The 467163-nt window shown below is 42.2% G+C and overlaps 18 protein-coding genes and 1 non-coding gene across 23 annotated transcripts; 9 read left to right on the plus strand and 10 right to left on the minus strand.

The window, feature by feature from the left end:
- The first annotated feature begins 6939 nt into the window (after nt 1-6939).
- On the plus strand, nt 6940-31251 carry LOC125892287 (6-phosphofructo-2-kinase/fructose-2,6-bisphosphatase-like). Its single transcript, XM_049582229.1, has 14 exons — nt 6940-7438; nt 10608-10730; nt 12557-12653; nt 12804-12870; nt 15801-15875; nt 15977-16033; nt 18454-18575; nt 18915-19122; nt 19214-19360; nt 19610-19714; nt 21343-21472; nt 22451-22513; nt 22655-22719; nt 26209-31251. Exons 1-14 carry the CDS (start codon nt 7180-7182, stop codon nt 26266-26268), a joined length of 1578 nt encoding a protein of 525 aa, XP_049438186.1. The 5' UTR covers nt 6940-7179; the 3' UTR covers nt 26269-31251.
- ndnl2 (necdin-like 2) lies at nt 31157-39136 on the minus strand. Of its 2 annotated transcripts, none has more exons than XM_049582201.1 (11): nt 39032-39136; nt 38679-38742; nt 37753-37872; nt 37585-37648; nt 36852-36931; nt 35778-35872; nt 35540-35619; nt 34680-34722; nt 34408-34470; nt 32600-32714; nt 31157-31550 (listed from the first exon to the last, which is right to left on the minus strand). In XM_049582201.1, the coding sequence occupies exons 2-11, from the start codon at nt 38727-38729 to the stop codon at nt 31455-31457; spliced, it is 807 nt and encodes a 268-aa protein (XP_049438158.1). In that variant the 5' UTR covers nt 38730-38742; nt 39032-39136; the 3' UTR covers nt 31157-31454. The 2 variants fall into 2 exon arrangements, with proteins under 2 accessions (XP_049438158.1, XP_049438159.1); XM_049582202.1 differs by having other exon boundaries at nt 38679-38738; nt 39028-39125.
- On the minus strand, nt 33381-33509 carry LOC125892473 (small nucleolar RNA SNORA11). Its single transcript, XR_007449755.1, has one exon. It is a non-coding gene; the product is annotated as a small nucleolar RNA SNORA11 (small nucleolar RNA).
- A 3705-nt stretch (nt 39137-42841) lies between the features above and the next one.
- On the plus strand, nt 42842-54933 carry si:dkey-150i13.2 (mitochondrial carnitine/acylcarnitine carrier protein). Its single transcript, XM_049582195.1, has 9 exons — nt 42842-43245; nt 45327-45419; nt 48152-48279; nt 50586-50676; nt 52145-52262; nt 52713-52785; nt 53141-53250; nt 54231-54352; nt 54456-54933. Exons 1-9 carry the CDS (start codon nt 43144-43146, stop codon nt 54516-54518), a joined length of 900 nt encoding a protein of 299 aa, XP_049438152.1. The 5' UTR covers nt 42842-43143; the 3' UTR covers nt 54519-54933.
- A 1317-nt stretch (nt 54934-56250) lies between these two features.
- tafazzin (tafazzin, phospholipid-lysophospholipid transacylase) lies at nt 56251-71372 on the plus strand. Of its 2 annotated transcripts, none has more exons than XM_049580295.1 (11): nt 56251-56404; nt 58358-58506; nt 60093-60221; nt 60307-60352; nt 61636-61721; nt 61801-61884; nt 62006-62047; nt 62231-62293; nt 63515-63567; nt 63674-63751; nt 64964-71372. In XM_049580295.1, exons 2-11 carry the CDS (start codon nt 58398-58400, stop codon nt 65063-65065), a joined length of 792 nt encoding a protein of 263 aa, XP_049436252.1. In that variant the 5' UTR covers nt 56251-56404; nt 58358-58397; the 3' UTR covers nt 65066-71372. The 2 variants fall into 2 exon arrangements, with proteins under 2 accessions (XP_049436252.1, XP_049436254.1); XM_049580297.1 differs by having other exon boundaries at nt 56263-56404; nt 61804-61884.
- A 10381-nt stretch (nt 71373-81753) lies between these two features.
- On the minus strand, nt 81754-90299 carry LOC125892358 (galactose-specific lectin nattectin-like). Its single transcript, XM_049582329.1, has 6 exons — nt 90198-90299; nt 85607-85619; nt 85282-85376; nt 82687-82821; nt 82340-82451; nt 81754-81996 (listed from the first exon to the last, which is right to left on the minus strand). The coding sequence occupies exons 1-6, from the start codon at nt 90297-90299 to the stop codon at nt 81929-81931; spliced, it is 525 nt and encodes a 174-aa protein (XP_049438286.1). The 3' UTR covers nt 81754-81928.
- Nucleotides 90300-90921: 622 nt separating this feature from the next.
- LOC125891232 (galactose-specific lectin nattectin-like) lies at nt 90922-95419 on the minus strand. Its single transcript, XM_049580306.1, has 6 exons — nt 95348-95419; nt 95029-95131; nt 94591-94685; nt 93317-93451; nt 93070-93181; nt 90922-91140 (listed from the first exon to the last, which is right to left on the minus strand). The coding sequence occupies exons 2-6, from the start codon at nt 95129-95131 to the stop codon at nt 91073-91075; spliced, it is 513 nt and encodes a 170-aa protein (XP_049436263.1). The 5' UTR covers nt 95348-95419; the 3' UTR covers nt 90922-91072.
- Nucleotides 95420-103810: 8391 nt separating this feature from the next.
- LOC125892359 (galactose-specific lectin nattectin-like) lies at nt 103811-106978 on the minus strand (the record flags this gene model as incomplete). The annotated part of the gene is made up of 4 exons (XM_049582330.1): nt 103811-104036; nt 105640-105751; nt 106504-106638; nt 106835-106978. Coding segments are annotated over 4 exons (453 nt in total), but the record flags the coding sequence as incomplete, so codon positions are not given.
- A 42162-nt stretch (nt 106979-149140) lies between these two features.
- On the minus strand, nt 149141-151489 carry LOC125891231 (galactose-specific lectin nattectin-like). Its single transcript, XM_049580304.1, has 7 exons — nt 151450-151489; nt 151130-151192; nt 150954-150972; nt 149971-150071; nt 149730-149864; nt 149433-149547; nt 149141-149333 (listed from the first exon to the last, which is right to left on the minus strand). Exons 2-7 carry the CDS (start codon nt 151190-151192, stop codon nt 149272-149274), a joined length of 495 nt encoding a protein of 164 aa, XP_049436261.1. The 5' UTR covers nt 151450-151489; the 3' UTR covers nt 149141-149271.
- Nucleotides 151490-160393: 8904 nt separating this feature from the next.
- Nucleotides 160394-165768, plus strand: LOC125891227 (L-rhamnose-binding lectin SML-like). The gene is made up of 9 exons (XM_049580298.1): nt 160394-160439; nt 161153-161179; nt 161263-161325; nt 162115-162250; nt 162371-162480; nt 164178-164222; nt 164343-164475; nt 165196-165299; nt 165676-165768. Exons 1-9 carry the CDS (start codon nt 160409-160411, stop codon nt 165684-165686), a joined length of 660 nt encoding a protein of 219 aa, XP_049436255.1. The 5' UTR covers nt 160394-160408; the 3' UTR covers nt 165687-165768.
- A 3072-nt stretch (nt 165769-168840) lies between these two features.
- On the minus strand, nt 168841-183154 carry atp6ap1a (ATPase H+ transporting accessory protein 1a). The gene is made up of 11 exons (XM_049580285.1): nt 182986-183154; nt 180933-181059; nt 179718-179792; nt 178441-178634; nt 176175-176215; nt 175729-175814; nt 174797-174946; nt 174039-174196; nt 173203-173253; nt 172813-173050; nt 168841-170204 (listed from the first exon to the last, which is right to left on the minus strand). The coding sequence occupies exons 1-11, from the start codon at nt 183114-183116 to the stop codon at nt 169995-169997; spliced, it is 1461 nt and encodes a 486-aa protein (XP_049436242.1). The 5' UTR covers nt 183117-183154; the 3' UTR covers nt 168841-169994.
- A 5763-nt stretch (nt 183155-188917) lies between these two features.
- LOC125892360 (macrophage mannose receptor 1-like) lies at nt 188918-378600 on the minus strand. The gene is made up of 14 exons (XM_049582331.1): nt 375137-378600; nt 374664-374773; nt 373088-374373; nt 221319-222802; nt 210206-210396; nt 208963-209158; nt 207599-207688; nt 201922-202011; nt 200254-200444; nt 199034-199253; nt 197429-197779; nt 192878-192967; nt 191894-191988; nt 188918-191289 (listed from the first exon to the last, which is right to left on the minus strand). Exons 4-14 carry the CDS (start codon nt 221347-221349, stop codon nt 191161-191163), a joined length of 1674 nt encoding a protein of 557 aa, XP_049438288.1. The 5' UTR covers nt 221350-222802; nt 373088-374373; nt 374664-374773; nt 375137-378600; the 3' UTR covers nt 188918-191160.
- On the plus strand, nt 232857-242522 carry edem2 (ER degradation enhancer, mannosidase alpha-like 2). The gene is made up of 11 exons (XM_049580283.1): nt 232857-233068; nt 234732-234842; nt 235472-235511; nt 235682-235787; nt 235897-236022; nt 237141-237352; nt 239365-239506; nt 239616-239740; nt 239827-239971; nt 240213-240334; nt 240907-242522. The coding sequence occupies exons 1-11, from the start codon at nt 232977-232979 to the stop codon at nt 241387-241389; spliced, it is 1704 nt and encodes a 567-aa protein (XP_049436240.1). The 5' UTR covers nt 232857-232976; the 3' UTR covers nt 241390-242522.
- LOC125891220 (peptidase inhibitor 16-like) lies at nt 269132-299315 on the plus strand. Its single transcript, XM_049580286.1, has 6 exons — nt 269132-269644; nt 292271-292421; nt 292555-292622; nt 292721-292830; nt 293929-294020; nt 295350-299315. The coding sequence occupies exons 1-6, from the start codon at nt 269351-269353 to the stop codon at nt 296030-296032; spliced, it is 1398 nt and encodes a 465-aa protein (XP_049436243.1). The 5' UTR covers nt 269132-269350; the 3' UTR covers nt 296033-299315.
- LOC125891215 (uncharacterized) lies at nt 313613-338402 on the plus strand. Its single transcript, XM_049580282.1, has 6 exons — nt 313613-313906; nt 327643-327875; nt 330572-330758; nt 330844-330939; nt 331855-332362; nt 333110-338402. Exons 1-6 carry the CDS (start codon nt 313880-313882, stop codon nt 334051-334053), a joined length of 1995 nt encoding a protein of 664 aa, XP_049436239.1. The 5' UTR covers nt 313613-313879; the 3' UTR covers nt 334054-338402.
- LOC125891223 (macrophage mannose receptor 1-like) lies at nt 354272-372859 on the minus strand. The gene is made up of 6 exons (XM_049580291.1): nt 371757-372859; nt 367472-367638; nt 366280-366499; nt 359107-359442; nt 356654-356775; nt 354272-356047 (listed from the first exon to the last, which is right to left on the minus strand). Exons 1-6 carry the CDS (start codon nt 371785-371787, stop codon nt 355919-355921), a joined length of 1005 nt encoding a protein of 334 aa, XP_049436248.1. The 5' UTR covers nt 371788-372859; the 3' UTR covers nt 354272-355918.
- A 13232-nt stretch (nt 378601-391832) lies between the features above and the next one.
- Nucleotides 391833-415761, minus strand: snx21 (sorting nexin family member 21). Of its 2 annotated transcripts, none has more exons than XM_049580289.1 (6): nt 415595-415761; nt 409549-409855; nt 407216-407412; nt 404402-404543; nt 401299-401464; nt 391833-399950 (listed from the first exon to the last, which is right to left on the minus strand). In XM_049580289.1, exons 2-6 carry the CDS (start codon nt 409838-409840, stop codon nt 399440-399442), a joined length of 1308 nt encoding a protein of 435 aa, XP_049436246.1. In that variant the 5' UTR covers nt 409841-409855; nt 415595-415761; the 3' UTR covers nt 391833-399439. The 2 variants fall into 2 exon arrangements, with proteins under 2 accessions (XP_049436246.1, XP_049436244.1); XM_049580287.1 differs by having other exon boundaries at nt 409549-409882; nt 415595-415760.
- Nucleotides 415762-421003: 5242 nt separating this feature from the next.
- On the plus strand, nt 421004-446661 carry LOC125891224 (deoxyribonuclease-1-like 1). Of its 2 annotated transcripts, XM_049580292.1 has the most exons (10): nt 421004-421098; nt 429038-429209; nt 431145-431233; nt 431883-431894; nt 438550-438636; nt 440942-441039; nt 441367-441479; nt 443422-443579; nt 443820-443916; nt 445382-446661. In XM_049580292.1, exons 2-10 carry the CDS (start codon nt 429045-429047, stop codon nt 445502-445504), a joined length of 942 nt encoding a protein of 313 aa, XP_049436249.1. In that variant the 5' UTR covers nt 421004-421098; nt 429038-429044; the 3' UTR covers nt 445505-446661. The 2 variants fall into 2 exon arrangements, with proteins under 2 accessions (XP_049436249.1, XP_049436250.1); XM_049580293.1 differs by lacking the exon at nt 431883-431894.
- An 11567-nt stretch (nt 446662-458228) lies between these two features.
- On the plus strand, nt 458229-466179 carry LOC125891229 (putative C-type lectin domain family 20 member A). The gene is made up of 6 exons (XM_049580302.1): nt 458229-458384; nt 459717-460049; nt 460406-460515; nt 460806-463800; nt 464239-464314; nt 464934-466179. The coding sequence occupies exons 1-4, from the start codon at nt 458351-458353 to the stop codon at nt 460938-460940; spliced, it is 612 nt and encodes a 203-aa protein (XP_049436259.1). The 5' UTR covers nt 458229-458350; the 3' UTR covers nt 460941-463800; nt 464239-464314; nt 464934-466179.
- The last annotated feature ends 984 nt before the right edge of the window (nt 466180-467163 follow it).

Consider the following 467163-nt stretch of genomic DNA (forward strand, 5'->3'; position numbering starts at 1 on the left):
CAAACTGTTGATCACTCTCATTGATCATCAATGGGACCGCGTGTCACTCATCACCGCCCCACCAGCGGGGCTGACGCTACAGAAAAACAAATGAACCCACTCCACGTTTGAATCAGACACTTGAGCCACACGTGCGCTCCCACGCGCTCTGCGCAGCCCGCACAAGCACTGTTGCACCCTTATGTAAGTAACGTGGGTTTTTGCGGTAGCCTATGAGATTTTGGGAGCTGCCCAACATATTGAACAGCGCGTGCAGCTTGTGTCTGCCCGGCAGCAGCAGCAGCAGCAGCAGCGTGCAGAACGGACGTGGTGCGTCGGGGTGTTGGTTGTCCTCCCCGCGGTCAGTCTGTCCGTCAGCAGAGCGCCGCAGAGCGCTGCGCGCGACAGGACGCATGGCTGCTCCGCGGGGGTGTCACAGGCGTTTATTTTGGGAGAGGGGGGTCGTCGTCGTGAAGCGGAGCGACCCGCGTGTCTTCTGAGTGTCCGCGTGAAGGAACTAATGGAGACCAAGAAGAGCGTGCCAGCGGTGAAGCGGCTGCGCGTGCGGTGTGACAGCACAGGTGAGTCTGAATCAGCAGCAAATAAACAAGCTAAGGTCGACCTCTGTCTCTCTCTCTCTCTCTCTCTCTCTCTCTCTCTCTCACACACACACACACACACACACACACACACACGATCATTATGTTAGATACAAGAATGTCCCCATGGGAATGGATAAAGTGTCTATCTATCTATCTATCTATCTATCTATATCTCTCTATAAATAACTGCATGCAGCGCTGCATGAGGTGACTCAGTAGGCTAATAAGACATTTTTTGGTGGGAAAAATCTCTGCTTCCTGTGAGGTGAAGAATTCAGTCAGTAGCAGTAGAAATCCTTCAGTGTAAACGTGCTGTGCTGCAGGTAAGAGGTCCTGCCTGCACTCAGCATCGGGCCAAAGTCAATTCTGAGTAAGCTGTCCTTGAACATTCTGTTATGTGGCAGCATGGTGGTACAGTGGGTAAAACTGTCGCCTCATAGAAGGCGAGTCCCTTATAGACTCTTTCAGGGCTGACGTCATGATGATGTCATTTTATCAGCTGGAGGCAAAAGCTACCTCTCCACCACAGAGCTGGAGGCTACACAGGAGTCTTAAAATGTCTCTTGTTGTGTTACAAACCCCTTTAATTGTAAGTAAACAGTACCACAGGTTGTTGATTTTTGGTGGGCGGAGCTTAGCTGGAGGCAAAACAATCCTCCACAGACATCAGCTCACATAATCAGATAACATGTTGCCTGGTTTCCTCTCACGGTCCAAAGACATGCAGGTTAGGTTTTTTGACCCAACTGTTCCACTGCTTCTTCCATAGCTGTAAGTTACTCCAGTAGCCGGTGGCAGCTGACTCGGCTAGAGCCATCGCCGGATCCCGGCTAGTGCTAACACCGGGAGCTAACGCTAACATTCCTACTCTTCTCCGTGAGTGAGAGCGATGTTTTAGCCGGGCTACATTTCACAATGCTAATTGCAAATGTTAGCTGGGCTGCTGGGCTACTCACCTAACACAACCGTAACGCCTGACCCATTGCTGCGACCGAGCCGCTAATAATTCAAGCTCCGGACATTAACCCATGCTACGATTGTAACATTAAATTTAATTGAATCGACATAGCGACATGTGCCTAACGTTACTGTAACACTAATTAAAACAGACATTTGACTTTATGTTGTACCTGTCCAGGAGAAGAAGAGCTAGCTCCGAGTCAGATTGTAGCCCCTTCAGCTCTCGCAGTGCTCTCCACCTTGGAAATGCAAGGCCAGTGTTAATCCAAGTTCTGTCCCTTTCTTTATCCAACAACTTCTTCGCCACCATCTTTAGAGGTAACATCAGATCCTGGTCGTCTTCAGGTGGACGTTTCGTTCCGCTCTCCACCTTTTCGCTCCGGCTTGTAAACAAGGGGCTGGAAATCAACACAGAGAGAGTGTGTGTGAGGTCATGCTATACTCCAGATGAAATTACACCTCTAGTTCTTCACATAGCAATTTTTTTAATTCCTTCAATCTAGAAATGATGAATTTCCGCTTATTGCCCCTTTAATGGGAGAGGTTACAATCGGCTTTCACTCCCAGTTCAAGTGACTCTGCAGTAGTCATGGGTATTGAGTGGCTTTGTTTGCATAAAACAGGAAATTCATAAAATCTTAATGACTGCAATTGCAAAGTATTCTGTGTGTGACCCCCTGCAGAGGTCCAGGTTAAGCACCCTATATTGGCTAAGCCTAAACTTAAAGGCTGCATGACAGGCTGCTTACTAATTGACAGGCTCGGCTGACGTAACCGACTGCTGTTGATCAAGTGAAAACAAAGAGTCCCACTTCTTCCTCTTCTTTGATGCATAATTTATTTCTCACCGCTGTAGTCTTTGATGAAAAACATGCAAGCATCGTTGACTCTGTGTCCATAAACTATTCAGAGGAACAATATTTCACTGTTACATTCAGCACCTGGCTTGACATGATCCAGCGTAGCGATTTAAAAAACTGTACGTGCTTCTCCATCTAGCAGCACATGTCCCTGAGTGAATGCTTACTGCCTATATTAACAGACACCTGTGACAGAACAGTGACTCCTACAGGACAAAATAGCATCCCACACCTTCATTTTACACCAGGGATGGCCCCTATAGAGCTCATAAGCGGCGTGTTTCCATTTCCGGTACACGGGACCTTAAAAATCGATTTCTCATAATGTATTTCAATGGCTAGATGAAAATTATTTTCTGGTCCCGTTTGAATTGTGCCACGAATTTCACATATGTTGTTTGTGAATTTTTAATATATTTTTTCATGTACAGAAGGCTACAGTTTAGCGGGAAGAAGTTTGATACTGTTAGGTTTTGTGTGAGAGCGCTTTGTGGACTACAGCTCTTCGCTGCTCTCGACACGTGTGATATACGTCACCACTTGCACTCGGAACATGGCTGTGTCTCTGGTACACTTCACCACCTTCTTCCAAGGAGAGGACAAAAGCCTTAAGCGTGGCGAAAACCACTACAAGTCTGGACATGGAAAGTTTCAGCCACAAAACACACCAGCATCTTGATCTGATCGCTCCGTAGATTGTGGCAGAAGACGCAGCAGCAGCACTGTGAGTTGAGAAGTGGAGGGAACGTGTGATGACGTGACGTCACATAGGCGACATGTAGTCTTTCTCATTACGTTGTTTCCATAGCCTTTAACTGAAGAATCATACAATAAACTGTCAAACTCTTAACATGAAAAAATATTATTTAGACCCACACAACACATTTGTGTAATCAAAGGCATTTAATGACTGGGACCAGAAAATAATAATTTTCTCTCCACTGACTCCCATTCATATTTTCCGAGCCTAGAGGTCCGATGGGGGTCTACTGGAAGGGGCGTGACTTACGCGCTCTCTACCCCCAAGTCCTAGTAATGCCGCTGTGGGTATTTATTGACTCCAGCTACTATGGACTCAGATTGGCAGAGATGGAAATACAACACTTGAGTAGACGTGCTAATTTTAGCTCTAAACGAGATAAGTGCTTGTGTAAGTAAACAAATATGAAACTGGTCACTGGATCCTTGTTCTCTGGACCTACCGGAATGCTGGCTCCTCCACTGTGGAGAAAGGGTGCAAACCTTTCACAATAAATTTTGTTAGTGCTTGATGACACTCATCTAACTTGTCTTGAGGCATTTTGCCATTTGCAGCAAGTGTGAATGGGGTGTGCTGCCTAAACGGAGGGGGAGGGGGGCTGGGACGTGGAGCTGGGGGAGCGACACTGCAGGCAGCAGAAATACTCGGTCCACTGCTATCATCTAAAATGGAACAAATGAAAGAATATTTGTACAACATTTGTTTTCATCTACGTCAAATAACGTTACAGAATCTGTCACTGAATGCGTTGTGCTATCGTTAACATGGGACAGGACATACGTACCGTCACTGGCACTGCCGGAGATTGTCGAACACATGGCACCTTTAAGGTCCTCACCAAGAAAAAAGCTATGGAAAAATTATTTCTTTGCATTTTTTATGTTATTGGGGCACTAATAACAAGAATCAATTATTATTATTTTTACAGACCCCACAGTTTTTTAATTACACACTTCTACCAAATGGTTGAGAGGTCGCTTAATGGCAAAAGTACCTAATACATTATTATAAATGTATAATAACAATAATATGATAATTTTAAACCTACAAATACAAAAAGAAAGTAGAAAAAGTCAAATAACTGTAAAACAAGTCAATTTTATTAACAATATAGTGCAGTACATACACTTCTCAACTGTGCTGTGTAAAATAACAAAACAATTCTAGTACTTTCAATAAACAGTACTTTCTTATTTATTTCCCCTTCTCAAATTAACAAACAAAGAATGACCCATGGGACCATGTTCAACTTCTCAGCTTGAATCTCTTCTTCAGCATGGTATCAGCTATCACATCAAAATGTGATTCGAGGTCCCAGTAGTCATCGACGGCTGGGAAGTTTAAAACCCCCATGAAGAGTATTGCCAAGAAATCTTCAATCACTTCAGGGCTAGTTTTGATTGGGTCGCCCAGTTCTTGCGCAGAGTACAGAGTCGTCTGTACAGCAATATGTTGAATCATCTCGTCGGTGAACACTGTTTTTAAATGCTGGAAGGGTGTTTTGATTGCGTCAGGGTGTACAAAAATTGAATCAGGAACCTGGAATTTTTCAGTATCAGTATGCTTCCAGATTCTCCTTGTGCTGTCTTGGATCCTGAGGATGACCTTGGGTCAAGGGAGTCATCCAGCTCTGGCATGTTGACTGTTTTTAGTTTGTTTTTCCCTTTTTTCTTCTTCTTATGGGGCGGTGGTGTAGAAGATGTGCTTGTTGAGGGCATCTCCTCCTCATCCAAGGATTCAAAGTCTTTTTTGGTGAAGTGAAGCCACACTTTCGACCGCTTCTGTCTCTCCACCATTACGTCTTATTTGTTGTTGAACATGCTGCTGACTGACGAGTGTGATGTGCGTTATCGACGTAAAGATTCGGCATAATGAAAAGAATTGATAAGGGAATCGTTAAGCATAAAGGCTAATGATGAATATGAATTGAACCAGTTGGAACCGGTTCTTAACAGGAATCGGTTCTCGATTCCCATCCCTACTCGGATGGTAAAGGCTCATTTATACTCCACGTCACTGTCCTCATACTTCCATGCGTCCTTTATGTTGGCAGAGATACAGCCAATAGATGGTACGAGAGGGCGGAGACAAAAATTTCACACAACAGGGGTGTCAGTGGCGTAGTGGATGGTGCCGACGCCCCATGTACAGAAGCGATGCCTCGCTGCAGCGGTCGCAGGTTTGACTCCTGTTTGCAGCCATTTCTGTGCCCTTCTTTCTTGAATTATGCTACACTGTCTCCACCATCTCTAGTGGCACTGCTCCATTTGATCCGTATTTTGAAGCTTTAATAAAACATGCATAAATACAGACAAAATAAGCGGACATTTACTTCTGCTGTTCTTCTTCTTTGAGTTAGCCGCTAACTGCAATCAGCTGCTTGTTAAATCTCCCACAGTGGGTCGCACACATAACACGGCGTAAAAATATCACACCTGTGCCGCCCATGATCCCGCTGGCTGTCCCTTTTTATAAAGTTGGCAAGGAAAGGTTCCCCTCAACCTTGATTAGGACAAGCGTTTATGGATCATGTATTTCTTCTGTTTTATTATTTTACTTTTCCTCCACAACATTGCAGAGGCAACATTATTATTATGTTGTCTTAAAATCAGTGGATACATTTTTTGGGGTGTCACAACCCTCTGCTAAATGACTTGTTTCACGATCAGGATTTAGTCCATTCAGTGTGATAACATTTGGAAAGTGTAGAAGACCCACTCAATTAAATCATTTTATCCCCATTCAAGTTAACAGAGCACTTAACCAGAAGTCAGCACTTGCTCTATGGGCCCCATAATACAGAAGCAGGGCCAACTAGGGTTTCAGTGATGTACTGGTTTTAAGGTATACAATGATATAAAGGTTGATGGCTATCATACTGTGTACATTAGCTTATCTATGATTTTGGAAAAAAAAAATGCAACTGGACGGAGAATCTCCTCTTTATTTATTTTCAAAGGGAAGACTTTTTACACAAACTTCCATTAACAAAATAGTTCAGTTATAGTAATGAAACATTGCTCAACCAACACTAAGCCTTCCATTTTCATTCTTTTACGTCTCATTCTGTCTGATAACAATAATAACTAATAATATTAATTCTGTAATACTGGATACCGTGAAACTATTTTCTGTTATCGTACTGTGAAAATCTCACACCGTTGCAACTCTAGTGCCAATCATCCGAGTCATTTTATACTGCGAAAATTGAGCTTTTTTGGCTTCATGCACCACAGAGCAACTCTCATAAGAATAAACTGGGTCCTGCCTTCAACACTGTATCCAGGTCTCTAGATACATCCACGGCTGCACTCCTGTCTGCTAGTTCATTTAACGCAGTAGCTTTCAAACCACGTGCATCATGCGTGGGAACAAATTACAGCTTTTGAGAACAGGTTGCAGCGTCTCAATGTGAACTATCATGCAGTGCATGCGTGTAAATTTGATTGGCACAGGATATATCTCTGGCTGGTCGCCAGTTCAGTCAGTTGATCAAGCTGAAAATCGGCCAATTCCCGTCATCGGCTGATGGATCAGTGCTTTTCTCAAACAAATCTAGTAAAGCAAAATGTAAAAGATTTCTATGTGAAGTGAAAAAAAGCATTAAATTCAAATACTCAAGGTACAAGTACTCCTGTAGTGTACTGAAGTACTTGAGTAAATATACTCAGTTAACTTTGGTCACAGGGTGGTTTTAACAGATCACTGGTGGCCACGCATGCAAAAACCAACAAGTAAACACCCAGTATGTCTCTCTCTCTTACACACACACACACAGGGCGGAGCTGGTTTATGACAACTCTGTCAGATGTCATCTGACATAATCACAAAGGAGCAGCTCAGCATGATTGTTACTGGTTTGTCATGCTACACCACTTCCTGTATAGCAGGGCAAAGTTTAGAGCTTCACTCTGTGATTGGTGGATGACCTCATTCTGAGCTGTACCGGGACACTGAAGGTGACTGACGGGTCATCTGACCAATCAGAGACACAGGCATCAGGTGTGCAGGATGACAGATGACTCAAACTCCTCCCCCGCTGACATCGTATGAGAAAGTTCAAAATCTGTCCGCTCACCTGGAGAGCTCCTCTTTAACTCAAGCTCCCTTTACACACCCACCCCCACACACACACACACACTGTACAGAGGTTTCTCACACACACACACACTTGGCTGTTGAAGCCATGGCAGACACGCAGAGAAAACTAACCCAGAATCCTCTGGAGAAAACCTGGGGTCCATGGATGAAGAGCAGGCTGAGCCAGCGCAGAGGCTGTGAGTACAGTCACTTACGCACCACCTCACACACACACACACACACACACACACACACACACACACACACACACACACATACCATATTGTTTGCAAGTGTTTGGTATCTCTTCAGTTTGACATGTTGATACATGTTGCATTAACGCAGGCGTCAGACTGTGTGTTTGTGTTTTGGGGTTGAGAGGCTCAGGGCACAGCGGCGCTCTCTGTCAGAGACCGGACGGCCGTTCACCCTAAAGCTTCACCATGTGACCACATGTACGCTCTTGTCGTCATCCTCATGTAATTATTTCCAGCACTTTCACTCTTAAGTGCCAGAGTTGGTCCTCTGCTGTGCCAGATGGTGAAACCTGATATTGTTACTTTGCTTGAGATTAGCAGCGGTGGAAGATGTGCTCTCATTCTTTACTGGAGTAAAAGTACCAGTACAACAGAGTAAAAATACTCAATTACAAGTAAAACTCCAGTAAATGTACTTGTTGCGCAGTAAAATGTCTTCTGTGACGTCTGATTCTATGTGTGCTGAAGCATCAGTGTTAGAGCTGCGTGTTACTGTTGCAGCTGCTCCAGGTGAAGCCAGTTTGAACTGCTTTATGTACAGCTCACCAGTTTATTCCAGTGTGCTCCAACCTAGGGGTCGGGCCCCTCCAAAGGGTCACCAGATAAATCTGAGGGGTCATGAGATGATTAAAGAGAGAGGGAAGAAGAAGAAACTAAGTTCTGACACACAGTTGTTTTCCTGTTTTTATGACTCCGTGCTGACGAAAGCCGCGGCCGGAGCCACTGCGCCTGTGGCTCAGAGGCAGAGTGGGTCGTCCACTAATTGGAAGATTGGTGGTTTGATCCTCAGCTCTTCTAGTCCACATGTTGAAGTATCTTTGGGCAATATACTGAACCCCAAATTACTCCCAATGGCTGTTCCATCGGTTTGTGAGTGTGTGTGAATAGTTACTGAGTAGCAGGTGGCACCATGTAATGGTAAATGGTAAACAGACTGCACTTGAGTGGCTCCTTTCTAGTCTTCCGATCACTCAAAGCACTTTTTACAGTACAGTACAAGGTGCCACCTGCTACTCAGCTTTAACACTCACACAACAGCCATCAGGAGCATTTGGGGTTCAGTATCTTGCTCAAGAATACCATAAGGCAGTTTCTTCAATTTTGGCACCAACGTATATTGGACTCAAAAATGAACTGATTAGATTTTGGTGGTCAAGGGTCACTGTGGCCTTGCATCCATCTTATTCTCATGAACACAATACCTTAAGGAGGCCTTGAGAGAGTTTCCTCAATTTTGGCACAAATTTTCACTTGGACTTAACAATGAACTTTTGATTTCGGTGGCCAAAGGTCAAGGTCACCTTGCATCTGTTTCACTCTTGTGAACGGGATATCTCAGGAACATCTTAAAGGATAACTTTGGTATTTTTCAACCTGGGCCCTATTTCCCCATGTGTATGTGTGCGTATGATTCATAGGTACAACTCATTCTAAAATTGGTTCAGTATTGAGGGAGGTGGGAGCCGCGAGGTAGATATGGGGGCAAATGCGTCCCGTATAAGTTTGCGCATTAAAAGTGCTTTTTTTCGCCACTGACCGGTTCAGATCGCCAGTGCTATCTCTGTAAATAGCATGCTAAGCGTTTCCCTTACCTCTGGGCTGTGATGTCATCTCACGAGAGCTTTGCTCCACTGTGTCTGTAGCTCTCTGTACTCGTGGGACTCTGTTTTCTTGAGGAAGAGGTGTTTCGGGATTGGATGTCTTCTCTTCTCTTCTTCGGCTGGCAGTAGTCATCTTGGGAGAAGTGAGCACTGCAGACCCGATGGTCTGCAAGGCGCAGTGTCTGGACAGGAGTGTTAGCATCCATTTGTAGCACAACTAACCACAACTTCAGCATCTCGCCGTCCGACAAAGGCAGCCTATGAAAGCTGTACAGGGTGTTGCGCAACATCCTGTTCTTGCAATTCGGATAAGCACAAACACGAACCACTGTTTTCAATCGAAGCATTAAAACTCACAGCTGTACTCCGGGAGAACCAGCGCCACTCTGAGCGGCGCTCAGCATGGCTCCTCTGTTTTCTTCCGGCAACAAGCAAAGCTCTTGCAAGATGACGTCACAGTCCAGAGGTAAGGGAAACGCTTAGTATGCTAATTACAGAGATAGCACTGGCGATCTGAACCGGTGAGTGGCGAAAAAAAGCACTTTTAATGCGCAAACTTATATGGGACGCATTTGCCCCCATATCTACCTTGCGGCTCCCGCCTCCCTCAATACTGAACCAATTTTAGAACGAGTTGTACCTATGAATCATACGCACACATACACATGGGGAAATAGGGCCCAGGTTGAAAAATACCAAAGTTAACCTTTAAGGAAATGTCTTTAAATTTGACTCAAACATTCACTTGGACTGAAGAATAAACTGATTAGAATTTCGTGGTCAGAGGTCAGTGTGACCTTGCAAAAGGTTTTTGGCCATAACTCAAGAATTCATTCATCAAAAAATTCACACAAATGTCTAACAGGATAAAATGATGAAGTGATGACAGTTTATATTCAAAGGCTCAAAGGTCAACTTCACTGTGACATCATAATGTTCAGCATAAAACACTTGTCTGTCCTTTATTCAGCGTCATATCTCAGGAACAGAAGGGGAGACATTTGGTCAGATACTGAATTGGTGACTTTAATCTTGGGTGTCCACCTTGAAACTGTACTGACAGTATGCATGTTGTCACAGACATGGATGGAAACTGTCAGAGAAACTTGACTGGTGTGGGGAGGCGCACAGCTGTGGGGCGGTGATTCCAGTTTCCTTAAAAATGACAAGTGATGAATCAATTATCAAAATAGTTGCTGATAAATTTTACACCATCGTCCAGCAGCCTTTTTAGTGTATGAAACATAATGGCTGAACAAACAAAAAGAAGCCAGATTCAAATGTTATCAGCGGAATTTTTTGTTTTTCCAAACCTGTCCGACTCCTCCTGTCTGACTCAGTCCAGATGGCCTTCAGCACAACATCTAAACCCTGGAACTCACTTTGTCAGCAGCAGGTTTTCCTTCCCAAGCTTAATTTTCTGACCAGGCTCCATCAGTGAAAATCAACACAACTTCACGTGCAGCACAGCTAATTTAACACTCAGTCTTTGTGTTTGTGTGTTTCAGCATCTGTGCCCCAGTTCACCAACTCCCCGACCATGATAGTGATGGTGGGACTCCCAGCAAGAGGGAAAACCTACATCTCAAAAAAGCTCACCAGATACCTGAACTGGATCGGAGTGACTCAATGCTTTGACTCAGCTGTAAACGTTTTAATATTTAATTTTAACAAGTGTAGATTCTCAACAGCCCCAGAGTCCACATGTGACAAAAATATGCCTGTTTGATTTTGCAAAATAAATAAATAAATACATAAATGTTTTAATTTTAGCTGCAGCTGGATGTTGCTCTTATTGTTACTTGTGTACTTGAGAAGCTTTATTTAGTTACTTGAATAAACACAACTTAGAAATGCTGAAATCAGCCAAGAAACTGTGACTTGTCTCGTAACTTACATCTGAACTCAAACGTGTTTATATCAAATAAAACACATGAAAGTTACACAGAATTCTGAATAAAAAGTACAACACGTGTTCCTACAGATACAGCGTCATGCAAAAGTTAGCATCCCTGGTCAAAATTCATTTTATGGTGAATAGTTCAGTAAGTAGAAGATGAACTGATCTTCAAAAGGCATGAAGTTAAAGATGAAACATGCTTTTCAGTGTTTGAAGCAAGATCAGTGTTTTAGTTCCGTTTTGTACAATTTTAGAGTGGGAAAAAAGTAAAGGAGCGCCATGCAAACATTTGGGCACCCCGAGACATCTGAGCTCTCAGACAACTTTCCCAGGGTCTCAGACCTTAATGAGCTTGTTCACAGTCATCGTTAGCAAAGGCCAGGTGATGCTAATTTCAAAGCTTTATAAATACTCTGACTCCTGAAACCTTGTCCCAACAGTCAGCAGCCATGGGCTCCTCTAAACAGCTGCCTAGCACTCTGAAAACTAAAAGACCTGATGAGGACTAGAAGAAGATAGCAAAGTGTTTTCAGGGAGCTGTTTCCTCAGTTGGTCATGTCAGTAAGAAATGGCAGTTAACAGGAACTGTGGAGGTCAAGCTGAAAACTCTCTGAGAGAGCTGCTCGTAGGATTGTTAGAAAGGCAAATCAAACCTCTGTTTGACTGCAAAAGACCTGCAGGAAGATTTCTCAGACTCTGGAGTGGTGGTGCACTGTTCTACTGTGCAGACACACCTGGACAAATATGACCTTCATGGAAGAGTCATCGGAAGAAAACCTTTCCTGTGTCCTCACCACAACATTCAGCGTCAGAAGTTTGCAAAGGAACATCTGAACAAGCCAACTTTTTTGACGCAATGAGCAAAGGTATGTTTGGAGAACAAACTGTTAAACACGGGGGTGGATGGATGATGCTTTGGGCTTGTGTTGCAGCCAGTAGCACGGGGAACATTTCACAGGTAGAGGGAAGAATGGGTTCAGTTAAATTCCAGACATCACAGCATCTGTAAAAAAGCTGCAGATGAAGAGAGGATGGCTTCTACAACAGGACAATGATCCTAAACACACCTCCAGATCCACAATGGACGACCTCAAGAGGAGCCAGCTCAAGGTTTGGCCACGCCCCTCACAGTCCCCCGACCTAAACATCATTAAACGTCTGTGGATAGAGCTCAAAGAGCAGAGCATGAAGACGGCCCAAGAATCTCACAGAGCTAGAAGCCTTTTGCAGGAAGTATGGGTGAAAATCCTCCAAACAAGAAGTGAAAGACTCTGAGCTGGATACAAGAAGTGTTTAGAAGAAGGGGGCGCTACTGAGCACTGACCATGCAGGGTGCCCAAACTTTTGCTTCCTTTTTCATTATTTTGAAACTGTAAAAATTACTGAAGAAATGTTTCATCTTTAACTTCATCAGTTCATCGTCTACTCACTGAACTATTCACAGTAAATGGAATTTTGACGATGGGTGCCCAGACTTTTGCATGCCATTGTTGATATGAAAAAATACATGATGCCTATGTTTACAGAAAGAGCATCTTCTTGTTCTTTGTTCCACAGCGTTCAATGTCGGGCAGTACAGAAGAGACGCCACACGCACCTACAACAGCTTCGAGTTCTTTCGACCCGACAACGCCGAGGCCATGAAGATACGCAAGTATGAACCCTCTGCTTCACAGGGTCTCAATGTGACGTCTGTGTCTCCTCTCCTTTAAATATAAACCAATCAAATATGTATGAAAGTTTCTAAATCAGACTGTGTTTCTGAAATATTGCATTATTAATGTTTGTCTATTTCTGTGCGCAGGGCCTGCGCCGTCGCTGCCCTGAAAGATGTGTGTAACTACTTCACCATAGAGCAGGGGCAGGTCGTGGTGAGTGACAGATAACATTACTGTGGCTGATACTGCTGTGGGAGAGGGAGCAGGAACAGTGAGTCTGATATCAATAATATTATTGGGCTGGGTTTCATGCTGCATCATCGGCAGCTTCTTGTGTTGGAGGTCGGGTTAAATTTGGCATGGGATTGACAGATTTTGTCACAATGAAAATATACAGAGAAAGAAAATTACTGAATGTAATCTCTGGAGATGGCTTTAATCATTTATTTCTCTGTTGTTATATGAGTAATAATAAAAAGTTAGGGGGCCCAGTGGCTCTGTGGTTAGAGCAGGTGTCCCCTGTCCAAAGGCCAAGTCCTTGCCGCAGTGGCTGTGCGTTTAGCTCCGGCCCACGGCCCTTTGCGTGATGTCATCGTCTCACTCCCCCCTTCGCACTTCATCTGTCCTGTCAAATAAAGGCAAAAGGCAAAAAAAAAATCTAAAAAAATATACTTAAACAACATTACACTCGAGGGTGTGCTTTAATGTCATTTTGGCACGACTGTACAAGCGCCTCAGTCCTGACTGCATCACTGAAGTTAAAGCACAGCCTTGAGTGTAGTATTGTGATTATACTAATAACTATTACCGACAAAATAAAATATATAATCAAAATGTGCTCATGTTGAGGGGCAATTAACTCTCAAAAAAAGCCTGTGGCTGTTGTCTCTGTTTCCAAGGAATTACATAGGGTTTGACTAATAACTGGAACAAACTCAGTCAGGGTTCCCATGTTCAGGAAATTCCTGGAAAAGTTATGGAATTAGAAAAACTGTGTTTCAGGCCTTGAAATGGTTTGGAACAGAGTGTTTTGGGAAAGTTTTGAACATTGACAAAACATTGTTTTGGCTGCGGTATCGGCGAGTACAGCCTGTGACCAATCCGATCCGATCCGATTTTTTTATGGCATTCATTCAACTATTATGTATTTATTTCTTAATATTTTACATAGAGTTTTAGGAGTTGAGACATACAACAATTCATATCCCATCCATTGTTATTTAACACGCTGGTATCGGATCAGTACTCAATATCGGCAGATACCTAAGGTTCAGGGATTGGAATCAGTATCGGGAAGGAAAAAGTGGTATCGGTACACCTCTAGATAAAATATATTCATGAAAATCCCAAAACATGTTTGATGATAGATGAAATACTGATTTAAAATGTAGTGCTGCGCTGCATGACTGTTGAAACGTCGCTATCACATGATACACATTGGGCGAGTCTATGGCAGGAATGTCTAATGAGCAATAAAAATGTGGAAGCGCTAGCAGTTTGCTTTTGCTCAAATACCTGGGCGTGTTTAATAATGGTTTAAACAGCCAGTAGCCAGGCAAGATAACGTTAGTGCTTCAACCACCAGGGCAAGCATACGTAGCCGATCCACCTTATTCCACATAACTTCCTGTGAGATAATGGAAGTAGCAGTAAGCTAGTTAGTCCCATAGTCTGTCTGTGGTTAGTCCCAGTGGCTGCTCTTGGTTGCTGGTTCTTTTCTAAAGTAATTTGCCTTCAGTTTAGCAAATACTGATTTATTTCTTAACAAATATTCAACTAATCTTAACTTTGCATTTTCTAAAATGTCTTTGCGGAGCTCTGGTACCTGTTGCACTGCCCGCACCTGTAGCAACTAAAAACCAGTCTGAGCTACATTTTTGTCTTCAGCAACTGTGTGTTGAACATGTGACCAGAACAAAAGGATGATAATTGATATGATGAGTTTCACCAGACATAGCAAAAAAGTATTAAATCAGACACGTAGACTGACAGGTCTGTCACTCAGCGTCAGTACATGATATCCCCGTCTGACTTAATTCACAACCTACATTAGAAAATTGCTTGTGATGAAATAAACTCGGCAACATACCTTGGAATATGTATTTAGTCATCAGGGCTGAGAATGTGTCACTGATTTACCGCACTTCCTTTATATCATATAAAAAAATGAATGCCAAAAGTTATTTCTTTTACTACTACTTTATATTACTGTGACTGAAGTCTGCTGCTAAATTCAGCTTCATGTTTCACTCAGAACAGTTTTTAATAATTCACAGGTTAAAAAAATGTGTAAATGCGTCGTTAACACAGACGAGCGGAGGATCAGCTGGGAAACGTCACATTTATTCACTTTACATGGAGCTACAGTTAATACTGAATTATGTGTTAGTATCTCTCAGTAAGTCATCAGAAATCATCTTTAGAAGGAGCAGATGTTTACGCTAAGCTAGGTCGGACCATGTTAAAGTTAACAGTATTTTAACGGAGCAAGGCGAGCTAATTGCTAGCATGCTTAGTTAAAAAGAAAAAAATAACAATGCTTTGAGATGGCTGTCAGAGGTGACAGAGGTATGATCACATAATCCAGTTTGAGCTGTAACAGTAGAGTACTGTAAACAAACTGTAAGCATTGCAAATCGCTAGTTTCAGTTCAGGAAGTTGCATCCAAAATTCACGCAAGGTATCATGGGGGCTAGGAATAAAGTGAATAGCTGATAGACAACTTCATCCAGGGCTTAACCAATCCATCGCTGCATTCAATAATCTGCTTACCTCTTTCAAACGACTGAAATAAAGTCGTGGAAATGGAGTAAAATATTATGGAAAAGTTTTGAAAATTCACTGAAAAAAAATTCATGTAGTTTTGCTGTTGATAAATGTAGACTGTGTTTACTTCAGTTCATGCAGAGTGTTGACCTTTTTGAATTCTTCGACACAGTCCTGTCACAGTATCTGCTGCCTGGTGGCTTGGATATTATTTACATATTAATATTAATTGACATATTTGGATTTTTTTTATTACAGGGTTATCATATAAAAGATGTCGCATATGAGTAGCACACCTGAAGTGTTTTCAATTGTAGTGTTTTATTGTAAATGCTTAGTCCAGTAAGAATCAGTCAGTCATCTTATTTGTCTTTCAGGTTTTTGATGCCACCAACACCACAACGGAGCGCAGAGAGGTCATCCTCAACTTTGCCAAGGAAAATGGGTACAAGGTTGGTTTGTTTGTTTGTTTGTTTGTTTGTTGCTCTGTTAGAAAGGGAAATCTGAAAAATGAAAACTGCAATTTCTCTCTTTTCTTATCCTGCCTGTTCAGGTTTTCTTTGTGGAGTCGATATGTGATGATCCAGAGATCATCGCTTCGAATATTAAAGTAAGTTTTGTGTGTGTGTGCGTGCGTGTGTGTGTGAACAGGAAGTTGTGGTTCCAAGATCACTGTGAGAGTCATGTGCTGAGCCAAGAGCTGTTGGAGCCGAGGCCCAATGTGTTTCTGATTTGCTATTGGTGGAGGAGACCGAGCCATTGCAGCAGTCACACTCTGCCAGGTCACGTGCGTGTTGGCAAGATATCGTTGTGGCTTTTGTTCCAAAACGAGATAGTTTGCACATATGGAGAACAGTTCTCCTGTTGTCATTAATATTTTACTTTCTCTTCCTCGTTTTTCCCTGTTTTCATCCCAGTTTAGCTCAAATCATCTCGCTGAGCGCAGTTTACCTCAGTTTCATTGTCTGTGTGTACACGTCGGTGACATGACTCATTTAATACCTAAAAAAAAGTGCTGCTCTGAAAAATAAGTGTTTCCAGCTTTTGTTATTTTCCTCCAGTCTTCATCCTCACTCAGCCGTCTGATTTTGGAAATAGCATTTAATGTCTAAAATCAACACCAGTAGCAGTTAATGACAGCAGCTGTGTGATGGTGTCTATCAGTGTTCAATTCCTGAGACAGTTACAGATGAAAGAAAGACATCATCTTAACTTTCACACCTCTGTTCAGTCTCCTCCTGCTCTCAGAGAAAGTTAAAAACAACAGGAAGTCTTTCTTAACTTTATTACCACACAGCTCCCGACCCTCACTGGGCAGCTGACGTCATCGTTTTGTTAAAGCTCTGTTGACTCTGAACACATTTAAACACCCTGCTGACTGGAGTTACTCTGGAGACCGTTGTTGCTCTCTGGGTAAGAAAAATGCTGTTCTATAAATACAATAATGATGTCTGCATCCACGCAACAATAATGAACTTTAAACAACTCCTCCCTGAGTTCCTCATTTAGCCTCAAAATGATTTTAATTTTTATTTTATTTTTAAAGATGAAGGATGTCATGCTAGCAGCTCCTGTATGAACAGGTTTGTTATTGAAGGTAAACTCTGCACTGTTTGTTCAGACAACAGTCAGACTTGGTCCCTCCTCTCTACACCTCTCGTACGTACACTAGAGATCTGGGGCTGTACTCACAAAACTTTCTAGTGCTGAGAGTTCCAAGAGTGCTCGAGCTCCTACAGACATTTGTGGCATTTACTTAGAATTTCCCCTTCAAGTTAAGACTGGTTGTTAATAAAGATAAAAGTTATTCACAGAGCATCTTCGACCTTAGAGGAGTTCCGAGGGTGAAGTGTTAGGAGCAGGGAGGGCAACTGAGAGGAGGGCAACTGAGAGGAAGGCAACTGAGAGGAGGGCAACTGAGAGCGGGAAAGTGACAGAACAATGGTGCAATATAGTGCAGAACCAGAAGAGAAGGAGAGAGAGCCAGAGGAGAGGCGCTGCCAGGTGACTTGTTTGCTTCTGCCAAACCTGTTGTGCATGAGTCACAGAGCCAACAAGAGACTATTGAAATAAGAAAGAGAACAAGGTTGTGCGAGGGAACATGTCAGCCCCTTCTTGCAAAGGAAAGACTCGAGCGCCGTCTTCTGTTCCTCTTTTAGAGAAAAAGCCAAGTCTAACTCGTTCATTGTAGCAGCCAAAGCCGTTTCAAACACCTGGTGTTCATCCGTAGCCATCTTGCAGTGTTTACTGACTGATTCCGGACTTCATCGTCGCAGCGCTGTTGTCATCTGTTTAGCTCGCCTCTGGCCCGCCTATATCAGACACACCGATGTGATTGGTGCAGCTCGGTTTCATTGGCATGGGTAATGAGCATCATGACTGATTGCCAGAGTGACTCGCTGAGCAAATTCAAATTGTGCTCTCGTGAGAGCTCTGGATTTCCAGGGTGTTCTTTAGGCGCTGTGCTTGTGATTTTTAGAGCATCTTCTTGAATGCGTTCTGTTTTACGGTTTTACCTGGTCGCTACCTTTTAAAGTCCTGACCTGACCTGTGTGCTGTTGTTGGCTTGAGTGCCTGGAGAGAGTCTCTGCAGAGTCACTGTGTTACATTACTGTATCAGATTACTCCATGCTCAGTAATCTTACACTCACTGTTTTCACTCTAAGAGGCTAACCAGAGACGGGCTGCAAGTTCACCACAGCTAGAATCTGAATGCATTGGATCTACTTAGTATTTTACACATGAAGCAATGTCTTGTGCATTTGTCCCTGTCAAATAAATAAGTGATGACTGAGAGGGTTTACTGCTGTATTTAAGTACAAATGAATTTGAAAACAGCAATGTGCATTAAATGTGAGCAGCTTAGAAGGTTTGTTGAATCCAACATGCAGCATCATAATCTGAACCTGACATGACCTTGCATGAGTCCCGCTGTGTTTGCTAAAAGCCTGTGATGTTGGTCACAAGATGAGGACATGCACTGTAGTTTTATGTCTCACTCAGACCTTCAAACTCTCTCTGTAAAAATAGGAAGTGAAGCTGAGCAGTCCAGACTACGTAGGCTGTGACAAAGAGGAGGCTGTGGCTGACTTCCTGAAGAGGATCGAATGTTACAAGTTGAACTACGTCCCGCTGGATGACAACAAGGACAGGTGAGAGCATCTACAATGAGACACCAGCCCAGTGTTCCTATTTACATCCTCCCTGGGTGATTCTCACCTCATGGTTTACATTCAGTGTGTCCTCTGTGTGAAGTAAGGATGTGCAGGTCTGACGTTGATGCCGCAGACTGAATTTTGTGTTCCATCAATCAAATGTGTCATTTTTAAACTTAATAATAATAATAATTTTCTGAGACATTTATCGAACTGTGAAAATCTCATACCGTTGCAGCTCTACTGATCCTACAGATCACTGTTTGTGTGCGTATATCCAAAGCACCACATGTGCTGCTGCTGAAAATAGCTCCTACTCTTCTCGTCCCTACGCAGGAACTTGTCCTACATCAAGATCTTCAACGTGGGCAGCAGGTACCTGGTGAACCGGGTCCAGGACCACATTCAGAGCAGGATAGTCTACTACCTCATGAACATCCACGTCACCCCCAGGTCCATCTACCTGTGTCGCCATGGAGAGAGCGACCTCAACCTTGTGGGCCGCATCGGAGGCGACTCCGGACTGTCGCCTCGTGGTGCAAAGGTTAGGAGTGTTTGGTCTGTGTGTGTGTGTGGACATTACATATCACATCCTGTTTCTGTGCTCACGTCTTCTGTGTGCATGTGTCCGTCAGTTTGCCAGTGCTCTGGGGACGTACATGCGTGGGCAGTGTATCACTGACCTGAAGGTGTGGACGAGCCACATGAAGAGGACCATCCAGACTGCCGAGGCTCTGGGAGTCCCGTATGAACAGTGGAAGGCCCTCAATGAGATCGACGCTGTGAGTGTTGAGAATACGTGTGTGTGTGTTTATAGTGTATTCATGCTGAACGATGGACACGTCAAAAACACGTGACTAAACTAAGATGTTCTACAACATGTTCTCTACATAGTTTGTGTAGTTCTGTGTACTATTTAGAAATTGTTTCCCTGGTTGTGTGCGTGTGTGTGTGTGTGTGTGTGTGTGTGTGTGTGTTTGAGGGGTGAGGGTGACAGTTGTGTGATTTATTTTCTGTATTCGCTGCCTCAGGGGGTTTGTGAGGAAATGACATACGAAGAGATTCAGCAGAACTACCCAGAGGAGTTTGCACTGAGGGACCAAGACAAGTATCGCTACCGCTACCCGAAAGGAGAGGTGAGGAAGAATAGTGTAAAAAAAAAAAAGCCTTTTTTTCCTTATTTCATTTCTCAGTATGTTCATGTTTGTGTGTTTAGACTGTAAAGATGTGGAGAGAGGAGGCAGCGTCTCTATAGTCAAAGTTAGAACTGAACTCAGACTTCATTGAATGCTGTGATGATAAAACAGTCATCACCATGAACATCAGTGCACTGCACAAACCCATGAAGCACTCGTCACTCTCTGCGGACCAACTGGACAAAATCATCCCAAACTCACTTAAAAAGGTTTTCTGTAAACCTTTCCTTTGTGATAAAATAAAATGTTGGAGCACAGAATCTGAAGACTACTTTACGAATGAGTCACATCATATTGATGTTAGTATCTCATGAAGAGATAAATGGTTGAACTGATTTCAAATATACATGTTTTGTATCTTTCTGTGGTACTCCACCTCCATTTTGTAGCAAAAACGCCTAAAATGACATACCCAACTTAAAATGTTTGTAGCTTCTGAACCGCTCTGACTACATGCATGCATGAGGTCTTGCCAGAAAGAAAACTCCCTGAAGTTTCTTGTGAAAGTGTCAGAAACACTCTAGGTGATACAGAGACAGAGTAATGGGCCTCTGAAGTCAGTAAAAAACTTAAGATTTTGCCTAAAATAAAATAAAAACTGTTTTTCAGGATGAATAACTGTCTGTGGCTTCATCTGAGCAGGTAAATGACACTGTGGGGCTGTAGGCACACTATCAATGAACACTTGTTTCAAATTTGAAGAAGACTGCTCAAAGTATGACCATTCTACAGTGTTTTTACCATGAAGAGATCCAGGCGGAGCTCCAAATGACAAGTCGGTCAGTCTGCTTCAAAACAGTACTATCAGTGATCAAACAACACTCAGCCAGCTTCAAACATTGTACCTTATTGAAATCAGGTGTGATTATGATAGCTGATGTTGTTTATGACACAGAAACACCATAAAATATCACCAAATAAAGCCATATGAAACGTGAAAGTTATGATCCCACTTTCTAGATGGTGTATCTCAGCCAAAAATAGTGGTAGGAGTGAGACTCTTACCTTTTATAAACCAGCTAAGTCCCCGCTAACAGCTCCACATAAGATCATGAGTAATCCTTTAACTTTTCCTGTCGAAAAACGGCATGACATGACTTGGCACCACTCATCGCGATTTTGGACTTTGTGTGTTTAGGCTGCTCTGGTGCCAAATACATAATAAATAAAAGAAAAACAATGTTATTTGTATTTGTTATTGTCTGGCGGAGTTAGAAAGTTAGACACTGAAAATCAAAAAAAACATATTTGTAAAAAAATCACAAGATAAAAGGCGTCATGTCGACAATTTTCTTGTTAATTTGGCATCAGTATAATCTATAAAGGTAAACTGTGTCTGCGTACAATCTTTACACTTTGGATTTTGTTGCCCCAACTGCCTACCAGCCTCCGTTGATGTGCTGCTTTAGTGGGAGGAGACTCCACCTCACCTCCCACCGCTTCAAATTAGTGAGTCAGTCAGCAGGTAGAGAGCAGAGGGATTAGAATACAGCTTGTGTATAAATTGGAACCAAGTTGTACTTGTGTGGACACTTTATCATGTCTCTGTGTGCACGTCTGTCCACCAGTCGTACGAGGACCTTGTCCAGCGTCTGGAGCCGGTCATCATGGAGCTGGAGAGGCAGGAGAACGTCCTGGTCATCTGTCACCAGGCTGTCATGAGATGTCTGCTGGCTTACTTCCTGGACAAGACTGCTGGTGAGAGAAACTGCAGTTATTTACAGTGACACTGCTCAGGTGTTGCCATCTCACGCACAACAAGATATCATGACTCCACAGTCACCTGCATTTGAAGACCGATTGCATCACATCTGCGCAACCAAGGTTGTCGCATTTTAAAGGCTCCTTCAAATGCAGCCTTCTTTCCCAGAATTTGGAGGATGCGATGGATGAATCCTTCATGGCCCAGCCTATCCCAAGATGCATTGAGCGCTGGTGACGATTATATTTTACGTTGACTAACAGTTGTTAAAGGGAAATTTCAGTTTATTTCAACCTGTCTCCTATCGTCCTAAATTTGTTTCAAGTGACTAGTGACATAAAAATAATAGTTAGCATGTTAGCCGTTAGCCTAGATACAGCCGGGGCGCATAGTAGCGTCAGACCTGTTAAAACGTAAGTGAACGGGCAACCTTCAAGTGCAAAGTTAGTCCACTAAACAAGCTTTTTTTCCACAAAGACCGCCTCATATCGTTAGGATAAATGTCAGAGAACATATAGAAAACCACATGTAAACATGTTGTCTTACCTTACCGGTGTGGGCTACCGGCTAACATGCTAACTATTATTTTTATGTCACTAGTCACTTGAAACAAATTTAGGACGATAGGAGACAGGTTGAAATAAACTGAAATTTCCCTTTAACAAGCTAACGGTTGACATTGTATGTATATCTGGGTCCATGAACACCAACGGGTCGGGGCGAAAACAACTGGTGATGCAACCTGGAAATCCTCTGCTGACCAGTGTGGTCTTCAAAGGACGTGGCCGACATAGACCGCATAGCATGGTGTGGCTGAGACACAGCCATAGTGACTGTCGGAACAGATGAGCATGTCGTGTAGTCTGACCCCGGTGTTACACATCCCATCTTTTTAATGCTTACGTCCAGAATCTGCCAGCAAAGGGCCGGCAGACGACTCAGTTAGGATTCTGTTGTTTGTCCCTGTGTGCCAGATGAGCTGCCCTACCTGAAGTGTCCTCTCCACACGGTGCTGAAACTCACTCCAGTCGCCTACGGTCAGTCTCTCACACACTCACAGCTCCACGTGTTGGTCTCCTGTTGGCTTCCTGCTGCTCTGTATCTATTTGTCATTAGATGCTTTTATCACACTCGTTCATGACGACCTCTCTGTGTTACTGTTTGTCTTTGTCTCTCAGGCTGTAAAGTGGAGTCTGTCTTCCTCAACATCGAGGCCGTCAACACGCACAGAGACAAACCAGTGGTGAGTTAAATGTTTTCTTTTGTCGCCACAAACACATGGAGGAGTCATTTTCTCAGAGAGGAGGAAGGATGTTTTTCTCGCCCTTCTTCCTCAGATAATACAAAGGCCAAATTCCAGATGAATCTTGTCACTGACATGGATATTTTGGCCTGCTGGTTACCATGGAAACAGTGCTCATGAACTCACTTCATATCTGCTCCAGTTGCCAGCTGAACTAAATGAGAAGTTTCCAGATGGACTCTTACACTGCAGCAGATAGGAGACGTTTGATGCACTGATGCTCGTGTTGGGTGACTGGGCAAATTTGTTGGTTATCGGCACATTGGCGGTTGAAACAGACGCACACTGACGATGGTGTCGGAGCTGAAAATGTGTCCGTTTCTGTTTATTTTGCCCACATTCAAAAAGTACATTTATCTGTCAGTGCTGGTGCTCTGGTTGGTTTTTGATTTGACGGTCTGCCCCCAAAAAACATCAGAAGCTGAGGGTTTTCCATCTTTCTCAGTCATTCAATTCAATTCAGTTGATTGATTGATTGATTGATTCTTTTCAGTGCCTACATGTACCAGGATGCATTGCGCCCAAGCTGGTTACACTCAACTCCCAAATACTCCCCAAGCTGCAATTTCTTTAAGTTTGACGCAAACATCCACCTGGACTGAAGAATAAACTGATTCAAATTTGCTGGTCAAAGGTCAGTGTGACCTCACGAAACATGATTCTGGCCACAATTCAAGAATTCATACACTAATTATGACAAATGTCTAACAGGATACAATAAGGACATGATGACATTTCATATCAAAAGGTCCAAGGTCAGCTTGACTGTGACATCATTATGTTTTAACGTCATATCTCAGGAACAGAAGGGGAGACATTTGGTCAGATACTGAATTGGTGACTCTAATCTTGAAACTGTGCTGATTGTATAGATCTTCTGTGTGTGAAGCATCCATGTTTTCACTGACATGGATGGAGACTGTCAGAGACACTGGACTAGTGTGGTAACTCTAGCTACTTGTACTCCACCCCCATTTTGTAGTGAAAATGCCTAAAATGACATACCCAAATTAAAATGACTGTAGCTTCTGAACCGCTCTGACTACATGCATGCATGAGGTCTTGCCAGAAAGAAAACTCCCTGAAGTTTCTTGTGAAAGTGTCAGAAACACTCTAGGTGATACAGAGACAGAGTAATGGGCCTCTGAAGTCAGTAAAAAATTGAAGATTTTGCCTAAAATAAAATAAAAAATGTGTTTCAGGATGAATAACTGTCTGTGGCTTCATCTGAGCAGGTAAATGACACTGTGGGGCTGTAGGCACACTATCAATGAACACGTGTTTCAAATTTGAAGCAGACTGCTCAAAGTATGACCATTCTACAGTGTTTTTACCATGACAAGATCCAGGCGGAGCTCCAAATGAAGTGGGTCACTCGGCTTCAAAACAGTACTATCAGTGATCAAACAACACTCAGCCAGCTTCAAACATTGTACCTTATTGAAATCAGGTGTGATTATGATAGCTGATGTTGTTTATGACACAGAAACACCATAAAATATCACCAAATAAAGCCATATGAAACGTGAAAGTTATGATCCCACTTTCTAGATGGTGTATCTCAGCCAAAAATAGTGGTAGGAGTGAGACTCTTACCTTTTATAAACCAGCTAAGTCCCCGCTAACAGCTCCACATAAGATCATGAGTAATCCTTTAACTTTTCCCGTCGAAAAACGGCATGACATGACTTGTCACCACTCATCGTGATTTTAGACTTTGTGTGTTTAGGCTGCTCTGGTGCCAAATACATAATAAATAAAAGAAAAACGATGTTATTTTTGAAAAGTCGAGAGCTTCCTGAATCCGGCAATACCAAACATCACATGGTTTGATGACGTAGTGCACCTGGGAGATACCACTTAACAGAGGAGGAGGGGAGCGAGGACGTTGGCATCCTGGCGGAGTTAGAGAGGTTAAGATCTCTGAGTTTCCAACGTTTCATGACTCATCGTGCACTCTGAACAAATGATACTTTGGGTGAATAGCAGCCACAGCGCTCGTATAAAACTGCACTCCACCTTTTGGGGGTTGTAGTAACAAACAGAGCAACAACGAGAGACACAGGGAGAGATGTGTTTGATATCAGTGGAAAAAGCTTTGTTTTAATTTCCAATGAAATGAAGGTCTGATTCATTCATCTCCTCATCCTCCTCCTGATCTGACAGTGAGGGAGGAGCTCAGCAGCCGACTCTGCTGAAGCTTTGTATCACCCTAAAGTCTTAAGTCCACCGACTTGTTAGCTGTCCAATCAAATGCAAAGGATTTGATTTAAATCCCTCTTGTAACTGTACACCGCCCTTATGTTCAGTGTCCCTAGTTTGGAGTTTATGGCTCATGCTGCAGCCACAAACTCCATCACTACCTGTCTTGTGGCAGTAACTAAATGGATGAGCGATAATTTCTCAAAGTTAAACGAAGACAAAACTGAAATCCTGCTTGTCGGCCCTGAAACAAAAACAGAAATGCTGCTTAGTAATCTGGGGAATTTAACTCCCTGGATTCCATCTGAGGTGACAAGTCTTGGTGTGATCCAAGATTCAGATCTGAGCTTCAAGTCCCACATTAACAAGGTGATGACATCATCATGTTTCCACCTCAGGTACGACCATTTCTAAAAAAGATGCAGAGAAATTGATTCATGTCTTTATTTTAGGCCGACTCGACGACTGTAACGCCCTTTTTACTGGCCTCCCTAATAACTCCACTGACAGACTTCAGCTCATTCATAACTCTGCAGCTGTGAACCAGAACCAAGAGGAGAGAGCACATCAGGCCAGTCTGAGCTGCTCTGTTCTGACTTCCTGTTACATGTACAGTTGATTTTAAGCTCCTCCTCCTTGCATACAAAGCCCTACATGGGCTGGGACCGAGCTACATCACTGACTCCCTTGTTAACTATTTGCCTCCAAGAACACTGCGATCATCTGCTGCTGGTTTACTGGAAGAAGGTCGAGGGTGCAGCCCCAAAGCTATGAACACACCACCTATAGATCTCAGAGAAGCTGCTCGCTAAATATTTTAAAAGAAAGATAAAAAAGTATCTGTTCACTTTAGACTTTAACTCGCTCTGACTCTCCTCACACAGGTCTGAAACTCTCTGTTTACGCTTCACACTGCTGCAAAATCTTACTTGATTTTATGATTTATAGTTTTACAACTCTATGATTTTATGAGTCAGTTCTGTTTTGTCCATTCTGTCTATTTTCATGTGAAGCACTGCCCTTTTTGTAAAGTACTTTGTGCTGCATGTCTTGTATGAAATGTGCCAATCACATTAAGTTTATTATTATCATTATGATTAAGAGGAAATACGTCACAGTACAGAAACTAAGCACAGCAGCCTGTGGTGAATTTTACTGACACATCAGTGTATCAGTATTTTTGTGGATCGTTACAGCCTGACAGTGAAGTATTTGTCTCTTTCTCAGAACGTGGACGTGGACAGAGACCCAGAGCAGGCTTTAGAGACGGTCCCAGAACACATCTAGAGGACTCGGCAGGAAGCTGGTTTAATATCCGACCCCACCTCATGGAAAGTGGCCTTTTTTTAATTTAAGTAGTCGTAGTGTTCATCGGTGTGAAAGAAGAGAGAGAGAGACATTTCTCCCACGTGAGCCTACTTTCATTGTGAATGCACTTTATAACGCAGGGCTCAGGCCACGTGTCTGTGATATGAAGGAGAGGTTTCTTTTACTGTGAAGAATGAACTGCTGAACGCTGCCCGGACGACCAGTCTCACTGTACAGATATTCCTGAACACTATCACCTGCATGTCTCTGTCTCTGTCCGTCTTCTCTTCCTCTCCTCATTACTGATGCATTAATATCTTTAAATCATTCAGTCAGTTCTTAACGTGAACTGGCATGTTGTTCTGAGCCATTTTGCATCATGTTATCTTGCTTCCACAGTCACAGAGAAACATCGTGTGAGAGTCCAAGTGACGGGTAAGAAGCAGAGGGTCTGTTTTTTAACTCGTAGCAGGACGTGGTCACAGTGTTGACTTTTGAGAAATACACTTCTTGCCGAGAGTTAGATGAGAAGATCAAAACCACTCTGATGTTTGCACAGTTAGTACCGTAAAAAATAACTCAGCGGGTAATCAAGGAATGGACGCATACTCTGACTTTATGATCGCTCCAGAGGTCCCCACTTTTTTGTCATCTATTCAGTTCAATTCAGTTTTATTTGTAAAGCCCAATATCACAAACAGCGTTGCCAGGTGTACGATAATTATTGTATTTGTGCGATAATTTGGCCCTCTGTACGATGTACAATCAATAATTCCAAAAAAGGCCAAATGTACGATAATTTGACCATTTCATGAATGTGTGGTTGTAATCAGTATGCCGGAGTTTTTTTTTGTGAGCCCTGAAGGCATCTGTTCCCATGTGACATGTTTCCAGCCAATCGCACTTTGCTTAGCGTGAGATATGGATGACGTTTGTCTCTGAACAATGAGCACGATTGGCTGAATGGTCAACTGTACCGTCAGCGAGAATGAGATTCAAAACGGAAGAAGAAGAGGAAAAACAGAAGCAAGGAAAATGGAAAAAAGTAAACACTAGAGTGATTATATTTGAAATACAAAATACAATAATTTTGAGTCTCTGGTACGATAATCCTACATTTCCCACCTGGCAACGCTGATCACAAATCACAGTCTGCCTCAGAGGCTTTACAGCAGACGTAGTCTCTGTAAACAGAATCTACATTCAGTGAATGTAGAGCCGTCAGTCCCATTTTCATTATGTGATATGTCAAGAAGGCTGACAGGGATATTTTTTATCAAGTTTGGCACAAATGTTCACTTAGACTCAATAATGAACTGATTAAAATTTTGGTGGCCAAAGGTCAGTGCGACCTTGCAACCGTCTCATTCAGGTGAACGGGATATCTCAAGAAAGCCTCGACAGAGTCTCTTTAAATTTGACATAAATGTTTACTTGGACCTCTCAAGAATTTGGGGTAAAGGTCAAGGTCACTGTGATCTTTCTTCTGTCTCGTCCTCATTATCATTAACGTGATACCTCAAGAGGGCCTTGAGGGAGTTTCCTCAAATTTGGCAAAAACGTCCACTGCAGGTAATAATTTGATGGTCAAAAGTCGCTGTGACCTAGCAAAACATGTTTTTGCCTGTAATTCAAGAATTCATATGAAGTGATGGCATTTTATATCAAAAAGGTCAAAGGTCAGCGTCACTGTGACATCATTATAGTCTGCAAAAACACATTTCTGGCCATTACTAAATGTCATATCAGAAGGGGGGGGCAGGCAGGCATTTGGTCAGTGATGAATTGGTTACTCTAATCTTGGAAGATGTGAGTTAAGCATCTATGTTTTTACAGACGGATGTGAACTATACATGCAAGTGAGGCGTACAACTGCAGGGCGGTAATTCTAATTTCATGTTTTAAATTGCGTGTTGTTTACGTCCATGTTTACTAGCTGTTTGTTTTCTTTTATACTGACTTTGTTGACGAATTACTGTACTTCCTCTTGGTGCTACAAATTAAACCAACAGCAGGATGTGAATCGTGAAAACGTTGTTCCGTAGCGCCACTAGTGGTCAAAAACTTCATAGGATACCTTTTGATTAGCAAAGCCTGGGAGAGCAAAAAGAAGTACAGTTTCCTCAGGGGCTCATGTCTTTTAAGAAACCTGTGATTTTTGCACAAAACAAATGAGATATAAAGTGTTAATTTGTGAGCTTTCAAGGTGCTGGTTGGTGGAGTTTGATATATCCAGACAGAGCCAGGCTATCTTTATGCTAAGCTAAGCTAACAGCTTGCTGGGCCGAGCCTCATATTTACCACACAGAAATGACAGTGGATCGATCTTCTCATCAAACTCTCAGCAGGAAAGCAAATAAGTGTATTTCCAAACTATTCCTCAAACTTGAACCAGCCTGTAACACCGAGTCATTTCATGTCACAGGAGGTACATCATATAAGTGTCCACATCACACTGGTGACTGGTTTTTGGGTGGATGTTCGTCACATTGGAAACGGAGAGAGCAGGTCGGCGTAGTCATGGTGTTGACTTTGGTATAAATGCTGGGTGCAAACATCCCACAATCCTTTGAGGGTAAAACTAATGGAACCATTAGGCACTTTAACTGCCCAGATACCATGACGTGCCTCACACGAGTCAAATCAGCAGGATTATTCTATGCACCCTCCGCACACAGACACACACACACTGGAGGCAGACGTACAGTGTGTGTGTGTCTGCAGTGTGTTTTTAACTGACATCAGTCATTTTAATAAGTTACCTAAGGGATCTGGTGCAGTGTGTTAGTGTTTTTTAACAGGTTTACTTGGAGCTTAATTTTTTGGGGCCTGTAGCACAAAGCAATCTGGACTCAGTCTGCCCTCTTTGATTCTGGGTAAATAATATCATGAAGCTGGTTATAAAACAACTCTGTCAGCGTTAGAGGCAAAGTTATTTATTCACTTATTCTTGAGTAGTGAGAAAAAACGTTATTTTTCAGGGTTCTGATTTTTTTTTTAAATAGATTTTAAAAGATCAAGTCTCGACTGTTAAACATTGTTTTGGGTCAACCTCCCGGTGATTTGATTTTTATACCTTCAAGCTGGCGAAAGTCATAGCTGGAGGCATCATGTTTTTTACATTGTCCATCCATTATCTCACAAACACCTTGAGGGAATTTTTTTTTTTTTAATTTGGCAAAAACATCCACTTGGACTCAATGAACTTGGAAGTCAGAGAGCGTCTCAAATCACATAATTCTGTTTGTACACTTTAGTGTTGTACACTATGTACACTTCTTGTGTGGTGCACTTATTTCAACAAGGTACTGTTGTCTCACATCGTGCGCTGCCGTTTGGCCCTTACCAGAAGGGACAAAACGGTGACTTGCAAATGGACGGTGCAGCATTATCGCCAACATTTGACCGCTGTCTCTGCCCACACATAAACCAAACTTATGCCATTACCACTGTAGCTAGCAGCAAGTTAGCTAGCTGGCAAATGTTAAGCTTATGTTACTACTTGCATTATTGTTCGCGGTACCATCAGTACAGACCCAACAAACATGACTGCTTGTGTTCGGCAACAGTTTTGGTACTCAGTGCAAAAAACGTGTAACGCACAGGCGTCTTGTTGTCCCCACTTGCTGTGTCAAAAGTTGAGAAGTTTGTGATGTAGCTTCCACTACGTCACAAAGATGGCAACCGAAGAGTAGTGTCCATCATTCCACACTCAACTTTTAGACCTAGAACTTTGTGCACTAAAAATATTAAGTGTTTTGTACAGAAGTCTGAGATTTGAGACACACTGAAAGGCTGTGTCCTTGCCGCAGCAGCCGCAGCTTCGATTCCAGCCCACGGCCTTTTGCTGCATGTCATCCCTCCTCTCCCTCCCCCTTTTCACACCTGAAATGTCCCATCACATAAAGACAAAAGAGCCACACACACACACACACGCAAAGAATTCAAAAGCTTATTATGACAAAATTCTGATTCTGATGTGTGATGACATTTTATATTCAAAAGGTGAGAGGTCAGCTTCAGCATGACATCATCATGTTTTGCAAAAACACTTTTCTCAGTGTCATATCTCAGGAACAGAAGGGGAGACATTTGGTCAGATACTGAATTATTGTCGGGGGGGTGATGTGTGTAAAGCATCTGTGTTTTCACAGACATGGATGTAAAGTATAACTGTGAGTCGACTGGTTCTCGGAGGCATGAACCACGAGGGGGTTATTCTAGTTTTAAATGGTGGGCTTCAACAAATAAGGCAGTGTGGCGCGTCTTGTGTTTTGCAGCTTATCTTACAAAAAGCGCTCTGTCTGATCGGGACCGAGTGGTGCAGTTACCATGGTGATCTGACGCGTTTAGAAGTGAACCAGCTTCATGATACCCGAGTTAAACCCACACTCAGCCAGCTAACACACTAATCTAATCAGGCTTGGTGCTACAGGCCCCCAGGTGTGTGCTTCTTTCTTTGTGTCACCTGGGGGAGCAATAAAAAACAAAATCTTCTCAGGGGACCTTAATTTAAAAAAAAGAAAAAAAAAGAAAAGGTTGCCAGCACACAGTACAGTGTAAATACTTGCTTGTACTTCTTACCACAGTGTGTGATGAGTATCAGTCAGAAAACTAGGATCTTAACTATCAACCCGTCCTTTGAAACACTTGTTCAGTTCTTAAAGTCAGTGGTAACAAATCCACAGTGTCGAACCAGTGAACTCGTGCTCTTTTCTGTATGTACATGTGCAATGGTGCCTGTGTGTCCTGTTATACGTAGCGAGTGGGATGTAAGAGAGACAAGAACACAGTCCTGTCTAACAGTAATGAGTGTATATGAGAGAAATGAATGAAAAGACAATGTTAATAAATGCAATCACTGATGTAGAATCTAATGTAAAAAAGATTTTATTTTCTGAACTTGAACAAAGAACTGTTATCTTTAAAGTCCAGGCAATAAAATAAAAAATGAATACCTGACTAACTGTGTGTCATATTAAATGTCATTAGACTAAAAGCTAAAGTATGAAGATATGAATTGATAGTTCATACTCCTTGGCTTTGTAACAGTAGATTCATCTTCACTGTACACAAATTAAAAAAAAAAAAAAAATGCAGCTTCTCTCCTCCAGCATCAACAACCAAAATAATTTAAAAAAAAAAAAGTATTCTCAGTAGCAGAGTTATCTTTGGCTGCTGGTGCTGGGCTGTGTGGAGCTGGAGACGGAGTGGGCCTCTCTGTACTGCTGGCTCCAGCTCTGAGGGTCCTGTTCATGAAGCTGACATCAAACACCAAATCTTCATTAGGCACAAATACCAAGTTTACATGAAGCAAAGCAGTCGTTCCCTCCAGGATTCTGTCGGCTGTTTTTAGACTTGTTGCAGCCTGATTTCACAGGTGCTTCTCTAAAGCAGGATTTATACTTTTACGTCCAATGGATATCGCACCTACTGCGTATCCTACACCGTAACCTACGCACTAACATGATGCACACCTCTCCAGAAATGTAACTACACATCACAGCGACACAGACCTCCTGTCTGTCTCTGTAAGCTGAAACCATTTCCCTCAGTGGAAACCAAACTTTTACTTACTGTAATTTCACAGATAAGAAACAATAAATTGTGAAGACAATAAAGCCTCCACAAAAATAGCATTTTAAGTCTTGTGTGTGATTTATCCTGGCTTCATATGAGCAGAGGGAATCTCTGCTAGGCTAGTTTATACAATGTAAAATGCCATAGGCTTGTGCTAATAACGTTAGCATGTTGTATTTGTGGGAAAAATGTGTCCAGATAAAGACAAGTGTTTGTCTGTGAATGCTGCGAGTTATAGTGAAGCTGATTTGTGTTTGAAATTGTCTCTATTAAGCCATGTTTAATGTGTGTTTTGAATAAACTAAGCTTTACAGCTCTTCACAGAAACCTTGACACTGACTAGTGTGGTGTAACTGCAGTGACACAGACACACCACTGCACAAGTATAAATGGTCACAATGGTCTGCATAGAGCTGACACACAAGTACAAATCTGCCTTTAGCTCTGTCACTGTGTCTCTGTGACTGACTCTGATCTCCGGTCCAGCAGCACTCTCCTGATAAACATAGTGAGGAGAATCACACGCTGTGTACAGTCCTACAATTAAATGAGATTTTACCTGTTTTAAATATAAATTTTGGTTAAGTTGCAGTGATTAGCAACACTTTAGGAGGATTGGCTGAATTTGTATCATGTGATGCGACATCCTGGAAGGACTGACCAGCAGTGTGCTCTGTCTGTGATCAGATGAGAGTTGATGTTTTTACTAACATGACACACAGATACTTACTTCACCCATGAACTCCAGGATTTTGGCTTTCGACACTTCAACTTCAGCACGTTGACCCCATCGGAATTCATGCTCCACCGGCTCTGTGTGAGGGATTCGCCCATACTCCAGGTACCTGCACACACACACGCTTACCATTTGTGGCCTAGTGCGAAATATGCTTCTCTGCACATTCATGAACAAGTTTAAATGTGTGTGTGTGTTTTATATATATAACTTTCAAATAATGTATGTAGAAGTAATCCTCCCTGTGAGTGACAACCCTCTGTTACTCTGTTTCCTCAACATGCTAACGTCAGGTAAACATGTAATCTTAGTTGCTGATGTTGTTAATTTCTCCCAAAGTTTGGCTCATATTCCTGCTGGACTGTGTTTAGAAGCATGTTTTATTTTATTTGATTTTTCACATGCATTTGATTTTCATCTGCAGTGACAGTGCAGAGACACTGAAATATAGACGAGCTGGGAACGCTGACCAATCAGAGCGGACTGGGCTTTTTCGGGGGTGGGCGTCTCAGACAGGGTGAGGAAAAATAAGGTGTTTATTGAACATTAAAGTGTGTAAACATGTTCTAGTAGAAACATTAAACTGTGAAGCTGAAAATAAGCAGAACAGGTTCTGTTTGGCTAACTGCTGAATAAAGCTCAGCATCTAAAGAAGCGTACACATGTCTCAGCATGTTTCAGTCTCAGTCAGTGTGTGATGTAGAATTTAAGCAGCGGTTTAAATTGTAAACAGTTAATGTACAACATTATTATTCACTGTGACAGCTGTGTATGAAGATGTTTGGAGTCAGTGCAGGCCCAGCCGCCCTGCTGCTGCAGCTGGTCTCTTCACTCTCCTGTTTCTCTGTGGTGTGGTATAAACCAGAGTCTATGGTCTGACAGACACTGGCTCTGAACACACCAGTGACCCTGGCAGGGGCTTGAACCTGCAACTTTGCGGTCACAGGCCTACTGGATTAGATGACTGAGCTATCGCCTGGATAGACCTGCACGGGCTGGGTATTCACACCTTCAGCAGGAGGGGGAGGGGAGGCACCATCAGTGTGTTTACATGCACAGGTAATCAGGTTACAGTCTATGGTAAACTGATTACTAATTGATCACAGTAGTGGGGGGTTTAAGAAACCTGACTTCAAGAAACAATCAGTATGTTTACAAGATCTGAAGTTACCTGTCCAATAGCATTGAATGTGTAAGAGAAGAAGAAGCCGGTAACAACATGGAGAAATCTACATCCAGAGCCGTGACTTTTTGGACGGACCAAATGTACAGAGCTGTAAAGTTGTCCACCATGGTAGCAGTTAGCTGCTAGCTAACCGTAGCTAACTTGTTTGTCCATTGTTTGGTCTGTGACGTAATAGGTCAACAGGAAAAAGGTCCAACACTAACAAGCTGAAAGGGGGCATATCTCCACCTATCGTAGAGGAGTCGCACATACTTGGCTCAATAAATGGATTCCCCTCCCGTGCTTGTATACTGGGACAAGGACAGTAGGCCAGTTAGATGTCCTCGTCCAGCTGGGACTGTAGCTCCACTTCACTGTTACCATGGAAACAGACTGACAGCTTTCCCTCATGCAAATCAGGATATAGCGTATTGTATCAACACAGTCAAACAAACTAGTAACGGTTCCAACAGAAGGTAAGCTCCATGTATGGAATGAAGGAATTTACACAGGTTGTAAATGTGCCGTCTGACTACCTGCGTAACCAGTTCACCTGTCTGCATGTAAACAAACTGAAAGGAAGTGAAGGCCTTTTTCACACTGAACTGAACAGAAAAGAAAAGTGTTGATTCTTTACCTTTGGCGCACAAACTCGTCTGTGACCACCTTCTTTACATCACCAAAGTCTTCGTGTTTCTCTCTGGAGAGATTTTGCATCGTCACAATAACAGAGAATAAATAAAAAACAAAAACACATCCAAAGTCATTATAATCAGGTGCAAACGACACAAACACATGTATTTAGTTTTTCTAACAAGGTTCCTTCACATTTTCCATTTTAAAATTTCTGACTTTTCTTCTCTTCCATAGTGTGGAGGAACCCTGTTTTAAACACAGCTCTGGTCTTACCCGGGGTCAACACGGAGTTTCTTAAGAGTGTTCCAGATGAGGTCTGCAGCACAAAACACAACCAGACAATTTTTCACATGGGGTGTTTAACACACACACACACACACACACACACACACACTATTACAACAAAATGGAAACAGTGAATGGACTAATAAGGGCTCATTTATGCTCAACATTGGATACCAAGATGGACGGCGCCTTCTGTTCGTGCTCTGCGTTCATTTTGTCTGTATTTGTTTTCTGAAAGCTTACAGATTGTGGGGTGTGGGGGCCAGTGAGATACAACTTTACGACGAAGAATTTCAATAATGACGTAAAGGAAAAAATAAATAAATTATATAGTGAAAAGAATTCTCTGTCCTCATATCACGGTGTATATAACAGCCGCTCAGACTGCCGCCATTTATAATGCTGCCACAGTTAAAAGGTACATTATTAGAAGTTTCTCCACCGTCGCCTCGTTTGTTGTCGTCAGAAACCTTTGACTCCGCTCTCTAGTGCCATCTGTAGGCTGTATTTGCCCCAACATTCAGGACACATGGAGGTATGAGGACAGGGACGTTTACAAAAATCATAAAAAAGAGGTGGCGACACGCACATCCCAAAGAAAATTTCAATTGGGCGCTGGATCAAAAAACTCAAGTGAAGACAATAAAGAAGAAGAAATAGAGCTCCCATTACTTCATTCATGACGTTTTGAGCACGCAGGCTCTTCCTCAGACGTGTTCGAACAGGGACGTTTACAACATTTAAAACGGGCACCTCTGTTTTAGTACATAAAGCGAGTATAAATGAGCCGTCAGACTGCTGAACAGATGCCTGTTTGGAGGGAACGATCGTTGAAAGCTTTCACTCACTTTCTCTGACAACGCCTCCTTTCATGAAAATAACACTCAGGATCACAAACAGCAGACCCATCTTTGGATTGGTGGGGCTACTACACACACACACACACACACGAAAACAAAAGGTTTTTCAACAAGTAAGTTCGACAATGGTGTAAACAGTTAATACCAAATACTGAGATAATTGTAATTGATTGATGCAGTAACGTTAGTAACAGAGATATATAAATATATGTCTGCAGACACTCACTTGATCGGTGAGGCCCCCTCGACCGTCTCCAGCTTATTGATGAGTATGTACATGTGATTTTTGGCGTCAATTTCAACCATTTTAAGGCCAAAAACCTGTTTCAAACAGTAAAAAAAAAAAAAGCACTGTGACTGTTTAGTTTTAAGGTGAAATTTATACACATTAATTTTATTTATAACAAAACTGTGAAGTCATCAGCAAATTACAAAGTTTTGTAAATGTTTCTTGTTTATTAACTCTAAATTATTCTATGAGCTATCCTATTTGATTTATAGTAATGTTTGGGCAAATATGTACTGCAAAAATCTGCAGCAAGTCATTTGCTGCAAAAACAATTTTTAAGATTGGAGACTTTCTCCAATTTTAATGAGGTTTCATTGTTATGGAAACTGACCCATATCCCAATATCACAAATCACAATTTGCTTCACAGGGCTTTACAGCATACAACATCGCTCTGTCCTTAGGACCCTCACAGCGCATCATCATTTAGCAGTTTCTTAATTTGTAATTCCCAAATTCATTCATATAATACGAGACAGGTTCATCAGCTCCACCTTCTTCTTTACAAAACCAAACATGGTCAGTCCTTCCTCAGATATCATGGTGCACAGATTTGAAACACCAAAGTACATTTTGTCAAGAGCTCTTTATCCTTAAAAAAAATTAAATGGAAATTATCTTTAAATTTAATATGATGTCAAATTATCTCGACTTCTTTTTTCTCTGCACTATGTTCTCATTGTTTGTTTTTTATTGGATTATTTCTCGCTGCCTGCTCAGCGTGCTTCCTGCTGTCATTTATCTTTTGTTGTATTTTTCTGTATAATGTTAGTTCAGTTCTTTTGTCTACTTTTCTCCCTTTTTTGTCGTCGTCTTTTTTCTCCTTATGTTGAGGGCAGGTCTGTTTGTATAAACCTGGTGCTTCTTGACCTCTCCTGCCACATTTCTTATTTGTTAGTATTTGGATTGTATGCTTTTATATGTGTGCAAACAAAATAATCTGACATATTTATATATTTCTTTATGTTAAGCTGATGAAGCATCGCCACTGATCCTCTCAGTCTGAACAGACCTGGTCAAAAGTACGTGACGCTCTCTTCATGATCTCAGGGTAGATGTTTCTGTACTCTTTCACCACGTGTTTCACGAGGTCTGAAAAGACAAAGAAGAGAAATGATTATTGACGTAGTCTGACTCACTGGATGTAGACTGTGGCTGTTTAGGCCGGCACTGTTCCTCCCCTCCTCTCCTCTATCTGTGTGTTACTGTCCAATCCCCTTCTCTACAGCAAACAAAAACAACAACTATAATAAGCTCTGAATCCGAGACAGCATCACAACTATTTTTGCAATTTGCACTTGCTCCTGCAATTTCTGGACAGAAAAAAAACTGTGCCTGTAAACAGTGCAACACGAATCACAATTTTAAAGAGCTGCCGTGAAATCAGACAATCCCAAAACAGCCCAGGACATCACGGGAGAAGTGAAATACAAGTGAGCAAGAGCAGAGCATCAAGGCAGAATGATAATGCGTGCTTACAGACGTTTCTCTTGTGTTGACACGGTGCTGTGGAGATAAGTCTGACTACGCTCGACTATTATTCATGAATGAAAACATAAGTTGCACTATTTATTTTATATTTGTGTGTCTTACGGTTCCTTTACCAACAAAAACCCTGGTCTTAGATCACATTATGAGACACGTCCACCAGTTGCCAATTCAAAGGTTTCGCCTCAAGTCACACCGTGTGACAGGTGATAAACTTGTGTCTGTTGTTACTGCAGAGTGTGTATCTGCAGATGTACCTGCTCTGCGCACAGGAATCTTCTTTTGGTCCCTCACCAAGAAGTACTGCACCACCTCAGCTGTCTGCAGGACATGAACAAGGTGTGTGAATAAAACATTTCAAAAGGAAAAAAGATCAGTTTTGTAATTATTTAAAAAACAAAATCACTTGAATGTGTGTCTGTTACCTTCTGGTCCACCTGTGCAGGTGTGAGCTTCTCCAGCCCTCTCTGGACCTGTGTCGTACTCGGCTGAGTGAAGGTTGTGTCATCATCATCATCCAGAGACACTACGGGGCCCGAATGCCTCTGCATGCAAAACACTTGAGCTGAAATCATTGTCAAACAGTCCAACACAACCTCATGGTCATGATCATTAACAGAAGGTATAATACTCAGCATCCTGTTGCCCTGACAGACAACTCAGATGAACTGTGTCCACCCCAAATGGCTTTTGTACTTATAGAGCGGGGACTGTTTTTCTGTGTTGTATGTGATAGTTAACGGACCATCTTTGGTTTTTAAACTGTTGCTCAAACAAAACAGGCAATATTAAGGTGTCACATAATTTTGGAACATAAAACAGCAAACTTCACTGAAAACTACTAACTACTCAGTCCAGCACAGTGCATGATGGGAAATGTGGGCGTCCCCACATTATACAGTCAACACTCTAAAGTGAAACGGGTGATCATGAACTGAATGGGGATTCACTGAGATAGGTTGGCGTGTGTCAAATAATCATTTTTAGACAATAAAAGTAGTTATTTTTTTAAACCTTATTTTTAATATTTGGAACTAAATTAAACACGTGAATTCATGCTTGGTCACATGACGAGAATAACGTCTGAAACACGGGATGTAAGTGCTACCTGTGCGAATATGTACTGTGTTTTAGGATTCTTTGACATGCAGCTACACTAACAGTTAGCCTGCCATGGAGCATGCTAATTCAGCAGTTACCATGGTTACTGAGCTGGGATTCATATGAGCCACGGTAATGGGATGGATCTCTCACATAAACTAACGAGACCTATTAAAATAAAGCAGGCTTTCCTTTATCCGCCGCCACAGATCGCCCCTACAGTCTCCTGCCATCAGCAGTGCAGACTCACCTTACTCTGAGAGGAGCTCTGTGTGTTGGACAGCCTCTTTCTCTGCGTCATGGCGACACGCTGCCTGATAAACACAATCAGATATAACCACGGTCAGCTCAGGCTCAGCTCTGTGGGCTTCATTCAGCTTCAAAACAAACCAAGAACAGCAACTGCAGCTGGGATTAAACGGGACCGGAGGACACGGAAGTAACAACCGTTAATGCTAAAGTAACGTTAGCTTCGGTAACTTTGGAGCTAATTAGCTGCTTTAAATCAAAACGTACTAAATCAACATTCACTTCTCTGTTTCCGCAGACTGCACTAACGCTGTCAGAGTAGTAAAGACCGGCTCAGTGTGAATATCCACTTACTTTGCTTTAATACAAACTCCTCTGCCGTTTCTAAACTGTCAAATTCCCGCTGGTGCGGTTTTGAGTCGCCTGTTGATGACGTAAAACGGGCGCGATGCTGTTTTTCTTCTTTTTCTTTGGTTTTTGAGGCGGTTGACATTCACAACGTTGTATTACCGCCATCTACTGGACTTAAACTAAAGCCTCCAATATGAAAATACATTTTATTCATGTCGTACCTTTTAAACACAGTTACACAATGCTTTACGATAAACCTAAACACATTTAGAACACAGGGAGAGTGAAACAAACTAAAATGTCATTAAATGTCACCGAAGTAAAAGATAAAATAAAAGAAGGCCAAAAATAAATGATAATGTCAGCCAAATATGAATGAGTTATTAAAAAAAAAAATGTCAATAAAAAAGAGACAGCTCAGAAAAAAATCAGGATATGCTTTCCAACAGGAGTTCGTCTTTGGAGAGACTTAAAAAAGACAGTGACTCAGGGTGTTTTCACACTTGGTCCTTTTCAGCCCTCTAAACAGACTCAGAACTGTGACTCAGCATTTTGTGCACGTATGTTGTCCCTTGTCACCAATCCTGTTTGTGACCTTCATGGACAGGATTTCGAGGTGCAGCCGGGGGGAGGAAGGGGTCCGGTTTGGGGACCTCAGAATTGCATCCCTGCTTTTTGCAGGTGGTTCTGTTGGCTCCATCACACCGTGACCTCCAGCATGCACTGGGGCGTTTTGCAGCCGAGTGTGAAGCAGTTGAGATGAGACTCAACCTCTAAGTCTGAGGCTATGGTCCTCTGTCAGAAACCAGTGGTTTGCCCTCTCCAGGTTGGGGGAGAGTTACTGCCTCAAACAAGGGAGTTCAAGTATCTTGGGGTCTTGTTCACGAGTGAGGGTAGAATGGAGCGTGAGATGGATCGGTGGGTCGGTGTGGCTTCTGCAGTCCTCACCTATGGTCATGAGCTCTGGGTAGTGACTGAAAGAATGAGGTCACAGAAAGAAGCGGTGGAAATGAGTTTCCTCCGTGGGGTGTCTGGGCTCAGCCTTAGAGATAGGGTGAGGAGCTCGGACATCTGGAGGGAGCTCGGAGTAGAGCCGCTGCTCCTTCGCGTCGAAAGGGGTCAGTTGAGGTGGTTCGGGCATCTGATCAGGATCCTCCAGACACATCCCACTGGTAGGTAGACTCACAAGTCAGTCTTTAGACGCTTTGCTTAACTAAAGACTGATGTCTTTCTCCCTGATTTTGTGTTTAGATGGGCGGATACAATTTCAGAGTTTAAAAAAACTCCCTACGTTGCAGAACCAATAGTAAATCTGCAGGGTTGTCCTTCGGTGGCTCGCTGAACTCTTGTGCTTGTAAACATAGTCCGACTGCGTTAAAAGTTTTAAACAAAGTCGCTGTGAGTCCTTCATTTCCACAATCTTGTGGACTGAGCACACGATTGATAAAACGGAGTTAAATCTCTCGGCATCCATTTTCAAGCTCTCTGTGTGTTTGTTTCCTTGCGGACGAGAAAAGGAGGAGCGCACATTTCCGGGAGGGCGTGTCCTTTTAAAAAATACAAGAGGTGTTGTTTTGTTGCCAGCTGTTTTCTCCAGTGTGTTAAACACACTTTAGAAAGGAGTGTCCCCAGACTATCAGAAGGCGGAGATCTCTGATTGTCTGGTGATGAGACTAACTGGTGGGAGGCCCCAGGGCAGACCCAGGACACACTGGAGGTGGTCAAGACAGTACATGTACAATAGTGTGCACTGGGGCCCTTCATAATAGTGCACATCATTTAATTGAACAGTTTTTTAGTACATTTATAGATTGTATGTCATAAGTATATCATGTTGTTTAAGTTAGCTATTCATTATAAGATAACTTTGAAGACAGGTATATTTCGAAGGTGACAATCTGAATCACTTGCAAGGGCCCGCTGTTTCTCTGGTCCCCTCTGCCCCAGGGGCCTCAGTGCAATTGTACTGCCTGCGCTGTCTTTATTAACACCCGTGTCACAAGGCTAAAATATGTTTACAGATTTTGTTTTGATTATTTTTGGTCAAAAATGGTTCTTTTGATAGTAAAGGTTTCTGACCCCTGCTCTCGGCTGTTTCAAAGCACTGTTGCAGGAATTTAGCACGCAGTCATCTATGTGCCAGTGTCAGGGTGTATCTCAGCTGGTCTTTGCTGTCATGTGTAGCTGCCCCTGTTTTATGTTTCTATGGTTCACTGATAGCATTAACATACTGTACCTTTTTGGCATTTCTTTGTAGTAATCTCATTAGGTGTTTTATTTTGCTTGTTTTAGAGCTGTATATTTTTATTTTATATTTTAGTTCTACACTAACCAGCCACTTTATTAGGTACACCTTGCCGGTACCAGGTTGGACCCCCTTTTTATGGTGTCATAGATTCAACAAGGTGCTGGAAACATTGCTCAGAGATGTTGGTCCATATTGACATGATGACATCACACAGTTGATCCATGATGAGAATCTCCCGTTCCAGCACATCCCAAAGGTGCTCTATTGGACTGAGATCTGGTGACTGTGGAGGCCATTGGAGTACAGTGAACTCATTGTCATGTTTGAGATGATGTGAGCTTTGTGACATGGTGCGTTATCCTGCTGGAAGTAGCCATCAGAAGATGGGTACACTGTGGTCATAAAGGGATGGACACGCTCAGCAACAATACTCAGGTAGGCTGTGGTGTTTAAACCATGCTCAGTTGGTACTAAGAAAATCTCCCCCACACCATTACACCACCAGCAGCAGCAGCAGCAGCCTGAAGCGTTGATACAAGGCAGGATGGATCCATGCTTCCATCTGAATGTGGTTTTTCCAATCTTCTATTGTCCAGTTTTGGTGAGAAAACCCGTGTGAATTGTAGCCTCAGTTTCCTGTTGTTAGCTGACAGGAGTGGCACCTGGTGTGGTCTTCTGCTGCTGTAGCCCATCTGCTTCAAGGCTGGACAAGGTGTTGTTGCTTCAGAGATGCTCTTCTGCACACCTTGGTTGGAACCAGTGCTTATTTGACTTCCTGTTGCCTTTCTATCATCTTGAACCAGTCTGGCCATTCTCCTCTGACCTCTGGCATCAACAAGGCATTTTGGCTCACTGGATATTTGCTCTTTTTGGGACCATCCTCTGTAAACCCTAGAGATGGTTCTGTGTGAAAATCCCAGTAGATCAGCAGTTTCTGGCACCAACAACCATGCCACATTTAAAGTCACTTCAATCACCTTTCTTCATCATTCTGATGCTCCGGTTGAACTTCAGCAGCTCGTCTTCACCATGTCTACATGACTAAAGCTGATCTGATGCTCAGTGGGAGGCCGATCTCCCTTTGTCTTTAACCTGGACTCTGGAACACTTAGAAGACCCAGCCCAGCAGACTGGAGGGGCCTGTGAGAAGCTCAGTTATATGCTCCGCTGCCAGATCATTGAGAGCCTTGTATGTGATTAAAAGAACTTTAAAATGAATTGTAAAAGAGACTGGAAGTCAGTGCAGGGGGGCCAAAATGGGTGTGATTTGAAGCTGATGTATAGATAAATTGTTTAAGCAGGTGAACGAGGCAAATAAAGGTTAGATAAAAAAATAAATTGCATTAAAAACTTGATAAATTATTAGCAAATACTTGCATCATACTGTCTCAGAGGTCTGTGAGTAATAAATGGTAATTAATTCATGTTGATGCAACAATGTCTCAACCGACCGCCAGAGGTCGCTGTTTATATGTGTCACTTAGAGTACAGTTTATACGGAATACACAACAATACACTCACACCTCACACTCAGTCTGCTGACACGTGAGTTGTGAAATTGTGTGTGTGTGTGTGTGTGTGTGTGTGTGTGTGTGTGTGTGTGTGTGTGTGTGTGTGTGTGTGTGTGTGTGTGTGTGTGTGTGTTGTACTTGTTCAGGTCTGCAGTAGAAGCAGCTGTCTGTCCCTCTCAGCTGTCTGAAGGCAAAGTCCAGCGTCTCCCTGTACGTGGCAAAGACAGACCGGCTGACTGTGTCTCACCACTCCCACAGAGACAGACAGACAGACAGAGAGACAGGTCAGCGGAGGTGTGTGCGGGACTGAGGTGGACCGTGACCCGGCTGTGTGCCCTGGCCATGCGGGGGAGAGGATGGGGGAAGAGCCAAGAGTTTCTCCGCTCAAGAACTTCGTGGCTGGAGGAGTCGCAGGAGCCTGTCTGCTGCTGGCGGGACACCCGCTGGACACCATCAAGGTGACGGACAGCATGCTGTCCACACACTGCGAGACCCCACGTTTATTTAAAGCTTCTCTAAAATCTTTCTATTATCATTAGTTCCTGTTTTCCTGTAGATTTTATTCTAGGGTGTGTTTGTTTTTTAAAGATACTGACGGTGGAAGAAGTCACAGATCACATGAAGGTGTGGAGAGGATTACTGATAAATCAGCTTAACATGTCACCGAGGCCGAGAGGCTGCTGCAAGACAGACAGAAAGAGGAATGAGGCTTTAAGGCTGAGTGTGGTGTGGATGGTAGTAACCGGTTATTTGTAAGGGACAAGTACAGAAGATTAATTATTATTTATCATGTCAGTGATGTGTTCAGGTGTTTGGTTTAGTCAACCAACTGTCAAAAAACCCAAAATACTCAGTTTAACTTCACAATTCACATTTTTACATCGCATTTTCTGTTACTCAACAAATAAATTAATACATACATACATATATATATATATATATATATATATATATATATACTCTTGGAATTTTGAAAAAAAATAATATGCTTTAAACTCTGTTTTTTATATTTCAAAAGGTTTATTAATTAGTCTGGAACAACAATCATAACAGCTTTGATCATACTTCATGATATTTTTGAAATTACGATGCTTTTTTCAAAGTTGTCACAGCAAAATGTCATCACCATCACATAAACAAAACACTGGTTTTAATACAAAATTATATGACAAGCAAACTTTTCGCAATCATTCCAGTAAATACAGCACATGCTCTTTAAGAAGCGTGTTCTAAATATTTGTAAGTACATTTAAAATACATTTTAACAACATGTTCTCTCTAACTTTTTAATTTTTTGCCTTGGCTCAACAATGAAATATTGTGTACTAAGCAAAATATTTGAATTGCAATATATCATTTAAGAAAATGCAAAGTTAGACTTTTTAACATTACCACAATGATTGAGGTCAGACCCAAGATAACAAAAACATTTTCTATCAAAAAATGTATTGTGATGGTAATGACAACTTTTTTATGACAAACAAAAGATGAAGAAAATACTACCTTTTAAAAACAACACATTTTAACACTTAACCCTCCTTTAAAATAAATCACTTGGTAAACCACCACAGCATTTCTTATCTAACTGTCTTCTTCTGGCCAGCTGGCTCGTTTGAGACATAAAAAAGGTTCAAACAATAAAAAGAATAGCGATAAACAGAGAATAGGCATGCTCAACTCAAATGTCCTCAGAGTGTGATGGGTACCAATCCAAAAATGACAAAAATAGAAAATAAAGTCATTAGCACTCACAGATAAGTGTGTAGCACTTTAATTAATGCACAGCAACAAATGAAAACAGATGCATTTCAGAGGAGAATTCTCCAGCATGAGTGAGATGGTAATGACAGATGTATGAGGGACAGCGAAAGTTAACAGTTAGAAAATTGAAAACTGAACATATATCAACTAAATTAATTTGAAAAATGTCTTTCTAAGTTGTTATGATGAAATGCAAAGTAAAGTTTTAATAAATTTAACAATTTTTATTACTTTACTTTAGAGGGGATGTCAAAAAGTCTGGTTTGGGGTCCAGCCCAAAACTGTGAATCTCTGGCACATTTGAATTTTCAACACACTGAAAAAGTATTAAAAATAAAACTCCCTTAATTGAAGAATCACCCATATATATATATATATATATATATATATATATATATATATATATATATATATATATATACACATTTTTTTTTCCAGCCGTGTCACTTTGTTCCTTGAACTCCCACTGTGTGTAACCTATGTCAGTCTGATGTAGCTTCATTACACAGTGACCTTTAGTGAAGCTGATGATTGGGTATTTTATGTGAGAGTATCTAAATGTGAGCATGTTGTATCTGATTGTTGCTGTAACTGTCACTGACACTCACAACACCCTGTTCTGTTATCAGTGAGCTGAGCAGCAAACATAATGGGTGTTTCCCTTATATCATGTCTCAACAGTCCTTACCTCCAAAACACACGGCCAGATCTGTGTGTGTGTGTGTGTGTGTGTGTGCGCGTGCGTGACTGACCTTTCTCATTAAACTCTGTCTTCCAGGTGAGACTACAGACACAGCCCAAAGCCTCCTGCGCTCAGTATGTGCTGTACACAGGAACGTATGACTGCTTCCGCAAGACTGTATCCAAAGAGGTAAAACACACACACACACACACACACATACACACACAGACACACACACATACACAGTTCCACAAAAACTGCTGATAACAGTTCACAGTTAGTCAAGTCCAGGAAACACTTGTTTCCATCCACTGCTGTCGTGTGAAGGAGATAAACAGCTGGTGGAGGTGATTCTCCAGTTGTGTCCGTTAAACCGCTACAGAAGAAGAAGAAGAGGTGATTGAAAGCTCACATGATGAAAAACCAGGTGGAGGAAAACATGATGAAAAGATGACATTTATTTGCTTCATCATATAATAATGTGAGGAAGATTACAGTCTCCTCATCGCTACACACACATCTCAGGGGCCGTACACATGCCACGTCTTTAACCGCCTGGAAAACACGAGGTCAGGTGCTGGACACCAGTCTTGTGCCTTTTCTGTGCCAGCTTCCAAGAGCACGGCGACAGGTTGCATCTCAGGTTGCTAAGCAACCTTGACAAGCATCGTATAGCCTGTTTACCTGAAATCCTGAGGTCAGAGCTGATCTTCTTCCAGGAGCTGTAGGCCTATCGTCTGTGGGACAGATGTAAAGCTCTGGGTAGCCCTGCACTAACATGATCAACGTCTCCGTGTTTATCAGACTGAATATTTACAGAAGAAGAGAAAGATATCTGTCGGCTGTGATTGGTCGGTCCTTGTCGCATGATACGCGGTGCGCGCCGCTGCCTTCCAAAAGTTCAGTTTATCTCAGGGCGCGGCCATCGTGTGCACACTGTGACTGCATCGCTCTGGTGTTTGAGTGCACCTGCTGCACGTCTACATTGAAAGCAATTAATCTGAGGGTGCAAAAAACATGGCATGTGTACGGCCCCTCATGTTTTCACTTTAAACTAACTTATGTATTTTTCAACCTAGATCACATTTCCCCTGGAGCTTGTTTTCTTTTGTCCAGTAACTCGGAAGAACATTTTCTAAAATAGCTTCTTTGCATATGACATCATACATCAGTGCAATGTCCAGATGGAGGGCAGGCAGCTGGAGGCAAAGACTACCAGCACTGCACAAATGCCTATGATTTGAACTGTTTACGGCTGCTCCAATTGATCAACTTGGGAGAAAAAAGGCCACGTTAAGGCTCAATCCCAATTCCACCCCTTAGCTCTCCCTCTTAGTTTTGCGCATTCACATGAGGGGAAGGGGTATCCCAATTCTCCTGTGGATCGAGTGCAAGTGCCAAGGGCTAGGGCCAAATAGCCCTTAAAACGAAGATTTTCCCGTACCACACTAGTAACCAAGGGGTACATGGAATTTTCCCACAGTTAAGTGTGAACACCGGCAAAATGGCGCAACAAGCAGCCAAAGCGAGCTATAAATGTATACACGAATGTTTACACATGTTTAGGTAAGCTCGTTAGCTAACGTTAGCATTGATTGGCTCGGTTAATGTTAAATACAACAAAACGTCAATTCACAGCCAATCCATAAATACCAAAAACTGGTCCATCAGCACTTGTATGCGTCGAAGATATCTTCTCCTTTGATTTCTGCGACTTGCGGACAGCCGCAGAAATAACACTAAAACCCAAGCAATGGACATTACAACGTTTGCAGACGGCATTTTGAATGTTTGTGATAAAACACTTGTCGCCTCTGCTCACGTAGCAGCCAGCTAGTGACAACGTTAAATGACGTAGCGGTAATCGAGTGTTGTCCCATTTCTTAGGGGAATATCTTCACCCCTAGCCCTTGGCACTCCGGTTTGAGGGGCAACGGCTAGACGAAGGGGAAGGGGTAAAAATGAGAATTGGGATTGAGCCTTAGTCTTGAAAACAGCAGGATATAGAAGGGAGAAGTAAAAAAATAAAACTCAGTGAGAAACTGCAGCAGATGTGGATCAAAATTCTCCGTATTTTGTCAAAAGTCAACTAATGTCCAACATCAGTGTTAAAGCGTTGTCTGAAACGTGCCTCGAGTTGGATGCAATTACAATGTGAAGTAACTTTGTGTTTTCAGCCACGACCCAAATTGTTAACAGCGTTTCCCCAGACCTCTGAGAACGGTTGACCTAGAAGGTAGAATATAATAGCTAATGTTAGCTAGTAATGCAATCTGACAATGCTTCACCACATCTCTGGGAATGGTTTTAAGGATCTTAATCTTTCACAATGAGGTCTATCTCTGTAAGGATCCATAATGTTGTCAGGCACTTTGAATAACAGTCTGAGTCTGTCAGCGACAAAACAAACACTTTTAGTGGACGTACATTGACGCTGCTCAGTTGCCCGTTTTGCAACTGCTGCTGCAGCAGTCTCTCTCAATACTGAACCAGTTTCACAATGGTTGTTCCTGGTTGTCACTTAGACACAAAAACATGGGAAAATAGGGTCCATGTTAAGAAATACAGAAGTTATGCTTCACATAAGTCACATGCTTCATGTTCATGTCATCATTTGTTCAAGTCTGGCTCCACTGCAGTTTGTTTTTATTGACACACCAACTTTTCCTCCTCAGCCAGGTATGAACACTTTTTTTTTTTTTTTTTTTTTTAAATTTCCAGTGTTTTCTCTCAGTTTTTTTATCTGCACATTAAAAATGTGCATAGAACAGGTGGGGGAAACACTTATTGAAAGGCCTCACACAAATTAAAATAAGAGAAAAAAGAAAACTTGTTAGGAAAGTCTTGACACACATTTCCAGCTTTAGATAATTGATGTCTGTGTGTTATGTTTCCATGTGTGTGTGTGTGTGTGTGTCCAGGGTATCCTCGGCCTCTATAAAGGTATGGGGGCTCCCCTGGCGGGCGTGGCTCCGATGATGGCCATCAGCTTCTTTGGGTTTGGCCTGGGTAAACAGCTCCAACAGACAGACCCTCACAAACCCCTAACGTAAGTAAACACGCACACAGATGTTTGTTTGTAGTACCTAGAATACGAGCTCTATATATAACCATTTCTCTGCTGCCCTCCCCTCTGCTGTCATTTGCTCTTGTAGCAACAAACCCCCTCTACACCCCTTTCCTCATGTTACTCTGTCCCCACCCCCAGCTCCTGTCATTTTCACCCTGTCTATATATATATAATGTGACAATGTCACACGTGCAGGAGTCCTTGTGTTTCTCAAAAGCACACCCACTGTAAACCTGCAGTGTCTGTGCCTCCTCCCCTCCCCAGCGCTGCATGTGCATATGTTTTCTGTTAAGTTTTACTGGAAAGGAAAGGCATGTTTAAAATGTTTTTTTCCATCAGCTGTTTACTCCCTCTGAGAATATTTGTGCTGCCAAGTATTTTAGCCCATACACAAAGAACAGGATGTAACACTGGCCTTAAACAGAACAGTGTGTAAGGCCACAGGCTGCTTGTGTCTGTGCCACTGCTCATTTCTGTGTATTGTAAATATCTCATAATCAGCCTGAGGTCTCCAAACGTGACTTTGGTTCCATGAATTTTCTTCTTTCACCACTAGTTGGTTGACGGACAGTTTTCCTTTTCTGTGTATCTTAACACTGTTTGAATCAGAAGAGACAGAAGACTGAAGTAAAGCTAATGTTTAGTATGAAATATGGGTGAGCAGATTAACAGATGACTAGTGAAGATTAAAATTTAACCAAAGTAGACAGATAAATCCCCCCATCAAGTCTAGACACCAGTGGAGGTGGCTGACGACTGATGAGGTGAATGATGCGGGATTTATACGTCTGTGTATAATCAATGCCGTACCTACGCCGTAGGCTCTGCATCGACGTAGAGCCTCACATGCACCACCCCAGAAATGTAACTACACATAGGCCTATTGGTGACGCGGACCTCCTGTCTGTCTCTGTAAGCTGAAACCATTTCCCTCAGTGGAAACAAAGCTTTGATTTACTTTAATTTCACAGATAAGAAACAAATAAATTGTGAAGACGATAAAGCCTCCACAAAAATAGCAGTTTAAGTCTTGTGTGTGATTTATCCTGGCTTCATATGAGCAGAGGAAAAGTCCGCTGGTTGCCAGGCTAATTTATACAATGTAAAATGCCATAGGCTTGTGCTAATAACGTTAGCATGTTGTATTTGTGGGGAAAATGTTTGTCTGTGAATGCTGCGAGTTATAGTGAAGCTGATTTGTGTACATGTGTTTGAAATTGTCTCTATTAAGCCATTTTTAATGTGTGTTTAATCTGTGTTTAATGTGTGTTTAACGTGTGTTTTGAATCAACTAAACTTTACAGCACTTCACAGAAACCAAATTTACTCAACACAACTGCAGAGGGTTAGCCTGGAAATCCAGACCCAAATCTAGAAAGATTTAGGGTCTGGCCATAAGTAATGCAAATGGCCCAACTCGAGGGGCGGCACCAAGCATGCATTTGAAAATATCACTGCACGCAATTGGATAACACTACGACCAATCAGAACAATACACGGGGTGATGTATCCAGAGCTTAGCTACCAGTGGAGCTAACTGGTAGATTAGACTCTTGCTGTATCCGGTTGGCAAAACAGCAAAAACGTCCTTCTTGCAAAGGAAAGATTCGAGCGCCGTCTTCTGTTCCTCTTTTAGAGAAAAAGCCAAGTCTAACTCGTTCATTGTAGCGGCCAAAGCCGTTTCAAACACCTGGTGTTCATCCGTAGCCATCTTGCAGTGTTTACTGACTGATTCCGGACTTCATCGTCGCAGCGCTGTCGTCATCTGTTTAGCTCACCTCTGGCCCGCCTATATCAGACACACCGATATGATTGGTGCAGCTCGGCTCCAACGGCATGGGTAATGAGCATCATGACTGATTGCCAGAGTGACTCGCTGAGCAAATTCAAACTGTGCTCTCGCGAGATCTCTGGATTTCCAGGGTAGCAGAGGCTACCAGCTTCATTTCAAACACACTATATTAGAAACAGGCCTTTATTTCTCATTCTATTTTTATTTTTAATCCGCTCCTGTGTTCTGTTAAATTAAATGCATCACACCGTCATTTCAAACTCAACACTTGCTGTATCTGTTTAGAATTAAAAGCCTGTAGTCTGTCATGTCAGTTTGCCAAGTCACAGCAAGGTTTTATGACTCCACAGCACCTAATCTGACATAGTGACTGTGTGAACAGACACAAATGTTGTGTAGTGTGAACCCGGCATCACACTTTGTGATGAACCTACTGAGAATTATCACCTGCCTCGTAGTTCCTCTGATGGTGATTCTACTCTGTTCTGTTCAGGCACACTCAGATATTCCTGTCTGGCTGTCTGGCAGGCGTCTTCACGACAGTGATTGTGGCTCCAGGAGAAAGAATCAAATGTTTACTGCAGGTAAAGTGTTTATTATGGGTTCATATGCTAAAGTTAATGTAATTGTTTCACTTTATGGTTTGTAAAAGTGGTGAAAACAGTGAGAAATGGCAACACAACTACCCAGAACCAGAAGTGACACCTTCACAATGTTATATTCCCAATCAACAGTCCACACCTCAACACGATTACTTGTACATTTACACTAAGGTCATTAAAAGCTGCAGATCCTCATATTTGAGTCAGAACTGTGAAATATTTGGCTTTTTCCCCCACAATCTGTTAATTGAATTTTTTAACTGGAACAGGAAGAAAACAGTAATATTTAATCAATCCAACAGTGACACAACAAAAACACAAGTAGTAAGATAAATGAGAACATTACAAAACTAAGACAGGGCTAAGACAAAGCAAATACTTAGAACCAAATCAGTATCTAAACAAGACAAAGGAAAAAAACAGTAATAAAATTATAATATAAAAATACGTAGATATGCGTGTATAATGATGAAAGTAACACAAAATACTAAAACATAATATAATGGTTGTTGGTCGGACTTTCCCATCACAGTTTAATGTCTCTGAAATACACAATTAATCAGATGTTTGACATTTTGAATGAAAAATGACTTTTATCATGATTATTATCAAAATGGTTGCCAATTATTTCTGTAACTGCTTATCTTGTAGGGGGTCCTGTCAATTAAAGGAGCAATGTTGAGGATTAGGGGGATTTAGTGGCATCTACTGGTGAGCAAAACGCAAATATCCCTATCTAGAGTCAGTGTTTGGTTTGTCCATTCTGGGCTACTGTAGAAACATGGCAGTGCAACATGGCGATCTCCGTAGAGACCCGCTCCCTATGTAGACGTAAAGGTCGCATTCCAAGGTAACGAAAACACAATTATTCTTATTTTCAGATGATTATATGCTGGAGAATATATACTTATTATGTTATATTCCATTTCTGCAAATATATCCCCCTAAATCAAACAAATTAAAGTACCTGAACTAAAAGTTCTTTTTTTTTGCAGAATGGACTGTTTCAGAGTGTTTATTACATTATTGAATTATAATAACTGATGCATTAATGTGTTCAGATTTTTTTTTAATAATATTAATAATTATGATAAAATTATGATTAATTCCTTTATTATATTTTGTGTTATTAATCAGACTCTGGAAAGTAACAACAGTTGCCTAAATCCCACACACTGGACTTTAAAGTAATATTTTCAGCTGTACTTGAATAAATTGTTGGGTAGCTTACTTTATAAAAAGCATAATATTTTATTAGCATTTCAGATGTTCTGTGTACAAAAACCTGGATTTGTAACATAACTTATAACTGAAGGTGTCAAATATGATGTAGTGAAGTTAAACATTTCCTGTGAATGGAGCTGAAGTGTAAAGTGACATGAAAAGAAAAGACTTACAGGTACCTAAAATGTGTACAACATAAATTAAAATATGGCAATGTGTTTTCCAGGTGCAGGCCAGCAGTGGACATTCGAAGTATGCAGGTCCTCTGGACTGTGCAGTGCGGCTCTATAAGGCACAGGGGATCCGCAGTGTCTACAAAGGGACTGTTCTTACTCTAATCAGAGGTAAACATCACTGTGACTGTGTCTGTTCGGATGTGTTACCTATATAAAAGTACCACAGTGTAAAAAAACTCTTTTACAACTAAAAAGTCTGTGTGTTGAATTTCATTCAAAAGTACAAAAGTATTAGCATTAAAATATATTTAGAGCACAATAAGTAAAAGTACTCATTACGCAAAATGGCTCCTCTGAGAGTAACGTGTACTATATTTCTGGACTGTAGGAAGTGATGCATTAAAGGTGCGGTTATAATCACTGCGTGTGCACACGAGGTCTGAAAGAGGCGTACGTAAGGCACCTCAAAACGGTACTTGAGAAAATGTACTTAGTTGATTTCTGTAAGTGTCGTGTGATGTCCAGCAGAGGAGAATGACTGAATGTGTGGGATTGTTGAATCCGAAGGGCAGTGATGATTTACAGCCTCACGTGTCCTTCTGTCTCTCTGTCTCTCAGACGTGCCTTCTAATGGTCTCTACTTCCTGACATACGAATACCTCAAAAACCTCCTCACACCTGAGGGTCAAAGGTGAGTTACTGTGGAGAAGCTTGTTAATTAAGTATGAGGTTAATAATAATAAATAATAATACATTGGATTTATATAGTGCTTTTCAGGATACTCAGAGATGCTTTACAAAGAGCAACAATAGCAATAAAAAAAAATCAACTCCATTGGGGGGTAGGGCAAAGTACACTGACTTCAGAGGCAGTTTTGAACAGATGTGTTTGAGGGTTTTCTTGAAGGTGGAGAGTGAGGAGGAGTCTCTGATGTGTTTAGGGAGTGAGTTCCAGAGGGTGGGGGCAGCAGTGGAAAAGGCCCTGCCCCCCCGGGTGCAGTGTTTAGTCCTGGTGGTCATCTTTGATTTGAATATGTGTCTTTTAGTGTTTCTCAGCTCAGCACTCCCAAGATCCTCCTGGCTGGTGGCATCGCTGGGATATTAAACTGGACGATCGCTCTTCCTCCAGATGTCCTCAAATCCAACTTCCAGACAGGTGAGAGACGAAGTAAAGCTCTGCTCTGAGCTCTACAGAGAAACAAAGTCGTATGTTAGGAGAGGAAAAGAGACGGCGATATTCAAACTGTCTGTGCTCTGTAATCAGTGGTGGAAAAATTTAGCCCGTTTCCACCGAGCAGTACAGTCTGGTTTAGTTCAGTTCGGTACACTTTTTTTCCGTTCCCACAGTGAAAGTTGTGGATGGTCCCAACAGAAGCGTTCCTTAGCGTCCCCATGTTTGGTCCCCCCTCTGTTGGGGTACCTAGCACACAGATCTGGTACTAAAAGGTGGAGCTAGAAACCCTGCAGTCTGATTGGTCAGTAGAGGACGCTCACTCTGGTTTTATGTAACCTCTGTTCAGGTTTCATCTTCAGTTCTGCACCCTGTTCTATTTTGTTCTGAAAATGTCGGCGTGCAGCCTCGTTCTGTGGACGATAAACCAGGTGCAGACTGAAGATGAAACCGTTTTAGGTCTGAGCTCGAATCAAGCCGGCTGATGATGTCACCTGACGCTTAGCTGGTCAAATGGCCGGCAGCTCGTTTTAAAGCACATTACCTGTTTCAACAGCCAATCAGTAGTAGTAGTGAAGTCTGCTGGTCAAGTCCTGTGGTCACTTCCTGTCGACATTACAGATCAGAAGCACAGAGAGTTGTTGACTAGAGATGATACGCCGTCTCATGGTGGTCACTTCCTGTCAACGTTACAGATCAGAAGTACAGAGAGTTGTTGACTAGAGATGATACGCCGTCTCATGGTGGTCACTTCCTGTGAACCTGCAGGTTTTTACAACGTTGCAGAACAGCACATTGCAAAGTTGAGCAGAATTTACAGGGATTGGTCAAGTTTGCCCTAACTGTTGTGATCATGACGTCCTCCAGTGAGTGATAAAGTAGGAAAAATCGCTCCACCTCAAGCAGCTACGACATTAACATGCTGCTCTCACTCTGTTTAACTTTGTGTGTGTGTGTGTGTGTAGCTGCAGACGGGAAGTACAGAGGTCTGGTTGACGTCCTGAGAACACTGCTCAGAGAAGAAGGACCTAAAGCCCTCTATAAGGGATTCAATGCTGTCTTTCTGAGAGCCTTCCCTGCTAACGCGGTAAATCTTCACTCTTATTTTGCTCTCATATTTCTTCTTGTTTACTTCCTGAAAGCCTTTTATTTACTGACTGAACTACCTGTTTCCTTTATTCCTCCGTCAGGCCTGTTTTTTGGGGTTCGAGGTGGCATTAAAGGGACTGAACGCGCTTGCACCCAGCTGGTGAAATACAGTAAATCAGTCTGTCATGAATGAGAGACTGTAACTGGTCACCAGTCTGAACCAGCCGCTCCAGTTTCTCTGCACCACAGAGAGTCACAGTGCACTGTGTTGAAATGTCATAAATTATTTTAGTGTTAAATACAATTTTACATTTAATTGTACAAATCATTTTTTGGGGGATTTTTGTCCTTTGTAATCAAGATTTTACACTCACTTTTTGTGAGCAAAGGTACAACAGAAACGCACACTTATGAATGTATAATTTTGAGATATATATCATTTTATATACAGTATTCGGTGAGTGATCTGAGCTTTTTCTCACATTTTAAGTGTTTACAAACTGTTTGTGATGTTTGTAAAATGTCAGATAATAAATTTGGTACCATTCGCTTCAGAATGGGTTTACGTATGTTTTTAAACTCCGAGCTCTGTCAGTGTTCATTTCTGCTACAGGTGTGTTTGACCTGACTTCAGGCCCCGGGGAGTTTTACAGGCTTTGTGATTGATGTGTTTGGAGAAAGAATTTTGAATTTGCCATGTAAATAGTGTGAGTATCCGCTGTTCACCCCCGGGCTGATTAGCAGAGGAGCCTCCTGCTGTCTGTGTGATATTTACTTTATCAATTCCTAAGTAATTTGCACCATTAAAGCTAAATGAAAACAAATGGTCATTGTTGCATTATGTCACATTTTGAAACCCTGTCTTGAAGAATCTCTACGTAGTTTCAGTGCCTTAATATTTCAGGCGATTTTATACTTCCATGCTGCATGTTCATAAACCGATCATCAGAAACATTCAGCAGCCCTGTTGAGGCATATTTCAGTGTAGGAATACTGGCTGGATTCTAGGACACAAACTGTCTTGTGGGAGCAGATGGAGGGGCTCAACTGGGCTCTACCACACATGTTTGCCCTCTAGTGGGCCAAACTACCCATGCCTTGGTGTCCTGGTTCAGGCCAGGTGCCAGGGTGAAGGCTGCGATGTCAATCCCATACTTTATTCTTTTTACTTTTGCAGGTACTGCAGCTGTCCTTAAAAAGTGTACTGTTGCATGTAGTACGCACACTATTGGGACGTACTACTGTCTCATAACATTGACCCTCTTGTTTTAAATCCATTACTTTGGAGATAAAACAAACAGCACTTACAGAGTTCTCCATTCGAAAACTGCAGAGATGGACATCAACCCAGAGAGCTCTGCTTTTGTTACTTTGCGATGTATGTAGTTTAACTTTAAAGTTATAACTGCACAGATTGTAGGTTCTAACATATTATATTTGTGACAGTGAAAAAATATAATTACATATTTTTTCTCAGTACCTGTAACTGATGATTTTTTTTTTGTAATTATATGTAAGTTGTTACTCTCCACCAAGGATACAGCCAATGTAAGTAAAACACACACACACATTGTACATATTGTATTTAACACCACAATATTTCTGCCGTCTTTATTCTAACATATCATATTGTGGTGCCATTTTTTAAATAGTTCTCGAATTTGTGAAATAATTAAACTAATTTAAAATAACTAGTTCATCATATTTTATTCCAGTAATCCTCCGTAACTAGAAGCCTAAAAACAGAAGCAGCAGGTCAGAGCTTTAGTTTAGAGTTCTCTCACCTTTGGCCTACTTAACAGCATCCATTACCCATAGTTCCGCGTTTCTCAACACGGAAGCGGTTTTTTAAATGTGAGTTGACTCTACACACATTATCGATGAAGCCGCGGCCTGTGGAAGTAAAGTGACAGACACACCGGCGCTCACTGCAAAGCAGCGAGTCTTGAACATTATTACCACGCTAAAACAGAAAACGACAATACCCAGGATTCTGTGCGTGACTTTCAGTTCCGGGGTCGGTGACAGTCAGCCTGTCAGCAGCAGAAAGGTGAGATAGTTTGATCTTGTGATGTTTTCTGATTTTACTCAAGTTCTGAAAGTAGTTGAATATATGAAATGAGGTCTCACAGAGCTGCACGCGACGTTATGTGTTTATTTAAGGGGGGAAGTAACGTCTTCCGGCTGTTGTAGCGTCACAGCAGTGTCAGAGTCATGAATGAAAATGCAGTTATCTCTATGTTCACTGTTGAGTGAGTGTGTCAGTAACGTTACAGCTGGTGGGAAGCTAAAACGGTAACCTATTATTTGATTCACCAGCTTATATGTTCATTTTTACAGAGCTACAAGTACATGTGCAAATCAGAGCTGAGTGTGTCGGTAAACTTGAGTTAGCAGTTAGCTAGCAGGCTAACGTCAGTTAGCTGCTGATATGTTTTGACCTTAGCTCTCATTCCTGCACCGTCAAACCACCGGTGATGGAAACTTTGTACTGCTGTAACTGAAATTGTATAATCACAAGTTCTGAATATTTTCTTTCTCCGCTGCTTTTATACTTTTATCCCATTTAATCTCAGAGAAAAATATTGTACTTTTTACTGAACTAACTATAGAAAATATAATCAACAAATATTTTTAATATATTCTTATAGATTAAACTTAATTGAAACAAGCTACCCAGCAACTCAGTTCAGCTCAACTTTATTTATGTAGTACCTTTCATACAAACATGCAGTTCATTCACATTCACGTGGCATTATTGGAATGACACAAACAACTGAACATCAAGTTTTGCAAAACTAGAAAATTACAACAATAGGACAATAAAATATTTAAAAAGTAAACTGAACAGAACAAACTAACAAAAAAAGATAAAAGTCCCTAGAATAAAATGAAAGTAGATAAACAGTGTAGAATAAAAAATGAACAGGAGGAATGAAATAAACTTAAAAATGAAGACTGTAATGTTACTCCACATTAAAAAGATAGGTCTTTAGATTACTTTTAATAATACAGAGAAAGCTCCCCATTTTAAAAGCAGACAGCACTCTCAGCAGGACTTTTATGAGGAACATTTAAAAGTAAAGCAGTGGAGGACCTCTGTGATCTGGCTGCAACATTAAATGAAGGAACATCTCTGACGTATGGAGGTGCAGGTGCATTTAAAGCTTTATGAAGTAGTATTTAAATAAGTTAAAATAAGCTCCAGCTGCACTATTAAACTGATGAACACATTAATATATAAATAATTATAACCAAATAATATAATGTACTGGCATATTTATCTGAAATTAGTTGCTATGTATAATGAGTACTTTTACTTATTATTTTGTCTGGGTTTTTTTGTACCTTTAAGTTATAAATAAAAATTTCAACACAGGGCTTTTACCTATAACAAAGTATTTTCACAGTGTGGTGTTGCTACTTTTTTTCCCCGACAACAATATCTTCACTGACTTTAACAACAATAAACAAAAGACATACACACACATCCAGTATGAGTGTATATGTACATCCACAAACACGCCCAAAACTTGATATCTGAACAAAATCCACCTGTTACCTCCTTCCAGGCCTTTGATTTACCTGTCCCTGTCACACCACTACTAACAGAGGGAAATGAAATATTTTTCTCAACTCCACCAAAAATAACTTCAGTCTCAGTGTCAGAAATATTTCTTTGTCTCCTTCGTTGTGTGCTCCATGTTCGCAGGTCGAGAGGATGCACCTATCCACAATAATTATCACCTCCTGTCAATTTATGATTGCATGGCATTCATGAATATACACATGTGCCTACAATCGAATCCAAGTTTCTCGCGGTGTTCATGAAGCCAGTGTAGATTTTTAGAACCACGTTTTTTTATGTGTCAATCTACTCACAGATTTACTAACATTTCATGAATGAGATCAATAGACTTCAACAAAGCTCCTTTAGCCACATAAAAAAGTTTCCGCTCTGGTTGTTTCCCATTCATTTATGACTGTGTTTGGGTTGTTCCAGGTTAATGTGTGTGTGGATGTAGCATCTGTGGAGTGCTGTGATGCCCCTGGAGGTCAGATGGCCGTTCCCACAGTGCCCTGCTTTGGCATGGAGGGTCTCCAGCTCACTGATCATGGGGATGGTGGGCTCCTATTCCTACTTCTGGACCAGTAAGTTGCAGTATAACATACCATATACCAGTGATGGAATGTAACAAATTCAAGGCACTTGTGTTTAGGGCTGGGTGATGTGGACAAAAATTCATATCTCGGTATTTTCAGGCTGACTGGTGATCCACGATATCTGTATTTTCTATGAAATGGGCAACATGTTCAGCTGCAAATCAAAGCCACGTTTGAAATGTTACAAGCACTTTTATAAAAACAGGCTGTGATCAAAATAAAAGGCAAAGACAGAGATTTCTTTCCCTGTTTGAAAATATACAGCTGCACAACATGTACATGAAAAATTCTATGAAATAAAGAGCAGGGCTGTACGTTAACTTTTTGCACACAGCACTAGAGCCACAGAGGTTTAAAGGTTTGCAGCACAGGACACTAAACTATAACATGACTATAAAGTGTTGAGAAAATTCTCCTACTCTTTAAACAAAATAAACTCAAGCTACACTGCAAACATATGATGATCTTACAGAATATGATGTGTTGCTGTAGATTAAACCGTACAACAGGATGTAAAAGAGTTAAAATGAGCACAGCCTGAAACATGTACAACAATAAAAGGTCTTTCTGGGAGAAAACCCTGAAGGTTAACTTAAACCATGTGCTGTTTTATATGTGTTAGTGGAGTCAGTTTAAAGTCAACTTTACTGCACTTAAGTGGTTACTAATGTTTACATTATTTATGTGTTGTTTTTATCTTTTATGGCCAAAAATAAAAAAGAAAGGGGTGGCAGCTTCTTCTGTAACAGACTGTGTTAAATGGGCAGATAATAACGTTTCATTTCGATTGCAGGCCCCTGAATCGCATTGAATCAAGATCATTTCATGGCAGACTTTATAATATCAGCAAATATCACGCTGTTCTTCAAAGAATCGATATAATATTGTATCGTGATGAGACTGGTGATATATACCCCTAGTAACAGCGCAAAAATGATGCCTGTGTAACAGGGGACAGCCGGCAGAAATGAACCATGGGTGAATCACTTACCGTCTCTGTTGTATGGTGGCCGATCTTGTCCTGTGCTCGGAGCTCCTGGACCTCGTTATTTTCCCAATTCCGGACATTTTCGGCTGCTGCTAACTGCTGCTAGCTGCTTTTAAATCTCCCACAGTGGGTCGCACGAATAACATGCTGTCAAAAAGTCACACCTGTGCTGCCCATGATCCTGTCCTGCCAGCTGTCCCATTTATACAGACATTGTTTCGTCACTGCCAGCGAGATGGCATAACGGTGTGAAATTCCTGCCTTGAAGAGGCAGTGTAAAAGGGGCCATGTTATGCCATTGTTATTGTTTATAAGCACTGCTGACATGTATGTAAAATGTCTCACTTGACGAAGATACTGTTGTGTTACACGTCATGCCTGTCACACCTGTTTTGCCTCTGGGATGTCGGCATGCTGTCAAAAATCACACTCTGGTTCTGTTTAAAAAAAGCAAAGGCGGCGTAAAGAAGGTACTAAAGAAGGCCCTGTAACATGATCTCTGTGAAAAATGGGTATTCACTGTGACAGCAGTCCTCTCACCTGCTGGTCGAACTAACACACAAGTTTTCTCCCTCTCACTCTTCAGAGTACATGAACTACTTGACGGTCCACAACCAAAAGGTTTTGTTGGACCTGATTGACCAGAGGCCCTCTGACATACCCCTCATCACTCTGTCCAATCACCAGTCATGTATGGATGACCCGCATATCTGGGGTAAGACACAGATTCACAATCTGAGATCACACAGTTTAAAACAGCAATGCCACAAAGCAGTGAAATAATCCTGTGTTTCTGACAGGCGTACTAAAGCTCAGACAGCTGTGGAGCTTCAACAAGATGCGTTGGTGAGTTTTTATCAATTCCACACCTCCTTCACTCATTTTATTTTAATATCGTTTTTTTGTTTGTTTGTTTGTTTTTTTGTTTGTTTGTTTTTTAAATTTAACCCATATTTAACCAGGTAAGTCCCATTGAGATCAGCAATCTCTTTTACAAGGGAGACCTGACCAAGACGGCAGCTAACAAAAAGTTGTAGCTACAGTCAGATCTCTGTTCAATCAAAGAACAAATGTACAAAGGGAATTTGCCCAGCATGGCTTTATAAATGAACAAATACCAGAGACTAAGCCTACAAGAGGTCAAAGATGGCTGACCAGCCCTGGAATAAAGCGTACAGTGATGAGTGAGGGCTTTACAATTTGTCTCTGTCTCAGTCTTGGTGCACTATGATATGCAGTATCTAACATGTGCAAACAATGTGCAGATGCATTCATGTACAACTGATCACCGTGATCCAGAACAGGTAAAAACGTAGCAGCAACCAGTCTTTTCCTGGCCTCAAAGGAGAAACAGGGCTTGTTTCTGAATATATTAGTACGAGTGACAACCTCTAACTTCTTTCTCTGAGCAGTAATAACATCAGGAGTGTTCACTGGCTTCTTCCTGGCATTTGAGAAATGCATTACCTTAGTTCTGTCAGCATTTAAAACTAGCTTTAGTTGTAAAAGCTGAATCTGGATTATGTTAGTTAAAGACAGCCTACAGTTTGGCCACAGCAGCAGTGATGGATGAGTCGGCACAATATATCACTGTGTCAGCATACAAATGAAAATTGGCACAAACCACATTTCGACCAAGACTATTGATATAAATAGAAAAAACAGCGTGCCAAACACCGAACCCTGGGGTACACCATTACAAGTGTTGAGCTAGTAGAAGTGAGCCCATCAAACTGAACACTTAGATATCTATCTAAGAGGTTATTCACAAACCAGTCCACTGCCTGGTCAGACATACCCATACTAGTCGACCTCTGTTTCCAAATAAGATGGTCAACAGTATCAAAAGCTTTGGACAGGACAATAAATAGAGCTGCACGGCTCTGCGTCATGTCCAGAATGCCAATGATATCGTTCACTGCCCTCATAGTTTCAGTAATGGTGCTGTGTTGCTTTCTGAAGCCAAACTGATGTGTAGATAGAATGTCATTATTACATAAAAACGCCTTCAACTGTTCATTTACGAGTCATTTGAGGATCTTTGCTAGAACCGACAGCTTTTAAATGGGCCTATAATAAGGCAAATGAGTGTGATTTTGGTTTGTAATTATTTTCTTGTAACTGTGCAGGACTCCTGCAGCATCTGACATCTGTTTCACTAAAGAGCTTCACTCAAGATTCTTCAGCCGTGGAAAGTGTGTCCCCGTCTGCAGAGGCAAGTCTCTGTTCTCATTATTAACTCAAAATATATCTTACTATCTGTTGAACAAACTTGCGTCATGATGTGTTTTCAGCAGGCGATGGAGTTTACCAGAAAGGCATGGATTTTATTGTGGAGAAACTAAACAAAGGAGAATGGGTGCACATTTTTCCTGAAGGTATCTTAACCTCCTCTTCACATTTCACTCTTCTTCTTGTCTTGTCCTCTCACTCTGCAGCTTTTTGATTTAGTTTAAGTATTGTAGAAATAACACACTTCCTCTTTCCTTCATTTAACAGGCAAAGTCAACATGACTGAAGAATTTATACGGTTAAAATGGGGTGAGTACAGTGCATGTTTTAGAGTATTTGTGCATTATAATACTGCACAACATGTTCAGCAAATGTATGTTACAGATTTGTGAAGATCAGCAGAGGACATGCAGAGTGATTGTGATGTTTTGGATACAGAAAGTTGTACGGAAAGTGACTCTTGTTAAGATCATTTCTGATTTGTGTTTTTAGGTGTGGGTCGGCTAATTGCTGAATGCTCCCTTAATCCGATTATACTGCCGCTCTGGCATGTGGGTGAGTAACACCACCGCCACAGTACACAGTCCAAAAAGGATCACTCATTATCTCACATGTTCTGCTCTTTCATCTTTAAGTTTTAAAGATTTAGTCTGCTACACACAGAGAAAGAGAACAGAAATCTCAAGTTGCACCACCAAGATACCCACTGAACAGCCACTTTATTAGGTACACCTATTCAACTGCTGATTAACGTGGTTAATGGTCTGAGTATTCACTGGGATTTTCAGCACAACCATCTCTAGGGTTTACAGAGGATGGTCCCAAAAAGAGAAAATATCCAGTGAGCCAAAATGCCTTGTTGATGCCAGAGGTCAGAGGAGAATGGCCAGACTGGTTCAAGATGATAGAAAGGCAACAGGAAGTCAAATAAGCACTGGTTCCAACCAAGGTGTGCAGAAGAGCATCTCTGAAGCAACAACACCTTGTCCAACCTTGAAGCAGATGGGCTACAGCAGCAGAAGACCACACCAGGTGCCACTCCTGTCAGCTAACAACAGGAAACTGAGGCTACAATTCACACGGGTTTTCTCACCAAAACTGGACAATAGAAGATTGGAAAAACCACATTCAGATGGAAGCATGGATCCATCCTGCCTTGTATCAACGCTTCAGGCTGCTGCTGCTGCTGGTGTAATGGTGTGGGGGAGATTTTCTTAGTACCAACTGAGCATGGTTTAAACACCACAGCCTACCTGAGTATTGTTGCTGAGCGTGTCCATCCCTTTATGACCACAGTGTACCCATCTTCTGATGGCTACTTCCTGCAGGATATCTGCTCTCATGTCAATAATGACCAAAATCTCTGAGGAATATTTCCAGCACCTTGTTGAATCTATGCCACCAAGAATTAAGGCAGTTCTGAAGGCAAGAGGGGTTCCAACCCAGTACTACTAACAAGATGTACCTAATAAAGTGGCCAGTGAGTGTATATATTTGTCTTGAGTCTTCAGTGGGCTCAGAGTTAGAGCCACAGACAGGAAGTTAGGAAGTATTAAGAGAACGAACATGTTGTTGGTTTTGGTGTTGTCATCGGATTTGTTGACATCATGAAAAATATACAGTATCTTCCGCCTTATCCTTCAAAAAAGCAAGTGAAAATTGAAGCAATTGCAAAATGATATCAAGGAGCAACAACAATGGTCATCAATCAGTAGATAGAATAATCCATCACTGAGGAAACACTGATTACTGCTGTCTGTCCTACTTCTATCTCAGGTTTGAGTGATGTTCTGCCAAATGCGAAGCCCTATGTTCCTCGAGTGGGGAAGGTAGGATCACTTCCATCTAATCCCTGCAGTATTTTTTATATTTGGTTTATTGTGGCTTTTTGTTTCCCATAAGTGAGTGCAGTTGTAACTGGTGGTTTTCTTCCAGAGAATCACAGTCCTGGTCGGAAAACCATTCAGTGTGAAAGAGCTTGTTGAATCTCTACGAGCTGAAAACAAGAGCCAGGTAAGGACAGACTGTGTTACACATGTACACATTGGGCTGGATAGTAGTGGAGGACTTGTAGTGGTACAATTTATATACTTAAATACTCTAATAATGTGAGCATATTAAATTATTTTACCTTGGAATATAACATATTTTTATGTACAGGTACCTGTTAAAAGTTAAGATTGAGAGAGATTGCAGATTTGTAGCTTAGTTCAAAAGATTCAACTGGTAATTAAATTTATGAAAACCACATATTGGCATCAGCATTTTAGTTTTTTTGCCTATGTGATGGCGATATCTATAGCCGGTGGTGTTATATTTTCAAGCTGTCCGTCCCATTCTCGTGAGTCCAATATCTCAAGAACGCCTTCAGGACATTACCTCAAATTTGGCACAAATGTCCACTTGGACTCAACAGTGAACTTGGCAAGTGGTTTGAGTGATTGTATTGCAATGTGTTTTTGTGGTTGTTGTATTTGTTGCTGTACAATTGTGATACGATCACCCAAGACACATGATAATACCAGGTATATTCACATTCATCTTGTTTTGCAAAAACACTTTTCTGGCCATTTTTCAACATCATAACTCAGGAACAGAAGAGAAGACATTTGGTCAGACGTTGAATTGGTGACACTAATAATCCACCTCGAAACTTTGCTATTTGTATAAATCTTCTGTGCTGGCGTTGGGAAGGTGTGTATGAAGCATCTATGTTTTAGGATTTGTAGCTTCTTTGCAGCATCATCCATATTTGAAGCATTGTCAACTATCAAGGCTACATATGAGTCTGGACAGACATGGATGTAAACTGTAACTGCATCTTGACTGGTTGGCAGAGGCATTCAAGCACAAGGCAGTAATTCTAGTTTCTTAATTGATTGTTTTGTCTTGGAAAACAGTTTTATTTTAGTAAAATAGGGGAATAATGACAATCACAATTTGTCAGAACCCTAGCTGATGTTTTCAAGTTGCGTGTTTATCCAACCAACAGTCCAGATTTAAAAGATATTCCAACACACAACAAAGAAAATCAGCCAATCCTCACATTTGAGAGCAGCAAATATTTTGCTTGAAAAATGATTAATTAATGATCAAAATAATTTCAGCTCCATTTGGCATTACTGGTTACAGTTATGAAAGGATCAACAACCACGTGAGGCTTACCTTAATGTGGTTTGTGTTTAGAAAATAAAAATGTATTCTTTCTTTAAATTTTCCCTCCAGTTAGAAATGAGGAAGACGTTGACTGATTTCATCCAGGGGGAGTTTAGGAGCCTGAAAGCCCAGGCCGAGGTCCTCCACGGTCAGATACAGACCAAATCCTGAGCCCCAGCCGCCCTGCCTGCTGAACTGCTCACAGCCAACAAGAGTGATGATCCTTTACCCTGAGCTGAGGGTAATACCTTTTCTACTGGAACACACACACCTCCACACTGAGATGTCATGGAGCCATCACAAGCTTCTGAACAATCCTTTTTTAAGTGGTGCTGTGGGATCATGATCACTATGGGTGGAAAAACTTAAGGTTGTTTGCATTAATGTTGAGGTGACAGAAACCTCTTTGTAAGTGTCATGATTTTATTTTATTTAACAAACGCATCATTAAGATTCTGGGACAGACTCTGCCGAGTAGTTTAGAGAAGAGACTGAATTCATACCAGTCAATGCTGTGTGACCTCGAAGCAGCCAGTCACTGAACTGGTCCAGAAGAGTGAAAGATTGAGAACGTTTGTTGATTCATTTGGATGTATGAAGTAACATAAGCGTCACTCATTTAACTGGTCTTTGACCTGCTCAGTTGTATTTCAGTTATTATCCCATTGGTACCATCTATCCAGCCCATTGTCCTAATAATAGCGCCTGTATTGGATGATTCCACACCTCATGATTTACATTCACTACCAACATGCAGTGCCAGTGCAGGAAGTAGAGCGTCTGTTATCGGCAAGTAGGTTTTCAAGGAATTTGCTTTGGTATTTTGGTGCATAAACATAAATAATAAACAATAACAAAAATCAAAAAATACAATTTAGAAAATATGTACAATGTCAATCAATCAAACAGTCAATAAATGCCTTCATCGTCATTGCGCAGCTGTACAATAAAATTAGTGTGTCTGCAGTGGTACATTCAGTAAAAAGAAACGTCACAGATAAGCAGACACATCAAAGACTATATTAGGTTGGAGCTCTATCTAATTTTTCATACCTTCATACTTTCCTGAAATTACACCAGAGTTTAGGGTGTACAATGTTATGAGTGTGCAATGTCACCCCCCCGAAGTAAATGCCAAGTTCACTGCTTTCCTCAAGCTCTCTTAGCCTTTTCAGGCTAATAAATACCCAAAAGAAACTCACAAACTGTTACGAAAAGTTATATTCTTACAGCTATTTTCCTTATTCAGCAGAGAAATACAACAGTACGCCTTTAAACTTTATGTTTGTCTCAGTCACAGAACAAAGACTGGCTTACTTGCCTCGTAGACATCAAATAAAACTCACCCACATCGCTTTGGTTAGTCTGGTTGGTCATCTAGTTAGTTAGTCAACTGTTCCAACAATCACCAATTCCAATTTGGCTGAAATATAACCTTAATTCACTGAGTTAGATGTAAAAAACATTCTGTTTTTATCCCAGTCTCTCTGCCGTTGATGGTCAGCTGCTTATAGTCCTGTAACCTATGCCTCCACCACTCAGTCTCGATGTCTGTCAGCTCAGCTGCCTGTTCCAATAGTAGAGACGAGAGAGTGACCTCTGGTGGCACGTGCTGTGCACTACATACAAAAAGTTTAATAGAAAGAGGAGCACTTTTTTTCCATGATATATTTAAACTCAGACCTTCAGGATTTCTAAATACCCTGATATACAGTAATACTGTGATACTGCCCAAGCCTATACTATATACATGATTATTAAAACAAGAAATGAGTATAAAGTGGGTTATTACAGCAGAATGAGTATGATATACATATTGCCGTATTGTCATGATAATATTCCACATGCACAGGATATTCCACTAAATTGTCATTGCACTTATCTCACAATGTGGTTATCCACCTCTCTAATTCTTTAATGGCACTTGGGTCAAAGCTTTTCGGTAATCTGGAAGTGCGAGCTTTTAGGAACCTGTAGCACCGTGATACTCAACTTAAAGCCCTCGGGCCAGATCTGATAATAATAAAGTAAGGCTGTACCATTTACCAGTTTTGACACTTGACTTTTTGGGAGTTGTCTTTGTAAAATTTGAAACCATTCTCTCTATTTTTAACATCTTACTAGCATAACTGTAAGCCTGTCACTGGTGGTCAATCTGTTTGAGTCACAAAACTCGGCTTATCACAAAATTTAAAGTCCTCCTCTGAGAGTTATGTTGTATTACTATTTCTTAATTTTTGGGCTATTTGGGAATTTTGGGGTAATGGTATAGAAAAACAAAGCATTTGAGTACTGATTTGGACATGGATTACCATGGCAAAGACTGCATTTGAAGCATTTGGGTCAGCCCTAAAAAAAAGTGCCAGGAAGAACGTCCTGGACCCCCAACAGAGGTCTGGGTTAAGCTCTGAATGTCCACATGTACACATGACCTGTGCGAGGCTGTGGTGACTAAATTTGTCTTATTTAGTCCTTTTATCTAAAAAAAATGATTAAATGATTTTGCAAAAGTGGCCCCCGGGCAAAGCAAGTTGAGTATCTCTGCTGTAGCTCTTTCCTTCCTTATCTGTGAAAAGGTGTTGACCTGAACGAGATGAGTCTTGACCTGAACGAGATGAGTCTCTAATGATGTTTGTCACCTGACTGCGACATCGGGTTCTGTAAATGTCCTGTAGTGGTGGTAACTGAGTGCCTTATAGTGCCGACTGTATGACTCTCTGAAGAGCATTCCTGTCTGCTGTGCAGCTGACAAACCACAACGGCAGTGTCGAGGCCTTTGCACACTGAGTCCGTCTTTTTCAGCTGCGTTTTTTTGATGTCATCCAAACTAAAATTGTTACGCACAGAAACCTTTCACGCTGATTCTGATGTATTTTATTGTTCTATTTGTTTCTAGTCGTTCTATTCGAAACGACACACATTTCCTCCTTTGCCTCTCTCCACTGGAGTTACCTGTCTGACTGACACCACTCCCTCCCTGTCTTTCATTTGGCACAGCGGCTGCATGAAGGGGCGGAGCTGTCCTCCCTCTCTGTGCGGTCCACATCCTCCTCTTCATCATCATGCACCTAAATATTACACTCTGACCTGTTTAAAGTGAGTTAACTGAAATATGAAATGATTCTGTGTGTCCTGTTCCTCTGTCTTGTTGCGGCTGTGTCCCGCCGCCACGTTTTCTTCACTGATTCTTCGTCAAACGTCTCTAAAGGCTCTGACATATGCGAAAGAAATCGAACCAGTTCACAAAACTTAGATGACAGACAGAAGTTTTGGACTCAGTGTGCAAACATGATTGACACAATGTGAGATTAGATGTACGACAATTTCAGGAAAAAAAGGACTCAGTGTGTAAAGGCCTTAACTCTTAAAAGTGAAGGAGCTAGGCAGGAATGTGCAGATTTATATTTAAGGGGATGTGCAAATACTTACAGTATTAAGAATATAAAGAATAAACATTGTGCAAAATAAGGATGCAGAGATCAGGGTGGAGCCCTAATACATTGACTTATGGCTGGGTGATATGGAGAAAATTAAATATCACCTTCTATTTTGCCAAACACCTTCATATCAGTATCAATCAATCAGTCAATTCAATTTTATCAATAAAGCCCAATATCACAAATCACAATTTGCCTCACAGGGCTTAGGGCAGCATACGACATCCCTCTGTCCTTAGGACCCTCACAGCTGATCAGGAAAAACTCCCCCAAAAAACCCTTTAACAGGGGAAAAAAACGGTCAGTATAGCAGAGATCTTGTGGGGTTGACTATTGGTGCTTTTACAAAATATTTACACAATGAGATTTTTTTAAAATAACCACCAGTAATGTGGATTTAATGACTTATGGGTAAAGGCTAGGGTTGCAACTAAAGATTCTTTTCATTGTCAATCAGTCTATTGTTTTTTTGGTTGTTGTTTTTTTTCTTCTTCGATTAATCGATAAGTTGTTTGGTCAAAAAAATTGTCAGAAAATGGTTAATAATGTTGATGGGTGTTTTCCAAAGCCGAGTGCACAGTCCACAGCCCAGAGATATTCAGTTTACTGTCCTAGAGGAGTAAGGGCTCATTTATGCTCAACATTAGATACAGAGACAGAGCCTTTTGTCCATAGTCTGCGTTCATTTTGTCCGTACTTGTGCATGTTTTCTGAAAGTTTACGGATACAGACGAAACGGAGTAGTACCACCAGAGTGCAGCATAGTTCAAGCGTGATTTGACCATAGGGGACAAAGAAGAAATTTTAAATAATGGCAGAACGAACAAATCGGTAGTAAAGTAAAAGAATTGGCTATCCACGTGTCACGATGTATAATGGCCCCACAGACCACTGCTGTCTACAACACTGCCCCCATTTAAAGGTACAGTAATGAGACCTCCTCCACTGTCACTGCGTTTGGTGTTGTGTGAAACATCTGACTCTGCCCTCTCATGTCATCTATTGGCTGTATCTATGACATCATAAAGGACGCATGGAAGTATGAGGGCAATGACAATTACAATGCATGTAAGGCCTTTAAGCCTTTAAGGAACCAAAAAATATCAGGGTTCCCACACATTTTCATTTTTTCAAATTTCAAAACCGTTTTAAGGACCCTTAATAAAAAAAAAAAAAGACATGTTCTCGCCCCACTTGCTCAGCATTTTTAAAACATATCAGATTCAAACTTATTCGAACATAATTTCAGCAAGCTGGCATACATAAAGAGAGAAAGGAAACATAGGTAATAGTTAACTAAACATCACACGTCAACGCCTATTAGAGCTACGTTATGTCAACAACTACAGAAAATGAATTTGCCATTATGTTACATTACGTGGAAGGTTATCAAAGGAAGATTAATGTAACAATTACATTCCATGCAACAAAATTCCCTGACTCTTCCAAAACTTTAAATGATTTTTACTAGGGCTGCCCCTTGAAAGTCAGCAATTCAAATCATCAGTCAGAGACCCCCTCTAGCGACTGAATTTTTTTTTTTTTTTTTTTTTTGCTGATCACTTCTGCTCAGAAGTGATGAATTTACAGCTCATAGACACTTAATATGACACAGTCTCTGGCTTTCATTTGATTTCTAGTGTCGTCAAAAAATGTTGTTGCACATTTGTGATCCATCATTAGCGCTGTTAGCTTGTTTACTGTATTACATGAATGCTGCTGTCACACTGAACGTCCCACTGAGCCCCATTTAAACTTTCAAATTTTATAAGGGAAAAAAACGAACTGTAGAATATTCATAATAAACAGCCAAATCTGACTAACATAATTCTGAGTCGGGTGCAGCCCTAATTTTTACTAAGTCAGTGATTTTTCCAGACCTGGAAAATATGATCGTAAAATTCCATGACTTTTCCAGGTTTTCCATGAGCATAGAATCCCTGAAATATTCACATTTAAGAAGCTGGAATCAAAGAACTTTCCCTGTTTTTTGTTTGTTTGTTTAATTACTTTAACTGATTAATCAACTGTCAAATCAGTTGCTGATTAATTTAATAGTGGATGATTTATCGATTAATCATTGCAGCCATAGTAAAGGCAAATAATAGAACAGTTAGAACAATCTGGAATGCAGCCTCTTAAACCAGGAAAAAACATACAATATTAGGATACCCAAAATCTAAGACTATATAGAGCCTCATATCACCATACTGTTATATTGATACATTACTCAGCCCTATATTGAATGGCTATTGCAAAAGATGTGCTGACCAAATCAAAATATCAAAATATTAAAGATTAAAAACTAAACCAAGTGTTTTGGTTGCCTTACCCTAATCATACCTCAGCTGTAGTTAAGTTACTATTTTACCTGCAAGAATTTTAAAAATGTTGACATTGAATTTAAAAAAGAAAGAAAAAAAATACTTGTTGAATATAATCCGAACATCTACAAAATTCTACTGACGTTTTTGTTGGTGTTTGGGTTGCTTCAACCTGTTACCCCATTTTTAGGAGTTTAAATAATAAGTATTAGCATTTGTAATCAAGTAAAGAGGTTAATCAGCACTGTTCTGCACGGATAACATTTACAGCTGTCAGAAGCAGGCAGGCAGAGTAAATGATTGTTGGGATATTATAATGGTGATTGTACCATCATGTATTTTGCTTTTGTTTTTCTGGACTGCTCTGCTCAGTGATACTGTCCATAACATCACCATGTGTCCCAGTCTGTCTTTGTACTCCCTCTTGTACATTCAAATTAAGTTTGCAAATCACTTCTCAGTACTGTAGATAATTTCTTTGTCAGATGAAGTTTTGAAATACAAGGTTTTCTGTAGATCCTTTTCAACCTCTGAATGCTACCCTGTTTCAGATGTATATAACTTATTTTATCACAGAGATGAATGGCTTTTATAAGAGAGGAAAGGCCACAGCTGAGTTATCTGTGGTTATTTTATAAATGTTTCGCCTTACTGTGATTGCCACTCTTTCCTATTGTAAGTGAATGCCAATAAATATTTAACTTTTCTAAATTTGAATTGTGTATCGTGATACCTAACCCCCACCTATCAATCCTGCTAGACTGACCAAAATAAGACACAACAGCCAATGATGGCACCATGTCATGTTAGATATATAAAAATATGGTTCAGTAGTTTAGTTTCATAATAAAGCATCTCCCACATTGCAGCTCTGATAATTGATTTAAATAAATCTGACGTGGTTTGGTGCTGCAGGAACACTGTGTGTACAAAGGGCGCAGGAGGAGGAAAGGAGTAGTGGGGAGTTGCAGCAGCTGCACACTTCTGTTCTCTGGTATTTGTTAAGAATATTTGAAGTGTATTTGGAAGATAATTATATGTATTTGCGCACTTTTCTTTTATTCAAAACATCATTACTTACAGATTTCTAACTGAAAAACTTTGACATAGAAATCGTCCTCTGAGTGTGTCTCTGTGTCAGAGCAGCGTCAAGACATTTCCACCATAAACTGATGCAGAAAAATTCACCAGAATGCAGGAAATTAAATGTTTGATGCTCTGAGGGGGGGCCCCTGCTTCATGTGTGTCCCCGCCAGTGTTCAGATCAATTGATGCCCTTGTCTGCATGACTGTAAGGGTATTGAAATAAATAGTCTAAATAAATATAAGATATGCTACTGTATGCTACTTTGTCCTTTTTATTTAAAAATTATGAGAGGTGGCCCCTTTTTTTGTCCCCCAAATGTCTGTGCACGGAAATGCGTTAACAGTAGTCTGCCTCACTTCTCACCATCAGCTTTTCCTGTCATACCTGGTGCTGGTGCTTCTTCATTTTTTATTTTTTTTGCCATTTTTTTTGTCCATCTTACCCCTTGATCCGCACCATTTCACAATACCTGCACAATACCTTTTCATGGGCCCCCATGTGGCCTTAGGCTGGGGTCATCTGTACCCTTTGACCCCCTGACAGTGGGCCTGAATACAACTGCACAGAAATACTTGATTAATAGAAAAAGTCCTGTTTAAAAACATACTTAAAGTACTGAAAGTAAAAATACTCGTTCTGATTCAGAATGGTTGAATTCAGAACAAAGTTTATTATATTATAAAATTCTGATTATTGATACGCTTTGCTGATTCTCATCCGAGGGTCATGTCATTTTGGCAGCAGGCTGAGCAAGGTAAACCAGACGTCATTTCCCCTGTGATGGCAGACTTATGGCTGCTTGTGGCTGATGGAATTGCTCGTTACGTTCAACATAAAAGGCTTACAGTGCCTCAGTGTTATTTTACGTTCATGGAAAGTGCATATTAGGAAAAACAAAATTCATTTCCCCTTTTTAGAAAAGCATATTTTTTTTATCATTTTGTTGAACCACAGTCACAAACAAATAGTGACCACCAGCTGCAGTGAATGATTATTATTTCAAGGCAGTGACATATCCACTACATTAACCAAGCTTCATTCTGCAGCACATATGTGTTCCATACATTAAAAGCTATGAGTGTTCAAACATGGAGGAGTAAAACAAGAAAATATAACAAAGTATATTTATATAGCCTAAACAAACAGTTCATTCACTTCAATATGTATCTGTCTGTGTATGTATTTATGGTAACCATATCACACACACAAACACACACTAACCTACCTACCTGAGCCCCCAGCTGAGCTTTGCTCTGTTGGAGTTCTGCTCATGGAGCAAGATGTCTACCTGTATGGGACTGTGAATTGCTGAGAGGAAGTCTCTGACTCTTTGTACTTATGCACCCAAAGCGGTTAAGAGTAAGTGGCTGTCTCAGAGTCTCATAGCAACCCGGTCTCACAACAAAGTCATCAAATACCGGCACTTGGTCACTGACTCCCAGTGTCAGACACCAATGAAAAAGAGGTCCTTTCACTGTCGTTGTTATTGTTTACGGTACCCAGCGGCATCAGGGAAAGGTTGACACGGCGTCCCAGGATGTCAACAACCAACACACCCAGGGTACCTTGGACGTCATATCTCAACATGGGAAGTCCATGACCACACACTGATATGTGATGAGGTCTGAGTGAGAATGTGTTGCTCTGAGTGGTGTCCTGTTAAAGATACAGTCTGGTCTCTTTAAACAGATATCTGCATGCAGAATCTGTATGCAACAGTACAAGATTTTGGTACCACAGCTGATGAACTCTGAGCTTGGTCATCCTCTGACATTTCCTGTAGCGCCACCAGCAGGTCAAAGTTTTCACCTACCCTGTTATATATTTACAACATGGTTTGGTTCAAAAGCTAGACCTAAAATATTGCAGATACTGCCGTGTGTTTTTTGATTATCCTCAGGGGAAAATACAGCACGCCCTGTCTACAAACAAAATGTTCTTGGCTATTTGAGGTAATTTGATTGTTTGCTGGTGTCAATCTGCCTGTCTACTTTAATTATTTACAGGGTCATCTGTACCCTTTGACCCCCTGACAGTGGGCCTGAATACAACTGCACAGAAATACTTGATTAATAGAAAAAGTCCTGTTTAAAAACATACTTAAAGTACTGAAAGTAAAAATACTCGTTCTGATTCAGAATGGTTGAATTCAGAACAAAGTTTATTATATTATAAAATTCTGATTATTGATGCTCTTTGCTCATTCTCATCCGAGGGTCATGTCATTTTGGCAGCAGGCTGAGCAAGGTAAACCAGACGTCATTTCCCCTGTGACATTCCCCTTAATTATTTACAGGATATTAAAATTAATAATAAATCATTCTACAGTTTAAAACATTTTAAAATGTACTTTACCAACACCAACTCATGTCAGTTTCACTAAAACAGACATGATTTAACTTCTGATTTATTTAGTTATGGGATAAACTAAATCACCAAGACGGTTCATAAAAATCACAGATAGAGAAAATAAGTAAAGTTAGCGAGCATTAGCAAAGACTAAATCTCAGTAGTTAGCTTTCACCATATAAAGCATCAGCTCTTCAGTTGAAGTTGTCTAGTTGTGTTTCTCTCTGTGACATTTAAATGCTGTTTTAACAAAGGGTTTAAATTTCTATGGCATAATCATTTTGATATGGTAAAGCAGAAGCCAAGAAGTGAGATTCTGGTCTTAACTCAGTTTTGACAGAATATGTAGTTTGTAACACACTTTGTCTTTGTACAGCACAACACTCCTGCCAAATGTTTGAAAGTATGAAAAAGTGGATCCATTGTAGAATGAATCTTTATAATGGAATGGAAATGTCACTGCCTTTAAATGACTAATGATCATTCACTACAGAGTGTGGTCACTGTTTGTTTGTGGCTGTAGTCCAACAACATGGCAGGCCTGTCAGACATGTTTTTGAAAACGAGGAAAACTGCTGAGTTTTTTGCCTAATATGCAAATAATTGTTTAGTCAGAACACTTTCCATGACGTTAAAATGATAGTGAGGTACTGTGAGGCGTTTGTGTTGAACATCAGGAGCTATTTCAACAGCTGCAAGTCTGAAGTCACGCATTCAACAAACTGAGAGCGAACAAGATGGACACAGTTCTTCTGCTCATCACAGCAGGTCAGTGTTTGTTTTATCAATGTTTATTCTTCTGTTACAGCACTTTGATATATCCCTGTGTGGTACACATTATGATGCCAGCTGGGGAAAATAAAAGTTTGATTTGTTTTTTTCTAAATGAAATAGACCAAGTAAACATCATTTAAAGACATTTTCAATGAATATTTTATAGGGGTACACTTTTGGGTTTGTTACCTTGAAGCAACACAGTACCATGATGGTAAGAAATTAAACAACAGTTATTGTTATTGTTTAGAGCTGTAATGCAATTTAATATAATACTAATGGAAAACATTTCAAAAACCTTTAAGATTCATTATGGTTATTCTCACCCTTGTATGCAGTGTGGTAGGCCAAATAGTGGTGTCACTTGAGTGTCTTGTAGATTTGCCTCTCCTTGCAGTGTAGATTGCAGTGTTAGGGCTCACAGTGGGCTCACGTGGTGGTAATTATTGGGGTCTGGGATTGAATCACCCCGTGGTAAGTGCCCTGCCGACTTATTTACTACATAGGATATTGGCTTTCCATTTTATATTGTAGTTTGTACATTTTATATGGTAAAAGTTTTAGATATTTATTAATATTGTCAAATAAGTTATTTGTCCTAAACTTATAATTCTCTTTTTCTCAGGACACCAGCAGCAAAAATTTTTTTTTTTTTTTTAAAATAAACACTCGTGAACCGAATGCACATGTCCTGCTCTCTTTGAACCTGTAAAATTATATTTTGTCACCACGTATTTAGGTTAGGGCCGATAACAACCCATAGGTTTATATAGACATTGCATTGGTCTTAAATACTGTTTGGCCACATTTACATCAATAATTTATCAAACCAAACTATCATAAGATGAGAAGAGTTATATTTCTGTGTCTGATCATTTCTTTTACATTTGAATGCTTGTTTTCGCAACAGATGAAGAAAGAGAGACCGGAGATGTTTCATTGTACCAAACTGGAACATTATAAGCGTCAGCGATGTAACTTTAAGAATGAACACGTTTGTTCCTGGAAATCGCAGGCTTTACTTCATCAAGTCCAAAAAATGTTCACTGTGTGAGCTTTTGCACCATAATGAGGCAGATACTCTATCATTGCTGGAGGAGGTGATGACAGGTGTATTGCTCAGGGAGGGAAGTGTTGAGACACAAGTTGTTTGGATGATGTACCAGAGGCCGAGCAATCAGCCCATTCAGGACAGACACATTTTAAAAGGGCACTGCACTAATTCATTGAATTAATGCACCGCATTGAGCAGCTGAGAGTTTGGAAAGCAGCAGGGAAGATTTGGAAGCAATTCAGGGATGATTCTCTCTTGATGGGAGATCAAATGATCTTATGCTTATTAGTTTCTCTTCCAAATCTGAGATCAGGTCACTGGTGTGAAATGTTAACCCCTCCCATCAATAAAACTGTTTGGTTGATTCTTTACTTTAAACTCTCCTTTACAGAAGTTTTGGTTCCATGAAAACCACCATGTTAAAACAAAGCTTCCTATTGTTACTGTGTGAGCTCAGCATAACATGTCAATCAATGTAGATTTTAGGTCAGCTTCTTTGTCCTTTGTCTCTGAGTCTTTGATGAAAGCCAGAGATCATCCTGACCATGGGATACTGGCCCTTAAAAACAGATCGTATCTTGATGAACTGGCAGCTTCGTCACCAGTTGGCACTCAGCACTCTGTTGTTCATGGGCGTGTCTTAGCTGACCTGTGTTCTGACCCAGAGGTCACGTGTCCTCTGTGAAAGATGGAGAATTCAAATCATCATATTTGCAACACCTGAACAAGTAAAGGCCTATGATCCTGAAAATAAACTCATCTAAATAAAGGCGTAACATTCAAATAATTGTTGCCTGGAACCAGTTTGCATGATACCAATGAACTGTGCACTGTTCAGGTGTCACAAAGAGCTATTTCAACAGCTATAACACTGAAGTCATGCATGCAAATAAAGAGAGCAGTAAACAACAGTAAACATGGTGTGCACAGACAATTTGCCTGAAACCAGTTTGCATGATACCAAGGAACTGTGCACTGTTCAGGTGTAACAGAGCTACTTCAACAGCTACAACACTGAATTCACACATTCAGACGAAGGAATAGCAGCAAACAACAGCAGACAGAGATGGACACAGTTCTTCTGCTCATCATGGCAGGCAAGTGTTTTATATGTTTTATGGTATTTCATTACAGACTTGTGTTCTCGTGGTTTTGGTATGTGTCCATTGTCTTGTCTTTTGTGTACATGTAACTTTTGCTGCCAGTCTTGGCCAGGACTCCTTAGAAGAAGAGTTACTGTATCTCAATGGGACCCTTCCTGGCTAAATAAAGGTTAAATAAAAATACAAATACACTGATATATTGTTATGGCTACAGAGCTCTTATCAGAACAATATTATGATGCGCTGCAGTTATATGATAAGGAACATTACATCCTTCAGTTTATCACAAACATTTAAAATCAACACATCTTACATATATATAGTATAGTTAGGGCTGGCTCAGGCTTGCCTTGGACCAGCCCCTAGTTAGTCTGACTTAGGCCTTGTCTGCCAGGGCACCTACTGTTATTATACACATATGATTATTGTCACATATGTATACTATCAGATATTAATATACTTTCAACATAAAGTATATTAATATTAAAGGGTTTTTTTGGGGAGTTTTTCCTGATCAGCTGCGAGGGTCATAAGGACAGAGGGATGTCGTATGCTGTAAAGCCCTGTGAGGCAAATTGTGATTTGTGATATTGGGCTTTATAAATAAAATTGATTGATTGATTGATTGATCTTTTTGGAGCGTTGGAAATGATTACAGACAGTTTTCAATATTTTCTGACATCTTCTAGATCAGATTAGAATGAATAAAAATACATTTTATAATGTAAGATACTGTTACATAACACAACATAAGATGAGGTTAATCTGAAGGCAACTCCAGTGGGAATAAACACCTTTTTAAAAAGATGAGCTTTGATGTTTTTAAGAATCTTTAAAATCAATTTTTTCTTTCTAGAAAATGTGTTGTTTTCTCCCTGTAATGTTTTTAGAATACTTTAAAAGAATCATGTGGAAATATGTATTTTTCTCATGCTGTTACCTTATTAGGTTATTAAAGTTAATTAACCTTAAATAATTCAAAGGCCCAGTGTGTAGCATTTAGGGGATATATCGCCAGGAATTAAATATAATATAATAAGTATGTTTTCTTAAGTGTATAATCAGCTGATAGTCAGAATCCTTGTCTATTATGAGTTGTTTATATCTACATAGGGAGTGGGTCCTCATCTATAGACATCACTATGTTGCACCACCATGTTTCTACAGTAGCCCAGAACAGACAAACTAAACACTGACTCTAGAAAGGGTCATTCCTGTTTTGACGTCAACCACAGTTAGCAGCCTCTCCATGATGAAAAACACTAATTTGTAGTGTAAAACTGTTTGATTCGATGTTTTTAAAGGGTTTAAATCACCCAGTCTGTTTGTTTTGGAGAAGAAGAGACCTCTGTGGATAATTCAGCTCCCTGTAAAAACCTCCGGAACATCTAGATCTTAAGTTATAAGAGAAAATAGCTGAGCTCATTAGCTTGGTGGGCAAACCACCCATCTTCGATATGCCAAACCACATTGGAGAAACACTGATTTTTGAATGTGAAACAGCTTTATTCAGTGTTTTTACTGGTTTAAATCAGCTGGTCTGTTTGTTTTGGAGAGAGGGAGACCTCGGCGGAGAATTCGGCTCCCAGTTAAAACCTCCTGAACATTGAAGAAATTCTAACCAGGAGAAGTTTAATCTGGCTGCAATCTGCAGTCCTCACCGCTATCTGCCACAACTAAATCTTACACACTTTCCTTTTAAGTTACTTTTTATGTTACTGTAATATCTTCCAATCAAAAATGCCAAATATTTGCCCGCTCCAGATGCCAAATACGAAGATTTGATGCTTTTCTTGTGTCATTGCTGTAAACTAAATATCTTTTGGTTGAATTTTAGAAATAAAAGTGTGATTGGGAAAAATTACCATTTGCAAGAGTGAGTTCATGGATAAACTTTATATTTTAAGTCTTTGTATACTCATCTCATCTTCGAGGACCTACACTCTGAAACATGTCAAGACAACCGATCAGCACCAGCAGATAAATTCTTTATATTCATCAAATTATTTTTTTTAAGATTATTTTTGGGCATTTTTAGCCTTTAATGGATAGGACAGATGTAGTGAGAGAGGGAGAGAGAGGGAGAGAGAGAGAGAGAGAGAGAGGATGACACGCAGCAAAGGGCTGCAGGCTGGAATCGAACCTGGGCTGCTGCAGCAAGGACTAAGCCTTCTTGTACATGGGTGACCTGCTCTAGCTCAAGTCACTGACACCCCTTCATCAAATTATTCTAATCTATTTGATCACATTTCACACAGGTATGTTGCCATCTGTTAGCTTGGATATCCAGACTCAAAACTAGAAAGATTTGCAGAGCAGAGCAAATTTGAATTTGCTAGGGGCGGGGCATCTGGATTTCCAGGTTAGCCTTCTGTTGCTGCAGGTAAATGTTCAAACAGACCCTGGGTGGATTCTGTGAATGCAGCTGGGAAAAGTAAACTGACTGACTTGTACAAATCTCTCAAGTGTGTTGAATTAAGATGATTGGGTTTAACTTTGAACAAGAGGATTAGCATGAGTCAATAGGCCAAATGTGCTGCATTACAGGGTCACAATTTTTGTTTTATACTCAATGATCAAAAGAGCATGGACTTTCCTGTGCACATACTAATGTGCACTTTTGGTGTGAGGCTCCTGTTCATCAGTCATTTCATGGATCAACATGGGAATTGTCCTGTACTCAAACCCAGGTTGGGCTAAAGTGGAGTCCATCAACAGAGGTGGAAAAGAAAGTTAACATTAAAGGTAAAAAAAACAGATTATCGTTAAATTTAACAGCCCGGGCTATTAGTTGCTTAAATCACTGAAATCAACAGGCCTTTAATACCTTTCACACAAAACTGTTGCAGCAAAGCTGGGAAATACTATCAACTTGTTTATTTAAACCAGTATGAATATTGCTTAGGCTTCAGATAATATATCAATTATGAACCACTGATTTGATCTAACTCCAACAATCAGCACATTAGAGAGAGTGACGGCACTTTTTTGGTGGCACCTGGCATATGGACACAACACCACTTTATCCTGTTAAAACAATCCTCACAACTTGGAACATCAGGTCTGATTTTGCTGTATGCAAGCAAGCTTTTCTGTCTGTACTGACCCACAATCCTACGTGCAGCGGACGATACATCACATTGGCTGACATGCAGCGGGGGGCCACAGGCTGGATTTGAGCCCAGGCCACTGCGGCAGCAGCCTTGCACACGGGGCGCCTGCTTTACCCACTAAGCCACCGACGCCCCTGCAGTTATAAATTTAAAGTTAAGCTGCAACAACAGGCTGATCTTCATCTCTGTCGAACTCAGTAAGTGGTGTTTCTTTTATCTCCAAGGTAATGGATATAAAAGTAAAAGGGTCAAAGATCAGGGCATAACGTTATTAAAAAGCAGTATGTCCTGATTGTGTGTGTACTGCATGCAACAGTAGGCACTTTCTAAGGACAGCTGCAGTACCTATGAAAGTAAAAAGAAAAGGTATGTGATTTAGGACGCAGCCATTGGCTATTGTAGGCTGTGGGCAGGACATGAATGCTCCTGTTGGGTCACATGAGGTGTCAATCAAAATGTCAGAGTGCAGTGGCCATTTTGAAAAGTTTAGAATATTTCAAAGGATGCAGTGGCAGTCTGCAGCTTTTTACGGATGTAATAATGTATTTAGACTGAATATTTTACCGGATTTGCATCATCTCGACCCTTGCCAACGTTTGAGGACCGGTTAGTGGAACACAGCGAGGCTTCAAAGGTGAGCTGAAGGCTAACAGATTGTTTGTTGTTTGTCTAACAGACGCATTGGTTGAACCTGCTGTGGTTGTTGTATTTTGAAATGGTCGGCATTATTCACATCACAAGAATCTCTGCTTTACAAACATATGTTGTATAAGTGAGTTAACTTCTTAAATACAACAGTTGTTCACACATCATGAGTGTTTACTAAACAACAGGGCTGTCATATTGTCAAGAGATATTTAAAACAGTTGTGTAGTGACCTGATCAAATGCTGCTGCCTAAAAACAGTTTCACATATATTAGTGAAGTCTGGGACACAGTGTCACAGCTCTGTCACTGTGTTTGTACATCTGATGTATCTGCTTCCCAGATTAGCATCCAGATCGTATTATAGTGTGGGCACTACTGTCTTTATACCTGTTGGTACGAGTGCACATGTTGAGGTGTTACCTGCATGTTTGCTGTATGTGACAATGGTGGCTGGCTGAAAAGGTCTTGCATTAAGTGGATAACTGAGGCATGACATGCAAAATAACCATTTTACACAACACAGATCATCAGAGGAATACTAAATGCCTGAAAAATACTCAGAAGTTTTGTGATGTGGAGTGATTATCACACCATGCAGGTTAATGAGGAAGAGTTTATAAATAAAGTGGGGCTCGGAATGAAAGAGTGAAGAAGTGATGGGAAACTGATCAGACTTGCTCAGTGTGCACATATATGGTGTAAAATGGCTGATTCAGGAACAGCGTTGGTTAAACCTCAAACTGTGCCCATGCTCTTTTGTCCATTAAGTGTAAAACAAAAAATATAATGACAAGCACTCATGATGATCTTCTCCCCATCTAATAATCCTGACAGTTTACATGCTGTAGCACAGTTTGTCCTGTAGATAGTGCTCTCACATTGACTGGATCTCTTCATTCTGAGATGTTATGTGAAAATGTTTGAGAACAGTTTTTTGGAAACACTGAGCTTTATGCATGAGATGGTAATATAAAGAGGTGAGGCAGATTGCTGAACAGGATATATGTGTTTATTGATGAAGCTGAAATCAATTCAGAATTGTTAAGAGATCTTCCAGCAGCGATGTCGTCGAGGCTCGACTCCCTGTTAGAAGTGACAGTGGGGATGTGATATTACCACAGCTGATGTGTCATGGAGGGGAGTGATTACAGGTCTCTGGCACAAGCAAAAGATTTCTTCTGACCACAGGGTGTGTCATTGACGAAATCCTTTCCTGTAGACAAACAATGACAGCACGTCAGAGGGCTCTGCTATGTTTTTTACACTGACATTGTTTGCCTTTTCTCAATTAGGTAAGTGAAACTTTCTTTTTATAACACTCTCCAAAACCTGAGTTAGAACTGCTTCACTGTTGCAAATGAAAGCATGTATTTAAAAAAAAAAGACACAACCAAATTCAAAACCATAAAAACGGATCCAAAGTATGAATAAAACAAAAACAATAATGATGTATGGTTACACATTATGAGTTACAAAAGATCATTTTCATGTCTTTAGTACTGATAAGTTATTTCTAAAAATCCCAATCAAGAAGACAACAGATGATGAACTTTAACCTTTATAGTTGATCTCCATGCAGTGTTCTTTTCCACCACTGTTGTTGGGCTCCCCATTGGCCCAGCCTTTGAAGTCAAACGGTGAACCGTCACTGTTGAGCCACACACCCTCCTGAAAGAAAGGTTTTTTATATAGCCATGAACTTCACACATGATAAAGTGCTCTCGCTCTTGCCACTCCCAAGAAGGTCAGCCAACTTCCATGTAAAAAGTTCAAAGTAGCAGTTTTATTTTTATAACTTCAGAGAGGAGCAATGCCAAAAATAACAAACAAAACAACTAAGTCCAGATCCCTACCTTACCTGTCAGAAAATAAATGTGGAACGGTAAAGAATAGGTGGACTCACGCCTGATGAATCGTAGCTTCCAACCCAAGTGTTTGTATGTGTGCCAGTCACTCTCAGGATCACATGTCTGAAGGCTTTGTACTGCTCTTGGGTGTGGAGGGAAGCCAGATTTCCACCGAGAGTGGTGCAGAAATGCTGATGAGGAGAATAAAGTATGGAGAGAAAAAAAACAAAGTCAGAAAAAATAATACAGAGATGAAGTAAGTTGGATGAGCACAGAGAGAGTTACATTATGTTGGAGACAAAGTGAGAATGTGACAGAGATTGAGTGTGTCGAATTCCTTACATCACTACGTAAACCTTACTCTGTGTACTAACAGAAAAACCAACAAGGGTTTAATTAGTAATTGACACTTAAGCTGAAAATACACCGGCACCCGCAGCATGGCGTATCATGTGACGCACGTTAAGTGCTGCCCTAGCACACACTGGACACGTTGCACTGCATCTCGTCAACAGATGCCAATGCAGTTATTACAACTTTTACAGAAAGATCTGTACTTCCTCCACCTCTGCATTAGCTTAAAATCACATGTAGACAGCCACTAATTAAACTTGATTTCTCAACTGAACAGCACATCTCGATCACTATGACTCGCCAGGAAGTATCTTTTTGACGATTTTCTTTATAATGTTGGGTATTGTGAGTTGTTTTATGTCTTTATTTATTTCTTGACCTCAACAACAAGTCTCTCGTCATCCATTCTTTGTCACACAAGAGACACAGCAACTGCAAAGTTCTCTTTGCATCAATGGTGAGGAGAGGAGTAGAGCTGCTATAGGAGCAGAGTAATGAACTGCTACGAGAGCTGGTATGTACAAGCAGAGAGTGAGTGACAGAACTGCACGAATTGAACTGAGGATAATGTGGGCAGTGGAAGGAGCACTTTGAGGAATTCCTGAACCCAACCATCACACCCTCTGTGGAGGTGGCAGAGCCTGAAGACTGGGGGACTTTTGTCTATATCCCTGGCAGAGGTCACTGAGGTAGTTAAAAAGCTTCCCAGCAGCAAGGCGCAGGGTGCAGATGAGTTTTGCCCTGAGATGCTGAAGGCTCTGGACAGTGTTGGGCTGTCTTGGCTGACATGCTTTTTCAGTGTCGCATGAAGGCTGGGTATTGTGCCTGTGCAGTGGCAGCCCGGGGTTGTGGTCACTATTTTTACAAAAGGGGACCGGAGGGTGTGCTCCAATTATCAGGGTATCACACTGCTCAGCCTCCCTGGGAAAATTTACTCCAGGGTGCTGAAAAGGAAACTCCAACCGTTCACACCTTGGATTTAGAAGGAGCAATGTGGATTCCGTCCTGGCTGTGGAACAATGGACCAGCTTTTCACCCTTGTCGGGATGCTGGAGGGATTGTAGGAGTTTGCCTATCCAGTCTACATGTGCTTTGTGGACTTGGAGAAGGCTTATGACCGCATCCCTTGGAAAGTCTTGTGGAGGGTACTGCGGATTACGGAATTACAGGGAACTGGGATCATTGAAACAAGCTATCCGGTCCCTGTATGACCAAAGTGACAGCTGCGTCCACATACTCGATGTTAAGTCAGACATGTTCTCTGTGGGTGTGGGCCTCAGCGAGGTTGTCCCTTGTCACAGATCCTGTTTGTGATATTTATAGACACGATCTCAAAGCACTGCCGGGGGAGGAAGGGGTCTGGTTTGGGGACCTCAGAACTGCCTCCCCTTTTTTTTTTGCACATGAGGTGGTTCTGTTGGTTTCATCACACCGTGACCTTCAGCACATACTGGGGTGGTTTGCAGTCGAGTGTGAAGCAGTCAGGATGAGAGTCAGCACCTCCAAATCTGAGGCCATGGACCTCTGCTTGAAATGGATTGGATTGCCCCCTCTGGATTGGGAAAGAGTTGATGCCTCAAGCCAAGGAGTTCAAGTATCTCAGGGTCTTGTTTACTAGTAAGGGTTGAATGGAGCGTGAGATGGATTGGCAGTTTGGCACGGTGTCTGCCGTACCATCGTGGTGTGGAGGGAGCTGAGACGGAACGCAAAAACTTTCCATTTACTGGTCCATCTACGTCCCAACCCTCACCTGTGGTCACGAGCTTTGGGTAGTGGTTTAAAGAATGACATTGCGGATACAAGCAGCCGAAATGAGTTTCCTCCATTGGTTGGCTGGGCTCAGCCTTTAGAGATAGGGTGAGGATTGCAGATACTCAGAGGGAGTTCAGAGTAGAGCCGCTGCTCTTTTGCATCAAAAGGGGTCAGTCGAGGCTTCTGGCATCTGATTAGGATCCTCCTGGGCGCCTACAGATAGAGGTGTTCTGGGCACGTCCTACTGGTAGGAGGCCCCGGGTCAGACCCAGATCATGCTGGAGGGATTACATATCTCATGGATGAATGGACTTAGCGGATAGTTTTTAAATGAATCATGAAAGTCCACAATAAAATTCTGTGTATTTCAAACCAATCAAGTTTCAGATTCAGTCGCAGATAATTGTGAAGCTGTTTGAGAGTCTCACAGTATAAAAATGTTCATATGAGCACTTTTACTACTGAGTGGTTCTAGTACAGCTGGTTTAAAGCATACACCACAAATACAGTGTGTCAGTTAGAAATGACATCATTTCAAGACGTACCTCTGCATCAGCCCAGGTCTTTGGAGCGTGGTGGAACTGGTAACACTTGTTGCCAAATGGAGTCCAACCATCTGGGCAGGTTCTGCAGCACTCATCTGTAACACAGTTGAAGATGATTAGAAAGACAATCATGGAAAAACCCTCCAATGGTCCAAATCCAGTGGAGCTGTGAGAATATTGTCCCTCAGCTCAGTCTTTATAGACAGAAGCTTTTGAGCACAGAGCAATGTTGAAAATCATTTTTGTAGTCTTATCAGTAAACTGAAGAGCAGTCACAAAGTGGCAGCTACAGGATGTCACCTCCACCATTCTGAGAAGCACCAACCTTCACATGACGCCTGTGGAGATAAAGACATGATCTTTAGTATCAGACTCATCTTGGATTTGCTTCTATTTGTAACTTTAGATTTTAATTTAAAAATACAGATGGTGACTTTTATTTCTCAAAATGTGTTTTGTTCACTTCCTCCCTGTTGCAAAATATTAATAAAACATTCATATCTCATGTTGAAAACATGATGTTGGGCTGGAGGAGACACCAGAGGACTGGTTTATGTTAAGGTTCAGGTGTCTTAACAACAGAGATCTTTTTAAGATAAATATACATATTACTTACATTTGCTCCAATCCACAGCCCACTGGTCAAACAGAGGACCACAATGAGAAGAAGACTTGATGCCATTTGTGTGAGGACACAGGATATTAGTAATGCAATCTGTGAATTCAAATTACGAAATTAAAATTTGCTAGATTCTTCTTGCAGCAACATTATTTGAAAAGAGGATTTTCCCTTGACGTGAAAATTAAATGTAATAAACAGATAAAAAGGGGACATCGGTGGCTTAGTGGTAGAGCCCATGTACAAGGCTGTTCCCGCAGCGGCCCGGGCTCGACTCCTGTGGCCCTTTGCTGCATGTCACTCCCTCTTTCTCTCCCCCCTTCACACTTGTCTGTCCTATCCATTAAAGGCTAAAAGATGCCCCAAAAAATATCTTAAAAAAAACAAAAAACAAGAACAGATAAAAAGTATTTTCTGTAGCTATGAATGAGAACAGCTGATGCAGTGATGACAGGCAGGAATGAGAGTCTTACCTTGTTGTGATGATCAGGTGAGGTTGCACTTGCAGCAGTAGCAGGTAGCAGGCTGTCTTCAGTTTATATACCTTCTCTGTTGGTGTTCTGACTCCCAACACCTGTGGCGTGCCTGTCTCTGATTACAGGATACTGTTTACTTACTGTAATGAATAATTAGTAAAATATTGTCTGACGCTTGAGGAAAAACTGTAACGCTCATTATAAGAAAGTTAATATTAACAATAACTATAATACATTAAATTCAATAGGCACCTTTCCAAACACCTACGGTCACTTTACAGAGCATAGAAATAAAACCACATACGAACATGTACAAAACAGACGGAACAAGGGACATGAACTGGGCAGACACTATTAAGAGCTGGGATAAAAACAATACAACTACTGGGATACTCAACTTGCTTTGCCCAGGGGCCACTTTTGCAAAATGACAGAATGCCAGGGGGTAGTTAATAACCAAACATTAATTATATATATATAACCTTTATTTATTCTCAAGAGACATTGAGGTTATCCTCATTTTCAATGCCGTTGAGTTGACAAGCCATTAAAATACTGACAGTGATTACACACAACAATCTACATTTAAGAAGAAAGACAGTCATCTGAAACAATTACAATTAGAAACACAGTTATCTATGATTAAGGTCCTAAACTCTGTGAGTGAAGGGAGTGCGTCTAATTTCAGGATGTGTTGTAGTGCGTTCCAAGAGCTAGGGGCATCATAACAAAAGGCAGTCTTACAAATACTTGTATAGACTCGAGGAACTTTGAGTAGCAGCAATTCAGCTGAAAGGGTCATGTAGGTGCCTGAGTTCCACTCCAGCAAATTTGCAATATACGGTGGTAATTTGCCTAGAAAGGCTTTAAAAATATATAAGAGCCAGTGCCTCTTGCGCCTTTCCTCAAGAGAGGGCCAACCAACTTTTTCATACAGAACACAGTGGTGAGTATCATATTTATCACCAGTAATAAATCTAAGGGCTGAATGATAGACCGATTCCAGACGCTTCAAAGTTGAGGCAGCAGCATGCCTGTATCACCATAATCCATATTCCACAGATCCATATTTATAAGTAGAAATTAAAAAAAAAAGCTATCCTCTCTCATCTTTTACAAGCAAATCCAGTCACAGTCCTGCACAGACAACCTGCACGCATCAGGTGTACACAGGGGCATATCTAGGATTTGAGTACATTTGAGGCTTAGCCTGAACGTCTGTCAGGGGCCAGGAGGTCCTCCCCTGGTACTTTCTTAATAAATGAGCTCTGATCTGATGTTTTATGTTGACTCTAAAATGCATCAGACATGAACACAACCGCTTGCTATTGGCTGGATCTCCCCCAACATGAAATGGAACAGGGCCTTCCTGACAACACAGGCTCTCATTGGCTATGGATGGCTGTGGGCAGGACATGAATGCTCCTGCTGGGTCACATGAGGTGTCAATTAAAAGGTCAGAGTTCGGTGACCATTTTGGAGAGTTCAGATGTTTCAAAGGATGCAGTGGTAGTCTGGGGCTTTTTATGGATGTAATAATGTGTTTGGACTGAATATTTTACTGGATTTGCATCATCTCGACCTTTGCCAGTGTTTGAGGGCAATCAAAATGTCAATCGATGAATTACAGCGTGTCTTCATAGGTGTTAGTTGTAAGCTAACAGATTGTTTGTTGTTTGTCTAACAGATGCATTGGTTGAACCTGCTGTGGTTGTTGTATTTTGAAATGGTCGGCATTATTCACATCACAAGAATCTCTGCTTTACAAACATATGTCGTATAAGTGAGTTAACTTCTTAAACACAACAGTTGTTTATGTATGATGAGTGTTTACTAAACAACAGGGCTGTCATATTGTCAAGAGATATTTAAAACAGTTGTGTAGTGACCTGATCAAATGCTGCTGCCTAAAAACAGTTTCACATATATTAGTGAAGTCTGGGACACAGTGTCACAGCTCTGTCACTGTGTTTGTACATCTGATGTATCTGCTTCCCAGATTAGCATCCAGATCGTATTATAGTGTGGGCACTACTGTCTTCGTACCTGTTGGTACGAGTGCACATGTTGAGGTGTTACCTGCATGTTTGCTGTATGTGACAATGGTGGCTGGCTGAAAAGGTCTTGCATTAAGTGGATAACTGAGGCATGACATGCAAAATAACCATTTTACACAACACAGATCATCAGAGGAATACTAAATGCCTGAAAAATACTCAGAAGTTTTGTGATGTGGAGTGATTATCACACCATGCAGGTTAATGAGGAAGAGTTTATAAATAAAGTGGGGCTCGGAATGAAAGAGTGAAGAAGTGATGGGAAACTGATCAGACTTGCTCAGTGTGCACATATATGGTGTAAAAAGGCTGATTCAGGAACAGCGTTGGTTAAACCTCAAACTGTGCCCATGCTCTTTTGTCCATTAAGTGTACAACATCAGCATGCATTCCTGAGCAGGGACTAAGTTTCTCTTGTAACCAACTTGAAATGTCTCTTGAAAGTTAAACTATACATTTTATCCATGTTCTAACATTGTAACGGTGCCTAATCCTCGTTTGTTAGTTGAATGATGTTTTTGTTTTCCACTTTTGTATGTCACAGTATAAGTTAATTATAATTTCATGTTTTTAATCCCTCATTTAACATGGAGTCATACTGCCATCTTGTGACTATAGTTAAGAAGGGTTCCTATAAGGAATCCCATATTATGCCTATATTTTGAGTTGAAATATAGTTGGATTGATTAATCAACTTGTCTTTATTAAGATGTGTTTTTTAGTATGTTGATGCAGTTGCAGACTAGTTTGTAGTGTTTGTGCACAAAACATTTATACTTGTGTTCCGCTGAGATATGCAGTATGATAATCATATTAAATGTAACTTGATGTTAAGAGCCAATTTTGACCACAATGGGAAGAGTATGTGTGTATCTCACGTAACATGTTAAAAGTATATAATCTCACAAAATAAAGTTTAATTAAAGTTTATTAAGTTTCCTCCGAAATAAAGTAATGTCTAAACTAAGAGACCCGCCTTACTTGGAACACGCCCCCTCAAGCTGGTGGGATAAAACTATTGAGATCAGCGCATCTCCGCACTTTTCTTTCCTTTTTACTTTTCTTTGTACTTTACACTTTTTCTTTCTGTTGCCGTCCCTCCTTCTAGTGATACTCTTTATGCCTGAACCCGTTACGCTCTTTTTTGTCTTTATAGATGGGGCAAAGTGTGAAGGGGAGAAAGAGAGGGGGGTAATGGCATGCAGCAGGGGGCCACAGGCTGGAGTCGAACCTGGGCCACTGTGGCAACAGCCTTGTGCATGGGACACCTGCTCTATCCACTGAGCCACCGACGCCCCCCGTTACACTCTTAAACTCGGTTCCTGCATAACTCTTTCTTTTCTTATGATCAAAATTATTTTAAAATTTTAAGTTTTGCTCGACACATCCAGGATTATTTTGTCTTTCCTGAGGTTTCTTTATTTTTGTTTGTGCCTTCAGTAACATTGTACCTGAAACGACGAAGCCAGCCAATTGCAACAATTTTTTTTTAATGAATTTAATAACTTTGATAATAATATCAAACGACCAACTAGATTGTTTTCACCATTATTATAAGCGAGTAGCCATAGCTAAATAGATGAGTTTCTGTTCAGCTTGCAACTCCGTCAAAGATTCATCAGATCCAGCGGCTGCCAGCCACTTGTCCAAGTGTCTGCAGAACAGGGACTCTTTGGTCGAAACAAGAGACTTTCCGCCTCCTAAAATCACCGACGTGTAAGGACCACATAAAGGACACTGCCTTAAGGCTCCACCGCCCCTCACTGCTGTGTTCCAGTTTGTATCACCCTGCTGGAAGGCTGTGAAGTGAAGCTGGGAGTCGACAGCGGCAGTCCGGGGTCCCTGAGAAGCATCCAGCTGAGTCATCTCTTCTCAAAGTCGGCCAAATCCCCCTCACCTGATGCAGTCGCTGTGTTGTGATAAGAGTTGATGTCAAATAGGAGACTTATTTATTCTGATCTTAATTTAGGTTTCGTCAGGTAGATGGTTTTGCGCATCCCTGCGTCCCCAGTTTATCTATAGTCACATACTGACACAAGTGTTACCTCTTGTCTTAATCCATCTATACATACTGTCGATTTTGTGTTATTTCATATTGTCCTCATTTACTATTCATTTACTCAGTTGTTAAAACATTTAGCCCTCAATAAATCTTCTTTTATCGCCAAGTCGTTGTCTGTGAATATTTCTTTTGAGCAGGAACTAAGATCACTGTATGGAGAATTCATAACCCAGATATTGAGATTGATTCATAATTGATAAGCGTTCTGACAAATTAATAATTGGTTTTCGGAGTTATTAATTTGATTAGTTGCTTCCCTCCATAGGAGGGTGGTGCCCCAAACTTTATTACGAGTGCAGACATTTTCTAAAGGTATTGCTCCAACAACACTGTGCTTCAGAGATGTTATGTGAAAATGTTTGAGAACAGTTTTTTGGAAACACTGAGCTTTATGCATGAGATGGTAATAAAAAGAGGTGAGGCAGATTGCTGAACAGGATATATGTGTTTATTGATGAAGCTGAAATCAATTCAGAAGAGAGGGAGAAGAGATCTTCCAGCAGCGATGTCGTCGAGGCTCGACTCCCTGTTAGAAGTGACAATATCACCACAGCTGATGTGTCATGGAGGGGAGTGATTACAGGTCTCTGGCACAAACAAAAGCCTTCTTCTGATCGCAGGGTATGTCATTGACGAAATCCCTTCCTGTAGACAAACAATGACAGCACGTCAGAGGGCTCTGCTATGTTTTTTACATTGACATTGTTTGCCTTTTCTCAATTAAGTGAAACTTTATTTTAATAACATTCTCCAAAACCTGAGTTATCAACTGCTTCACTGTTGCAAATGAAAGCATGTATTTAAAAAAAACGTAAAGAAACCAGGGGTGCAAACTTGTTGCTGTTTTGAATACAAAATAGGTTCGTGTTTGCCCTCATGCCTTCAGTTATGATAACTTTACTTGGCTAATATGACTATGTGTCAATCTGGGACTGTCATTTAGCCTGTAGACTGTAATCTCCCCATACCGAATGAACTCACTGTCTCCACTTGGGATTCTCAATAGAACAGTTAATAGTTTGAAGGCTGATCAGAAGAGCCAATCAGTAACCCTCTCTGATGATGTCACATCGTGAACGACAAATAGCTGTTGACGTCATCAGGACAGGAGGACAGCCAGTTAACTGCTGGAAGCATTCAGCTGAAACCAACTGACACTGGTTGCATTGAGTTACATGACGATGCATTCAAGCTCTATTCAGTAAAAATGAGTACTGAGCGAAGGTTAATTCCAAGCCAACATTTGTATGTGGGGCCCATGTGGGTAGTTGATATATATGGGATTGTCCACAGGTCCTATAATGGCCCCATGCCACATGCCAACATGGATGAGTTCACCTGTGGGACCCACATGGGTAATGGCACAGCTACATGCGTACCAAGTGGGTATGAGCCCAAAATGGGCTTCTAATCTTGGGCCCACAGATAAACCCATCCATGTGGGCAACTGGCATGTGGCTATTATGGAACCCATTGACAGTCTCATATCGGGCCCAGTTTTCAGCCCATTTACTACCCACATGGGCCCTGCATACAAAAGTTGGCTGGGTTGTGACGTAATCTTGTAAAATGTAGTTATGGACAAGAAACATCAATAAATTCAGGTTGAAGGAGTCATTTGTGTCTTCACAGCCATGTAAAATAGATATTAGAGAGGGAATTGTGATATATTACATCTAGTAAAAAGGCCTTTGAAGCAATTGTTAAAAACAATGTTTTTCATGTGAAAGGAGGTTATGACTGAATTAGTTCCCATTTAAAGGCAGTGTGACGACGGGCTGAATGACTTGAATGATTTCTTTGTTTCCCTGGCACAAAAGGGGAAATAAATAACAACAAAATAACCAGAAATTCACAGTTAGTCATCCCTAATATAAATGACGAAATGCTGGGAATTAGCTAAATGGACCTACGTTACTTGTGATGTAGTTAAACACAACACGTGTTAAATCATGTTGCCTAAGAAAGGGGCAAATGTCAAGCTCACTGAAAATGACAGAAGCTGAATTGTGTCAGATTTTCTTTTAGTTGCAGTAGTTGTAAAATCTGTTTATAATCTTCATATCTGATCCCTGTCTTTAACTGACCAAACAGCAGTTGTAATAGCAAAGTGAAGCGCAAGAACCAAATACATTTTTACAGCTACAATGTAGAACAATGTCCTTTCATACCAGTTTGGACCCAGCTGTGCCCTCTCTCATGCCCTGAACTGATGTCTCCCTTAAGGTACTTTTGTAGCAGTATGATTCCAGTAATTCTAGGGCAACTTTTTCCCCCCAATATCACTGTGGTGAAATTGTCTGGAAATCCATGTGTTAATGCTGATGTTTAAAAAAAAAAGTCTTCTAGGGCCAAGGGTGCAAACTTCCTTGATGAGTTTGCACCCTTGGAAACAATCCAAAACAAAACAAAACACATCCAAAGTCTGAGTAAAAATGAAACACAATAATGATGCAAGGTTCCACCACATTATGAGTTACAAAAGATCCTTTTCAGTATTGATAATTTTTTCCCACACTGCTTTTCAGTTAAAAAAAATCCCAATCAAAAAGACAACACATGTTGAACTTTGACCTTGAAAGTTGATCTCCATGCAGTTTTCATTTCCGCCAACGTTGTTGGGCTCCCCACTGGCCCAGCCTTTGAAGTCAAACAGTGAACCGTCACTGTTGAGCCACACACGCTCCTGAAAGAAAGGTTTTTACATAGCCTTGAACTTCATTTATAAATCCGGCTTGATGTATTTCAGTTATGTTTTAACTGTTGATGTTTTTGTCAAAGACTGGTTACAGCATGTACGTTAAAGAATAGGTGGACTCACGCCTGATGAATCGTAGCCTCCGACCCAAGCGTTTGTATGTGAGCCAGTCGCTCTCAGGATCCATTTTCTGAGTACCTTATATCCGCGTCGGGTGTGGAGGGAAGCCAGATTTCCACCGAGAGTGGTGCAGAAACGCTGATGAGGACAATAAAGTGTGGAGAGAAAGAAGACAAAGTGAGAAAAAATAATACAGAGATGAAGTAAGTTGGATGAGCACAGAGAGAGTTACATTATGTTGGAGACAAAGTGAGAATGTGAAAAAAGCAAAAAGAGGCGTGGAGCAAACATTTTGGTGTCTGTCCACCCGTCCCATTGTCGTGAACATGATATCTGTAGAGCGCCTTAAGGGAATTTCTTCTAATTTGACACAGACGTCCACTTCGACTGAAAAATAAACTGATAACAATTTGATGGTCAAAGGTCAAAACAGTGTGACCTCACAAAACGTGTTTTTGGCCATAACTCAAGAATTCTTGCATAAATTATGACAAAACTTCACACAAAGGAAAAAAAGGATAAAATAATGAAGTGATGACATTTTATATCCAAAAGGTCAAAGGTCAGCTTCACTGTGACATCGTAATGTTTAGCATAAAATACTTTTCTGGCCATTATTCAGCGTCGTATCTCAGGAACAGAAGGGGAGACATTTGGTCAGATACTGAAATGGTGACTCTAATCATGAAACTGTGCTGATTGTACAGATCTTCTGTGCTGTCGGGGGAAGATGTGTGTGAAGTAAGGATGTTGATCTTTGATTCAATGCCGATATCAGATATGCTGATGTGTAACAACTCATTTGGCCGATACCAGTATTGACATATCCACTTTTTTCCCCACCTAATTTTAGTCATCATCAGCTCTCTTCTGTAGTGGAATTAACATCATATTATGCATGTATACTCTTATCGTGACGGCCCACCAGCAGATGGAGACAATACTTTTCAGTGTATGTAATATTCATTCATTGTGCAATATAACAAAAAGCATGTTGCCCGATTCTGATTCTCATGTTAGAGCCGATGATGGCCAATACAGATGACGTACCCAATCTATTGTGCATTCCTAGTGTGAAGCGTCCATGTTTTTGTAGACATGGATGTAAACTGTAGAAGAAACGTGACTGGTTCACGAAGGCATGACACTGCGGGACGTTAATTATAGTCCGCAATAAAATTCTGTGTATTTCAAACCAAGTGTCAGAGTCAGCTGGTTTGAAGCACACACCACAAATACAGTGTGTCAGTTAGAAATGACATCATTTCAAGACGTACCTCTGCATCAGCCCAGGTCTTTGGAGTTCCATGGAACTGGTAACACCTGAAGTCAAACAGAGTCCAACCATCTGGGCAGGTTCTGCTGCACTCATCTGTAACACAGTTGAAGATGATTAGAAAGACAATCATGGAAAAACCCTCCAATGGTCCAAATCCAGTGGAGCTGTGAGAATATTGTCCCTCAGCTCAGTCTTTATAGACAGAAGCTTTTGAGCACAGAGCAATGTTGAAAATCATTTTTGTAGTCTTATCAGTAAACTGAAGAGCAGTCACAAAGTGGCAGCTACAGGATGTCACCTCCACCATTCTGAGAAAAATACAGATGGTGACTTTTATTTCTCAAAATGAGTTTTGTTCACTTCCTCCCTGTTGCAAAATATTAATAAAACATTCATATTTCATGTTAAAAACATGATGTTGGGCTGGAGGAGACACCAGAGGTCTTTTTAAACCAAATATACATATTACTTACATTTGCTCCAATCCACAGCCCACTGGTCAAACAGAGGACCACAATGAGAAGAAGACTTGATGCCATCTGTGTGAGGACACAGGATATTAGTAATGCAATCTGTGAATTCAAATTACGAAATTAAGATTTGCGAGATTCTTCTTGCAGCAACATTATTTGAAAAGAGGATTTTCCCTTGACGTGAAAATTAAAATTAAATTAATAAACAGATTAAAAGTATTTTCTGTAGCTATGAATGAAAACAGCTGATGCAGTGATGACAGGCAGGAATGAGAGCCTTACCTTGTTGTGATGATCAGGTGAGGTTGCACTTGCAGCAGTAGCAGGTAGCAGGGTGTCTTTGAGAGGGACAGCCTCAGTTTATATACCCTCTCTGCGAGTGTTCTGACCAACACCTGTGGTTTGTCTTTGTTTGATCACAATGTAATGTTTAATTATTGTAATGAATAATTAGTAATGTCTTGGCTCAAACTTGAGGAAAAACTGAGACGCTCTTCCAAGAAAATTAGTAACAAAATAATTACAATACATTTTATTTATTAGGCATCTTTCCAAACACCTAAGGTCACTTTACAGAGCATAAACATAAAACCACATGCCAACATGTACAAAACAGACGCAACAAGAGTCATGAATTTGGCAGACACTATTAAGAGTTGGGATAAAAAGACTTAGACTAATAATTGAACAGTGATAATATTTATCAGTACAAATAAAACACTAGAATTACAGCCCTACGGTTATACGCCTCTGTGCACCATTCAAGTTTCTCCTGCAGTTTATATCTGTGAAGAAATTTTGTTGGGTTACAGCCTTTAGCTGTGGTCAGGAAAGGAGATGGGTGATAGTTATGCTTAAAGTGACAGTCAGGTCAGCAGGAGGCCTAAAAGAGGACTCGAGGTCAGGCTACATGACCTTTGGTATGTATGCGCTCCATCTATTGTCTCCCAGTTGTGGCGGAGGGAGTAGAGCTGCCCAGATAAGGGCCGCGTTTCCCAGATCGCTCTTAGCTCAAGAAGATCTTTCACTAAGAAGGAGTTGTAGGATCGAGCTGACCCACTCTTAACAGTCTTCTTAGCGACCAAACGCTCACAGATCCAGCCGCGTCAGGCAAATTAATATTACACTAAGCAAGGAGATGTTGAAACAGTGCACAGTGTATATATTTTGATCTATTTTATACTTCAGATTTATATTGTTTAGCATTAATTGGTGACAGAATAGAAGGAATTTCATTCTGCAGGGACACGCGTGTCCTTACTGTGCATATGACAATAAACACTTTGAATCTTGAATCTATATGTTTTATGAAGACCCTGTGTGCGCTCAAAGCTGTGGCACAAGTTATGCACCGAAATAAGGAGGAATAACAAGTGTGAGATACAACGCCTCATCAGCTAGTGTCTCCACACATCTGGAGGGCAACCCGGTGCAATTTCACCCTCAGCCTGGAGGTGCAGTGCCCGGCTGCGCTGCATTTTTACGCAGTGGGGAGCTTCCTGGAGGTGGTGGGAGACGGCACCGGCCTCAGCAAGGCGTCTGTGTTTTCTTGATTAATACATTTCCTCATGATTCTCTTACCAAGACTACTTCTTGTTTAGTTGTGGTCTTGTTTTCGTCATGAAAATAGGTCATTAACAAATATTTATCGACTTAGTTTTTCATTAGAATTATTAGAACACATTTACACACGAGCAGCAGGGAATTAGTGTGTTAGGTAGCAGCGCTGTGTGTGACTTATGTGCTGATGAAGTGGTGGGTGATCGATTTGCCTGACATTGATTGATTTAGTTTCAGCAGCGCAGTAGTGGACAGCTCCTGTTAAGAGCGTCTTAAAGAGCGATCCTAAGAAGGGCATTAAGAACGCATCTGGGAAACACTCTTATCTTAGCGACCCTTCTTAACTAAGACGTTCTTAACTGTGCTCTTAAGTCTTAAGATCGCTCTTAACTGGGAAACGCGGCCATTGTTGGCTGGCTCCATTGCCATAGCTTCCAAGTTTAAGGGAGATTGCCCTGTGCTCCAGGCTCAACAGACGAGAGTCTCATTTTAGAAATGTCTATTTTGTAAGAGACAGTCGAGGTAATTTAGAGCGAGCCAGGTGAGCGTGTTTGTTGTTTGAAGTCAGTAACCAATAGAAACTTCCTAAAACCATAGATCGGGACAGACTTACCTTATTTAGGAACATGGAATGACTGGCAAGAGAATACTGTTTAGGTTAAATGCAAGAACTGGGCGAGGACACACTGTGTTACACTCTGTATATTTAACTGTGATTCTCCTCAGTTGGGTCTTTATTAAATACTGTGTTTGATCCAGCGAAGTTTCCTGAGGTCTTCTTCAGCTATAAAATCATCAGCTCTGAAATTTTTTCAACATCCATGTCAGTGAAAACATGGATGCTTCACACACAGAAAGATCTATACAAGATTAGAGTCACCAATTCAGTATCTGACCAAATGCCTCCCCTTCTGTTCCTGAGATATGACGCTGAGTGATGGACAGAAAAGTGCAACACTCTATATGTAATAATAATAATGATAATAATCACAAAATTATGGGCTACTATATGTTTAATACCTTCAACGTCACATGAAAATTGTTGGAGCTTGAAGCTGGAAAGGGCGTAAAGGTGGTGCAGTGGTTAGCATTGTTGCCTCACGATTAGTCTCGCTCACCAGACCTTTCTCAAGAAAAGAAAGGTCTGGCTGCGCCGACCCTCACTTTGAGATTGGAGAAAAAAACGCCCCGGCTGCTTGTATTTCTTTCAACCAATCACAATCGTTCTGGGCGGTGCCACAGCAACAGTGCGCTTGCAGAAATATTGCCGGGGGGAAACAGGTTTTGGTGTAACACGCCCACAAAAATATCACTTACAGGACGCGAACCATGGTAGAAAAATGGCTACATCCCCGCAAGATCAAACACCGCAAAAGTTAGTAAAGGACGTGTTGAAAACGGTTGAAAACTGCTACACAACCGGAGGTGGTAGGGCAAGACTTCAGCGGGTGGCTCGTTCCGCCCAATGAGAGGCTGATCTATGCAGCAAACTTCCGCCCACTCAGACTAGCTCACAATAAGAGGCTTCCTGGTTTGAACCTGCTTCCTCCCACAGTCCAAAGACATGCAGGTTAATTAATGACTGTAAATTGTTCATAGGTGTGAATGGTTGTCTGTCTCTATGTGTCAGCCCTGTGATAGTCTGGCGTCCCCTCACCCAATGTCAGCTGGGATAGGCTCCACCTCCCACGACCCCCAAGAGGATAAGTGGCTACGGAAAATAAAACTGGTAATCAGCAGCTCAGCGGTTAGAGTGGGCGTCCTATGTGTAAAGGCACTGTCCTTGCTGCAGTGGCCATGGGTTTGATTCCAGCCTATGGCCCTTTACTGTATATCATCCTAACATTCACATCCATCCTAACATACAATTTGTGCAGTATTACCTTGAAACAAATGGGAATTGTTTGACAGATACGAAAGGAAACGTTTCAGCATAATATTATGATGATACCAGTTGTAACCTGTATTATGTTCCATCTTATTTTGAATTTTCATCTCCAGAGCTACGCAGCCTTGCAGCAGCCATTCCTCCTCTCTCGTCCTCTACCTGTTGCACCTCTCTCTCTCTCTCCTCCTCCATTCTTCAATTTCACAAAGCTCTTCGTCAGTGTATTCTGGCTCAAATAAATAAGGGCGGCCATCAAACTCTGCAAAATCAGATTCCTCCTCCACAAAGTCGAAGTCTGGCAAAAAGTCAGCCATTATTCTATAAATCTTTCATAAAATAAATGAATGAACTTTTCAGGCTACTGTCCGGTTCTGCCTTCCAGCTATTGCTGCTTGTTCTCACGAGATTTCAGGCACGATATGAGATCGCTGCTTGTTCTTTCGGCCGTGCTTTGGAAAGCAGAGCTAAATGGTAAACAAACATGGCAGCACACCGGTAAGGTAAGACAACACGTTTACATGTCGTTTTCTATATGTTCTCTGACATTTATCCTAACGATATGAGGCGGTCATTGCGGAGAAAAAGTTTGTTTAGTGGACTAACTTTGCACTTGAAGGTTCCCCGTTCACTTACGTTTTAACAGGTCTGACGCTACTATGCGCCCCGGCTGTATCTAGGCTAACGGCTAACATGCTAACTATTATTTTTATGTCACTAGTCACTTGAAACAAATTTAGGACGATAGAAGACACAGGCACCTAGAGCGCAGAAACACGAGGCGTGTAGCAAAAACAGTGAGTTTCATTATCATTAAAAGATAATTACAAAAGCCGCCTCCAGCTGCTGAAACTCTTTGTGTGTGATCGGGGCCTAAGACTACATATGAGTGAGTCTCATCATTTTATGTTTTATAGATTTTCCATCCAAACATTTGGATTTTATATTGTCTCACAGAACAAAAACGCTCACATGATCAAAGCGCCAAAATGTTGTAAGATTTACTCAGGTTTTCTGAGGGGAGTTTGGTGCAGAGGCTTTTAAGTTGGAAGAAGCCAAGCAGTTCCAGGAATGATGCTCAGGGTCAAAAGCTCAGCACTTTTGAATGTTTTATTGTGTGAACTCATTAACATCACCATTATGTGCTGAGAGTGAATGTGAATTAAATGTTTTGCAGTGCAAAATGTACGCAGCTTGAAGACAGCTGATGTACAGTAAAGCCTGCTCTTATTTGAACATACATATATAGAAAAGACAGGAGGTAGTTCCAAAGAGATGCTCCTCTGTATGTTGGTGGATATTGATTAAGGGAAGTGTGAGAATATGGAAGATAAAAGTCACCATGTTTTCATCTGATCTGCCATCAGCTGATAATTGCTGTCATATAAACAAAACAAATCTCTTACTATTTTTACAATTACACACAATATCCATAATCAGACCCATACAACATCAACCAAGAGCTAAAATGTTCACCCCATCCTCTTAAACACTGTAACCATCACTTCCCAAACCTCTATTATAATCCATTTTTGTTTGATCACACATTTCATAGCCTCTGTTTCTGCAGGTAAATGTTACGTACTGAAAATCCTGTTAAACAGACCCAGGGTGGATTCTGTGAATACAGCTGGAAAGGTAATCGGCAGACTTGAATAAATCCCTCAGGGGTGTTGAATTAAGTTGGTTCTGTTGAATTTAGGACAAAAGGATCAGCATGAGCCAACAGGCCAGTAGCAGTGCTGTCCTGAAATTGGAGCGCCACCAAAGTTAAGAATTCCAATATTTGATTTCCATGGTTGCGGAAAGTTCAGTCAATATTTATGATGCATTACTCAGTCTCAAACTTGAGATGCCAGTGATGGAGTAAAAAAGTCTGCAGCTGCTCCACAGATGATGAATGGGTGACTGGTTTAGGCTTTGCTTTTGCTTTTTTCAATACCAAAATGAGCTTATTTCTGTTGTAGTGTTCTCAGCTCTGAAACAGAAAACAGTACAGTGGCATGCAAACGTTTGGGCACCCCTGATCAAAAATACTTGACTGTGAATAGTTAAGTGAGTAGAAGATGAACTGATCTCCAAAAGGCATGAAGTTAAAGATGACATATTTCTTCAATATTTTGAGCAAGATGACTTTTTTATTTCAAAATTTGACAGTTTCAAAAAAAGAAAAAAAAGAAAAGGGCCATCGCCACACCATCACATAGTTTCCCCAGTGACTGTTTTTGGCCTCCCCTTCCTGCTCAGCTTGCATTTGGGGATTTTGACAGTGTGTTATTATCTCAGCTGTTCTGACAGCAGCAGGTGTGTTTTTCGAGTGGAATCTTTCACTGTGATCAGAGGGCTGGGAGCAGGACAGGAAGTATTTACATCCTTAAATGTCGGAAAAAGTAACCAATACCACCCTGTAGAAATACTCTGTTACAAGTGACATTCCTGCATTTACAATGTTACGTCAGTAAAAGTGTGTAAGTATAAACAGAAAAATGTGCTTAAAGTGTTACAAGTAAAAGTACTGTAAAATGTCCCCTGTGACTGGTGTAGTCTGCGACTGTATCTGATCCCATCAGGTATTCTGAGTCATTCATGTCACAGCAGGATTTTACTGTTGGAGTTGTGGTGGAGCTCATTTTGAACTATTGACTACTGGTTATTTTCATTAAGGGTTAATCTGCTGATTATTTTCTGCAGTAATTGATCGATTGTTTGGTTTGTAAAAATTCTGGAAATAGTGGGAGACAGCGTCACACTGACCCAGAGTCCAAAATGACACCTTCATCATGTTTGTTTTGTCCAACCAACAGTTCAAACCTCAACATGAAAGTTAATTATAAAATAATAAAAAGCAAAAGCAGAAAAAAACGAGTCAGATGATAATCAGTGGCAAATTTATTTTCTGTCAGTTCAAAAACTGACTCATAGTTCCAGCTGGGCTTGAACATTTTCATGTGTTTTGAGTGTAAAATCTTAATTTGTAAAGTAACTAGTTACTAAAGCTGTCAGATAAATGTAGCGGAGCAGAGGTAGATGGTGACATGAGAAGAACAGACTCTGATTTGTGCTGACTGTACCTGAGTAAATATGTTGAGTTACATTCCACCACTGGGTGCACTTTATATTATTTTGATGAGTTTGTGAGTACGACTCGACTCGTGACTTGTTTGACCTGACCAATGACCTCACTCGACTTGCTTGACGAGCAAGGGCTCAGTTTGACTTGCTTGATTTTCACCGCAGTGACTTGGGATTTACTTGAGACTTGGAGGTTGTGACTTGAGACTTGCTTATGACTTGCACATGTGTGACTTCCTCCCACCTCTGGTAAAAATCCTTTTGAAGCAGTTTTTTGTAAAAAGATGTTTTTACATGTGAAAGATTAAATAAAAAGTTGTGTCATAACTTTGCATGATAAAACGCGTGCTCATTCAAAGCTAGTGTAGTGAAGGGCTTAATTACTGAGAAGTTATTTTTAATGTGTAGATTTCTCTGTTTCCCTGGAACAAAATGGGGAAAAAATAACAAAAACAACATAAACAACAATATAAAAACATGTGTATCAGTATTGACCCAGAATTTTAAAATCGGTGCATCCCCAATTTATCTGACATCAGAGTGCAGGTCAGTAAGAGCCAAGAGGGCCAGATACAATAACACACAACTAAGAGTGCCCCCTTGTGGACAAAATAGAACACTATCATATTACATGAGAATTTTCACATGCATTTTAGGCACAGCAAGTTTGTAACTGGATGTGGAATCTCACCCTTTTTGTAATTATTTTCTAAGGGGAGACTTTTTACTTCCATTATCTTAATGAATTCAACTTTTAATTCTAGTGATAATATGTTTGTTTAACCAACAATAACCCTTCTGTCTGTTTTCATCCCTTTAAGGGTCATTCTGACTGATAATTATAATCCTTTGAGACTGTTATTGTACCATGAAAATCTCAACCCTAGTAGCGACCTTACGTAAAAGGTGGAGCTGTGAACACTGCACTCTGATTGGTCAGTAGAGGACGGTCACTCTGCTCAGGGCTGAGTTGTGTCTGGTTTTGAGGCTCATGTAACCACTGTTCATACTATGGAGAGTTTTATTAGTAAACTGTAACTATAAAATGAAAGGATGTTTTGCTGCCTCTCACAGCAGCTGGAGTCTGAGAAAAAAACCAACTTTATTCACCGGGGCGTTAACCAGCGACTTTAAGGTGGAGCTTTAACTTGTAATGCTACTCAGTGCATGAGTTGATAACCATCACTTTAGTTTTTATGTGACAAACACTTTTAGTAATGAGTGGATCTTCAAGCGTTTATATATATTAATTTCAACCTGATTATGTGAACTGTATATATTCTAATCCTCACTTGGCATCTTGGCATGGGCTCTGACAACACTAAACCCCTGAGCTTGCCTGAGAAGGACTAAGTGCACAAAGCTGCTATTTTTAAATATCCCATGGAGAGAGACTCTCACTGCAGCCTGTTCTATTTTGTTGTGAAAATGTGGGCGTGCTGGACGGTGGAAACAGGGCTATATTTCCTAGCTTTTGTCAGGACCTTTGAATAAGCTGAAGTTGCCAAACAGTTTTGAAAGTCTTAGCAACAGACAATTGCAGTTCCACTGGAAATAAAGGCGTGGGTGAGCCTTTCAAGGTTTGACAGTATTCCTCTGACTCTAGCAATGTTTTTTAAATGGTAGTAGGCAGATGGCATTTTGGATTTAATGTGGCTGTGGAAATTTAAATCTGAGTCCAGGATAACACCAAGGTTTCTTGTGGAACTGACACTCTTATCTCTGTTGAGTTGAATTTTTTTTTTTTTTTTATTTATGCATCCAATCATTGATTTGCTCATTACAGTGACACAGGCATGCTACAGGTCATTTACCACCTGGTGAAAGCGATATGTATATTTGCATGGAAGGGTACATTATTTTTTAGTATGATCTGGCCTAATGGAAGCATGTAGAGATTAAACAAGAGGGGTCCCAAAACGGATCCCTGTGGGACCCCACGTCATGGCCATCTGCTCTGACTTGTAGTTAATGAGGTCAAGTTTATCTGACTCTCTATCAGCAGAAACAGGCAGGATGGATTATCTCTATCCTTTTAAATGGATTGATTTGTCTGTGCCATTTAATGGTTGTAAAAAAGCTCATAGCCACAGATATACAAAATGTTATCATTTTCCATTGTATATGCAGATATATGAACAGGTTTATTGATTGACTAGATGATTAATGAGCTGACTGACCGACTGATTGATTGATATTACACACTGAAATACTGAGCGTGAGACAGATTCCTCAACAGGATTTATGTTTATTGAATCAACCAAAATTAATTCATTCAATGGGTCCTCCAGCACTGATCAAGTCATCAAGGCTTGACACCCTGGTGGAGGTGACATCATCCGTGGGGTTGTGACATCACCATGGCAGATGTGTCAGCACATGACGGGGATCTTCACACGTGCTTGCCACAAACATAAGGATTCTTAAATGAGCAAGGCAGGTCGTTGAACATACCTAGAGTTCAAAAGATAACAAACAAACTATTAGAGCTGCAGAGAATGATTAGTTTAGTTATGATGATATTGTACTTATTATTTGATTCATTCATCATTTGGTGTAGACTGTACAATGTCAAAAGTTGTCCCAGTTTCCTAAAGCCAAATTTGACGTATTAAAGGAGCAGTGTGTAGAATTTAGTGGCATCTAGCAGTGAGGACTGCAGATTGCAGCCAGCTTAAACTTCTCCCATGTGCCAAGTTCTGGTTAGGATTCTGTTTGAGTTCATTGTTCAGGAGGATTTTACCTGCAGCTGAGGCATTTGGTCATGGACTTTCCATGTTCACACACGACATGTAAGCTACCCTGGGTGCGTTGGTTGTTGACATTCTGGGATGTCATGTCAACTTCAGCCTGTTACATGCATTGTCTGTTTTCAAAATACACTTCTTTTTCTCAGGAAATGTACCATCAACATACAGTCTCTTTCAAAAAAATGTCCTACATCGATACAACACCACAATTTGATCATTTTTTTTCTTCAACAGCAAATGCATGTTATGTTTTGCCAACACACACATGTGGTTGGGTTTAGGGTAAAAGAACAGGGTTTTTACAGTCTTACAGGAAGCGAACACCATCATCCGAGGTAAAGGTCGGTGGTTGTTGGACCCATTAAGCACTGTCCCGGCCACCTTACTCAGATTTTCGCCGCCTTAACTTTTGTTATTATTTGTTATTGTCCTGCTGCCTTTCGCCCTGATGTCACCAGGCACTGTTCAACAATGACAGCATCCAGCAGGGTATCATGCAGATGTGAAAAGATGGCTTATTCACTTGTGTCTGACATCGGAAATCTCTGACCAAGTGCTGGATTTCAGTAACTTTGGAGTGAGACTGAGTTGGATTAAAACCGGTAAAAACACTGAATTAAACAGTTTCACTCGGACTAGAGGGGCTGCTAACTATGGTAGCCGACGCAAAAACATGAAAACGTGATTGCCCCTCGAGAGCAGTGTTTGGTTTGTCCATTCTGAGCTACTGTAGAAACATGGTGGTAAACATGGCGATCTCTGTAGATGAGGACTTTCAGGTGATTAAACACTAAAGAAAACACACTGATTATATTCCATTCCATTTCACTGGATCTTTTGCTCATAAAGTCCAAAATATTCAGTTTCTGTCAAAGAAGTGGAAGATTACTTAACTCATAGTTTTGGCTTTACACACAACCGACTCTAATACTTTAGCGCATTGGCTCCCAACTGGTGGGTCACGGGTCCATTCTGCATGGACCACAAGTGACTCACAAACGTGTCATGTTTGTAAATGACAAACTTTATTTTGAAGTACTGTGGATTTCCAGCACAGAGCATTTATTTTGAAGTGCATTTCCTGCTTCCAACTTTCAACTAATGACCATGGAGAAATCCGGACCCTGTGGCTGGACCAGTTGGGGACCACTGCTTTAGCGGTATCTGCCACAACTTTTTTGCTTTTCCTTCATCAGGTTATAATCAGTTACAAAAGATAACATTTTCTAAGGTGAATATTGAGAATTGATTTCCAGAGTACTTCAAAAGAAAAATCACATGCAAGAGTTCAACAACTGAGCACATACTCGCAGGGTTTATCTCGGCGCAGTGTTCTTTTTGTTGATAGTTGTCGGGCTGCCCAGCATTCCAGGATGTAAAACCAAACTTGGTACCATCGCTCCAAAGCCACTTGCCTTCCTGAAAGGAGAAATTTTAAGGGTCAGTTCAGTCTAATCACAAAAATGAAGTTTTACCTCCATTGGCATCTCACCCTACTGATAGTGAAGAAATATCTGCAGCTGAGACACCAGCCATCACTCCAACACAATGAGGCAGAACATAATTTTGTTTGTCCAACTGAAACAAAAAATGAATGTCTCATTGTGTTGAGATGATGCACAGACTGGGTGTCCTGTTGGTCTAGGGCTATTACACAGTCAGTACCTTTACATTACATCAGAGAAAATCGATTTATTGCGTTAGTCTGACTAAAATGGGACTTTTGAAATTCATGTTAACATGTTAGTTTGACTGAAACCATATTAAATCGAATTTCTCAAAGTCAGACTAACACACCCAGATAATGTGATTGGGAGTTGAATTCCTCCTGCATGTATACAGTCAATCAGACCCAAACTGGCCGAGATGCTCTGAGCATGCTCCACAGTTTCCATCCCGGGCTTTGACCCAGGAGTCAAATACAATGGTCATTGGACATACTTTGGCCAATAAATTGATTCCCCTCCCGTGGACCCATCCCTCATTTCCCGTTGCATCTTAACTATATGGTATCAAGTAAAAGTGTCTTTAGAAAACAGTTGCTGTTGATCATTGGTTTGTCCTGTCAGACTCTCATCAACAAGACAACAAATTAAAAACAAAATATCTAACCAGTATCACGCTCGCAGGGGATCGTTGCATTGCATCACATTAATTGTTAAGTCACTCACCTGTGGCGCATCATGTCCTCCAATCCAAGCACGAGAATGTTTGCCTGTCGCTCTGTGGATTATCTTTTTTATGAATTCAAACGCGCGTTTGTCAGGGATCGATGCCAGATTCCCACCCTGGTCAATACAGGAAGCCTAATGACAAAGACGGAGTGTGAAGGTAAAAAAGATAAAGGGAGTAAGAGAAAGTCATTGAGAGATGGAATGAGTTAAATGAGGACACAAAGAGAAATTGGCTTCCTTTACTGAATGATTGTTGTAAGATTGAGCTGGTTTAAAGTAGTAATGAAATGGGTTTGGCAGTTCTAACTCATATTGTTCCACAAAGTACCTCTGCATCACCCCAGGTCTTTGCAGTATGCTCGTACACATAACAGTGATCTTCAAACAGAGTCCAACCAGGAGGGCAGACCTTACAGGGGTCACAGCATACGTCTACAACACAGTCGAAGATGATTAGAGAAATAGAAACACTATGATTGGTTCATCTGGCTGGCATGATTTAAGTCATAGGTTCAGATTTATTCCAGCGTCTTAATACAAAACTCAAATGTACACTGAGAGTTGTTTGCTGTAGTCATCTGTCTGATCTGAGAGGATGTCCAGTGAAAAGAATGGGAGGAAATCTCCAGGCCTCATTATTTAGAATTATTAATATAATGAACTTAATAAATCTTTGCACAGAAGGAGGAAAGTGGATTTTATCTACCATCACTGGCTGTAAGTGCAGTAAGAAGGAATCTTTTAATGGTCAGAATGAACCAAGCAGCTAACCTGGAAATCCTGATGCCCCGTCTCCAGAAAATTCAAATGTGCACTGCACGGGGATCTGGCCCCCATGTGCAGAGCCCGCTGAATCGCCATCGGACCAATCAGATCAGTCTACCTGACAGAGGCGGGCTCTGGGCGGGCGTAACATGATGAAGACAACGCTGCGCCCTAAGAGTCTAAAAGTAAACAGCCACGTCCATTCCACGTCCAGGACCGCATCCATTCAGTTTAGCTTTGGCAGAAACGCTAAGCCAACTACACTTATCTTTCTCCTTGAGAGAGGAACAGAAGACTGCCCTAGAAGCCTTCGCTTCCAGGAAGGACGTTTTGCCGACGGGATACAGCAAAAGCATAATATATCAGTTAGCCCCACTGGTCGGCAAACAAATGGGGCTTAGTGCAATGAATACGTCACCTTGTTTTTTGCTCTGATTGGCCATTGTGCTATTCAGTTGTGTGCGCCGGTATTTAATATACCTCAGTTAGTGCCACCCCTTGGGTAGGAAGGGTGCATCGGTGAGGGCCAGACTCAAAATCTTTCTAGATTTGAGTCTGGATTTCCAGGCTACCAAGCAGCAACTTCTGGGGCTATAAAAATGAAGCCAACGCTGAGGTACCAAAAAATGTAACTCTTCTAATGGCCGATTGATGCTGGCTCCAAGAGCGAGTCAGTCTCCATAGACTGTAAAAAAACAAACAATGGATGTAGTCACCGTGATGTCACCCACTGGTTTGTGGACTCCCATTTTGAAGCCTTAAGTTTGGCATTTCAGCAGGGGCTATCTCAAATTTTTGGAGTCAGAAGTGAGCATATTTGGGCGAGAGGGTGGAGCTGTGGAGGAGTGAGAGGTGGGTCTGACTGAGAAGCCGAGGGCGCTATCAGCAGACTGCCTGTCACTCAAGCAGTCCCACCCTGAAATATGCATAATTCAAGGACTTAATAAAACATAGATGAGGTGAGTTATTTTTGTACAGTTGACTCACTCATGGAGCCAAGTGGACATTAGAGGAACTGCAGGTTTTGTTGCTTCTGTGTTGGCTTCATTTTTCAGGCCCTCCACTGCCTGAAGTGGAGGTCTATGGATATTATAGATAATAATAATAAAGACAATAAAGCTTTATTCGTCTGCTCAGGAGAGCAGCAATCTTAAAAACCATCAATTTGCAAACTAAAAAAACTTGAACAGGAGTCACAAAGAGCTGGCTGCTGTATTATAACCATCCACCTCCCAAAGTACCAACCTTCATAGTACGCCTGTGAACATAAAAAAATAAAAATCAATATTACTTAACTCAACTTTATTGTGTGTTTTACTGTGTTTTATCCACAGCTTTACTCACTACATTTTATTGCACTGGTAGTTATTGTGAAGACAAAATATAGAAATGACAGAATGTGTTGAAGACATGATGCTAGTGTTTAAAGATCAGGTGTTAAAGCACCAACATCTTTCTAAAATACATGTATATATTACTTACATTTGCTCCAATCCACAGTCCACTGGTCAAACAGAGGACTGCAATCAAATGAAGACTTGATGCCATCTGTGGAAAGACACAATATATTAATGAAATAATGCACCACAGATACATAAATAAATTGTCTAACTGTTAAATGACAAAATTAAAATTTGAAAATTTCTTTTTACAGCACTGTTCTTTTTTTTGTGATTAAGGAAGATTAACAAGAACAAGAACTATATATGAAAAGGGCATTTGCCCTTGATGTGAGCACTTAATTAAACTAGAAGAGTATGCAGATCTCTGCCAGGAGGTATTTATTAATTTCATATTGTGTCTAATTTGGTGGATTATAACACATCAGGTTTGGAAATAATCTGCAGGTGCTGCAGTTCAAAATAAGACCAAACTTTTCAAGGGATGCCAGTTTACCGGAAAACTTGCGCCCCCCCACCCCCCACCGGCTGGTTAAGAGGAGTGAGGGGTCAGCAGTCAGTGTATAACTGTCAGTAAAATAGGTTTTTTAACTGTGAATAAACACCACAACCATGAGAGATCCTTGAGCATACAATCATAAATCTGCACACAAAATATGAGGCTGATTGGTCCAGTGGTTTGTGAAAATACACAGATACGAGGACACGAGGATCATGTGTGGCTTACGAAGCTTACGAGTTGATAAAATAATAATGAACAGTAGGGGTGGAAAACACCAGAGGCTCCATGATATGATATTATCACCATCCTTAAGTCATGATACAATGTGAATGTGATTCTAAACATGTTGTGATAAAAGATATTGTGATTTATTACCTTTTTAATACTGTAAATTATGTCCCTGAAGGAAAACTTTGTCAGCATCTGTGTTATCTAATAAAAAAAGTTTTACAGTCTGTTCATCTCATTTTAATCATTGTATTTGCAGCTAAATGTATCTAGTGGACTAAAAACACCACTGATTTTATTATTCAAGTAGGCCACCTAAAGTTTCGTTGGTATTTGTTCAATATTGCCACACAAAAATATTGCAATACTATGCTGAATCATTTTTTCCCCCCTCCTAATAAACAGATAAAAAGTCTTTTCTGTAGATATGAATGAGAACAGCTGATGCAGTGATGACAGGCAGGAATGAGAGCCTTACCTTGTTGTGATGATCAGGTGAGGTTGCACTTGCAGCAGTAGCAGGTAGCAGGGTGTCTTTGAGAGGGAACGCCTCAGTTTATATATCTTCTCACATGAGACGTGTCTCTTTGATCACACCATACTGTTTGATTATTGTAATCAAAAATGAGTAATCTCTTGGCTGAGGCTTGAGGAAAAACTTCTCTTCAAAGAAAGTTAGAAATGATGGATTTACTGCCTTGCAGTTAAATTTAGTTCAGACATTTAGGGGTGCTTTTTCTTTTTTACTTTTAGGAGCCAATGCAGCTGCCCTTAAAAACCACTTACTGCTGCATGCAGTACGCAACCAGTTGGGACATATTACTGTCTCATAACAAGTAATATGACCAGGGGCGTAAATATAGACAGTGCAGGCAGGGCAGTTACACTGGGGCCCATTGGGTGAGGGTGCCCATAGCGGGTTCTCCAACCACATGTTAGGCAGAAGACCCTTTGAGTAGGTTATATTGGCACCTTAGAAATATGCCTGTGTTCAAAGAAAAACTCACATTTTATTACAAATGGTGCTGTGTTCTTTAAATGCCTTTGGAAAGAGAAACCCATCTGCATCATGTTTTTTTATTCTTTTGTAAAATAGCCAGTAGTGATCTTTAACAAAAAATGTTGTAAAATATGAAATATATGCTTATATGCTAAAAACTATTCAATTGAACAAATAATTCCTTATTTTCTGAGGTATTCTTGTCCTGTACATATATGCGATGATGAATCCTGGGGGATATGAATGTTGGTGTTATCCAGTGTCAAGTCTCTATTTGATCATGTGAGGATAAGATTATACAGTAGCTAGTTAAGGCACATGACAAGTAACTAGCATGCCGCAGGGCCCAACATAATAGCGTGCACTGGGGCCCATTGGAATAACATCACACCAATGGCTTATATTCATTACTTTGAATAGAAACAAAACACCATTTGCTGAGCTCGCCAGACCTGGATAGCTCTGCTGTTGTTGCTTTGCAATGTATGTAGTTTAACTTTGAAGTTCTTCCTGCATACATTGTAGGTTTTAACAAATTCAATACAGTAAAATTATTTATGTATGTATTTCTCTCAACTTATTTGTATATTAATGTACTTTTTTCATTGGTGATCTTTCTGTTCATTTAAACATTTAATATTCCAATTATTAGTATTCAACTGGACATCAGTGTTGGCGGCACAGTGGTGCAGTGGTTGGTTAGCATTGTTGCCTCACAGCAAAGAGGTTCCTGGGTTGCTCCCCAGGGTGGGGGAGCCCTTCTGTGTGGAGTTTGCATGTTCTCCCTGTGTCAGCGTGGGTTTCCTCCAGGTGCTCCAGCTTCCTCCCACAGTCCAAAGACATGCAGGTTAATTGGTGACTCTAAATTGTCCGTAGGTGTGAATGTGAGTGTGAATGGTTGTCTGTCTCTATGTGTCTGTCCTGTGATAGTCTGGTGACCTGTCCAGGGTGAACCCTGCCTCTCACCCAGTGTCAGCTGGGATAGGCTCCACCCCCCGTACATACTAACATTCTAAATCTTTTCCTGACATACTATACTCTATGGTAGTATGGGGATTGGAACGTATAGCATGTTTCCAATAGGATGAATTCTCAGGACTGTCCCATATGGGTCATCTAGTGCCACCAGCAGGTCCACATTTTCACAAATTCTGTGAAATATCTCAACATCTACTACATTGATTGGTGCAGACATGCATGGTCCAGATGAACCATGTGACCTTGTATCCCTAAAACGCTGGTAATCTCCTGACTTTTATTTTACAGCCCCACGAGGTTCACATTTGTGGCTTTGAGTGGAATGTCTCAACAACTTTTGGAAGGATGAAATTAGGTTCAGACCTTCATGTTTTTTATAGGACTACATATTACCGAGACTCATCATTTCATGTTTTAAAGAATTTTCATTCATTCATCAGAATGCAACAGCTCAAATGACCAAACCTCCAAAACCGTTTATAAGTTGTAGAATTTCTGTAAGGACTTTGGTGCAGTAGCTTTTAATTACAGTAAGGTGTGCAAAATGAATGTTGTTATGTCTTTAAAGTGACAGAGACGTATGGCATCGTGTCAAATCTTTTACTCTTATTTATAATTACTATCACACACAATACCGATTATTTAGTAGGCCATATTTTGCACTTAAAAAAATTTAAAAAATCAACAAAAAGCTAGGGCAGCACGGTGGTGTGGTGGTTAGCACTCTTGCCTCACAGCAAGAGGGTTGCCGGTTCGATCCCGGGTGTGGGAGCCCTTCTGTGCGGAGTTTGCATGTTCTCCCCGTGTCAGTGTGGGTTCTCTCCGGGTGCTCCGGCTTCCTCCCACAGTCCAAAGACATGCAGGTTGGGGACTAGGTTAACTGGTGACTCTAAATTGTCCACACCTCTCAAATCTTCACCTCCCTGACTCTGCTGCTGTCAGCGGACCTACAGTCTGAAACAGTTAGTTTGTCAGGTATAGAAATGCAACATACAGAGACAAGCATGACATTTCAGACAGGTACGTTCCTCTCTGTTGCTGCAGGTTGCTTTCAGTACTGAAAAGTGTGTGAAACAGACTCTGGGTGGATTCTATGAATACAGCTGGGAAAAGTAAACTAGCAGACACCTGTATTGAGCAAATCTCTCAGGGGTGTTGACTCAAGATGATTCTGTTTAATTTTAAACATCCTGGTTGAAAATTGGGAGTAAATAGGCCAGCAGCAATGATATACTTACTACATCATCATAACATGAATTACTGTTTTATACTCTATGGTCGTAAAAGCATGGACAACCCTGTCCACATACGTCTGTGTACTTTTTTTTTTTTTTTTTCTGAGGTGACTGTTCATGGTCTGGGCTCGACCCTGATGCTGCAGCATACAGTGATATTTTAGACAGGAGTATCAGCAGTTTGTGTTTGGTTCTTTCATGGTTCAACATGGTAATTCTCCCGCCCTCATCCCATCTCGTCAAAAACCGCTGCTTTGTCAGTGGACATACATGTCAAAATATGATATCATCTGTTTTAGACGTTCACGAATGGTGTTTCAGCTGATGCTTGTTACATGCATTGTGTCTTCTCAAAATCTGTTTCTGTGGTCACAGGAAATGTACAGTTTCTGCTCATTATGTGCATATTTTCAAAATAAACGTACAACGCAAGTAAAACTTTGTTTTTAGGTTTACTTCCTTAAGTTTAGGGTACTTTCACACCTGCCTTGTTTGGTTCGGTTCAGTCGAACTCAAGTTCATTTGCCCCCTAAGTGCGGTTTGTTTGGACAGGTGTGAACACAGCATCGCACTCGGGTGCGCACCAAAACACCCAGGCGGAGACCTTATTGAAAACTGGTCTCTGTCTGGTCACAAACAAACTCTGGTTCATTTGTGGTGAGAATGTGTTCCAACCTCGATCCAAATCAACTGCAGTCACATGACACATTGTGCTGTATAAAGGGAATCAAATGCTTAAAAAATGCATACATAGGGGTGACATAATTGTCAGGTACACAGCTCACACATTTAGACACACAACACACACAGGCATGCATCAGCAAGAACCACATCAGAGGGAATCAAACGCTAATGAATAAATGTAGGTTTTGAGCCTGGACTTAAATGATTCAGTGGTGGAGGTGGATCTGATTGGGAGGGGAAGGCTATTCCACAGTTTGGGGGCAGACACAGTAAAGGCATGCTCACCCCTGAGCTTAAGTCTGCAGCGTGGGACAGCCAGGAGCCCGAGGTCAGCTGGCCTGAGGGACCTCGGCATAGAATAAGGGGTTAGAAGGTCTAAGATGTAGGACGGAGCTAGACCATTAAGGGCCTTGTACACACACAGGAGAACCTTAAAGTCAATTCTGAACTTCACTGGCAGCTAGTGGAGAGGGGCCAAAACAGGTGTGATGTGGTCTCTCCTCCAGGTACCTGTGAGAAGCCTGGCAGCGGCGTTCTGAACCAGCTGGAGGCAGGACAGAGAGGACCGACTGACACCAGTGTACAGAGAGTTACAGTAGTCTAAACGGGAGGAGATGAGAGCGTGGGTGACTGTCTGCAGGTCTTTGAGGGAGAGAAATGGCTTGACTTTGGAGCTGGAAAAAGCTGGATTTTACTACTGCATTTATTTGTTTCTCAAATTTAAAGGCGGAGTCAAATATCATGCCAAGATTTTTGACATGGGGTTTGACATAGTTAGAGAGGCTACCGAGCTGGTCAGAAATCCCTTGAGTGGAGTCAGGGGGGCCCAAGAGCACAACTTCTGATTTGCCCTCATTCAGCTGTAGGAAATAACTCAATTGACTTTTGTTCACACATGGGAAACAAACAGTGGGTTTCCAGCTGAAAGTCTGGTATTTGTTTGACCTCTCGCCCTCCTAATACAGACGTTTTGCTCTTTATAGTATGGTAGCTGCTGGCAGCATCAAAAATATCTGCCATCCACTACGTCATACCACCACAGTGCCTCTGTGTGTCGGTATCTGATGCTGAGATCACTGACAGAGCATGTGCCTCTCATGCATCAGCATACACTCGAGTCACAGAGGAAACCATCAGTTTCTCCAAAAGATATTTAACAAGCAAAGGTTGTTTAGAAACACCGTTCTTCTGAAGGTATTTCCAGAATTTCTAACTCATTTGTGTGAGAATTCATAAACAGATGTTTTGATAGAGTTTTGCTTCTCTTTAATATGGACCCCCAATCAATCAATTAATCAAGATGTTTGCAGTTTTTTTCTTGGAGGTGTGTGTTATACAAATGGTCATCTTGTGGGGTAAGTATTCCTTTAATATCCCAGAATTCTCATGTGAGTCAGTCCTCATAGACCCCCATGTTAAAATGCCCAACTTTACAGCAGAAATAAACATGTTCACAGCCTGGAATACACAAGGACCTGTAAGTACCATCAGCTCCAACAGTTTCCCCTTTTTTGTGTGAAGAATTACAAGTACATTCTGTAGACGTTCATCCTTTCACAAAACAGATGAACAGTCTGAGATGTCTCAAGAAAAGTAAGTGAAATTTCAACAACATGTCTCAGTTGTTCCACATTCAGTCAGTCTGCTTCTCACTGTCCTTACATGAGCATGTATCCAAACATTTCCTGATACAGGTGTGACACAGTCTGATACGGATTCTTTTGAATTGAAGCAGCTGATTGACAATATTTTGTGTTCAGTATCTTTAAACATGGCTACAGTAGGTATTCATTGTTATGTCAGAGAACTGTACTCGGGTTGGGTGAAAAATATTCCATGAAGTTGTTTAACTTGCTCCTGAAACCTGGCACCTCTTAGTCTTGTCACCTAGTGGGCCAGATTGGACCTTTTGGTGGGCTGGTTCTGGCACACGGGCCATATGTTTGATACTCCTGCATTATGTTCTACATATGTGCTGTAGCAGAGAGCTAAAAAGGCCATGCATCCATATTTTGTGACATTGTTTAAACAGAGTTCTGGTTCTTCCTCAAGTCTGAGTCAATAAACTGTAGGTTTCTGTCTCAAAGACACCCCCCTGCCTGCTACTGCTGCAAGTGCAACCTCACCTGATCATCACAACAAGGTAAGGCTCTCATTCCTGCCTTTCATCACTGCATCAGCTGTTTTCATTCATAGCCACAGAAAAGACTTTCCAATTCAGTTAAATTTTATTTTTTAAAATTTATGATTATATCATAATTCACCAGTTGCCTCACAGGGCTTTACAGCATACAACATCCCTCTGTCCTTGGACCCTCACAGCAGATAAAGAAAAACTCCACCCCAAAAAACCTGTAACGTGGGATTCACTAGCAAGGACCACGCCACCACAATATGTTTTCTAAATATTTCATTGTAACTCAGGAGGTGTTAGTTGTTGAGAATTGGTAAATGGATGTAAGTAGGGGTGAAGGTGGAAGAGGGATGTGTTCTGTTAGGCTGATCTGGGAGGATGTACTGGAGATTGGGCAGAGATAGACTCAGCGTGGAGGATGGGTTGATCAGGTATAAGTAGGCTTGGCAGGCAAGTAGAGGTGTGACTGAGGCGTGGCCTTGCTCCCTAACCTAGGTTAACAAATTACCTTAATAAAACATAACAGAGACCTCAGGAAAAGCAACTGAGGAGGAATCCCTCTTTCAGGACGGACAGACTTGGAGCAGATGTCGTGTGCACAGAACAGACCAATATAATAAATGTACAGAGATCAATATGACAACACACAGATGAGAGATTTATTACATTTAGCATTCATCTTAAAGGAAAATCCCCTCTTCATGTATGTGTACATGTGTACAGTATTTTGTCTGTCTTTATCACCAAATAACACTGTAAAAATATATTTTGTAATGCCATTTTAATTTTGTAATTGAAGTTCACATTTCGACCAACATACAGTATATATACTTCTCTGTGTTGCATTATATCATTCATATAGTGTGTCCTCACACAGATGGCATCATGTCCTCTTCTCATTGGTCCTCTGTTTGACTGTGGATTGGAGCAAATGTGAGTAAAATATACATTTATTTTAGAAAGATGTTGAACTTTAACATAAACCAGTCCTGTGAGAGCTCCTCCAGCCCAACATCATGTTTTCAACTTGAAATATGAATGTTTTATTGACATTTTACAACAAAAGGAAGTAACATAACACATTTTGATCAATAAAAGCGAACGTTCTTTGCCCTGTATTTTTAAAATTTCAATCTAAAGCTACAAACAGGAGCAAATCCAAGGTGAGTTTGATAATAATAAGTTTTGCACAATTAAAACACAAAAAAGGCAAGAAAACTTAATAATGAGATGCAGTGCAGTGAGAGGCAGGAAACTCAGAGGACTTTTTTGAGGCCTCCACCTAATAACATTTAGAGTAATTCAGAACTCAAAAGTACTGAAAGAACAATACATGAAATAATACAAGTGATAACAAACTACCAAAAGCAAAATATATTTGATTGCAACAACAACAACAACAAAACAGCAATAATGGTATCAATTTAAGAGCAGAAGCTGTGAGTGGGTGATGTGTGAGTCGATGTTAGTATAATACTAAAGGTTGCGTCTTTATTTCCACAGGTGGCAAGTGAGACACATTCAGGTTGGTACTTTTCAGAATGATGGAGATGAAATACTGAAGCTGGCACTTTGGGAGCTGAGGGAAAATATTCTCAGACCTCCAGTGGCTTTAAGGCTTTTTACTTAACTGTCTAATTGTCCTCTGTCTTCTAATCGTCTACAAATGTGTTATTGATCACTGCTGCAAACGTTGCCCTCCTGGTTGGACTGTGGAGGGGCACAAGTGTTACTTGTTCTTGTTACTCGTTTGTGTCTTTGGGGCAATTTAGCTTTTTCTTTTATTATAATTTATTTGTCGCTTTGTAGTCGTTTTGTATCTCTTTGAGATGATTTTGTCTTTTTTGGACATTTTGTGTCTCCTTGTTTGTATTTTATGTCTTTTTGTGGCAGTTTTGTGTCTTTTTTGGTTGTTTTGTGTCTCTGAGGGTCATTTTGTGTCTCTTCCTGACATGTAATTTGAGTGACAGTTTGCAGGTGAAGGCAAGGAGCCTCCTTCCCAGTGGGCCGATTCATTAATCCATCAATGGCAGCTGTGTGTCTGATGTTGAATAAATCCTGTATGTAATTCTGTAGTTACATAAAGAGATGGAAAGTGCTCCATAGGGTGACAGGTGTGATGTGGACCACTAGATGGCATAATTCCACCTACAATACATGCTGCAACCAGTCTTTGATAAAAAGGCACTGCAGTTAAAACTCAGCTGAAATGAACCCTTTTTCTTTCAGGAGGGTGCGTGGATGTGGAGTGACGGCTCAAAGGTTTTTTTTGTTTTGTTTTTTTTAAATCTTTATTTTGAACATAAATAAAATAGAACAAAATGTAGGTGATCAATAAGGTAATCAGTCATACAAAAAAAATAAAAAAGAAACAATCATGTAACACAGGTAAATATTTAGCGTTGGAAAAGGAGTGGGTAGAAGTTATGCACTTATCTTGACCTACCCCTAGATTCGGAGATGCATATTAGCATGCATACATACATAATCAAAGAAATAGAATCACAACTGTGAGTTGGAATACTTCTGGTTCTGACTATATGTAAGTGATATGAGAAAACCTAGTTGTAATGTGGATTGGATACCCATGGAAGGAAGATACTTACTATGTCAGCTGTGCTTCACATTCATGCAATCTACTGTTTTTGAACAATCTTTTAAATTTGTTTAAAGTGCTGCTGTTTTTCATTTCATCTGTACATTCATTCCATATTTTGACACCTTTGACTGTGATTTGGAATTGGTTCTCTCTCAAGGGTTTATTGAACATGTCGGATCCTCTCAAGTTATGGTGTTTGTCTCTTGCTTGGAACAAATTCTGAATATTTTGTGGCAGTGACTGATTTTTAGCTTTATACATAATCTGTGCAGTTTTGAGGTCGACTAAATCCTTAAATTTGAGTGTTTTTAGTTTGATAAAGAGTGGGTTTGAGAGTTCAGTGTAGGTGGTTTTGTTTACTATTCTTATCGCTCTTTTTTGTAGTGTAAATATTGATTTGGTGTTGGTACTGTACGTGTTCCCCCACACCTCCACACAGTAAGTTATGTATGGAAGTATAAATGAGCAGTTACAGAAGGTGTAATGACTTTTGACACACAAGATCTTTAACTTTGTAAAGGATTGCGACTGATTGTGATATTCTATTTTTAATATAATCAATGTGTGGTTTCCAACATAGTTTATTATCAATTATTACTCCAAGAAATTTTATTTCAGATACTCTTTCTATTTCTATATAATTTATTGTGAGTTTTTTGCTTGTGGAGGTTGCACGATTTCCAAATATTATGAATTTAGTTTTGCTTAAGTTCAGTGTTAGTTTATTGTAGTCAAACCAACTCTTTAGTTTTTTTTAAATCATTTTCCACATCATCCAGAAGTCGTTCCAAGTTGTTACCACAGCACAATAAGTTGGTGTCATCTGCAAATAATATTGTTTTCATTATTTTGGAGATGACACATATTTCATTGATGTATAATATAAATAGCAGTGGTCCCAGAACAGATCCCTGTGGAACCCCACAGTTTCAAACACTGGGGAAAAGATGAGCCCAGTGGTGGAGTAAAAGAAAACTGCATGGAGATTAACTATGGAGGTAAAAACTGATTATCTGTTGACAGCAGATAGAAAACATGTCTGTTGTTTCTGATCATGTGGTGTAACCATATGTGAGTGTTGTATTTTCTTTTATTCACACTTTGGATTTTGTTTTTGCTTCTTGGTTGTTTCTTTACATTTTTGTCTTTTTAGTACGTGGTCTCATTTGCAACATTGAAGGAGTTTCTAACCTGGGTTTTGGAGAGTGTTATATAAAGAAAGTTTTAATCGGTAAAAGTCAAACAATGTCAGTGTGACAGCTGTGCAGCAGAGCCCTCTGATGTACTGTTATTGTTTGACTACAGGAGATGATTATGTCAATGACGTCCCCTGTAATCTGAAGAGGTCCTTTATTTGTGTCAAATACCTGTAAAGGCCCACGCCCTGTGCTGTCACACCTGCTGCGGTGATGTCACATCCCTGCTGATGATGTCACTTCTACCAGGTTGTTGAGCCTTGAGGACATCACTGCTGGAAGTGGAAGATATTTTGACTGTTATGATTTGATTTCAGTTGAATCAATAAACAGATTAATCCTGTTCAGCATTCTGCCTCACCTCTTTACGTCACCATCACCAACAAGGCTGCATCCTCGATCTTCTCCCAATAAACCGGCAGCAGATGATCACAGTGTTCTTGGAAGCAAATAGTTGGGGGGAATTTTGGTTTATTGACATTTAATTCAGCCTCCTACAAACATGATTTTTTTGTACATGCCTTATTGGAAGGCTTGTTTTTATATTTTCATTTCTTGTCACTTTCCCATCAGAACCCTTCACTTTAACCTGTGATCTAGTTAACGTTTGCTTTATTTCCTGTTGGTTCATAAATAAAATTAAATTCATGTTTTTTAAATTCAATCCACCACCTAAAATATGTAGATAATGAAATTTTGTTAAGAGAAAACCACACTAACTCTTATAATCATCCTCTGCAGCTCAGCACTCCTCCTCTCCTCCTCCTGCGCTCTTTGCACACAGAATGTTCCTGCAGCACCAAACCACATGTCAGATTTATTTAAACTAATAATCAGAGCTGCAACGTGGGAGACGCAAACATTATTTTGAATTAAATTTTGGTTTATAAGAAGAAGTAGAAGTTGGACAGTTGAAAATGGAAATTGAAAGATAGGTCTTGCAAAAAGGGCATTCATCCAGTCAGAGACCAAAAGGGCAGATGCTCCAGCACCACCTTGGGTCTGACTAAATCAGACCTGTCAAACCCTGCTGGAGAAATGAAAGTTTGGAAGTCTGCATAAATTATTTGTCTAAATTAAATTTTTGTACAACCTGTCACCTTGATTTTAATTTGTGATTCATGAATTAGCCTTACTGGATTAGTTTAAAGATAAAAACAGAAAGAAAACATATTGACTAAAAGGTGACTAAAATGCCATGAATTTTCGTCGACTAAAACTATGAGGATAAAAATGACTAAAACCAATAAAGACTTTTGTCTCAAGACTCAGACTAAATATAAAATAGCTGTCAAAGTCAAACACTGATATCCATTTGGACTAAAAATAAATAATTCTAAATAGACCACCTGACTACAGGTTGTACAGCATGATGGTAAAAACTCATTCAGACCTATTGGTAGTGTTGATCGGATAATTCGGATTAAATAGGCGTGTTGACACCACTGTGACACTGTGAGATGTTTTGCTACCCAGGTACTTCTTTTTAATTAATTTTTTGTCCCAAAATGTCTCTTTTGATAATAGAGTTTTCCGACCCTGGTCTGGGCAGTTATGGAAATACAAAATCTTCGTATGTCATACAGTATATGCAGAGATCAAAATTATTAAACCTTTTTTGTTTTAAAATGTACACATGGGAATATTGATCTTATAGAAATAGATGAGACAGATTACTGAACATAATTTATCTGTTTATTCAATCAGCAGACATTGAATCAAAACTGTCAGTATATCTCCTTCCAGTGATGTCATCGAGGCTTGGCACCCTGGTAGACGTGACATCGCCACGGCAGATGTGTCAGCACATGCTGGGGATCTTCAGTGGTGCATTTCATGGTGACCCTAGTGGTGATCATGGTGATCATGGTGGTCGTGGTGATCATGGTTATCGTGGTGATCATGATGATCGTGGTGGTCATGGTGATCGTGGTGATCATGATGATCGTGGTGATCATGATGATCGTGGTGATCATGGTGGTCATGGTGATCATGATGATCGTGGTGGTCATGGTGATCGTGGTGATCATGATGATCGTGGTGATCGTGGTCAGGGTGATCGTGGTGATCGTGGTGATCATGATGATCATGGTGATCATGATGATCGTGGTGATCGTGATGATCATGATGGTCATGGTGATCGTGATGGTCGTGGTGATCATGATGGTCATGATGGTCATGGTGATCATGATGGTCGTGGTGATCATGATGGTCATGATGATCGTGGTGATCATGGTGATCGTGGTGATCATGATGATCATGGTGATCATGATGATCATGGTGGTCATGATGATCGTGGTGGTCATGGTGATCGTGGTGATCATGATGATCGTGGTGATCGTGGTGATCATGGTGATCGTGGTGATCATGGTGATCGTGGTGATCATGATGATCATGATGATCGTGGTGATCGTGATGATCATGATGGTCATGGTGATCATGATGGTCGTGGTGATCATGATGGTCATGGTGATCGTGGTGATCATGGTGATCATGGTCATGGTGATCATGATGATCGTGGTGATCGTGGTGATCATGATGGTCATGGTGATCATGATGGTCGTGGTGATCATGATGGTCATGGTGATCGTGGTGATCATGGTGATCGTGGTGATCGTGGTGATCATGGTCATGGTGATCGTGGTGATCATGATGGTCATGGTGATCATGATGGTCATGGTGATCATGATGGTCATGGTGATCGTGGTGATCGTGGTGATCATGATGATCATGGTGGTCATGGTGATCATGATCGTGGTGATCATGGTGATCATGGTGGTCATGGTGATCATGATCGTGGTGATCATGGTGGTCATGGTGATCATGATGATCATGGTGGTCATGGTGATCATGATCGTGATGATCATGGTCATGGTGATCATGGTGATCATGATGATCTAGATGATCGTGGTGGTCATGGTGATGGTCTACAACACAATTGGAGATGATGAAAAGAATAATTACACACAGAGTGATTCAATGATACAAGAGTGTCAGGAGAAATATTACAGTCACATTCCTCATGTTTGTTTGTGAAGGTGACCAATATCAATCCTTAAAGAACAGGTTCAAATCCATTCAAGTGTCTTAATGCAACACTCAAATGCTAAGCATACAGAGACTTATTGATCCCTGTGATCATCCCTCTCATCCAAACTGGTGACCACACTACAAGAAATAAATTTTTCAGAGTTTAAGTCATTTTAGTTCAAACTCCCTCTTTGTCTTATAAAAACTCTCCACTGCAGTTCATCCACTTGATTTGACTAACTCAGACTGCTGAGGCCTCATATTAGCTTTGGATAAACTTCTGAAGCTTTGCACAGAAGGAGGATGGCAGAACCTGTGAACCTGTCCTTTAAGTGAATAAGTGCCTGAAGACAGTGGAGGTCTATAGATATTATAAATCAATAAAGCTGTGATCCAAAAACAATCAATTGCAAACTAAAAACTTGAACAGGAGTCACAGAGTGCCAGCTGCTGTATTGTAACCATCCACCCCCCGACTCTGAGAAGTACCAACCATTACAATCCGCCTGTGAACATAAAGAAAACATCATTAGTACTGAACTCAACTTGAGCTTTATTGTGTGTTCAACATTTTATTGCACTGGTAGTTATTGTGAAGACAAAATATGGAAATGACAAATATGTTGAAGACATGATGTTGGGCTCAGAGACATGAAACTAGTGTTTAAAGATCTGGTAAATGTATATATTACTCACCATTCCAATCCACAGTCCACTGGTCAAACAGAGGACCATGATCAAATGAAGACTTGATGCCATCTGTGGAAAGACACAGTATATTAATGAAATAAGGCACCACAGATATGTATATGAAACTGTGACCTGTGATCTTAAGTTACAAAATTAAAATGTCAAAACTATTGAAAAATTCTTCTTACAGTGATGTAGTTTGATGATACAGGAAGATTAAATTCTTTTTAAAAGTTTGCATATTTACAGTTTTTTGCTCAAAAATGTAAAAATGAAAAAAGTCTTTTCTGTAGCTATGAATGAAAACAGCTGATGCAGTGATGACAGGCAGGAATGAGAGCCTTACCTTGATGTGATGATCAGGTGAGGTTGCACTTGCAGCAGTAGCAGGTAGCAGGGTGTCTTTGAGAGGGAAACCTACAGTTTATATACCTTCTCACATGTGACGTGTCTTTATTTGATCACAGGATACAGTTAATTATTGTAATGATTCATCAGTTGTCTTTTGGCGTCAACGCTCAATTTTAAACAGTATTATATTATGTATATATTATATATGTACACAGCCTCTGAGCTATCAGCTGCAGCGTATGCTACAGAAATTCAACACTGCCACACATGCTCTTCTTACTATCAATAACTCTGTGAGGACTTATGAATGACTTATAAACCACTTATGGATCGACATCTGATAGGGCGACTATAACCTGTGGGGTCCCACAGGGATCTATTTTAGGACCACTCCTATTCCTCATTTACAGTAATGATCTGGCTGCAGCATTATCCTCTATGTTTTCTGTACTTTTTGCCAATGATACCAATTTATTTGTCTCACATTCTAATTTTTCTGTACTAATGGCCAAAGCCAACACTGATTTAGAAAGAATTTCCAAATGGTTTCTATTAAACAAATTATCTTTAAATGTTAATAAATCTAATTTTATTGTATTTACTTCAAAAAACAAAAAATACTCTAGATCTAACTCTTGTCTTTCCAATGGAAACAACTCAATTACCCAGGTTTCATTCACAAGTTTCCTTGGAGTCATAACTGATGAAACTTTAAGCTGGAAGACTCATATTCAGTCTGTTTGCAATAAAATGTCTAGGTCTGTTGGTATCATTGGCAGAATTCAAGGTTTGGTTCATCAAAAATGTTTATTAATCCTGTATTATAGTTTAATCTATCCGTACCTTATAGATTGCAATGTTATTTGGGGAGCTACCTATCCCACTCACCTTCATAAGCTTTATATTTTACAAAAAAAGTTCTGCAGAATTGCCACTTTCAGCAATAGGATAGAACACTCAGCCCCTCTCTTCAATCAGCTTAATATTTTATCAGTTTTTAAAATAAATGTATATCAAACCTGTATATTAATTTACAAAATCTTGCATCCGTCTGCTTCATTTTCCATGCCTTGTAAAGAATTTTTCCAGACTAACAGTGATGTTCATAAGTATAATACGAAACATGCCAAATGTTTACATCTTCCAATGTTTCGTACTAGGCTTTGTCAATTCTCCATCAGATAAAGAGGGGCTCAGCTTTGGAACAGTCATATTTAAATTGCATCTCAGTCTACCTCACTCAAGAGTTTCAAATATAGGCTACAGTCCTGTCTGATGAACCAAACTCTTCAAACTGATCACATTTAACTACAACTGACCATCCTCTATCCACTGTAAGGATTTGACTGAGTTGTCTGAATACAAGTGTGCTTTGGCACGTCTGTATGCAGTCGCACACTCCCATAGCACACATACACACATACACTCATGCACACACACATACGCTTATGCTCTCACTCACAATTCTATTTGTTGTTGTCTTTGCTTTTTCATTCCATGTTTTTATATTTGTTTGTCTGTTTTTTGCTATGGATTTATTAATATATGTTCTTAATGCTGATATGGTGAGATTCCCTCTATAAGCCTCTCGGGGTTTTTTAAATTTCACCTGCACAATCTGCTTGCTGTATTCTGTTGGTTTTGTTTGCTTGTTTTTCTTTTTTAATGTGCAAATAAAAAAATAAAAAATAAATTAAAAAAAAAATGGCACAATGCATAATTCTGAGCTCATGAGATGCCTGGACACGTTTCTCAACATGGAGGTGGATGAGCTGGCAGGTGTCGCTACCAGCTAATGTTGGTAACTCCAGAAGCATTGTGAAAACAATGGCAACTGCTGACAGAGCTAACAGCGTTAACCATGGAAGGATAAAGAGAACTGGATACAGCACTGTAACTGGGTCTCGACAATTCATTTTTGTCCTCTGTGGAGGACATTAGTCTAACTAGTGTAACTCTAGTATTCTTTATGCTATCCATTTGGGTCAAATTGTGTTCTGAAGAGGACATCCAGGGCTTTCTAATGATGTAGACATTATGTGGGTGGGGTTAATAGGGCAAACACACACCCTTTTCAAAATGGCTGCCATTATGTTTTTCTCGTTTTTTGCTGCCAGAGTGGTAATTGATCATTTTCTGGCAAAAGTTATGATTATTTTGTTAATATTTAATTTGTTTCCTGAATATAAGGGTCTTAACATTAATTTAGAGAGACGTCGGAAATCCAGAGTAATTTTAACCTTTTCAAAATACACCTTTTATTCAGTGTCCTCTGTAGAGGACATCGAGACTTAGTACCCACTGTTTTTCAACCAACGTCCATGATTCAGCAGGCAGAAGGCCATTAAAGGGAATGACGTTTTTTTTCTCATAATTTCTAATACATTTTAAAGGTTAAGTCAGTGTGAAAGCAGAAATTTGGCTTTGGGTGAGACTCTGAAGTAGTGTGTATGCAAGAATTTGGAGGTTTATTGGAAAATAAGAACACCATAGGTGAACGTACATTCCCATGCATCTATGGTAGGATATTACCTAAAAGGAGGATTTCGAGAAAATTCTTGCTCTATCTCCTTTAAACAATGACAATTCTTGCTGAGAGTGTATTCACACATACAACAGTATCTATAAAGCTTCACTCCACTGTTCTTTACCCTTCCTAGGCCACCACACACAATAAAGTTTACCTGGTCTTCGGGGTCTGTCACATAGGGGTCATGGGTCAAACTATGGGGCTCCCCATCACTTATTATTGCCTGGGCAAGAGTTGAATGACTACATAGCAAGCATTACACCTCATCACATCATAGATAGTGAGGGGTGAGTGCCGCTGGACCACTAGGCCCTTAAACCCAGTGGTACAGGGTACCAATCCTGCACCCTGACTGCAACATCAGGCCCATTGGTATAGCTATTAAGAATACACTCTACCTTGCTACAGCTATCTATCATAGTGTTAAGCATTGAAGACAGCCACATAATAATTCCAGGGGAGTAAAAGTCCTTTGTAGATTAGAGATAAAGCATAAAATACCCCATAGTCCCATTGTAACTCAATTGAAACTCATTGACTAACTCTGAAAATTTAAGACCCGACTAAGTCCCGCTGTCCTCTACAGAGGACATGTGATAAGAAATAAATAAATAATATTTTTGATTTTTTTTTTTTTTTTTTTGATGCAAAATGTTTCTTTCAAGTCTAATACTTAAATGGCATAAAACAAATCTTGATATCAAAACTTTTTTTCTTCTGGGTCCCAGGAGGGTGAGCAGGACCAAGTTTATTTCTATGAAAATTGTTCAGTGTTGAATTTCTGTAGCATACGCTGCAGCTGATAGCTCAGAGGCTGTGTACATATATAATATATACATAATATAATACTGTTTAAAACTGAGCGTTGACGCCAAAAGACAACTGATGAATCATTACAATAATTAACTGTATCCTGTGATCAAACAAAGACACGTCACATGTGAGAAGGTATATAAACTGTAGGTTTCCCTCTCAAAGACACCCTGCTACCTGCTACTGCTGCAAGTGCAACCTCACCTGATCATCACATCAAGGTAAGGCTCTCATTCCTGCCTGTCATCACTGCATCAGCTGTTTTCATTCATAGCTACAGAGAAGACTTTTTTCATTTTTACATTTTTGAGCAAAAAACTGTAAATATGCAAACTTTTAAAAAGAATTTAATCTTCCTGTATCATCAAACTACATCACTGTAAGAAGAATTTTTCAATAGTTTTGACATTTTAATTTTGTAACTTAAGATCACAGGTCACAGTTTCATATACATATCTGTGGTGCCTTATTTCATTAATATACTGTGTCTTTCCACAGATGGCATCAAGTCTTCATTTGATCATGGTCCTCTGTTTGACCAGTGGACTGTGGATTGGAATGGTGAGTAATATATACATTTACCAGATCTTTAAACACTAGTTTCATGTCTCTGAGCCCAACATCATGCCTTCAACATATTTGTCATTTCCATATTTTGTCTTCACAATAACTACCAGTGCAATAAAATGTTGAACACACAATAAAGCTCAAGTTGAGTTCAGTACTAATGATGTTTTCTTTATGTTCACAGGCGGATTGTAATGGTTGGTACTTCTCAGAGTCGGGGGGTGGATGGTTACAATACAGCAGCTGGCACTCTGTGACTCCTGTTCAAGTTTTTTAGTTTGCAATTGATTGTTTTTGGATCACAGCTTTATTGATTTATAATATCTATAGACCTCCACTGTCTTCAGGCACTTATTCACTTAAAGAACAGGTTCACAGGTTCTGCCATCCTCCTTCTGTGCAAAGCTTCAGAAGTTTATCCAAAGCTAATATGAGGCCTCAGCAGTCTGAGTTAGTCAAATCAAGTGGATATCTTCCTTGTTGAACTGCAGTGGAGAGTTTTTATAAGACAAAGAGGGAGTTTGAACTAAAATGACTGAAACTCTGAAAGATTTATTTCTTATAGTGTGGTCACCAGTTTGGATGAGAGGGATGATCACAGGGATCAATAAGTCTCTGTATGCTTAGCATTTGAGTGTTGCATTAAGACACTTGAATGGATCTGAACCTGTTCTTTAAGGATTGATATTGGTCACCTTCACAAACAAACATGAGGAATGTGACTGTAATATTTCTCCTGACACTCTTGTATCATGTCGGCTACAAGGATCACTGTGTGTAATTATTCTTCTCATCATCTCCAACTGTGTTGTAGATGATCACCATGATCACCACGATCACCACGATCACCATGACCACCATGATCACCATGATCATCATGATCACCATGATCACCATGACCACCATGATCACCACGATCACCATGACCACCATGATCACCACGATAACCATGATCACCACGATCACCATGATCACCACGATCACCATGACCACCATGACCACCACGATCACCATGATCACCACGATCACCATGACCACCATGACCATGATCACCATGACCACCATGACCACCATGATCACCATGATCACCACGATCATCATGATCACCATGACCACGATCACCATGATCATCATGATCATCACGATCACCATGACCACGATCACCATGACCACCATGATCACCATGATCACCATTAAATGCACCACTGAAGATCCCCAGCATGTGCTGACACATCTGCCGTGGCAATGTCACTTCTACCAGGGTGCCAAGCCTCGATGACATCACTGGAAGGAGATATACTGACAGTTTTGATTCAATGTCTGCTGATTGAATAAACAGATAAATTATGTTCAGTAATCTGTCTCATCTCTTTCTATAAGATCAATATTCCCATGTGTACATTTTAAAACAAAAAAGGTTTAATAATTTTGATCTCTGCATATACTGTATGACATACGAAGATTTTGTATTTCCATAACTGCCCAGACCAGGGTCGGAAAACTCTACTATCAAAAGAGACATTTTGGGACAAAAAATTAATTAAAAAGAAGTACCTGGGCAGCAAAACATCTCACAGTGTCACAGTGGTGTCAACACGCCTATTTAATCCTAATTATCCGATCAACACTACCAATAGGTCTGAATGAGTTTTTACCATCATGCTGTACAACCTGTAGTCAGGTGGTCTATTTATAATTATTTATTTTGAGTCCAAATGGATATCAGTGTTTGACTTTGACAGCTATTTTATATTTAGTCTGAGTCTTGAGACAAAAGTCTTTATTGGTTTTAGTCATTTTTATCCTCATAGTTTTAGTCAACGAAAATTCATGGCATTTTAGTCACCTTTTAGTCAATATGTTTTTGATCTGTTTTTATCTTTAAACTAATTCAACACTGCTACACCTGCTCTTCTTAATATCAATAACTCCGTGAGGACTTATGAACACTTCATCTTTTGTTTCATTCAGGGGTGTAACAGTAACTATCTACAGCTGAATGTTAATAAGGAAAAAGAGTTGGTTGTCAGCACCCTCAAAATTAGCAGCACTTCCCTGAACCCAATTTCCATCAGTGGTGACACAGTCAAGCAGGCTGATTTGACATACCTCAGAATGACACTGGACTCTCTGATTCTGATTAAATACAAACATCCGTGTTGAAAATGGGGAGATGGTGGTGTAAACAGGACAACATCAGTGCTGTATTCACTAAAGCTCATGTGGCTGAGTAGGATCAAATCCCTGCAGCTGGTTCAACATCTGGTGGCAAAACCCGGACAGGTCACCAGACTATCGCAGGGCTGACACATAGAGACAGACAACATTCACACTCACATTCACACCTACGGACAATTTAGAGTCACCAATTAACCTGCATGTCTTTGGACTGTAGGACCGTGGGATCCTCCAAGTTGACACAAGGAGAACATGCAAACTGCACCACCATAAAATAAATGAATAGAATCATAGAAAAAATACGGTGTGTACTGAAGGAAATACATAACATTATGAAATGGTGTTTGAAGTGGCAATAATCGGTGCCTGGAATTGGGCCTGATGGCTCCCGACCTTGCCCTCCTTGTTCCTTCTAAAATGTCTTCTGTTTTCAATTCAGTATCTTAGGTTCGGCTGGCAGGTACTTAGAAAAACACTGGAGATAGGCTGGATCTGGTGCAATCGAGTTTATTTGTGTTCACAGGCAACAACACAGTCAAACTCATGAGTCAGCCTCCGGAGGACGACTGAAAACCTGCTTTCAGCGCTCTGGCTTATATGCTGGTGGAGGTCGAAGAGATCTCCACCCATTTCTGTAGTCCTTCCCATCTCGATCCGTTTTTACTGGTGGCAGACTTTGCCTCTGTTTCTGGCTCAAACTGGAATCTGCCACCAGTATTTCCGGAATCGCTCCCACTCTATTTTTTAAAAACATGTGATCTCTGGGGACTCACATGCTACAGTCCTCGTGCTCCCATGTGATATGAACCATTACGTGCACATTAAGCAATACAGTCATTTGAGTGTGTGTGTGTGACCTTTCCCGTGTAATATAAACTCTTAAATGCATTAGGCAGTACAATCAAGTGAGTGTGCTATCTTCATCACACAGCACGTGGTAACTTGTATGAGTGTCACCGTAGGTTCACAACATCATATGAGTGTAGGTTACTGCATTATATCACTACACAGTGTATGGTGAATTATAGGAAGTTCCCTGTAAGTTCATAATATCATGTGAGTGCATGTCATGTGAGTGCATGTGCTTATCATTACACAGAGCGTGATAGGTTATATATGTCAATAAGAGTTCACAACTGAGATGTCACTAAGAGTTCACACCGTTATATTGCATATTACACATAAATGCAGTATTAGTTTTTGTAAAAGTCTACACACAAACATAGTTACATAGCTATTTGTATCTTATCCAACCTATATAGTCTAACACTTGATGAGGGTTTTTTGACTTTTACACTACATTCCCCCCTTTGGGGCTCCATAGTCCCACACAACACTTTAAATCACAGAAAAAGGGGTGAAAAATGTATATATCCCCCCTTTGGGTCTTTGTAGTCCCATAACATTAGCTTTAAGATTTGTTAGCACCATACATAATTTCATTTTCCAGTGATTACATCAGTAGATCATTAGTATATATCACACATATATCACACATGTGTCACAGAGAATAAGAGCTAGCCTAGTAATGTCATCTTGTGGCATGAGGATATAGAATGACATTTGTATACAGTGATTGTGATTACAGTCAGTACTAACATGTGCTGCAGAGGGTACCTGATAATTTCACATATAAAGGTTACAGTTGGCAGGATTTATAGCTACCGTGGCTGTTAACATTGTCCCCTTACAGTCCCTCAACCCTGCAGGCTGGCATCTGCAAGCGCCGGTATGTTGCCAGCTGATCCTTTAGCGTGTCGACCTCTTCTTGTGTGGCCTCATAAACATTAAGTTGCTGCTGCAAGGTGTCCCTGGCCTGAGTCAGTTCACGGACCTGGCCACGCAGATCCAGCACCTGCTGCTCAAGTCAGCGCAGGTGTGCCTTATGCATTCTCTTATTCTCTCCCCTCCTGATCGAGTAGGTGCCGTGGCGGACTCTGCGAAGCCTCTTTCGCAGGTTGAGGGGAAGGCTACGCACCAGCTGGCGAAAGGGCACCGCGGGAACAAGATGAAGCTGGTTACGCAGCTCAACTGTCAGTTCCAGATGTTGTGCCGTTACTGGCGCTCCATCAGGCAGACATCGGAGGCTGATTTCTACTGCATCTGGATCCACATTGTACTCCTTCTCTAGGAGAGTGCGGATTGTTGGTGTTAGCTCGTGCACGCTCAGGTGGCCCACATTCCGAGGTGGTGGGCTGGCCTGACGTGGCTTAACGGGAGGTGGGGTGGTTGGTGAAAACTTATGTAAATAATCAACACTGTCCTCTGTCGCTGTGGATGAGGCAGGGGAACATACTGGCAACGTGTCTTTATGACCTTCAGGTTGAGGGGGTCCATCTTGGGGCGGTGCCTGTAAGGTGGAGGGTGTCTGGGGCTGTACTGGGTCCGGCGGCTGGTACGGGGGGGAGGGGGTGGGGGGGGGGTGGGGTAATGTGGGCCTGGAGTAACAACAGTCCAATCTGGAGTAGGAACAGGCCAAGCTGCGTCTTGCCCAGGGCCCATCTGGGTCTGACCTCCCTGGCTGGAGGTTTTGGCAGCTGGGTTGAGTGATTCTGGGCAGGTACCTGCGTAGCTTGGGCCTGCAACTGGTTCTGGGTTTGGGCGGGACAGTAGATAGCGGATCAGGCTGGTCGATGGAGGGTGGTTCAGTGTCTCGATCGCTGGCCATGGGGTGTGGAGTTGATTGTAGAGCTCGTCCAGTGACAACTCAGGGGGATGGGTCGGTGGTGGAAGGCAGGTCCCGGGGTGGAGTGGAAGGTAAGGGGGTCTCATCACACTTGGTCCCTGCTGCTGGTGCCAGAACACAGGCTGGTCTCCCTGGTTCTGCTGGTATGGATGTGGTGCTCTCCAAAACTCAGCCATATTCTGTTTTTATCTTAAAGGTGTAAAGGACATTTTAGTGCCCTCTCCCTATAATGGTTTTTCCTTTCCCTATGCACTCTTAGGCTTACTTCACACATAAGCCATGCAAGCAAGATTAGTATATTAGTGATTGTAAAACTTAAGTGCTGGTGAGTAATAGTAATGGTCTGGTGACAGCAAAGGTATCAGGGTCTTCTTACGCAATTTCGTCATACACTTCTTCGGCTGGCTTGGATTTCTGATCATATTGAGCAGTTCCCAATGCCCTGTTTTGTAGCATTACCTCATACTGATTTCTACACTTTTTACCTGTGCCCTGCTCTTGTTTTTTAAGGAGCTGTCTTTGGGACCCAGTCTTCGTATGATTCAGCGCCAGTGGGCCGTGGCCCTTGGTCTATTACGACAAATTGTCCTGTAACACTTGTCATTGTCCGCTTGATTACAAGCCGTACCAGGGGAAGAACACAGCAGGCTATCGTGAGAAGGGCCATCACAACAATTCCCAACAACACTCCCATCATTTTTAATATCTTTTCAGGGGACAATGTTGATAACCAGTCCCACATTGAGGGGATCCTGGTGTTCCAGTTTGAGTGCTGCACATGCTGATCTCGCAAGGTACGCATGCCTTCCAAGGCTTTGGTCAGATTGCCGCCCTCCCCCGTGTGCATAGGAATGACAGTACAACAGTGTTCCCCTATTATATCACAGACCCCTTGATCGTGGGCTAGTAGGGTCTCAATGACAAGTCTGTTCTGTACCGTCATTAGGGATGTGGCATGTAATTGCTCATTTACTCCTTCAAGGGCTCTTATAGTCCAATTCACAAATCTTTGTTGGTTGTACCACAAATAATTTACCCAACGGCTATTACAGGCTATATATTGAGCATTTGCTACGGTTCCCCAAATTGGCCAGGACCCCAAGACTCTGCCCGTCTCTATCCATTCATCTGCTATAGCCTGTTGGTCCCTGGGGACTCCTTGTGGTACCTGGTCCCATGTAATGTATACACTAGCATCCTCCTCCCAGGAACATTCCTGAGTTTCAGATGACCTACGGCGTCTCGTTGGGGTGCTGTTAGTTAAACTGAGTATTGTAATTGGCCCTGTTAACATTACTGGGGCACAGAGTCCCGTCCAATTGGCTGGCAGTATTGCTTTCACCTGAAGATCACTTTCACACATCCAAAATATGTCCGCCAGTGGAGCGGTACCATTGGTCAAATTTAATACCCAAATCCAGGTGGTATCATTATAATTTTGGCCTAGCACTATGGAATCATTACCTCCATTGACCACCTGGTGGCATTGGATTTTGGCTTCTTGAGTTGTATTACATACCTTCTGCACCTCTGAGAGCTGCAGTGTACCTGCTGATGAGGACACATTTCCTACAACCTTTTCATACCTGCATCGATCAGCCTCTCCGCCTCCTGGGAAGTGTTAGTAAGGGTGGCATTGTTTAGCCAATGTTCTATCTTGTTTCCTCGTGCTACGCAAAATGGGAATATGAGGTCTGGTGTCAGATGTACTACTGGAGGTACCTGGAACTCTTGCTGGAACTGATCAGAGGCGTTTTTGAGATTTTCTGGACAAATTACAGTTGTGTTGGTCCATCTCTCTCTGCCCACTGCTATCCACATGACACATGCAGCAAAGCATTTATCCTGCTTCCAGCGGGTGTCTATGTCGGGGAGAGGCCTAACCCTGGGTAGGCCCCTCCTTCTGTGGCATGCTACACACGTAATATTGGTTACCTGTTTAGCAGAGTATTCCAACCATTGATAGAAGGCATTGGACTTCCAGGTGGTGGTTCTTATTAACTCTACCTGTTGCACCTGCGCATCTCTAGGCTTCCTTGGGGATCTGGGATTTAATTGAAGCCATTGTCGTGCCACTTTTAGGGATATAGTGAACCCTACTTCCATATTAGTGCAACCTCTCATATTACACCAAACTCTTGCTGTCACCATTCCTTCCATGCTACAGCGTGATCCTGTGGATCGTCCATGCAGTCTAATGTCTCCTGGGCCCTCCACCAATACATCGTCGTAAGCATGTACAATGTTAACACAACTGTGGGATGGGGAAGTGAAGGGTTGGTTGGAAAAATTAACAAACCTCAACTCAATGTTCGTGGACATCAAGACGACCAGCCATCAGTACAGGAAAGGAACCTAACAGACAATGCAGCTCCTGTTAAAATCACGGCCACTACTAATGTTAAAATCGGCTAAAGTAGCCTCCAGCCCCACTACCTACCTCAGACATGACCATGTGGCAGAGACCAGGCACAGACAAAGGGAGAGAGAGGCAGCCTTCATGCCACAGGTGCATTAAATAGGCCCTGCCCAATTAGGGGGGTTAGGAAAGGGGAGGAGTTGACCTAGTTTTGGAGAGGCTGCAGTCTGCAGCCTCTGGCCTGAGAGTTTCCCTGCTACACCTGTAAGGTATCTTTCCCTGTTTTGCAGCCAAGGCTCCTAGCGCCAGCAAGCACTCGCCTTTCTCTTTCCGGCCTTCCTTACCCTGTGCTGCTCCCTCACTCTGGTGTACTCGTGTTGCGATGAGCAATAGGGTTAGTAATATTACAGCTATTGTCCCTACTTTAGCTCCTCGTTGCATGCTGACTGGACCCTTAGGTCTGCCGGGGGGCTGTTCCCTCTCCGGGGTCTGAGTCTCTCGTGTCTGTGTCTCTTGAGTTTGAGTCTGAGCTTGAGCCTGACCTCTCTGGGTCTCTAGCTTCACCTGTTTCTGAGCTAAGGCTTCCCTCTCTTTCTTCTCCTTCTGTCTCTGCTCCCTCTCCCTCCTGTCCTTCTGTGTTACGTGCCGTGTTGTGTTTGGTGTTTTGTGTTTTCTTTTTGGTTCTCTCTCGCCAGGTACCGCCCCCCTCCTCCCTTCGCTGATTACCGCATCACAGCTGGTGATTAAATCCACCCTGGAGAACTGGAGCCGGTGGCTAGTGGGCCCCCGGCAGCGTGCAGTGCAGACCGTGGCTGTGTGCGTGGTGGTGTGCGCTCGGGTGTTTATTCTCCTGCCTTTATTATCGGTTATTGATTGTCTGTGGTATCATTTGTGTTGCTAGTCGGCTCCCCTTATCTGGGAGTTTCTTCTGTGTTGCAATTGTAAATAAATCACTGCCTTGCAGTCGCTTTAGTTTACTTCCGTGTTCTTCATTACTGGTTATTGGTTATTTGTGTTAATTGTTACCTCCCCTCCGTCAGTCCCCAGGGATGAGGAGCCTTCCTCTGAGGAGCTCTCTGCTCCTGTCGGTACCCTTCCTGGTAACGACCCGCTGCTCTCACTCTGGGCTGAACCGCTGCTGTCACTCTGGGCTCTCTCTGCCTTGCGTCTCTGTGCCACGCATGCAGACCTTCTTGTCCCCTGTTCCTGTGGGGAGGCGTCGCCATCCCCTTCTTGTTGATCTCTTACTGCCCTTGGGGCGGCTTCGCCGTCCCCTTGTGGCTCTGGAGTTACTGCTCTCTGTCTGACTCTAGGTCGGGGAACAGGTGGTCTCACTGTGGTGTTAGCTCTGCAGCAGTGGTTAAGATGGAACCAAACGTCCTTACCTTCGACTTTCAAGGCAGTTGGTGTAGCTAATACGACTTTGTATGGACCTTCCCTTCGCGGTTGGTCCCACTTCCTCTTGAACACCTTGACGTACACCTGTTCTCCAGGCCGTATTCTCTGGAGGTCTGCAGAGATGTCGACCCCTCTGTCCTCTGTGGCACCCTTCACCTGCTGGAACACAGCCCTGTGGATACGAGTTAGACTTCGTAAATATTCAAACATTTCACCTTGCAACTGTTCCAGGGACAGTCCCTCATGGGGACCTCTTAAGTATGGTAGTGGCATGGGCCGGCCCGTAAGCATTTCATGCGGTGTTAGATGCGTGACTCGGCTGGCTTGTGAACGCATGGACATTAGTGCAAGTGGTAAAGCATCCACCCAGTTAAGCTTGTTTCTGCTGTCTGCCACTATCTTGGCTATTTTGGTTTTCAAGATGCCATTTGCCCTTTCTACCGCTCCCTGTGATTGGGGATGGTAAACGCAGCCAAATTTTTGTTTGATTCCCAATTGCTTGAGTGTCTCTTGTATGACATTGGACACAAAGTGGCTGCCGTTGTCTGATGATATGGTATCTGGCATTCCAAATCTCGGGAAGACTTCCTGACACAAAAATTTTGCGACTGTTTTGTGGTCTGATTTTGCAGTGGCTTTTGCCTCCACCCATCTAATGTATCTACATATGACCACTAAGACATATCTCAGTCCCCTTACTCTTGACTGCGGACCCATGTCTATGTAGTCTAACATGAGGTGTCTGAATGGTCCGTCTGGGGGTGGTATGTGTGCCAATGGGGCCGAAAAAACTTTCCTAATGTTGTATTCTGCGCAAACGTCACATTCATTTAGTACTCTGTCCACCGTGGCTGCCATGAATGGCGACCACCATACTGCTTGCAGTTTCCTTAGGATCTCCCCCCTTGCGCAATGGTCACTACCATGCACCCAAATTATTGCATGTCTTAGTAGTAAGGTTGGTAGTACAAAGCGGCCTTGGGCATCTAGCCAAACTCCATACAATGGACCCCGTATTGGGCCCGTTTGTGTATTCTTCATAGCTCCACGTTTTACCCATAAGCGTTTCTCAGCCTCATCTACTCTATCTTGAGCGGCTATAAGTGAGGGCAAGGATGTGAGAGGTTCACAGTCTTGTATGGTTAATATGGGTGCCATTGCTGCCCCTATTGCTGCTTGTTTGGCTGCTTCATCTGCAAGGTTATTGCCTGTAGCTATCAATGTGTCGGTCTTTTGGTGGGCTGGACATTTAATGACCGCTAGGGCTGTGGGAAGCAACATGGCTTCTAACAGATCGAAGATTGCAGCGCCATGAGTTACAGGGGTGCCATCAGCTCTGTGGAATCCTCTTTGTTTCCAAATGTTAGCGTGAACATGGCACACGCCATAGGCATATGCTGAGTCCGTGTAGACGTTTAGCGATTTTCCTTCAGCTAATTTACATGCTTCTGTCAATGCTTTTATCTCTGCGAGTTGGGCTGAGCAGGGCTGAGCAAGCTTACGTGCCTGTAATGTGTCAAAGGTGTGGCCATCATTTGCCAGCGTCTGGCTTGTGTTAAGACGAATCGTGGACTGGTCAGTAGTGCGTGAATTTGGTGGGAATTGTACAGCGTCACAGGATGTCCCATGGTCAGCGATGAGGCTTTCTGAAAGGCAAAAACAGCGGCTGCCAGTCCCCGATAGCAGGGTGGCAGGCCAGCCTCGACGTTATCCAGTTTAGTACTGTAATATGCCAATGGCTGTTTACCTGTGGGTGTGTCTTGCATCAGGACGGCACATGCAAAGCCTGATTTTTCTGCAACATAGAGATGAAAAGGTTTAGCATAATTTGGCGTTCCTAAAGCAGGAGCGGACTGCATGTCTATTTTCAGGGCTTGGAACGCACCTTCCGCTTCCTCTGTCCATGTTAACTGTGCCGTGTTATTTGTTTGTCCTGCTGCTCTTATCAGAGCCCTGAGGGGAGCAGTTTTTATAGCATAGTCACAGATCCAAGGGCTACTGTAGCCTGTCATGCCCAGAAAAGATAGCATTTGGCCCACCATTTGCGGTTGAGGGGCCTTAATCACTGCCTCTAACTGAGAAGGTGCAATACACCTTTTGTCCCCACAGAGTCTTCTCCCCAAGTACTCTACTGACTGTTGGCAGAACTGTAGTTTAGCTTTACTGACTTTGTGTCCTCCTTCCGCTAAGGCCGTGAGCACGGCAATGGAGCCTCTTTCACATTGCTCTTTTGTGGGGCTACAAATAAGCAGATCGTCCACGTACTGCAACACTGTGCTTAGTACGTTCACATGTGCTAAGTCTTGTGTTAACACTCGGTTAAAAATGGACGGTGAATCCGAGAACCCTTGTGGGTGGCGCCTGTATGTAAATTGCTGGCCCTCATACGTGAAGGCGAACAAATATTGAGAATCTGGATGTAGTGGTACACTGAAAAATGCTGAACACAAATCAATTACTGTATACCACTGGGTTTCTGGTGGTATGTTTGAAAGCAGCGTGTGTGGGTCTGGGACGAGTGGCACTTCCCCGTCTACTACCGCATTAACAGCTCTTAGGTCGTGGACTAAACGGTAGTCTGTTGAATTTGGTTTCTTGATGGGGAAAAATGGGTGTGTTACAGGGGCTCTTAGTTTGAACCAAAACTCCTGCTTCAACAAGCCTTGAATTGTTGGTCTGATACCGTCAATCGCATGCTGCTTGAGAGGGTACTGTTGCTGATATGGTAAGTTAACGTGTGGTTTTAGCTTAATGTGAACTGGTTGCGCTAATTTTATCAAACCTACATCTGTCTTGTGTGCTGTCCACAACTGTGGTGGAACTTGGTTTAGCATTTCCTCATGTTCAGTGGCGACTGCCATTTGTGTGGGTGTTTCTCCATCTACCACTACCTTGTCTGCTACGGTCTCATCGCCTTCTTTGATTGAGATTCTGATAAATTGTTTGTCTTTTGAAATGTGGATGTATTTGTTCTTTGTGGGCACCCACTCTTGCACCTGCAGTGCACGCCTGACCATAGGACCGAGATGATGAGACTCATAACCTTTTGCCACTAACAGTGTGACATGCGGCGTGGACTTTGGTACCTGAAACCACCCAGATAATTCTTCCAGTAGGCGGACAGTCGCTGCCACGCCCTCCGGCCCCAAAAACATGTCTTCACTGGTGATGAGATATGGTTTTTTATTGATCCCTGCATCCCAACATTCCTGGTAATCTACATGGGTCTGATCTCTGTCATACATGAGCGTGCAATGCAGTGGCAGAGTGGGGGTATGTGCTGTGTCATAGTGCATGCGGATCCACGTTTCCCATTTTGTCCATTTCTGTTTGAGGTGTGACTCTGTTGGTGTCAGCTGGAGCCAATAAGCTAGGGCTTGTTGCTTTTCTGTTGTGCCCTGGGGAAGTTGTGACATCATGTTTTGTGGGGGTTCGTCTGGGAAGTCTAAGTACAGTCCATCTTGGGTGCACATGATCTTTGCTCGTAGCGGGCATAGAATGTCTCTTCCTAAAAGATTCACTGGTGTATGGGCAGAGTACAATAAAGGTGCACATATGGTTTTGCCTGCAATGAGCATTGGAACGGGCTCTGTCAATGGTATAACTTGTGATTTCCCAGAGAAGCCTATTGTTTTTATCGATGACGTGGAGAGGGGGAACCTGGAGCCTTCTTTTCCAATGCATGAATATGTGGCACCTGTGTCTACCATGAATGAATACTCTCGGTCATGGATGACAACAGGTATGATTAGTTCATCATGTGATTGTAGCGATATAGCTGGTGTCATCAGTTCCCCCTCAGGCTCCTCTGGGCACCCCTACCAGGGGTGTGGTTGTTCCATGTTAGGCCAGTTCTGTGCTGGACCGTCCCATGGGTTACTAGGACACTGGGCTCTTATATGGCCTGGTTGACCACACCCCCAGCATTGATTGTCAGGTGGAGCTGGGTTGGCTCCTGGGTAGCCTGCCCCTACGTGTGGAGAGCCTGGTTGTTGGTTGGGTGTGTCCTGGAAGACATGTTGGTTTCCTGGTAGTAGTTTCTGCCCCCTTTCCATCCTCCCCTGAAGGTTGTAAACGGTGCATTTCCTTTGGGTCCCCCGCGGCCCCGCCCTCTGGGGGTTCGCTGGTTGCCACCGCCTCTTGGTATTTGCTGGTAATAATAATGATGATGTGTGGCGTTGGCAGAGGTGTCATTTCGTTGGGGTCAGTGGGGGGTGGCTGCAGGGGTGCTTGGGGCTGGATGGTTGGAGGAGCTGCTTGAGTTGCTGCTACCACGGGAGCTTGAATTTTAGATTTCTCCTTTTCCTTTTTTACCAGCTTGCTCAGTTCTCCCAGCTGCAGCTGAGTCAATTTGTTGACTAGTTGTTTGTCTTCCTCGTCCTTTTTCTTTCTGTCTTTTCTATAGAGTTCAACATGATGGACGATGTGTTCCGAGAACAGTGGCCAGTCCATTTTCATTAGCCCTACCACATCTTCCAAACGTCGCTGTACACTCTCCGGCATGGCCTTCTTAACCATCATTTTGAACAGGCTTTGGGTGGTTTTATTGGCATTCCATGCTTCTCCTGATTCTTCTTTCCACTTCTTTTGGAAGGCATGTAGGAACTTAGAGGGACATTCGTTTTCTCCCAGAGTCTCCCCTTCCAACTTGGATGGGTCTCTCTTTGCCAGGTAGTGTTTTCTCAGTTGGCGCCACACCTTGGAGCGGCACTGCCCAAAGTCCATATCATCGCTGTAGTTGTTTCCAATAGCCGCTCCCACACTGGCTTCTGTGAATATTTCCTGGGTGATTTGCTTTCCGGCCACATAGGTGAGCAGAGCTTTGACATCTCCCAAGGCTAGCTGTATTCCAGCTGTTGTCTCCTCTAGAGCCATTATCCATTTATCTGCGCCATCGGTGAGTGCTGGTAGGCGCTCAGCCAGGCCTATCATGTCCATGAAAGGCCAGGGCTCGTACTGCCTTTGTCCATTAGGTTGTGTTATGAGGGGACACATGGTGGTTCTGTTACCTTCCTCATCGAACAGATATAGATCATTTTATACCAAAGGTGAAAATAAGGTCAGTTACACAAGGTTTTGGAAGCAGTTGATCAAATATCAGATTTGGCAATAAAATGGACTCCTTAGAGGTGTTTTGGTAAGTTGAGTAGTTTTTGCGTAGTCAAGCTCTGGGAAATCAAATGGAGTAGAACATTTTGGGGTCAGGGTGACCTGACCGTTGGAACAGATTGGCTAGGTTTCGCAATAGGAAAGAATCCTTATAAGAAGTCATTTTTGAGTTAAGTGATGTTCAGAATGCTAGGGAAACTACGATAAAGGAGTTGTTTTGATAAATTCGTACGCAGTTCCAATTCTCGGAAATCAAACAGAACACTTAGGGTTCCTGAGAAATCAAACCTATAGGGACAACTAGATCATAAGCCCAGAAATATCCACACACACACACACACACGCACAAATGAACAGATGCCCACACACTCAATAGTATAAAGGCTTTTGGAAGTTGGATAAGCGAGGCTGTTTCGGCTGTTCTGTCATACTGTTTGTGATCTACAACTTGTTCTATTGAGCTGTATTTTGCAAATAAAGTAATCCCGTTGGCTGTAACTTTTCTCCAAGGTTCTCCAAGTCTCTTCATTTCAGTGTTTGCTGAAGTTGAGCAATTTCCTGCACCAAAATAAATCCGAACCTATATGACTGGAACATGTAAGAATTTGAAAGGACAGACACAGGAAGTGTCCACGCTACGATATCTTTCCCGTTTTCTGTAAATATTCAGTCTGATAAACACGGAGACGTTGATCATGTTAGTGCAGGGCTACCCAGAGCTTTAAATCTGTCCCACAGACGATAGCCCTACACACTTATAAACAGCTCCTGGAAGAAGATCAGCTCTGAGCTCAGGATTTCAGGTAAACAGGCTATATGATGCTCATAGAGGTTGGTTAGCGATCTCAGAAGCAACCTGCCACCGTGCTCTTGAAAGCTGGCACAAAAAAGGCATAAGAGTAGGGCCCAGTGCCCGACCTCGTGTTTTCCAGTTGGGTAAAGACGCGGCATGGGTTCCAGGGCTGGTACCTGCGGTTATTCCACAGGCTAGTTAATAACATGTCAGGCAGGAAATCCAAAGTGTGAGATCATTTTGAGAAGGTGAAGGACGAACCCAGTCACTTAAGAGCAGTGTAATGTAGCTCCAACGGTGTTCTTTGTGGCTCAGTGCAATATATATGGCCATGGCGTCTTCTGTGGACCTGTTTGCACAGCATACAAACTGACGTGGGTCGAAGGTGGGAGGTAGGCTGGCTTTGATGTGTCGTAGAACCAGCCTCCCGAAACACTTCATGATCACAACTGTGAGTGCAACTGGTCTACAGTTGTTGATTCCATCAATGGCTGGCTTTTCAGGGGGTGATGGTGGCTGATTTTGGGCAGGGTGGGATGGTGGCATGTGTCAGGGAGATATTGAAGATCTTCATGAAGATCTTCAGTGAGCTGGTCAGTAGGTGCTTTGAGTATGTTGCTGGGTATCAGGGTTCACTGACTTCAGGAAACATCTCATTTCATACTCCTGCAGAGTGGGTGTGTGGATACTTGAAGCTGGTGGCAGTGAGACTCCCTCAGGCATTTTTATCAATCAATCAATCAATCAATCAATCAATCAATCAATCAATCAATCAATCAATCATCAAACTTAATTTATAGAGCACTTTTCATTTAACAGAATGCAACACAGAGTGGTTCACACAATAAAAACAATAAAACAATACCCTGGCTTGGGAGAGAAACGAGTGTGTTCTAGCAATGTTCATAAAATGATGATAAAATCCAGTTTTGGCTATAAATCTAACATGTAACAGATAACTCAGAAGTTCTTCACTTGTTGACAGGGTTTTAGTGCCAGTTTTTTTGCAGTTTTGTGTTGAGTTTCTCTCTCTGAGCTTCAGGACCAATAACTAAGACCTCAGATTTGTCCTGGTTGAGTTGAAGAAAGTTTTCTGCCATCCAGAACTTGATATCTAAAATACAGTTAAAAGGGCATCAGTTGGCCCTGAGTCATAAGGAGACACAGCGATGTACAGCTGTGTATCATCAGCATAAGTATGGAAACTGATGCTGTGCTTCCTGATGACATTCCCAAGTGGTAGCATGTAAAGATTAAAAAGTGTTGGACCTAAAGTTCAACCATGGGTGACCCCACAATCCTTTTAATAGCTTTTTATGAACATTACCCCATTGTTACATAAAATTCTCTGTCAGATAAGATAAAGATAAGACTTAAACCAGTTGAAACCAGCTGAAAACAGTACCAGGGAGGCCAACCAGATTGTGAAGTCTAGCTAAAAGAACTGAATGGTTGACTCTATCAAAGGCTGCAGTAAGATCAAGTAGTACTAATACAGAGTGTTTTCTCCATATCCATATTTGACCTCAGGTCATTAACAGCCCTGACTAGTGCCGTCTCTGTGCTGTGTTTGGTTCACTTCCTCTGCCAGTAAGGGGTCGGCATTAAAGATGCTGTTGGTGCTGCCCTTGTAGTTAATGATGTGCTGTGTCCCCTGCGAAACCCTCTGTAGGTTGTAATCTGAGAGGTGAAGCTCACTTTTCTTCACAATCATCTTCAAAGAATGATGAATCGATCACTGCAGAGTCGCCACCTTGTGGTTAAACATGGTGGTAAAAACAAATTTAGACGTACTGGTAGTGCTGATAGGGTCATTCAGTATAATCAATCAATCAATCAATTTTATTTTTAAAGCCCAATATCACAAATCACAATTTGCCTCACAGGGCTTTACAGCATACGACATCCCTCTGTCCTTAAGACCCTCACAGCGGATAAGGAAAAACTCCCCAAAAAAAACCCTTTAACAGGAAAAAAAAACGGTAGAAACCTCAGGAAGAGCAACTGAGGAGGGATCCCTCTTCCAGGACGGACAGACGTGCAGTAGATGTCGTACAGAACAGATCAGCATAATAAATTAACAGTGATCCACATGACACAGAGAGAGAGAGAGAGAGAGAGAGAGAGAGAGAGAGAGAGAGAGAGAGAGAGAGAGATGCAGGTAATGACAGTAGCTTACAACAACATTATTGAAAGTAATAATATTATAGTTATAGTTCTGGCTACTGTGGTACAATATGTTGAAAGTATGTATTAATATCTCGCAGTATACATGTGTGACAATAGTCATATGTGTATAATAACAGTAGAAGTATGACTAATGACTAATGATGGCAGCAGCAGCAGCAGGAGGCATCTGGCGGGACCACGGCAGCAGCACAACCACACACGTCACGCTGTCCAGGCACCGCTGTGATATGAGTTAATCTGAGAGACAGTGGAGCACAAAGGCTCCGGAGAAGAAGCCGAGTTAGTGACATCCAGAATGGCCGAGTTAGCAAGATGCAGTAATAGAATACGAGAGAGAGAGAGAGAGAGAGAGAGAGAGAAGGAGAGAAGGTGCCCGGTGTATTATAGGGGGGTCCTCCGGCAGACTAGGCCTAAGTCAGCCTAACTAGGGGCTGGTACAGGGCAAGCCTGAGCCAGCCCTAACTATAAGCTTTATCAAAGAGGAAAGTCTTAAGTCTAGTCTTAAATGTGGAGACGGTGTCTGCCTCCCGGGCCGTAACAGGAAGATGATTCCACAGGAGAGGAGCCTGATAGCTGAAGGCTCTGGCTCCTGATCTACTTTTGGAGACTTTAGGGACCACGAGTAACCCTGCGTTCTCAGAGCGCAGTGTTCTGGTGGGATAATATGGCACTATGAGCTCTCTAAGATATGACGGAGCTTGACCATTTAGAGCTTTATAAGTTAACAGTAGGATTTTAAATTCAATTCTGGATTTTACAGGGAGCCAGTGCAGAGAAGCTAAAACAGGTGTGACTCTGTTGGTGTCCTGTTAGTACACGTGCTGCGGCATTCTGAATTAGCTGGAGAGTTTTTAAGGACTTATTAGAGCTACCTGATAATAGAGAGTTACAGTAATCCAGCCTTGAGGTAACAAAAGCGTGGACCAATTTTTCTGCATCTTTTCGGGTCAGGATAGGCCTAATTTTCGCAATATTACGCAGATGAAAAAATGCAGTCCGTGAGGTTTGTTTTAAATGAGAATTAAAAGACAAATCTTGATCAAATATTACTCCGAGGTTTCTTACGGTAGTGCTAGAGGCCAGAGCAATGCCATCTAGAGAAACTATGTCATCAGATAAAGAGTCTCTGAGTTGTTTGGGGCCAAGAACAATAACTTCAGTTTTGTCTGAATTTAACATCAGGAAATTGGTGCTCATCCAAGTTTTTATGTCTTTAAGGCAATTATGGAGTTTAGTTAATTGATTACTTTCTTCTGGCTTCATTGATAAATACAACTGAGTATCATCCATAACAATGGAAATTTATAGAGTGATTTCTAATGATGTTACCTAAAGGAAGCATATATAGAGTAAACAGGATTGGTCCGAGCACAGAACCTTGCGGAACTCCAAAACAAACTTTAGTACGTAAGGATGATTCATTACGAACGTCAACAAATTGAAAACGATCAGATAAATAAGATTTAAACCAGCTTAGTGCAGAACCTTTTAGGCCAATTAAATGATCCAGTCTCTGCAGTAGAATTTGATGGTCAATTGTGTCAAACGCCGCACTAAGATCTAATAAAACAAGTACAGAGACGAGTCCTTTGTCTGAAGCAATCAGAAGGTCATTTGTAATTTTAACTAGTGCTGTCTCAGTGCTATGATGCACTCTAAATCCTGACTGAAATTCCTCAAATAAATTATTATCCTGGAGAAAATCACACAGCTGGTCTGCGACTACTTTCTCAAGGATCTTTGACATAAAGGGAAGATTAGATATTGGTCTATAGTTGGCTAACACCTCTGGATCCAGGGTGGGGTTTTTTAGTAGAGGTTTAATTACAGCTACCTTAAAAGACTGTGGTACATAGCCTGTTAATAAGGATATATTGATCATATCTAATATATGAGTGTTAACTAAAGGAAAGACCTCCTTAAGTAGCCTAGTTGGGATGGGGTCTAAGAGACACGTTGATGATTTGGATGAAGAAATCACTGCGGTCAATTCTTGAAGAGAAATTGGGAAGAAGCAAAATATATATTAGGTTTTACAGCTGTGTTTGAGGTTAGATAGGTACTATCTGAGGACAGGAGGTCATGAATTTTGCCTCTAATAGTTAGAATTTTGTCATTAAAAAAGCTCATAAAATCATTACTGCTAAGGGCTAAAGGAATACAAGGCTCAACAGAGCTTTGACTCTCAGTCAGCCTGGCTACAGTGCTGAAAAGACACCCCTTGGGTTGTTCTTATTGTCTTCTATTAGAGCTGAGTAATAGTTTGCTCTGGCATTGCGGAGGCCCCTCTTATAAGTTTTGAGACTGTCTGTCCAGATTAAACGAGATTCTTCCAGTTTGGTTAATCGCCAATTCCTTTCAAATTTTCGCGATATTTGTTTTAACTTACGGGTTTGACAGTTATACCAAGGAGCGAACTTTCTTTGCTTTTTTAACTTCTTTTTAAGAGGAGCTACAGAGTCGAGCGTTGTTTGTAGCGAGCCTACGGTGCTGTCGACAAAATGATCAATTCGGGAGAGGTTAAAGTCGGCACGGGAAACCTCTGTTACTGAAGGTATTGGTATTGAATTTAACGACGAAGTAATCTTTTCCTTAAATTTTGCGACAGCACTATCTGATAAACATCTAGTATAGTAACTGTTGCTGAGTGGCGTGTAATTGAGTAAAAAGAAATCAAAAGTAATCAGATAATGATCCGATAGCGAGGGATTCTGTGAAAAGACTTTTAGGTTATCAATTTCAATTCCATACGTCAGAACTAGATCGAGGGCATGGTTAAAACAGTGAGTGGGTTCATGTACACCCTGAATGAAGCCAATGGAGTCTAATAATCAGGTAAACGCGGTAGCCAGGGAGTCATTATCAACGTCGACATGAATGTTAAAATCGCCTACAATAATAACTTTATCTGATTTAAGAACTAAACTGGATAAAAACTCTGAGAATTCAGATACAAATTCAGAATACGGGCCAGGAGCACGGTACACTATAACAAATAAAAGTGGCTGTGAGGTTTTCCAGGTCGGATGTAAAAGACTGAGAACGAGGCTTTCAAATGAATTATAATCTAGTTTAGGTTTAGGGCTGATTAACAGACTAGAGTTAAAAATGGCTGCAACTCCCCCTCCTCGGCCGCTGCCTCGAGGAATGTGGGTATTATTATGACTGGGAGGAGTGGACTCATTTAGACTGACATATTCATCTGGACACAGCCAGGTTTCAGTGAGACTGAGTAAATCAATATGATTATCTGATATTAATTCGTTTACTAACACTGCTTTAGACGATAGAGACCTGATATTCAACAGTCTGCATTTAATTCTCCTGTTTTGTCCTTCTGTCACAGAAGAGGTTTTAATTTTTATGAGGTTGTTATGCACAACTCCTCTTTGTTTAATTTTAGATTTAAATAATTTAGGTGGTCGGGGGACAGACACCGTTTGTATAAAACTATTAAAACTATGGCTGGGTAACTGATCTAGAAGCTCAGAGAGGCGTTTAGGACTGCAACTCTCTGTCCTGGTCTCAACTCTGGGTTGTCAGGGATTTAAATTACTAATAAAATTTGCCAGGTTTCTAGAAATGAGAGCAGCTCCATCCAAAGTAGGATGAATGCCGTCTCTCCTAATAAGACCAGGTTTTCCCCAGAAAGTTTGCCAATTATTAAAAAAACCCACATCGTTTGCTGGACACCACCTGGACAGCCAGCGGTTAAATGATGACATGCGGCTAAACATGTCATCACTGGTCAGATTTGGGAGGGGTCCAGAGAAAACTACGGAGTCCGACATCGTTTTGGCATATTCACACACCGAAGCAATATTAATTTTAGTGACCTCCAATTGGCGTAACCGGGTGTCATTGCCGCCGACGTGAATAACAATCTTACATAATATATAAATAGACTGTGTTGCCACAATTGTAAGATTCAACTATGTTTTGAATGATATTTTATCCCTCTGCACCGGCAACAGCTATGTTCAGAGGCATTATGTTTTTTGGTTGTCTATCCTTTCATCTGTCGGTTTGTCCATTTCTATGTCAGTCTGTCCCATTTTCATGTACGCATTATTTCAAGAACGCCTTAAGGGACTTTCTTCACTTATTACCTGAAATTATCCAAAGGTTGTTTCAAAAGAGAGAAAGTCAACATGCTTTGAGAGGTGTTTTTATGTTCAAAAAACCTTTGGTGAGGACCAACGCCAAACTACATTGTATCTCAGTTAAAGGAGTGAGTCTACAGTTGTAGTGAGGAACTGAAAACATGTAGAACATCACGTAGGTTTAAACAAAAGTTTAAAGATAACGTATTGAACAAATATGAGAATGGATGATCAGACTGTAATACTGATGTAGAAGAATTAGGTACAGGAACTTAAGTTGCCCTCTGTAAGTTTTATTTTGTTGTTGCTATTTTGTCTTATTTGCCTGTTTTGGTTTATTTTGTTGTTGACTGCTAAATATGGCGTGCTGTTAAAAGGATAGGTGTTATAAGCTGTAGCTTCAACCTCCACTTTTTTCAGACTGTGGACGTATTTTAGTTATGTTACATAACTTTATTATAACGTTTGGCATGTTTTGTCTGTGAGAAGCTGTGACTTTATTTACATGAATTTGTAGATTAATACATGATGTCCTTATTTCTATTTGCAGACCAAAGTAAATGATGACATTTTGTAACCAAAAGGCCAAAGGCTAACTTCACTTCGATATTGTATATTGATATTGTTCTGTAGAAACACTGTGCGGCCATTACTCAGCGTCATATCTCAGGAACAGAAGGGGAGACATTTGGTCAGATACTGAGTTGGTGACTCTAATCTTGAAACTGTGCTGATTGTATAGATCTTCTGTGTGTGAAGCATCCATGTTTTCACTGACATGCATATAAACTGTAAGGGTTGAGTGATTCTCAGAAGCATAAAAAGTGCAAGTCAATAATTCTTTTTTTTTTCTGCTTGGCCCAGAGTGTCTCTTTTCATAGTCGAGCTTTCCGACCCTGGTCTGGGCAGTTAAATGGTTGTAAAAGCGTTCACGTCTAGGGTTATACAAAATTTTATACTTCTGTACAGTATACGCAGAGATAAACTGTATATGCAGAGAGGAAAATTAATTGAATAGATTTTTAACCAAAAGTTAACCATTTTTTGTCTATTTTTCCCTAAAATGTACACATGGAAATATTAAGCTTTTATAAAGAGGTGAGACAGACTACTGGACAGAATTTATCTGTTTATTGAATCAGCTGATATTAAATCAACACTGTCAGTATATCTTCTCCCAGTGATGTCATCGAGGCTTGGCACCCTGGTAGAAGTGACGTCACCATGGCAGCACATGCTGGAGATCTTCACAGGGGTTTTTCACAAACATAAGCCTTTTTCCCATTACAGTTCACATCGTTGGGATGACCTAGAGTTTAAAATGGAACAAATAAACAATTAGGACTGCAGGGGGTGATTTTTTAAGATTATCAATTCAACAGATGAATAACAGGTAATCAGTGCGAACCCTTGTAGTTCATCTCCAGGCAGTGTTCACCGTGACCAGCGTTGTTGGGCTCTCCTTCACCCCACAAACCCTCTAAGTCAAAAGGGGAACCATCACTCCACATCCACACTCCCTCCTGAAAGTTTGAAAGGTCAGTTCAGTCCAATCACAAAAATTATATTTTTCCATCACGTAGTCCACATTACTCCTGTCAGACTCTCATCAATACAACTACCAAATTAAAAACACAACATATATTAAATGTCAGGCTCACAGGGGACAGATGTATCCCATCATGTTTATTGTTAAATCACTCACCTTTGCCATATCATGGCCACCAACCCACGTTCGCTCATCTTTGCCAGAGTCTTCGTGGATCAGATGTTTGACAAAGTCGTATTCCTTTTGGCCATGTATCGATGCCAGATTCCCTTGGTGAGCAATGCAGTCAAACTAATGAGAAAGACAAAGTGTGAAGTGACAAAAGATAAGATAAAAGACATTGGGAAGAAATTATTGTACAGTTTGACAATATAGCAGATATTGTTCCATGAAGTACCTCTGCATCAGCCCAGGTCTTGTGTTCATGATGGAACTGGTAACAGTTATCTCCAAAGCGAGTCCATCCATCAGGGCACTGGTCACAGTGACACCAGCCCACTTTGGAGATAATGAGAAAAATAATGACACAAAGACTGATACAAGAGTGTCAAGATAAATATTACAGTCACATTCCTCATGTTTGTTTGTGAAGGTGACCAATGTCAGTCCTTAAAGAACAGGTTCAGATCCATTCAAGTGTCTTAATGCAACACTCAAATGCTAAGCATACAGAGACTTATTGATCCCTGTGATCATCCCTCTCATCCAAACTGGTGCCTGAGCACTAGAAATCTAGGAATCTATTTGAATCTATCTTTCAAAGTTAAAGCAGGATTCATGCAGATCCTTAGAAAGTCTTTAAAGGCACAGAGTTCATTGATTTAAAAAATAAGGCCTTAATCAGTATTAAAATGTTTAAAATCATTCTTTGAAAAGTCTTTATAATGCTGAGAAGTGGGATGCATCAACGTCATGTTAGGATAACAGAACCAACAACAATCACATTTAGTTTCTGGGATTCTCACAGTAGAGAATCCACTGACTGCTGCCTAGATGTCATCGTACCCTGGGCGACAGGGTACAATCAGCTATTAAGTTGGGATTTTGCTTGATTGGAATCAAGGCAGTGAAATGCCACATGCAGAGTGAGAAACACAAAATCAAACAAAACCAGCCAAGAAACGGCAGGTATTTCCCAGTTCTGTTCTACCCTTGTCTCCGCGGGAATTGCCCATTGGTCCTACAGCCCATTGTTCTGACCTGAAGACAGTGGAGGTCTATAGATATTATAAATCAATAAGGCTGTAATCTTACTAGTCTGCTCAGGAGAGCAGCAATCTTAAAAACAATCAGTTGCAAACTAAAAAACTTGAACAGGAGTCACAGAGTGCCAGCTGCTGTATTGTAACCATCCACCTCCAGACTCTGAGAAGTACCAACCATCAGGCCTACAGTCCGCCTGTGAACATAAAGAAAACATCATTAGTTATTGTGAAGACAAAATATGGAAATGACAACTATGTTGAAGGCATGATGTTGGGCTCAGAGACATGAAACTAGTGTTTAAAGATCAGATGTTAAAGCACCAACATCTTTCTGAAATACATGTCACTCACATTTCCAATCCACAGTCCACTGGTCAAACAGAGGACAGCAATCAAATGAAGACTCGATGCCATCTGTGGAAAGACACAGTATATTAATGAAATAATACACCACAGATATGTATATGAATCTGTGATCTGTGAGCTTAAATTACAAAATAATATATGGTGATGTAGTTTGATGATACAGGAAGATTGGATTCTTTTTAAAAGTTTGTATGTTTTACAGTGTTTTGTTTCCAAATGTAAAAATGAAATAATAAAAACTCTTTCCTGTAGCTATGAATGAAAACAGCTGATGCAGTGATGACAGGCAGGAATGAGAGCCTTACCTTGATGTGATGATCAGGTGAGGTTGCACTTGCAGCAGTAGCAGGTAGCAGGGTGTCTTTGAGAGGGAACGCCTCAGTTTATATACCTTCTCACATGTGACGTGTCTTTGTTTGATCACAGGATACAGTTAATTATTGTAATGATTCATCAGTTGCCTTTGGCGTCAACACTCAATTTTAGACAGTATTATATTATGTATATATTATATGTGTACACAGCCTCTGAGCTATCAGCTGCAGCGTATGCTACAGGAATTCAACACTGCCACACCTAATCTTCTTAATATCAATAACTCTGTGAGGACTTATGAACACTTCATCTCTGGTTTCATTCAGTGGTGCAGCAGTAGTGTCAAACTGTAGCTGAGGATGTTTTATATACTTGCATACTGTACAGCCCTCTGTATTGTGGTGTGTCATTAAGTTCTCATATTGAGAGTTCAGAGAATATGTACTTCAGTAGAGCTCTAGATTAACCAACTTGCTGTCATTTTTTTCATGTACTGTACATGTACATGGCAGGACGGTGGTGCAGTGATTAACACTGTCACCAAGTCCTGGAGTGAGTGTTAAAACAGCTTCAGCTGCCTATCAGAAATTGCTGTCTGACAATGCGGTAAAACAGTAATAATATTCTAAATTAGTCTAGTAGGAAGGGGGGGTGCGGCACGGTGGTGTGGTGGTTAGCACTCTCGCCTCACAGCAAGAGGGTTGCTGGTTCGATCCCAGGCGTGGGAGCCCTTCTGTGCGGAGTTTGCACGTTCTCCCCGTGTCAGCGTGGGTTCTCTCCGGGCACTCCGGCTTCCTCCCACAGTCCAAAGACATGCAGATTGGGGACTAGGTTAATTGATAACTCTAAATTGTCCGTAGGTGTGAATGTGAGCGTGAATGGTTGTTTGTCTCTATGTGTCAGCCCTGTGATAGTCTGGTGACCTGTCCAGGGTGTACCCTGCCTCTCGCCCGATGTCAGCTGGGATAGGCTCCAGCCCCCCCCGCGACCCTCACGAGGATGAAGCGGTTAGAAGATGAATGAATGAATGAAGGAAGGGGGGGTCCCCATGGTCACGGTGGTGACAAAAGTCTGCGGTGAAGTCAGACAGTTTCCCGACAGTTTACAGCAGCCTTCAGTCCGTACAGGAAGTCACAGACACACTTACATCCTGTCTGGAATGATGTCAATTCATTAAAAAAGTGATCAGACTCATATATTAGTTTGTTTTCAGTCTCCAGTTGTTTTAATTATGACAGATTAATTTATTAATATGCTTTACGGGTGATCTGTAGTTTATCTCGTCTCATCTCGTCTCGTCTCGTCTCGTCTCGTCTCGTCGTCCTCTGCTTATCCGGGTCCGGGTCGCGGGGGCAGCAGCCTCAGCAAAGAGGCCCAGACAGTCCTCTCCCCAGCCGCTTCCATCAGCTCTTCCGCGGGAACCCCGAGGCGTTCCCAGGCCAGCCGGGTGATGTAGTCCCTCCAGCGTGTCCTGGGGCGGCCCCGAGGTCTCCTCCCGGTTGGACGTGCCCGAAACACCTCCCAAGGGAGGCGTCCGGAAGGCATCCTTACCAGATGCCTGAACCACCTCAACTGGCTCCTCTCGATGTGGAGGAGCAGCGGCTCTACTCCAACTCCCTCCCGGATGTCTGAGCTCCTCACCCTATCCCTAAGGCTGAGCCCAGCCACCCTGCGGAGGAAACTCATTTCGGCCGCTTCTACTCGCGATCTCATTCTTTCGGTCACTACCCAGAGCTCGTGACCATAGGTGAGGGTTGGAACGTAGATCGACCGGTAAATTGAGAGCTTTGCTTTCTGGCTAAGCTCCCTCTTCACCACAACGGACCGGTTAAGCGCCTGCATCACTGCTGACGCCGCCCCAATCCGCCTGTCAATCTCCCGCTCCATCCTACCCTCACTCGTGAACAAGATCCCGAGATACTTAAACTCCTCCACCTGAGGCAGGACCTCTCCCCCCGACCTGGAGTGGGCAATCTGCCCTTTTCCGGCTGAGGACCATGGCCTCAGACTTGGAGGTGCTGATTCTCATCCCAGCCGCTTCACACTCGGCTGTGAACCGTCCCAGCAAGAGCCGGAGGTCACTGTTCGATGGAGCTAGGAGGACCACGTCATCCACAAAAAGCAGGGACGAGATCCTCCCATCACTGAATCTGACACCCTTCACCACTCGGCTGCGCCTAGAAATTCTGTCCATGAAAGTTATGAACAGAACCGGTGACAGTGGGCAGCCCTGGCGGAGTCCAATCCTCACCAGGAACAGGTCCGACTTACTGCCGGCCACGCGAACCAGATGCACGCTCCTTCGGTACAGGGACTGGATGGCCCTTAGCAAGGGGCCACCAACCCCATACTCCCGGAGCACCCCCCAGAGGATGCCCATGGGGACACGGTCGTAAGCCTTCTCCAAATCCACAAAACACATGTGGACTGGTTGGGTGAACTCCCATGCCCCCTCCAGCACCCTGGCGAGGGTAAAGAGCTGGTCCACGGTTCCGCGTCCGGGACGAAAACCACATTACTCCTCCTCAATCTGAGGTTCAACTATCAACCAGACCCTCTTCTCCAGCACCCTGGCGTAGACCTTACCGGGTAGGCTGAGGAGTGTGATCCCCCTGTAGTTGGAACACACCCTCTGGTCCCCTTTCTTGAAAATGGGGACCACCACCCCGGTCTGCCACTCCAGAGGCACTGCCCCTGATGTCCACGCAGAGGCATGTCAACCAGGACAGCCCTACAACATCCAGAGCCTTGAGATATCCAGGGCGAATCTCATCCACCCCCAGGGCTCTGCCGCCTCGGAGTTGCTTCACTACCTCAGCAACTTCTGCCCCAGAAATTGGACGACCCGCCCCCGAGACCCCCATCTCTGTTTCCTCACTGGAATATGTGTTGGTGGGATTGAGGAGCTCCTCAAAGTATTCCTTCCACCGCCCGACAATGTCCCCAGTTGACGTCAGCAGCTCCCCGCCCCCACTGTAAACAGTGTGAGCAAGTTGCCGCCTCCCCCCCCGAGGCGCCGGACGGTTTGCCAGAACCTCTTTGGAGCCGATTGATAGTCTTTCTCCATGGCCTCACTGAACTCCTCCCACGTCCGAGTTTTTGCCTCCACGACTGCTGCTGCTGCGCTCTGCTTGGCCCGCCGGTACCCGTCAGCTGCTTCCGGAGACCCACAGACCAACCATGCCCTGTAGGCCTCCTACTTCAGCTAACGGCTCCCCTCACTTCTGGTGTCCACCAGCGGGCTCGGGGACTACCGCCGCGACTGGCCACAGCTCGCAGCTGCTGCTTCGACAATGGCAAAGCAGAACAAGGCCCATTAGGACTCAATGTCCCCCTCTGCCCTCGGGACGCAGTCGAAGCTCTCCCGGAGGTGGGAGTTGAAGATCATCTTGACAGGTTCTTCCGCCAGGCGTTCCCAGCAGACCCTCACTGTTTGTTTGGGCCTGCCAGGTCTGCGACCACCTGCCACCTGATCCAACAAAAGGGGAAGGAACCCTTTCGTCTACCGGGGTGAACCCCAATGTACAGGCAGAGAGTCTGTGGTCTATCAGAAAGCCCACCCCGGCCCTCCGCCTATCACCCAGAGCAACTCCAGCAAAGGAGAGAGTCCAACCCCTCTCAAGGACTTGGGTTCCAGAGCCGGAACTATGTGTCGAGGTGAGGCCGACTATATCTAGCCGGTAGTGCTCAACCTCTTCCACAAGCTCCGGCTCCTTCCCCGCCAGAGAGGTGACGTTCCATGTCCCAAGAGCCATCTTCTGTAGCCAAGGATCGGACCGCCACGGCCCCCGCCTTGGTCTGCTGCCTGATCCACACTGCACCGATCCCTTCTGAATCCCTCTGTGGGTGGTGGGCCTGCAGGGGGACGAGCCCACGTAGCCGGTTTGGGCTGGGCCCGGCCGGACCCCATGGGTGAAGGCCCGGCCACCAGGTGCTCACCCACGGGCCCCAACCCCAGGCCTGGCTCCAGGGCGGGGCCCCGGTAACCCTCCGGGACGGGTACAGGAGTCCATGCTTTTGTCCATCATGAAGGGTCTTTCGAACCGTTCTTCATCTGACCCTTCGCCCAGAACCAATCTGCCATGGGAAACCCTACCAGGGGTAAAATGCCCCCGACAGCATAGCTCCTAGGGTCATTAGGGCACTCAAACTCTGTAGTTTATGTTCATGGTTTATCCTCCATTTGATATGAATTCTCCTGTAAATCAGCATCATATCAGTTTGACCTGTCCCCTCAACTACGCAGGCTGAATAAATTGTGTTTGACTATAAGGTTCATATTTTCAGAGGAAAAAAAATACAAGACAACAGCTTTCATTAAGACTCAGTCAGATACGGTCAGAGCTTCACATCTGACGTTATTTTAAGAATCCTCACATCCCACTGACCACAAGTCTCTGTGTTGCTAAATACTTCAATAATTAAACCGTCCAATATTAATATAGTACAGTCGACTCTGTATAGTTCATGATGAATGTATTCAGTCTCTGACAACTAAACTTCACCATCAGTCACACAACATGTTTTCTGTTCACAGAATAAACCTTCAGATCAGACAAGTACAATCTTAATCTCTAAAATTCAACAAAAATGAGTAGTTTATCTAAAATGTCATATTGTTGAGTCAACATCTGAACCAATCAGCTGTTAGATCAGGCGAGAGCCAGGCGGTGCAGTTGGTGGAGAGCAACTGCAGCGCCTGGCTCTAAAAACTGCGGCCGCCTCGCACTCGTGGTTTTATCGCCATCCACTTTTGTAATACGTCAGAGCAAGTCGGGATGAAGTCGGACACAAAACTAACCGGCATGCATTGTGCGCCGATCGCCGGTTACGGTTATGGTTAATTGGAGTTATGGTTATTCCTCATTTTGACCTGTCTATCACAAATTTGGGAGTAGATATAGCTCTAACAGTCTCCCAGACTTTATTTTTTTAGTTACAGCAACATGTAACCAATCAAATGAAAGCTTAGAATGCTGGACAGTTTTCTATAGCTATTAAAAAGCTGATGTTTCTCACCAAATACCGACAAATTGGAAAGATTTCCTATAGGTCATAGCTTTTTTCATATTTTTTCTGCTAAATTTTGCAAAGAAAAGTCAATTACGCATAGACATACATTTTAAATCATTAAAATAACCATTTTAATTGATTTCTCATGCTTAATTTATGCAAAAAAGATGGATTATTTTTCTCTGTTCAATATATGGTTCAAAAGTTGTGGATACATTTAATTTTTAATTTTTTCCATATATTCCGATTGACGGAATTCGAAATTCCGCTGGAATTCCGAGGACTACCTTTTTTCACGATGGGAACATCAAAATTCATTATCTACAGACCTTCACGATTCCAAAAATATAGGTTCATTTAGAAAACCACCCTGACCATGGGGACCCCCACTTCCTACTAGACTAAATAAGGTGTACACTTAAACTGATATTAATACCTCTAAGTGGCTGAAATTCTTTTGTTGCTACAACAGTACATTGGTGAGCTTTTTACTCCAACCTGCTTCTCCCAGCTGGGGACGTGCTGAGGGTCATCGACTATGCGTATACACTGTGAGGTACTATGGATTAGTACCTCACACAACTCAACTTTAAAAGATCTGAACTATTCTTTTTAGGCAAAAGTTTGAACTTGTTGTCATCGTCTTTGATAGCTACTCTTGTGAGTGTTTAATGAAGATGAGTCTGTTGAAGTTCAAATAGCCTAACTGAAGATATGGAGATGATCAGTAAATAGGTCAGCAGCTGTGTTGAACTTGATTTTTGTTTCACACTACATGTCCTCATACTTTTGTGTACTTTTGGTCTGAAGCTACCCTTCATGGTTTTGACTCAACAGAACCAAAACCAGAGAGCTGTTGACTAGAGACGAATGATACTCCATCTCATCTATTTGACTTGGTGTGAACTAGCAGCTTTTTAGAACGTTGCAGAATGGCGTGTTGCAAGTAGTTGCCTGTTTCAACTCGTCTCCACATAAATCTTTATTCTTACCTAGGAATAAGAGAGAAACAGAGCTGCTCCTCTGTTTAATCTGTCCGTTCATTAGTGACATCGGTCTGTATGTTGCACATGCTACGCTAAATCGGTCTGTGAGACGAATTAAATGACCGTAGCAGCACACGTGCAGTACAGTGCTGCGCTGCATGTGTGGGAGACAAAGTTGCTTGATTGTGTCAGCTGAGTGTTTGGTTGCTAGTTTATGTGTGAGGTGGATCACAACACATCACTTTGCTTCTTGGTAGCTCTAGTCTCATGTGTGACACTGAGACAGCGCCTGGATGCAAGCGACAGATGGGTTTAAAAAATGCACCGACAAAACAGACGTTTCATATACAAGACGTATATAACGAGGACAAAGTGTCTCTGTCTCTGTCAACAACTTTTTAACTCCCCCCACCATGATTGTTTTAATTGTTCGAAATTACAGTGGATTTTGACCTCCTTGATACTTTTATCCTCATGTTATAGTTTAGTGTCCTGTGCTGCAAACCTTTAAACCTCCAGTGCTGTGTGCACAAAGTTAACATACAGCCCTGCTATTTATTTGATATCATTTTTCATTTACATGTTGTGCAAATGTTATTTCAATTTTCAAACAGGGGAAAAAAATCCCTGTCTTTGCATTTTATTTCAAACACGGTCTGTTTTTATAAAAGTGCTTGTGACATCTAAAATGTGGCTTTGACTTGTAACTGAACATACAGAAAATACAGAGATATTTATCGTGTATCGCCATTCACCCTGAAATACCCGGATATGAATTTATGTCCATACCCCCCAGCTCTAGTTTAAACTTGTCGTCATCTTAGCTCTTACTTTGATGAGTGTTTAATTAAGATGATTTTGTTGAACTTCAAACATCCTGGTTGAAAACATAGAGGTGGTTCTTCATGAGTAAATACACCAACGGCAGCAGTGTTCCTCTAAATGTAACATCATTATGTGAAGTCACTCGTGAATTTTGAAACTTTTTTCAAAAGACAGTTGCTAACAAGTGGCGCAAATATCGGACAAGCGCAAATATCGGACGAGCTGTGGCATTCAAAAAATAGATTCATCTTCTATTTGTCTGAGACACATTGTGGTTCAATTTAAGACTGTACGCCAACTCATGGTCCAGAGCTCGGTTGGCTAAGATTAGCAGTGATATTGATCCTATGTGCGACAGGTCTAAACAGTCTTCAGCCACTTCATGTCACATGCTCTGGTCATGTCCGAAACTATTTCATTACTCTTCACCTCCAACATATGGACATTGGATCAAGGATGTTGTGTATCATTTACAGTTGGAGAAAATCTGTTGTTTTATTAAAGGATCAACTGCACATAACATGTCACATTTGTGGCAAATATGGAAACTGAAAAATTGTAATGACACATGTAATACTCATAGAAGTTAATTCATTTTTCCCCTTTTAAATATACATATTTTCTTATTTTCATGTACATATTTTTGGATTCTTTTTTATTTATGTTTTATTTATTTGATCTTTTTTTTGTCTTATTAGTTTTCTTTCGACTGGTCTGGCTCTTTCTATTTGTTCCTGGGTTGATGGGTGGGTGACAAACTATCTTTTTGTCCTTAATGGTTCTGTGTTTGTTTATTAATACTCCATACATCTTTATTGAATTACCAATAAAATACTTTGTTTAAAAAAATGAGACTACAGGGGCCGTATTCACAAACTTTGTGAGAACACTTTCAGAGAGCTCCTAACTTAGCCTAAAAGGTTTTAGTAAGGAGTCTGAGCTCAGGAGTGATAAAGGGAAGATCTCAAAGCAACTCAGAGACAGAAACCTTTACCTCAGTGAGGGGGTGTGGTCGACCCCATTGCTAGGTGTGATGCATTCTTTTAACAGATGTGATTGGTTGTCACAGACAACACGCCCTTATGTGAGCATGTAAGGTGTGGACACCCAGTAGAAATGAAATGAACTGCATCACAATATGAGCTTGAGAGTGCTATCATTGTTCGTGTGATCACTCTGCTGATGGAAGGTTGAGACGGACCAAAGTTTCATTTCTCCAGTTTTTCAGATATCTTAGTGTTGTGATCATTTTATTTCTGGTGTTATAGCGTTATTTTGTTAGGTGGGAAATCCCAAATGAGATCAACCACAAATATTATCACTTCACAATCTAATCTGTAGCATTTCAGTTACTCACTGTCTCATTGTTTGGAATTACAATGGATTATCTGACTTCTTTGTGTTTCCACCATTTTCTCCTCTTAGAGCAAAAACAGCAATAATCTTGCTCAGATTTTCTGCTTCATTGATACACTGTCGGTTCTCGTACCAAAAAGCAAAACAAAACTCAACGTGATACACACAGTAAGTGCTACTGTAATTGCAGGGCTTCGGTCAGTGGCATTTATGTAACGTTACAGCTCAGCAAGATGTAAGCTAAGTCAAAGGAGCTGTGAAAGAAGCTTTTTAGACAATTTAAAGTTGAAACTTTGGAACCAAACTGGTCCTGACTGCGTTAGGAGCAGCAGCAGAACTTACAATGGCGATCTAGCCAGGTTAAAAGAGAGCCACCTTTTAGTCACACTCGGAAATAAAAACATAAGAAAATAAAGACATAATGGAGCAACCCTTTAAGGAAGCTGGTGATTATATGGAGCCATGAAGCTTTTAATACTGTCAGACTGAGGAAATGTGTCTGAACAGAGGGAGTGGTCCTCAGTGAGCAATGCACTTTGAAAACACACTTTATGTCAGCTCAGTAAAGTTTCCTTTATCTTGATCACAGTCTGCTACACCCTGTAAATAAGTAATACTGGTGTGTTTGCATTTAAATGTGTTGGACGTGACAGGAGGTCAAACTCTTTCTCCTCTAAAACAAACACAGTTCTTGATCCAACAGAATAAATACAGTCAGGTGTGTCTGTTCAAACCTCCATCAGACCCACTACGTCCTGTTACCAACACCATGCTCTGCTTCAGCCTCAGCTGCACACTGCGTGAGTACAGCGCAGTCTCACAACTGGAATAATGACTGTTTTGTTTGTATCTTTGAATCTAGATTAGATGAGATTTTGTCTTTCTTGTTGAAGAGGATGAGTACTTTCATTAAATCTGATTGTTACACACAGTATGAAATCTATCAGTGAAAAATATAAAATGCTGATGCTTTGCAGGTATAATGTTTACCATAGTCACCACCGTAGTTTAGCATTTGTTAAATCGCACTGAGCACAAAGTACAGCTGAGGGTGACGGGAATGTCATTAGTTCTGCAGGTATTAAATCATAAATCAAAGCACTGATGAAACAATTTGGAGCTGGTGATGGCGCTAGATGAAAAGTCAAAGAATCACCAAAGTCAGGAGGATTCATCCTCTGGGGAACCCCGTCATATTGTCATAGTTTCTATGTTGTTTCATGCCTCTGCTCTCCGGCCATGTTAACCTGCAGCTGTCTGCCTCTCTGTAAGCTTATTTGGTCAATGGATCTCTGAAGTCTTCCTGTCTGTATACAGGTCCTTCCCCTGTTGCCTCTCATGACACATTGCTTCAGAGATTAAAATGTTTCAGACTGTTAGATAGATAGATAAATCCTTTATTGATCCCGAAGGAAATTCACTGTTGACATATTTCACAGGACACTGGTTGGATTTACATAGAGGGAAAAAAAACAGTCTAACACACAGTTTGACAGTGATGTGTCTTTTTCAGTCTTGGCAGTGACCTTCCTGACAACAGGTAAATATCTGAGGGGATGTACAATGTTTACACATTTTCTACATACATGCCCCCAACACACACCTTCATATCTGTCTCTTCAGGTGTTTCCACAGAGAGTGTTATCACCTGTGATGACGGCTTCAGTGTTCAACGCCTCAGTTGTGGTAAAAATCAACACCAAAGTTTTCACAATGTGAATTTTACTGAATATTTTATGTCATTTTATGTTACTTCACACTTCTCCTCTCCACCTTAGAGGAGCATTTACTGCACCACGTCTGTCTGACAGCTTTAGTTAGTTTCAAATGACAGTTTTTAATCCTCTTCCTGTCCAGTAAAAAGCATGTATCTCCAGATGTCTTGATGTTGAATGTCTCTGATAAACTGAAGGATGAAGTGTTCCTTTATGTGTTGAGAGCAAAATAAACTCTTTAAAAACCCTCTTGGATCAGCTGGAAAACTCGTCAGAAAGCTGATAACAGGCTGTTTTTTTACTTCATAGAGATACATGGTTTTCCCAGGACAGCCACGCTACAAACATATGATGATCTTATAGAATATGATGCATCTCTGAGGGTAAAAATAACACATTAATGCAGCAGGAATAATAATCCAAAAACATCAGATGGCAAAGGAAACATTTTACTGCAACATACATACTTTCATTTAAAGTACTTGAACTATGTTTTGCTAACACATGCTTTGACTTGAGTGAGGTTTTGTAGTGGATATTTCAGTGTGCTGCTGTACCTTCACTGAAGGATATTAATTCTTGTTCCATCACTTAAATAAATATTTCTGTTGCAGCTGCAATAATCCGTCTTCCCATTACAAATAAATGTAATAATGTGATTGAAACAAGCAGATTGAAATAAATCTATTAATGACAGATTGCGACAGTTAGTTTGTACAGTTCACCTGAATGATAAATACTGTGACTCTGTCTGTGACAGACGCTGGAGTGATCAGTGTGCAGGCAGCTCTGTACGGACGTGCAGACACTGAGACCTGCAGCGAAGGAAAACCTCCACAACAGCTTTCCAACACAAAGTGCTCTCAGCAGGGCGTCGTGGACGTCCTCAAGAAAAGGTACACACCCCAACAAGTCTCAGATATTAGCCAGAGTTCCAACTGTATATAACTCACAGTATTCCTGTTTTGTACTGTCTGTTTTTTTTTTGTTTGTTTGTTTGTTTGTTTTTACTGTAGGTGTGATGGAAAGAAAGTGTGTGAACTGAACACAAAAATTGTCCGGACTTCTGATCCCTGCAGAGGCATCTTTAAATATTTGGAGACCAACTACACCTGCTTCCCTGCGGGTCAGTCAGTCATTACTGTGTGTGACTAATATGAGACGGTCTAAACGTCCACTCAGCCAGAATTTAAAACAGCAAAATTAGTCCACCAATCTGTTTTCAACATGGAGAGTAAATCCGTGCAAATGTTTTGCATTGAGTAAAAACTTTGGTGAACTTTGACACAAATTTGGACCATTGACCAACATGTCAGACAGTGAATTTATTTTTATTTATTTTGTAATTAATTCATCTTCTCCGTCTTTGATGGTAAGCAACCTGAGTTTTATGTACTATGCTGCCAGCAGAACCATGGAGGTGTGCTCTTGCATCGGTTGCATACCTGCAATGCATCGTGGGTAGGGCAGCAATGATTAGTCGACTAACAGATGACTAATTGACTATTAAAATAATCGGTGACTATTTTAGTAGTCGACTAATCGGTTTGAGTCATTTCTCAGAGAAAAGTACTATAAAAGTACCCCAAAATACTCTGTTATCTGAGGCCATGATCGCACAGAAAATATTTGATGCCACTAGTAAAAAACACTTACTGGGCCTTTTTTATTGTTGCCAGGCAACCACCCCATCCCTCCTTAACCTCACCTTTCTGTGTAACAATTTTCTTTTTTAATTTATCCTGCAGTAATCAGTGTGTAGCTGTTGCCATGTTGAGGCAGAGGGTGCTGTCTGTAGCTCTGGTTGAGGGTGAGAGGCTGTCAGCAGATAAACAGAGATCTGTGTGGGTACATGAGACCCTAAAAAAGAGGCTGGATCATGGGGAGTACCACCAGTTGGTCCAGGAGCTTCTCCTCCATCATGGACGTTTACAGGCAGATTTTAGGACAACTCAGGGGCAGTTTGACAACCTGCTGTCTATCACTGAGCCTAGCATAACGGATACGAATACTAACTACAGGGAGTCCATTGGTCCTGCCGAGTGATTGAGCACCACTAATTTCTCTATATTCTCTATACTATAAAGTTGTTGTTGTGATGACCAGAAAAGCTGCCTCCAGCTGCTGCAAGGCGTTCTGTGTGACTGGGGCCTTAGATGAACTTTAACACACAAATTTGTACAGTACAGCAGCAAACTGTCTTGACAGCATTAACCTTTGAGAGTTCAAAATGGAGGACGCTATCAACAGAGATTTCTCACAGGTGTGGCCACATGAAGCTGCTTTCAATCTTAGGGTGGCGCACCAAAACCAATAGCCATAACTGGATTTCAGGAATTCTATTATACTGTTATAGATATGCTTCAAAGAATCGTATACTGATATACTTTGGTTCTTATTTTACAGTTAATGTTACTCATTATCTGAAGTGTGTAGACCAATATCAGTACAGTCAACATTCTGAGCTCCACAAGAGTCCTGTTTTAATGTGTTATGTAAGGGATAATGTATGGGGGCACAATCCCCGCTGGAAAAGCAGCAATGTCTTGTTTAAAAAAAAAAAAAACACTATCCCCGCCAACAGGTCGCTCTTAAACCCCCATGTATGGAGCCTAAGAGGCATCCAGAAACCTAGAAAAGACTTACTAAAACACAGCTGTGCTTGTTGTTTTTGTGTCTCAGTGTTCTGCAGCTTGGCAAGCATCTTGCCTTATATACTACATCATTTTAGAAACGCTGACAGTACACAAATGAAACACGGTAAATGTAACATGTTTGTGGTTTGTTCGTGTTATGTCTAATCAGATTATGTTATTTCGGCAGTTCACCTTGTTATATGTGAGCACACTTCGGCACTCCTACATTGTGGTAAGATTAATTTTGTATAATTATATTTTCACTGTATTTCAACACTCAGTTAAATGTGTATCTGCTCATATTTTCTCCTTCCCTTTGAATTCTTCCAACTCGTTGTCCTATTTTTCTCAGATGTAGGTCAGGTCATATTTGTGTATGGTACTGATTATGGGCGCCGTGACCAAACAACATGCTCCCACCAACGACCTGCCTCTCAGCTCCAACAGATCGACTGCTCAAGTCCAACTAGAAAAGTGGCTGAAAGGTACAGCTTCATTCACTGTTGATTTGGACTCCAAGTTGAGGATTGTGGAAATCAAAATCATGGTTCTCATTAACTTACAACCTACAACCTGACAACAGCTGCACTGATTTATGATGCAATTACCATCCACATACAGTGGTGGAGGAAGTATTCCGATCCTTTACTTGAGTGAAAGTACTAATATCACATGGTAAAAATATAGTTACAAGTAAAAGTCCTCCATTGAAAATGTTACTTCAGTAAAAATAAGATTTATCAGAAAAATGTACTTAAATGCAGAAAAAAATTCTGGAACCAAGAAAATAAAAAGTTTAATTTATCACAGTTAGCTAACTGTTTTCAGTCGACTGATAAATTGACTGATTGTTCAGCTCCACTTGCATAAACTGTTAGGTAGGTTAATTCATGTCAAAACATATTTTAGAACCTCTTCATATGTTTTATATGAAAAAATCTTAATTTGTAAAATAACTAAAACTGTAAGATAAATGTAGCTGGAAAAAAAAGTAAAAAAAACACAAAAAAACAACAACAGCACATTATTTCCCTCTGAGATGTTCTGAAGTAGAAATCTGAGTGAAAAGAAGATATACAAGTACCTCAAATCTGAACAGTACTTCAGTAAATGTACTTAGTTACCTTCCACCACTGCCCAGATTTCATAAACCTCAGCCCACATCATTTAAGCCTGTATTCACCCACATCATTCTGCATCCACAGCTGTAATGGGAAAAACAGTTGTATTATCAGAGCGAGCAACTCAGTGTTTGGAGACCCCTGTGTCGGCACTTACAAGTACCTGGAGGTGGCTTACAGCTGTCAATGTAAGTACCTCAAAGGCCCTGTTGGGCTGATTCACTATGCTGAGGCTACTCTGTGGTACTAAGAAGATAATGGTTAAAAAAAAGAAACAGTAAAACAGAAAACGTTTTACATAATGTTGTAAGCAAACTACTGTGCTGCAAAAAAATAAAATAAAAGAAAGAGAAGAAAAGGCAGTCTTACATTTTGGGTTTGAATCTGTGAATTCAAAAGCATCCAGCCATTTAGTGAGGCCACATTTGTATTTAAAGGGGAACGACAATTTTAGCAGATGGGTAACAATTATTAAACAGTTTATCAGGAAGTAATATTAGTGAGATGTTTTCTAAATCCACTTGAATTATCATTCTAACATGAATGTTATCTGATATTTTGCAGATCCTGTCTGAACATATTGGAATCACAGTAATATCACAATGTTCTCTTGATGAGAAAGATTGACACCCAATCAACAAAATGTCTCAAGTGCAGTTAAACTAATCAAGTTTCATTTAATTGAATGGATGTAATGCACTCTGAATCACTCTGTGATGGAAATTGTAAAACAAATAAATTAATATGCATTAAAATATAAATATGGTATATTTTCATGTGGTTTAGTATTATATGTGTAAGAAGTGTGATTCAACCCAAATGCAGCACTCAGTCAGTGACAGTTGGTAATGACCTTTATATATACACAAGGTAACAGGAACATGAGCTGACAGTTCATTCTTTGGGCTCAGAGCCCACACACAGTCTCTGGGTTCAGGAGCCAGGGAATGGACTGGGCCGAACTCCGAAGGGAAACGAAGAAGTGAGTCCTTGGACCCGAACAATTCAGTCTGCTAGCAGGGAGAGGTAACAAAGAGCAGCTTACTGATGCCGTGGTTGAGAAAGGGAGGGGTCCAGAACCAGAAGAGCAGTCCAGCAAAGCAGCAGAGCCGATGAGGAATGAGCAGCAAAAGTAGTGGAAGACACACACACACACACACACACACACACACACACACACACACACACACAAGGCAGCATGTGGTGTCTCACAGCAGATAACTGACAAGCAAGTGGGAACACTCACGCTGAAACGTCGTGGCAGGAAAACACCACACAGCCACAGGCAGATGGATACCAGAGACGCTGAGGCAGAACTCGTGGTCAGGGACAGATGGCTGGTGAGTGTACCGGGAAACAGATGATGTAGACAGGTCAGAGGCTGGCAAGGTTGGAAACAGGAGATCAGGCAGGTAAGAAGTGCTGGAAATTCTTGCATGTGGGTGAAGAACAGTCTAGCAACGAGTGTGTGTCCTGGAGACGCAGGTGAGTGGAACGGGGGGATCAGGTGGGAGTGGCTGGCAGGTTGAGTGTAAAAACACAGGGAGAGCAGGGGAGTGGAATGCAGACTATGACAATATGATTAAACAATGGAATCTGCTTATACCTATAGTCAAACAAAAAAAAATAAGTGTTGGTTCTATGTCCTAAATGAGTCAAAGTCATATTAAAGTATGTCATGAAATTGTCATAGTATAGCATGTCAAAAAACGTCATGAATTTGTCATATTATAACATGTCTAAAATTGTCATAGTATGTCAAAAATGATCAATGTATAGTATGTCAAAATTTGTAATAGTTTAGTATGTCAAAAAATTATCAGAAAATTGTTTTAGTATACTATGTCATAAACCACCATAGTATAGTAAGTAAAAAAATTGTCATCGTATAGTATGTCAAAAAGTTATAAATATGTGAAAAAAATTGTCATAATAAGTGAAAAAACGGTCCTAGTATAGGATGTCCAAAATTATAATACTACAGTATGTCAAATTGTCATAAAATAACCTACTATGGTATATCGAAAAATTGCCATAGTAATGCTATACTAAATTCTCATAGTAATACTATGGCAATTTTTTGATATACTATAACATGAGAATTTCATGACTTTTTTTTGACATTCTATACTATGATAGTATAGAATGTCAAAAAATTTTGATAAAATTGTCATGATATAGTATTTCAAAAAGTTGTCAAAGTATAATATTTTTTAAAAAATTGTCATAATATAGTATGTCAAAAATTGACATGAAATTGTCATAGTATAGCATGTCAAAAAATTTGCATAGTATAGTATGTCAAAAAATTGTAAATGTATAGAATGTCAAAGAATTGCCATAGTATGCCAAAAAACTATCATAGTATAGTATGTTGAAAAATTGTCATAACATAGTGTGTCCATAAATTGTCACAGTATAGTATGTCAGAAAGACTGTCCGAGTATAGTATGTTGAAAAATTGTCATAGTACAGTATGTCGAAAAACTATCATAGTATAGTATATCAAAAAAATGGACATTGTATACTGTGTCAAGACAGTATACAGTGAAGAAGTAAGTACAGTAAAGAATATCAAAGAATTGCCATAGTATGTCAAAAAGACTGTCCTAGTATAGTATGTTGAAAAATTGTCATAGTATAGTATACTAGAAAATTGTCATAGTAAAGTATGTCAAAATATTGTCATAGTACAGTATGTCGAAAAATTGTCATACAACAAAAACAACTGCCTCAGTATAGTATGTTGAAAATTTGTCATAAAATTGTCATAATGTAATGTATGCCGAACAATTGTCATAGTATAGAATGTCAAAAGGATTCATAAAAATGTCTTAGTATAGTAAGTTGAAAAATTGTCATGTACAGTATGTCAAAAAATTGTCATAGCATACCATGTCAAAAAATTGTCATAGTATACAACGTCAAAAAATTGTCATAGTAAAGCATGTCGAAAAATTGTCATAGTATACGACGTCAAAAAATTGTCATAGTAAAGCATGTCGAAAAATTGTCATATTACAATATGTTGAAAAATTGTTATAGTATAGTATGTTGAAAATGTCGTAATATGGTATGTCGAAAAATTGTCATAGAATTTTTGTAACATGTCAAATCAACTGTCCTAGCACTCTGTCGAAAATTTGTCACAGTATAGAATGTAAAAAAAATCATGAAACTGTCATAGTATAGCATGTCAAAAATTGTCCTCATACAGTATGTTCAAATTGTGGTAGTGTAGAATGTCAAAAAATTGTCATAGTATAGTATGTCGAAAAAAAAACTGTCATAGTATGGAATGTAAAAAAAAAAAAAAATCATAAAATTGTCATAGTATAATATGTTGAAATTGTTGCAGTACAGAAAATCATAAAGTCATAAAATTGTCATACCATGTTAAAACAACTGTCCTAGTGTTGTAGGTTGAAAAATTGTCATAGTATAGTGTGTTGATGAATTGTCATAACATGTAATATATGTCAAAAAATTGTCATACTACAGAATGTCAAAAAAAAAAAAATCATAAAATTGTCATAGTATAGCATGTCAAAAATTGTAAAAGTATAGAATGTCAAAGAATTGCCCTAGTATGTAAAAAAAACCTGTCCTGGTATAGTATGTCAAAAAATTGGACAAATACACACAATGAAACAAGGCACAGATTTGATACCTCAGAAAATGGTGCTACATACTTTTTAAGGGTCAGTAGGGAAAGAAAAAAGAAAAAACTCAACTTCCACAGAGTTTTTTATTGGGTGGGGTCACAGTAGCAGCACAACACAGGACCACATTCAGGATCTTACATCATCGATATTCACAGCAAATCTTCAAAATAAATTAAACAGAAAAATAATTGTTTCACATTGAGGATATTTCAGTGCACATCAGTTGTGGAAAGCTTGCCTTAACAAATAAATAGTGTTCAAAAACTTAAAACAGTTACTTAAGCTCATGTTTGGATAAGACGAACATAAAGATTATTCACAAACAGCTGGAAATGTCTGACTTTTAATGCTGTATATTCATGCTCCTTTCAAACACCAGCGTATCTGAATTGTCCCTTTGTTCTTTGATCAAGAATAATGGACTGAGCTATATGTTATGAATATCATTTATCATCCATACAGAAAATATGATCCCTTCATTTAACTTATCTATTCACTGACACAATTGCAAACACACACACATACACAAATTAGTTTCACCAATAAATAGCATTTCTGAATTCATTTTTCAAAAGTTATTTCTGTCCCTTTATGTACAGTTATGTCCCTTTAATGAGGGTCATTTATCCAGTTTCTGTCATGTATTAGCATTAGGTTCAAAAAACCTATAAAGGCCATTTAACAGCACTCTAACCATCTGGATTTTTTTTTTTTTTAAAGACCTTCTTTCTTTCGCATTGTTTTGTTTATACATTAATGTTTGTCAGTGTGAGCAATTTACAGCTCCCATCTTTTTTTGGATTAGGACACAACTTGAAAAAGTGAAGTTCAAAATCTTTTCAGATGAATATTTTAAGTTAGAAGAGACTCTGAGGATTCTGGAAATGCCTTCCTAACAGGTTAAAGTGTTGTTAAACTACCTTCTGGGTGACGGCTGCTTCCCACTGTGACTACCATGTAATGCTGATACATGAGAAACACAAACTGGAGCTACCTGAAAACTCGATTCTTCAGTCTCAGGATTCACATGAAGTATAAACTGACACATATGCAGTGATGACTAAACCCTTATTCTGACAACACCACTAATCAGTCTGTATAATGCCCAACTACAGATGAACAGGAGCGGAATGTAATGGGTGAGGGTGGAAGCATTACAGTAAGAGAAGCGTTTGAGGAGGAGAAAGGCGGAAAGATGGATGCGTGAAGCCGGGTGTGTTACTCTGTTTGGGGCACGGAGATAGCAGGGCCCTTGGGGTCATCGAAGCGGTCCATGGTGCGGAGCTGCATGATCATGTGCAGGCCGTATGTGAGCACCAGGACCATGAGAAGACTGGTCATCAGCCCCATCCAGATACCAGGAGAGAAGAAGCCTGCACAGTCACTGGCGTACGAGAACTCGCTGCCGGTCAGGTTAAAGCCCTGGATCTGTGGAGGGAAAGGTAAAAAACATTATTTCTGTTTACAGCTGCAGATACTTCTTTGTCAACAAGCCTCAAATATTCACTTAAATCTCTTTACTTTTACAATCTGAAAAAAAAACTGCTCAAATATTTTAGACCAGAGTTACGAAGAGAAGATCGATACCGGTCCTGTCTGTACTGTAACTGTGGAGTAGGTATGTCACAACAGTGTTTTCCTCAGACTTAAAATCTATGTGTGGTGGTAGCTGACGGTGCAGGGTCATTATTTTTGTTTGTTATTTTACTCCTTTTTATCATCCTGTGTCTGCTCTCTAAATTCAGAGGTTTTTGCAGGTCTGTGAACGCAGCACAGGCAGAACTCTTCACGAGCTCTTTAATTCCTCAGCAGCAGTTTGTTGTGTTTGTGCCACTGCTTGATCAGAGCTGATCAGATGGTATCTGATAAGGTTGTTTAGTAAAATATATCATAAAATTGTCATAGTGCAATGTCGATTTTTTAAAAAAAAATTGTCATAGTATAGTATTGTAGGCCACCACAAAAAAACAGTGTGTGGGAAATCCCTTCACAATACCCAATCAATACCATGGCAAAAAAGCAAAATGAAAACAATTAATCTCACATACTTTAACATTCACTCCAATTAAAAATATTTCAATTAAATTCAATAAAATAGGTTATTGTGACATCCTTACTGTGGAGTTTGAGGTGGGAGTCCATTAGCCTAGCTTAGCATAATGACTGAAAGTAATAGCTAGCCTGGCCCTCTCACTTCAAGTTCAAAAATACACTGACCAACCGAACAGCACGTCTAAAGCTCCCAAAATGTTGAGCTAAAAAACTAAAATTTAGAATATTCATGGTGGAGCAGAGTTTTTCAAACAGTGAGGGGCCGGAGAGTTTTTCATTCTGAACAGACATGATACACATATTTTTAAATTCAGGGTGACGCACGCTTTCAGAGGATATCCTCATGTCTATAAAAGCCCATAAATCTGTTTAGAAGTTACAGACAAAAAGGAGGCTCCTCATAACTGCAGAACTGGCCTGAGAATCTTTGCTTTTTCAAGTTTTCTCCAGTGTCAGAGTAATAAAGTGATTATCGCCTGTATAAAGACAGGTACACTGCAAACTGGAACCACTAAAAACTGATTTGGAGTACTTTTAATTAGGGTGTAGCATTTCAAAAATTAATTAATATTAAAACCGTGTTTGGTTACCACACTTTGAAAAACTCACAGTGATACTGCTCATTGCCTGGAAAAGCAGCAGCAGTCCCTCAGACACAGGCACGCATGTGCAGTTTACAATGTTTGGCCTCTGAAAACATGGCAGAAGGCACCCGCACGGACAGTGCTCGGGAGACTTTTTCCCCCCTCTAAAAGGACAAAGTCTGAAGTCTGGACGTATTTTGGGTTTTATAAGGATGCTGAGGGGAAACTAACTGAAGATAGTCACCCTGTCTGCAGAAAAAGCAGGAAAAAAGTCTCCGCAAAGGGGGTGACACTTCAAATTTGATGAGCCATCTTCGTGACCACCACCCACGACTATACAGCGAGTGTTCGTGTGCCTGGTACACACTACACGACTTTTCTGCCAGTTCTGAAAGTCACTATGTCACATTACATGATTGTGGAGTCATAAAATCGTGCCGTGACTTGGCCGACAGACATGACACACTGCACGCTGGCACACACCAATTATCCCAGGTCGTCTTTCACAACATGTGTGTGATGTCATCAGGTTATTCTCGTCCTATTTTCATTACTTTTACTATTGTGTGAGTCACTGTGTCTGTTCATGTTCCAGCCGACATGTTGTTGGAGTAACGTAAAAAGCGCCAGCAGATGGCAGGAGCTACATTTGAAACATTCAAGCTACTGAATCCTCCACAGCAAGTTCCTACAAATGTTTCACAATAAAAGCCTATTTAGAAAATGGAGAGATTCTCTCAGCCGAGGTTATAAGGGGCTTTTAATATGAAACAAATTCAGGAAGTCTTGAGCCGCTATTTGTTAATGTTATTACTTTATGTCCGACCGTGAGGATGTGCCATTGTTTGCTAGCTTGATGCTAATGACAGTAACGTTAACGGGTTGACAAAGTGCCTCTGCTGTTTCACACCATCATTTCCCCCTTCTACTCTGTGTGGTAACATCCCTAGAGGAAATATTAAAAACGCTGGGGTGTTGTTGTCATACAGGTGTCTACGGCAGCAGATCGTTCTGTGTTTCTACTGGTCAAAGTGACGGCTGTGATGGGAGTAACCGTGAATGACATAAAGAGTCAAACATGCTAGACTTTCTGTTAGACAGGAAGTACGCTGTGCTCTTTATTCTATTTGTTTTTTTAAATCAAACTTGGTTAAATGATTTCAGTGTGTGTATAAGTACTTTTTGAACATTTTGAGCACATTTCAACAATACCGCAATAATAATGATAACCGTGATATGAAATTTTCATACCGTTACATCTCTACTTTAAATGGTGCCAAACAAATACAACAGTTAAGTCACTGAGTGGGGGCCACAGTATCATACTTTGAACACACCTGCAGCAGAAAATACAATTATTAAAAAAAAAAATAAAAAAAAAAAAAAAATCACTTTCTCACCTGAAAGTCTTCAAAAGAGACCCTCCACTGATTGGCTGGATCTTTAGAGGTGCGTGGGACGAGCAGGGGCCAGCGGAAGCTGGTGACAGACTCACAGCGGTACGAGTACTCAGCAGGGGCGTAAATGTTTCTGCTGCCGTTAAATGTGGCTTTGGTGCCGTCGTACTCCAGCTCCACAGCGTCCAGTGTGAACCAGCGGCGTGCAGATACCTTGTAGTGACGCTGGCTCATAGCAAAGCTGGTTACAAACACAGAGTTCAGAGGGTTAGTGAAGGATACACTGATCCATGTTTATCAGCATTAATGATTGATTCTGTTAAAAGCTTAAATCAAATCAAGGAGATTAAATACAGACTTATATGTAACAGAATGTATGCTGTGTGGACTCACATCAGTTTGAAGCTGCTGTGGCCGAGGACATTCTCATAATTAAGAACCAACCTGCAGAGGACCAAAAATGAAATAAGAACATTTCTGTGGATTTCATACAAAGACAAATTCAAGACTCTTAAGACCTTTTCAGAAATCCACTCTGATGTAAAATGAGACTGATTTTGGTGTTAACATAAATGTTAGTTGTATAGTGTTACAAGTCTTAGACGTGACAATAAATTATATCAAACATCCCATCATTTGTTTGCATTTGCTGTCTGAAGGCAGCTTGAGGCCAATGTATACGCATACATGCAGACAGGTGATGATTAAAAGGTAAAATCTGAATAGAGTGCAGAATCATAACGAGTGCTAGAGATGATACACTGTCTCATGGTGGTGCACTGATGTGAACAGGCAGGTTTTTACAACATTGCACAATGGACCGTTGACAATACTTTAACGTTTCAACTCGTCTCGTTGTGAATCTTTGGTCTGAACTTTTGCTTTAGAGCTGCAGACGACAGACGCTTACTGAACCTCTGCAAACAGCTCACCTCCAACAGGTAAACTTCTTTTACCTGTCCTGCTGTGTGACGGAAAAAGACATGCAGCAAAATAACATCGGACTTTAGCCGTGGATAAGCCCGCTGCTTTTAAACGTCATCACTCATGACAAGCCATCATCAGTTCCAGACACAAACCAAACCATGACTGTCGAAAGGGGTATTTGTATCTAGGAAGCTCAATATCACAAATCACAATTTGCGTCAGAAGGTTTTACAACATGCGACATCCCTCTGTTCTTGGACAGATAAGAAAATATATTATGTTTTATAGATACACTGAACTACCTTGATTTGGTTTTGTCACAGCTTGAGCCATGGAGTTTTGGGCTGACCCCCTCCCCAAAGGTAGATGGGGTCAGGTCATGTTCTTCCCAGCGACCACTCCGAAGGATGTGCACTGAAAGGCTTTTTGCCCATAGGAGGATGCAGGTTTCTTCTTCTTGCTGTAGAGAAAGAGAGAAAACAAGAAGCAGAGGGGAGAGATGGGAAGTCAAGGAAAATATGAATGAAAGGATAAATATGGTGTTGTTGCTTTTTTTGTTCCGTATTGTTAACAAATCTCACGACAGGACATAACCAACAATGTGGTAGTTTGTCTCTCAACGCTTTGATGCACTCTGAACAGCCCACTGGTTCCTACTGGAGATGTTAATGTTTAAAAAAAAAACACTGTAAACATATCATTTAAAAAAAGGTTTCTTAATTTCCTCAAACAGCTGATCACTGTAGTTTTTATTAAACAAACAAATAGGAAGAAATAGTGACTCTCTTGGGGACTATTTCCAGCGGTGGATTTATCCACATCTGATGCTCTACTGAGTGTCTGTGTCAACAGGACTGTGTGTGTGGGATCAAGTCAAAATAAACTACAATGTGTGTGACTTTGTTATGATGAAGAAACATGTCAGTGACACAGTGTGTCTCACTGATGTGTCTGGAGGAAGAAGAGAGACTGTATATACACACACAGTTCTTTTATGGTGAAACAAAAGCAACACTGAGCAGGAATCAAACGCACCAGACAGATGGAACAGTCATTTCACCTTAAACTCCACTGGACCATAGATCCCAGCCCTCTCCTTGATCCTGCGCTGCCTCTCCCTTTCTCTCTCCCGCTCCCGATATCCACCTCTGGCCTGCAGGAGAGAGCGTCCTCCACCCAGACCTGCTTCCATGGAGAGGGTCGCTGCCTCCTGCAAAGAGACAAGACGAAGACAGACAATCAAATCAGGAAACATAAATTAAACTGCTGTGCAGAACAACAGAGACACATTACTAATACATGCACTGTATTACAACATTATGAACACTGGGCATCATTCACCTCAAGTTCTTTCTTAAATTTGTTCTTAAGAAAGATTCGAAGAAAAGTCTGTGTTCCTCTCATGAACGGTCGGTGAATGAAGCTGAAAGCACACTGGCACCGCCTTGGTGCATCATGTGACACATGTCAAGTGTCACTCCAAGCACACACTGGATGCACTGAGCTGCAGCTCGTCAACAGATGACCATGCAAAGTTAAAACTACTTTAACTGACAGATCTGTACTTCCTCCGCCTCTGCAATACCTTAACATCATGTGTGGAGAGCCACTAATTAAACTTGATTTCTCACCTGAAGAGTCGATCTCCAGAGCTATGACTCCCCAGAAGTATCTTTTTTTTTGCCATAGTCTTTATAATGACCTGACTGTTGGTGGTTTAACTCAGGGTATTTCTCAACCTGAATAACAAGTCTCCCCTCATCTATTCTTTGTCAAACATGGGACACAGCAACAGCTACAGAGTCCACAGTGAGGAGAGGAGTCAAGCTGCCACAGGAGCAAAGAAGAAGAGCTGATACGGGAGCTGGTCTGTACAAGCAGAGAGTGAGTGGGGGAAAAATGTGCTTAATTCCAGGGGCGGTGAGACTGGAATTAGGACAGTGGTGTAAAGTGTCTCGGCCTTGAGACTCATTGACATAAAGACGGACTCACCCTTGATGGCTGCAGGGCTGTGTAAATGGCTGTGTATGGGACAGACTGAGTCTTCATGGTGCTCAACACCTGACCAATCACCTCATCTGGAAAACAACGTATTCATATGTGAGCAGATTATCACATGCCAAATAACTGACTGACTTTAATATAAAACCAACCTATAACTGTGGTTATTTATTTAATGTTTTCTCTTAGCATAGGTAAGAGTTTCTTATAAGTAAAATGTTATAAATGTCATTATCACTAATTTACATGTAGATATATTTAAGTTGGTGCATCGTTATCATGTTTATAATGCACCTTTCTTTTTTTGCTGTGAGTTGTACCTTCCTTTAAATATATTTTCTCAAAGGTTCATTTTGCAATTGCACTGTAAATTCATCACATTTAAATAAAACAAAAAAAAGGGGGTTTAATATTCCTCAGAGGAGTTACAGACTCACCGTTTCCACTGAGAATCTCTTTGGCAGACATCAGATCAGCTCTGCAACAGTCAGACAAGGCAACAATGAGACAACCACAAAAACACAAGTGAGGAATATTATGAGCACAACTCAAATCAAAGGAGTGAGTAAATAAAGTCCTTGCATCCCCTGAAGTGGATCTCATGCACAACAAGACATCTGCCTGTCAAGGTGTACTTGAGTTTCTGCGTTCATCTCTTTTCCTTTTCCTTTCTCTCTCCGTCTGACCACCGTAAACTGCACCACAGCTCCACCTCAGACTGGAATCATTTCTCTAGGAGAGGAAGGTGATTGTATTCTCACTAAGCTCAGTGATTTTAAGTGTGTATGTTTGGTTAATTTATAGTGCTGGGTGAGTTAAACCTTATGAAGCTTTGGAGCTTTCAAATGCAGCAGCAGCAGCAGCGGTGACATCTGGCAGTTTGTAAAAGTTTCAGCAGCCCTTCCAGACTGGAGCCGAAGCACAACAATACCTCTGTGATGTTAATGGTTTTAATCTTCAGTCTGTTCAATACAGGTTTGAGAAGCCTGTGTGTGTGTGTGTGTGTGTGTCAGCAGCGCAACACACGTCACGTGACAAGGACCAACCAATCACAGCTGGCAGATATCTTCCCCTTCTTCAGTAATTATCAGTCTGTGATAAATATGCAGGAGAAATTGATCATATTAGTGCAGAGCTGTCAGAGCGTCACATCTGTCCCACGGACAATAGACCTACACTCAAACAGTGCCTGGAAGAAGATCAGCTCTGCACGCAGGATTTCTGGTAAGGAGGCTATGATACAGTGCTGGTTATGGTCACCTAGCAACCTCAGACGCAACCTGCCTCAGCGCCCTTTAAAGTTGGCACAGAGTAGGCACATGAGTTGTGCCAAGCACCCAACCTCGTGGTTTTCTGGTAGTTTAGGACGCGGCATGTGTACGACCTCTTTTGGGGGTTACCTCATTTTTTTGATCTCTGACTTCTTCAGTCTCTCTTTTAAACTCTATGCTGACTAATTCTGAATGATGTTTGAGCGCTGCATGGATAGAGACAGTCGGTATTTGTGGCAGCCCGTCATTGCATCATCCCAGCAAATAAGCTAAAATTAGCACGTTCACCCAGGTGTCATATTTTCATCATTGCTGATCGAAGCAGATCAGAGCTGGAGAGGATAAATATCCGTGATTACTGCAGAGTCATTTGACCTGTGAGTGAATGCAGATTGTAACTTTTCCTGTTAAATAAAAAAGCCAGATGTTATGGGGTGTTAGTTGGTTTATGTGCAGTAGGGGGGGCTAAAGAGTGCCCTTCACAGGAGTTAATCAAGCTTTAGTATCATCTGCTCAGTAATACACCGATCAGCCAAAACATTAAAACCACTGACAGGTGAAGTGAATAACACTGGTCGTCGTGTTACAGTGCAAAGATCTGCTGGGAAACTGGGTCTTGGCATTCATGTGGATGCTACTTGACGTGCTCCACCCACTCGAACACCGTTGCAGACAAAGTAAACCCCCTCAAGGCAACAGCACTTATCGATGGCAGTGGCCCCCCAGCAAGACATTGCACCATGCCACATCACACAAACAGCTCAGGAATGACCCGAGGAACGTAACAAAGAGCTCAAGGTGTTGACCTGGCCTCCAAACACCCCAGATACCAATCTGATCGGACATTTGAGGGACATGCTGGTACCTCAGAGGTACCCCCGATCCATGGTGGGTGCTCCTTGGACTGGACTTGGCTCTGACCTGTTAAGGTATGGACACAGGACCTCTGGGCAGTGTCCCTTAGTGTCTGGCACCAGGGCATGAGCTTCAGATCTTTGGAGTCCTATGGGTTGTGAGGTGGGGTACCAACATGTCCCACAGATGTTTGATCAGATGGGAATTTGGGGAATTTGGATGCCAGGTCGATGCCTTGAGCTCTTTCTCAGGTTCCTCAGACCATTCCTGAGCAGTATTTGTGGTGTGGCATGGTGTATTGTCCTGCTGGCGAGTGCCGTTGCCATAATGGGGGGTGCCTGGTCAGCATTGGTGTTTAGGTGGGTGGAGTGTGTCAGGTGGCATTCACACAAATGTCAGAACCCAAGGTTTCCCCACAGAACACTGCATTGTAACAATATGATCAGTGTTGTTCACTTCACCTGTCAGTGGTTTTAATGTTTTGGCTGATCAGTGTAGTTCACCCCAGCAGCCACATTTACCGGCTGAAATCAGTATTCAGTTATTACTGTTTCTCTCTGGTCATCAGTGTACATACCCGATGCCATACGGCAGCCTGAACACCAGCAGGGCGGGTGAGGAGGCGTTGAGTCTCAGCTGACTCAGTGTCTCAGGGTCCATGTACAGAGGGGATGTGTCCAACTGGTCCTGCAGCTGACCAATCACTGCGTTGGAAGCCGGCCAAGACACAGCGGGTAACACCAGAGGAGAGGACGAGGATGTCAGAGCACTCTGCAGCACACCAGAGACCATAACACAAATAAAGTCAGAACCCATATCACACTAAACGCAAAAAAAAAGACCTAAGCGCAGCGGCGACAACTAATGCTGGTTTTTAGACTGCAAGATATCAGCCTGATTATAGCCTTATACAGCCGCTGTATGGCGTTGGCTCGGATCGTGAATGACAATGAGTGTCGTCATTTCAAACCCAACACTTCCTGTATCTGTTTCAAATTAAAAGCCCCTTATCATTTCAGCTGAGAGAATTCCTTCATTCCCTAAAAAGGCTTTTATTGTGAAACACTTGCAGGAACTTGTTGTGGAGGATTCAGTGACTTGCAGAGTTTTCATGCGGTACATCAAATGTAGCTCCGCCCATCTACTGACACTTCTGAACCCAGCATAAATAAGCAATGCACCACACACATAAGATAAGGACATACTGAATAAATAATTAAGTAAATACAGCAACCAAAACAAGAAACAAATGAGAAGGTTCAGTCGTCACAACCAGGCAGGAGGTCAGAGATTCAGTATAGTGTAGGAGATGTCTCCATGTCTTTAAGGAACCCTTGATGAAAAATCGAAGTTTCTCCAGTCTTATGGACAACAAATATCTTTCACCCACTGACTGTGAGTTGAAGGTTGAGCTTGCTTCCATATAAGAAGAATAAGTCACCTTGCCAACAGGGTGGTGAAGGCCAGAACATGGTGCATGCCTTTTAAAAATTATTGGATTATAGAGGGACTCCGAACAAAACCAAGAGACAGCCAGACACAACAGCAGCGTCATACCCAGTTTTATCTGAGTTAAAAGATTTCAGGTCAGAATGTATTAAGTTTCGGTCAAGAACAGAGCATGCGAGTGTGACTGGCTGGAGACTGCCAGCACCTACTACATGAGTCCGTTAAATAAGGATAAATCCCAGCAGGCTGTGCATTATTGTAATAGACAACTAAGAAATTTAGATTCTGTATGAAATGGCTTATTTGGATGAATCAGAGCAGGTGCAACTCAGACAAGTGTAAAAGATAACAGGACTTGAAAGATTACACTGATTTACACAGTAGTCAGTAAAATCATCATCTTACCTCCAGGTTGGGAAAAACACTGTCCTGCTTGTTTCCAAAAGCCCCTCCATACATGGTGAAGTCCTCAATACTCATCTGAGGAGGAGACAAGAAAGGACAAAAAGCAAGTAACAATTACACACAAAGAAAGTAGAAACTCACAGTTACAATGAAAAGTTGAAGTGATAGATAGATAGATAGATAGATAGATAGATAGATAGATAGATAGATAGATAGATATGAAATGTAAGTAAACCTGTGAGTACATTTGCACATTAAAAACCTTGGTACTAAAATAATTCATGAACCCAGTGGATTTGCTCGTAGGCACATGTGTATGTTCATGAATGCCAAAAACTCTAAGTAGCTGCCTTGTCAAAATAAATCAAAACCTTAATTTGAAAGGACAGACACAGGAAGTGTCCACGCTCAGCAGTCAGACAGGAGAAAGGTTACAAACCAATCACAGCCAACAGATATCTTTCCCGTCTTCTGTAAATATTCAGTTTCAATTTTTCAGGGTTTCACACACATTCATTTATTTGTGGCAGCCCACCATGATTAGACATCTGACACCACGTTTTGAGTTTCTATTTTCGGAGCTGAATCGGTCATTAGGAGCGCTGTCGGAGTATATGTATCGTTCGGATACTGCGCCACACACCCTTGCAGCGCAGACTGCACTCTGGGCACAGACGGAGCAGCGAAAGTGAAACTTAACTGTTCATTGCATTGGGTCTAAAAGTGTGCCTCTGTAGCAGCTGCTCCTTGCCTGGACCGGAGACACGGAATAAATGAGGGATGATTGCCATCCCCCATCCAAGTGTTTCAGTGACTCAGCACAGTGACAGGATTGTGCTTCCTCAAGCTCAATTAGCTATTGATCAGTAGTAACTGTCACCAGCATTGTTTAATCTCAGTGTGCGTCTTCGATAACCTGCTACACAACAGCTTCTCTGCATTTTCCTGTTTCTCTCCTGATGTGTCAGCATGTTTTGTTCCCCAAAAGGGGAGCAAGGCCTTGGCAATGCCGCCATGAAGCGTTGCCAGTCTGGTCATTAATGAACATTCACTCAATTCCAAACCATTTCCAGGCCTGGAAAACTGTTTTTCTTATTTCATAACTTTTCCAGGAATTCCATGACCTTGGGAACCCTAAAATAATGTATAAAATCTATGTAAATGCTGGTGATTCAAAATAAAACATTAAAAATATATTTGTGTGTGTGTGTGTACCTTGTCCTGGAGAAACAGCACTATATTTCTTGGGCCCACATTCAGAGCTTTCTCCAGGTAAGAGGCCAGCTGCTGTTGCCCAACGATGTGACCTGCTGTAGGAGGGGACTGACTGGGCAGAGAGATCCTGGAGGAGCGGTGGAACAAGTATTCAGATTATTTACTGAAGTAAAAGCAACCCTATAGCACATGTACAGGACATGTCTCCAATACCTTAAAAGGCAAAAGTATCCATTATGCAGCTGTTGTATTATTTGCTGCTTAAACCTGTAGAAAACATTTTAACAGTTTGATTTTGGCTGAATTTTAAATGACATGTAGAATGATGTGATGTTGATAAAATATCTGTCAGAAATTTGAGAGTCCAACAATGATTTCTGTTTGTACAGTTTCTGGCTGTGATTAATTGTGTAATTATGGGCATGTTTTCTTTAAACATCTCCGAAATGTCTAAAGACAGATTTTGAAAGAGAGATTTTTAAAGAAAAAAGGTTTTATTTAAAAAAAATAAATAAAAATGTGCCTACATTTTTAAAGAAGTGTTTGTAAAAATAGATTTTTAACTAAAACATGTTTTCTATAAGAATCGCCTACATTCTTCAAAAAAAAAAAAAAAAAGAATTTAAACAAAGTTCAATGTTCAAAGTTCAAAGAAATCCTGGAGTTGAAAAAAGCCTCAGTTTTCCACTCTTGACGTGCATGCTGGTTAGTTTGTGCAAATGGTTTATTTTGGGCCAAATTTTAAGTGAGATGAGAATTAAGTGATTTTTTTCCCCCCAACAGTATCTGATCTGAGTCATAAATTACAGGTTGAGGATTAGTGCGACACAATACACTTAAGTTTAAGAACACGTTATATTAATGTACAAATTTTTATCGTATCCTCGGGTACTTCCACCCTGTGGGCTAAGTTTGTCCTCTCCAGATAACACATGGAGGGACCCTAGATGTCGTGAAAGAGTAATTACCCCTGATAGTAAATGTAATTCTTTTCTGAGCTGTTGATAGTTCAGAAATCCATTTACCAATACTCAGCCTACTGACTTTCCTCTATGACTAAGCAAAAACTCTTTTAGCCAATAACAGGCCCATTAAAATATTGTTTTCTCCTTCTAATGTTGTGATTGGCTGGATACAAACCTTATATAAAAGCTCTGGAGCTAAAGGTATTTGTATGGATAATATGTCCTGGATCTCTCAGAACTTTTTTTTTTTTTTTTTTGAGTCCACTGCCATAAACAGTGAAACAGTGTACCTATTTCACTTCCACATGTGATACATAAATCAGGTATAACATTTATTTGAGCATTTATGTTTTGCATTTATTGAGCTTTCCTGTGGTTACACTGCAGTAATTTAAGACGTGTGTTGACTGCTTGTGATTGTGCTTTAGTACATGGCCTCTCCCTGTCTTAAATTTTGATGTTTTCATGTGGGTCCTTTCATGTGGGTCCTCTCTCCAGACTCTCTGGCGCATTTGTCACACAAGACGTGTCCGAGGACCGTCAGAAATTTGAAAATCTAACAATAATTTCTGTTTTCACAGCTTCTGGCTGTGATAAATGGTTTCATTTCTGCATTTTCTTTACTTTTAAATCAACACTAAAAAATGACTACCTTTTAAATTTGCATGCTTCTCCCCTAACACAAGACTAAAAAAAAAAAAAAAAAAACATTAGTCATGGAGCCAGTGCTCCATAGCCCTGATAAGTAACGAACAGTCCCTTATCAGTCTTATCTCTCCGTCAATAAACGGCTTGTCTGATAAAAGGTGGCACCTGACAAACATTCGTGAGGATTAAATTACAGGAAATTCTCATGTTACGCTTCCTTAATTTAATTATTTTAAACTCTTACACAAACCGCTGTTCAGTCTGTAGTCTTTATTCAAATGTTAATAAACCAGCAGTCTTATGAGGGTAATGGCTTCCATCCTGACAGCATCACCTGACACCCAGCTAACTGTTAGCTTGACGGGAATAACCCGCTAACGTTAGCCGGTTATACCGCCTTCGTGGGACGAAAGAAAACAAACAAATTGAGCAGGACTCACCCTTCGCTGGTCCACAGAATAAGTGGCACCTGCTCATCGCAATTCCCCGTTTTTAATATGTTTAATACACCGAGAAAAACGGTCAAACACGCAGAGATGCGGCTGAGCTGCAGCGTCCCTACCGTCGCCATCTTTAAAATCTCAAACAGCAGGTGACGTCGAGCGAGGTCACGTGACATGTTGTCATGAAGAAGAAGAAGAAGAAGAAGAAGAAGAAGAAGAAGAAGAAGTAGAAGAAGAAGACGCTCCTGCAGCATTCAGTGTTATTTCACTAGATTTTATAAGAAACCTCATGAACCTGCTGGGTACATTTCATACAAGTACAGATAAATACATTTTAAAAATCCTCCTGTTTAATTTTTTCTTATAGATTTTTTTAAAAAATATTATTTATCAATATTAATTATGATATAATAATTATAATGATGGTATTAATAATAATAATAGTTGTCGTTGTTGTTATTGGTATTGATATTAATATAATTTATTAATATAAACATTTTTATACATTTAACTAATTATTAATTCAACTTGAATTAGTCTGCAAGAAAAGTATATTGACAATTTATTGTCAACTTTCACCTGTATTTTTGAGTTCTGCTCTCTGTGATGTCTGACTTTTTAATCATTCTGTTCAAAAAAGTTGAATTAAGGACATATGTGCATATAAAACAGAAGTTTGGCCCTAAACCATCTGTAACATCCCATTTAGAAACCAAAGATCTTAGGTTGCGACCTCTGGACACTGAGATCAGGCGATTCAACACTATTTAGAAGGAAAACAGAATATGTGAGCTGTGTGATTTGGGTGAAGTTTGAAAGTGAGAAAGCTGAGCCGGAAAGCAAAGCTCTCCATTTACTGGTCCATCTATGTCCCAACCAGGGCCGGAGTGGGACTCATTTTCAGCCCTGAAGTTTCATGCCTCAGACTGGCCCACTTTAGATCACGACCTATTATAACCTTACATGTTAAGTCTACAATAGCACACTGTTCTCGAAAGCCTTGTAATTCAGTGTGTGGTTTTTTTTTTTGTTTGTTTGTTTTTTTTAAATATTTCCACTTCAGTGCAAGTAAGGGTTGCTTCACAATGTAGATTTATTTCAACATGAGTGCATATCTCCAACATTATTCTTAACAACACAACATCCTTTTCAACAATATCAGAATCTATATTCTGTTCAAATAAGTAGTACCCACTCTGGACATGTGGGCTCACGGCTGGTGCTTGGGGCTGGATCTTGCTTCTGAGGGACTACAAGACAAAGTTTCCCAGTTATGTGGCGTTGCATCATACTATTATTTTATATATGTATACATATATACAGTACAGGCCAAAAGTTTGGACACACCTTCTCATTCAATGCGTTTTCTTTATTTTCATGACTATTTACATTGTAGATTTTCACTGAAGGCATCAAAACTATGAATGAACACGTGGAGTTATGTACTTAACAAAAAAAAGGTGAAATAACTGAAAACATGTTTTATATTCTAGTTTCTTCAAAATAGCCACCCTTTGCTCTGATTACTGCTTTGCACACTCTTGGCATTCTCTCCATGAGCTTCAAGAGGTAGTCACCTGAAATGGTTTCCACTTCACAGGTGTGCCTTATCAGGGTTAATTAGTGGAATTTCTTGCTTTATCAATGGGGTTGGGACCATCAGTTGTGTTGTGCAGAAGTCAGGTTAATACACAGCCGACAGCCCTATTGGACAACTGTTAAAATTCATATTATGGCAAGAACCAATCAGCTAACTAAAGAAAAACGAGTGGCCATCATTACTTTAAGAAATGAAGGTCAGTCAGTCCGGAAAATTGCAAAAACTTTAAATGTGTCCCCAAGTGGAGTCGCAAAACCATCAAGCGCTACAACGAAACTGGCACACATGAGGACCGACCAGGAAAGGAAGACCAAGAGTCACCTCTGCTTCTGAGGATAAGTTCATCCGAGTCACCAGCCTCAGAAATCGCAAGTTAACAGCAGCTCAGATCAGAGAGCAGATGAATGCCACACAGAGTTCTAGCAGCAGACCCATCTCTAGAACAACTGTTAAGAGGAGACTGCGCGAATCAGGCCTTCATGGTCAAATAGCTGCTAGGAAACCACTGCTAAGGAGAGGCAACAAGCAGAAGAGATTTGTTTGGGCCAAGAAACACAAGGAATGGACATTAGACCAGTGGAAATCTGTGCTTTGGTCTGATGAGTCCAAATTTGAGATCTTTGCTTCCAACCGCCGTGTCTTTGTGAGACGCAGAAAAGGTGAACGGATGGATTCCACATGCCTGGTTCCCACTGTGAAGCATGGAGGAGGAGGTGTGATGGTGTGGGGGTGTTTTGCTGGTGACACTGTTGGGGATTTATTCAAAATTGAAGGCACACTGAACCAGCATGGCTACCACAGCATCCTGCAGCGACATGCCATCCCATCCGGTTTGCGTTTAGTTGGACGATCATTTATTTTTCAACAGGACAATGACCCCAAACACACCTCCAGGCTGTGTAAGGGCTATTTGACCAAGAAGGAGAGTGATGGAGTGCTGCGGCAGATGACCTGGCCTCCACAGTCACCGGGCCTGAACCCAATCGAGATGGTTTGGGGTGAGCTGGACCGCAGAGTGAAGGCAAAGGGGCCAACAAGTGCTAAACACCTCTGGGAACTCCTTCAAGACTGTTGGAAAACCATTTCAGGTGACTACCTCTTGAAGCTCATGGAGAGAATGCCAAGAGTGTGCAAAGCAGTAATCAGAGCAAAGGGTGGCTATTTTGAAGAAACTAGAATATAAAACATGTTTTCAGTTATTTCACCTTTTTTTGTTAAGTACATAACTCCACATGTGTTCATTCATAGTTTTGATGCCTTCAGTGAGAATCTACAATGTAAATAGTCATGAAAATAAAGAAAACGCATTGAATGAGAAGGTGTGTCCAAACTTTTGGCCTGTACTGTATATATATATATATATATACACACGTTATATTTTATGTTACAACGCCACACACAATTCATTGACTTGATGATTAATTAACTTGAATGGTGGTGGTTGGAGATGTATGCTCCGTGGAGCCATTGTCTCGACCTTGGGTGCTGCAGAGACTTCGGAGTTCTCCGTCCACTCTTCTGATGAGGAGGCGTGTCGGTAGTCAATTCCACAAATCGTTGGAGATGTGCGCGTAGTCAGACCGCCACTGCAGAGCACCGCGGAGCTGGTGGCTCCACCTCACACGGTGCCAGTGAAGGCGGCCCAGGGATAGCAGTAGCAGCATACGTGATACCCAGTGCCATGACTGAAAACCGGCCCAATAGAAAAAAATAATGGAACACCGGCCCTTGCAGCCCAAACATCAGACCGGCCCGCCGGGAATTGTCCTGGTCCTCCTGATTAGCCACTCTGGGCCTGGTCCTAACCTTCACCTACGGTCATGAGCTTAGAATGAGATCCCCAATACAATGGCATGAAATGAGTTTCCTCTGAGTGGGGTCTGGGCTAAGCCTTAGAGATAGGGGGAGGAGCTTGAAGCTATATGTTGACAGGGGTCAGTTGAGGTGGTTTAGGCATCTGATCAGGATCCTCCTGGGCACCTCCTGTTATAGGTGTTTTGGGCACGTCCCACTGGTAGGAGGTCCCGGGGCCCATCCAGAACATGCTGGTGGGATTACATATCTCATCTGGCCTGGGAACGCCTTGGGGTCCTCCAGGAGGAGCTGGAGAGTGTCACCACAGAGAAGGGCATCTGGGGTGCTTTGCTCATTCTTCTGCCCCCATGAGCCGGCTTCAGATAAGTGGTTGAAAATGGGTGGATGGATGGATGGATGGATGGATGGAAAGTGAGTCCCATTTTCTTTTATATTGTACATATGATGATTTAAGAGTTTATATTCTATGAAATGGCTTGTGTAAACGTTGACATTTTCTGGTGCTCAGATGATCTAAAGCTGGAGTGGTTGTTTAATATCAATGTGTTTGAGTTTGCTAATTTTGTCACCAAAGCCTGGAAGAGAAGGCAAGAAAGTCTGTCTAATGAGTATTTCTTTTGATTTTTTTTTTTTTTTTTCAGTTTTACACAGTAAATGCCTTTGTGAGTGATTCACGTCATCAACTCATGCATTGAGTAACATTACAAGTTAACATTCCACCTTAAAAGTTGCCGGCAGTCGGCCCAGTGAATGAAGTTTTTTTTTTTGTCAGACTGCAGCTGCTGTGAGAGGCAGCAAAACATCCTTTCATTTTTTAGTTACAGTTTACTAATAAAACTCTCCACAGTATGAACAGTGGTTACATGAGCCTCAAAACCAGACACAACTCAGCCCTGAGCAGAGTGAGCGTCCTCTACTGACCAATCAGACTGCAGTGTTCACAGCTCCACCTTTCAGTACCAGATCTATGTGCTAGGTACCCCAACAGAGGGGGGACCAAACATGGGGACGCTAAGGAATGGGTCCATTGGTACCATACGCAACTTTTCACTGTGGGAACAGAAAAAATGTGCACCAAACTGAACTGAATCACTCCATACTGTTCGGTGGAAACAGGGCTATTGATTCCAGATATTGCAAAAGAGGACATCGAGATTCTTCTAATTTATATTCACATTTTGGATGGTTAAATCATACATGCACAAACAGATACATGCCCTTTGTTATATCTTTTTGTTTTACTCCTCCACTGAATTTTCAACACTTGTGATTTTTCAAATATGTAAAAAACACAGTCACTGCAGAATGAAGATTTTTATTTATGTCGCTGCCTTTAAATAATGATCCTTCACTACAGCTGGTGGTCACTATTTGTTTGAGTCTGTGGTCCAACAAAATGACACCAAACATGTTTTTGACAAAGGGGAAATTAATTTTGTTTTACCTAATATGCGAGAATTTTTCTCGTTGGAACACTTTCTGTGAAATTAAAATAACACTGAGGTACTGTAAGCCTTTTAAGTTGAACATAACCAGCTATTCCACCAACTATTAACAGCCACAAGTCTGCCGTTGCCAGGAAGATCTACATCTGGTCTACCTTGCTCAGCCTGCTGCCAAAATGACATGACCCACAGATGAGAGGCAGAAAACAGATGGATAAAACTTTAATGATCCCAGAGGAATAATTCACGAGCTCCTCAGCAGGGCATAACGTCATTAAAATGAGCATTTTACAGCTGCTACATTAAAGCGGTCAACACATTAATGCATCAACAATCATAATTCTGTAATGTAATAAACAGTTCTGAAATCAACCATTTGAGACTTGCCAGTGAACAGAAATCATGTTAATCTGTAACTGCTGGATGTGGAAATAAGTGTTTGCTAACAGTCAACACTGTGTTCACAGCTTGTTTCTGCTGAAAACAAGTCACACAAAAGTTTAAATAACATTTTCACTGAAAACAGATTTCATTTATTATTAACTGAAATATCTGATCTTGCAGTAAAATATCTGCTTGTATTGACTACAACATAATAAACTGTTTGTTCACTTACATTTAATGAAATCCATGATCTTCCCTAAACCTTAACCAAAATGCTTTTGTTGCCTAAACCTGACCACAGATGGGACTGAGGATGTGAAACCCAGTCTCTGCTGTCAAAGCCCTGCCCTTTAGTAAATCTGCTTTCACTCTCAACATGAACCTTCACATTTATACTTGATGAATAATGAAGAGCAGTAACCACAGAAATACTGCTGAGCTCATTTGAGTTTAGTTAGAAAGTAAAGTAAGAAAGAACTTGCTCAGTGTGCTGCTTGAAATAAGATCTGATTATCAGTGAAATAGAATAAACAAACAGTGAAGCAGCATTGAAGCTGTCGTTGAGGCTTGGTGGTGGCTCGACACTGTATGAGACACTTTATCTTGGTTAGAGGCATCAGACTGCACGGGAGATCTCTTCTGTTTTGACCTGGAAATACACCAAGAACTGGAACACAAACAGTATTCAAACCTTTATTGAAGCAAAAGTAGCATTATCACACTGGGAAAATACAACATTACAAACACAAGTCTTGCTTTCATAACGACTGAAGTAAAAATGAACACAAGTGTCATCAGAAAATGTCCTTTAGTATCACAAGTTTAAGAACTCATTCTGCAGAATGAACCCTTTCAGAGCCTTTTATCAAACAGTGTATTATTGGATGTGATTAATGATTACTAATGGATCATTTCAACTCATCAAACATTTTAAATTTAAAATCTTAAACTGCAAAGTAATCAGTAACTACAGCTGATAAATGAATACAGTGTGGTCACTAAGTACAAGTCTAAAGTATGATAACATGGAAATCCATGGCTTCACAGTACAGTGCCTGTACTTTAGTACTTTGTAGCTTTGATTCAGACAAAGAAGAAGAGACAGGAGAAGAGGATAAAGGAAGCCACTTTTAGTGATGCTATAACATTGCACAGTCCAACTTAAAGGTCCAGTGTGTAGGATTTAGGAGGATAAATCAGCACAAATGAAATATAATATAATAAGTATGTTTTCTGTAGTGTATAATCAGCTGAAAATCAGAATCCTCGTGTTCTTGTTCCCTCAGAATGAGCTGTTTGTATCTACATAGGGAGCAGGTCCTCGTCTACAGAGATCACCATGTTGCACCGCCATGTTTCTACAGTAGCCCAGAACGGTCAAACCAAACACTGACTCTAGATAGTCATTCGCTTTTTCTCATCACCGTAGTTTGCCTCTCCAAGACAAGCTGAGCAGCATGGTAAAAACACAGACTTGTAACATGAAACGGTTTAAATCAGCTGGTCTGTTTGTTTAGGAGAAGAAAAGAGCTCAGCAGATAATTTGGCTCCTGATAAAAACCTCCTGAACAATGAACACTGAAGGAATTCTAAGTTCACACTTGGCACATGGTAGAAGTTTCAGCTAGTTGCAATCGGAAACCATCACTGCTAATGTCCCTAAATCCAAACAGTGCTCCTTTATTACACTTACTAATGTGTAACAAGCATATTATTCCAAATAGTAGATATAAATGTCTCATTCTAAAGTAACAAAACACAGTGATTCTTATTTTCAGGCGATCACACACTACAGAAAACATACTTATTATATTCAATTCAATTTCTGATGATATATCCCTCTAAATCCTACACACTGGACCTTTGAATTATTTAAGCTTAATTTGCTTTACTTTTCCTAATAAGGTGACAGCATGATAAAAATACATATTTCCACATAATTCTTTAAAATATTCTGAAACATTACAGTGAGACAACAACACATTTTCTGGATGCAGTATTACTCTCAAATAAAGAAAGAGAGTTAAAATAGATTTTAAAGATTATTAGAAACACCAAAGCTCATCTCTTTTAAAGCTGTTTTTTCCAATGGAGTTGCCTTCAGTTAAATCTCATCTTTAAGTGTCTTAATTTACAGTATCTTACATTATAAAGTGTATTTATTTTAATCTAACCTGATTTATAAATTGTCCGAACATATTGAAAACCGTCTGTTATAGTTTCCAACAGCCCAAACAGATAAATTCTTATGTTTTGTTTTAATCAACCAACAGTCTAAAGCTCAAAGATAATAAATATATGATCATATATGACAAAGAAAATGATCAATTTCATATCTGAGGAGCTGGAACCAGCAAATATTTGGCATTTAAACTTAAAGGTGAAACAGTAAGATAAAAAACTCACATAAATAATTTTAGGGAAATTACTTAAAGTTTGTATCCCTGATAAGGTGACAGCATGAGAAGAACACATATGATTATTTTCCATATCACTCATTTGTAAATATATTTTAAAGATTCCACAAAACATTAAAGCTGATTTTTTTTTTTACTTTCCTTGAGTCAAATCTTATTATTAGATATCTTTACTTATTTTTTCTTAAAGTATTTTCATTGAAAAATGTCAGAAAATAATAACAAAGTCTGTTCTAATTTCCAACAGCCCTAACAAATAATTTCTTATGTTTTGTTTTGTCAACCAATAGTCTAAGATATTAAATTTATGATCATATATGACAAAGAAAAGCATCAAATCTTATATTTAAGAACTTGGAATCAGCTGATAACTGATAAATGAATTGTCAAAATAGTTGCGACTGATGGATTAATCAGCTAATTGTTGCAGATCTATTCTGACCCATTACATGAAGACTTTAAGGAAAGAAATCCACTTTTCTCTGATGAAACCAAACACAACAATTCAGCCTTAAAGCTCATCCTTTTTGGTCTTCTTCTTCTTCTTCTCTTCCTTGTGGAAGACTTTTCCATCTGGCTGCTTCCTCCAGCTCAGTTTGATGTTGTCACCCAGCCCCTGGTCCTTCAGCTTCTGTTTGAGCTGAGACACAAAACTCCTCATCATTCTCATCACTCACATACACAGATTACATTCTGCATTCTTATTTATATTGGACTCATCTGGAAACTCAATTTTAGGAGCACTCTGCTTCATATATACTTGTTTTTCCTAAGGTGGTGCCGACCTGTTGGTCTGTTGTAGATTTGTCTTCTCTTGTAAACTCTCTGTCTTTTCTCAGATTGCTGGATTGTATTTGTACAGTTTCCTGCTGCATTTGGTGGCAGATAGTGAAGTTTCTGCTGACTGTTGATTCTTCATTAGTCACACATCAATAGGCCTGCAGAGTGGCACTAACACACTACTTCTGCACATATGGATTGGCACAATGCTCAAGTCATGTCCTGTATGTGACCAAAGTATTGTAATGTATATCATGTATATAGCTTCTGAATGTCATTTATTAAATCTTCTTATTTTACTGTATTTATGATTTTAAATAGCTCTTTATCTGTTTCCTCCTCAGTCTGTTTCTTGTACTGCTGCAATGTGGATTTCCTCTCTGGGGATCAATAAAGTTGTATTTTTTTATTTGCTTTTAGAGTCAATTGATTGGTTTTGAATCAAATTAGAAAACACGATTTACCTTCTTCAAGGTGTCCTCCATCACAGCAGGGTCATTCGGATCCAGAGAGGAGTCCTGTGTGTGAAACTTCAGTCTGAACACTTGTTTTGTCGTAGCTGTGGAAACATTTCAGAATTTCATCAGTTGAAACACTAACAGGGAAAATGTGGTAGTTACATCCTCCATCTGTTGCATATTTTCAGCATTAAGTCGACACAAACTGATCATCTGCAGCTGATCACCACTGCTGCTCACTTTACAAACAACTCCATAAAAATGATCAGCATCATGAGGGTTAAAATTTATTGTCCGGGACTTGATCACAACAACAATCTGTCCTTTAACGCTGAGAAAACAAAAGAGCTCATCACTGACTTCAGAAAAATGAAAACTGTTCAGCCACCTGTTTCAAATTAAAAGCCTCTTATATCCTTGGCTGAGAGAATCCCTCCATTTTCTAAATAGGCTTTTATTCTGAAACATTTGTCAGAACTTCCTGTGGAAGATACAGTAGCTTGCTAGTTTACGTATGGTGCTTCAAATGTAGCTCCTGCCACCTGCTGAGGATTTTAGGTGACTACAACAACATGTCGGCTGGCACATGAACACACACACAGTGACTCAAATAATAGTCAAAGAAATAAAAACAGGACAAGAAAAACCAGATGACATCACACACGCCATGAAAGATGGCCGGGGATAATTGGTGAGTACCAGCATGTCGCGTGTACTAGGCATAATGCAAGTCCTGAGTCTGAAATATGTCTGTCAGCGAGTCCTACGCCACCTATTTAGACCCCACCATAGACAATGGCAGCATTTCTCCGACCACGTAGCGAGTCACAAGCTCCATGGCCAGGATGAGCTGCATGTGTAAGTGATGTGAATATTGTGATAAGAGTATTTGTGAATATTTGATAGAATTGTAGCAAAAATGTTTGTGGATTTGGCCATATTTACATTAGAAACATGACTGCAGCAGTAACATACAGTTACAGAACTCACCTGATTCAGGCTGTGTCTCACTGGAAGTGGTGAGGTAGTGAGGTGGTGTGCTGAATCCAGCCGTGCTGCTGCTTGTTGTCTGACTTGTAGCTGTATTCAAACATACAGTACATCCATACTGTTACACCACTGCTTTAAGTCTGTTGTGTCATTCTACTTCATATAAAGTGAAGCACTGTACAAATAGACTTTATTTTATTTGACCTACATTTACTGTAATTAGTAACAAGGTTAAACTGGAACATTCAATAGTAATAATAATGACATTATAATAATAATATTAATAATGATATTTGTTATGGAATTTTAGGGTATCTTTCTTGGGTATGATAGTTTCTAAAGGATTCAAATTTGAAATAAGTCATCAACCATCTATATGTGCTTAAAATAGCTGCTGAAATTAGCAAGGGTTCTTTTTTAATATGTTTTTGGGGGCATTTTGCCTTAAGCTGACAGGACAGTTGAGCGTGAAAGGGGGAGAGAGACAGAGGGAGTGACATGCAGCAAGGTGCCACAGGCCGGAGTCGAACCTGTGCCGCTGCGGCAAAAGCCATATGGGACGCCTGCTCTATCCACTAAACCACCAACATCCCATCACAGGCAATTCTGCTTGCTAAATTTCATATGCCGCCTCTCTTCCCTTGGCAGCTTTAGCGCTGTTCATTTTTTTCACAAAATCTATGCTCATATTGGCTGTAGGCATTCATGAGCACCTCCAGTTCCACAGGTGTAAAATAAGTTGGAACCAGATACTCAGAGTTTCCCAGCTCAGGGTAAGTCAAGTCAGAGTTCAGGATTAGACTCGGAGTTTGTTGAACCTCCTACCTGGAATACCCCTCTGGTCTCTGAACACCAGGTGTGTCATCAAAACAGACACTTGACTTTCTGAGGTGTGTGAGGAAACACAGCATGTCAACAAAAACCCTCATCTACTTCTACCAGTCCAAAATAGGAAGCACCTTGACTGGATGCATACTGGTATGGTTTGGCAGCATAACAGCACAGGATCATAAACACCTGATGAGGATGGTGAAAATAGCGTCAATAATCATAGGATCACCATTACATCAGATACAGGACATGTACACCACCTGCTGGAGGAAGAAAGCACTTTGTATTTTAAAGGACACTAGTCACCCAGCACACAGCCTTTTCTCTTATCTTCACTCAGGGAAGCATCTGCAGAGCATCAGAGCTCCAACCTCCCGCCTCACAGATAGTTTTTACCCCCAGGCGGTCAGACTACTGAACAGGAGCACTTAAAGACTGTGGATGCTGTGGATTATTTATATATGTTTATTATATGCTGCTGTTATATGTTGCTGTATAATTCGAAATACAATTTGAATTACAGCTGCTGCGCAGCAATGGTCAGGGCTGGGCAATTTTAGGCAAAATTAGGCAATTCTGAGCAACACACACACTAAAACAAAGCATATCACAACATAGAAGTTACATCATATAATTATGGCATGCCCTTCAAATTGTGGATGAGTGGCTGAAGTGATCAGACTCCACTCCCTGCCAGCTCGTCTGCTGTAGCCTACCTGAGTGCCGACATGGCACAGCGGGGCTTGCCTGCTGCGTGGGTACGGTCTGGGGCAACCAACATCACTCACTTCACTAACTTCAACACCTGGTCCACTGCTGCTTCCACACAACTTACTGCCTACCAGCTTCTAGCTAATCAGCTACTAGCCACTGCTAATATACTACCCGGACAACTCTCATCTGCTGTCACGTCTCATCTCCCCCTTGGATTATCACTCCTGCTACTCCAGGCTACTATTCCACCAACTTCTCGCCCACTCACCTACACTCCTGCTGACCTTCACCATCTCAACAACAACCACCATCTCCCTGCTGCTACTGCCACCGCAGCTAGCAACGCTGGGATCCTTCGCCGGCGCCGCTACATCCACCGAGGTTCTGCTACCAACACTTCCCTGATGGCTCACCTATCCCCTCACTCTGGACTAACTCCCCCCCCCCCCACCCCCCCCTCCTCAAACTCAACAGTGACAAAACAGAGCTCCTCTTCATAGGCACCAAATCCACTCTCAACAAAACTGGACCCATCTCACTCACTATCGACACCTCGACCATCACCCCCTCCCCCCTGGCACACAATCTCGACGTTATCCTGGACCCCACCCTCTCCTTCGATCACCATGTCAGCTCCATCGTCAAGACCTCCTACTTCCACCTTCTCCGCATCGCCAAAATCAGACACTGCCTCTCTCCCCCTGCTGCTGAATCCCTCATCCACGCCTTCATCTCCTCCTGCCTCGACTATTGCAACTCCCTCCTCACTGGCATCACCTCCCATTCCCTCCATAGACTCCAAATGGTTCAAAACTCTGCTGCCCGCCTCCTTACCCACACCCGGTCCCGTGAACACATCACTCCCGTTCTCCACTCCCTCCACTGGCTCCCCATCAAACAACGCATCAACTTTAAAATCCTCCTCCTTATTTTCAAAGCTCTTCACCACCTGGCCCCCCCCCTACCTGTCTGACCTCCTCATCCCCCACCGCCCCTCCCGAGCCCTCCGATCTTCCTACATTCTCACCCTGACTGCACCAACATCCAGACTGAAAACCTTCGGCGACAGAGCCTTCTCCAGAACAGCACCCCGACTATGGAACTCCCTCCCCCAACCTGTTTGCCACGCTCCCTCACTTCCCATATTCAAATCCCGCCTGAAAACCTACCTCTTCTCCCAAGCCTTCGACCTCCCCTACCCCTAACCACCTCCACCCCACTGACTGTTCCTATACCGCCTGTGTTACATCCCATCATTTATTTTGTTCACTATGTTGTCTTCTGCTTGTTCCCCCATCTGTCACTACCCCTTTTGTGTTACTATGTAAGCGTCTTTGGGTCATTGAAAAGTGCTATACAAATTAAATGTATTATTATTTATTATTATTAATATACAAAGGAAAGAAAAAACTCATGAACAAGAAAGTAAGAATAACATTAACTGCTAGCAATTATGAACAAACTGGCCTGATATGGCTTAAAGCTAAATATTATCCATGGTGACAAAGATGAAAACATTTTTTAAAATGTAAAAGTAGCTATTGGATAGATTCTGCATATTGACTGATAGCTAAGCCAAATTAACTGGGAAAAGAGACAAGGGATAACAGGGAAGTGTTGATAGAGTATTTGTCTCTCCACGAAACTGCCTGGATCATAATTATTTTAACCTTAGTAGTCTCTAATCCACATAGCATGATGCCTGAACATAGGACTTTCACATTAGAATGTCCGTTCTGCCTGTTCACAGTTCACTGAGCTAATTGGCAAGTGACAGTTCATGTGTGGCTTCACAAATTGAATAAGCCAAGCATCAGGGTGCCAGACAGTAGCCATCCATGCCATGGAAAAGCACATTTCAAAGTGAAAGTTCCAAAGCCGTAGCATATATGGTTGATTTGTTATGAATTTTCAAAGTTTTGAAATTTAGAGGCTGCTGTAGCGCCACCATCAGGACTATTGGCTTGTGTTTCCAGTTGAGGACATCTGGCATGGGACTGGACCTTTATGAAAAGTGTGGCTAGATTTCTCATATGGAAATGTTACACGAGCTGAGGCTTGAACTCACAATCTTCAACACCAAGAACCATCCTCTATCTCGCTGTGCTAACTGGCAAACAGAAACGTCACATGTAGCTTCACAAATTGACTAAGCCAGTCACCTGTGTGCAAGACAGCAGCTGTTAGTGTGTAAAGGCAGATTTCAAACGGCTGTCAAAAATTCAGTTATTAAGACAAAAATCTGAAAATACACATATTGCATGTAGACAGCATGGAGATGTTGGTAATTTGTTTTTAACAATGATTTATTGGCTCCATAAGTGAAAAACTGATGTTTAAAAATGCTATTTTTGCATTGACTCCAATTGTTCCAATGACAGCGAAATTCAAAATGCTGTAAAAAATTCAGTTTGAGATAAATTTCTGATATTTTCCAAACATGACTCCAAAATTTTGTCATTTTTTTTAAATGAACATTGAAAATGTATTTTGCAAGAATTTGCAAGTATATGTTTACAATGCCATTTACAGTCAAACATTTTGATGCACTGTAGGCTCACTGTTTGATAAATAAAATTGAAATTGATTGAATTGATAAATCAAAAATCTGTGTGGATCATTTGTGTAGGACAGTCTGAAGATGCTCTGTAGCAAGTTTGGTGTCAATTGAGCAAAAATTGTTGGAGGAGATAGGTTTAAGAAGTGTACAAAGGTTTCTTCAGTATTGGGGCTACAGTTTGGTGAAAGTTGCAAATCTGTAGTACATATGGTTGATTTGTTGTGAATTTTCAAAATTTTAAACATTAGAGGCTTGCTGTAGCGCCACCATCAGGACTATTGGCCTGTTTTTGCAGTGGCGGCAATCTGGCATGGGACTGGACCTTTGTGCAAAGTTTGGTGATTTTTCGCGCATGGGAAGTAGGATTTCCTCGGAAGAAGAAGAAGAACATGCAGGATAACAATAGGCCTAAGCTGCCCGGACCCTAATAACAGGTCAGAACTCACATGTGCTGTAGCAAATGAACGCTGTCCTGGTGTCACAGAACCAGTCCCCCCATTGTCCGCGGAAGCGGGAGTAGTCAAAGTATGCAGCCACACAATGCTGATTCTCTCCACTGTTTTCAGGTTGCCACGGTAGCCAGTGCCTAAATGAGGAGCTACTTCCATCCGACCACTTCCAGGAGTCTCTGAAGAGGCCGATCCAGACACGTTCTCCTGCAGGTATCAGCTCCTGTACCTTCTGGTTCTCTGTCATGTTCCTCACACTGGTCAGGTCTGTGTAGTTTACTCTGCAGTGGCTCTGGGCCTCAGTCCATGTCATGGATTTGTTGATGAGGATAAATGTCACATCCGACCCTGAAAATAGAGCACAGTGAGGCGCTGTGTAGAGGCACTGTAACATACAGCCTCCCATCCATGCCTCTCTGTGGTACTTTTCAAACCATTATATAATATTGATAAACTAATGAATATGTAATAATAACAAAGTAAAACATTATCATCTTAACAAATAAAATACATTAATAACAGTATTTCTGAACCATCTCTCTACATTCATAAAAACGTCCTTAAAATCACCAAAAATAGACACAAACAATATATTGTTTTTAAATATGGATATTTTTCTCAGTTATTAAACACACAGACACACACACACTGTAGTGTAATACTTACTATAGTGTTCGTACTGTACCTTTAAACTGACCTTTAAAAGATACGTGTTGAAGCAATATAATCTGTGCAACTGACAAATTACAAATTAATATTTCATGTATTCTTATGACACACACACACTCATTGAGCACTTAAGCATTGTGGTGGAGAAGTACCTAGGACTCACTGTGAATCAGTTCTAAAAATAGCATGAGGATGGGTTCAGAAAACACTAGTGGAAAGTTAGGGGAATTGCAGTTTGTCCTGATATGACCCTAGAGGGGGAAGGACTAAAAAAGTGCTGAGTCAGCAGAAATGTGACACCTTTATGATCAGCGCCCAGTGGAAAAGTTTAAGGAAAAGAGATGACTCAGCAGAAATTGTACGATAAAAGAGCGAGCGCAAACAAAGAAATTTCAGTCTTGCTCCGGAGCTTGACTCATTGAGTTGTGATGTGTTTGTTGCCTGCGAGCACATTAAACTCAGTTGCATCTGATTCTTCGTGTCTCCAGTGATTTTTTGACCTCTGAGTATTTGAGTTTTTGATATCTAATGGAAGACAAAGAAAGTCCGTTTGAGAAGAGAAGAGCGAGGTCGCGAGCTTTCTGGCACGACTCGGGACCTTGACTTTTTTGCTTCAACAACATACACACACACACACACACACACACACACACACTGTGTGCACGTGAACATACAAGTGTGCAGTCTGTCCATATCAGCCCTCTGTGATGTCATCAGGAGACACACTGAGCTGTTTTACTGTTTCCATTTGTTCTGTCTTATTCTCAGCCTGTCAGTCACCTTTAAAGCACTTTGAACTGCTCTCACCTGTATGAAAGGTGCTACAAATAAAGTTGGTTTGATGGATTGACTGATACTACAGAGGCCCAAATAATGAAAACAAAGAGGCAAAGAGAAGCAGAGAAGGAAAACTTCACTAGTTCATATTCTCACCTCTGACATATGAGCAGACGACCTTAAGCCTGTTACTACAGTGGGTGTCGTTCCATAGTCCATCCTCATCCATCGCTGTGCAGTGTGCTGCACTGTTAATATTGCTTGGTTCTCCAGCCCTCCATCGTCTGAACTCTGTCTCCCCGTGTTTGTAGAAACTTGTGTCTGACAGTGACCACCTCCAGCTGTCCGTGTCTCTGTACAGTCCAATCCAGGTCCACTAAAAGCAATATTTGACAGTGAGATAAAGAATTAGAGCTCGCTCTAGCTTTTGTTCAAGGCAACATTTTTACATAAACTTGCCATTAACAGTCTTGATGCTGCCTGTCAGTCTGATCCTCCACCACTTTATTACAGGATTTTACAGCTGAGAGATTCAATGTGTAAAACTCTTAAAGGACAGGTTCACAAAATTGAAGTCTGTCTTCAAACAACATTCAGGAGCTCATATGAACAGTGAAACAAGTTTTGCCTCCTGTAATCATTCCTGCTGTTCATACTGGACATTAAGAGATCCTCATATTGGACTTTCAGTGTAAGTGATGCTGTTGCAACTCATAATGAAATAATTTCAATGTACGCGATAACAGTTTTGTAATAACACTGGTGTCATGTAAGATTAGAAGAGTTTCTTTGCTCTAAGAAACAAGGAGAGTACTCTTTTCTTTAAATGATCACATCATACACTGAATTAATGACATTATTCAACATTTTTCTACTTAGTTTATACATAATCATTTTCCTACATTATTACATTTGGCATAAAACTCTTAATTACTAATTAAGCACTCAGGTTTTCTCACATTATATGCTGAATATTACTATTATTATGATTATTATGATTATTATTATTAGTATTATTTTGAGCTGCTACAGCTGGGTGAACAAACTCTACAGTCCTCGTTGTGTGTAAAATATATTCAAACATTGATGTGAAGTTAATCTGAGGCTTCATCTGTCTGTGGAGATCTTCCAAAGTTAGAGTCTTCCTCCTTTTGTTACCATCCCTCCACTGCAGCTCAACAGGGAAACACTGTCTGCTCAAACACCATGAGGAAGTTTATACTGAAAACACTTTATACTTCTACTCTACTACATTTTACAGGAGATATTTACTATAGTTACTATGTAGGATCAGATTTTAATACTTTCAAACCACCTGTCACTGACACACTTATCAAAATGACTTTTACATGAAAGACAGAGAAAAGTGAACTAACCCTCCATCCATTTGGGTGGACCAGTTTGCTTGTATCTGCCGTGTTGTTCAGGGTCATCATGTCCTCCATGTTGTCGACAGTAGCCAGGTCTGTGTAATTCTCTCTGCAGTAACTTTGTGCTTCAGTCCAGGTCTTCCGTTCATAAACAAAATGGTACTGACGTTCAGCATGTGATGAGACAGCACACAGCCCTGTAGTGACACACATGCATAGTGATCAGATTCAGGCTATAAATGACTTTTTATATCTCTTCACTTTGTAATGTTTCATTTAGGTCACATAGACAGTACATTGTCCTGGACTAATCATATGGACTTTTCAGCATTAACATACAACAGAGAATTGACTTTGAGATGTTGTGTAATAAAAAAACAATCAAATCAAATAAATCATAATAACAGAATGAGTCACAGGAGACATTTCCCTTCACAGTGAGTACTTTTCTGCTGATACTTTTAAGCACATCTTGTTTGTCATATACACATATGTAGATTCAAACAGTTTTTGTTTGCTGTGATCATTCCTCCTGTTCATACTGGACAGTAACAGATTTTCTCTCCTAACATGCATCTAGACAGACTTAAAAATCTGTAAAACCTTCCTTCAAAGAGGATTTTAAATGCAGGACTTCTTCTTGTAATGAAGTTCTTTTACTTTAGTATTCCCGCCATGACAGTTTTTGGTTATTTAGCTTTATATACTGTTCAAATGCATAAAGGTCATCAGGATTTTGTGTTTATCTCTACAAAATGACCGAGCCAAGTTCATAATATATAGCTTTAATAAAGTTTAGAGTGTGACGATGTACAGTCGACTATAACACCACTGCTGCTCACTTTACAAACAACTCCATAAAAATGATCAGCATCATGAGGGTTAAAATTTATTGTCCGGGGCTTGATCACAACAACAATCTGTCCTTTAACGCTGAGAAAACAAAAGAGCTTATCACTGACTTCAGAAAAATGAAAACTGTTCAGCCACCTGTTGACATAAACAACACCCCTGTTGAAATTGTTAACAGTTCTTAGGCATCCAGATCACCAGCTCCCTCTCCAGGGGTGTTCCAGAAAGCGGGTTTAGTGGAAACTCTGAGTGTGTTAACCCTGAAATGAGGAAACTCTGGGTTTTCAGTTCCAGACAGAGAGGTAAGTCAAACTCTGAGTCAGTCACCATGGCAACTGACTCTGTGAACCTAACCTGCTCGCTGGCAGGTTTTCTTTAAGAAACCCTGAGTCCACCCTGTCTCCTCCCTACTGCCGAGCCTGAAGCAAGCTGGCAGACACACATGGGTTGTTCATATGTAGGAAACACGATCGATATTGAGGCTGAATTAATTCACAATGCCTTACGCCTGGAGAGGATCTTCACGCCCCGTTTAGATGTGCTGTCTTTCACCAATGAGTATCTGTTGGAACGGTACCATTTTTCATTAGAACTCCTTATTGACACTGTAAAAATAGACTTTCATAGCCTCCATGTGTGGACAAATGGACAACAACACTCCAGATGTACAGGCCAGGATGAGCTGCATGTGGAAGTGATGTGAATATTGTGATAAGAGTATTTGTGAATATTTGATAGAATTGTAGCAAAAATGTTTGTGGATTTGGCCATATTTACATTAGAAACATGACTGCAGCAGTAACATACAGTTACAGAACTCACCTGATTCAGGCTGTGTCTCACTGGAAGTGGTGAGGTAGTGAGGTGGTGTGCTGAATCCAGCCGTGCTGCTGCTTGTTGTCTGACTTGTAGCTGTATTCAAACATACAGTACATCCATACTGTTACACCACTGCTTTAAGTCTGTTGTGTCATTCTACTTCATATAAAGGGAAGCACTGTACAAATACACAGAGCCGGCTCTAGCCACTTTGGTGACCTAGGCGGGATTAGGGTCCCCCTCACCCCCCTACTCCTGAGCTTGTAAATGGCAGGGACCATAGACTGGCTGATGTGCGCACGGGATGGGACACTGTAGCATGGCTCAAGCGCTTTCAATAAATACTTGAAGCGGGCTCCAGCCCAGACAGTCCTCTCCCCAGCCACGTTCATCAGCTCTTCCGAGGGAATCCCGAGGCGTTCCCAGGCCAGCCGGGCGATGTAATCCCTCCAGCGTGTCCTGGGGTGGCCCCGAGGTCTCCTCCCGGTTGGACATGCCCGAAACACCAAGGGAGGCGTCCGGGAGGCATCCTTACCAGATCTCCGAACCACCTCAACTGGCTCCTCTCGATGCGGAAGAGCAGCAGCTCTACTCCGAGTTCCTCCCAGATGTCCGAGTTCCTCACCCTATCTCTAAGGCTGAGCCCAGCCACCCTGCGGAGGAAACTCATTTCAGCCGCTTGTACTCGCGATCTCGTTCTTTCCCAGAGCTCGTGACCATAGGTGTGGGTTGGAACGTAGATCGACCGGTAAATCGAGAGCTTCGCTTTCTGGCCAAGATCCCTTTTCACCACAACAGACTGGTTAAGCGCCTGCATCACTGCTGACACCGCCCCAATCCATCTGTCAATCTCCCACTCCATCCTACCCTCACTCGTGAACAAGATCCCGAGATACTTAAACTCCTCCACCTGAGGCAGGACCTCCCCCCGACCTGGAGTGGGCAATCTGCCCTTTTCCGGCTGAGGACCATGGCCTCAGACTTGGAGGTGCTGATTCTCATCCCAGCCGCTTCACACTTGGCTGCGAACCGTCCCAGCAAGAGCTGGAGGTCACTGTTCGATGGAGCTAGGAGGACCACCTCATCCGCAAAAAGCAGGGACGAGATCCTCCCGTCACTGAACCTGACACCCTCCACCACTCGGCTGCGCCTAGAAATTCTGTCCATAAAAGTTATGAACAGAACCGGTGACAAAGGGCAGCCCTGGTGGAGTCCAACCCTCACCGGGAACAGGTCCGACTTACTGCCAGCCACGCGAACCAGACTCGTGCTCCTTTGGTACAGGGACTGGATGGTCCTTAGCAAAGGGCCACCAACCCCTTACTCCCGGAGCAACCCCCAGAGGATGCCCCTGGGGACATGGTCGTAAGCCTTCTCCAAATCCACAAAACACATGTGGACTGGTTGGGCGAACTCCCATGCCCCCTCCAGCACCCTGGCGAGGGTAAAGAGCTGGTCCACGGTTCCGCGTCTGGGACGAAAACCACATTGCTCCTCCTCAATCCGAGGTTCAACTATCGACCGGACCCCCTTCTCCAGCACCCTGGAGTAGACTTTACTGGGTAAGCTGAGGAGTGTGATCCCCCTGTAGTTGGAACACACCCTCTGGTCCCCTTTCTTGAAGATGGGGACCACCACCCTGGTCTGCCACTCCAGAGGCACTTCCCCCGATGCTCACGCAATGTTGCAGAGGCGTGTCAGCCAGGACAGCCCTACAACATCCAGAGCCTTGAGATATCCAGGGCGAATCTCATCCACCCCCGGGGCTCCGCCGCCGCATAGCTGCTGCACCACCTCGGCGACTTCTGCCCTAGGAATTGACGACCCGCCAAGACCCCGGCTCTGTTTCCTCACTGGAACACGTGTTGGTGGGATTGAGGAGCTCCTCAAAGTTTTCCTTACAACGCCCGACAATGTCCCCAGTTGAAGTCAGCAGCTCCCCGCCCCCACTATAAACATTGTGAGCAAGTTGCCGCCTTCCCCCCCGAGGCGCCAGATGGTTTGCCAGAACCTCTTTGGAGCCGATCGATAGTCTTTCTCCATGGCCTCACCGAACTCCTCCCATGCCCGAATTTTTGCCTGCCGCAGCTGCGCTCCACTTGGCCCGCCGGTAACGTCAGCTGCCTCCGGAGACCCACAGACCAACCATGCCCTGTAGGCCTCCTTCTTCAGCCTGACGGCTCCCTCACCTCTGGTGTCCACGAGCGGTTGGGGGATTAACGCCGCGACTGGCTCCAGCAGCCTTGCGGCCACAGCTCACGACAGCCACCTCTACAATGGCAGAGCAGAACAAGGCCCATTCAAACTCAATGTCCCCCTCTGCCCTTGGGATGCGGTCGAAGCTCTCCCGGAGGTGGGAGTTGAAGATCATCTTGACAGGTTCTTCCGCCAGGCGTTCCCAGCAGATCCTCAGTACACGTTTGAGCCTGCCAGGTCTGCGCAGTGTCCTCCCCTGCCATCTGGTCCAACTCACCACCAGGTGGTGATCAGGTGACAGCTCTGCTCCTCTCTTCACCTGAGTGTCCAGAACATACGGCTGCAGGTCAAATGATACAACTACGAAGTCAATCACTGACCTGCGACCTAGGCTGTCCTGGTGCCACATGCACCGATGGACATCCTTATGCTCGAACATGGTGTTAGATATAGCCAAACTGCAACCCGCACAGAAGTCCAATAACTGAACACCACTCAGGTTCAGACTGGGCAGGCCATTCCTCCCAGTCACACCCCTCCAGGTCCCTCTGCCATTGCCCATGCGAGCATTGAAGTGCCCCAGCAGAACAATGGAGTCCCCGGTCGGGGCACTGTCCAGCACCCATCCCAGGTACTCCAAAAAGGACAGGTACTCTGCACTGCTGATCGGCGCATAAACGCAGACAACAGTCAGGACCCATTCCCAGACCAGAAGGCGCAGGGAAGCAATCAATTCAATCAATCAATCAATTTTATTTATAAAGCCCAATATCACAAATCACAATTTGCCTCACAGGGCTTTACAGCATACGACATCCCTCTGTCCTTAAGACCCTCACAGCGGATAAGGAAAAACTCCCCCAAAAAAAACCTTTAACGGGGAAAAAAACGGTAGAAACCTCAGGAAGAGCAACTGAGGAGGGATCCCTCTTCCAGGACGGACAGATGTGCAATAGATGTTGTACAGAACAGATCAGCATGATAAATTAACAGTAATCCACATGACACAATGAGACAGAGAGAGAGAGAGAGAGAGAGAGAGAGAGATGCAGGTAATGACAGTAGCTTACAACAACATTATTGAAAGTAATAATATTATAGTTATAGTTCTGGCTACTGTGGTACAATATGTTGAAAGTATGTATTAATATCTGGCAGTATACATGTGTGACAATAGTCATATGTGTATAATAACAGCAGAAGTATGACTAATGACTAATGATGGCAGCAGCAGCAGGAGGCATCTGGCAGGACCACGGCAGCAGCACAACCACACACGTCACGCTGTCCATGCACCGCTGCGATATGAGTTAATCTGAGAGACAGTGGAGCACAAAGGCTCCGGAGAAGAAGCCGAGTTAGTGACATCCAGAGTGGCCGAGTTAGCAAGATGCAGTAATAGAATACGACAGAGAGAAGGAGAGAAGGGGCCCGGTGTATTATAGGGGGGTCCTCCGGCAGACTAGGCCTAAGTCAGCCTAACTAGGGGCTGGTACAGGGCAAGCCTGAGCCAGCCCTAACTATAAGCTTTATCAAAGAGGAAAGTCTTAAGTCTAGTCTTAAATGTGGAGACGGTGTCTGCCTCCCGGACCGTAACAGGAAGATGATTCCACAGGAGAGGAGCCTGATAGCTGAAGGCTCTGGCTCCTGATCTACTTTTGGAGACTTTAGGGACCACGAGTAACCCTGCGTTCTCAGAGCGCAGTGTTCTGGTGGGATAATAAGGCACTATGAGCTCTCTAAGATATCATGGAGCCTGACCATTTAGAGCTTTATAAGTTAACAGTAGGATTTTAAATTCAATTCTGGATTTTACAGGGAGCCAGTGCAGAGAAGCTAAAACAGGAGAAATACAATCTCGTTTCTTAGTTCCTGTTAGTACACGTGCTGCTGCATTCTGAATTAGCTGGAGAGTTTTTAAGGACTTACTAGAGCTACCTGATAATAGAGAGTTACAGTAATCCAGCCTAGAGGTAACAAAAGCGTGGACCAATTTTTCTGCATCTTTTCGGGTCAGGATAGGCCTAATTTTCACAATATTACGCAGATGAAAAAATGCAGTCCGTGAGGTTTGTTTTAAATGAGAATTAAAAGACAAATCTTGATCAAATATTACTCCGAGGTTTCTTACGGTAGTGCTAGAGGCCAGAGCAATGCCATCTAGAGAAACTATGTCATCAGATAAAGAGTCTCTGAGTTGTTTGGGGCCAAGAACAATAACTTCAGTTTTGTCTGAATTTAACATCAGGAAATTGGTGCTCATCCAAGTTTTTATGTCTTTAAGGCAGTTATGGAGTTTAGTTAATTGATTACTTTCTTCTGGCTTCATCGATAAATACAACTGAGTATCATCTGCATAACAATGGAAATTTATAGAGTGATTTCTAATGATGTTACCTAAAGGAAGCATATATAGAGTAAATAGGATTGGTCTGAGCACAGAACCTTGCGGAACTCCAAAACAAACTTTGGTACGTAAGGATGATTCATTATGAACGTGAACAAACTGAAAACGATCAGATAAATAAGATTTAAACCAGCTCAGTGCAGAACCTTTTAAGCAACCCTTTCGTCTACTGGGGTAAACCCCAACATACAGGCAGAGAGTCTGGGGGCTATCCGAAAGCCCACCCCGGCCCTCCGCCTCTCACCCGGAGCAACTCCAGCAAAGGAGAAAGTCCAACCCCTCTCAAGGACTATATCTAGCCGGTATCGCTTAACCTCTTCCACAAGCTCCGGCTCCTTCCCCGCCAGAGAGGTGACATTCCATGTCCCAAGAGCCAACTTCTGTAGCCGAGGATCAGACCGCCAAAGCCCCCGCTTTGGTCTGCTGCCCAATCCACACTGCACCAAACCCTTCTGGATCCCTCTGCAGGTGGTGGGCCTGCAGGAGGACGAGCCCATGTAGCCAGTTCGGGCTGGGCCCAGCCGGACCCCATGGGCGAAGGCCCAGCCACCAGGCGCTCGCCCACGGGCCCCAACCCCAGGCCTGGCTCCAGGGCCGGGCCCCGGTAACCCTCCGGGCCAGGTACACAAGCTCTCGTTGATTTCCATCATGATCTTTTACCATAATAACAGAAATATGTAAGACAGTTTTTAATAATAGATACTGTTGGTATTCTTGAATGGACTCCTTTTAAAAAGTCAAAAATGTGGCAATATTGCATTCAAATGAAAATTGGGATCTGTGTGCAAGCTACAGTTCCCATTGTTTTCTGTCACTATGGAGGTTTAGAAATGTTTAAAGGCTTGGCCAACTTATTGACATTGTAAAAATAGACTTTCATAGCCTCCATGTGTGGACAAATGGACAACAACACTCCAGATGTACAGGCCAGGATGAGCTGCATGTGGAAGTGATGTGAATATTGTGATAAGAGTATTTGTGAATATTTGATAGAATTGTAGCAAAAATGTTTGTGGATGTGGCCATATTTACATTAGAAACATGACTGCAGCAGTAACATACAGTTACAGAACTCACCTGATTCAGGCTGTGTCTCACTGGAAGTGGTGAGGTAGTGAGGTGGTGTGCTGAATCCAGCCGTGCTGCTGCTTGTTGTCTGACTTGTAGCTGTATTCAAACATACAGTACATCCATACTGTTACACCACTGCTTTAAGTCTGTTGTGTCATTCTACTTTATATAAAGTGAAGCACTGTACAAATAGACTTTATTTTATTTGACCTACATTTACTCTAACTAGTAACAAGGTTAAACTGGAACATTCAACAGTACTAATAATGACATTATAATAATAATATTAATAATGATATTTGTTATGGAATTTTAGGGTATCTTTCTTGGGTATGATAGTTTCTAAAGGATTCAAATTTGAAATAAGTCATCAACCATCTATATGTGCTTAAAATAGCTGCTGAAATTAGCAAGGATTCTTTTTTAATATGTATTTTTGGGGGCATTTTGCCTGAAGCTGACAGGACAGTTGAGCGTGAAAGGGGGAGAGAGACAGAGGGAGTGACATGCAGCAAGGTGCCACAGGCCGGAGTCGAACCTGTGCCGCTGCGGCAAAAGCCATATGGGACGCCTGCTCTATCCACTAAACCACCAACATCCCATCAAAGATGATTCTGCTTGATTTCATATGCCGCCTCTCTTCCCTTGGCAGCTTTAGCGCTGTTCATTTTTTTCACAAAATCTATGCTCATATTGGCTGTAGGCATTCATGAGCACCTCCAGTTCCACAGGTGTAAAATAAGTTGGAACCAGATACTCAGAGTTTCCCAGCTCAGGGTAAGTCAAGTCAGAGTTCAGGATTAGACTCGGAGTTTGTTGAACCTCCTACCTGGAATACCCCTCTGGTCTCTGAACACCAGCTGTGTCATCAAAACAGACACTTGACTTTCTGAGGTGTGTGAGGAAACACAGCATGTCAACAAAAACCCTCATCTACTTCTACCAGTCCAAAATAGGAAGCACCTTGACTGGATGCATACTGGTATGGTTTGGCAGCATAACAGCACAGGATCATAAACACCTGATGAGGATGGTGAAAATAGCGTCAATAATCATAGGATCACCATTACATCAGATACAGGACATGTACACCACCTGCTGGAGATAGAAAGCACTTTGTATTTTAAAGGACACTAGTCACCCAGCACACAGCCTTTTCTCTTATCTTCACTCAGGGAAGCATCTGCAGAGCATCAGAGCTCCAACCTCCCGCCTCACAGATAGTTTTTACCCCCAGGCGGTCAGACTACTGAACAGGAGCACTTAAAGACTGTGGATGCTGTGGATTATTTATATATGTTTATTATATGCTGCTGTTATATGTTGCTATAGAAATCCAAATACAATTTGAATAACGGGTCAGAACTCACGTGTGCTGTAGCAAATGAACGCTATCCTGTCGTCACAGGGCCAGTCGCGCCATTGTCCGGAGTAGCCAAAGTCTGCAGCCACACAATGCTGATTCACTCCATCAGGTTGCCCTGGTATCCAGGGCCTAAATGAGGAGCTACTTCCATCTGACCACCTCCAGCTGTTAACGTCATCGTACAGTCCAATCCAGGCTAGCTAAAAGCAATACGTGACAGTGAGATAAAGAATTAGAGCTCGCTCTAGCTTTTGTTCAAGGCAACATTTTTACATAAACTTGCCATTAACAGTCTTGATGCTGCCTGTCAGTCTGATCCTCCACCACTTTATTACAGGATTTTACAGCTGAGAGATTCAATGTGTAAAACTCTTAAAGGACAGGTTCACAAAATTGAAGTCTGTCTTCAAACAACATTCAGGAGCTCATATGAACAGTGAAACAAGTTTTGCCTCCTGTAATCATTCCTGCTGTTCATACTGGACATTAAGAGATCCCCTCATATTGGACTTTCAGTGTAAGTGATGCTGTTGCAACTCACAATGAAATAATTTCAATGTACGCGATAACAGTTTTGTAATAACACTGGTGTCATGTAAGATTAGAAGAGTTTCTTTGCTCTAAGAAACAAGGAGAGTACTCTTTTCTTTAAATGATCACATCATACACTGAATTAATGACATTATTCAACATTTTTCTACTTAGTTTATACATAATCATTTTCCTACATTATTACATTTGGCATAAAACTCTTAATTACTAATTAAGCACTCAGGTTTTCTGACATTATATGCTGAATAGTATTATTATTATTAGTAGTAGTAGTAGTAGTAGTAGTAGTATTAGTATCATTATTATTATTATTATTATTATTATTAGTATTATTATTTTGAGCTGCTACAGCTGGGGAACAAACTCTACAGTCCTCGTTGTGTGTAAAATATATTCAAACATTGATGTGAAGTTAATCTGAGGCTTCATCTGTCTGTGGAGATCTTCCAAAGTTAGAGTCTTCCTCCTTTTGTTACCATCCCTCCACTGCAGCTCAACAGGGAAACACTGTCTGCTCAAACACCATGAGGGAAGTTTATACTAAAAACACTTTATACTTCTACTCTACTACATTTTACAGGAGATATTTATTATAGTTACTATGTAGGATCAGATTTTAATACTTTCAAACCACCTGTCACTGACACACTTATGAAAATGAATTTTACATGAAAGACAGAGAAAAGTGAACTAACCCTCCATCCATTTGGGTGGACCAGTTTGCTTGTATCTGCCGTGTTGTTCAGGGTCGTCACGTCCTCCATGTTGTCGACAGTAGCCAGGTCTGTGTAATTCTCTCTGCAGTAACTTTGTGCTTCAGTCCAGTTCTTCCGTTCATAAACAAAATGGTACTGACGTTCAGCATGTGATGAGACAGCATACAGCGCTGTAGTGACACACATGCATAGTGATCAGATTCAGGCTATAAATGACTTTTTATATCTCTTCACTTTGTAATGTTTCATTTAGGTCACATAGACAGTACATTGTCCTGGACTAATCATATGGACTTTTTAGCATTAACATACAACAGAGAATTGACTTTGAGATGTTGTGTAATAAAAAAACAATCAAATCAAATAAATCATAATAACAGAATGAGTCACAGGAGACATTTCCCTTCACAGTGAGTACTTTTCTGCTGATACTTTTAAGTACATCTTGTTTGTCATATACACATATGTAGATTCAAACAGTTTTTGTTTGCTGTGATCATTCCTCCTGTTCATACTGGACAGTAACAGATTTTCTCTCCTAACATGCATCTAGACAGACTTAAAAATCTGTAAAACCTTCCTTCAAAGAGGATTTTAAATGCAGGACTTCTTCTTGTAATGAAGTTCTTTTACTTTAGTATTCCCACCATGACAGTTTCTGGTTATTTAGCTTTATATACTGTTCAAATGCATAAAGGTCATCAGGATTTTGTGTTTATCTCTACAAAATGACCGAGCTAAGTTTATAATATATAGCTTTAATAAAGTTCAGAGTGTGACGATGTACAGTCGACTATAACACCACTGCTGCTCACTTTACAAATAACTCCATAAAAATGATCAGCATCATGAGGGTTAAAATTTATTGTCCGGGACTTGATCACAACAACAATCTGTCCTTTAACGCTGAGAAAACAAAAGAGCTCATCACTGACTTCAGAAAAATGAAAACTGTTCAGCCACCTGTTGACATAAACAACACCCCTGTTGAAATTGTTAACAGCTTCAAGTTCTTAGGCATCCAGATCACCAGCTCCCTCTCCAGGGGGGTGTTCCAGAAAGCGGGTTTAGTGGAAACTCTGAGTGTGTTAACCCTGAAATGAGGGAAACTCTGGGTTTTCAGTTCCAGACAGAGAGGTAAGTCAAACTCTGAGTCAGTCACCATGGCAACTGACTCTGTGAACCTAACCTGCTCGCTGGCAGGTTTTCTTTAAGAAACCCTGAGTCCACCCTGTCTCCTCCCTACTGCCGAGCCTGAAGCAAGCTGGCAGACACACATGGGTTGTTCATATGTAGGAAATAAGATCGATATCGAGGCTGAATTAATTCACAATGCCTTACGCCTGGAGAGGATCTTCACGCCCCGTTTAGATGTGCTGTCTTTCACCAATGAGTATCTGTTGGAACGGTACCATTTTTCATTAGAACTCCTTATTGACACTGTAAAAATAGACTTCCATAGCCTCCATGTGTGGACAAATGGACAAAAACACTCCAGATGTACAGGCCAGGATGAGCTGCATGTGGAAGTGATGTGAATATTGTGATAAGAGTATTTGTGAATATTTGATAGAACTGTAGCAAAAATGTTTGTGGATGTGGCCATATTTACATTAGAAACATGACTGCAGCAGTAACATACAGTTACAGAACTCACCTGATTCAGGCTGTGTCTCACTGGAAGTGGTGAGGTAGTGAGGTGGTGTGCTGAATCCAGCCGTGCTGCTGCTTGTTGTCTGACTTGTAGCTGTATTCAAACATACAGTACATCCATACTGTTACACCACTGCTTTAAGTCTGTTGTGTCATTCTACTTCATATAAAGGGAAGCACTGTACAAATACACAGAGCCGGCTCTAGCCACTTTGGTGACCTAGGCGGGATTAGGGTCCCCCTCACCCCCCTACTCCTGAGCTTGTAAATGGCAGGGACCATAGACTGGCTGATGTGCGCACGGGATGGGACACTGTAGCATTGCTCAAGCGCTTTCAATAAATACGTGAAGCGGGCTCCAGCCCAGACAGTCCTCTCCCCAGCCACTTTCGTCAGCTCTTCCGAGGGAATCCCGAGGCGTTCCCAGGCCAGCCGGGCGATGTAATCCCTCCAGCGTGTCCTGGGGCGGCCCCGAGGTCTCCTCCCGGTTGGACATGCCCGAAACACCTCCCAAGGGAGGCGTCCGGGAGCCATCCTTACCAGATGCGCGAACCACCTCAACTGGCTCCTCTCGATGCGGAGGAGCAGCAGCTCTACTCAGAGTCCCTCCCAGATGTCCGAGTTCCTCACCCTATCTCTAAGGCTGAGCCCAGCCACCCTGCGGAGGAAACTCATTTCGGCCGCTTGTACTCGCGATCTCGTTCTTTCCCAGAGCTCGTGACCATAGGTGTGGGTTGGAACGTAGATCGACCGGTAAATCGAGAGCTTCGCTTTCTGGCCAAGATCCCTTTTCACCACAACAGACTGGTTAAGCGCCTGCATCACTGCTGACACCGCCCCAATCCGTCTGTCAATCTCCCGATCCATCCTACCCTCACTCGTGAACAAGATCCCGAGATACTTAAACTCCTCCACCTGAGGCAGGACCTCCCCCCGACCTGGAGTGGGCAATCTGCCCTTTTCCGGCTGAGGACCATGGCCTCAGACTTGGAGGTGCTGATTCTCATTCCAGCCACTTCACACTTGGCTGCGAACCGTCCCAGCAAGAGCCGGAGGTCACTGTTCGATGGAGCTAGGAGGACCACCTCATCCGCAAAAAGCAGGGACGAGATCCTCCCGTCACTGAACCTGACACCCTCCACCACTTGGCTGCGCCTAGAAATTCTGTCCATAAAAGTTATGAACAGAACCAGTGACAAAGGGCAGCCTTGGCGGAGTCCAACCCTCACCGGGAACAGGTCCGACTTACTGCCAGCCACGCGAGCCAGACCCGTGCTCCTTTGGTACAGGGACTGGATGGCCCTTAGCAAAGGGCCACCAACCCCATACTCCCGGAGCACCCCCCAGAGGATGCCCCTGGGGACGTGGTCGTAAGCCTTCTCCAAATCCACAAAACACATGTGGACTGGTTGGGCGAACTCCCATGCCCCCTCCAGCACCCTGGCGAGGGTAAAGAGCTGGTCCACGGTTCCGCGTCTGGGACGAAAACCACATTGCTCCTCCTCAATCCGAGGTTCAACTATCGACCGGACCCCCTTCTCCAGCACCCTGGAGTAGACTTTACTGGGTAAGCTGAGGAGTGTGATCCCCCTGTAGTTGGAACACACCCTCTGGTCCCCTTTCTTGAAGATGGGGACCACCACCCTGGTCTGCCACTCCAGAGGCACTTCCCCCGATGCTCACGCAATGTTGCAGAGGCGTGTCAGCCAGGACAGCCCTACAACATCCAGAGCCTTGAGATATCCAGGGCGAATCTCATCCACCCCCGGGGCTCCGCCGCCGCATAGCTGCTGCACCACCTCGGCGACTTCTGCCCTAGGAATTGGACGACCCGCCCCCAAGACCCCCGGCTCTGTTTCCTCACTGGAACACGTGTTGGTGGGATTGAGGAGCTCCTCAAAGTATTCCTTCCACCACCCGACAATGTCCCCAATTGACGTCAGCAGCTCCCCGCCCCCACTATAAACAATGTGAGCAAGTTGCCGCCTTCCCCCCCGAGGCGCCAGATGGTTTGCCAGAACCTCTTTGGAGCCGATCGATAGTCTTTCTCCATGGCCTCACCGAACTCCTCCCATGCCCGAATTTTTGCCTGCCGCAGCTGCGCTCCACTTGGCCCGCCGGTAACGTCAGCTGCCTCCGGAGACCCACAGACCAACCATGCCCTGTAGGCCTCCTTCTTCAGCCTGACGGCTCCCCTCACCTCTGGTGTCCACGAGCGGTTTGGGGGATTAACGCCGCGACTGGCTCCAGCAGCCTTGCGGCCACAGCTCACGACAGCCACCTCTACAATGGCAGAGCAGAACAAGGCCCATTCAAACTCAATGTCCCCCTCTGCCCTTGGGATGCGGTCGAAGCTCTCCCGGAGGTGGGAGTTGAAGATCATCTTGACAGGTTCTTCCGCCAGGCGTTCCCAGCAGATCCTCAGTACACGCTTGAGCCTGCCAGGTCTGCAGTGTCCTCCCCTGCCATCTGGTCCAACTCACCACCAGGTGGTGATCAGGTGACAGCTCTGCTCCTCTCTTCACCTGAGTGTCCAGAACATACGGCTGCAGGTCAAATGATACAACTACGAAGTCAATCACTGACCTGCGACCTAGGCTGTCCTGGTGCCACATGCACCGATGGACATCCTTATGCTCGAACATGGTGTTAGATATAGCCAAACTGCAACCCGCACAGAAGTCCAATAACTGAACACCACTCAGGTTCAGACTGGGCAGGCCATTCCTCCCAGTCACACCTCCAGGTCCCTCTGCCATTGCCCATGCGAGCATTGAAGTGCCCCAGCAGAACAATGGAGTCCCCGGTCGGGGCACTGTCCAGCACCCATCCCAGGTACTCCAAAAAGGACAGGTACTCTGCACTGCTGATCGGCGCATAAACGCAGACAACAGTCAGGACCCATTCCCAGACCAGAAGGCGCAGGGAAGCAATCAATTCAATCAATCAATCAATTTTATTTATAAAGCCCAATATCACAAATCACAATTTGCCTCACAGGGCTTTACAGCATACGACATCCCTCTGTCCTTAAGACCCTCACAGCGGATAAGGAAAAACTCCCCCAAAAAAAACCTTTAACGGGGAAAAAAACGGTAGAAACCTCAGGAAGAGCAACTGAGGAGGGATCCCTCTTCCAGGACGGACAGATGTGCAATAGATGTCGTACAGAACAGATCAACATGATAAATTAACAGTAATCCACATGACACAATGAGACAGAGAGAGAGAGAGAGAGAGAGAGATGCAGGTAATGACAGTAGCTTACAACAACATTATTGAAAGTAATAATATTATAGTTATAGTTCTGGCTACTGTGGTACAATATGTTGAAAGTATGTATTAATATCTGGCAGTATACATGTGTGACAATAGTCATATGTGTATAATAACAGCAGAAGTATGACTAATGACTAATGATGGCAGCAGCAGCAGGAGGCATCTGGCGGGACCACGGCAGCAGCACAACCACACACGTCACGCTGTCCAGGCACCGCTGCGATATGAGTTAATCTGAGAGACAGTGGAGCACAAAGGCTCCGGAGAAGAAGCCGAGTTAGTGACATCCAGAGTGGCCGAGTTAGCAAGATGCAGTAATAGGATACGACAGAGAGAAGGAGAGAAGGTGCCCGGTGTATTATAGGGGGGTCCTCCGGCAGACTAGGCCTAAGTCAGCCTAACTAGGGGCTGGTACAGGGCAAGCCTGAGCCAGCCCTAACTATAAGCTTTATCAAAGAGGAAAGTCTTAAGTCTAGTCTTAAATGTGGAGATGGTGTCTGCCTCCCGGACCGTAACAGGAAGATGATTCCACAGGAGAGGAGCCTGATAGCTGAAGGCTCTGGCTCCTGATCTACTTTTGGAGACTTTAGGGACCACGAGTAACCCTGCGTTCTCAGAGCGCAGTGTTCTGGTGGGATAATAAGGCACTATGAGCTCTCTAAGATATCATGGAGCCTGACCATTTAGAGCTTTATAAGTTAACAGTAGGATTTTAAATTCAATTCTGGATTTTACAGGGAGCCAGTGCAGAGAAGCTAAAACAGGAGAAATACAATCTCGTTTCTTAGTTCCTGTTAGTACACGTGCTGCTGCATTCTGAATTAGCTGGAGAGTTTTTAAGGACTTACTAGAGCTACCTGATAATAGAGAGTTACAGTAATCCAGCCTAGAGGTAACAAAAGCGTGGACCAATTTTTCTGCATCTTTTCGGGTCAGGATAGGCCTAATTTTCACAATATTACGCAGATGAAAAATGCAGTCCGTGAGGTTTGTTTTAAATGAGAATTAAAAGACAAATCTTGATCAAATATTACTCCGAGGTTTCTTACGGTAGTGCTAGAGGCCAGAGCAATGCCATCTAGAGAAACTATGTCATCAGATAAAGAGTCTCTGAGTTGTTTGGGGCCAAGAACAATAACTTCAGTTTTGTCTGAATTTAACATCAGGAAATTGGTGCTCATCCAAGTTTTTATGTCTTTAAGGCAGTTATGGAGTTTAGTTAATTGATTACTTTCTTCTGGCTTCATCGATAAATACAACTGTGTATCATCCGCATAACAATGGAAATTTACAGAGTGATTTCTAATGATGTTACCTAAAGGAAGCATATATAGAGTAAATAGGATTGGTCTGAGCACAGAACCTTGCAGAACTCCAAAACAAACTTTGGAACGTAAGGATGATTCATTATGAACGTGAACAAACTGAAAACGATCAGATAAATAAGATTTAAACCAGCTCAGTGCAGAACCTTTTAAGCAACCCTTTCGTCTACTGGGGTAAACCCCAACATACAGGCAGAGAGTCTGGGGGCTATCCGAAAGCCCACCCCGGCCCTCCGCCTCTCACCCGGAGCAACTCCAGCAAAGGAGAAAGTCCAACCCCTCTCAAGGACTTGGGTTCCAGAGCCGGAACTATGTGTCGAGGTGAGGCCGACTATATCTAGCCGGTATCGCTTAACCTCTTCCACAAGCTCCGGCTCCTTCCCCGCCAGAGAGGTGACATTCCATGTCCCAAGAGCCAACTTCTGTAGCCGAGGATCAGACCGCCAAAGCCCCCGCTTTGGTCTGCTGCCCAATCCACACTGCACCAAACCCTTCTGGATCCCTCTGCAGGTGGTGGGCCTGCAGGAGGACGAGCCCATGTAGCCAGTTCGGGCTGGGCCCAGCCGGACCCCATGGGCGAAGGCCCAGCCACCAGGCGCTCGCCCACGGGCCCCAACCCCAGGCCTGGCTCCAGGGCCGGGCCCCGGTAACCCTCCGGGCCAGGTACACAAGCTCTCGTTGATTTCCATCATGATCTTTTACCATAATAACAGAAATATGTAAGACAGTTTTTAATAATAGATACTGTTGGTATTCTTGAATGGACTCCTTTTAAAAAGTCAAAAATGTGGCAATATTGCATTCAAATGAAAATTGGGATCTGTGTGCAAGCTACAGTTCCCATTGTTTTCTGTCACTATGGAGGTTTAGAAATGTTTAAAGGCTTGGCCAACTTATTGACATTGTAAAATAGACTTTCATAGCCTCCATGTGTGGACAAATGGACAACAACACTCCAGATGTACAGGCCAGGATGAGCTGCATGTGGAAGTGATGTGAATATTGTGATAAGAGTATTTGTGAATATTTGATAGAATTGTAGCAAAAATGTTTGTGGATGTGGCCATATTTACATTAGAAACATGACTGCAGCAGTAACATACAGTTACAGAACTCACCTGATTCAGGCTGTGTCTCACTGGAAGTGGTGAGGTAGTGAGGTGGTGTGCTGAATCCAGCCGTGCTGCTGCTTGTTGTCTGACTTGTAGCTGTATTCAAACATACAGTACATCCATACTGTTACACCACTGCTTTAAGTCTGTTGTGTCATTCTACTTTATATAAAGTGAAGCACTGTACAAATAGACTTTATTTTATTTGACCTACATTTACTCTAACTAGTAACAAGGTTAAACTGGAACATTCAACAGTACTAATAATGACATTATAATAATAATATTAATAATGATATTTGTTATGGAATTTCAGGGTATCTTTCTTGGGTATGATAGTTTCTAAAGGATTCAAATTTGAAATAAGTCATCAACCATCTATATGTGCTTAAAATAGCTGCTGAAATTAGCAAGGGTTCTTTTTTAATATGTATTTTTGGGGGCATTTTGCCTTAAGCTGACAGGACAGTTGAGCGTGAAAGGGGGAGAGAGACAGAGGGAGTGACATGCAGCAAGGTGCCACAGGCCGGAGTCGAACCTGTGCCGCTGCGGTAAAAGCCATATGGGACGCCTGCTCTATCCACTAAACCACCAACATCCCATCAAAGATGATTCTGCTTGATTTCATATGCCGCCTCTCTTCCCTTGGCAGCTTTAGCGCTGTTCATTTTTTTCACGAAATCTATGCTCATATTGGCTGTAGGCATTCATGAGCACCTCCAGTTCCACAGGTGTAAAATAAGTTGGAACCAGATACTCAGAGTTTCCCAGCTCAGGGTAAGTCAAGTCAGAGTTCAGGATTAGACTCGGAGTTTGTTGAACCTCCTACCTGGAATACCCCTCTGGTCTCTGAACACCAGCTGTGTCATCAAAACAGACACTTGACTTTCTGAGGTGTGTGAGGAAACACAGCATGTCAACAAAAACCCTCATCTACTTCTACCAGTCCAAAATAGGAAGCACCTTGACTGGATGCATACTGGTATGGTTTGGCAGCATAACAGCACAGGATCATAAACACCTGATGAGGATGGTGAAAATAGCGTCAATAATCATAGGATCACCATTACATCAGATACAGGACATGTACACCACCTGCTGGAGATAGAAAGCACTTTGTATTTTAAAGGACACTAGTCACCCAGCACACAGCCTTTTCTCTTATCTTCACTCAGGGAAGCATCTGCAGAGCATCAGAGCTCCAACCTCCCGCCTCACAGATAGTTTTTACCCCCAGGCGGTCAGACTACTGAACAGGAGCACTTAAAGACTGTGGATGCTGTGGATTATTTATATATGTTTATTATATGCTGCTGTTATATGTTGCTATAGAAATCCAAATACAATTTGAATAACGGGTCAGAACTCACGTGTGCTGTAGCAACTGACCGCTATCCTGTCGTCACAGGGCCAGTCGCGCCATTGTCCGGAGTAGCCAAAGTCTGCAGCCACACAATGCTGATTCACTCCATCAGGTTGCCCTGGTATCCAGGGCCTAAATGAGGAGCTACTTCCATCTGACCACCTCCAGCTGTTAACGTCATCCAGTCCAATCCAGGCTAGCTAAAAGCAATACGTGACAGTGAGATAAAGAATTAGAGCTCGCTCTAGCTTTTGTTCAAGGCAACATTTTTACATAAACTTGCCATTAACAGTCTTGATGCTGCCTGTCAGTCTGATCCTCCACCACTTTATTACAGGATTTTACAGCTGAGAGATTCAATGTGTAAAACTCTTAAAGGACAGGTTCACAAAATTGAAGTCTGTCTTCAAACAACATTCAGGAGCTCATATGAACAGTGAAACAAGTTTTGCCTCCTGTAATCATTCCTGCTGTTCATACTGGACATTAAGAGATCCCCTCATATTGGACTTTCAGTGTAAGTGATGCTGTTGCAACTCATAATGAAATAATTTCAATGTACGCGATAACAGTTTTGTAATAACACTGGTGTCATGGAAGATTAGAAGAGTTTCTTTGCTCTAAGAAACAAGGAGAGTACTCTTTTCTTTAAATGATCACATCATACACTGAATTAATGACATTATTCAACATTTTTCTACTTAGTTTATACATAATCATTTTCCTACATTATTACATTTGGCATAAAACTCTTAATTACTAATTAAGCACTCAGGTTTTCTGACATTATATGCTGAATATTATTATTATTATTATTATTATTATTATTATTATTATTATTATTTTGAGCTGCTACAGCTGGGGAACAAACTCTACAGTCCTCGTTGTGTGTAAAATATATTCAAACATTGATGTGAAGTTAATCTGAGGCTTCATCTGTCTGTGGAGATCTTCCAAAGTTAGAGTCTTCCTCCTTTTGTTACCATCCCTCCACTGCAGCTCAACAGAGAAACACTGTCTGCTCAAATACTTATCAAAATGACTTTGAAATGAAAGACAGAGAAAAGTGAACTAACCCTCCATCCATTTGGGTGGACCAGTTTGCTTCTATCTGTCATGTTGTTCAGGGTCGTCACGTCCTCCATGTTGTCGACAGTAGCCAGGTCTGTGTAATTCTCTCTGCAGTAACTTTGTGCTTCAGTCCAGTTCTTCCTTTCATAAACAACATGGTACTGACGTTCAGCATGTGATGAGACAGCATACAGCCCTGTAGTGACACACATGCATAGTGATCAGATTCAGACTATAAATGACTTTTTATGTCTCTTCACTTTGTAATGTTTCATTTAGGTCACATAGACAGTACATTGTCCTGGACTAATCATATGGACTTTTCAGCATTAACATACAACAGAGAATTGACTTTGAGATGTTGTGTAATAAAAAAACAATCAAATCAAATAAATCATAATAACAGAATGAGTCACAGGAGACATTTCCCTTCACAGTGAGTACTTTTCTGCTGATACTTTTAAGCACATCTTGTTGGTCATATACACATATGTAGATTCAAACAGTTTTTGTTTGCTGTGATCATTCCTCCTGTTCATACTGGACAGTAACAGATTTTCTCTCCTAACATGCATCTAGACAGACTTAAAAATCTGTAAAACCTTCCTTCAAAGAGGATTTTAAATGCAGGACTTCTTCTTGTAATGAAGTTCTTTTACTTTAGTATTCCCACCATGACAGTTTCTGGTTATTTAGCTGTATATACTGTTCAAATGCATAAAGGTCATCAGGATTTTGTGTTTATCTCTACAAAATGACCGAGCCAAGTTTATAATATATAGCTTTAATAAAGTTCAGAGTGTGACGATGTACAGTCGACTATAACAGCGCACTCAGTCAGTCCTCTCTGCAGAGCAGACTGTATGCTTAGGTTCCTATGGGCTGTTCCACAGTGGTACAGTGTTGTCTGAGGGAAACGTTCAAACAACCTTATGAAAAGAGAACGTTTTTAATGGTTTACAATTTCAAATGAATCTTAAACTTTTTTTTGGTATGTTTTCCATTGGTGTCATATTAAATTTGATTAATATTCTAAACAATAACCCTCTTTTTTAATTTCTTACCATCAGAGTACTGTGTTGCTTTGAGGTAACATACCCAAAAATGTACCCCTATAACAATATGTCTTGAACATTTCTTTAAATTATGTTATTATGTTCACTCAGTATATTATATGAAAACAATTTCTTCTTTTTTATTTTCCCCAGCTGGCATCATAATGTGTACCACACAGGGATATATCAAAGTGCTGTAACAGAAGAATAAACATTGATAAAACAAACACTGACCTGCTGTGATGAGCAGAAGAACTGTGTCCATCTTGTTCGCTCTCAGTTTGTTGAATGCGTGACTTCAGACTTGCAGCTGTTGAAATCGCTCCTGATTTTCAACACAAACGCCTCACAGTACCTCACTATCATTTTAACGTCATGGAAAGTGTTCTGACGCAACAATTATTTGCATATTAGGCAAATAATAAATTCAGCAGTTTTCCTCGTTTTCAAAAACATGTCTGACAGGCCTGCCATGTTGTTGGACTACAGCCACAAACAAACAGTGACCACACTCTGTAGTGAATGATCATTAGTCATTTAAAGGCAGTGACATTTCCATTACATTATAAAGATTCATTCTACAATGGATCCACTTTTTCATACTTTCAAACATTTGGCAGGAGTGTTGTGCTGTACAAAGACAAAGTGTGTTACAAACTACATATTCTGTCAAAACGGAGTTAAGACCAGAATCTCACTTCTTGGCTTCTGCTTTACCATATCAAAATGATTATGCCATAGAAATGTATCACCTGCCAATTCTGGTGTTCTCTGGCAAATGCCAGTTGAGCTGCACGGTGCTGGGCTGTGAGCACAGGTCCCTGTAGAGGACGTGGGGCCCTCATGCCACCCTCATGGAGTCTGTTCCTGACAGTGTGCTCAGAAACATGCACACCAGTAGCCTGCTGGAGCTCATGTTGTAGGGCTCTGGCAGTGCTCCTCCTGTTCCTCCTCACACAAAGGAGCAGACACCGGTCCTACTGCTGGGTTGATGCCCTTCTACGGCCCTGTCCAGCTCTCCTGGTGTAACGGCCGGTCTCCTGGTTTCTCCTCCCTGCTCTTGAGACTATGCTGGGAGACACAGCAAACACTCTTGCGACTGCAAGTATAGATTTGCCATCTTGGAGGAGCTGGACAACCTGTGCAACCTGATTTGGCTGCAGGTACTGCCTCATGCTGCCCTTACTGGGGGATGTCTTGCTTTTGCCTCTGCATTGCACCTGTTGCCACTTAGATTTGCACTAAAGCAGCTGAAACTGATTCACAGTCACTTGTGCTTCCTAAATGGACAGACTGATATCCCTGAAGATTAACTGACTTGGTGTTAGACTGAGACCAGAGCTCTGCGGTGCGAGCATTTCACTCACATTTGCGACTAAAAATAGTTTTGTGCGAGCAAAAGAAATCATTCAGGAGCACGCTGTGCGAGTAGAGATTTCAACCAGCAGCAGAAACAAAAGGCGAATCCTGCAGGTTGTGGGTTGAACCGGGGTCACAGACAGGAATACAGCGGAGCACGATGGCCACCGCCGCAAGATAACGGTTTACCGCGACCGAGAAGCCCAGCTCCAGGTCCAATAACTTCCTCTTCGCTGGTGTCATGACTGCCCAGAAGTACCTGAACAGCCGAGCCGTGGCGGCACACAGGTATGTGACGTGTCAGAGGAGAAACGAGCCGCTCACATTTCTCTCTTTGTGGCAGGTAACGGTCCACAAACCTCACCGCACTGAAGGGACTGTTCTTAACTTATCAGAGGAGGAGGGTGGCTGGCTGATTTTTATTTATTTATTTATTTTATTTTGATCCCCCCTGTAGCCACAAATATTTTTCCTTGAGCTTTTCGAAGTGACTGGTGGAAAATGCATGACCCTTCACCATGAATTAGATTTTTAAAATTTAGCTGAGTTCATCGGATGAAGTAACTGAGTACATTAAGTATGATATAAGAACATATTTGTACTTAACCTGAGTATTTCCATTTTCTGCCACTTTATACTTCTACTCCACTACAGTTCAGAGGCAAATACTCCACTACATTTATTTACTAACTTCAGTTACTTTGCAGATTCAGATTAATAACACTAAATTTAATCAACAAATAAATTATGATGTATTATTATCTGCAAATATAAAACTTAAGTGTCACGTGGAGGTCGGGGGCAGTGCATGTGGTGTGGCGGCCAGGGTGGTGGTTCCCATTTTTAAAGGCGCCTAGAGGCTGTGCTCCAATTATCGGGGTATCACACTGCTCACCCTCCCTGTGAAATTTTATTCCAAGGTGCTAGAAAGAGGCTCCGACCGATTGTCAAACCTCAGATTCAGGACAAGGAATGCATTTTCCGTTGTGGCTGTGAAACATGAGCAGCTCTTCACCCTTGCAGGGCTGATAGAGGGGTCATCATAAGATTTCTCCTAGTCCACAAAACACACCTTACGATGTGTCCAGTGGACAGTCCTGTGGAGGGTACTGAGGGAATACTGGGTACTGGTGTCACTGCTACAAATCTTCTGATCCATGTATGGCCAATGACACTGTGTGTCCGTATACTCTGTACAAAGTCGTACATGTTTTCAATGGGTCTTGTTTCTTCCAGTGTTGTAGCTTGTCATCGATTCTGTGTGTGATATTTATGGATGGGATCTCAAGGTGCAGACGGGTGAGGAAAGTGTCCACTTTGGGTAATTATGTCTCTTTGCAGGTGATGTCGTTCTGATGGCTTCGTCACACTGTGATCTCCAGCACACTCTGCAGTTTGCAGCCAAGTATGAAGCGGTCGAGAGGAGAGTCTGAGGCCATGGTTCTGTGCTGGACAATAGTTGGATTTATCGATTGATTGACTTATTTTATTTTGAACATGTAGAATAAAATAATATCAAAAACAAATCAAAAAGTGGATTGTCCCCCCTGGGTTGGGAGGGAGTTGCTGCTCCAGGTTTTGTTCACGAATGTGAGTAAAATGTGAGTCTGCAACAGACAGGCAGTTTGGGTGGTGCGATGTCAGCTGTTTTTTTTTCCCAGGATGGCAGTGGTATGACCCGCCCTACTCTACCCTACTCTGCTCCTGATTGGCTTACCCTGATATTCTTACCTAACGATCTTACTCCTAATGCCTTAACCTAACCAATCCAACCAATGAAGGCAGTGAGCACTAGCCGATCAGAGGGAGTGTTGGCAGGTCCCGTCTTCGCCATCCTAAACAAAAAAAAAATTTGGTGCACCAGACTGTTGTAGTAAAGAGGGAGCTGAACCAGAAGGTGAAGTTTTTGTTTTACCAGTGGCTCTATGTCCCACCCCTCACCTTTGGTCATGAGCTTTGGGAAGTGACCAAAAGAACGAGATCGCAGATACAAACGGCTGAAGTGAGTTTCCTCTGTAGGGTGTCTGCACTCAGCCTTAGAGATAGGGTAAGAAGCTCAGACATCCGCAGGGAGCTCCAAGTAGAGCTGCTGCTCTTTTCTGTCAGAGGGGGCCAGCTGAGGTAGTTTAACATCTGATCAAGGTTTCCCAGGCACCTCTAACTGGTAGGAGGCTCCAGGGCAGACCCAGAACACACTGGAGAGATGATGTATCTCTCTGTCTTGGGAACAACTCAGGATCCCCCAGGAAGAGCTGGAAAACATTACTGAGGAGAGGGACGTCTGGAATACTTTGCTTAGCCTGCTGGATGAGCAGAAGATAATAGATGGATGGATGTCTGTTTTAATTACTGATACTGATTTGATGCCTGAGACATTTCGTGGTTTGATGTCTGTTAATGTGAAGATTTGCTGCTTTTCTTCTGCTTTTCTTCGTCTTCAGTGACAGTAACTGAATTATTTTGAGGATTGTAAAACCAAACAATAAATGTTTGCTCAACCGACGGTACAAATCCTCCAAATAATTCAATTACAGTCACTGAAGACGAAGAAAAGCAGCAAATCTTCAATAAATGTTTGCTCAAGAAAATAACCAACAGATGTATCCATATCAAAAAATGTCATTAGTTTTAGCAGAAAAACAAAAATGCTCCACTTCAAACAAGTAAAAGAGTCAGAGTCCTGATTATGATTACAAACCTTTATTAAAGCAACATTTTAATGTGGGACTCATATTTGCTCATAAAGTATTTTCACAGTGTGGATTTGAGCAACACTTTCCAGCTCCTCCTGGGGGAGACCAAGGCGCTCCCAGGCCAGACGAGATATGTAATCTCTCCAGTGTGTTCCGGGTCTGCCCCGGAGCCTCCTACCAGTGGGATGTGCCACCTCAACTGACCCCTTTCAATGAGAAGGAGAAGCCGCTCTACTCTGAGCCCCCCCCCCCCCAGATGTCTGAACTCCTCCCCCTATCTCTAAGGCTGAGCCCAGACACCCCAGGGAGGAAACTCATTTCCACCGCTTGTATCTGCGATCTCATTCTTTCGGTCACTACCCAGAGCTCATGACCATAGGTGAGGGTTGGGACGTAGATGGACCAGTAAACTGAAAGCTTTGCTTTTCGGCTCAGCTCCCTCTTCACCACAACGGACCAGCGCAGCACCCACCTGCTGAAGCCGCACCAACCTGCTGATCCATCTCAGGCTCCATTCTACCCTCACTCGTGAACAAGACCCCAAGATACTTGAACTCCCTCGCTTGAGGCAGTAACTCTCCCCCAGCCCCCCACAAGACCCACTGAGGGACACGGTTGTAAGCCTTCTCCAGGTCCACAAAGCACATGTAGACTGGATAGGCAAACTCCCACATCCCCTCCAGCAGCCTTGCAAGGGGAAAGAGCTGGTCCACTGTTCCATGACCAGGACGGAATCCACATTGCTCTTCCTGAATCTGAGGTTTGACAATCGGTCGGAGCCTCCTTTCCAGCACCCTAGAGTAAACTTTACCCGGGAGGCTGAGCAGTGTGATACCCCGATAGTTGGAGCACACCCTCTGGTCCCCTTTTTTAAAGACGGGGACCACCACCCCAGTCTGCCACTCTGCAGGCACCGTACCCAACCTCCATGCGACACTGAACAGGCGTGTCAGCCAAGACAGTCCAGCAGTGCCCAGAGCCTTCAGCATCTCAGGACGAATCTCATCCACACCCGGCGCCTTGCCACTGGGGAGCTTTTTAACTACGTCAGTGACCTCCGCCAGGGATATAGGCGAGAGTTCCCCTGAGTCTACAGGCTCTGCCTTGTTCTCAGTGGACATGATGGCCGGGTTCAGGAGGTCCTCAAAGTGCTCCTTCCACCGCCCAACGATGTCCCCAGTTGGGGTCAGCAGTTCACCCTCTCTGCTGAGCACAGCCTGAGACAAGCCCTGCTTTCCCTTCCTGAGTCATTTAACGGTCTGCCAGAACTTCCTTGAGGCCAACCGAAAGTCCTTCTCCATAGCCTCCCCGAACTCCTCCCACTTCAGTGCTTCAGTGACCGCCATAGCTGCAGCCGTTCTGGCCAACCGGTAACTGTCTGCTGCTTCAGGAGACCCCTGGGCCAGCCAGACCCAAAAGGCCTCCTTCTTCAGCCTGACGGCCTCCCTCACCGCTGGTGTCCACCAGCAGGTTCTTTGGTTGCTGCCCCGACAGGCACCGACAACCCTCTGACCACAGCTCCTAGCAGCCGCCTCCACAATAGAGGCTTTGAACATGGCCCACTTAGACTCCATGTTCACCTTCACTACACGTTTGGGTTCACCAGGTCTGTCCGGCAGCCTCCCCCGCCATCTGATCCAACTCACCACCAGGTGGTGATCAGTCGACAGCTTCGCTCCTCTCTTCACCAGAGTGTCCAAGACACACGGCCGCAGATCTGCTGATATGACCACAAAGTCAATCACTGATCTTAGGCCTAGGGTGTTCTGGTACCAGGTACACTTATGAACCTCCCTGTGTTCGAACATGGTGCTCGTCATGGCCAGTCCATGGCTCACAGAGAAGTCCAATAATAAAGCACCACTCGGGTTCAGATCAGGCACGCCATTCCTCCCAGTCACCCCCCTCCAGGTTTCTCCGTCATTGCCCACAAGAGCGTTGAAGTCCCCCCAGGAGAACTATGGAGTCCCCAGCCGGCACCCCTTGCAGCACGCCACCAAGAGACTCCAAAAAGGCTGGGTACTCCGCACTGCCGTTCGGAGGATAAGCACAGCCAACAGTCAGAGACCTTCTCTTTGCGACCTGCAGTCGCATCGAGGCAACCCTCTCATTCTCCGGGGAGAACCCCAACACAGCAGCGCTCAGCCAGGGGCTTGTGAGTATCCCCATACCCACCCGGCGCCTCTCACCCTGAGCAACTCCGGAAAAAGTGAGAGTCCAGCCCCTCTCCAGGAGTTTGGTTCCAGAACCAGTGCTGTGCGTGTAGGTGAGCCCAACTATATCTAGTCGGTACCGCTCCACCTCCCACACCAGCTCCGGCTCCTTTCCCACCACAGAGGTGACATTCCACGTACCAAAAGCCAGTCTGTGACACCGGGGATTGGCAGGCCATGGGCCCCACCCAGCACACAATGCACAGGACCCCGATTTCTATCCCTGCTGGCGGTGGACCCACAGGGCAACGGCTCCATGTTATTACTTCGGGCTGAGCCCGACCTGCGCCCCATGGTCCAAGGCCCGGCCACCAGACGCTCGCTGGTGAGCTCTCCCCCCGGGTCTGGCTCCAGGAGGAAGCCCCGGTCTGCTTCATCGAAGGTCTCTGAATCGCTCTTAGTCTGGTCCATCCCCCGGGACCACTTTGCCTTGGGAGACCCTGCCAGGGGCTATTAGCCCCAAACAACACAGCTTCCAGGTTCACAGGGACACTCAAACTCCTCCACCGCGTTAAGGTGGCGATTCTCTGAGGACTTTAGTTTATTACATTCATTTTCAGGGACCATGAACAAAAACCATTCCTCTCATACAGAGAGAAGAGATGCATTGTTCCAAATTTAGCTACAGACACATTTCCAGGGAAGAGAAGGATCTGTATACTTCCCCAAACTTTATGCAAACACAGATTGATTTGAATGTTGCAGCTGACTCTGAAGAGCAACTCACATGTGCTGAAAGCAGTGTCAACATCTACATACTGTTATTTATGTAACTAGAGTTGTATTGAAGAAACATGAAGGACAAAAAAGCAACACTTACCGTACTTTATAAGTAAATTAGATTTTGTCATTGAGATTTTTGTTGTTTTCTGTTCCCATAACTTTTAGCCATGCTAGCAGCGTAGCTCTAGGGATGGCACAGTTGATTGGTCTTTGGTCCAGACTGATGCATCTCAACAGCAACTGGATGGATTGTGGTGCTTTGGTACAGACATTCATGATCCTCAGAGGCCAAAGATTCGTCAGGAGACAAGTTGGAACAGGCGACTACGTGCAATGCGCCGTTCTGCAATGTTCTAAAAATCTGCCGGTTCACAGGAAGTGACCACCATGAGACGGTGTATCATCTCTAGTCAACAACTCTCTGTACTTCTGATCTGTAACGCTGACAGGAAGTGACCACCATGAGACGGTGTATCATCTCTAGTCAACAACTCTCTGTACTTCTGATCAGTAACGTTGACAGGAAGTGACCACCATGAGACGGCGTATCATCTCTAGTCAACAACTCTCTGTGCTTCTGATCTGTAACGTTGACAGGAAGTGACCACCATGAGACGGCGTATCGTCTCTAGTCAACAACTCTCTGTGCTTCTGATCTGTAACGTTGACAGGAAGTGACCACCATGAGACGGCGTATCATCTCTAGTCAACAACTCTCTGTGCTTCTGATCTGTAACGTTGACAGGAAGTGACCACCATGAGACGGCGTATCATCTCTAGTCAACAACTCTCTGTGCTTCTGATCTGTAACGCTGACAGGAAGTGACCACCATGAGACGGCGTATCATCTCTAGTCAACAACTCTCTGTGCTTCTGATCTGTAACGTTGACAGGAAGTGACCACCATGAGACGGCGTATCATCTCTAGTCAACAACTCTCTGTGCTTCTGATCTGAAACGCTGACAGGAAGTGACCACCATGAGACGGCGTATCATCTCTAGTCAACAACTCTCTGTGCTTCTGATCTGTAACGTTGACAGGAAGTGACCACCATGAGACGGTGAATATAATTTGTAGCTTAAAATCTGAATGAGGATAGTGATAGTGAGATACCGGCAGTGCTTAATTTGAGCCGGAATGTACTGGAACACATACCAAGATCTTTTCAGAAAAGGCCCTGGTGCATTCCGGAACTAATTTGTATGGGTCTAGAACTTTTCGCATCTAAAAACTAGGCTACATACAGTATTGGCTGATGTCACTAGAGTTGCAGGGTATACTGGTAGACCACGGTACTAAAACTCCACAGTACATATGATAGTTCAAAGTCCTATCGCAAGAGGGTGAGTGTCCATGTAATGGCGCACGCTGGTCAATAATGGCGCACGCTGGCCACCTGCCACTCAATATGCTGCTGTAGTGGTCAGACATGTGAGTATCTTTGAGCAGTGAAAGTTATTATTTATTTCTTTTTACTTGTTGGCAGTGATTTGTTTTCCACAGAGCTCCATGTGCGAGCATTTTATTCGCATTTGGGACTAAAAATAGTTTTGTCCGAGCAAAACAAATCATTCAGTATGCTGTGCGAGTACAGATTCAACCAGCAGCAGAAAGGAAAGGTGAATCCTGCAGGTTGTGGGTTGAACGGGAGTCACAGACAGGATACGGCAGTCAAATACTGCGGCCATAGTGCTCCACGCCGCAACACAAAGGCTTACCGGCGACAGAGAAGTCCGACTCCAGGTCCAATAACTTCCTCTTTGTTGGTGTCATGACTGCCCAAAAGTACCTGAACAGCCGAGTGGCGGCACACAGGTATGTGACGTGTCAGAGGAGAAGTGAGCCGTTGACATTTCTCTCTTTGTGGCAGGTAACGGTCCACAAACCTCACCACACTTTAGGGACTGTTCTTAACTTATCAGAGGAGGAGGGTGGCTGGTTGATTTTTATTTTATTTATTTATTTTATTTTGATCCCCCCTATGTTAATCACCTATTGATGCTGTTTTTGAAGTATGAATAAGTCAATAAGTAATTTATTCCACTAAAATATCATTGATGTATTATAGAAAAGAGATTTATCTTTTTATAAATGACAAAAGGCACATCTGCCTCATTTTTGCTGTGGTATCGTGATACTACTCAGAACCGTGATACTTTCACTGGTATCGTACAGTGGGTCCCAATTTTGGTACCATGACAACAATAGATGTCACAACCATTCCATTTGGAGTTGCGCAGTGAGGCAGCTCAGGTGCCGCACTCCCACTTTTGGAGTGGGGGAACACTCATCAAAGTTGTTAGAATGTATAATCTTGGGACCTTGAATATCTTTTGATAATGTCATGACATTTGATTTGTTATAAAGATATTTCAGTCACAACCACAAATGTCACCCTCATGGTGGCACTAGAGTGAAAGTCAGGAGTTCACCAAAGTCGGTAGGAATCACCCTCTGTCTGAACTGGGCTTCAGACAGCATGTTAGAATCTACAGTGTATACAGTTATTACTTAAAAGTTAAAACTACACACATTGCAAAGTAACAACAGCAGAGCTCTCAGGGTTGACCTCCGTCTCTGGAGGGCTTGTAGAATGGCGTTTTGTATTATCTCCAAGGTAACACATATATGAGAAAGAGGTTCAAAGATCAGCGTACGATCTTATGATGAAGGAGTATGAACGCAGCTTTAGTCTGGCTCAATATTCACCCCAAATATTTTCAAGAATATAAAAAATATATTAACACTCATAATTTAAGTGTGGAAAAACACAGCCGCTGCAGAATGAAGCTTTATTTATTCATGTCGCTGCCCTAATTATCATTCAGTACAGCTGCTGGTCACTATTTGTTTGTGGCTGTGGTCCAACAAAATGATACCAAACATGTTTTTGCAAAAGAGGACGTGAACTATGTTTTGCCTAATATGCAAATAACTGGTGCGTCTGAACAGTTTTCATCCATCCATTTTCGAATAGCTTATCCTCTTGAGGATCACGGGGGGTGGGGGGTGGAGCCAACCCAGCTGACATTGGGTGAGAGGCAGGGTTCACCCTGGACAGGTCACCAGACTAACACAGGGCTGACACATAGAGACAGACAACCATTCACACTCACATTCACACCTACGGACAATTTAGAGTCACCAATCGAACCAGGAACCCTCTTGCTGTGAGGCGACAGTGCTAACCACCACACCATGCTGCTTTGAACAGTTTCCATGAAGTTAAAATAACACTGAGGCACTGCAAGCCTTTTATGTTGAACATAACAAGCTATTCCATCAGCCATTAGCAGCCACAAGTCTGCCGTTGCCGGGGAGTTGGACGTCTGGTCTGGTCTGGTTTGGTTTGCTCACCCTGCTGCCAGAATGACATGACCCCCAGGTGAGAGGGAGAAAAGAGTTGGATAAAACTTTACTGATCCCACATGAAATATTAACAAGCTCCTCGACAGTATGTAAAGTAATTAAAATGAGCATTTTCCAGCTGCAACATTAATGTGATCAACACATTAATCCATCAGTAATTATAATTTAATAACATAATACACTTTGTTCTGAAATTGGCAACTCTGCATATGAGTACTTTTACTTTTAGTACTTCAATTTACTTTACTTAGTACTTAATTTTTACTTCCAATTTTAAATAATGTTCATGTCTCCCACGCCGCAGCTCTGATAATTAAATTAAACAAAAATGACGTGCAGTTTGGGGCTGCGATGCGTAAAGTGGGCAGAGGTGGTGCGCATTGGTTTGATATTTTATTGATTCAGAGAACAATAGTTTCCAGTTTTGTATTAAGTTGATTTAAATAAGTCATTCAGGTTTCTTAGGAAAGCTAATCTGAAGCTTAAATCTGCTTAAATCTCCTTTTTTGTTTTATGTTTATATTTGGTTGCTGCAAGGACCTGTCCACCATCGCTGTTTGATTCCTAAGTTTAAGTTTTGTACTTTAATAAATATATATATTTTTTTGTTTTAAGTTTTTTATTCTTCTTCTTATTATTATTATTATTACAATTAGTATTATTATTATTATTTACTTTTTATTTATATGGAGATTTGTATGTGTATGTGTATATAGATAGATAGATAGATAGATAGATAGATAGATGTGGGGTTTTTTTTAATATTAATAATATTATATTAATATTAATTAATATTAATTTAATATTATTTTATTTTAATGGTTTACTCATATGTATCTGCATATATGCATATCTATAGCTGTGTATGTGAATATATATTTTATGCTCTATTTTTGTAACGTCCATATGCCTATCTATATCTTTCTTTAATATAAAATAAAAATTTGATCACAAAAAAAAGTTTTGTGAAACTGTCCCTGTTTTGTTATGTACATTCTAAGTACAAGTTAAAATAAATAAATAAATAAATAAATAAATAATGATATTAACAATAATCATCTCGTCCACTTTCCAGGCAGGGGGCGCTTCGTCTCTAACGAGCCTAACGAAACGTTTATGAACGGTTTGTTGTTGAACGCAGCTTCTTTAATTTCTGTCAAACCGTCAAACAAGCAAAAAGAATAGGTCGGTAAGACTTGTTTACCGCCAGAACAGCAGCGAACCGCTGTCACATAATGTTTGTTTATTCTCGTACGGTAACGTTACCCTCTGTTTGTTCGGTGGAGTTTTACAGGTTTAGTATACACTGATAACGTTGCTTAAAAATACCGTATTGTTCTTGAACGCAGCCCAGGTTCGTCTGCTCGTCAGCTCGCCGGACGGCGCATGCGCACATTGTTCATTTCCTGACAGTTGACACAACACAACCAGAAACTTACCTGTGCTCGTGTGTTTCCATCACTGCTGTGTCTCATCGGACTTTCTGTATCTGTGTTCACCTGTGGCTCGCTCCCGGGTCTCCTCGTGCCCCTCCATGCGCGCTGCCGTGTGCGTGACGCTGTTTGTGTGGCTGCTGAGCGATGTGACGGCGCGTCAGTTCACGGAGGAGGAGATGGCTGCTGTCAGGTAACACAGAGACACCGACACACACCTAAGAGAAGGAGTAATCAGATACTTCACTGCAGTAAATGTACAGACAGCACACAGTGATGATTGTGAGCTGCAGGTGCTGCACTCAGGCTGGATTTAAAGTAAAGTATGAAGGCGTCACGTGCAGGATGTGACGTTAGCCTCTCATGGTGTCAGACTGTCAGCCTGTTCTCTTCTCAGCTTTGTGACGATGCAACTGATCCCACAGAGTTTTTGAAGGTCCCATATTCTGCTCACATCCAGGTTCATACCTGTGTTTTGTGTTTCCGTCAGAACATGTCGACACGCTGCACTGGTCCAGAAACACATTGTTTCTCACTGTCTGTCTGAACACACCTGTCATCACCTCTTCGCCTCTCTACCTGTACGGACCCTGTTACTGCTCGTAGACGCTATGAGGTTTTTTTGGTGGGCGGGGCTTAGCTGGAGGCGAAACAGGTGTCTACAGACATAAGCTAGGGTTAGCTCAATGAGGCTGTTTCGCACAGTTACTGAAAAGATGACGTGGTTCATTCAAGACTTTTATCTGAAAACTGGTCATTAAAAGCTCCAGTGTCGAATTCAGGCAGATACGTCAGCAGAAATGGAATATAATATAATAAGTATGGTTTCTTAAGTGTATAATCACCTGAAAATCAGAATCAGAAGTCTCCTGGTTTGTTTGAGAGAGGAGGAGACCTCTGTGGATGATTCAGCTGCTGAGCAATGAACACTGAAGGCATGGGTGCAGATCTGATGACAAGTCTGGGGGGGGCACAATCAGTTTTGATTTTTTTTAATTGCACACGTGCAAATCATGCCCGCAGAGCGCTTGAAATTGCCAGCATATTTCATGATTTCATAGAGGCTCATCACCATCACCAAGTCATTCAAAAAGCACTACAGAGAGAATCATATGCTTACCTTCACTGTTTATTTCTCTTAAACAGCCAGTAGCACATGGAGCCAGCCATCACCCTCCTTTTCACTGCTTCGCTGTTAGTTAATGCTACTTCTAGTTTCAGGGTCTCAGGCATGTTATGTCCACTCACGTTCTCATCTCTCGCCTCTCACAGATTCTTAATTCCCCTCATCATCTTCCCTTTCTCCCAGTATATAGGACTACTGTATACATTTGTTCAATTTCAATCATTTAAGCTATTTAGAACTGGGGGGGACAATTTGTGTTTTTCAGAATTTGGGGGGGACATGTCCCCCCCGTCCCCCCCGGGATCTGCACCCATGACTGAAGGAAGTATAACCAGGAGAAGTTTCAGCTGGTTGTGATCTGCAGTCCGCACCACATGACACCTCTAATTCTCCTTAAATCTCACACACTCACTGAACCGTTGAGTCAAGCTACGTTTTACCTCACATAAAGTTTTGAGTGTAAATTGTCTCGTGGCAGATGTGAGAAGTCCTTTTATTTTTTATTCATTAGTCCTTTTTACGATAAAATAAAATACAATAAAGGCACATCTGTTCCCTGAAGCGACAACATTTCCACCGTGAGAAACAGCACAACAGGACAACACACTGATACCAGAACACAGGCAACAGGGAAAATAAATCTGGACAAATGTAAATGAGTTGGAATAAACATGATCGTAGGTTTATTTCAGTAACCTCTGTCCTCTCTGTAATTGGCTTCATCTTTCAGACAGCGCATCAAATCTATGTTCTACCATGCCTACAACAGTTACCTTGACAACGCATTCCCCTACGATGAGCTCCGCCCACTCACCTGTGATGGACAGGACACCTGGGGCAGGTAAGGTGACATCATCTTGTTTTGGTGCAGCACATTGAAAAATTAAAGGACTGTTCCTTACTTATCAGAGGAGGAGGGTCGCTGGTGTTTGAGCCTCCCTGAGTGACTGGAGGAAAACCCACGACCCTCCCTCCTCCATCAATGAGTCATTAGATATTTAAAACTGACCCTTTGATGTTTGAAAGTTAAAAGATGAAGATGAAATCCTGGAGCTGAAAAAAGCCTCAGCTTTGCATTCTTGTCGTGCAAACAGTTTAATTTTTTGCCAAATTTTAATGTGATGGAAATTAAAGTGATTTTAATGAAGTATCAATATTTTGAGCTCTGATTTGTTTAGTTTTTTTTATTTAATTTCTGATGGAAGCATTTCATGGCACACTGTGTGCCCAAGCACCGTCGCAAATTTGAAAATCCAATCATCATTTCTGTTTTTACAGCTTGAAAATTTGGCAAAATTTTATAAGAAAAATTTTTTGTTAAAGTTTTTTAAAGAAACAATTCATGGTTTTTTTCGACAGTTCGTTCCTTTGCTGTAACTTCCGATTTTTTTGTAACATCGGCATCTTTTCATCTGTTGTGCAGTTTCTATACCTCGACCGATAATAAACCATCTCCATCTTTCTCAACAGTTTCTCGCTCACTCTGATTGACGCTCTCGACACTCTGCTGGTAAGACCTGAGAATAATTTTAGAAAATGTCAAAACACGAATAAAATTTGCAATTTAGGAATTATTCCAGCGGAGCTATGATACTGTAAACATCTCTGATCACGTGATTGTCCTGTGGATGCTGACGAGTCCTGCTGCATTCAGTGTAATTTCAATGTGTATCTCTGAAGGTTTTGGGAAATCATACAGAGTTTCAGCGCGTGGCGTCGCTCCTCCAGGACACGGTGGACTTTGACATCGACGTCAACGCCTCGGTGTTTGAAACCAACATCAGAGGTATGGAGGAGGAGCTGAGGAGGTGTCTCAGAGAGCTCTCCTGATTGTGTTCAATTATCTAACTGCCCTGTGTGTGTGTGTGTGTGTGTGTGTGTGTGTGTGTGTGTAGTGGTGGGCGGTCTGCTGTCGGCTCACCTGTTGGCAGGTAGAGCAGGGATGGAGCTGGAGCCTGGTTGGCCCTGTTCAGGGCCGCTGCTGAGGATGGCTGAGGACGCTGCCAGGAAACTGCTACCTGGTAACACACGCACACACACACACACGCACACACACACACATAGTACACAAATACACACAGAATACACAGTTATACTTTATCAGTCCAGACGTACAGTTTAATCTGCCTATGTGCTACCAAACCAAACTAAATGCAAACTACTCTGCAGTCAGGCAGGGGGCTGTGTGTGTGTGTGTGTGTGTGTGTGCGTGCGTGCGTGCGTGCGTGCGCGTATGTGCGTGTGCGTGTGTGTGTGTGCGCGCTCACTGAGACACAACGTCTGTTGCAGTCACAGTTTGACAGCAGGAAACAAAACATGTACATTTAAAAAGAAGTCTCTTTCGCTGAGATACAGTTTGATCAGATCTTTATATTAATCCCACATTCATTTGGAACAGAAGCATCATTAGCAGTCGGTCGAGAGGGGAAGTCTCGATTCCTTCAGTGTGCACAAATGTAAATAAATACTGTACAAAGTGGGTGTGAAGAAATTCATTTCACTGATTCACAACAACAGTCAGGTTAACATCTAAAAACTCAAGTCGTGTTTACATTTATTCAGCTAATAATCATCAACAACCAAGATGGGCTGATTAATCACTTGGTTATAAAATTAATCAGCAACTATTCTAAAAGAATAATTATTATTTATTTGTATTATTTATCATGTGCAAATGCCAAACATTTGATTTTCTAAAGTGAGAATTACATGTTTTTTTCTCATCTCAGTAAACTAAATATGTTTGGCTTTTGAACTGTTAGTCGGACAGGAAATACAATTTGAAGACGCCACTATGAACTTGAAGCCACAGTGTGTAGGAATTTCTCCCGTCTAACGTTGAAATCATATATTGCATTCAAACACATAGCGCACTCTAGCGCCTCACTGTTTCAAACATGTATTGCAACTACGGTAGCTGCTGTGTACCAAAAAGCTATGATAACATTGATGAAACCATGTCATCAGATACCTCATGGAGTATTCATTCAGGCTGCTACACAGACACACGTGACCTCACCATGCTGGCTGTGTTTACAGCGTAGGACTGTTGGGGCAGGTGTAACACTATTAACAAAGTCAGAACAATGGGCACCAGTCAGGATTACACCTTAAATCTCTGTTGTAAATATGATTTCAGCGTTCCAGACTCCCACCGGCATGCCATACGGTACTGTGAACCTGCTGAACGGCGTGAGTCCCACCGAAACACCCGTCACGTGCACCGCCGGCGTGGGAACCTTCATCCTGGAGTTTGCCACGCTGAGTAGACTAACAGGAGACGCAACGTTTGAGAACGTAGCTCGCCAGGCCCTGAGAGCCCTGTGGAAAACCAGATCTGACATTGGACTGGTAACTAGTCCACCTGTCTGTCTGCTTGTATCTCAGTAACCATGGAAACACCTGTTTTTCCTCTTCTTCACACACACACAGCCTTTTAGTTTACAGTGTTCACATTTCAGCAGTACGGGAAGCAGATAAATGCCATTGGTAAACAAAACTTCTGGTTTACAGGTCGTAACGCCCATAGACACATAGACGCCGCGTTGACTGCTGCTGCCGATTGGAGCGATACGTCTACACGGTGGCCATCTTGGTTCAGTGTCACTCGCTCCTACAGCGCATTACGTCCTATAGAGGAATGACGTGTTTGCACTAGTGATCATAAATAACAGACGGATACAGACATGAATAGAACAAAAGGAACCCAGAAAACGTTCAGGTGTGTTCAGGTTTATTTAGAGAATTGCTTATAGGGTATATATTGCATTTGATTATTATAATTATATTGCCATTATCATTATCATTTTATTATTATTATCATTATTATTTTTATTATCACTCTCATTATTATTATTATTATTATTATTATTATTATTATTATGGTAGGTATAAAATCAGCTGTCTCTACCCTTTGTGAACAGCAGACCGTCAGTCTGCAGGATCTTACAGGATCCATCACATGCTGTTATTTGTTTGAGTGTACATATTAAATACATCCAGTATCTATCATTAATCTTCTAACTGGTCAATCACTGCAGTCTAAGGTCTGTTTTTTTTCAGACCAGAGACAGTTTATAGATGAAATAACCAAAATTATGTCTCAAATTTCACTAGTAAGCAGCTGTGTAATTCATTGGAGTAGAATTTGTATTTGGGTAGTAAAACAGGCATTTTTAAAACGTGGAAGTGCTGTGATTTGTTAATTGTGGCGCAGCTGCTGGTCAGCGAGAGGTTCTGCTCTCTGCTCTGTTTCAGTCACACGTAGAGCTCCCACTCTGCTCGTCTCTGTGTTTAGACACAACTGACAAATATGTGGAATTATGGGATGCATATCATTTATCAAGGTCAAATCATTGATATCATATCTAATATATCCTTCATACTGTTTAAAGTAGATTATCAGTGTGTTTTCTTGTCAGATTCACTCGTGGCTCACAGAGAAACAAGGCCAGACCCTAAAACTTTTACTGCAGATTGCCAGCTGGCCAGAGCGCTCGCCGCTGCGCCGTGTCCAGTGTGAACAGACGCCGAAAGCAAGCAGGCAGCGTGCCATAGAAAATTGTCGCGCTTTGCAGCCAAAGAACTGTTGTGTTTTCATTATTAGCTGTTTATATCTCCACAGGGAGCAGGTCCTCGTCTACAGAGCTTGCCACGTTACACCGCCATGTTTGTACAGTAACCCAGAACAGACAAACCAAACACTGACTCCAGATAGGGACATTAGCGCTTTCATGTCAGCCATTGTGGTTAGAAGCACCTCCACGACGAGCAGTGTCAGAAAAACTATTTTACTTAGTGTTTTAAAATCAGCTGGTCTGAGAAGAGGAGAGCTCTGAGGATAATTCTGCAGCGTGCCAAACAGCATAAAAGAAACAATGATTTGTAAAATGAAACTGATTTATTCAGTGTTTCTCCTGGTTTAAATCAGCTGCTTTGTTTGTTTTAGAGAAGAAAATGCCTCTGAGGATAATTCAGCTCCCGGTTAAAACGTCCTGAACGATGAACACTGACGGAATTCTTACCAGGAGAAGTTTCAGCTGGTTACAATCTGTAATCTTCACTGCCACTAAATTCCCTGAAATCTTACACACTGAACATCTAAGATATTGTATATAATATTGTATATATATATATATTGCCTTTTAAACTCCGAGCTGCTGTAACATTAAAGTGTCCTACAAGGATCAACAGAGTATAAAGTAAAAGGATGTTAAGACATAATAAGGAATATAGATCTGAGTTTTCTGGAATGAGGAAGTGGCTCTAAAACAAGAGAAAATGCAGAAATGGTCCAAAAAACATTCAGTGACCTGCATCTCTCTAATGTCTGTCCTCCTGTCCTCCTCTGTCTGTCTGTCCAGGTGGGTAACCACATTGACATCTTGTCTAAGAAGTGGGTGGCTCAGGACGCCGGCATCGGAGCTGGGGTCGACTCCTACTTTGAGTATCTGGTGAAAGGAGCCATCATGCTGCAGGACGAGGAGCTGCTCAACATGTTCCGCGGTAACGCTCTGCCTGCACACTGATAACAGAGAGCGAATATCAAACCCTGTCCAGCTGCGATGATGAGTGCATAAAATGAATGTTAATTTACATCAATCTGAATCCTCAGAGTACGATCGAGCCATTCAGAACTACACCCGATTTGACGACTGGTACCTGTGGGTCCAGATGCATAAAGGAACCGTCTCCATGCCTGTTTTCCAGTCTCTGGAGGCGTTCTGGCCCGGCCTGCAGGTACAGAAACACACAAAACCTCACTGAAGGCTGCCAACAATCCCAAATACACACTAACATCATCCGTGTGTGTGTGTTTGTTTCAGTCTCTCCTGGGGAACCTGGACAGCGCAGTGAGAACTTTCCAGAACTATTACTCAGTGTGGAGACAGTTTGGAGGTCTGCCAGAGTTTTACAGCATCCCTCAGGGTTACACTGTGGACAAGAGAGAGGGATACCCACTGAGACCAGGTCAGTCCACCGACCTCTCACCCAGCAACCACACAGAAACACCTCAGCACACAAAGACAGAATGTTACAGGCTGAACAAAGTTGGTTGAGTCATTAAAAGGTGTCACATAAATCATTTCAAACTCTTGCGGCTTTTATTTTGGAGGGCAGGAAGACTGTGCTGTTTGTAGCAGCTGACCGTCGAGTAACTCGCTCCCTGGCTGTGAATACCAGTGTTTCTTTGTGTGTTCATGTATTCCAGAGTTGATAGAAAGCGCCATGTACCTGTTCAGGGCGACAGGTGACCACACCTACCTCCAGCTGGGCCTCGACGCTCTGGAGTCCATCGAGAAGATCACCAAGACGCCCTGCGGATACGCCAGCGTAAGATCCGTCTGAGTCTGAAACATTGTTTAGAGGCAAAGAGACCAAACTTAGTCTGAAGCTGTTGTGGTCATTAAATAAGAACTCATCTACAACACACCATGCTGGTATTAAAGAGATAGTTAAGATTTTTTGAAGTGGGATGGTATGGTGTTTTTATCCATAGATTATATTAAACACAGCAGACGGCTGTCAGCAGGCCCCCAGTTTGGATCTATATGTTAATATATCCCCCAGATTCCTACACTGGAGTTTAACAGAGACAAAGGTAAAGAAATTTTTGGAAGTGCAGCTGAGGTGGGCGGCTTCCAGGTGTCTCCAAAAAATGATGTTATTTGGTGCGTCATTGGTCAGTAATTTTCTGTCAATCAGCCAATTAATTTATTGTTTAAGCTCCATAAATACATTTTTAAATACACAGTTTGTCATAGAATCCTTTCAGAGTCTTCAGTATCAAATTATGACTCATGTGAAACAAAACAAAAAATACATGAAAATTATAACAAAAGAAGAAATAAAGGAAACAGCAGTGATAATAATTTAGATATTTAAATTCAGTCATCTCCCTGCAGGTTAAAGACCTGCGAGATCACCAGCTGGACAACAGGATGGAGTCTTTCTTTCTGGCTGAAACCATCAAGTACCTCTACCTGCTCTTTGACCCCACCCACTTCCTGCACGGCGGGGGGGCGGAGGGGGATGGGTCCTGGGAGGAAGGAGGCGAGGGGGGGCAGTGTGTTTTAGGGGCGGGGGGGTTCATCTTCAACACGGAGGCTCACCCTCTCGACCCCGCGGCGCTCTACTGCTGCAGCCGCCATGCCCAGGACCGCCAGGAGCTCCGGGACATCCTGCTCAGCCTATCACAGCCCACGGAGAAGTCCAGCAGCCAATCAAAGCCGCCTGACAAACAGACAGAAGGCCCTCCCCTCAGCCAATCAGACAGCATCGCTCTAAAACCAGGTGAGAAGAGGACGCCCCCCCTGCTGTCCTGCCCCGTCCAGCCGTTCAGCGCCCGACTCTCCATCCTGGGACAAGTTTTCACTGACAACACCTGACGCCCGCCTGAGTCACATGACCTGTAATACTTGATGTCATCATTCAGTCACTGAAACTGTTGTTTTTTGTTGTCATTTAGAAAACATGTTTTTATAACACAGAACGCCCAGAACACACAGCCTGAGTGAGCAGCCTGCGTGCGTCGCAGAACCTAGTTTTTTTTTTTTTTTCTGCCACCGCGTGGCGTGGCGTGGCGTGGCGTGGCGTAGCGTGGCGTGGCGTAGCGTGGCGTGGCGTGGCGTGGCGGCTGCTGCGGCAAATCTAGAGAATAAGAGTCTTGCCTATTTTCCCATGTGATGCAAACAGCTTCAGCAAAAATAGACGGTGAAAAAGATCTTTTGATGATCATATTGACATTATACCACCTCATTACAGTTTCAGTATTTATATCTGTCACAGACGAAAACATAAATACTTCTTTTAACTCAACACTTCCTGTCTCCATTTCAAAATAAAATACTGCGTTTCTATGACAGAATCCCTTCATTTCTTGACACAAGGCTTTTTTGTGAAATATTTGCAGGACCGCGTTGTTGACGATAGTTTGGCTGCACGGCTCTATAACTGACTGAAGTGACGACTTTTAACTGTGGAAATATCATCGTTACAGCAGCAGGCAGCTCTGCAGCAGCAACACTGTCAGTGTGAACATCGCTCCTGTGCCAGCAGCAGCATTTTGGTGAGGTTGCATCACGGGCTGCTCACGCAGGTGGCGTGTTCTGGGCGTTAGGAACTGAAACAATCAGGCGTATTTCATCGTCCGCCACCAGGATGCTTGAACATATCAGCTGGAGTTTTGAAGATTCAGTTTCCAAACCAGTTTCAGTCCAATTTAGGGATACCAGGTTCTTTTGGTTTTTTGTTGTTGCACTCAGGACGAGTGAACCCAGAACTGTGATTTTCACTCTGTTGCTTTAATTTAAACTGAAGGTGAAATATATTTTTATTTATTAGAAATGTTGTATTGTTTGTTTGATTTGTCATATTTGTTTATGGTCAGTGTGTGGCTGTTGAGTTCATACTGAAGACTGAAGAAAAGAGGAAGTTGTGAAAATGAAATTATTTTATAATAAAATATAGATATGAATTTGAATTAGAAAAACAGTTGAAAGCTAAAAAGACGCCCCCCCCCCCCCCCCACACACACACACACACACACACACACACACACTGAGATGCAGACCTGTGTGTGTCTCAATAAAACACCATCATGATGTCAGTGTGTTCTGTACATGAAGCTGCAGTTGTGTAATTGTTTGGAGCTGCCAGGAGGGGCCAGTATATCAACTCTAAGCAGCACCAAAGTGTTTATCCATCATCAGCTACATCTGTGCAAAGCTGTGACTCTGTCTCTGACAGGGATGGTGTCGCTCAGGTTCTCTGTGGGCGCGCTCGGCCTGACGCAACTTTTGGGTACACTTATATAAAGTATTTGTTAATTGTCTTTTATCAAAGATCTTTTTAATAATTACATACACATATATATATAAATAAAGTGTAATTCTCAGCCATATCTTTACTCTTCATGTAAAATGCATTCTGAGCAGCTGTTGAGCCCTGTGCATGTGTCGTACCCCAACGATATGACGCCACGACTTCTCCTCTTTTTAACCTCCCTGCCCCTGTGGTTCTCAACCCGGGGTCAGGATCCTGCAGGGACCTCCATAGGCAGTTTTGGGGGTCTTGTTAGATGGCAAAAAATTTTTTGAAATTCATACTTTTCATGAGAAGGACGAAATATTTCTGTGTCCTCTCACCGAAAGATCAATACCTGAAGAACAAAACTAATTCTCCCACTTAAATCACTCTACATGTGCAGCCAGAATTAATGTCGTTCAGGTGACTTGTAATATAGTGGTTCCCAACTGGTGGGTCACCGACCGCAAGTGACTCACGAGGGTGAAAACTTAATATTTTGAAGTGCAGTGACGACCAAACACAAGTTTGACGCTGAATATAATAAACTGTGTGGACCTTGAACTGATGATGAAGGAGAAATCTGGACCAGTTTGGAGCCGCTGTTGTGAGACTACTGCCAGTTAAAAGCTACATGATAAGGAAACGAATGGTTTAAGAAAAATGAGCTCCTCACCTGTGAGATTAAAGTGTCCTCTGTGTCTGTAACACTCTGGAGCATCTGCAGGGAGACAGGAAACAGACACATTAATAATTAAAGGCTCTTTGTGTTTGACAGTCTGAGAGATGACGATCAGAGCCTTAAAAGCAGTATTAATATAAAGTAATAATTAATTAGAGTGTTTGGTTTCTCGTGGCTTGCGTCCATCTCTCCAGCTGTTGTGCTCCCAAACAAGCTGAAAGGACTCCGAACCACTGGTGTTAATTACAGACCATTTACAACCACACAGTTTAGAGTGAAGGCGAGTGAGTCAGGTCACTCAGGGGTGAGCCTCAGAAACAACAACAGAGACGCTACGACTAATTAAGTACAATGACTAAAGTACTGCAGGGCTACTCGCAGGGATACTTCATCCTCCAAATGACTGTTTGTATTTTAATGAGTCACCCTGTGTTGAACTTGAATTCATGAAGAAAATGTGTTTCTTGCCTCCACTGTGAACGAAGAATCCAAAAACAGAGAGAATTCTTGAAAAATGGAATCACAGGGGTCCACGTTTAACGACAGCACAACTATTCAAAACTAGGGCTGTCCAGAATACCACCTTTGGGGCAGTGATGTTTTCAGTCACAGGGCTCTTATTAACGAATGCGGCTCTGACCGAGACATAATGAGGGTAACAGACTGGTTCTGGTACTGAGCTTTGCAGGTATGGGCAGGTGCAGGTTTTCAAAAGTGGGCCCATGAAGGACTCTCTGCTGCTCAGCTTTGCAGTCAATTTTTCCCAGTGGCCACTCACAGCATTGCAGTGAAAAAATCCCCTGCAGTCCAGAAAGCATTTCCCCATAGACCACCATTATAAAAGAGACATAGACCTGTCAAACTGTTGACACCGCCAACTGTAAACAAGGGCAATTATCAGGCAGAGAAAAGTGATGTATAAATCCGTGATGTCATCACAATGTAAAGTCTATAAGCCCAGTGGGAACTGGTGGGCGGGGCCAACAGGAGAAACACTACTGTGCTTGTTTAGTGAGCTGCATACCATGAAAGTAAACCAGGAAGCTAGAAACTCTGCAGAGGGCTGATACAGGTAACTTCAAACTTACAGAGCTAACTGTGATAAAAGCACAGCACTCACCAGCAACATCCAGTGTGCGCCGGCTGCTACCAAAAGATGAGCTTATCTGTTTTTATTGTGACAGTCAGTCCAGTGGTTCCCAACCGGTGAGTCATGGCCCAAAAGTGGCTCGAGGGTCCTTTCTGATTGGACTGAAAGTGACACGCGAACGTTTCAAGTTTGTTAAAAACACTTTATTTTGAAGTTCAATGATATTTTTGGCACAGAATTTTATTCTGAAGTGCTGTTTCCTGCCGTAGAGAGAGTGACTGATGGACAGCTACTTGACAGAGACAGAAAACCAGCTCAACAACATGGCCGAACACATATGACCCTGAATGTGTTTAACTTGCGGACCTTGAACTAATGACTGAGGAGAAATCTGGACTCAACGGCGGGACCAGTTGGGAACCACTGGGTTAGCTAGTAGCCTGGCTAAAGAAGCAGCAGTAACGTCACCTTTGGAAAAGCTCTCGGAGTGGCCGCACAGAAAAGGTGGAGCGCTCAGAAAAACGCTGGGCGCTGCACTTTTTCTTCAGCCGCCTGCATGCTGCCGCTCCTCATTGAGAACAACTGACAAAAAGATGCCAGCACTGAAAATGCTATGTGGACAGTTGTGGTGGGCGGGGCTTACCTGGAGGCAAAACAGTTCTCCACAGACATTAGCTAGCGCTAGCTAACAAGTTGTGTTGTCTTGCTTTAGATGATGGAGGAAGATGATGTGAGAGTTGCGTTCAGAAACTCTCATTGTGAGTGTGGGAGCGCACTCTGACACAAACTGGAGCGTTGATAAATTTGGAGTGCTGTCTGAATGTAGCGTTGGGTTATCCAGAGCAGCGCACTCTCAGAGTGGCAGAGCACACTCTGGACACTCTGTCTGTGGAGACGGAGCAGCAGAGCGCCGAGCGGAGTGAATGTGTGATTAACTTAACCGTTGGTTCATTCATGTAGAAATATAACGCTGCGTTTCTTCCACCAACAGGGCTCTCATTTTAGTGTAGAGCGTCAGACTGAATTTACCAACGCACCATGTCAGGTCACTCACTCTCCGGGACCGCCAGTGTTACTTGAATAAGTAAACACTGACCAACGGGACCAGACTGGCCGACCCGTATGCTCTCACTCAGTGGATGGATGATGTCACAGGAAGCCAATCTTACAAAGGAGGACCACACTTGTTTGTTTTGCTATGGAAGCTAATGTTAGCTAATGTGCTAAAAAGTTAGCGTTGCAGAGAAATCCAATCTTCCTCTTAATCCCTCCCCAGTTTCTGATGAGGTGGACATGATAACCCTTAATACACATAACCTTATTCATCCCTACAACAGGAAATACTTTTTCCCTAACCTGATATGAAGTGTGCGCTGCACATGTGAGCATTTTTGATGATGGCCTCCGTCCAGTCCTTTGGTCTTATCACATTTAACCATAGTTGTCTTTGTTTTTGTTGACGGGCAGTGGCGGCTGGTTTTGAGCCATGACTCCTTCTATTCTGGCTCCCAATAACACAACAAGACAAACACATTTTAACACTCCTATGGAGCCTACAGCCCTGTGGGGGAGGGGCAGCTGCACCTCCAGGTCACAACATGATGTCATCGTGACGTCGGCCCTTAAAGGGTCTATATAAAAGGAGTTAAAATGATCTCAACCTGAAACATCTACAGCAGTAAAATAAAACATAAATGCAGCAGGAATATTAATCCAGAAACAGACATTGAAACATTTTATTGAGACATACCGACTTTTACTTTGTGAGGTTTTTGCCTTCAGGACTTGAACTTGTGGTGAAGTGTTCTCACAGTGTGGGTTCAGTTCTGACTCTGGTTCTGTTTGTCATTTAGCTTCAGCAGAAATCCCCTCCTCCGTCATTCAGGGTGGGACTCCCTCTCTCCTCCTCTCCCCTCCCTCTCTCCCTTCTCATCTACCTCATCTTTTCTCCTCTCTCCTGCTCCCCTCTCCTCTTATTCCCTCCATCCTTCCCCCTCTTCACCCACCCCTCTCTCTCTGGGTGGGGTTCGTCTCTTTTATTTGACCTTTTCATTGCTCCTCCATCACTCCTCCTCCCCTCAATTCTCTTTTGTCTCTTAAAAATGTTTGTGTTTTTTCCTCTCTTTCACATTCTTTTCATGCCCTTCTTTTCTTTCAGTCCTACCTTTTTACAATGTCTTCTTCCTCCTTCCTTCCTTATGCCCTTTCCTCCTCCTTTCCCCTCTTCCTCCTTGTATCCTTTCTATTTCACATTTATACTTTCCCTCCATCCCTCTGTTCCTTTTGCCTCTCTACCCTCCCTCAATACCAAACTCCATAATTCAATTCCCTGCATGCCTTTGGCTCTTACTCCCTTTCTTTACCTCCATACCTCTCCTTCTACCCTCCATCGAGCCCCCTTTCACTTTCCCTTCATCCCAAAACTCCATCCCTTATTCCTTCCTTCATTGGCTGTATCGGCTCATTTCACCTCCTTTCCTTCAGCTCCCCCTCCTCCACCTCCTCCTCCTCCTCTCAGGGTGTGTCTCTGGATCTGTCTGTATTGATGACTGCATCATGACTAACTGCTGTGAGTGTATACTTGAGTTCAGTCCAAACAAGTCTTTAAAACAGATTAGATACCTCGACCTCCTTTCTCTCCGCTCCACTCTTCTCCACTCCACTATCATGCTAACCTGTTTTATTATATTCTAACGTCACTTTACTCTTTACACTGTTGTGAAAGGTTGCTTTTTCCAGCGCAGAAATATTGCCAAATTTAAACTGATCCTTTGTTTAATGACCTGAAGAAAGTCATGAATGCCCTGATCTCCTCTGGTTTGGATCACTGTAATGCTCTGTAAGCCAGTCCTCCTTATCTCGCTTGCAGTTGGTACGAAACACTGCTGATAGACTTCTAACCGATACACGGAAAACAGACCTCACCACACCTGTACTGGGGTCCCTGCACTGGTTATTGGTCAAGTACCCTCAGATCCTCAGACCAGTTGCTCCCGGCTCCAGATAGAGACTAAGGGGAAGGGATATTGTGCATCGCAGTCACTGCCCTGAAGCTTTGGAATAGTGCTACCCCTCTGTAGACATGTTTAAATTTAAGCTGAAGACCCACATGTTTTATGAGGCCTTTTATTTCCCTCAAGGTTTCTGTTTAATAATATTTTAATATAACGGTACGGTGGTTCAGTGGTTAGCACCGTCACCTCACAGCAAGAGGGTTTCTGTTTCAAACCCCCGTGGGGGAGCCCTTCTGTGTGGAGTTTGTATGTTCTCCCTGTGTCAGCGTGGGTTTCCTCCAGGTGCTCCAGCTTCCTCCCACAGTCCAAAGACATGCAGGTTAATTGGTGACTCTAAATTGTCCGTAGGTGTGAATGTGAGTGTGAATGGTTGTCTGTCTCTATGTGTCAGCCCTGTGATAGTCTGGAGACCTGTCCAGGGTGAACCCTGCCTCTCACCCAATCATTGGGTAACCATTACAGTTTGCCTTAAAATATTCAGTAAAAACTAAAGAAAAAGGTACAATCGTGGACAGAGGTGTCTCACCTTTACACTGGCAGCAGAGGTAGTGACAGCGCCAGAAAGAAATCTGTATAAACAGGACAGCCAGCAGGGCGGGATCATGGGCGGCATGGGTGTAATATTTTGATGATGTGTAATGCCTGCGACCCACAGTGAGAGATTTAAAAAGTAGCAGTTAGCAGCTAACTCAAAGAAAAAGAACAACAGACAAAAATGTCCACGAGTTGTGAAAACAATGAGGTTCAGGAGCTCCTTAACCTCCACGCAGAGGACGAGATCAGCCACCATATAACGGGGACGTTAAATGAATTGTTGTTGAAACGTCAATGCCATTGTTATCGTTTATAAAGCACTGCTGACACATATGTCACACAAGGGGACGACACTATTGTGTTAACTGTCAAGCATGTCACGCCTGACCACCATGAGACGGTGTATCATCTCTAGTCAACAACTCTCTGTGCTTCTGATCTGTAACGTTGACAGGAAGTGACCACCATGAGACGGTGTATCATCTCTAGTCAACAACTCTCTGTGCTTCTGATCTGTAACGTTGACAGGAAGTGACCACCATGAGACGGTGTATCATCTCTAGTCAACAACTCTCTGTGCTTCTGATCTGTAACGCTGACAGGAAGTGACCACCATGAGACGGCGTATCATCTCTAGTCAACAACTCTCTGTGCTTCTGATCTGTAACGCTGACAGGAAGTGACCACCATGAGACGGCGTATCATCTCTAGTCAACAACTCTCTGTGCTTCTGATCTGTAACGTCGACAGGAAGTGACCACCATGAGACGGCGTATCGTCTCTAGTCAACAACTCTCTGTGCTTCTGATCTGTAATGTTGACAGGCTTAGTTTAACTATTTACAGCAAACAACCTGACAACTCAGACTCACTGCATCAACCTAAGCTGACACTTTAACTGCTTTCAGTGCTTTAATTCAAACTGCAACCTCTGTACAATATTCCATAGCAAGGAATCAAGATTTTCCGTCTTCACACTTGCAATTTGCTGCACAAACAGGCACAGTTCGTGTTCTTCCTTTTCACCTTTGTCTAAAGTTAATTTTAATTTTTGTTAATAATTCTTCTGTGATTCAGTTTTTGGGGCTCTGTAAAACACTTTGCAAACATTTATTTTTGCAAAGTGTTATTTAAACAAAGCCTGCAGTCCCGCCTGTTAGCTCTCTGCTCTCCACTCTGAGCTATAATAACAGTAAGAGGAACATGTGGTGATGCAATCTGCCTCAGCTGCTCTGTTTCCTGCAGGAGTGAAGTCAGTCAGAGGGGATTTACTGCAGCTCTGCTTCAACTCTCTGAGTTTTTATCTCCAATTAAAGGGACGTCTAAATTCCTTTAGATGTGTTCAAGGGTAAATTTGAACCATGTGTTTGTGACACCTGCTGCAGACCTGCCCTCCTGTGAGCTGTGTTACAGCTGCAGGTGCTTGAATCTTTTTTTTAGGTGCATTTTTGTGCTTTGGACAGAGCCAGGCTAGCAGTTTCCCCCTGCTTCCAGTCTTTATGCTAAGCTAAGCTAAGCTAACCACGTCCTGACTCCAGCTCCACAGTTTATACACAGACATGAGACTGGTATCAATCTGAAGATCTCACTCTCAAAAAGAAAGAGAAAAAGCGTGTTGGGTCTATGTCATTGGTCCGACATCCCAAGACTGTCCGCGGTGCTGAACGGCTCCCGGCGGGCGTATTTCTGCCTTGATGGTGCGCCGCGACCAGCTCTGGGTCAGCTGGGAAAGGCTTGAGGCGGAGCAGGCTCACGACTTATGTGTTTGCCACTTTCTTTTTCATTTTAACACACACCATGATCTTTTCCTGACCCTAACCAAGTGGTTTTTGTGCCTAAACCTAACCAGACCTTAACCACAGGGCATCATGATGATTTCGGAACGGACTTCGGAACAATAAGTTTAATATGGTCGGAACAATGGGATGTCGGACCAATGGGCAGTTCCCAGCGTGTTTCCCAAAATCTTTGACGGTTCCTTTAAGATGCAATGAACTGAAGTGAGAAGAAGAAAGATACGCTGTCTCCAGGTGTCATCGGAGGAGCCATCACTCTAAATCATTGTAGACTTTTTCAGTCTTCTGACGTCTTTGCAGTTAGATCATTAGTTTTGACTCTGTTCCCAGACAGGAGGAGCTTCCGTTCTACATGTCCGTGTCTCTTTTAATTAACTGTGGTGTGGGAGCTTCAGTCCCAGTGGGATTTTCCTGTGTCTCCTCCCAGCTGGTCCTTGGAGAAACATCACCGCTCCAAGAATATTTACTAAGAAGGAAAAACTGCAGCCTCAGGTCCAGGAAGTATTCTCTGGGGAGCTTAGCTTATCACATTTTAATGTGATGTTCTTTATAACTGGTGTGTCCCCAGGATCATATACAGGATCCTGCTGACTTTTACTTCTAAAGTTATTAAATGTGTAAATACTCATGCCAGTCGTGCTCTCGTCTGTGCAGGAGCTGCTGATTCTCCCCGACACTGTAGCAGGTGCTCTGGACACATCTTCAGAGAGACACAGGACGACCACTGTAGAAGAAGAAAGCAGCTGAATGTGACTGGTCTTTGTGAAACACCTCCTCCAGTAAAAATCAAGTGCTGAACCTGCTAACACGTCAATTTGGTGTTTGTTTTTTTAAATGCTACGAGACATATCGTGTAAAATAAGCAGTCGCTGCCACAGCCGAGCATTTCCACCTTTGAACTGCAGTTTACCAGTAACTACGTTTACATGCACAAAATATTCTGGGTTTTGCCCGTATCCTGATTAAGACTGAATTTCTACCAGGCCGTTATATGTTCCACTAATATTCCCGTTTACATGCAGCCGTGCACACTCAGATTAATGTGTCCTAACATGCTGTTTATTGTGCTGATTTACGGAAAAGTGGAACAACTGTATGATAACTGTTAAGGAGGAGGAAGCTCATGAGGATGGCCGTCGGTGAGAACACATCAGCCATCAGACTCTTGCACACAAACGTTTATTTCCAAACTCAAACTGCAGTTAAACATAAAGGGGGGAGCAAACACACATGGCTTTGAATCTGAAAGAAACAATTACAACATTCCAACTTCAGTCAAATTAAACTAATGTCCATCTTGATATGGGTAAATAAGTTAAACTAATTACGTACATGATAAACTAAAGAGAAAGAAACTGCTTACAAGCACTGCCGTGGATTAGTTTGCAGGCAAGACGTGTCTGAAAAAAGGCCGGAACTGAAGGACTGATGACGGAAAGTGGAAACATGTGAGTGTAGGCGGGGAGGTTCAGGTACCTGCAGGGCTGAACAGGTGTGTAGGTGGGAGGGGATGTCAGGTGATCAGGACTGGAAAGGAGGTCCATCTGGTGGATGGTTAAAGGATGGCAGGTGAGTGAGAGGAGAGCACACTGGCTTCATTATCTTATCTCACACCCACATTTCCTTTGCCTGTGTCTCTTCCTCGCATCGTAGCTCCGCCCCTGTGAGACATGAGGGAGATGCAAGGAGAGGAAATATATCTTAATAGAAATGAGACGTCATTTCCTCTGAAGTGTCGTGTGAAGCAACGTCCGTTTGTGATGACGGCGGCATCAGCAGCAGAGAAGCAGTGTTTCTCTCTGTTTAACAAACACCTGCACGTGAAAAACAACATGCGTGTTCACTCCTCGACTCCTGTGAGTGCATTAAGACATCCTGAACTCAACAAGACAATCTGCTGAGTCGCTCTTCCTGAACATGGCAGCTGTACCGCAGTCGCCTCTGCACGGTGCTATGTTACAGCAGTTATCCACAGCTGGGCCGAGAGCACCTCATATTTACACCGACACACCAGTCCTTATTCACCATGAAGCACACTCCTCCTCTCCTTCGCTCAGCTCTCTATCGTCTCTGCTCTGTTGGACATATAGAAAATACCTGGTTGAATGGCGCCGTGCAGGATTTTGCCAAGTTTCGGTGAATTGAAGGATATTACCGTCCCTGATAAAGGTCTGTATAATGGAGAGCAGGATGTTAAATCAGCTGGCCTTTTTTATCTCCATCTGTTACAGATGATGTTAAAGATGTTTATATTTAGAAAACCTCTACCTGGCTAGCTAGAAGCTAGCTAGAAGTCAGCAGGAGGAGACTTTACAGACTGGTCAGTTGATTTTCTCGTCCTGAGGATGAACTGCAGCCACAAGCCACCACCGTCCAAGCCAAGGGCAGAAAGCACCACCAAAGGTTCAGAGCCTAAATTTATCACAAATCTAGCAGAGCTGGCAGAGAGGCAGCTCGAAGCATCCTACGTTATAAAGATAAATTGGTCTCATCTTTGAGTCCAAGTGGACATTTGTGCCAAATGTGAAGAAATTCTCTCAAGGCGTTCTTGAGATATTGTGTTCACGAGAAAGGAAGGACGGATAGACGAATACTGTAGTCTCTATGGGAAGATCGTGTTTTACAAGTTTGCCTTTTGTTAGCAGGATAAGGCCCTGATCACAGAAGACGTGTTTTAGCAGCTGGAGGCACCTTTTGTTATTGATTTTAATGAGAATGAAGCTTTTTGCTCGCTGTTTTTCCATTGTGACACGCCTCACGCCTGGCGTTTTGGCCACCTCGAGTTGAAAAAACTTAGACTCAAACTCAGACTGGAAAAACGCCCCACGTCACCTCCGCCTTTTCCCCATTGTCCAATGTGGTCACGACAACGAGTTTACAGTTGGTAAACAATGGAGGAGAAACTGGTGGTAGTGGTTGCTGGATACCCAGAGCTATACGGCCTGATGATAGACAGCAGGTTGTCAAACTGCCCCTGAGTCATCCTAAAATCTGCCTGTAAGCGTCCATGATGGAGGAGAAGCTCCTGGACCAACTGGTGGTACTCCCCATGATCCAGCCTCTTTTTTAGGGTCTCACGTACCCACACAGATCCAAACAAAAAAAAAAAAAAAAGCAGCACGCCTCACATTTTACAACCTGCAAAACGCGTCCTGTGTGATCAGGGCGCAGCTGTCTAGTGGCGGCAAAGCTTTTTGATCCATTGATGTCGCAAAGAAATGAAAAATGTTGTCTGTAAGCATTTAGCTGATTCTTCCAGTATCAACACTTTTTGCAACTTGTCAGTTACGTTAGAGAGATAGTTTGGATCGTTTTTAACCACCTTAACCAGTTAACCCAGTCTGACCAGTAAGAACATTTACATACATCAGAGCAGTGACGCCATGCCACAACAGTAAAAACCAATGAACCCAGTAAGACCCCCAGTGAAACCAGTACCCTCAGGTCTCTGAGCACTGGGTGAGGCTCCTCTAGGCTGGCTGTGAAGGACTGACGTCGTCTCCAAGGAGTGGTCAACTTCCTGTACCCATGACATCATCACCGAGCACGTGCAATGCTGACAGGTCCAGGAACAGATGATGATGATGATGATGGTGATAATGGGACATACACACACACACACACGCACATACTGACACACACACACGGCCAATGTTACACTATACGCAGGTCTGCTCAGATGTTGCATAATGTTAGCGTTTGGCTCAAGGTCCCCGAACTAATCATACTCTGAAGAGGGTCCACACCCTGCGCACACACACACACACACACACACACACACACACACACACACACACACAGAGTCTCATCTGTTAGCCATTAGCAGCCAGTCAATGACAACAGACTCACATGGGCTGGGCTCAGTGCACTCACACACAATCACATACTATTCATATGATGTATGGATCCGTGTGTGTGTGTGTGTGTGTGCAGCTGTGAGGTATGGAGGGTTTACTGCTCGGCCCAGTTTAACATCAGTCCCAGTATGTGACTGGAGGGGAATTCCAGTCAAATCTCCTCCCTCTCTTCTGCACCATTATTTCATCTCCTTCTTTTACTTCTCGATTCTCGTCCTGGATCTTTTGTTCTCGTGCAAACTGCTCTCCTGTCCACTTTTATTTCCTGTCTCACTTTCTCCTGACGCTCAGAGGAACGTTCCCTCCCCAGAAACTCTGTTTCTTAAAGACTCAATCTGGACGACCCTTAAACCTCTCATCCAGGTGGGAAATAAAATCCCTCCAGACTGGTCCCCTCCCAGAACATGTCCACATGGAGGCATCTGGATTAGAAGCTGGTTTCTTTCATCATGGAGCTTCTCTCTTTATCCCTGAGATTAGCGTCCACCATCTCCTTTCAGTTACTATCCAAAACCCATGACCACAGAGTTAGAGGTTGGGGGTTAGGGGGTTGGAACGCAGATTGATCAGCAGCTAAATCAAGAGCTCAACTCAGCTCAGTCCAGTTGACATCTGCATCAAGATTTCTCAGCCCACTTTACTCTTAAAGCCTGCTCACATCTGGTATTGATATCATGTGTCTTGGTGATGCGATCACGAGTGGACAGCTCTGCCTGTTCGCATCCGGCTGTAGAATGCATCTTTACATGCATCTCAAGTAAGCGCTTGTGATTAGTGTTACAGCCTTCAGCCGTGGTCAGTAAAGGAAGTAGGTAACTGTCAGGTCAGCAGGAGGCCTAAAAGGGGCCTCAAGGTCAGGCTGCTTGACTTTTGTTATGAAAACATTCCATCTTCGTTCTGGCAAAGGTACCACAGCTGCCCAGATGAAGATGCCTAGCCGGCGCCATTGCCATAGCACTCAACGTTAAGAGGAAGTGAGACTGCCCTGTGCTCCAGACCCAACAGATCAGAGTCAGTTTGTAGTTATGTGTATTTTGTAAGAGACAGCCGTGATGATCCAGAGTGAGCCAGGTGAACGTGCATGTTGGTAACCAATAGAAACTTCCCAGAACCACAGATCGGTATGGAATAACCTTATTTGGAAATGTGGAGGAACTCACAAGGGAATACTGTTGGGTTAAATGCAAGAACTGGGCGAGGACACACTGTGTTACACTCCGTATGACATTTTCTTCAACAGCTGGATCTCACTTCCCCGCTCCATATGCAGTGAAACACCAAAGCAAATGTGTCGTTGCTTAACTGGCGGGAGGTTTGTTGGGCTAAACACACACTTACAGCTGTTAATATTTAAAATGCGTAAAAATATAAATGATTCTGGAGCTGCGTGCAGCACATTGATTCACTGAGCCCCCTCTTCTCACTCTTTTTACACAGAGCTGGTGCTACAGAGTCGCCATGAAGTCCCTTCTTTATGCTGCTTCTGCATTTTTATCCAGAACCACATGACGGCGGCGTCATGTCGCTCCAGTGTGTGATTTTAGACAGCTTGTCAGCACGCTGGAAGCAAAAGAGGCATGATGGGTGTGACATGTAAAAAAACAGTGTCAGCCTCTACTGACAACATGGCAAAGACAATAATTTCCTGTCCATGTTACATGTTGGCTGATCTCGTCCTCTGCTCAGAGGGTAAGGAGCTCATTGTTTGCTCAATTTGTGTACACTGAAGGCCACCGTTCTCTTTCTTTGAGTTAGCTGCTAACTAACACCTCTAAAATCTCCTGCAATGGGTCACACATGTAACACACAGTCAAAACGTCACACCCGTGCCACTCGTGATCCCATCCTGCTGGCTGTCCTGTTTATACAGACGACGTTTTGGTGCTGTGAACACCTCCAATGCCAGCTTAAAGTGGAGACAACTCTGTCCTGCCATTGTGTAACTGTACCTTTTATACAGAACAGCAGTGTAAAAGGGGCTTCTGTTCATCATAAGAAATGGGCTAACTGTTAGCATCTCACAGCTAATGTTACATAACACTTTTAACAAGTCAAACCGTTTTGGTGAGTTTGTCGGGACCTTTGAACAGCTGCTGCTGTGTTTGCTCGTGCTAACCGTGCAGACACTGAGCTGAGGAGAGCAGCTCAGGAAACAGGCCTTTGGCGATGCGTCCAACCTGTGTCAGGCCCTGATCCCACAGATAAAATTTTAGCAGCTGGAGGTGCCATTTGGTAAATATTTTTTATGAGAATGGAGATTTTTGTTCACTGTTTTTGCATTGCTACGCACCTCATGTTTCTGCACTCTATGTACAGTACCTGGTGTTGTAGCCGGAGCGCTCTGAACTCCTTGAGATTAAAAAACTTCAACTCAGAGCAGAAAAGCACCCCACGTCATGGGATGATTTGAGAGGCGGGGCTTCTGTGGTGGTCATGACAACAAGTTTACAGTTGGTAAACAATGGAGGAGAAACTGGTGGTAGTGGTTGCTGGATACCCAGAGCTATACGGCCTGATGATAGACAGCAGGTTGTCAAACTGCCCCTGAGTCATCCTAAAATCTGCCTGTAAACGTCCATGATGGAGGAGAAGCTCCTGGACCAACTGGTGGTACTCCCCATGATCCAGCCTCTTTTTTAGGGTCTCATTGTAGTATTTTTTTTTTAAATAGCCGACTAGAAAAACTTATGTTTCTGTAAAACAGTTACAGTAGCCTATTGAAACAATACTTGAATCGTGAAAGCCAGAATAATATTAAACATCATGACACAGAAATATGAAGACTATAGGCTCCAGAGGGGAATCAGAATACATTGTTTTATCACAGCTACAGGCTGTGCAGTGAAAAGTGGCTGCAAAACAACAGATGATCTTCTGATGTCACTGACAGGCCGACCCACTTTACTTAGTCATAGCTCAGACCTTATTCACAAACATCTCTGTATGTGAATGTCTGCAGTCGATCATTTTTTTGGTCACTAAAAGACCGACCCTAAACATGGGATCAATATCTGATTAAGATCTGCAGGGACAGACGAGCAGACAGAATATGACACCAGTTACAATGATTGTAATTGTAGCTCAAACGTTTCCACAGCAACCAGTAAAACGCTCAGTCCGCAAGTCCAGAGGTTGGACATTTGGATGCTGCCAAAGTTGCTCGCTGGGCTCAGAGCATGCTCAGTGGAGTCCTCCTTCTGCGGAGCAGGTTGAGAGTGACTTAAGACTTTTACTTTTCATTCAGAGAGGCTGAAACATGAGAGGGCCACACCTAAGATGGATCACATTTAAACTGTAATGCACTCTGCATGTTCTCCCTCAGCATTAACCTGTTTTTACTGATCCAGATATCCAGATACAGATCTGACACGGATACCAGGAAGGGACACGAGGTCAAAGTGCTTAACACCAACATCTGCACCTCTTTATAACAGCCATCAGGGATAGTGTTTGTCACCACTCACTGTAGGATGAATGAAATTTTGCTCAGCAGGCACAAACGCTGTAAAAGCCTCTGCAGGCTTCCACGTTTTCAGGTTTTTAGGCCCATTGAGCACGCTCAGTGGACTCCTCCTCCAGCCGAGCCGGGCTGCATTCAGCTGCGACAGAACTTAGCAAAACCTTTCTTTCTTTAAACAGAAATGATGGTGCACTGAACACTCTGTTGTGTTATGCAAGAGCAATGCCTTTTAATACAGCAGGGTTTCATTCAGCTCAGTTCAAAGGCGCGTTATTGGCTCTGGAAACATACGTTCACACTGTCAATGCAAATGTAAGAACAATAGACCTTTTTCACAGCGGACACTTTGACTTGTCAGAGAAGGAACAGTAAAGGGGAAACTGAATAATGATGACTCAGTTCCATCAAGTGTCCCAGAAAGCTGTTCCAGTGAACTGCATGCACAGCGCCAGGGCCTCCCCTCAGTGGAGGGCTGAGAGGGCAGGCGGCCATTAAGTGAGTGTTTCTGTCATTAACACTATTGTAAGTTACTTTGTTGAGTTGCCTTTAGCGAAATGCTGAGTTTTAAGTTTGGCTTTTATTGTGAAAAGTAAAGAAGGCTGCAGTGAAGCTGTCATTGGCATCCAACAATTTAAACGTGTCATATCAACACTAGCTGGTGAACCATCTCTAACAAACACCACATGCATATTTGCAATGAGTACATTATATCATACTGAGTGGATTTTCCCCGAATTAATTAATAACGTTACAACGTTCTTTATGGTCATTTGTGATGATGCTCTGCTCACACTAAGTATATTAATAACGTTACACCGGCAGACAGACAAGAGGAAAGAGAGCAGTGTGATTACAAACTGTCCTGCTTATGTCGGTAATTTTTTGTTTTACATTCGATATGTTGAAGTTGGTTTACCTGTCATGTAATAGGCTGTGTAACATTGTGCATTAGCCCTGCTCTGTACAGTGATGTTGAGCACTAGAGAAATATTAATTGCCAATTTATTTTTAATCTCATCAGAGACGACTTCTAATTAAATTGAAAGTGTATTACATGTCTGAAAAAAGCGCTAAAACAAACTTCAACATATCATCACAAGTTAAACATGAAGAGCAGGTTGTAGTCGAGCTGCTCCATCTCTTCGTTTGTCCCAAACAATCCATCCGAGACTGCTGTGCAATGCATGATGGGATGTATTGCTTGGTCAGTGACCATCGGTTGTACTCTACTTTTGGTGGATTGGTGGATACATTGAGTCAGCTATAAATGGGATAATAATTCACACAGTATATTCGGACAGCAAAAATGGCGACGTCACCATAAAGTGGACCATGTAGTGAGTGATCCAAGGGGAGAGGAGGTAGCAACACAACTCCACCTAATGGAGGCTGACTGCGCCCCAGGTTCAAATGTCACCTGGATCACTACGGACGAGCAGTATGGAGATATTTTGTGGTTTCAATGATGTGTTTTTGGACGTTTGAATCTGGGGCGCCGTCAGCCTCCATTAGGTGGAGTTGTGTTGCTACCTCCTCTCCCCTTGGATCTCTGCAAGTGATGTGAGGACTCTAAAACTTCACCTGAGCCTCCCTCACCATATGGGTGAGTAGATAATGGCTGAATGTTCATTTTTGGGTGCACTATCCCTTTAAGGTGCTCGTTTAATTCTGAACACTCAACCTGGATGAATGACATCATGGCGTCTTGATGTCACCTGTTCTGATGCAGCGCTGAGTCCAGATGAAACTGGCGAGGAGTAACCTGACTGAAGAGCAGCAGCAGAGCTACGCTCAGAGCCGACAGCACTGTGTGAGAGTCAGAAACTCAGCTCAGATTTGAATGTAGAATTCTTTCCCTGCTGATTCAGTTGACTTTTTTTTACATGAAGCGTGATGAGACCGGCTCTGCAGAGACCATCTCGAACACGAAACTTATGTTACAGTGAACTTGTCTTTGGCCCGTCTCCACCTTCCAGCTGGAGTACGCTGCAGGACAAAAGCACAAACTGACACTGGATGCTCCGCCTGACTCCACCCTGCGAGGCTCACATATCTGGAAAAAGGATCTGACGGGATGTGATTCACTGCTGTCTTTCTTGTCTTGTCATTTGTTCTCTGATTGTTATCGTATGTTTCTGAAACAAAAAGCGTCGTTGTTATTGTAAGAGATTGCACTCTCAGTGTGTTTAAATAAAGCTCCATAACTCCATGAACAATAGTTGTGCCTGGAACGTGTTAGAAGAAGAGGATGATTCAAAGCTTCCTGATCTCTTCAACTCATATCTGAAAGCTGACACAAATTCTTTTCTTTTTTCCAAATGTGTCAGTGCCGGGAACCAAATGAACGAATTTGTTTAGTCTTTGACAAAATCATAGATCATGTTTTGTAATATTCTATAAATTTAATTTTAGTTGTAGTCATTGTACTGAAGTTTCAGTCCAAATTGTGTGAACAGTTTTACATCATTTCCATAAAACCAGTAAATAATACAATTTAAAAAAAAGTGCCATTTTATCTGCTGCGATCAGCTGGTGGAGCTAATTCTCCATTGGGTGCCATTAAACACTACAGAGGAAGAAGAGCTCCAGCCGAAGCTCAAATGATGGAAATCCTCAGGAAAGACTTGTTTGAGATATTTCTCATCAGTAATGCTAAACAGGGCCGTTGCAAACGGAAAGGCAAACTAGGCAATTGCCTAGGGCCCCGAGCTGGAAGGGGGCCCCCAGAGACGGCTGACATTGGTCCATATCAATGACAATATGATGGAACCCCTATAGACACTGCAACAACGACAGCACTTTGGAATCCCCCCTAATGGGGCCCCCTACTAGCTGCTGCTTGCGAGTGGCTTTAAGTAGGGTGACCAGACGTCCCGCACTGTGCGGGACTGCACAGCATTTCTGTCTCTTTTCACGCATCACGCAAATTGAGACCATGTCCCGCATGATTGGTTGCCACCCGCGCTAGCATTGTTGGAGTACCGTAGTACTACGGTGCCTCACGGTACCACTACTGTGGGATAAGTTCAAAGTCCAATCGCAAGAGGGTGAGTGTCCATGCGCATGGACACTCACCCTCTTGCGCAAGCAAAACAAATCATTCAGCACGCTGTGCGAGTACAGATTTCAACCAGCAGCAGAAACGAAAGGCGAATCCTGCCAGTTGTGGGTTGAACCGGGGTCACAGACGCCGTATTCCTGTCAAATACAGCACAAGAAAAGGCTTACCGGCAACGGAGAAGTCCGTCTCCAGGTCCAGTAATTTCCTCTTTGTTGATTTCATGACTGCGGGACACAGGTATGTGACGTGTCAGAGGAGAAACAAGCCGTTCACATTTCTGTCTTTGTGGCAGGTAACGGTCCACAAACCTCACCGCACTTTAGGGACTGTTCTTTACTTATGAAGGGACTTGTCAGGGGAGGAGGGTGGCTGGTTGATTCTTATTTTATTTTGATCCCCCCTATGTTAATCACTGATTGCTGCTGTTTTTGAAGTATGAATAAGTCAATAAGTAATTTATTCCATTGAAATATCATTGATGTATTACAGAAAAGTGATTTATCTTTTTATAAATGACAAAAGGCACATCTGCCTCATTTTCGCTGTGGTATCGTGATACTACTCAGAACCGTGATACTTTCACTGGTATCGTACTTTCACTGGTATCGGGGGGGGGGGGCCTCCAAGGTGCCTCTTGCCTAGGGTCCCCAGAGTGTCTTGAAACAGCCCTGATGCTAAATAAATGAATTAAAAAGTAATAAGATGTCATAATATAGTATGTCACCAAAAGTGTAATAAAATCTGGCAAGTATGGCATAAAAAATGAAATGAAATAAGTCATAAAGATTTACAAATAAATAAATAGATATGAAAAAACAAATGACAAAAACGCAGTTTGCTATTAATTAATTAATAAATATTATTTTTTAAGGCTAAAAAGAGTGCATCAAAAACATATAAAAATAGAGGCCGGTTCAGCCCCAATGTCCTCAGATTCTAGAAACACCCTGGGCTCAATCCCAGCTGTCAGAGATGTACCCATCAGTGGATGGCTTCGGTAATAGATGTCAGTACTCACCAGCTATGTCAGCGCACATGTTAAGCTCTCAGGTTTCCGGAGCTCTATATTAAACGTTTTTACTAAAATATTTGGAAAACCTTTTGAAGCCGACCCCTCACACCTCCACCTGAAGATCACCCTTCACCAAACAGCCAACTGAAATACACTGCATCCCCTGATCAGAAAAAAAATGTAACTTTGTAAATTATGTTAGTGTTTTTCTTAATTATTATTTTGAATGTATTTTATTTTATTTATTTTTTTGCTTTTTGCAAACAGAAATATGATGATTATTTTTTTACTGATACGATGCTATACTTAAACATGTTAAAAAAGTCGTAGTTATAACCACGTCAGCTCAGATAGATTCAGCTCTGTGCGTCACACCGCCAACATGTCGAGCAAACAGCCTGTTCAATGTGATAAACCCATATTTAATGGTGACAGCATTATAATGTCAAACTGTTTTTAACCCTCACACAACAAACTTGAGTTGTCTGACGTGTGTGTGTGTGTGTGTGTGTGTGTGTTAAAAGAAGTGGAGAGGGTGAAGATATGAAACTGAATCCTGTGGGTCACTGTTTGCTCTGTAACACCGACCTCATGTTGTCAGTCTGCAGGGAGACACAGCACATGTGTGTCCTGACCTCACACACACACACACACACACACACACACACACACACACACACACAGGAATGTGTTGCACAGTGAAATGTGAGCCTGTGGGTACAGCTGGGTGTGTGTTATGATGTGATGTACTTGGCTGAAAGAATGAAAACACAGCTTTACGCGAACACTCGCACTGCGAGGCTCTAATTGCATCTGTGCCATGGAGACACACACACACACACACACACACACACACACACACACACACACACACATCAGGGTAAAGAGTTATTATTGAGTCTTATAAATGAGGTTGTGAGTTTATTTGCAGGTGTTTAGATCTGCTTTGAATGACCAGACGTGACCGACCTGTCTCTATGGGTTGCTGTGGTAGTGATAAAGACGTCAGTAGCTCCACTGGTGACACAGCTGTCCGGCGCAGAGGCATGAGAAGTGGAGGTCTTCGCCTGTATAAAACTGACCTACAAAGTGCCATCAGACAGTTTGTCTTGCCGTCTGTCCACTGACTGTTGGTGTCCATGTCGTCCTCTGTAGCTCTACACTAGTAGCAGCACAGATTCTGCTCAGCGCTTCCATCGCTCTGGATTTGATGTCGTTGTGTGTCAAATTGCAAGTGACACAAAAGACACTTTGAAATCCGATTTGAGCGTCCAAAGTGTTGGGACTGAGAGACACCTGCAGAGATCCAGGTGGAATCACATTTTAAACTTCTTGTACTGTTGTACTACATTTCGTAGTGACAACGCCTAACATGACATACCCAAATTAAAATGACTGTAGCTTCTGAACCGCTCTGACTACATGCATGCATGAGGTCTTGCCAGAAAGAAAACTCCCTGAAGTTTCTTGTGAAAGTGTCAGAAACACTCTAGGTGATACAGAGACAGAGTAATGGGCCTCTGAAGTCAGTAAAAAATTGAAGATTTTGCCTAAAATAAAATAAAAATGTGTTTCAGGATGAATAACTGTCTGTGGCTTCATCTGAGCAGGTAAATGACACTGTGGGGCTGTAGGCACACTATCAATGAACACTTGTTTCAAATTTGAAGAAGACTGCTCAAAGTATGACCATTCTACAGTGTTTTTACCATGAAAAGATCCAGGCGGAGCTCCAAATGACAAGTCGGTCACTCGGCTTCAAAACAGTACTATCAGTGATCAAACAACACTCAGCCAGCTTCAAACATTGTACCTTATTGAAATCAGGTGTGATTATGATAGCTGATGTTGTTTATCACACAGAAACACCATAAAATATCACCAAATAAAGCCATATGAAACATGAAAGTTATGATCCCACTTTCTAGACGGTGTATCTCAGCCAAAAATAGTGGTAGGAGTGAGACTCTTACCTTTTATAAACCAGCTAAGTCCCCGCTAACAGCTCCACATAAGATCGTGAGTAATCCTTTAACTTTTCCTGTCGAAAAAACGGCATGACATGACTTGTCACCACTCATCGCAATTTTGGACTGTGTGTGTTTAGGCTGCTCTGGTGCCAAATACATAATAAATAAAAGAAAAACAATGTTATTTTTGAAAAGTCGAGAGCTTCCTGAATCCGGCAATACCAAACATCACATGGTTTGATGACGCAGTGCGCCTGGGAGATACCATTTAACAGAGGAGGAGGGGAGCGAGGATGTCTGCATCCTGGCGGAGTTAGAGAGGTTAAAACACTCTGCAACCGACAGAGACTCTTCAGGGTCCTCTGGATCTGATATGCAAAAATTCTGATTGTTATGACTGATATACATTTTTTATACTGTCCAGACTTTCTACAGTCCAGCTCAGACCGAAGATTGACGACAAGATGAAACCGTATGTCAGCGGTGTGAACTGGCCAGTCTGAGTTCGATTCAAGTCGACTGATGGTGTCACCTGACACTCAGCTGGTCAAAAGGCCGGCGGCTGGTTTTAAAGCACGTCACCTGTTTCAACAGCCAATCAGCTTGTAGTGAAGTCTGCTGGTCAGGTCAAAATGGCCACAGACGGTGTGTTGGCTTGCTGCAGCAGGTGCTCCGTCCCCACAGAGCCCTCTGTTTCCGTCCTCACGGTGTGCCGGTGTCAGACGGTGGGTCGCTGCTGCTGCTGGCTGTATGTGCTTATGCCCCGCCCACACACACATTCTCACTGACTGATGAATTGGCGCTGGTTATTTATATTATTGTGGCGTATTGATTATGAATACAGTCCATCTGATGCTGGTTTTGTTTCATCACTGTAGCCAGTATCTCACTATCACTATCCTCATTCAGATTTTAAGAAGCTACAGTAGGTGCCTGTTTCAAATCACGTCGCGAATCTTTGGTCTGAACTGGATTTAAAATCAATCTGGATCTGCTGAATAAAAAGATCGGAGCTGTCAGTGTGAACGAGGCCGGAGAGTCTTTAGCCTCAAGTTTATTTCCAACATGACAGCCTGCCTGTTGTCTTTCAGCAGTAAACACGTTTCCCTGACGTCAGCGTGAGAGAGGTTTCAGACTCTGTTTGACAGGCGCGCTGCTTGAAACGTACTGACGCCTTTAAACTGACAGGCGATCCAGCTGTGCAGCCGTCATCAGGAAGTGATGTTACTTCTCATGACGCCAGAGCGGAAAAGACGTCTTACTTCACTAAAAAACATGTTCCCTTGATTCCCCCATCCTGAGATGTGAGGGAGAGATCGCAGTGAAGGAAACATGGATGCAATTAAAGAAATTTCACTGAACCTATGAACTGTGACATCACAGCATTAAAACTAGCCAATAGGAACACTGGACCTGACTCAGCTGTACTGATCAGAAGTTGGAACAGGTGAAAGTAGATTTAGATATTCAGATGAGTTTGAACACCTCCGTCAGAAATGTCCCAGTGTCAGAGTGTTACTGGTGGCCTCTTAATCCCAGTTTGCTGTCCCCTGAGCCCAGTTTGTGTTTGCTGGGAACTTGTTACTTACAAATGTGACAGCTGTGACCCCGCCCTGTCCATGATGTGGTTTTCTCTTCATTGATCACAGATTTCAGACTTCGGCGTTTCTTCTTCTGTCGTGCTGGTCCCAACGGGTTGCTAGGCAACAACTACAATAAAAGAGCTACAAAACAAAGAAAAGCATCTTTGTCAGTTCATTTGTAGTTGTCTGAAAACATCTGAACCAGGGTCCAGAGCTTTCACCACTCTAACGTCCACAGTCAGTCCCCACAGACCTCCGTGTTAAAACTTGACAGCAGGAACAAACATGTTTACAACCTGGTACAAAAACGGTTTTGATCTCTGGAGCTAATTTCAACATTCATGACTGAATTTATATAGAACTCACCTGTTTATATTTCATCAAGGATTACAGTTACTCAAAATTACATAATTACTACAGTTTGAATCAGATCTGCTGCTCACTCCTTCACATCTCCACCCTCTCTTCTAAATATGGCCACTCCTGGCTCCAAAAATCCAAGATGGTGACCAAAATGATCAACATGTTCTCATCCCAAGTCATCAGTGGCCTTTCACATCTACATATTACGCACCAGGATCCTTGTGTGTCTGCTGTTGGGGGTCTGGGACCTGCGACCAACAGCCAGGACGTCAACAGAAGCACGCGGTTTGGCTCTAGATTCATACAGGAAGAAAGTGCAACACATTCTCACTCTGACCTCGTCACAAATCAACGGTTGGTCATGGACTTATCACGTCCAGATACGATGTGAAGCGTACCCTGAGTGTGCTGGCCGTCACCATTCTGGGACCATTCTGTCAACTTCAGCCTGTTACATGCACTGTCTGTTTTCAAAATACACTTCTGTTTTCACAGGAAATGCACAGTTTGCATACAGTCTCTTTCAAAATAAAATCACTTTGTCAGTAAACATCACAAATTCATGTCTTTTTTTCCTCCAACACACACACACATGGTTGGGTTTAGGAAAACAGAACAGGGTTTGGCTTTACAATCTTATGGGACACACACACAGCCCTCCCAGGTGAAAGTCAGTGTTTCTTGGACCCATCAATCACCCCTCCCGCCTGCCTTACTAGGACTTTTGCTGCCTTAATTTTCGCTCTTCTCCCGCGGTGTTTCCCTCTGACGCCACCAAGCGCCGTTTAACTATAACTGCAACCTGCCGGGTATCATGCCGACGTTAAAGGATGACTTTTTTTGTCAGTGTCTGACGCCACAAGTCACCGCCAAAGTGCTGGATTTCAATCACTTCAGAGTAAGACCAGGTTGGAAAGTGTCAGGTTTTCTGGATCCGTCCACGTCGCCCTATGGGGACTTTCATGCTCTTGATATTACGGCAGTGTTGGAACCTGATGCCGGCCAGGGGCGTATCATCACACTGCAAAGGGTGGCTTAAGGCGTCAGGTGTCTGACACTGAAATCACTGACAAAGCAACAGATTTTGACGACTTCAGAATGAGAACAAGCTGAAATGCTGACCTCAAGGCTTTAAATCAGGAGTCCACAAACCAACAGGTGACATCACAGTAGCTACACCCATCATTTCATACAGTCTCTACCCACAATTAGTTCTTTATGACAGCTGAGAAGCCTCCGTGCACTGATGGAGTAAAACACAGCTGTCGTTTATTCGGCGAAAAGAAAAAACACTCTTCTTTATTGACAGAATCATTTTTAAACTCACCTGCGTCCTCCAGCAGTCACGTTGCTCCCTCTCATGCACCAGGTGCCAAACATCACGTAAACACACACCTGTGTGTTGACTGCAGAAAGACATTAACAGAAGAATGAATCGAGCACAGTGACATGACACACGGCTCGGACAGAGACCTGCAGAAGCAGATGGAAGCAACAGTTTTGTATTCAGCTTCATGAACTGACGGCTCCAGGTGTTTACCAGGCTCTGATTGGATGAACACCTGGGTGAAATCCAACGTTCCTATTGGATATTTGTGACCAGTGTGAGTTTGTGTTGCGGTATGAAGGAATAGGTTTTAGTACATAAACATAACAACATAAAAACACTGCAGACATTTAAGAGCTCTTCATACCACAAATGTTTGTGAGTCACAAACTGTATCAGAATCAGCTGGTCAGTGAGTCAGTGTGTGTGTGTGTGTGTGTGTGTCCAAACCTCCCCACATTTCAACAGACTTCTTCTTTAAACAGACAGAGAGAGAAACATGTTAAACTCTGTCTTATATTTTCACACATTTCCTTCTTTAAATAATTTGCAATATTTTCTTTTCATTATATTACTGTTGTTTCAGCGAAACAATACGTCACACCACCATTTTGTCAGTGATCTCGGCGTGAGACACTGACGCAGACCTTTGATAATAATAATAATAATACATATACAGCGCTTTTTGGAGTCATTTAAGACACTTTACGTTGAGTAGGATAAAAAAAAACCCAGTAAATTCTTTCATCAATCAGGATTGATGTTGTGATTTAAGTTTGGTTTATGTGTGGGCGGAGATAGCGGTCAAATGTTGGTGATAATGTCTGTTAGCAGTTCGCCATTTAAAAAGAAGAAGAAGAAGAGGCGGTTACCAAAAGAAAAGCCACTAAGCGCAAATGCTAGTGCACAATTTGAGACAAAACCACTCTGTTGAAATTAGTGCACCGCACACAAAGTCCATAGTGTCCCATACTGAAGTGTACTAATGGAAGTTTGTGATTGGAGACACAGACTCAGTGTTTTTCTGATAGTGTCCGTCATGTAGGGGCTGCTAATGACATACAAATGTCTCTATCTAGAGCCTGTGTTTGGTTTGTCTGTCCTGAGCTACTGTAGAAACATGGCGGTGCAACCTGGCGACTTCTGTAGACGAGGACCTGCTCCCTGTGGAGATATAAACAGCTCATTCTGAGGGAACCAGAACACAATGCTTTTTATTTTCAGGTGATTACACACTAAAGTAAACACACTGTTTATATCATATTCCATTTCTGCAAATATATCCCCCTGAATCCTACACTGTGTCTATTATTGTAACCATGGCAACAAAGGTCCCCCAACCTTAACTGAGTACGTCTTCAACCCAGATCATCATATTTTCTTAAACCAAACCTTCACCAAAGTGTTATCTCATCATAAAACAGATGATTTGTCAGCAGCCCTGTGGTTAGACCCTTTGTGTGTCACATCATGCTTTCTGGTGGTTTGAATCCATAGTTGCACGGCAACAGTCTTTCAACTTTCTGCACTGTTTTCATGAGCACGGTCTCACTCTGATGTGTCAAAATCTGGCACTTGGGCCGTGACTGAAAAGCCGTCCTTTAACGCTGGCATGATACCTGGCTGCGTCAGGGGGAAACATGGTGGGGCAAGGACGAAAGTTAAGGCAGTGAAAGTCCCAGTAGGGCAGGCGGGAGGGAGGGGTGGTGGATGGAGCCAACAAACACCGACTTTCACCCAGGAGAGCAGTGTTAGTGTCCCGTAAGACTGTAAAGCCAAACCCTGGAATTTTTTCCTAAACCCAACCATGTGTTTCTTTTTGGAGGAAAAAAACATTAATTCGCAGTGTTGTACCGACGTAGTGCTTTTATTTTGAAAGAGACTGTGTCAAACGGTACATTTCCTGTGAAAACGAAGTGTGTTTTGAAAACAGACAATGCATGTAACAGGCTGAAGTTGATACGGCGTCCCAGAACGTCAACAACCAACACACCCAGGGTACCTTGGACGTCATATGTGGACGTGGAAAGTCCATGACCAAACGTGGACATGTGACGAGGTCACAGTGAGGATGATGATGGCTTTATTGACATGCTTTGGTCACACAAATGTATTTGACGTGTACTGGTAACAGAGTAACAGAGTAACAGAGTACTTTTACATCAGTAAAGGATGTGAATACTTCCTCCACCTCTGAGCAGACTCTTACTTGTAGCAGAAACATTAAAAATGTTGTAGCCACTTTATTTTCATGTTCGCTGACAGTTTCAGTGTACGTATGAACATGTGCAGATTGTTCTAGATAAAACCTGAGCCCACAGGATCCTCTGAATGTCGTGCCAACGAAACAAATTGAAGATGATGAAGGGGAAATGAGAGAATGAGAAAAGGCTCGAGGAGAGGAGGAGGAGGAGGAGGAGGAGATCGACATGGAGAATATGGAGAGTAAAAGGACTGAGGGGGGGTGTGTTTGTTTTGCGTACCAGTCAGTGCAGTGTGTGAAATGTGAACTGTGGAGTGTGTGTGTGGGTGTGTGTGTGTGTGTAGGGGAGGATCCTCCCTCTCTTAAAGCCGGGTCAGAAACAGAGAGATCAGCAGAGCTGAGAGTGAGAGGCACTGAGGAGGGAACACACACACTTTTACTGACTCTAAAACACACACACACAGGCACACACACACACACACTCATACAAAGACAAGTGGTCTATTGTACACACAAACACAATTACACTCACACTTAGCTGGACTCTGGACTGACCTCTCGAGGATACATCCCTCAGGACTCTGTTTCCCATCATGCACCAGCGGAGCCTCTCAGAGCTCCAGGGGGTCTCCACCCAGCAGGGGGTCTCCACCCGAAGGACTACCCAGGATCGAGCCTTGTGGAGCTCCAGGCTGAGGAGGGGGGCCGGGCGCCGGTGCCTCTGCCCGCCGTGGGGAGCCCCTCTCTGGGCATGGCTCCTGCTGGGGGCCCTGGTGGTTCCTGGAGCCTGGAGCTTTCTGAGTGAGGAGCAGGAGGAGCTGCTGGTGGAGCTTCATAACCACTACAGAGGACAGGTCTCACCCAGCGCCTCAGCCATGCTGCCTCTGGTAAGACACCTGCAGCCTGCTCAGCCTCAAACACCCCCACACATCAGCCTGAGTCTCACCATGGCGTTTTCTGTTCATTAACATCATCGCAAATTCACACCAGCTGATAGAAAGATGCAAATAAGGTGAGAGTGATATTAATATAATGAACTAATGATGTCCATCACATGTCAGCTGCAGCATCGTCCTCTGACTCGACAGTTTCCTCCCTGCATACAGAGAGGCAGAGTGTCAGGACATTTGAGTTTCTCTACAACTTTTAGTTATTAATTATATCTTCTAGTTGGGCGTGGGTTCTTTTGTGAATTAATTCCTCTAATGCAAGATTGTATTTGTCTAATGTACGACTAGTGAATAATTCAAATGTTTAGAGGCTGACAAGAAGAAAACACTGAATATCTGCCATGTTTTTGGGCATTAAACGGTAAAAACACTGGCCGGTGTTGACCTTCAAAATGGTCTTCAAGAGGTCAAAGGTCAGACCTACAGTGTTTGGTCAATAAAGCATTTAAGAACTGAAAGTTCAGATTTAATAAGATGCAGCTGAGGCCCTGTCTACACTTAGACTGATTTTGAAATTTGCCTCTGTGTTTTGGCCTCTTCTCTGCAGTAAAAGTTTAAGGTCACTAAAACAGAGATTTTAATCTGTTAAGATCGATAATGTGTGTGGACGTGTTAAACAGAGCGTTTGGAAAAAGATGATGTCATCGCCTCAATTTGCAAATGCCCATTATTGGTTCTGATGAGCCTCAAGAAAGGTTGAGAGACAAGACGACTCACTTCACCACAAGACACGCCCCTCGGACATCTTTTCCTAACCCTGACCGTCGTGTGTCTGCAGCCGCAGCCAGAGCACCAGAGCTCCTTCAGCCTCATATTAACAATAATCAGTGGGGGTCAGATCTCCAGTGGGTGTTTTGAAAAAGGTCCCACAGAAAACAGCAGGCGAGTGTTTGGAGCAGTTTTTGTGTTGTGGTCGTGTCTTGTGGGTAAAATTAATTTGTTAAAACGGAGGGGAAAAATATCAGTTTTCAAAATTATCTGTATATGTACAGACCTAGGCAGTAATTATAATATGTAAACTGGGTGGGAGCACACACACACACACGCACCAATAAAAAAAAAAAAATTGCTATCCCATAAAAGGCAACTATGCACCGTCGTCCGAACTAAACATGAGGAAACATAATAATAATCATCGTGATCATAACTACTGGTTCTAATATTACACTGTACTGCAGCTCTGTGTGTAGTTTGTCCAAGTGGTGTTGCCATACTCGTACAAGAAGCCACCGCTTGGTTGCTGTGGATCTCATCAACATCAAATACCACATTGCTTCTCTATTTTATTACTTTCAAATGTATTCTGTAAAACTAAAATGTAATATGAGTCTTATGAAGGATATATTACTGCGGGCTGTTATAGTTTTTGTAAAGTGTTACAAAGTCATAAGAAATGTCTTAATAAGCAAAACATCCTCACTGTGACCTCGTCTCATGTCCACGTTTGGTCATGGACTTTCCACGTCCACATATGGCGTCCAAGGTACCCTGGGTGTGTTGGTTGTTGACGTTCTGGGACGCCGTGTCAACTTCAGCCTGTTACATGCATTGTCTGTTTTCAAAATACACTTCTGTTTTCACAGGAAATGTACAGTTTGATACAGTCTCTTTCAAAATAAAAGCACTACATTGGTACAACACTGTGAATTAATGTTTTTCACTTCAACAACACACACACGTGGTTACATTTAGGAAGAAAGAACAGGGTTTGGCTTAACAATCTTACAGGAAGTGAACACCGGCTTCCTGAGTGAAAGTCGGTGGTTGATGGACCCAAACACCACCCCTCCCACCTGCCCCACTTGGAGGTCCATCCCCTAAATTCATGTTGTTGTCTGGCCACGTTTCCCTGACACCACCGGGTGCTGTTGAACAATAACGGTGACTGGCCGTGTATCGTGCCGGCATGAGAGGACGGCTTTTATTGTCAGTGTTTGTAAGAGCGGGTCGTGAAAAAAAGTCACAAAATTGTCATTAAAAATGTCATAGATTAGTATGTCATTAAAAAGTCGTAGTGAGTGCGCTTTTCCCGTGCAGACTCAGTCATGGTCCAAAAAACTGTGAGATCCATCTGCTCTGTACGTTCTGACACATTCTCACGTTTCTAACCTGAAACATCACTGAGTCCAAACATGAAGTCAGAGTTCATCAGTATTCTTCAGGAAGAGCTCCGGGCATTAATGGATTCAGGCAAATGGCTTTAATAGAAGGCTTCCCATTTTCATGACGCGTCTGTTATAGATTTATTCAGATGGCACTGAGATGGAGTCGCTCGCTACAGTGCTGCAAATCATCTGCTCTGATTACTCTCCGCTCCTCTTAGAAACTGTTCTCAGAGGCAGTTATGAAAATAAGTTTTTATCATATTTGCTGAAACTGTCAAAATATTAGAGAAAGAATCTGTGAAAAAAGCATGTTCCTCTTCCTCTTGTCAGGATATTTAGTGGTATTTGGAAAAATCTACTGAACAAAAGAAAAAGAAGAGCCGTGCTCAAACTGTCAGACTGAGCGCTGGTCAAACATGAATCAAGATTATGTTACTGCGTTGTCTATTTCCAACACATTCTCCTACCTTGTCATATATCTGGGCTTTGTGCCTTTCACGTCTACATATTACCGGCTTGGTGTCCTCTTGCATTTGTTGGTAACGCTCCAGGATGGTGTGTTATTGTGTTTTAAATACACGTCTGTATTCACAGGAAATGTACACTTTCTGCTCTTTAGATGGACACAGTTTTTCTTCAAAGTGAACACAGCAAAAAAACACAAGCATGTGGTTCTGTTTAGAAAAAAAAAGTCATGGTTTGGCTCTGCATTCATACGGGAAGTGAACAGCCTCCTCCTCTGTGAAAGTCTAGGGTTTGTTGGACCCATCGACCGCCCCACCCACCCACCCTATAGGGACTTTCCAGCTCCTTAAATTGCGTAGTTATCACCAGCATTTCACACTGACACCGTCCAGCAGCATATCACACCTCTGCGACAGCCACATTACAAACAGGCGCTGCGTGGCGGCATATAACACTGCCACCAAAGATGGCTTTGGTGGTGAAATCGCTGACAAAGCGTCGCTATTTGACGACTTAAATGAATAAGAACAGGCTGCTATTTCTCACCACAAATGTTTTCGTTAACATAATATACTGTGCAGCTGTAAAATGGGTCTTCTTTATACTGTCCCCGACATGGCAGCTGGGTCACAAACTGAAATATGTTTTTGAGGTGAGACAACACACAAACAGAATCTTGACTCATGTTTGATCAGTGCTGCCTAGTTCAACTAGTGTCACTCTGAAGTTGTTGAGTACCGGCGCTCGACTTCCAGCCTCAGACACTGATGAAAAAAGCGTCCTTTCACATCAACATGATGAAGGACTGGTTGCCGTTGTTGTTTAATAGCGCACAGCGGTGTCAGGGAAAATGTGACAGATCAACATCATAAGGTGGCGGAAGTCCGAGTTCACCCAGGAGGCTGGTGTAGTATAGGTGCTGTAATATTTCTACATGTTCCTGTAGATCTTTTATGTTTTTTATCGTGTCGTTGTTTGGTTGTAATTTTTGTGTGCTGCTGTCTTGGTCAGCTCTCCCTTGTAAGAGAGACCGTAACTCAACAGGACTTATGGTTAATATGGTTTAAATAAAAATGTAGTGTTGTAGCAATGTAGTGCTTTTATTTTGAAAGAGACTGTATGCAAACTGTACATTTCCTGTGAAAACAGAAGTATATTTTTAAAACAGACAATGCATGTCACAGGCTGAAGCTGACACAGACTCGGTCTCATGTTCAGCTGTTAGACTGTAGTTGTAAGCTGCGTCCGATCTGACGGTCTTTACTTCGATAAGATTTTTGTTACATGTCTCAACACAGCTGACGTCCGCAGACACAAACAGTAATTCTGTGATTCTGTAACGGTGAATGTGTCATGACGGATTATCGGTCATTCAGCAGCTGCTGATGCTGCAATTTTAAGACAGTGACAGCAAACAGGGAAAATTTTGTGCCAAATGTTTATATATTACCTAATTTACATAATTTAATTACATGCAAACAGCACAGGAGCACAGTGTCAAACAGTGTTATCAGTGAAACATGGACCCAACACCTGGTTCTGGCACCTGACAGCAAGTCGTGCAGTGTGTTTACTGGCTCCTCCCACCGTCCGCAAATAGACTTCTTTTGATCTGACACTTAAATCACACTATTACGAAACTCAGTGGTTGGTCTGCTTTGCTTTCTCACCACAAACGAAGCACACCAGAGTTCATTTGACAGTTTTTAAAGAAACAGAAATGAACCAAACTGAACTGCACCAAACATGATGAATGTAAAAGCCTCTTTGGTGGAATTTGCTGAGACACAAAAACAAATGCAGCTCAAATCAGGAGCTCAGAGGTGATTGGTGTGTGGTGCTCTGCATAGTGACATGTTTTTGTTTTTTGTTTTTTTCGGTACAAATAAGTTAATTAACCTATATTTAATTCAATAAATTATCTTAACCAGGTTAGGCAGCAATGCCAAAGAATTACGGACTAGTAACGTAAAACTAATGACTCAAGTCACAAGATCAGAATCAAACAAAAAAAACAACAGTAAAATCTCAAATGTGTCGATAGGAATCGTATAAAAGATCAAAACCTGAAGAACAGTCTGACACAATTAATATGCATAAATGAGACTATTTTAAAACTATCAAACAACAAATGAACGTGTCCGAAACAAAAACATTAACAGCCAGAAGAGAGAGCAGAGTTTCTGCAGCGAATGTTTGAATCCCCAGAAAAAGAACAATTTTTACAGCTTGTATTTTAACAGCACAAGTTTTTATGAAACTGTCGACAGCGAGCTTCACCCGGAGTAACTGACCTGCACACGTCACACACTTGCCATTATACTTGGAAACAGACGCTGCTGTTGAGTTTCACTAATCAAATTTTGCAGCATTTTGAGCCTCATGAATCGGTCACTGAGCCTCATTGTGTGGGGATGATCTGATATCTGCAAACCTCAGCAGGTCACACTCAAACTATCTGCAGGGAGAGAGAACTGCCCCTTTCAAATAAGTTGATATATTTACAAAGTTTAGCATTAAAGTGTCCATTACAACAGCTGATGAAGCGAGTCACTGTTGTTGTCTAAAGGTTGAAAAGATTCAAAGAACAATCCAATCCTAGGTCAAAGGGTGATGACGTCCAACACTTTGGTTCATAGACAGATATCATGACGACTACTGTCCAGATTGCAGCTGCATTTTCTCTGTAAATCTTCATGATCCCCTGAGGATTGATCTCTGAGCATCTCTTTAGTGCCTCCATTGGGACAAAGGGTGTTCGTAGACAGTTCTGAGGAGCACCCATAGGGCTACATACCGTCAAAGTTGTTTGACAATAGGAGCACTGAAGTGATGTAAGCACGCTAGTGATCGATATCACAACAACCTTGATGAGGCAGAATCCTGTTGTATTTTCCCTGGTTGCATATCAGTAAAGCCTGGACTTTACTATCGGTCCTGTTGTTCCCGTTTTCTTTCTGTTTTCATTTGTTACGAGCTGTTGGTTGTGATTTATGTTGTCTGCACCGAACCTTCAGGAACAGTGCTGGGCGAAATGGGCAAATGGGGAATTACAAATTCCGGGTCCCTCAGGTAGTGCTGTTGGACCCAACAAAGGCTTTGTCCCATAGACTTAAATGGTGAAAGAGACATCTGCAAATCAGTGGATACATTTATTTTGGAGTGCAACCACCAAGACATGACTCAGCTGCAGTATCAGTATTTGATCCATTTGGTTTGAAAACGTTTGGAAAGTCTAGAAGATTAAATAATTTTATGCCCATTCGGGTCAGCGGAGAAATAAACCATGAGGTAGCCACTTGGCCGGCAGAAGTCCTCAGTGCACTCATTTTATTGGCCTCATGATGCGGAACATCTGGGCTATTTTATACCCACAAAGTCAAACTTTTTTTAGGCTTGATGCGCCACTGAGCAACTTGCAGTCAGCACTGTATCCAGTTCTATTTCTATAGTCATGGTTTACACAGTCAACAGGTTCTTAAAATGGCGGTCACTGGTGCTGTATTGGCTCATATGTTTGACGAATCACTGTATACTTTTGTCACCAAGGTTCCTCTTGTGCTGTTAGAGAACCTACTCTGAAATATAACAGCTGCTGTTGCCTGCGAACATCTCGTTATGCCCGATAGGTGTCCATTATCACCGCAGAGGCGTGTGCATTAGACGGCTACCTCTGTGAAGGCTGTTAAAAAGTGATAATGGACACCCTGCCGGGCATTATCCTGCTTATACCATGATCACTTACCAAAGAAAAAAAGTTAGAATATTCATTCATATTGTTTTCTTTTTGCAGTCAAAAGTTTTTCACAAGCCGTAACTTGGTTTCCTTGGTAACACCTGAGGGTCTACCTAATACCTGAAACTATCATTGCAACCCTGTAAGGTTCTCATGCAACGGAAGTGTTATTCACTATTCCAGTAAATAGAACAGACCTTAGATACGACCTAGGAACGGGACGTATTCTAGTCCGCCCAGCTCATGGAATCCTTTGGCCCAGCTGTTAGCCAGAAAGCTAACGTTATGCTAGCAAGATTCAAAGTCAGTAACAAACAGTAAATATAATCTGACAGTATGTTGAACGGCAAGACGCGCAAGCTGTCAGCAATGTCACTGCCCCCAAATTAATATCAAGATTTTCAGGAAAAACGATACGCCATGTGTGACGTTGCTGTTGGTCGCAGCCTAAAGTAGCGAGTTGAATAGCGGACAGGATGCGAAATGATTTCCTAACTTCAGGGGGCGGTGTCGACCTGCAGAGTGTGACACAGTCTCCACCCTGTGGTGCTCAGAGGACGAGACACAGAAGGACTATCGTTACTCTCAGTGTTGTAAATTAATTGTGAACAGATCACAGAGGCGGCGATGTTGCAGTGGGTTAGCATTGTCGCCTCACAGCAAGCTGATTCCTGGTATGAACCCAGCGTGGGTTTCCTCCAGGTGCTCCAGCTTCCTCCCACAGTCCAAAGACATGCAGGTTAATTGGTAACTCTAAATTGTCCGTAGGTGTGAATGTGAGTGTGAATGGTTGTCTGTCTCTATGTGTCAGTCCTGTGATAGTCTGGCGACCTGTCCAGGGTGAACAGATTACAGATACTGATACTGTTATGTAGCCGGTGCATTAATTTAGAACTGTGAACAGACAGTATTACTATAACTACTCGTAGGTGTCTATTATCAGTTATTAACAGACACCCTGCAGCCAATCAGAATTCACCCAGACTGTGGTATAATTGGCGTTAACAGAGACGTATTCTTATGAAGCCCAACCCTCCAGTCAGTTCAATAATAAACAGAATATATTATATGGAAATATGCATGATATAACGACCCAATCTTCAGAATGAAATTCGGCATTACACATTTCACACACCACGAATATTTTACATTACTGATGCAGCAGATACACAGAAAGGTTCAACAACGCTGTGTTAACATGTGGAACATGTTGGCACAAAACCACTTGGTTACGGTGAGCAAAAGACCATGTTCTGATTTCAAATAGCCAGTCTGGGGGCACAATCATGGCTTAAAATGCCTTCAATGACTCAAACAACCACTTTTGTTGTTTGTTGGTCTGCAGCTTGGCAGCCATCTGATCTGGGTGTAATGCCATGCACCATCACCATCACCTCCACCTCCCGATGACAAGCTCAGCTCGTATACATGTAATCAGAGCTACATGACTTTGGAAATGTAGATATGATACACAAAATGTAACAAGTCTGTGGTTTGCAGAGACACAGTGCCAACATCTATTTTTAATGTTTTGAGGTTAATGAACAAGAAATAAAGATTTGAAACCAGGTGACTCTTTAATCAAACTACAGTTCTGGACCGCTGCAGATCCTGAATATGAAAACTCAACAAAGACAAACGGAGATGTTTTGACAAAGATGTGATAAATACGTAATATACTTTTTTCTGAGATGTTCTTGGAGACGTCTCTACACTGTCCACAATTTATTCTAATTGTCTCCAGCTGCAAGCTGCTCCTCCATTCCTGTTGTGTATTGTATTGTGGGACAACAGCGTCCATGGAGAGTGCACTCTGAAGTGAAGAGTTTAGTTTTTGAGTTCACTTCACTTTGTGTAAACGATCCTGAGTGTGCATGAAGCAGAGATGGCAGCATGGATCAAACTGCTCAGATCAAATGTTGCAGTGAAAAAAAAGAGGAAGGAGGAAATAGATAAAAAAGGAAAGGGGAAGAGGGAAGGAGACAAGGAAAGAGGAAGCACTAAGAAATAAAACTGACTAATTTACTGAAGCACTGTCACTGCATGTTCATCGTCCTCTCACTGATTTTTCTGTGTCTGTTTTCCGAATGTTTCCAGAACACAAAGACATGTAATCTCTGCAGCAGTTCGCTGGCGTTTGTCTTGAACTTGCTCTGTCTTGTTCTAATTATCTTTGTTTGTATTCATGTTTTTGTGTCTCTTTGCTGATGAAACCACTGAGTTTCCATTTCTCTGCACCAGTCAGTCGCCCTTTGTGGACTCATGAGTCCTGAATTTACAGTACATACTGCTGGCAGGGAAACTTCTGGTTGTTGTTGTTGTTTAATCCTCCAGTTAAAATGAAATAAGGCTGTAGCTCAGTCTGTGGACACTCTGTTGGCCCTGTGAGGCTTGAATGCCCATTACAAACCACAAGAAACAAAAAACAAATCTGACTTTAAGAGAAATGGAGAAACAGAACAGAGACTGTGGACTGATCATGCTGTTACCTAACGGGGGCCATTTTAGGACATCTCAGGCTGTCAGCACTTCACTGTCTGACTCGACTTTAAATCATTTAAAGTTGGACTTTGTCAGGCTCAGCTGTAAAACTGTATGCTAACATGCTAACGAGTTTGATAGCTAAACATCTCTCATCACCTCATTTAGGATTTTAGCCTCATTATAAATTAACATTAAGCATGTTTGCATGATCGGATTTTAATGTTTAGTAGAAAACATGACTGATGCTAACAGTGTTTACTTATGTTCATTATAATATTAGTCTGTCAGTGTGTAACATTTAGCATTGTTGCCCGGTAGCATTGTGTAACTTTCAGCATGGTAAGGACACCATGTGAGCTACAGTGACGCCTACTCTGAAAGTAGCTGAGGTTGACATTTGTTTTGGAGGTATCCTGTCATGAGCTGGAAATTTGACCTGTTAGTGGCGCCGGACAAAAAGTCAGAGAATCACCAGAGTCATTAGTGTCCATCGTCAGTGGAGCATGAATGTCTGGATAAAATTATTCATTGATTCATTAAATAGATGTGAAGGTACTGTGTTTCACTCTGGGCCAATGAGGGCCAACGGGGGCCAACGGGGGCCAGCAGGCTGACGTCCCCTAGCTGCTGCTGTCACTTATTGGCGCTCTGTATTTCAGGGATAATAAAGGCTAATTTAAAGTTTTCCATTCGTCACGACGCTGCCTCTGACTTGAACAGTTTGTGACTCTCAGCTGAACTGAGGGTCAGATTAAATCGGGCAGGTTTGAGCCGGCAGGTTGTTTTGGTTTGGTCGGTGGAGCAGAGAGAAGCTGCTGCTGCTGCTGCTGGTTTAACTCTTTATGGACATGTGATGATGACTGATGTGCTTTTATAGATGTGGATCTCAGTTCAAGATTTTTTATTAACGTGGTGTCTCGGTGTGGCTGCTACACCTGCATGATTTTATGCAGGTGTAGCAGCCACACCACATTAAGTTTGGACCTAAACGTCTTAGCTAGAACAAAAAGCCTGTGTAGAATATCTGTGGCCCTGATTGGACAGCTGCACCAGGTGAAACATGTCCAGCAAGTAGTTTTTCATACTGAGGAGATGAGTGAGCCAGCAGAGGATGATAAAACAGAATTCCTTTTAATCTGAGGATCCTGTTTATTTTTCATATTTCATGAAGCAGAGCAAAGTATTCCAGCATCTAAAGAGAACAGCCTCTGTTACTGTTTCCCACCAACTCTGCAAACTGTACATACATTTAAAAGAACAAATACCCATCATTACTTGGTGTACGTTTGCATGGCCTGAGAGCACAGACGGACTTTCTCTTCACGACACATTCATGTGAGCATGAAGGCAGAAGTGTCCAGTAATCCTGTGGAGCTTTGCCTGTGTACGTCCTCAGAGAATATGTGACTGCAGGATGAATTTAAACGAGCTGTATATGACATTCAGCTCTTATCTATGATTCAGAGTCTGAGCTTGGATTGCCTCCAAATGGCTCTCAACATGGAGGTGACTGAGCCAGCTGGCAGCTAACAGTGCTAACAGCGTGAACAGTGCTAACAACAGCAACAGAGCGGGCGTGACTTCATTCTCTGCTCAGGGCACTGTTATACTTTACTATATCTTTACATAGCAAACAGAGGTGTGCTGCTGTATTAATGCTCTGCATCAGAGGACTGCACTGGGATCGGGATCCTGCGGGACCCAAATCAAATCTTGCCGGAAAGGTCAGTTTTATCTCTGCTGGGGTGGGAGCAGGCAGTAAAAAGAAAATGTGCATGTGAATTAACATGAAGGATGGAGACGCCAACAAATGAAGTGGAAAAGAAGATAAAAGCTGCACATTGTAAAACAAAAGAAAATAAAAGCAAGTCGGACATTTGGAGGAACATGTTCACCATTTTGGCCGTCACCATGTCATCATCTTAGAGTGCGTCTCAAATCGCATACTGCTGTTAGAACACTTCAGTCTAGTACACTATGCACACTCCGTACTTCTTGCATGGTGCACTAATTTCAACAGAGCAGTGTTGTCTGAAATTGCGCATTACCATTTTGCACCGACCCGAAGTGACAACGCCTCTTCTTCTTAAAAAGTAAATTGCAAACAGACAGTGGAGCATTATCACCAACATTTGACCAATATCTTTGATGTTAGCTAGCTAGCAAGCTAACGTTAGCACTCGCAGTATTTTTGATAGTACCAAATCAACATCATCCAACAAACATCTCTGATGGCTTCTTTTTTTTTTTTGAGTTTTGGTACTTAGTGCAAAAAACATGTCTAAGTAACAGGCTCCGTGTTGTCTCCAGCCACCGTGTCAAAAGTCCAGAAGTTTGTGATGCAGCTTCTGCTGCGTCACAAAGACGCCGACCTTTGAGGGTGAGTAGTGTCCATCATTTCACACTCACCCTTTGGACCGTTTTGAGTGCACCAGTAGTACACTGCGATTTTCTGTACAATGAGGTGTGAACGCACTTAACAAACTCAAAATATTAAGTGTTTGGAACTGAATCACGTGATCTGAGACACACTCTTAGTTTTTGGAGCCAGAATATTTGGGTGAGAGGGTGGAGCTGTGGAGGAGTGAGTGGAGGATCTGATTCAATCTGTAGTGATGCCTCGCAAGTAGCCTGTCACTTCAAAAGGCCACACCCTTAAAAATGTGTAACTTCAATCCTTAATGAAATGTAAACAGGTGAGTTATATAAATATTCAGTCCCCGCACAGTTCTCAGTTATAGAGACCAAAATTGTTTTTTGTACCAAACATGTTTATTTCTGCTGTTAACTTTTAACATGGAGTCTGTGGGGACTGACTTGCTCTTGGAGCCAGCCTCAAGTGGACATGTAGCCTGATAACTTTGGGGACCCCTTTAACTTTTCCTCTAGCGCCACCATGAAACGACAGTCTTAGGAATAGCGGACGACCTGCTCTACCTCCACAGCCGACTGTCCAACGACAGTGACTTTAACTAAAGCTCTGCTCTGCCTCAGTACAGCCTCACAGAGCTGCTGATTGCAGACTCTTAAGTCTTTGTCTTTGTAACTGGTTGAATCAAAGTTTATTTGCAGTCGTGTTTATTTCGTATTATTCTTCCTCTTAGCAGCTTCTCAGAGTGAAAAATGAACTTCCTCCGGCTGATGAATATAATTGGATACAACTGACGGCACAGATCCATTTCCGGTTTTGGTGCCTCGACTCAAAACCTTTATTAACTCTCACAGAGCTGTGACAGTCTCCAAACAAGAAGCGCTTCTTCGTCCAGGTTATCAGATCAGGAGAGTCACTTTTTACGGGACGATCACGACCGAGGGCAGCAGAAATGCTGAGTAACATGCAGCCTGGGTTCCAGGAACAGACGGGTGTTTCCCGCTGCAGACTCCCTCCTGTTATTAACATGAGTGTCAGAGGAGGAATGCAGCGGGGAAATCATCCTGGACGACAGACAGGGAGGGAGTCAACGTTCAGGGTTGAGCAACGAAGGAGGAAGACTGTTGGGAAAGAGACGAAGGGGCGAACACTATGTTTAGATAGAAAGTAAAATGAAAATTAGGTAGTGAATGAATGAGCACCCAGAGGAATGTGTGTGTGTGTTTATGTTTGTGTTCACGAATATGTGTGTGTGTGTGTGTGTGAACCAAGAGAGGTCTCAGCCTGTCTCCGCCGGTATGGGAGCCCCACTGGGACATTTCCATACTCTTGTTTTTCTTTCTGCTTTTCAGCTGGACTGGAGAAAAACAGGGATAGAACAAGAGAAGGGAGGAAAGGAAGGAGTGATGAAAACTGAGAGTGAGAAGCAAAAAGGGAAAAGGGAGGAAGGAAGACGAGGAGTGATGAAGGAGGGAAAGAGGAGAGATGGATGAGAGAGAATATCAGAAGTACGTAATGAGACAAGGACTGAAAAAAGACAGAAGGGAGATAAGAAGACATGGAGAGAAGGGGAGCCAAAAGAAAAGGACAAGATGAGAAAGGGAGGAGTTGAAAAGTCAAAAGAAGACGAGTGAGATGAGGTGGACAGAGCTGGAAGAGGAGGGAGGTCAGTGTGTTGAAACTACAGAGAAAAGATTTCTGTTTTTGTTGGCGAAAAAAGTCTGAAGACTGGCCTGAGACCAGCGGACAAACCACACCGACTGGCTCAGAGGAAACAGAAAGACAACTGATAGAACGGCAGAAAAACCAGTCTGACCAGTTCACACAAAACTGATAAGAAACCAGTCTGACCAGTTCACACAAAACTGATAATACATGAGAAACCAGTCTGACCAGTTCACACAAAACTGATAATACATGAGAAACCAGTCTGACCAGTTCACACAAAACTGATAGTACAGAGACAGAGTGTAACCCCACACTCAGCAGGAGACACTGTAATACTTATGTTTCCCAGTCTGTACTGGACTTGGCTGCTGATTACTGGAAACCAGTAAACCCAGAGGGCAGGTTTTCCTCAGCAGCCGCAGAGAAAGTTACTGACAAGGAGAAAAACGTAGTGAACTGAAACTGAGCGTGTGCCCGAGGAGGAGAAGTGAAATCAATCTGAACTCATGGAAATAAACAAATCACAATTATCATCATTATATGAAATGATAATAAAGTAAACAGCTGGCAAAACAAGAGCTCCCATTGTTTACAGAGGTAAACAACAGCAGGCTGTAATCAGGGAGGGTAGAAATTATTTTAGGAACCATCTGTGAGTGAAACAACATTTTGTTCAGATAAAACACAAACGTGACTGATAACCCCTGAACGCATCGTTATATTCATGGTGCATGTTGATTATTCAAAGAGTCCAGGATTCAGAATCACTGAGAGCTGCAGCAGAGATGTTGAAGGTCCAGTGTGGAGGAGTTAGTGAATAAGGAGCTGTTCACATGATGCGCTTTTTTGTGCGCTCAAATCCATTGCTGTCAATATACACACACGGAAGGCGTGCTTAAAAGCAATGATGGTGCCGCCGCAACAACATGGAAGGACATCAGACGCAGCTTTCAGCTACTGTCAGTGAAGACTTTGAAGAAAGATATTCACACATCCGGCTGTCTCAGATGGAGGTGCGTTGGAAAGTACCACTCGAGTCTTTGAACAGGAAATCCTGCTTCACAAGAGTGGTCTCCTCTGGTCTGAATCAGGGACTCATGTTGTTCCAAAGTTGTATAATTGCCTAGAGTTGGTTGGTGTTCTCACGGCAGCATTTACAAGAGGACCAGATCAAATGCCTTGTGTGAGAAAGCTGCTCTTGATTGGTCAGAATTTCCATGTGGGAAAAATCCAGGAAGTAAAGCAAACGTTGAAGAAGAGTACACTTGCAAGATAAATGTGACACTTTCTAATGTCACAATGGAGGGACAACTACGCAGGTTGATTTTAGCGCTGCTCATCGTGGACTATATTGCTGTCATTGTTCATTTTAGTCAAAGCATACAGTTTGAAAACGAGGCAAACGCGGCTCCAACTAGAAAACAATGTTTTGATGCATTGGATGTGCTGAATGTGCATATTAAGGCAGTACAGGAGGAGGTGCACATTAATAATCCTCCAGGACTGTAACATGCTCATGTTTAACCCAAACAATGTGTCATGTGACTGCAGTCGCTTCACATCCAGGTCGCAACACCTTCTCACCACAAACCAACCGCACCAGAGTTCCTTTGGAACCGGACTGAGACCACCTCTTCAAGAAGGTCTCGGTCCGGTTGCTTTGGTGTGTTCACACCTGCACAAACAAACCGCACTGAGTTTGATTGAACTGAACCAAACAGAGCAGGTGTGAAAGCAGCCATAGTAACACTAACGTTTCGATCTTCCTGGACCTTCATCAAGAGTGTACATTGTTTCCAACACTGAGCTTAAAAAGAAACTGCCCCGTCCATTTCACAGGTGTGATAGAATCAATCAGCTGTAGGTGTGTTTCTCAATAAGTGAACAACAGCCTGTGAAAGACAGAAAAACCTGACCTCAGGCTCCTCACACCATAAAGTCTATTTACTTTACTTCTTTATTATTTATTTACAGAACTGTTGATCTCATGAATGAACACATCATCCTCACAGCTTTTATAAATCACTCAAAGTGTTCAACACTGTATACTCTTATGTTGTGTATGACGTATTGACTGAAACATTAGTGTCACTAATAAATAAGCAGGACTTTCTGATAAAAGAATTTCACCCTGACATCAAAAAAGTTCAACTTTTTTTTAATGCAACGACGCACACCTTACAGTACAGAGCTGCTATGGAGTCCCGTCTGTATTCCTTCTTTGTATTTTTACACAGAACCAAATGATGGCGGCATCATGTTGCTCCAGTGTGTGATTTAAGGCCCTGATCACACACAAAGCATTTTAGCAGCAGGAGGCTTTTTGTTGACTGTTTCTGCACTCTGGGCGCCCGGCATTTTTTCATGTCATCTTTTTCCTCATTGTCCAATGGGATGATGTGAGAGGCGGGGCTTCTGTGGTGGTCACGACAACAAGTTTACAGTTGGTAAACAATGGAGGAGAAACTGGTGGTGATGGTTGCTGGATACCCAGAGCTATACGGCCTGATGATAGACAGCAGGTTGTCAAACTGCCCCTGAGTCATCCTAAAATCTGCCTGTAAGCGTCCATGATGGAGGAGAAGCTCCTGGACCAACTGGTGGTACTCCCCATGATCCAGCCTCTTTTTTAGGGTCTCATGTACCCACACAGATCTCTGTTTATCTGCTGACAGCCTCTCACCCTCAACCAGAGCTACAGACAGCACCCTCTGCCTCAACATGGCAGCAGCTACACACTGATTACTGCAGGACACACAAACTGTAGACTGATCACACAGGAAGGTTGGGGTGAGGAGGTGATGGGTGGTTGCCTGGCAACGATAAAAAGGTGCAGCAAGAGTTTTTTTTACTAGCGGCATTCAGTAAAAAAAAAAAATTGTTTTGCAACCTGCAAAACGCTTTCTCTGTGACTGGGGCCTGAGGCAGCATGCTGACATTGTGGAATTAAAGGGAATGCGACAATGGTGACATGTAACACAACAACGTCGGGCTATAAGTCCAGCTCAGACCAAACTTTTATGATGAGATGAAACTGTTTTACAACGTAGCAGAGAAAAGTGTCAGCAGTGTGAACTGGCTGGTCTGAACTCGACTCAAGTTGACTGATGGTGTCACCTGATACTCAGCTGGTCAAAAGGCCGGCGGCTGGTTTTAAAGCACGTCACCTGTTTCAACAGCCAATCAGCTTGTAGTGAAGTCTGCTGGTCAGGTCAAAATGACCACAGACGGCGTGTTGGCTTGCTGCAGCAGGTGCTCCGTCCCCACAGAGCCCTCTGTTTCCGTCCTCACGGTGTGCCGGTGTCAGACGGTGGGTCGCTGCTACTGCTGGCTGTATGTGCTTATGCCCCGCCCACAAACACACATTCTCACTGACTGATGAATTGGCGCTGGTTATTTATATTATTGTGGCGTATTGATCATGAATACAGTCCATCTGATGCTGGTTTTGTTTCATCACTGTAGCCAGTATCTCACTATCACTATCCTCATTCAGAGTTTAAGAAGCTACAAATTATATTCAGCCACAAAATAAGTCTGAAAAGCTGCAAATCAGAACGGAAGTACATCTATGATCAAACTGTCATCAGTGAGTTTCTGTTCAAAGAAACAAAAATCAGCTGTTCACAGAGCGGATGCACTGTGTGTGTGTGTGTGTGTGTGTGTGTGTGTGTGTGTGCGCGCGCGCGCGCCTGTGTGAATGCACGATTATGTACATGACCTGAGAGTCTTAACACAGACCAGATGTTGAGAGAGCCTGGAGAGAGACAGGAATGTGAAGGAGACCCCTGACTATTGTTTGTGTTGTGTGTCATCACTGGACAAATAAACACACACACACACACACACACACACACACGGATCTCTCAGTCAGGATCCTGTTGTTCATTCTTTTGGTATCTTAGCAACAGCGACTCAAACCACAAGATGAAAACAACTGCCCGAGTTACAGACGTCAATCTCTTCATAAAGCAAAGTCTGGTGTTATTTTATGATTTTGTTATTGTCAACAAAACACATTTGTCCATCTCTCAACACCGCCTGACTTCCTGTCCATGTCTCTCAGCTCTGAGCTCATTGGCTGATCAGTATTTTCCTCCAACAGCTGATCGCTGTAGTTTTTATTAAAGAAACAGGAGGACAAAGTGACTTTGTTGGGGACTATTTTCAGCGGTGGATTAATCCACATCTGGTGCTGTACTGAGCGTTTGTGTCAGCAGGACAGTGTGTGTGGGATTGAGTCAAAACAAACTGCAGTGTGTGTGTTCATGGTAACGAAGCAACACGTCAGAGACAGTGTGAAAATTACTTCTATCTAAATAAATCACTCGTCTACAACTCATTTTCCAGACATAATCAACGAGATTGCACTGATTACGTGAGAGTAATCTGACAGAGAAGGGGAGGGGGCTTTGCTGTACCATAAGTATAAATTAACCATTTCTTGGGTGATCTGTGTCGACACAATGACAAATTGATGAAAAATTAAGGTAGAATGAATGCTAAATTTTAAATTAACTTACTTCCAGGATGGCATCTGAGGAATTTATAGTAATTTGGCCTTTTAAACAGTAAAAGTAACTGTAATGTGGTGAAACATTAGTCCTGCTATCAGTAGATTAATGGTTAAATCATCACATTTAAACTGGCTGAATTATAGGAAATCTGAGTGATATTTTGCAACCATAACTTTATGTAACCCATTATTTATTTCATTTATAGTGGTTTCTACTGAAGAGTGAAGACACTATCTTAGCTGGTTTTGCTTTTCATGTGCTTATTGTTAGAACATAATTACAATTTTTTGATGGCCCCCAAACATTTTGAAAATGCCCCCATTTTTTAGACCATGGGTGGCCAAATTGCCCCCAAAATATTTTGTTAATTTCATACCCTGACAGGAGCCACTGTCTGAGCCCTGCTGATGCAGAAAAGCTTTATTAAAAAAAAGAAATCAATAAGTTATTGAATGACTCACCGTGATATTGATGCGTGGACGGCGGGCGGTCCTGTGGTCGCAGATCTGGCTGTTTGCTGCAGCTTGTCAGACATAAACAAACATCAGCAAACAAGAAAAACATTACGAACACATTATGTTCCACAGCCACTTTATCCACACCTGACTGTGCTCGACTCTCCTCTCAGACTCTTTCAGGAGGAACTGGTCAGCTTGGAGAGTTCCAGTTGAACCCTGCAGTCTGATGCAGTCCTCTGTATTTGTATAAGACCTGTGCTCAGCAGACATTTGAACTTGTAGCAGGAGAAGTGCAGGTGAAACCAATTTTGTTAACGACGGCTCAGAAACATCAGGTGTCCCAGTGAGCCATGACACTCAGTCCGTTTATATGACATCAGAGAAAATCCATTAATTGTGTCAGACCGACCCAGAAGTTTAATAGCATTAAATGTGTAAGAGAAGAAGAAGCCGGTAACAACTGGTGTTGGGGGGGGTATGTGGGGTAATATTATCACATTCACAGTGTCACATAATGCGTTACCATCTGAAATAAACTGTTTATTGACTTCATTGTTCATTCACCCACACTGATCCACATCGCTCCACTTGCACCAGTGCGTCACCAGAAAAACATCCCCCCAAGGTTGTTCTGTGTTGTCATGTCACCACAGACTGTAGAAGGCTGCCAGTGGTCAACACATCTGGGTGACACTGTACTGTGTGTGATCAGGTTCAGTGTGTTTCCATTAATATAATGTCCTCAACATATCTCGTTCTTCTTCTGCGTCCTAAGGCTGCCTGAAAGCAGTGGAGATAAGGAGCTGGACTCCAGTTTGTTTTCTTCTCATGCTGGTGATCGGCACATCTGGGTGATGTTAGTATATGTTGGATGTGTTTCCATTCACATCTCCTACAGCTGCAGAGCAACACCGACACACACTCCTGTTCTTCTACATAACTCTCTCTGTGGTGCTGCTGTAGCCGACCGGCACACCAGGAACTGGCAGGTGTGTCTTTCAGCTCTGGTGTGTTAATTTGCGCTCGTCATAGTGACTGACTCGCACGTCATTCAGTTTGTTGTGTTTCATATCATAGCCCCACAAATATTTATCCATATCTCATAATGATCAGATGCTGATCCTCTGCCTGACCCTCCCTGTGTCCAAGGAGATTCAATGTTTTAAGAAGGTCTGGGCTGTTTAATTGTTGTCATCATGTTATTATTAATATAAGCAGGGGATTTTAATACAAAGTGGTAACCACTGTGTGTGAACACATGAATGGCTCAGACCTGCAGCACTGGATTAGAAATGAACTGTAATAAAGTGGAGCTGCTGTGAAACAACATGAGCCTCATTAATTTAAATCAGTATTAATTCTTCTGAGGTCATTGTGGAGAAAGCATTCTTGGAACCCATCGGGGGCAGACCCACGATTTTTTGGCATTCCAGTTTGATTTGGGCGGAGGAGGCGAATTTCCGTTTCCGACTTCCGTTTATATATAAGTAAATATGCTGAACCGTTGCGATGGATTCAGAGTTTGCAGTGACGGCAATTATGTTCCGCTTTGTTAGTTCACCGTACAGACCGTTTAACCTGGCAACAACTGCAGCCGGCTCAAACATGATTGGTCAATATCACGGAAACTACAAACAGCCTACAACCGGAAACCAGGGCTCTTCCACTCTTCTTCCGGAGGCAAGATCTCCGGGGTTTGCCTACAGACTCTACATTCACTGAATGTACAGTCTGTATATAGAGACTATGGTGAAAGTAACGCAAAAATAGTGTAATAAGTAACTTGTTACTGAGTGCAGCCCTGTTAACAGGGAGGGACTAACCAGACTGACGGGAGGCAGGTGTGTCAGGAAACAAGTGGGAAACAGACAAATGTAGGAAGTAACACAAGACAGGACACATGAGGAGATCTTCAGAATAAAGCAGGAAATAAACTATAACAAAACGTAGGACCACGACACCAAATCTCCATCGAAGGTCAGGTCCAAGAAGCTGTAGGTTGAAAATGGTCTGCCAGTGTTAAACAGGTGATTACAGCCCTGGTGTCCAAACAGTGTTTCTTTCAACACTCTTCCTCCTTAAAACACGAAAATGTTTGGTGGCTCCTTCTGTTACAGTTCAAATCAAAGGTCCTGCAGCTGTAGCGCCACGGGTTTGAGTCTGGCCTGAGGCCCTTTGCTGCATGTGACTCCCTCCCCCTCCACTGTCTTTCCTGCCTCTATCCAACAAAGCACCAAAAACTAATCTGAAGATCCGTGCAGCTGAGTCACGGTCTACCTCTCAACACATCTGTTTGTAAAGAGGAAATTAAACCATCCAGCATGACAGGAAGTAAATACATAGCTCAGACAGGCTGGTGACAGGGTGAGGGTCAGAGACCAGGTCATGGAGAAGATAAGTGGGATATGAGGACTTCCTATTGAATGAGTAATCATCACAGAGCACACTGCGTCACTATAACACCTCATGGTTTTATCTGTGTGTAAAGGAAACAGGGCAGAAACAACAAACGTCTTCATATGAAGCCTCTCTGACTGAATGAAGTCATGACAGTGATGATTTCCTGAGTCAGACATGTGAGCATGACTTTTGGGTGATGCCAGAGTCAGGGTCAAACACAATGTGATGTTTATCAGTCTCAATGTTTCTTTACTTTCCTTTTTCCTGAGTATCTTTTGCACATTTCCTTGATATGATATTAAATGTCACATCATTTTTCAACACTGTTTTTCTTCTGAGAGGCCGTCAAATTAACTTCACTTGCTGAAAACTGAAGACAGCGCCAAAAATCTGTGGTTGATTTTACAATATAGAGACATAAAACCTGTTATATAATAATAAGAAAACACCCTACGCTCGCTGTGATAAACGCTGAGTCATTCAAAGGCCTTAAAACGTAATAAATCAAAAACAGCTACACAATAAAATCATCACGCTAATTTAAAGCAGGTTTAAGAGAGAAAAAGGAAATAAAGGGGATATAAACTGGCACAAAACAATCAGTTCAACTTACGAAAAATTATTTAAACCTTTTTTTGAGTTTACCGACTTCCTGTGTGAACACATGAACACCTGAAACTTCACTGTGGTTCATGTAAAGTGTGCTGGAACATTTTACATGAAAGGATCTGTGTTGTCTCTCTGTTCATGTTTGTGTTTCTTGTTTTCATAAAATGACTCAAGACAGTGAACATGATGGAAAAACTTTCTCTCAGGCCATGAAAGATTTATGTTCTTCATTCCTGTTAATCAGCCGGACTCACAGGAAGAACTGAGGTCTGGAAATGCTGCATTCAATTATAAGTTGGAACGTGGGGTTTTATACTCCCTAATCGGAGAAAATCAACTTTGTAGTTTGGAGTTTTTGGCGTTGGCCACATTTTAAATTGATCATTGACAAATGAGCCGCACCACAGATCTTCTAAGAAACTAGAATTACCACCACGATGTTGCCTCCACAAACCAGTCACATTGTAGTTACAGTTGGGGCGTCGGTGGCTTAGTGGGTAGAGCAGGCGCCCCATGTACAAGGCTCTTGTCACAGTGGCCCGGGTTCGAATCCAGCCTGTGGCCCTTTGCTGCATGTCATCCCCCTTCTCTCTCTCCCCCTTTCACGCTTACCTGTCTGTCCACTGAAGGCAAAATGGCCCAAAAAATATCTTAAAAAAAAAAAAAAATTGTAGTTACTGTTTACATCCATGTCTGTCCAGACGCATGTGGAGCTGTGACGATGCTTCAAATATGGATGCTGCTGCAAAGATGCTGAATACTCTAAAACATGGATGCTTCACACACAGGAGATCTATAGAATCAGCACAGGCTCAAGATTAGAGTCACCAATTCAGTATCTGACCAAATGTCTCCCCTTCTGTTCCTGAGACATGACGTTAAAACATGATGATGTCACAGTCAAGCTGACCTTTGACCTTTTGGATATAAAAAGTCATCACTTAGTAATTGTATTCAGTCAGAAATCTATGTGAAATTTTGTCAGAATTAGTGTAAGAAACTTGAGTTATGACCAACAAAAATGTTTTATGACAGTGACCTTGACTTTTGACCACCGAATTCTAATCAGTTCATTGTTGAGTCCAAGTGGACGTTTGTGCCAAATTTGAATAAACTCCCTCAAGGCAATCTTGAGATATCACATTCACAAGAATGAGACAAACAACCCAAAAACATAATGCCTCCGGCCACGGCTATCGCTGGTGCAGAAGCCTGATAACACAAAGGGTGGGGCAGGGGGTGTCTCAGGCTGCTGTCAGCCCCAGAGTCGTCTTGGTCAGAATTTCCATGTGGGAAAAATCCAGGAAGTAAAGCAAACGTTGAAGAAGAGTACACTTGCAAGATAAATGTGACACTTTCTAATGTCACAATGGAGGGACAACTACGCAGGTTGATTTTAGCGCTGCTCATCGTGGACTATATTGCTGTCATTGTTCATTTTAGTCAAAGCATACAGTTTGAAAACGAGGCAAACGCGGCTCCAACTAGAAAACAATGTTTTGATGCATTGGATGTGCTGAATGTGCATATTAAGGCAGTACAGGAGGAGGTGCACATTAATAATCCTCCAGGACTGTAACTTGGACTTGGTGCGGACCTGAGTGTGATTGCTGTGTTCACACCTGCCCAAATGAAATTAACTTGAGTTCGATTCAACTGAATCAAAAAGGGCCGGTGTAAAGAAACCCTTAAGTTTTAAGGTCTTTCCGATCAAATTCTGCTCTCCATAACTTTCACTGGTTCTTTGCAGAAATGGGACACGAGCCTGAAAGTGATCGCAGAGGGTTACGCTGCTAAATGCATCTGGAACCACAACCCAGAACTGGAGGACACTGGAGAGAATCTGTTCGCCGGCACCGGGCCTCTGAACATCACAGTGGCTCTGGAGAAATGGTTTCTGGGTAAGTCTGTTTGTAGAACCAAATTCTAAAGTAGCTGCTTCTCCATCTTTGAGAGCGAGAGCAGTGGAAAAGCAGACACACATTTCTACTGATCTTTATTTAATGTATTGATGAATGTAATTGATTCCTGTAGAACGTCTGGACTATAATTACCAGAACAACAGCTGTGAAGAAGACAAGATGTGTGGACACTACACACAGGTCGGATACAAATACACACATACTTATACACACATTAGTATCTGTGGACTGGGTCTGAACTGTGTGTGTGTGTGTGTGTGTGTGTGTGTGTGTTGCAGATGGTGTGGGCAGATACACACAGAGTCGGCTGTGCCTTCCATCTCTGTAACAGCATGGAGGGTCTGGAGTGGGAGAGAGTCTCCTTCCTCGTCTGCAACTACTTCCCAGCGTTAGTACTATTACTGTTACTGCTGTCACTACTATCATGACTTCTTCTTCTACTACTACAGTAGTACCACAAATAATGCTAGTACTGCCACTACTACTATTACTTCTACCACAACCTCTACTACTATCATGACTTCTCCTTCTCCTACTACCACCATACTACTAATTCCCTTCCCTACTAATCAAACTGCTACTATCACTATTACCACTACCAGTACACTAGTAGTTCTATCTCCACCACTATTTCAACTGTTACTACTACAACCACTACTTCCTCCACCACAGTACCACCACGACTACTGCTACTGCAACTAACACTGCTACCACAAAGTACAACTGCTACTATTATTGGCGCTCCTTAAACTAATTTTACTAACTGACATACCACTACTGCAACTACTACGAATGGATATACTGTTTCATTACTGTGTCACTAAACTACAACCACCACTGGCACTACTACTGTACTGTCCCTACCACCACTACCTCTACTGCTATTACTACTGCAACTTCTACCACTAGTAAAGTACCACCATTATTTCTAATACCCTACACCACCATAGGACTACTACTATTACTACTACAGCTTGCATTACATGTAGTATTGCTCTTGCTTTTACTGGTGCTCTTACTACTATTAACTACTACTACTATTACTTCCATCACCACCACTAGTAGTAGTTTCTATTTCAGATGTTACTACTTCAACTACTACTTGTGCTACTAATTGAAGTAGTGCTGCTTTTGCTCCCACACCTATTAAAGCTATGGCTAGTATTACAGCTTGTACTACTGTTAAATATACTACACTGCTGCCACCATTGCTTTATGTAATAGTACCAGTGTTGCTGCTGCACTGCTGGAGCAACAGCTCCCCCCTGTGGACAGTAATATTTCTCTCCACATAGTCTCTTTGTGTGTAGACAGTACATTTATAGGGTTATCTTCAGTATGTTGAACGACACGTTTTATTTGATACTGTATGTTGGATAAATCAAATTTGATTATAATAACAAAGAAATGAATTAGACATGACCTCACAGTCATTATATTATTATAAACTAACACTGTGTGTGTGTTTAAACTTCTGTGTCCTCAGGGGCAACTATGAAGACGAGAGGCCATTTGAGGAAGGTGACTGGTGCTCCAGATGTCCTGAAAACCTCCAGAAATGTGAAAACAACCTCTGTGGTACGTCTTTCCTGCTCTGTCTCTTCCTCTCTCCTCACATCTACCTCAGGTTTAATTCTCTCATTTACACATGAAATGGTATTTTAGCAGCACAAACCCATAAATTCTACACCAGACTGTGGTGCTTAAATCAAACTTTAAAGGGACGTTTATATAATGGAAGTAGATGGGGCTCGACTTGTGGTGCTCAAAGTGCCAAAACAATATTTGGAAAACTCAACGTCACTGTCTTTCCCAGATCCTGACCTGGTTACTCAATATAATCCACAAAGCTTGTTGTCTTGTATTGTCCTTACACAAATTACACCTGTAAACTGTATCACCGTGTGGAACTAGTAGGTTTAGCGATGGAAGCAAAGATGGAAGTCAGGTGACATAGTTTAAAGAGCGACAAGCAAACAAAGGACTTTCACCCAGGAGGCTGCAGTCCACGTCCCGTGAGAAACCAAACGTTAGTGTTGATCTATTTAACTGACATACTGAAGTTTCTTATGTTACGTTGAGTAATGAACATATGTAAGCCGGGTTCCCACCAAACACTGAACCTGTACCTAGATCTGTTAAGAGGAACATCTGCTAGTCGTTTATTGTCCACAGAACGAGGCACGCAGACATTTTCAGAACAGGCTGCAGTGACAGTCTCTCTTCATGGGATATTTAAGGATAATGTGTGTGTGCATTTAGTCCTTGTCAGGCAAGCTCAGGGGTTTAGTGCTGCCAGAGTGCATCATTAGGACACAACACGCCATGTTTTTTTTTCCTCCAAGTGATTAGAATATATGTAGCTTACATAATCTGGTTGAAATTCATATTTATATTCATCCCGTTTTCATTCCAAAATTGTCAAAAATCACAGCTTTGTCACTGATTTCGCCGTCAGACACCAACACCAAAAGCCACCTTTCGTGGTGGTATGATATGCCACCAGGTGACGTCAGTTTGTAACTTGGCCAAACCGAAGCAGTCGTGACGTTACGACAAGGCGCTGATCATCTGGACGGCACCTGTTGCAGCAGTATGACACGCCACAGGACGGCATCAGTTTGAAATGCTGCTGGTAACGATGTAATATAAGAAGCTTGAGAGTCCAGTGGCAGGGGAGGGGGATGGATCCAACATGACCTGGACTTTCACCCAGGAGGCCATGGTTCATGATGTTTTTTTCTAAACCTAACGTGTTAATGTTGACCTCCCGACATTGGTTCCAGCAGAAGGACACCTAGCGCCTGACGTGTAGACAAAGCGGCGATATGTTATGAGTTGAAGTCTGTTAATCCTCATGAGACAATCTGAGTTTTTTAAAAGTGATATTCTTCTTGTGTTTTCTAGTTGCTGAGGAGGAAGAGGTGTCGTCAGAGGAGGAGGAGGATGATAATGAGGAGGCAGGTTTTACTCTTCCAACAATCCCCCCCACAGTCCTCCTCCTCCTGCCTGAAGAGGAGGAAGAGGAGGAGATTGTCGTTCCTCCTCCTGCAACCACTGACTCTGATGTCCAGCTGGCCACAACCACCACCGCTCCCAGTATCACCACCACCACCCCCTCCTCCGCCCAGGACTCTGAGGAGGCCCAGCTACCAGACAGCTTCGCCCCTGCAGAGGTCCCCTCAACACCACAGGGTGAGGAGGATGTGGTTGAAGAAAAGATGGAGGAGGAGGACAAGAAGGAGGAGAAAGAGATAAAGGAGGAGAAAGAGATGAAGGAGGAGAAAGAGATGAAGGAGGAAAAAGAGATGAAGGAGGAGAAAGAGATGAAAGAGGAGAAAGAGACGAAGGAGGAGAAAGAGACGAAGGAGGAGAAAGCGACGAAGGAGGAGAAAGCGACGAAGGAGGACAAGAAGAAGGAGGACGAGAAAAGAAAGGAAAGTACAGATAAGACGGAGGAAAAGGGAGAGAGAGACGTAACACGCAACATACATGTGAAGACATATGTTATTACCACCAATGCTGGTTCAGTATCCTCCTCTTCTCTCCTGCTGGCCTGTCTGACTGCCATCCTGACTCTCAGGCTGTGAGGAGGAGGAGGAGGAGGAGGAGGAGGAGTACTGCACATGACCTTGTTAACCCGCCCTGTGGTAACCCCCACCCCTGCAGAGTAATATGGGTCAATTAATAATTCACACTCATCAGAAAACAGCTGCAACGTTTGCAACATCTGCACGTAGTCCGGGGCAATATCTGGGTCACACAACGTCTGCGTAACCTGCATGGAATACAAAAATATTACTGCCAGTCACTGATGTGAACTATACATGTTCATGAAAAGGAAACATTCACAGCTTCAGTTCGGAGGATCTTCTGACGGTGATCTGAGAGGAGAGATGAGGGTTAACGAGGTGAAGCTGTGATTTTGATCCTTTCCATCAGAACCGATCACAGACAGCAGCCTTTAAATCATCACTGCTTATTCACCTCCTAGTTTGGCCTGAGAAAGACTTTAACGCTCTGCGGGACAAAAAATGTACAAGACTGAGAAAACCTGAGAAACCATTTTGGTCAATCAGCCAGTGAGAAACTTTGAGTTGAATGAACGAGGCACCATCTTGGATCATAGAGAACAACCACCAGTCACCAGAAGAACATGTTGGCATTGTACGTTTCTATAAACTACAATACATTTGCAGGTTTCACATCTATGACACGTTTCTAATGTGACGTAATATATGAGCTGACTGTGTCATCGGGGGGGTGGGGGGGGGGGTGGAATGGCGTGACACCCAGGTGAGATGCCTGGTTGTGTTTCTCGAATCACTCTTGTGTTTCCAGCAGAGGCTCCGCCCCCCAAAAAGAATATTTTAAACCAAAACATTTTTTCCCCAAACCATAACCAAGCAGCTCATTTTCATTTCAAACTTCAAATGCCGCGAGGCAGCATCAGTTTGTCACACGGCCTGACAGAGCCTTTCTTGGTGGTATGATATGCCGCTGGTCAGCCGGACGGCACCTGTCACAGCAGTATGATGAGCAGACAGGAGGCGTCAGTTTAAAATGCGGCCAGGAACTACGTAATATAAGGAGCTGGCGGGCAGCAGGAGGGGTGGGTCCAACAAACCCTGGACTTTCACCCGGGAGGCCGATGTTTGTGACCAATGTGATTGTTGAGCCAAACCATGAAGTTTGTTTTTCCAAACCGAACCCCATGCGTTTGTTGCACAAAGAAATAAATACCAACATAAGTTTATTTTGAAAGGGTCATCATCTAATGAGCAGAAACTGTAACCTGGAAATCCAGATGCCCCTCCCACAGCAAATTCAAATGTGCACTGCACGGGGATCTGGCTCCGACAAGCAGAGCCCGCTGAATCGCCATTGGACCAATCATATCAGTCTATCTCACAGAGGCGGGCTCTGTGCGGGCGTAACATGATGAAGACAGCGCTGCACCGCAGGAGTCGTAAAGTAAACAGCCAAGATGGCAGCTGCCGAAAGACCGCGTCCATTCAGTTTAGCTTTGGAAGAAACGCTGAGCCAACTACACTTATCTTTTTCCTTGAGAGAGGAACAGAAGACTGCCCGAGAAGCCTTCGCTTCCAGGAAGGACGTTTTTAATGTTTTGCCGACGAGATACAGCAAAAGCATAATATATCAGTTAGCCCCACTGGTCAGCAAACAAATGGGGCTTAGTGCAATGAATACGTCACCTTGTTTTTGCTCTGATTGGCCATCGTGCTATCCAATTGCGTGCGGTGGCATTTAAGATGCCTCAGTTAGTGCCACCCCTTGGAAAGGAAGGATGCATTGGTCAGGGCCAGACTCAAAATCTTTCTAGATTTGAATCTGGATTTCCAGGCTACAGAAACTGTAGATTTCCTGTGGTTTTGGAGACGTATTTAGAAAAGACACAATGCACTGAACAGGCGTAAATTGACACAATGTCCCTGAACGTCAACAACAAATGCAATCTAGTGCATAACATGTAGACGTAAACAGCACTGACAAAGCAGCGATATTCAACAAGTTGGGATGAGAACATGTTGAACCAAGTGGGGGTTTCAGCCTAACGCTGGCCACGTGTCACAGTGTTGCTGAAACATAAAGTTTCAACATTTCTTCTACACAATAACCAAGCAGCAGCCGCCAGGGCTGAAAAATGAAGCCAACACGAAAAAGGCTCATTTCAGGGCTAATTTCACCTAAATATGGTCCATGGCTCCAAAATTCAAGATGCCGACGGCTGAAATGGTGAATTTGAGGCTTCAGAACATGAGTCTGTAAACAAATTGGTCACAGTAGCTACGTCCATTATTTTTACAGTCTATGATAATAACATAACATATCCATGGTTTCCACAAACTTACAATGCCAACATCTTTTTCTGACAGTTAGGTTGGAACCACATCCGACTGGATTCAGAGCTCTGGAGCCAGGCTAACTGTTTCCCCTTGTTTCCACTCTTTGTGCTAGGCTAGGCTAATGATATGCACATCGTACCTTGAACTGTAAGCATGTATAAATTCTCTCATCTGCTTCAACTCTTTGTGAAACCTCAGACAGGTTAATTTCCCCAAACACCTTAAAGTATTCCTTTAATGTGAGAGCAATGTTTAGATCTTCAGGCCTGAAGCTCAGAGTCAGTTCATCTCTTTTACCTGAAGGGGTTAAAGTTTATCATGAAGTGATGCTGTTTTGTTGTGACACCATCACAAAATGACTAATACAATACTGAAGCAGTCTGATAACTCATGAAGCTTTACCGGCACAGATGTGCTCAGTTACAGACACAGGACACTAAAAAAACAAACGTCTGTTTGCTTCGTGACATTAAAACGTTTAATTTGCTGTTTCTCTGTAAACATACTGAATTATGGGTGATCTCAGAAACACATAGCTTTTGTACTGAAAACCAAAAACAGTTGCAGTGCTGTAAAGAGAGGTTACTCACATGATGTCAGACCGCCTCCTCGTGTTTCTGTCTGCAGGGTGACCCACGGCGGTCTCCTTAACCCTACAGTATCATCTCATGTGGAAGGACCTCTGTAAAGATCTAGTTAAAGCAACAGTTTATTGTGTGTTTAGTGTTTAGTGAATGCAGGAGAAACTATTGCTGAACTGTGTTTGCTGTGTTTCATACTGACGACCCTGCTTCTTCTTCACTATATATATCTACTGTACATCATTTACTCTCTCAGACTGGAGCCACACCTGGACACAGTCTCTAATAACTGACCTGATCTCTGTTACACTGTCGTAGACAACAGGAAGTTACCATAACCACCGTCAATAACTTTAGCAACGATTGCTGTAAATGTCTGTATATAAGATTAATAAAGAAATAAACCTTATTTCTTCTTTTTGACAGATCAGTGTGTGTGAGGCTCTTCTTTACCAGTCTGAGTCCATTTATTATTTTAATCTTTGTCCAGATTTTAATTCACAGAACTAAAGTGGACAAAGAATTCACATCTTTTATTTGAAAGGATAGTGCACCCAAAAATGTAAATTCAGCCTTTATCTACTCACCCATATGCCGAGGGAGGCTCAGGTGGAGTTTTAGAGTTCTTACATGCCTTGCAGAGATCCAAGGGGAGAGGAGGTAGCAACACAACTCCACCTAATGGAGGCTGACGGCGCCCCAGATTCAAACATCCAAAAACACAGAATTGAAACCACAAAATATCTCCATACTGCTCATCCGTAATCCAGAGTGTAGAAATACTCTGTCACAGCAAAGGTCCTACATTCAACAAAGTACATAAAAGTACAAGTATCAGCAACAAAATATCCTCAAAGCTCCAGTGTGCAGGGTTTCAGGGGGTTATATAATGAGTCTGTTTCCTTTAATTTATAATCATCTAAAAAATGAGAATCGTCGTGTTTTCGTTACCTCAGAATGAACCGTTTATATCTACACAGGGAGCAGGTCCTCGTCTACAGAGATCGCCATGTTTCTACAGTAGCCCAGAATGGACAAACCAAACACTGGCAGTGAGGAAGAGAACTTTGTGAATAACTCAGCTCTCAGTAAAAACCTCCTGGACATCTGGATCTGAAGTTATCAGAGAAAAAGTGGGCACAGATTAGCATGCAGTGGGTGAGACACCCGCCTCCGACATGCTGAGCAGCATCAAACACTGATTTGTAACATGAAACTGTTTTATTCAGTGTTTCTGCTGGTTGTGATCACCTCTAATCACTGTCACCAGGAGCAGATTCATCTGGTTGCAATCTGCAGTCCTCACTGCTGGATACTAACCTGGTGAAATCATCCTGATGACATTAACATTCTGTTTGGCTCTCTGTATCACTCTGGACTCGATGCCGCCCCAAACACTCTCAGTGGGCGGAGTACTCACCTTGACAGACAAACTGCTTCAACAATCAGTGTAACAAAACATCAGGGAACATCATCTTCATCACCCGCAGAGCCAGCTGATAAATCGAGCTTGTGCCAAATCCAGTCAGAGGAACAGCAAAAATGTCTTTTCCTCAGAGACACTCAGCGAGGTCATACTCTTGTTCCTCTTTAACCCTTCCAAACCTGGAACGACATCATTTTAGTTGTGCTGCTTTTAGATGCCTTTCACAAGTATTTAAACCTTTGACCAGATCGCTGCTACATCAGAATCATGGGGAAATAGGCACTGAGCAACTTGGTAATAAATGTTCCACAAATTCATTCATTCATTCATCTTCTAACCGCTTCATCCTCTTGAGGGTCGCGGGGGGGCTGGAGCCTATCCCAGCTGACATCGGGCGAGAGGCAGGGTACACCCTGGACAGGTCGCCAGACTATCGCAGGGCTGACACATAGAGACAGACAACCACTCACACCTACGGACAATTTTAGAGTTATCAATTAACCTAGTCCCCAATCTGCATGTCTTTGGACTGTGGGAGGAAGCCGGAGTGCCCGGAGAGAACCCACGCTGACACGGGGAGAACATGCAAACTCCACACAGAAGGGCTCCCACGCCTGGGATCGAACCGGCAACCCTCTTGCTGTGAGGCGAGAGTGCTAACCACCACACCACCGTGCCGCCCCGTTCCACAAATTATTATTATTATCACTACTACAGTTTTAAATTATGTTACAGAATTTTTATTATTTTCAAGGACTCTGTCCAAGTCAAGTCATTTACTTGTTGTTGTTTTTTAAACCTGTTTTTAATTTACTAATTTCTTGTTAATTTTTTGGGTCATATCCCTTTAGTTGCTTGTTGCCTTCCTCCCATGTTTTTAAAAGAACTTAAGCAAATTTGCTCAGCTTTCAAACAGTTGTTATTGACTCCATTTCTGAAATAACTTCACTAATTGCTGCGTTTCCTAACGTCAGAGTTAGTGCTTGTTGCATCAGGAGCCGCCATTACTGTTCCGCAAGCTGCGGCCTGTATTTTACATCATCAACTACAGCACGGTCACTGATTGGCTGCTTACATGTCAACTACAGTGTGGATTCCTGATTGGCCCCAACTGGATTTTAATTTCTGTATACCAGACGGAGCGGTGCCGAGTCCACACTTTAACTAGATACTAGATACTCTAACTAGATACTGCTAAACCCCCAAACCTGTGGTCGGCAGCCTTTAATATCAAAAGAGCTTTTTTTGGCCAAAGAAGAAAAAAAAATCTGTCTGGAGCAACAAAACATGTTTGAGCCTCAAATTCAGCTGATTAAAACCTGTTAAGCCCGAAAGTTGCCCAATTGGGGGACTTTGAGCGACGTTGCAAGCACAGTGTGAAACAATACACTGATGATGAAGAATATAGTCATGTTGCACATCAAATTAAACAGCAGGACCTGGGCTACACGGCTGTAAAAACCCTTTTTACACGCCCCAAACACAGCTCCAACAACAACTAAATTAACAACAACAAATCCAACTCCAACAGCACCAATATCCCGACCCACTCGGTATATTTCTGGCTCTAACTCGACGACACGTTATGCAAAACACACGCCGTTCTTCTCAAATGAAAGCTGAGACTCCGCTGTTTCCACATGTATGCCCCAAAGCATCAGAGAGCTACAGGCCAAAGAACAACAACAACTGAAATCTTTTTGCCAAAATATATTTGTAATATCTCTCTTACCTTGTTGTTTTTGCCGTGAAAAGCTCATTCTGCCGTTAAATCACGCTTACACTTAGCGAGTTGTTGTCCATCATTAAAATGAAGCCGGGCAAAAAAACTTGCCAGCCGGAGGTTCCGGGGGAACAAAAACAATGAGCACTCACAGCAGCCGACATCTCCCCCACAACGCGTTCTGCTGACTCTGATTGGCTTACAGTGCTGTCAATCTTTTTGGTGGGTATAGCGTCATTCTATTGGCTCTAACAAATCAAATGAGGTGTCAATCACTCAAATCGGCCAAGCCGTCACAGAGATACAGGCCTCCAAAACTCAGAATAAAAACTCAGGTTCAAATGTAGCAGGTGTGTATTGGTCAGTTTGGAGTGGGATATACATGAAAAAAAAAAAAAAAAACCAGACAGTTGTATTTGTATATCCTAAACATCAGTAGGGATTTACAGGAACAAAAAATGAAAGATAGAGGATTGTACATGACAAAAATCACATGCAAACATGGAGCAATTTTGGAGAGCTCGCCTGAATTTTCTGTACTAAAACCTCTCTAATATTGTTCTGCTTCACTTTATGAGAATCAACCTTTGCAGAGTTAATGCTCACATATTGTACTATGATGTGATAGAGGTTTAGAGCTGCAGCTGCATCATTCCAAAGGGATACTCATCCTGAAAATGCTTTTTTTTTTTAGGCGAACCTCAAAATATTTCATTTGTGCTGTGTGCCATCTTCATTTACTCCTCACATATAACACATATACTGATATTTACACATCTTAACAAATCTCACAAGTGTTCCCTTTACCATGACACCAAAAGTATTCAAATGCACCTTGTGGTTGCAGAGATATATGCATTTCATTGTGCGTATGCAGTTTTCGAGCAGATGCCTATAAAAGGCTTAGCTTTTTAACATAACTAGTAGATCTAAATAAGCATTCATTTAGCACATGGTGGCTCCTCAGCAGTGGGCTGTTTATGATTATTTGGTACTTTACTTTGCAGTGCTGCTGATCAAAGCAATCAGATTTGCCAATGTACTATTACATCTTTGATTTTCCCCTCAGACTTTTCCCCTTTTGTATTTGGAATCCACAGCTAACCCAGCGAGGAAGACTCAAGACTACTGGAGCCATCGCTAGGGATGTTTTAGAGGAAAATGACGCACGTATGACACATATTAGCTGACAAAATGTAAAGAAGTTGAGCAATGTAAGAATCACTTTAGGCCTACAACAATAAATGAAAATTAAAATGTTAAATAAATAAATAAATAAATAAATAAATAAGGGTTATTCATTCCCATGTCATTTATCGTCAAAGCCGCAGTGAGCTCCGTCTCATGTCCTTTAATAACCTCATTAATGCTGTAGGTGTCACTTATTTCAATAATGGCAGTTCTTCACTTACTGCACTGAATACGTCTCCTGAGCCGTGGAAATGGAGGGACGGTGGCATGAAGAGGAGAAGAAGAGGAGGAGCACAGACCTGAGGAGAGAGAAGATTGAAGATTAAAAGTTTATAGAGGAGGAAATAGAAAAATGCTAATGTGGAGGAGAGAAGGAAAAGTTGAAATATTCATCGCTTACTGCTCTCAGGCTATTTCTGCTGCTACATTAAACTCTGTGTGTGTGTGTGTGTGTGTGTGTGTGTGTGTGTGTGTGTGTGTGTGTGTGCAGCTCTTCCCTGCAGCTAAACAGCATTTCTGTTCTTGTATTAAAAAGATCTGGTCTGAATGTGTTTCTCTGTGTTGCGTCGCTCTTTTGTCTCTGTCTGTCTCCTCCATCACTCTTTCTTTATTCACTTTGTGCAGACGAGTTAGATGTGTGTGTGTGTGTGTGTGTGTGTGTGTGTGTGTGTGTGTGTGTGTGTGTGTTTACATTCTTATTTGTACATGTTTGTGTGTTTCTGATGGAGGGAGACAGTTGGGGTTTGAAGGGAAGTGGTCTATAAAGCCTGCAGTCACTCTATCGGCTTTAAAATTCAGACATCGTAGAAAACAAATCTGTTGAATGAACAAAAAGAACAAAACAACATCATTGCTCTGTCCTCTGATGTCCTGAGCTGATCCTAATCATCATATCGCCTGTCTGAGCTTATTTAATGGATCGTTATCTGCTAGAATAAAACAGATCAATTTCCAGTCCTGTCTCTTCTCAACAGTTTGTGTTTGTCCACTTCAGCGCTGCTCCCCCTCATGTCAGCCAGACTCTGAATGTTTGAATGTTAATACATTTGTACCCACTGATGCAAATGATCCTGAGTTCTGACCAAGCAGCAAACTGAGGCTGAAAAATGAAGCTGATGTGCAAAACCTGCAGTTCCTTTAATGTCCACTAGAGGCTGGCTCCAACAGTGAGTCCGTCCCCACAGGCCTCCATGTTAACATTAGAAATAAACATGTTTACAGCCTGGTACAAAAACAGGACCAACTGTTGGAGCTCATTTCAAGATTCATGACGACTGTACGGGTGTGTGTGTGTGTGTGTGTGTGTGTGTGTGTGTGTGTGTGTGTGTGGCCGCTTTGAGTGACAGATGGGTGCTGTATGTTGACAAGTCGCGACCACAGTGATATTGGTTATTAATGCAACATGACGTAACTCCAGATTGACGCAGCAGGCGCTGTCACTATCTCAGTGTTTTCAGTTCATCAAAGTTAACTGTGACATTTTGGTCGCCTAAAATGTTTTGTTCAGTGTTTAGTTGTAATAAAAGACCCTCAAAGGAGTCGGATGTTCAGTTTTTACATTTTGTTTTAACGGTTTTAAGCCCGCTTTTACTCGTCTAAAGTAGCATTAGTGTTTATATTTTTACAGTTGAAGATAAACTGTACAGGATTTCCTAAAAAAATAGATGTAACTTATCCAGTTAAACAGTGCCGTTATGTGCGCCCTTTTTCTATTCATTTTGTGTCTAATGCCCTCTATACACTGTGCAGCTTTAGCAATCTTATAAGACCATTGCACGACACAGTCTGAGACGTGGATCTAATAAACTTTGGTACGATGTCAAGTTTGATGTGTGCAGATTGTGCGATGGCCGTTTACTACTGAATCGCAGGTTACGACGTACGTCAATATGCAATGTCATCAGCGTGCACCGCATCAGCATACATCATCCATCTGCGCCACCATAGGTAGCTTGCTCACCTGGAAGTTGCAGTTCCTCCGCAGTTTCCTTCCATGCAGCGTCTTTTTTCTGGCGGTCATGATCGCAGCTGGAGGAAACATCAAATCAACAAGGCTTCTGCTGCCACAGCTCCACCAAACTTCCAGACATAGGTCGTAGCAGCTGTCACACTGTCAGATGGTCATCCTAAATTTCTGACACCGTCAGAATTTCATCAATTTCAATCTCAGGTTATCTTTGGTCGCAAGACGTTGACAAGGGCCGTCCTTGAACCTGTCTCACAGTGCGACGTAAGACCACTGTTTTAGAGCCATGACCAAAGATATCGCCACGTTTCTCCCACGATGGCCATCTTTCGTCTGGGACAGCCCAAAGTCGCACAGTGTATACCGGCCATAAGATATATCTCTGCTGTTGAGATGCTTTAAGCTCAGAATATATTCAGTTTGAGGGAGCGACAGCGCCACCTGCTGTCTAAACTCAGTATCAGCTTAAAGTAGTAAATAGCAGAGGACTGTGGGTAATTTTCAGAGCATGAGCGGGTCGTCCACACAAGGTCACTTGACACCGTTGTCCTTTGCCATTAACCCAGACTTACAAAGGGTTCTCCATGAGGGGAAGAAACCCACTGTTGGCGGCTGTTACCACCATCTACCGGCTCCAGCAGAAGACATCACACACAGGTCACATACAGACACACAGCAGTAACCCTTCTCAATCATCACATGTAGCTGCCCTCTGCCTAGACTTTCATTTCTTCTTATTATTTTCTGTGTTCAGAATATTTATGGGCGGGTAACCCCACAGAGCTCAGGTGAGGTCGGGGCTTTATAAAAAGGTAGTGACCAGGTGTAAGCAGCCGGCATCTAAGACACACTGTGCGCACAGCGGCTAACGTTAGGGTCATCTTCACCCTCTTGTCTTCTCAAAATAACAGTGTACAGATTTACTAAGCTTCGTCTACCTCTGTCTGCCTCATGAGCAAAGATTACTGCACAAACATTAAGCTTCTCATTTTTACACACCTGTACCACTGCTACTGTTTTTGTTGTTCTAGCTGATCGCATCACGTCTGTTTCACGTGTCGCATCCTGCAGCGACCCTGCCTGGTCCTCCAGCCGCAGAGTGAGACTCGCACTGCAGTGGACACACACTGCACCACTGCACAGGCCTCTGGTGACCACAGCACCAACAACCTTCCCCCAGGCAGGAAGTATGTGTTTGTACTGAAAGACAAAGTGTTGGAGGACAGAGAGACAGGCAGGGAGAGACGGACGTCAGCCCAGTCGCCAAGAAAATGTCGGCACTGTATGTCTGCAAACCACAGATACTTAACATATCATATCAGTGTTTCTACAATGACGCAGCTCTGATTACATGAGCTGACTCTGTCCTCTGGAGGTGGAGGTGATGGTGGAAGCCAAGCTGCAGATCACTGTTCAAGACAACAATAAAACTGACTGAGTGTTTCTTAGTGAGACATTGAGAACTTCCACCTGTGGCACCAGACCAGGTATTTTATGTCAAAATGTGATCTTTAACTCACCATAACCAAGTGGTTTCTGTGCCGAAACATGAGCACACGAAAACCACAGCGCTGTAGAAACATAAAGACACCAGAAGTTTCATATGAAACATATTAAATATAACATACCTGTGGTTCAGTGAGTGGGTTGGATTAATAGGTAGAAAAGAGGACAACAGAGATGGATGAAGAGTGGCTGGACAGAAATTTTGGGTGATTTAGAGACACATAGAAGAGAGAGACTGGGTCAGAGAAGAAGAGTTTAAAACAAACCACAGAGAGGAGAAAGTTAGAGAAGAGCAGCAGAGGAAAGTGAGTGAAGGGGAAACAGAGAAAGAGTCATTGAAGCCAGAGACAATTAATAGTGACGTGGCCTCTGGCTGCCCCGGCTCACTTCCTCTCCCTCTCTCCATCCCTCCGTCACTGCTTCTTATCTGACTCCTCTCCTCCTCCTCTCCTTCTGGAGGTTCCTGATTTTCTTCTGATTGTAAATTCAATTTCTTTGGATCTGTTGTCCCAAACTATTTCAATTTGTTAACTTGGTCTCTGAGAATTTCCTGACATTTTATGGAGCAAACAATTGACTGATAAACTGAGGAAAAAAAGCAACAGATTAATCAAGATTTAAAAATAACTAGTGTAAGAATTGCAGATAATAATAAATGAATCATAATAATCATAAAAATAATATGAACGCACTAGTCAAGTTTGGGGGACAGAGTCACGTCTGAGCGAGGGACGCAGGTAGTAACAGCACCTCTGTGTAAAAGCCCTGACACACCAAGTAGATGGTCGCTAGCCTCCACTAGCCTCTCTAGCGGAGCGTTAGCCGCAGCATGACCGGAGGGAAGCACAGCCAGTTAGCCTCCGCTAGTCCCTGAGCTAGCCCCGGCTCTCCGTTTGGATCCAACCGGAGCACCGAGCCCTGGTTTGTTATTCAGGTTAAAGTGGGAAGAAGCAGCGGGTTTATCGGGCAGCTGAGTGAAGTGGAGCCTGCGGAGGAAACACCGGGACCGTCTGGATGTAATAGTCCGTGGAGGTGCTGCGGTGCTCGGCTGCACAGATAGGAAACCCCTCGGCTGACAGGATGTACCACTCTCTCACTCCGCTCTCTCTCACGCAGGCGCAGAACGTACGTGCTACTTGGCCGTCGGATGTAGTCCGTGTAGTGTGTTCAAATGCAACTGACACAGGGCGACGTGAGGCGACGTAGACGACGCAACAGTTGGCTTTCATCGCTACTAGTTCTTTGATGTCGGTTTGCTGTGTCCGCACCTTAACAGGACAGCCGGCAGGATGGAATCATGGGCAGCATGGGTGTGACCTTTTGTGTTATACCTACAACCCACTGCAGGAGATTTAAAAAGTAGCAGTTAGCGGCTAACACAAAGAAGAAGACCAGCGGCCAAAAATGTGGCAAATAGTGAAAACAGCGAGGTCCAGGAGCTCCTTACCCTCTGAGCAGAGGACGAGATCAGCCGCCCTATAACAGGGACGCTAAATGATTGTTATTGACATGTGATGTCATTGTTATTGTTTATAAAGAGCTGCTGACATGTATGTTACATGTCACACTAGAGGCCGACGCTGTCTAAAGTCCAACATAGTGGAGCGACATGATGCCACCGTCATTTGCTTCTGTGAAAAAATGTAGAGGCGGCATAAAGATGGGACTTCGTAGCGGCTCTATAGCGCCATCTCTGTGTAAAAAATGTATTTATACCACGTGGTGCTGCTGAATATATAAACTGACTCCTATTTCACGACTTCAGAATGAGAACAGTCTGGTACAGGAGGTGTGAGACAGGCAGGAGGAGGGAAGTGGGAGTTCAGTTTTAGTTTTCTATGAAGCTGTCGCTCTCGGGACTTTTCGAGCTGGTGCTACTTTCACTGGAAAAGAGTTGGCAACAGGGAGCGGAGCATTTAGCAGCTGAAGAGACAGCTGGTTTCAACCTGCAGCTTCACCACTACAGGTAGATGTCACCAAACCCGACACACTGGACCTTTAAAGGCGTCACATGACCACAGGGGGAAAAAAATCATCCTGTTTCTTTCTCATCCCTGATTTCTAGTTTGTGTTTTATGGTCATGTTTGTCTGTATGTTAATGTGTGTATGTGTGTGATTGTGTGTGTGTGTGTGTGTGTGTGTGTGTGTGTGTGTGTGTGTGTGTGTGTGTGTGTGTGTGGCGGTGTGTTCAGGTCTTCCTGGAGTCAGTGGAGAATTGTTAAGCTGCATTAATTTGACTTATATAACTCTCTGTCTTCCCTCACTGGTCTGTAATCAGCCTCATTCTTCTCTCAGGAGGAAAACTCATCAGAAAAACCTGTTATCATCACATTTCTTCACCCTGATGATTAAAGGAGCAGTTTCATAATATTCAAGAGTTCTTGAAAGTCCTACGTGAATCAGGTTCCTTGAATGGGTTTTTGATTCTCGTCTGATTGAGGATCAGACTTTTGCTCTTCATGAGCAGACTCATGTGTTTCAGATTAGATTATTAGATTAAAGTGAAAGATTCCTTCTTTAAGTATATCTGCATATTCTGAAATGATCCTCATTATTATGGCCGACAAGTGGTCCCTCTGTGTCTGCAGACCCTCTGCTGGTTTCTCTTTCTCTCATGGACCCAGTTGTTCAAAAACTTTAATCTTAGTCAGAATGATACAGATTTGGAAATCCCATGTTTGCTGTCCAGGATCAGTGAATCCAGCTGGTTTTTGTGCTGGTTTTCATAACAACATCGGCAGGGTCAGACATGAACTTTTTCGTCCACCTGCTTGTGTGGCTAATGGATTCCAAAATCTAATCAATACATGACTATTGTTCTCTTGGCTGCTGAGTGAAGCCGATCCAGCAGCCGCTACATATTTTATCAGCAGGTGGTTGATGGCTGATGCTTATTTATTAAACGCTGAGTTACAATATGAACCAATACAAAAAGATACATTACGATACCATAGGATGAGTCACGATATGACACGATATGATACCACACGATATGATATGACACGATACAATGCGATAAGCCACGATATGATACGATACCACACAATACGATACGATACGACACTATATGATAAGATATGTTATGATAAGATACGATACGATACGACACGATATGACACGATACGATGCAACACAATGTGATATAATGTGATACAACACAATACGATGCCACACGATATGATATGATGTGATCGGATACGACATGATATGATACGATACGATATGATGTGATACGACACGATATGATACGATATGACACGATACAACACGATGTGATACGATGTGATACAACACGATACGGCATGATATGATACAACACGAAATGATATGAAACAATACGATACGACACGATACTATGCGATTTACTTAAATTTGTCTTGGACTCAATTTCAATTTATTTATTTAAAAAGGGACAGTGCATATTAATGAACATATATATTTGTAAATATGCCAGATTATAGCCGTAGGCTAGTTTCCATCTGTAGTCCCTTGGCAGGTTGACATTACATCAGGTAAAATATAAAAAGAGAAAAAAGAAAATAAACAAAACATACACAATACAAGTACACAGAACGTTCAGTGGTAGGCGACCATTCGAGCTAGTGTGCAAAAAAGTGCTTACTATAAAGTACTCAGGTGATGCACATGTTCCAGAGCATATAACCAGAGCTCGACACACATCACGATGAAGACAGTCTGCCAACAAACACACTGCTTCGAGACTGTACCTTTAAATAATTTGTGTTTGATATTGAAAGCTCTTTGGGTGATTATTTTACCTGGACAACATCCTTTTTTTTAACTTTGCTGTACTGAAAGGCTTAATAGGTAACATAAGTTATACTTCATCTACTTATCAAACGAATGAAGTTCAAAATATCAGTAAATGTATGTGTATCTTGTGGGTGCCATCACTTCATTATTTTGGCACGTTCCAAATTTGAAAAAAAGAAAAAGCAAAAACAATCCCTCAAGGTGTTCTTAAGATATTGTGTTCACGACAATGGGACGGACGTACAGACACTCAGAAAACATAATGCCTGGGGTCACAGTTATCACTGGCACGAAGGCATAAACAACAACAAAAAATAATAATAACAAAATATAATTTAAAAAAAAATACAAAACACTAGAACTTCAAAATGATCTTATACCCAACAAAATAAAGTTTCAGAGAAAATGTTGGTGTAGAAAAAATATCACTGTAAAAATAAAGTAACTGTGTGTTGCATTATCATCATGGTGTTTAATCTGACGCTTTACTGAAGCAGGGCCGTGCAAAGGTCATCATGGGGTCAAGGCCCCCCGAAACCAAACTTTGTCTCCATAATGTTTTTAATTAATCATGTTAGAAAATACCAGGTGCTCCAGCTTCCTCCCACAGTCCAAAGACATGCAGGTTAATTGGTGACTCTAAATTGTCCGTAGGTGTGAATGTGAGTGTGAATGGTTGTCTGTCTCTGTGTCAGCCTGATGTCAGCTGGGATAGGCTCCACCCCCTCGCAACCCCTACCAGGATAAGCGGTTATGGGAACGAATGATTAGTACATAATTAATATTTCATTTGTTCAGTTAACTATCCATCCTCCTTCAGACTATCAGAGGAAATACCTTTATTGTTCTTTAATGGCCGCTACGATGCAGTTAATGGTTAATATGAGTGGTGAATGCTGTTGAAATCAGCGCTCAGACAGGTGAACAAACCAAGAGCAGGATTTAATAAAGTGTGAGATGAAAAAAGTTACTGGGAGGAACTCTGAGCACAAACTTTTGGTTAGACCGTGTTCTGTTACCTCATCTTTGTGCCTGCTAAATAAAAGCACTGATTATTAATAATCACTGTCAGGTACATGTGTCCTCTGTGAGGAACATAATAGCAGACAATCAGACACTGGGAGCTGTGTGGAAATGAGACACTGTGCGTGGGGACAGAGAACAGGTCAGAGGAAGTGTTGAAGAGATAAAACTTCTGCTTTAACATTCAGCAGGCGTCACAAAGGAAACTTACACACACAGATTTTCTTTTGGTTTGATCGTGTGTACAATTTATTCTTTTTTTGTTAGGACCCAATGATTTCTGGGGTTCATCAGTGTTTTCTTATTTTTGCTCTTATCTCAGGTATGAGGAAAACTGACAAGTGGTCGAGAGCCTCTCAGGGACTGTTAATTATTTATGGGTCTTTGGACACGTCCCACGTGCGAGGAATGCTTCCATCACAAAAAATAAACTTTTGGGGATAAACTTGAATAAATCAGCTGTTTGAAGAAGAACTTTGTTGATTTTCTTTTCAGCAATATAATAAAGATATGAGAGAGGGAATGATGCGATATTATATTTAGTAAAAAGAGTTTTGCTCAATGTTTTTATGCGAAGATGAATTTTTAAAGGTTGTTTCATTAATGTGTATGATTTAATTTGTGCTAATTCAAAGGCAGTGTAATGAAGGACTGCATGATTTTAACATGGTTTGGTTATTTTCAATAAGGATGCTCCCCCACCACACAGTCGAGCCCCCCCACCCTGGGTTTGTCTTGCTGTGAGGCGACAATGCTAACCACTGAACCACTGTACCACCCACTGTTCAGTGTCTGTAATATTCATTCATTGTTCAAAATATGAAAAACCACGTTGACTGATTCTGATATTGATTACAGTGTAGGTTTCTTTGTTTCCCTTGCACAAAAGGGGGGATAAATAACAACAAAAACAAATAAACAACAACAACAACAACAAAAACATCAGTATCTGCTTTTGGCCAAATTGTTATTATAAACATCAGAATCAGCCCAGAATTTAAAAATCATGAATCACAGCAAACATTAAAGCTTAAATCTCACTGAAACACACATTATGTCGACAAGCATCCTGACAGTCAACCAAACGTTAGTCGGCAAGATTTTATTGGTCGCTTAGTTGCAGAGAAAAACCCCAAAACAAGCAAACATGAAACACTATGAGGAGCTGCACCTTGTCAAAATAAATCCAAACCTATCTAACTCGACCATGTGTGAGTTTACTTTGAAAGGACAGACACAGGAAGTGTCCACGCTCAGCAGTCAGACAGGAGTCAGGTTAATCTCCAGGGCTGGTACCTGCGGTTATTCCACAGGCTAGTTAATAACATGTCGGGCAGGAAATCCAAAGTGTGGGATCATTTTGAGAAGGTGAAGGACGAACCCAAGGTGATATGTAAACTCATCTTCATTGGTCGACTACAAACATGACGTATCATGTGAAACATGGAAGTAGCTACATGCCCATTAGCCCACAGCGTCATTAACAGGCGGCTCGCTCAGTGTGTGACGTGCACTTGGAGATAAAATATAGGCCTATATTAATGAAGGTTCATTAGTACGGTTTGTATTTCTCTGTAATGTAGCACAGTGTTAACAATGTTACTGATACTATTCTTTCTCACACCTTCAACTCAAACCACCAAAATATATCATTTCATCATTACAGCAATATCAGAAACATGCAGGAGACTAGTCCACTGATGGACCCTGATGAGGACTGTTGGTCCACTAGGAACATTCAGGGGCAGCCCTACAATACACACACACACACACACACACACACACAGTGACGAGTATAAAGGAAACAGAGACAGGAGGAAACAGAGAGACTGAATGGGTCCTTTGACTGATGCTGCTCTCAGCCAATCAGAGCCTCTGCCCCCTCCTCACAGTTGGGCTCTGTGATTGGCCGACAGCAGCAGAGACACACAGTGAGAGAGAGAGAGAGAGAGAGAGAGAGAGAGAGAGAGCAGAGCGTCCTCTGACAGTTTCTTCTTCTGTCTTATTCTCCTCTCTCTCTCTCTCTCTCTCTCTCTCTCTCACCCGTGTTGCTGTGTTTCCTGAGGAGAGAGAAGGGTTTAATGCGATGGACCTGATGCTGCTGCTGCAGCATCATGGGAGCTGTAGTCTGCTGTGCGGCGCAGGAGGACAGCTGATGAGCCGAGGATTGTGGGAGATCAGAGTTTGGAGATGTGAGCTGGTGGACGAGCGAGGCTCATCAAACTCTCTGTCTGTCTGACCCTCCTCCTCCTCCTCCTCCCCCTCCTCTGCAGCCTCCTCATCTCACCTCCTCATCTCTGCTGCTCACCTCTTCCTGCTTCTTTCTGTCAATTCTTCAGCCTTCATCCCTCCATCGTCTTCCTCAGCCTCTCAGTCAGGATGGGCTGCCGTTTCACTCGGACGAAGGTGAGTGACCGAGCTGCAGGTGTGTTTGAGCTGAGAGAGACAGAGGAGACGTAATGAGATGTGATGGCTGCAGAGATGACCTGCTCCCTGTGAGATTACTGTAGACATGCATCACACACACACACACACACACACACACACACACACACACACACACAAAAACGCTAACCCAGATAGTACCAGTGAACCCAGACAATGACTGAGGGAGACGCTCTGATGACTGAAGGCTAAAGGCTATTAACTCTGCGTGTGTGTGTGTGTGTGTGTGTGTACTGGTTAAAGGAAGACCTCCCCCCCAAAGCACCATTTCTATATCCGTCACTCCCCACAAGCCTCAACTGTAAACATAGGATCCAAAAATGGAGGAAAGTCTTGATGAACTGAAGTCACTGGGGTCCACCTTTAATAACAGCAAGACTGTATCAAAACATCTGTTTGCAAACTCTCACACAACTCGTGCAGTATAATCCAAGTTTCATTTATCCAGTCGTAGGCTCAGTGCTTCAGACAGTGGAACTCAGGCTGCTGTCAGCCCTAGAGTGGTCTCCTCTGGTCTGAATCAGGGACTCATGTTGTTCCAAAGTTGTATAATTGCCTAGAGTTGGTTGGTGTTCTCACGGCAGCATTTACAAGAGGACCAGATCAAATGCCTTGTGTGAGAAAGCTGCTCTTGATTGGTCAGAATTTCCATGTGGGAAAAATCCAGGAAGTAAAGCAAACGTTGAAGAAGAGTACACTTGCAAGATAAATGTGACACTTTCTAATGTCACAATGGAGGGACAACTACGCAGGTTGATTTTAGCGCTGCTCATCGTGGACTATATTGCTGTCATTGTTCATTTTAGTCAAAGCATACAGTTTGAACCACCTCTTCAAGAAGGTCTCGGTCCGGTTGTTTTGGTGCACACCTGAGTGTGATTGGTGTGTTCACACCTGCACAAACGAACCGCACTGAGGGGGCAAACAAACTTGAGTTTGATTGAACCGACTCTGGACCAGCAGCTCCCAGAGTCCTGCGTCAGGTCAGGTACCCAGCAAGTGACTCGCAAATCAGCTGATTCACAGGTGGTGTTTCGTCTTAATATTATTTCGCAGTCTGGCTCTGGGTGGAAAAAAACAAACATGCGGGTAAAATTGCAGGTGTTCGATGATAAATACATCAAAATAAGAACAATTTAATTTAACATTTTAAAGTTTTAATCATAGACTGTAAAAATAATGGACGTGGCTTCAGTGACGTCACCCAGTGGTTTGTGGACTCCCGTTTTAAAGCCTCGAGTTCGGCATTTTGGCCGTTGCCATCTTGTTTATCAGAGCAGACCTCTCATCCAGAACCATATTTTGGTGAGAGGGTGGAGCTGTGGAGGAGCGAGGGATGGATCTGACTGAGAAGCCGAGGGCGCTATCAGCAGACGGCCTGTCACTCAAAGCACATATGCATGCATATCACATGTTAACATGTGAGTTATATAAAAATTCAGCCCCTGTCATAAACGTTGAAATTAGCTACACTGGGCCTTGTGTCGTCAGGTCAGGTCAGGTCGCAGCACTAATTGCTCATATGTGGTGTTGCAGGTGCTGTTTTGGTTTAGGAGCAGGTCTAGAAATCAGGCCTGTGAAGGACTCGGGCAGGTTCTGTGTTCAGCAGATTAAAATGACTGTTTTTGTCAGCGGCGTCTGGCTTTGAAGAGAACACATAAGTTTCACTCTCTCATCATACGACAGGATAAATAAGACTTGGATCATACTGCAAGAGTTGTATCAGAGTTCATAAACAAATGTTTGATACAGTTTTGCTGTTGTTAAAGGCGGACCCTTTGACTTTGACAAATTTTCTCCATTTTTTGGATTCTTCTTCAACAAGAGAATAATTGTCACGATTTAAAGTAACACAGGCTGAGTCCACATACGGTTACTTGGGGGATGATGTTGTCCTTTAAGGTTAGGGTAAGGGTTCAGGAATGTATTATGTCAATGAGGGTCCTTCATTATACAGTTAAATACCCAGCTGTTAATTTCAGGTGTTTCCATTAAAGACTGTGACTTTCATGTGTGAGGTTACAGTTCGGTCTGTTAACCTTCACTCTTAAAACCATCATCCAGATCTCTTCCTGACTCTGACCATATCGAAGTGTCTTTAAAGGTTTAGACTCTGTCAGGTGTTTGTGGAGTCGTCCAGTGTTGATCCTTTCGTCTGTTGGTCTGCTCTAAACTGTGTTATTATGGATCCCACTGCTTTTCTTGGCAGGTCCAACCATGTTGTCATCTGCTAGTAACCATGACCTCTCTGCCCTAACTCTAAGCGTCTCCAACCTCATCATATCTACCAGCCAATCACATCACAGTAGGGCGGGACCTGCTAGGTAAAGCAGCTTGTTACATAAGAGCTCCTCTAAACTCCATTTGTCTGTCAAAACTGTGTATAAAATATTTCAAAACAGAAGCCAAAACAAAATGACAGCCTGACATCCATTAACTGATAAGTAACAATGGCAGACATATGCGGACCACCGCTTCCACCTTTAGCCGCTCCAACAGGGAAATCAATTGGCAAAACAAAGAGTATAGCAGAAAAAGCTAACACTGAGAGAGAACTCAATGCTGCAAGAGCCAAACCTCGGGTCAACATCGGCTCTGCTTTCAAGCGATGGTGAAGACTGATGCAGCTTCATCCTGAGCTAAAAAGGGACGAGATGGTCGCAGAGTTTCTGCTGGACGAGTATTTTTAGTTTGCCTCTAATGTAACATAGGCTATAACGTTATATATGACAACACAGCATCCAGTTGCTAATGGCTAATGTTAGCCTACTGTAGCGTAGCCTCTGAAACATTAACGTTATCTTCCTTGTGCGTTTCCACTTACTAGTAATGTTAATGCTACTATCTAACATTAGCACTGTAACCTTATTCTAAAACTTATCAGTCATCACTGACTCCGGTTGAGTTTTAAAACTCCGGGGTTGCGTTTGACTGTCTTGGTTGTAACGTTACACTCGCTCTCCTGTTCCGTGTATCTAACGTTACCATGCCAACGTCTACGTCTATCATAGACGTAATGACGACGTGATGGAGGAGGGGGATGGGACTTTGGAGAGAGGTGGGAGTTGTGGATGTTCAAATTTTTTCTAAGTGCTGTGTGAAATGCAAGAAAGGTAAGAGCAGCTCTAAGAGGAGGTGAGATTTTAATGTTTTGTGACGTAAATGTCTTTTTTATTTTCTGTCGGCTTTGCTGACAGACAGCCAGCTAGCTGCTTAACATGTGGAAACATAATGCCCATTGCCCACCATGCGATCTCTGCTAGTTAGCTAGAAGCTGCTAATAGTGCTAACAGAGCTAGTTCTACGGGGGGTTTGCCGCTAACAAATAAAGCTTGAATTAGGGGTGAGCGATGTGGCCCCGAAAATAATATCAGGATATTTCAGGGTATTTTTGCGATGGCAACATTCTTTGACAATATGACAAATTAGTAAAAAATATATATTATCAATTTAAGAACATAGAATTACAACAAAATAAATGATCTAGTTTTATAGTTTGCTTCAAATCTTCAGTAAAAACTGAAGAAAAATGATCTCTCATTTCTTTAGGTTTGTGAACAACAACAGTAACTCAGAGTGAGAGTCAGATTCTGTTACAATATTTATGGTACAACTAAATCAAATCTACCACTAATTACACATCTAAAAAATGTTCCCTGGGATCTATATATATATATATAAATCAACACCCCTCTTATGCTCTGCCATTTCTCCTCTAACCATCAGGCTGTAACCTGTGACAGGCTGTGATGAGACAGTCACATATATGGAGTTTATTCACGTAGGTTTCCATCAGCAAAGGTTTGTGACAGAATCAGAGAGGAGAGGGAGAGACGCTGTGCTGCTGCCAGAGGAGCCGCTGAATGAGTTCCCTCTGAGCGCTAAGAGAAGGAAGACATTCAGGACGCCACACTTTATTCCACATTACTGAAGCTGCTCCTCTTTTTACTGGAACCACAGAGGAGTCGGGAGTCATTTTGCTTTCAGTCATACAGTATGACATCAATATGTCAACAAGTCGAAATATCACAAATATCACAATATGAATTTTCCATATCATATTAAAAATGACACCAGCATTATGTGTCATCATTGAGGTGATATGGCACACAGACTTTACGTGCTGAGGCAGATATTTTAAGGTAATATATACCTTTGTAATGAGTCTTAAATATTTGTATAATTAATCTAATTATTGCCAAAATGCTGAATGTTTCTGTTAAAAAAGAGAATGCAAGACAACACATTTCAAGCTCTCTAAAATCAGTATGTGGTTCCAATAAACATCTTGGACTTTGAGCTGAGGCTGATATTGATCTTTATATTTGACTGTCCAGAGGACATTTTAAATTCTTTAGAGCAACAACCAGCAGAGCATGACTTCCTGTGGTGACTAATCTGCAGCAGAGCAAACAGATTGCTCTCACAAAGCAAAGGCGGAGGACAACTTGGTTTATCTGCTTTGTTTTTCTATTTGAACACATTACGTGGAGTGCTACAGCCTCGCTTCCATAAATGAGTCCGTCACTGAGTTTTTCTTGGAAAGTGTTTGTTTGTTGCGTGTTTGTCCTGGTTACTGAGCACTCCTCCTCATTTCTGTCTGCATGTTACAGCGCGAAGCCACATCTCAGTAATTGATGTCTGTGGATCTTTTCTCCCTCGTGCTGATCAGTGACGTAGAGCTCCAAGATTAGCCGTGTTTTCATTAAGCGCCACCTTTCCTGGCTGAGCGCCTCGCTGATCAAAAGGCTCGACCGGCTGCGGTTCGACGCTCCCTTTAGACACGCAGAACTGAACAATCCGTGGCAGCAACGGCAGGACGGATGTTTCCTGGCACACATTCACCTCTGAACGCTGGAACACACGATTATCCAGCGTGTCAGAGGAGGTTTTATCCCGGACCCATTGATGCTGTGGTGCACGTAAACAAACACCTTCTCAGATGACCTCCTGCAGCGCACAAACAGTTGAGGGCCTCTGACAGGCAGGACAGAGAGACGAGGGAGATCATAACTGGATCTGATGGCTGCTGAGGCGACCCACTCTGTGAGACGGAGGAAGACATGCGTCACATAAACACACAAGACATGAGATACAGTCACTATATATACCCGTCTACATATATAACATCACTTTATATAGAGATGAGAGAGGACGGTAAACAAAGGTCTCTTGATATCAGACAGAGCTGTCGACCTGTTACACTCTGTCTCCATCTTCAGTCTGACTTTCTGTCCACTCTAACTGGTTTCTGTGAGGGGAGGACGACTCGATTCACCCAATCACTAAAGACTCGAGTATCTGCCTGGGCCTGACGTTTAGGTCTAAACTGATGCAAACATATTGGTTTTGCTGGAGTTTTAAGAGTGCAGCAGAGCAAAGTCAAAGCTAAGATGATGGGCAATACTGAGAAGACCTGTCGATTCAGAACAGCCTCAGTAGGAGCGTCTATCTTCTCTAAAGCGCTCACCATTGTTGTTATCACTCCTTATTGGTTTTAGCACATCGCTCAACAACAGCTTGACAGTAAACGTTGGTCGTGCTCATGGTGTTGATTGACTAACTGTTGGTACTCCTGCGGCACTCATTGGATTGTTTTTTTTTTTTACTTTATTTCACCCGTGAGGCCAATGTTTCACGACACGATGCCAGACGAATTAGTCAATTCTGTAGTGTGGGCAGATTCAATGAGCCGGGTAGAAACACAGGCACACTCTGAGAAACACACACAGTGTTGTTTATCAAGCAGCAACCTCCGGAGTGAAAAATGAAGCCAATGCAGGAATGTCAAAAACTGCAGTTCCTCTAATGGCCACTTGAGGCTGGCTCCAACAGCGAGTCAGTCCCCACAGACCCCCATGGTAAAACTTTACAGCACAAATAAACATGTTACAGCCTGGTACAAAAACACACTCTTAACCCGAATTAGTTAACTTTACTCGCAAATCGCATGGAAACCCATTGCATTATACCACTTTAGTTTTTACATTAGCTAAAACTAATGACGTCATGTTGTATTAACATATAACCTTAATTTTATGCAGTAGGCTTGATAAGTACGTATTAGTAGTGTCTACTCATCTAATATGACTAGTTATTGCAACTTATCATCCATTAAAATTAATGTATTTTCTTCTAATTTAATTAGCTTTTGATTTTTAAGATTGTATAAAAACAATTAAATTGTATGGAAATTAAGAAATTAAAATATACATTTAAATGTTCCAATGCATTTTATTAAAAAATCAGCATAACATCAGCTCCAACCTGTTTGAACACTGTAAACCCAGATTTTGTTTCTAATTAAACTCCAGAGTAATCATTACTAATTCTTTCATGTTTTGTAAAAACATACTATCATTACTAAACAACATTAGTTGTTTGTACTATTTAGCTGAAAGATTCATTGCACTAATCATGTTAAGCAGAGATAACTTGGTGTGTTCACTTTTTGTAAGAAAGGGGAGGGGCTAGTCAGCTAAATGCTAAAGTAAACTTAGAGATAAGTTTACTTTAGTTTAAGTTTACTTCTTGAAATGAATGAACCCCATGCACTTGCAAAGTCAGCTCAAACAGCAGACAGAAATAAACTGCGTCAGCAAGTTATCTCTAAGTTAGTCTAAGTGGGCGGAAGTTTGCTGCATAGATCAGCCTCTCATTGGGCGGAACGAGCCACCCGCCCTACCACCTCCGGTTGCAGTTTTCAACACGTCCTTTACTAACTTTTGCAGTGTTTGATCTTGCGGGGATGTAGCCATTTTTCTGCCATGATTCGCGTCCTGTAGGCGATATTTTTGTGGGCGTGTTACACCAAAACCTGTTTCCCCCCGGCAATATTTTTGCAAGCGCACCGTTGCTGTGGCACCGCCCAGAACGATTGTGATTGGTTGAAAGAAATACAAGCAGCCGGGGCGTTTTTTTCTCCAATCATAAAGTGAGAGTCGGCCCAGCCAGACCTTTCTTTTCTTGAGAAAGGTCTGGTGAGCGAGACTATCTCTAAGTTTACTTTAGCATTTAGCTGACTTATTGTTAACAGACCGCTCTTTTGGGTATTAAATTCCCCACAAAGATAACTACAATAGTTATTTCACATTCTAACCATTCCTCTTGCAGCCTCACAGTCTGCCGCCGCTGTGCAGGTCCCCCCAAGTGTAAAGCGTGAAATGGACGCACAGATTAAAAGCAGCTGGCCTCGTCACGTGACAAACAACTATTGTTGTTTAGTAATGACAGTATGTTTTTACAAAACATGAAAGAATTAGTAATGATTACTCTGGAGCTTTATTAGAAACAAAATCTGGGTTTACAGTGTAGCCGATTTCAACATTTATGACGACTGTACAGACTTAGTTTATTATGATTAGTTTTCTTCACGCTGAATTACAGGCCTATTTGCTGATATGCATTTTTATAGAGGTATTTTAAGAGTATGATGTTATTTATTTATTTATCTTTTTGTGTTTTTCATTGCTACGTTGGGTATAATGTTAATTTGTCTGTGTAATATATTGTATGTTGTATTTCTATGGCTGCAGTACGGGTGTCCCACTCTGTGGGGGTCAGGACCCCCAGGATGGGAACCAGTGGTACAGTACAGGCCAAAAGTTTGGACACACCTTCTCATTCAATGCGTTTTCTTTATTTTCATGACTATTTACATTGTAGATTCTCACTGAAGGCATCAAAACTATGAATGAACACATGTGGAGTTATGTACTTAACAAAAAAGGTGAAATAACTGAAAACATGTTTTATATTCTAGTTTCTTCAAAATAGCCACCCTTTGCTCTGATTACTGCTTTGCACACTCTTGGCATTCTCTCCATGAGCTTCAAGAGGTAGTTACCTGAAATGGTTTTCCAACAGTCTTGAAGGAGTTCCCAGAGGTGTTTAGCACTTGTTGGCCCCTTTGCCTTCACTCTGCGGTCCAGCTCACCCCAAACCATCTCGATTGGGTTCAGGTCAGGTGACTGCGGAGGCCAGGTCACTCCATCACTCTCCTTCTTGGTCAAATAGCCCTTACACAGCCTGGAGGTGTGTTTGGGGTCATTGTCCTGTTGAAAAATAAATGATCGTCCAACTAAACGCAAACCGGATGGGATGGCATGTCGCTGCAGGATGCTGTGGTAGCCATGCTGGTTCAGTGTGCCTTCAATTTTGAATAAATCCCCAACAGTGTCACCAGCAAAACACCCCACACCATCACACCTCCTCCTCCATGCTTCACAGTGGGAACCAGGCATGTGGAATCCATCCGTTCACCTTTTCTGCGTCTCACAAAGACACGGCGGTTGGAACCAAAGATCTCAAATTTGGACTCATCAGACCAAAGCACAGATTTCCACTGGTCTAATGTCCATTCCTTGTGTTTCTTGGCCCAAACAAATCTCTTCTGCTTGTTGCCTCTCCTTAGCAGTGGTTTCCTAGCAGCTATTTGACCATGAAGGCCTGATTCACGCAGTCTCCTCTTAACAGTTGTTCTAGAGATGGGTCTGCTGCTAGAACTCTGTGTGGCATTCATCTGGTCTCTGATCTGAGCTGCTGTTAACTTGCCATTTCTGAGGCTGGTGACTGGATGAACTTATCCTCAGAAGCAGAGGTGACTCTTGGTCTTCCTTTCCTGGGTCAGTCCTTGCTTCGTTGTAGCGCTGGATGGTTTTGCGACTCCACTTGGGGACACATTTAAAGTTTTTGCAATTTTCCGGACTGACTGACCTTCATTTCTTAAAGTAATGATGGCCACTCATTTTTCTTTAGTTAGCTGATTGGTTCTTGCCATAATATGAATTTTAACAGTTGTCCAATAGGACTGTCGGCTGTGTATTAACCTGACTTCTGCACAACACAACTGATGGTCCCAACCCCACTGATAAAGCAAGAAATTCCACTAATTAACCCTGATAAGGCACACCTGTGAAGTGGAAACCATTTCAGGTGACTACCTCTTGAAGCTCATGGAGAGAATGCCAAGAGTGTGCAAAGCAGTAATCAGAGCAAAGGGTGGCTATTTTGAAGAAACTAGAATATAAAACATGTTTTCAGTTATTTCACCTTTTTTGTTATGTCCATAACTCCACATATGTTCATTCATAGTTTTGATGCCTTCAGTGAGAATCTACAATGTAAATAGTCATGAAAATAAAGAAAACGCATTGAATGAGAAGGTGTGTCCAAACTTTTGGCCTGTACTGTATATACAGTATATGTATGTATGTGTGTGTGTGTGTGTGTGTGTGTGTGTGTGTGTCTGCATGTATATATAGTGTATATAATGTAAGATTATCTAAGAGTTAGAACAATGTATTAATAAATCAATAACACACACCAGATGAGGCAGGATGTGTTATTTTATGAATTTAACTGCTAATTAATTATAATAATGAAACTCTTTCACACACCTTCATGTAAACATTACAGAGCTCAGGAAAAACAAAAATGTTCTCAAATACAAAATGTAAGTGTGTCACCATTCTGTCAGCTCAGGACATAAAAGGACAGCTCACACCCTGAAGGACATTCTGTCATTATGTCTCCTGAGTCTCAGTGACGACGGGACTATAATAGCGGTGGTTTGTGTCGTAACGTCACGTGAAAGTTAAGATGCAGCGAAGTTAAAGAGACTCGGTCGTAACAGCAGCATGATGTAGGTCAGGATCCAGCAGCAGCAGCAGCAGCACTGTGACCCCTGGACCAGCACTGGAGTCTTTACACTCTCAGTGCACGGCCTGAGGACACACACACACACACACACACACACACACACACACACACACACACACACACACACAATCTGGGAACACAAACAGACATTAACAAAAGAAAAATAAAACAGGCACACACAGATACAGAGAGACGTGCACACACACAGAAACACACCAGTTCATACATGTGGAAACCTGCTTCACACAGACATACGTGCACTAACATGCACACACACACACACACACACACACACACACACACACACACACACATACATACAGAGCTACACAGAGAGAAATCAGAGTGATGTGATGTGCTGTACCCTGGAGGAGTGTGTTGCGCTCGGCTGCACTCTGACAGTAACGCAGGCTGATCTCTCCTCTCCCTCCTTCTCTCACAGTTTCAAGCTTTTGACTCAATTTTCACTCAAAGTGCAAAACTCTGCAAAATGCGACACTCCTCGTTCTCAGCACAAAATCACGGTCAGCATGCAAAATTAAATTAAAGTGTCAGATGCAGCGAGCTTTACAAAACTGTATCAGAGTATCAGATCTGATCCTGTGAATTATACTCACTGCAGTTTCAAATAATCCACATTAAATCAAACTAAAGACTTTCAGCCTTAATTCGAGGTGTTTTAAAATAATGTGAACACCACAACAGTCTACAAGTAAAAACAAGTCCACTGCTGTTTAAAGGCCCTGACACACCAAGCTGACAGTCTGTGAATATCTGTCACACCACTGGTCCTTGCTGGCTGTTTTTAGCCCTTTTGGCTGATTCAGCACGTTACATCAGCGACAGCGGAGCCTGCTGGTGAGTGAAATCACTCTGATTGACAGTTCAGCTCGGCGCACGTGAAGTGCAGCATCAGTGACTTCAGTAACAAAAAGCCAAAGTCCAGAAGGGGTGCGACCAAAACAAACTTGTTCTCTGTGTAGGGTTGCAAAAGAATGAGATTTTTTCAGTACGATAAGCGTCTCAGGAAATATCACAGAATTTTTATTATTATCAGTCAGAATGAGTCTTACAGAATACAAACAGAAGGATTATTGTTGGTTGAACAAATATTTTATTACTATAATTGAAACTTGAAACCATTTTCTTGATGGAAGTTTGTGTAAAAAGTCTTTTAAAAATAACTCAAATAAAGGCGAGATTCTCCATCCTGTTTTTTCAACATTGTAGATGAGCAAATTTACACGCCATCATAACCATCAACTTTTATACCTTGAAACTGGTACATTGCTGCAACCCCTTCCACAAGGTAAGCTTGAGCTCTTTGGCAGAAACGTCTCCTGATGCTTTGTGTTATTATGAACGGTAAATACGCCCTGTTCTTTCAACACTGGATTGTGTTGTTACTGGCCAGCTAGCATCAAGAAGCTCCCCTGATTCCCCTTTTTAAATGACAATTACAGACAACTGCCGTCTGCTGGTGTGGAGAGCTATTTCTTCTCACATAGGTGCGAACGTACCTGCTGGTTGGCTGCTGGCTGTAGTCTCTGCTGTGTGTTCATGGTCAACATTTGGCTGAGACACAAGTGACGTGAGGCGACGCAACAGTTGGCTTTCATTGCTGCTAGTTCTTTGAAGTCGGTTCGGTGTGTCTGGACCTTTAGACACAAGAAAGTTAACAAGTACATGGGTATTTCTGAAAGCAGGTTTTTCCTCCTGCAATCCCCAAAAAAGTAAAAGAGTGCTCTGAAAAAAGTTGCTGGGCACGGTGCTTGTTCTCGAGGTGGCCGCATGCTGCAACATATGTTTGCCCCTCGTTGAGAACAACTGAAAAAAGACGCTGAGAACATCTGACTTTAATGTAACGGGGAAATACATTCACAGACGGGTCAAATGACTCTGCAGTAGTCACTGGTATTTAACCAGCGAGATGCAATGACGCACCACCGCAAAATACCGTACATCTCCGCCCAACCAGCACTCAGACATCGTGTCAAATGAGTCTGTGTCGGGTTTGAAAGACAGGCTGAATAAGGAAGACATAAAAAGACGTAACTACTGTAGGGTTTTCACAGGCCTCCGTGCTGCTTTCCACTGTTTACTAACCAGTTTTCCAGCCTGTCGGTGACTTCAAATGTGACACACCAAAAAAAACCCGACAAACACAACCCCACCCACAGAAAGGCACACTTGTCTGCTGCAGAGCCGTGTGCACAGCTCTGGCCTAATGGCAAAGGGAATCATTATCGCCTATTTACTTCCTGTTTGTATCTCTCACCTCATCCTCCAAACCTACTGAAGATGTAAATCTTTAAGATCCGACAAATATGAAGACTGTATTTGCAATGGGCCGACCGCCATTCTGAAAATTAAACAAAGAAACGGCAGCCTGACTGATTTTAGCTGGAGTGAAAAAAATGATTGAGGAAAAATAAAAATGAAACACAGACGTCACTTTTTGGGAATGAACCCCACATATATAATTTCATTGTTAAAAGATGAACGCCTGCAGCCGAGGTGAGAGCTGAGGTTTTGTCTCAGAGAGGATCAGTGGTGATCTTCCATCTCGGCTGCTGAAGCTGAATGTAAATGTTTGATGTGGAAGACGCGAGCGGAGGAGCACACTTGGTTTGTTTGTCTCTGATGAGAGGCTGACAGGAAGTAAGGCAGCAGAGCAGGACGATGTTTCATTTGATTGTAAAGAGGCTGACAGTTTGACATAAATGGGTGGTGGTGCAGGACTAACGTCTCTGTATCGCCTGTGGATGTACAGTACACTGTACATCCACATAGAGCTGCTGGGAAGCCTAGAGCCACTGAAATAATGGCGGCATGTTTTCGGGTTTTGGTGCAGCGGATAGTGAATGATTATTATGAAGCTGACCAGAATGAGGTGCTTTTTAAAAACAATACTCCAAAGAAAACACCATTTTCACAAATCTGACCTTCAGACCTTCGTGCCAAAATTCATAAAGTCAAAGTAAACTCCATCTGCAATGATTAGAACTTAAATAATAAAACTAATTAAACTGTCACATTATCCTTCTGACAGAACCATAGCAAAGTTAGATGCATCAAAATACAGCTGCCATTCAAATGTTTGATCGTGCAATTGAATATTTCAGGGTGAAAGCCTGACACTCTCGGTATGTACAAAAGAAGATGTGACTCACTTTCCACTTCACCCGAATCACCCAGCTCACGCAATCTATTTTCCTCCTGAATACTTCTGAATCTGCCAGCCTCAACAGTCAGAGGAAGAATACGAGTTTATATAAAGGTCTTTGCCTCGCTTATGAAAGTGAGATGTAACATGAATCCTATGTGTCCTGTGGTTGGTTAATACCCACACATGTCCTTCAGTTTTTCAAAACCAAAGCTTATTTCCAAAGGTGTTAATACATCATCATTATTAATCTAAGTTTTAAAACGCTTCACATCAGTTGTTCCACACTATGTCTCATGGAGGGTCAAGGGTCGGCAGAATTTAGCACAACAGCAGCTGTTTCCACTAATTAACACACCTTCAGTCAGAACAAGAGGAAGTAAATTTCAGCTGCTGTTTATCTGGAACAGAAACCTGCAGAGTATTCTGTCCTGATCTCCAACTTACACTAAATGGCTCGGTCTTTTATCTTTTTATATAAAGAGAGTGTGAATCATATGCCACGTTATGTAACACAATTGTAGTCAGGCATCCCAAAAAAGTTAGAAACCAAAGAACTGACTGACCTTGTATCGGAGACTAAACTCCCACTTTGCCACTGCACATTTATCATCAATACCACAAACAACACCTGAATGCTGCTCAGTAGAAGCAGGATGATATGTACTGTAGCATCTCCGATCTTTAAACCAACCTGCTCCTGGGTTGAAAAAAATATAAAAATGAGTTCTTCTCACAGATGAAGCAAAACTGCAGCATGTAAAAATGTAACTACTGTGTTGCTGTACATGTACACAATGTGGACCATGAACATTTTTTAACCTTACAGTAAGCATTCCTTTAGAGTTCAAACTCTGTTCCCTCTCACCAGGCCAAGACTCGTGAACCATCTCGTCACCGACACCGAGAGGAGCTGCACTTTGTGGATGAGTATGGCCAGCCGATCAATGTGCAGGTGGAGGCGAGAAGGGGACATGGTCACAGGAGACGGCGGTCTCGTTGTGCCATTGAGTGCCAAGTCCCGACCGAAAGACACTGGGAGGCCTTGAGAGCCATGGGACTGATGGATGGTGAGGGAGGCCAAGGAGATGGATACAGTGCAGGGTAGGTAGGCTGCGTGATGGGGGGCAAGGCCTGGGGGAAAAAAGAGGTTTGGGGTGAAGAGGTCACGTTTTAGTTTGTGACAATGACAGATGTGATTGACGGCACAGCAACAAGCTTGTCAGTTTTAGCAATGTTTTTTATATTTGTGGTATTTCATGCCACGACTAATAATAATCATAGAAGATTAAGAGTTAGATCAAGCTTTGAAAAGAGTTAGATAATAAAAAACTACACAATGGTAATGAGTTTTAGAGTGGGTAGATGGTTGGACCTGGGGTAAACAGTTTGGATTTAAGCAACTTGGTAAAGGCTTGCAAACAGCTGGGAGAAGCATAAAAGAGTGGAAATAGGGTTAAATATTGGACAAGTTTGTGAAAGGGATAAAAACTTGTGACTGACAGTTTTGTTGTTGTTGTGTGGTGTGAGGTAAACAGATGGGATCAGGGCAGAGAGTTTCACATCAAAATAAACATTTGAGAATAGGGAAAACTTCTGAGACAAAACTTTTGACCTGGTAATCCCTGAAAACAAGGTATATGCTCAGACATCAGCTGGTACAAGATTAGAACGGCGAATTGTAACTGGGAAAAGAAGTTGGGATAGGTACTGAAAACATGGAAATGGATAGAAGTTTGAACATATGGTGAAATTGAATTTCCCCTTTGGGATTAATAAAGAATATAGAATTAAGATTAAAATTAAAATTAAAATTAAATAACAAAAATTAAGTTAAATTAACTCTAGGAAAGGAATAATGGGTTATGACTGTGGGTAAGAAGTTAGAATGAGGGGAATAAATGGTATCTTGGTAAGTGGAGTGAGAACAGGGTAAAAATCATGGATAGGTCAAGGTTGGGAAAGGAAAAAAATATGGTATGATATACTGTGGTAAAAACAAACAAACAAACACTGGGAATTGGCTTAAATTTGGGAACTGTGACTTAAGACTGCTATCTGGGTTAATGCTCGATAATGATGTCAATAATTGGGAAATGGAAAAACAGCTGGAACAGAGGTCAGAGTTTTGGACTGGTCAAAGGCTTGTCCCTGCAGTCATGGTTGTAAGTGGGGCACAACATTGGAAATCTGTTGAAAACTCTGGGACTAGGGTAGGACTACGTCTGGGATTAGGGCAAAGGATTGTATTTGGGGGTTAATGGTGAACAGTGGGGGTAAATAGTTGGACAAGGGAATTATTTTGGAAACAGGATGAAAGTTTGGAGCTAAGGTAAAAGTTCTGGGATGGAGAAACAATTTGGGACCAGAGTGTAAAGTGTAAAAACAGGGAAGAATTTTGGGACATGGGTAAGAATTTTGGAATGGGTGAAAAGGGTTGGAACTTCAGTGAAAGTTGGGAATGGCCTTAAGTATGGATGTCCCTGATCCCGATCCAAGTCATTTAGTATTGAGCATACCTGGCCCGAGCCAGGTGCAGCTGCACAGTGCACACTTCAAGGACATTCAAGTTCTTAAAATCAATCCATTGTATATGCTTGACAACTGAAAAGCTCTGCGATGCATTAAGAAAAAAAATCCTGTATCCAAGCTGTTCCTTACTGTTTCCTTATTCATTTAAAAAAGAATAAGTAAACAGGTCTAAAATAAAGAACTTTCCTTTTTATATTTTGGCCCTGTCACTGTCCTGAGGGAATGTCTCTGTCCTTTAAGAGAGTATCCTCCATTGTTTGTTGCTTCAGTGCAGCCTTTGCCTGAGTTACCCGGATGAGCTGTAGTTCATTCAGTGTTTATTTTTGTCGTCATGCGTAGTTTAGGCTACATTAATATAAAAATCTTGCGTACTTCTTGCTCTTCAGGGTTTTGTTGCACTTGCAGAGAGAGGTCAGTGTGGTTGTCGACGGTTCAGCACCACTGCTTGTCTCTGTCTCTCCCGCAATTTCGTTGTATATGTAGCATTTTTTGTTCCTGTGCAATGACAATAAAGGCTTTCTATTCTATTCTGATCCGCCTGCAGGTAGACATCGTGCACCATAAACGCGCAAGACTTTCACACTGTCATGGAACCAGTGCTCATAATATTGATTAAAAAAACATGAATAAACAGTCTCACACTGAGTTTTTTTTTTGTTTCTCCACGGGCAGGGCTCAGCTCCTGCTCAGTTGAGTGGAGGAGAAAAGGAGAACAGAGAGTTGGAGATGGCTGCACTGTCAATAGAAACACCAGTGTGACAGCTGATGTTAAAGAATTGGATCCTCTATATAGCTCAATAAAGCCGATCCCAGTCAGTTAAAAAATGCCTTGATCGGCCCTGATACCGGTCTTTGAGATCAGATCAGGACATCCCTCATCTTAAGTGTATGGACTGAAGTGAAAGGTATGAAGAGAAGACCTCTACTTCAGCCCATGGATGACTCAAACGGAGGGACAGTATTTTTTCTTTAAGGTTCAGTTTGTAGGGTCAGCATTATGTTGCATCGAGTCTCTTGGCACGGACATAAATATTCATGAGTGGAAGGTTGTTCTGCTGAGACAGCTGTCAGCGCAACACATGCTATGATTATACATGTGGATGAAGACTATAAATATTCATAGATACATTTACATATCATGGCTCATACCTTTTCCATTTACGCACATCTGAACCGTAAATAGACCTACATGCTCTCGTCCTTATAAACTGTCTTTGACATAAGCCCCTTATAAAACATGACATGACCTCATCACTTCCTCTACACAGGCCATACTACGGTCACGTGACCATGTCACCTGACCTATACCCTGCCAACAGTCACATGATGATGTCACCTGATGTCTATCCACCCAATGGCTATCTGCCCAGATCATCAAATGACCAGCACCCGGGTAACAACTACCTGCCCAGCGTCTCCTACAGCTTAGATCACCTGGACAGACTGGACTACCAGGTGACTTATTCTGTTCTATTCTGTTATGTGCTATAAAAGTAATACATTTAGACTAATTTCTATGGCGATCTCTTTTTATTTTTAGGGTCCAGACATGTTGCCCTACCAGCCGAACTCAGAGAGCTGTCTGATTGGCTGCTATAACACAGAAGAGATGGAGCCAAAGAATTTCCCCAGACAGGTGGTTTTCAGGGATTTGCATTCCTACATTTTCATTTCTCAGCAGCTTCTGTGCCCTCGTTTCCTTTTTGCACGTCTTCCTCTCTTCTGCTGCCTCTCTAACAATTTCGTTATTTCGTTTTTTGTGCCTCTCCACCGGTGATAGACATGACCGGAGACATTATGTTTTTGGGTTGTTCATCCGTCCGTCCATACATGTTGGTTTGTCTCATTATTGTGAACGCGATACCTCAAGAATCCTTGAGGGAATTTCTTAAAATTTAGCACAAACACCTCCTGATCTCAGTGATGAACTGATCAGGCAGTCATAGGTCAAAGACTGTGACCTTGTCTCTCTCATTCTTGTGAGCTCCATATCTCAAGAGCACCTTTAGGATTTTTTTTCAAATTTGGCACAAACCTTCACTTGAACTCAGCAATGAACTGATTAGATTCTGACTGTCATAGATCAAAGGTCACTGTAATCTTGTATCTATCTCATTCTTGTGAATGCAATATCTCAAAAACGCTTTAAGAGATTTTTTTCAAATTTGGCATGAACGTTCACTTTGACTGAAGGATAAACTGATTAGGATTTGGTGGTCGAAGGTCAAAGGTCAAGGTTACTGTGACATCATAATATTCTGCAGACGACACTTAACTGGTGATAACTCAGCGTCATATTTGAGGGAACAGAAGGGGAGACATTTGGTCAGATACTGAATCAGTGACACTAGTTTTGGGTATCCACCTTTAAACTGTGCTGAAGCATTTATGTTTTTGTGCAGTTTACATCCATGTAATCTGCACAAAAACATAAATGCTTATTTTATCCTTGTAAACTTTGCATGTTCCCTGATTCTGTGCATCCTTTGCACTTCTCTAATAACGGACCTTTACTTAAATTCAAATAATTTTTCTCTTACTATCTCTTCAGTCCGACTATCGCCCTCCTTGGCGGTCTGATCGTCTTCTTGGATACCTTCCCCTCAGTGAGCTTGACAGCGGGCTGGGATGTGGCCCTGACAGCCCACACCACCGGGTGGCGCTCTCCGAGGCTGAAACAGATGCCATGTCATCATTGCCAGGTCACACTCCTTCCTCCCAAGGCTCCTCCTCGTCCTCTGAGTCGCTGATCTCCTCCGAACCCAGCGACTCTGGCTTTCACAGTGTCAGCACTGGGGAGCACAGACGGCTGCATAAGATTCATGGAAGCCATGCCCACCGACAAACTCACCATCTCCGCTCAGGCCACTCCCCTCGAGAGCAGAGAGGACGCTGGGATTTGGAGTCCATCCCTGAGACGACTCAGATGACTCACTCTGGAGCCCCTCAGCCATCCCGCTGCAGTGTGGGTAACAGCACGACCACAACAGTACATTTCCACAGAGCTGAGAGGAGTCCCACCTTACCTCGCAACCGCTCGCCACCTTCCCCTTCCATCGGTTAGTAAAGCTCAACAAATATTTCCCTAAACTATCAATCTAATGTCCCAATCTACAGAGTCTTAAGACAAGAAAATCAGAGCAATCTTTATCTGGAAAAGATACTGGTCCTGAAAAAGGAGCTGGACATAAGTAGGCAGAATTTTTGGGAATCTTTAAAAACAAATGCGTGAATATTGTCTACTCATGACGTAATGAGATTATCAGGAAACATACGTAAAGGTTTGCATGTGAGTATCTATGTTTAAGACTTGGTATCATTAAGAAAAATTTGACCGCTTTCTCAGCTGGTATTTGGACTCAAAATTGCAAAGTATTGTGAAACAAGGAACCAACTTCCCAAACAAGGGGAGTCTGATCTGAAGACACTGAGATCACACTTAGTGATCACACTGGATCCTGAAAGTTCTGCTGTGTTCTCAGCCGTGAAAATTCACGTGAGGGATGAACATGAATGCAGTATTTATCGAAGGGAAAATATTTTAATAAATCCTATTAATCTGAGCAGTTGTGTGAAGCATCAATGTCTTTGTGGTCTTGTTTAACACCAAGGAGCTACAGGGCCATTGTTGAGACCATTGTGAGGAAACTGTCAGGTGTAAGGGTCAAAGGTTGCACTGTTTGGTACTAAGGCACTGCATGGAGAGTTTTCTCTAGCCGCAAGGAGTTTTTACTGTATGAACGGGGATTTATATATTTCAAGATGTGATGCAACACTCTGGACCTGTCTTGTCTTTCTGTCTGCAGGTTGCCGTACTGAGCCCTGCCAGCGTAGGGCGCTGTGGTTGGACCAACAGCAGGGAGGAAGCGGGACGATAGAGGCTCCAGGGCGGAGTCGAACAATAACAGATTTGAGTGAAGGACAGCGCCAGCGCAGGGCCAGTCACCCCAACATGGCAGATCCAAACACTCTGAGAAACAGACTCCAGAACAGCCAACCAGGAACAGCCAGCAACACACTGGGGCCGAGGAGCAGGGCCAGTTATCCCAGTAGCTGTCACCCCACCAGTCATCTCAGCATAGACAGAACCAGTCTGACCAATCATCAGAACGCACTGAGAAACAGCCAGGGCATGAGCCCGAGCAGAGAGGACTCCCTTTCTAAGAGTCCTGGATCAGGTTCCAGCGGAGCGTCAGACTGGCGTGGCTTTCAGACTCTTGGGAGTCGCACCAGCAACCCAAAAGTACCCTCTGTTTCTTTCTACAGCACACTGGGCGCCCCACAACATAACCCCCACTCTCCACCCTCTCCTCGCTCCAGACTATCCAATCAGAAGTCAGTCAGGAACCAGCTGCTCAGAGCCCGAGCTTACCGATTGGCCAGGGAGCGCAGTGAGGTCACAACAGACGAAGAGGTGCGCGGAGAGGGGGAAAGAGAAGGTGAGGAGGAAGGAGAGGATGGCCGCTGGGCGGGGCGTTACTGGAACCGGACTGAACGGAGGCGCCACCTGGCGATATCGCGTCAACACAGAGAGAGGAGAGGAGGAGGGGATGAGCAGGCCGGAGGACTTCAGGGGTCGCTGTCGTCTCAGACAGTGCTGGAGCTGAGCCACATGAAGCAGAACCGCCTGAGGAACAGCAAACTGCTCGATGATTGGACAACTGTGGAGGAGCTGCTAACTCATGGGACACGAGTGGAGAGCGACAATCAGCTTTGTCCCAGCCCTCTGTTGTCAGTTACTACTGTCTGACTGGGCCGACCTCTGACACACAGAACCACTGCTGGTTACTGCTGACTGATCCAACACTCAGGCCCAGATTCATTACAGGCTCGCATGGTGTCCACACTGAAATGACCAAATCAGAAAGACAGCCTTGTGAAATTGTCCCGACAGAGGCAATGGTGACGCATCTATCAATTACATATAATTCACATCATTCTGAGCTGTGTCAAGAACACACACAATCCACAAGCTCGCTTAACAACACTACCCTGTAAGTGTTTGTAGTGAATCTAGGATGTTTTCAAAGGAAGAGTTTGCACACACAGACAGTCGCAGCCATTCACAGTCTTGGTGGAAACAAGAAGATGGTAGATGTTCATAAAGACACCGTGTTTATTGTCAGTCCTTCAGCTGACTCCAACAGTGCACAGCCTCCAAAGTCACAAAACAAAAGTCTACTTACATGCTCCGAGGGTTGGGTTGTTTGCTAACTGCTCATTAGCTCAAGTAATTACTTTGAGAACTGAAATCTAGATATTTTTTCAAGAATGACCAGAAACTAAAAAGTGAGGCAACCAGAAGCATTTAATTAACAACATACAGGATGAGAAACTTTTGTATATGGAGTTCCCCAGGGATGGCATTTTTCTGTATGCCAATGGAGACATGAGCAGCACACTGGTTCCCTCATCAAAAAGCCTATGGAATTTTTCAGTTGGATTTTGGATTATTGCAAAAATGAATCTCTGTGGCAAACAAACATTTATGATACACATTTCGTTCAGCAAGATAATCTCCACAAACGAACACCACTTTAATGATTACTGAAGCCTAAATGCAATCACCAGAAGGTAAATGCTAACGTTAGGCTATAAACAAACTACACTGCAGTCACATGACCCTAAACCACTACACTAACAAGAGTGTAAAGCCATGTTCGGTGCGGCGCGTTGATGTTCTGTGGTCTCATGTAGCCACTTGTTAGCAACTGCCTTTTTAAAGACACATAAAATCTTAAAAATTCACAATGGGGAATTGACCCTTCGCTAAGCCTCTCCCTTAATCAGTCACTGTCCAATCCTACGTTAGCAACCGTGTGTAGCAACTGGGAGGTCCGTCAAGCTTTCAGCAGAAGCTAATATGCCAAAGCGGCGTGCGTACGGTAACGTTACCTTCAAGTCCAACACCTGATACCCAAAAAGTGTCAAAGGTGGTGTTGAATTTTTCCCCTTCCCCAAGCCCAAGACCCAAGGAAGATATGGCTAAAACAGTGTGGAAGACCACACGAACAGCTGAATCCAGCAAAGATCAATAAAAACACCTATGTTTGTTCAAAGATGCTAACTAACGTTAGCTAATGCTAGCTTTGTGTGCTAGCTGCTCTCCCTTTGTCTGCCCAAGGAGGGAACATAACTCAACATTAACTTAAATTTAAACCATATATTGTCTTACCCTGCTGTACAAGAACATTCTTTGTCCTTCACGTGAAGTGTCAAGACGTGGGGTGCCTGACGCTTGCATTGCGACTGGTGAGCTGCTCCCTCTATTTTAATGTTCTCATGGTTTATACTGCCAGCAGATGATATTGTGAACGTAGCTCTCACATGCAAATTGAAGACCTTTCTGTCGTCTTCTCTCTGATATCTCTGAACAGTTTTTCCAGAAATTTGATGTTATTTCCTTTGGAATATCTCTCACTGATATCGCTGAAAACTCCATATTTCTTATGCTAGGAGTGAAAGCTGACGGACATGGCAACAGTAACTAAGGTGGGGTCAATTGACTGGTGTATTTTATGTTGTAGAACAAAACATGAGTCTCTTCAGCTTGTGCGAACCACAGACCTCATTTCAGGCATTCAACAAAAACTCCTTAAAAAAAACCCACTGACTTCGAGATGGGGGAACCAGAAGTGCTAAAATGCTAACTCATTTCCAGGATTTAGGACTTAATCCAGGGGCATGTCTATGTCAACAGGCTGGTGAGAGTGTGAGGGAATCAACCAAATGGTCAGTGGGTACATTTACATGCACACTAATATTCCCCTGGTATTCTGAATATACCATATTCTGAATTTACTAAACAGCTTATTCCATTTAGACATTTAGGTGTTTTTCCAAATTTTGCATTTTCCGATTAAGACATGAGAGAAACACAAATATAAGAAGTTTTCAGGTTTTAACAGCATTATTTGGACGTGTATACAGGACATTCAGAATATGCATCTTAACTGGGGTTTTACCGCCGTTTATGAAACATGGCGTCTTGTTTACAGTCGGCTCTGTGTGTTGTACACAAACCAACTTGCCAACAGTTCACAGAGTTCATAGAGAAGCATGCCCAAAAGAAAACTCCACATTTCTGGCCAGAAGCAGAAACACACCTGTGTTTAAACATTGTGAAAGACTTTGGTACCAACTGGTTTTTGGATATGCACAAATATCACAACACCGACCTTTTTAAGAAGGTGGTTTAGGGAATGACAGTAGAAGGCTGAGCTCACACTGTCCAACAAGTCCAGCACTGATGGAAAACTGTGAAAAAAATCTTATTTTGATCAAAAGACACTAACTGGTAAGCAGCTCCAGCCATTCCACTGTTCTGTATTTTGACTTGATAAATGTTAGGACACGTTAATTGGAATATTCATTTTCATGAGCGATGTAAACAGCTTAGTACAAATTCTGTCTTTTTCGGATTAAGGCCAAAAACAGAATATTTTGTGCATGTAAATGTAGTGACTGTGAAGTTGTAGAAACAAAACAATGAGCTAAAAGATGCCAGAAGCTGTGTAGAGCTGCAGACCTGGTGTAATCCGTCAGTGGGTTTGTCAACTAGTGTCCTTTTCGTGCTGCATTGTGTCACAAATGGCTAAATGGAAGTGACAAGGAGGGAGTCCACAAGAGATTTAGCCCACTCAAAACAAACATGATCTGTTAGACTAACATTAACTCAAATGAACAAGGGAGTGTGCAGTCAGTAATGAGAGCCATGCATGCATGCAATGTTTCATCGTAGAATGATTCGAATGATATCTTACAAATTTGCGTCCCATATATGTCCTGAACATAAAGTTATGTAATTAATGTAAAGTTACGGAGGTCAAGTTTGGGCAAGTAAAGTAATTGTGGTGAGGTTTAGGGAAAGAAACAAAGTGAGGATGTTCCTTTAAAGTGACTCAGAGTTCACACGGTTCTGCACGTGTCTCCAGGGTACAGTCCAGGGGAAAAGTTTACAGTTTTGTGACCCATGCACCACCCCAACCTGCCTCCTTACAAGGCTAGTTGGGGCTGCTTCCTTGTTTACTCCCGTCTGTGCATTAGTCTTGTGATCGCAGCATTTCAAAAAAACAATGAGATATGTGCAAATTTGGTTGCATTGCTTTTCATAGGAAAACTTACAGTTTATGAGAACAGCCTAATGGCCGTGTGCCAAGTGTGTCCTGGAGGTGTCAAAGGTGCAAAACTAAAAAGCAGTGATGCAGGGTGGATGTGTGTTGTAGGACAGGAGAAAGCAAGTAAACATGTGGTGCTCCTCAAAGTCAAGGATGCTTCCTTGGTAGGACGGGTCCTCCCAAGTCGGGTCCTACAGAGACTAGGCAAGACTCCTTCCTAAAGCATTCAGTGAACACAGATTAGAACTGTGGGTACTTCATGCCTGCTGAGGATACATACATGCATCCTTGAAATCCTCTTAAGGAAGGTTTCGTTTATTGGTAGAATTCAAAGGATCCTTGTCAATGGAACAGTCCTTCAGTGGTATTCAGTGACCTTGAAAGCTGTTTAAGGATCCTTCCTTGACTTTAAGAAGCACCAATGGAGCCGCTTTTACAGTCTGAAAGGTCCAGGTGAGCTTAATCAAGCCAACGACCCTCCAACATCAGCCACCTGCCTGATGAGGTTGGTACCAGGACAGCCTCTAAGACAGCGGTAGGGGCATCATATTTGCAACAATCTATGCAATGTTAAAATAAAAACATAGCTTTAGGCCCTTAAATACTCTGAAATGGAGAAAATTAACTTAAAGTCCCCCTTGTGGACAATGAGACAACAATTTGAGCGTCATGAATCTCTTTCAAAAATTTCAATTTCAAAAATACAGTTACATTGGACTCTGCAGTCGTAGTGAATCTGGATCTGTCATTTACTGTCTGAGAGGAAGTTCAACTTTCTTGTTGATGTGTCAGATCCTGGAAGTGTCTTTTTATATGGATCAAGAACAACGAGAGAACGTGGCCAAAACTCTTACTGCGGCTCAGGAGGAAAATTACCATCAGCTATCCAGAGAAAAGGTTGAAATGAACGACAATCAGGAGGAACTGATTTAATCTGAACTGAATTTAAACCAACACCATTGTCTGAAAGAAAAACTCTAATCCAGTGAAGAGTTTCTACAGGTAGAGGGACACTAAAGGGGTGCATGAGCTTCTCTGCAGCGTTTACAGACTCACTAGGACTGGTCGTACTCTTCACACATCAGACTGCCTGTGACGCATCTGAAATATCACACGATCGGTTGTGTTGCCTTGTGGAAAAGTGTCTCCATCTCCTTTTCTGGTTTTACTGCCTTTGTTTCTGTCTCTGTGCCATAAAACATCAAGGTCGACCCTCTGAAATTACAAAACTAAGCGGAGGCTGTGCTCACTGTGAGCTTGTTGTCGGCACCTTTATGATCAAACAGCCTCTAAATCCACACTCTTTTCTTTTCCAGTCTCCACTTTCACCAGTTTTTCCTGGGTGGTTTACCGTTTTTAATCTCACACAGACTTGCAGTGTAAATAAATGAGACGCTATAGAGAGGGCTCATACTGTAAGTCTCCGTGCAGCACTGTGTGCAACTGGGTTTCTATTTTGGAAGACTTTTGTTTGGTTCCTAGCATTCTGCTACGTCTGGTGATTGTAGCCGTCTGAAGAGGACTTATCCTTCTGTTTAAATAATGAAGGTTGGCCTGTTCTGTCATAAATCAGAAATCACTATAAATTATCTTTGTAGGAATAGTTTGACATTCTGGGGAGGACGGTTATTCACTTTCTTGCTGAGAGATGAGAAGACTCAAATGTCTGTTAAATATGAAGCTTCAGCCATCAGACCATGGATGTATAAAGAGACCTGGATATACAGCGCTGAAGGCTCTCATTACATTCAAATGTTTTGTTAGGGATCTTTTTTTAAATCCATAGAATCTAAGCCAAGTGTTAATGCTTCTATAGCCCCTTTTACTCTTAATAACAGATGTTTTGTGGTGGGCGGGGCTTAGCTGGAGGCAAAACAGTTCTCCACAGACATTAGCTAGCACTAGCTAACAAGCTGTGTTGTCTTGTTTTAGACGATGGAGGAAGATGATGTGAGTGGTGCATTCAGAAACACTCATTGTGAGTGTGGGAGCGCACTCTGACACAAACTGGAGCGTTGATAAATTGGGAGCGCTGTCTGAATGTAGCGTTGGGTTATCCAGAGCAGCGCACTCTCAGAGTGGCAGAGCGCACTCTGGACACTCTGTCTGTGGAGACGGAGCAGCAGAGCGCCGAGCGGAGTGAACGTGTGATTAACTTAACCGTTGGTTCATTCATGTAGAAATATAACGCTGCGTTTCTTCCACCAACAGGGCTCTCATTTTAGTGCAGAGCATCAGACTGAATTTACCAACGCACCATGTCAGGTCACTCACTCTCCGGGACCGCCAGTGTTACTTGAAGAAGTAAACACTGACCAACGGGACCAGACTGGCCGACCCGTATGCTCTCACTCAGTGGATGGATGATGTCACAGGAAGCCAATCTTACAAAGGAGGACCACACTTGTTTGTTTTGCTATGGAAGCTAACGTTAGCTAATGTGCTAAACAGTTAGCGTTGCAGAGAAATCCAATCTTCCTCTTAATCCCTCCCCAGTTTCTGATGAGGTGGACATGATAACCCTTAATACACATAACCTTATTCATCCCTACAACAGGAAATACTTTTTCCCTAACCTGATATGAAGTGTGCGCTGCACATGTGAGCATTTTTGATGATGGCCTCCGTCCAGTCCTTTGGTCTTATCACATTTAACCATAGTTGTCTTTGTTTTTGTTGACGGGCAGTGGCGGCTGGTTTTGAGCCATGACTCCTTCTATTCTGGCTCCCAATAACACAACAAGACAAACACATTTTAACACTCCTATGGAGCCTACAGCCCTGTGGGGGAGGGGCAGCTGCACCTCCAGGTGATAACATGATGTCATCGTGACACTGGCCCTATTTGGGTCTATTAATGTGCAATGACCTATTTTGACCTATTTAATGGACAGATATGAGAGCGGTATCGATCTTGTCATTTAAAGAAGCAAAAAGCGTTATTCACAAAATGTCAAACTATTCCCTTCCCTTCCCTTTCAGTGGACGACATGCTATACTATGACGTGGCGTATGAACGAGACTCTGCACGTAACTGTGTGTTTAGTTTCAAAATGAAACATCAGCAGCAAATTCAACCAAATGCTAAAATTTTTTCAGCTTATCCAGCTTGTCATATCGCCAATGCTGAAATTCGGGATGTTTTTATTTAACAAAAAAAACAACATCAGATTCTTTGAAATCACCTGATTCTGTATGTGAGGAGTGACGCAGTACCGGACCACAGCAACAGGAGTCCGTCAGTCTCATTAACTGTTAGTGTGATTACACTGGTGACAAATCACATACACGCTACGAGCCACTATGGGTGAGAAATGTTTATCAGGGTTCAATGTTATGATGTAATAATGTGTTATATAATCAAACTGTTCAATGCAATTTTGTTAAAAATAAGAAAATGTCCATTTATTTTCATATTCTGTCAACGTTCAGAGGAAATGATGAAATCCTGAGGACAGTTTTCAGGTCATGAAGTGGGACTCGTCAAATGAGGCTATATTTTTTTTTTCTAAACTATATGTGTGTGCATGTGTGTGAGTGTGTGTGTGGGGGAGGGGGGTCATGCAAGTGAGAGAATATAAAGTTTGATACTGAATCATTAGTAGTGTTTAGCCAAAGATATTGTGTAACTTTGGTTTGTGGACAATCTAGAACAGCTCTCACTGTATGATGTTAAAGTATATTTTATAATCATATTAGTTTTATATATATACTTTATCCTTTATTTTGCCTTCAGTAGATTACGTCTGCTGTTCACCAACATCCTGCTATGCTAGTGTACGTACGTTGATGTTAGTGTACAATCAACTGTTAGCATAAACAAGCTTTATTATTACAGTCTAAACCTAGCATGCTAACTCCTGATTAGCACAGAACAAGCATTTCAAGGATTGCCTAAAGTGTCAGAAGTGCTTAAGTCATTGTCCTGTATGTTTATTTTTGACAGACTGTGCTTTTATTTTGACAGACATATCTCAGAGGAAGAGATGCTCTAAAGCAGTGGTTCCCAACTGGTGCAGCCACAGAGTCCAGATTTCCCCTCAGTCATTAATTCAAGGTCCACACAGATTGGACATGTCCTTGAGCTAGTTTGCAGTCTCCATTGGTCACTAACTCTACAGCAGAAAACAGCACTTCAAAATAAAAGCTCTGCGCAGGAAATTCACCGTACCTCGAAATAAAGTGTGTTTTTTACAAACTTGACATGTTTGCGAGTCACATGCGGTCCAATCAGGATGGACCCACGACCCACCAGTTGGGAACTGCTGCTCTGAAGCTACACACAGTCTAATTTGTTAATTAAAAAGTGGACGGAGCCACATGACTGGGTCTGTTTACACCTGGTGTTGACATGCATTTCTGTGATCAAGTGGACATTCGAGACACATCGCCGTTTACACCTGTGTCTATCATGTGTCTCCAGCTGACCAATTAAGATTTCGTTACTGCCCAAGAAACACAGTTATTATGTCCACGTTAACGGTTGTGTCCGTACAGCTGGAGGTATCACTGTCAGCAGAATCCAACATGTCTCCCTCCACAGGACAAAGCCATGGATGGTCACGCAACATTTTGTCCAACTGGTTGCACAGTGGACAGGTTATAGAGCATGAACACGCCCTCACCAAAACAACCGCCACATCCTTGGCAGCCACATTGGCGTTTACACCACAAAAGATATGTGGCCAAATGCTTCCTTGACCACCTCAGCAAGGGGTCGTTTACACTTGTATTTAGTGCTGTCCACTTGTGAGTAGACCACCCAAGATGCATGATCATACCAGGTATACACCATGGACTGTATATAAACGTGAACAGCACGTCACCACTTCCTCCCACTGTACAAAAATGAAGCTAAAATATCCTGGATACGACCACTGCCATCTTGCACTGGTGATGTCATTTGGAGCCAGAGTCTGTGCAGTAGTGATCTCTGTGGTATCAAGTTCCCGCCCAAACACCCGTCCAACCAATCATGAACACCCTTATTATAGCATCAAATAACTAATGAAAACCAAATGTATCAGAAAAGCAAAGACATCTAAGATGACAGAAACCATCTTTGGGAAAAAATTAGTTTGACCATTGTCCCATCCACTAACATGGAGGGGGCGGGGTTTATGACCTGTACTGCAGCCAGACAGCAGGGGGCGATCCAGATGTTTCGGCTTCACTTTTGGGGAGCTGTCAGGTCGTCCATCTTTATACACAGTCTAAGATAGAAACAGGGCCTTTGTGCATGTTTACTTAATTGATTTAATTTAAACGGAAAAACAACTGGTTTGAAAAATATAACTAATCCTGTGAAGCATGCAGCTAGCTAACGACTTATCTAAGCTGGTTTCATCTGTCCATCTGAGGTCAAACTAAAGTCTCTCTTTAAACTCCCTCCACACTGAGAGGTATGCTTACAAGGGAAATGCTTTCAGAAGAAATTTCAGGACTGTGGTATCTTAAAAATGTCTGGAGATGTTGCCAAGTGTTTTTGTTTTTTACTTTGACTTGAAGATTTTTGGTAAATTATTTTACTGTCTGTCTTTTAGAGAGCCAGTGTGTTAAGAACAGAGCTGGGGCCCGGACATGGTTAGCGTAGCTTACACCTTCCAGCACCTCTAAAGTGCAGTGATAATTTCAAATCTTGTTTTTTAATATTCACAAACTGCCATGGAAAATGACAAGTTGTGGTTTTGAGGTGGGACTATTTCTTTAAACAGTAGTGTATCCTTCCACCCAGCACCTCTGTGTCAGCGGCTACAGCGCAGGTTGCCAGATACGGTTGGTAAACGCAGGTTTTAGTTTTGGCTTCTGTACAGACAGGATGGTGCCAAACCTGGCAACCTCACTGTGACTACAAGTTCTTCAGGAAGCTGCACATAGTTTCTTCTTCTCATTACTCAGCTTGTACAGCTTTGACTCCTTCCCTTAGTTCCTCTCCTCGTCCCATCTGAGATGTGAGCAGAGGAGGCAAAGGAAGAGTCGCAAGGGGAGAGGAGCTGAGGCAACAGGCATTTAACAAATGAGACACTCGTGCGTCGAAGCCGTCATGTCAATTAAAAATGATGTGCACAGCTGCATCATCAGCCGTGTGTCACGCCTCTTTTATACGTCACAGGTGTCGAAAAGACGCCGCAAAGGTTACACGTGTGCATCCTCTCTCATAGCTCCTCCCTCCTCAAGGAATCGAGACATCCATCAAGATGACATCGATTTCCAGGTCACAGCCAGGAGGACGGAGGAGAGGAGACGAGGAGGCACAAAATAGGGAAACATAAAGAGCCCCGTCACTACCCCGACTGTTGTCCAACAAGCTGGTGTGTGTGTGTACAGATTAAACAGATGAGATACAGTGTTTTGATTAGTGAGCTTTAGAGATGTTGGTAGGTAAAAATTTGGCAACGTTTAGTAGGGCTGTCAAAATTGCTCAAAAATGACGTTCAAACATTCCTTCTAAAATAACTCATAGGTTCGAACCATTCGAATTTTTTTTTTCCCGCATTATGTCCACAAGAGGGCAAACTAATACAAGGAAACATAACTACTTGTAGGTATTTTTATTTCAACATAAACGTCTTTGAAAACATTTACATACCTACACATTAAAACACATTATCTATAACATTACGTTATAAACGACCGCGGACCTCTCGCTCACCCCCCCTCTCACCCTCAGGCCACACCGCCCGCGGAAGCGCTGCGAATAGCCTCGAAGCGCCTCGAAGCGAAGCCAGTTTCCTTTCGGCGCCCATGTTAACTGACTGTGTCATCCACACCGGCTGCGCCAGTGCGTTCAGTGCAGCGGCCCAGGCCAACGCCCACTCACAAAGAGGGCAGCTGTGGTGGTGTGTTTTTTCCCCTCCACAATCGAATATCAATTTTCACATTCGAAGGTCCATTTTTTTTTTCAAATTCAAATTTAAATTCGAATTTAGAATATTCGCTGACAGCCCTAACGTCTAGTCTCCAGTCTTTTTGTTAAGGTAAGCTAACCATGCTCTGTATTAAACACAGACATGAGATGAATATCCATCTTCTTGTCTCATTCTCGGAGGAAAAGTGAATCAGTATATTTCCTGAAACGTAAAACGACTCCTGTGAAGAGTTCATCTGGGAGGGTGTGAGCTTATCTGAGGGCAAAACTATTAAAACCTAACTCTGATTTCAAGACTTAAAATGTTTTTGTCTCAAAGATCAACATTACAAACTATAAAAGAAAACAGTTTTTTTTTTTTTTAAGAAACTTTTTTTTTTTTTAGGTTAAATATTGTGAAAACTTTCAGGCACTTGAGATTATGCTCTTCAGGTTTTGTGAATCTGGTCCTGAATCTGTGGTTTGGACTGTTTGTGTTCCTTTTGGGGCTGTGTGCAATAATCAGAGGTCTAGTTGCCATACTGCTGGCCTGCAGTCTGTTGTCGGTCAGCTCTGAGGGACTGTGTCCTTCTGTACAACGTCTTGTGCTCAGGTTTGTGTCTATATGATGTCAGGAGGGGCGTCAGTGTGTGTGTGTGTGCGTGTGTGTGAGTGTGTGTGATGAGCTCACGATGAGACAGGAAGGGTTGTGCGACTGCTTTGACTCGACAGCATGGGTTTTTGTATTCCTCGTCGTGTTTCCATGCACCCTGTGACCTCACTGATGTACATGAAACTGTGTGAGAGAACTGTGACGAAGGTTTGATGGATCTCATCACTCAGAACTTAATGTCAGTAAACTGTGAACATTTAAACATCTGTGTTGTGACTTCAGCTTTCTGTGATTTTCTGTGCTGCATCACTTTCACAGCGCTGGGGGACATACCTTCATTTTACTCTGTCGTATGAGTCAAGCTCAGTAAACACTGGTTCCTACATTTCCCATAATGCAGCTGGATGGTGTCATTCATTAGACCCTCCCTGTTCGGTACACAACTACGACTTGAAACGCAGCCTTTCTGTTGTGAAATGGTTGTCTCCAAGTTTAAACCAAGTAACACTGATGACATCATTATGACATCATCACATCAGATTTGATAACATCTACTACTCAGTCCGTCCAGGACGCTGAATCACCGCAACTTTAACACAAATAAAACGGATGAAATGCCGTTTTATTGTGGAGCTGCATGCAGCGGAGTGATTTCTCTTTCTCTGTTGATCATGAGACTGCTGCTGCGCCTGGGACAGAGTCACACACACAAACAGAGGTTGCCCTGACGCCTGGGTCACACTGCTGGTGTAAGCAGCGCTGCTCAGGCGTGGCTCAGCCATTTTTCCACATTTTTATCTTCTCCTATTTCCGTTTCAAACTAAAAGCCCTCCAACAACATTTATGTGGACAGAATCTGTTCACTTTGTTAACACGAGGCTTTTTACTGTGAAATGTTTGCAGGATTGTGTTACTGACAATGCAGCATCTGCACGGCTCCATAAGTGAGAAGACTTATGGCTTTAGATTGTGGAAACACAGAAGGTACAGCAGCAGGCAGCTCTGCAGCAGCAACACTGTCTGTGTGAACACTGCAGGTACATCAGTTCAGCGAGGTAGCTGTCACGCGCTGCTCACACAGTCGGTGTGGCCCAGGTGTAACTGTTAGCGACTAACATTACCCAACACTAAAGCCCCGTCTCCACCAAACCCTTTCAGTCCAGTCCCTTTGGAACCAACAGTAACCCTTCAGACATGGTACCTAGACCCTTGGTCTGTTTCATTTTCAGAACAAAATAGAACAGGCTGCAGTGAGAGTCTCTCTCAATGGGATATTTAAAATAGAGATTCTAATTCTGTGGGAAACACTGAGTGCTCGTAATAAAAAGCTCAGAATTTGAGACGGGATCACAACTGTTTTTGCAATTTCACTTGCCCGTGTAATTTCATTTAAAAAAAAAAAAACACCTACAAACTTCACAACATGCATCTCAGTATTTTAGAATAGATTCTGTGAAATCAGGTGACTCAGGCCAGAACAATCCCAAAAACAGCCTGCGACATTCTGAGGAGACTGAATACTAACCCGTCCCATAAAGAATACACTGAAGTTGATGTAAAAAATGGTGAAGTGGCCCTTTAATTTTAATTTATGCCAAAATATAGTTACTTATAATGAAGTGACTTTCACATCAGTCACATATTTAAACAGTAACTGACTTCACAAAACTGTGTTGTGCTAAAGTTATAACCACGATGCTGAAATGATACAGTTACATATAGCAAATTTCATTTAGTCTTTAAATTTAAAATAATCTCAGGAGATTTCTGTGACATCAGCAGCACATGATGAGTTAACAATCAGTTTTTTTAAGAAACAATTTTGTAGGTATTTTCCTGAAAGAAAGAAAAATGCAATTTGGTACAAAGTACGGGGAAAATACAGGTGTCCTTAAAGGAAAGACTCTTTAGATTACGCAAGACATCAATTTGGATTATTGATTGGAAGTATAACAAGTGTCTGTAATTGGAAACTTTACAGGAAGTTGTTTGGAAATTATGAACCTCCTAATTATAAAAATAATTTAATTAATTTTTGTTTTAAATTATTTTGACAAAATACAAAAATATGAGTGAACTGAAATGATTTTCCTCCAGCACAAATTAAAGCTACAGAATATAAATCTGTGCGTTTGAACACTGAGCTGCTGAATCAATATACTGATTATTTAAACCATAGATGAAGTATTGATCATCTCAGCGCTGACATGTGGAGACACAGCCACACTGTGCAGTCAGTGGGGACGAGACGCTCTGCTGAGTTCATACATTCAGAGTGTGAGGACAGCTGGGTGTGAAAATCTGTCCTAATGCAGCTTTGGAGAATCAAAGCATGATGGGAAAACAGACACAAACGCCGCCTCCTGGTTCAGAGTCTGGGTCCTTTAACGGACACGACTAACAGCCACACAGCGTCTGTCCTGAGTCATCCTCCTCAGAGGAGAGCAGAGATGATGGTGCTCATCCACCAGCGAAGTCAAATATTGACTTTGTTTAGCGCGGGGCCGCGGCCTTCAAACAGCCGCTGACTCACCACAGCAGAAAAAAAAGGCACATAATAAAATGAATGATGGCTGAATTCCATTTAGCTGTGACAGTTTGTGCCTGCTGACTCACTGTTATTTAATCCACCTGTTGTTACGTGCATTTTTTTCTTTGGACATAAAAACAGAGGAAACAAAGGAGGAAGCTGATGTGTGTGTTGTTGAGTGGATAAAGTGTGGAGCGCTGAGGACACTGTCGCCTTCCTCGCATTAAATACAAATGTTACACCTCCAGCATATTTCCACAGTTCTTTTAGTAACAGGATTTTGGTGGGTGGAGTGCGTCAGGTAGCATCCAGGTAAACGGCAGGACCAAAGGTTCCTCAGCATAACGCTGTATTGTAACAAGATGATCCGTGTTATTCACTTCAGCTGTGAGTGGTTCAAATGTGGCAGCTGATCAGTGTGTATCACACTGGACAAAAACTTCATTTTTCAAAGGTTTACGTTAAAGATCTCAGACTTGTTGATGCACTCAGTAGATTTATTTCTCTCAAATGTTGGTCACAGATTAGTTAGTCGGTGTCAGTGAGCACGTCTCCTTTTCTGAGATAATCTATCCGTCCGACAGGTGTGGCTGATTAAACAGCATCATTACTACACAGGTGTGTCTCGGATGGTCACAATGAAAGGACGCTCTAAAACGTGACATGTGATCACAACACAGTGACACAGATGGAGCGTGTCATCGGCATGCTGACTGCAGGAACGTCCATCAGAGCTGCTGACCGTGAACTGAATGTTAATTTCACGACCAGAAGACATCTCCAGTGTCGTTTTCCTGAATTTGGCAGTACATCCAACCGGACCCTGGTGTGGATGATGAGCACGCAGAAGAGAATAGTTTGTGCAGAAATTTTTCAACTGTTCAAAGCAAGTGTTGCATCAGCTGTTTGGGTGGCTGCTCTCAGGTGATCTTGCAGGTGAAGAGGTCCTGAGCTGGCGTGGCTACATGTGGTCAGTGGTTATGAGGCCAGTTGGATGTACTGCCAAATTCACAGAAACGACACTGGAGACATCATATTGTAGTGAAATGATTCAATGAACACAGATTTCACCAAATTTGTCACCGAAATTTGAGAGAAATACATTTATTAGGTGCAAAAAAGGCCTTACACCATGTCCTGACCGGATACAACGCAAGCGAGTGCCAGTGACTGCATCAGTTTGATTTCACTGTTTTCTACTGGACTGCAGCGCGCCACTTTGAGCTGCACTTTTCAGATGCACCGTTTCTATTTTCAGTCTGTCGCTTGCGTTGGATACGCCACAGTGGAGGAGAAACAGGTGATTCACAAGGTTTAATGAGAAGTTACCTCCATGATGCCTCTTTATTTCACTACAAAAACCTCAATAAGTTGGCGTCTGGCTGGAGGGACATCGTCAGGAAGATGAACGTTCCTTGTAAGAACTGTGTGGGATGCTGGCAGGCTAGCTTGTTTCACAGAGTGAGATGGAGGTATGATGCAGAATGGAAGCTACAACAATGGTAGCTATAAGTTACCTGTGATGTTGTGGAAGTGCTCACTCATCTTTTCAGTGGTTACTCTGAGACCACAGCTGCAGGGGGAGTGGTTTGTTTACATGGCGTGACGGAGTTCAATATTAAACAGATCCAGTGTGAACAGAGAGCGCCCCATGCAGCGCCATAATTTGACGCTCGCATCGAGTTCAGACACGGTGTCAGATCTTTAACGCTAACTGGGAGCAAAAATAAAAGAGCTGCATTTACATTTTTGTTTAGTATAATATTCCAGAGTGTCTACGAGCATCAGACATTTAAATCTGATGCTTTCAAAGACCTCGACAAGAACATTTTAAACCATATTTAACCATATTTATTTCTGGACAATCATCTTTTGCTTAATCAAACATTGCATGTGAGATTAAAGCTGAGTGGTATATATGTGGTATGTGTCGTGCAGTGGCTGGTTTCATGTTTAGAGTGAGCTCGTCTACAGTTTGCCAACAGATGGGTAAAAGTATAAAGTAAAAAGACAGCATTAGGATTAAAGATTTGTATCATCAGACGTGGACTTCCACCTGGAAGAGCTTGACCCAGTTTAACAAAATTAAATTAAAGATGGATAAATGAAATTAGATCCAATGTTTGCGGCAGTTAAAACCTCACAAATTAAAATTTTAGGCTTTTAATGATTTTTAAGTCCTGATAATTATAAATTGAATTCAAGACATTTGAAGATTTTTAAGGACCTGCAGACACCCTGGATGCAAATAACAGGAAGAGATGTTTCTGTTTTTGGCAGAGTTTGGTTAATATCTGTGCTGCATGTGGGTGGAAACTTAAATATTGGATCAACTGTTATCACTTACACAGCCTACTGTTATTACAGCCTACTTGTGGCTCACCATTAACAGGCAGTTGTGGGATACTGAGGGCTGAAAATGTACCTCTTCAATTTGTGGAGATATTTACTGACGTAACTAGAAAACTGAGTTTCCTTTGGTCAGACAGCAGATGCAGAGTTAAAGGGGCAGGTCCTTCAGTGTTCAGGCTTTTATCTGTAGTTCTTAAAGTGTAAAATGAATTTATAACGACTTTTACGTTCCTGAACCACGTCTGCACTTATTGTTCTATTTTGTCAGCATGCACAGTGACTGACAGGCACTCAGAGTTTGGACTGAACACTTTCCACTGACAGCCATGTTGGCTCTTCAGTCTTGCTCCGTGACCGTTGCTATGGCAACTGGTGTTTCTACGGCAGCTGATCTCTCAGCTCTTGGCCTTGTCACCATGGTGATGTTTTGTGGAGGACGATGGGACTTATTTACAGCTAATGCTTGTCAGCTGTGCAGAGAAAAGCATCAGCAGCCACATTAAAGGCGCCTGGACCGACTCGGATCCGTGATGTAGCGTCACAATAACCATCTATGTCTGAATCTGTTTTCATGCTGCAGTGAAACACTGAACTCTGCTGAGCCTCCTGTTGTTCTTCTACATCTGACCTGAGGAATCTGACAGTGAACTGCGTCATCACTCTGACATGAGCTGAAGCAGGGCGGCCTCTGCTGGTGGTCTGCTGGAACTACACCCGCTGCACCAACACCTGCAGATATCACAAAGAAAACTGCAGCTGTAAGAGGAAAATAAAGGTGCACACTGCTCTGAAGAGATACGGCACAGTTCAGAAACAGTCACAGTTTGATGCAACCCCGACATTTTAACTACATTTAAATTAAGTAACGGATATAAAACAGTGTTTGTTGTGTTTTCTTAAAGGCCATACACACGTCACACACCCACAGGTGTTTTCACTTATTACTAATCAGACCTCTTCTCAGGACATCTCCTTCACTCTCCTGCAAGTTCTGCTGCACCTGTATAGACTGAGAGAGCTTAAATGTCATTTTTAAAGTACACATTGTCATTTCTGTCTGACAGAACTGCCCCTATAAAGGGAGTTATGCCACAGCTCTGCCTCTGAGGGGGTGATTCATAAAAATGGAGCTGGTTCATGTTCTCAGAGACTTTGGTGTTGGAAGTTGGAGATATTTGATCATAGCTCCAAGACTATGAATATCAAAACTACAAAGGTCAACTACAACTCCCAGCATGCATTTTAGGGACAAACACAGAGCTCTGAATTTAAACACATAAATTTACAGATAAATTTAGCTGCCATGGTGACGTGTTCAGTTCCCATCAGGCCTTTTCACAGATGACTTTCTGACACGTCACAGCAGGAAAATCATAGGTTTAAAAATAAAATGAATGACGGCCGCGTTCCACTCTGCTGCACGTGGACTCACTGCCACACTGCACCGGTTTAGACTGGTATCAACATGTGTTTTAGGTGATCCGATCACAAGTGGACAGCAAGAAATACAAACAGCCACCAAGACACACTGTGAGCTGATCACTTAAACCACGTGGTCTGAGACAAATTTGATCACATTCATCAGCTTCCTGCTCATTTTGGAAATCATTTTAATCTCCTAATAGACTGTCTCCTGACTGTTTGTCTGACATGTTGGTCAGATACACTCCCTCCAGATCCCTCAGATCCTCCACCTCTGGTCCGCTAAATGTTCCCCAGAGCAGAACTAAAAAGTACTGTGATGCTGCGTTCAGTGTCGTTGGGGCTTGTCACTGGAACAACCTTCCAGAGGACGTCACCTGCATTTATGTATCTTTTATTTAATGTATTGGTATCAATATGTGTTGATTTGTGTGCAGGTTGGGCTCAGATTACTTTGAGATGTAATCAGGTTACTGAATACAAATTCAATGCAGTGTATGTAATTAGTAATGTTATCTACTGGATAACAAAAAAACATGTCATCTAATCTAAATCCTTTTGGACCAAACATTGATTCCCAACATATATTAATAAAGTCACCATTTAAAAAGCTAGCAACCTGAGAGGAGCAAGTTACTGATATATAGGCTACAGTAGAACATATCCAGCATTTAGAATTGGTCAAATCAAATTACCCTCACAAAAATATGCTGGCATGAACGTCTACAGCTGTACTGTACAGTTTTATCATTTTAAACTGTCCATATTTTAGATATATGTAATCACAATTCAAACAAGTAATCCTTGTAACTGACTACAGTCTAATTACACATGTTTTAAAATGTACTTTGAGCTGATTATAGTTACTTATGTTTTGTAACCTGATGATGTCATCTCGATTAAATTTACTGTTTACCATCTGTAGGAGCCAGAGTGTTCATTTTCTGTTTGCTTGTGGTGTTGTGCACATTTGTGCCAGTAGGTGGCAGTATCTGTTCAGGCTTGTGGTTTGCTGTCTATACAGTCAGGTGGGTTAATCAGCGCAGGTGCGCACGCTGGGGAAGCTGTACGGTTTTTGACCGTGCCATGGCTGTAACGCCACAGGTCAGATTATCCTTGTATGTCATTATTGAAACGTGTTGTTATTGGGTAAAACAGTCTATACTTTGCCCTGGATGTACATAATAAATCAGCACAAAGAAGAGCAAATGTTCGGACTGACACCAGCACCTGTGGGCCTACACTGGCACGCGTACAAGCCCTTCACACTAGTGTGCGCAGATAGTGACATAGGAAGCCACTATATACCATTACTACCCAAACCTGTGTGTGTGTGTGTGTGTGTGTGTGTGTGTGTGTGTGAGAGAGAGAGAGAGAGAGAGAGAGAGAGAGAGATAGTGGTGGAGCATATAGTATTGCATGAAGCCCTTTCCTAAATAAACAGTATTTGATGTTACTGTTGTTTTTAAACAGGACCTGTCGCCAAGCAGCACACATGGGAAAGGAAAAACAAATATGTGTGAGGCACAAGCCAATCTTCAGTCATTCAAAGGTCTCCCTCAGTAACTGGATGCAGTTCATTTACAGGTGGGCAAGTAATAACAATAATGACATAAACACATGTATGATAGACTCACAATATTGCTGTTCTCTGTGTAATTGCATAAAACATGCAATATACAAAATAATGCATAGCATGTTTTGTCAATGATTTAAGAGACACATAACCATTCCTTTTGTTCCATTGGCCTTTGAAGATTTCCTCAGGGTCTACGATTACGACAGATTGATATGATGGATGACACAACTGCAGCCAGTTCAACAACTCTCACTAAAATGGCAAAACAATAAGGGAGGTCTGTGTCACAGCAGTTGAAAGGATGAGAAGGCGTACAGGCCAGCAGATTGGTGGAAGAGGGGAGTTTGTTGTGATCGATGAGAGCCATTTTCGGCACAAAACAAAGGTATGTTATGGTAATGGTGACTTTAAATAAGTGTCAAATAGAGTCCAACAAGTTATTGTTAATAGAATGTATCTGTTTACATCTGCTGGTTGTTTTGTTTCTGCATCAGTATGGGAGAGGAAGAATGGCTGGTGGGTGGAAAAGACAGAAGTGGGTCTTTGGGATGATAGGTGTGAGGCATCATCAGGTACTGCTTTGTAAGTGATGTAATACTGAATTCAGAAATGCTGAATCCATCATTTATAAAGTATGAAAATGCAATCATTAAGCACGTTACAGATGAGCTTATTAATGAAGAGTAAAACATTTATGACTGTGTTTATAAACTACATACTAATGAGTATTCATGTCAGAAACATGCTTTATAAATGATGAATTCAGTATTTATTAATGCTTAACTAATGCTTAATAGTGTGTACTTATTATAAAGTGTTAACCTCTATCTTGGTTCGAGGCATCAGACTGCACGGGAGATCTCTTCTGTTTTGACCTGGAAATACACCAAGAGCTGGAACACAAACAGTATTCAAACCTTTATTGAAGCAAAAGTAGCATCATCACACTGGGAAAATACAACATTACAAACACAAGTCTTGCTTTCATAACGACTGAAGTAAAAATGAACACAAGTGTCATCAGAAAATGTCCTTTAGTATCACAAGTTTAAGAACTCATTATGCAGAATAAACCCTTTCAGAGCCTTTTATCAAACAGTGTATTATTGGATGTGATTAATGATTACTAATGGATCATTTCAACTCATCAAACATTTTAAATTTAAAATCTTAAACTGCAAAGTAATCAGTAACTACAGCTGATAAATGAATACAGTGTGGTCACTAAGTACAAGTCTAAAGTATGATAACATGGAAATCCATGGCTTCACAGTACAGTGCCTGTACTTTAGTACTTTGTAGCTTTGATTCAGACAAAGAAGAAGAGACAGGAGAAGAGGATAAAGGAAGCCACTTTTAGTGATGCTATAACATTGCACAGTCCAACTTAAAGGTCCAGTGTGTAGGATTTAGGAGGATAAATCAGCACAAATGAAATATAATATAATAAGTATGTTTTCTGTAGTGTATAATCAGCTGAAAATCAGAATCCTCGTGTTCTTGTTCCTCAGAATGAGCTGTTTGTATCTACATAGGGAGCAGGTCCTCGTCTACAGAGATCACCATGTTGCACCGCCATGTTTCTACAGTAGCCCAGAACGGTCAAACCAAACACTGACTCTAGATAGTCATTCGCTTTTTCTCATCAGCCACCGTAGTTTGCCTCTCCAAGACAAGCTGAGCAGCATGGTAAAAACACAGACTTGTAACATGAAACGGTTTAAATCAGCTGGTCTGTTTGTTTAGGAGAAGAAAAGAGCTCAGCAGATAATTTGGCTCCTGATAAAAACCTCCTGAACAATGAACACTGAAGGAATTCTAAGTTCACACTTGGCACATGGTAGAAGTTTCAGCTAGTTGCAATCGGAAACCATCACTGCTAATGTCCCTAAATCCAAACAGTGCTCCTTTATTACACTTACTAATGTGTAACAAGCATATTATTCCAAATAGTAGATATAAATGTCTCATTCTAAAGTAACAAAACACAGTGATTCTTATTTTCAGGTGATCACACACTACAGAAAACATACTTATTATATTCAATTCAATTTCTGATGATATATCCCTCTAAATCCTACACACTGGACCTTTGAATTATTTAAGCTTAATTTGCTTTACTTTTCCTAATAAGGTGACAGCATGATAAAAATACATATTTCCACATAATTCTTTAAAATATTCTGAAACATTACAGTGAGACAACAACTCATTTTCTGGATGCAGTATTACTCTCAAATAAAGAAAGAGAGTTAAAATAGATTTTAAAGATTATCAGAAACACCAAAGCTCATCTCTTTTAAAGCTGTTTTTTTTTCAATGGAGTTGCCTTCAGTTAAATCTCATCTTTAAGTGTCTTAATTTACAGTATCTTACATTATAAAGTGTATTTATTTTAATCTAACCTGATTTATAAATTGTCCGAACATACTGAAAACTGTCTGTTATAGTTTCCAACAGCCCAAACAGATCAATTCTTATGTTTTGTTTTAATCAACCAACAGTCTAAAGCTCAAAGATAATAAATATATGATCATATATGACAAAGAAAATGATCAATTTCATATCTGAGGAGCTGGAACCAGCAAATATTTGGCATTTAAACTTAAAGGTGAAACAGTAAGATAAAAAACTCACATAAATAATTTTAGGGAAATTACTTAAAGTTTGTATCCCTGATAAGGTGACAGCATGAGAAGAACACATATGATTATTTTCCATATCACTCATTTGTAAATATATTTTAAAGATTCCACAAAACATTAAAGCTGATTTTTTTACTTTCCTTGAGTCAAATCTGATTATTAAGTATCTTCACTTATTTCTTCTTAAAGTATTTTCATTGAAAAATGTCAGAAAATAATAACAAAGTCTGTTCTAATTTCCAACAGCCCTAACAAATGGTTTCTTATGCTTTGTTTTATCGACCAATAGTCTAAGATATTAAATTTATGATCATATATGACAAAGAAAAGCATCAAATCTTATATTTAAGAACTTGGAATCAGCTGATAACTGATAAATGAATTGTCAAAATAGTTGCGACTGATGGATTAATCAGCTAATTGTTGCAGATCTATTCTGACCCATTACATGAAGACTTTAAGGAAAGAAATCCACTTTTCTCTGATGAAACCAAACACAACAATTCAGCCTTAAAGCTCATCCTTTTTGGTCTTCTTCTTCTTCTTCTCTTCCTTGTGGAAGACTTTTCCATCTGGCTGCTTCCTCCAGCTCAGTTTGATGTTGTCACCCAGCCCCTGGTCCTTCAGCTTCTGTTTGAGCTGAGACACAAAACTCCTCATCATTCTCATCACTCACATACACAGATTACATTCTGCATTCTTATTTATATTGGACTCATCTGGAAGCTCTATTTTAGGAGCACTCTGCTTCATATATACTTGTTTTTCCTAAGGTGGTGCCGACCTGTTGGTCTGTTGTAGATTTGTCTTCTCTTGTAAACTCTCTGTCTTTTCTCAGATTGCTGGATTGTATTTGTACAGTTTCCTGCTGCATTTGGTGGCAGATAGTGAAGTTTCTGCTGACTGTTGATTCTTCATTAGTCACACATCAATAAGGCCTGCAGAGTGGCACTAACACTCTTTACTTCTGCACATATGGATTGGCACAATGCTCAAGTCATGTCCTGTATGTGACCAAAGTATTGTAATGTATATCATGTATATAGCTTCTGAATGTCATTTATTAAATCTTCTTATTTTACTGTATTTATGATTTTAAATAGCTCTTTATCTGTTTCCTCCTCAGTCTGTTTCTTGTACTGCTGCAATGTGGATTTCCTCTCTGGGGATCAATAAAGTTGTATTTTTTATTTGCTTTTAGAGTCAATTGATTGGTTTTGAATCAAATTAGAAAACATGATTTACCTTCTTCAAGGTGTCCTCCATCACAGCAGGGTCATTCGGATCCAGAGAGGAGTCCTGTGTGTGAAACTTCAGTCTGAACACTGGTTTTGTCGTAGTTTGCTGTTTGGTTTTTTCTCCCACAGCTAAAACAACAAACATATAATATGTTGACATAATATTTGCCTTCTTCAGAATTTCATCAGTTGAAACACTAACAGGGAAAATGTGGTAGTTACATCCTCCATCTGTTGCATATTTTCAGCATTAAGTCGACACAAACTGATCATCTGCAGCTGATCACCACTGCTGCTCACTTTACAAACAACTCCATAAAAATGATCAGCATCATGAGGGTTAAAATTTATTGTCCGGGACTTGATCACAACAACAATCTGTCCTTTAACGCTGAGAAAACAAAAGAGCTCATCACTGACTTCAGAAAAATGAAACTGTTCAGCCACCTGTTGACATAAACAACACCCCTGTTGAAATTGTTAACAGCTTCAAGTTCTTAGGCATCCAGATCACCAGCTCCCTCTCCAGGGGGGTGTTCCAGAAAGCGGGTTTAGTGGAAACTCTGAGTGTGTTAACCCTGAAATGAGGGAAACTCTGGGTTTTCAGCTCCAGACAGAGAGGTAAGTCAAACTCTGAGTCAATCACCATGGCAACTGACTCTGTGAACCTAACCTGCTCGCTGGCAGGTTTTCTTTAAGAAACCCTGAGTCCACCCTGTCTCCTCCCTACTGCCGAGCCTGAAGCAAGCTGGCAGACACACATGGGTTGTTCGTATGTAGGAAATAAGATCGATATCGAGGCTGAATTAATTCACAATGCCTTACGCTGGGAGAGGATCTTCACGCCCCGTTTAGATGTGCTGTCTTTCCCCAATGAATATCTGTTGGAACAGAACTGTTTTTCATTAGACTCAATCATTTACTGGCCACACATATCAAATCTGACACACCCCGGACGTGCGCTCTCATCAGAGTTTTTTGTGAACGGTAGCTTTTTATATGATATTGCTGACCTACAGTATGTAAAGAAATAGCCACTGAATGATAGGTTAAAGCCGGCTCTAGCCACTTTGGTGCCCTAGGCGGGATTAGGGTTATTATTATTATTATTATTATTGTCTCACTGGAAGTGGTGAGGTAGTGAGGTGGTGTGCTGAATCCAGCCGTGCTGCTGCTTGTTGTCTGACTTGTAGCTGTATTCAAACATACAGTACATCCATACTGTTACACCACTGCTTTAAGTCTGTTGTGTCATTCTACTTCATATAAAGTGAAGCACTGTACAAATAGACTTTATTTTATTTGACCTACATTTACTGGAATTAGTAACAAGGTTAAACTGGAACATTAAATAGTACTAATAATGACATTATAATAATAATATTAATAATGATATTTGTTGTGGAATTTCAGGGTATCTTTCTTGGGTATGATAGTTTCTAAAGGATTCAAATTTGAAATAAGTCATCAACCATCTATATGTGCTTAAAATAGCTGCTGAAATTAGCAAGGGTTCTTTTTTAATATGTTTTTGGGGGCATTTTGCCTTAAACTGACAGGACAGTTGAGCGTGAAAGGGGGAGAGAGACAGAGGGAGTGACATGCAGCAAGGTGCCACAGGCCGGAGTCGAACCTGGGCCGCTGCGGCAAAAGCCATATGGGACGCCTGCTCTATCCACTAAACCACCAACATCCCATCAAAGATGATTCTGCTTGATTTCATATGCCCTCTCTTCCCTTGGCAGCTTTAGCGCTGTTCATTTTTTTCACAAAATCTATGCTCATATTGGCTGTAGGCATTCATGAGCACCTCCAGTTCCACAGGTGTAAAATAAGTTGGAACCAGATACTCAGAGTTTCCCAGCTCAGGGTAAGTCAAGTCAGAGTTCAGGATTAGACTCGGAGTTTGTTGAACCTCCTACCTGGAATACCCCTCTGGTCTCTGAACACCAGTTGTCATCAAAACAGAGACTTGACTTTCTGAGGTGTGTGAGGAAACACAGCATGTCAACAAAACCCTCATCTACTTCTACCAGTCCAAAATAGGAAGCACCTTGACTGGATGCATACTGGTATGGTTTGGCAGCATAACAGCACAGGATCATAAACACCTGATGAGGATGGTGAAAATAGCGTCAATAATCATAGGATCACCATTACATCAGATACAGGACATGTACACCACCTGCTGGAGGAAGAAAGCACTTTGTATTTTAAAGGACACTAGTCACCCAGCACACAGCCTTTTCTCTTATCTTCACTCAGGGAAGCATCTGCAGAGCATCAGAGCTCCAACCTCCCGCCTCACAGATAGTTTTTACCCCCAGGCGGTCAGACTACTGAACAGGAGCACTTAAAGACTGTGGATGCTGTGGATTATTTATATATGTTTATTATATGCTGCTGTTATATGTTGCTATAGAAATCCAAATACAATTTGAATAACGGGTCAGAACTCACGTGTGCTGTAGCAAATGAACGTTCTCCTGATGGCACAGGGCTCGTCGTACCATTGTCCGGAGTAGTAAAAGTGTGCAGCCACACAATGCTGATTCCCTCCATCAGGTTGCCCTGGTCTCCAGTGCCTAAATGAGGAGCTACTTCCATCCGACCACTTCCAGGAGTCTCTGAAGAGGCCGATCCAGACACGTTCTCCTGCAGGTATCAGCTCCTGTACCTTCTGGTTCTCTGTCATGTTCCTCACACTGGTCAGGTCTGTGTAGTTTACTCTGCAGTGGCTCTGGGCCTCAGTCCATGTCATGGATTTGTTGATGAGGATAAATGTCACATCCGACCCTGAAAATAGAGCACAGTGAGGCGCTGTGTAGAGGCACCGTAACATACAGCCTCCCATCCATGCCTCTCTGTGGTACTTTTCAAACCATTATATAATATTGATAAACTAATGAATATGTAATAATAACAAAGTAAAACATTATCATCTTAACAAATTAAAAAAACCTTGAGATATTACTTTCATGATTCAGTGGTGTTCATTTATAGGCCCAAGAAAATGTGTTTCAAATAATCAACATCCAAATAGTAGGCTCGTCAAAATCGTTTTGAATTGCAACAAATATTTCATAAGCATATAGTAGTCGAGATTAAATCATATAAACACATTAACAAATTAACGATTGTTTCCTATTTCAAATTAAATGCTACATTACAATTAATAGTGACATTTGAAAGTGATGTGGGTATGTCCATCATAGTGACATGTGAAAGTGATATGGGTATGTCCATCATAGTGACATTTGAAAGTGATGTGGGTATGTCCATCATAGTGACATTTGAAAGTGATATGGGTATGTCCATCATAGTGACATTTGAAAGTGATGTGGGTATGTCCATCATAGTGGCATTTGAAAGTGATATGGGTATGTCCATCATAGTGACATTTGAAAGTGATATGGGTATGTCCATCATAGTGACATTTGAAAGTGATATGGGTATGTCCATCATAGTGACATTTGAAAGTGATATGGGTATGTCCATCATAGTGACATTTGAAAGTGATGTGGGTATGTCCATCATAGTGACATTTGAAAGTGATATGGGTATGTCCATCATAGTGACATTTGAAAGTGATGTGGGTATGTCCATCATAGTGGCATTTGAAAGTGATGTGGGTATGTCCATCATAGTGACATGTGAAAGTGATATGGGTATGTCCATCATAGTGACATTTGAAAGTGATATGGGTATGTCCATCATAGTGACATTTGAAAGTGATGTGGGTATGTCCATCATAGTGACATTTGAAAGTGATGTGGGTATGTCCATCATAGTGACATTTGAAAGTGATATGGGTATGTCCATCATAGTGGCATTTGAAAGTGATATGGGTATGTCCATCATAGTGACATGTGAAAGTGATATGGGTATGTCCATCATAGTGACATTTGAAAGTGATATGGGTATGTCCATCATAGTGACATTTGAAAGTGATATGGGTATGTCCATCATAGTGACATTTGAAAGTGATATGGGTATGTCCATCATAGTGGCATGTGAAAGTGATATGGGTATGTCCATCATAGTGACATTTGAAAGTGATATGGGTATGTCCATCATAGTGACATTTGAAAGTGATATGGGTATGTCCATCATAGTGGCATGTGAAAGTGATATGGGTATGTCCATCATAGTGACATTTGAAAGTGATATGGGTATGTCCATCATAGTGACATTTGAAAGTGATATGGGTATGTCCATCATAGTGACATGTGAAAGTGATATGGGTATGTCCATCATAGTGACATTTGAAAGTGATATGGGTATGTCCATCATAGTGACATGTGAAAGTGATATGGGTATGTCCATCATAGTGACATGTGAAAGTGATATGGGTATGTCCATCATAGTGACATTTGAAAGTGATATGGGTATGTCCATCATAGTGGCATTTGAAAGTGATATGGGTATGTCCATCATAGTGACATTTGAAAGTGATATGGGTATGTCCATCATAGTGACATTTGAAAGTGATGTGGGTATGTCCATCATAGTGACATGTGAAAGTGATATGGGTATGTCCATCATAGTGACATTTGAAAGTGATATGGGTATGTCCATCATAGTGACATTTGAAAGTGATATGGGTATGTCCATCATAGTGACATTTGAAAGTGATATGGGTATGTCCATCATAGTGACATGTGAAAGTGATATGGGTATGTCCATCATAGTGACATTTGAAAGTGATGTGGGTATGTCCATCATAGTGACATTTGAAAGTGATATGGGTATGTCCATCATAGTGGCATGTGAAAGTGATATGGGTATGTCCATCATAGTGACATGTGAAAGTGATATGGGTATGTCCATCATAGTGACATTTGAAAGTGATATGGGTATGTCCATCATAGTGACATGTGAAAGTGATATGGGTATGTCCATCATAGTGACATTTGAAAGTGATGTGGGTATGTCCATCATAGTGGCATTTGAAAGTGATATGGGTATGTCCATCATAGTGGCATTTGAAAGTGATATGGGTATGTCCATCATAGTGGCATTTGAAAGTGATATGGGTATGTCCATCATAGTGGCATGTGAAAGTGATATGGGTATGTCCATCATAGTGACATTTGAAAGTGATATGGGTATGTCCATTATAGTGGCATTTGAAAGTGATATGGGTATGTCCATCATAGTGGCATGTGAAAGTGATATGGGTATGTCCATCATAGTGACATTTGAAAGTGATATGGGTATGTCCATCATAGTGGCATTTGAAAGTGATATGGGTATGTCCATCATAGTGACATATGTCCATCATAGTGACATTTGAAAGCGATATGGGTATGTCCATTATAGTGGCATTTGAAAGTGATATGGGTATGTCCATCATAGTGACATTTGAAAGCGATATGGGTATGTCCATCATAGTGGCATTTGAAAGTGATATGGGTATGTCCATCATAGTGACATTTGAAAGTGATATGGGTATGTCCATCATAGTGGCATTTGAAAGTGATATGGGTATGTCCATCATAGTGGCATTTGAAAGTGATATGGGTATGTCCATCATAGTGACATTTGAAAGTGATATGGGTATGTCCATCATAGTGGCATTTGAAGGACATATGGGTATGTCCATCATAGTGACATGTGAAAGTGATATGGGTATGTCCATCATAGTGACATTTGGAAGTGATATGGGTATGTCCATCATAGTGACATGTGAAAGTGATATGGGTATGTCCATCATAGTGGCATTTGAAAGTGATATGGGTATGTCCATCATAGTGACATTTGAAAGTGATATGGGTATGTCCATCATAGTGGCATTTGAAAGTGATATGGGTATGTCCATCATAGTGGCATTTGAAAGTGATATGGGTATGTCCATCATAGTGACATTTGAAAGTGATATGGGTATGTCCATCATAGTGGCATGTGAAAGTGATATGGGTATGTCCATCATAGTGACATTTGAAAGTGATATGGGTATGTCCATCATAGTGGCATTTGAAAGTGATATGGGTATGTCCATCATAGTGACATATGTCCATCATAGTGACATTTGAAAGCGATATGGGTATGTCCATTATAGTGGCATTTGAAAGTGATATGGGTATGTCCATCATAGTGACATTTGAAAGTGATATGGGTATGTCCATCATAGTGACATGTGAAAGTGATATGGGTATGTCCATCATAGTGACATTTGAAAGTGATATGGGTATGTCCATCATAGTGACATGTGAAAGTGATATGGGTATGTCCATCATAGTGGCATTTGAAAGTGATGTGGGTATGTCCATCATAGTGACATTTGAAAGTGATATGGGTATGTCCATCATAGTGGCATTTGAAAGTGATATGGGTATGTCCATCATAGTGACATTTGAAAGTGATGTGGGTATGTCCATCATAGTGACATTTGAAAGTGATGTGGGTATGTCCATCATAGTGACATTTGAAAGTGATATGGGTATGTCCATCATAGTGGCATTTGAAAGTGATATGGGTATGTCCATCATAGTGGCATTTGAAAGTGATATGGGTATGTCCATCATAGTGACATTTGAAAGCGATATGGGTATGTCCATCATAGTGACATATGTCCATCATAGTGACATTTGAAAGCGATATGGGTATGTCCATCATAGTGACATTTGAAAGCGATATGGGTATGTCCATCATAGTGACATATGTCCATCATAGTGACATTTGAAAGCGATATGGGTATGTCCATTATAGTGGCATTTGAAAGTGATATGGGTATGTCCATCATAGTGACATTTGAAAGCGATATGGGTATGTCCATTATAGTGGCATCTGAAAGCGATATGGGTATGTCCATCATAGTGACATTTGAAAGCGATATGGGTATGTCCATTATAGTGGCATCTGAAAGCGATATGGGTATGTCCATTATAGTGACATGTGAAAGCGATATGGGTATGTCCATCATAGTGACATTTGAAAGCGATATGGGTATGTCCATCATAGTGACATGTGAAAGTGATATGGGTATGTCCATCATAGTGACATGTGAAAGTGATATGGGTATGTCCATCATAGTGACATTTGAAAGTGATATGGGTATGTCCATCATAGTGACATTTGAAAGTGATATGGGTATGTCCATCATAGTGGCATTTGAAAGTGATATGGGTATGTCCATCATAGTGACATTTGAAAGTGATATGGGTATGTCCATCATAGTGGCATTTGAAAGTGATATGGGTATGTCCATCATAGTGGCATGTGAAAGTGATATGGGTATGTCCATCATAGTGACATTTGAAAGTGATATGGGTATGTCCATCATAGTGGCATGTGAAAGTGATATGGGTATGTCCATCATAGTGGCATGTGAAAGTGATATGGGTATGTCCATCATAGTGGCATTTGAAAGTGATATGGGTATGTCCATCATAGTGACATATGTCCATCATAGTGACATTTGAAAGCGATATGGGTATGTCCATCATAGTGACATTTGAAAGTGATATGGGTATGTCCATCATAGTGACATTTGAAAGTGATATGGGTATGTCCATCATAGTGGCATGTGAAAGCGATGTGGGTATGTCCATCATAGTGACATTTGAAAGCGATATGGGTATGTCCATCATAGTGGCATTTGAAAGCGATATGGGTATGTCCATTATAGTGGCATTTGAAAGCGATATGGGTATGTCCATCATAGTGACATTTGAAAGCGATATGGGTATGTCCATCATAGTGACATTTGAAAGCGATATGGGTATGTCCATCATAGTGACATTTGAAAGTGATATGGGTATGTCCATCATAGTGACATGTGAAAGTGATATGGGTATGTCCATCATAGTGACATTTGAAAGTGATATGGGTATGTCCATCATAGTGACATTTGGAAGTGATATGGGTATGTCCATCATAGTGACATTTGAAAGTGATATGGGTATGTCCATCATAGTGACATTTGAAAGTGATATGGGTATGTCCATCATAGTGACATTTGAAAGTGATATGGGTATGTCCATTATAGTGGCATTTGAAAGCGATGTGGGTATGTCCATTATAGTGGCATTTGAAAGTGATATGGGTATGTCCATCATAGTGACATGTGAAAGTGATATGGGTATGTCCATCATAGTGACATTTGGAAGTGATATGGGTATGTCCATCATAGTGACATTTGAAAGTGATATGGGTATGTCCATCATAGTGGCATTTGAAAGTGATATGGGTATGTCCATCATAGTGACATTTGAAAGTGATATGGGTATGTCCATCATAGTGACATTTGAAAGTGATATGGGTATGTCCATCATAGTGGCATTTGAAAGTGATATGGGTATGTCCATCATAGTGACATTTGAAAGTGATGTGGGTATGTCCATCATAGTGGCATTTGAAAGTGATGTGGGTATGTCCATCATAGTGACATTTGGAAGTGATATGGGTATGTCCATCATAGTGACATTTGAAAGTGATGTGGGTATGTCCATCATAGTGGCATTTGGAAGTGATATGGGTATGTCCATCATAGTGACATTTGGAAGTGATATGGGTATGTCCATCATAGTGGCATTTGAAAGTGATATGGGTATGTCCATCATAGTGGCATTTGAAAGTGATATGGGTATGTCCATCATAGTGACATTTGGAAGTGATATGGGTATGTCCATCATAGTGGCATTTGAAGGACGGAGACTGACAGACTGAGCACTGCTTGTTGGGACATTTGGAGACGACAACATGTTGCTCCAGTCTCGTCTCTCCTGTGCTGACGGAGCCCAATAAACCTGCAGGCTGCTCTCACACCGATGTCCCGTGACGGTCATAATGTGACGAGTTTCCAGGCCGGTGTCAGAGAGCCGACCTACAGCTGTGCTCCGGAGGCTGTGATTGGTGCAGACCCGCGACTCCTTGTGCCGTTTCTCCCTTTTCTTTTCATTCTCTATCCTCTCTTCTTCTGCATCCCAGTCATCAAAATGATCAGATTCACCAAATAAATTAAATGAAACGATAAAATCACTCATGATGCCCGTTGTAATCCGTTGCCTCTGCTCTGAGTCTCCGTTGCTATGGTTACAAACTAGCAGTTGAGCCAGCGCAATAATTTAGAACCTGTCATCAGGCAATTTGACCAGAACTTCTCTTTAGCTGTCCTATAACACCTTTTAATGGACACCCTGCAGCCAATCAGAATTGAGTATTCACCCAGACCATGGTATAACATAAATTAATAACAGTATTTCTGAACCATCTCTCTACATTCATATAAACGTCCTTATTATAAAATCACCAAAAACAGACACATACAATATATTGTTTTTTAAATATGGATATTTTTCTCAGCGTTATCACACACACACACACACACACACACACACACACACACACACACTGGGTGCACGTGAACATACAAGTGTGCAGTCTGTCCATATCAGCCCTCTGTGATGTCATCAGGAGACACACTGAGCTGTTTTACTGTTTCCATTTGTTCTGTCTTATTCTCAGCCTGTCAGTCACCTTTAAAGCACTTTGAACTGCTCTCACCTGTATGAAAGGTGCTACAAATAAAGTTGGTTTGATGGATTGACTGATACTACAGAGGCCCAAATAATGAAAACAAAGAGGCAAAGAGAAGCAGAGAAGGAAAACTTCACTAGTTCATATTCTCACCTCTGACATATGAGCAGACGACCTTAAGCCTGTTACTACAGTGGGTGTCGTTCCATAGTCCATCCTCATCCATCGCTGTGCAGTGTGCTGCACTGTCAATATTGCTTGGTTCTCCAGCCCTCCATCGTCTGAACTCTGTCTCCCCGTGTTTGTAGAAACTTGTGTCTGACAGTGACCACTTCCAGCTGTACGTGCCTCTGTACAGTCCAATATAGGCTAACTAAAAGCAATATTTGACAGTGAGATAAAGAATTAGAGCTCGCCCTAGCTTTTGTTCAAGGCAACATTTTTACATAAACTTGCCATTAACAGTCTTGATGCTGCCTGTCAGTCTGATCCTCCACCACTTTATTACAGGATTTTACAGCTGAGAGATTCAATGTGTAAAACTCTTAAAGGACAGGTTCACAAAATTGAAGTCTGTCTTCAAACAACATTCAGGAGCTCATATGAACAGTGAAACAAGTTTTGCCTCCTGTAATCATTCCTGCTGTTCATACTGGACATTAAGAGATCCCCTCATATTGGACTTTCAGTGTAAGTGATGCTGTTGCAACTCATAATGAAATAATTTCAATGTACGCGATAACAGTTTTGTAATAACACTGGTGTCATGGAAGATTAGAAGAGTTTCTTTGCTCTAAGAAACAAGGAGAGCACTCTTTTCTTTAAACGATCACATCATACACTGAATTAATGACATTATTCAACATTTTTCTACTTAGTTTATACATAATCATTTTCCTACATTATTACATTTGGCATAAAACTCTTAATTACTAATTAAGCACTCAGGTTTTCTCACATTATATGCTGAATAGTATTATTATTATTTTGAGCTGCTACAGCTGGGGAACAAACTCTACAGTCCTCTATTCAAACATTGATGTGAAGTTAATCTGAGGCTTCATCTGTCTGTGGAGATCTTCCAAAGTTAGAGTCTTCCTCCTTTTGTTACCATCCCTCCACTGCAGCTCAACAGGGAAACACTGTCTGCTCAAACACCATGAGGGAAGTTTATACTGAAAACACTTTATACTTCTACTCTACTACATTTTACAGGAGATATTTACTATAGTTACTATGTAGGATCAGATTTTAATACTTTCAAACCACCTGTCACTGACACACTTATCAAAATGACTTTTACATGAAAGACAGAGAAAAGTGAACTCAAATAGCTGGAACATACTGTGCTTGTATCTGCCGTGTTGTTCAGGGTCGTCACGTCCTCCATGTTGTCGACAGTAGCCAGGTCTGTGTAATTCTCTCTGCAGTAACTTTGTGCTTCAGTCCAGTTCTTCCATTCATAAACAAAATGGTACTGACGTTCAGCATGTGATGAGACAGCACACAGCCCTGTAGTGACACACATGCATAGTGATCAGATTCAGGCTATAAATGACTTTTTATATCTCTTCACTTTGTAATGTTTCATTTAGGTCACATAGACAGTACATTGTCCTGGACTAATCATATGGACTTTTCAGCATTAACATACAACAGAGAATTGACTTTGAGATGTTGTGTAATAAAAAAACAATCAAATCAAATAAATCATAATAACAGAATGAGTCACAGGAGACATTTCCCTTCACAGTGATCAGGGGCGGATCTAGAAAAATATTTATGGGGTGGCAAGAGGGGGGCAGGAATTTTTGAGGGGTGGCAACATATGGCAGACGTATTTATGGTGCATTCCAGGCAACCCGTAACTCGTGTTTTCACAACCTGTAACCCGTGAAAGTGCACTGGAACGGCAGCCAAACCCGTAACTTCCCACCCGTGAACTCGTACCAAATCGATGTACTCCCAGTTCTGACCTCTGACATCACATAACCCACAAACAAATGTGGCAGCCCCTGTGGATGCGGTGATGCTGCGTCTGATACACGGTGAAAAATAGACTTTAGGACAATATAAAATAAATTCGCATGTTGCAATCATAATATGTTAACATAATATGTTCAACATTAAACAGGAAGTAACTGGCAGTTTGCCGTAACTTTCCTGGAACGCTACAAAGTCGTAACTCGTGACTTGAAGTCCTGACTTACGAGTTCAGAAGCCTGCCTGGAACGCACCATTAATCACAGTTATCACAGTTTGATGAGAAATAGTATGTTCACACTACATAAGGGCACGGGCTGCCATTTACAAACTCATACAGACAAACTTAATCTCATGCAATCAATGTCTTGCTTGAGGTTTCATGTGATACAGTTCATATTAGGAATAAGTGTTGAAGGAGGTTCAACAAACTCTGAGTCTAACCCTGAACTCTGAGTTGATTTACCCTGAGATGGGAAACTCTGAGTTAGCGGTTCCAGAACAGCTGATCTGAGTTAGTTCAGTCAACTCTGAGTATGTTCACTCACAAATAAAAGACAGCGCCTCCATTTTAATCCAGTGGATGTAGAGATATTAATGCATGTGTAGCAGACGGTGCACATTTATCTTTAAAAGAAGAGCCTGAGTCAGAGCGAGGAAAGTGTCAATAAGTTAACCATAAAGTTAATAAAAAAGTTTTATTCAGTGTTGTCCGTTTATTCATCATTTATCAGACTTACATTTCCTTAATGAAGATAAAGTGGTGGAATCTGACTGTGTATCAGGCTGTAGATACATTACATTATATTAATAATATATAGGCTAGGCTATAGATCAAAGACATAAAGACATGACTGTAAACTCACAGTTTGACCCAGTAATAATGTGTTTGGTGATTTGCACTTGAAAAGACGTTGAGGTTAAAATACAGTAGATTTTAAAATGTTGCACATCTATTTGTATCTTGACTCAACAGCATTCAGTGACTTTATTTCAGCTACAAATGTATTAAATTTAAAGACACTGAAATGCTGCACCATTGCTCACTCAGAAATATGAACATATAATCCCCAATATTAGGCTATAGGAGTTATGTTCCATCAGTGCGACCAGTGACATCACTGATAGAGATCATTAGTCATTGATACTACATGTCTAAAGCTTCATACCGGTTTTTAAAATTTAAATAATTAGACCTACACATTATGTGCAATAAACATTTGGGAGCTGCTCTGACAGACTGACAGTCTGATCCTTGTGCACAGTGTTATAAAAAATAATGAATATAAAAAGGACAGAGGTTTGATTCTGAGCTGAGGGAGAATTCTCGCTGTGTAATATTGGAATGTAAAGACAAAAGCTGATGTCCAAAGAAGTGATTGATGTGCATAAATTCAGTAACTTCAGACAGTCCTGAGTAACAAACTAATATCCAGCAGGATTTAGACTGTGACAGACGGTAAATCTCCGCTAATGAATGCGCTTTGACACGGACTGAATGAATGAGGAAATGAAACAGCGTGTAAGAGGGAGGAGACAGAGAGAAACCTAACCTGTTCACAGACTCAGTTGCCATGGTGATTGACTCAGAGTTTGATTTACCTCTCTTTCTGGAACTGAAGACCCAGAGTTTCCCTCATTTCAGGGTAAACATACTCAGAGTTTTCACTAAACCCGCTTTCTGGAATAGGCTGCGCCTCTGGCTGCACTCAGTTTTCCAAACAAAGCAGTCTGTTGCCGCTCTGGCGTTATCTCGTGCTGCATTCCTTGCAGTCGGACATTGGAGATTCGCGTTCGTAAAAAGGCAAATTGGCCATAACTTTTCTTTGAATTCATTGCTGCCAACTGGGGTGGCAGCAGGGGTGGCATGGCTTTCTTTTAGGGTGGCAGTTGCCACCCTATGCCACCCCGGTAGATCCGCCCATGACAGTGAGTACTTTTCTGCTGATACTTTTAAGCACATCTTGTTTGTCATATACACATATGTAGATTCAAACAGTTTTTGTTTGCTGTGATCATTCCTCCTGTTCATACTGGACAGTAACAGATTTTCTCTCCTAACATGCATCTAGACAGACTTAAAAATCTGTAAAAGCTTCCTTCAAAGAGGATTTTAAATGCAGGACTTCTTCTTGTAATGAAGTTCTTTTACTTTAGTATTCCCACCATGACAGTTTCTGGTTATTTAGCTTTATATACTGTTCAAATGCATAAAGGTCATCAGGATTTTGTGTTCATCTCTACAAAATGACCGAGCTAAGTTTATAATATAAAGTAAAAAACCTCCCTCTGCACAGCTGATATAGGGGATCAGGTGCTGGTCGATCGCAGGAACATCTTAAGTAACATATCAAAAGTAGACGACCGCACACTGAGTAGACTTTACTGTGAATTTATTGAGAGCAAACAATGCGTTTCGCCTGTGGCTTCTTCAGGTTCACTCATCACAATTACCTGAACATTCACAGGTGTGATAAAGACTCACGTGACTTGATTGTCAGTCAGTTCACTTCATCTTTTTCTTTTTTCTTTTAGTGCTTTAACAGATTTCCAAAAAATAAAACAATATAATTTTTCTAAGTTGTACAAAATGAAATAAAACAAAATAAAAAATCAAAATTAATGAAAAATTACAAGAGTTACACAATTTATATCGTTTAAACTGATACCATTATACAACCAACTGAATAGAAAATTATCAGTACGTTCACTTCATTTTTTCTCCAGTGCATTGACATATATCAAAAAATAAACATTTCATTGGAGCATAATAATTTTGTACAAAATTACATCTCAAAAAACATAGTTAGATCAATAGACAGTTACAAGAATTACACAATTTTATATTATTTCAATTCACCATTATACAGCCGACTGAATAGGAAATGTTGAGAATGTTTTTTTAAAAAGGGGGGTTACAGGTCCTACAGCTGTCCCTCTCTACGCTAAATGGAAGGGGTGAGTGACAGGAGACCTAGTGACTCATCTCTCCCTACGGGTCCAGATGACCTGTAGAGGGAGATACAAGTTAATATTTATGTCATAGAAAAGGACTCAAATCCTGTGTTTTCAATAAATTCACAGTAAAGTCTATTCAGTGTGCGGCCGTCTATTTTTGATATGTTTATAATATATAGCTTTAATAAAGTTCAGAGTGTGACGATGTACAGTCGACTATAACAGCGCACTCAGTCAGTCCTCTCTGCAGAGCAGACTGTATGCTTAGGTTCCTATGGGCTGTTCCACAGTGGTACAGTGTTGTCTGAGGGAAACGTTCAAACAACCTTATGAAAAGAGAACGTTTTTAATGGTTTACAATTTCAAATTAATCTTAAACTTGAAGGTTTTTGTATGTTTTCCATTGGTGTCATATTAAATTTGATGAATATTCTAAACAATAACCCTCTTTTTTAATTTCTTACCATCAGAGTACTGTGTTGCTTTAAGGTAACATACCCAAAAATGTATCCCTATAACAATATGTCTTGAACATTTCTTTAAATTATGTTATTATGTTCACTCAGTATATTACATGAAAACAATTTCTTCTTTTTTATTTTCCCCAGCTGGCATCATAATGTGTACCACACAGGGATATATCAAAGTGCTGTAACAGAAGAATAAACATTGATAAAACAAACACTGACCTGCTGTGATGAGCAGAAGAACTGTGTCCATCTTGTTCGCTCTCAGTTTGTTGAATGTGTGACTTCAGACTTGCAGCTGTTGAAATAGCTCCTGATGTTCAACACAAACGCCTCACAGTACCTCACTATCATTTTAACTTCATGGAAAGTGTTCTGATAAAACAATTATTTGCATATTAGGCAAATAATAAACTCAGCAGTTTTCCTCGTTTTCAAAAACATGTCTGACAGGCCTGCCATGTTGTTGGACTACAGCCACAAACAAACAGTGACCACACTCTGTAGTGAATGATCATTAGTCATTTAAAGGCAGTGACATTTCCATTACATTATAAAGATTCATTCTACAATGGATCCACTTTTTCATACTTTCAAACATTTGGCAGGAGTGTTGTGCTGTACAAAGACAAAGTGTGTTACAAACTACATATTCTGTCAAAACTGAGTTAAGACCAGGATCTCACTTCTTGGCTTCTGCTTTACCATATCAAAATGATTATGCCATAGAAATGTATCACCTGCCAATTCTGGTGTTCTCTGGCAAATGCCAGTTGAGCTGCACGGTGCTGGGCTGTGAGCACAGGTCCCTGTAGAGGACGTGGGGCCCTCATGCCACCCTCATGGAGTCTGTTCCTGACAGTGTGCTCAGAAACATGCACACCAGTAGCCTGCTGGAGCTCATGTTGTAGGGCTGTGGCAGTGCTCCTCCTGTTCCTCCTCACACAAAGGAGCAGACACCGGTCCTGCTGCTGGGTTGATGCCCTTCTTGACCTGATTTGGCTGCAGGTACTGCCTCATGCTGCCCTTACTGGGGGATGTCTTGCTTTTGCCTCTGCATTGCACCTGTTGCCACTTAGATTTGCACTAAAGCAGCTGAAACTGATTCACAGTCACTTGTGCTTCCTAAATGGACAGACTGATATCCCTGAAGTTTAACTGACTTGGTGTTAGACTGAGACCAGAGCTCTACGGTGCGAGCATTTTACTCACATTTGCGACTAAAAATAGTTTTGTGCGAGCAAAAGAAATCATTCAGGAGCACGCTGTGCGAGTACAGATTTCAACCAGCAGCAGAAACGAAAGGCGAATCCTGCAGGTTGTGGGTTGAACCGGGGTCACAGACAGGAATACGGCGGAGCACTATGGCCACCGCCGCAAGATCAAGACCAAGAAGCCCGGCTCCAGGTCCAGTAACTTCCTCTTCGCTGGTGTCATGACTGCCCAGAAGTACCTGAACAGCCGAGCCGTGGCGGCACACAGGTATGTGACGTGTCAGAGGAGAAACGTGCCGCTCACATTTCTCTCTTTGTGGCAGGTAATGGTCCACAAACCTCACCGCACTGAAGGGACTGTTCTTAACTTATCAGAGGAGGAGGGTGGCTGGCTGATTTTTATTTTATTTATTTATTTTATTTTGATCCCCCCTGTAGCCACAAATATTTTTCCTTGAGCTTTTCGAAGTGACTGGTGGAAAATGCATGACCCTTCACCATGAATTAGATTTTTAAAATTTAGCTGAGTTCATCGGATGAAGTCAGCTCAGTGTGCCAGGCGACCCAACTACAAAAGCCAGTGGACTAAAGACATCCTTTGTGTCTAATAGTAGAGCAGTAGGCCCAATGTAGCCCTGTGTGTGTGTGTGTGTGTGTGTGTGTGTGTGTGTGTGTGTGTGTGTGTGTGTGTGCTGGGTCCTTACCACACACATGATGAAGGATGAGCTAAAGGTTAGCATAGAGCCCTGACTGAGACAGTTCAGTGCAGCCTTCATTTCTTTGAGCAGTGTATTTTGTGTGCAGTTGGGTTGGTGACTGAAATGACTGCCATCTTGTTTTTGGCCAGGTGAGTAAATGTGCTTGAGTTTAACTGTTTAATTTCTCAGCAAATTCTTTTTTTACTTCTCCTCTTTACATCTTGCTATTTTCAGGACCTAAAGTGTCCTTTGGTTTTTCCCAGTTTGATTGCTTGGAGCAGCCGTAAACAGGGTAAATCACAGGCATCTGTGCAGTGGTGGTAGTCTTTGCCTTCAGCTGCCTGCCCTGCATCTGGACAGTGCACTAATGTATGACGTCATCAGAAGTTATTTTAGGATCAATAAGACATATTACATATAACGTAGCTGAGTCTTTTAATTAATGTCAATAAATCAGACTGATGATCAACAAATTCAGAATGCATGTGATTTAGTGACGTACACAAACACAATGAACACTACTACTCCTTGTTGTGACCATGTTAGCGTGTATACCTTAGCACTGAGCTAAAAGAACTGCTGCTTATTTACAGACTCACAGGTGCAACACAACAATTTGGATGTTTTTTTACCAAAGAAGAAGAAGAAGAAGGAAAAGACAGAGGAAGAGGAGGGTAGAAGAAGATAAAAGAAGAAGATAGTGACAGAAGAAGATGACTGAAGAGAAGAAGGAAGCATCTGACCAGAGTGGATTGAAACAACATTAAAGCTCATCTTGTTTTGGTCTTCTTCTTCTTCTTCTTCTTCTTCCTCTTCCTCTTCCTCCTCCTCCTCCTCCTCCTCATGGAAGACTTTTCCATCTGGCTGCTTCCTCCGGCTCAGTTTGCTGTGGTCATTGAGCCCCTGGTCCTTCAGCCTCTGTTTGAGCTGAGACACAAAAACATTCACTTTCCTGCATATCACCAGCAGAGAAAATCTCTTGGTGAATTCTATCCTGCATTCTTTCTCACACTGTCCTCATGCTGAAGTTCTTCTTCAGGAGCATGCTGCTGCACGCTTTGATTTATTCAGCTGTAAATGCTTTATTATTTTTGACACACAAGTCTTTCAATAATGATGACACATGTGTTTGGACTGCATATAGCATATTTACAATGTTCTTAGGAGTCAGCTAAATCATATGAATGATTTGGTTCTACTGTAAAAAGAAAATGTACCTGCTTTAAGATGTCCTCCGTCACAGCATGGTCGTTCAGATCCACAGAGGAGTCCTGTGTCTTAAACCTCAGCTTCATCACTTTCATCACTTTCTCTGAAACAGGCATGACTTAAAACAAACAAACAAACAAACAGGCTTTATTAGTCACAACATTTCTGGTTGGATAATAATCAGCATGCTTCAATAATGAAAGAGAAATCTATGGTACTACATTTTCCATCAGCTCAGTCTCTTAACATGGAGCTCTGCCGTCACTCAAACAACACGAACCTATCATCTGATCACTGCTGATTATTAACTGACTGAATAATATCATGAACATCATCAACATTATGGATGTTAATTTGTATTTTCTATCCATAGCTTGATCATTACGGTTGTTATTTGTTTGTTTTCAAGAGGTTTTTTGCTGGATATATCAATAAAGTAAACCTAAATGTACATGTAAAGGCTAATCACACCATAGCTCACCACTGTAACAGATAAATGCTCTCTTCAAGTCACAGTTCCAGTCGTCCCAGCCTCCAGATTGGCCAAAGACTGCAGCCACACAAGACTTCAAGGAACCAGTAGGTGCTGAAGGTCTCCAGTGCCTAAATAAGGAGCTACTTCCATCCGACCACTTCCAGGAGTCTCTGAAGAGGCCGATCCAGACACGTTCTCCTGCAGGTAGCAGCTCCTGTACCTTCTGGTTCTCTGTCATGTTCCTCACACTGGTCAGGTCTGTGTAGTTTACTCTGCAGTGGCTCTGGGCCTCAGTCCATGTCATGGAGGCGTCAGTGAGGACAACTGTCACATTAGACCCTGAAAATACAGCACAGTGAGGCGCTGGGAAGAGACACCATAACATGCAACATAAATGCTATATATTATGTATGAATATTTCCTCACATTTATTAAACACACACATTTCTTTAAAGCTGAAATCATGAAGCTGTGCAGGGGCGTAGCACCAAACTCTGGGCCTTGTGCCTAAGCAGCCTCTGTGGGCCCCCCACCCTTCCTCTCTCGATCTATGTCTCTCTCATGCACCTTTTGGTTCTGTCTGTCAGTTTGCCTTCTTTCTTTCTTTCCTTCTTCCTTCCTTCCTTTGTTGGAACCCTGATTTCCCTTTTTAAAGTAAAGACATGTCAGTGTATGTTGGTGCATCAGCAGCATAAGCAGACACTCAAACCTCTTTTACACTGCCTCTTCAAGGCGGTAATTTAATGTGGTTATGTCGCCTCACAATTATATATCAAAGGTACGATGGGGGATAGAGTTGTCTCGCCTGTAAGCCGGCAGCGGAGATTCTAACAGCGCCGAAACAGCGGTTATATAAACGGGACAGCCAGCAGGTCCAGGAGCTCCTAACCCTCCGAGCACAGGACGAGATTTTGAGGATTTGTACTGTCGGTTGAGCAAACATTTATTGTTTGGTTTTACAAACACTATATATCATACCATATACACCCAAAGAGCCATTTCTCTGCACTGACTGCTTTTACTTTTGATACTTTAAGAACATTTTCCTGATTATGATTACAAACCTTTATTAAAGCAACATTTTAATGCAGGACTTACATTTGCTCAAAAAGTATTTTCACAGTGTGGATTTGAACTTTTACTTTAGTTTATCACAGTCATTTTCAGGGACCATGTCCAGAAACCATTCCTCTCATCCAGAGAGAAGAGATGCATTGTTCCAAATTTAGCAACAGGCACATTTCCAGGGAAGAGAAGGATCTGTATACTTCCCCAAACTTTATGCAAACACAGATTGATTTGAATGTTGCAGCTGACTCTGAAGAGCAACTCACATGTGCTGAAAGCAGTGTCAACATCTACATACTGTTATTTATGTAACTAGAGTTGTATTGAAGAAACATGAAGGACAAAAAAGCAACACTTACCGTACTTTATAAGTAAATTAGATTTTGTCATTGAAATTTTTGTTGTTTTCTTAACTTTTAGCCATGCTAGCAGCGTAGCTCCAGGGATGGCACAGTTGATTGGTCTTTGGTCCAGACTGACGCATCTCAACAGCAACTGGATGGATTGTGGTGCTTTGGTACAGACATTCATGATCCTCAGAGGCCAAAGATTCATCATGAGACAAGTTGGAACAGGCGACTACGTGCAATGCGCCGTTCTGCAATGTTCTAAAAATCTGCTGGTTCACAGGAAGTGACCACCATGAGACGGCGTATCATCTCTAGTCAACGACTCTCTGTGCTTCTGATCTGTAACGTTGACAGGAAGTGACCACCATGAGACGGCGTATCATCTCTAGTCAACGACTCTCTGTGCTTCTGATCTGTAACGTCGACAGGAAGTGACCACCATGAGACGGCGTATCATCTCTAGTCAACAACTCTCTGTACTTCTGATCTGTAACGTTGACAGGAAGTGACCACCATGAGACGGCGTATCATCTCTAGTCAACAACTCTCTGTGCTTCGTTCTGATTTGCAGCTTTTCAGACTTATTTTGTGGCTGAATATGATTTGTAACTTCTTAAACTCTGAATGAGGATAGTGATAGTGAGATACTGGCTACAGTGCTGAAACCAAACCAGCATCAGATGGACTGTATTCATAATCAATACGCCACAATAATATAAATAACCAGCGCCAATTCATCAGTCAGTGAGAATGTGTGTGTGGGCGGGGCATAAGCACATACAGCCAGCAGCAGCAGTGACCCACCGTCTGACACCGGCACACCGTGAGGACGGAAACAGAGGGCTCTGTGGGGACGGAGCACCTGCTGCAGCAAGCCAACACGCCGTCTGTGGCCATTTTGACCTGACCAGCAGACTTCACTACAAGCTGATTGGCTGTTGAAACAGGTGACGTGCTTTAAAACCAGCCGCCGGCCTTTTGACCAGCTGAGTGTCAGGTGACGCCATCAGTCAACTTGAGTCGAGCTCAGACCGGCAACGTTCTGAGACAGTTTCGTCTCATCACAAATCTTTGGTCTGAACTGGGCTTTAAGGCTCAGTTATACTGTCTGTATGTTTGAAAATAGATATGTTAATTTAAACATTGTAAACGTCACCTCCCTCATACTTCCATGTGTCCTTTATGATAGATACAGCCAATAGACGGCACCAGAGGGCGAAGTCAAAAGTTTCTGACGACAACAAATGAGGCGACAGTGGAGGAGGTCGTTATGGACGCAGAATATTTTCACAATATATTACTGTATATTACCAATTTGTTACGTTCCGCCATTATTTCAATTCTTTGTCGTCTCCTACAGTTTTATCTCCCTTAAACACACTACACTGCCTCCATGATCTCTGGTGACGCTGCGGGATGCTGCTCTGTTTCGTCTGTGTCTGTAAGCTCTCAGAAAATGTGCACAAATAAATACAAAATGAACGTAGAGTATGGACAGAAGACTCCGTCTGCCTCCATCTCTGTCTCTAACGTTGAGCATAAATGAATCCTAATATTCATAACAGTATTTTCATTTCTCTGTTATTGTTATTTTTATAGGTGTGTCCTTTTGTTGTTGGTTATTTTATGATTATTTTCTTCACTTAAACAATTCATGTTCTTATTATTACTGTCACTTAAATGTGCCGTCATTCGTCCGTCAGCTGTCAACAATCTGCCATCTGTTTGTGGTTCAGTTGACGTGACGTTATTCCCGCTTTGCAGAGGATTGTGGGTCAGAATAGCCAGAGAAGCATGCTGGCTTTCATACTGCAAAATCCAACTGCATGCAGTAGAACATCCTGGTATTTTTGGCAGCTCTGAGGTTGTACCTGAGCTGAAAGGTCAAATCAGCATGCTAACATGCCTACAATGGAAAATGCTAACATGAATACGCTAAAATGTGTTCACTTTGCCCACATTCCCTGTTATAGCATGCTAACTTTAGCTAATTTCCAATAAAACACAAAGTACAGCTGAAGCTGATGGGAGTGTCATTAGTTTGAAGATATTTGGTCACACATCAAAATATTGTACAAAAGTCAGGAGATCAAACTTACACAGTTAATCCTCTGGGGACCACTCCAGGTCAGGGGGGAGGTCCTTCCTCAGGTGGAGGAGTTTAAGTATCTCGGGATCTCGTTCACGAGTGAGGGTAGGATGGAGCGGGAGATTGACAGGCGGATTGGGGCAGCGTCAGCAGTGATGCGGGCGCTTAACTGGTCCGTTGTGGTGAAAAGGGAGCTTAGCCAGAAAGCGAAGCTCTCGATTTACCGGTCGATCTTCGTTTCAACCCTCACCTATGGTCACGAGCTCTGGGTAGTGACCGAAAGAATGAGATCGCGAATACAAGCAGCCGAAATGAGTTTCCTCCGCAGGGTGGCTGGGCTCAGCCTTAGGGATAGGGTGAGGAGCTCAGACATTTGGGAGGGACTCGGAGTAGAGCCGCTGCTCCTCCACATCGAGAGGAGCCAGTTGAGGTGGTTCGGGCATCTGGTAAGGATGCCTTCCGGACGCCTCCCTTGGGAGGTGTTTCGGGCATGTCCAACCGGGAGGAGACCTCGGGGCCGCCCCAGGACACGCTGGGGGGACTACATCACCCGGCTGGCCTGGGAATGCCTCGGGGTTCCCGCGGAAGAGCTGATGGAAGTGGCTGGGGAGAGGACTGTCTGGGCTTCCTTGCTGAGGCTGCTGCCCCCGCGACCCGGACCCGGATAAGCGGAGGACGACGAGACGAGACGAGACGAGACGAGACGGGACCACAAATTTGTGCACCAAGTTTCACATCCAGTCGCTCTTAATAATTTAACAAAGAACTAAAATGTCAACCTCACGGTGGGGCGAGAGAAAAAGTCAGACGATCATCAAAGTTGTTAGAATGTATAATCTTGGGACCTTGCATATCTTTTGTAAATGTCATGACATTTGATTTGTTATAAAGATATTTCAGTCACAACCACAAATGTCACCCTCATGGTGGCACTAGAGTGAAAGTCAGGAGTTCACCAAAGTCGGTAGGAATCAGCCTCTGTCTGAACTGGGCTTCAGACAGCATGTTAGAATCTACAGTGTATACAGTTATTACTTCAAAGTTAAAACTACACACATTGCAAAGTAACAACAGCAGAGCTCTCAGGGTTGACCTCCGTCTCTGGAGGGCTTGTGGAATGGCGTTTTGTGTTATCTCCAAGGTAACACATATATGAGGAAGAGGGTCAAAGATCAGCGTGCAATCTTATGATGAAGGAGTATGAACGCAGCTTTAGTCTGGCTCAATATTCACCCCAAATATTTTCAAGTAGATAAAAAATACATTAACACTCATAATTTAAGTGTGGAAAAACACAGCCGCTGCAGAATGAAGCTTTATTTATTCATGTCGCTGCCCTAATTATCATTCAGTACAGCTGCTGGTCACTATTTGTTTGTGGCTGTGGTCCAACAAAATGATACCAAACATGTTTTTGCAAAAGAGGAAGTGAACTCTGTTTTGCCTAATATGCAAATAACTGGTGCGTCTGAACAGTTTCCATGACGTTAAAACAACACTGAGGCACTGTAAGCCTGTTAAGTTGACCATAACGAGCTATATCACTAATAATCACTTTATTTCAGCTCTGGTTATCTTTTTTAGAATAACAGGGTTTGCAAACTGTTTTGTGGTGTGATTTGAAGTGAGTGTGCTGAGCAGGTTGTTTAACACACACCAACACTGTTGGCTCTCTGCTGCCATCTAGTGGCAAATATGAGCTCTTCCAAAATCAATCAAATTAATAATATAAAAATCAATTAATATAGTGGATTAATAACCACTAATTAATTTACTGTTATCAATATAATTTCATGACAGTATTTGGCATCGTCTAAACGGCACCAGGAGGAGGTTTTGCTGTGAAGCATAAAATCTGCAGTTTGACTCTAAATCTGAACATCTTTGATTTAAACGTCTTCGTGTCGTGTGTTGAGTTTGAGACTCTGTCACCGTCCACTGCTTTACTGTGACTCATCAGTGTTTCACAGGACAAACAAACCACTCCAGCAGGGAAATACAATAACCACTGATTAATGTCCATATATTTGCAGCATTATTGGCTGATTTGTTTACTGTTTCAGTGCTGCCTTTTTTATTTATTTGTGATGTGAGGACAAACAGCATCTCCTGGATGATTGTGTGGATGACATTAGATAAAGCACACATTAAAGTCGTCGTGTTTTAAAGCCCCTAAAGCAAATGAATGACCCCATTAAGTGACTGTATTTTGGCATGCCCTTTATAATGTGGAGATAATAAATGATGGTCATGTTTAGGTCTCCGAAGTCATGATTTAATTCAGTGTTTGCAGACTCTAGTACAGGGATGCTTGGCTTGTTTTGCCAGGAGGTCAGGGGCCAATCAGCGGTCGTGCACATGTCCGCAGGGTGTTTCTGGGATTTGAGAACATTTTGGGCCGAGCCGGGCGCCTGTCAGAGGACCCTGGGGGATCCTCCTCTGGCAACTGTTTTGATAAACAAGCTCTATTTTGATGCTTTGTTTAATGCACTCTGGTACCTTAAAGGGAAATTTCAGTTTATTTCAACCTGTCTCCTATCGTCCTAAATTAGTTTCAAGTGACTAGTGACATAAAAATAATAGTTAGCATGTTAGCCGTTAGCCTAGATACAGCCGAGGCGTCAGACCTGTTAAAACGTAAGTGAACGGGCAACCTTCAAGTGCAAAGTTAGTCCACTAAACAAGCTTTTTCTCCACAAAGACCGCCTCATATCATTAGGATAAATGTCAGAGAACATATAGAAAATGACATGTAAACGTGTTGTCTTACCTTACCGGTGTGCTGCCATGTTTGTTTACCATTTAGCTCTGCTTTCCAAAGCGCGGCTGGAATCTCGTGAGAACAAGCAGCAACAGCTGGAAGGCAGAACCGGACAGTAGCCTGAAAAGTTCATTCATTTATTTTCTGAAAGATTTATAGAATAATGGCTGACTTTTTGCCAGACTTCAACTTTGTGGAGGAGGAATTTGATTTTGCAGAGTTTGATGGCCGCCCTTATTTATTTGAGCCAGAATACACTGACGAAGAGCTTCGTGAAATTGAAGAACGGAGGAGGAGAGAGAGAGAGGCGCAACAGGTAGAGGACGAGAGAGGAGGAATGGCTGCTGCAAGGCTGCGTAGCTCTGGAGATTGGTGGTGTACCTGTGAATGCTGTGCCCCAGTGCCCACAGAAGAGGAATGTCTCTGTTGCAAGGAATGGGACCGGTTGCAGCCTTATTTTCAAGGTCTGGATGTGACCGAGGACGAGACACCTCCACCTGGAGTAGTATCCAGCTGGGCTTTATCTAGAGCTCACCAGATATATTTCGGCCACGCCAACAAAAGATGTCGAATTTAGTGGAATAAAGAATAAATGGCCTATTGGAATTTGAATTTGTTATTTACGTGACAACGCCTGAACGCAACACAGGCTCCGCTCCATTGACTGTGTGCACAGTGCCATGCTGCAGGTTCTTGCCGGGCTCGGTTATAAATGTCTCAGACTCAAGAAAATGCGGCCCGAGCTGCGCTCTAATGTGTTCACCTTTGTATGTGTGTGTGTGTGCGACCTGGATATGAAGTAGTTGTAGTTTCTAAAGAGCTAAGACGAAAAAAAATTTAAAAAAAATAAATCAGAAGCGCTGCTGCTAGTTGCCTATAGGGGGAACATATAAGCACTGAGAACAAAGAGATGGTGGGTTAACTGAACAAGTGCCTATTTTCAGCACATTTCATGCTGTTGCATTCAAAGCAATATCAGCTAATAATTCCAGAATGATTCATTCTCACCAAGTAGAGCTACTGAAGTCATCTGGTAGAAAATAATGCATCTTTAAAAAAAATATATATAAATCGCAATATATATCGATGGGCGCAAAAAAAAAAGGCAATGTCAATTTTTCACAATATTGTGCAGCCCCCAACTCTATCACTGGTGCTTCAGTATCAACAAACTAACAAAAACAGGATCAGTTTTTTGCAGAGTTTTTGATATTTAAGTTTTTGTTGATAATACTTCTCTACTTTTATTGAAGTAGGATTTTAACTGCAGAACTTATACGTACTTGTAATGGAGTATATCTAAATTGTCGTATTGCTATTTTTACTTGAGGAAAGGATCCGAGTACTTCTTCCACCACTGGGACAGCCCTCAGTTAGCGCCAGTGTTAGCCTTTGAACATTTTCCCTTAAATCGTGTTTGACAAGACGTTTCCCCCAGATCCACACATGCACAACAATTTAGACAGTTTACAACATAATGGAATATGTAGGAATCATGCTTTTTATTCCCTGTGGTTTAGTGGATTACACCCTCAGAGTGGACCCAGGGACACCAGCGGACATGCATTTGTTAGATAAGAAGAGTGATTGCAAATCCCACATCTCCATGAGCGTAATCATCTTAAACTCTGTGAGCACACCAGAACCAACCACCAGAGACTGTAAATGAATTTTTCACCAACAAATCAAACAGCGACAAAATGAGCAAAATCAGATTGTTCCCTGTTTGACATCACCAGAAAGAAAGCAGCTGCCTCCTGTGCAAAGTCAAGCCTTGTTCCAGTAATATGATCTGGGTTTAACTGGGCCATGTCTATGGTGGAGCCAAACAATGGCACATATGCCACCATCATTAAATATACCGCCTACAGTTTTTGTTGTTGTGGAAAAATTATTTATTTGGATATTAGCAACGTGGAATGAGTACCTGACAAATAGAAACATATGGAAGTGGGTGTTAAATTGAAGATTACTTGCGCTGAAAACTATACTCCAGTAAAAGTACATAAGCGTAGTCCTGTAACAGTCACAGTGCCTTATCCTCAATATCCACAGTACTAACAGCAGCTTATATTACAACTCCTTAAAGACTGTTTATCCACAAACACCAAACCAATGTAGGGTGCTTTTTAATCTCCTCACCACTTCTAAACCGCTGAGAAAAGAAACAAAAAATCTGTTCAGTAGTCGTCTTTTTGCTCCATCTCTTTGTATTCCATCACTCTGACCAAACTGCATTCACCGATCTATTAAACAGTTTGTTAACTCTCAGAGGTTTTGATCTATTTTTTTACTTGATTACTTGAATTAATCAAAGCATCTAATTTTCCTGAATATGAATATTTCAAAAAATATGACATGTTCTCAATGTTTTGCTGACATTCAAATCTATGTTTCTGTTGTGGCTGGTGACCCTCCCAGCTCCTGAATATGTACAGTACAGGCCAAAAGTTTGGACACACCTTCTCATTCAATGCGTTTTCTTTATTTTCATGACTATTTACATTGTAGATTCTCACTGAAGGCATCAAAACTATGAATGAACACATGTGGAGTTATGTACTTAACAAAAAAAGGTGAAATAACTGAAAACATGTTTTATATTCTAGTTTCTTCAAAATAGCCACCCTTTGCTCTGATTACTGCTTTGCACACTCTTGGCATTCTCTCCATGAGCTTCAAGAGGTAGTCACCTGAAATGGTTTTCCAACAGTCTTGAAGGAGTTCCCAGAGGTGTTTAGCACTTGTTGGCCCCTTTGCCTTCACTCTGCGGTCCAGCTCACCCCAAACCATCTCGATTGGGTTCAGGTCCGGTGACTGTGGAGGCCAGGTCATCTGCCGCAGCACTCCATCACTCTCCTTCTTGGTCAAATAGCCCTTACACAGCCTGGAGGTGTGTTTGGGGTCATTGTCCTGTTGAAAAATAAATGATCGTCCAACTAAACGCAAACCGGATGGGATGGCATGTCGCTGCAGGATGCTGTGGTAGCCATGCTGGTTCAGTGTGCCTTCAATTTTGAATAAATCCCCAACAGTGTCACCAGCAAAACACCCCCACACCATCACACCTCCTCCTCCATGCTTCACAGTGGGAACCAGGCATGTGGAATCCATCCGTTCACCTTTTCTGCGTCTCACAAAGACACGGCGGTTGGAACCAAAGATCTCAAATTTGGACTCATCAGACCAAAGCACAGATTTCCACTGGTCTAATGTCCATTCCTTGTGTTTCTTGGCCCAAACAAATCTCTTCTGCTTGTTGCCTCTCCTTAGCAGTGGTTTCCTAGCAGCTATTTGACCATGAAGGCCTGATTCACAGTCTCCTCTTAACAGTTGTTCTAGAGATGGGTCTGCTGCTAGAACTCTGTGTGGCATTCATCTGGTCTCTGATCTGAGCTGCTGTTAACTTACGATTTCTGAGGCTGGTGACTCGGATGAACTTATCCTCAGAAGCAGAGGTGACTCTTGGTCTTCCTTTCCTGGGTCGGTCCTCATGTGTGCCAGTTACGTTGTAGCGCTTGATGGTTTTTGCGACTCCACTTGGGGACACATTTAAAGTTTTTGCAATTTTCCGGACTGACTGACCTTCATTTCTTAAAGTAATGATGGCCACTCGTTTTTCTTTAGTTAGCTGATTGGTTCTTGCCATAATATGAATTTTAACAGTTGTCCAATAGGGCTGTCGGCTGTGTATTAACCTGACTTCTGCACAACACAACTGATGGTCCCAACCCCATTGATAAAGCAAGAAATTCCACTAATTAACCCTGATAAGGCACACCTGTGACGTGGAAACCAGCTAGCAGCTAGCAGTTCCCCTCATTTGTTGTGCTAAGGTAGGCTGGTCATATTCCCTGTCCCTGTAGAGGACACACACAGGTGTTCCTGTAACCTGAAAGGTTAACCAGGTACATAAAGAATGGTGCTCACTGGTGCTTTCTATCATTTGACACACTGACTGACAAACTTGTAGACATTAAGATTTTGATTCAGTCTGATGTGCTGAAACAGACCTGGCTGACCGTCAGCTGACACGTTGCAGAGTTACTGTAACAGTGACTATCCAAAAATAAAATGTTATCCATTATTACAGGCATTAGGATTAGTAAAGAGGGTAAATAAAGGAGACTAGGGTGATTAATGATGATTAGAGGATGCTCCACATGCTCAGAAAATCCACTGTACCTGTTGGTTGGCCTGTTGGAGGCAGACAGCAGACACATAATGATCACCATGATGCAGCACTGTTAGTATAACTGTCTGAGGACATTCATTTTTTAATCCTCTATCTAGTTGGTGACGTTTTCAATATTCAAATAGCTGAACATGACAGAGACTGTACACTTGATGCTGAATCTAAATTCCATTTTAACAGCTTGTATTGTTGAATAAAGGAACATTTCATTATATAAAACATACACACTTTGTGCTTTCATCTCTCCTCTGCAATTAACCCTGCCAAATTTTCTTTTTTTGGCTCATTAGAAGGTCAAATAAAAATGCAAACATATCAAATAAAGTCACTGAGATACTAACAGACAGTTTGGACAGAAAGATGTGAAACTGTGTGACCGATACAAAAAAGTATTGTTTAAAAACGGCCTTTCATGTCTGAAGTGTGCCAATAACTGGTACGACTGAGTTTATGATACAATTTTCTAATTCATGGATTTAAAATGCTTTAAAAATGGATAGTAGCTGAATTCTTCTTGTGTCGTCCATCTTTATATTCAGTCTATGCTACAGACCACAGACCTGTAGACCTACAAACTACACACCTACAGACACTTTCAGGGAGAAGCAGTAATGAGTGTGTGTGAGCTGCCTTAGTAGTTTTTTTCAGTACCTGTTGAGAGATGCCAGCAGCTTTTGGATGGCTTTACCATCAGGATCCATCACCTCCTGCAGGAGACTGATATCACAGCGAGACAGGATCTACAGACAGACAGACAGACAGACAGACAGACAGACAGCTCAATAAGATTTGAAATTGTTTACAGATATCCTTAACACCCTTTATTGTTTCCAGCAGGTGTTAATCTGGACAGGATCATGTGTTTGGTTGCATGTGTGCCTGAGTGTGTGTGTGTGTGTGTGTGTGTGTTTTCGTGTGTGTATCTGTTTGTCCGCAGCCAATCTTACAAACTACTGGACCTATCAGCCTAACAGTTTGTGTGCACATGTATGACTGTACGCTCAAGGACCTCTCGTGGATGCAGTGATTCGTATGGCTAAAAATCCTGTTTTATACGTCATTAAATGCTGACTTCTCACTCCTCTTCACTAGAGGTGTGTATTGGCAAGAATCTGGGGAAACGATACATATCACGATACAGAGGTGATGATTTGATATATTGCAACATATTGCAATACTTTAAGCAAGGCAATAAATCTGATTTTTTTTTCAAAAGAATCTAATTTATGGATTTCATGGACTCAGATTCAGCCATCAGTCACCTGTGTTTGCTGACACGAGACTCCAGAGTTTGCCGAGGCTTTTACACTTGCACGATCTTGTTGTGTCGGTGGAGTGGAATAGTCAAACGGCCGTGTGACTGCTGGTAACTAGCGGTAGGAGGGTTAAATACAACACACAAAATAACCACTGCCAGAAATGTTTGCATTAAAACTACTGATTAAATATCAACAGAATCGATACAGTATTGCAAAACAAAATATCGTGATCTTTCAACGTATCGATATTTTCTTACACCACTACTCTTCACCGGCCGGTAGGGGCGACAAGTTTTTTGGAAATTGGCACAGCTAAAAATAATGAGCCATACTGTCTGCTGCAGGACACATGTTGGCCTTCGTCAAGTCTCAAAAACGAACGTCCACAGAAAAGTTTGGTTTCATGTTGAGCCGGAGCATCTGTAGATTCATTTCAAACCCTATATGTCATGATCCACTAAAGCTAGGCACAGTACCAGATGAATACATCCCAGTTTTTGTCTTCACCTCCATCTTGACTGTAAGGGAGCCTGGAGGGGCGGGGCCAACTGCACCAAGGTTCTGTTCCATCTGCCGCATGGCATCATTTTTGATTTGGTCATTTTCCTTGATATCTGTGCTTTGACCATAAATAAGAAAGTAGGCACTAAACTGTTTCTTTGTCTGTTTGGTGATTATAGTTGTCATGTCCTACTCTGTTGTGCTGCAGCATACAGACAGAGTTAACACTGTTAAATGTCCAGTTATGACCGACATGTATCAAAGATTTTTTGTTGTGTTTAAGTTATTAAAAATACATTCATCCTGATTATTGTATTGTATTTATATTTCACATTCCTGTTAGCAATAAAACTCCATCTGCTCTGTGCAACGAGCTGCAGCTTCTGATGTCTTCTGCTGTGTTCTAAGAGAGATGAGAGTCTCCTGCCGCCCTGGACAGGAACATCAGTGGTTCCCGACTGGTCCAGATTTCTCCTCAGTCATCGTCACAGACCAAACAATGGACAAACAAGTTAGCTACGGTTAGCTAGCAGCTAACTGCTACCATGGCGGACAACTTTACAGCTCTGTACATTTGGTCCGTCCAAAAAGTCACGGCTCTGGATGTAGATTTCTCCATGTTGTTACCGGCTTCTTCTTCTCTTACACATTTAATGCTATTGGACTTCCGGGTCAAAGCCCGGGGCGGAAACTGTGGAGCATGCTCAGAGCGCCTCGGCCAGTTTGGGTCTGATTGACTGTATACATGCAGGAGTCACATGATCTGGGTAACAATCAGTTCATCTCCCGTAGTGACCTCCTCGACCTCTAACAGTCTGCTCTCTATGATGAACGTCATGTACTGAAAATGAACACAAACTGGATCCTGAAACAAGCTAGTGAGTGTGTGTGTGTGTGTGTTGATGTTGATACGAGAAATAAATGAATAGATAAATAATTAAGAATTAAACAATTAAAAAGAAGTAAATACTGAGTTGTGTTTCTCAGGTTCCACTGGCTGTCCTCAGGTCGTGACATGAGATGATGAATTTAGCTGCAATGTTCTCACATTTCGGTATTTCCCCAAGTAAATATGGGAGTTTCTCCATGTCTGTCATGTTTTCAAATTCAGCATGTATTTTTATTATTTTGGGAAAGTGTTCATTTCTCAGAGCCTGGTATTTGGGGCATGAGGTGAGGAAGTGTAGTTCTGACTCGACCTCTTGTCTGTCACAGTGTGAGCAGAGTCTCTCCTCCTCTGGCAGCCAGCTCTCTCTCTCTCTCTCTCTCTCTCTCTGCATCTTGCTAACTCGGCCATTCTGGATGTCACTAACTCGGCTTCTTCTCCGGAGCCTTTGTGCTCCACTGTCTCTCAGATTAACTCATATCACAGCGGTGCCTGGACAGCGTGACGTGTGTGGTTGTGCTGCTGCCGTGGTCCTGCCAGATGCCTCCTGCTGCTGCTGCCATCATTAGTCATTAGTCATACTTCTACTGTTATTATACACATATGACTATTGTCACACATGTATACTGCCAGATATTAATACATACTTTCAACATATTGTACCACAGTAGCCAGAACTATAACTATAATATTATTACTTTCAATAATAATTGTTGTAAGCTATAGTACAGGCCAAAAGTTTGGACACACCTTCTCATTCAATGCGTTTTCTTTATTTTCATGACTATTTACATTGTAGATTCTCACTGAAGGCATCAAAACTATGAATGAACACATGTGGAGTTTTGTACTTAACAAAAAAAGGTGAAATAACTGAAAACATGTTTTATATTCTAGTTTCTTCAAAATAGCCACCCTTTGCTCTGATTACTGCTTTGCACACTCTTGGCATTCTCTCCATGAGCTTCAAGAGGTAGTCACCTGAAATGGTTTCCACTTCACAGGTGTGCCTTATCAGGGTTAATTAGTGGAATTTCTTGCTTTATCAATGGGGTTGGGACCATCAGTTGTGTTGTGCAGAAGTCAGGTTAATACACAGCCGACAGCCCTATTGGACAACTGTTAAAATTCATATTATGGCAAGAACCAATCAGCTAACTAAAGAAAAACGAGTGGCCATCATTACTTTAAGAAATGAAGGTCAGTCAGTCCGGAAAATTGCAAAACCTTTAAATGTGTCCCCAAGTGGAGTCGCAAAAACCATCAAGCGCTACAATGAAACTGGCACACATGAGGACCGACCCAGGAAAGGAAGACCAAGAGTCACCTCTGCTTCTGAGGATAAGTTCATCCGAGTCACCAGCCTCAGAAATCGCAAGTTAACAGCAGCTCAGATCAGAGACCAGATGAATGCCACACAGAGTTCTAGCAGCAGACCCATCTCTAGAACAACTGTTAAGAGGAGACTGCGGCAATCAGGCCTTCATGGTCAAATAGCTGCTAGGAAACCACTGCTAAGGAGAGGCAACAAGCAGAAGAGATTTGTTTGGGCCAAGAAACACAAGGAATGGACATTAGACCAGTGGAAATCTGTGCTTTGGTCTGATGAGTCCAAATTTGAGATCTTTGCTTCCAACCGCCGTGTCTTTGTGAGACGCAGAAAAGGTGAACGGATGGATTCCACATGCCTGGTTCCCACTGTGAAGCATGGAGGAGGAGGTGTGATGGTGTGGGGGTGTTTTGCTGGTGACACTGTTGGGGATTTATTCAAAATTGAAGGCACACTGAACCAGCATGGCTACCACAGCATCCTGCAGCGACATGCCATCCCATCCGGTTTGCGTTTAGTTGGACGATCATTTATTTTTCAACAGGACAATGACCCCAAACACACCTCCAGGCTGTGTAAGGGCTATCTGACCAAGAAGGAGAGTGATGGAGTGCTGCGGCAGATGACCTGGCCTCCACAGTCACCGGACCTGAACCCAAAACCCCCGAGATGGTTTGGGGTGAGCTGGACCGCAGAGTGAAGGCAAAGGGGCCAACAAGTGCTAAACACCTCTGGGAACTCCTTCAAGACTGTTGGAAAACCATTTCAGGTGACTACCTCTTGAAGCTCATGGAGAGAATGCCAAGAGTGTGCAAAGCAGTAATCAGAGCAAAGGGTGGCTATTTTGAAGAAACTAGAATATAAAACATGTTTTCAGTTATTTCACCTTTTTTTGTTAAGTACATAACTCCACGTGTTCATTCATAGTTTTGATGCCTTCAGTGAGAATCTACAATGTAAATAGTCATGAAAATAAAGAAAACGCATTGAATGAGAAGGTGTGTCCAAACTTTTGGCCTGTACTATAGCTTACAACAATTATTATTGAAAGTAATAATATTATAGTTATAGTTCTGGCTACTGTGGTACAATATGTTGAAAGTATGTATTAATATCTGGCAGTATACATGTGTGACAATAATCATATGTGTATAATAACAGTAGAAGTATGACTAATGACTAATGATGGCAGCAGCAGCAGGAGGCATCTGGCAGGACCACGGCAAAACGCATTGAATGAGAAGGTGTGTCCAAACTTTTGGCCTGTACTGTATATATATATATATATATATATACATATCTCATTGTGTCATGTGGATTACTGTTAATTTATCATGTTGATCTGTTCTGTACGACATCTATTGCACGTCTGTCCGTCCTGGAAGAGGGATCCCTCCTCAGTTGCTCTTCCTGAGGTTTCTACCGTTTTTTCCCCGTTAAAGGGTTTTTTGGGGAGTTTTTCCTGATCAGCTGTGAGGGTCATAAGGACAGAGGGATGTCGTATGCCGTAAAGCCCTGTGAGGCAAATTGTGATTTGTGATATTGGGCTTTATAAATAAAATTGATTGATTGATTGACTGATTGAAGTGGTCAGCTGGAGACGCATGATGACACAGGTGTGAATGGCGATGTGTCGCAGCTGTTCACTTGAGAGTGGATCACCATAACATATGTTTATACCCGGTGTAAACAGGCTTATTGTCACGGCGTACAGGGACACTCTAACGTTATGGAGCTGTTGTTGATATGTTCATCACACTACTGAGCTGTAACATAAAATCATAGTTTCAGTAAACGATACGGGAGACTCCAGGTCATTAATGGTTAAGTTTAAAATGGGAGCTTCCAGGTGATGCAGCAGTTTGTAGATAGATGTTGTACACAACAAGACAACACACGACTGCAACAATAACTTCTGCACCTCCAAACGCAGGGCATCTGTGATGGATGAAGAGAATATTCATAGTGCAGAAATGTAGTGTGATGATAACTGGGGCGCTTGAATGCAACTTAAATTGAACAGTAACAATAACAAAAAATCTTCACCTGAATAAAACTGAAAAATAAATTAATAAAAACAAGACTGTCTTTTCCAAGATAAAAAGAATAAATGTATGACTGCCCTTATATATCCACTATCAGATTCATGTCTCACACAAAACTCCATGATGCGTCTTCAGACTCACAGCAGGTGGAAACTGCAGCCCGACTCCATCCAAAGAGAAATGAAGGTTAAACATGAAGAAACAGTCAAAGAGAAATCTGAACTTTGTAACAAATTTATTCCATAAAATACACTTGAAAATATACTTGTATATCGCTCTGTGAAGCAGTGCTGCTACATCCACACAGACAGACGGCTGCATTTCCACTGAGAGGAAGTGAAATCTGAAGAATGGACGAGGAGGAAACAGACGAGTCGACTGCTGTTTGTTGTAAACTGGAGCTTAAATTTGGTTTGGACTCAGTGGAGATGCAGCCGAACCGCCGACTGAAACATGACAGACACAAAACTAGTCAAAGATTCTGATGTTACACCTCATCGGTCCTCTGATTCTCAGCAGGTGAATGTGGTTAAAGGGATAGATCAGATTTTTTTGTAGTGGGGTTGCATGAGTTACTTATTGATGTCAGTCAGCACGCCCCAGTTTGGAGAAGCAGACAGGAGTCCGACACAGAAGCTCAGTAATGTACTGTTGTGGACAGGGCCAACAATGACACATATTTTATCCAACTAAAAAAATCATTATAAGTTTAAGTGTCGGCCATATTTAGAACATTTTAACCTTGCAGTCAGACAGTGATTTCCGACGGGAAAATGAAGCTGCTCTCTTTGAGAGAAAACAGTAATTTAACATCGCTGAACACAGGAGCTGCTGGTGTACTGCTGCCTCCATCAGTTAGTTAGTTTGTGTTATTGTGTGACTTTGGTGTTTTAAAGGGTTAGTTCAGATTCACCACAGTCACACAATAACACTAACTAAGTGATCGAAGCAGCAGTAGACCAGCAGCTCCTCAGTTCAGCCAGCTTAAACTGCTGTTTTTTCTAAATGGGGTCTGGTGGCAGCACAGATTGGTAACTGAGAACCGGCTGTCTGATGAAAAGGTGAAGCAGTGAAAATATTCTAAATATAGTGTACACTTAAATTGATACTGATTTTTTTAAGCGTGTAAAATCCATTTTGGTGCTGACAGCAGCACATAGCTGAGCTCGTTTCTCCAGCCTGATGAGGACGTGTCGACCGACATTTACTGTCAGTAACATACTGACTGTGGAAAATGACTGATACAACTCCACTTAAAAAAACCTGAACAATTCCTTTAAATGGAGTTTACAAAAAGACAAGACGTTTGTGTCATTTCGATCGATTCACAGAAACTGTATGTGAAGAAATGAACTCATTTCAAACTTAAAGGGATAGTGCACCCAAAAATGAAAATTCAGCCATTATCTACTCACCCATATGCCGAGGGAGGCTCAGGTGAAGTTTGGAGATATTTTGTGGTTTCAATGATGTGTTTTTGGACGTTTGAATCTGGGGCGCCGTCAGCCTCCATTAGGTGGAGTTGTGTTGCTACCTCCTCTCCCCTTGGATCTCTGCAAGTGATGTGAGGACTCTAAAACTTCACCTGAGCCTCCCTCGGCATATGGGTGAGTAGATAATGGCTGCATTTACATTTTTGGGTGCACTATCCCTTTAAAACCTTTTCTTTTCAAACTGTTTCAAACATTTCTGCAGCGACCATGTAAACATTTAGTCACTCAGATCAGAGTTACTTAGGATTTCTCAAACATGCAGCACTGAAATGAAAGCACACTTAGAAACAGGCCACAGCTCAGAGGTTTGTGGTCATTAGATTCATTGAACAGCTCAAAGATTTGTTGTTTTCTAGCAGGATCATTCTGTTATGGCAAAGACTGGGCTTCATGCAGGAGCCTCCTCTACCAACAGATTGCGAGCAGCACGTACGAATGACTGAAGAGAATAATCAAGCTGTCGTACGAGTCACGGACTGATGGTTTAACTTCTTCGGGAAAAACAAAACTACAATTTCAATGAAATGGAATAAATATGAAGCCTAAACTATGATAAAAAATGAAACATTATAATTTCTGTCAATGCAATCTGACAACAAATGAACAGGTAGCTTTACATTACAATGTGAGGGTGGCGAGTGTGCTAATGATCAAACCTCCTCACGAACACTTGAACATTTGTTTGAGCAAAACTGACCGTGTGTTAAAAACAAGTGTTCTCACATGAGGCCCTTTGAATCTGTGCAAACTCATTTCTGCCTGTGATGAAAAAAAATCCTCTAAGTTATTAAAATGAGAAACTTTCTCCAAATAATGACTTCCTATCATTTCTTATTACTCTGAGATATGAAGTAATTATTTTGAAATACTAAAATACTATGTAATATTATTTCAAGATAAATAAGTCATTATATTTAAATACAAAGTCTTTATTTTGAGATAAAAATAATAATATTCTAATAATATATAATGTAATAATATTATGAGAAGGTGTCTCATAATTACTGAAAGGATTTTGGCAGAAATGGGCTTCCATAGATCCTTTATTGAATCTTTTATTTTTCGTGTCTGTAAAATATTAAATTATTGGAATCAGCCTTTAATAATTTTCCACATTTAACTGTTAACGTTCGTCAATAAAACATCTCTGAGCAAAAACATGGAGTGTCTGAATACAGTATCTGTTGTAGTGCTCTGTCATGTGATTTTGGGGTTTCAGGCATAAAAGCCTCTCATTAATAATAAGCAGTTATGTTTTCACATTGAAAGTACAGAAACAAACATGCTGTGTTTGTTTGGAGCCCCGGGGGTTAAAATCTGTACTGAGCGAGTGATTAATGTGCACACAGTCAGGTTGTATTCATGAGAACAACATCCTCTGACCTTCAGAATAAAAGTGCTTGTAGGGCAAACTGTAAACTCGATACACACAACTTCTATTAAATTCTTTTTAAAACCTTTTCAAGATCATTTTAACCAAATTTAGGACTGATGTTATGATTAATCATCTCTTTTTATTTGCGCCATAAATGCTCTCTCAGGCTGTCTCTCTCATAAACGTCTCATTCTGAGGTAAGGGGAACATAATAAATCTTATTTTCAGCTGATTGTACATTCATTGAAAACAAACTGATTATATTATTTGTCCCTATACATCCCCCTGAACTCTACACACTGGAGCTTTAAAGATTTGTAATGTCAGAAATTCAACTCATTTTGACAAAAAGAACAGATGAATGAATGAAACTGGATCAAATCTGTGGCAATTTAAACCTTACAAAGTTAAATGTATAACTATTTAATGACTTCTAAGGCCTAATATTTATAAAATTAAATATAAAAGATTTGAAATCCCTGGGCGCTCCGCAGCTTCGTCTAAAACAGCTTGTAAAATTATCAACAGTCACAGCAGTGCCGCTGTCATCAGCAGAGTGCTGGTAGTTTCATTCAAAGTCTTTAGTCAGCAAAGCGTCAGGATGCAGAAACAGGAGGCGGCGCAGCTGCTGTGAAGAAGGCGCTGTAGTGAGGCTGAATATAACATGAATATTACTTGTAACTGTGCATATTGTACTTGTATAGTGCTTTCAGCTGGTCGTGCTCATGCAGCATCTCAACGGTCACTGAGTGGAGGATAAAAAAAATCATTCTCACATCCTGATTGTTTTTTAGAGCGGAGGAGTGATGTGAACAGTTTGCTCCAGTCAGCAGCTTCAGCTTGATCTGATGTGATCACAGGATGAATGCATGAATGTGAATGTGTGCATAGTCTCTTTCAATTTATCCATCAGATTCACTGCTTTATCATTTTCCCTGTGTGTGTGTGTGTGTGTGTGTGTGTGTGTGTGTGAGGTCATTAACGTGCTCCTGACTTTGTCTCGTCCCTTATTCATCTCTTGTTTCACACCAGGGTTTCACATTTCATGTTTCCCTGCTGATGTAAATCCAGTCCTCACATCTACTTTCATCCCTTTTCCAGTCTTTCACTCCAGACCCTCTAAAACCACAGGTCTCCATAGTGACGTAAAACACCACATTTATCACTGAAAAGCAGCAGATTCGTCTTTAAAACATGAACCTGCTGACTGAGTGCTGGAGTAATGACTAAAATGTTTGTTGCCATGAAAGACTGACAATTTAATGCCGCTCTAATGCTGCGTTCACGTGCAGTCAGGGAGACGGTACAAAGCAAACCAGAAATCATTTTGTCGGGCGAGAGCAGGACGGTAAAATGAGGCGAGAACGTCGGCAACATTAACGGTAGATGACACTGCCGTTCAAAATCTAAATACTCTTATCGTCCTCCATGACAGAATTTACAATCAGATGTTATGCAGCTTCCTCACTGGTGTTGGGACGGTTATTTTTGAGATGTAATCAGATACAGATTGCTAGTTACCCTGTTAAAAATGTAACAACTAAAGTAACTGTTTTAATAACTTCATCAAAGTAACATTTGATTACTTTTCTAACAAATGTTTTCAACTGGGCCTTAAAGTCGCAGAAATAATCCTAAAAACGTAAGTGCACAAATTTCAACTCAAATTTGTTTGACGGCTTTGCTGACCTGCGCTGTCCAGAAATATGCCCACAAAAATAAAAAATGAAAACATTCCTCACCAGGTGAAAAGATGCAAAGCAGCAGAATGAGTGTTACATTTAAACTCCTTAACCAAGAGAATATATCTGGATGTAACTCCATTGTAATCACCAACATCTTGATCAGTAACTGTAATTTAATTACATATTGTTTCTCAGTAACTGTAGTAACACTGTCCCTCACACAGGGAGAAAACACACCTGATCTGGACATTACTGGAAAATTATATAATTCATTTTATTTAATGCTTTTTATTTCAGTCTTTGTAAACAAAATGACCTCACCATGGCAACGTGTCCTCATGCATGTTTCATTTTACCATCCTGCCCACAGTCTGTATAAACCCTGGAGGTGGCCGCTTGGTCCTGCAATTCTGTCAGACTGTTTGTTTGTTTGTTTGTTTGTTTGTTTTTCCCCGTGTCATCCAGAATCTGTTTCCGTGTCCCGTCTGCCTGATTCCACGTGAACGCAGTGTAACTGCTGAATATTACATACTGGCAACATTTTCATATAAACTGTCCGCTGCAGGTGAAAACATCCCAGTGCTGCTTTATGACTCAAAAAAGTGCAACAAAATAAGTTTGTTCCTCAAATCTATACTGTAGTCTTAATAAAAGCAAAAGTATATTCAGTAAATAATCCTGGCCGTGTTCACAAACATTCTGGGCACAGTTTTATAAAAGTGCTACAGGGTGATAAACCCAAAGGTGGAGTCACAGCTGTGCATTCAGGTGAGCAGCAGCTGGAGATGCCTCAGGTGTAATATCTTTCTTTCAGTTGTGATAAACTATTTACTGAAGATTGTCTCACCACTGAACTGATTATTGCTGTTTAATCTACAGCTGATGCCATCGCCTTTACATTCTTTATATATAGTTTCTGACCTGTACCTGCACTGCAGGTCATGTGGTCCCTGTTTTGTTCGTCTCGAGGACTCAATGTACATGGGACCTGCTACACAGTCCTGCCAATAGTTTCACACGATCCCACTGACCTACAGGTGGCGGTGTTCAGTCCCTCCAGGATTTCACTGCAATTGTTGCGGCCCGACATGTTTGATTTTATGGCAGCTTTTCTCACAACTTGAGATTCATGTAACAATGTTTTCAGGCAGTTTTTTGCAGACGCAAGTGAAAACTGCAAAAACCGTTGCAATGCCGTCACAGGTTTGAAGCACATTATGAGCATTCAGTGTTTCTCACAGAATTAGAATCTATCTGTGATGGCGGGGTGATCAGTGACGATCAGCTGTTGCTGCAGTTTGACGCAGCACTGGAGGCCCGTCATTAAAGCTGTTAATAAACATTGAGTAACGTTAGCTGTGTGATGCTAACAGTTAGCCCTGTCACTGTGTGTCTCTGTCACAGGAACAGCAGCAGTTTCATGATAAACAGAGAGGGGGGCTGAATGAATCGATAAGCTGCACACAGCTCCACTTTGAAATGAGATTTTACCTGTTTTAAACAAATATATGTTCAAGTTGTGCACTAAATTGGATGATTTGGGTTACGCTGGGTTCAGACTACTAAACATTTTTATCCATGCAGACAGTCACTATGTCAGATTAGACGACTGTGGAGTCATAAAATCTTGCCGTGACTTGGCCGACAGACATGACACACTACACATTGGTCCACGACCAATCATCGCTGGTCGTCTTTCACAATATGTGTGACGTCATCGGATTATTCTCGTCCGGTTTTTTATTATTGTTACTACCATTATTTCAGTCTATGTGTCTGTTCATGTCCCAGCAGTAATGTTACTGTAGTACCGTAAAAAGTGTCACCAGATGGGTGGAGCTACCTTTTAAGTACCACATAAAAAAAATGAAATGATCAGTTAATCTAAAACTGATACAGGAAGTGTTGCGTTTGAAATGACGGCGCAACGCATTAAATTTAACAGGACAAACAGGAGCGGATTAAACTAAAAATAGAAGAAAAATGACATCCTGTTTCTAATGTAGTGTCTTAGAGATGCAGCTGGTAGCCTCTGCAGCTGTGCTGAGTAAAGGCCCAGACACTATCTGTGAGTTTGATTCCTTTATATCCTCCATTATGAAGAAAGAACATTCTTTGCTAGCTTGATGCTAATGGCAGTACTCAGCGGGTTGATAAAGTGCCTCTGCTGTTTCTTTTTTACTCTGTGTGCTAACGTCCCTACAGGAAATATCTCAAAGGCTGCGTTGTTGTTGTCGTACAGTTTCCATGGCAGCAGATCGCTCTGTGTTCCTATTGGTCAAAGTGACGACTGTGACGGGAGAAGTCGTGGAAGACAAAAAGAAAATCAAACATGTTAGACTTTCTGTCGGGACATCGTGAGGCGTCCTAAACATGGCGTTAGCTGTTGTCTGCTATGACAAACTACACAAGATAAAACGATGGATTACTGCACAGGACAGTCATTGTCATTCATGATCCGAGCCGATACTGGTCAATGCCATGCCGAGCTGATGTTGTGTAGCGTGAACCTGGCATTAATTGCTGCGATCAAAACATCCTGGAGGGACTGAGTGGCAGAAATACAGCAATAAACAAGCAAAGGCAGCAGAGAATAATACTGCAAGCTGGTGAACACAGATAGAACCCTGTGTTTTCCTCTGCTCTCCAAAGCCTTACACATTATATATTCATGTATTTGGATTTATATATTTCAGATTTCTTTCTCCAAACTGTAAAATAGTTTTAAACCATTTTCAGTGCCAACATGCTTTGCAGGTAGCTTTTCATTACTTGGATTTAGTTTAAAGGGAAACTGTTTGACAAAATTCTCCCTTTATGAATTTTCGTAGACCATCACAACACTGACTCCTAACAATTGTACAATACGTGAATACGGCTGCAGATCTGTCTTTTTTTAAGGATTATTGTGAAGTCAGAGCGACCCACACTTTGGAATAAAAACAGGAAACCTCCTGATCTGAAGCATCTGAGTGTTTGTGATCACTGAACCGGTTTAAGGCTTTAAAGGATGATTGATCACATGATGATGCTGACGGAGCGTCACAGCCACTGTTAGAAAACAAAATCAGAGACACTGAAAACAAAGTGGAAATACTTTGAGGAAAGAAGTTCTACTTTAAGAAGAGAAGAGAAACATTTTCTCATCACTTTATTCCCAAAATCTCTGATGTTTTTTCAGACAGTGGCGGCAACACTCGTGTTGCAGTGTAGTGATTGTACTCTGCAGTGTGTGTGTGTGTGTGTGTGTGTGTGTGTGTGTGTGTGTTGTTCTAGCCCTCCCCCTCGCTCTCCAGAAGGTTGTGTTTGACCAAAAACTCTTTGATGGTTGGCTGATTGTCTAGCCCCGCCCTCTGCTCCTCCAGGTGCTGCAGAAGCTCCTCCCACTGCCGCTTGTCCCTTCCTGTTTGCCACGACAGCCGAACCACCGCCTGTAACAACGGCAACAGGAGGGGGTGTGGCCTGTCGGGGCGCCGTCTTGATGAGTCGTGCTGTTCAGTCAGTGGGCGAGGCTTATCTTGGAGTGGGAGGGGTCTGTCTCCCCCTGTGTCAGTCTCGGCGGGGGTCAGGACACGGAGGGCGAGGTCACAGTGATCCCGTGCCTCCTCCAGCTGGTCCACTTCCTGGAAACAGCTCGACAGTCCCACCAGGGTGAAGAACCAATGGGAGGAGGATGGGGTCGGGGCCTGAGCCTGGTTGTCATAGTAACTTGCCCAGCCCAGTTTGTGTTGCAGTCTCTTGGCGTTGAGCAGCGGACCCAAGGCCTCCTGGTAACGTCCGACCCTCAACAAGACAATACAAAACTCAAAACACCTGAAAATACTGAAGCTTCACGAACATCATAAAGACCGCCCCCTTTATTCATCTGGAATAAAAAGATTCAAACAAACCTAAAGAGCAACATTAACCTTATTTTCAACAAATCATTTGCATCTTAAATTACAGGTCAAAGGGTCGACGATATTTATTGTCAATAATTCAGAATGTGCAGCGGTTTAGATAATTATTCAAGATACAAAGTGAGAGCAAACCCTGACTGCTGGGACCTTCACTCAAATTTTCCTCTGATGCCAACAGAAACTGAGATATGCTGCTGCAGTGACTATAAGTGTGGGATGCATGTATTGGTGGATGCTGTAGCCGACGACAACCAAAGAGCCACTGCGCTAACGTGAGCCACCGAGTGTAAAAGCCCGTCTACCTCACAATGAATGACAGTTTTACTCCTCACCTGGGTGGATGTGTGCTGGATGAACAAAACGGCAGATGGCTCAGTGCATCGCCGGTTGTTTCAGTCTTTTGTGCAAATTTTAGTCATTTTATTTTGCTTCTGCTTCTGAAGAACAAGTGAGGGCCACCGCTCTGTTGTCAGCAGAGAGACAGTGGGGAAATACAGCGTGTGGAGCATTTCACATCTTCCTCTGTGAATTAAGGATTTACTCCAAACCAGAGATGGTAACTGTTGGAACACTGGAAAGACTGACCGCAACAGTTCTTGTGAGTTTTATTTTGTTTCTGTTCAGTCTGAATGAAGTGCGTAAATATATTGGCAATCACTGGTCGTTGAGCTAATGTGGGCTGGTTGAAAAATTACTGGAGACTTCCTTCAGGATCCTGAAGATAAACTAGAACACACAGCCGAGATCAGCGGGGCCGACAGGCAGATGACCACTGAGTGGGTATTTTGTCATCTAACCCTAATACAAGCTGTAGTTTGTTGAGTTGCTGTTAAGCTCAGTCAGAGGAATTCAAATCACAGCGGCGGTGGATGAAGATCTGACAACTAAAGTCGAAGACACATTTCTACAGATTTTTACTACGTAGAGTCGAAGCGTATCAGCCAGGTGGCGGATTTAGATACCTGGTCTTCAAACATCCAGCTACTGCTGCTACGTCACAGAAAAATACATTTTGCCGTCTTCTGCCACCTGCTCGAGTTTATATGAACCTAAAGGTGTTTAATTTATAAAGTTAGAAAATGTAGAAAAGCAGAAACTCGCATTGAGAAACATAAAGATTATCAGTCTGATAATCTGACTGATAATTTTGATCATTTGAACTTGTGTCAGATCCATCTTCTCATCCAGTAGTCAGAGGTTTAGACAATCATCTCTGTCAGTGTGTCAGTTACCTGATGAGCAGCTGTCCGGTCTGCAGGTCAGTCAGGTAGAAGAACTGTCGGACACACAGCGCCCCCCGCAGGGCCGACAGGGAACACAGGTGAGACAGATACTGCTCAAATGCTCGGCTCCGCTTGGCGATCGTCTCTGCCGTGAAGTTCCTGCGCAGCTTCTTTCCTGCAGAGGTTAAAAAAGGAAGTGTTGGGGTTACAGTGTTTTATCAGTGAATTTTAACAGTCCTGTGCAGATGAGTCACAAAAATGTCCACAAAATTTCATGTTCCGTGTTTCAAGTGATCATTTTAGCCCAAACCATTATCCCATAACCAAGTGCTGTTTGTGCCTAAACCTAACCAGACCTTAACCACAGTTAGCCTGGAAATCCAACTTGAGGGGCGGCACCAAGCATGCATTTGTAAATATCACTGCACGCAACTGGATAACACTACGACCAATCACGATTGTCAATCAATCAATACACGGGGTGATGTATCCAGAGCTTAGCTATCTACGGAGCTAACTGGTAGATTAGACTCTTGATCCATCCGGTCGGCAAAACAGCAAAAACGTCCTTCTTGCAAAGGAAAGATTCGAGCGCCGTCTTCTGTTCCTCTTTTAGAGAAAAAGCCAAGTCTAACTCATTCATTGTAGCAGCCAAAGCCGTTTCAAACAACTGGTGTTCATCCGTAGCCATCTTGCAGTGTTTACTGACTGATTCCGGACTTCGTCGTCGCAGCGCTGTCGTCATCTGTTTAGCTCGCCTCTGGCCCGCCTATATCAGATACACCAATATGATTGCTGCAGCTCGGTTTCATTGGCATGGATAATGAGCATCATGACTGATTGCCAGAGTGACTCGCTGAGCAAATTCAAATTGTGCTCTCGCGAAAACTCTGGATTTCCAGGGTAAACCACAGCACTGTCACACCATAAAACGGCAAGACACGAATATTTCGCAAGAGTTTCGCAAATCTAGGATTAACATCTAGTCTTCAGAGACAGACTGCACAATTTCTAACTGCTGCAGTAAACAGTTTAATGCTTTCAATGTTGTCACTAACGCTGGCGAATTCAAGGCTCCTCGTCACCAGTGTGCCTCTCTGACCTTTCTGTAAAATTCACCTAAAACACCTCTTCAAGTCATACCCAAAGTAAACTGAAAGCTGCTCTTGCTCCATTTTTAGTACATATATACATGCATGGTCTCATTTTATAAGGTAACACTGAAGATTTTCCCAACATTGAGTTAATGGTTTCAACACACTGAGATAAAATGTTTTTGTCTCTGTCTGAATATTTTCTTGATGCTGCAGATGACTAGAACTGGGAGGTATTAGTTTGAAAACACAGAGGGACCATACCATGAAGCATCACATTGTCCAAATTCAAAGTGGATAACAATATCACAGAAAATAAACATTTTACATATTTTTTCTGAGGTTGTGTCGACGTGCTTTTTAAAACAAGACAGTAAAACAATGATCTGAATTTGTGAACATGAGTGAAAGACTAATAAACACAGACAGAAATGTCTATTGAGGAGCTTGTTGTTTATACAAACACTGCTAGAAATCTCATCTGATGAGAAAGACTGTTTCCGTTTGTTTATCATTTCTGTACATGTATAACAGTCTGTGGTGACAACAAAGTGGTTAAAAGAGTCACTGACTATAAGACCCATAATCCTCAGGTGAGGTTGGCCAATCGCTGACTCTTTAAAACCTCTTGTACTCCACCCCCATTTTGTGTCAGAAACACCTAAAATGACATACCCAAATTAAAATGACTGTAGCTTCTGAACCGCTCTGACTGCATGCATGCATGAGGTCTTGCCAGCAAGAAAACTCCTTGAAGTTTCTTGTGAAAGTGTCAGAAACACTCTAGGTGATACAGAGACAGAGTAATGGGCCTCTGAAATCAGTAAAAAACTTAAGATTTTGCCTAAAATAAAATACAAAATGTGTTTCAGGATGAATAACTGTCTGTGGCTTCATCTGAGCAGGTAAATGACACTGTGGGGCTGTAGGCACACTATCAATGAACACTTGTTTCAAATTTGAAGAAGACTGCTCAAAGTATGACCATTCTACAGTGTTTTTACCATGAAAAGATCCAGGCGGAGCTCCAAATGACAACACCGTCACTCGGCTTCAAAACAGTACTATCAGTGATCAAACAACACTCAGCCAGCTTCAAACATTGTACCTTATTGAAATCAGGTGTGATTATGATAGCTGATGTTGTTTATGACACAGAAACACCATAAAATATCACCAAATAAAGCCATATGAAACATGAAAGTTATGATCCCACTTTCCAGACGGTGTATCTCAGCCAAAAATAGTGGTAGGAGTGAGACTCTTACCTTTTATAAACCAGCTAAGTCCCCGCTAACAGCTCCACATAAGATCGTGAGTAATCCTTTAACTTTTCCCGTCGAAAAACGGCATGACATGACTTGGCACCACTCATCATGATTTTGGACTTTGTGTGTTTAGGCTGCTCTGGTGCCAAATACATAATAAATAAAAGAAAAACAATGTTATTTTGAAAAGTCGAGAGTTTCCTGAATCCGGCAATACCAAACATCACATGGTTTGATGACGTAGTAACTACAGGAAATGTGTTCCTTCAGCTCAGGCTCCGGTTGGCTATTGTGGCCATAGAAAACAGCACTGGAAGATATGAATGTTTGAAACGATGCAACAGCAGTTGGTGGATATCTGTGGATGTAATAATGTGTTAGGACTAAATATTTAACTGGATTTAGATCATCTGGACTGTTGTCAGTGTGTGAGAAAGATAATGGGAGCTGTGATTCTGTCTGGATGATATGGATCTGTGGATTATGATGATGCTGCATAGGTGAGTTATAACTGGTTTTCTCTGACAGAAGTGATTATTGAGCCTGTGGTGGTGGTTGTATTTTGAGATGGTCAGCATCAATGGCACCGTGAGGAGTGTAGCTTTTGAACAGTATGTCGTATGATTCAACCACTTAAAGAACAAATACAGCTGCTGTTTTTTTAATCATCAAAAATCACCTTAGGAGGTCCCGTAGACGGGACAGTTTACAGACCATAATATTAAGACAGATGACATAACCTCTACTTACGTGGGAAACAGACACGCTCCATCTGGTCTCCGTGGTTACGGCGCAGGGTAGCGTGGAGCCGCTGGAAGTCGGAGTATCGGCGTGTGATGATGGCTGGAGTCTTATCGCTGCCGCCAGACTGGATCACGTGGATGGTGTACAGCTGGGGAGAGACAGTGACAAACAGGCTGAGTTTCCTCTGAACGTTCTTGAGCAGCTATTTTTTTAAAACCACTTTGCTGAAGACTTCCTGTGTGGTCAGGGTGTGTCTGGGCTTCAAATTTTGAACTGATGAATGCAGAACAAGAGGCTTCATAACTTCTCTCTCTCTCATGTAGAATTTATGTAGGAAGTCCACTTTTAAATAGTTTTGCAGACTGACAGGTGTCTGCTGAAGTGGTGCGTTCATGATCAGTCGTGACCTTTTTGATCAGTTCACAGCAACTGCAGCAGCTGACAGCCGTGAATAAATTCAAATCAATGACAAAACTGAAGCTTGTTTCTCACTGACTGACCATCACAAGAACTTTCCAGGCCAAAAATATCAATAATCCTTGAAATATTTTTAAATCATGTCTTTCTAACCCACACAGCACAACGTCTGAGCAGGCACTCACAGCCTTTAGGACATCAATGGCAGGTTGTTATCAAGCTGAGCTGCTTTACCACTGTTCAGAGGTGACTCCACACTATGATACAGCCGACCACCAGGGTGCAGCATCACAGCTGTACGTGTATTTACTGGCAGATTTCAAACCAGTTTTAAAAATTCAGTTATCAAGACAAAATTATGAGGATTTGCAAACTTCGACATCATAGAAACATCTGGGATGTTTTTTTTATAAAGACTGATTGATCCATAACTGATAAATATGATGTTTAAAGTTGTTGGGGGTTTTTTTTCCACTGACTGCTACAAGTTACAAGATGGCAGAATTCAAAATGCTGTCAAAGATTTTTCACTTTTCACTTATAACTCTGAAATTGAAAACACTTTATCTACCCTGATGGCAAAATACTTTCACTTTTTTTCCATAAACACTGGAGCTTTATTTAGTGAGGATTTGCAGCAGGCATTTATGGTGACGAATTCTTGATCATTCAACAATCTGTGTCATGGGTTTGTAAAGGACAGTCTGAAGATGCTCTGTAGCAAGCTTGGTGTGAACTGGACCTGTTAAGTTTTGTTTATTATTATGGGACGTTAGATTAGGAGGAGAACACTGTCACAGAGGGACCAACAGAGCTGCCCAGACCCTAATAAATATCTCTAATTGACGGTCTCCAGGTGACTTCTCTCTGCTGTCAGCTGTCAACAAAATGAAAAGCCCCTAGCCCCCAAAACAAGACACAATTCTGTTTTAATAATGTAAATACAACAGACCGTTGGCGTTCTACATTTATGACAACCACAAATATGTTTCACTGTGAGAACATTTGGTTACAGTTAGGAAATCATGTTTTAACCTAAGAAAGCCCAAACTGGAAGGAAGGAAACTCAGTTTTTTAGCCACCCATGTCTGGTGCCTAAAAAGCTGCTGGAAACACAGCTGTGACTCACAAAAAAAAACATTTTGTTGTTTATTGGTCTCCAACGGTGGTCTGCAGCTTGGCAGACCTCTCACCAAAGTGTCACACCATCCACCATCCCCGACAACAGCAGCTCAAATACTACCTCACTGTAGAAACACTGATATGAGACGTATGAAACATGCAAATAAAACTCATTGGTGGTTTGCAGACGTACAATGCCAACATTGTTGTCAGGCGACTGGGCTGTGTGGTGTGTGGTAAACCAGACACAGACACATTTACATCCCTAGGTGTATCTCAAAATGGCCACTCTAGAAGAAGCCCTCACTCTTTGAGTCACAGGGACTGACACCACACTTGTTTTTTTCCCCACTGACGTTTCAGATCACTGAAACATTCTGAGCTATTAAAGCCTCGTAGGACTCCTGGAAATATCTTCGAGTGTCACATGTTGCTGCTATCCACAGGAAGAAGAAACAACATTAAGATTACTAAAAAAATGCATCATTTACAGCTGTTTTAATAGCGTTCAACAGGACTCAACTCTGTGACACGCAGAGCCTACGCACGTGACCTACACCATTGTGAGCATTTATACTTGTGTGGTGGTGTGTCTGTGTCACTCTGCAGTTACACCTCCAAAACACTAGACAGTGTAAAGGTTTCTGTGAAGTGCTGTAAAGTTTAGTTGATTCAAAACTAGGGCTGCCACTAACAATTATTTTCATTGTCGACTAATCTGACGATTATTTCTTCGATTAGTCAACTAATCATTTCATCGAATAATGTGTTAAAATGTTGAAAAATGTTGGTCTGTCTCGCCCAAACCCCAACATTACGTCATCTAATGTCTTGTTTCCTACTCACGCCAAAGGGTTTTAGTTCACTGTCATGGGAGAGTGTGTAAAGCTGCCAATATTTCAACGTAAGAAGCTGCAGTAAGAGTATTTTGGGTACTTTTATAGTGCTTTTCTATGAAAAATGACTCAAACCGATTAGTCGACTACTAAAATAGTCACCAATTATTTTAATAGTCGATTAGTCGACTAATCGTGGCAGCCCTATTCAAAACACACATTAAACACATATTAAACATGGCTCAATAGAGACAATTTTAGTCACAATAAGTACACAAATCAGCTTCATTACAACTGGTCACATTTCTGGGGGGAGGTGCACGTCAGGCTACAGTGTAGGCTCTGCGCCGGCATAGGTACGCCATCGATTCAGCACAGAAGTTTAAGTCCCGCTTCAGTTCGTGTGACAGTCTGTTTGACCCTTCCTGCGGCTGTTTGAACTCACCACATATTTAGAGGAGCCGTCCTGCACCACGCTGGCGTCGGTCACCTCAAACAGCAAGTTGTCTGTCAGCTGCCTCCCAGCCGAGGTGGGACTTCCTCCTCCGAGTCCACGCAGGGTCCTCCAGCTCTCCTGAAGCTGCCGAGTCAGCAGGAAGGACGCAGAGGGGCCAACCGGAGACACGCCCACAGGACTGGTGTCTACACGAGACAGGTGAGACAAAGGTCAGGTGACTAAGTATTTATTGCTGTTAAACCATCATCTCTAATGTGACGCTAATCTTCGACACGTGTGTTTCTTGGTGATTATTAGATGAAAGGTTTCAGATTCAGATTCAGTAAGAAGCAGAGTCAATGAGCAGAGCTGGACTGAGGGGTTTTTATGTTTAAAATACTGACGACAATACTGAGACAGTGACAGTAAGTCGTGACATCCAACAGTTATTTCTGTAAACATCACTTTCTATTCAGCACAAACTAAATCCATGACTGATCTGTCACTGAATATGCTCGGCCTTTCCACTGGGGCTGGGTGTCCCTGCTGCTTTTCTGAATCGAATCCATTTTGATTCACAAGGTCCCGATTCGATACGATTCGACTGGGGATTTTTCAGTTACTATATTATGAAAGAGATTCTCAGAGAACTAATAAATGTAAATTTTACAAGGAATAATAAATTCAGAACAGGATTAAAACTGAGTGTTTTATAACTAAATGTTTCTAGAGCAGCAACAGTAACAATATAAACTCAGTATCTGACTGGAAACAAATCTAAATTGTCAATAAAATAAATGATATTCCTGACATCGCAATACTGAGTGAAGTGTAGAAGTAATAAATAACACAGACATTCCTGAGCACCTACATTTCAGGGTGTGCGGCTGCACCCTGAGATAAACTGAGTTCAACTTTTGGAACGCAGCAGCGTGCATCACATGTCATGTGATAAGGACCGACCAATCACAGCCGACAGATATCTTTCTCTTCTTCTGTAAATATTCAGTCTGATAAACACGGAGACGTTGATCATGTTAGTGCAGGGCTACCCAGAGCTTTACATCTGTCCCACAGACGATAGGCCTACACACTTATAAACAGCTCCTGGAAGGAGATCAGCTCTGACCTCAGGATTTCAGGTACATAGGCTATATGACGCTAGGGCCACACCACCCGCGGAAGCGCCGCGAAGAGAAGGCAGTTTCCTTTCGGCGCCCATGTTAACCGACTGTGTCGTCCACACTGGCCGCGCCGCGCCGGGAAGCTCCGCGGCAGGCTCACGATTTGCAGCGATCAGTTCGGCGTCTGGTCTATTTTCTGCGCGAGCCGCGAGGGAATCTGACAAGCCAGGCAGTGAAAAACAAGAGCTGGGAGCAGAATCACTTGTCGACGGCATGGAGAAATGCGCGTCTGATGTGAACAGAGGTGCTCCGGCGCGCGAGAGAATTTCGGTGCGCTGCGCTTCCGCGGGCAGTGTGGCCCTGGCGTGATGCTTGTAGAGGTTGCTTAGCAACCTCAGATGCCGCCATGCTCTTGGAAGCTGGCACAGAAAAGGCACAAGAGTGGCACCCAGCGCCCAACCGCATGTGTACGGCCCTTATCGTCACCTCTCTGTCTCTACTGCTGCATCTCCACTCTGTGTTTGTGTGTCTGTGTGTGCATAAAAGCAGAGAGGCTGCTGCAGCATGATCATAAAATACACCAAAAAGTAACGATGTCAACTAACAGTTACAGATAAAAGAACCAGTAACGTAGGAGCTTATCAAGACCGTGGTCATTGACGGCGGCCCGTTTGCTACAGGCGAGACTAACGTGGTTAAAGCTGGACTCACCCGTGGGAAAAAGCGCATAAAAGATCAATCTCACATTTAATAAATCGATATCGGGTCATTCAAATGAAGATCGATTTCAATAGGATGAATTGATTATTGTAACCCAGCCCTACTGATGTAGTGAGTCTCTGGGACCCATAGGTGGTGATTTGAGAGGATCAATCATTGTCTAAGCTGCCTAGCTGTCTAAGAGACTGCCAAATGATGTTTCCATCTCCTGGTGTCCAGCAGCAGGACTTTGAGCTCCACAGTGTGACCTTTTTTTACTCTTAGAGATGCTCTGAATGGAACCATACATGGAGCAGAACAGGCAGCTTTATATGGAAGCTTCTGGGTGTGAAGCCACACAGACACAGGTTATACTTGTTAAGATTGTGAAGTTAAGACGGTTTGTATAATCTGACCTTTAACAGTCGTGTGAACAAACCTCACGGAGCAAAGTAACTCAAGTTTAGCATAAGTGTATGAAAGCGTTCTTGCATGTGTTGAATGAGCAGAGCAGCTCACCTGTGCTGCTCAGCCCCTCCTCCATTGACTCTCCCAGGAAGTCTGAGTCACTGTCCAGCCCTGACCCCTCGCCCTCGGCTCCATCCTCTGCTCCTCCTCCTCCGCTGTCGAAGCACAGCGTCCCCCCGAGCCGATCGGTCACGCACTCCTCCTCCTCCTCCAGCTCCGCCTCCCAGTGGTCCTCTTTAAACTCCTCCTCTTCCTGTCCGCCTGCCGCTTCCTGCTCAGGTCCCGCCCCCTGGCCATCTTTAAACAGCGAGCGCTTCAGACGGTCGAGCAGCCGGGAAGCCATGACGCCGCCTGGCCACTACAGGGGGAGGGGGGGAGGGAGGGACTGAAGAGTCATCATAAATCAACAGTTAATGATCAGCAATGTGCAAAACATTGATGAGAAGATGTGCAGAAGTGCATGTGGAGAGACAGTAAAGATGTGTGTTGATGTAACACATGACATCAGATGAGCATCAGGAGCCTCATTTATAAAACTCTGTGGAGAATCCACACTAAAGTTTGCATACGTACAAATGAGGAAATGTGCATACGCCAAAAAATATTCTGATTTATAAAACCATGTGTACACCTGCCAGTACGCAATTTCATTTCTCCTCTCTCACACTCTCCGCCCCCCTCACTCATTCAGTCCTCCAACACTCAGAGAGACACAGAGCTGCTCCTCTGTTTAATCTGTCTGTTCATTAGTCTACAGTGTGACATCGGTCTGTACGCTGCACGTGCTACACTACATCAGTCTGTGAGATGACTGAAATGAGCGCAGCAGCACACGTGCAGCACAGTGATGCGCTGCTAGTTTGTGTGTGAGGTGGATCATAGTGCAGCACCTGTCGTCTTGGTAGCTGTAGTCTAATGTGTGACACTGAGACAGCGCCTGCATGCAGGCGACAGATGTGTTTAAAAAATGCAGCGACAACACAGATGTTTCATAAACAAGATGTGTGTAATGAGGACAAAGTGTCTCTGTCTCCGTCCCTTCCTCGGCCTCTCTGTTCATGCTCTTTGCAGAAATAAGATTAAAATCATTTTCCAGCACCAGATTCATTTGAAAGGCCGACAGATGGAAAACCACTTTTTAACTCCGCCCACTAGCTCCACTGTTGTGTGCACAAAGTTAACGTACAGCCCTGCTGTTTACTTTATATCTTTTTTTATGTACATGTTGTGCAGTAAAAGGTCAGCTCTGAAAGTCGATGCCAAAAAAAGAAGAATTGCACCCTGACATCTTTGCTAATTTACACAGTCCATATGTGCAGGTGATGAAGATGTGCCGGGTGAGAAGCAGAGTACCACAGTGTCTCCAGTGACATCACACTTGTGTTCCCTGCAGACATTTTACACACAAAAACTATCTGAAAACTGAAATCATACTTTGTGATATCTGCACATTGTTAGGACTTCAATTAAGCAATATCACACCTACGGCCTCGTGCCTAAGACCAAATCACAGCCGTGACAATATCACAGTACAGCATCATGAGCTCGAGTGTGATATTGCTTTTATACAACAGTTCAACAGTTAAATAAGCAAGGCTGATTAAGAAATGTTGAAAAATGAGGACAAAATAGATAATTTAAACATACTATTTGTCTTCCGCCAACAAAAATAGTTCCCTCAAGACTCTGCTGTCACCGTTGCTATGTAACGCAGACATGGTGTGCCAGGCACTTACTCTTATACACATTTATCTGCACATTTCCATTAATTGTGCAACTGGTGAAATAAGTGACTGCATGGTGGACTGTCGCTTCACAGGCACAGCCGACTCTGCCTTCTGATCTGACAGTATGTTGCTTTTCTCCAAGTCATTGAGCTCCGCTGATGAAACACTGACAAACCTGGATGTGTGCTCAGATGGATTCAGCTTCTCCTCTCCCTCATCTTCCTCTGATGACCATTCATAGTTCAATTCAAAACTTATTTTAGGAAATAAATCCATATTTTTGGCTGTTTGACAGTGGATGAATTAATTAGCCTACAACGCAACTGCTGACCTAACTGACACTAACCATCAGTTTTGATTTGATTGTTGATTGCAGTCAGCTGTGAGGCGGAGTGATACATACACAGTGAAATAACCGTGATGTTGTACTCCAATATCATCACGGTTTTACTGTCTCTCGACCAATCAGATTGCAGGGCCGGAACTAACTGTTGTATAACAACCAATGACATTAATTTCATCAGTCAGCCTGGTTAGTTGAGGTGAAAATGCCTCAGTATATTGACACTTATTATCATCAGGTAAAGGAAAGCCAAACTTTCCTGAATCCTGTCACGTGCCACAGCCTGACATCGTCCAGCTGTGCATGGTGCGCTCCACAGCTGACCATGAGTGTCAGCAGCATATAGTCCGACCCAGACCCTCTCCTCTGCGCTCCAGTGTTGGAAATGTGATGAGACAGCGTTAATAAAATACTGAGCAGGATTTGATTTGAGATTTAAGGTGACATATCGTCTACAACACTGCTGCATCTGGAATTTCTCAATTATGGGATCAATAAAGGTGTATCTTATCTTATCTCTTATCTTATCTGAATGTTTATAAACAAGAAACATGTGACATAAGGTGAATTCAAATGTGTGAGAGATCATCGTAATGATTCCTCTCACATCTAATTTCCATAATCTGGCTTCAATTCACCACCTCACCATCTGTGTCGCCATTTTCCTGTGTCCAAAATGTGCCTTTTTTGTGCATATGTAGTGGTTAAAGACGAGACCCCAGTTCAGGGACATCTGGGCCTTGGTGATGAGACCAGCTGCAGTTGGAAAGAAAACTGTTATAGTGGTGTGAGGTTTTGGTCCTGATGGACTGCAGCCTGCTGCCAGAAGGCAGTGACTCAAAAAGTCTGAGTCCAAATTGGGAGGCGTCGGCCACAATCTTTCCTGCCCGCCTCAGGGTCCTGGAGGGACAGCAGCCAGTCACCCCCGCAGAGTACTTTCTGAACACACGGGGGCACACAGTGTACTCTACTGCTACTACTAAAATAATTACTTCATACAGAAAGACAGGCAGATGTGTTCTGTTCTGAACAGACAGTCAAAGTCGGGATGAAAAGCCTGCTGTCACAGAGACGGACGAGACGTAACAACAGTGTAGAAATGTTAAAGTGACTGAAACAGTCGTTTAAAGAATGAAAAGTTTGAGAGAGAAGATTTTTATGGGAGTCTTTTTTCAATAGAACATCTGCAGAGAGCGGTTCACTGAGCCTGATCAGTGCTCTCTGAAATTCTTGATGTGCAGAGATAAAAATGAACATGTTCCTTGATGTCCTGTAATGATCAGAGAGAATAAGCATTATTCTGTCTGAATATCCACAGTAAAGGTCAATGGGACATTCTCTTCCACAATCCAGGTCACTTTTAAAAACCACCTGGTCACATTTCAGCTCTGCAGACACACTGATCTACATCCGAAACAAGTCGGCAGAGATGCTGCAGGCTGAGCTGGCTCCAGTTTCAGAGCTGGTGGCCTCTCTGAATGGAAATCATGTCACACATTAATAATGCAGCAGCTTGCTAAATCAGCCTGCAGCCAGGAAAACAAAAACCACGGCGAGGATTTGACCCGCAGAGCTTCCACAGGAGTCACAGATTCAGCACGTTCAACACAGCAGGTGTCTCGTTAAAGAAGACAAACACCTGGAAGATATCAGCAAAGTTCATCTAACCTCTACAAACACTTGTCTGAACTAACCTGAGTGGTTCTTATAACTGTTAACACAACATAGACGTCAACTGGATGAAACAATAGGACACAGGCTCCTGGCAGGACGTGTTGTCCACTGCTGAGAAACACATCGTTTCATTATCACATAATTGTTTCAAACCTACATCCTGTGCTGCAAACCTTTAAACCTCTGTAGCTCCAGTGCTGTGTGCATAAAGTTAACGTACAGACCTGCTTTTTATTGATATCATTTTTCATGTACATTGTGCAGCTATAAATTTTCAAACAAGGGAAAAAATCCCTGTCTTTATATTTTATTTCGATCATAGACTGTTTTTATAAAAGTGCTTGTGACATCTCAAACGTGGCTTTGACTCACAGCTGAACATGTAGAGAATACAGATATATCATGTATCAACGTTCAGCCTGAAAATACCCGGATATTAATTTTTCTCCACATCACCCTGCCCTACAACAGATGGACTGTATTCATAATCAATACGCCACAATAATATAAATAACCAGTACCGGACACTTTTAGTAATGACTTTAAAAATATAGATTAATTTGGAGCGGATTATGTGAAGGTCATATATTCTAATCCTCACATCCTAAACCTCGTTCTGTGGACGATAAACCAGGTGCAGACTTCCATCTGTGTCACCGCTGATGAGGAAATACAGCGAGTGCTGGACGGAGCAGTGAGTGACAACAACCCCGCCCACATTTAAGAGGACTGTCTGAACAGACCGAGGATCTAGGTACCAAGGGTCCGTCCCAAGTCTCTTATTTTTATAGTGCTACTGCTAGCTCCTCGCTTGAACCGGAAGTCGCTCGAGGTCCGCCATCCTCTAGGCCGTCTCAAGTCTCTTATTTGTGCAGCGAGGAGCTAGCGCTAGGAGCTAGCAGCAAGCTTTAAGAAGCTACGAGCTAGGATGGTCGAGAGCTTCCTATCCGGAAGAGTTTTTCAGCTGAACGCCATGACACATAAATACCCACCCTCTACATATGGCTCATTTGAACGAGATAGCGGAGAAACAGCACAAGAGTAAGTACCCGTTACATGCATTCTTTGCAATGAATCGCTGTAATTCACGTACCTACTTCAAAGAGTAATGATATTTCATGCAAGATTGTTATGTTGCAATTAGGTTTATTTCAGTCACAACCCGTTGCATTGTTCATCGGACTGTCGGTGATGTGCGCCTGCTACATGCAAAAGTGTGTGACCTGAGTCATGACGGCGGGGGGGGGGGGCTACTGTTTTGGTCAGCGAATATAATAAGACTTGGGATGTACCTATAGTAGCGCCAGACACTGGCTGCTTTACGGAGCAGATCCAGCGGTGCCGCCGTCATCAGGAATAGACGCCGCTTTATGTGACGCTTCAGTGGAAAGGACGTCTCATGTCTCTTAAACATGAAGGGCTAAACAGCTAGCAAAGTTGGCTAGGTAAGATAACTAGCAGTAATTTAAGAGACTTGGGACGGACCCCATGTCTGAAGGGTTACTGTTGGTTCCTATGGTACTGGACTGAAAGGGTTTGGTGGAGACGGAGCTAAAGAAAGAAAGAAAGGTAAGGGAAAGAAAGCAAACCGACTTTGTAAAAAATGAATAAATAAATAAAAGGTGCCTGCGAAAGAGGTGGATCCAGAGAGAAAGGCCAAGGGGGCCACAGAGACTTCTTACGCCTTGGGCCCCCACTCTGGTGCTACGGCCCTGCACAGGAGAAAAAATATCTATTTCAAAGTCTGGGTCCATTTTTATTTCTGTCCACTTTGGTAGCAAAAAACAACCACAAACAGGCAAAGAAAGAAGAGAAACACAAGTTTAAAGGTAGATAGAAGTAATGTTCAGGTTTATATTTGCTGGTTAACACCCACATGTTTATAAATAATAATGATTTCACTACAGGAGTTACAGATATATCTGCAGAGTCACTCTGAAGGTGCTGTAATTACGGCTAAAAACCTAAAAGTTAACGAACAAGAAAACAACAGTTCTCTAACGGTCATAACTTGAGTTCTTGATATTAACCGTTACTGATAACGTCTGGATAAAGTTAGCTGAAGTTAGCACCCGGTTCAGTAAAGCTCTCCTGGTGTTTGAACTCTCACGGCTCCGGTTAATCCGCCTCAGCTCGGTACATTTAAAGTTTAAACCTCCTAAGCAGCAGTGTAACGGTGCGGTTTGTCTCTCCGTGTCCACACACGGCTGACTGAATGAAGGGCTGTGGTGCTAACGGCTAAACCCGTTAGCTCACATCACTGCAAAGTTAGCAAACAAGCTAACAAGTTTGTTTGCGGGCACAGCGCTGGAGTTACTGATTTATAACGCACGCGGACGGTCGGTGAACTCACCGCGGGTTTGAAGCTGAGTGTGTCCGCTGCTGTTAGTCCATGTCGGCCGGTGAATGTACCGTGTGAAGCTCCGGTGAGGACCTGCGGGGCTGCACCGCCACCGTCCCGGGTCTGGCGGTTGGTCGGTGGGTCCGCTCACAGCTGACTGACTGATCCTGATTCCTGAAACTATCCGCTGGTGCAGCCCGCAGGAGGGGGCGGGGCCTGCTGGCTGCCGGACAGTCACCATATAAGGTAATGCTGTGCTCCGCAGCGGGCGGTAGGGGGCGGTGTGGTCTGTACTTCACATGAAGACCTTCAGTGACCAAACAGCAGAGGAAACTGAGGCACTCTAATAATTAACCACATGTGCATTTTGACATGTATGTACAATAACAGATAAGAGTACATGGTTAGGGTCATTATGTCCAGAGGTGCAGTGGTCATTCATGAGGTGGATGTACTATCACATGGATAGGCTGGGTTCAATTCTCCAGCATGCTCCAGTGGCACTTGTATCACCTGTTGTCTCCAGAACTTTTCCTTGGAGGCTGTGACTTTAACAAAATAAGAATCCCAAACAAAACAATGAAACATTTGCATCGTTAGGGTGAACTGAGGATGAGTGGGACAGTTTTTGAATTTCCTCCTGCTGTAAGCTTCATTGCCATAAAACAAAAGCCCAACAAACAAGATGTTACCTGCCTATCTCAGGAGGAAAGACACGCCCTTTTAAGTAAACTGACTCCAACCCTCTTGTTCTTGTTTTTTGTATAATTTGGTGACAATACCTGATTATACCTGGTGTACTGGTATGTGAAACAGCCTGTGAGAGTTAAGTGGGGAAACTCTACTACTCTACTACTACTCTACTTCTAACTGATGGAGTTCAGCAGGGGGGATTTTATCACCAGTCCTGTTTAACATCTATCTTTCTGTCCAGTTAAATACTTGTGTGACAGGATGCATGGTGGGAGATATTCTCATCAATCACTTAATGTCTGCTGATGATCTAGTTATCTTTTGTCCATATAGTGCTGGTCTCCAGCTCCTGCTGAGGATTTGCTCACAGTATGGTACTGAATGTGACATTAAGTATAATGCAAAGAAAAGCATTGTGATGATTGACCGTAGTAGGGAAGACAGACAATCAGTCTTTCCTGATTTTTTCTGTCAGACTCAGCCCTCACAGAGTGTGATGAGGTGAAATATCTCGGTCACTACATGACAAACATAGACAATGTCGAAAAATGTGCTCAAGCAAACATGCTGTTGCGCAAATTCAGCATGTGCTCAGTGGATATAAAGATTTGTCTCTTTATGCTGCCCACCTGTGGCGTCGGCACAAGGAAAGCAGCATGCAGAGACTCACTGTGGTTTACAACGACTGTATGAGGTTGCTGCTTAAGGCCAAAACACACCGGCGGCGGCTCGACGCGCGTCGACGTGCCGCGCTATCGTCCTATTTTTCCAGCGTCACCGCCCTTGAAAAAGCGCTATTTCCCAGCCTATAGCGGACTGCAGTGTGCAGTAGAAATCCGGTTGACGCCCCGCAGCGCGACGCTTTATGTGTGTGTTGGGGCGGCACTTGACTCCCGTCATATGACGCCGCCGGTGTGTTTTGGCTGCAGGGCAAGTCATATGTTTGCTAGTGTTGGGGTCCCTACCTGTGCTGCAGTGATACGGAATCTGATGTGTATAGATTCATATGTAGAGCATCTAACTCATTAAACTGTTTTATTTCATGCTTAACTGACCCTGCACTCAGCTCAGTCAGGTTCACAGTCACTGGCCATCATGCCTGTACACCTGTGTGTGACTCTTATATTTTCTGTAAATCACTGTTTTATTGTGTATGTTGTTTGTCTTACTCTTATGGTGCTATGGACCTCTCCTTGAGATGTGTCTTTAATAAAGTATGACTTGAATTGAAATGAACACACCTCGTCACTGATTTAGGCTAGTGTAGACACATTTATTTGCATATATCATTTCACATGCACATTTTTCTTATCCAGTTCATAATTATGAATTAAGACATTTATGTTAAACTTTATTGCTGAAGTCCGTCCACAACTCGTGCAATATAAAGATGTCTGTCACAGCAACCTCCTCCCTCGCCAAATTTCATTGAACACATTTAATTGATTTAAAAAGAAAATCCTTGAGATCCAAAATTCATTAAATATATTGGGTTACACAACATGTTTGACTGAGGTTTGAAAATGCCAGGATTAGTTAGAGCTGGGTTAAGAGGTCAAGGCTAAGTGTTAGGTTTGGCTTGGATAGTGTGTTAGGGTTTAGGGTTAGGGTTAATAAAGAGCCTTAATATCTTTATGGCTGATTATTGTTCTGCACACATGAAGAGGTGGGAATAACTAATCTAAGCATACACAATGGGTCTCTATTCCAAGGCTGATCATCTTCTGTATTAGCAAAGCCTTTCAGCACCTTCCCATCAGCCAAAGTGCATTTGGGTCATATGGACAAACTAAAACCAGCTTAATTAAAAACAGACACATGATATAAACACAGTTTACTGATTTTTGAGCTGTAGTACATCATAATCATGTTTCTATCAAAGGTTTGTACAGTATATTGGCTATGCTGATTTTATGAGCTGATGATTAAAACTAGCCAAAGCTCATGTCATTTTCCTCGCCTCATGCACGCAGGGTCAACTTCCTGTTTGAATCTTGCCCCACCCACCTACGTGATGCCATACCTATGAGGGCATCTCATATCGTATTTCTTGTCCTGTCTCCTTTTAGGCCTTTTGACGTCATTAACAGTCAGAGCCTATGATTCCCAACAGACACAGACACTGAATGTCTTCTCAGGAGTTAACCTCACTGCAGGTATCGTCTGTGCTGGGTGCGGCCCACAGCTGCCCCAGAATCTGAACCACCCAGCTGTGGCACTGAGGACCAAAGAGAACTCACCTCAGTCTTTCTCCATCAATTCCACCACCCACTGAACACAGCAAAACCATAAATCTTAAAATCATTAAAAATTACAGATCATACGATGAAATAAATCATAAAATCAAGTAAGAAACGAAATTTAAAAGAGTTGCAGCAGCGTGAAGCGTAAACAGAAAGAGTTTCAGACCTGTGTGAGGAGAGTCAGAGCGAGTTAAAGTCTAAAGTGAACAGATACTTTTTTATCTTTCTTTTAAAAATATTTAGCGAGCAGCTTCTCTGAGATCTATAGGTGGTGTGTTCATAGCTTTGGGGCTGCGCCCTCGACCTTCTTCCAGTAAACCAGCAGCAGATGATCGCAGTGTTCTCGGAGGCAAATAGTTAACAAGGGAGTTAGTGATGTAGCTCGGTCCCAGCCCATGTAGGGCTTTGTATGCAAGGAGGAGGAGCTTAGAATCAACTGTACATGTAACAGGAAGTCAGAACAGAGCAGCTCAGACTGGCCTGATGTGCTCTCTCCTCTTGGTTCTGGTTCACAGCTGCAGAGTTATGAATGAGCTGAAGTCTGTCAGTGGTGACATTCTCCAGTTGTAAAACTGTGTATCCTTTACACTGAATAGAAAAAAGTTTTAACATTTCAGCAACTAAAATATGCGTCAGTCTTCTTCAGCCCGACGCTACTCACTCTACATTTTGCCAAATCTCCACAGCGGTGGCAACAGTAGTCTTGGCCAGCTCTGGATTATAAATCCAAAAAAGGAAAAGTTTTGGAAGACACATAGTTTAATTGTGCATGAAGAGATTTGTTTGCATTTACTGCTGACTCTGCAAAGTTCCCAATGATCATAACAGCCTGCTGCAGCGCCACCTGGTGGTAAAGCATATTACTGAATGCTTATTTAGACGTAATAGTGATGTTTGCAGGCTCATTAGAGTTAAGGCCCTGACACACCAAGCTGACGGTCGGCCGTCGACCAAAGTCGGGCCGTCGGTGAGCGTCTGTCGGCCTAGTTTTTGCAGTGTGTCCCGCACCATCGGTACTTTGGCGTCAGCGGCTTTTCGGCCGATTGAGCATGTTGAATCGGCAGTGGAGCTTGTTGGTGAGAGAGATCACTCTGATTGGCTGTTCTGTTTTATTTCCTCGCCCCTGTAGCGAGTGAATCTGCCTGTAGTGAAACCGGGGCTAACCGGTGCTTCCTCCTCAGGCTCCACTTCACTCAGCTGCCCCACAGACCCGCTGCTTCTTCACACTTTAACCTGAATAACAAACCGGAGCTAGCTGGGAGCGGCTAGCGGAGCGTTAGCCGCAACATGACCGGAGGGAAGCACAGCCAGTTAGCCTCCGCTAGTCTCTGAGCTAGCCCCGGCTCTCCGTTTGGATCCAAATGGAGAGCCGGGGCTAGCTGGGAGCGGCTAGCGGAGCATTAGCCAGAACATGGATGTAATAGTCCGTGGAGGTGCTGCGGTGCTCGGCTGCACAGATAGGAAACCCCTCGGCTGACAGGATGTACCACTCTCTCACTCCGCTCTCTCTCACGCAGGCGCAGAACGTACGTGCCACTTGGCCGTCGGATGTAGTCCGTGTAGTGTGTTCAAATGCAACTGACACAGGGCGACGTGAGGCGACGTAGACGACGCAACAGTTGGCTTTCGTCACCGCTAGTTCTTTGATGTCGGTTTGGTGTGTCCGCACCTTGAGCCTTATAGGCTGTGTTGCCTTTATCATAAGGCTCAAATATGTTTTGTGACTCCAGACAGATTTTTGAAATAATCTTTGGCTCTTCTGGTGGCGATGGTTGCGGACCTCTGGTACAGATCCTCTGTGCTGCCGCAGGGAGGATGTGTGTGAAGCATCCATGTTTTTACAGACATGGATGTGAACTGTAAGAGAAGCTTCACTGCTGGTGGTAATTCTAGTTTTTAATGAAAAACATAATTGGATATAAGGCGTTGATCATGTTGACTGAACCGCTTCCTTTATGAAGCTATTTTCTGTCTTTTTTTTTTAAAGTGCAGTAAAATATAACCTTTAACTTCAACAACAATATTCTTCATCAATTTCAGAACATAATTATGAAAATAGGTTCAGTGGCATTTTTGTAATTCATTTTTAATTTACCAATTTTAACAAATACAACTTTTTGCAGTGAAAATAAGGCTCACAGCTTTATGATTATGAAGTCTTGTGACTTTTGTTGGACATGTTCAAACTGGAGTTTATGGGCTGTCGGAAAATGTTGAGTAACCAGGTGCCATCCTGTTCCTCCACCTCTACCAATGACACAAAAGCAGCATTATGGGATATTACATGACATACAGAAATAAATTAATGAATTCCTTTTTGATGCCTTCAATCATTTGTAAACTAAGAAAATTCAAATGTCTTCTCTGCAGCAGAAACAGAGCCACTGGTACCTGTATCAAGTGGAGAAGTGGAAACACCTGTCTTTCCCACAGGCCTTGAATGCAGCAGTAAGGGAGGGCGTGGCCAACCTGGCACAACCAGGAAGGTGCAGCAGAGTGGGCGGATGAAGGGCCTCCACCCTGCAGCAGAGCTTCAGCAGCAGCAGAGAGACACGGACGACCCCCAGCTCACCTGAACAGGTAAGAAAACCAGCAGCACCAGCACTCTGTACTGGGACCGGACCAGTACCAGCAGCTGGGTCTGCTCAGTGTGTGTGAAGTGTGTGAGTGACTCTTTAAAAGTTTAAGGAGGTGTTTTTTTAAGCATTCTCAGAACTTTATTCACCTGTTATCTGTGTAGAGTCTCAGTGTGCAGGATTTAGGAGGAGAAATGAACTAAACTATAATCAGTGTGTTTACTTTAGTGTTTAATCACACACAATAAGAATCATTGTGTTTTTGTTACCTTAGAATGAGACGTTTATATCTACACAGGGAGCAGGTCCCCCCCGCCATGTTTCTACAGTAGCCCAGAACAGACAAACCAAACACTGGCTCTAGAGAGGGGCATTTGCTTTTTCATGTAGTAGTTCTCCATCATGCTTCACTGCTACCTGTCACCAAATCCAACACACTGGACCTTTAAATTACTTTTAAATACTTTGAACCCTGTCTAATAATCTCAGATATATTCTTTTTGTTCCAACTCTCAGATCTTTATTATTGTAGATGTCGTGTGCATTATTTCACACGCACTTCCCGTACAGTTAAACATATCTGACATCTTCACAAAACGCAGTTAAAAGCTTGTCATGTAGAGCAGCATGTCAGTTTCTGCCTCGCCTCTCTAATTTCATTATCGAATAATCTACTGATATTTTTTTCAATTAACTGATGAAACGTTTGGTCCATAAAATGTCAGAATATTCCTGCAGTCCAAGGTGATGTCATAAACCAGCTTCTTCTGTCTGATCAACAACAAAATCAAGTTAGTAATCACATCATATAGAGAAGCATCAAATCATCAGAATTAAGGACCTTAATGTTTGGGAATATTTGGTATTTTTGCTTTTTAAAAAAACGGCTTTTAGTAATTAATTTTCTGTTGATGAATCCATTCAGCTGTAAAGTTATTTGTGTTCAAACTTTAAGTGATCAAAATGAAAAACTAGCTGAGTTTAAGAAGCTGTTCTACCCAAAAAGGTTTGTTTAAACATCCTAAAATGTTTTAAATTCTTCTTAAGGCACTGAATATTTGGGGATAATGTGCAGAAAGCGTTCTGCGTCAGTGTGAGTGAATAAGTGAATCATTTGATTTTTTTTATGTTTGAAGTGTTAAAGATTAACTTGTATCCGTGCTGATTTGTGACTCACACAGGTGAGACACAGGTGAGACAGTGAGACACAGGTGAGACACACACAGGTGAGACACACACACAGAGACACAGGTGAGACACACACAGAGACACAGGTGAGACACACACAGAGACACAGGTGAGACACACACACAGAGACACAGGTGAGACACATTAGCACAGGGTAAGTAATCACAAAGGAAAGAAACTTGACAGGATGTGGGATGTGAAAGGAGACAAGACGATGGTTACCAAAATAGAACTACAAAGTCAGGACAAAACGCAACTAAAGTTTACCGTTTTCAGTTGAAATAAAATAATAAACTCAGGGCCTCAGTCCGGTTCCAAAGGAACTCTGGTGCGGTTGGTTTGTGGTGAGAAGGTGTTGCGACCTGGATGTGAAGCAACTGCAGTCACATGACACATTGTTTGTGTTAAACATGAGCATGTTACAGTCCTGGAGGATTATTAATGTGCACCTCCTCCTGTACTGCCTTAATATGCACATTCAGCACATCCAATGCATCAAAACATTGTTTTCTAGTTGGAGCCGCGTTTGCCTCGTTTTCAAACTGTATGCTTTGACTAAAATGAACAATGACAGCAATATAGTCCACGATGAGCAGCGCTAAAATCAACCTGCGTAGTTGTCCCTCCATTGTGACATTAGAAAGTGTCACATTTATCTTGCAAGTGTACTCTTCTTCAACGTTTGCTTTACTTCCTGGATTTTTCCCACATGGAAATTCTGACCAATCAAGAGCAGCTTTCTCACACAAGGCATTTGATCTGGTCCTCTTGTAAATGCTGCCGTGAGAACACCAACCAACTCTAGGCAATTATACAACTTTGGAACAACATGAGTCCCTGATTCAGACCAGAGGAGACCACTCTAGGGCTGACAGCAGCCTGAGATGTTGTGGTTTGTTCAGTCTCATGCTGACCTCACTTCACACCCTGATACACTGACCCCATCTGAGACCTGCTGCACAGGTGGTGCAGGTATAACGTCATTCATCACTTCATAGTTAAAGTAAACGTCCACCAGCACACTTCATGTTCTCAGACACTTTTCACTTTTCAGAAACTTTGCTTATGAACAATTTGGAGAAAGAAAATTGGCGATGCAGGTGGGGAGGTGGAAGCCTTATTGTAGATACTGTTGGATATTTTTCCTCAGGAGAGGAAGAGACCTCTGTGGATAATTCAGCTCCTGAACAATGAACACTGAAAGAATTCTAACCAGGAGAAGTTTCAGCTGGTTGTAATCTGTAATTCACTGCAAAACGCCCCTAAATCCTTTAAATGTGACACACTTCACTTTGAAATCAAACTCTTCTTTCATAGCAGGAGGCTGTCAGGAGTATGGAAAGATGTTTTTTATTGTTGGGACTGCAACACCTGGGGTCCGTTTCACAAAGCAGGTTTAGTGAAAACTCTGAGTCTGTTAACCCTGAAATGAGGGAAAGTCTGGGTTTTCCGTTTCAGAAAGGGAGGTAACTTAAACCAGAGAAAGCGGAGTAACTCCAGCCCGTTTCAGAAAGAGAGGTAACTAAAGCTTGGTGTCAGTTACTATGGCAACTGACTCTGTGAACCTAACCTGGTTGGGAGCAGGTTTTCTTCAATGAACCTCGAGTTTCTAGCTGTCTCCTCCCTCTTACGCCACACACGCAGTGTGATTCATTCATTCATTCGTTTAGTGTCGGGCGGGTTTCAGCGAGTTTGATCATCTGTCCTCAAGGTAAAGTCGGATCCTAAAGTGTGTTCTAGTTCTAAATCTACTTTGTTCGACCATGGCATGTTTGAAAGATGTTTTTATATTTCATCTTGAGCAGCTTTCACGTTCTTTTTCGCCGGTGGGATTGCATCTAAGTGAATTAAATTGTAGCTTTAACACCATTCCACCTGTTTGCATCTGTAGCCTAACATTATTGTGATTGCATAAATGTATAAAATAAATTTAAGCCTTCGCATTGACTTGAGCAGTAATTTTCTCCCACGCCGACTCCCGTTCCTTCGCTGCTGCAGCCGTGTTACTCTTCTTCCTGAAAACAGCTTCAAATTCACTGTATGAGCGCATTAAAATATCCAACTCCAGAGGAGTAAAAAAATGCAGACCTTTTCTTGTCGCTTGTTGCCATGGTGAATCGTGGTATCGGGGCTCCATTGATGGCGGCTTTTTAAAGTTGTGGTGCACGCGCTTAACTCACCCCTGAAGTTCACTGTGTTGAGACAACGACAGGTGGCTGATCAGTGACAGTAAATGATACTACAACATGACACAGTCTAATGAAACAACACCATAAACCACAGCCTACAGAGCGACTTCTGATGTTGTTGGATTACTGTGCAGCAGTGATACATCATGTTGCTCAGGGGTCACTGTGTCCTCACTTTATGCACTGCGTGTTGCATTGTGGGATTACAGTCAGTATCCTTGTGGTTTACAGTGAGTAATGTAGTGAAAGTGTGTGTGGAAGTCAGACTGCTGAGTTGAGGGAGTGTCAGAGCAGAAGTCACTCGACTGGTCCCCCCACCTGCAGGCCAGGGAGCGGCCCAGAGGCCTCCAACAGTCACAGCTTAGGACTGACTTACTGATTAAACAGCTGACAGTGTGTGTGTGTGTCTGTGTGTGTGCGTGTGTGTGTACCTGTGTCTGTGTGTGTGAGACCACAGTGAACAGCTTCATGTTAAAGTGTTGATTCACAAGCAAGTTCCTCTTTTTTTATAGCAACTTACTGCAGCTGAAGAACTGTCTGTACTGCTGACACACACATTCTCGCAAACTGCAGGAATGTGTGTGTCATCGTGTGTGTGTGTGTTGGTTGTTTACATGTAGATTACAGCAGCTCACACAGTGAGTTGCGGGTTAGTGTTACTCTTCCCAGTACACAGTGCTGTACTCACTGATACCTCTTTCGCCAAATTAATTTATTTTAATTTTATGTTATTTGTTTGACAAAACATAAATGGAAAAAATAAAGGGAATAAAAGATATAAAGAAGTGCATGTGAGGGTGTGGCAGAAACCTGCACAGGCTTATGTGAAAACCCAGAAGACACAGAAACAATAAAATACAAACAATCAAAACTTTAACTGTTAAAGCAACACAATAGAGGACTGTGCTTTTAACCTCACGGGCTCCCCCTACAGACGAAAAACGGTATTGTTACAACTGTCGCGAAAATCTTTCTGCTTGTGCATTTGTTGACAAGCCAACGATACTGGTGAACTTCCTGCAGCTGGTCGTGTAATGCGCGATCATCATCATGTCTTCAGAACAGGTAAAGTAGCCTTACAGCATTTTGTACATACATGATTAGGCCGAAACTCAGAAATGACTTGCTCTCTGCATGTCAGGGCTGACCTCCAAATTTTGTAGGCCTTTTTGTGTCTGGGTTTCTACCCGAACCCTGAAACTGCATCGTGCCAGTGCAAGCCAACCAGATGCTCTCACGTAATGACGGAGGTTTCATCCAACCTGTTGTGAGGTGATGTACCATCACAAGGATCTTAGATATATATTTAGAGGGCTCAAAAACTCCATTGTGTTGCTTTAAGTAGTAAGTAATTATTACAGCATGGTCAGCAGTTCCTAAGAGAGATCAGTACTGTTGTAAATCAATGAGTTTGACAGCAGAGCTTTTTTCTTTTTTAGCAGTTAAGCATTTTATTGAGGATATGTCTTTCAGACATCGTTCTGACACGTAGACATATTAACTCAACTTAACTTAACTTTTATTTCATACACACATGCTGCCCAAAGTGCTTCACATATCAAAACTAGAATGACACAGACACAAGACAATAAAATATTTTAACAAAGCAAACCAACCAAAACAGAACAAACTAACAAAAAGATGATTGAATAAAAAGACAGTAAATAAATCAACAAACAAAGTAGAATAAAAATAAACAGGAGGGATAAAATAAGGTAAAAACCAATGATTAAAACTTCAGAATCACTGAGGCCGTATGGAGGTTTTTTTGTGTCTTTTTGTTGCGATCATATAAAACTGTTTGAGAGAATATTTCTTGACCTGCAATCAAAAATCAAGTTTGAAAGTAAAAACGTGATCATTTTGCTTATAAATCAGTCTTCTTTGCTTGCAAGTTCAACTGCACTTAATGGGCGGGGCCTACACTGATGGATGAGAGAAGAGTTTCTATTGGTGGGTTTGACGTGGAAGAACAAGAAGAAGAACAAAAATGCTTTGCAAGCTGTCATTCTGTTTGAGACTGGCCAATAGAGACGTGTCTTACAGTTTTCAGTTTAGGCCCCGCCCACCAGGTTCAACTTTTTACTTGCAAAACTTTTTGACTTGCAAACGGGAAAAAAATGACTCGCAAACAAAACTTTAGGATTTGCATTTTTTAATCAGTCATTTTTTACTTGCAACATTGATACTTTTGCTCTCAAATCTTTTTTTTGATTGCAAAACCTACTCTGTTTGATTGAATAATAAAGAAACGCATGTAGCTCCATAAGACTGTAATGTTATTCCACACTGAAAAGCCACATTAGGCAAGCTCATTTAAAGCTTTATAAACAAGTACAACAACTTTAATTCTAAAAGTTTCATGTTTGTTGGTAGATGTCTGATAGTTGATTAGGGTTGGGATCCAGATCCGGTTCTTTTTTGGAACCGGGTCCAAAGTTCCGGTTCCAGAACCGGTTCCATCACATTTGAAGTAACAGTTCCTAGATTGTAAAAAACAAACAAACAACGTCACGTGCATTTCCATTAGATTGTGGCACGGGCCACATATTTCTGTCCGAACCCGACCGAGCCCGACATTATTTAATGCCAAAGCACTGAGTTTGTGTCACACAGCGGTTACAGGCTATTTAACAGGCCGGGCGTGCGCCGTGGGTGCTCAGCGGAGAGGGAGACCTCCGTGTTTGAGACGGGAGCGGGCGGCGGGAGATCTGAGGCTTCCAGTGAGAGGAGAGGGAGAGATATAACAAAATGAGATAAAATAGGAAAAACCTGTCTCCCTCTTTCATTTTATTTTCAGCGTTTAATCAAGGCGGAGGCGGGCGGCTGGAGGTCCAAGACTTCCAGCGAGGAGAGAGGTAGAAACAAACAGCCAATGTGTGTCTGTGTGTGTGTTATGTTCAGGTGTTGTCGTGTAAATAACAGTGTCCAGGCATGAATGCATATAAATATTTTTTATTACATTGCTGTGGTTAACTTTAATAGTATTATTGTAGAAATCAGAGAATCACTTTTTGTTGTTATATATTCTCAGGGAGATGAAACAAGCTCTAAATCTGAAATACACACCACACACAAATGTGTATTTTCATCTAATTGTACTGTGCAACAGTTAGAATAAAGTTTTTGTATTTTTATGATTGCATTTGTGTTTATTATATACTTGTTTAAGTACAGCAAGTATAATGAATATAATGTAGGAATCTGTAAGAGGAATCGGACCGTTAAAATCCTAACGAGTTCCAGCCCTATAGTTGATGTAGTTTTCTTTTTCTGTAGCTGTAGTTTGGTCGGGCCTGATTGTGTGGGGTTTGTCCTGAGGCCTCGTGCTGTGTCTCTCCCCGCAGGTCTGAACATGCTCCAACAGACCAGTCAAACCACTCAACCTGTCCCACGTTCACACTCTGTTTCTTTGACTATGAAAATGAGGCGTGCGCTCAAAGTTCACCAACAGTTACAGAAAGAGATTAAGCTAAAAAATCACACTCGGCCTCCTGCTGTGATTCTTTGGTGTAAAAGCTCAGCTGTGTGTCTCCTCCCCTGCACTCATGATGTTAGTATGAAGTTTTTTTCTAGGCTTTATCAGCCCACTGTAGCTTCCTACCAACTCCCCTCTTCCTGTATGTGTTTCCTGCCTTACGACACTGAGAGGAACCGACTCGTTGGGAGGCTCACTGAGGACTGACTGGCTGTGTTGTGTCACGTTTGGTTTCACTTCACAGAGACAGGCATTTCATGTTCATGGCTGAGTGGACCTGTTGAGGTCGCCATGTGTCTCTGTCATTTCATATGTAGACTGAAGACAGTTGTGATCAAACCCTGCAGCTCAGAGGGAATGACATGCAGTTTGTAGCTGAGTTTTCTTTCCCATATACAGATTAACAGACAGCTCAAGCACAGGTTAGCAGGAGTGTTTAGACAGATAATTAGTGCATTAAAGGGATAGTACGCATTTTTGCAAGTAAGATGGTGCAAGGTAAGTATCCATAGTCAGTAGATGTCAGTCGGCATGCCCCAGTTTGGAGAAGCAGACTGGAGCACCACTCCAGAAGCTCAGTAATGTTCAGCTGTGGACGGGGATCAGCAAACGTGTTTTAGCCTTTTAAAAACATAAGCATCAGTATAACTGTACGCTATATTGAGTGTTTTCACTGCTTTACCTTTCAGTCAGACAGTCTGTTCTGACAGGGCTTCAGTTAACTATGTAGAAATGGTCATTTTGGTCGTTTTTAACTATGTGTTTTAACCAGATTGAAGATTTTCGTCATCAGACGTCTGCATCTTAAGATATCAGACAAACAAGCAGAGCAAATGTTAGCCGCAGCTTGGCTCCACTTCCTGCTGTGCCACACAGCATCAGAGAAACACTGAATAAAACAGATTCATGTTAAAAATCAGTGTTTTTAGCAGCTAAAACCAGCTGGTCTGTTTGTTTTGAAGAGGAAGAGACCTCTGTGGATAATTTGGCTCCCTAAAAAACCTCCTGAACAATGAACACAGAAGTCAGCCCACCTCTGCACATTAAAACTACATCAACAACACTGTGTCTTTTTGTTTTCTCCACAGTTCAACCATGAGGTGGCGCTCTCCTCTTCTTCCTCTCCTCTTCCTCTTCTCCCTCCTCACCCTGTTGGTTGATGGAGCAGCAGCTTCAGATTTCAAGATCTGCGCCTTCAATGTGCAGAAATTCAACTACGCGAAAGCATCAAACTCCAGAGTGCGACACACTCTGACACGGGTAGGACACACACACACACACACACACACACACACACACACACCAGCTCGTTTCAGGATCCAGTTTGTGTTCATTTTCAGTACATGACGTTTATCACAGAGAGCAGACTGTCAGAGGTCGAGGAGGTCACTACGGGAGATGAACTGATTGTTACCCAGATCATGTGACTCCTGCATGTATACAGTCAATCAGACCCAAACTGGCCGAGGCGCTCTGAGCATGCTCCACAGTTTCCGCCCCGGGCTTTGACCCGGAAGTCCAATAGCATTAAATGTGTAAGAGAAGAAGAAGCCGGTAACAACATGGAGAAATCTACATCCAGAGCCGTGACTTTTTGGACGGACCAAATGTACAGAGCTGTAAAGTTGTCCACCATGGTAGCAGTTAGCTGCTAGCTAACCGTAGCTAACTTGTTTGTCCATTGTTTGGTCTGTGACGATGACTGAGGAGAAATCTGGACCAGTTGGGAACCACTGATGTTCCTGTCCAGGGCGGCAGGAGACTCTCATCTCTCTTAGAACACAGCAGAAGACATCAGAAGCTGCAGCTCGTTGCACAGAGCAGATGGAGTTTTATTGCTAACAGGAATGTGAAATATAAATACAATACAATAATCAGGATGAATGTATTTTTAATAACTTAAACACAACAAAAAATCTTTGATACATGTCGTTCATAACTGGACATTTAACAGTGTTAACTCTGTCTGTATGCTGCAGCACAACAGAGTAGGACATGACAACTATAATCACCAAACAGACAAAGAAACAGTTTAGTGCCTACTTTCTTATTTATGGTCAAAGCACAGATATCAAGGAAAATGACCAAATCAAAAATGATGCCATGCGGCAGATGGAACAGAACCTTGGTGCAGTTGGCCCGCCCCTCCAGGCTCCCTTACAGTCAAGATGGAGGTGAAGACAAAAACTGGGATGTATTCATCTGGTACTGTGCCTAGCTTTAGTGGATCATGACATATAGGGTTTGAAATGAATCTACAGATGCTCCGGCTCAACATGAAACCAAACTTTTCTGTGGACGTTCGTTTTTGAGACTTGACGAAGGCCAACATGTGTCCTGCAGCAGACAGTATGGCTCATTATTTTTAGCTGTGCCAATTTCCAAAACTTGTCGCCTACCGGCGGTGAAGAGTAGTGGTGTAAGAAAATATCGATACGTTGAAAGATCACGATATTTTGTTTTGCAATACTGTATCGATTCTGTTGATATTTAATCAGTAGTTTTAATGCAAACATTTCTGGCAGTGGTTATTTTGTGTGTTGTATTTAACCCTCCTACCGCTAGTTACCAGCAGTCACACGGCCGTTTGACTATTCCACTCCACCGACACAACAAGATCGTGCAAGCGTAAAAGCCTCGGCAAACTCTGGAGTCTCGTGTCAGCAAACACAGGTGACTGATGGCTGAATCTGAGTCCATGAAATCCATAAATTAGATTCTTTTGAAAAAAAAATCATATTTATTGCCTTGCTTAAAGTATTGCAATATATCAAATCATCACCTCTGTATCGTGATATGTATCGTATCCCCAGATTCTTGCCAATACACACCTCTAGTGAAGAGGAGTGAGAAGTCAGCATTTAATGACGTATAAAACAGGGTTTTTAGCCATACGAATCACTGCAACCATGAGAGGTCCTTGAGCGTACAGTCATACATGTGCACACAAACTGTTAGGCTGATAGGTCCAGTAGTTTGTAAGATTAGCTGCGGACAAACGGATACACACATTAGAACACACAGACACACACACACACACACACACACACACTCAGGCACACATGCAACCAAACACATGATCCTGTCCAGATTAACACCTGCTGGAAACAATAAAGGGTGTTAAGGATATCTGTAAACAATTTCAAATCTTATTGAGCTGTCTGTCTGTCTGTCTGTCTGTCTGTCTGTCTGTAGATCCTGTCTCGCTGTGATATCAGTGTCCTGCAGGAGGTGATGGATCCTGATGGTAAAGCCATCCAAAAGCTGCTGGCATCTCTCAACAGGTACTGAAAAAAACTACTAAGGCAGCTCACACACACTCATTACTGCTTCTCCCTGAAAGTGTCTGTAGGTGTGTAGTTTGTAGGTCTACAGGTCTGTGGTCTGTAGCATAGACTGAATATAAAGATGGACGACACAAGAAGAATTCAGCTACTATCCATTTTTAAAGCATTTTAAATCCATGAATTAGAAAATTGTATCATAAACTCAGTCGTACCAGTTATTGGCACACTTCAGACATGAAAGGCCGTTTTTAAACAATACTTTTTTGTATCGGTCACACAGTTTCACATCTTTGTGTCCAAACTGTCTGTCAGTATCTCGGTGACTTTATTTGATATGTTTGCATTTTTATTTGACCTTCTAATGAGCCAAAAAAAGAAAATTTGGCAGGGTTAATTGCAGAGGAGAGATGAAAGCACAAAGTGTGTATGTTTTATATAATGAAATGTTCCTTTATTCAACAATACAAGCTGTTAAAATGGAATTTAGATTCAGCATCAAGTGTACAGTCTCTGTCATGTTCAGCTATTTGAATATTGAAAACGTCACCAACTAGATAGAGGATTAAAAAATGAATGTCCTCAGACAGTTATACTAACAGTGCTGCATCATGGTGATCATTATGTGTCTGCTGTCTGCCTCCAACAGGCCAACCAACAGGTACAGTGGATTTTCTGAGCATGTGGAGCATCCTCTAATCATCATTAATCACCCTAGTCTCCTTTATTTACCCTCTTTACTAATCCTAATGCCTGTAATAATGGATAACATTTTATTTTTGGATAGTCACTGTTACAGTAACTCTGCAACGTGTCAGCTGACGGTCAGCCAGGTCTGTTTCAGCACATCAAACTGAATCAAAATCTTAATGTCTACAAGTTTGTCAGTCAGTGTCAAATGATAGAAAGCACCAGTGAGCACCATTCTTTATGTACCTGGTTAACCTTTCAGGTTACAGGAACACCTGTGTGTGTGTCCTCTACAGGGACAGGGAATATGACCAGCCTACCTTAGCACAACAAATGAGGGGAACTGCTAGCTTAGCTCCATCAAAAGTTGACCCATAGGCCTTCCAACAGCTCCGAAGGTTTCTGATTTACATGTTAAATCTTGTTTTTTTTAACAGGTTTTGAAATTAAAAATGTATAAAGGAGTCATTGTGGTTTTAGCAGCAGTTTGCGTTGGAGCTATTTTATGACCACCAACCGCTGTGGTGGAAAGACTGCGGGCAGCATCTCAACAGTCCTGAAATCACAGTTGAGTTGTTGGTTTGAATTCTACTGTTGACCAAAGGTGGATTTATAGTTGTGCGTCGGTTTGCACGGAGCCTACGTCGTAGCCTGCACCTGTGGTCGTTGTTAGCATTTATACTTGTGCGGTGGTGTGTCTGTGTCACTCTGCAGTTACACCTCCAAAACACTAGTCAGCGGTGGGGTTTCTGTGAAGTGCTGTGAAGTTTAGTTGATTCAAAACACACATTAAACACACATTAAACACACAGTAAACACACATTAAACACACAGTAAACACACAGTTAACACACAGTAAACACACAGTAAACACACAGTAATCACACATTAAACACACATTAAACACACATTAAACACACAGTAAACACACAGTAATCACACATTAAACACACATTAAACACACATTAAACACACAGTAAACACACAGTAATCACACAGTAAACACACAGTAAACACACAGTAAACATGGTCTTATAGTGATAATCTAAACACAAGTACACAAATATGCTTTATTGTAGCTCTCAGCATTCACAGACAAACACTTGTCTTTATCTGGACACATTTTCCCCACAAATACATGATGCTAGCATTATTAGCATAAGCCTATAGCATTAGCCAAGTGGCTAACAGAGTTTTCCTCTACTCATATGAAGCTAAGAACAACAGCAACATTTAACAAAGGTAATATTAGAGAATTTGGTTCCATTACATCTCACAATGTTCACAGACAAAAACTGTATACTTTTCCCCACGTATACAACATGCTAACATTATTAGCATAAGCCTACATTTTAAATAGCATATATTGGCCTAGCAGCTAGTGGAGTTTTCTCTACTCATATGAAGCCAGGATAAATCACACACAGGAATTCACCACATCTTGTGGCTTTATTGTCTTCACAATTTATTGTTTCTTATCGGTGAAATTAACGTAAATAAAAGCTTTGTTTCCACTGAGGGAAATGGTTTCAGCTTACAGAAACAGACAGGAGATCTGCGGCACCACGACGCGTAGTTACATTTCTGGGGAGGTGCACGTCAGGCTACAACATAGGATATGGGTTTATGAAGAGCCTTTGCTGTACGTACGGTGTCGATTTGAAGGAGAAGTATAAATCCCGCTTAAACCTTTGCTGAGTAGCTGCTGACTAGCATCATAGTTAACAAGATACAACATGTAGCCTAAATCTTTTGATGGAGCTAGCCTAGCAGTTTCCCCCTGCTTCCACTCTTGGTGCTAAGCTATTCTAAACATGTCCTGGACACACAGTACAGTAGCCTCATTCTGTAGTTCCCAAAATTTTGTTTATGGTCAAATTGAATGTAAATCACATCCAAGTGATGGTCAGAAATTATAATTTATATAGACAGTAAAGAAAGAGGATTGTCTGTTGTCTGCTGAAACTGCCCTCGATGAGAGTCAACTGACTTACCAAAATAAAATGTTACATCAAATTATATCAAAAGGTTAAATTGGGATTTTTTTTTTTTTAAGAAAAAAGCATCTTTTGTGGCACGATTGAGTCATTATATAAAACATTTGACAAACTATACACACAATTCAGTTTATTTATTTGACTACTCAGTAAATCTCAGAACTGTATACTGGACATTAAAACAGATATCTGTGTTGTCAGAACCTCTCAGGGAACAGTTTGGTCTTCTTTCCATTCAGACATACATATTCAGAAGCTGGGAGGGTCACCAGCCACAACAGAAACATAGATTTGAATGTCATCAGCAAAACATTGAAAACATATGTCATATTTTTTGAAATATTCATATTCAGGAAAATTAGATGCTTTGATTAATTCAAGTAATCAAGTAAAAAAAAGTAGATCAAAACCTCTGAGAGTTAACAAACTGTTTAATAGATCGGTGAATGCAGTTTGGTCAGAGTGATGGAATACAAAGAGATGGAGCAAAAAGACGACTACTGAACAGATTTTTTGTTTCTTTTCTCAGCGGTTTAGAAGTGGTGAGGAGATTAAAAAGCACCCTACATTGGTTTGATGTTTGTGAATAAACAGTCTTTAAGGAGTTGTAATATAAGATGCTGTTAGTACTGTGGATATTGAGGATAAGGCACTGTGACTGTTACAGGACTACGCTTATGTACTTTTACTGGAGTATAGTTTTCAGCGCAAGTAATCTTCAATTTAACACCCACTTCCATATGTTTCTATTTGTCAAGTACTCATTCCACGTTGCTAATATCCAAATAAATAATTTTTCCACAACAACAAATGTAGGCGGTATATTTAATGATGGTGGCATATGTGCCATTGTTTGGCTCCACCATAGACATGGCCCAGTTAAACCCAGATCATATTACTGGAACAAGGCTTGACTTTGCACAGGAGGCAGCTGCTTTCTTTCTGGTGATGTCAAACAGGGAACAATCTGATTTTGCTCATTTTGTCGCTGTTTGATTTGTTGGTGAAAAATTCATTTACAGTCTCTGGTGGTTGGTTCTGGTGTGCTCACAGAGTTTAAGATGATTACGCTCATGGAGATGTGGGATTTGCAATCACTCTTCTTATCTAACAAATGCATGTCCGCTGGTGTCCCTGGGTCCACTCTGAGGTGTAATCCACTAAACCACAGGGAATAAAAAGCATGATTCCTACATATTCCATTATGTTGTAAACTGTCTAAATTGTTGTGCATGTGTGGATCTGGGGGAAACGTCTTGTCAAACACGATTTAAGGGAAAATGTTCAAAGGCTAACACTGGCGCTAACTGAGGGCTGTCCCAGTGGTGGAAGAAGTACTCGGATCCTTTCCTCAAGTAAAAATAGCAATACGACAATTTAGATATACTCCATTACAAGTACGTATAAGTTCTGCAGTTAAAATCCTACTTGAATAAAAGTAGAGAAGTATTATCAACAAAAACTTAAATATCAAAAACTCTGCAAAAAACTGATCCTGTTTTTGTTAGTTTGTTGATACTGAAGCACCAGTGATAGAGTTGGGGACTGCACAATATTGTGAAAAATTGACATTGCCTTTTTTTTTTTTTGCGCCCGTCGATATATATTGCGATTTATATATATTTTTTTAAAGATGCATTATTTTCTACCAGATGACTTCAGTAGCTCTACTTGGTGAGAATGAATCATTCTGGAATTATTAGCTGATATTGCTTTGAATGCAACAGCATGAAATGTGCTGAAAATAGGCACTTTTTCAGTTAACCCACCATCTCTTTGTTCTCAGTGTTTATATGTTCCCCCTATAGGCAACTAGCAGCAGCGCTTCTGATTTATTTTTTTTTTATTTTTTTTCGTCTTAGCTCTTTAGAAACTACAACTACTTCATATCCAGGTCAGTTTACACACTTGTGAGTAAAGCATATCAGAGGAGAGGAGAGGGCTCCGTCTGATCTCTTCATAAACTAAAGCTATATTATTTTGCGTTATGGACGCTTCATATAATAACATAACAATATAGGCTACTATTTATCGTGTTATATGGTGAAACAGTTCACCTTAAAACGCACGCACACACACACACACACACACACACACACACACACACACACACACACACAAAGGGGAGCAGACTAGAGTGCAGCTCGGGCCGCATTTTCCCGAGTCCGAGACATTTATAACCGAGCCCAGCAAGAACCGCAGCACGGCACTGTGCACACAGTCAATGGAGCAGAGCCTGTGTTGCGTTCAGGCATTGTCATGTAAATAGCAAATTCCAGCACTTGAATAGGCCATTTATTCTTTATTCCACTAAATTCGACATGTTCTGTTGGTCAGTCATCAAAAAGGAAGCGAGTTTTACGCGCATCACTCGGCAATTTAAACGTGCATGCTGAATTTATTTAGGGCAAGCCACATCGTAAGCTCCACGATGTAAATATTGCACACGTGTGCATCGCGATGGCAATGCTTAAAAGATAAATCGTTCAGGCCCAGTATATAGAGTCAGCTAGTTTAGTCCAGTGGGTCCCAAGCTAGGGGTCAGGCCCCTTCAAAGGGGCACCAGATAGATCAGAGGGGTCATCAGATGATAAGTGGGAAAGACAAAGAATAAGAAACTTTTCTAAGACTTTTTTTCTAATGCTTGTGAAATATTGGATAATTGAATTAAAACCATGTGATAAGTTTAGAGGGGAAATGTCTCTCTGCAGCCTGCTCTCACTACCAGTTTGTCAAATACTGCCGCTTTGCCAAAGGATCTCAGTGTCAGACACTGATGCACAGAAGCACCCTTTGTGCAAAAAACCAAACATACCATAGTATAAAGAGCAAGAAAGTCAGTGTAGAGTGGGATTGGAGGTAAAACAGACTCTGGAGCCAGCTGTTCCTGCCCCGTGTAAAACCAAAATGCAGCTGGGTTTTTTTTTTAATAACAATGTAGTGCACTAGTATGTGTAACATGCAACCCTAGTGACATATTTGACATGATATATTTCATATGACATTACTTCATGTTAGTAACAACCATACTTATTTTGGGCCAAACCATGATGTGTTTTTCTAAAACTAAGCATGGACTTTTGTTGCTTAAACTTAAAGAAGTAAACTGAAAAACCAAGTGATTCAGGGTGCTTTTGACTAAAATGAACAATGACAGCAATATAGTCCACGATGAGCAGCACTAAAATTGGGGTCATCCCTATGTTCCCAGGGTTCTATGTTTCTTGCTTGGTTGAGCGGGGAACATAGAACCTTTTTTACAGGGTCAAGTGGGGAACATAGAACTGGGGGAACATAGAACCCTGGGAACAGAGATACACTCCCCTAAAATCAACCTGCGTAGTTGTCCCTCCATTGTGACATTAGAAAGTGTCACAAAATTATATTGCAAGTGTACTCTTCTTCAACGTTTGCTTTACTTCCTGGATTTTTCCCACATGGAAACACACTCATCAACTCTAGGCAATTATACAACTCTGTAACAACATTAGTCCCTGATTTGGACCAAAGGAGACCACTCTAGCTCTGAAAGCAGTCTTACCTATGTTGTAAGTTTATTCTGAAAATATGCACGCAACGAGCAGAACCTGTACATTTCCTGTGAACACAGAAATGTGTTTTGAAACAACACAATACGTAATAGACATCAATTAAGAAGCCATACGTGAATGTCCAATACTGACGCAGGAGAGTAGCTAGAGTGTCAGTTTTGAACCTGTAGGTCCACTGACGAAGTGTCAGTACTTGACGAGTTGGGATGAGAGCGGGTCAATCTTTGACGAAGCATCTGACATCTAAAACACGACAGGAGCCCCAAAGAGACACAATAAAATGTTACCCATTATTACAGGCACTCGTTTATAAGATGTCACAAGCCCAAAACATTTGAGAACCACCGGTTTAATCTTTAAGGATGTGTTGTATTTTATAATCCTATCACGTCATTTTAATGTAAAATATTTTACTTTGAAGTGACCAGCAGTTATCAGATCAATTTAGTTTGGTAAAAAGTACAATATTAACCCCTGAAATGTAGTGGAGTAGAAATAGAACGTAGAATGAAATGAAAATACTCAAGTAAAGTACAGTACATCAATTGTGTGTACTGTACTTGAGTCAACGCAGTTAGTCACTCTCCACCACGGGGCTGTCCCAACAGCTAGGCTACTTTAGCTTCAGTGCTAACCAGCTCAGATGAAGAGCAGCTGGTGAAAGATTGGTCATCATGTGTTGATGCTGTAAATATTAGATGTTGAATCAGGATTTTTGGTTTGCTTAGAGTTCAGGTGTCAGTCAGGTGTACTGCAGTGACTGTGTCCAGGTACACACAAGCACAATGATACCTGCTATGGGGGAATTTTCATTTTTTATGTTGTGAGCGTGAACCATTGAACTTAAAATACAAAAACTGGTGGTGAGAACATGTGAGCTGAGGTGTCAGGGTGAATGTGGGTGGGAAGTAGAGTGAAATCTGTGTTATCACCATTTATAAACTTTCCCAAAATCCCCAGACCCCAGAGGGACTGAGTGTTCAGAGTGGAGGGGAACACTCTGGGATGTATTGCTGTATTGACTGATGTCTGTTTGCTTCATTTTAATAATCACTAGTTTCTCTTTGTCTGTGTTGAGGTATGACAAGTTCAGCTACCGAGCAGTTTCCAGTAAGGCTCTGGGAAACTCTCCCAGCGACATGCAGCAGTACGTTTTCATCTACAGGTAAGACACAGTGCCGTGATCCGCTTCTGTACCTGCTAGTTCAGGAAGAGGAACTCACCTGAGCACACCTGGGGCCGGATTAACAAACACTCCAAGAATACTCTAATAATAAACTTTGACCTCAGTGACGACGTGTGGTCGGCCCAGTTGCTAGTCATGATACATTCTTTTCAAAGATGTGATTGGTCCCCACAGGTATGCCTGTTTTTGTGAGCCTGCAAGGCATGTTGCCAAATATGTTAGTGTTGTGATCCCTTCTGTTTCTGGTGTTATATCATCGGGTGGGAGCAAGCCACAACTTCTGGGGCTGAAAAAATGACGCCAACACCAAATGCCAAAAACTGCAGTTCCTCTAATGGCCACTTGAGGCTGGTCTTTTATGGTGTTATGATACACCACCTGGTGGATGGGTGGCACCTGTCGCAGCAGTATGAGACACTGGTGGATGGCGTCAGTTTGAAACGCTGCCCGCACATAGAATAAGGAGCTGGAAAGTCCCTAAAGGAAGCGGTGGTGGATGGATCCAACAAACCCTGGCCCTTACCTGGGAGCCTGGTGTTTGTTTCCAATGTAGAGCCAAACCATGATGTTTTTTCCTAAACCTAACCACATGCTTTTGTTGATGTCCCGGCATTGGTTGTGGCGTCCCGGAACGTCAAGAGCAGACACAGAAGGATACCTTACAACCACTTTTTGGCTGAAGCAAAAGAGTGAATGACCCTTTCTACAGCCAGTGTTTGGTTTGTCCATTCTGGGCTACTGTAGAAACATTGTGGTGCAACATGGCGATCTCTGTAGACGAAGACCTGCTCCCTGTGTGGATATAAATGTCTCATAACAAAAACACAACAATTCTTATTTTCAATCAATCAATTTTATTTATAAAGCCCAATATCACAAATCACAGTTTGCCTCACAGGGCTTTACAGCATACGACATCCCTCTGTCCTTATGACCCTCACAGCTGATCAGGAAAAACTCCCCAAAAAACCCTTTAACGGGGAAAAAAACGGTAGAAACCTCAGGAAGAGCAACTGAGGAGGGATCCCTCTTCCAGGACGGACAGACGTGCAATAGATGTCGTACAGAACAGATCAGCATGATAAATTAACGGTAATCCATATGACACAGTGAGACAGAGAGAGAGAGAGAGAGAGAGAGAGAGAGATGCAGGACAGACGGTAATGATAATAGCTTACAACAACATTAAAGTAATAACATGTTGTTGGTATATATTAATATCTGATAGTATACATATGTGACAATAATCATATGTGTATAATAAATAACAGTAGACCTGAGAGACAGTGGAGCACAAAGGCTCCGGAGAAGAAGTCGAGTTAGTGACATGCAGTAACAGGACATGAGTGTTGCAAAGGAGAGAGAGAAGGAGAGAAGGTGCCCGGTGTATTATAGGGGGGTCCTCCGGCAGACTAGGCCTAAGTCAGCCTAACTAGGGGCTGGTACAGGGCAAGCCTGAGCCAGCCCTAACTATAAGCTTTATCAAAGAGGAAAGTCTTAAGTCTAGTCTTAAATGTGGAGACGGTGTCTGCCTCCCGGACCGTAACAGGAAGATGATTCCACAGGAGAGGAGCCTGATAGCTGAAGGCTCTGGCTATCGATTATACACTAAAGAAAACCTACCTATTATATTATATTTGATTTCTGCTGATATATCCTCCTGAATTCTGCACACTGGCTAAGATGCTTCATGAAAATTTTTCATCTTTACCAGGATCTTGTCTTAACTTTAAGGGCAAATTCATAGAAAATGTCTTAATTCTAAAAAATCTTCTTAGAATTTTGTCTAAGAAAATAATGTATGACATCGACATACCAGCAGAGTTCTTCTCAACTTTTTGGTCGAGTATAAACCTTCTTTTTTATAGAGGTTGTAAATCCTGCTCAAAATAATCAAATGCTTCCTCAAACTATGTATTTAGCAACCATTTCTGTGATAGACCCTCTGATTTCAGATCAATTAATTTAATTGATTGTGATAAAAAAATAATTACTAAAGCCATGAATAACATACGAGCACAAATTCTACCAAATATCATCCATCACAATCAAACTGGATTTATACAAACAGAGATTTAAAAACTAATACGAGAACATGTCTGTCCTTGATACAGTTTGCAAAAAGTATAAGAAGGAACTAACTCTAATGCTGCTGACGCAGAAAGAGCCTTCGATAAAGCTGAACTGACAATAAGACAATAAATGAAAACACTGATACAGTCCGTCCTTTCTTCTTTTCCTCCACTGGCAAATCTGACCTCTGTGTCTTCTTCTGTCCAAACAGGATGGAGACAGTGAATGTGACAGATGAGCATCAGTACCAGAAGAAGCAGTCGTTCGTCAGAGGGCCGTTCGCCGTTCACTGCCAAAGCAGCAAAATCGGTCAGTGGATGCAAAACACAACAGATTTCCCTTTTTCAGCCAAATTAGCTCAGTGATACAGGAGGACGTGTATACAGGATATGCAGAGGTGGAACAAACTCCAGAAAAACCTGTCTTTTAAAAGTTCATAGTCTGCTGCCACAGAGGCTGATATGGTCCAGTCAGATGTGTGAGAGGACGCCTCTGTATGTCTGAATGGTCTTTGATGCTTCAGGTTCAATATAAGAGCTGATTCTAAACTTTTCAGAGGAGCTGTGATTGACTGACTTTCACTCTTCCTCCTTCCCTCTCTCCTCCCTCCCTTTCTTCCTTCTTTCTGTTCTGCAGCAATCAAGAACTTTATTTTGGTTGCCCTGCACACTGATCCCGGTCAGGCCGTCAAGGAGATCGACCGGCTCTACGACGTCTTTGTTGAAGTCAGCAAGAAATGGGAAAACCAGGTGAGGAAATGGGATTCGATGTGAAGGAAGAGTCTGCTGGTCAGAGCCTTCCAGACTAGGGCCGTAATCACCTATTTCACATTTGAAGGGGTGGCCTTTTCTGTCAACACCTTCTGCAACCCAAGCCTCCAGGGGGGGTCTGGGGGAACATTTCAGAAACTGAACAGCTAAACTGACCATTTCAGAGCATTTGGAAACAGAAATCTGAGATCAGGGGTTCTCAAAGTTTTAATGACTGAGTTCCACCTTAGGGAGCCAACGTATAACTGAAGACAGCACGAGAAAAGTGCTCACACTGATTTTTTATGACTTTTTAAATTACTCTGTTATGACATACGAACACTTTACAATAACAGTAAGAGTGGACAGTGATGAAGCCTACGTCTGTGGGTCCCAACTGCTGGGTCACAGGTCCACTCTGAATGGACCGTGAGTGACTAACAAACATGTCAAGTTTGTTAATGACACACTTTATTTTTAAGTACAGTGAAGTTCTGGCACAGAGCTTTTATTTTGAAGTGCTGTTTCCTGCTATAGAGTGAGTGACTAACTGACAGCTGCTTGACAGAAACAGCAAACAAGCTCGACGACAGAAGTGTGACGCTGAATATATTAAACTGTGTGGACCTTGAATTAATGACTACAGAGAAATCTGGACCCTGTGACTGGACCAGTTGGGAACCAATGGCCTACGTAACACTCATATTACATCACTGTCGGTTTAATGTGTCACAAAAGTAACGCATTACAGTAATGTATTACGTTATAGCTAGGGATGGGTCACGATTTTTTAATTTTTGGAATAGTCGTTTTATTTTGAAAAATCGATTTTTTAATGCGACTATTACTATTCGCCGTCTTATTTCCCCCCTTTATTTGACATGCAATTCAGCTCCTAACCGCACGAGGGCAGTATAGGATTGCTACAGGTGTGTGAGATGGGCTACCAGCTAGTTTGATGCTCTTCTACAAACAGGAGAAACATGCAGAGACTACTACAGTCATCAAAAACTTCCGTGTGGAACAACTTCGACAAAATAAACGAAAATGAGGTGCAGTGCAAACTCTGTGAGGCAAAGCTTGTGTATCACATGTCTACAACAAGTATGCACAGTCATTTGAGAGCGAGGCGGCGAGGGACCGTACGGCCGGGATTATTCGAAAAATCGTCGAATAGTTGCCATGATTTTCGAATAGTGTTTTTGCTTGTGCTGCCCATCCCTAGTTACAGCAGTAACAAAGCAGAATAACACATTTCCAGCAGGATGTGGGGTAATATTATCACATTCACAGTGTCACATAATGCGTTACCATCTGAAATAAACTGTTTATTGACTTCATTGTTCATTCACCCACACTGATCCACATCGCTCCACTTGCACCAGTGCGTCACCAGAAAAACATCCCCCCAAGATTGTTCTGTGTTGTCATGTCACCACAGACTGTAGAAGGCTGCCAGTGGTCGGCACATCTGGGTGACACTATACTGTGTGTGATCAGGTTCAGTGTGTTTCCATTAATATAATGTCCTCAACGTATCCCGCTCTTCTTCTGCGTCCTAAGGCCTGAAAGCAGCGGAGATAAGGAGCTGGACTCCAGTTTGTTATTTCCTCATCCTGGTGATCGGCACATCTGGGTGATGTTAGTATATGTTGGGTGTGTTTCCATTCACATCTCCTACAGCTGCAGAGCAACACTGATATGCACACACACACAAACAGACCTTTTACATGCATTAAATGGAGAGATGTCAGAGTGAGGGGGCTGCCCATGAACTTGCCCAACACTGTATTACAGTCTTAGTTTCCACTTTTTAATATGTTTAAAACTAATCAAGCAGTGAGACAGTAAAGTGTTTGACTCTGCTCGTACCTTCAAACAGCAGTCGAGCAACAGCTTGAACCAGTCGCGATAATAATAGCGATTGTGTGTGTTTGTGTAGAATGTGATGTTCCTGGGAGATTTCCACGCCGGCTGTGCCCACATGGCGCGAGCTGACAAGAAAAAGATCAGACTGTTCACCAACTCCAGTTTTTCCTGGCTGATCGGAGACAAAGTGGACACCACCGTCACCGAGGACACCACCTGTGCTTATGACAGGTAGGTGTGACAGAGACAGACGACAGGAGGGGAAGAGGAATGAAGACAGAAATGAGTGGGTGAGAGGGAGGACGTGAGGAGAGAAGCTTGAGATGTGAAGAAGGACATGAAGGGAATCTGCTATGTTTTTGCATAGTTTTGAAGATTTGAATATTTTTTTAGCCCCAGATTTCAGCTGACACTTTTCATGTGTGTGTGTGTGTGTGTGTGTGTGTGTGTGTGTGTGTGTGTGTGTGGCAGGATTGTGGTACATGGGAAATCCTTCCTGAGGGCCATCACTCCGTTCTCTGCAAAAGTCTTCAACTATGTCAAAGAATTCAAACTCACCAAGGCCAAGGTTTGTCTGTTTGTCTGTATCTGTCTGTCTAAAGCCCCGTTTTCACCGAGCAGTCAGGTTCAGTTCAGTTTGGTTTGTTTGGCTTTTTTTCTGTTCCCACAGTGAAAGTTGTGGATGGTCCCAACAGAAGCGTTCCTTAGCGTCCCCATGTTTGGTCCCCCCTCTGTTGGGGTACCTAGCACACAGATCTGGTACTAAAAGGTGGAGCTAGAAACCCTGCAGTCTGATTGGTCAGTAGAGGACGCTCACTCTGGTTTTATGTAACCTCTGTTCATACATCAGTAAACTACAACTATAAAATGAAAGAGAAAAAAATCACTTCATTCACTGGGCCGACTGCCGGCAACTTTTAAGGTGGAACGTTAACTTGTAATGTTACTCAATGCATGAGTTGATGACGTGAATCCATCAGCACACCTTAAATTTCACTGTGACAACTTTGACCATCACTTTAGTTTTTATATGACACACACTTTTAGTAATGACTTTAAAAATATAGATTCATTTGGAGCGGATTATGTGAAGGTCATATATTCTAATCCTCACTACATCCAGCACCATCATCAGGTCAATATTTTCATGTGTCCAACACTTTGGTTTATGACCAAATACCTGCAGAGCTAACAACATTCCCATCAGCTCAAACCAGTCAGCAGTGACTCGACATCTCTCTCGACAAGCTTTGATTGGCTTAAGTGTTTTTCCGCCCAGCGAGCACAACAAGCTTTTAAATTGCAAAAAACAGAATCTTAGGTGAGGGCAGTGACTTAAGCTGGGCAGACACCATGCGTTTTTATTCATCTTGCACATTGTGTTTACTCACATTGCACATTTCAATCAGCCTGTCTGCACAACCAGAACCTGCGACCTTCTATACTCTCGCTGTAGGGATCAGTCGACCAGCACAGGACTCTTGGTTGGTGTCGCCCCGATACAGGTTTATTAAAGTTCATTCAAACGAGAGCTGTGACCTCAAGAATCTTAACAAAGAGAGAAAAATGCAGAGATCTTCTATGAACGGAAAGTAAGAAGAAAAAAGACAAATCCGGAGCCACAGGTGAAAGATACAGTCTGTTCTGTAGTGAAGTTCAGTTTAATATCACAGCAGTCTAATTTAATATTTTCATTGATATTAAAACAAGCTCATCGCAGTTTATAACTTTTTTAGTTTAGTTAATGCCAGTGTTGATCAGATGTCGTGACCTCAAACTGCTCATCGAATTACCACCGATCTGACAGAAACTTGGCCTTACTCTGAATTCGGAGCCAGTCCAGTAAGAGAGGCTCACACTGCCTCAGCGTTAACTGTGAAAATCTGTTGTTGCTTCATCTTTCCTTTAAAGTTTCATCTTTTTGTTTAAATGCTCTGCAGTTTTTCATGTTTAACTCCATAATGCACACAGAAACAGGTCGACTGTGATGGACCTGTTGTTTGACTCTGTGCTCTGTTGCTTCTGTCTGCCAGGCGCTGGAGTTAAGCAACAACTACCCGCTGGAGGTGAGACTAAAGAACTCTGCCCTTCTCCTTCAGGCCACGCCCCTCCTGATCCTCCTGAGTGTCTCTGTGATCATTCAGTCCTTCCTGTGATCGTCTGCATCAGTCTTGAGGTGTAACTGCTCTAAAAGCCTTTTGTCATCCAGGGAGTCGTCGATACTTTGAACCACGTTAGAAGAAACTAGATCCCTCACAGTAATCAAAGTAACACAGAGTTTCTAATAGATGTTTGAGTTTACCTGGATTATTGTGTCATGTGACTAAAGTAAAGCTGACTGAGCCCATATCGCAAAATTTGGTTTCAGTCTGACACCAAGTAATACAGGGCAAGATATTGATACCAATACTTTCTTATTATTAAAAGCTACTTACATACTTTTATATAGCGGAGAGCAGCGCGTCATGACTCATGAGGTGAATAATCAGTCCGTTAAAGTAACAGCTAATGGCGACCAATTGCAGTTTCGGAATGTAACATTAATTCATGCCAAAGATCTGATTTGACTAAGATATTATTAACTAGGCTACTACCTGAATAATCCTCACCTCAGCCTCTTTGACACGGTGCACTGTGCATGCGCAGCGGTATGTGGAGAAGCAAAGAGTACACGCACTAAATGTGTTTAGGCAAAACGTTCACATCCCAGGTCGTCACATGCCTGCCCCTCATTGAAATGACTGGAGGCTGAGTCACTGTACGGCAGTGTGACAGCAGCTTAAAGGGAAATTTCGGTTTATTTCAACCTGTCTCCTATCGTCCTAAATTAGTTTCAAGTGACTAGTGACATAAAAATAATAGTTAGCATGTTAGCCGTTAGCCTAGATACAGCCGGGGCGCATAGTAGCGTCAGACCTGTTAAAACGTAAGTGAACGGGCAACCTTCAAGTGCAAAGTTAGTCCACTAAACAAGCTTTTTTTCCACAAAGACCGCCTCATATCGTTAGGATAAATGTCAGAGAACATATAGAAAACCACATGTAAACGTGTTGTCTTACCTTACCGGTGTGCTGTCATGTTTGTTTACCATTTAGCTCTGCTTTCCAAAGCACGGCCAAAATATATCTGGCGAGCTCCAGATAAAGCCCAGCTGGATACTACTCCAGGTGGAGGTGTCTCGTCCTCGGTCACATCCAGACCTTGAAAATAAGGCTGCAACCGGTCCCATTCCTTGCAACAGAGGCATTCCTCTTCTGTGGGCACTGGGGCACAGCATTCACAGGTACACCACCAATCTCCAGAGCTACTCAGCCTTGCAGGAGACATTACTCCTCTCTTGTCCTCTAGCAGTTGTGCTTCTCTCTCTGCTCCTCCGTTCTTCAATTTCACGAAGCTCTTCGTCAGTGTATTCTGGCTCAAATAAATAAGGGCGGCCATCAAACTCTGCAAAATCAAATTCCTCCTCCACAAAGTCGAAGTCTGGCAAAAAGTCAGCCATTATTCTATAAATCTTTCAGAAAATAAATGAATGAACTTTTCAGACTACTGTCCGGTTCTGCCTTCCAGCTGTTGCTGCTTGTTCTCGCGATATTTCAGCTGCTCTTTGGAAAGCAGAGCTAAATGGTAAACAAACATGGCAGCACACCGGTAAGGTAAGACAACACGTTTACATGTCGTTTTCTATATGTTCTCTGACATTTATCCTAACGATATGAGGCGGTCTTTGTGGAAAAAAAGCTTGTTTAGTGGACTAACTTTGCACTTGAAGGTTGCCCGTTCACTTACGTTTTAACAGGTCTGATGCTACTATGCGCCCGGCTGTATCTAGGCTAACGGCTAACATGCTAACTATTATTTTTATGTCACTAGTCACTTGAAACAAATTTAGGACGATAGGAGACAGGTTGAAATAAACTGAAATTTCCCTTTAAGGTACCAGAGTGCATTAAACAAAGCATCAAAATAGAGCTTGTTTATCAACACAGTTGCCAGAGGAGGATCCCCCAGGGTCCTCTGACAGGCGCCCGGGCTCGGCCCAAAATGTTCTCAAATCCCAGAAACACCCCTGCGGACATGTGCACGACCGTTGATTGGCCCCTGACCTCCTGGCAAAACAAGCCAAGCATCCCTGTACTAGAGTCTGCAAACACTGAATTAAATCATGACTTCGGAGACCTAAACATGACCATCATTTATTATCTCCACATTATAAAGGGCATGCCAAAATACAGTCACTTAATGGGGTCATTCATTTGCTTTAGGGGCTTTAAAACACGACGACTTTAATGTGTGCTTTATCTAATGTCATCCACACAATCATCCAGGAGATGCTGTTTGTCCTCACATCACAAATAAATAAAAAAGGCAGCACTGAAACAGTAAACAAATCAGCCAATAATGCTGCAAATATATGGACATTAATCAGTGGTTATTGTATTTCCCTGCTGGAGTGGTTTGTTTGTCCTGTGAAACACTGATGAGTCACAGTAAAGCAGTGGACGGTGACAGAGTCTCAAACTCAAACTCACAAACAAAGATGTTCAGATTTAGAGTCAAACTGCAGATTTTATGCTTCACAGCAAAACCTCCTCCTGGTGCCGTTTAGACGATGCCAAATACTGTCATGAAATTATATTGATAACAGTAAATTAATTAGTGGTTATTAATCGTTTATTAGGGACAACGGAGCAGTAAGTCTGGTCCACATGGCTGCGTGGTTCTGGTTTCTGGCTTTCAGACAATTGATCAAGTTTTTATCTAAAGTGCCGTTCAGCACACATGATGATGATAATAATAATAATAATAATAATCATGTATACAGGATGGTGGGGAGGCAGCATCGTTGGCACACAGCAGTCCTGGATCAGAGGACTTTAGGTTTTTATACTCTCTTAATGAATGTAAATACTGTATATGAAATTTTAATAACACGTCATGAACTGTTTGGCTTTTTTAGGAGGTGAATGGACTGTTATTGTTTCAGAGGTCATATTTGCTCATTTTTTCTGTCATCTTGTCACCTGTTTTTTCTCTTGCCCCCTCAGGTCTGTTTGACTTGTACAGAAACTGATGTAAATATTTGAAATACGTCAGGAACTTCTGAAACATTTATTGGTTATGTGTTTTTATGTGTTTTTAATGTTCAGTAAAGTTTTTTATGTTGAAATTAAAATGCTGAGGATGTCATTATAGATGAAGACTGACTGACTGACTTGTACATACTCTTTAAAAGTTGAATTTTTAAAATATTAGACAAGATTTTTATATTATTAATTTGATTGATTTTGGAAGAGCTCAGATTTGCCACTAGATGGCAGCAGAGAGCCAACAGTGTTGGTGTGTGTTAAACAACCTGCTCAGCACACTCACTTCAAATCACACCACAAAACAGTTTGCAAACCCTGTTATTCTAAAAAAGATAACCAGAGCTGAAATAAAGTGATTATTAGTGATATAGCTCGTTATGGTCAACATAACAGGCTTACAGTGCCTCAGTGTTGTTTTAACGTCATGGAAACTGTTCAGACGCACCAGTTATTTGCATATTAGGCAAAACAGAGTTCACTTCCTCTTTTGCAAAAACATGTTTGGTATCATTTTGTTGGACCACAGCCACAAACAAATAGTGACCAGCAGCTGTACTGAATGATAATTAGGGCAGCGACATGAATAAATAAAGCTTCATTCTGCAGCGGCTGTGTTTTTCCACACTTAAATTATGAGTGTTAATGTATTTTTTATCTACTTGAAAATATTTGGGGTGAATATTGAGCCAGACTAAAGCTGCGTTCATACTCCTTCATCATAAGATTGCACGCTGATCTTTGACCCTCTTCCTCATATATGTGTTACCTTGGAGATAACACAAAACGCCATTCCACAAGCTCTCCAGAGACGGAGGTCAACCCTGAGAGCTCTGCTGTTGTTACTTTGCAATGTGTGTAGTTTTAACTTTGAAGTAATAACTGTATACACTGTAGATTCTAACATGCTGTCTGAAGCCCAGTTCAGACAGAGGCTGATTCCTACCGACTTTGGTGAACTCCTGACTTTCACTCTAGTGCCACCATGAGGGTGACATTTGTGGTTGTGACTGAAATATCTTTATAACAAATCAAATGTCATGACATTTACAAAAGATATTCAAGGTCCCAAGATTATACATTCTAACAACTTTGATGATCATCTGACTTTTTCTCTCGCCCCACCGTGAGGTTGACATTTTAGTTCTTTGTTAAATTATTAAGAGCGACTGGATGTGAAACTTGGTGCACAAATTTGTGGTCCCCAGAGGATAAACTGTGTAAGTTTGATCTCCTGACTTTTGTACAATATTTTGATGTGTGACCAAATATCTTCAAACTAATGACACTCCCATCAGCTTCAGCTGTACTTTGTGTTTTATTGGAAATTAGCAAAGGTTAGCATGCTATAACAGGGAATGTGGGCAAAGTGAACACATTTTAGCATATTCATGTTAGCATTTTCCATTGTAGGCATGTTAGCATGCTGATTTGACCTTTCAGCTCAGGTACAACCTCAGAGCTGCCAAAAATACCAGGATGTTCTACTGCATGCAGTTGGATTTTGCAGTATGAAAGCCAGCATGCTTCTCCGGCTATTCTGACCCACAATCCTCTGCAAAGCGGGAATAACGTCACGTCAACTGAACCACAAACAGATGGCAGATTGTTGACAGCTGACAGACGAATGACGGCGCATTTAAGTGACAGTAATAATAAGAACATGAATTGTTTAAGTGAAGAAAATAATCATAAAATAACCAACAACAAAAGGACACACCTATAAAAATAACAATAACAGAGAAATGAAAATACTGTTATGAATATTAGGATTCATTTATGCTCAACGTTAGAGACAGAGATGGAGGCAGACGGAGTCTTCTGTCCATACTCTACGTTCATTTTGTATTTATTTGTGCACATTTTCTGAGAGCTTACAGACACAGAAAACAGAGCAGCATCCATGGCGTCACCAGAGATCATGGAGGCAGTGTAGTGTGTTTAAGGGAGATAAAACTGTAGGAGACGACAAAGAATTGAAATAATGGCGGAACGTAACAAATTGGTAATATACAGTAATATATTGTGAAAATATTCTGCGTCCATAACGACCTCCTCCACTGTCGCCTCATTTGTTGTCGTCAGAAACTTTTGACTTCGCCCTCTGGTGCCGTCTATTGGCTGTATCTATCATAAAGGACACATGGAAGTATGAGGGAGGTGACGTTTACAATGTTTAAATTAACATATCTATTTTCAAACATAAAGACAGTATAACTGAGCCTTAAAGCCCAGTTCAGACCAAAGATTTGTGATGAGACGAAACTGTCTCAGAACGTTGCCGGTCTGAGCTCGACTCAAGTTGACTGATGGTGACACTCAGCTGGTCAAAAGGCCGGCGGCTGGTTTTAAAGCACGTCACCTGTTTCAACAGCCAATCAGCTTGTAGTGAAGTCTGCTGGTCAGGTCAAAATGGCCACAGACGGCGTGTTGGCTTGCTGCAGCAGGTGCTCCGTCCCCACAGAGCCCTCTGTTTCCGTCCTCACGGTGTGCCGGTGTCAGACGGTGGGTCACTGCTGCTGCTGGCTGTATGTGCTTATGCCCCGCCCACACACACATTCTCACTGACTGATGAATTGGCGCTGGTTATTTATATTATTGTGGCGTATTGATTATGAATACAGTCCATCTGATGCTGGTTTTGTTTCAGCACTGTAGCCAGTATCTCACTATCACTATCCTCATTCAGAGTTTAAGAAGCTACAAATTATATTCAGCCACAAAATAAGTCTGAAAAGCTGCAAATCAGAACGAAGCACAGAGAGTTGTTGACTAGAGATGATACGCCGTCTCATGGTGGTCACTTCCTGTCGACGTTACAGATCAGAAGCACAGAGAGTCGTTGACTAGAGATGATACGCCGTCTCATGGTGGTCACTTCCTGTCGACGTTACAGATCAGAAGCACAGAGAGTTGTTGACTAGAGACGATACACCGTCTCATGGTGGTCACTTCCTGCGAACCAGCAGGTTTTTAGAACATTGCAGAATGGCGCATTGCACGTAGTCGCCTGTTCCAACCTGTCTCCTGACGAATCTTTGGCCTCTGAGGATCATGAATGTCTGTACCAAAGCACCACAATCCATCCAGTTGCTGTTGAGATGCGTCAGTCTGGACCAAAGACCAATCAACTGTGCCATCCCTGGAGCTACGCTGCTAGCATGGCTAAAAGTTAAGAAAACAACAAAAATCTCAATGACAAAATCTAATTTACTTATAAAGTACGGTAAGTGTTGCTTTTTTGTCCTTCATGTTTCTTCAATACAACTCTAGTTACATAAATAACAGTATGTAGATGTTGACACTACTTTCAGCACATGTGAGTTGCTCTTCAGAGTCAGCTGCAACCAGGGGCGGGCTGAGGTTGAAATTGAGCCTGGGAGCTTGGTTTGGAGAGGCCTTTTTCCAATCGCACGACAGACGCAAGTGGAACCTTAATTTTAACACGAATACTTTATTTGCAGTATAAAAACAATCTAATGATATTAAACACAACACACACAGATTAGTCAGTCAGTAGAGTGTGTTGAAGTACATATGCTTACACATACTATGCATACTCAAACACTGTTTTTTCAACAATCCTCTTTCTTTTTTTTTTCTTTTTTTAACAGGAAAACAACAGTTTAATGACTGAGCGGCTGAGCCAATCACATTTCAATAGAAACAAGGATCAGCTCAAATTGGGAGGGGCCGCACGTATCCTCCCTTAATATGCAAAATATTAGATTGACCCAGTCTGATGTTCCACTCTGTGCCACCTGCGGCTGCGACGGCAGGCTGCTGCGGTCAACTGTGGCTGCGTTTTATGGGGTAAAAAAACGTTCCGACCACCGGCCGGTTCGGCCTGGAACAGACCGACCGTTCGGGAATACTCCCAAACCTCCCTATGGCCAGCCCGCCCCTGGCTGCAACATTCAAATCAATCTGTGTTTGCATAAAGTTTGAGGAAGTATACAGATCCTTCTCTTCACTGGAAATGTGCCTGAAGCTAAATCTGGAACAATGCATCTCTTCTCTCTGTATGAAAGGAATGATTTCTGGACATGGTCCCTGAAAATGAATGTGATAAACTAAAGTAAAAGTTCAAATCCACACTGTGAAAATACTTTTTGAGCAAATATAAGTCTTTGTCTTCGTCGTCCTCCACTTCTCCAGGTCCGGGTCGCAGGGGCAGCAGCCTCAGCAAAGAAGCCCAGACAGTCCTCTCCCAGTCCCTCCCAGATGTCCGTTCTCTTCACCCTATCTCTAAGGCTGAGCCCAGCCACCCTGCGGAGGAAACTCATTTCTGCCGCTTGTACTCGTGATTGCGTTCTTTGGGTCACTACCCAGAGCTCGTGACCATAGGTGAGGGTTGGAACGTAGATCGACCGGTAAATTGAGAGCTTCGCTTTCTGGCTAAGCTCCCTCTTCACCACAACGGACCGGTTCAGCGCCCGCATCACTGCTGACGCCGCCCCAACCCGCCTGTCATTCTCCCGCTCTATCCTACTCACTCGTGAACAAGATCTCGAGATACTTAAACTCCTCCACCTGAGGCAGGACCCCCCCTCCCAACCTGGAGTGGGCAATCCACCCTTGTCCGGCTGAGGACAAGGCCTCAGACTTGGAGGTGCTGATTCTCATCCCAGCCGCTTCACACTCGGCTGCGAACCGTCCCAGCGAGAGCTGGAGGTCACTGTTCGATGGAGCTAGGAGGACCACATCATCCACAAAGAGCAGAGACCAGATCCTCCCGTCACCGAACCTGACACCCTCCACCACTTGGCACCTAGAAATTCTGTCCATGAAAGTTATGAACAGAACCGGTGACAAAGGGCAGCCCTGGCGGAGTCCAACCCTCACCGGGAACAGGTCCGACTTACTGCCAGCCACGCGAACCAGACTCGTGCTCCTTTGGTACAGGGACTGGAATGCCCTTAGCAAAGGGCCACCAACCCCATACTCCCGGAGCACCCCCCACAGGATGCCCCTCGGGACATGGTCGTAAGCCTTCTCCAAATCCACAAAACACATGTGGACTGGTTGGGCGAACCCCTCCAGCACCCTGGCGAGGGTAAAGAGCTGGTCCACGGTTCCGCATCCGGGACGAAAACCACATTGCTCCTCCTCAATCCGAGGTTCAACTATCGACCGGACCCCCTTCTCCAGCACCCTGGTGTAGACCTTACCGGGTAGGCTGAGGAGTGTGATCCCCCTGTAGTTGGAACACACCCTCTGGTCCCCTTTCTTGAAGATGGGGACCACCACCCCGGTCTGCCACTCCAGAGGCCACGCAATGTTGCAGAGGCGTGTCAGGACAGCCCTACAACATCCAGAGCCTTGAGATATCCAGGGTGAATCCTGTCCACCCCTGGGGCTCCGCCGCCGTGTAGTTCCTTCACTACCTCGGCAACTTCTGCCCCAGAAATTGGACGACCCGCCCCCGAGACCCCCGGTTCTGTTTCCTCACTGGAATACGTGTTGGTGGCATTGAGAAGCTCCTCAAAGTATTCCGTCAGCTGCTTCTGGAGACCCACAGATCAACCATGCCCTTTAGGCCTCCTTCTTCAGCCTGACGGTTACCGCCGTGACTGGCCCCCGCGGCCTTGCGGCCACAGCTTGCAACAGCCACCTCGACAATGGCAGAGTGGTACAAGACCCATTCGGACTCATGTCCCCTTCCGCTGTCGGGACGCAGTCGAAGCTCTCCTGGAGGTGGGAGTTGAAGATCATCTTGACAGGTTCTTCTGCCAGACGTTCCCACCAGACCCTCACTGCTCATTTGGGCCTGCCAGGTCTGCGCGGCATCCTCCCCTGCCACCTGATCCAACTCACCGCCAGGTGGTGATCAGTTGACAGCTCTGCTTCTCTCTTCACCCGAGTGTCCAGAACATATGGTTGCAGGTAAAATGATATGACTACGAAGTCAATCACTGACCTGCGACCAAGGCTGTCCTGGTGCCATGTGCACCGATGGACATCCTTGTGCTCGAACATGGCTTTCGTTATGGCCAAACTGTGACCCGCACAGAAGTCCAATAACTGAACACCACACGGGTTCAGACTGAGCAGGCCGTTCCTCCCAATCACGCCCTTCCAGGTCTTGCTGTCGTTGCCCATGTGAGTGTTGAAGTCTCCCAGCAGAACAATGGAGTCCCCGGTTGGGGCACTGTCCAGCACCTGTCCCAGGGACTCCAAAAAGGGCAGGTACTCTGCACTGCTGTTCGGCGCATAAGCACAGACAACAGTCAGGACCCGTTCCCCGACCTGAAGGCGCAGGGACGCAACCCTTTCCTCTACTGGGGTGAACCCCAACATAGAGGCAGAGGCTATCTGGGGGCTATCAGAAAGCCCACCCTGGCCCTCCGCCTCTCACCCAGAGCAACTCCAGCAAAAGAGAGAGTCCAACCCCTCTCAAGGACTTGGGTTCCAGATCCAGAACTATGTGTCGAGGTGAGGCCGACTATATCTAGCCGGTATCGCTTAACCTCTTCCACAAGCTCCGGCTCCTTCCCCGCCAGAGAGGTGACATTCCATGTCCCAAGAGCCAACTTCTGTGGCCGAGGATTGGACCACCAAGGCCCCGCCTTGGTCTGCTGCCCAATCCACACTGCACTGAACCTTTCTGGATCCCTCTGCGGGTGGTGGGCCTGCAGGGGGACGAGCCCATGTAGCTGGGCCCGGCCGGACCCCATGGGCGAAGGCCCGGCCACCAGGTGCTCGCCCACGGGCCCCAGGCCTGGCTCCAGGGCGGGGCCCCGGTAACCCTCCGGGCCGGATACGCCAGCTGTTCTTATTTTCCATCATGAAGTGTCTTTTGAACCGTTCTTCGTCTGACCCTTCGCCCAGAACCAATCTGCCATGGGAAACCCTACCCCCGACAACCCAGCTCCTAGCATCATTAGGGCACTCAAACTCTTCCACCATGATAAGGTGACGGTTCTCAGAGGAGTGACAGAGTGAATATAAGTCCTGCATTTAAATGTTGCTTTAATAAAGGTTTGTAATCATAATCAGGAAAATGTTCTTAAAATGTCAAAAGTAAAAGCAGTCAGTGCAGAGAAATGGCTCACTGGGTGTATATGGTATGATATATAGTGTTTGTAAAACCAAACAATAAATGTTTGCTCAACCGACAGTACAAATCCTCAAAATAATTAACAATAACAACAACAATAACAAGCAGCAAATCTTCACATTAACAGAGCTGAAACCACGAAATGTCTCAGGCATCAAATCAGTATCGGTAATCAAACAGACATCCATCCATCCATTATCTTCTGCTCATCCAGCAGGCTAAGCAAAGTATTCCAGACGTCCCTCTCCTCAGTAATGTTTTCCAGCTCTTCCTGGGGGATCCTGAGTTGTTCCCAACACAGAGAGATATATAATCTCTCCAGTGTGATTTTGATTTGTTTTCATTTGGTCAATTTTTTCTCAGGTGAGTTAGTTCCATCTCCTGAGTGTCTCTCTGCTCTCTGTCCAACCTTGAGACAGTCGTAACAGCAGCTATGGAAGCTGAGTCTTTACATCACGTCTTTAAAATGATTGATAATCACTCGTCACAGATTTTCTTGGCTTTATGTGGCTGCGGACAGTTAGGAACCCTCATCATGTTTGGACCATCAAACCAACAATAGGAATTCATATAGGCCTACCCTGTTCAGTACACAATAAGCAAATATTTATGAGATGTACTGACATAATAAGCCTGATAGGTAAATAACTGTTCCCATAGCAACTTAGTATGAAGTCAGAAGTACAGTCAAGATGTTAATGTTTAACTTGATAAGAAGATTCAACAGCTGCACATCTGCAGTCACAGACAGACGGAGAGGAACAGGGAACAGACGAGGATGGAGGAAGTTCTTCTGAGCATCATGGCTCTGTCAGGCAAGTGTTTTATACATTTGAGAAATTACTTATTTCTCATTTTTAATGTTTTGTTTTGTTTTAACTCTGTGACATCACTTTAGTTCTACAGTACTCTCCCTTCACTGATGTTCAGTCTAACTTTAATGTAACATGATTCAGTTAGTGAGTTAAGCGCCTAAATCCAGTGCAGTTTACTCGATTACTGTACTTAAGTACAATTTTGAGGTACTTGTACTTCACTTGAGTGTTTTGATTCTCTGCCACTTTTTACTTCTACTCCACTTCACCTCAGAGGTAAATATTATCTGTTTACTTCACTACATTTATTGAATAACTTTAGATAATTTGCAGGTTCAGATGAATAATACAGCGTATAATCAACACATACATTGTGATGTATGATTATAGATTGAGATGAAACTTTATTGATCCCGGGAGAGAAATTCACAGACTACCAACGGTATTTATTGAAATGAGCTCCACATTTATCAGCTGTAACATTAAAGTGATGAACACATTAATGCATCAATACTTATCCAACAATAGATGATAAATTATTCTGACATTGGGCATTCTGCAAAATAAGTACTTTTACTTTTTGCACTTTTAGATATATTTTGAATGCAGGACTTAAACCTGTAACAGAGTATATCTACGCTGTGGTACCACTTTTACTGCCACCACTGCCTGAATCTGATCACTATGCATGTGTGTCACTACAGGGCTGTGTGCTGTCTCATCACATGCTGAACGTCAGTACCATTTTGTTTATGACCTGAAGAACTGGACTGAAGCACAAAGTTACTGCAGAGAGAAATACACAGACCTGGCTACTGTCGACAACATGGAGGACGTGACGACCCTGAACAACATGGCAGATACAAGCACAGTATGTTCCAGCTATTTGAGTTCACTTTTCTCTGTCTTTCATGTAAAAGTCATTTTGATAAGTGTGTCAGTGACAGGTGGTTTGAAAGTATTAAAATCTGATCCTACATAGTAACTATAGTAAATATCTCCTGTAAAATGTAGTAGAGTAGAAGTATAAAGTGTTTTCAGTATAAACTTCCCTCATGGTGTTTGAGCAGACAGTGTTTCCCTGTTGAGCTGCAGTGGAGGGATGGTAACAAAAGGAGGAAGACTCTAACTTTGGAAGATCTCCACAGACAGATGAAGCCTCAGATTAACTTCACATCAATGTTTGAATATATTTTACACACAACGAGGACTGTAGAGTTTGTTCCCAGCTGTAGCAGCTCAAAATAATAATAATAATATTCAGCATATAATGTGAGAAAACCTGAGTGCTTAATTAGTAATTAAGAGTTTTATGCCAAATGTAATAATGTAGGAAAATGATTATGTATAAACTAAGTAGAAAAATGTTGAATAATGTCATTAATTCAGTGTATGATGTGATCATTTAAAGAAAAGAGTACTCTCCTTGTTTCTTAGAGCAAAGAAACTCTTCTAATCTTCCATGACACCAGTGTTATTACAAAACTGTTATCGCGTACATTGAAATTATTTCATTATGAGTTGCAACAGCATCACTTACACTGAAAGTCCAATATGAGGGGATCTCTTAATGTCCAGTATGAACAGCAGGAATGATTACAGGAGGCAAAACTTGTTTCACTGTTCATATGAGCTCCTGAATGTTGTTTGAAGACAGACTTCAATTTTGTGAACCTGTCCTTTAAGAGTTTTACACATTGAATCTCTCAGCTGTAAAATCCTGTAATAAAGTGGTGGAGGATCAGACTGACAGGCAGCATCAAGACTGTTAATGGCAAGTTTATGTAAAAATGTTGCCTTGAACAAAAGCTAGAGCGAGCTCTAATTCTTTATCTCACTGTCAAATATTAGTATCGAGAAGTCTGGATTGGACTGTACAGAGGCACGCACAGCTGGAAGTGGTCACTGTCAGACACAAGTTTCTACAAAGACGGGGAGACAGAGTTCAGACGATGGAGGGCTGGAGAACCAAGCAATATTAACAGTGCAGCACACTGCACACGGATGTATGATGATGGACTATGAAGCGACGTCCCTTGTAACATGAACTATAAGGCCGTCTGCTCAGATGTCAGAGGTAAGAATATTAACTCACAGCAGTTTAGGTTCTTGACCTCTGACCCTTCTCTGCTTCTCCTTGCCTCTTTGTCTTCAGTTTCTTTAATGTCATTAAAAGCAGATGGATGTGAGCTCTGCCTTCATTTCAGTGTGGGAAGCAGGATCATGGATCATAGAGCCGGTTTATATCATTTCTGTTGACCCCTACAGCTCGACCATTAACACAGGTTCATCCCACGTCACTGTCTCAGTCAGACGGGGTTTAAGAAAAGGAGGCAAAATAGCTCTGATGTGTCTTTATGGATGGATGTTAGACTGGACGTCTGCATGTTCATATGCACACAGCTCCAGGGACGTCGTAGTGGGGGAAAAATGGAACTGATTACCTCAAAAAAACCTGTCATGAGGCCTCTTTGACCCCTTGAAGGCATAAAATGGGTTACTCCACCCCTGCACTTCATTTTTAAACGCAGCTAGAGCCAGGTGAAACCGTTTTTACACAGAGATGGCGCTATAGAGACGCTACAAAGTCTCTTCCCTGTGCCTATTTTGCATTTTTGCACAGAACCAAACAATGGCGGCATCCAGTGGGTGATTTTAGACAGTATGCTGTCATCCAGGAGGCAAAGGAGGTGTGACAAGCACGAGGTAACACAACAGCTTTGGCCTTTAGTGTGAAGTATAACATACGCATCAGCTGCGCGTTATAAACAAGAACAACAGCATAACATGTCAATAACAATCATTTGGCGTCCCTGTTATATGGCGGCTGATCTCGTCCTGTGCTCGGAGGGTTAGGAGCTCCTGGACCTGCTGGCTGTCCCGTTTATATAACCGCTGTTTCGGCGCTGTTAGAATCTCCGCTGCCGGCTTACAGGCGAGACAACTCTATCCCCCATCGTACCTTTGATATATAATTGTGAGGCGACATAACCACATTAAATTACCGCCTTGAAGAGGCAGTGTAAAAGAGGTTTGAGTGTCTGCTTATGCTGCTGATGCACCAACATACACTGACATGTCTTTACTTTAAAAAGGGAAATCAGGGTTCCAACAAAGGAAGGAAGGAAGGAAGGAAGGAAGGAAGGAAGAAAGAAGGCAAACTGACAGACAGAACCAAAAGGTGCATGAGAGAGACATAGATCGAGAGAGGAAGGGTGGGGGGCCCACAGAGGCTGCTTAGGCACAAGGCCCAGAGTTTGGTGCTACGCCCCTGCACAGCTTCATGATTTCAGCTTTAAAGAAATGTGTGTGTTTAATAAATGTGAGGAAATATTCATACATAATATATAGCATTTATGTTGCATGTTATGGTGTCTCTTCCCAGCGCCTCACTGTGCTGTATTTTCAGGGTCTAATGTGACAGTTGTCCTCACTGACGCCTCCATGACATGGACTGAGGCCCAGAGCCACTGCAGAGTAAACTACACAGACCTGACCAGTGTGAGGAACATGACAGAGAACCAGAAGGTACAGGAGCTGATACCTGCAGGAGAACGTGTCTGGATCGGCCTCTTCAGAGACTCCTGGAAGTGGTCGGATGGAAGTAGCTCCTCATTTAGGCACTGGAGACCTTCAGCACCTACTGGTTCCTTGAAGTCTTGTGTGGCTGCAGTCTTTGGCCAATCTGGAGGCTGGGACGACTGGAACTGTGACTTGAAGAGAGCATTTATCTGTTACAGTGGTGAGCTATGGTGTGATTAGCCTTTACATGTACATTTAGGTTTACTTTATTGATATATCCAGCAAAAAACCTCTTGAAAACAAACAAATAACAACCGTAATGATCAAGCTATGGATAGAAAATACAAATTAACATCCATAATGTTGATGATGTTCATGATATTATTCAGTCAGTTAATAATCAGCAGTGATCAGATGATAGGTTCGTGTTGTTTGAGTGACGGCAGAGCTCCATGTTAAGAGACTGAGCTGATGGAAAATGTAGTACCATAGATTTCTCTTTCATTATTGAAGCATGCTGATTATTATCCAACCAGAAATGTTGTGACTAAAGCCTGTTTGTTTGTTTGTTTTAAGTCATGCCTGTTTCAGAGAAAGTGATGAAAGTGATGAAGCTGAGGTTTAAGACGCAGGACTCCTCTGTGGATCTGAACGACCATGCTGTGACGGAGGACATCTTAAAGCAGGTACATTTTCTTTTTACAGTAGAACCAAATCATTCATATGATTTAGCTGACTCCTAAGAACATTGTAAATATGCTATATGCAGTCCAAACACATGTGTCATCATTATTGAAAGACTTGTGTGTCAAAAATAATAAAGCATTTACAGCTGAATAAATCAAAGCGTGCAGCAGCATGCTCCTGAAGAAGAACTTCAGCATGAGGACAGTGTGAGAAAGAATGCAGGATAGAATTCACCAAGAGATTTTCTCTGCTGGTGATATGCAGGAAAGTGAATGTTTTTGTGTCTCAGCTCAAACAGAGGCTGAAGGACCAGGGGCTCAATGACCACAGCAAACTGAGCCGGAGGAAGCAGCCAGATGGAAAAGTCTTCCATGAGGAGGAGGAAGAAGAAGAAGAAGAAGAAGACCAGCCCAAAACAAGATGAGCTTATCTTTATCTTCTTCTACCCTCCTCTTCCTCTGTCTTTTCCTTCTTCTTCTTCTTCTTTGGTAAAAAAAACATCCAAATTGTTGTGTTGCACCTGTGAGTCTGTAAATAAGCAGCAGTTCTTTTAGCTCAGTGCTAAGGTATACACGCTAACATGGTCACAACAAGGAGTAGTAGTGTTCATTGTGTTTGTGTACGTCACTAAATCACATGCATTCTGAATTTGTTGATCATCAATCTGATTTATTGACATTAATTAAAAGACTCAGCTACGTTATATGTAACATGTCTTATTGATCCTAAAATAACTTCTGATGACGTCATACATTAGTGCACTGTCCAGATGCAGGGCAGGCAGCTGAAGGCAAAGACTACCACCACTGCACAGATGCCTGTGATTTACCCTGTTTACGGCTGCTCCAAGCAATCAAACTGGGAAAAACCAAAGGACACTTTAGGTCCTGAAAATAGCAAGATGTAAAGAGGAGAAGTAAAAAAAGAATTTGCTGAGAATGGATCAAAAACCCTCCACCTTCAGTCAGGAGGAGCTGAGTCCACTAACATCAAACATCATGAATATAAACCATTGTGTTAAACATGCCTCGAGTTGGATGCAGTCACAGTGTGCTGTGATAACCTTTCCATGTTCTCAGGCTCAACCTGGATTTTTAACAGAGTTTTAACAGACCTCTGGGAACAGTTGGCCCAGTGGCTGTAAAATAATAGATAAAGTCAGCTAATGTAACTGTTAGCCTGACAGCGGCGCATCCATAGCCTGGAAATCCAGACCCAAATCTAGAAAGATTTAGGGTCTGGCTATGAGTAATGAAAATGGCCCAACTCGAGGGGCGGCACCAAGCATGCATTTTTAAATTTCACTGCACGCAACTGGATAACACTACAACCAATCAGAACAACACACGGGGTGATGTATCCAGAGCTTAGCTACCAGCGGAGCTAACTGGTAGATTAGACTCTTGCTGTATCCGGTTGGCAAAACAGCAAAAACGTCCTTCTTGCAAAGGAAAGACTCGAGCGCCGTCTTCTGTTCCTCTTTTAGAGAAAAAGCCAAGTCTAACTCGTTCATTGTAGCAGCCAAAGCCGTTTCAAACAACTGGTGTTCATCCGTAGCCATCTTGCAATGTTTACTGACTGATGCTGGACTTCGTCGTCGCAGTGCTGTCGTCATCTGTTTAGCTCGCCTCTGGCCCGCCTATATCAAATACACCGATGTGATTGGTGCAGCTCGGTTTCATGGGCATGGGTATTGAGCATCATGACTGATTGCCAGAGTGACTCGCTGAGCAAATTCAAACTGTGCTCTCGCGAGAACTCCAGGGTAGTGCATCCATGTACAGAGCTGAAATATTTAAAGACAGTTAAACTCAAGCACATTTACTCACCTGGCCAAAAACAAGATGGCAGTCATTTCAGTCACCAACCCAACTGCACACAAAATACACTGCTCAAAGAAATGAAGGCTGCACTGAACTGTCTCAGTCAGGGCTCTATGCTAACCTTTAGCTCATCCTTCATCATGTGTGTGGTAAGGACCCAGCACACACACACACACACACACACACACACACACACAGGGCTACATTGGGCCTACTGCTCTACTATTAGACACAAAGGATGTCTTTAGTCCACTGGCTTTTGGAGTTGGGTCGCCTGGCACGCTGAGCTGACTTCATCCGATGAACTCAACTAAATTTTAAAAATCTAATTCATGGTGAAGGGTCATGCATTTTCCACCAGTCACTTCGAAAAGCTCAAGGAAAAATATTTGTGGCTACAGGGGGGATCAAAATAAAATAAATAAATAAAATAAAAATCAGCCAGCCACCCTCCTCCTCTGATAAGTTAAGAACAGTCCCTTCAGTGCGGTGAGGTTTGTGGACCGTTACCTGCCACAAAGAGAGAAATGTGAGCGGCTCGTTTCTCCTCTGACACGTCACATACCTGTGTGCCGCCACGGCTCGGCTGTTCAGGTACTTCTGGGCAGTCATGACACCAGCGAAGAGGAAGTTACTGGACCTGGAGCCGGGCTTCTTGGTCGCCGGTAAACCGTCATCTTGCGGCGGTGGCCATAGTGCTCCGCCGTATTCCTGTCTGTGACCCCGGTTCAACCCACAACCTGCAGGATTCGCCTTTCGTTTCTGCTGCTGGTTGAAATCTGTACTCGCACAGCGTGCTCCTGAATGATTTCTTTTGCTCGCACAAAACTATTTTTAGTCGCAAATGTGAGTGAAATGCTCGCACCGCAGAGCTCTGGTCTCAGTCTAACACCAAGTCAGTTAAACTTCAGGGATATCAGTCTGTCCATTTAGGAAGCACAAGTGACTGTGAATCAGTTTCAGCTGCTTTAGTGCAAATCTAAGTGGCAACAGGTGCAATGCAGAGGCAAAAGCAAGACATCCCCCAGTAAGGGCAGCATGAGGCAGTACCTGCAGCCAAATCAGGTTGCACAGGTTGTCCAGCTCCTCCAAGATGGCAAATCTATACTTGCAGTCACAAGAGTGTTTGTTGTGTCTCCCAGCACAGTCTCAAGAGCAGGGAGGAGAAACCAGGAGACCGGCCGTTACACCAGGAGAGCTGGACAGGGCCGTAGAAGGGCATCAAGCCAGCAGCAGGACCGGTGTCTGCTCCTTTGTGTGAGGAGGAACAGGAGGAGCACTGCCACAGCCCTACAACATGAGCTCCAGCAGGCTACTGGTGTGCATGTTTCTGACCACACTGTCAGGAACAGACTCCATGAGGGTGGCATGAGGGCCCCACGTCCTCTACAGGGACCTGTGCTCACAGCCCAGCACCGTGCAGCTCAACTGGCATTTGCCAGAGAACACCAGAATTGGCAGGTGATACATTTCTATGGCATAATCATTTTGATATGGTAAAGCAGAAGCCAAGAAGTGAGATTCTGGTCTTAACTCAGTTTTGACAGAATATGTAGTTTGTAACACACTTTGTCTTTGTACAGCACAACACTCCTGCCAAATGTTTGAAAGTATGAAAAAGTGGATCCATTGTAGAATGAATCTTTATAATGTAATGGAAATGTCACTGCCTTTAAATGACTAATGATCATTCACTACAGAGTGTGGTCACTGTTTGTTTGTGGCTGTAGTCCAACAACATGACAGGCCTGTCAGACATGTTTTTGAAAACGAGGAAAACTGCTGAGTTTTTTGCCTAATATGCAAATAATTGTTTTATCAGAACACTTTCCATGACGTTAAAATGACAGTGAGGTACTGTGAGGCGTTTGTGTTGAACATCAGGAGCTATTTCAACAGCTGCAAGTCTGAAGTCACGCATTCAACAAACTGAGAGCGAACAAGATGGACACAGTTCTTCTGCTCATCACAGCAGGTCAGTGTTTGTTTTGTGAATGTTTATTCTTCTGTTACAGCACTTTGATATATCCCTGTGTGGTACACATTATGATGCCAGCTGGGGAAAATAAAGAAGAAATTGTTTTCATATAATATACTGAGTGAACATAATAACATAATTTAAAGAAATGTTCAAGACATATTGTTATAGGGGTACATTTTTGGGTATGTTACCTCAAAGCAACACAGTACTCTGATGGTAAGAAATTAAAAAAGAGGGTTATTGTTTAGAATATTCATCAAATTTAATATGATACCAATGGAAAACGTACAAAAACCATTTGAAATTGTAAACCATTAAAAACGTTCTCTTTTCATAAGGTTGTTTGAACGTTTCCCTCAGACAACACTGTACCACTGTGGAACAGCCCATAGGAACCTAAGCATACAGTCTGCTCTGCAGAGAGGACTGACTGAGTGCGCTGTTATAGTCGACTGTACATCGTCACACTCTGAACTTTATTAAAGCTATATATTATAAACATATCAAAAATAGACGACCGCACACTGAATAGACTTTACTGTGAATTTATTGAAAACACAGGATTTGAGTCCTTTTCTATGACATAAATATTAACTTGTATCTCCCTCTACAGGTCATCTGGACCCGTAGGGAGAGATGAGTCACTAGGTCTCCTGTCACTCACCCCTTCCATTTAGCGTAGAGAGGGACAGCTGTAGGACCTGTAACCCCCCTTTTTAAAAAAACATTCTCAACATTTCCTATTCAGTCGGCTGTATAATGGTGAATTGAAATAATATAAAATTGTGTAATTCTTGTAACTATCTATTGATCTAACTACGTTTTTTAAGATGTAATTTTGTACAAAATTATTATGCTCCAATTGGAGAAATGTTTATTTTTTGATATATGTCAATGCACTGGAGAAAAAATGAAGTGAACGTACTGATAATTTTCTATTCAGTTGGTTGTATAATGGTATCAGTTTAAACGATATAAATTGTGTAACTCTTGTAATTTTTCATTAATTTTGATTTTTTATTTTGTTTTATTTCATTTTGTACAACTTAGAAAAATTATATTGTTTTATTTTTTGGAAATCTGTTAAAGCACTAAAAGAAAAAGAAAAAAATGAAGTGAACTGACTGACAATCAAGTCACGTGAGTCTTTATCACACCTGTGAATGTTCAGGTAATTGTGATGAGTGAACCTGAAGAAGCCACAGGTGAAACGTGTTGTTCGCTCTCAATAAATTCACAGTAAAGTCTACTCAGTGTGCGGTCGTCTACTTTTGATATGTTACTTAAGATGTTCCTGCGATCGACCAGCACCTGATCCCCTATATCAGCTGTGCAGAGGGAGGTTTTTTAACTTTATATTATAAACTTAGCTCGGTCATTTTGTAGAGATAAACACAAAATCCTGATGACCTTTATGCATTTGAACAGTATATAAAGCTAAATAACCAGAAACTGTCATGGTGGGAATACTAAAGTAAAAGAACTTCATTACAAGAAGAAGTCCTGCATTTAAAATCCTCTTTGAAGGAAGGTTTTACAGATTTTTAAGTCTGTCTAGATGCATGTTAGGAGAGAAAATCTGTTACTGTCCAGTATGAACAGGAGGAATGATCACAGCAAACAAAAACTGTTTGAATCTACATATGTGTATATGACAAACAAGATGTGCTTAAAAGTATCAGCAGAAAAGTACTCACTGTGAAGGGAAATGTCTCCTGTGACTCATTCTGTTATTATGATTTATTTGATTTGATTGTTTTTTTATTACACAACATCTCAAAGTCAATTCTCTGTTGTATGTTAATGCTGAAAAGTCCATATGATTAGTCCAGGACAATGTACTGTCTATGTGACCTAAATGAAACATTACAAAGTGAAGAGATATAAAAAGTCATTTATAGCCTGAATCTGATCACTATGCATGTGTGTCACTACAGGGCTGTGTGCTGTCTCATCACATGCTGAACGTCAGTACCATTTTGTTTATGACCCGAAGACCTGGACTGAAGCACAAAGTTACTGCAGAGAGAAATACACAGACCTGGCTACTGTCGACAACATGGAGGACGTGACGACCCTGGACAACACGGCAGATAGAAGCAAACTGACTGGCTCAGTATGTTCCAGCTATTTGAGTTCACTTTTCTCTGTCTTTCACCTAAAAGTCATTTTGATAAGTGTGTCAGTGACAGGTGGTTTGAAAGTATTAAAATCTGATCCTACATAGTAACTATAGTAAATATCTCCTGTAAAATGTAGTAGAGTAGAAGTATAAAGTGTTTTCAGTATAAACTTCCTCATGGTGTTTGAGCAGACAGTGTTTCCCTGTTGAGCTGCAGTGGAGGGATGGTAACAAAAGGAGGAAGACTCTAACTTTGGAAGATCTCCACAGACAGATGAAGCCTCAGATTAACTTCACATCAATGTTTGAATATATTTTACACACAACGAGGACTGTAGAGTTTGTTCCCCAGCTGTAGCAGCTCAAAATAATAATAATAATATTCAGCATATAATGTGAGAAAACCTGAGTGCTTAATTAGTAATTAAGAGTTTTATGCCAAATGTAATAATGTAGGAAAATGATTATGTATAAACTAAGTAGAAAAATGTTGAATAATGTCATTAATTCAGTGTATGATGTGATCATTTAAAGAAAAGAGTACTCTCCTTGTTTCTTAGAGCAAAGAAACTCTTCTAATCTTACATGACACCAGTGTTATTACAAAACTGTTATCGCGTACATTGAAATTATTTCATTATGAGTTGCAACAGCATCACTTACACTGAAAGTCCAATATGAGGATCTCTTAATGTCCAGTATGAACAGCAGGAATGATTAC

The sequence above is a fragment of the Epinephelus fuscoguttatus genome, linkage group LG7, assembly GCF_011397635.1.
Source record: "Epinephelus fuscoguttatus linkage group LG7, E.fuscoguttatus.final_Chr_v1".
Lineage (NCBI taxonomy): Eukaryota > Metazoa > Chordata > Actinopteri > Perciformes > Serranidae > Epinephelus > Epinephelus fuscoguttatus.

Excerpts from the sequence above, each read along its gene's own strand:
- tafazzin (XM_049580295.1), top strand. The coding sequence starts at position 58,398 with ATGCCCCTGGAGGTCAGATGGCCGTTCCCACAGTGCCCTGCTTTGGCA. Across the intron at positions 62,294-63,514 it reads ACTGCCGCTCTGGCATGTGG|GTTTGAGTGATGTTCTGCCA; the intron begins GTGAGTAACACC and ends CTTCTATCTCAG. Across the intron at positions 63,752-64,963 it reads GAGCTGAAAACAAGAGCCAG|TTAGAAATGAGGAAGACGTT; the intron begins GTAAGGACAGAC and ends TTTTCCCTCCAG.
- LOC125892358 (XM_049582329.1), bottom strand. The coding sequence starts at position 90,299 with ATGACTCAGCTGGATGCTTCTCAGGGACCCCGGACTGCCGCTGTCGAC. Across the intron at positions 82,822-85,281 it reads AGACCTGGGCTGATGCAGAG|CATTTCTGCACCACTCTCGG; the intron begins GTACGTCTTGAA and ends TCTCCTCATCAG. Across the intron at positions 81,997-82,339 it reads CATGGAGATCAACTATAAAG|GAAAGGATTTCGTCAATGAC; the intron begins GTTAAAGTTCAT and ends GTTTGTCTACAG.
- LOC125891224 (XM_049580292.1), top strand. The coding sequence starts at position 429,045 with ATGAGGTGGCGCTCTCCTCTTCTTCCTCTCCTCTTCCTCTTCTCCCTC. Across the intron at positions 438,637-440,941 it reads CAGTACGTTTTCATCTACAG|GATGGAGACAGTGAATGTGA; the intron begins GTAAGACACAGT and ends CTGTCCAAACAG. Across the intron at positions 441,480-443,421 it reads GCAAGAAATGGGAAAACCAG|AATGTGATGTTCCTGGGAGA; the intron begins GTGAGGAAATGG and ends GTGTTTGTGTAG.
- LOC125891229 (XM_049580302.1), top strand. The coding sequence starts at position 458,351 with ATGAACTATAAGGCCGTCTGCTCAGATGTCAGAG. Across the intron at positions 458,385-459,716 it reads CGTCTGCTCAGATGTCAGAG|GGTCTAATGTGACAGTTGTC; the intron begins GTAAGAATATTA and ends CTGTATTTTCAG. Across the intron at positions 460,050-460,405 it reads AGCATTTATCTGTTACAGTG|TCATGCCTGTTTCAGAGAAA; the intron begins GTGAGCTATGGT and ends GTTTGTTTTAAG.
- LOC125891220 (XM_049580286.1), top strand. The coding sequence starts at position 269,351 with ATGCACCAGCGGAGCCTCTCAGAGCTCCAGGGGGTCTCCACCCAGCAG. Across the intron at positions 269,645-292,270 it reads CCTCAGCCATGCTGCCTCTG|AAATGGGACACGAGCCTGAA; the intron begins GTAAGACACCTG and ends GGTTCTTTGCAG. Across the intron at positions 292,422-292,554 it reads TCTGGAGAAATGGTTTCTGG|AACGTCTGGACTATAATTAC; the intron begins GTAAGTCTGTTT and ends TGATTCCTGTAG.
- LOC125892287 (XM_049582229.1), top strand. The coding sequence starts at position 7,180 with ATGACTCAAACTCCTCCCCCGCTGACATCGTATGAGAAAGTTCAAAAT. Across the intron at positions 18,576-18,914 it reads CTGGATGACAACAAGGACAG|GAACTTGTCCTACATCAAGA; the intron begins GTGAGAGCATCT and ends GTCCCTACGCAG. Across the intron at positions 19,715-21,342 it reads ACCGCTACCCGAAAGGAGAG|TCGTACGAGGACCTTGTCCA; the intron begins GTGAGGAAGAAT and ends TCTGTCCACCAG.
- edem2 (XM_049580283.1), top strand. The coding sequence starts at position 232,977 with ATGCGCGCTGCCGTGTGCGTGACGCTGTTTGTGTGGCTGCTGAGCGAT. Across the intron at positions 233,069-234,731 it reads GAGGAGATGGCTGCTGTCAG|ACAGCGCATCAAATCTATGT; the intron begins GTAACACAGAGA and ends TTCATCTTTCAG. Across the intron at positions 235,512-235,681 it reads ACGCTCTCGACACTCTGCTG|GTTTTGGGAAATCATACAGA; the intron begins GTAAGACCTGAG and ends GTATCTCTGAAG.
- si:dkey-150i13.2 (XM_049582195.1), top strand. The coding sequence starts at position 43,144 with ATGGGGGAAGAGCCAAGAGTTTCTCCGCTCAAGAACTTCGTGGCTGGA. Across the intron at positions 50,677-52,144 it reads GAATCAAATGTTTACTGCAG|GTGCAGGCCAGCAGTGGACA; the intron begins GTAAAGTGTTTA and ends TGTGTTTTCCAG. Across the intron at positions 52,786-53,140 it reads CTCACACCTGAGGGTCAAAG|TGTTTCTCAGCTCAGCACTC; the intron begins GTGAGTTACTGT and ends TGTGTCTTTTAG.
- atp6ap1a (XM_049580285.1), bottom strand. The coding sequence starts at position 183,116 with ATGGCGACGGTAGGGACGCTGCAGCTCAGCCGCATCTCTGCGTGTTTG. Across the intron at positions 179,793-180,932 it reads TGCTGTTTCTCCAGGACAAG|ATGAGTATTGAGGACTTCAC; the intron begins GTACACACACAC and ends TCTCCTCCTCAG. Across the intron at positions 173,254-174,038 it reads TGTGACAAAACCAAATCAAG|GTTGGTTCTTAATTATGAGA; the intron begins GTAGTTCAGTGT and ends GGTCCTCTGCAG.
- LOC125892360 (XM_049582331.1), bottom strand. The coding sequence starts at position 221,349 with ATGGACACAGTTCTTCTGCTCATCACAGCAG. Across the intron at positions 210,397-221,318 it reads TCTTCTGCTCATCACAGCAG|CGCTGTATGCTGTCTCATCA; the intron begins GTCAGTGTTTGT and ends GTGTCACTACAG. Across the intron at positions 197,780-199,033 it reads CGTCTGCTCATATGTCAGAG|GGTCGGATGTGACATTTATC; the intron begins GTGAGAATATGA and ends CTCTATTTTCAG.
- snx21 (XM_049580289.1), bottom strand. The coding sequence starts at position 409,840 with ATGGCTTCCCGGCTGCTCGACCGTCTGAAGCGCTCGCTGTTTAAAGAT. Across the intron at positions 404,544-407,215 it reads ACGGCTCCTCTAAATATGTG|CTGTACACCATCCACGTGAT; the intron begins GTGAGTTCAAAC and ends GTCTCTCCCCAG. Across the intron at positions 401,465-404,401 it reads GGAGCGTGTCTGTTTCCCAC|GAAAGAAGCTGCGCAGGAAC; the intron begins GTAAGTAGAGGT and ends TAACCTCTGCAG.
- LOC125891223 (XM_049580291.1), bottom strand. The coding sequence starts at position 371,787 with ATGGACACAGTTCTTCTGCTCATCACAGCAG. Across the intron at positions 356,776-359,106 it reads GTTCATTTGCTACAGCACAC|CTGTGGGAGAAAAAACCAAA; the intron begins GTGAGTTCTGAC and ends TTGTTGTTTTAG. Across the intron at positions 356,048-356,653 it reads TGGAGGACACCTTGAAGAAG|CTCAAACAGAAGCTGAAGGA; the intron begins GTAAATCATGTT and ends TTTGTGTCTCAG.
- LOC125891231 (XM_049580304.1), bottom strand. The coding sequence starts at position 151,192 with ATGGCATCGAGTCTTCATTTGATTGCTGTCCTCTGTTTGACCAGTGGA. Across the intron at positions 149,865-149,970 it reads AGACCTGGGCTGATGCAGAG|TTTGACTGCATTGCTCACCA; the intron begins GTACTTCATGGA and ends CTTTCTCATTAG. Across the intron at positions 149,334-149,432 it reads CCTGGAGATGAACTACAAGG|GTCATCCCAACGATGTGAAC; the intron begins GTTCGCACTGAT and ends TTTAAACTCTAG.
- LOC125891215 (XM_049580282.1), top strand. The coding sequence starts at position 313,880 with ATGGGCTGCCGTTTCACTCGGACGAAG. Across the intron at positions 330,759-330,843 it reads TGGACAGACTGGACTACCAG|GGTCCAGACATGTTGCCCTA; the intron begins GTGACTTATTCT and ends TTTTATTTTTAG. Across the intron at positions 330,940-331,854 it reads CAAAGAATTTCCCCAGACAG|TCCGACTATCGCCCTCCTTG; the intron begins GTGGTTTTCAGG and ends CTATCTCTTCAG.
- ndnl2 (XM_049582201.1), bottom strand. The coding sequence starts at position 38,729 with ATGACGCAGAGAAAGAGGCTGTCCAACACACAGAGCTCCTCTCAGAGT. Across the intron at positions 35,620-35,777 it reads GAGGGGGCCTCACCGATCAA|TAGCCCCACCAATCCAAAGA; the intron begins GTGAGTGTCTGC and ends GTGTGTGTGTAG. Across the intron at positions 34,723-35,539 it reads AGGAGGCGTTGTCAGAGAAA|ACCTCATCTGGAACACTCTT; the intron begins GTGAGTGAAAGC and ends TTTGTGCTGCAG.
- LOC125891232 (XM_049580306.1), bottom strand. The coding sequence starts at position 95,131 with ATGGCATCAAGTCTTCTTCTCATTGTGGTCCTCTGTTTGACCAGTGGG. Across the intron at positions 94,686-95,028 it reads TTGGTTTAAAAAGACCTCTG|ATGAGTGCAGCAGAACCTGC; the intron begins GTGTCTCCTCCA and ends ACTGTGTTACAG. Across the intron at positions 93,182-93,316 it reads GAGGCTACGATTCATCAGGC|GAGCGTGTGTGGCTCAACAG; the intron begins GTGAGTCCACCT and ends CCTTTCTTTCAG.
- LOC125891227 (XM_049580298.1), top strand. The coding sequence starts at position 160,409 with ATGCTCTGCTTCAGCCTCAGCTGCACACTGC. Across the intron at positions 161,326-162,114 it reads TGTTCAACGCCTCAGTTGTG|ACGCTGGAGTGATCAGTGTG; the intron begins GTAAAAATCAAC and ends TGTCTGTGACAG. Across the intron at positions 164,223-164,342 it reads TTCGGCACTCCTACATTGTG|ATGTAGGTCAGGTCATATTT; the intron begins GTAAGATTAATT and ends TATTTTTCTCAG.